Genomic DNA, 545205 nt, shown 5'->3' on the forward strand with positions numbered 1-545205 from the left:
TTCACTTTGATTTTGCAGATTCATTTGCGGAGAAACGATATCTTTCCCTTGTATTGCCTCTTCCAATCCATGAACGTAATTGCTTGCTTCATTCGGTTATTCATATCTATCTTTTAGTAAAGTTTTTATAATTTTCTCCATAAATTCTTGGCATCAGTTTATTGAAATCTTGGGAGGAAGGAGAGACAAATGCTTAAGAAGTTATTAATAAAATGTTTTCGGCTGGGCACGGTGCCTCATGTCTGTAATCCCAGCACTTTGGGAGGCCGAGGCTGGCAGATCACCTGAGGTCAGGAGTTCGAGACCAGCCTGGCCAACTTGGTGAAACCCCGTCCCTACTAAAAAATACAAATATTAGTGGGGCCATGGTGGCAGGCGCCTTAATCCCAGCTACTTGGGAAGCAAAGGCAGGAGAACCATTTGAACCCAGGAAGCAGAGGTTGCAGTGAGCTGAGATCCAGCCATTGCACTTAAGCCTGGGAGACAAGAGTGAGACTGCTCTCAAAAAAAAGTTAAAAAAAAAAGTTTTCATATGCAAATGACATAACTAAATATGCCAATGTACTTAGCTTTGGTAATTTAAAGAAGGGGAGGAGTAACCATGCTGGATTAAGTGGGCATTTATTGAAGGAGAATTCATCTTCAAACTGAAGAGTAAAAATAGTCATCTATACTGTATTACTTAACATCTTCCTAGGAAAAGGATCCTTTTCATTTAAGAGAGAAAACCTTTCCAGTCTAACATTGAAGCCATCCTTAAGTGTATAATACTTGATAATTTCAAACTGAATCTAACAAAATCTCTTATTTGTGTCTTTTTCACAATAAAGCTTTCCCAAAGAGAAGTTTTTTTAAAAAAAGAAAATTTTAAAAAGATTTGTGCACTTTACAAAGTTTATAGTTCAATAGAATAAAGATTTTAAAACAAACTCCGTAATAATCAAAATTTAAAATGCTAAAAGCCATGACATTTATAGTAACATCAAAATATTAAATACTGAAAAAAATTTGACAAAATATATGCAAGATGTGCACTGAAAACTAAAAAATATTGCAGCCAGGCACGGTGGCTCACGTCTATAATCCTCGCACTTTGGGAGGCCGAGGTGGGTGGATCACCTGAGGTCAGGAGTTTGAGACCAGGCTGGCCAACATGGCAAAACCCTATCTCTACTAAAAACACAAAACAAATTACCTGGTTGTGGTGGCGGGTGCTTGAAATTCCACCTACTTGGGAGGCTGAGGCAGAAGAATTGCTTGAACCCAGGAGGCGGAGGTTGCAGTTAGCCAATATCAGGCCATTGCACTTCAGCCTGGGCAATGGAGCAAGACTCTGTCTCAAAAAAAAAGAAAAAGAAAAAGAAAACAACAACATTGCCGAGAGAAATTAAAGAAAACTAACAAATGGAGAGCTCCTCCAAATTCATGAGTCAAGAAGACTCAATACTGTTGAGATCTCAGTTCTTCCAAGATTGACCTATAGACTCAACATGATCCTAATCAAAATCCCTAGTTGGGCATGGTGGCTCACGCCTAATCTCAGCTCTTGTTGGGGCTGAGACAGGAGAATCGCTTGGAGGCAAGGAGTTCAAGACCAGCCTAGACAATAGAGACCCCATCTCTGAAATAAAATACATTTAACAATCCCAAAGCTTTTCCCTTTTAGAAGTTGACAAACTGATTCTAAAATTCAAATGGGGGAAAAAATTCAAATGAAAATGCAAAGGACTTAGAATAGCCAAATCAGCTTTGAAAAATAACAAAGTTGGAGAGATAACATTACTTGATTTCAAGACTTGTCAACCTTGTGGTATTGGCGCAAAGATAGACAGATTAATGCAACAGAGAATCCATAAACAGACCCAAACCATATGTAGACAACTGATTTTTAACACAGGTCCAAAGGTAATTCAGTGGAGAAAAAAAGAGTTGAAAAGGAGAGACTTTACAACAGATTGGATATACATGTGCCAAAAAGTGAGTTTCAATGTATATCTTGCACCATGTACAACAATTCACTCAAAATGGATTATGGGGCTACAACTCCTATAAAACTTCTAGAAGAAGAAAATCTTTGTGATCTTGGGTTAGACAAAGATTTCTTAGCACACCAAAAGCATGATCCATAAAAGAAGAAATTTGTAAATTAGACTTCACCAAAATTTAAGAGATTCTACACTATGGAAATATTTGCAATCACATCTCTGATGAAGAGTCTGCATCCAGAATATATGAAGATCTCTCAAAACTTAGAAACTGTAAGTCAATAGGGAAACAGAAATTAAAACCACAACCATATACCACTACACACCCATTTAAATGGCTAAAATAAGAAAGACTGACCATGTTGGCAAGGATGTAGAGCAACCGGAAGACTCATACACCACTGGTAGGAATGTAAAAAGGCACAACCATAAAATGACTTAGACCACTGCTACACAATTAGCACCCAAGAGATATGAAATAACATGTTCATGCAATGTTTGTACAGGAATGTCTATTTATAGCAGTTTTAGTGGTTAACAGTTGAAAACTGGAAACAACCCAAATGTTTATCAACAGGTGAATGGATAAACAGTAGTACAGCTGGCCGGGCGCAGTGACTCATGCCTGTAATCCCACACTTTGGAAGGCCGAGGCAGGTGGATCACCCGAGATCAGGAGTTCGAGACTAGTCCAGTCAACTCTGTCTTATCTAAAAATACAAAAAAAACTGGCGTGCACCTATAGTCCCAGCTACTCGGGAGGCTGAGGCAGGAGAATCGCTTGAACCCAGGAGGCGGAGGTTGCAGTGAGCCAGGATCATGCCTGAGTGACAGAACGAGACTCTGTCTCAAAACAAACAAACAAACAAAAAACAACAGTAGTATAGCCAGTATAGCCATACAATGGAATACTGCTCAGCAATAAAAGGAATGAAGTATTGCTACACACTACAACATGGATGAATCTCAAAATTATGCTAAGTGAAAGAAACCAGACAAAAATAGTACACTTTGTATGATTCCATGTATATAAAATCCTGAAAAATTTTAAAACTCATCTGTATGACAGACAACAGATCAGTGGTTTACTGAGTGGGGGTGGGGGTTGGAGAGCAGGGTGGAATTTTAAGAATAAAAGGGGGCCGGGCGCGGTGGCTCAAGCCTGTAATCCCAGCACTTTGGGAGGCCGAGACGGGCGGATCACGAGGTCAGGAGATCGAGACCATCCTGGCTAACATGGCGAAACCCCGTCTCTACTAAAAATACAAAAAACTAGCCGGGCGAGGTGGCGGGCGCCTGTAGTCCCAGCTACTTGGGAGGCTGAGGCAGGAGAATGGTGTAAACCCGGGAGGCGGAGCTTGCAGTGAGCCGAGATTGCGCCACTGCACTCCAGTCTGGGCGACAGAGCGAGACTCTGCCTCAAAAAAAAAAGAATAAAAGGGGCATTAGGAAACATATTGGGGTAATAGGTATGTTCACTATCTTGATTATGGTGATGATTTTACGAGTGTATACATATGTAACACTTCAAAATGTACACTTTAAATAATGTGCGTGGTTTGCTTTATGTCAATTATAGCCCTATAAGCTTTTTTTTTTTTTTTTTTGAGACGGAGTCTCACTCTGTCGCCCAGGCTGGAGTGCAGTGGTGAGATCTCAGCTCACCGCAAGCTCCACCTCCCTGGTTCACGCCATTCTCCTGCCTCAGTCTCCCGCGTAGCTGGGACTATAGGCACCCACCACCACGCCCAGCTAATTTTTTGTGTTTTTAATAGAGATGGGGTTTCGCCGTAGCCAGGATGGTCTCAATCTCCTGACCTCGTGATCCATCCACCTCAACCTCCCAAAGTGGTGGGATTACAGGCGTGAGCCACCACGCCTGGCCTAAAGCTATTTTTTAAAACACATTTAGAGCTGTAGATAAGAGTTGATAGTCATAAGCATATGGATGGTGGTAAGCAACATGAGAACACTAGCACAAGGAGGCCAGGCATAGTGGCTCACACCTGTAACCCCATCACTTTGGGAGGCCAAAGCAGGAGCATCCCTTGAGTCCAGGAGTTTGAGACCAGCCTGGGCAATACGGTAAAACACTGTCTCTACAAAATACATTAGCCAGATGTGGTGGTGCATGCCTGTAGTCCCAACTACTCCTGAGGCTGAGGTGGGAGGATTGCTTGAGCCCAGATCGAGGCTGCAGTGAGCTGTTACTATGCCACTGCACTCCAACCTGGGCAACATAGCGAGACCCTGCGTCAAAAAAGAAAAAAAAAAAGGCAAGAAGAAAATTTAGTTTTTTCACTTAATAAATATTGAATCCCTACTATGTATAGATATTATGTGAGGTATTAGGGATACTAAAATGACTGCAATCTTGGTGCTTAATAATCTAGTGTTGGAATCACACATATCAACAGGCAGTTATTGCAGTGTCATATATGTCTAAATGGGAGAGAGTAAAGGGTTCTGTGAGAGAAGTCAGAAGATTCTGAAAGCTCAGAGGAAGAAATGTCTCAGCTGAAGCCTGAAGAACATATAGGAGTTAACCAGCATGAGATAAGCTGCTGAGCAGAGTGAGCTGGAAAGCAGAGCTAGCACAGTGATTTGGGAAATACAGCTTCAGGGATGTTTATTTGCAAAAGCCCCTTCAAACCCTCTATCTAATTTGTTAATATAATTTTGTATGTATTTTTCCTAAATAAATCCCCTCCCCACTCCCACAACCCCACCAAATTGTGTAAATTTTGGCCCCACAAAACCTGGCTTTGTCCTTAAGTAGGTCTTTCTTTTGGGTTATTTAGAATTCAGCTCTTTCTTATGTTTGGGGAATTCCTTGAGTCTTCCCACTGAGCCAGTCTCCCTCTATAAAAGCTGAAAATGCCAAACGACTTAAGTTGAACTTGCACATACTTTAAAATTGGTAGCTAGTTAACAATAATAAATCAAGGAAGGACCTTAGTGTATCCTCTCCAGATGCAGTAGCACATGTGTCAAGATTAAATTCCCAAAGCAGCAGATAGTATTACAAAGCACAGTGTGTCAGTGCTTGGCAACAGCGGCTACAATCTCCTCACCCAACCAGTTATGCAGTATAGTTCCAGGATTTATTCCTAGCCGTGTGGCTGAGACTGATGCTGATTCTCTAGTCCTTTTGGCCATTCTGCGAGCAGCACAATATTCTTCTAATACAATTTATCTTATGCTGAAAACCAGAATCCATCTCTGTTGCTTATGACTAAAAATCCAAAGTGACATACAATTTGGTATTTGGAAGTGGAGTACTACCAAACAGACCTGGAATGGTGTGTAACTGGCCAAGTGGAAAAGGCAGGATGGAGGGCAGAGACACAACTGTTTCGGGCTAGGAAACTAGTGACTCTGAGACAGGACACCAAGGTCACACAATCAAGAAATGTACTCTAAAGCCGAGCAGCCTCAGAGTCTTCTTCCCAGTGCTCATATTAGATGTGGCTGTTGAGGACAGAACACCAGAGAGCCACAGCCACCAGTTGAAAAAGCAGCCTGTGTATTCCACCAGAGATCTTAGACATGAAGCTGGATAGAGTATCTGGATGAGATTCTGGTTGATTCTCTTTGGGAAACAAATACATTTTTCATATGGGCATGAACATTTTTCACTGTATGTACAGGAAGGACAAGTATACCTAACAGTAGGATACTTCACTCCTCCTCCCTTCTTCCTTGCTGTGGAGCCCTAATTTTGTTTCTACAACACATGACTAAGTCATTTGTGGTAATCCCACAACCCACACTGTTGGGATCCCCAACCTCACATTGGCCATTATGGCCAACAATATGGTTTACGAAGGGGTATATAACTAATCTAGCCAATTAGGCCATGCATGAGATGTCTGCTTAGGGATTCTGGGAAAGGTCTCCTTATTGATAAACAGAAACACAGAATAAATTACTGCAGCTACCATTAGCAGTAGCCATCCTGGAAGACCAAACCAATATCCCAAGGAAAGTGAAAGCAGAAGGATGGAGAAACCTGATTCCTCAGTGTTACCACCGAGCTCCTGAGTTAACCAACCCAGAAACCTCCAAACTCCTGACTTTTTGTTTTGTATTATTTAATAATTTTCAGTTAGGTTTTTCTGTTTGCTTCTTGCAATTGAAAGCATTCTTATTCTAATTGCTATTATGTCTGGGAGTGTAGAATTTGATCATAAGGCTGGTGAAATAAAGAAGAGGTGAGACCACATAGGGCCTCAACTCCATCTGAAAAGACTAAAAAAACCACTGAAGGCTTGACATAATTAGACCGACACTCCTGTTGCATTGGGGAGAACAGATTGGAAGCGGACAAGTTGAAAACAGAGAATAAGAACAGTGACCTTTAGACAAAACTTGGGAGAACTCTAATCTTTGAAAAAGTCTCTGGAGCAACACAAAGGGAACATTAGGAAATTATTTTTTACATGGTAAAAGGGGGAAAATATTACAGAAGCAGGAGGATAGGAGAGTTGGGCACTTCAGATTGGGCAAAACTGAAGGCAATAGAGGGTTTAGAAGAAAAGTGAGTTATGAAAAGTTATCAATTCATCAAGAGGTCCAGGAAGAGAAGGAAGGATGGGATTCAGCAATATGGAAATTGGTCACTCTTAGTGACCTTTGCAACAACAACTTCAGGGTAATAAGTCAAATGCAATACTACAGAGGGTTAAAGAATAAATGGAAAGTGAGGAAGGCAGCAAGTTTACAGGTTAAGGACAGTCACAATAGCATCACAGGTCCTTCCTTAATAAACAATCTTGAGTCAATGATTTGGTGTGGAGAAGCCAAGTACTGAGAGCCATGTCCTATTCAGGAGTTGATGACTAGATTATGTTAGGGCTACAGAGAATCAAGACGTAATATAGGGACAGATCATGCTGGTCCTTGTAAACCCTGTTCAGAAGTTTGCATATTCCTGGTAAGAAATGGTAACTTAATTGGCCGGGCGCGGTGGCTCAAGCCTGTAATCCCAGCACTTTGGGAGGCCGAGACGGGCGGATCATGAGGTCAGGAGATCGAGACTATCCTGGCTAATACGGTGAAACCCCGTCTCTACTAAAAAAATACAAAAAACTAGCCGGGCGACGAGGCGGGCGCCTGTAGTCCCAGCTACTCGGGAGGCTGAGGCAGGAGAATGGCGTGAACCCGGGAGGCGGAGCTTGCAGTGAGCTGAGAGCCGGCCACTGCACTCCAGCCTGGGTGGCAGAGCAAGACTCCGTCTCAAAAAAAAAAAAAAAAAAAAATGATTCATTTCAAATTTATTTTTGTGTATAGTGTAAGGGAGGGGTCCGGTTTCTTTATTTCTTTTCTATTTTGCATATGTTTATCCAATTATAAAAGCACCATCCATTGGGAAGACTTTTTCCCCCTTGAACTAATTGCCTTAACACCATTTCACTAATAATAGACTATGTGTATATATGGGCATATATATATATAAAATATATGTATAGTCTGGTCTCTGTTCTGTTGGCTTCTTTTTCAATTATTATGCTAATACCATACCATATGGCTTACTATACCTCTATAGTAAATTTTTTTGAGGGTCTCACTCTGTCACCCAACAAACTTGAGTCTTCCAATCCATAAACATGGCATATTTTTTCATTTATATGCTTTTATGATTTTTTAATAAATAGGTCTATGTATTTGATGTTATTGCAAATGGTATTTTTATTTCATTTCTCAATTGTCTCTTGCTAGTATATAGAAATACAGTTGATATATATACATATATATGGTCATCATTCTGGTTTCTATTCTGTTCTATTGGCCTCTTTGTCTACTATTATGCTAGTATCATACATATAGATTACTATACCTCTATAGTAATATCACTGATCTTTACAGAAAGGCAAATCAAAACCACAATGAGATATCATCTCATGCCAGTCAGAATGGCAATTATTAGAAAGTTCAGAAACAACAGATACTGGCAAGGTTGCAGAGAAAAAGGAACACTTTTACACTGTTGATGGGAATGTAAATTAGTTCAACCATTGTGGAAGACAGTATGGCAATTCCTCAAAGAGCTAGAGGCAGATATACCATTTGACGCAGCAATCCCATTACTGGGTATATACCCAAAGGAATATAAATCATTCTGTTATAAATATACATGTACCTGTATGTTTATTGCAGCATTATTCACAATAACAAACACATGGAATCCACCCAAATGCCTATCAATGATGGACTGGATAAAGACAATGTGGTACATATACACCATGGAATAGTATGCAGCCATAAAAAGGAACGAGATCATGTCCTTTGTAGGGACACAGATGGAGCTGAAAGCTGTTATCTTCAGCAAACTGACACAGGAACAGAAAACAAATCACCGTATTTCTCACGTATACGTGGGTGCTGAATGAGATCACATGGACACATGGCACGGAACAAAACACACTGAGGCCCATTGCGGGGAGGGCCTGGTAGGGGGAGGGAGAGCATCAGGAAGAATAGCCAATGGATGCTGGGCTTAATACCAAGGTGATGGGTTGATCTGTGCAGCAAACCACCATGGCACACATTTACCTATGTAACGAACCTGCACATCCTGCACATGTACCCCGGAACTTAAAAAACAGTTGAAGGATACAAAAACAAAAACAAAAATGAGGCTGGACACAGAGGCTCACGCCTGTAATCCCAGCACTTTGGGAGGCCGAGGCGGACGGTTCACGAGGTCAGGAGTTCAAGACCAGCCTGACCAACATGGTGAAACCCCATCTCTACTAAAAATACAAAAATTAGCCAGGCATGGTGGGGGGCACCTGTAATCCCAGCTACTCAAGAGGCTGAGACAGGAGAATCCCTTGAAATCGGGAGGCGGAGGTTGCAGTGAACCGAGAGCACGCCATTACACTCCAACCTGGGCGACAATGGGAGACTCCATCTCAAAACAAAACAAGACAAAAAACAAAAATAAAAAATCCTCTATAAATATTTGTCAAATTGGTAGGGTTGTTAGCATGATTTTCAAAAATTTTATTCACATTATTCTATAGCATATCTAAATAACATTCGTGTTAACAAATACCAGGTTCTTTGATTTAAAAGTGGTGAAAGACAAGCTAATCATAAGTTTGTTATACACCCATATATTTTCCAATAGCATGACACGGTCCAGATATTTAAAAATAGGCTATTTGGGAAAGAAAGAACTTGCTGAACTCCAGAAAATATAAAGTAGATACAATTCAAGGTTTTTGAACCTTGGAAAGGAAGGGTAATTTTCTTTCTTTCTTTTTTTTTTTCAGACGGAGTCTCACTTTGTCGCCCAGGTTGGGGGTGCAGTGGCACGATCTTGGCTCACTGCAAGCTCCGCCTTCCGGGTTCACACAATTCTCCTGCCTCAGCCTCCTGAGTAGCTGGACCACAGGCGCCCACCAGAACTCCTGGCTAATGTTTTGTATTTTTAGTAGAGACGGGGTTTCACCGTGTTAGCCAGGATAGTCTTGATCTCCTGACCTCGTGATCCGCCTGCCTCGGCCTCCCAAAGTGATAGGATTAAAGGCGTGAGCCACAGGAAGGGTAATTTTCCATAAATAAGTTTTTCACGACTGTGTTTCTCATATTCATACACAAGTATCTTAATTGGTGTATTACCAATTTGTTTCGCTAGATGGAGATATGAGGCACAAGAACTACAAATTCCCTCAAAAAGGGAGTGTAACTCTTGATATTTTGAAAAACATAATTTATTTATAGAAGAGAAACTACAGCTTGTAAGACGTCATCTTAAGGGAGACGATCTTCCATGTAACAAATTGTTGGCCCCAGGGAAAAACGTTTGCTGGGACTGATGGTTAGTTTTTTACTAGTTAATATTTCATCAGTGTTACTGAGGAGACTTCTTAATTTATTCACCCACTTACATGTTTTTGGTTTTGTTTTTGTTTTTGAGACGGAGTCTCGCTCTGTAGCCCAGGCTGGAGTGCAGTGGAGCAATCTCGGCTCACTGCAAGCTCCGCCTCCCGGATTCACGCCATTCTCCTGTCTCAGCCTCCAAGTAGCTGGGACTACAGGCGCCCACCACCACGCCTGGCTGAGGATTTTTATTTTTAGTAGAGATGGGGTTTCACAGTGTTAGCCAAGATGGTCTGGATCTTCTGACCTCGTGATCCGACCGCCTCGGCCTCCCAAAGTGCTGGGATTACAGGTGTGAGCCACTGCACCCAGCCTATATGTTCATTTTTTTATTCATTGACCAAACACTTAATTTGCCCCACACTGTTAGTCATTGGGATACAAAAGTAAGGAGAACACAATCCCCACTCCTCCAGAAGCTCACAGCCTCCAGACGACTAGTGGAGAGAAGGATATAAACAATTAATTAGCATACATTCAGGGCAGAATTATAGCATGGGTTAACCCAAGATTTGCTGGCTGCACCAGGAGAGAAATGGCTGGCTCTTATTGAGTAAGAGAACATGCTTGGGATGAGTTTCAAGGGATGAATAATTCAGAGGCAGTCCCAAATGAGAATAAGACTATAGCAATAGTCCAGACAACACTTGGTGAGGGAGTTCACTTGAAGGAAACAGAAACAAAAATAAGGCTGGACGCTGCGGCTCACACCTGTATTTCCAGCACTTTGGAAGGCCGAGGCAGGAGGTTCACAAGGTCAGAGGTTTGAGACCATCCTGACCAACATGGTGAAACCCTGTCTCTACTAAAAATACAAAAATTAGCTGGGTGTGGTGGCACTCACCTGTAATCCCAGCTACTCAGGAGCCTGAGGCAGAAGAATCTCTTGAACCCGGGAGGCGGACGTTACAGTGAGCCGAGATCAGGTGGGTACCTGTGGGGATAGAAAGGAGGAGATAAGTGCACAAGATGTAGAGCAGGTAGAATACGTTAGACATAAATACTCAATAATTGTTGGGATCAAACGGGAGGAGGACAATTTCTAGATAGTTTGAAACAAGCACTGTGGAGGTCAGGATAAAAATTCAACATGACTAGGAGAAATTGAAAAAAAATTTTTTTTTTTTTTGAGACAGAGCCTCGCTCTGTCGCCCAGGCTGCAGTGCAATGGCGCAATCTCTGCTCACTGCAACCTCGGCCTCCCGGGTTCGAGTAATTCTCCTGCCTCAGCCTCCTGAGTAGCAGGAACTAAAGGCGCGTACCAGCATGCCTGGCTAATTTTTGTATTTTTAGTAAAGATAGCAGTTTCACCATGTTGGCCAGGCTGATCTTGAACTCCTGACCTCGTGATCTGCCCGACTTGCCCTCCCAAAGTGCTGGGACCACAGGCGTGAGCCAATGCACCTGGCCTTCCAATTACTTTTCAACCTGTAAACTGCTCTACCCTACAGAATCCATGTGTGTATTTGGTTCTTTGGAATCTGCCATGCCATTCACCCTACGCATCATACTTTCTATGATTGCGTCACACACTTTACACCTATCTGAGACTCACTGACTCAAGAGTTAACCAAAACTCTCTACCACCAGAGCTGACCAATGCATGACAGCCTTTTGTGGGTGAATTTCTTTTAAATTCAGCTCCACTGTGTAGGCAGTCATCTCTCTAATCCCACCTATGGCCCACTTCCTGGATCTCTCCATCACATCTTTCCTTTCCCCCATCATGCTAGTCTTTCCAGGAATCTAGTCCAAGAGACAGAGGCAAATAGCTGCAGGCCTAAGGAAGAGCAGCATCCAATGAAGTGGCATGCTTGTGTTTGTATTTTAGCACCAACCTCATATGTTGACAGAGCTCAGGAGTGTGAGGGAGAAGTCCATGTTCCATTAGCTCCATTCTTTGCCCAGGGCTTCACTGCTCCTTGTCAGCTGCTATCTCCTCTGTGTTGCAAATAGGATTCTCTCCTCCCTTGTGTCAATCTGGTAGGCTCTCAAACTCAGGAAATCCGAGTCCTTTAAGAAGTTACCTACTAGGAACTAAGGGTGACAAATATACTAACAAGAGCAGCAGCTCTCCTAGGACCGCCTCCTTTTTATACAACTCCATTAGAAAAGGATGCAAGGCTCATGTTGTTGCATGTATTCAAGGTTCTCTTGCTTTGTTGACTAATAGTACCCTGTACTGTATAGCACACTTTGTTTATCCATTCTTCTGCTGCCAGAATTTGGATTGTTTACAACTTGGGGCTATTAGGAATAAAGTCCTATGAATATTTAAGTACAAGTCTTTCTGTGGACATATGCTTTTATTTCTCTTGGGTAAATACCTAACAGTGGAGTTTTTTGTTTGTTTGCTTGTTTGTTTGTTTGTTTGTTTTGAGACAGAGTCTCTCTCTGTCGCCCAGGTTGGAGTGTAGTGGCGCGATCTCGGCTCACTGCAAGCTCCCCCTCCCGGGTTCACACCACTCTCCTGCCTCAACCTCCAGAGTAGCTGGGACTACAGGCACTTGCCACCACACCCAGCTAATTTCTTTTGTATTTTTAGTAGAGACGGGGTTTCACCGTGTTAGCCAGAATGGTCTTGATCTCCTGACATCGTGATCAGCCTGTCTTGGCCTCCCAAAGTGCTGGGATTACAAGCGTGAGCCAACGCCTCCCCACCTGGCCGAAAATAATTTTAATAAGGCATCTCTAGTCATATCTTAAATTGTAAACTGCCTTCTCACTCCCTTTTCTTGAGATCTCAACTCATTCTCTGTTTACTCTGGCATGTAAACGTATTCTTCCTGCCAAATGAGTCAGTCTCAGTCTAGATTTGTACTGACATGTATTAAATTTCCTGTAAAAATAAGAAACTAGTACATTATCTCTCTCTCTTTCCCCCTTTCCTCTATCTCTGTCTTACACACACACCATGCACATACATGCACACACCCCGACAAGTATATAGAAAAAGTATAGTGTCACCTTTATAGAAAATATATGGAATTACTATTCATAAGGCCGAAAAACAATCTTGTGCTCATAACATACCCCAGGAAACCGTGCAGTTGTTACTCTCCAGTGTTCTTAGATTCTGAAATGGAAGATAGGACTTACTGCAGATATTTCATACTCATCTATTTGGAATAGTTTTTCTAGGTTTTGTGTGTGTGTGTGTGAAGTCCTATTATTTATGCAAAGATTGGAAATCTACAGGGTTTTTTTGTTTGTTTCCAGTCTTTCTCTTAATTTCTGTGAATTTAACTCTGTTCTCATCTAACATCCATGTGTTTAATTTTATTCATCCCTAACACAGGGCATATAATAATATACATACAGTGAGTGCGTGAGATTCATCGAGAAGGACGTTTGCCATGACCCCATAAACCAGCCCAGACAGCTGACGGAGGCAACTTGAGGTGGGGAGAGAGAGAAAAGAAAAGTTGAAGTCACAGAGAGCACTTTCTCTACAGGCAGAGTCAAGAAGAACCAGAAAAATTTAAACTTCAAAAATTCTGGACTTGCTTTTAAAGGCTTTCTGTTTTTTATTTGCATAGTGATGAAGAAAAAAGAATTTGGGTGTGTATATTTGAGTTCCAGCTAGGGATTCTCCCAGTCTCCCTTTCCATGTCATCATCTGTATCCACATCACCTCTGTTTACATCCATACCCTTGTCTACACTTTAATCCACTTCCATATCTTCTCATCTTCCTCATGTCTGGATCATCCTGGTGGTACAAATAGGGTGGACAGAGGAGCACTGGAAGTAACATAAATAATGTTTGACGACTAGAACAAACTCAACAAGTATGAACTCCACCTGTCTTTGCAGTATATTTTTGAAAAACTTTGTAAAGGGTTCAAGTCTAAATTGTTTCAAATGTAACGTGAGCCAATGGAAGGAGCACAAGAGGTTTATATCAGAAGGTCTTGGTTCATAGAGTTCCTTGGAAAAGTGCTTGTTTCTAGGACTGGGTTGGGGAAAATCTAATTGAGCATGAAAATCTTGTGATGTCAGAAAATAAGGAAGGACTCAAAACAACAACAGCTCTACCCCCCAATGACAGGATCAAAAGGATATAAGAGCCCACCTAAAGGGTTTCCAATGGCCAAAGTTGGAACAATTTGACCAAGAAAATAATGATAGTATTTGATTCTAAACTAGTGGAATAAAATAAATATCCATCAATCCATACATATCAATATAAATAAATAAGTGAATGAATAAATACATAAATTAATATTTCTGCCTTTCAGGAGAACTGTAATTAATAAATGCAGGAGAAATGAGGAAAATACAAAGTCATTGTTCAGTAGACAACACAATAATACTTGTTGCAGGTAAGATCTACTGGTAGTCCAAAATCACTGGGTGAAAGTTTGAGGTAAAAGAGGATGTTAGCATAGTCTCAGTGTATCTCCTCCAAGGTACCTGTTAATCACAAAGGAAAACATAGTAGGTTTACAGTGGAGAGACCTGACAGATGCCATCTTTTTTTTTTTTGAGACAGTCTCACTCCATCGCCCAGGCTGGCGTGCAGTGGCACCATTTTGCCTCACTAAAATCTCTGCCTCCTGGTTTCAAGCGATTCTTCTGCCTCAGCCTCCTGAGTAGCTGTGATTACAGGCATACACCACCGGGTCCAGCTAATTATTTTGTATTTTTAATAGATTTGGGGTTTCACTATATTGGTCAGGCTGGTCTTGAACTCCTGATATCAGTGATCCACCCACCCCAGCCTCCTAAAGTGCTGACCCTGACTCTTCAAAAGGGTCAAGGTCATGGAAGGCAGAGTGTGAGACAATCTCTCAGATTGGAGAAGACTGACAAGTGGTACCTAAATGCAATATGGGATTCTGAATCAGATCCAACAGAAAAAAAAAAAAAGACACAAGGGAGAAAACTCATAAAATTCAAATTAGGTCTGTAATTTAATAGTATTGTACCAGTGTGAATTAAGTTAATTTTCTGGTTTTGATCATTTAACTATGGCTGCATAATTATTAACATTAGGGAAAGCTGGGTGAAGGTTATACATAAACTCTCTGCACTATTTTTGTAACTTTTCCATAGTCTAACGTTATTTAAAATTTTACGTTTTATTTTTGAAGACCTTGGTTCGAGTCTGAGCTCTAGCACTTATTACCTCTGTAACCTTTCTGAGGCTCAGTTTTCTTCCTAAACAGTGAGTTAGGATGGATGACCCTTCGGCCCCTTCTGGAGAGCTATGGAGAGGTTCTCTTACCCACAATGTTTGCCTTCCTTTACTTCAGCAAGCTACACAGTCACAGATCAGCAGTTGTGGAAACGGAGAATCTTGAAAATAGTCATGAAATTTTATTTGCAGGTATTAATAATTTATCTCTGAAGATCAACTTTCCGCCTAAAGGCAGAGTGATGCAGGACTGGAGAACTATTCCCAGCTTGTTGGGTGTTAGAAGCTGCTTTAACAGATATTATGCCAACAGGAAACTCACCTAAAAGTCTTGTTGAAGAGTATTTAGACTAGAAGAAAACACAAAAATACAATATCATCTACTAAAGAGTAGTGGAATTGTGAGTGGTCATTTTGTTTCAAAGTTTCCTTAATCTTAACCTTGTCTTTTTAGAATTAAAAATATGTTTACCAAAAAAATGCTTGTACTTGGAATAGATAGACGTATTGTTGAAACTTACCAGCTCTCTAATCCTAGCAACCAGGAAGAATATCCCGGGAATGCTTTGGCAGTTAAAAAACAAATCAGCTTGGCAGTGATCACTTCCCTTGATACCCTCCCACACGCCCACATACACATTTCTCTTGACCACTACGGACATTCCAGGCTCTCTCCTTCCAACAGCATCTGCCTCCCTGTGAGAATTCTTCCATGAGGCCTTCATTCCTGCAGAAATACAGCATCTAATTAAAATAGAAATCTGAGTTCAGGGATGCAATACCTCAAACTAGCAGGGTTCTTTTCATTATGCTATCTAATTTCAGCAAGATTTTCTTTAGTCTTTAAAATCAGAAGGTCTCTTCCTCTTGGCCATTCTGCCTTTTTTTCTTATTTGAAAATTCTACTCATCAAGCTTCTTCCTCAGCACAACAAGGTGTCTTTAATACTTTACCTCTCCTTGTACAGTATTTGTTATAGGACATTTAATTAGTTTTTTTTTCTTTCTTTTTCATGTTTACTGGAAAATTTCTATGATCAAATCTTCAGAGAATTGTGCTGAGTGTGGTGGCTTGGGCCTGTAGTCCTAGCTAACTGGGAGGCTGGTACAGGAGGACTGCTTAAACCCAGGAATTCCAGGCTGCAGGGAGCTATGACCTACCACTGCATTTCACCCTGGGTGACAAAGTGAGACCTCCTCTCCTAAAAAAAAAAAAAAAATTGTCCCAGCATGGTGGCTTATTCCTGCAATCCTAGTGCTTTGGGAGGCTGAGGTGGAGGGATCACTTAAGGCCAGGAGTTCAAGACCAGCCTGGTCAACGTAGTGAGACCCTGTCTCTAAAAAAATAAAAAATAAAAACAAAAATAAATATAGAGTAGAAATAATCCAGACTGGGCACGGTGTCTCATGCCTGTAATCCCAGCACTCTGGGAGGCCAAGGCGGGCAGATCACGAGGGCAGGAGATGGAGACCATCCTGACTAACACAGTGAAACCCCGTCTCTACGAAAAATACAAAAGAAATTAGCCGGGAATGGTGGCGGGTGCCTGTAGTACCAGCTACTCAGGAGGCTGAGGCAGGAAAATAGTGTCAACCTGGGAGGTGGACCTTGCAGTGAGCCGAGATCACGCCACTGCACTCCAGCCTGAGCGACAACAGCGAGACTCTGTCTCAAAAAAAAAAAAAGAAAGAAAGAAAAGAAAGAATCCGGAAAACTCTCTGAGAGCCCATTTAGAATGGTTTGCTTTCAGAAGAACTAGCAAGACCTTTTTATGGCCTCACCCTGTGAAGTGCTCATACTCACGTGACTCAAGGAAAGTACATGCTCTCTGAATCATTCAGCATCATTACAGCAATAAGAGAATGACATGTGGGCAGGCATGGTGCTAAGTCATTGCCTGTTGGTTTTGCACGACTCGTTTTGGTTGCCTGAAGCTCCACATAGTTGTTTAATGTCAGTCATTTTCTTGAAGGTTGCTCTTATACCATCAGTTCCAGACTCTACCATGGAGTGGCTTTAATCTTTGCCTGGATTAATCCAGATAGCTGATGTTTCACCCCTTTCAGCACCAAAACAAAAATAATTTCAAAACTGTTCTCTATGGAATTTATCCTGTATTTATCCTTCCTCACATTTAAAATAGAGTATATTACATTTTATTTAACATTTCTGGAGGAATGCTATTATAAAATGTGATGCCCTTTGTCTAGAAAAATGTATAGCCATGTCTGATTCGTGTCTCAATTACTCTAGGCCCACACTCGTTTTTAATTCTTAGGTCATACTTTTAGTGGTTTCATTTTTCATCTTCACTGTCAAGGTATCGCCAATGTGCCACATTGTACTTTTCAGCTACTTCTAATTTGATGTAGGCTTGAAAATGAAATATGTAAGATCATAAAATAACATGTAAAATAAGAGTCCTATAGGGAGGCATGTGTGATAACCTCTCTCATTAATAACATACATGAGCTTTGAGTATGATCCAGGAGAAGTGAAGGAAGCTAGAAAGAAAATAAAATGATTCATTGGACTTGATTCTTGAAACTGTCTTTTTTGAGCAGCCAAGTTACAAAAGCATAAGATCATATTATTCTTTGAGATATATTTCATACACAATAAAAAGCACAGCTCTTCAGTTTACAGTTTAATGAGTTTTGATAAATATATATACCTCTGTAACCCAAAGCAGGATACAGAGCATTTGCATCACCCCTGGAAATTCCTTTGTGCCCTTTGATGCCAATGTCCATGCCCTACACACACACACCCAGAGGCAATAGTTGTTCTGATTTCCATAGCTGTAGATTGGTTTGCTTGCCTTTTAACTGTACATAGATAGAATCATACCATGGCCAGGAGTGGTGGCTCACGCCTGTAATCCCACCACTTTGGGATGCCAAGGCTGGCAGATCACAAGATCGGGAGTTCGAGAGCAGCTGGGCAAACATGGTGAAACCCCATCTCTACTAAAAACACAAAAATCAGCCGGGTGTGGTGGCGGGCACCTGTAATCCCAGCTACTTAGGAGGCTGAGGCAGGAGAATCGTTTGAACCCAGGAGGCGGAAGTTGCAGTGAGCGGAGATCGTGCCATTGCACTCCAACCTGGACCACAGGGAAAGACTCCACCTCAAAAAAAAAAAAAAAAATCATACCATAAGCACTCTTCTATTAATATATTATCTGACTTCTTTTGTTCAATATATTATGTTGGAGGCTCATGTTGTTGCATGTATTCAAGGTTCGCTTGCTTTGCTAACTAATAGTACACTGTACAATATAGCACACTTTGTTTATCCATTTTTCTGCTGACAAAATTTGGGTTGTTTACAACTTGAGGCTATTAGGAATAAAGCCCTATGAATATGTAAGTACAAGTCTTTTTGTGGACATATGCTTTTATTTCTCTTGCGTAAATACCTAAGAGTGGAATTTTTTTTTTTTTTTTTGAAACAGAGTCTCTCTCTGTCGCCCAGGCTGGAGTGCAGTGGCGCGATCTCAGCTCACTGCAAACTTCGCTTCCCGGATTCACGCCATTCTCCTGCCTCAGCCTCCTGACTAGCTGGGACCACAGGGCCCGCCATGACGCCCGGCTAATTTTTTTGTATTTTTAGTAGAGACAGGTTTTCACCATGTTAACCAGGATGGTCTCAATCTCCTGACCTTGTGATCTGCCTGCCTCGGCCTCCGAAAGTGGTGTGATTACAGGCGTGAGCCACTGCTCCAGCAGAGTGGAAGTTTCATTTAATGGGTCCAATCTTACTACTTTCTTTTCTTTTTTTTTTTTTTTTTTGAGACGGAGTCTCACTCTGTCGCCCAGTCTGGAGTGCAGTGGTGCGATCTCGGCTCACTGCAAGAGCCGAGTTCACGACATTTTCCTGCCTCAGCCTCCCGAATAGCTGGGATTACAGGAGCCCACCATCATGCCCAGCTAACTTTTTGTATTTTTAGTAGAGACGGGGTTTCACCGTGTTAGCCAGGATGGACTTGATCTCCTGACCTTGTGATCCACCCGCCTCAGCCTCCCAAAGTGCTGGGATTAGAGGCCTGAGCCACCGCACCTGACCACTACTTGTTTTTATAATGACTCATATGTACAAAATAATTTCTTAAATGCTATTTATTGGCTTTTAACTTTTCTAACCTATAGACAAAACAAGTGAAATGTAACTGTAATTATAGAAGAGACTAAACAGTGGAGAAAAGAGAATGGTAGGTAAGAGGAACAGCTTGTGCAAAGGCCCTGAGAAGGAAAAGCTTTGATGTGTTGATGAACCTGAGACCATGTGACTAGAGTACAGTGTTTGAAAAGAATAGTGGTAGGTGATGAGGATGGCTGGAGTCCAGCTAAGAACAGCCTAGTAAGCCACATTAAGCATGTGCACCTGATGAATAGTTTTAGGAAGTAGAGTCATATGGTTCATTGTTTTCTGTGGAGAGAATGCAAATATAAAGGGGAAAGGGCTGGGCGCGGTAGCTAACGCCTGTAATCCCAGCACTTTGGGAGGCCGAGGTGGGTGAATCACCTGAGGTCAGGAGTTCGAGACCAGCCTGGCCAACCTGGTGAAACCTCGTCTCTACTAAAAATACAAAAATTAGGCCAGGCACAGTGGTGTGCAGTGGACCCCGCCTGTAATCCCAGCACTTTGGGAGGCCAAGGCAGGCGGATCATGAGGTCAGGAGATCAAGACAATCCTGGTCAACATGGTGAAACCCCATCTCTACTAAAAATACAAAAATTAGCTGGGCGTGGTGGTGCGTTCCTGTAATTCCACCTACTCAGGAGACTGAAGCAGGAGAATCACTTGAACCAGGGAGTTGGAGGTTGCAGTGAGCCGAGATCGCGCCACTGCACTCCAAACAGGGGACAGAGTGAGACTCTATCTAAAAACAAAATACAAAAATTAGCTGGGCATCGTGGCGAGTGCCTGTAATCCCAGCTACTCGGGAGGCTGAGGCAGGAGAATCGCTTGAACACAGGAGGTGGAGGTTGCTGTGAGCTGAGATTGCGCCATTGCTTTCCAACCTGGGTGACAGCGTGAGACAGCGTCAAGAAAAGAGAAGGGAAGGCCAGGCGTGGTGGCTCATGCCTGTGGTCCCAGCACTTTGGGAGGCCGAGGTGGGCGGATCACGAGGTCAGGAGATCGAGACCATCCTGGCAAACATGGTGAAACCCCGTCTTTACTAAAAATACAAAAAAATTAGCCGGGCATGGTGGCGGGAGCCTGTAGTCCCAGCTACTCAGGAGGCTGAGGCAGGAGAATGGTGTGAACCCGGGAGGCAGAGCTTGCAGTGAGCGGACATCATGCCACTGCACTCCAGCCTAGGCGACAAAGCAAGACTCTGTCTCAAAAAAAAAGAAAAGAAAAGAAGGGAAGGGAAGGGAAGGGAAGGGAAGGGAAGGGAAGGGAAGGGAAGAAGGGAGGGGGAGGGAGGGAAGGGAAGGGAAGGGAAGGGAAGGGAAGGGAAGGGAAGGGAAGGGAAAAAAGGGGAACAGAAGAAGCTCCTGTAGTAAATCTTCAGAGAGACAGACATGCCATTAGGCTAGAGATGAGAAGACCTGGGCGGATTGAAACATATTTTGGAAGTAGAATTTGAGCTTATGGCATTTACAAAAACAAATGAATTTTCATCTTAAAAAAAAAAAGAACAAAAATTCAAGTTAATTACCAAGTGATAATTCTGAGGTCTTAATTTGTTATTTTTTTGGGGGGATGGGGCTGATGGTTTTCTGTGAGTTATTGAAAGGTCTTTCCAGGACAGCTAAAAGAACTTAGGCTAAGGAGAATTGGTAAATTTAAAAGCAAATAATGAGGTAGAAGAAGAGATTAAATCATTTTATTTTAAGTATTAAAGAGTCAGACCTAAAACAGAGACATGAGATATCAATGAGTGAGGTCTTATTGTAGCCAGTCTTATTAAGCTTTATTAGAAGGATGGGCTCAGAGACCTACTTCTCCAGGCTTCATATCTGCCTCTTTGATGAAATAGAGAAACACTCAAGGCCTTTACTACACAGTGGCGTAGAGATGTTACTTCTCTAAAATATATTGCATAACAAGCTTATACATGTGAAATAACTTTAAAACACATTCATTTCACTGGACTCATCCAGTTTGGGATCTAGTCAGTGGCAATACCAAGTGATAGTTTTGGGAGACGTAAATCATCCCTAAAATCTCCATCAGCCTCTTATCAAAGCTCCCAATTAAATACACAGTCTAAAGAATAAGACATGCTCTGCAAATGTAGCTTTGAGGCTTGTTTGCTAACCCTGTTGTATTAGTTTGCAGGGTTGCCATAACACGAAGTACCACAGACTGGATTGTTTAAAACAACAGAAATTTGTTTCTCTCTCTTTCTCTCTCTCTGTCTCCCATTTTCATAGGACACATTATCTGGTAACTTAACGAGAAACAGAACATAGAAAGTAAAATTGTGAGACCTTTCGTATCTAAAAATGTTGTGATTAATAGTTTAATTGCTATTGAATACTTCATTGGAAAACATTTTCTCCTACATTTTGAAAGAGTTGTTTCGTTGTCTTATTTGACTTCAGAGTTGCAGATAAGAATTCTGATTCTGAATCTAAATCTCCCTGTTTTGAGCCTTTCCTCCTCATCCCGACTCTGTATGATGTTTGCTACCAAATCCTGAACTTTCCCAGTGCTGTCTAGAACAAATTGATTCCCTCTCCTTGGCATCCCTCTCCTCAGGCAGTTAGGTTTAGCTTTCTTAGGTTTAGGTTTCAACTTGCTAAGTCAATTACCATTCCTCTGTTCAGGGGTGACCATGAAAATATTTAATTATAAGGAGGGCAGGAGCACAGAACACACACTGCCTGTAAATAATCCATGGGGTCATGTGAGAGTGGAATAGTGAGTACTAATTGAGTATCTGCTCTGCTTCCAATTCATTCTGCATTCTGCATTCAATTTCTATTCTCTAACACTTTGGTGACATCTCTCTCTTTTTTTTTTTTTCTTTAACTGTTTTCTCCTTTTCCCATTTTACTTGGGCTTGGGCATGCATGCCTTTTTGTATTCCTTTATTGTCATTTTGGCAGGGTTTCAGCAGGAGTAAAATAAATGTGTATGTTTAAAAGCTAAGTTTAGCAAAAAGTCTACAAGATGCAAGATGTTCAATATCTACTATCACATTTAGGTTTTTTTTTTTTTTTTTAAGACAGCATCTCACTCCATCACCCAAGCTGGAGTGCAGTGGTGTGATCTCGGCTCACTGCAACCTCCGCCTCCCAGGTTCATGTGATCCTCCTGTCTCCGGCTCCTGAGTAGCTGGGACTATGGGCACCTGCCACCACACCTGGTTAACTTTTTGTATTTTTAGTAGAGATGGGGTTTCACCATGTTAGCCCAGGTGTCAGAAGTAATATTAGAAAAGAGTCCCAGGTGTTAGAAGTAATATTAGAAAAGAGCATCTCAGATAATTGAGAGACAATATTGAGAACTAAACATGAGTGACTCTTCCCAGTACATAATGTCTAAAAATGGTGGATAAACTTCAAAAAGCACAGTTCTAAAAGCCAGACTGACTGGGATAAAGTAAAGCAAATAATAAGGGAAAACCAGAATACCAATCTAAGGGATTACCAATGTTTGTTCTGATCTCCGCTGGCTGGGACATCTCAGGGATCCAGAAGACAAAGCCAAAAGACTGAGCAGGTGCAAGTCAGACTGGATTTCCATATAGTCAGGCTGAAGAGGACATCTCAGTGGATGAGGCAGGGCACCCACCACATTAATGTTAGTTGGAAATCTGTAAGAAGCCACACACCAGAGAGGAAGCTATAATACTGGGGTTAAGACTGTAGGCTGTGGAGGAAATTGCCTGGGTTACAATTTAACCATTTTTAAACGTGCAATTCAGAGGCATTAAGTACATTCATATTGTCCTGCAACCATCCCCACCATCCATCTGCAAAACGTTTTCATCTTCCTGAATGAAACTCTTTACTCATTAAACATGAACTCCCAATTCTTCCCTTCCCAAACCCCTGACAACCACCTGTCTACTTCCTGTTTCTATAAATTTGGCTTTTCCAGGTACCTCATATGAGTGGAAGCATACAGTATTTGTCCTTTTGTGTCTGGCTTATTTCACTGAGCATATGTTCTTACAGTTGATCCATGTTGTAGCATGTGTCAGAATTTCCTTCCTTTCTAAGGCTTAATAATATTCCATTACATATATATATATCTCATATTTTGTTTGTCCATTCATTTATCAGTAGACATTAAGGTTATTTCCACCTTTAGCCTACAGTGAATAATGCTTCTAAAAACGTCAGTAAACAAATATCTATTTGAGTTCCTGCTTTCAATGCTTTTATATATATACATCCAGAAGTGGATCATATAGTAATTTTATGTTTAGTTTTTTTGAGGGACTGCCATACTGTTTTCCCACATGGCTGCACCATTTTACATTTCCATCAGCAATACACAAGTGTTCCAACTTCTACATATCCTCACCAACACTTGTTGTTTTCTGTTTTTTGATACCAGCCATCCTAATTGGTGTGAAGAGGTGGCTCATTGTAGTTTTGATTTGTATTTCCCTAATGATTAAGGATGTTGAGAACCTTTTCAGGTGTTTTTATTGGCCATTTATCTATCTTCTTTGGAGAAACATATATTCAAGTTTCTTGCCCATTTTTGAATTGGATTGTTTGGCTTTTTGTTGTTGAATTCTCAGACTTCTTTATATATTCTGGATAATAATCCCTTATCAGATGTGTGATCTGCAAATATTTTCTCCCACTTCGTGGGTTGTCTTTTACTCTGCTGATAGTGTCCAGTGATGCACAAAAGTTTTTACTTTAGTCTAGGTTATCATCTTGACTCCACAATTTACTCAATGTGACCTTAGACTAGCGTTTTAACCTCTCTGGGTGTCAGTGTCCTCATCTGACGACATCTATCTCACAAAGTGGATGTAAAGATTAAAAAATTATTGATAAGAGTGCCAAGACCATTCAATGGGGAAAGGACAATATCTTCAACAAGTGGTGTTGGGAAAACTAAATATCCACATGCAAAAGAATGAAGTTGGACCCTTACCTTTTATCATACACAAAAATTAACTGAAAATGAATCACAGACCTAAACATAAGACCTAAACCTATAAAAACGATAAGAAGAAAACAGGGGAAAAGCTGTATGACCCTGGATTTGGCAATGATTTCCTGGATGTGATACCAAAAGTGCAGGCAAGAAAAGTAAAAATGAATAAATCAAACTATGTAAAATGAAAACTACTGTGCATTCAAGGACCTGATTAACAGACTTGTAAGGAGCTTACAGAATGGAAGAAAATATTTGCAAATCATATATTTAATAAAAGGTTATATCCAGAATACATAAAGAATTACAACTCAACAATATAAAACCAGATAATTCAAATTAAAAATGGGCAAAGGGCTTGAATAGACATTTCCCCAAAGAAGATATACATAAATGCACATGAAAAACTCCTCAACATAACTAATCATTAGGGAAATCCAAACCAAAACCACAATGAGATATTACCTCACACCCATTAGGATGGCTACTATGGTAAAATAAAAAATAAATATTTGGTCTTTGCCACTGGTTCCTGGCACAAAGTTCCTAAAACTCTTGGAATTTACTGTCTTGTATGCTAATGAGACGACTCAAAGCAGGGGCCCCTAGATACCTTCAGGTTGGGGGTTAGTCACTAGAAAATCCAACCAGGGGATTACACCATTAAAACTTCAGCCGCTCCCATTACCTCCACTCCTTTTCCCTCCCTAGTCTCTGGAGTAGGGAGAGGGACCTGAGATTAAACTTAATTACCAATGGCCAATGATTTAATCAATCATTCCTACATAATGAAATCAATCAAACCCCTAAAGGATGAGGTTCAGAGAGCTTCTGTTTTTTCTTTATTTTTTTTTTCTTTTTTCTTTTTTCTTTTTTTGAGACGGAGTCTAGCTCTGTCGCCCAGGCTTGAGTGCAGTGGCGCGATCTCGGCTCACTGCAAGCTCCGCTTCCTGGGTTCACGCCATTCTCCTGCCTCAGCCTCCCGAGTAGCTGGGACTACAGGTGCCCGCCACCTCGCCCAGCTAGTTTTTTGTATTTTTTAGTAGAGACGGGGTTTCACTGTGTTAGCCAGGATGGTCTCGATCTCCTAACCTCGTGATCCACCCGTCTCGGCCTCCCAAAGTGCTAGGATTACAGGCTTGAGCCACCGCGCCCGGCCTCAGAGAGCTTCTGGGTTGGTGAACACATCCAGGTGCTGGGAGAGTGGTGTGCCCAGAAGGGACATGGAAGCTCCGTCCTATCATCCCCAACCGCCACCCAGTACCTTGCCTTTTGCATCTCTTCTATTTGGCTGTTCCTGGGTTGTATGAATCCTTTATAAGAAACCGCTAAATGTTTAGTAACATGTTTTCCTAAGTTCTGTGAGCCATTCCAGTGAATTATCAAGCCTGAGGAGTTGTGGAAACTCCAAATTTAGAGCTGGTCAGTCAGAAATATTGGTGACCCCTGGAACTTTCAACCAAAGTGGGGACAGTCTAATAGGAACGAGTCCTTAACCTATGAGGTCTGTGCTAACCTCAGAAGTTCGTATCAGAACTGAACTGAATTGCTGGACACCCAGTTGGTGCCAGAGAATTGGCTGAATTGGTTGTTGGTGTGGAAAAACCTCTGTGTATTTGGAGTCAGGAAAAACCTCTCAGCTACTATTAAGAAATGAAAACAAAAACAGAAAATAAAAAAGTGTTAGCGAGGATGCAGAGAAATCAGAAGGCTTATACATTGCTGGTAGAAATGTACAATGGTGCAGACATTATGGAAAACAGTATAGCAGGTCCTCAAAAAATTAAACATAGAATTACCATGTGATCCAGCAACTCTACTTCTGAGTAGATATTCAAAAGAACTGAAAGCAGGATCTTGAAGAGGGATTTGCACACCCATGTTCATAGCAGCATTATTCACAATAGCCAAGTGGTAAAAGCAACCTATTGTCTATCAATGGATAAACAAAATGGTGCATGCGTGCAGTGTGTGTGTGTGTGTATTCATATATATATATGAAATAGGCCAGTCACAAAAGGACAAATACTGTATGATTCCACTTATGTGAGGTATAATGAGTAGTCAAATGCATAGAGACAGAAAGTAGAATGGTGGTTGCCAGGGGCTAAGAACAGGAATGGAGGAATTAATTGATATGGAGTTTCAGTTTGGAAGGATGAAATATTCTGGCAACTGGCTATACAATGTGACTGTACTTAAGGCCACTGAACTTGTACCCTTAGAAATGGTTAAGATGAGCCGGGTGTGGTGGCTCATGCCTGTAATCCCAGCACCTTGGGAGGCCAAGGCAGGTGGATCACCTGAGGTCAGGAGTTCGAGACCAGCCTGGCCGATATGGTGAAACTCCGTGTCTATCAAAAATACAAAAATTAGCGGGGTGTGGTGGTGGGAGGCTGAGGCAGAATTGCTACTTGGGAGGCTGAGGCAGAATTGCTGGAACCCGGGAGGTAGAGGTTGCAGTGAGTAGAGATCATGTAATTGCTCTCAAGCCCAAGTCAACAACAGAGAGACTCCATCTTAAAACAAACAAACAAAAAGAAATGGTTAAGATGGTAACTTTCATATTATGTATTTTTTACCACAATAAAAAAAGATTAAATTATGAAATTCACGTGAAGTGTCTTCACCAGTGCCTCACACATGGTAATGCCTCAATGCTTGTCAGCTGGCATTGTTTATACCAGTGGCCTAATGTAGATGCCAGGCAGACCAGTGTCTTTGGAGTTAACCTTTCAATGCCCATAGGATAACCATTTATCTTTAATATTTAGAAATAAAAATAGTGGTCCTGAGTTCTTGTACAAACACTGCTTGTACTTGTTTCTTTAACATCCTAGAATACCTTAAATGTAAGTAGTATATGGACTTGCAGCTACTTCTGCATAGATTTGCCATTCTACAGGTTGATTTCAAGGCCCAGCTGATTCCAGCTGGATCTTGTCACCCTTCTTGTCCTCTGTTAGCATGTCCTATCATCAACACACCACCACCAACTGTAGCAAAACCATCTCAGGATGGCTGCTAGCCCATCCAAAATTTACAATCATCCCCTAGCCTTGCCGTTGGTTTTACCAGCCTTGCTTTTTCAATACTGCCAGACATAAGCTTTACCAAGTCTGTATAACTTCGACAAAAAAGAAGCAAACAGCTATTGAGTTTAATAGTCACCATACCCTCTTGAACTCTAGAACATAAACGAATTTTCTATAAGCAAATTGTACTAAAATTTGTTTTTAAATGGGATCAGGGGGATGTCTCCTGCTTCACATGAGTTGTCTTACAAGGTGGGTCCTGAAACTTAAGCTAAGTAATAGAACTTTAGCACTATACATTTGTCCTGCCTTATATCCATTAATTATGCACCAATGTCACAGGGTGGAAAGGAATACCAAAACTAAGAAGGTGTTAGGAATCCGGAGCAACATTTTTCTTTTTCAAAAGTTTCCTTTATTCTTCAATCACATGTTAAATATATGGAGACTAAGTTAAAATTACTCGCTAATGTCTATCCTCTTTTTATTCATATAACTTTCAACAATCATTACTTGTGAATATCACCTTATGAATCCTCATAAACAATTGGTTTTTAAAAAGCTAGATCAAAAAAAAAAAACCCACTCCTGTCGTAATGTTATTTTTAAAACTGTGGGCAGGGAACCCATAGCAATTTCCCGATTCCTATATTATTTTAGAAGGATTTTTTTCTATACTACCTCTGACTTATTTAAATTTAAATTTTCTTCCCTTGAGATACAAAAATCGAAGTTCAATATAACAAATGACGGGTCTGTGTTGCTGATTGAGACCACAGCATGAAAGCAACAGAATTGCCTTGCACTTTTTTCATAATGGATAACTCAAGAAAAGCCAAAGTCCAACCTACATAAAACTTTGCTCTGCTTTGATTTGCTTGAACAAGAAGTTCCAATTGGAAAGCATTTGCTAGAAGGATGAGAACATCTGGATTCTGCGATGGTAGAGTAGAAACAGATGGTGGCTTTGTGGAAGAGGGTCTGTGACTTTTCTGCTGAAAACTGCATAGCCCATGGTTTTTCTCTTGTTTTTCTAATAAACAAAGCCTGTCTCCATCTAACTAGCTTCAAAAAATAATTTACAGTTCCAGAGCTCTCCAAAAGAATTGAACATTCGTATAATGGGATGCTTATGTCAAAAAAATGATGAATGTCAATGAAAATACCAATAAAGATTATATCATTGACTTTTAAGCAGAAATATTTCATTGAATTTTAAATGCAGGATAGAATTTAATTTACTGTCTACAACCTCTCCTCCTCTCCACCCTCCATGAAATAAAAGGCAAATGGCTACAACATAGCTTATGTATATGTAAACTTTGGAGTTGGACTGCCTGGGTTCAAATCTTGGTTCAAACATCCTTAACTTGGGCAAAAAAGCTATTTAACTTCTTTGTACCTCACTTTCTTTATCTGTAAATGAGAATAATACCTTATAGAGTGGATGTGAGAATTAAGTGAGTTAATTTAATACATGTAAGCACTTAAGACAATGTCAGCATATAGTAGGCACTCAATAAATGTCACTTATTTTTATTTTATTATAATCTTGCAGCAGACCTTTTTTAGGCTGCTCAATTAGAAATTATGAACTTGTGGCTGGACGCAGTGGCTCATGCCTGTAATCTCAGCATTTTGGGAGGCCGAGACAAGTAGACCACTTAAGGCCAGGAGTTCAAGACCAGCCTGGCCAACATGGTGAAACCATGTCTCTACTAAAAATACAAAAATTAGCAGGGCCTTGTGGCAGGCGCCTGTAATCCCAGCTACTTGGGAGGCTGAGGCATGATAATTGCTGGAATGCAGGAGGTGGAGGTTACAGTGAGCCAAGATCATGCCACTGCACTCCAGCCTGGGCAACAGAGTGAAACTCTGTCTCAAAAAAAAAAAAGAAGGAAAGAAAAGAAAAGAAATTATGGGCAGGGGGCAGTGGCACAGGCCTGTAATCCCAGCACTCTGGGAGGCCAAGGTGGGCGGATCACGAGGTGAGGAGATCAAGACCATCCTTGCAAGCACGGTGAAACCCCGTCTCTACTAAAAATACAAAAAAAATTAGCGGGGCGTGGTGGTGGGCGCCTGTAGTCCCCGGCTACTAAGGAGGTTGAGGCAGGAGAATGGCATGAAACCGGGCGGCAGAGGTTGCAGTGAGCAGAGATCGTGCCACTGCACTCCAGCCTGGGAGACAGAGCGAGACTCTGTCTCAAAAAAAAAAAGAAAGAAAGAAATTATGAACTTGCTCCCTTCCTCTCCCCTCCTTTCCTTTCACTCTCTCTCTTTTTTTTTTTTTTTTTTTTTTTTTTGAGACAGGGTCTCATTCTGTCACCCAGGCTGGAGATAGTGCAGTTAATCCAGATCACAGCTTACAGCAGCCTCGCCCTCCCGGGCTCAGGCGATCCTCCCACCTCAGCCTCCTGAGTAGCTGGGACTACAGGCACACTCCACCATGCCCAGCTAATTTTTGTGTTTTTTGTAGAAACAAGATCTCACCATTTGCCTAGGCTGGCCTCAAGCCATATGCCTGCCTCTGCCTCCCCATGTGCTAGGATTACAGGCGTACCTTCTTTCAGTGCCCAATACAGTAGAAAATCATGTGTTACCTCGTGGAGCAATGAATAGAACATGGAGCCGAGATCAGGAGATGGATGAGTCCCTGCTCTGCCTCAGTGAATCTTGGGTACCCTCAAGTAAGTTCTTACTCTTTGAGCCTCCCACAGTTGTGCAAATTCTGTGAAATGCCATACATCTACACACTTAGACTGGTACATAGAATGCACAAAATCAACAATTTATTTTTATTTTTATTTTTATTTTTTACTTTTTCAGACGGAGTCTTGCTGTTGTCAGCCTAGGCTAGAGTGCAATGGTGAGCTCTCGGCTCACTGCAACCTCTGCCTCCTGGGTTCCAGCAATTCTCCTGAGTAGCTGAGATTACAGGCGCCCAGCACCATGCCTGGCTAATTTTTTTTTTTTTTTTTTTTTTTTTTTTTTTTTTTGAGGCGGAGTCTCACTCTGTCTCCCAGGCTGGAGTGCAGAGACGCAATCTCAGCTCACTGCAAGCTCTGCCTCCCGGGTTCACGCCAGTCTCCTGCCTCAGCCTCCCGAGTAGCTGGGACTACAGGTGCCCGCCACCACGCCGGGCTAATGTTTTTTGTTTTTTGTTTTTTTTGTATTTTTTAGTACAGATGGGGTTTCACCGTGTTAGCCAGGATGGTCGCCATCTCCTGACCTCGTGCTCCGCCGCCTCAGCCTCCTAAAGTGCTGGGATTACAGGCGTGAGCCGCGTGTAATTACAGGCAGATCACGCCGGGCCAACAATTCTTAATGAAAATACGCCTATCTGTAAGGGGCCCTGGACAATTACTCGTCATGAGCCCTTCTTTTTTAAGTCTTTCACAGATCGTAGTAGCAGTAAACAACTTTTTAAAACAAATTTTAAAGAAACATGCCCATCAACTCTGAAAGCTTCCTTAAACCAATTTTGAAGACTAAATTGTAACTTTAGACCAGTTTGCCATCCAAAGATTTCTCTTTCTAGTTTCAGTTCCCTCTAAGCCAGGAAGAAGTTTCAGGAGATTCACAGGTTATGTAAATGAGTAAAGCAAGATAATAGGGAGTGTTAGAAACTCTGGAAAACTGGATTGTATTGGCCCTGCCAAAAAAGAATTCAAATTAAAATGTTTTGTCCAAAACTCACCTGTGGGCCTGAGTCAGTGCTCAGATAACCAGGCATCAGCCTTTGTTTTTCAAAAAGTCAGTATAGCTAACTGAATGAAGTTTACATTAACTGGTATCCAGAGCTGTTTTATGCAGCTCTTTGCTCAACCTCTCTTACTAAATTCCTAGATGTTTATTCAGAATTGACCTCTCTCCTGCTTCATCATCTCGCAACCATACTAACAGCATACATAGCTGGCTGCTGTCAGCAGAAAGGTACTATTAAGAGATATGGCTAGCTGCTCTTAGGAACTCTTTAAAGCTACAGAGGAACTGCAGTCATGCAACATTCATCCAACAGGTATTTACAGAGCACCAACTCTGAGCATAACAAACATATCACAAAGGCATCTGGGGCAGGTTTTTCCATTTGTCCACCCCTATTTTACCAAAAGGATTTGGACTTAGCAGATCAAGGCATCAGTTTCCTTTCTTAGTCCTTTTTTTCTTGTTATTTATAACTAAAATCACAGCAAATCTGCTTCTCATCTTGTGTTTCTGAAATTGCTATGAAGGTATTCTGAACACTATACAAGTCAGTTCAGCCGATACATATGGAGTGCAGGTACTCTACTCAACCATATGTGGAGAGTCAAACGGCCTTTGGCCCTTACGGAGTTTATGATCTAAAATGACCACTTATGGACGGGCGTGGTGGCTCATGCCTATAACCCCAGAACTTTGGAAGGCTGAGGCAGGAGGATTGCTTGAGCCCAGGAGTTGGTCACCAGCCCAGACAACATAGTGAGATTTCATTGCTACTAAAACTTTATAAATTACCCAGACATGGTGGCACATGCCTGTAGTCAGGGGGCTGAGGCAGGAGGACTGCGTGAGCCCAGTAGTTCAAGGTTGCAGTGAGCTATGGTCAAACCACTACATTCCAGGATGGATGACAGAGTGAGACCCTAAAAAATATAAAAATAAAAATAATAAAATGACTGCCTACAACTCCGGTACACATTAAATGAATATACAAAATTATAATTGCACAAAATACACAGAACTTATTTTAGGATGGTAAAGCTTACAAATTGGTTGCCAAAACAGAGATGACTGATGCTTTAGTTCCACTTTTCTGTTTAATCTCAGAACTCAGGTTATTCCTCTCCTCATTTTAGTTAAGGAAACTGAAGTCTGAAGGATTAAATGCTTCACAAAGTCCATAGAGGCCAAGAGACAATAACTTGGGCTTCTTGGTGAGTGACAAGCCACACTCTGCCACCACACTTAGATGGCATCTCCCTTTCTGCAATGAATAGCAGCCGCCTAATGCTGGACCACCGAAAAAGTATCTTAGGAACATTTTAAATGAGAATTTCATGTTAAATGTGAGGTGATGATGAAGAGTAGTAGTTTTATTGTTCAACTTAATAAACCGGAATAAACATTCTGTGCCAAGAAAAAAGTTCAAAAAGATGGTTAGAATGAAGTTTATTGCCTCCTGGGGCTCACAGATGCTTGAGGAAGATAGATAGGTGAAAAGCAATTCCTGCCAATGCAATCAGCGCTGTAAATGAGGTACTTCTAGGAGAGGACGCAGAGGAATCTTCTGTTTCTGCCTGGGGATATCAGGGAAGACCTGAGTAGGAGCTCACCAGATAGACAAAGCGTGGAAGAGCATCTGTGCATTGGGAACAGTGTGTACAAAGCACACTGGGAACAGCATGTACAAAGGAGATAAGAAGGAGTGTGGCTTCTTTAAAGAATTATAAGTAATCCATACCATATGCAGAATATTTGTGTCAGGGTAGAGGATGTGACAGATCTTGAAGGGCCTTCCATAGTGTACCAAGAAGTTTGGATGATTTCTGCAGACAGCTGAGAATCACAAAAAGGGGGACTCTTCAAGGGGAGAAGCATGAGCAGTTTGGCATTTTTAAATGAATGCTCTGGCTGCCATGTGCGGGATGAATTAGAGGAAGGCAAGACAGAGGCAAGGGAATTTTAGAAAGTGAGTGAAACAGGACAAGCTAGAAATGATAAGGCGGTGCAGTGGGCAGAGAGTGAGCCAGAATAACACGGGCAGCTTGGTGTCCTACTGCTTCAGAGTGCTGGTGAGAGGAAGGAGTTCAAGGTGACTCTTCAGTTTCTGACTTGGGGAATCAGTTGTGTGTTGGTTCTTAACCTAAATACAGAGCAGTTTGGGGAGAAAAAAATGTGTTGGGATTCAAGATGGGAGGGTAATTTCAGTGATGGAAGAAGCACAGTCAAGAGCTGGAAATACATGCTTGAGAGTTTTCACCTTGTGGATGGTATTAGACTCTCCGAGTGTAGAGAAGCTTGTCTGGAAACGCGTAGAATAGGAAGAGAAAGATAACAAGGACAACACCAGAAAGGCCAATATTTAAGAGTAACAAGAAAAGAAGCTGGCAAAGGGAAATAAGAAAGTGGTATGAAAACAGGAGGAAACCCAAGAGAGAGTCTGGTCATGGAAGCACACGGAAGCAAGTGTCAGGTGTCCCTGAGAAGTCAAGGAGGACATGGAAAAGGACACAATGAATGTGGAGATAAGAAAATGCATTTATTTGTTCAAGTCAGTGAATATGCATGAAGCACCCATTAGGTGCATCTCCTATTCAAGGCACTGGGGATAAAGCAGTGAACAAAGTAAGAAATAAAAATTCCAGCTAGGCACGGTGGCTCACGCCTGTAATCCAAATCCCAGCACTTTGGGAGGCCGAGGTGGGCAGATCACGAGTTCAAGAGATGGAGACCACGCTGGCTAACACAGTGAAACCACGTCTTTACTAAAAATACAAAAAATTAGCCGGGCGTGGTGGTGGGCGCCTGTAGTCCCAGCTACTCACGAGGCTGAGGCAGGAGAATGGTGGGAACCCGGGAGGCGGAGCTTGCAGTGAGCCTAGATCATGCCACTGCACTCCAGCCTGGGCGACAGAGCAAGACTCTGTCTCAAAAAAAAAAAAAGAAAAGAAAATCCCTGCCCTCTAGGATTACATTCTAGCAGGGAACACAGACAATAAGCAAATAAATAGGTGAAGATTTAATGTATTGAATAAGTGCTCTGAAGAAAACTAAATCAGGTAAGGAGGATGATATGGAATTGGGGTTGGGAGAGGTATGAATCCAATGTAATAGAGTGATGAAAGGTTTCAGTGAGCAAGTCCAAATTAAACCGATTTTTCTGGAATGTGTTTCAAGCCAGGGAAACCAAAAGCTAGGCTGCAATTAATTGAAGAGTGAATGGAAAAGAGGAAGAAAATTGCTAATAAAAGGGGAGCAATGGAGTAAATAACATCTCCAAGAAGCTTGATGCTAAAGGGAAAGCATGAGTTCCTAAGCACAGGTAGAAGAGGTAAAGAAAAAGTAGTAAAAAACGGCTTAGAAACAGATAGGTGTGTAGGTTGGAGGATAGAAAGCCAGGCTGTCAAGTTGCACAGTCTCTCAGGGAGCATCTTTCACCCTGGTCTGTGAGAATGTTGCTCCCTAGAGTTGTGAAACAGGTGTTACCAACTCACCCCCTACACTAACTCCATCTTTGCTATAAATTGGAAAGAAAGAACATCTATTCTCAATAGAGCAAGTACAGGCATATCATGGTGGTTTTGACTGGTTGGGATACAGACAATAAACAAATATGTATGTAGAATTTATCAAAAGAGCTAATGTCACAACAGAAAGGGAAGTTGAATCTAGGAACAAACAAAATATTGGCCCCATAGCATTGGAAGCTCAGAGGATGGTGGGCCACTCATGGGGCCCTTTACTTACACTGTCTCATTTACTGTTATCAAGAGTCCTGCAAGAGGATATTATTTTTTTGTAAATGAGAAAACTGAAGTCCACAGTGGTGAAGTAACATGCACAGACTCATGCAGCTGGGAAGTGATAGAGCCAAGATTCCAAAGACAATGTACTTTCCCCTGTAGCATGCGGCTTGACATACAAAAAAAGAATAGGATATATGCTCCCTGCTCTCACAGCTCACACACTATTGGGAGAAAAGATATATAAATAACTATAAAACAATGAGATGAATGGGAAACTGGTTTATGAGCCAATATAGGCTTGGGAATATAGGCTTGTAAATCCATTCTCTCAGGCAGCTGTATATTTACCGTAGACAGAGAAGGAGAATAAGAATAACAAAGGTAAGATAGTAATACATTTCCATGATGATACAATGAATATCGTTCATTGCCATCTTATTTTTAAATAGGTATTCATAATTTACCATTTAGAACAAATAATTTCTTAAGTTCATGAGGTTATTATGACCCTTATTTGCAGATTTTTTTAAATAGAGAGTTTAAGATTCATGCACTTAAAGTAAATTGCTTCAAGATTCCAGTATTGTTATATTTCATGTAAGGAATAGGGGGAAATAAGAATATAAATATAAACATATAAATATATAGCTTAATTTTACATAAATATATACTGGAAGGTCAAATAAAAAACCTCTGGGGTAAGAGTTGGGGAATGGGGTAAAAGAGATAGGAATGGAAGCAAGACTTTTCTGAATATATCTATTTATAGAGATTTTCTTTTTAATCTAGGTAACTATTTTACATATTTAAAGAAAAACTAATGCCGGGCACGATGGCTCATGCCTGTAATTCAAGCACTTTGGGAGGCCAACGCAGGTGGATCATGAGGTTAGGAGTTCGAGATCAGCCTGGCCAACATAATGAAACCCCATCTCTACTAAAAATACAAAAAATTAGCCGGGCCTGGTGGCACATGCCTGTAATCCCAGCTACTCGAGAGGCTGAGGCAGGAGAATCCCTTGAACCCGGGAGGCAGAGGTTGAAGTGAGCCGATATCACGCCGTTGCACTCCAGCCCAGGAGACAGTGCGAGACTCCATGTCAAAAAAAAAAAAAAAAAAGAAAGAAAGAAAGAAAAGAAAAAACAAGCAAACACTAAAATTAAAAACAGACTGAAATGAATTACCCAAACTCTGTATTGAATTGGTAATATAGCCACACAGTGACAAGAATTTTGAATGAACACTGTATAAGATATACATCTTACCACTGTATATTCTAAGGACAAAAAGAATTTCAAAGACATATTGAACTTCATACTGTACCTTATTTTTAGTAGTAAATATAGCACTTTGATTTTGTGACATTTTGTGTATTTTTAGGACAAAGCAAATATTTTGATATTATTAGAAACCAAGGTGATCAGTATGAGAAAAAGTGTTCAAATATCAAATTATAGAAGCTAAATATATAATGTTAAAATCTGACTTGATCTGTGCACGAAAAGACACAATCAACAGAGTTAAAAGGCAATGCAGAGAATGAGAAAAAATATTTGTAAATCAAACATCTGACAAGGGGTTAATATACAAACATACAATGAACTCCTACAGCTCAATTAAAAATAACTCAATTTTTTTTAATGAGCAAAAGATCTAAAAAGACATTGCCCCAAAGAAGATATACACATGCCCACAAGCACTTCACTAATGATTAGGGAAATACAAACCAAAAACACAATGAGGCTGGGCGCGGTGGCTCACGCCTATAATCCCAGCATTTTGGGAGGCTGAGGAGGGTGGATCATGACGTCAGAAGATCGAAACCATCCTGGCTAACATGGTGAAACCCCGTCTCTATTAAAAATACAAAAAAGTAGCTGGGCATGGTGGCACATGCCTGTAGTCCCAACTACTCAGGAGGTTGAATCAGGAGAATCTCTTGAACCCAGGAGTTGGAGGTTGCAGTGAGCCAAGATCACGCCACTGCACTCCAGCCTGGGTGACAGAGTACACTGTCTTGTACACTATTGGTGGGAATGTACCATGGTGTCATGCTATGAAAACAGCATGGTGGTGCCTCAAAAAAACTAAGAATAGAAATAACCATATGATCCAGTAATTCTACTTCTGGGCATATAACCAAAAGAATTGAAAGCAGGATCTCAAAGAAATATTTGTACAGCCATGTTCATAGCAGCATTATTCACAATAGCCAAGAGATGGAAGCATTACCAATGTTTAATGATGAATGAATGGATAAGAAAAATGTGGCATATTTGCAACATACAATATGTATGTTGTAAATATACAATGGAATATTATTCATCCTTAGAAAGAAAGGACATTCTGACACATGGTACAACATGAATGAACCTTGAGGACATCATGCTAAGTGAAATAAACTAGTCACAAAAAGACAAATACTGTGTGATTTCTCTCATGTGAGGCTCCCTAAAGTGTTCAAATTCCTAGAAACAGAAAGCCAGAATAGTGGTTGCCAGAAGCTGGAGGGAGAGGGAGATGGGGAGGTGTTGTTTAATGGGTGTAGAGTTTCAGTTTTGCAAGATGAAAACGTTTCGGAGATTGGTTCCACAACAATGTGAATATACTTAACACTACTGAACTCTACAATTAACAATGGTAAATTTTATATGCTCTTTACAACATTTTAAATTACTTTGTTGCAGAGGGAGATGCTGTCTTCACCTTCTAAGGCTGTTTTATCTAAACATCCTTGAAAAGATAGTCCAAAAATAAATAAAGGGCAATCTACATTCTACAGGACAACTGGCCCTATCAACTTAAAAAGTGAATGTCATTTTTAACAAAAGGGTATGTGGGGGATAATGTAGAATAAAAGAAGCCATAATCAAGTACAATGCATGAATCTTGATTGGATTCCGAATCAGAAAAAGAAGGGCTATAAAAGACATTTTGTGGGCACTTGGGGAAATCTGAACATAGACTGTATATTAGATTATTTTAGGGAATTGCTTTCTTAGGTGTAATAATTATATTTTGGGTTTTGTAGAAGCACAAGCTTGTTTTTAGAAGATACACTCTGAAGTGTCATGGGTATCTGAAAGAAATCTTCAAATTGTTCAACAACACATGACAGTAAATTGAACTACATTAAATTGTTTCTATTCAATTTTTATTATAATTTCTTTTTTGTTTGTTTTTGTTTTTGTTTTTGTTTTTAAGACAGAGTCTCGCTCTGTCGCCCAGGCTAAGCGCAGTGGTGCAATCGCAGTTCACTGCAAATTCCGCCTCCCGGGTTCACGCCATTCTCCTGCCTCAGCCTCCTGAGTTGCTGGGACTTCAGGCGCTCACCAGCATGCCTGGCTAATTTTTTGTATTTTTTTAGTAGAGACAGAGTTTCACCGTGTTAGCCAGGATGGTCTCGATCTCCTGACCTCGTTATTCACCCACCTCAGCCTCCCAGAGTGCTGGAATTACAGGCATGAGCCTCTGCACCCGGGGTTTTTATTATCATTTCATATACTTCCACCTGACAAATAAGTATAGCAAATATTAATGGCTGTTTCAGCCTGGGGATAGATATATGAATGTTACTATCCCATTCTTCAAATTTTTTCAATTACTTGGAAATTTTAACGGTTTTGAAAAAACAAAATAAGAAAAAAAGTTTGACATCAAACTCACTGAGGAAGTGAATACTACTTTTACCACTTGGTAGCTATATGATGGCAACAATGCCAAGAGAAGTTTCCGCGGTGGAAGCTGGTGGGGGCACCTGAGACAGCTTTTTTCCATCCACATCGTCCATTAAGAAGGCTTATTGCCACCCACAGTAAGCATAACCCTACCTGAGAACAGTGTGCTTGGCTACTCTGGGCATACTGCCTATGGGGTAGTCCTGCTCTGCAAGGAGCAGTAAAAAAAAAAAAAAAAGAAAAAAAAAAAAAGAAAATAAAAAAACAGTGTTCTTTAGCCCAAGCCTCCTAATCACTACATTTTGTCTCCTAAGGCCCACTAAGTGGATGCTTTGTGACCTGGGCGAGGTGTTTAATTCTCCAAGGACTTAGTATTAAGTAAATCTGAAGAACAAGGAGGAAAGAGTTTAGGATGACTTCCACATTTCTGGCCAGAGTGACACCTCAGGAAGAGAAAGCCTAAGCATCCCTGGGGGCTAGGAGTTATTTCAGGTCAAAGCACTGAAGAAGGAAAGAGAGACCTTCTCTTTAACAGTGGTATATGGGACTCAGAGCTGTGTTCTTTCTTTCTTTCTTTCTTTCTTTCTTTCTTTCTTTCTTTCTTTCTTTCTTTCTTTCTCTCTCTCTCTCTCTCTCTCTCTCTCTCTCTCTCTCTCTCTCTCTCTTTCTTTCTTTTCTTTCTTTCTTTCTTTCTTTCTTTTTACTTTTTGAGACAGAGTCTCATTCGGTCACCCAGGCTGGAGTGCAGTGGCCCGCTCTCGGCTCACTGCAACCTCCGCCTCTTGAGTTCAAGCAGTTCTCCTGCCTCAGGAGAGTCCTCCCAAGTAGCTCAGACTGCAGGTGTGGGCCACTACACCCGGCTAATTTTTTTTTTTTTTTTGAGACAGAGTCTTGCTCTGTTGCTCAGGCTGGAGCACAGTGGTGCAATCTCAGCTCACTGCAAGCTCTGCCTCCCCACATCTGGCTAATTGCTTGTATTTTTAGTAGAGATGGGGTTTCACCATTGGCCATGCTGCCTCGGCCTCCCAAAGTGCTGGAATTACAGGCATGAGCCACCGTGCCCGGCCAGGACTGGGTTATTCTTAAACTTTTCTCCTCCTTTTGTTTGTGGTATACTAGTCTTTCCTCAGTTTCCCCTTCTCTCCCTGCTTCTCAAGCTCCTTCACTAAATACTATTAGTAAGATCAGATCATATAGATGTTCCATATGTTCCCTTGGTACATATTAGCACTCACCATAAATTGAAATAATCCCTGATGAACTAAGCATGCTGCCATTGTAAGCATGACCTCCAACATAGCCATCAGCATAGTAATTAGCACAGTCATTAGCATATTAACTGCAATGAACTGGTTTTTTTTTTTTTTCAGTTAATACATGCAATCAAAAACTTACATAACATACTTAATTTAGAACTTTTTTTTTTTTTTGAGACAGAGTCTTGCTCTGTCGCCTAGGCTGGAGTGCATTGGTGTGATCTCGGCTCAATTCAACCTCTGCCTCCTGGGTTCACGCATTCTCCTGCCTCAGCCTCCCGAGTAGCTGGGACTACAGGCACCTGCCACCACGCCCGGCTAATTTTTTGTATTTTTAGTAGAGATGGGGTTTAACCATGTTAGCCAGGATGGTCTCGATCTCCTGACCTCGTGATCCGCCCACCTTGGCCTCCCAAAGTGCTGGGATTACAGGCGTGGGCCACCAAGCCCAGCCTTAATTTAGAACTTTAGTATGCTCTTTGATTTTTTTTTTTTTTTAAGGTTTAGCCCTTCAACCTAGATCTCTACATCTTAAATTAATTTTGCATACTAAAAGGGTACTAATACTGTTCTGGAAAGCAATCTGGCATCATATATCAGGAGACTTTAAAAGTTCAAACTGTTGACCGGGCACGGTGACTCACACCTGTCATCTCAGCACTTTGGAAGGCCAAGGGGGACGGATCACCTGAGGTCAGGAGGTCAAGTGCAGCCTGCCTAATATGGCAAAACCACATCTCTACTAAAAATACAAAATTAGATGGGCGTGGTAGCCTGTAATCCCAGCTATTCAGGAGGCTGAGGCAGGAGAATTGCTTGAACCCAGGAGGTGGAGGTTGCAGTGAGCCGAGATTGTGCCCCTGAATTCCAGCCTGGACAACAGAGCAAGACTCTTTAAAAAAAAAAAAGAAAGAAAAAGTTCAAACTGTTTGACTCTTGTTAAAATTAATAAAAAGAAAATAACTAGATACATAGGCGATGGTATATAATATGCACTCAAATATTTGTTGACTGTAAAATATACAGTTATAGCAAATAATTGGAAACCATTTTTCTAAAGTTAATTAATGACTACAGTTTAATGAATTTACTATGTGTCATCAACTATGATACTTTATAAATATTATTTTATTCAGTGGTCCCCCCAAAATCTGTATTTTACAAATAAGAGGGTATTTTTTGCCTAAAGTCACATCAACTGGCATAAACTTTATCTGAATCTTAAAATGTTTTTATAACTGGCAACTAATGAATCTCTTATCTCCATCTACTATCCCCAGCAAAGAGAATTCCTGAATGAGCTTTTCTAGCTAACACAACAGATCACAGAATTTAACAGGTGAAAAGTCTAGATATCTAGTCAAACTGCCTCATTTTTAAGGCAGACAATTAAAGCCTAGACAGACAATGCAACTTTCACAGACATTCAGTGACAAATCTAAATATTGAGCCAGATCTCCTAATTAAAAATTCTTTATACTACATAAAGCCACTTTATCTCAGAGGTAGGTCAACAGAAGTATGAGGAAAGAAACAACCTACATATTTTAATAATTAAAAAAGATTAAAAAAACTAATTCAGCAAAGAAACAATAAAACTACAATTCACAATGAAATACCATCTCACACCAGTCAGAATGGCTATCCTTAAAAGGCCAAAAAATAACAGATGCTGGCATGGTTGTGGAGAAAAAGGAATGTGTTTACATTGTGGTGGGAGTGTAAATTAGTTCAACCATTGTGGAAGACAGTGCGGTGATTCCTCAAAGACCTAGAGACAGAAATACTTTCGATCTAGTAATCCCATTACTGGGTATATACCCAAGGGATTATAAATCATTCTACTATAAAGACACATGGATGCATATGTTTATTGCAGCACTGTTCACAATAGCAAAGGCACAGAATCAATCCAGATGCCCATCAATGATAGACTGGATAAAGAAAATGTGGTACACATACACCATGGAATACTATGCAGCCATAAAAAGGAACGACATCATGTCCTTTGCAGGAACATGGATGGAGCTGGAAGCCATTATCCTTAGCAAACTAACACAGGAACAGAAAACTAAATACTGCATGTGGGAGTTAAGTGATTAGAACACATGGACACTTCAAGAACACACACACTGGGGCACATGGGAGGGTGGAGAAGGGAGAGGATCAGGAAAAATAATGGATACCAGGCTTAATGCCTGGGAAAGGAAATAATCTGTAAAACAACCCCCCATGACACACGTTTACCTTTGTAACAAACCTGCACATCCTTCACATGTACTCCTGATCTTAAAATAAAAGTTAAAAAACAACAACAAAAAACTACAGTTCACTTGAACGAAATAAAAGAACTAAAACTTACCTACATTAGCTTTTTCTTGACTCTTCGTTGTTAGAATATCTACAATCGTGTGTCACATCTCTTCAATAGGCTTAATTTTTTTAATGAATAAAGCAGATCCATGTAAGTTTTATTTTCTCTGACATTAACTAGGTATCCAAGCTGTGATTAAAATTTCATATTATATTTTAAAGTAAGGGAGTGGCTCTTAAACCATGCTTCTCAGACCACTTATAATTAAGATTGAAAAACGGCTGTCTTGGCCGGGCACGGCAGCTCACACCTGTAATCCCAGCACTTTTGGAGGCTGAGGCAGGCGGATCTGGAGGTCAAGAGATTGAGACTATCCTGGCTAACACGGTGAAACCGCGTCTCTACTAAAAATACAAAAAAATTAGCCGGGCGTGGTGGCGGGTGCCTGTAGTCCCAGCTACTCAAGTGGCTGAGGCAGGAGAGTGATGGCATGAACCCAGGAGGCAGAGCTTGCAGTGAACTGAGTCATGCCACTGCACTCCAGCCTGGGTGACAGAGCGAGACTCTGTCTCAAAAAAAAAAAAAAAAAAAAAAAAAAAGAAAGAGAAAGAAAAAGAAAAATGGCTGTCTTTTACAATTTATAGACTAAAAATGAAGGATAGAATTTCTTTTTCTTTCTTTTCTTTTTTTTTTTTTTGAGACAGTCTCCCTGTATCACCAGGCTGGAATGCAGTGGTGCAATCTTGGCTCACTTCAACCACTGCCTCCCAGGTTCAAGTGATTCTCCTGCCTCAGCCTCTCGAATAGCTGGAATTATGGGCGCGCACCACCATACCCAGCTAATTTTTTGTATTTTTAGTAGAGACAGGGTTTCACCATGCTGGCCAGGCTGGCCTTGAACTCCTGACCTCATGATTCACCCGCCTCGGCCTCCCAAACCACTGGGATTACAGGTGTGAGCCACCATGCCCAGCGTAGAATTTCACATTTAAAAACTTCCCGCGTGATTTTACTTAAGCCTTGTTCCTTTTCTCTTACATTTAAGTCTATGGTTATATTTTTGTTTCATATGCTATGAACTGTATCTCTGAAGAGCTTAAGGTTGATCATCTCAACATATTCATTCACAAATTTACTAAGTACCCATTATTTACATTTAAGTCTATGGTTATATTTTTGTTACATTTAAGTCTATGGTTATATTTTTGTTTCATATGCTATGAACTGTATCTCTGAAGAGCTTAAGGTTGATCATCTCAACATATTCATTCACAAATTTACTAAGTACCCATTATTTATCAGATATTATAAGCATTTACTATGTTCCATTCAACACAGTGAAGATTAGGGAAGGTGTAATTCACATTCTTAGTTCCAGAACTTAGTCCTGAATTACTCAGCTATCCCGCTTTCAGTTTTCTTGGGTTATTTTTTATTTTTTATTTTTTTGAGACAGGGTGTTGTTCTGTCAACTCAGGATGGCGTGCAGTTGCATAATCATGGCTCACTGGTCTTGAACTCTAGAGCTCAAGCAATTCTCCCACTTCAGCTTCCCGTATAGCTGTGACCACAACTGTCTACCACCAAAAAAACTTAAAATTTTTTTTTGCAGAGATGGGGTCTCACCATCTTGCCCAGGCTGGTCTCGAACTCTTGGACTCAAACGATCCTCCCACCTCAGCCTCCCAATGTGCTGGGATTACAGCTGTGAACCATCATGCTGGTCACTAATTTTAGGAGATGGGATCTATGTTGCCCAGGCTGGACTCAAACTCCTGGGCTTAGGCAATCCTCCCAGCTTGGCCTCCCAAGTAGTTGGGACTATAGGTATCCACTACTGTGCCCAGCCATCTTGGCTAATTTTGATTCTTGTTTTCCAGCAGCTTCTCCTCTGGTGTTATATCTTTCTGTTTACATTATTGCTTTCTATGTGAGCCTTGGCTCCAGCTTTGCATCCTTGCTACAATGTCCTTGGTTGCCTTAAGTAATGTCCCTTCTGATACAATGTAGTGGTGGCCTAACACTCCCTTCCAGGTAGCATCTGTCAAATATAATTACCCTTCCGGAAAGAGTTTTACACATGATAGTCGCTGAGAGACTATCTGCTGAATATCTGATTTTTTTACTTAAGTGAAAAGTCAAATAGCACTTACTGATTTTGTTGAGACAAAGGTGAATAGACCGTTCTTAAAAAAAGGAGTTTAAAAAAATTATCTATGTAAACAATCTCCAAGAATGTGTTTCTGAGAAACCTGGTCAAAAGGAAATATATTTTAAGAACATTTATCCATAAAAATAAAAACAAAAAATCCCAACCAAACAAAAAACTCAAGAAATTATTTATTCTATACCCAAAGCTTTGTGTATTAATAGGCTGGAAGAGATAAGGAGTATCAAGCCACTATAGAGGTAATAATGTTAGAGAAACTGGTTTATTGCCATTTTCTGTATGCAGACAGGACCAATCTATACAGTGTATATATAGGAGTACATTCGGGTTTACTCTTAAATTGAAAGAGTTCTCTCACAAAATCAAGAGAGCTTGATAACATTTAAAAAGCTAATTTCATCCCTTTTGCTTTATATTCAATAAACAAATTTTAATATTACATTCAGTCTCCCAGTAAATTTCCAAACAGGAAATGCATACAATAATATGCTAAGACATTTCATGCAGAAAGTTTCATTAAATATACATTTCAGCTTATACCCACTTTCTAAAGTCTGATTATTCCCCGTACAGGAATAAAAGAAAGGCCAACAAACAGCAATCCTTGTGGCCTTTAAACATTTATTACTACTACATATAGGACCACAGTTTTCTCAAGCTATGTTGTGATGTGTTCCAAATTAATTCCAAATTGTCTACTACACTGTCATCGTAAAGATCAGTAAATGTTTATCTTACCTGAGCCCCTGCCAGAATGGCTTTCTCATAGATTGCAATAATATTTTCAATAGGACTTGTGATTGGTTCAATATGTACAAGACATATCCAATACTTAACAAGCTTTTTGGCATCTGGAATACTTTTAATCAGGTCATTCAGTGTGACCAGTATGTCTTCTTTTGGACATCCCTAAAAGAGCAAGAAATAATGTGTGTAATATTTTTTAGCTTACAAACTATGAACAATAATTGAGCCTACTATAGTCAAGATCAACGATAAAGATAGCCATAAGTATAAAGCAAAAAAATGAAATATTAGGTGAGACATTTATTAGTAAAAAAGGAACACTTATTTGATCTTGATTTTATCCTCATATATATTGTGGGATTCCATTTGTTAATACTTTCTACCAAATGTTTATGAGTCAGAATAGCCTGCAGAGTTTTTCCTCTTAATTGTCTTTGTCAGGTTTTGATATTAAGATTAAAATGAATCTGTAATGGTTTATGTCAGAGTTACATATAGTTAAATAGTAGGGCTGAAAAAATTCATAGTATCAAAAGGAAAAACTTCAACTGAGCAGAAATAAACTCTGATTCTATTCTATTAGAGAATCAGTTTTCCTGATTGTAACTTTTACTGGTGTTCAGAACCACAAGTGTTCAGAACCACAAGAAGTTACAAGACGCTCATGAAGAGTAGAGGAAGGTTTGAACTCATACCTTGAATTCAGTTTTGCTATGGATCTTACACACTAGTGGGTGACCAAAACAAGATTAAAGAGCAGTCAGGAAACAAAGATATTGTCTATTATTAAACAGAATATTGTTCTGGAGCTGATTATTATACTCCATAGGGTTTTGGTCTAAATGGCAAAATTCTGCAAGAAATTCAAAAATATGATGATGATGTTGGCTTAGATGAATGGGATTTTGTTTCTTTTTTTTTTTTTTTTTTTTTTTTTTTTTTTTTTTGAGATGGAGTTTTGCTCTTGTTGCCCAGGCTGGAGTGCAATGGCACGATCTCAGCTCACTGCAACCTCTGCCTCCCAGGTCAGACTGCAGCTCAGACTGCAGGCACGCACCACCACACCCGGCCAATTTTGTTTTGTTTGTTTTTTTTTGAGACAGAGTCTTGCTCTGTCGCCCAGGCTGGAGTGCAGTGGTGCGATCTTGGCTCACTACAAGTTCAGCCTCCCCACACCCGGCTAATTGTACTTTTAGTAGAGACAGGATTTCACCATGTTGGCCATGCTGTTCTTGAACTCCTGACCTCAGGTGATGCACCTGCCTTGGCCTCCCAATGTGCTGGGATTATAGGCATCAACCACTGTGCCCAGCCTATATAGCCATCTAATTTAATATTGACCAAATGAAATTTCCTTTTGTACCCAAAGCTGATGAACAGGAATGGAGCAATTTTGTTTTTCAAATGTTCTATAATGAGCATATATTCATTTATTTTTAAGGAAAAATTATTTTATTTATTTATTTATTTATTTTTGAGACGGAGTCTTGCTCTGTCGCCCAGGCTGGAGTGCAGTGGCTGGATTTCAGCTCACTGCAAGCTCCGCCTCCCAGGTTTACGCCATTCTCCTGCCTCAGCCTCCCCAGTAGCTGGGACTACAGGCGCCCGCCACCTGGCCCGGCTAGTTTTTTGTATTTTTTAGTAGAGACAGGGTTTCACCATATTAGCCAGGATGGTCTCGATCTCCTGACCTCGTGATCCGCCCGTCTCGGCCTCCCAAAGTGCTGGGATTACAGGCTTGAGCCACCGCGCCCGGCCAGGAAAAATTATTTTTAAAGGGGTTCTATGGTATAAAACTCAGAAAAAGCAAAATTTTAATTACAAGTAATTATATAATTATGAGCTAAATAGTAAACTTTTAAGTTCAAACATTTGAACTTTTATCAATCAATTTATAATAATAATAAAAAGACGTGATGTGTTTTGGCAACAGTTGAGGGAGAAACTGGCAACAGCAGTAGCAGCAGGATCGGGGGCACCACACCCATCCACACTGGCAGCAGAGGTGGCATCCTGAGAAGAGGCAGGCAGTGAGAGACTGCTGCAGCTGGAATGACCAGAGAATCATCAGCACAGCAGGACAACTGTGGGCATGAACCATCTAGATCCCCAAGGAAGGGAAACAATGGTGTGGGGGAGGTTGGAGATCCAACAACACTAGGAGTAAATCCTCCCCCAATAGCCACAATGTGACTCACCGAATATATTTCCAGGCATTAAAATAGATGATCTCTGACCCTCACCAGGATTGTTATGTTTGGTTTTTGTTTTGTCAACGTAAAAAAAAAAGAGAGAAAAAAAAGGTTAAGAGTAGAGGAAGCCCTACGACAAAAAGCAATTGTTCCTTGCTTTTTATCTCCACAGCCTCAGTCCCACTTCCAAAGGGCAACCACTTTGACCTTTGTGGTTTTAAATTCTCCTGATGATCTTAAACTGTATGAATAGGATTAAGCTGCTATTTTGTGACATTATTGACTCTTGCAAGGACTGATTAAAAAGTCAGCTTAATTCACCTCCCTAAAACACAAGGTGCATATGATAGTTACATTACAATTTTTAGTCCTATTGTTCACTTTAGTAGCTTCAATATCCTTAAACTTTTGTTTTGAGTTCTGTTAAATACAGGTGGTGCCTCTTGGCTCTCCATTTCATGATAGGAGGAGATGTGAACTCCTATTTCTCTTGAACTCCCCACCTCTGCTTCTACCTCCAAACTTATTTTTCAGAAATGAGGCCTCCCTCTGTTGCCCAGGCTGGGTTACCTCTGGTGCAATCATAGCTCACTGCACCCTTAAACCCCTCTACCTCCAAACTTTTCGAAGCTGTACTCTCCTAGATATCCATGACTGATAACATTTATACTCCCTTCAGTAACTATAATTCGTTTTCTTTTTCTTTCTTTTCTTTTCTTTTTTTTTTTTTTTGAGACAGAGTCTCACTCTTGCCACGCTGGAGTGCAGTGGTATGATCTCAACTCATTGCAACCTCCGCCTCCCGGATTCAAGTGATTCTTCTGCCTCAAGCCTCCCAGGTAGCTGGGTCTACAGGCACGTGCCACCACACCCAGCTAATTTCTGTATTTTTAGTAGAGACAGGGTTTCACCATGTTGGCCAGGATGGTCGCAATCTCTTGACCTTGTGATCCTCCCTCATTGGCCTCCCAATGTGCTGGGATTACAGGCATGAGCCACTGCGCCTGGCCTAAGTCTTCTATAAGTTGGTTCTAATAGACAATAACCAATAAGCAGCATTATGAAAATGTTGGTCCACAGCAGAGCCAAGTAGTATGCTGTGATTGATTTGCCTCTGTGTAATCACAATGTCTCAACCCTGTGCTGCTCAGTTTCTCAAAATCATGGTTACTTTGTTGTTGCTGTTGCTTTGCCTAGTACTTTGTTGTTGTTGAAAGAAATCTGTGCCATCTTACCGATTCTATTTTCTTGGAATATTTTTCTTTTCAAAGCCCATCGATGACTCAGTTAAACTTAATTCATATTTGTATTACGATTTTCTTGTAGAGTCTTTCAGAAAATAAAATTTCTAGGTGCTTTTCTTATTTTCATTTTCTTTGCCCGAAGTATATCTTCAAGTTCTTCCAACTGTATGTTCCATGAAATACCTTTGTTTCCTGGATCCTCCATTCTTGCTCAGATATGAACTGGTGGCTTAGTGACCTGCAAAACTGACATTCTAGGTCACATCTGCTGCTGCCTGAATCCCATGGCTTCCTCGTGGTACTTTGCTGTTTTACTGATGGAGTATACGCTCTAATAACTCCTCAAGAAAAGTTGTCTGGCAGGTAAGCTTTCCGAGTCTTTGCATGTGTAACAATGTCTTTATTTTGCCCTCGCACATAATTTGACTGGGTGGAAGTTTCTCAAGATGAAAATCATTTTCTCCCTCAACTTCCAAGCTATTACTCCACCATTTTTAGTGCAGCTGATGATCAACCTAATGCCAACATGCCTTTTGTTTCTCGTAGAAGTTTGCGTTCCTCTATTTCTGGAAATCTTTTGAATAGCTGGTCACTTATTTAACAAATTTTATTGAGCTCCTACTCTATGGCAGCAACTAGGGACAGGACCTAGGGACACAATATTAAATTATTATTATTATATATATTTTTGAAACAGAGTCTCTGTTGCCCAGGCTGGAATGCAGTGGCACGATCTCGGCTCACTGCAAGTTCTGCCTCCCGGGTTCACGCCATTCTTCTGCCTCAGCCTCCCAAGTAGCTGGGACTACAGGCGCCCGCCACCATGCCCAGCTGATTTTTTGTATTTTTTTAGTAGAGACGGAGTTTCACTGTGTTAGCCAGGATGGTCTTGATCTCCTGACCTCGTGATCTGCCCACCTTGGCCTCCCAAAGTGCCGGTTAAGATTAGATTATTTATAATGAAGTTTCCCACATGTCCACCAAAGACAATGCTTGAGGCATCTTCCTTTTTCTCAGAGGCAGAGATCAAATTAGCTTAACTTTGATATATAAAGATTTTATTCTTAGAGCTCCAGAAAACTGGGCTAGGTAGATAGAGAAAATGTTAGATGCTGGTGTTAGCTCACTGCGGTATTAATTTAGATGTGTGATTATAATGGAGAAGAACATAATTTAACAGAAAAGCTTTCTGTTCATAGTGTTTTCCTTGACTTTCCACCTTTCCCATATGTTATGGTCTGACACTGTAGGGTACATCACTGTGAAATCAAAAACAAGCAAGCATGTACCCTTTGTCCTCAAAGGTTGGCATGCAGGCCTGTGAACTTGGAAAGAAAACAAAACTTTCTAGTATGATAAACAAAGAAAATGAAGATTAAAAAGTCTGGTTTCCTCTTCCTGGCATTAGCAAATACCAGCTGTCAGAGAGTTCTGAGTAATCTACCCCTCCTATTCCTAAAAGGTAATTAATATTAAAACATTGTCAAAAGGAGCTATATTTTTATTTTCAATTAAAACAACACAAATGAAGTGGCAATGCAACAAATATGAGACAAAAATTTTAAATTGCAGTATTTGCATTTGTGATGTTTTTCCCATCTAATTTCACTCTCTCCAATGGTCCCTGAAACATCACTGGCAGGCTGACATCCTGATAAACTCTAAAAGGAAGAAAAAAACTACAAGGCAGGATGGGTGTGGCAGTTAGAGAGGTCACCATGAAAAAGAAGGAAAGTGCAGCTACTCAAGGGATATAGATAAGTCATTAGGGTCAAGAGTTGAAAGGAGTACATGAGATTTCAGACTGCCCATGTGGTAACTAAAACTAGTGACAGACTTCTAATAAAGGAACAAAACCTTCAGATTATTTTGTTAGGCTCTTACTGCCAAACAAAGCAAGTTGCCAGACCAGTCCTAACATTTCATCAAACAGTAGAAAGCTTCTTTCCATTGGGAAAAACTAAGACAGGTGTCTCTTCATACCCTCTTACAAACAAAAAGGGCCAGCTTTCTCCTGATGTTTCTGCTATTAGAGAAGACTTGTAGACTGGGCGTTGTGGCTAATGCCTGTAACCCCAGCACTTTGGGAGGCCAAGGCAGGCAAATCACTTGAGGTTACGAGCTCAAGACCAGCCTGGCCAACATGGCGAAACACTGTCTCTACCAAAAATACAAAAATCAGTCGGATGTGGTGGCAGGTGCCTGTAATTTCAGCTACTCAGGGGGCTGAGGCACGAGAATTGCTTGAACCCAGAAGGCGGAGGTTGCATCGAGCCAAGATTGCGCCACTGTACTCCAGCCTGAGTGACAGAGTGAGACCCTGTCTCAAAAAAACAAACAAACAAACAAAAAACAACAACAAAAAAAACTTGTAAAGTTTGTGGCGGTAGAGTGGAAAGAGCATGATATTTAGAATAATGTATCCATGCATGTCCTAGCCAATCCTGTTATTCTCCCTGAACCTCAAATGTCTTGTCTAAGGCCAGATGCAGTGGTTCATGCTTGTAATCCCAGCACTTTGGGAGGCTGAGGCAGGGGGATCCCGAGGTAAGGAGTTCGAGACCAGCCTGGCCAACACAGTGAAACCCTATCTCTACTAAAAATGCAAAAATTACCTGGGCCTAGTGGCAGGCACATGTAATCCCAGCTACTTGGGAGGCTGAGGCAGGAGAATGAATCACTTGAACCCAGGAAGTGGATGTTGCAGTGAGCTATCATGCCACCGCACTCCAGCCTGGGCAACAAAGCTAGACCATGTCTCAAAAAAAAAAAAAAGTATTGTTTGTAAAGTGTAGAAGATTGAAAACACAAGCAAAAGGGATTCTAAATGTCTAAAAAGGCTTATTACCTTCTTTAACTCATTATTCTAATTTAAAAAGCTTGACTGGGCGTGATGGCTTACACCTGTAATCCCAGCACTTTGGGAGGCCGAGGCGGGCAGATCACGAGGTCTGGAGTTCCAGACCAGCCTGGCCAATATGGTGAAACCCCATATCTACTAAAAATACAAAAATTAGCCAGGCCTGTTGGTACACACCTGTAGTCCCAGCTACTCGGGAGGCTGAGGCAGAAGAATCACTTGAACCCAGGAGGCAGAGGTTGCAGTGGGCTGAGATCGTGCCACTGTATTCCAGCCTGGGCAACACAGCAAGACTCCATCTCAAAAAAAAAAAAAACAACAAACAAAACTTAAACTGTAAAAAATTGTAAACTGTAAAAACTGTAAAAAATTGTACACTGTTCTACCTGCTTTATATATACCTAAAGTTAATTAACACATTTTCTGAACAACATGGTAAAGTTATGTTTAAGAACAACATACATGCACCAGTTCCCCTGCTGAGGTCTCTGCTGCCAGTTTGGTCCAGGAACACGTAATCACCATCCTGTTCCCAGGTAGTGGCATGGTCAGTACCTACTGCCCATTTCCTCAGAAGACAATACTTTCCTTTCCAAAATGTTTACTATTTATTTGCTCAGAACAGATAGGTCTTCATTTGACTCACTACCTGAACCACCAGCTTCTTACGTTATCTCTTTAAAGCAGAATTAATTCATATAATTTTGTGAAGTCACCTGGACTCTAATCTGAGAGTTCTTCTTGAATATCTGTGGTATCACCATTTCTAAGTAGCTCAGCAGTCTAATGGTCATAACTAACTTAATCAGACAAATATGAAACCTGTTTGATGCTACCATTGTAGGAGTCAAATTCTTAATGTATTTATAACTTAATAAATTGCAATTCAGAGTTATGACACCAAGTTAACTTTGCTCCATCCCTTTTTAGCTGAGGTTCCAGATTTCTGCTTCAGGATGGAAACTGCCAATGCAATGTTCAGACCATGTTCTACTCAAAAGTCACATCTTATTTTTCATAGCCACATGACAGACCAAGCCCCCCCAAAATAAAATTGTTTATATTTTATTATGACTATTAGTAATAAATCCATAGAAATTGAATAATAAAGGAAAAAGCTCAAGATAAATAATTTCTTCCTTGTGAATTCAAACACATGCATACACACACATTCTCCTCTGTGTGTGTTATTTCCTCCTCACATTCTGTCCCATGGTACAAATAGTTACACAAAAGTCTACAAAACACGAGTAGCAGACCCCAGCTGTGTAAAGCTCAGGCTGATTCTCAGTCTAGATCACCAGCTTCTCCACGCTAAGTGTACTTGTTGTTTCATCCTCTTCATTTGACCCAAAATATCCTGGGAGGTCCAGCATCCTCTGCTCAGCCTCAGTGAGGCCAAATGATGTATTGTCATAGAAGGCAAACTCAGGGTGAGTGGGGAAGCTTTGACACTTGTCTTTTCTACACTGAGAAGGGCTCAGAGGACTGACCCTCTGGTAGCTATCTTTGGGGGATGTGGGAGAAGACTGCTTCCTTGAGACACTCTTATGACTGGGGGACGGTCCCCTTCGAGCTCTGTGGGGCTCTGTTCTCTCAATTCCTGCCACTAATCCTGCCTGGCGATCCCCAAGGTCTGGTTTCCTCAAGGGCTGCCCCAAAGTGTAGGATTTAGGGAGAGGGTTTAATGGACCACAGGTTCCACTTGCCCCCTGGAAATGCTCCAGTTTTTCAGGAAACAGGTGGGCACCTCGACCCTGAGGCCTAAATCTGTCCTCTGCCTGCTCCCCTGTCCGCGTCCTAGAGCTGTAGGCGGGGGCCTGCCGTGGAGTCAGAGTGGACATGCTCCTCTCTCGGAACGGCCGGGCCTGCCTGGCTTCATGGAAACTCGCTGTCCTCCTGAAATGGGCGTTCCTGGCATGGCTCCTCTCGGATGGGCCCCCTCTGCTGCCCACGTGCCTTGCCTGTGACTTGCGAATCAGAGTCTGGCTGGGGCTTATGGCACAACTGGCCTGAGTCACACTTAAATCCAGTCTGGAGGGAGGCCTTTCCCCGGCGCTGACGGCAGGCTGCTCCGGAAATGGGGATTTGATCCGGAACTTGTTTGCTGAAGCTTCTTCCGGGCTTTCCAAATCTAAGGGAGGGCTGGCAGCCGCATCAATGGCAGTGTCTGTCAGGGGACTCTGAGACACGTGATACACTTTGGTGGTTTCTGTCAGACCTTTCTTTTTCATCTCCTTTAATTGCTGCTGGGCAAGGCGGTAGCTGAACAGAGGTGGGATTATCTTCTGGGCGTTGGACTGGAAGCTCTCGCTGCCAGAGACATCGTCCTCGGGAGGCACTGGCCCGCTCCGTCTGTAGGTCAGAGGGATGCCCATGTCCCCTGGACTCCCCGTGGGCCCGTCTCCCCCATCTGAGAAGCTCCCACGCTGCTCGCTCAGCTCACAGATATTCTCCTCGTCCGAGTTCTTCCGGAAGCCGGGGGAGTGGATGGAGTTGTGTCGAGCAGGGGTGCTGCACTTGGGGGGACGGCCGAACCTCCTCCACAGAGTGATAAGCACGGTGGCAATGATGATGAACAAGCACAAGGATATACCAGTGACAGTCACGATGTTGTTGGACTTCACTGGACCCTGGGGCTGAAGAGAAGATGGGCTGGATGGCTGGAAAGCTGCAAAACAGACAAACAAACAACAACAATAACAACAATAAAAAACACAAAGGAACAGATGTATTTTTACTTTTTCTTTTTCTTTTTTTTTTTTTTTTTGAGACAGAGTCTTGCTCTGTTGCCCAGGCTGGAGTGCAGTGGTGTGATCTCAGCTCATTGCAACCTCCGCTTCCCAGGCTCAAACAATTCTCCTGCCTCAGCCTCCCAAGTAGCTGGGATTACAGGCACATGCCACCAAGCCCGGCTAATTTTTTTGTATTTTTAGTAGAGCTGGGGTTTCACCATATTGGTCAGGCTGGTGTTGAACTCCTGACTTGTGATCCACCTGTCTCAGCCTCCCAAAGTGCTGGGATTACAGGTGTGAGCCACTGCACTCGGCCCAAATACGTATTTTCTAGTATTGTTTGCTCTGCACGGTTTTAAGGTCTCTGAGTCACTCAATCTAATTATCTAGCAGTTAAGGAATGACGGAAAATAAACAAGGACTGGGATTTCTGGTCTTACATATGGATTTCTGCTGGCAGCTGAAGCCAAACAAGATCACCAAAGGGGAAACACTGCAAAAACAGAGAGTGACCGAAGCGAGGTGACCTGGTAAGCTATAATCAAGGTGATTCCCATGCTCACCAGCTCCTGCTGGAATTGGCCTCCAAGTTTCCACACAGAAGTAGCATGTAGAAATTTTCTTTTTTTCTCTTTTTTTTTTTTTTTGTGAGACGGAGTCTCTCTCTGTCGCCCAGGATGGAGCACAGTGGCGTGATCTTGGCTCACTGAAACAACCTCCATCTCTGCGGTTCAAGCCTCCCTCAGCCTGCCTCTCCTGCCTCAAACCTCCCGAGTAGCTGAAACTACAGGTGCATGCCACCACGCCCGGCTCATGTTTTTGTTTTTAGTAGAGACAGGGTTTCACCATGTTGCCCAGGATGGTCTCGAACTCCAGACCTCGTGATCCGCCCACTTTGGCCTCCCAAAGTGCTGGGATTACAGGCGTGAGCCACCACGCCCGACCAGAAATTTTCAAGGTAAAAATCAGTGTTCACTTAGGATAATGTAAATGTGGTACCTATTGTTAAATGTACCTCTGAGAGGCACATCGGAAAATACCAAGTACAAAATGTGAAATGCAAAATGATTTAGGTAGGCCACATTTAGGTACCTACATATGCATATCTTAAGGGAAATTAACTGATGAAAGTAAGACTTGGCAATATATAATACAACTCATTTCCCCCTTCTATTATCCAGAAACTGTCTTTCCTAAGTGTTAAATCCTCTGCATTCTCACTCTTCTATTTTCAACTATCCACTCCCCTTCCTACCTTCCATTGTGAGGGGTACTTTTCTTCTTTTTCTCTGCTCAAACTGGTTTGTCCCACAGTCATCAAAACGTTTAATCAAAATGCAGGCACCACCTGGAGCCTCCACCTGTGCTGCCACTGAAACACCTGGAAACCTGAGACCAGCTAATGCCATCTGACCTCCCCACTCTTTCCCGTTTGGTCACCGGTCCTATGGCCTTTTTCCCATGGTTGTATCACCACCACCAGCTCTGTGCTTCATCTTCTCCACCCGTCCTCCCACTGCCCACTCTTTGTACTGTCCCCTAAGGGACAGCTGATTACAAATTCCTCAACATCCCTAACTGCTCCACAAAACACCGCCTTCATCTCCTTGTCGCAACTGAAACCAGGCTACCCTGCAGGGCATGGTTTCCCCAAACCCTCTCAGTGGAAACTGACACACATACTTTCTTCCTTTTTTTTTTTTCTTTTTTGAGATGGAGTCTCACTCTGCCACCCAGGCTGGAGTGCAGTGGTGCGATCTCGGCTCACTGCAAGCTCCGCCTCCTGGGTTCACGCCATTCTCCTACCTCAGCCTCCCAAGTAGCTGGGAATATAGGCGCCTGCCACCACGGCCGGCTAATTTTTTTGTGTTTTTAGTAGAGATGGGGTTTCACCATGTTAGCCAGGATGGTCTCGATCTCCTGACCTCATGATCCGCCCACCTCAGCCTCCCAAAGTGCTGGGATTACACATACTTTCTTTATAAGTAAACAGGGCCAGAAGCAGAGTGTGCTCCCCAAGCTCATTCCTATTGCTGTTTCCAACCTGCGCTCTTTTACCTCCACAGAAAACTTCCATTCCTTTGATGCCCGTGCCATCCTTGCCAACCACCATTCTACTCCTCTGTCAACACCACCATCTTCCAACCTCCTGCTAGCCATCAGTCACTCTAGCACCTGGGTCCCAGTCTCCCTCACTATGCCAGAGCTAGGACCATCCAGGTGACTTCAGGTCCATCCAACATATAGTAACTTCCCACGGTCGGCTCCTCTTCTAAAATCTTAAACTGCTCAACCCACTCTCTAGCTGTGTTCACTACTCTCACTCACTCACTATTACTACATTAAGACTTCTCATTCTCCAGCCCTCCATTTTCTCCCATCTGCCAGACACTTCCTAACCTCACTTCTCCCCCTAACCAAATTACAACCATGATCTGAAACCATTTTTCTTCCAACAACCTCAACCCTCTTGACCTCTAATACTGAGCTATACCCCTTCCCCTGCTCTGCAGCGGAAGTCTGACCCTAGACATGTGAATCTCAGACACGTGAATTCCTAGCTGCTGCACTGGTGGAGAAAATAACAACCATGTAGGTCAGTGCCCCCACATAGTCACAGCACCCAACCTCAGCTGCCCACAAATCCTTCCATAGGTCCCCTACAACACCTGCTTCCAATGTCACCACTTGCTTAAGCCCCCTATCCAGTCCACTTCCTTAACACTCTTAATAGGTCACACACACACAAAATAGAAGCCATCAGGCAAGTACATGCCCAGCTGCTTCTGTGATCCTCCTCTGCCCCATAAACTTACTAGCAGCCACACTTCTATTTACCTTTTTTCCACATAATCAGTGGGAGAACTGTCCTCCTATAAAAGGTGAGGCCACAAGCAAATGCTCTCTAGGCCTCCTTCATCCAGGGGCATCATCCCTCTGCAGCAATTATCTCCAGCTGCTCTTCTATGTAGCTCCTCTTCCTCAGCACACAAACATACTCAAGCTGTTCGCACTTTAAAAAGACCCTTCTCCAACCTTCTCACACTCTCAGACATATCTTGTTCCTTGTCTTCTCAGCCATGCTTACTGAAAAGAGAGGTCCACGTTTGCTTACTGCTCCTACATCACCTCTGTCTCCTGCAACCTATCCCCAAGATTCCAATTAAACAGCTCCCACCAAGGTTATGAATGACCTTCCGATACTCAAATTCAAAGGAGTTCGTTCTGCAGCATTGGCCACTGTTATAGAGCTCTTGCAGCTCTCTCTCTCTCCCTTTTGGTTTCAATGAGAACATTCACTTATGTAATTTAGAGAGAAGAGCATGAATTTTAGATCCAAGGAGAGCTACAGTCCATTCCTGACTCCACTAGCTCTACTGTCTCCACTGGCTGTCCCACCACCTCCATCTCAAAATGCCCAAGACTCACCATCTTCCCCTACAACTTGTGCTTCCTCTGATATATCTGATCTTAAAGGAATGGAATCACAGTTCACACAGTTACCAGTACTAAAATCCTGGGTTTTATCCTTCATGCTCCCTCTCCATCATTTGCCACATACAGAGTCTGAATTCTCCTCTCCCTCCATCACCATTGCTGGCACTTCATTTTGCAAATAGGTTCCTGAAAAATTTTTCTTAACAGGTCCATCTGCTGCCATGCCTAACCTTCTGATTTATATTCCTTGCTACAGCCAGATAGAGATACCACGAAAACACAGGTCCCAACCTTCAAGGCCCCTCAGGATACGAATCCTGTTTGCTTAGCTGGCCTCATGTCTCCCACCCCTTCCTGGCACACTATCATCCAGCCACACTAAACTACTTTCAGTTTTCCAGGTCTCTTAATGTGCCATCTTCCATGCCTTCATTCATTGCTCCCTTTGCGAAAACTCCCATTTTCACCTCCTTCACCTGGGGGACACCTCAGCTTCCAAACTTCAGCTCAAATATCACCTCCTTGACTGGGTGTGGTGGCTTATGCCTGTAATCCCAGCACTTAGGGAGGCTGAAGTGGCTGGATCACTTGAGGCCAGGAGTTCGAGACCAGCCTGGCCAACATGGTGAAGCCTCGTCTCTACTAAAAATACAAAAAATTAGCCAGGTGTGGTGGTGCGCACCTGTAGTCCCAGCTACTTGGGAGGCAGAGGCAGTAGAATCGCTTGAACCCAGGAGGCGGAGGTTGCAGTGAGTTGAGATCGTGCCACTGCACTCCAGCCTGGGCAACAGAGCAAGACTCTGCTTCAAAAAAAAAAAAAAGGATCACCTCCTCCAAGACTGGAGATGTTTTGGGCTTGGATTATCACTACTGAAAGCTTCTATAGCAAGCTATGGGTACATTTTTCATTGCAGGCCCTTAATATTGCACTGAGTATTAAGCCTGTTTATGTGCGTTTTGAGCTACTATAAGCCCCTTCAAGACAGTCATATCTTATCAATACATTCCCAACGACAGTCACAGTAACTTGCATAGTGCTCAATAAACACTAGTTTAACTGATTGATTCATTCCTTCATTATTAAAAAGGCAATAGTAGTAAAATGATCAGTATTCCACCAGATGGAACATCAGTGCAACAGCAATTTAATTATGCTACTCTCTTGTTGAACAAGATAGACCATATAATGTAGAACTACATTCAGACCTTGGCATAAGAACATTCTTTTAAAGCCAAACCAACTTCTGAACTCCTAAACAAGTGAAAACAGTTGAATGATGAAAGACTTGTTCCCTGATGTATCACTTCCTTCACCTGCAGTGGCTGCTCATGACAGTGGGTAGCAGCATTGCTATTACACACCATGAACCTCTTCACTCGACTCTGTTATCTTTTTACTCTGGCTGGCTTCCTTTAAAATCACAGCTGGAGAAAAGCCCAAAAGCTGCTGGCCTCGCCCATCTCTATCTCTAGTTTTTCCTCTTTCACCTGAAGCAAAGGAGATTTGTTGATGCTATGCAGCCTGCGAATGTATCTTTACATTTCCAAAGATTGAAAATAGGTTCACTAGGACAAAGAGAACACTTGGAAGACATGATCATTTTTATCCACGTAAGCAGTATCTGAGGACCACTTATAGTAGAGGCAGGCAAGTCTGTAGGACTTAGCCTTCTTGCTAACTTATAATGCACAAATTTCCAGTTCCTACTCAGTATTAAAGAATTAAGATGCCCGCTGGGCATATGGCTCATGCCTGTAATCTCAGCACTTTGGGAGGCTGAGGCAGGTAGATCACCTGCGGTCGGGAGTTCGAGACCAGCCTGACCAACATGGAGAAACCCCATCTCTACTGAAAATACAAAAATTAACTGGGCGTGGTGGCACATGCCAGAGGCTGAGGCGGGAGAATCGCTTGAACCCGGGAGGCAGAGGTTGTGGTGAGCCGAGATTGCGCCACTGCACCCCAGCCTGGGCAACAAGAGCGAAACTCCGTGTAAAAAACAACAACAAAAAAGAATTATTAAGATGCCAGAATATGACATAATATCACATCACATTTTGGAAAAATGATTGTTAATTCCAGCTTGTTGATGCTTTTTCTAGAAAGCCAGATTGGCCTGTATATAAAGACAAGGTATTCAAGATAGGTAGCTTAGCAAGGAGTCAAATTCAATGCCCCCACTTTCTAGCTTAATGATCTTGGACAGGCCACCCATCCTCTCTATCCCACATCTGCACTATGAAGATAAGAATATGCCTACTTTATGTGTGCAAGGTCCTTAGAAAAATGCCTGGCAGACAGTAAGCTCTCAAGAGATCTGAGCCCAGCACAATGATACCTACCTTGTGGAATTACTGTGAGCCTTAAGTGAGATAATGTATTTTAAGTGTTGTCACATAATGAATTAATGGTAATAACAATAAATAAATATTGTCACGTATAAAAGAATAGTAGTCACCAGTGGCCACTGAGTTTAAATTCATCTGAGTGTTATGGAACTCAGATATGAAATGTCTGAACACATGACCCCATCCCAGAATTGAGAGGATAAGGTGTATTTGAGGGAAGCTATACACAAGGAAGGTGCTGTGGAAAGTGAAGAAGACTTATAAAGAAAAGAGCAGACAGAGAAGAAAGCCTTAGAAAACAGTATATCACTGAAGAAACAATGGATTCAGGGTAAGGCCCATGAAAGACAGGCAGATGGAGGGCTAGGAGAAGAGGAAGCTACAATAAGAAAAAAAAAAATTAGGAGAAAGAATAATGTCCTAAAAATGCTGGAATGAAGGGAACAAGACCTATGATACTGGCTGGAAAAATGATACAGCAAGAAGGATTTTCTAAGGCCACAGGTGGGTTTGCTGGCTGAGATGTTGCCAGGTGCCTGTGGTTTGGGCTAAAAGGTACTCTGAGATCCAAACACAGAAAAGCACATAACTCCTCCATATCCCAAAGAAACAAGGAACTAAGATGGTCTTTTAACCTGGAATTGGAGAGTACAAGAAGGACAAGATAAAGTCCTTGACACAAGGACTTTATCTAAGAGTCAGGAGCGGAGCAGAGCAGAGGCTGGCCAAGTAAATGTGGATTGTCTGTCAGAGGGCGGGATGGTGTGTGGAAAAAGCAAGGACTATTCAGTATGTAACTCGTGGTAAATGAAAAGGATTTAGCTCCATAAGTTGGGGCAAACCTAAAGCCATATGAGCAACATATCTATAGACTATTTACATCAAACACTCAATGACCAGCTACTAGTATGTACCTTGAAGACACTTAGAAGATGCAGGAAAGGCCAGTCCCCGGATGATAGCAGGAAGAAATGTCCCTCTGGGGCTGGACGCGGTGGCTCACGCCTGTAATCCCAGCCAGCTCTTTGGGAGGCAGAGGTGGGCAGATCATGAGGTCAGGAGACCAAGACCATCCTGGCTAACATGGTGAAACCCCGTCTCTACTAAACATACAAAAAATTAGCCGGGTGTGGTGGCGGGCACCTGTAGTCCCAGCTACTTGGGAAGCTGAGGCAGGAGAATGGCGTGAACCCAGGAGGCAGAGCTTGCAGTGAGCAGAGATCGCACCACTGCACTCCAGCCTGAGTAACAAAGCGAGACTCCGTCTCAAATAAATAAAATAAAATAAAAAAGTCCCTCTGGGTAGGGGCAGTAAGGAATAACTTAGGCCACTCAGGGGATAGGACAGGGAATCTTGCCCCATTTTGACAAATAATGGTCTATGTGGTCCCCTGGCTCTTCTGGGTTGGTAGGGAGAAAAGGAAAACTGTTTTTCCACAGTTTTGGTGGAGAGAAACGGAGAAAAAACCAAAAATCTTATGAAGAAATGATCCCTTCCCCATTTTTTGCATTTTTAGAAATTATTTAATATGTCTGAATACTTAATATTTCCTTATCATTTCCTTATCTTCTACAGTGGTAAATCCCATTATCTCACTGGTAAGCTACTCTCCCAGCTATTCCCAGTCTTAGATACACTAACAAATACAGGGTTAGTACAACCAACAGCAATCACAGAGCATTAATGAGTCTACTCCTGATCTCAGACTAGTAACTCTCAGGCAGGCCTGGATGCAATATTCCTTCTGATGAAGGCTCTGAGGAGAGACTCCCGAAGGAAGCAAGAATACCTACCAGCACACTCCTCCAGGGAACACAGGGAGGTCTCCAAGGACATTCCAGGGCAGCCAGGTCTGGAGGGGAAGGAAGTGAGACACACTCGGCGACGCTCTCTGACACCATCCCCACATGTGGCACTACACTGGCTCCACGGCTGCCACAGTCCCCAAGTTTCTGCAAGGATATAAGTTATGCTTTTAATGCTAGTTCATTTGAGAATCAGTATTTAACTGCACCCAAATGAAACAGCAAAACTCAAATCTCAGGTCTTGAAAAGTCTGTAAGTTGAAGTGTTCCCAGAGATGAAGAAAGCTGAAAAGCGTTGCTCCTAACTTTAAAACAAAGAAAAGCTGTATAATTTATAAAATCTTAACCTTTCCAGAACCCAAAAAAGAGCTGAGGTTGCAGGAAAACTAACTATCCTGCAATATAAGGAAAGATAGGATCCTCCAAGGAAAAATGAGATGCAACTCTTGTTTACCAGGGGCAGACACCAGGCCACATACAAGGTGGTGAGAAGAGTTCACCTAAAAATGTAATGAACTGCCAAACGCCTAGTGGGCTAGCACAGAATATAGAACCCCTATGACTCACATACACAAGCAGAATTTATAGCCACTTGCAGACTCTTCTCCACGGATCTCATCAAATACAGGAAGCACTGGGGCAGGTGCAAGACCAGACAAAGCCTCCCTCATGGTGGAAGCCCAAGGAGGGAAGGGGAAGCACTGTGGAAAAGACACAGAGCCTCACCTGTCCTCTCTCCATTTCCTCTACTGAATAAAAGCTTCAACCACTTGGGGAAAGGCCTCAAACCCGATTATCCTAAGAACACCAGTTGATATCAACTGCTTCTAGAGAATGGAAAAAGAAACTCCTTCACCCTTGGGGAAGAGCCAAAACTATCCTGGACCCACACTATTAGAGATCTTCTACTACTGGGGAGGGGCAGGATCATCAAGAAGGTCCCATTCCTGAAACTTAGGAACACAGCACTTGCTTAAGACTGAGGCTGAACTAGTACAAGGCAATGCCCTCCCTCTACTCCAGGCTAGCATGTGCCGAGTATCAAGTAACAACAGTCTACTTCTGGGGAAGAGGCATAGCAAAAGAAGAAAGCCTCTCTGATGTGCAGGTTCACACCTAAAGCTGAGGGTGGGACAGAAGCATGGAGAAAACCCCTATAGTCATGCAATGCCTTCCCTAAACACAAAATAACACTAGAAGAATTTCAAATGTGGTAAGCACTGAGGGTAGCCATAACAATGGTAAAAACCCATAGTTCAATTCTTTACTCTACTAACCCAATACCAAACTAAAGGCCTAGCAAAAACAGAGGTATGACCATTTCCAGGCATAAATACTTCCATATCTATAGTTTTTCAAACAAGGTGTCCAACTTTCAACTCAAAATTATTAGGCACAAAAAGCAAGGAAAAAAAAACATAAAACTATTAAGAGACAAAGTAATCAAGATAACCAGACTCAGATCTGACCCAGATATTAAAACTCTCAGAGAGAGAAGTTATGATAAATATGCCAAATACTTTAGTGGAAAAGGTGAACAAGATGCATAAACAGATGGAAAATTTCATCAGACTGTTGGAAACTAAAAAGTCAAATGGAAATATTAGAATTTTAAAATATGGTAACACAGATGAAGAAGGCTCATCAATAGACTTGACACACAGCTAAGGAAAGAAACAGTAAATGTGAATACAGGTAAATAGAAATGTCTCAAACTAAAAAACACAAAGAGGAAAAAAAGAGTAAATAAAACAATAGAAGACCTAAGTCCCATACATGTAATTGGAATACCAGCAGGAGAAGACAGAATAGGACACGATAAATACGTCCGAGAACTCTCCAAAGTTAATGAAAGACCCGAAACCACATATCCAAGATGCTCAGAAAACACCAAGCAGGATAAATACAAAAAGCAATACTGTACCCAAACTGCTGAAAACCAAAACCAAATCAAAAAGTTTGAAGGCTGTGGCTGAAGGGTAGGAGAATATACCACCAGAGAAGAATGACAATAAGAATTACAGCTGACTTCTTGACAAAATTATCCAAGCCAGAAGATAATAGAATATCATCTCTAAAGTATTGAAAGAAAAAACTACCACCCCAGTAAAAGAATATATATATATGTATATTATATATATAATATATATTTCAAAAATAAAGGAGAAAGACTTTTCCAGAAAAAAAATGGAGATCATGTATTACCAGCAGTCCTTCAATACAAGAAATGTTCAAAGAAATCCTTTGGGCAGAAAGAAAATATTAACAGACAAAAATCTACATTTATATAAAGAAATGAAGAGTGCTGGTAATGGTATATATAAAGGTAAAAATCATTTTTCTCACTTTTAAATGCTCTAAAATATCACTGATAGCCTAAAACAAAATAGTGGCAATGTATTGTTTGTTTTTTTGTTTTTGTTTTTGAGACAGTTTCACTCTTGTTGCCCAGGCTGAAGTGTAATGGTACGATCTTGGCTCACTGCAACCTCCGCCCCCGGGGTTCAAGCAATTCTCCTACCTCAACCTCCCGAGTAGCTGGAATTACAGGCATACACCACCACTAATTTTTGGTATTTTCAGTAGAAACGGGGTTTCTCCATGTTCGTCAGGCTGGTCTTGAACTCCCAACCTCAGGTGATCTGCCCACCTCGGCCTCCCAAAGTGCTGGGATTACAGGCATGAGCTACTGTGCCTGGCTATATTAAGTGTTTAATAGCATATGTAAAGTAAAATTATGACAATGATCACACAAAGAATGGGAGGAGTGAATTGGGAGTGTATTGTTCAAAAGTCCTTATACTACATGTGAAGCAATATAATACCTAGAGGTAGACTGAGAGTAAAGATATATATTATAAACTCTAGGACAACCACTAAATACAATTTTTTTTTTTTTTTGAGACAGAGTCTTGCTCTGTTGCCCAGGCTGGTGTGCAATGGCATGATCTCAGCCCACTGCAACCTCCATCTCCCAGGTTCAAGCGATTCTCCTGCCTCAGCCTCCCAAGTAGCTGGGATTACAGGTGTGCATCACGATGCCCAGCTAAGTTTTTTGTATTTTTAGTAGAGACAGGGTTTCACCATGTTGGCCAGGCTGGTCTTGAACTCCTGATCTCAAGTGATCTGCCTGCATCAGCCTCCCAAAGTGCTGGGATTACAGGTGTGAACTATGGCGCCCAGCCCACTAAATACATTTTTAAGGTATAAACAATAAACCAATAGTGTAGTTAAACCATTAAAATATTCAATTAACCTAAAGTAAGGCAGAAAAAAAAGAGGAAAAAACAGAATGGATGTAACAAATATAAATCCAGCAAAATAGTAGATCTTAATCCAACCATATAATGATAAAACTAAACACTAAGTTAAAAGACATAGATTGTCAGATTAGATAAAAAAGCATGATCCAACTATGTTTTTTTTAAAGCCCACTTTACATATAAAGACATATATATGTTAAAAGTAAAAAGACGGAAGATATGCCTTATGAACATTAATCAAAAGAAAACTAGAGTAACTACATTAATATCAAACAAAATAGATTGCAGAACCAGGGATATTACCAGGGATAAAGAGCAACATTATATAGTGATAAAAGGGTCAGTTCAGCAAGGAACCTCAATCCCAAATGAGGATGTACCTAACACCGGAGCTTCAAAATACACACAAAACCCTCCCAGCCATTATTGATTGATACATGTGAATTTCTCATCCAAGCAGATATGCAATCACTGCCAGACAGAATAAATGAGTAATTTCCCTATAAATAATTACTCTGGCAGGCATGGTGGCACACTCCTGTAAATCCCAGCACTCTGGGAGGCCAAAGCAGGTGGATCACTTGAGCTCAGGAGTTTGAGACCAGCCTGGGCAACACAGCAAAAACCCATCTCTACAAAAAATGCAAAAATTACCCGGGATAGTGCCATGCACCTGTAGTACCAGCTATTCGGGAGACTGAGGTAGGAGGATCACCTGAGCCAGGGGAAGTCGAGACTTCAGTAAGCCATGATCGCACCACTGCACTCCAGCCTTGGCAGCAGAGTGAGACAGTGTCTCAAAAAAAATAAAATGAAATAAAAAAATAAAGAATTATTCCAAGTCCCCTGTCTATCAGTACCCATCCAACCCCAAGTTCTATCAGATCCTGCCAACACTAGGCACCAAAACACACTCTGCATAAAACACTCTCTTCATCCTTCATGGACAGAAACTTCTAATGCAGTCAAAGGTATACAAAGCACTACAAAACATAAAACGTGTAGGGCAGATGCATTCTCAGGTGAGCCAAGTGGTGCAATCTGGAATGAGTAATGGAATATGAGTTCTTTAGAGCAATTAAAAGGATTTTCACAAGAGTGGGAGGGTTACAAACCAGTATCCTGGACCAACATCAACTGAGGTGTGCTAATTATGTTCCATCTAGAGGTCCAAGTGAACGTAATGTTGGTTCTGTGCCTCCAAGATCACACTGGAGCTCCTCATACAGCATAACAACAAGCTGGCTTTGTCTTCAAAGCTTCAGAGCTGTTCCCATACTAAGCCCCCTTGCTTGAAAAGCTTTGAGAATCTCCTATTAAAGTCTCTCTGAGTTATAGTATTGTGATTTATTTTGGGAAAATCTACTGGAAATCCCACTACTGTAAATTCTAAATTGAAAATTAAATCAATATGTAGTTTATCCGTCTCCATGCTCATATTTAAGACCACAAAAGGTAGAATTACACATGCTAAGAATCTTTTGTTATTCCTTCTGAACTCTTTTACTTTATATAATTTATTTAAGTACATAAAGTCATTTGTCAAACTAAAAATAAAAATTCCACTAGTGAGGATCAGAAAAAAAATCAGTTTTGATTTAAAAAGTGTATTTTTTGATTAAAAAATTATATATATATAATGGAACTCATATTCCATTACTCACTCCAAAGATTGCATCACTTGGCTCACCTGAGAATGCATCTGCCCTACACGTTTTCTTTATGTTTTGTAGTGCTTTGTATACCTTTGGCTGCATTAGAAGTTTTTGTCCATAAAGGATGAAGAGAGTGTTTTATGCAGAGTGTGTTTTGGTGCCCAGTGTTGGCAGGATCTGATAGATCTTGGGGTTTGATGGGAACTTAGAATAATTCTTTTTTTTTTTTTTTTTTTTTTTGAGACACTGTCTCACTGCTGCCAAGGCTGGAGTGCAGTGGTGCGATCATGGTTTACTGAAGTCTCGACTTCCACTGGCTCAGGTGATCCTCCTACCTCAGCCTCCTGAGTAGCTGGTACTACAGGTGCATGGCACTATCCCGGGCTAATTTTTGCATTTTTTGTAGAGATGGGTTTTTGCTGTGTTGCCCAGGCTGGTCTCAAACACCTGAGCTCAAGTGATCCACCTGCCTTGGCCTCCCAGAGTGCTGGGATTTATAGGAGTGCACCACCATACCTGCCACAATTGTGTATTTTTTTTTTTTTTTTTTAGATGACGTCTTGCTCTCTAGCCCAGGCTGGAGTGCAGTGGTGCAATCTTGGCTCACTGCAACCTCTGCTTCCTAGGTTCAAGCAATTCCCTTGCCTCAGGCTCCTGAGTAGCTGAGACTACAGGCATGTGCCACCATGCCTGGCTAATTTTTGTATTTTTGGTAGTGATGAGGTTTCACCATGTTGGCCAGGATGGTCCTCAATCTCCTGACCAAGTGATTCACCCACCTCGGCCTCTCAAAGTTCTGGAATTATAGGCATGAGCCACCACAGCCGGCCAAAAGCAAAAATGTTAATGTCAAAAAAATCTCATTTTAAAATCCTGTGTTCTTTTCCCTTGAAAGTAAAATCATAGCATGTAGGATACCAAACAGTAAAACAAAATGAACATTTAAACTAAGCTTTTATATCTCAATTTCTAAATCAAATTAATCAAACAGTAAACACAGGAAATCACTCAAAACAATGAACAAATTTAAGTAGGCAAATATTTGTAAATATCTTAAGTAACTCCTTCTGATCCCTGAGATCTCTGCTAATAACTTTGAGGAAAATACTTGGCAAAATGGGAACTCATTAGATAACTGTAGTTCATACGTCAGAAATGAAGAGCAAAATGACCAATACTCCAAATAGTCCCACTTCATGAATGAAAGGCTGTTTTGTTTGTCCTGTTTAGATGTCCATACATGTGCTCGCACTACATGACAAACCTGTTTGTCCAGGCTAAATGCCTTTCAGCCTATTATGGAGGGTTTTGAATAAGCAAAATATGTCTTCAATGTGAAAAAGGAGGTTTGTTTCTACCCATAAAACTATCTGAAGGAATACAGCCTTTGAAATATTCACATCTGCAAGGCATTTTGTTCAAGAAACCAAGGTAACTAAACAAATCACGATTATAAGAAAATTCTATAGACATAAGAGAGTAGCTATAAGCAGTAGGAAGAGCAGTAGCAGCTGGGATAAGCAGTTCAGATTTTCTTTGCATAGACAAGGCAAATCATACTTATGCTTGGGCCTGTGGGCTCCCAAGTGGTTATGGGTGTTCCAAGAGATGGGTGGCACAAGATGAAACAGTAAGTTAAGGAGGAAAAAACAGAAACTTTTTTTTCCATCTAAAAGCTTTGTACTGTTTAATACATGGATTGACAGTCAATTGCATAGAAGGCAGTCACAGAATAGTGGTCAAATTAAACTCTCAAGCTATTCTATCTGGATTTGTGTTCTGACCCTTCTATTTAAACACCATTGACCTTGGGCAAATTACTTAACCTCTCTGTGCCTCCATTTCATCACCTATAAAATTGACAATGTAATGAGTTGAACTCCTAAACTTGTTATGAGGACTAAATGGGTTAATATCCATAAAACAGAACAGTGTCTGGTGCGAATCACTATGTAAATATTTATCCCATTAAGTGGAATAAAGACTACAAATAGTCATTTTTGCCAAATCCATTATGTATTTGCTATCAATTGTTATTTACATATTATCCTAAGATCCTCAGACATATTTGGAAGAAGAGACAAACATAAAACACAGAGATCGAGACCATCCTGGCCAATATAGTGAAATCCCGTCTCTACTAAAAATACAAAAATTAGCCGGGCATGGTAGTGCATGCCTGTAGTCCCATCTACTTGGGAGGCTGAGGCAGGAGAATTGCTAGAACCCGGGGGGTGGAGGCTGCAGTGAGCCCAGATCGCGCCACTGTACTACAGCCTGGGCGACAGAGTGAGACTCTGTCTTAAACAAACAAACAAACAAACAAACAAACTGTTATTCTATTTTCAAAAGGAACTAATAAATTCATTGTGAGTCAGTGGCTCACACAAGTCATGGTGAGTCCCTAAGTGGTACCATTCGGCAAAAAAGACACTCTTTACTGGTCAGAGATAGAAAATAAAAGGAGAACTCAGTTCAGTCATAAATTTATATACTAAAAACACAGGAAGTCACTGAGGTTCCTGTCTCAAGCATAAATTTAATTTTTCAGACCAACAGAGTCAGAGCTGATCTGCCACACCAAGAGCCAGGGTCTCTCAGTGTGTTTAGCTCTCCCAATTACTGCCCCAGCCCTGCTGTTCTGATATGTCTCACAGTTGCTGCATGGGGCAGCCCCACAGGTAGCCCCTGACTACCCTCCACCTGGACACACAGAGAACCACTCCCGTTCTGCCCTTTTCCAGCGTCTTCCTGCTGCTGCTGCTGTGGGAAAAACTCCAGCCTTTAGACATGGAATGGAAGCCACCAAGGTGAACCTCCTGCCCCCATGTGACCTTAATTAAATGGCCCCAATTTCTTGATTTCCCTTGATTCATTTCTGCTAAATTCAGTGAGATTTTTTCCCCCACGAATATTTTCTTTTGAAAAGGCAAGAATATTGTGCCAGGCATGGTGGCTTATGCCTGTAATCCCAGAACTTTGGGAGGCCAAGGCAGGTGGATCACCTGAGGACAGCCAACATGGCAAAAACCCATCTCTACTAAAAATACAAAACTTAGCCAGGCGTGGTGGTGCACATCTGTAATCCCAGCTACGCGGGAGACTGTGGCAGGAGAATCACTTGAACTTGGGAGGTGGAGTTTGCAGTGAGCCAAGATTGCGCCACTGCACTCCAGTCTGGGCAACAGAGCAAGACTCTGTCTTGAAATATATATATATATCTTAGATGAGTATTCGTTCAACCTAATTGTTTTTCTCCTAATATCTAGTTGAGACTAGCCAAATCTGAGTTCAATTTTCACTTAATAAACATTGAGCACCTCTGAATGTGCCAGGCATACTAAGTGGGCCAAATAAAGACCATAAAAAGCTTCATAGCAGCGCGAGTCAGGTTTTGCCACCAAATGAGCTTCCCCCATCTGCTGTGCAGAAAGGATTTATAGGGGGAGAAAGACATTAAACAAGCAATGGCAGAAGTGATAAATGCCATCAAAGAAGAACGAAAAGATGCTGCCCAAGCTTACAGCAGAGGAACTGAACCTGAGGTCATGGAAGAGTAACCCGAGTGGAGACTTGGAGGATGGGTTAATGTTAACCAGGGGAAGGAGAGAGGAGGGTGTCCTGGGCCCCAGTGCAGAGATGGTGACTGCGAGGATGTGGGGGCAGCCTGACCATGGAAGGTTTTATGGATTTGCATCCGCATGCCTAGTGAAATAACAGGTTTTAAGAAAGCGAATAGCCTCAGCTGACCTGAATTTTAAACAATCCCTTTGGCTGCAGTGAGAGAAGGAAGTGGACAGATGGAAACCGATTAGGAATCTGTTCTGAGCCTAGGCTAGAGGTAATGGAGATTTAACCCAAGTGGTGTCAGTGGAACTGAAGAGAAGTGGAGAGATTGAGACACTCAGGAGACAAAGCCATAGGACTCAGTAATGTAGCATTTATAGGAGGTAAAGAAGAGGAAGATTCCTGGCTTCTGGTCTGAACAGTAAGATGGTTGGTGAAATCCTACACTGAGAAGCAGGGTTAGGGGGTACAATGATGAGTCTTAGTCCAGAAATGCTGCTTCTGAGGTGCCAGGGAGACATCCGAGGGATGCAGCGCCTGGATGCAGGGAACAAGCAGGGAAAAGACGTCCACCTGGAGCCATCAGCATCAAGGCTAATCACCTGGCAAGTGTGTGGAGAGTAAGTGAAAGACAACCAGCACTTAAGGGAGACAGACAGTGGAACTGGCAGGCCAAGAAGACTGTGAAGAAGCAAGCAGGGAGAGGGGAGGTGAGCAGGGCGAGTATGGTGTCACAGAATCAAGGTCAATGAAGACGCTGGCTGAAGTGTCCCTGGATTTGGAGTCCTGTACCTCATTTGCTGGCTGCTTCAGTGAGAGTATTTCAGGGGAGGACTGGGGCATGGAAGCCAGTTTGCAATAGGTTGAAAAGTGAATGGGAGGCAAAAAAAAAAAAAAAAAAAAAGAACTCTCAAGGATAGGCAAATTTTTCAAGCAGTTTTTGGGCTACAAAAGGAAGAAGAAAGAGGGTGATGTCTGGGGAGAACATGGGGTTGGGATGGTTTGTTTCGGGAGAAGAGAAATAAGTACATTTCAAAACTGATGAGAATGAGTCTGTAAAGGAAGGACAGTTAAGGATGGGAGAGAGAGGGGATAATGACTAACAGAAGGTTCCTGAAATGAGCAGAGGGGCTGAGATCCACAGTGGAGGGAAGGAATAACACTTCTTCCATGGCGGCAGGAAAGCAGGGGAGAGGATGGGGTGGGAGGATGGGTCTGACATCTACAGGTATACAGATCTTTTGGTGGGAGGGTGGAGTTCTCAATGGCTTCCAGCTGCTCTGTATGGTAGTTGGCAAATCAACTCTAAGAGTTAATCAGTGGGCAGGGGTTAAGGTCTGAGGGGAGTGGAGGAGTTCTGAAAGGACTGTTGTGTACAACAGGAGCAAGACCTGGTCTGGGTGACATGCTGAGCAGTACGCAGGCCCTGCCAAGGGTGAAAGCATGATCCACCCATAGTGGCATCAGGCCACCATGATGTAACCTTGTCACTCAGCCTTAGCAACTTGGGTGCAGTGGGTGGCTGGCAGATGGCTGGATACATGCAGAGCTGGGGTGTGTCCTGCTAGGTGGATGGAAAGGAGAGGCTAAGGAGTTTAGGATATTGCCAGGAGGGTAGTTAAAGGGATGAGCCATGGAATCTACGCTGGACAGAAAAGAAGTGCAAGGAGGGAAGTGGCCAGTGGTGGAGGAGAAAGCCAAAGGAAAGGGTCTTAAGGAGAGGAAGTGGGTAAATTTGCAAAAAGGAACACTGGGGGTTACAAAGTCAGGCTCGTGCAGTCAGGGGACACTGGGCTTACCAGGGATAAAGATAAAAAGCGAACGAGACCATTTCTGCCAAATTAAACTACTTGCTAAGACCAGACTTTCCCCCAAGAAAAAGGAAAGAAATGCAAAGAGCAGCACAGGGAATTAATGGAATTGTCATAACCCCATTTCTTCATGATTAGGTAGGGCATTACACAAAGAATACAGAATCCCAATACATTTTTAGAAATCTTGCTTTGATTTCTCACTAAAAAGGCCACATTCCTATAATGAATGACTTAAGAGAGACGAGACATGCTCAGCTAGAGGAAGATAGAAGTTGCTAATTTGGGATTTGGCTTTGAATTCCAATAATCTCTGCCATGAACTTACCATATGATTTAATAATGGGATTTTTTTTTAATGTAATGTAATGTTTATTCAGCACTTCCTAAATGCCAGGCACTATCCTGAGTGTGCATGTTGATTTCGTTCAATCTCCACGACTCTGAAGTATGTACTTGTATTGCCCCTGTTTTACTGATGGGGAAACGAGACGTAAAAGACGTTAAGTAGGTTTACCAGTATTCTTACTTTTTCAGCTGAGGGTGATAATGCCAATTGGTACATTGTAAGGCATGAACCATAAAAATGATGGTACACTTCACCTAAAGTTCACCTAAATTCTAAATAATTTTGATTACATGAAGGATTTGATTTAAAATTGTTAAAAAATCTCAATACAAACCTATATTTCTCTGAATCAGCATGCACTCCTTCTCCTTTGCAGAAAAATGGCTTCTGCTTGAAATGCCAAAGTCAAAGCAGTACTTATTCTTCCCCATGTCAAACAAAGTACAGTTAAAAATTGTCCTCCTCTCTCCCAAGGGCAGGCTGTTTTCAGCCAAGTGAATGATCCTCTTCCCAGGGGATCTGGGTGCCTCCTTGAAGACAGTGACCACTCCTTGGACGAAGGTGCATGGTGGCGGAAGCACCATTACCTCTACCCCGGACTCACATGTGAGTTCTGGCACCATCACCAGTTTGTATCCAAATTTCTGGGCCAGGTCAATGGGTCCTGTGGAGGTAATGACTGAGTCTCGCCCAAGCAGCTTCAGCACCACGGTGACATAGGCTTCTGGCCCCACGGGTGCACAGCCAAATTCAACCCACTGACCTTGAGCAAGTTCTGTCCTTTTGCTGGTTCTTATTTCCAGCGGCTGTCCTGAATTTCTTGTTGCCTCAGGAACACTGTTGGTGAAGATGACATCCACTGCAATGTTGGGCTTGTCCACAGGAAACGGGCACAGTGGTTGACTGGTAAATAGGCCCACTTGGAAGGTGCCTTCTGCTGCCTTGGCACTCCTATTCAAGTCAACGTGGAAGACAGGCCATTCCACCTTCAGAAAGGCACTTTTCTCCCACCAGGGGAATGGAGTGCTGTTGTCTGTTGCTTCTGGAATCACTGTGAACCAGTAGTCACCAGCCTCCTTGAAATAGAAGCACTCAAACTTGAGTGTTCCCTGGGACTGGTTGGTCAGGAGGTACTTAGCAGTTACAGTCTGATTGGTGTTGGCCTCCAACAGCAGGACAGATACATTCCTCAGTGTCCCATTAGCACCATCAAAATACTGGAAATCCACATACACAGTGTCGTTGCTTAGTGCTACATGGCCTGGCTCTCTCAAGAGGAGATATTCAGCTTCTCCAAGAACTGAAATGAAGTGGTCAGAATTGGTTTTTAAAAGGTGCATTTGAGAAAAACTATTGATGACATTGATGAAAACAGAATTAAAAAAAAATTTTTTTTTTTTTGAGACAGGGTCTCATTCTGTCACTGAGGCCAGTATGCAGTGGCACAATCACTGCTTGCTATACTCCTAACCTCTTGGGCTCAAGTGACCTCTCACCTCGCCCTCATGAGTAGCTGGGACTACAGGCACATGCCACCACACCCAGCTAATTTTCTTTTTGTAGAGACTGGTCTCAAACTGCTGGGCTCAAGTAATCCTTCCACCTCAGACTCCCAAACTGCTAGGATTATAGACATGAGCCACTGTACCCAGCAGAAAACAGCATTTTAGACAAGAGAAGTTAGAACTGAGCCAGGGATGATGTAAAATGATACTGAGTACAGATCCCGGAAGCTGGCCATTGTGCTCTTTCCATTCTGAAGTGATTCTGTTCCTTCTTCATCTTTCATAGTTATGTTAAAATAATTAGTGGTAAATACTCTGAATTCACCACATTCAACAATGTGATATACCTGCAATGAAAATCTATACAGCTTGAATAATAATTTTTAGGATTAAAAACCCAGTAGCTTATATTGTTAAACATATTCTGGTGTTGAGATATTTGGGGAAAATGGATATACAGTGAAGAGAAAGATTGATCTAAATGACACAATACAAATTGTTCTGGATTATTTTAAATGTAAAACCCTAAATTTACTTCAAAGTTATTATCTTCTGATATTCAAGACAAGCACTGGGGAATTTTTACCAATAAAGGAATCAGTGTCCTCAGTTGTATGAGGCAGACATATTTAGATGGATAAGAAATGTTGACACTTTATTCTGCATGGATAACCAAAGGGATAGGGTGAACATTTATGAAATAACTAGGCTTGTCCTTGGCAATTTAATGACATTACAGCAACTTGTATTTGCCTAGATAGGACAGATGACTACTACTTCTCAAGTATCATTCTGTTAGGATCAATCATATCTTTTAAAAAGAGACCCAGCAGAGCAGCTTAAGTGAAAAGTGCCAAGAACAGACACACAAGAATCCTTGTTTCTATTTTGAATCCTATCCAAATACATATCAAAGGAGGCAGAATTTGGCAAAGCAACAGTCAGCTGACCCATGGCTAGGGTAAGAAACAGTTCTAGATGTAAGGGACTGAAGTTCCCTTTAGGTTTGAAAAACAACTTGTGTAAATATGAACTTTTTTTCTTATTATATATGCCTCATGAATATATATGTAAAAAGGGGCCCATGCGTTTTTTTGTTTGGGCTGGCAGTCTTTAAAATGCCCTTATATATAAGCAATAATCTAATGATTATTAGAATCAGCACACGAATATCTTGGCACACAGAAGAGTTTTTAATTAGCACAGCATTTCACCTAGTTCTCATTTGAGATGAGATGAAATAAAAGACATGAAACTTGGATGACTTGAATGCTTGATTATCACTTGTTTGAAAACCATAATCAGATAAAGTTCTTTTTTTCTCCAATTAAGCGAAAACAAGTTGTGGGATATTCCCTTTTGTTTAGAGATGACTCAAAGTTGAGGAAGGTGGCTGATTCTGGTGCAGCTTGTATACTGGTTCAGACCCAACCTGGTACCTTTCTTGAACTGCTGGGTAAAGAGACCCCAGCACTTACCACAGCCCAAGGAAGTGCTTAAGACTGAGAACAAAGTCATACTAATTTGGATCTGAAGGGGGCAGGATGGTTCTGTGGTCCATTTAAGAATAAGAGGCATGCATACACCACTTAGTTAACTAATGAAAGTCTATTGCAGGCTGGTCCGATGGTAGCAGGTTATCAGAACTTATTAACAGTAGTGTCACCAAAGTTGGTATATGACCCCCAACTACTAAATTTGACTGGCTTTAAAAAAAAAAAAAAAAAAAAAAAAGCAGTCTATTGTGTATGACAGGGATTGTCAATGAAGCAAATCAGATTCTGATTTGATGGGAGCCAGTCAACGAAAAAGACACACATGCCCCGTTGGAAATGGAGAACCAAGATGCAATTGATGGGTTCCAGCAGCAGCAGATATGAGGTATGTACTAGAGGGAGAATTTGCTACTTTAGAACTCCTGTTAGAAAATTACAATTTGGGCCGGGTGCGGTGGCTCACACCTGTAATCCCAGCACTTTGGGAGGCCGAGACGTGGATCACCTGAGGTCAGGAGTTCAAGACCAGCCTGGCCAACATGGCGAAACCCTGACTCTACTAAAAATACAAAAACTAGCTGGGCATGGTGGTGGGTGCCTGTAATCTCAGCTACTCAGGAGGCTGAGGTAGGAGAATTGCTGGAACCTGGGAAGCAGAGGGTGCAGTAAGCCAAGATTGCGCCACTGCACTCCAACCCGGGCTGACAATAGCGAGACTCCATCTCAAAAAAACAAACAAACAAAAAAACACTACAATTTGGTTCTACCACATCCTGACTACTATAGTATACAGGTAATGGTATATTTTGATCAGTATTAAGTAGAGATAAAGGGGAGTAAAACAGATCTACGACAATACCTACTTTTTTTATTTTATTGGTGGCTTGTGCACTCAACTTCTATGCTCTTTTTTATGCTCATTCAACTTTTATTTTCATATTCCAGTAAGAAATTTTGCTCTTAACAACAAACACCCTTGTATAATTTGTTTAAATGGAGAATTTCAATGCTTTATTTATCATTATGAAACCGAGAACACATACGTTTTTGTAGAAGGCTGTCACATGTAGAGTAATCTGTGTTTTTTTTTGTTTTTGTGTTTTGTGGTTTTTTTTGAGACAGACTTTTGCTCTTGTTGCCCAGGCTGGAGGAGTGCAGTGGCACGATCTCAGCTCACCACAACCTCCACCTCCCAGGTTCAAGCGATTCTCCTGCCTCAGCCTCCCAAGTAGCTGAGATTGTAAGTGCGTGCCACCACGCCCAGCCAATTTTTGTATTTTTAGTAGAAACGGGGTTTCACCATGTTGGCCAGGATGGTCTCAATCTCTTGACCTCGTGATCTGCCCCCCCTCGGCCTCCCAAAGGGCTGGGATTACAGGTGTGAGCCACCGCATCCAGCCAGAGTAATCTGTTTTTAAAGAAGGGATACATTATTTTTCTTTTTTGTTTGATTGTTTTGTTTTTGAGACAGAGTCTCACTCTGTCGCCCAGGCTAGAGAGCAGTGGCTCGATCTTGGCTCACTGCAAGCTCCGCCTCCCCGGTTCATGCCATTCCCTGCCTCAGCCTTCCAGGTAGCTGGGACTACAGGCACCCACCACCATGTCTGGCTAATTTTTTTTGTATTTTTAGTAGAGGCAGGGTTTCACTGTGTTAGCCAGGATGGTCTCGATCTCCTGACGTCGTGATCCACCCACCTCGGCCTCCCAAAGTGTTGGATTACAGGCATGAGCCACTGTGCCTGGCCAAATTACTTTAAAATAAATGAATCCCACATTGGCTTTCCTTAAATCCGGTGTCTTCTTGTATAAATAAACTTCTTAAAAAAGAAAAGACTGAGAAAGGAAGTCTACTGAATGAAATGAACAGCAGTGCTCTGGTCCATTTAACCAACTGTGCCATTCACATTACACAAGTCAGTGTCCTCTATATCTTGGATCAAAATTTCTTCACCAAATTCAAAAACAACTTCCACTCCCATACCATCAACTGCCTAGATGTCTATGAAATATTTGGAAATCATCAAAAGAAAAGTAGTGAAGATTACATCATATTGTTGATTCTATTGGTTCAGTAGTTGTATAAAGCTCTCTGAGAAATGAACTCAATTTTTAGTTGAAACGAATGAAGAGAACAGACTTTAAGTACCTACTATCTGCTCATTCAGGGTGTTTCGCATTCTTGATATTATCATAACAACCCTGTGAAGTCAATATTATTGCTGAGATTGAAAGAGATGAAGAAACTTTTCTAAGAGCACGCAACTTTCAAGGATTGAAATTCAGATTGGTTCCAAATATATGTTAGCACCAAAACTCTGTCAAGTGAAATCTTATGTAGAACCCTAATATATACAACATCATTGATTGTGTGTATGCAGTGATTTATCACACTGAATTACAGGGAAATCAAAGAGAACTCAAGGTAACATGCTTGCCTCCAATTTTTTAAAATTTGAGAGAGTTGGTTTTTTTTTATTATTTTTTTAAAGAGTTAAAAATATAAAGTGAAATATGAATCAATCATGCAGAATCACTGAAGCACGAGAGAACCCAGGGTTGCAAGGGTCACGGTTTAGAAAGCACTGCACTGTAGACCCTACCCTGCCTCCTTCATGAAGAGTCATCAACATCAATGCATTTACAAATGTCATATTTATGTTTTATTCCTACCAACAGCATTAAGTATACTCACAATACTCACCATAGTCACAGAGCACCACCAACAATAGATTTGAAAAGTCTTTCAACATTGGTTTCATTCTGATCGGCAAAATCCCAGGTCTTTAGTCTCCTCATGTCCTTTCTCACGTACAGATTGTGATTTTTTTCCTCAAAAACACCTGAAATTAGAACCTCAAAAAATGATGCCTCCATTCAATGTGATTGATAAAATAGTAATCATGAAATGACAAAACCATTCTAAAACTCAAACTTCCTAAGTGATATTGAAAGGAAACTAGAGAGGACATTAATTTTCCCTGGGGCAATGACTTATAATTATACAAGCGCCTTTCATTCCATTATAACTCACAGGTCAAGAATATGCAGGTATGCCCAATACCCACTAAGATTATCTTTACACAACACCAAAGTCTCTTCTCTTTACAGCACATCCTTAAGTGGAGAGTTTATCGTTATTTGCTTAATTTTATCGAAGTTAATAACCAATTTGGATACATTTTCACATTATTTATCTGCTTGGCATTTTATACTGATAAATTTACTAAATTTCTGCTAAACTTTAATTTAGCATTGTGCTATATATACTCAAATGCTCCCTGCCTGGCGTCCATAAATGGGCTAACACTTCCTTGCACAATTGGTGTGTTACCAGGATTGCTTCATTTATCGATTTCTAGGAGCTACATCCAAGCGATCAAAGCTTTTTTAAAAAAAGATACCCCAGAATACTACAATTAAATGTGAACTTCATGTGGCCCTGACTTCCCTTGTTTAGGGCAGCCTAAGGAGAAAACAGATGAATAACAATCATCTTCATCAGTCCTGAAATACTTGTTGCTGCTGGTATGCATCACGAGATCGGTGGTTCACACAGCAATCTTCCCAGTCTACCTAAGAGGGCAGGGAAGACCTTGCTGGCCTGTGGTTCACAGCTATTTGTTGGAAGAGGCACTTATTTTATTTAATTAATTTATTTATTTAGAGATGGAGTCTCGCTCTGTTGCCCAGGCTGGAGTGCAGTGGCGAGATCTCGGCTCACTGCAAGCTCCACTTCTGGGGTTCATGCCATCCTCCTGCCTCAGCCTCCTGGGCAGCTGGGACTACAGGCGCCCACCACCACGCCCAGCCAATTTTTTGTATTTTCAGTAGAGATGGGGTTTCATCGTGTTAGCCAGGATGGTCTCGATCTCCTGACCTCGTGATCCGCCCGCCTCGGCCTCCCAAAGTGCTGGGATTACAGGCGTGAGCCACCGCGCCTGGCTGGAAAAGGCACTTATTTTTATATAGACTATTCAACTGTAGAATAAGATACTGGGCATTTAAGACAGTTCTTTCATACTAGAGTCTAACAAACTATGTATTAATATTAAATACAACCAAATATATATTTTCTTAATGTTGATGGTCCCCCCATTATTCACAGTTAATCTTTTCTTTCTTTCTTTTTTTTTTTTAGACAGAGTCTTGCTCTGTCACCCAGCCTGGAGTACAGTGGCATGATCTTGGCTCACTGCAACCTCTGCCTCCCAGGTTCAAGTGATTGTCCCACCTCAGCCTCCTGAGAAGCTGGGATTATAGGTGTGCACCACACTTTTGGCTAATTTTTGTATTTTTAGTAGAAACAGGGTTTCACCACGTTGGCCAGGCTGGTCTCAAATGTCTGACCTCATGATCTGCCCACCATGGCCTCCCAAAGTGCTGGGATTACAGGTGTGAGCCACCACACCCAGCCCATAGTTAATCCTTTTAAGAAGCAAGTATATTATATTCCAAATACATGTTACATCTCTTCAGATAAGAGCACAAATTAGTGGAATTAAAAAGACTGATTGAAATAAGCCAAAATTCCATGGAAGGGAAACTTGTGTGTCCTATTAGCTTTCTTTCAGTAACAGCGGGCTGAACAAAGGAAATACTGTACTTCCTGAAAGGGAAGCAGAGATTTGAAGTGTAACTATGCAGATGATTAGGGCTGCCTCCTTTTCCCCGCCACCTCTACCCCCAAAAACAAAAAGAAAAGGAAAGAAGAAGAAAATTGTTTTGGGTGGAATTAGCCACAGATTTGACCCAATTCTTTCCTTGAACATGGACTGGGAAACCTGGCCAAAGTCAGCCAGTAAGATCCTTGCAGAACGCATCATATCACTTGGGCAAGTGTGAGCACTTAAAGACAATTACAATGCTTCTTTTAAGTCACTGAGACCTGGTAACCAAACTAAGGAGAAGCAAGCTCCCAAAAGTTGAACTGGCTTCTCTCAGATTTGTTTGCTTCCACCACAATAACCTTTTTATTTTTGAAGCCCCAAATCATAACTGATTTTGTGATAACACATTTTCTTTCTTATGAAAATGATCCCTAAAACATAGAATGGTGAGATAATCTATATTTAGAGCTGAATGGAAAAAGACTTATAAAACAGACCAGCCTACTTGTCAATCATAATATGGAATATGATCATAACATTAGTCATAATATGTCTCTTTAATTTCTTTCTACCTTGCTTGCTTATTTTCTTTCAACATGTTGTTCCCAATACCCGACTGACTTCTTATAATGTTTGGCTTGAGAATTGTTCTAGGAAATTAAGAACTTAGGTACATTTTATACACATTTGAAAATACTTCTACATAGCATTCTTGTATGTAAACTTCATAGACAAATTCTAAATGTATCAGCTGAGAAGGTGGGGAAAAGTTGTGAATATTCTCAACGGCTAGCAGCATCACCCAACCTCAGACCCCATGTTTTTGCTGAAACCAGCTAGGACAAACGCTTTTAAATCTCCCTTCATAGCTGCAGAAAAAGAAAATGGGCCGGCGCGGTGGCTCAAGCCTGTAATCTCAGCACTTTGGGAGGCCGAGACGGGCGGATCACGAGGTCAGGAGATCGAGACCATCCTGGCTAACACGGTGAAACCTCGTCTCTACTAAAAAAAATACAAAAAATTAGCCGGGCGAGATGGCGGGCGCCTGTAGTCCCAGCTACTCGGGAGGCTGAGGCAGGAGAATGGCGTAAACCCAGGAGGCGGAGCTTGCAGTGAGCTGAGATCCGGCCACTGCACTCCAGCCTGGGCGACAGAGCGAGACTCCGTCTCAAAAAAAAAAGAAAAAAGAAAATGAATCACACTAATGTCCATGGGACCAATGATTCGTGAAAAAATAAAAGGGAAAACGAAGAAAAGTTATTTTGTCCCTTCTGACCAACATGCACATGCTCCTGTGTATATATAGGAATAGTATTTATTGGGAGGAAATCTCTAGTTCCAGAGCAGCTCGTGTAAACAGGCTTCATTTATATGTTCATTTGAGTCTGCTCTGCCCTGGTCCCACGGGTTGGGTGCAGCGTTCCTGGGACGCCGTGGCTCGCCCCATCTATTCAGCTTCCCAAATGCCCGCAAGCTCAGTTCACGCTTGGAAATCTACCCCTCGTGTCGTCAGCTTAAAGCCCTCCTTAATGAGGACCGTCTTTAATTTAATCCTTGTATCTCATACTTTTTGTATCTCAGAAAGGATTTCTTTTTGGAAAGAAACAGTAGCTCAAGACTCGATTTTTCAAGGTTCTGTGGCCAGTCTCAGTCACCCGGCAACATCTGAGCCAGGGCAGAGCCAGGTTCAGTTAAATTCGGGACTCCGAGCTGTGGAGACCAATACCCCTTAAAAGCGTCCCCTGGGGCCGAGGCGGGGGTGTGGAGGGGCCGCCAGCGTCCACCTGCGCCTTCAGGCTGCTGGGAGGTGGCAGGGTCCGGGGGCATTTCCCGACCCCAGCGGAGCCTCCGAGGGTCTCGTGGCACAGGAGCGCCCGCTGCGCGCGGACGCCGGGATGCGGAGGGCGTTTCTTACCTTTCCAGACCGACGGGCAGCGACCCCAGGCCGGCCGGGCGAGTGGCGAGGCGGACAGGAGGCCTCAGGGGCCGCGAGGCAGCGCTCCGAGCATCCCGCGTCCCGGACTGCGCGCCCTGACCCCGCGGCTTTCGGCTCCCACAGCCCCGCCCTGGGCCGCCCCCGACGGCGTGGGAAGGGCGGGCACCGGGAGGGCGGGGGGCACCCGGGACCGGGCGTGGTCGGCTCCCGCCCCTTCTGGGCAGCGCATCCTTTCCTGCCCGCCCCCAGCTCGCCAGCTGCTGGACAGGAAACAGGCAGGAAACGCGCGGCCAGCCAAGGTCCTGCGGCAGGGGGTGCGGCCCCGGCAGACGCAGGTCCCCTCAACGCACACCCGCGTCCACAGCACACAGCTGGATCAGGGGTTTAACTAAGGACGAGCCAGCAATCTCCTGACACTTCACATTCAATCACTTCTACCCTGGTGTCATTTTCTTCAGGGAGACCACAAAAATTAAGTCCTTTAAGTAGCACAGCATGTGGGCTGTAAACTTGCTTTCCCAAATGTCATTGAAGAGTTTCAAAAGAACATAGTTCAGGTAAAGTGCATCTCCATTTTCTTTCCCTGGGGTCAGAATTGGTTATTAAAAATAACTAAACATTTTTAAAACCCTACTCTGCAAGTGTTAAAAGTTCTTTTTATGGGAATGTGAATTAGTTCAGCCACTGTGGAAAGCAGTTTGGAGATTTCTGAATTAAAAACAGAACTATCACTCGACCCAGCAATCCCATTACTGGGTGTATCCCCAAAGGAAAATAAATCATTCTACCAAAAAGACACCTGCACTCCTATGTTTATCACAGTACTATTCACAATAGCAAAGACATGGAATCAATCTAGGTGCCCATCAACAGTGGACTGGGTAAAGAAAATGTGGTACATACACACCACGTAATACTAAGCAGCCATAAAAAAAGAACAAAATCACGTCATTTTTAGCAACATGGATGCAGTTGGAGGACAGTATCCTAAGTGGAACAGAAAGCCAAAAACCGTATGTTCTCACTTATAAGTGGGAGCTTAAACAATGGGTACTCATGGACATAAAGATGGCAACAACAGACACTGGAGACTCCACGTCAAGGGAGGGAGGGAAAGGGGCAAGGGCTGAAAAACATCCTATTGGGTACTACGTTCATTATCTAGGTGACAGGATCAATAGAAGCCCAAACCTCAGCAACATGCAATTACCCTTGTAACAAACCTGCATATGCACCCGCAAATCTAAAACTAAAATTTAATAAAAAGTTTTAAGTTTTTTGAAAAATATGAGAGGATAGATTCCACCTTAACAGCTGTGCTTGTTAAACTGAGTAAATGAGCAGTATGCTTTACGACTTGCTTTTCTTTTATGCAGAATGCAGAATATACCATTTGACAGCAAAACTAATATCCAGTAATGGAAATCAAAGCACAGTGGTGGCCTCTGGAGAGCGGATGACCGGAAGGAGGCACGAGGGAACTTTTAGGGGGCGACAGATATGTTCTATTGTTTGGAGTGTGAGTTACATGGATTTGCTAAGCATTTGTTAAAACTCGTTTGACTGAAGATCTGTGCATTGCAGTTTGTAAACTTTACCTCATTTAAAAAATATTTTAAAATATGTGATTTGCAGATCTTTGACTCTATCACTTCACTTTTTAAAAGGTAGCACAAGTATTTACTTATGTTACCAGAGGTATACAGTTTTCTAAGAACTTGTCTTGTCAGCCAGATGCAGTGGCTCATGCCTGTAATCTCAACAATTTGGGAAGCCAAGACAAGAGGATTGCGTGAGCCCAGTAGTTTTAGACTAGCCTGGGCAAAATAGTGAGGCTCCATCGCCACAATAAATAAGAAATTATTTGGGAGGCCAAGACAGGTGGATTGCTTGAGCTCAAGAGTTCAAGACCAGCCTGGGTATCATGGCAAAACCCTGTCTCTACCAAAAATAGAATATACTAGCTGGCTGTGATGGCACATGCCTGTAGTCCCAGCTACTTGGGAGGCTTAGGCAGGAGGATCACTTGAACCCAGGTGGAGGCTTCAGTGAGCCAAGATGATGCCACTGCACAGGCTGGGTGAGACCCCATCTCAAAAAATAAAATAAAAAATTAGCCAGGTGTGGTGGCATGTACCTGTTGTCCCAGCTACTCTGGAGGCTGAGGTGGGAGAATTACTTGAGCCCAAGGTTGGGGCTACAGAGAACAGCGATCACACCACTTTACTCCAGCCTATGTGACAGAGTGAGACCAACCAATCTTGTCAAATAGTTACTTCTAGCAATACTAATTAAATCCATCCAAAGTTTCAAAGAAGACTTTAAGGTGATCATCCAATTTCACTGCCAGTAGAATTATCTAGTGTAATTTCCATTCACTAATTTACACTAGGATTATTTTTCAAACACATACCACCCAGTCCCTAGCATTTTAGTTTTAAAAGCAAAAGCTCAGTGGAAAGAGCAGGCATTGGAATTATAAAAGTACAAAAATTAGCTGGTGTGGTGGTGTGCACCTGTAGTTCCAACCATCAGGAAGCTGAGGTGAGAGGATTGTTTGAGCCTGGAAGGGGGAGGTTGCAGTGAGCAGAGATTGTGCCACTGTGCTCCAGCCTGGGCAATAGAACCAGACCGTCTCAAAAAAAAAAAAAAAATTATATGGGGGTATAAGGAACTCAGAACAGGATAAAACAATCTTGAAAATGAAGAGCATATTTGGAGGACTCACATTTTCCAATTTTAGAATTTACTGCAGGCTGGCTGTGCTGGTTCATGCCTGTAATCCCAGCACTTCGGGAGGCCAAGGCGGGCGGATCACTTGAGGTCAGGAGTTTGAGACCAGCCTGACCAGCAGCGAAAACCCATCTCTACTAAAAAACAACAACAACAACAACAACAAAAACTAGCTGGGGATGGTGGCACACACCTGTAATCCCAGCTACTCAGGAGGCTGAGGCAGAAGAATTGCTTGAACCCGGGAGGCGGAGGTTGCAGTGAGCCGAGAATGTGCCACTGCACTCCAGCCTGCGTGACAGTGAGAGATGATCTCAAAAAAAAAAAAAAAAAAGAAAAAAAAAAGAACTTACTACAAAGCAGTAGTAATCAAGACAGTGTGATATTAGCAAAAAGATAGATATATAGCTAGAATTGCAGGTTCAGAAACTCATCTATGGTCAATTGAGTTTTTAAAAAAACAAAAAACCCCATACGCAAGCACATGGTCAATTGTTTTTTGACAAGAGTGCCAAGACCATTTAATGGTCAACTAACGGTGCTGGCATAACCAAATAGCCACATGCAAAAGAATGAAGTTGGACCTCCTACTTACACTGTATACAAGTAAAAAGATACACTTTTAGATAAAGCCTAGATTAAATTCCAGCCTTGACACTGCAAACCTGGGTAGATTTCTTAATCGCTCCTTCCCTTCACTGTAGAAGGCATATAATAGTTATTGTGAAATATTATACTGATTAGGTGAAACATATTGGAGGCAACTTCCTCTGCATTAATCTTTCAGGCACATACTTTTCCCCCAAAAACCTACTCTTCAAGGGTGGAAATCCAGGTACAAGTGATATGCTTGGTCATATTTTAAATAACAGCTTTATTGAACTGATTGGTCAATTTTGTCTCCATTAGAATTCTTGCCAAACTGTACTGCTGTCTTTATTGGACAGTTAAGATATAGTTTAACGTTTTCTAAAAGAAGGCAATATAAAAATGAAAGGAAAAAAAGCTTTCAAACGAACAGTGGTAGGGTCAGTATTGAACTATAACTGATCTGGCTCTCAAAATACCTTCAGTTCTCTTTCTGGGTTAGCGACTGATCTAGTAATCTTGTGCAAATTGTATAAAATTTATACACTATCTCAATAACTCCATTTATACAAATGGAGAGAGCTTTTTTTCTCTGGGTAATGCTCTGAGATGAAAGCTCTAACTGACTCATGATTTCGTATCAGGACACAAGGAAGAAGACGAATGGCCCAATTTCCACACTGTAATAACAAGAACTTACATGTGTATATAACAACTACTCTAGAGTGCTTTCCACATCATGGACATGGCCCATGCCATATTTGAGTAAGACAGAGCAGATCTCACTCAGACAGGCTAAGCCTTGACAAGTCTGGTTGAGAAACCTCTCAGGAAGAGGGTAAAAGACAGAGTTGGTTTGCTAGGCAACTCATGCATGACTCAGTACTATAATTCAAAAATCACTCAATTCAGTTAATACTTTACTAGGAATCTACCATGTATAGTTACTGACCTAGGTCAGTGAGAATTCAAAAGAAATGTTACATGACAGTCTTTGAACTTAAACCTAGTTTCTCTATTTTCTTATGGTATCAAGACAACATTTAAGAGAACAAGACAAAATATAGTCAAGCATATGGAAAAGACAATACTCTTACAGAGTTTAGAAATAATAGAGCTGTGTACTGGAAACATTTCTGGAGCACGCAGGATTGAGCAAAGTATAATTTAGATTGGTGGGGATGGGCGTGGGAGAGGGGAGGTGAGTGGGAAGAAGTAAAGAAGGGAGGTTTGGACAGACAAGGGAAATATCCAAGAGCAGGAAGGGGCACACCTCTGCTGTTCCCTTTTCCCAGCACCTTCCACTTACTGACAATCTCTTGGTCTTTGTGAGCCTAGTTTACCAGGTTCTTCCTTTCCCACAAAGTCTTACAAAGCTCTCCACCAGGACTAAGGGCTCCTTCTTCTGTCCTCCCCAGCATGGTACATATGCCCCTTCCATGGTACTTACTTCATTCCATCTTCAGTGAAAGTCACTTACATGTCTGTTTCCCCAACTAGGTCTCCCTTTTCTTAAGGACAGAGCTGTATTTTATTCATCTTTGTATCCTCTCCCACTACCAGTGCCCAACAAAATTTGCTCACAAAAAATTGCTATATGTTCCAAAAAATGTATTTTTCATTGAATTGAATGGGAGCTAAAGTAGGATAAAGTGGAGCCAAATTATAAATAGGAATATAGGTCGGCGTTCATTCATTCAGTAAATATTTATTGAATGCTTATTGTGTCCAGGCGCTGTTCTTGGCTCTTAAGATACATCCATGAGGCCGGGCGCGGTGGCTCAAGCCTGTAATCCCAGCACTTTGGGAGGCCGAGACGGGCGGATCACGAGGTCAGGAGATCGAGACCATCCTGGCTAACACGGTGAAACCCGTCTCTACTAAAAAATACAAAACACTAGCCGGGCGAGGTGGTGGGAGCCTGTAGTCCCAGCTACTTGGGAGGCTGAGGCAGGAGAATGGCGTAAACCCGGGAGGCGGAGCTTGCAGTGAGCTGAGATCCGGCCACTGCACTCTAGCCTGGGCGACAGAGCGAAACTCCCTCTCAAAAAAAAAAAAAAAAAAAGATACATCCATGAACAAACCAGATAAAAACCTCTGCCCTTGTGCAGCTTATACTGTAGACTGTAAGGGATGGGATTAGCAATAAATTTACATAAATTCAACCATACCTACTGGAAAAAGACACATGCATGTAAATTATTAATGCTATAAGAATCTTGATATGCAGTTTGTATTTTTGTACTTAATATAAGCATAATATATTCATACCTGTGTATCACTCCACAGGAATTTAAACTTTAAGACTACAAAGAGAACTTCATTGGTAATTTAGGAGATTTTCAAGGACCATTCTGAGCATGCTCAATTTTGTCCTTAGGCACGGTCTTTAAAACCTAACCACCTTCTAAGTTGTGACTCCACTGTACCAAAATGAAGACTCTGAGACTTTTGGGCAAAAGAACCATTTTAAGTATTTGAGCATGAGAATGATGACAAGATGAATCCACATTCTCTCAGATTAATCTGGTAACAAGGAACAAGAAAGAGTACATTCATCTGAATATACATAGTTAGGCAACAGTGGAATTCACATCAAGAATTTTTTAAAAAACCAAACCAGTTCATGACATGTCCCATTCTTTTAAGACAACGAAAACAGTAACAGCTCAATGTCATAAATATTTATAAGCAACTCTTAATTATAAAATCCAAAGGAAAAATTCTTAACATAACTGGCTTTAGTATGATTAAAGGCTTATCATTTGCATATATTTTTCAGAGTATTTAAAAAGAATGCCAAGAAAAATCATTTTTAAATTTTGTAATAATTTTACTCTATATACATTAATACCAATCATTTAACCCTGAAAACACAATCTTCAAGAACACAATGTAAAAAATTTTTTTGACAGTAAATGACTGGAAATATTGTATTACCATAAAGCTACAAAGAGGTTCATGCTCCTAAGAGCAAAGTTAGGAAAACAAAAAAATAATAATTATGCCAGTGATAAGCACCAAGACAGAACTTTTTTGCACTTAGGGCCTGATTGGTTGTATTTAAACATAACTTCTACATTAGAGGACCAAAATCACACCTTATAATAATGGCCCGAAAAAAAGATAAAAATACACAAATTCATACAAAGGTCTCGAAACAGTGACAAATGCCTACTTTAAAAATAATAAAATCAATCATACTCATTTTTAAATTAATGTGGCATTTGCAAAATATATTTATATGTCACTTTTCTTCCTTCTTAAGTCATTTTATACAATTCGGATTGCTCCATTTCTTGTCATCAGTTGTCACACTAAAGTAAATAAATATGTTAAATTATGTAGGTTTGCAGTAATGAATCCAAACCATTAGCGCTGGATCGAGTAGCTCCAGCAATCCTCCTTGCAACTCACTCCAACTGGTGAAACAGATTATTTATCTTTGTAATTTTAAAAGCCTTACCCGGGTGAGAGAGAGAGAAAGAGTGTGTGTGTTTGTGTGTACAAGTTTGCCAGAGCAGTGTGAGACAGTAAGTACCACCCAGAAAGAAGTGAGACATATAAACAAGCTTACACAATGGTCCAACTAACCCCTAAAAGACTTGGGCAGTCAGACACTGAGTTACCCTCAAAATAAACCTGAGGCTGAACAATGGGGGAACCAGAGGATCCGTCACCACAATGAAGAGTCAGTGACAGATTTGGAAAACAAAAACTAAAGTGGGATGTCTCAGGCACAGCCTTCCTGTGACACTGGAGGACACGAAACAGCACTAGCCACTTTTCAGGCAGGGACAAGGGATTGGGATCCCCTGGATCTGCAGCTGAGGGTCCCTGGCACTTCCCAGAGGGCACTGCAGCAGCCTCTGGCAGTGGCCTTCCACCTTACCCACTGACATTGTCTTAGGGGTTCCAGAGTGTGAACCTGGGTATCCCTCTTCCTGTCCAAGGGTGCTCCCAATACAGTACTTTCCCTCCCGCAGGCTTGGCCAAAACCATCACCACCCTTTTACTTCCAACTCAGTTTCAGAAAGGGCATCTCCTGTCCTGTGGGGTCCCTGAGTTTGAGATAATGCCAACATACTGGAGGCTGTAGAGCAATAACATGTGAAGTCAGGCAGTCACTTTAAAACTTAAGCAATCTACATGCAGTATTAGCCAGTTGTTGTTATCTCAGTAACACTTCTTACCGAAGTAGTTTTTCCTCACAATTTATAGTATAAAGAACAAAGAAAAAATATTGCTGGAATATGATAGACATTTTATAGTTCAGTATTGAAACTCCTTATGGAAAAGAAAAGGAGACATTACTTTTCCACTTTCGATCTCCTGTCTGTGGCTTTGAGGTAGAAGAACACTAAGGTTCCTGTGAAGCCATTTAAAGGCTCCCTCTGCCTTTCCACCAGCACAACAAACCCAAGGAATTCCTGAGCTGTCTACCTCCTAAATTTGTAATCACAACTCTGGGCATGTCTATACAGTTCTCTAGTTCAGTTTCAAAATCCACAGCATTTGGAAACAAAATGACACAGTTGCATTCTTTAAATGCCAGTCATGAAATCATCACTTAAAAAAACAAAGAGAAACTAGATAGAATATATATAAATATATGTGTCAAATAAAATTATTTCATTTTTAAAGGTATTTTATTTGGTACGTTGAAGACATGCCTATGACTGCTTCTAAAAGCCCCTGGGAAGAGCCTCATATAGCAAGCTGCAGTATATTTTGTCCCAACATTGTCAGGTGGAATCAGCGAATTTCAGTCACATCAAAATAATCTAACCTGTCTGAACATGCAACTTCTATTTTTATTCTCTGCAAAACTACATTCCCTTCTTTGTAAAATGATTAGATTTGAGGATCAAGTTAAAATCCACTATATTTCAAGTTAAACTCTGAGGGTTCTGCACAACTACAGCATGATTTTAAATTCATATTGGCATTCACTTTTCTGAATTTTCCTATGCATATCCTAAATAAATTTCCTGGACCATATTTAGTGAGAAATTAAAAGAGATTTACATTGCACTGTGAAGTTCTAATAAATTCTCAGTTGATCGATGTTTATCTCTTAGCTCAATGTCATACAACCTCTACACGACGCAAGCATATGGACAAAAAGGATTTTAAATACAAAACCCTTAGCTCTGTGTCATAAATAAATTTGGGTAAAAACGCAGGCCTTCCACTGAGTCATCACGGCAAAGATGGCCCATCTTCTCTGCAAGCAGCAACCTAAAACAAAAGAAAACAAAAAAACCCACACAATTATCTGTCCATGCAGAAACACAAACATACATGGTAATGAAAGGTAAGAACCTTACTTACCTTTCTTTGGCTAGGAGGACAGACATTCCCACAAGCTTAGCAAACTCTTCCGATGTTAGGGATCCCTTTTCTGAAACCTAATAGAAACGCACAGCAGAAAAAAAATGTAATTAATTTAGGACACTAATTTAAACACACTCTGGGTTCTAATGATAGGCAGAATGTATATGCAAGAAATAATTTACTGAATATCCTACTAAAATTCAAAGAACATTCACACTATAACTAAATCTTAACTAATGCTTAATCCTACAAAAGTTGAAGGACCCAGAAGAGACATACTAGAGGCTCAAATATCAAGATCAAGCTCTCCATAATGTAACAAAGTCACTGTACTAAAGCCTAAAAAGAATTATTTGATACTCTGAAAAATATGTAACAAATTCTGAGTACATATTAATGCTCCAGCGAAGGGACTTTACACATAGATTGAGTTTAAAATATGTGGTAGAAATATCTGTAGTCTTGGGGTTTTCATCTAGTTGAAAATGAGAAGATAATAAATAGAAGTTATTCAAATTATACAGGCTCACCATAGAAGCTATGAAGACAGTACTATTTCAAGTATCCTAATGAGTAATACTGGCAGTTTGGCCAGTAAAATCTATCTAAACTACAGTCGCTTTTTATATTTTTGAAGCAATTATTTTCATAAAACTTGTGGTGTTTTATCAAGCTGCTTATGTAGGTGTTACTGGAAGAAAAAGTTTGTGTTGTAACATCTGATAAAGTTAAAAACCTGTTCTCAACACTGAGTTTTAATAGAAAAGAAAGCACCTCACTAATTCTAATTCTCCTTACATGTAAGATGTTAAAGAGTGTCAAGAAGTTTCAAAAAGCTCTTAACATATGACTTTGGTTAATACTGATTCATTGTTAGTGATAAACCGTTTTTATTTGGGTGTGTGAATGTTACTTTTCGGTAAAGTTAAATTCAAAAGCAAATCCTGTTTTTTGAGTTGCTAAGCCTTCGGGTCTTCGTAGCAAGCTCTAAAGACTGGACAAAATCGGCTTCACATACTGTCTCCAGGGCCGAGGCCACCATTTCCTCTTCCTTGTGAGACTGAAGCTCAATTACCATGACGCCACTGTCAAACACACGGAGCCTGAAAACCACAGGTGCAAGAACAAAGCCAGGAATTATCTAGGATATCCAACCGCTGAAAAGCAGCACATCTTTTATATCTTCTTTTATGCCCAGGTATGAGGGCAGTAATAAACAAAACAACATTTAAAACATACCAAACACAAGGAACAATGGCATACCTAAACAGCTCATGAATACACAGATAATAAAATTATGAACTAGAATCTACATGCTAAATAAAATGCCTAGCTTTTTTTTTAGATGGAGTTTCGCTCTTGTTGTCCAGGCTGGAGTGCAAATGGCATGATCTTGGCTCACCGCAACCTCCACCTCCCGGGTTCAAGCGATTCTCCCGCCTCAGCCTCCCAAGTAGCTGGGATTACAGACATGCGCCACCATGCCCGGCTAATTTTGTATTTTTAGGAGAGACGGGATTTCTCCATGTTGGTCAGGTTGGTCTCGAACTCCTGACCTCAGGTGATCTGCCCGCCTCAGCCTCCCAAAGTGCTGGGATTACAGGTGTGAGCCACCACACCCGGCCACCTGGCTACTTTTTTAAACCTAAGGAAAAGAATATTCACACCTGAACATCTCCAGAGACTAACACAAAATGTCTAAGGGAAGAGGGGCTAGTTATTCTGACCTCATGGGAAGAACCCACATTCTTATCTCATTCCCCCAAATCCAAAAGAGTCTGACTCCTAGCCCTGTTAGGACATGCCCAGCCCTGATAAAGAGGAAATAATATAATTTCAAGAAAGCAACAATCTGGCTTGACACTAGGGATGACAAACTTTGCTGGGCCTTCCCATCTACCCCATGCAGAATCATGGTTGCAGGCGGCAAACTTCCTGCAGAGGTTCCTTTACCTGAGAGGTAATTTCAGTGCTTCCAGCATCTTGCACGCATTCACTAAATCTTCTGGTGAGAGCAACTAATAGGGAAAAAAAATCCAGTAATGCTATACAATGGTAATGATCACTAAAACAGAAGAGTAAATTTTAAAATTACCATTTATCAAAAATTTTAGGTGATTTAATCACTACAAAGCAAAAAAGATTGACAAAGGAACCAAAGACTTCTATTCATTAAACCTGTGCTACCCAATAAAATATGCATGCCACATATGTCATTGTAAATTTCATAGCAGCCACATTAAAAAGGTAAAAAGAGGCCAGGTGCGGTGGCTCACACCTGTAATCCCAGCACTTTGGGAGGCTGAGGCAGGTGGATCACAAGGTCAGGAATTCGAGACCGGCCTGGCCAACATGATGAAACCCTGTCTCTACTAAAAATACAAAAATTAGCCGGGCGCAGTGGCGGGTGCCTGTAATCCCAGCTACTTGAGAGGCTGAGGCAGGTGAATTGCTTGAACCCAGGAGGTGGAGTTTGCAGTGAGCTGAGATTGCACCATGCATTCTAACCTGGGCGACAGAGCGAGACTCCATCTCAAAAAAAAAAAAAAAAAAAAAAAGAGTAAAAAGAAATAGGTGAAATTAATTTTAATGCATATATTTTATTTAGCCAAATAGATTGAACATAGAACCAATTCAACATATAATCAATACAAAAAATTATTAATGAGATATTTAACATTTCCTTATTTTGTACGAAGGCTTCTAAATCTGGTGCATTTTTACACTTGCAGCATATCTTGATTTGGATTAACTACATTTCAGGTCCCCAGTCAGCACATGATGTGGCTATCCTTTTGGACAGTGCAGCCTTAACAAATCAGCATAGTGTGGTGATGATAAGCACAGCTTTCAGTCCCACAGGATGGCCCCAGAACCAGTCCAGCCTAGATCCAAATACCTGTCAAACCACTGTCTCTGACTGTGGCCTTGCTCAAGTTATTTCATCTTTCTAAGTTTCAATTTCCTATTCTCCAAATTATCCCCTACAGTAAAAGTAGCCACGTCACTTGAGTTATTGCGAGGATAAATGAGGTAACATGTGCAGAGCGTCCAGTGGATGGTAAGTACTCACTAATGGTAGCTATGATCAGATAAAAACACAGAGCAGGGGCTTAACTCATGGGACTGGGTGAGCCATTTGCATGGAGGTGACTGTCAGGGCACAAAGAATACCTAGACAGAACCTTGGAGGCCAAGGACAGCTGAAGAATAGTAGCCACTGCTGATACCCAGCCAAAGGGGCAGGGCAGCTTTCCTTCTGCATTATCTACAAGGCAACTTGTTCCAACTGAGTTGATTCAAAAGAGTTAACTATTGCAGAGGAAGGGCTTCCTGAACAACTTTATTTATCACAATACAAACAGAAAATATTAGAGCTGAACAGTTTCATTCAGTCCAAACCCTTATATTAAAGGTAAGAAAACTGGCTCCCTAAATGCTGGCAAGGTTGTGGAGAAAGGGGAACTCTTACACATTGTTGGTAGGAAGGTAAATTAGTACAGCCACTATGAAAAACACTGTGGTGATTTCTCAAAAAACTGGAAATAGAACTATCACATGATCCAGCAATCCCACTGCTGGGTATATATCCAAAAGAAAGGAAAGGAGTATATCAAAGAGAAATCTGTACTCCTATGTTTATCGCAGCACTCTTCACAACAGTCAACATCATTTGCAACAACATGGACGGAACTGAAGACATTGTTTAGTGAAGTAAGCTAGCACAGAAAGACAAATATCACATGTTCTCACTCATATGTGGGAGTTAAAAAAATTGATTTCATGCAGATAGAGAGTAGAAAAATGGCCATTAGAGGGTGGGAAGAGTAGCGGGGAAGGAGGGATAAAGAAGGTTGGTTTAATGGGTGCAAAAATACAATTAGAAGGAATAAGAGGCCAGACGTAGTGGCCCATGCCTATAATCCCAGCACTTTGGGAGGCCAAGGTGGGTGGATCACCTGGGGTCAGGAGTTTGAGACCAGCCTGGCCAACATGGAGAAACCCCGTCTCTACTAAAAATACAAAAATTAACTAGGCGTGGTGGCGGTCGCCTGTAATTCCGAGTTACTTGGGACACTGAGGCCGGAGGATTGCTTGAACCAGGGAGGTGGACGTTGCAGTGAGCTGAGGTTGTGCCACTGCACTCCAGGCTGGGTGACAAGAGTAAGCCTCCGTCTCAAAAAAAAAGGGGGGAATAAGATAATAGCATTCAGTAGTACAATAGGGCAACTATAGTTAACAATAATCTATTGTATTTCTTTTTTTTTTAATTAATTTATTTTTTGAGACGCAGTCTCACTCTGTCACCCAGGCTGGAGTGCAGTGGCGTGATCTTGGCTCACTGCAATCTCCACCTCCCTAGTTTAAGGGAGTCTCCTGCCTCAGCCTCCCAAGTAACTGGGATTACAGGTGCCTACCACCAAGCCCAGTTAATTTTTGTATTTTTAGTACAGACGGGGTCTCGCCATGTTGGCCAGGGTGGTCTTGAACTCCTGACCTCAGGCAATCTGCCTGCCTCAGCCTCCCAAAGTGCTGGGATTACAGGTGTGAGCCACCGCGCCCAGCCCTATTGTATATTTCAAAGTAACTACAAAAGTGGAATTGGAATGTTCCTAACAAAGAAATAATAAATACTGGAGGTGACAGACCCCTAATTTCTCTGATTTGGTCATTACACATATGCTTGTATCAAAATTTCACACGTACCCCATAAATATGTACAACTATTATGTATCCATAAAAAAGAAAAACTAAAAATGTGGGGGCCGGGCATGGCGGCTCATGCCTGTAATCCCAGCACTTTGTTTGGAAGGCCGAGGTGGGTAGATCACCTGAGGTCAGGAGTTCAAGACCAGTTTGGCCAACATGGGGAAACCCTGATTCTACTAAAAGTATGAAAATTCTCCTGATGTGGTTTACATCACACATTACATCCTGATGTGGTTACAGCACACGGCCGTAATCCCAGCAACTTGAGAAGCTGAAGCACAAGAGTTGTTTGAAGCCAGGAGGCAGAGATTTCAGTGAGCCGAGCTTGTGCCACTGCACTCTACGGAGTGATACTCTGTCTCAAAAATACAAAACAAAACAAAAATTTTAGAGGTAAAAAAAAAAAAGTGGTACATACATACAATGAAATACTATTCAGCACAAAACAGAGTAAAATCCTTTCATTTGCAGCAACATGGATCAACCCGGAGGATATTATGTTAAGTGAAATAAGCTAGACATAGCAAGACAACACCACTTGATCTCACTTACATGTAGAATCTTTAAAAAGTTGATCTCATAGAAGCAGAGAGAAGAGTGGCTATCAGAGGCTGGGGAGGGTAGGTGGGAGCGGGGGATGGAGAGAGGTTGGTCAACAGATACAAAGTTACAGTTAGACAGGAAGCATGAGTTCTGCTGCTATATTACACAGAGTGACTAGATAATGACAATGCAGGGTATTCTTTTTTTTTTCTGTTTCTGAGTACTTTTTTTTTTTTTTTTGAGATGGAGTTTTGCTCTGTCCCCCAGGCTAGAGTGCAATGGCACAATCTCGACTCACTGTAACCTCTACCTCCCTGGTTCAAGCAATTCTCCTGCCTCAGCCTCCTGAGTAGCTGGGAGTACAGGCACACGCCACCACACCCATATAATTTTTTTGTATTTTTAGTAGAGATGGGGTTTCACCATGTTGGCCAGACTGGTCTCGAACTCCTGACCTCAGACAATCTGCCAGCCTCATCCTCCCAAAGTGTTGGGATTACAGGTGTGAACTACCATGCCCAACCCGAGTACTTTTTATTGATACATAATATCTTACATATTTATAGTGTACAGGGGCTATTTTTATTAATGCACATGCTTAAAATGTGTAATGATCAAGTCAGGGTATTTGGGGGTACCTATTACCTGAAGTATTTATCATGTCTATGTTTTAGGAACATTTCAAGTCCTCCCTTCTAGCTACTTTGAAATATACAATACATTGTTGCCTCCTTACTCTGCTATTGAACATTAGAATTTATTCCTTCTAACATATGTATGTACCTATTAAACAACCTTTCTTCTTCCCCGCTCCTACCTATACACCTTTCCCAGTCTCTGATATCTATCATCTATTCTCTACTTCAGTGAGATTAGCTTTTTTAGCTCCCACATGAGTGAGAACATGCAATATTTGTCTTTCTGTGTCTGGCTTACTTCACTTAACATAAGGACTTCCAATTTCTCCATGTTGCTGCAAAGGATGTGATTTCATTCCTTTTTTATGACTGAATTGTATTCCATTTGTATGTATCTGACATTTTCTTTATCCGTTCAGCACTGATGGACACTTAGGTTGATTCTATCTCTGTTTTTTGAAAAATGTTTATTTTAGATTAGGGGGTACATGTGAAAGTAAGCTACACAGATAAACTCATGTCACTAGGGTTTGCTATGCAGATTATTTCATTGCCTAGGCATCAATATTAAGCCCAGTACCCAATAGTTATCTGTTTTGCTCCTCTCCCTCCCTCTAGTCTCTACCCTCAAGTACATTCCAGTGTTTATTGTTCCTTCTTTGTGTTCATAAGCTCTCATCATTTAGCTCCTACTTATAAGTGAGAATATGGATATTTGGCTTTCTGTTCCTGCACTAGTTTGCTAAGGATAATAGCCTCCAGCTCCATCCATGTTCCCACAAAAGAATTATCTCACTCTTTTTTATGGCTGCATATGACAGACAAGAGAGGATTTTTAATGTTATTACCAGAAAGAAATGATAAATGTTTAAAGTGATGAATATCTTCATTGCCCTGTGATATGGTTTGGTTCTGTGTCCCCACCCAAATCTCATCTTGTAGCTCCCACAGTTCCCACGTACTGTTTGAGGGACCTGGTGGGAGATGATTAAATTATGGGGATGGGTCCTTCCTGTGCTGTTCTGGTGTTAGTGAATGTGTCTCATGAGATCTGATGGTTTTAAAAATAGGAGTTGCCTGCACAAGCTCTCTTTGCCTGCCACCATCCACATAAGATGTGACTTGCTCCTCCTTGCCTTCCGCCATGATTCTGAGGCCTCCCCAGCCATGTGGAACTGTGAGTCCAATTAAACCTCTTTCTTTTGTCTTTCTTCAAAAATTCTTTAAAAATTGTCCGGTCTCAGGTATGTCTTTATCAACAGCGTGAAAATGGACTAATACACCCTGATTTTATCATTATGCAATGTATAAATGCACTGAAACACCATATAGTACCCCATGAATATGTACAATTATTGCGTCAATTATAAAGAAAAATAGAAAAAGTTTTGAATAGCAAAAAATAAAAATAAAAATAAAAAAGAAGAAGAAGGAAAACTGAGTCTCAGAGATGTTAAGTAAGCTACTGACGGTCACTAAGTCACTAAGCAAATCACTATCAAAACCAAGAAAAGAATCTACCTCCTAGATCCCAGGGCAGTATTCTTTTCACTGTACCACTTCTCAAAATAGCTTTGATATTTACAACACTTCCTCAAATTGTATTGGGAATTTGTATTAAGAAAGTCTATATTTAGTTAAAAGAATATTTAAATTTTCTATTCTTACTTCCATTCCTCGAGCTCGGTTTACTAAGCAGTACACCTCCGTGAGTGACATTATTCCCCCTCGTTCCTGTTAAAATATGAAATTTTTAAAAAAGTATTATGTTACAATTACACCAGTTAGCATTTCTTAATAGAAATCATAATCACAGTGAAATCAGACATCATAAAAATTTTTAAGAAGTTTATAAAAAACTTTATTTATACAAAGGAGAACCTATTCAGATACCACAAGGCAGTTCAGATTCAATTCTTGCATTTTAATTCATTACCACTTTATTTTTTTTTATTTTTTTTTATTTTTTTGAGACGGAGTTTCTCTCTGTCACCCAGGCCAGAATGCAGTGGTGCAGTCTTGGCTCACTGCAACCTCTGCCTCTGGGTTCAAGCAATTCTCCTGCCTCAGCCTCCTGAGTAGCTGGTACTACAGGCACGCACCACCATGACTGGCTAATTTTTTTTGTATTTTTAGTAGGGACAGGGTTTCACCATGTTGGCTGGGCTGGTCTCAAACTTCTGTCCTCAAATGATCTGCTCACCTTAGCCTCCCAAAGTGCTGGGATTACAGGCATGGGCCACTATGCCCGGCCTCATTACAATTTTAACATTTACTTAAATGAAAAAAGGGGCTCTACACCATGTTTCAAAAAATACATTTAAAAGTTTTAACTTACTCCAGCTAATAAATGAAAAAAGTATAGAATTAAATAAGACTATTACCATTTTGCAACCTCCAATGAAATAACAGATCTAGGTAATGACTGTCAATGGCTGTTAACATCACAAAAAATTTTTTTTAAATTAAAAAAAAGACAATCGGACATTATGTATCTCTTGATGGAAGTACACAATAGCCTCTATGAAATAGTCCTGCAATAATAATTTTTAAAAACCCTAACAAACCTTTCTTATAAATACCAGTTTATAGGAAATACATAGGACAGGATAAGCACACTCTATAATCTAAACAACTAATTTCTTCAGGAAACACATTGTGGGGTGGGAGGTAAGAGAGACCAGAGAAAGAACCCATGAAATTAAAAACAAACAAACAAACAAACAAACTTTTGAAACAAATCAACAAACTGCAATGAATCCTGATTGAAACAGACCAACTGTAAGGGAAAATGTGAATACTAGGCGGCTCGGTGGCTCACACCTGTAATCCCAGCACTTTGGGAGGCCAAGGCAGGGGGATCAACTGAGGTCAGGAGTTCGAGACTAGCCTGGCCAACATGGTGAAACTCCATCTCTACTAAAAATATAAAACAATTAGCCGGGCGTGGTGGTGGGCGCCTGTAATCCCAGCCTCTCAGGAGGCTGAGGCAGGAGAATTGCTTGAACCCGGGAGGCAGAGGTTGCAGTGAACTGAGATTGTGCCACTGTGCTCCAGATTGGGCGACAAGAGTGAGACTCTATCTCAAGAAAAAAAAAAGAAAATGTAGCACTTTGGTAGGCTGAGGCGGGCGGATCATGAGGTCAGGAGATCGAGACCATGGTGAAACCCCATCTCTACTAAAAATACAAAAAATTAGCTGGGTACGGTGGTAGAAAAGAAAATGTGAACACTAGATATTAGATAACATTAAGAAATTATTTTAATTTTTTAGATTATGAAATGGGATTATAGTTGTATTTAAAGGAGTCTTTATCATTAGAGTTCCATACTGAAATGTTTATAGATAAAGTGATGTGATGTCTGGGATTTGCTTTCATATAATTTTGAGTGGAGGCTGGTTTACAGAAGAAGCTGGATGATGGCTGAGGATTCATTATATTATTCTATTTGGCAGAGGTTTGAAATCTTTTTTAATATAAGTGCTTTAATAAACTTTTGATTCCCTGAATACTATCAGACTAGAAGATGAATCTGTATTATGGAATGATTAATAGTACTAAATAGTAAAGACTAGATGTATGGAAAATATCTATTCAGAGAAAGATCATATATTTCCTTTTTAAAAATAAGGAAAACTTCATATCAAATAGTTTTAGAAAGTTACAGATGTCAAAAATGAAAATTAAAAACAAATTAGAAAATTACAAAGAATAATAAGCACAGTGAACTTACTTAATACACCTGAAAGAAAAAAAAAAACCCACCTCAGTTGACAATAACTATATCATGAAAGGAGTTACGCTCTTTTTAACACTTCTGATGATATACGGTTAATTTCACATAGTTTAAAAAAAACATGTAGGTTTAATTTTTACCTCTAAAGGCACCTGCAATATTCCAGCCAGCTGTTTGGCCAGTTGCATGTGGTACTGTGTGCCCGAGCCGTAGGTTTCTCTGGTAACTGGGTTAGCTATTCCCATGCTCAGCAAGTAGGATTTAAACCTGATGGTCTATAATAAAAAAGGAGAAAATGCAGAATTGTCTCTCCACCTCAATATTTGAAATTCTTCCATGACAAATTCAATTCCACTCAATAATTTCTACATATCCCCATTCCTTCTACTGTGTTTCTATGCTGTGAACTATGAGAGAGCAGATTTCCAGGAGTTCCCTGCATACATCTAATTATTCTCCTTCCTACTTCTCTGCTGGTCTCTCATACTCTGTTTACTTCACAAGTTTGATGTGAGATTCAGAAAACGCCTCTGCTATATTTAATGCCAACCAAATAGTACAACTGAAAACTTAGGAAAATAGCTGTGATTAGATTGTAGACAAACTGAATGAAACAAACATCAAACTTAGGACAGCCACTCCTTGGACATTTCAGTATTTCTGTTTTCTACACTCTAAAAAAGGCATTGAAATAGCCTTTAATCCTAATAGAACTAATATAATTTTTATGGTTGACTTTTCTTTGGCACTTTCACATATCCTCAAGTCCTAAAAGAAATAAAACAGGCTGGGCGCGGTGGTTCACGCCTGTAATCTCAGCACTCTGAGGGGCCAAGGCAGGCAGATCACGAGGTCAGGAGATCAAGACCATCCTGACTAACACAGTGAAACCCGGTCTCTACTGAAAATACAAAAAATTAGCCGGGCGTGTGGCACACGCTTGTAGTCTCAGCTACTCAGGACGCTGAGGCAGGAGAATCGCTTGAACCCGGGAGGCAGAGGTTGCAGTGAGCCGAGATCACACCACTGCACTCCAGCCTGGGCGACGGAGCGAGACTCCATCTAATAAATAAAACATAAATAATAAATAAAACAGTACATTCAGAAAGACAATGTAAACCACAAAAACCTTACTGTATTATTTGTGTTATCTAGTTTCAAATGCCTTTTTAAAGCAACTTATTTACCTCATCTTCTGTGATGTCACCTTGTTTGTCTTTAATTTTATTAGCAATTGATTTTGATAACTCCACCATTTCTTTAGCCTGTCAAATAAAAAGTAAAGACTGAAAAAGCAATATTGTCCCCAAAATGTCTGCTTACAAAATATATTTCAAAAACTGTATCATAATTGGTATGAATTTAATAAGCATAAATGACATATACCTTGATCATTAGTTTGCTGAGGTCTTCAAAGGCCTGAAATGAGAAATGAATTTTTGTTGAAATCCATCTAAATAATTAAAATGACTTAAAGCAATGAAGCACCCTCTATTTTTTTCCCCATAAAAATTTGAAATTTTCGGCCAGGCGCAGTGGTTCGCACCTGTAATCCCAGCACTCTGGGAGGCCGAGACGGGCAGATCACGAGGTCAGGAGATCAAGACCATCCTGGCAAACATGGTGAAACCCCGTCTCTACTAAATATATAAAAAAAAATCAGCCGGGCGTGGTGGCAGGCGCCTGTAGTCCCAGCTACTCGGGAGGGTGAGGTAGGAGAACAGTGTGAACCCGGGAGGCGGAGCTTGCAGTGAGCTGAGATCACGCCACTGCACTCCAGCCTAGGACAGAGCGAGACTCCGTCTCAAAAAAATAAATAATAAAAATAAATAATAAAAATTTGAAATTTTCTTGCAAATATCAATTTGTTAATAAATATTTATATAAATAATAAATCTACCTTATTCTAAAATTGCATTTTAGCTAAAAAACCATACATTTTCCAAACAAACTGCAAAAGAACTTCACATTTTCAAAGAGAAAATAATTATTATTGATTAAATAAGCAAAAGGTGATATAAACAGTAGTTCAGAAAATATTATTTACTGTTATTTGAGAAAAGTAAGAAATTCTGTCACTGTCACTGGTTTTTTTCTAATCATTTTCTAGTAGGAAGTCAAGAATCAAAAGCACTACAAAGCATTCCTGGTGGAAAAAGGCAGTACACAGCTGCAGGAATAGTTAATCTGGGCACAATAATTTTGGCTCTAACACAGGTGTGACTTAACTGAAACTGTAAGTCTCAGGCTCCGATGAGCAAACCCCTTATGCTTGTAGATATGGTGGATATCACAAAAGAAAAACATTCAAATACCATCTAAATGTATCTACATAGAATCAACTGTTTAATTTGCTACAGCAAAAAACTACTTCGAAGGCCTCTTTGAATTTAAATATATTTATAATAAATTATTTCAAGTCACTGAAAATATACTCCCAGTGCAGAATATCTTATCTAATTGATGCATACAGATGTTATTTTTTAAAACCAGTTAAGCAGCTTGTCATTAACTGAAATATCAGTCCTTATGGTGGTCTGAAACATAATAGTGGCTCTGACCAGCTTATGCCCATCTGCAGGAAAGCCTCCCCCATCTGAAAAAGGATTTTGCTAAAAGAATAGTGTGTTGCGTATTCTTATGGCCAACTCACTAAGGTTAATACTGAAAACAAAGGGGAATGTGCACACACCTAACAGGAATTTCCTTAGATAAACAAAAGGCTTAAACACTGGATTCTTATCAGCTAGAGCCAGCAGATGCAGGAAACCCTTTGTGAGAAACTCTGGGCACCAGCTCTGAAACTAAGTCAATTCTAACATTTAAATAGAGGGCAAATCACATACCAACCTAGTTTTCAAAAATAAAACACACATTTTGCGCACTTAGGTTTTTACTTTTAATATATAAGATATTAATAGATTTTTTTATCTGTGTAAAGAAAACTAGTAAAGATAACACATTTAAATTGTATATGGTAAATCACTGTATTTATTATTATTATGTTGTTGTAGAAAAAATATGCTAAGTTGAGAGTCCACAAAGAATACATAAATAAGCCCTGTAAACTTACACATAGGCAATAAAAAAAAGTAAATATTTTAGTGCCTCAGAAGAAGTGTCTATATATTTTAAGTGATTATAAAACAGAGAAAAGCTTCCTCCCTTGTATTTCTATAATTATTATAAAATTTGGAATTAGTCAACTATCAAAAAATGAGTAACGAAACTACCTACAATAAAAATTAAAGCAAAAGAGATGCACATATCCATTCTATAATTGCGTCTGCCAGTTTATGGAACCTTATATCCCTCTACCACACCTATAGTCAAATTTCCACTCCAAATTTGAGAAAAACAGCACCTGTTTTAAAACCAGGATTACCCCCTTAAGCTGACTTACAACATGATTTCTTACTTACTTTTAGTTATCACTTTGGCTATTAGCGTCAGTAACTCAGTATAGTCTTGATTTTTCATTTCAGTATTCTTGAATGTGCCTTGCAGATTCCATTCCCTTTTCCTGGGTTCTTCTTATCCATGCTGGTCATCTGCTAGAGCCTATTCATCTTTCAGCCTTTGACTTCCATATTCCTGCTGCTAACAAGCCCTCCGTGACCTCAACAGAAGTTAGGGATCATGTTATACGTCCCTGCTGCATCCTATATGTTCTCCTTGCAAGGTGTTTCTCCCACCATGGATAATGCCTCTTTGCCTGCCTGTGTCTGTGCATCACCACAGTATCCCCAGCCTCTGATACAAGGCCTAGCACAAAGTAGGGAGGAATATCTGCTGAATAAATTAATGATCTGCATGGTTAATGATCTGCTGAATAAATTAATGATCTGCATGGTTAATGATCTGCTGAATAAATTAATGATCTGCATGGTTAATGATTTGCTGAATAAATTAATGATCTGTATGGTGGAGCACAATGCTTATGTAGAATCTTTTGAACTATGCGACTCCAAGAAAATTAGACTGAAACAAAATAATTTACTTGATAAATTAAGAAAAACATTATTTTCAACATAACATTGAGTTAGTATGGCAGTATTCAGAAAGAAAAATACAAATAATGCAAAATCAGCCCACTGCTCCATGCCATCTCCAAAAGTGTCAACACAAAGAGGATGACAACAGACACTGCTGTAAGAGGATGGTGACAGCACCTTATAGGTGGCGAAGAGAGTGGTGATGTAGTGCACTGTTGCCACCAGCAAACTGCCTGCAAATCAGAAGACGTGGGTTCTCATCTGCCTCGTTCCAAATCTAGTCACTCACTCTGAGACAATTTCTTTTCTGAATAATAAGAACCCTTCTAATGCTAAAATGTTGAAATTTTATGAATCTTCTCAGAATAGATGATTCTGAAAAGATGGTGGCTATGGCAGCACAGTTTTTGAATCTCTCCAAATCACAACATGAAAACAGGGCAACTAGATTTTAAAACCAAAAACCCCATAGGTAACATATACTACAATACTAAGTGTAAGATACTAGCAAAAACCCCTCAAGATACAAGCGGGTAGGGCAAACCACTAAGAGCCACAAGACCTGCAGGATGCCAGGATCTAGGCAGGAGAAAGAAAAGAAGAGCAGCAATGTAACCCACAGACCTGAGAAAGCAAGAGCCCCAAGAGAGCCAATAGGGATTCACTAGAAAGTAAAGCAGGCCAATTTGAGGACAGTGCCTAAAATGGGGAGGATTGTGCCTACTTCAATTATGGGAGGGTCCACTATTAACCTTTTATATCAAAATAAGCTAAAAGATGTTAAGAAGATGATACAAGCTATGAAGGATCAATATAAATCAGAAATAGGTGACAGGAAAGAATTAAAAATAAAAGGAAAAAAATCATTTCAGAAATAAAGGTTACACTAGACAGACATGAGTGAATAAACAAACGGATAAAACCTTCAAAGAAAGGTGAGAAAGAGGAAAACTTTCTAAATGAAAAAGAAATGAGGAAAGAAATGAAAAGCATTAGAGTCACAAATAGTGAAGACAGGCAGTGAAACTGCAACATACAGCTAGTAGGAGTCCCAGAAGAAAAAAAATCAAAGCAATTATTGAGAATTATAGGCCAGGCATAGTGGCTCATGCCTGTAATCCCAGCACTTTGGGAGTCCCAGACGGGCGGATCACGAGGTCAGGAGATCGAGATCATCCTGGCTAACATGGTGAAACCCCGTCTCTACTAAAAAATACAAAAAAAAAAAAAACTAGCCGGACGAGATGGCGGGCGCCTGTAGTCCCGGCTACTCGGGAGGCTGAGGCAGGAGAATGGCCTAAACCCGGGAGGCGGAGCTTGCAGTGAGCCGAGATCTGGCCACTGCACTCAAGCCTGGGTGACAGAGCAAGACTCCGTCTCAAAAAAAAAAAATACAAAAAATACAAAAAATTAGCTGGGTATGGTGGCACGCGCCTGTAGTCCCAGCTACTTGGGAGGCTGAGGCAGGAGAATTGCTTGAACCCGGGAGGCAGAGGTTGTAGTGAGCCAAGATTGCGCCACTGTACTCCAGCGTGGGCAACACAGTGAGACTCCATCTCAAAAAAAAAACAAAAAAAGAAAGTTATAATACAGAAAAATTTCCCTGAAATTAAAAAATTCCTGAAACTATTTACTGAAAAAGCACAGCATGTAACTAAGAATAACAACTCAGAATGACTAGTAGACACATTCTAGTAAAATTACTGGGCTTTAAAGTAAAATTTAAAAATCCTTTGCCCATCTAGGAAAAATAGCAACTGTCTTTTAAAGGGAAAAAATTAAATTATCATCATTTTTTGATAGCAACACTTCATGCCAGACCAAAAAAAAAAAAAAAGAAGTAATATAATGAAGATACTCAAAGAAAGAAAGTGTGAGCTGAGGATTTTAAATCCAACAAAACTGACCTTCATGTATAAGGAAGACAAACATGGCAGATACAGGGAATATTCTTCCTGTGATCATTTCCTAAAAAATCTATTACAGAATGAGCTTCAGACAACCAAAGCGACCACAGAGAGCTCAGCATTGAGGACTGATGGTACTAAACATGGAGGTACTTTTAATAAAACCAAGAGTCAATGAGAGCTGGAGCTGAGGGGAGAGTATATGCAGTGGCTGCATGCTCAGATGGTGTAAATACAGTCTACCTATTTTTCAAATGTACAAAGAATGGGGAAAACACATATACATTTTTTTTTCAACTGTTTTAGTAATTATCTGGTAGTGTCATCTTAAATTTGAATAGAAGAGATAAGTATGCTCTTGTTAGGCATTTTATATTAACAACAACAAAATTCTAGCTCTGTCCATTGAAAAAGCCTAGAAACTGGCCGGGCGCGGTGGCTCAAGCCTGTAATCCCAGCACTTTGGGAGGCCGAGATGGGCGGATCACGAGGTCAGGAGATCAAGACCATCCTGGCTAACACGGTGAAACCCCGTCTCTACTAAAAAATACAAAAATCTAGCCGGGCGAGGTGACGGGCGCCTGTAGTCCCAGCTACTCGGGAGGCTGAGGCAGGAGAATGGCGTAAACCCGGGAGGCGGAGTTTGCAGTGAGCTGAGATCCGGCCACTGCACTCCAGCCTGGGCGACAGAGCGAGACTCCGTCTCAAAAAAAAAAGGAAAAAAAAAAGGAAAAAGCCTAGAAACAAAGATTAACCCAATAGTGATGAATATTACTTGCAAGCAGATTGTAGTTCTGAAATATCATTTCCCACTAAAAGAAAACAGAGCGGGCTGCGCACGGTGGCTCACGCCTGTAATCCCAGCACTTTGGGGGGGCGAGGCAGGCGGTTCAGGAGGTCAGGAGTTCAAGACCAGCCTGACCAACATGGTGAAACCCCATCTCTACTAAAAATACAAAAATTAGCTGGGCGCAGTGGTGCGCACCTGTAATCCCAGCTACTCGGGAGGCTGAGGCAGGAGAATTGCTTGAACCCAGGAAGCGGAGGTTGCAGTGAGCCAAGATAGTGCCACTGCATTCCAGCCTAAGCGACAGAGTAAGACTCTGTCTCAAAAAAAAAAAAAAAAAAAAAAAGAAAGAAAGAAACCAGAGTTTCTCAGATAAATGGTTGATTCTGGATCTGAGGCAGGAATGTACATACAAGATGGTCCTGGAGCTTTGTCACACCAGATAGTGAAGAAGCTGGCAAAGTTCACCTAGTCACAACAAAAGCACTCAGAGGGCCAACTTGAAGCAGCTCCCACTGGCCAAAGATGGGGCAATTTGAGCTTCAAATAGGATAATAATTATAACTGATTGAAATCCATCAAATATGCTAAACTTCACGAATTCCTAATGACATGTTAAAAAAAAAACCTAATTAGTCAGCTGGGCACAGTGGCTCACGCCTGTAATCCCAGTGTACTCTGGGAGGCCGAGGCAGGCGGATCACGAGGTCAGGAGATCAAGACCATCCTGGCTAACATGGTGAAACCCCGTCTCTACTAAAAATACAAAAAATTAGCCAGGCATGGTGGCAGGCACCTGTAGTCCCAGCTACTCGGGAGGCTGAGGCAGGAAAATGGTGTGAACCCAGGAGGCAGAGCCTGCAGTGAGCTGAGATCGAGCCACTGCACTCCAGCCTGGGCGACACAGCAAGACTCTGTCTCAAAAAAAAAAAAAAAAAAACACCTAATTAGTCATCGTCAAAAGATAATAAGGAAACAATTATTACCCTGATGATAAAGGAAAATGCAATTATCCAGCCTTTCCTATATGAACTGGACAACCAAATAGTAGATAAGGGAAACATTTCTTTAAAAAGTATTCCAACTAATAAATGAAAAATAAAGACAGAATTATCACTATTTACCACAGCCAATGAACTAATAGATCTAGGCACTGAATATTAACAGCTGCTAACATGACAGAGATAAGATGTGCCTCCGACAAAAGAACACAGTATCACCTCTAGTTTTGCCAAAGGGACATGAGTGTGACAGAGATTCTGGATCCAGCTGCCAATCTGGGGAAAATACAGGGTTGAGGAAAATACACAACTTCACCACAGATAAACACACATCCAGAAAAACCTACTATGGGCACTTAACAGGTCAAATGCCCTTGGTTCCCAGTGAGCCCAAAATCAGTATTTAAATAACTATTTGCAGTTTTAGACTTTACTCGATTGACATAAATCCTTGAAATTCTCTGAACAGCAACCATCAATGGAATTTTACTTATGAATTACTATAAAAACCAAAGATTTACTTTAAAGCATCATTTAATAAAAAACCAAGACCATTTTTATATAAACATGGAAAAATCAATGATACGTTTAGCTGTATTAATTAATTACAGAATCTAACGCATAACTGGTCTTTTTAGCTAGAGTTCTTTCCCCTTCTCTTGAATTTCCTCATATATGATGAAGCCTCAAAACATTGGAAAGTACATGCTCAGGGTTGTCTCCTAGTAGAAGTGATGGGCTGCTTGGAGCCATTCTTAGTGATGTCTGGTCTGATCCCTGGGTGGTCATCAACATAAAATGGTGTGGTATCTGGCCACAGACAGTGGCCACAGAATAGCGTTTTTCTCTCAACTAAGTTACTTCAACTTCCAAAATAATTATACAGAGAACCCTGAACTCATTAGGAGTATCCCTCAATCAATTCCATCTAGACTTTAAAATCTACACACAACATTCTATGATATTTTCTAACAGCAAACAAATTTGCACTTCTTTTTTATTCCTTTTAGAAAGAGGTTTTAGTTAGATTTTGCCAGCCCGAGGTAGACCTCTTAAAGAGAATAGGAGACTATGTAGCTTCAGGCAAATGAAATATATTCTAAATTACAGAAGGGAATTAGTCACAGCTGTATCTAAAAGAATAGCCACAAATGGCTGGAATAGATGCAGAGTCAGAATTTAACAGTTACCTCAGAAATGTTTTTGTCAGTTTCTTTTCTTTTTTCTTCCAGTTTCCTTTCAATACCTACAATTCCTACAGCCCTTATTCTTCCTGGCTGAAAAAAAAAGAAGTGGAAAATAAAACATACAAAATAGGAAGCAAACAAAATCTTTTGTAACCAACCACATTGTGTTTTCAATGGCGGGAAAGGACCCACAAAGAACCAAAGAAAAACAGCATACACTGACGTTTAGCTTCCCTTCAAAACATGTGTTTATTTCTTGCTGTACATGATGATCTTAAAATCATTCAAGAAAAACCAAATACACAATAAATGGCATATTTTACTCTGCATTTTAGATACAAGTTAAATTTCCTATCATTTTCCTTCTTTGGCAAGCTATTATGTATCAGATACTTAATAGGGTCTCAAATGTACAAAACAATCAGTTTAAATTTTGGTTCTTTAACACTTACTATCCAAGCTACTTTCATACATTTGAGTACCTGTCTAGTGTTGGTGATTAATTTAGACAGTCCTGGAAAACATCACCCAGCTGTACTGTCTGTTCTCTCAAATGCCACACTGACTATGAAGAACAGAATTCAGTGGGTGAACTCTACCTTCTATCACCCTAAGAATTATGCTGGTAAGCAGTTATTTATGCTTACTAAGTGTCTGCTGTATACACAGCACTAAATTAGGTGCTGTGAAAATAATTTTTTTTTTTTTTTTGAGACAGAGTCTCGCCCCTGTCGCCCAGGCTGGAGAGCAATGGCACAATCTTGGCTCACAGCAACCTCCGCCTCCCACGTTCAAGTGACTCTCCTGCCTCAGCCTTCTGAGCAGCTGGGATTACAGGCGTGCACCACTATGCCTGGCTAATTTTTGTATTTTTAGTAGAGACAGGGTTTCACAGTGTTGGCCAGGTGGATCTCGAACTCCTGACCTCATGATCTGCCCCATTTTGGCCTCCCAAAGTGGTGGGACTACAGGCGTGAGCCACCGTGCCCAGTCGAAAATAAATTCTTTATCAGAATACCATTGCAGTATTTTGTTTTGGGCAAGTTCTACAATCACAGAGTCTTTTTCTTAATGAAGATGTAAGTACAGAGTTGAAAACACTAGATTAGCAAATAGTTTAAAAAATACCTGGGGTCCTCTATTTGTTTGTAACGACTGGGAAACTGGCATATTCTCCCATCTTCTCTGTGTCATTTCCTCTGATAGACGCCTGTAAAACTGTTATGCAAATAAATACACTTTAAATGAGTCAGTCAGATTGTAGCATCCTTGTATAAATCATTACTTAACATTTCCTTCTTTTTTTTTGAGGTGGAGTTTCACTCTTGTTGCCCAGGCTGGAGTGCAATGGCGTGATCCAGGCTCACCACAACTTCCGCCTCCCCAACTCAAGCGATTCTCCTGCCTCAGCCTCCCAAGTAGCTGGGATTACAGGCATGTGCCACCACACCTAGCTAATTTTGTATTTTTAGTAGAGATGGGGTTTCTCCATATTGGTCAGGCTGGTCTTGAACTCTCGACCTCAGGTGATCTGCCTGCCTTGGTCTCCCAAAGTGCTGGGATTATAGGCGTGAGCCAATGCGCCTGGCCACTTAACATTTCTTTAGTATAAAAAGTCTGTTCAGTCATTTGCAGCAAGCCCAGAATTCTCAGAGACATCAAAGAAAATCAAAGGAAGTTCTTTTCTTGGATCAGCTTCAGAAAGCACAAAGGAAAAAAAAGAAGGAACTGACCTTCTATATAAAGTGGGCTATTCTCAACAAAGAGATGAGTGACAATGAAATCAATAGACTTACTTTAAACAATCCTGCGTATGTGGATTGTTTTCAATCTATAATGAAACAAACACAGTGCCAGGAAAAATATACAACCATTCTTCCATGAAGGAAGCAGAGCATAATTTGTCTAGTTAAAATATAAAACCAAAAAGTAGGACCAAAACATACCTATGCTCACAAATAATCAAATATGTTTTTCATATGCTTAGTGATCACTTGTCAGGAGCACTGGGTGAGGTGCTATAGAAAAAATTAATAATAATTTATGATATTGATGGGGAGAATAAATACACACTTCTAATTATCTTAAGAATTCTTGTACAGCAACTTATTTGGAACACATAAACTATTATACTGCAGAATAAGTACTTAAGTGACTAAGATTAACTGGAGTTAATCAAGACAGACAGCCTGATTTAAAGCTGGGGAACCTTCAGATACTGAGATAGTTCAACATATCATTGCATTTATATTCTGTTCATTTAACTAAACTATACCACTGAAAACTCTGCTAGTAGGCAAATGGCATGACTTAGTGTATTTTCCAGCCTCTGTTCCTTCCTTGGGACCACACCCTCTGCTTCCCATTCCCACTGACACCTAAATTTCATATTCTCCACTCACTGCTAAGGCTTAAGATATAATAAAATTTTATTGTAAAAGTATGGTGAAATCTGGTATGTTGTATAATACTACCTTCCATCATATTAACAAGCCACAACACACACACACACACCCCATACATATACACACCTTTCTAGTACAATTTTATTCATGTAGAAACTTACCTCAATCTGGCCATGTTCTTTGAAGGAGAGTTTGATGTAGGAGTTCTTACTACTCTGGAATGGGCCAGGTTCTTTGTTAGGAGGAGCTGGGTGAAGATGAACCACTATTTTGGCACTGAAGAAAGAACAAATGTAATATATTGAATTGCCTTTCAAAAATATGTATATAATTCTACTTTTATAACTTTTTATGTGTCTCAAATCACTTTTAAAATTCATGTAGAAACAAACATCCCAAAAAGCATCCTTTTAAAGTATGTATTAATTCAATATTAATAAAGCTTTCAAAAATCTCTCTACTTAAAACTTATAAGCTATGAACCAAAAAACTTCAAGTTACTAGCTCTGTAGATTAAATTAGAGTATGACTTTAGAAAATACGGTCAAAATAAATTTGCAAAAGTTTGAGTTTATGATTATGGTTTTCCAACTACAAACATCCCCAGAGGTTATAAGGGGGCCTATAATTTCTGCCAAAGCATACACCCTTATTCATTTGAAAACAAAAAGTGAAAACTTATCTGTAAAAATGGCCAGCTGATATTTTATTAAAATTCCATCCAAAACTAACATTCTACAGTGTCATTTGTTGGAAAATGCCACTCAATCAACAGCATGATCTGGAAAGATAGCCAATAACAAAAACAATTCCCAAAATGCTGTGGCTCTAAGAACACAAACTACCATTATCTTTATGACTATCATTATCTTCTGTGCTATTAAAAATACCGCTATATTTGGTCAGCTTAATAAGTCTGTTTTCCTCCTTTTTTTTTGAACCTAGTCAATAAGCAATCCTATAAAGATTTGGGAAACTAAAAAACTCAAAGTATCCCAGGTACCTAGTTTAGTGCTTTTTCTGTGTTGATCATGCTATAGATACACACCTACCACTCAATTTTACTTTTCTTTTTTTTGGAACCATATGGTTACCTAAATATCACTGTAAAATTGAAACACCAGGCATTGGGCCTCCTCAATGTGAATGGGTAGGGCCAGTCTTGTAAGGACTCCTCCTGTTCCCTTGTGATAAACTTCTTTAAGTGAAGTGAGAAAATAAACTATGTGAGCAGAATCATAGAACTGTCTGAAACAAACCATCAAGTAGAGCAACAAAACTATGACAATTATGATAAGACAACTAAGCCAAAGCATTTCACAGTCTCTGATACTAAAAAAACCCTCAGCCCTACTATCAGATTCTGTGAAAGGACACCCATTGAAAAAGTAGAAAGTATAATCAAATAAAGTTTAAGAGCTCCAAAGTAAGCATAAAAAATCTATGCCAAATTTTGTATATATTCTTTTATCAAGTCATCCAATTACTATACTTCATTAAATTTTAAATCTATGAAATAAAAAAAGCATCTTCAGAGATGTTAAAAGGTGAAATGTACACATCTTGAAATCAATGCAAATATAACTGTTTGAGGGGAGGGGCTGGGAACAAAAGAGAATACTTGACAAAAGTTAACTTGACATATTACTGAAGTCCTCCTCACGGGACATGTTCAAAAAATAAGACATTAACGTGAAGGTAAATATTTAAAAATTTTTTTTAGTGTAGATTTCCTTGGAACACAGGAAAGGAAAACTCAAATAACCTGGAACAACCTTAAAGTTCACTTTTTAGAACTTAATACAATGGAGAAAATTGATAAGGGGAAAATATAAATCATAATAACAATCTACCCTAAAAATCTATGGCTTAAAAAAATCTATGGCTTATTAATTTTTTAAAACATTGGTTTCTTTTATGTCAAATAAATAATATTTTACAGTAAATCATAACATTATGATCAAAGCATGCATTGCATGTCCAGTGAAGCTCAACACTGTTTAACTTCTACTGAAGTGCCTAATTATGCTAATCCTAAAGATAAGCCTACATAGGAAAAAAAAATCCCATGCCAATAATATTTTTTCATGTCTCCTCAATTCCATGCACTTAAAATATAAAGCCAAGTTTTCGGTATATTTGAATAAACAGGAACATTTGAACTTACGCCTTTATACCAAGGTGGCCTCATCTCCTGGTTTGCCTGGGATGGTCCCATTGTATCCTTGTTACCCTGGTCTAATTGTTCATTGTACCTCCTATTATTCTGATAAATGTCCTGCTTTGTACAGTAACTATTATTATATGCTGTTTAACTCTGCTATCTGAACAAGTAAAACCTGAGAAACAAACTTAATGATCAGGTTAGAAACAGAAGCAAAGTCAGTTATTTTTCTCAAATAGGTTATTTCCGATTTTAAGTATGAAATGACAGGTACACAGGGATGTGAAAGCAAAGTGTCTATGGAAAGACGATAACTGGGCCACATTTCTTTTTTTATTTTTATTTATTTATTATTATTATTATTGAAACAGGGTCTCGCTCTGTCCCCCAGACTGGAGTGCAGTGGCCCGATCTCGGCTCACTGCAAGCTCCGCCTCCCAGGTTCATGCCATTCTCCTGCCTCAGCCTTCCAAGTAGCTGGGTCCACAGGCACCTGCCACCACACCTGGCTAATTTTTTGTATTTTTAGTAGAGACGGGTTTTAACCATGTTAGCCAGATGGTCTCGATCTCCTGACCTCGTGATCTGCCCGCCTCAGCCTCCCAAAGTGCTGGGATTACAGGCATGAGCCACCGCACCAGGCCCACATTTCTTTATTATGACCCATGTATAATAAATAAGGATATTACAGCAAATTATTCATGCTTAAGAATCAATTCATACATCACTGAGTCTAAGATAGGACCTTCTGACCAATAGCATAATAGGAAATGTTTTCTGTGAATAAAGACTGTACTATATAGACCTTACCTCTTCCCAATTCCAGCTGCCTGTTCTTCAATGAACACAATTTGGGAAAGCAGAACGGCCATGCAACACTCCTAGGAGGAAATCAATAGCTTAAATCAAAGACTCTAAACAACATCCATAACACTTGTCAGAAATCCTTGTTTTATAGCATTACAGTGCCATATACCTTAATAATAAAAACAATGAAAAACAATGATTTTGCTACTTAAATGAACTTAAGGAAAAATTAAATGGAAACAATACTGTGGTGGCATATGGCTGCATGGAAGAACATAAGAAGTTTAAAAGAGGCTGTCACTAGCTTTTGTTTTTACAATGGGTGCATTTTCTTTTTTTTTTTTGAGACGAAGTCTCGCTCTGTTACCCAGGCTGGAGTGTAGTGGTGTGATCTCGGCTCACTGTAACCTCTGCCTCCCAGGTTCATGCCATTCTCCTGCCTCTGCCTCCCAAGTAGCTGGGACTATAGGCGCCCGCCACCACGCCTGGCTAATTTTTTTGTATTTTTAGTAGAGACAGGGTTTCACCATGTTAGCCAGGATGGTCTTGATCTCCTGACCTCGTGATCTGCCTGCCTTGGCCTCCCAAAGTGTGGAGATTACAGGCAGAAGCCACGGGACCCAGCCACAATGGGTGCATTTTCTAAGAGTAATGTTTCTACGAAAACGTTTTACTTGTAATATTTTCTTACACTGAAAGCAAAAAACAAAACAGATATATCAAAACAATTTTAAGGAGGGCATTAATGTAGATGATTTTCCTTTCTTTATAATTTTCCATACTTCACTCATATGCCTACATGCAATTATTAATAGTTTTAAACAAAAAATATTGATGTAGTATCCCTTTATTCATATGTTTAACTTTTTTTTTTTTTTTTTTGAGATGGAGTCTCGCTCTGTCACCCAAGCTAGAGTGCAGTAGTACAATCTTGGCTCACTGCAACCTCTGCCTCCCAGGTTCAAGTGACCCTCCCACCTCAGCTTCCCAAGTAGCTGGGATTATAGGTGTGAGCCACCATGCCTGGCTCATTTTTGTATTTTTAGGAGAGATGGGCTTTCACCATGTTGGACATGCTAGTCTTGAACTCCTGATCTCAAGTGATCCCCCTGCCTCGGCCTCCCAAAGTGCCGGGATTTACAAGCATGAGCCACTGTGTCTAGCCAGTATGTTTAATTTTTTTTTTTTTTTTTTTTTTTTTTTTGAGATGGAGTTTCATTCTTGTTGCCCAGGCTAGAGTGCAATGGCGCAAGCTTGGCTCATCGCAACCTCTGCCTCTCAGGTTCAAGCGATTTTCCTGTCTCAGCCTCCCGAGTAGCTGGGATGACAGACATGTGCTACCACGCCCAGCTAATTTTGTATTTTTTAGTAGAGATGGGGCTTCTCCATGTTGGTCAGGCTGGTCTCGAACTCCCAACATCAGGTGATCCACTGCCTCAGCCTCCCAAAGTGCTGGGATTACAGGCAGGAGCCACCACACCTGGCCTTAGTTTTAACATATATAAACAGTTACGTTTAATTTTTATGTGACTAGCAATGTAGCAAGTCTAAGATTTGTCCAAATGGACCTCTTTATATGATAATCAAAAAATTATACTAAGATTAACTTATCAACATATGGTTTAAGGACATGCATTCTATCCTCCCCAAAAAGATTTATGTCCTGAATATATATTATTTGTAAAACGATTAAACAATATTAACAGTCTAAGTAAGGCAGCAGTCCCCAACCTTTTTTGTATCAGGGACTGGTTTCATGGAAGACAGTATTTCCTGGAGAGCAGGGCATTGTGGTTTCGGGATGAAACTGTTCCACTTCAGATCATCAGGCATTAGACTCTCATAAGGAGTGCACGACCTAGATCCCTTGCATGCACAGCTCACAATACGGTTCGTGCTTCTACGAGAATCTAATGCGTCTGCTGATCTGATGGGAAGTGGAGCACCGGTGGTAATGCTTGCTCACCTGTCACTCACCCCTTGCTATGTGACCCAGTTCCTAAGAGGCCACAGACCAGTACTGGTCCGTGGCCGGGGGAGTTGGGGACTCCCGCTCTAAGGCATGCATTATTAACAGGGCAATGTCAGACCTAGGAGACAAAAATTAGTTTCCAGGGTGCAAAAAAGTCAGCTATTGTAATGGTCAGCAGCCCTTCAAGGGCTACAGTACAGTATATAGTTTATTTGTGGTACTAAAACTTCACGGGGGTTTGGGGGAACAATCAGGAAAATAAAAACACAGATGAGATAGCTATCTTACTGGCAATGCTGAAATTAATATATATACTTTCAGGTTAAAGCTCTAGGAAATAAAGATATATATCAGCTCTATATACATATAACTCTCCGTCTTCCTTAAGAAAAAAAAAAAAAAAAGGTTGGGCAAGGTGGCTTACGACTTGTAATCCCAGAACTTTGGGAGGCCGAGGTGGGCGGATCGCGAGGTCAGGTCAGCCTGAACAATATGGCTAAACCCTGTCTCTATTAAAAAATACAAAAATTAGCCGAGCACAGTGGCGCATGCCTGTAATCCCAGCTACTCGGGAGGCTGAGGCAGGAGAATCGCTTGAACCTGGGAGGCGGAGGTTGCAGTGAGCCGAGATCACACCACTGCACTCCAGCCTGGGTGACAGAGCAAGACTCTGTCTCAAACAAAAAAAAAATGGGGGGTGTGGGGGACTCCTCTTGCTGAGTGACTTAGAGACAGATCTCAATATCTAGATAAAGGCATGCACTTGATGGCAGGCCTAGTCTCCTGATTCTCAACAACAACCTAGAATACAATTTGGTGTTAAGGACATACGAGCTCTTTTTAAAGACTCCCTCACAACTGATGGGGGAATTATTCCCCTGTTATACATGGAACATTTAGATATAGAGTAGAATTTGGTATTTAAAAAACATGATTCTCCATCCAGTAACTACATGGACTTTTCTGGAGCTGAATAAGGGACAACACGCCAACTCCTGTTTCTGCACTCCATTCAGAGAAATTATACGGGACACACTCTTTTGTCATTCAGAAAAGGAAAATTTATTATTGCATTCATTATATAAGTTTTACTAGAAATGAAAAAAGAAGAAAAAGCTTCAGTGATGTAAAACCTATAATGATGGCTCACTCCTGTAGTCCCGGCTACTCGGGAGGTTGAGGCCAGGAGAATCACTTGAGCCCAGAAGTTAGAGATCAGCCTGGGCAATGCAGCAAGACCCTGTCTCTAAAAAATAAATAAACAAAATAAAACCTTCAACAGACGCAAAAAACTGTATCTTACATGATTTTTCTGATCTCTCCAAATCAGTCGGTGTGTACTAAGAAGGAGAGTCCCAGCATCAAATTTTATCTAGAAAGAAACAGCATCACAAAATATTAATAACATACCACTCATTGTGGTTCAGATTTTCTTCTTCATAAATTATACAACACTAAGTTAATCATATAAATAAACATTTTACTTTTAGAATAGGCTTATCACAAAGTAAAGAGAACCAATGCTACATACTTCATAAGCTATTTGTATAGTGTTGACAGAATTAGAAAAAAATGCAGACAACAACCAGGTATGATACACATTCATACTCTGCAATCCATGCAAAGGTTAAAAAGAAATGATGAGGTAGAACTGCATGGATTACCATAGAACTCTAAGACACTGGATGAGTGGGAAAGAAAGTGATTTACAGCAATTTGCAATATTACATATGCTCTATGTGTGTGTGTTTGTAGAAACACAAATAGTGAAAAGGGTCTAAAAGGAACACACAATTATCTGTTAACAATTATTATCGGCCGGGCGCGGTGGCTCAAGCCTGTAATCCCAGCACTTTGGGAGGCCGAGACGGGCGGATCACGAGGTCAGGAGATCGAGACCATCCTGGCGAACATGGTGAAACCCCGTCTCTACTAAAAATACAAAAAAAAACTAGCCGGGCGACGTGGCGGGCGCCTGTAGTCCCAGCTACTCGGGAGGCTGAGGCAGGAGAATGGCGTAAACCCGGGAGGCGGAGCTTGCAGTGAGCTGAGATCCGGCCACTGCACTCCAGCCTGGGCGACAGAGCGAGACTCCGCCTCAAAAAAAAAAAAAAAAAAAAAACAATTATTATCTCAGAAAAAGTGCGAGGAAAGGGGTAGAAGGGAAGTGAAGAGCTCTTTTTTACCTCTACACTTCACTACTGATTGAATTTCTTTGCAACTAAATTCATGTATAACACTCATAACATTTTTTAATAAAAACAAAATCCAGGAATAGATACAAATACATACAAAAATAAATATGGATGGAGATTAAATCAATGGCAGTGGGACAACTGGGTTGCCAGGTAGGAAAAAGAAAAACCCTTATGTCTGGATTTATACCTAATACAATGCACCAAAATGAATTATAGATGGATCAATGGAGTAAAAAATGAAAAAAATTATAAAAGCACTAGAAAAAAATCATGAGATAATTTTTAAACAATCTGAGGGAAGAAGACCTTTCTAAGAAGGCATAAAACCCATTAGCATTAAATGAAAAACCCCAAATTCATATGTTGAAGCCCTAACCCTCAACGCGATGGTATTTGGTGACGGAACCTTTGGGAGGTGATTAGATTTAGAAGGTCGTGAGGTGGGGCCCTCATGATGGGACTAGTATCCTTATGAGAAGAGGAAGAGACAGGAGGGTTTCATCTCCATGAACACGTGCTGAGAAAAGACCACGCAAGTACACAGGGAAATGGTGGCCATCTGCAAGCCAAGAAGAGTGTCCTTACCAAGAACCAAATCTGTCAGTTCTTAGACTTCCCAGTCTCCAGAACTATGAGAAATAAACGCCTGTTGTTTAAGCCACCCAGGCTATGGTATTTTGTTTTAGCAGCCGAGCTGACTAGGACATACTCTTTGGGTATGTATCACCTATTCAAAATATAAATTTTAAAATGTTCTTCAAAACTTCAATACAATCACAAAGAAATGCCAGCTAGGTCTTTAGGACCAAAACTTTAACCCTCACTACTTGTTACTGTGCCCTGAAAGTTATATAAATAAGCAAGTTTTAGAATTGGAACCCAAGAGATTAATGAATTAAACCCCTGTGTTTCTGTTAAAAGCAAGATATATATTGGAAGTTTCTATTTCGAGTTACTAGAAAGTGGAATTTGCCATAAGGTAGGGCTTGCTTGTGTCCTTTCCAGGAATATTCGGTTATTTTAAAAATTATATTTGATGCTAAGTGGAAGCTGAAAAACAAAAAAAAGTTACAAGGATAGTCCCATTTATAAGGCAACCTTACAACATAAACACTAAGGAAAGCATTTCAGCGAGTGTCCAGTTTATTAAAACAAGACTGGAATTGTTTAGAATTTAAAATAATATGTTAAAAATATGGCCGGGCACCATGGCTCACGCCTATAATCTCAGAACTTTGGGAGGCCCAGGCGGGTGGATCACGAGATCAGGAGATCAAGACCATCATGGCTAACACGGTGAAAACCTGTCTCTACTAAAAAAAATACAAAAAAATTAGCCGGGCGTGGTGGCGGGTGCCTGTAGTCCCAGCTACTCGGGAGGCTGAGGCAGGAGAATGGCATGAACCTGGGAGGTGGAGCTTGCAGTGAGCCGAGATCATGCCACTGCACTCCAGCCTGGGCAACAGAACAAGACTCCATCTCCCCCCCAAAAAAAAAAAAAAAAAAAAAAAAATTGATCTGACCTCAGCACTCACTGAAAAGTTATTACCCTGTTTTTTTTATTTACATATTTTCTGTTATAAAAGTAATGCATGTTCAGTGTTGAAAATCTGGAAAATATTTAGAGTCTGAAAAAGAAAATGAAATAATTCATACCAGCCAGAGTGTGTGTGTATATATACACAGATGTTTATGTATACGTATGTATAATCTTTAAATAGAATATGATAGAGTTTTATAACTATTATTAATAGTATAGTTATAAAATATAGTTAGCAGCCTATCATTGGCAATTCCTCATGCTAATTAGGGCATGCCATAAATCTTTTTTTTTTTTTTGAGATGGAGTTTCACTCTTGTTGCCCAGGCTGGAGTGCAACAGCGCAATCTCGGCTCACTGCAACCTCCGCCACCTGGGTTCAAGCCATTCTCCTGCCTCAGCCTCCCGAGTAGCTGGGATTACAGGCCCCGCCACCACACCCAGCTAATTTTTTGTATTTTTAGTAGAGACGGGGTTTCACCATGTTGGCCAGACTGGTCTTGAACTCCTGACCTCAGGTGATCCACCCGCCTCAGCCTCTCAAAGTGCTGGGATTACAGGCATGAGCCACCACACCTGGCCTCATGCCATAATTTAATTAACCAATCCCTATGGTGGACATTCAGATTGCTTCCAATTTTTCCATATATAATAATATTATATGTAATATTATAATAACATCTGAGATGAGCATTCTCCACATGTAATATTTTTATGCATCTGATTCTTTCCCAAGAGTAAATTCCTAAAAGTGAAATAGTTAGCTGAAAAAGAATAAACATTTCTAAATCTTCTGATATATGCTGCCAATTTGCCACTTTACACATTACTAACCTTACATTATTTTTTAAATTAGCTGAGGCTAGAGAAGTGTCTGTGAATTCAAACAAATGACCTGCCTACACTCCTTACGAAAGTAAACACATTATCCAGTCATAATGAGCTCATGAAAACTGTGCCTGTATAAACAAGCAAGTATGCATGTATTATTCATAAGAGGCACTTGGGCGGTGGGAAGAGCAGTCCATTGGATCTGGTTTGCAATTCTATCTCCACCAGTTACTAGTTGTGTGACCTTGGACAGCTCACAGTTTTCTCAACTATCAACTGTGGGTGTCAGTTTCCTCAGATTTGGGAAGATTAGCTGTATTAAACATTACATCAAGGGTGGCACCGGTGGCTGCCATATTATGAAGTCCTTTTTGTTTTTTTCAAGACAGAATCTCGCTCAGTTGCCTAGGCTGGAGTGCAGTAGTAGCATGATCTTGGCTCACTGTAGCTCCATGAACAAAGCACAGGCTTTGAGTGTGATCAACAGAGATTTAAATCTCTCTCTGTGGATCTTAGGCAAGTCACTGTATCTCTTGGTGTTACTTTCTCCTTCAGTAAAATACCTCATATTCCTGTTGAAAGGATTAAATGAGATGACATATACAGCTCTTGGCTCATAGTAGGTACTTTAATTATTCAGGTTTTAAAAAAAATGTGTTTCACACCCACAACCAGCCAGGAGATACAAGGATGAGCAAGGCACACCTTCTGTGCTCCAGGAACAATCAAACTAGTCTAGAAGACAGCCATGTGCACGCTTGCCCAGAGAATGGGTTGGGATGCAAAACTATGAAGACTATGCAATCTGGACTGCAGTCCCTAGGCCAAAAGAGCCAGTGAGGCATCCTAAAAGGGAGACTAACTTCATCAGATTTGGGAGCTAGTGTGTGTAGCCTTACAGAGTCTCTAGCACCACAGGAAGTCTGGAAACCTTCCAACAGGTGAAGGAAGCCAGGATACCGCACTTTCCCCCAGGAGTCAGCCTGTGCCTCATTCAGCCTAGGGACCAAATAGCTGCAAGGCAGCTCAGCAAGTGACTAAGTGCAGCTCTGGGGCACAGTGGTAAGGAGAATCCTCTTACAGCTCCACTCCAATTTCAAGCTTTTAGAAGAGTTAATTCTGGACTAGATCACAGGGTCTCAAGCAATGTTTTCCCCATGATTTGTTTCTTAAACCTCTAACATCTATATACTTGTCTGCTAATACAAGCAGCAAAAAATGTAACGTAAAAATTAAAACTCGCTGGTTCAACAATGTATCTTTCATATAAAACTACTAATGGCTGTTATTTTACACTGTTTTAAATCTATCACAGCTATACCGCCTGCCAGCAAAGGTGTTCCTAGTCTTCAAATTGGAGTTCCATAGAACTGTATCATGCCACGCTCTGCAAAAGCATGACTTCCTAGTGCTCCCTCAGGGAGTGCCACTGGAGGAGTCTCTGAGGACAGATCTACCACTGTCAACATTCAGTTCCTCTCAAAGGGGGGGTAAAATCAAAACGCCGAGGAAGGGGAGGTGGATTAACCTTCCCATTTAAAATAGTTACAAAGATGTAAATTGGTAAGAAAAGGGAAAAAAATAGCTTGTCATTCCAGTCCAGGGATGGAAGACTCAACTTGAGGTCAAGCTAGTTAAAGTGCTAAGGCAGGCTGGGCACAGTGGCTCACGAGCCTGTAATCCCCCCTCTTTGGGAGGCCCAGGCGGGTGGATCATTTGAGGTCAGGAGTTTGAGACCAGCCTGGCCAATATGGTGAAACCCCGTCTCTACTAAATATACAAAAATTAGCTGGGCGTGGTTGCAGGCACCTGTAATCCCAGCTACTCAGGAGGCTGAGGCAGGATAATCGCTTGAATCCGGGAGGCAGAGGTTGCAGTGAGCCGAGATCGCGCCACTGCACTTCAGGCTGGCGACAGAGCAAGACTCCGTCTCAAAATTAATTAATTAATTAAATTAAGAAGTGTTAAGGCAGTAAGTGAAGTTAGGTCCAAGCAAATTATTTAAGGAAAAGACCTTTACTCAATAATACAGGCAACCAGCCCATAGAAAATGCCCTAAGGAAGTCAGAGGACCTGGGTCCAAAGTCACCTGTGCCTCTACATAGCTGTAAGTACTGACCAGGAAAAGCTATGAGTTCAGTAACTTAAAGTACAGCGGAAAGTGTCGTTAATAAAACGGCAAGGGAAGAGAGGCAGCAAATTAAAACTTCTGGAAACCAAAAATGCTTGTGGGTAAGTGAGTTTTAAAATTTTTCTAATTCCAGTTTATACATTTCAATTCAGGACAAGATATTTCATAGTTTCAACAAAGTATCTACAAAATATTTACTTACACTTCCTATTTCTCCTCTCAATTTGAAAACGCACCTTCTAAGATTTATGCTTTCATTACAAGGCACGGTCTACTATTAATATAACACTTTACAAAACATACGCTCAGAAGGCCCTTCTAAAGCAATTAGAAAACAAAACCAAACCCCAAAAGCCTTTGGCAAGGGCATTCCAATAAGGCACTGATACCTCTTTAGGAAATCCTTTCGAAGCAATCCCTCACCCCTCTGCCCAGATATGCTAATCCCTCCGACTGCATAAGGTCCAAGCTTAAGCTTCCGCTGGGGACTGTAGGGCCACCGCGCCCTCCTCACAGAAAGGCGGAACCTGGCTGTCCGGTGCCGACACCGAGGTTGGTGTCGTCAGGAGGTCTGGAACCACGCCAAGGAAGTCGACTGCCGGATCGCCGCCCGGCGCCCACAGACTGCGAGCGCTCCTTCTCCCGGGCGCTGCGGCTGTTGCGCTCCCGGAAGCATTCCGGGCAGAGAGAAGCAGCCGCGATCCGCGCCTGCTGGGAACCGTGCCAAAGTTGGGACCCGAGCGGGGGAGGCGGCCTAGCGCCCCACGCTGCGTGCTACTGACCGGCGGGGAGCGCAAGAGCGCTGCGCCCCACACAGAGGCCGGCCGAGCCGCCAAGGGCCGTGAGCTAGGCCGGGGACCGGGCCACACCGAGCCGGGCCGCGCGCCCACCGGGGACCCCTTCCGCCAGCCCCTTGGGAAGGCTGGCCGACGCCCTACCTTCTCCTCGCCATCGTAGATTCGCACCCCGCGCTGCTGGATCACCAGGGTCTCGTTGATCTCCAGGAGGCCGCTGGTCCAAACGAAGCGGTCCATGGCCGCCGCCACCTAGCCCCGGCGCTCCCGGGCCGCGAGCCGCGCGCCGGGCAGCCTGCGGCGCCCCCTAGCGTCGGACCGGGCGGAGACGGGTCGGGGCTGGTGAGAGAGGGAGGGAGCGGTCTGGTAGCGAGCAGGCGCGGCTGCGAGGTGCCCCCGGGGACGTGGAGACGTGCGTGGAGCGCCCCCTGGCGGTCCATTAGCCGCCGGCCTTTTAGAACCCTTGATCAGCTGGCGGTCCACCCCATTCTAAATTCAGAGCTTACGGGCGCGCGAGGGAGCCCCGACCACAGCTTGGCCTTGCTTATTGTGCATTATGCCAGCATGTTTGGGGCAGTTTTCTTGTCAGTGCCCAGAATGTTGCCATATTCATTAATGATTGTAAATAATCATAACCCCTCTCTTTCAAATGAATATTTATGTCACGCATTGTTTCTATACAGCTGCAGTTAGTACTACCTGTGCTGCTCTTTTTTCCCTTTAAGATTATCTTTATATTGTAACACAAAGCATAAATGCTTGAGGTAACGGATACCTCATTTACCCTGATGTGATTATTACACACTGTATGCCTGCACCAAAATATCCCATGTACCCCAGAAATATATACGCCTATATACCCACACAAATTAATTTTTTTTTTAACTGAGGGAAACACATTTTATCTAACCGGGCTTGGTGGCGCGCGCCTCTATTCCCAGATGCTTCCGAACCTGAGGCGGGAGGATTGCTTGAGCCCAGGAGTTTGACACCAGTGGGCGACGTAGAAAGACCCTCTCGCCCTCCACCCCAACTCCCCCACGCCACTCCATGCCCAACCCCCAGGCTCAGGAAAAAAAGATTATTTTTATTTAGGCATTTCCAATATTAATACAGACCTCATGCGTGAATTTACATTTCAATATGTAGTTCCTCTATAATTTAGCTGTTTTTTGGCAAAGCCATCCATGGCTGCTGCTCTCACTCACCAGGCGACCTCGTGCCTCTAGCCATTTCATTTTTGTATTTTGCTATATAAATGGAACACCTGGCTGGGCGCAGTGGCTCACGCTTGTAAACCTAGTACTTTGGGAGGCGGGATCACGAGGTCAGGGGTTCGAGACAAGCCTGGCCAACATAGCGAAACCCTGTGTCTACTAAAAATACAAAAAATTAGCCAGGCGTGGTGGCGGGTGCCGGTAATCCCAGCTACTCGGGAGGCTAAAGCAGGAGAATCGCTTGAACCCGGGAGGTGGAGGTTGCAGTGAGCCGAGATCAAGCCATTGCACTCCAGCGACAGAACGAGACTCTGCCGCAGAATAAATAAATAATAAATAAATGGAGCACCTTATAGATGTCCTTCTACAACTGATACTTCTTTTTAGGATTATTTTCTTACAGTGTCTTCCTAAAATAGAACGACTGCTTTAAAGGTTGTGAACATATTTTAGAGAGCCTACTACTTATTGGGGTCTTAACTAAGGGTGCCTGCCCACGTGGGCAGAGGGGCAAAGGGGCAGAGGGACAGAGGGCAGGCTTGCTCTCTGCTCCCAGGGCTCCACATTTCCCCCAGTCGTGGAGTCAGTAGTCTGTGGCCAGGCTTTAAAGGAAAGGAAAGGCTCTTTCCAATGAATATAAGCAATCTCTCCCCCGAAATGAATTGCCACTTTTACCATGTTCTAAAATCCTGTGTGTATTTTGGTCTATTTCTAAACAGTGTCTTCTGTATTTCATATTTTTCAGTTTCCATCATGACCATATGCCCAATAACTAAAACTTACTTGAAAACATTTGATTTGCTGTATCATGCTATCAATATATATCACAATTTACCGTCATTGCCTGATTTTTGAGTATTTGATTGTTTACCAACTTTTGAGTCTTTTTTAATTGAAAGTAACATGTGACCTAAGAGTCCTAATCAGATGTGGAACTGTGCAGTTTTGCCTGGGCTTTGCAATGATCAAAATGTTAGGCAGTGAGGACATTTGCAAGGTATGTTTTCTGCCCTTGAGTGATGTACAGTCTGTACTACACAAATAGAAGCCTGGCATATGATAGCTGCTGGGATAGACAACTGTACAGGGGTTTCCTGTATCCAGGCTGGAGCAAGGAGAAATATCATGTGGCTTGTATATGGCAATAAATGAAGAGACAAAAGGCTTTAGTTTTTATGAAGTCCAGTGTAATTTTTTCTTTCATAGTTCATGGAATTTGCCTATTTAAGAAATCTTTTTTCCACAAACTGGTTATGAAATCTTTGCCTAACACAAAGTCACTAAGAATTTCTCCTATAATTTCTTCTAGAAGCTTCATAGTTTTGGTTCTTACATTTAGGTCTATGCCTTTTTTTTTTTTTTTTTTAGACGGAGTCTCACTCTGCCGTCCAGGCTGGAGTACAGTGGCGTGATCTCGGCTCACTGCAGCCACTGCCTCAAGGGTTCAAGCGATTCCTCTGCCTCAGCCTCCTGAGTAGCTGGGATTACAGGCGTCTGCCACCATGCCCGGCTAATTTTTGTATATTTAGTAGAGACGGGGTTTCACCATGTTGGCAAAGCTGGTCTTGAACCCCTGACCTCAGGTGATCCACCCACCTTGGCCTCCCAAAGTGCTGGGATTACAGGCATGAGCCACCACGCCCAGCCATCCCCAGGATGTTTTTGCCAGGACCTCCCACCTTCTGAATCAGATGGTTCCTTTCAGTCCCAATCCTGCTAGACTTCTGTAGTGCCCAACACTGTGGTCCATTACCTCTTTCTTCAGCTTCTCTCTTCCCCAGACTTTGTGACCCCATTGTGTCCCCATTGTCCTCCTTTCAGATTGTCCTTCCCTGTTCTCTCACAGGCACTTTTTCTTCACATGACCACAGGAGGAACAACTAACACTAATTAATCAATACTCCAGGTGCCTGCAGTTTCATGGTCAGCTGTGTTGGCAAAGAACCATTCTGAAAGGAAGTGTTTTTTCTGTTTTGTTTTGTTTGTTTTGCTTTTTTGTTCTTGGGATCTTTTAGAAAAGGGTCTGCTTTCTCTCCAATAATTGTGTGGCAGTAATATTAAAAAGTGTCTCAAAAATAGACCATCATTGGAGTGGATGAGTCTGGAGATTAGAGGAGAATTGCCATGTTGGAAAACCTAGCAGTTTTGCAGGTTTTCCTACTCACCATCTCAGCCTACTGAGATCTCCATGGTATCCTTTGAGTCACTTTCTTTTTTTACCATGCCCACTTATAAAAAATTATTGAGGTTCACATAACATAAAATTAACCATTTTAAAGTGAACAACTCAGTGGCATTAATACATTTACAATGTCGCCCAGCCACTACCTCTAATTCCAAAACATTTCATTTACTTCAAGGTAATGAATCCCTTATCCATTAAGTGGTCTCTCCCAAGTCTGCCCCTACCCTCAGCCTCTGGCAACCACTATTCTGAGTTATTTCACTATGGATTTATCTATTCTAGATCTTTCATATAAATGGAATCATACCATATGTAACCCTTTACTTCTTTTAGCATAATGTTTTGGAGGTTTTTGAGTCACTTATTAACGCTCTATTTTGTTCTCAGTTAATAGAAATCCCTGGTTACCTCCACCTGTCTGATGAAACTAGTAAATAATCAACAATATTGACAGAAGTATTTAAACAGCAGTGATATCTTAAGGATGGTGATGGATACTGTTACACTAAAACTGGGACATTTCATCATGTAAAAAACTACACAAAATCTCAAACCAAATTCCTCATTAGCAAGACGCTACCATAAGATGTCTTAAGAAAAAGCAGGCAGAAGTGGGAAAAACTGACCACAGCCAAGGGCCAGCTGTGGAGGCCCTCAGACCCGGGAAGGGTAAACGGATTGGAAATTGCATCCTCCCGTCTCTGTCCCCGGAGCACCTAAAATCTGGGTGAAAGAGTCCAATCCAGCCTTACTGCAGTGATCAGGCAAGAAATGTAAACCTAGTGCTTGAAACCAGGCAGATGCAGTCCAGACTCGCCCTCACTTCCCCACTGCCACCCTTAAAACCATCTAGCCCTGACTTGTTTTGTTCTGTCACGTGGATTTGGGTATTTGTGTGGGTTTTATGAAGGTGGTATTTTTAGATGGGAAAAACGAAAAGATTATGGCAGCACACTTAACCGCACAAACACAAAACGTCTATAACAAATGCTATTTTATCTTCAAAGGATAATTATATATAACCTTGAGGAGGGGATAAGGTTTATCCTCATTTTTTCCGTTTCTCCTCCTCTCCTCCCTTTTTTGCATTTGATAATTGCTTAGAATAAAGATATGGAAAGCAGATCCCAATTTCAGTTCCCCTTCACACGCTGTGCAAACATGGACAAACAACCTCTGAACCTGTCACCTCTCAGTGGAAAAAGTGGTGATAACGTCCCACCTCAGAGTTATGATGCTCAAAATGAAGCAATATTTGTGAAAGATATACACATGCCCGTGGTACGCCAGATCGGTGTTTACGTCCCCGTCAGTGAACGCGCCTTTGTTTAATAAGAAGGGCAGCCAATCAACACTTTTCTTGTCTTTTTCTCGTCTGCCTTCCTCCAAGGACTGTGAGGGACTCACATGGGACTGTGTCCCATCTCGGTTGTTTGTCAATCTAGTCCTGCTATGTCGTGGGGACTGAGCAGGCCGACTCCTCCCCCATCGCACGTCCAGGATGAAGAGCGCTGTTTAGGTTTGAAACCTGCAGACTCAGTCCCAACCGAACTGGGCAGACACCAGATCAGCCTGGGCAACTGCAGTCCAGGCTCCGCCCCTCTAAGTCCATTGGCTTATTCAATTCACGCAGGAACCAATGGGCGGAGACGGCAGCCGCGCCGTTTGAGGGCTTAGCCGCGGCCGGCGTATGCAGTGTGCGGCGGCCGTGGTCTGAGCAAGTCCTATCCAGGCGCTAAAGCGGAGACGCATCCCCCGACCCGAGGCTACGATGAGCACCCCGGCCCTGCCCCAGGACCTGCAGCTGCCCCCGAGTCAGAGGGCCCAGTCCGCATTCAAAGGTGAAAGCCGCGGTGGCGGGCGCGGGCCCGGCAGTCGGGGTTCGGGGCAGCGCTGGCGCGCTTCACCCCTCCCCGGCTCTGTGAGAGCCCTGAACGCGGCGTCACGTCCCGCCGCATTCTTGGCCTTGTAGAACGGGTCATAAAAACAGGACCCGCTGCGTGGTGTTAGTGTGCGGTCGCTGCTGGCTGGGATGGGCCCTCCTAAGGAGGAATCCGTTAGGCTAGGGGAAACGTGCGGAGGTGCGGCCGGGACCGGTGTCGGAGACCCAGGGTCCGCGGGGGGCGGGGCTGAGCCGGTTCACGGGCCGACTGCGCCTGCGCCGAGTTCTCCGCCTCTCAGGTGCGTAGCGAATTTCTGCAGGGCTGGGAGTCGGAAGATCATGTGTTATTTCCAATTTCACAACTTCTCCTTCAACTTTATGGAAAGCGAGCGTTGATAGGGTCTTCAAAAGTAATATTGTTATTCCCATATTCTACACACTGGAAAGCAGAAGAAAGTAATTCTCACCTAACCCAGTTCTGGTAAATTAGAACTTTGGAGTCTAGCGCCTCACTTCTACCATTTAGCTTCTTAAAACTTGGCTTTCAGGAGCTGTATGTAGAAAATGATGTTCTCCAGATTTTTCACATACAGTAAAGAATGTGATTCTTATGCAGAGGGGTTTTGGGGACCTGTTATGGTAACAGCCTCTTATAAGATGATTTCTCAAAGGCAATACTGAATTGGGGAATTTTCTGTTATATAGATGTGACCCCAAGTCATCTTGAGGAACCAGCTTTGGAAGTAAACTCTTCATTTAGTCAACAAGATTTATTAGCCGTTATTGATGTTTTAACTAATATTGACTTGTAGCTCTTACCTTTTGTTATCTAGAGCAAAGAAGACAAAAACTCAAGGAACATCTGTTGAGAAGAAAAACGCTTTTTGCATACAAGCAGGAAAATGAGATGTTATCCAGGTAAGGTCAAGTTTATTTCTTTTCACTTCTGTAAAATTGTATCAGATCTGTCCAATAAAAATGCAAAGTAAACCATATCAGTAATTTTAAATGTTCTAGTAACCACATTTAGAAAGGGTTTTAAAAAGTGCTTACATATTATTTTACATCTTTTTTTGGTACAACGTCTTTAAAATCTGGTATCTATTTTACACTTACAGGACATTTCAGTTTGGTCTGTCCACATTTCAAGACTCAGTAGCCACATTTGGCTAGTGGTTACTTTATTGGATGGTGTAGCATTAGATCATCGTTTTATTAATTTTTTTTTTTTGAGACAGAGTCTCGCTCTGTTGCCAGACTGGAGTGCAGTGGTGTGATCTTGGCTCACTGCAACCTCCACCTCCCGGGTTCAAGTGAATCTCCTGCCACAGCCTCCCAAGTAGCTGGGACTGAGTACAGGCAAGCGCCGCCATGCCCTGCTAATTTTTGTATTTTTAATAGAGACAGGGTTGCACTATATTGGTGGGGCTGGTCTTGGACTCCTGACTTTGTGATCCACCCGCCTCAGTCTCCCAAAGTGCTGTGATTACAGGAGTGAGCCACCGTGCCTGGCCTAGATTATCGTTTTCTACATAAATTAGTTCACAGTCTAAGAAAAAAAAAATTATGAAACAAAGTATGTGCATAGACTAGATTATCGACTTACTGTTTACACCAAACAAAGGTCCGTATTTCTATTATTTAGCAAAGCTTTTACTCAGTGTGGGGGAGTTCATCAGGGAAGAGTTGGGTGGCCCTCCCAAATGCTTAGAGATTATTAGTTGTAGTCTCAACCCTCCACAGAAATATCTTTATTATTTTGTTAAAATATTTTCATAATACATAGCTGCAGCAAAAACAAAAACCCATGAAAGTAGATGAAGCAGAAAGGCAAAAGGTCCCCTCACTCTCTAGAGATAACCACTAATAACATCCTTACAGGCTTAGGCCGGGCGCAGTGGCTTACGCCTGTAATCCCAGTACTTTGGGAGGCTGAGGTGGGCAGATCACGAGGTCAGGAGATCAAGACCAGCCTGGCTAACACAGTGAAACTCTGTCTTTACTAAAAATACAAAAATTAGCCGGGTGTGGTGGTGGGTGCCTGTAATCCCCAGCTACTCGGGAGGCTGAGGCAGGAGAATCGCTTGACCCTGGGAGGTGGAGGTTGCAGTGAGCTGAGATCGTGCCATTGCACTCCAGGCTGGGTGACAGAGTGAGACTCCGTCTCAAAAAAAAAAAAAGTCTCAGGTAAAAAATTGTATATACCACCCACACACATATTCAGAGAGTGGAAATGTTAACGCAAATGGGATAAAAATTTTAACAATAGGTGGATCCTGGGTAAAGAGTGTATAGATATTCTTTGACCTGTTTTATATTTTTTGCAATTTTCTGTAAGTTTGGCATTCTAAAATTTTAAAAATAATTTCTAACTTTAATAAGTTGCTTTAGTTTGGAATAAACATTTTATCCTTCACAAATGAATCTTTTACTTCTTTGTTTAAGACAAAAAAGTGATCCTATGTTTTTGGTTTGAATAAGTAAATGAATGGTGATAACCAGATACTGAAATAGGAAGACCGAAGGAGGAGCTGGGGAATTAGGAGTTCTGTTTTGACTATGTTTGAGGTGCCAACCAGACATCCAAGCAGATATGCCAAATAGTTATGTGTCTGAAGTTCAGGGGAGGGGTTGGGACTGGAAGCATAAACTCAGGAATTGATCAGTATACAGATGATATTTACTTAAAAACCTTAGGATGGAATGAAATTACTAGGGAATAAGTAGAGATAATATGGATTCAGACAGTGACTCTCAACCGCTTATTTAAATAGGGAATCCAACAGGGTCAGGGGTTTATAATACTCTTAAACATAATAGGAAGAAAAGAAAATTCTAAACCGCTCCTTATGGCTTAAGTACTACATTTATTCCTTTCAGAAAACAGATGTGAGCCGGATGCAGTGGCTCACGCCTGTAATCCCAGCACTTTGGGAGGCCAAGGCGGGTGTATCACTTGAGGTCAGGAGTTCTAGACCAGCCTGGCCCACATGGTGAAACCCCGTCTCTACTAAAAATACAAAAATTAGCCGGGCGTGGTGTCAGGCGCCTGTAATCCTAGGGAGGGCCAAGGCAGCAGAATCGCTTGAACCCCGGAGGCGGAGGTTGCAGTGAGCCAAGATCACGCCATCGCACTCCAGCCGGGGGGACAAGAGTGAGACTTTGTCTCAAAAAAAGAAAAAAATAATAAAAGAAAACAGATGTCGATTTAAGTGTTAATCACTTCAGCAGTGAATTATTAAATAAGACAGCTGACCTGTATTGCAGCTTTTCAGAATTAAACAGTATTTTACAATCTATCTCTAAAGTATAGATATCCTAAGACTCATTTCAGATAACTCTTCTGAGGGCGGTTTTATAATAAGAAGACAGAATAGGATTAAGTCTCCACACTAGACAGGTGAGTAAGATGGGCTTTTCTTGTCATGCTGAGTTTTGTTTTGTTAGCTAGAAGTTAGTTACTAAGATACCCTGTTAAGTGCCACATTTTGATCTTCCTTCACCATTGTTCAAAATGTATAGTACAGGTGATGTCAAAGTTCTGTACATTCTCCAAGCTGACAGAACAAATAGGTATGAAAGCAATGTAAACAAAATTTATTAACTACTAAATTATGTCAAATGTAAAATATGCTTTTTTTTGTTTTTTTTGAGACGGAGCCTCGTTGTGTTGCCTAGGCTATAGTGCGGTGGTGCAATCTCAGCTCACTGCAACCTCTGCCTTCTGGGTTCAAGTGATTCTCCTGCCTCAGCCTCCAGGGTAGCTGGGATTACAAGCATTTGCCACCATGCCTGGCCAATTTTTGTGATTTTGGTAGAGACAATCACCTGCTAAGAGATGCTCACAGTCTGCCTTGGCCAGTTTATAGCTATAAAAATAAGTTAGGTCAGTTTTTTGAGGAGGGATTTTCTTTGCAATACCACCTAGAAACTAAGGTTCTCTTTTTGAGAAATGATCTCACTCTGTCACCCAGCCTTGAGTGCAGGGATGGGATCTTGGCTGACTGCCTCAACTCCCATGCTTAAGCAATCCTCCCTCCCCAGCCTCCCAAGTAGCTGGGACTACAGGCACCCACCACCACACCCAACTAATTTTTTATTTTTTGTAGAGACGGGGTTTCGCCATGTTGCCCAGGCTGCTCTCTCAAACTCCTGAGGTCAAGTAATCCCCCCATCTCAGCCTCCCAACGTGCTGCTATTATAGGCATGAGCCACCACAACCAGCAGTCCATATTCTTAATGTATCCTAATATAAATTAAGCTGTGAATGGCATATGGTAATTTTTGAATCACTTTTGGGAGGGCTCTTTTTTATAACAGTTTTTTCAATGTAGTACATCTGTTACTAAGTACTTAAAACTAACCCAAGGAGGTATTACTAAAGGTTATTTGAAGACTTGTTTGAATGACTTGAGAATGATTTGAAATAAGATTATTAAGTATTTACAAATTCTGTGGACAGAAAGTGTTAGGACTTTTAGAAACTATCTTTAAATTCCTCAGCCATTTGAGACGGAGTCTCACTCTGTCACCCAGGCTGGAGTGCAGTGGTGCAATCTCAGCTTACTGCGAACTCCACCTCTGAGGTTCACGCCATTCTCCTGCCTCAGCCTCCGGAGTAACTGTGACTACGGGCCCCCGCCACCACACCCAGCTAATTTTTTGTATTTTTAGTAGAGACAGGGTTTCACCGTGTTAGCCAGGATGGTCTCAATCTCCTGACCTTGTGATCTGCCCGCCTCGGCCTCCCAAGTGCTGGGATTGCAGGCTTGAGCCACTGTGCCCGGCCTGTTTACACTATTAAAAATAATTAAAAGTTTTGCGTAGGGCGGGGCATGATGGCTCACACTTGTAATCACAGCACTTTGGGAGGCCATGGTAGGCAGATCACCTCAGGTCAGGAGTTCAAGACCAGCCTGGCCAACATGGTGAAATCCTGTATCTATTAAAAATACAAAAATTAGCTGGGTAAGGTGGCATGTGCCTGTAATCCCAGCTACTCAGGAGGCTGAGGCAGGAAACCCGCTTGAAACCCAGGAGGCAGAGAGGTTGCAGTGAGCTGAGATCATGTCACTGCTCTCCAGCCTGGGTAACAGAGCAAGACTCTATCCCAAAAAAAAAAAAAAAAATTTTGCTTAGGACAAATTTCAACTCAGGTCTTTATTAAATTTAAAATTAGTAGGTCAGTTAATTGTTAACATTGCCCTCTTCTTCCTCCTCAACAGGAAGCCTCCTTGGTACAGGATTGATGGATTAATCATTTTGTTTGTTTTTAAGTAGTAGAGATCGGAGAGTTGTGACATCTGAGGACCAAGTTCAAGAAGGGACTAAAGTGCTGAAACTTAAAACAAAAATGGTAAGATGTGGACATAGCACTCCTAAACTGTCCCCTTTTCCGTTTTGCCTTTCCTAAACACTTTTCTTAAATAATTCTTTTAGGCTGATAAAGAAAATATGAAGAGACCTGCAGAGAGCAAAAATAATACAATAATGGAGAAAAACTGCATTCCTTTAAAACCTTCAAATGAACTAACCAATTCAACTGTAGTAATTGACACGCATAAATCTAAGGATAATAATCAGACTCCGCATTTGTTACTAACTGAAGACGATCCCCAAAGTCAACATATGACATTAAGCCAGGCATTTCACCTTAAAAACAATAGTAAAAAGAAACAAATGACTACAGAAAAACCAAAGCAAGATGCTAACGTACCCAAGAAACCTGTGCTTGGATCTTATCGTGGCCAGATTGTTCAGTCTAAAATTAATTCATTTAGAAAACCTTTACAAGTCAAAGATGAGAGTTCGGCAGCAACAAAGAAACTTTCAGCCACTATCCCTAAAGCCACAAAGCCTCAGCCTGTAAACACCAGCAGTGTAACAGTGAAAAGTAATAGATCCTCCAATATGGCTGCCACTACTAAATTTGTGAGCACTACATCTCAGAACACACAACTTGTGCGACCTCCTATTAGAAGTCATCACAGTAATACCCAGGACACTGTGAAACAAGGCATCAGTAGAACCTCTGCCCATGTTACAGTCCGGGAAGGGCCTCGTGAAAAAGAACTATTACAATCAAAAAAAGCTTTATCTAGTGTCAAAACCAGTTCTTCTCAAAATATAATAAGAAATAAGACACTATCAAGATGCATAGCATCTGAAGTTGTAACCAGGCCTGCTTCACTGTCTAATGATAAACTGATGGAAAAGTCAAAGCCTGTTGACCAGCGAAGACATACTACAGGAAAAGCAACTGTTGATAGTAGATCAGCTCAGCCCAAAGAAACCTCAGAAGAGAGAAAGTAAGTAGATATAATTTTCTTTATTACCTTAGTTTTCAATCAAGTACTATTTGTAGATTTGGCTTATAATTTCCTTGACTGCATTAGAATTTTCTTTCATGGTTTCTCTTCTGTCGTATGCAGGCAAATTTATATTGTGGAACAATATGACCTAAAAGTTTTTGTGTTTGAGTATGTTTTCTAAGATTGCTTTTATAAAATCTAAGGTAAATGCATTAATAATAATTGGGAAATACTTTATAATCTCAAATCAAAAAATGCATTCATGGAATCATTGAGCATAATTGACCTTGATATGTTTAATATTTCATCAAACTTGTGAACTATATATATGCCACTAGAGTAAGATTACTTAAAAAAAGTACTTTTTTTTTTTTTTAACTTTTTCTCTATTTGACAGAGTTCTGACAGCGATTTCAAAGTAATGTTTATATCTGCTTCTAACTATAGAGCTCGTCTGAGTGAGTGGAAAGCTGGCAAAGGAAGAGTGCTGAAAAGGCCCCCTAACTCAGTAGTTACTCAGCATGAGCCTGAAGGACAAAATGAAAAACCAGTTAGGTCTTTTTGGACTACCATGGCAGAAGAAGATGAGCAAAGATTATTTACTGAAAAAGTAAACAACACATTTTCTGAATGCCTGAACTTGATTAATGAGGTAGAGTCTATAATTTGCTTAGCATTTTATAGTTTGCAAATTACCTTCATAAACATTGTTTGTTAGATTATATTGTCAGTCTTTTCGACCAGGAGATGTTGGTAATACTATGTTGACTTAACATTAACTCTGAGATTATTTTAACAATTACTTAATTGTGAGATACACTGCTTCATTCATTAATTGTGAGCTTATTATCCTTTAATTGACTACATTTTGCATTGAGTTCATATAAATATACAGGTTGAGTATCCATTATCCAAAATGCTTGGGACTAGAAATAATTGAAGATGTTTTTTGTTGGATTTTGAAATATTTGCATATACGTAATGAGTTATCTTGGGGATGGGATCCACAGAATTCATTTACGTTTGTTTTTGCTTTTGAGACAGAGTCTCACTCTCACCCAAGCTGGAGTGCAGTGGTATGATCTCAGCTCACCTCCCGGTTTGAAGCCATTCTCCTGCCTCAGCCTCTGGAGTAGCTGGGATTACAGGCGTGCACCACATGCCTGGCTAATTTTTTGTATTTTTAGTAGAGACAGGGTTTCACCATGTTGGCCAGGCTGGTCTTAAACTCCTGGCCTCATATGATCCACCCACCTTGGCCTCCCAAAGTGCTGGGATTACAGGTGTGAGCCACCACGCTCGGCCTCATTTATGTTTTATATACAGCTTATACACGTAGCCTAAAGATACAATATTTTTTATAAGTTTGTGCACGAAACAAAGTTTGTGTACATTGAACCATCAGAAAACAAAGGTGTCACTTTGTCAGCCACCCATTGGATAGTCTGGTTGTTTGGCAACACCGTCATTCCTCACTCTGAATTTCTATGCTACCAATAAGCAATTATTCTCTTACACTTATTTACACATAATTACTTAACAGTTTAAAAAAAGACACATTAATACAGTGAAAAATACATTCAGAGTAACTAAGCAGCACAGTAGCATCATCAGAACACCTGTATCAGCTGTTAAGACAATAACAACAACAAACAGCAGCATGTTTTCAATCTCCATCTATGATGTGTTTAATTAAGAGATATTTTACACTGTATTTTATTTTATTTTATTTATTTTATTTTATTTTATTTTATTTTTTATTTTATTTTATTTTATTTTATTTTATTTTTTATTTTTTTGAGACGGAGTCTCGCTCTATTGCCTGGGCTGGAGTGCAGTGGCCGGATCTCAGCTCACTGCAAGCTCCGCCTCCCGGGTTTACGCCATTCTCCTGCCTCAGCCTCCCGAGTAGCTGGGACTACAGGCGCCCACCACCTCGCCCAGCTAGTTTTTTGTATTTTTTAGTAGAGACGGGGTTTCACCGTGTTAGCCAGGATGGTCTCGATCTCCTGACCTCGTGATCCACCCGTCTCGGCCTCCCAAAGTGCTGGGATTACAGGCTTGAGCCACCGCGCCGGCCAAGTATTTTATTTTTTTAGGTGAGAAGAAACATCAGAAGCAGTTGAAGGACCAGGAAGTGGGTCCTCTAGGCATAAGGAGTCATTCTGCTGGATGGCTTTTTAAGATGTTTACTTCAGAGTCACCTGTCTCATTAGCAGTGGTTTTTGTCTTAGAACTTTGTGTTTGATTTTATAAAGGAACATGATAACTTTTTCTGTTCTGAATAAATGCTGCTCTAGTTCTTCAATAAGCCTGTCACATGTTTTCACCTTGTCACCTATAGGTACATCTTCTGCAGTGTTAATGATGGTCATCTTCATTGTGATGTTGATACTCAAAAGTTTTGGATTTCAGATTTTGGATTTTCAGATTAGGGATACTCAACCTGTATCAAAGGGATAATTGGATTTTTTTACTGAATTACAAATATTTGATTCCTCTGAGATAATTAATGTGTAATACCCTGAGGTGATATTACTGCTTCTAATATTTTGTTTCTTACATCTATTCATCATATTTACACATTATTTTTTACGTTCATTACACATTTTACCAAAGACTAGCAACACAAATGTTGTGTAAGTCGTTATTATCACAGATTAACTTACCTAAAAGACTCAAAAAAAATTCCATTCATCTGGCCAGGTGGGGTGGCTCACGCCTGTAATCCCAGCATTGTGGGAGGCCAAGGTGGGCTGATCACCCGAGGTCAGGAGTTTGAGACCAGCCTGGCCAACATGGTGCAACCCTGTCTCTACTAAAAATACAAAAATTAGCTGGGCATGGTGGTGGGCACCTGTAATCTCAGCCACTCGGAAGGCTGAGACAGGAGAATCACTTGAACCTGGGAGGCCAGAGATTCCAGTGAGCCGAGATCGTGCCATTGCACTCCAGCCTGGGCAACAAGAGCAAAACTCTATCTCAAAAAAAGAAAAACAGAAACAAAATCCCATTCATCTAAGCCAACATCATGTTTTTGAATTTATTGCAGAATTTTGCTATTTAGACCAAAATCCTATGGAGTATAATAATCAGCTCCTTGCAGGGCGCGGTGGCTCAAGCCTGTAATCCCAGCACTTTGGGAGGCCGAGACGGGCGGATCACAAGGTCAGGAGATCGAGACCACCCTGGCTAACGTGGTGAAACCCTGTCTCTACTAAAACATACAAAAAACTAGCCCGGCGAGGTGGCGGGCGCCTGTAGTCCCAGCTACTTGGGAGGCTGAGGCAGGAGAATGGCGTGAACCCAGGAGACGGAGCTTGCAGTGAGCCAGGATCCAGCCACTACACTCCAGCCTGGGCGACAGAGCGAGACTCCGTCTCAAAAAAAATAAATAAATAAAAAGAAAAAGAAAAAAGAAAAAATAATCAGCTCCAGAACAATATTCTGTTTAATAATAGACAATATCTTTGTTTCCTGACTGCTCTTTAATCTTGTTTTGGCCACCCACTAGTATGTAAGATCCATAACAAAACTGAATTCAAGGTATGAGTTCAAACCTTACTCTACTCTTCATGAGCATCTTGTAACTTCTTGTGGTTCAGAACACTTGTGGTTCTGAACATCAGTAAAAGTTACAATCAGGAAAACTGATTCTCTAATAGAATAGAATCAGAGTTTATTTCTGCTCAGTTGAAGTTTTTCCTTTTGATACTATGAACTTTTTCTGCGCTACTATTTAACTATATGTAACTCTGACATAAACCATTACAGATTCATTTTAATCTTAATATCAAAACCTGACGAAGACAATTAAGAGGAAAAAAAACTTCTGCAGGCTATTCTGACTCATAAACATTTGGTAGAAGGTATTAACAAAAATGGAATCCTTCAATATATATGAGAATAAAATCAAGACCAAATAAGTGTTCATTAGTCTCAACTAATATTTCATTTTTTTGTTTTATGCTTATGGCTATCTTTATCATTGATCTTGACTATAGTAGGCTCAATTATTCATAGTTTGTAAGCTAAAAAATATTACACACATTATTTCTTGCTCTTTTAGGGATGTCCAAAAGAAGATATACTGGTCACACTGAATGACCTGATAAAAAATATTCCAGATGCCAAAAAGCTTGTTAAGTATTGGATATGTCTTGCACTTATTGAACCAATCACAAGTCCTATTGAAAATATTATTGCAATCTATGAGAAAGCCATTCTGGCAGGGGCTCAGGTAAGATAAGCATTTACCGATCTTTACGATGACAGTGTAGTAGACAATTTGGAATTAATTTGAAACACATCACAACATAGCTTGAGAAAATTGTGGTTGTATATGTAGTAGTAATAAATGTTTGAAGGCCACAAGGATTGCTGTTTGTTGGCCTTCTAAGTCTTTTATTCCTGTACTGGGAATAAACAGACTTTAGAAAGTGGGTATAAGCTGAAATGTATATTTAATGAAACTTTCTGCATGAAATGTCTTAGCATATTATTGTATGCATTTCCTGGTTGGAAATCTGGAAGACTGAACGTAATATTAAAATTTGTTTATTGAATATAAAGCAAAAGGGATGAAATTAGCTTTATAAATGTTATCAAGCTCTCTTGGTTTTGTGAGAGAACTCTTTCACTTTAAGAGTAAACCTGAATGTACTCCTATATATACACTGTATTAAAATTGAAAAATGGCTGTCTTGGCTGGGCGCAGTGGCTCACGTCTGTAATCCCAGCACTTTGGGAGGCTGCAGGTGGATCATGAGGTCGAGAGATTGAGACCATCCTGGCTAACACGGTGAAACCCCGTCTCTACTAAAAGTATAAAAATATAAGCCAGGTGTGGTGGCGGGCACCTGTAGTCCCAGCTACTCGGGAGGCTGAGGCAGGAAAATGGCGTGAACCCGGGAGGCGAATGTGCAGTGAGCCAAGATCGCGCCACTGCACTCCAGCCTGGGCAACAGCAAGACTCCATTTCAAGAAAAAAAAAAAAGAAAAATGGCTGGCTTTTCCAATTTATAGACTAAAAATGAAGGATAGAATTCTTCATTGGTCCTGTCTGCATACACAAAATGGCAATAAACCAGTTTCTCTAACATTATTACCTCTGTAATGGTTTGATACCATACTCCTTACCTCTTCCAGCCTATTGATAACACAAAGCTTTGGGTGTAGAATAAATCATTTCTTGAGTTTGTGTGGTTGGGTTTTCTTTTGTTTGTTTTTATGGATACATGTTCTTAAAATGTTTCCTTTTAATCCAGGTTTCTCAGAAACACATTCTTGGAGATTGTTTACATAGATAATTTTTTAAAACTCCTTTTTTTAAGAAAGATGTATTCACCTTTGTCTCAACAAAATCAACAAATGCTGTTTGACTTTTCACTTAAGTAAAAAATCAGGTATTCAGCAGATAGTCTCTCAGTGGCTATCATGTGTAAAAGTCTTTTCAGAATGGTAATTACATTTGACAGATGCTACCTGGAAAGGAGTGTTAGGCCCCTACTATGTTGTATCAGAAGGGACATTACTTAAGGCAACCAAGGACATTGTAGCAAGGATGCAAAGCTGGAGCCAAGGCTCACATAGAAAGCAATAATGTAAACAGAAAGATATAACACCAGAGGAGAAGCTGCTGGAAAACAAGAATCAAAATTAGCTAAGATGGCTGGGCACAGTAGTGGATACCTATAGTCCCAACTACTTGGGAGGCCAAGCTGGGAGGATTGCCTAAGCCCAGGAGTTTAGGCAACGTAGACCCTATCTCTTAAAATTAGTGACCAGGCATGATGGTTCATGGCTGAAATCCCAGCACGTTGGGAGACCGAGGTGGGAGGATCGTTTGAGTCCAACAGTTCAAGACCAGCCTGGGCAAGATGGTGAGACCCCATCTCTGCAAAAAAAAATTTTAAGTTTTTTTGGTGGTAGACAGTTGTGGTCACAGCTATGCAGGAAGCTGAAGTGGGAGAATTGCTTGAGCTCTAGAGTTCAAGACCAGTGAGCCATGATTATGCAACTGCACTCCATCCTGAGTTGACAGAGCAACACCCCGTCTCAAAAAAAAAAAAATTAGCCGAGAAAACTGAAAGCAGGATAGCTGAGTAATTCAGGACTAAGTTCTGGAACTAAGAATGTGAATTACACCTTTCCTAATCTTCATTGTGTTGGATGGAACATAGTAAAAGCTTATAATATCTGATAATTAATGGACTCTTAGTAAATTCGTGAATGAATATGTTAAGATGATCAACCTTAAGCTCTTCAGAGATACATTTCATGTAACAAAAATATAACCGTAGACTTAAATGTAAGAGAAAAGGAGCAAGGCTTAAGTAAAATTGTGGGGAAAGTTGTTAAATGTGAAATTCTACGCTGGGTGTGGTGGCTCACACCTGTAATCCCAGTGCTTTGGGAGGCTGAGGCAGGCGAATCATGAGGTCAGGAGTTCAAGGCCAGCATGGCCAGCATGGTGAAACCCTGTCTCTACTAAAAATACAAAAAATTAGCTGGGCATGGTGGTATGCGCCTGTAGTCCCAGCTACTGGAGAGGCTGAGGCAGGAGAATCACTTGAACCTGGGAGGTGGAAGTTGCAGTGAGCCGAGATTGTGCCGCTGCATTCCAGCCTGGCGATAGAGGGAGACTGTCTCAAAAAAAAAGAATTCTGTCCTTCATTTTTAGTCTATAAATTGGAAAAGACAGCCATTTTTCTTTTTTTTTCTTTTTTCTTTTTTTTTTTTGAAATGGAGTCTTGCTCTGTTGCCCAGGCTGGAGTGCAGTGGCGCGATCTTGGCTCACTGCACATCCGCCTCCCGGGTTCATGCCATTTTCCTGCCCCAGCCTCCCGAGTAGCTGGGACTACAGGTGCCCGCCACCACACCTGGCTTATATTTTTATATTTTTAGTAGAGACGGAGTTTCACTGTGTTAGCCAGGATGGTCTCGACCTCATGATCCACCTGCAGCCTCCCAAAGTGCTAGGATTACAGACGTGAGCCACTGCGCCCAGCCAAGACAGCCATTTTTCAATCTTAATTATTAAGTGGTCTGAGAAGCATGGTTTAAGAGCCACTCCCTTACTTTAAAATACAGTATGAAGTTTTAATCACAACTTGGATACCTAGTTAATGTCAGAGAAAATAAAACTTACATGGATCTGCTTTATTCATTTAAAAAATTAAGCCTATTGAAGAGATGCGACACACGATTGTAGATATTCTAACAATGAAGAGTAAAGAAAAAGCTAATTTAGGTAAGTTTTAGTTCTTTTATTTCCTTCAAGTGAATTGTTGTTTTTTTGTTGTTGTTGTTTTTTAACTTTTAAGATCAGGAATACATGTGCAGGATGTGCAGGTTTGTTACAAAGGTAAATGTGTGTCATGGGGGGTTGTTTTACAGCTTATTTCCTCACCGAGGTATTAAGCCTAGTATCCATTATTTTTCCTGATCCTCTCCCTTCTCCACCCTCCCATGTGCCCCAGTGTGTGTGTTCTTGAGGTGTCCATGTGTTCTTAACTCCCACATGCAGTATTTAGTTTTCTGTTCCTGTGTTCGTTTGCTAAGGATAATGGCCTCCAGCTCCATCCATGTTCCTGCAAAGCACATGATCTCGTTCCTTTTTATGGCTGCATAGTATTCCATGGTGTATGTGTACCAAATTTTCTTTATCCAATCTATCATTGATGGGCATCTGGATTGATTCTATGTCTTTGCTATTGTGAATAGTGCTGCAGTAACCGTATGCGTGCATGTGTCTTTATAGTAGAATGATTTATAATCCTTTGGGTATATACCTAGTAATGGGATTATTAGATCGAAAGTATTTCTGTCTCTAGGTCTTTGAGGAATTGCCACACGGTCTTCCACAATGGTTGAACTGATTTATACACTCCCACTAACAATGTAAACGCATTCCGTTTTCTCCACAACTGTGCCAGCATCTGTTATTTTTTGTCCTTTTAAGGATAGCCATTCTGACTAGTGTGAGATGGTATTTCATTGTGAATTGTAGTTTTATTGTTTCTTTGCTGAATTAGTTTTTCTTTTATCTTTTTTGATTGTTAAAATATATAGGTTGTTTTCTTTCCTCATACTTCCGTTGACCTACCTCTGAGATAAAGTGGCTTTATGTAGTATTTTTAATTAGGAGATGTGGCTCAATATTTAGATTTGTCACTGAATGTCTATGAAAGTTGCATCGTCTCTCTAGGCTTTAATTGTCTGCCTTAAAAATGAGGCAGTTTGACTAGATATCTAGACTTTTCACCTGTTAAATTCTGAGCTCATTCAGGAATTCTCTTTGCTGGGGATAGTAGATGGAGATAAGAGATTCATTAGTTGCCAGTCATAAAAACATTTTAAGATTCAGATAAAGTTAATGCCAGTTGATATGACTTTAGGCAAAAAATACCCTCTTATCTGTAAAATACAGATTTTTGGGGACCATTGAATAAAATAATATAAAGTTTCATAGTTGATGACACATAGCAAATTCATTAAACTGTTGTCATTACTTAACTTTAGAAAAATGGTTTCCAATTATTTGCTATAACTGTATATTTTACAGTCAACAAATATTTGAGTGCATATTATATACCATCGCCTATTTATCTAGTTGTTTTCTTTTTATTAATTTTAACAAGAGTCGTACAGTTTGAACTTTTTCTTTCTTTTTTTTTTTTGAAAGAGTCTTGCTCTGTTGTCCAGGCTGGAATTCAGGGGCGCAATCTCGGCTCACTGCAACCTCCAACTTCTGGGTTCAAGTGATTCTCCTGCCTTAGCCTCCTGAGTAGCTGGGATTACAGGCATACGCCACCATGCCCGTCTAATTTTGCATTTTTAGTAGAGATGGGGTTTTGCCATGTTAGGCAGACTGGTCTTTACCTCCTGACCTCAGGTGATCCGCCCACCTTGGCCTTCCAAAGTGCTGGGATGACAGGTGTGAGCCATAGTGCCTGGCCAACAGTTTGAACTTTTAAAGTCTCTTGATATATGCTGCCAGATTGCTTTCCAGAACAGTTTTAGTACTCTTTTAGTATGCAAAATTAATTTAAGATGTAGAGATCTAGGTTGAAGGGCTAAACCTTAAAAAAAAAAACGAAGACCATACTAAAGTTCTAAATTAAGGCCAGGCTCGGTGGCTCACACCTGTAATCCCAGCTCTTTGGGAGGCCGAGATGGGCAGATCACCAGGTCAGGATATGGAGACCATCCTGGCTAACACAGTGAAACCCTGTCTCTACTAAAAATACAAAAAATTAGCTGGGCGTGGTGGCGGGCGCCTGTAGTCACAGCTACTTGGGAGGCTGAGGCAGGAGAATGATGTGAACCTGGGAGGCAGAGCTTGCAGTGAGCTGAGATTGCGCCAGTGCACTCCAGCCTGGGAGACAGAGCAAGACTGTGTCTCAAAAAAAAAAGGTCTAAATTAAGTATGTTATGTGAGTTTTTGATTACATGTATTAACTGAAAAAAAAAAAAAATCTGTTCATTGGTGTTAATATGTTAATGGCTGTGCTAATTACTATGCTAATTGCTATGTTGGAGGTCTTGATTCTAATGGCAGCATGCTTAGTTCATCAGGGATTATTTCAATATATGGTGACTGCTAATATGTACCAGGGGAACATACGGAACATCTATATGATCTGATCTTACTAGTAGTAGTTAGTGAAGGAGCTTGAGAAGCAGGGAGAGAAGGGGAAACTGAGGAAAGACTAGTATACCACAAACAAAAGGAGGAGAAAAGTTTAAGAATAACCCAGTCCTGGCCGGGCACGGTGGCTCATGCCTCTGTAGTCCTAGCACTTTGGGAGGCCGAGGCGGGTGGATCACGAGGTCAAGAGATTGAGACCATCCTGGCCAACATGGTGAAACCCCGTCTCCACTAAAACTACAAAAATTAGCTGGGCGTGGTGGCACATGCCTGTAATCCCAGCTACTCGGGGGGCTGAGGCAGGAGAATATCTTGTACCCGGGAAGTGGAGGTTGCAGTCAGCCGAGATCGCACCACTGCACTCCAGCCTGGTGACAGAGTGAGACTCCGTGTCAAAAAGAAAAAAAAAAAGAAAAGAATAACCCCGTCCTGTCTCTTATTCACAAAAGACAGTGAAGTGGAAATTCAAATTTCATAAAAAGGTCTTCTCTTATAATTCTGTCTCCGGAGATATGTGGAAAGATGAAAGCAGTATTCTGATTAAGTTGCTCTTCCTATCTTACAGGATAATACTAGTTGGTGTTTTCTAGCAGGTATAATATTTGATTAGTCTTTAGATAGGGGAAGGAGCTATCCATAAACTCTTGGTTTTCTTAAATGTATAATTGTAAGTTCTGGATATAAAACCAATTTCACAAATCAGTTATTTGTGAACAGCAAAAGACCGTAAGTGGTCGAAGTAGTTCAGAAGAGGGTTAAAAAAAAAAAAAGAAAAGAATAACCCCGTCCTGTCTCTTATTCACAAAAGACAGTGAAGTGGAAATTCAAATTTCATAAAAAGGTCTTCTCTTATAATTCTGTCTCCGGAGATATGTGGAAAGATGAAAGCAGTATTCTGATTAAGTTGCTCTTCCTATCTTACAGGATAATACTAGTTGGTGTTTTCTAGCAGGTATAATATTTGATTAGTCTTTAGATAGGGGAAGGAGCTATCCATAAACTCTTGGTTTTCTTAAATGTATAATTGTAAGTTCTGGATATAAAACCAATTTCACAAATCAGTTATTTGTGAACAGCAAAAGACCGTAAGTGGTCGAAGTAGTTCAGAAGAGGGTTAAAAAAAAAAAAAGGACAAATAATAAGAAACAGGTACCACGTGGGTGTTTCACAACTACCTCAAACACAAATAGCCAAACTTGAACACGTAATTTTCCCCTAAACTTGATTCTTCTTTTAGTTTAGACACCTTTAATGTCTTCTGATTTTGTTCTTAAAATTCAGCCAAAAGCTTAATCTATAAATGTATATTCTATAGGAGAAAATATGGAGAAGGCTTGTGCAACCAAGGAAGAAGTCAAAGAAGTCAGTATTGAAGATACAGGTGTTGATGTAGATCCAGAAAAACTGGAAATGGAGAGTAAACATCATAGAAATTTGCTATTTCAAGATTGTGAGAAAGAGCAAGAGAACAAAACAAAAGATCCAACCCATGATGTTAAAACCCCCAATACAGAAACGAGGACAAGTTGCTTAATTAAATATAATGTGTCTAGTACACCATACTTGCAAAGGTAAACTTTTAAAATGTACTATGATTTGTTTTCATGCTTGGGGATAATAAATATGGCATTTAAAAATCTTTGAGATAGCTTCAGATTACAGCTACCATGTATTAATATAGAAAAGTTTTCAGGCCGGGCATGGTATCTCACGCCTGTAATTTCAGCGCTTTGGGAGGCCGAGGCAGACAGATCACTTGAGCCCAGGAGTTCAAGACTATCCTGGGCAACATGGCAAATCCCCATCTCTACAAAAAAATACAAAAAAATTGGCTGGGCAAGGTGGTGTGTGCCTGTAGGCCCAGCTACCTGGGAGGCTGAGGTGGGAGGATCACTTGATCCCAGGAGGCAGAGGTTGCAGTGAGCCAGGATCATGCCACTGCACTCCAGCCTGGATGACAGAGCAAGAGCCTGTCTCAGAACAAAAAAGAAAACAGAAAAGTTTTTAAACAACTAGAATGTCATGAGAGCATTTCACCTCTTAAATACTGTATTTACTTTCCCTAACTATTGCCATTTTGAAAAAGAAAACTTTTTTAAATTTTACTTGAATCTGTGTGTTATTAATAAGAGTAGGTTTTGGCATTCAGGAATTAGCCAGTTCTACAGATACTCAGGTATCTACTGTGTACAAGTTGTAATGACAAATTGAGAAAAGGGTAAGTTTCTCACTTCAGTGAGCTTATAGTACCTCTCTAAAAGGCAATTACATGCTTTTACATGGTTATAACATACAAGCTATATAGTATGGTACATATCATGAAAGTACAGAGTAAAAATGTTAACATGTTTTTGAACTCTGGGAATATTGTTTTAATTTTCAGTGTGAAAAAGAAGGTGCAGTTTGATGAAACAAATTCCGCATTTAAAGAGCTGAAGTTTTTAACACCAGTGAGACGTTCTCGACGTCTTCAAGAGAAAACTTCTAAATTGCCAGATATGTTAAAAGATCATTATCCTTGTGTGTCTTCATTGGAACAGCTAACGGAGTTGGGAAGAGAAACTGATGCTTTTGTATGCCGCCCTAATGCAGCACTGTGCCGGGTGTACTATGAGGCTGATATACCATAACAGAAATAAAGCTCTGACAGGGAACGGGGTTTTTATTATGTGTGAGGTATTTTGTTTTGAGTAGCTTTATACTGCCCTTAGGTCTGGAGTTGGCCATGTACCTATGTATCCTAAGTATTCACGGCAGTGAACTCCTTTATTAACATTCATGTTATGGCAAGAGTTGTCCTGCTCTGCATTGGAAAGCTAATCCCACCTTGTCAATCTCAACCGACTGTTTTTTTTCTTTAAGATAGGTAAATTTTGTCAGCTAGTTTACTATGTTCCTTGAATATAAACAGGTTATAATACTACCCTGTTAACTTTACTAAATATAAGTACAGTAATGATGCATCATTAGCAAATGAGGTATTCTAGGTTAAATGTGTATGTTTGCCTTGACATATTTTTAAAAGTGATGATGTACCTCTGCCTTTAAACAGAATGCTATTTTTTTTTTTTTTGGCCTTTCTTGGATTAATCAAAAGTTGTATAGAATGACTCACTTGGAGTACTAAGACACAGGAGGTTTAGCTTGCTTTCTTAACCAAATTCATGTTACCCAGACTTGTGTTCTCTTGTGTCCCTTGGACTGCATGTTGATTGATGAAAAGTGTCTGTACTGTCACTTTTTGTCAGTAGTAGTCTGTGGTCTCATAGTCTGTGGTCTCGTGGCCTCTTTAGATTATATTGGGGTCACCAAGAAGGATACTTAATTAAATATCCCATTTCTAAGAGAAGATACTTTGTGTGAGAAAGGAAAGATGCCAGATTTAGTGGTTTAACTTCTGTAACTTCACTTGATAGATTTGAAACAATTAGAATGGAGTTAGGGAAAGAATATATCATACTGAATAAATGTCATTCTGGTTTATACAGCATTTCTAAAATACCTGATACTAATACTTGTTTTGTTCCCTATAACATAAAAACTTCACTGTTAAGTCATGTCCCCTGAAACATGATAGTTACATACACAGTTTTCTCTCCACACATAAATAACACTACTAAAGTTGTTTTGTAGGGTTCCAAACTAATAATTATATGGCACATAGTTGTCAACTCTGCAGTTTCAAATAAGTGACTTTTTAATTGTAAAAGATTAGTTTAAAAACTATGAATGTGGTTGAAGATCACATGCTTAGTCGTTTTTATGTTCATTCCATTTGTATATCTCTTTTTCTATTTATTGACTTCTCATGTTCTAGAGAGTAGGACTTTTATTCTGTGTACCTGATATATATACAATTAAAATATCTGTATAATGATGTTTTAATGAAGTTTATTTCAACAAATATTTTATGAAATGCAGATTAACCACAGTGAATGAATTTTAGCTTTCCTTTTGAAATACATTGTAAGATTCGACTTGAGGTTTTTGACACTGAAGTACATGCTTAATGGTGTATTTTCAAAAATCATCAGTCTACTTAAATAAACTTTACCTAATTTTTTTCAGTTTAACAAAAACGTAACTATACCTTTTTTCATATTTTGACCCAAAATATGCCATTTTGAAATAAAGTTCAAGCTTTGATGCACTCTCAGCTTTTTAATATCCATACCATATAATTCATTTGTCCATATAGCATAGTTTGAAATGCCTTTGTAAAGAGAACTCAAGATAGAACTTTTACCTGAGGGGAAAATCTGTCTCTAAATAGTCCTAGTTCTAACATTCAACCAGAGGTCTTACTCCTTTTCTGATGCTTAAGGACAGCTATGTTATCTCTCCCCTAGGTTTGTTCCAAGCTAAATGATGTGATACCATGCATAAGCATCCAGTAGAGACATAACAGGGACCCCTCTTAAGGGCCTGCTTGGATCTTCCCTTGCATAGTAATAAAGGAAAAATCTTGAGTCGCTTCAAGGGAAATTCCAGGTACCTAGCTAGCCTCAAAACAGTGAATTGAGCAGCCTGGAATAAGGAAAAAATGTTTGGTTCCCTATAGAAATAAAAGATAACATCTTGACATTTGAATGTTTTAGAACAGATCCATACCAGATGCAAATGCCAGCCACTGTCAAGTGGACCTCAGATAAGGGGAAACAGGGCTAACTCTAACCACGATTCTTTGTTCTAAATTTCTTCCTGAGGGGCCTAGAGAGAACCATGCCCACAGGCCAAACCTTAACATTCCTTTCTGCTGACCCCAGGTTTTTAGACAAAGCCCTACTTTATCCATTGCAAAGCTCTGAATCTACCTATGACCTGTAAGCCCCTGCTTCAAGGTAACCACCTTTTTGGGCCAAACCAATTATAACCTCCATGTATTGATTTATGATTTTGTCTGTAACTTCCACTTTCCTGAAAGGTACCCCTGCCATTAAAAACCCTGTCTTCCAGCTGGGCGCAGTGGTTCACGCCTGTAACCCCAACACTTTGGGAGGCCGAGGCGGGTGGGCTGAGGCAGGAGAGCCTCTTGAGTAGCTGAGATTACAGGTGCCCACCACCATGCCCAGCTAATTTTTGTATTTTTAGTAGAGGTGGGGTTTCGCCATGTTGGCCAGGCTGGTCTTGAACTCCTGACCTCAGGTGATCCGCCCACCTTGGCCTCCCAAAGTGCTGGGACTACAGACGTGAGCCATCGCGCCCAGCCTAAAAAAAATTTTTTTTTTGGAGGGGATACCAAATTTCGTTATTTGAAGGAATGGTACAAATCAAAGAACTTAAGTGGACGTTTTGGTACAACTTATAGCAAAGGTAAAGGATATCCGAACATGCATGCACTGCCTTGGTGACCAGGGAAGTCACCCCATGGCTATGGGGAAATTAGCCTGAGGCTTAGCTTTCATTATCACTGTCTCCAGGGGTGTGCTTGTCAAAGAGATACTCTGCCAAGCCAGGTTCCGGTGCTCCTGTCTTGCGCAAGTTGGTCACGTGGTCACCTAATTCTTTGATGGCTTTCACCTGCTCATTCAGGTAATGTGTCTCAATGAAGTCACACAAATGGGGGTCATTTTTATCAGTGGCCAGTTTGTGCAGTTCCAGTAGTGACTGATGCACATTTTTTTCCAAATGTAATGCACACTCCATCGCATTCAGCCTGCTCTCCCACCCCAGTCTTCATAGTCTGGTTTCTTGATATCCTGAAGGAAGATTCGGCCACCTAGTTGTTCTGCAGCTTCATCAGTGTCTCGGCATGTTCCCTCTCCTCATGAGATTGGTGAAGAAAGCATTTGGCAAAGTTCTTCAAGGCCACATCATCACTGTCGAAGTAGCAAGACATGGACAGGTAAATGTTGGAGGTGCAGAGCTCCAGGCTGATCTGGCGGTTGATGGCAGTCTCTGAGCCCTGGTGTTAGTTCCGGCGCACCTGCGAGGTGGACGCGGTCGTCATGGCGGAGGCTAAGGACAGGCGGTGGCGGTGGCGGCGGTGGCTGCACGGCGCAGGGGCGGCGGCGGAGGCCTTGGGGAGGTCCAAGGGCGCGGTGAAGAGGTGATGAAGGCCTGGCTATGGGCGGCCGGCCGGAATGGGGGACAAGGGCTGGGTTCCATCCAAGCATTGTTGAAGCAGGAAACCCCGACGACTCTCGGCGAAGAACGTCTGGCCTAAAACATTTTTAAACAAGCAAGGAAGGATTCAGTTTACCACTCATAAATTTATCTGAAACTAATCCTGAAGGTTTTATGCCAGTGGGGGAAAAAAAATCTAGCCAGGCATGGTGGCACATACCTATAGCTCCAACTACTCAGTAGGGTGAGGCAGGAGAGTCACTTGAGCCCAGGAGTTCAAGGCTAGTGTACACTGTGATCATGCCTGTGAATAGCTCCTATACTCCAGCCTGGCAACATAGCAAGACACTGTCTCTGAAAGAAAAAAAAAGTAAATCTGAGATGTTAAGAAAAGGGTTAGCCATGGGAGGAGGATTTGCTCCTAGTGTTATTGGATCTCCAACCTCCCCCATGCCATTTTTTCCCTTCCTTGGGGATCTAGATGGTTCACGCCCACAGCTGCCCTGCCCTGCTGATGGTTCTCTGGTCATTCCAACTGCGGCAGTCTCTCACTGCCTGCCTCTTCTCAGGATGCCACCTCTGCTGCCAGTGTGGGTGAGTGGACGTGGTGCCCCCCTATCCTGCTGCTACCGCTGCTGCCAGTTTCTCCCTCAACTGCTGCCAAAACACATCATGTGCCTTTTTATTACTATAAATTAACTGATAAAAGTTCAGATGTAAATACATTAAGAATTTGACTCTACAATGGCAGCAACAAACAGGTTTCATATTTGGCTGATTAAGTTAGTTATGACCGTTAGACTGCTGAGCTACTTAGAAATGGTGATACCGCAGATATTCAAGAAGAACTTTCAGATTAGAGTCCAGGTGACTTGACAAAATTATATGAATTAATTCTGCTTTAAAAAGATAATGTAAGAAGCTGGTGGTTCAGGTAGTGAGTCAAATGAAGAGCCATCTGTTCTGAGCAAATAAATAGTAACTGTTTTGGAAAGGACAGTATTGTCTTCTGAGGAAATGGGCAGTAGGTACTAACCATGCCACTACCTGGGACCAGGATGCTGATTACATGTTCCTGGACCAAACTGGCAGCAGAGACCTCAGCGGGGGAACTGGTGCATGGATATTGTTCTTAAACATAACTTTATTATATTGTTCAGAAAGAAAATGCATTAATTAACTTTAGGTATATATAAAGCGGGTAGAACAGTTTACAATTTTACAGTTTAAGCTTTTTTTTTTTTTTTTTTTTTTTTTTTTGATACTGTCTCTGTTGCCAGGCTGGAGTGCAGTGGCACGATTTCAGCTCACTGCAACCTCCACCTTCTGGTTTCAAGCAATTCTTCTTCCTTGGCCTCCCAAGTAACTGGGACTACAGGCGCATGCCACCATGCCCGGCTAATTTTTGTATTTTTAGTAGAGACGAGGTTTCACCATATTGACCAGGATAGTCTCAAGCTCCTAACCTTGTGATCCACCCGCTTCGGCCTCCCAAAGTGTAGTGATTACAGGTGTCAGCTACAGCACCTGGTGAAGCTTTTAAAATTAGAAGTATGAGTTAAAGAAGGAAATAGAGGAAATAAGCCTTTGTGGAAATTTAGAATCCCTTTTGTTTGCATTTTCAGTCTTCTACACTTTACAGACTCCCCTCCGCCCCTGCAACAGAGGCTAGCTCTGTCATCCATGCTGGAGTGCGGTGGCGCGATCTTGGCTCACTGCAACCTCCGCCTCCCAGGTTCAAGTGATTCTCCTGCCTCAGCCTCCCAAGTAGCTGGGATTACATGCGCCCACCATCATGCCCTGCTAATTTTTGTATTTTTAGAAGAGACAGGGTTTCACTGTGTTGGCCAGGCTGGTCTCAAAATCCTGACCTTGTGATCCCCCCACCTTGGCCTCCCAAAATACTGGGATTACAAGCATGCCTCACCATGCCTGGCCACAGACAAGACATTTGACGTTCAGGGAGAGTAACAGGATTGGCTAGGACATGCATGGATAATTATTCTAAATATCATGCTCTTTCTACTGCCATCACAAACTTTACAAGTCTTTTTTTTTTTTTTTTTTTTTGAGACAGGGTTTCACTCTGTCACTCAAGCTGGAGTGCAGTGGCACAATCTTGGCTCACTGCAACCTCTGCCTTCCGGGTTCAAGCAACTCTTGTGCCTCAGCCTCCTGAGTAGCTGGAATTACAGGTGCCCACCACCACGTTCGACTAATTTTTGTATTTTTAGTAGAGATGGAGTTTGGCCATGTTGGCCAGGCTGGTCTTGAACTCCTGACCTCAGTTGATCTGCCTGCCTTGGCCTCCCAAAGTGCTAGGATTACAGGTGTGAGTCACCATGCCTGGCCTACAAATCTTCTGTAATAGCAGAAACATCAGGAGAAAGCTGGCCCATTTTTTTTTGTAATAAGTTATGAAGAGACACCTCTATTAGCTTTTCCCAATGGAAGGAAGCTTCCTTCTGCTTCATGAAATGTTAGGAGTGGTCATGCAACTTGCTTTGTTTGGCAGTAGGGGCTAAATAAAAGAACCTAAAGGTCTTGTTCTTTACTAGAAGTCTGTCATTAGTTATATGGGCAGTCTGCAATCTCATGTACTTCCCTTCAACTCTTGACCCTAATGACTTATCTGTATCCCCTTGATCTTTTTCTTTTTTTTTTTTTTGAGACGGAGTCTCGCTCTGCCGCCCAGGCTGGAGTGCAGTGGCCGGATCTCAGCCTCCCAAGCAGCTGGGACTACAGGCGCCCACCAACTCGCCCGGCTAGTTTTTTGTATTTTTTAGTAGAGACGGGGTTTCACCCTGTTAGCCAGGATGGTCTCGATCTCCTGACCTCGTGATCCGCCCGTCTCGGCCTCCCAAAGTGCTGGGATTACAGGCCTGAGCCACCGCGCCCGGCCCACCTTGATCTTTTTCATGGTGACCCTCTAACTGCCACACCCATCCTGCCTTTCAGATTATGTTTCCTTTCTTCCTTTTAGAGTTTCTCAGGATGTCAGCCTGCTGGTGATGTTTCAGAGACCATTGGAGAGAGTGGAATTAGATGGGGAAAACATCACAAATGCAAATACTACAATTTAAAATTTTTCTCTCATATTTGTTGCATTGCCAGTTCATTTGTGTCATTTTAATTGAAAATCAAAATATAGCTCCTTTTGGCAATGTTTTAATTACCTTTTAGGAATAGGAGGGGTAGATTACTCAGAGCTCTCTGACAGCTGGTATTTGCTGATGCCAGGAAGAGGAAACCAGACTTTTTAATCTTCATTTTCTTTGTTTATTATACCAGAAAGCTTTGTTCTTTTTCTAAGTTCACAGGCCTGCATGCCAAGCTTTGAGGACAAAGGGTACATGCTCGGTTGTTTTGATTTCACAGTGATGTGCCCTACAGTGTCAGACCAAAACAGATGTGAGAAGGGTGGAAAGTAGAGGAAAACACTATGAACAGAAAGATTTTCTGTTAAATTATTTTCTTCTCCATTATCACACATCTAAATTAATATTGCAGCGAGCTAATACCAGCATCTAACATGTTCACTATCTACCTAGCCCACTTTTCTGAAGCTCTAAATAAAATCTCTGGGCTGGGCACGGTGGCTTACGCCTGTAATCCCAGCACTTTGGGAGGCCGAGGCAGGCAGATCACCGGAGGTCAGGAGTTCGAGACCAGCCTGGCCAACATGGTGAAACCCAGCTTCCACTAAACATACAAAAATCAGCCAGGCTTGGTGGCTGTCGCCTGTAATCCCAACTACTTGGGAGGTTGAGGCAGGAGAATTGCTTGAACCTGGGAGGCGGAGGTTGCAGTGAGCCAAGATTGTGCTACTTTACTCCAGTCTGGGTGACAGAGCAAGACTGTCTCAAAAAATAAATAAATAAAATAAGATCTCTGTATTTCAAAGTTAAGTTAATTTGGTCTCTGCCTCTGAGACAAAGGAAGATGCCTCAAGCATTGTCTTTGGTGGATATGTGAGAAACTTGATTAGAAATAATCTAATCTTCACCATTGTATCCCTAGGTCCTAGCCCTTGTGGCTGCTGTTGAGTAGGAGCTCAATCAAATTTGTTCAATGAATGACCAGCTATTCAAAAGCTTTCCAGAAAAAGGGGAACACAAACTTCTACAAGAAACAAGGCATGCTGGCGTTAGATTGATCATCAGCTGCACTAAAAATGGTGGAATAATAGCTTGAAAGTTCAGGGGGAAAATGATTTTCAACTTGTGACACCTCTACCCAGTCAAATTACTTGCAAGGGCAATATAAAGATATTGTTACACATGCAAAGACTCAGAAAGCTTACCTGCCAGGCACCTTTTCATGAGGAGTTATTAGAGCATCAGTTATTTTCCATCAGTAAAACAGCAGAGTATCCTGAGGAAGCCATGGGATTCAGGCAGCTGCAGATGTGACCCAGAATGTCAGTTTTGTGGGTGACTAAGCCACAAGTTCATATTTGAGCAAGAATGGAGGATCCAGGAAACAAAGGTATTTCATGGAACTTACAGTTGGAAGAACCTGAAGATATACTTCAGGCAAAGAAAATGAAAATAAGAAAAGCACCTAGAAATTTTATTTTCTGAAAGACTCTACAAGAAAATCATAATACAAATATGAATTAAACTGAGTCATCAATGGGCTTTCAAAAGAAAAATATTCCAAGAAAATAGAATGGGTAAGATGGCACAGATTTCTTTCAACAACAAAGTACTAGGCAAAGCAACAACAACAAAGTAACCATGATTTTGAGAAACTGAGCAGCACAGGGTTGAGACATTGTGATTACACAGAGGAAAATCAATCACAGCATACTACTTGGCTCTGCTGTGGACCAACATTTTCATAATGTTAATGCTGCTTATTGGTTATTGTCTATTAGAACCAACTTATAGAAGACTTAGGCCAGGTGTGGTGGCTTATGCCTGTAATCCCAGCACTTTGGGAGGCCGAGGCAGGCGGATATCGAGACCATCCTGGTCAACATGGTGAAACCCCATCTCTATTAGAAATACAAAAATTATCTGGGCATGGTGGTGTGCGCCTATAGTCCCAGCTACACAGGAGGCTGAGACGGGAGAATCGCTTGTACCCCAGAGGCAGAGGTTGTAGTGAACTGAGACGGTGCCACTGCACTCCAGCCTGGCAACAGAGCGAGACTCCATCTCAAAAAAAAAAAATGACTTAGTTTCAGACAGGATTATAAATGTTATCAGTCGTGGAAATCTAAGAGTACAGCTTTGAAAAGTTTGGAGGTACAGAGGTTTGAGGTTGCAATGAGCTATGCTTGCACCAGAGGTACTCCAGCCTGGGCAACAGAGGGGAGGCCTCATTTCTAAAGAAATTTGGAGGTAGAAACAGAGGTGGGGAGTTCAAGGGAAGTAGGAGTTTCTCCTATCATGAAATGGAGAACCAAGAGGCGCTGTCTATATTTAATAGAACTAAAAACAAAAGTTTAAGGATATTAAAGTTAACTAAAGTGAACAATAGGACTAAAAATTGTGGTGTTAACTACCATGTGCACCTTAGGGAGGTGAATTAAGCTGACTTTTTATCAGTCCTTGCAGGAGTCAATGTCACAAAATAGCAGCTTAATCCTATTCATACAGTTGAAGATCAGGAGAATTTAAAATCACAAAGGTCAAAGTGGTTGCCCTTTGGAACTGGGACTGAGGCTGGGGAGATAAAAAGCAAGGAACAATTGCTTTTTGTTGTAGGGCTTCCTCTACTCTTTTTTTTTTTTTCCTTTGACAAAACAAAAACCAAACATAACAATCCTGGTGAGGGTCACAGATCATCTATTTTAATGCCTGGAAATATATTCAGTGAGTCATCTTGTAGCTCTTAAACCAAAGTTAAAAAGTATAAGAAAGTCTATAACTGTAGACTACAAAGCAGTTAATACAGAATGAAAACTCCCAGTCATCTCAGGAGAAGTGGTGTTTTATTTCTGGTTGCTGCCAGAAATATTCCTGTATATATCCAGAAGCTCTCCTGGCTAGGTATCCACAGCTTGGCAACAGCTGCATAAAAAGGGGGCCAGGCCTCTCACCATCCCTTCTCCCCTACCCTCACCAGTCTATTCTTACTGAGTTACAGGTTGAATTGCCTCCCCTGCAAAATACATGCTGGAGTCCTAATGTGCAGTACCTCAGAATGTGATCTTATTTGGAAACAGGGTTGTTGCAGATGTAATTAGTTAAGATGAGGCCACGCTGGGTTAGGGTGGTCCCTCAATCTGATATGACTGGTGTCCTTATACAAGGGGAAATTTACATTCAGAGACAGCACATAAAGGAAAGGCAATGTGAGGGAGAAGAAGGCCATCTACAAGTCAAGTATAGAAGCCTGGAACAGATCTTTTCCTTCCAGCCCTCAGAAGAAACAACACTGTCAACACCTTTATTTTGGACCTCTAGCCTCCACAAGTATGAGATAATAAATGTGTTGAAACCATTCATTTAGCCTGTGGGACTCTGTTACAGCAGCCCTGGCAAACTAATACTCTGATGGAACAAGGGAAAGAGTCCCTTTCATGACTGCCAACATTGGGTGGGAAAGAAAAGCATTAGGCACCTTTGTCATCTTCTCACCTGATGCCGTTATAAAATGTAATCTGATAAAAATCTGTGTCTGTTGCTCAGTTCTCAAGAGCAGCATTCAGAGTACAGGTATGGGTATGGGTAGTACTGTCTTTTGTTTGTTTTTTGAGACGGAGTTTCGCTTTGTCGCCCAGGCTGGAGTGCAGTGGCACGATCTCGGTTCACTGCAAGCTCCACCTCCCAGGTTCAAATGATTCTTGTGCCTCCGCCTCCCAAGTAGTTGGGGTTACAGGTGCCAGCCACCACGTCTGGCTAATTTTTGTATTTTTAGTAGAGACAGGGTTTCACCACCTAGGCCATGGCTGGTCACGAACTCCTGACCTCAGGCAATCTGCCTACCTCTGCCTCCCAAAGTGCTGGGATTACAGGCGTGAGCCACCGTGCCTGGCCTTGTTTGTTTTTAATTGAAACTAGTCTTTGTATCGAGTACAAAGAAAGCAGTGCAGATGTTGCAAATGTTGATTTGTAGCATTTCCCTTCTCATCACCACACTACAGAATAGTTGTACATTAACTCTGACATTGTGGAAGGAAGGCAATTGGAGCTGGCCAGAGCAAAGTCATTTTGTTCCTGAATGCCATTTTACAACTGCCAAACTGTAGAATGTACTTGCTGATGTTGCAGACAAAATTGCTGCCACTTTTGAAAAGGACTCTGCTGAGGACAGAACTTTTCTCAAACCCCTTCATCAAGGACTTTTGCCTAGAAACCAATGAACTGTCATGATAATGCTTTATCTTCAAAATAGTGGGTTATGAAAGTTATGGATGAACTAGTGAGAACTGACTTCTTTCTTTAAAAACCCTACCCAAAAATAGCTGGTCAGGACACAATTCAAATGCTTCCGGAATCTGTGTTCCTTGAACTGCAATTCTCAGACTGCCAATAAACTTATTTACTTGGATTTCAGTCTCTGTGACTCTGGTTGACACGTTATAATGAACATGTTCAGCGCTTACAAGTGAAGCGTAACCAGATATTGTTCACAATAATCCTGAGGTAAGTTCTATACTTTTATATAGAGGGATTTAGTCACTCTGCTGTATTAGTTTCCTAAAGCTTCTGTAACAAACTGTGACAAACTAAATGGCTAAAACCACACGAATTTATTACCTTACAGTTCTGGAGGTCAGAAATACAGCTCACTGGGTTAAAATCAAGGCTTCAGCATGCATGGTGGTGCTTCCCTGAGTCCCAGCCACTCAGGAAGCTGAGGTGGATGGATCGCTTGAGCCCAGGAGCTCAAAACCAGTCCTGGCAACATAACAAGACCCTGTTTCAAAAAAAAAAAAAAAAAAAATCAAGATGTCAGCTGGACTGTTACTTCTGGAAGCTCTGGGGAACAATTTTTTTTTTCCTTCTAGCTTTTCCTCCTTTTTTTTTTTTTTGGCAACAGGGTCTCGCTCTGTCACCAAAGCTGGACTGCAGTGATGGGATCATGGGCCCTCTCCAGCTCTAGTGATCCTCCTGCCCCAGTCCCCCGAACAGCTGGGACCACAGCACCCGCCACCATGTCTAGCTAATTTTTCACAGAGACGAGGGAATCACTATGTTACCCAGGCTGATCTCGAACTCCTGGGCTCGAGGGTTCCTCTCCCGCCTCCGCCTCCCAAAGCACTGGGATTGCAAACATGAGACACTGTGCCTGCTCCTTTTCCAGCTTCTTGAGGCCAGCTGCATTCTTTGGCTCTTGCCCCTTCCTCCACCTTCAAATAGCTTTCTGATTCTGACCTTTTCGGGCCCCCTTCCACTTTAGAGAACCCTTGTAATTACACTGGGCCTAACCACATACTCCAAGATCATCTTCTCATTTTAAAGTCAGCTGATTAGCAACCTTAATTCTATCTGCAATCTTAATCCCCTTTGCCAAGCAAGAGAACAAACGCACAGGTTCCAGGGAGTAGGATGTGGGCATCCTGACGCGGGGCATTACCCTGCCTTCCACAATTGCCCAAGGTCACACAGCTAGTAAGTGCTAGCTAGCACTGAGTGCTGTGCCCATGAAATTTATCTACATAGGCTTTCACTTAACCTGCAGACAGAACTCAGTGGGAGATACTTTCCCTCAATATTATTAGCATTGTTCCACTGCAACGTGGAACAACAGCTTTAAAACGTGCTCTTCGTAGGCCCGGCTACTCCAAAAACAGCGCCTCCCGCCAGACTCAGGCGGCTTCCTTCACCCACAACCCGAGAGACGACCCGCAGGGCCCGCCCCGCGGAAGCCGCTGATTGCCAAGCCAAGAGTGGACGAGGGTTGCCGGGGAAGCGGGTGAGTGGTCCCCGCCCTGGAGGGCCGCCTCTGGAGAGGGGAGCGCGGCGCGTGGTGGCGGCGCGGAGCCTAGTGGGAGCGACGGGGAGCGACGGGGAGCGAGGGGGAGACGCACCCCAGGTGCGCGGCGGCGCCCCTCATTTCCGCCTCGCGGTCTGGGTCCCTTGCCGCCTTGGGCTCTGGGCGCGCGGCGCCGTGGGAGCCGGCAGGGCGGAGCGGCTTTTCCAGGAGAAAGGGCCCTTACGGGTGAGCGCGGCCACTGGGCTCCGCAGTGGTGCAATTGCCGCGCGGGCGCCTGTCCCGACCCAACGGGTTCTCGATCGCTGCCCGGAAAGAACCAATGAGAAACGCTGTTGCAGCTAAAAAGAAGTTAATAAGCGCAGGGCTGGTCAAACCAGAACAGGGTCTCAGACCTGTCTCCCAGAGAAATCGGGGGCGAAGATTTTAAATGGTATTTTGGCGGCAGGGGGCTGGGAAACTAAAACAATTGACCGGCTGGGGATGAAATCACAGGAGCGTCTGAAACTCGGAGCGGCTTCGTTGGTTCCCAGGAGGGGGTGGGGTCAGTTTCCCTTGTCTTGAAGTTAACACGAAATCCCTCGTAGTTATCCTAGCCTCTGTGCTAGAATAAGAAAACGACAATACGAAAACCTAGCCCGTGAGGTTAGAAGCAAGATGAGTCAGTCATGTTAGATTTCTCTCATTATTTATACATCTGTAAAGGTGGTTTCAGGCACTTTCTGAATTTAGCCCATGTCTCACCTGTGATGCCTCCTCTGGGTATTTGCAAATCACTTTATTAGATTTTTAAAATTATTGTGGCAGGCATACGAAGGGGCCGATATCCTTTTGCCATGTTCAGAGTGTATTCAGGTCTTGTAATGATCATATGAGTGTAATATTGAGTAAGAGGCAAATGTGGGCAGAAAAGATCAGATGTGGTTTTCAGCTAAGAAGTCTGGTTGCTCTTATTTTTCAGTTACTCTCCATTGCATAGAATAAAGCCCCGAAGAAACGAAGAATAAGAACATGGGAAAACTTGGCTTCCATGTTAAACCGAGTAAATACCAGGTGTTAGAATAGTGGTAAAGGACTTGTTTCTTTCACATCTATGTACTCTCAAAGACCTCATCAGTCTTGGAAAAACATTGTTTCGAAGACAATGTGTATGATTGATTTGGTTATATGAAGACATTATTTCTAGGATTTCCTCGTAATTCTGTGATAAGCAGGAATACAAACTGGAATTTTTACAGGTCACTATGGTAGAGGTTTTAGTTTGATTTTTGCTTTGCCTGTCATGCTCTCTCTTCCTTATAATTCTTGATTTTTGCTTTGCCTGTCATGCTCTCTCTTCCTTATAATTCTTTGTGGTATGATTAAAAAACGAACCCTAGGGCTGGATGCGGTGGCTCACGCCTGTAATCCCAGCACTTGGGAGGCCAAGGTGGGCGGATCACCTGAGGTCGGGAGTTCGAGACCAGCCTGACCAACATGAAGAAACCCCATCTCTACTAAAAATACAAAATTAACCTGGTGTGGTGGCACATGTCTGTAATCCCAGCTACTCGGGAGGCTGAGGCAGGAGAATCGCTTGAACCTGGGAGGTGGAGGTTGCGGTGAGACGAGATCACGTCATTGCACTCCAGCCTGGGCAACAGGAGCGAAACTCCGTCTCAAAATAAAAAACAAAAAACAAACACTATAAGCTTTTTGAAAAATCAAGTAAATTCATTCCATTGTTTTTCCTGCAATGAAAAAGAATGCATCACTTTTCTAAGGTTTTAATAATCATAATAGCTGCCAGTTATTCAGGACCTTCTATGTACCTGGCAAAGTGTTAGGAACATTTGATCCATTTTCTCTTATGTGCTAAGCAGTCCTACTAGCTGCTTCATCCTGGAAATACAGATGGGAGCTTGAAGTCAAGGACTACAACTGTGTGTTTAACATCTCTCTTGACTCCCAGTAACCTCCAGTTCAGCACATCCAAAATGAAACACACGTCTCTTCTGCCAATATGTTTTGCCCCACCCCTGTAACACTCCCACTGCCAGAAAAATCACACAAACAAAAACCTCACACACAACCATTGTGCCTTTCCTCTCTCAGGGGGTGCCAGAAACCATCTGGTTCATGCCAGAAACCTGGGAGTCAACCTTGCCCTGTTCTCTGCTTGCCCTCCCATAAATCTGCCACCACAAATCCTGTCAACTGTTCTTACATCTTTCCTTCCCATTTTTTCTGGCCCCATTGCCTCCACTCTATTCCATTTCATTATTTTCCTGCCTTTTCTGTTGTTGGAGCCTCCTAACTGGCCTGTGTCTCTGAGCTGGCCTTCCTGCCTCTCCTCCACTGGTCCATTTAATCTGCAATCTGAGTGAATGTTTTTTCTAATATGCAAACATGATGATACTGCGTTCTTGGTTAAAATGCTTCAGCAGCCTGTTACATTCTTTCATTTTCTTGAACTGAATGTAATTTCTTTAGCTCTTAAATATGCAATTTCCTCTTCGATGATTACTGTTTTCCTCTTCGATGATTACTGTTTTCCTCCTCTTTGTCTTCAAGTTTCATTCATCCTTCAGGCTTCAGCTTAAATAGCCTACATTTGTTGAGGTTTATGGTTATCTCTGCATGGGATGTCCATGATGGCAGGGACTATGAGACATTTGTTCAGATCATAACATCTGACTCAGTTGGTGCTCAGTGTCTACCTGTTGAATGTAGTATAGGGAAGGAAAAACATTTTTTTCTCTACCTTCTTAGGTTCAGTAGCTGGGCCCTGCAAAATAAACTGATGAAAGATACATTAACAGGAAAAAAGGTTTATGCATAAATGTAAAGTGGTTAGACCAGGGGGCTCACATGCCATTTTAACAAAGAGTGATAAATTGTAGAGAAGTAACTAGACAAAAGTAGGGGAATTCTTCTTGGGTAAATTGTAGGAAGGTAAATATATGGGAGAAGCTAACAGAAGATACGGGTTATTCAGTAAGGTTTGTTATGTGGACTCAAGTTGGCGCCTTCCCCATTGATAAGAGTTGCTCTCTTCCTGGTACTGGAAAGGAAGACACATTTACACAAGGATGTTTATTACCTGTACATAGGAAAATTTATGCCCTGCATTTATACAAAAAAGGGAGGGCAAAGAGCAAATTGGTTTCAGCTCAAAACAATTCTTACATGAAAGTGGCATATTTTGGGGTAGCATACACTGATCCCCTTCAAAAGGAATAAGTTGCTTTTCTCTTATCATGGTTATGAGAGCTACTTTGAATTAACTTCTGCTTTTTGAAAGTAACTTTAATTCTCAAATGTTTCTGCTTTTGAATGCAGTTTGGGAGAGCCCATGGTGACTGCGTGAGTGGAGCCCAGCTGTGTGGTTGCCCCAGCATGGATGACTACATGGTCCTGAGAATGATTGGGGAGGGCTCCTTCGGCAGAGCTCTTTTGGTTCAGCATGAAAGCAGTAATCAGATGTTTGCCATGAAAGAAATAAGGCTTCCCAAGGTCACTACTAAAGAAATTAGCTCACTTTGAAAGTATACATGCAATTTGTATAAAAGAATAAGTTTTTGGCCAGGCATGGTGGCTCACACCTGTAATCCCAGCACTTTGGGAGGCAGAGGCGGGTAGATCACCTGAGGTCAGGAGTTTGAGGCCAGCCTGGCCAACATGGGGAAAACACGTCTCTAGTAAAAATAATTTTAAAAAATTAGCCAGGTGTGGTGGCATGCACCTGTAGTCCCAGCTATTCGGGAGACTGAGGCAGGAGAATCACCCGAACCTGGGAGGCAGAGGTTATAGTAAGCTGAGATCGTGCCACTGCACTCCAACCTTGGTGACAAAATAAGACTCTGTCTCAAAAAGTAAATAAATAAATAATAAGTTTTTTAGTTTTAACATGGAATTTCTCCTTCATGCAAAAGATAGAATTGGTTTATTCGTTAGCTTTACAAGGGCTCAATATATTATATGTGGTTCTTAGGATATTGTAATTAACAATGGGAGAAAAACAGTAAAAGTTTTGGAGGCAATTACTGCTAATTTTATTTCAGCAAATAATTGGTAATAACTTCTACTTTTGTATACCTTATGGTGTAGGAAATCGTTGCCAAAGCAACTCAGGTGCGATATTAATGAAAAAGGATCATAAAAATACAATGAAGAACAAATGCTAACCTTTGGTACCAGTAAACCTACTTTGTGGATCAGTTTATAGGTTTTATTTCCTTGTAGACCATTACTATGTATCATAGTTGTCCTATGAAAGAATTCATTACATGAAGACTATGTCATAATGTTTTGGATCAATTTTTTAAAAAACACATTCTAATAAAGGTCTCAGAGTGCTAGGTATTTTTTTCCCACTGTATTCTTGACTTCATTCAGTGATTTTCAAACTTGAGTGAGCATCATAATCAGCTGGAGGGCTTGTTAAAACATGGATTGCTATTCTTCTCCACCCCCAGGCTTCCGATTGAGTAGGGCCAGGTGGGCATGTGAATTTACATTTTTAATAAGTTCCCAGTTGGTGCTGATGCTGCTGGTCTGAGAACCCTTGTGTTACTACACAATCAATGGCGATTTCTTTTCTTTCTTTTTTTAAATTTATAAATGGAGTTTTGCTCTATTGCCCAGGCTGGAGTGTAGTGGCACGAGCATAGCTCATTGCAGCTCAAACTCCTGGGCTCAAGTGATCTTCCTACCTCAGCCTCCCCAGTGGCTGGGACTATAGGTGTAGTATACACTATAGGTGTAGTATAGTCCCAGCCACTGGGGAGGGTAGCCACCAGACCCAACTAACAATGACAATTTCTTGATTGTAAAATAAACCATTCAGAATTTCATCCTTATAGAGTAAGTTAGGGATAAATGGTTTTGGAAATTTACTTTGCTTGCCATCTCTGTTCATCTTTGATGCAATAATACACCAGCATACTCTTTTTTTATCTGGACCAGTGGACTCCTCTAAGTGATTGCAGACAGTCAAAACATGAAATCCCCCCCACCTTTTTTTTTTTTTTTCATTTAGGATAAAACATTTCTTTTTTTCTATATCACAAGTCATCAAAAAGATACACTATTTTTGATGGTATACTGACTTTCTAAGTCAGGTGATGCTTAGGCTGATATTAAAACTGTTTACATTCTGTATGTGTAAGGAATGAAAAAAGAAAATAAAAGTACAAGGAAGGGGTCAGCTCAAGCATGAAAATGTAGCCAGCGTTGGAAAATCACCATGCATTTTCTCTTGTCATTTGACAAATTTAAGTTGAGCCAAAGTGTAGTGTTATAAAACTGCATCTAGCATTGAAGTATCATGTACACTATATTATTGTAAAGTTATCTATTTTAAATGCAGTATTAAATTTATGCTTATTTAAAATGTTTTTCTAGTCTTTCTCTAATACACAGAATTCTAGAAAGGAGGCTGTTCTTTTAGCCAAAATGAAACACCCCAATATTGTTGCCTTCAAAGAATCATTTGAAGGTAAATATGAATTCCCCCAGATATGTGCTTTTCTGAATTTGATTTATAGCCACTACAGCTTTTCTAAAGAGCTTGTATCTGTTTTAGCTGAAGGACACTTGTATATTGTGATGGAATACTGTGATGGAGGGGATCTAATGCAAAAGATTAAACAGCAAAAAGGAAAGTTATTTCCTGAAGACATGGTAAGAGATTGACTTACATAGTTTCTCTCAAGGTTTAGAAGCCACTTTTCTCATAAACTAGTTAAAACAAAAACATTGATATCTGTAATTACCTGAGAAGGTAAATAGAAATGACTGATTTCTGTATTGGTGTTACCACTCACTGTCCCCAGGATATGCCTGCCTGAAATGGTTTTAGGAAGTAAAATCTATGTAAATTATTAAGAAATAAAACTTTCATGTTTAGAATAATTTCAAGATTGTATCACCAAATTTTGTGCTAGATATTTAAAATCTTGATTTCTTTTTTTTTTTTTTTGAGACAGAGTCTTGCTCTGTTGCCCAGGCTGGAGTGCAGTGGCGCGATCTTGGCTCACTGCAAGCTCCGCCTCCCGGGTTCATGCCATTCTCCTGCCTCAGCCTCCTGAGTGGCTGGGACTACAGGTGCCCAACACCATGCCTGGCTAATTTTTTGTATATTTAGTAGAGACGGGGTTTCACCGTGTCAGCCAGGATGGTCTCGATCTCCTGATCTCGTGAATCCGCCCGCCTCAGCCTCCCAAAATGCAGGGATTATAAGCGGGAGCTACCGCACCCGGCCTAAAATCTTGATTTTTATTGTACTGAAATTTTTAGGAGACAGGTCTATTTTATTTTGTATTACTAAAACATCAGAAGAATGAAGCTTACCATTTCTGTTTCTTGGGAGTACCTATTCTCAATCTTTTTCCTCCTAAAGCTTGAAGTGGTCCCTTCAGTCTAAGACTTGCTGCCTTTTTAGTGGAAAATTGCATAGTAAATATTTTTTAATGAATTGGCTATGGTAAATACTTAAATTGCTCTGTTGAGGCTTAGTTTGATTTAGGTTATAGCATGTTATGAAAGTATGTAAATAAATATTATACATTTAGAAATTGTATTATTAAAAATATGGGTTCTGTAGAAGGAAGTCAACCTTGGCTTCAGCTGGAAGAATCTCCATAGCAAAAGTGAAAACAAAATTAATTTGACATTTAACTGTAGGCCCTCAAGACACCTAGAAATTCTGGGTACTGTTGACCTTGGACTTATAAGCAGGAGCTATTGACCTCAAAGGATTATTTATAATATAATGAAATATTTTAATGTTACCATATAGATATTCTGCAAAAGTAAATGAAAATCCAACATAATGATTACACTAGAAAAGCTGTAGTGTATTTGTTATTGGTGAACTACCTTTATATAAACATTTAAGAATACTTTTATTTGGTTGAATATAAGAAAAATATAAGTGGAAGTTTTACTAAAATAAATTGCTATTTGGATCATGCATAAGATGATGGAATATGGGAGTCACAGCTTTTCTGAATTTCTCCAAGTAACACTGAATCTTAGTTGAACTATGTAATTTACAGGAGTTCTGTACTCACATTATGTAAAATCCTAGTCAACTAAGGCCTAGAGATGATTCTCTGGAATTTTAGGTTAATATGAGCCAGTTACTGCATTCTTGAAGATTTTGCATACCTTTTTCTTACAGATACTTTATTGGTTTACCCAAATGTGCCTTGGAGTAAATCACATTCACAAGAAACGTGTGCTACACAGAGATATCAAGTCCAAGGTGGGTGGAGTACATTTTTGGACTTAAAAAAAAAAACTAAATCAGTAATTTTGCTGTGTTATCCCATACATTTTGGGACTTTTTTGTTTAGGAATATTTGTCAGCCTAATATTTGTTACTTACTTTTCAAATTAAAATATTGCCCACCTTTATTAAAATATAATTGACAGAAATGTGTATTTATGATGTATAACATGATGTTTTATATATATACACACACATTGTAAAATGATTAAATCAAGGTAATTAACATATCTATCACCTCACATACTTATTATTTCTTTGTGGTGAGGACATTTAAGATCACTCTCAGCACTTTTTAAGTATTCTATGCATTATTAAGTATTAAGTATTCTATGCATTATTATTAACCATAGTCATCATGTTGTACAACAGATCACTGGAACTTACTTGTCCTAACTGAAACTTTGTACCCTTTTACTTAATATTTATACTAACCAAATAAGGTAATACCTGAGAAAAAGTCATTGAAATCTCTGTAGTAGTACAGTCATGCATCACTTAGTGATGGGGGACAGGTACTCAGAAATGCTTCGTAAGGTGATTTTGTTGTGTGAGCATCGTAGAGTGTACTTACACAAACCTAGATGGTATAACCTCTTACACACCTAGGCTATATAGTGTAGCCTGTTGCTTCTTGGCTACAAACCTGTACGGCATGTTACTGTACTGAATTTCTTGGGCAATTGTAATACAATGGTAAGTATTTGTGTATTTAAACGTAGAAAAAGTTCAGTAAAAATATGGTATTGTAGTCTTCTGGGACCATTGTCATAAATGCCATCCCTTGTTGACTGAAATACGGTTATGCAGCACGTGACTGTGTATGTTAATGTGTCCTAGCTCTCTTTTAGTGACCACTTACTAAGTCCATGTGTTCTCAGATGGAAAACGGTTGACACCTGGGCCTGCCATGTGGCATCACCCTGACACAGGTTCTCATCGGGTCGATTGAGTCTGCTGGTACAACCTAAAACTTACTTGTTAGATTTTGAAGCACTCATCCTGAGTTTCCATGCAGGGGAATGTCTAGCTGTCAAGAGGGGATCTTGGTGTTTTGTGTTCCACTCTGGGACTCAGCTGTCAGCATTTCTACCCTTGATCTCCGTCATCAGCAGGCTTTGGAAGACAGCTTATCTGCCTCATGTTCGATGATGGAAGACATAATCTGAGTTCTTCTTTTTAAATGCAGAATATCTTCCTCACTCAAAATGGAAAAGTGAAATTGGGAGACTTTGGGTCTGCCCGTCTTCTCTCCAAGTATGTATATCTGTTCTACGGTAGTGACAGTAATCAAAACATCCATTTTCAGGAATGTTCTGTAATCATTCTTTGCCCTTTTTTGGTTTTAGTCAGATGGCATTTGCTTGTACCTATGTGGGAACACCTTATTATGTGCCTCCAGAAATTTGGGAAAACCTGCCTTATAACAATAAAAGGTGAGTGCTGCATATTTGATGTAAGGGTGCCCATTTGGTGACAGGCATTTTAGCCTGCAGACGATACAAGAGTCTGATGTCACTTCAAAATAGATGCATGGATCATACTGGTTTCTAAAAAATATATCTGAAAGCAGTCTGGAATCTATATTTCTAATCTATATTGCTAGGCTGCTAGATAAAAGTAATAGTTTTCCAATTGCTATTAATTATACCTGAGAGGAGCAAATGCTGAAAGAAAGGCCAGTCATTCTAGGGACGGTATGAATTATATCAGTGGTTCCCAAACTTTGCTGCTCCCACTTACAAAAATCCCAAATCCCAGGTTGCATCCACACTAATTAAATCAAAATGGCAAAGGGTGAGAAGCAGGCATCAGTAATTTTTCAAGATCACTGGGTGATTCCAATGTACAGCAACATTTGATAATCAATAGATTGTGTCATTGAGTTGGTATTTACAGGGCTAGATTATAAGTACTTGGTTGATAGGTAAATTGATTGAAGGAGGTTAGTATGAAGATCTTAATGATTTAAAATGCAGTATTTTTTTCTGAATATGAGTTATATGTGCCCATTGTGGGGATGGATGTGCAGGGAAGATTGGAAATAGACCTGTAAGAAAGGACATGGAAATCACACACTTTTCCCAACTGCCATGTTTTTTTCTTCATTCACTTTTCCCCCTAAAGGTGGTTGATATATTTTATATATAATTTGCTTTTGTCATTTTATATTATAGTCATTTCCCCACATACTTAAACTCTTCATAAATTTTCTAATGGCTGCATATATTTTACTATATGGCGCTTCCAAAGTTTACTTAGTAATTCCTCTGTTGTTGGCCTTATATTTCCAGATTTCAGTCTCATAAACAGTGCTGTAATTAACATACCTTTTGTGTATAAATTTGTCCTTGTTTTATATCACATTCTTGGTGTGGATTCCTAGAAGGAGAAACACCAAAAGGCTGTTGTTACTTTATGCTGACTTGCTTTCTGAAAAGGGTATGACAATCTGTACTAAATAGGTTTCTTAAAGAGGAGAATGGACTGAATGGGGGCAAAACAGCTCCACAGGGACTTGTTGGGACAATTGAGGAAATTTGGGTATGCAGTAAATATTAAATAATGTTACTGAATTGAGATTAAATTCCTTGGATGTGATAACAGTATTGTGTTTATGAAGGAAAGTGTACGTTTTTGTTCTTAGGAGATACATGCTGATGTGTGTAGGGATGAAGTGTTTGATATCTGCAACCTTCTTTTTTTTTTTTTTTTTGAGACAGAGTCTCACTCTGTTGCCCAGGCTTGAGTGCAATGGCACAATCTTGGCTCACTGCACTCCGCCTCATGGGTTCAAGCGATTCTCCTGCCTCAGCTTCCTGAGTAGCTGGGACTACAGACGCCTGCCGCTACACCCAGCTAATTTTTATATTTTTTAGTAGAGATGGGGTTTCACCATATTGGCCAGGCTGGTCTTGAACTCCTGACCTTCTGATCTGCCCACCTCGGCCTCCCAAAGTGCTAGGATTACAGGTGTGAACCACCAGGCCCGGCCTGCAACCTTTTTTCTAGAGATTCAGATAGATATAGAGGAGGGAGATTAGCACCCAAACATGGCCAATGAGAATGATTGGGGGACCTAGATAAGGGCATGTGGACATTTGCGACTTTTCTGTAGATTTGAAATAAAAAAAAAACTAAAAGAGGAAATAGTTGGTAAAAATCATTAATTAAAATAGAAAAGAATATCATTTAGAAAAGTCTGGAGGAGCTGGGCCTGGTGGTGTGTGCTTGTAGTCCCAGCTACCTGGGAGGCTGAGGCAGGAGGATTGCTTGAGCCTGGGAGTTCAAGGCAGCAGTACAGTGACATCATGCCTGTGAGTAACCACTGCACTCCAGCCTGGGCAACACAGTGAGACCCCATCCCTTAAAAAAAAGAAAATGGCGCCAGGCGCAGTGGCTCGTGCCTGTAATCCCAGCACTTTGGGAGGCTGAGGCCGGCAGATCACGAGGTCAGGAGCTCGAGACCATCGTGGCTAACACGGTGAAACCCCGTCTCTACTGAAAAGAATACAAAAAAAAATTAGGCAGGTGTGGTGGCGGGTGCCTGTAGTCCCAGCTACTTGGGAGACTGAGGCAGGAGAGTGGCGTGAACCCGGGAGGCGGAACTTGCAGTGAACCGAGATTGCGCCACTGCACTCCAGCCAGGGCAACAGAGCAAGACTCCGTCTCAAAAAAAAAAAAAAAAAGAAAGGAAGAATCCTATCCCTTAGAGCCATCCAGCAGACTGTGTGGAAAGTAGAGAGCTGCCCAGCAGGAGATGTGATCAAAGGCTGGGTGCTGTGTCCAGGGTGGTGGGAATAGAAGCTGCACTGGATGCCTTCCAGAGTCCTTCCAGCTGTGATCATCTGAGTCCGCAAATACTCGCTCTTGCTACTGAATTCCCAAATGCTACTGAAGTGATATTTTAACTGCCTTGATTTGAAGGGGTGGGGATTGAAGAGCAGAGAGTTTTATTGTGAACATTACTCTTAGGAAGTATCTAGGTGTTAGACCAAAATTATATGTTTTAATACCTGGGAATTACTTGTGATATCTATTCTTATTAAAGGTAAGAAATTATTTTTTGTACTAGAAAATACATAACCCACTTGTGATTACATTGCTTCTTTATGCTTTCAGTGACATCTGGTCCTTGGGATGCATTCTGTATGAACTCTGTACCCTTAGGCATCCAGTAAGTATGGGTGCAAAATGGAAAAGGCAGCTTGTCATATCTAGCTGAGTCCTAATAATGTGACAGATTCTAGTTGGTAGTTTGCTTCCCTAGGATGAAGTCATTATAAAAGTTTGTATATGTTTCCAGTGCAGTCATCTGCCCTGAGTTAATTTTGTAGCATATACTAATAGGAAATTTCCATTATTTAGTTTTGCTGTGAAATACATAACCTTTCTCTCTCACTTTTTCTTTCTCTTTTCCTCTTTTCTTTCTTTTTGCTATTCTTAATTTTTTATTTTGATACATACAAAATTTGCCATTGTATCCATTTTTTAAGTATACATTTCATTGTCATTAATTACATTCACAATGTTGTGCAACCATCACTACTATCTCTTTGGGGGTTTTGTTTTGTTTTAGAGACGGAGTCTTGCCCTGTTACCCAGTCTGGAGTGCGGTGGCGTGATCTCAGCTCACTGCAGCCTCCATCTCCTGGGTTCAAGTGATTCTCCTGCCTCAGCCTTCCAAGTAGCTGGGAGTACAGGTGCATACCACCATGCCCAGCTAATTTTGTGTGTGTGTTTTTACTAGAGACATTTTTGTATTTTTTTGTATTTTCCCCATGTTGACCAGGCTGGTCTCAAACTTCTGACCTCAGGTGATCCACTTGCCTCGGCCTCCCAAAGTGCTGGGATTACAGGTGTGAGCCACTATGCCCAGCCACTACTATCTCTTTGTAAAACTTTTGTCATCACCCCAACCAGAAATTCTGTACCCATTAAACAGTTACTCCCCATTTCTTCCCTTTCCCCAGCCCCCCAGTCTAATTTCTGCCTCATGAATTTGGATATTCTAGATATTTCATACAACTGGAATTATACAACATTTGCCTTTTTGTGTCTGGTTTATTTCACTAGCACAGTGTTTTCAAGGTTCACTCATATTATAACATCTATCAGGATTCCACTCCTTTTTATGGCTGAATAGTATTCCATTGAGTGTATAGCCATGTTTATCCATTCATCTGTTGAGGGACACTTGAGTTGTTTCTGTCTTTTGGCTGTTGTAAATAATGCTGTTATGAACAATGGTGTACAAGTATCTGTTAGAGTCCCTGATTCCAAATTTTGAGGTCTATATCTAGCAGCAGAACTGCCGGGTCATATGGGAATTGTATTTAGCTTTTTCAGGAAGCACCAAACTTTGCAAGAGTGGCTGCATCATGTTTTTCCTCACAGCTTTTTGCAGTTAGATTTCACTTATCATATGAGTTTCCTCTCTAACTGAAATATCATGAAAACATAGACTTTGCCCTATTATATGTTTTTTCAAGATATTTTTAAAAATATGAACCAAAAAAAGGTTAAATAACTTGTCCCGCTTGTTCAGCCATAGTTAATTACATAAAACAACAACTGCAGGGCTAATTCCTATTAGTTCTTAGCTTTGCATAGAAATAAATTCTGTTCTTTGGGCACAGATTGAAAGTTGACTTTTTTACAGATGTACTTGAGGGCACATAGAGCTCAGAAGAGGGTGAATGGTTGAGAAACAATCGTCACCACTACCAGATGAAAGTAACTCAAACTGAAGACACCTGGTATTAATGAGAGGTTATCTTTGAATATAAGTGGTTTATAACGATAGCTACAGAGTTAGAACAACTTGCGGAACCTTTAAAATGCTGATGCCTAGGCCCACAGCACAGTGATTGAAATAAAATCTCTGAAAATGTCCTGGGCATTACTGTTTTTAAAACAGGTGATTACAATGTACAGCCCAAGTTGAGAACCACTATAGTCTACAAATAAAATTATTTTTAAAATTCCAACATCTTTTAATTCTTTACTCCCTGATTGTATCTTTTTTCATAACTTACATGTACACATTCTTCTTTTTTCTAGCAAGAATGAGTATTAAGGACTATAGTGCCCAGAATATTTGGCACGAGATCTGTCATCCCTTGTCTGCTCGAAGACAAAAGTTGTTCTCAAACCTTTAGGAAATGCAGATAGTTGGTGTAATGGTTAAAAAGCCGGAGGCAAAGCAGATTCAGTAGTATTTGTCATTATCAGCATTTGTCCTTTGTTACATGTTGATTTTTCTTTTTCATATATTCACTTGCATTTTTTATTCATAGGACAATATACTTTTTTGAAAATAAACTTCTTTTAAATTTTAAAACAGTTTTAGATTTACAGAAAAATTACAAAGATAGTACAAAAAGCTTCCATATACACCAAACTGTAATTAACATCTAACATAGCCTTGAGGTATAGAAACATTTCTTAAGCAAGATTCAACAAGCAGAAATTATTAAGGAATAAATTTGACTATACTAAATTTTAAAGATACCATAAATAAAAACATAATATACAGATCAGCAGAAAACATTTTCAAATGTAACTAGCAACGAATTAATAAAATATCTTTTAAAAAAATTTTTATTTTAAGTTCTGGGGTACGTGTTCAGAGTGTGCAACTTTATTACATAAGTAAACGTGTGCCGTGGTTATTTGCTGCACCTGTCAACCCATCACGTAGGTATTAGGGCAATACACTTCCAAGGTAGAATGCTAACACATTCTTTCATAAGCATTTCCAAGGCTGACATCTAATGTTAGTTCCGATGTATTTATTATACATTGAAAACTTTAAAAAGTTTACTCCAGTCTGTCATTGTATATCCCACGGTGTTACTCGTCAAATTTTAATAGCTGCTTTAATGACAGGAATGGTTAAAAAGGATTTTGCAGTAGAAGTTTAAAATTGGAAAAGTGTGGCCAGGTGCAGTGGCTCATGCATGTAATCTCAGCACTTTGGGAAGCCAAAGTGGGAGGATCGTTTGAGCCCAGGAGTTCAAGACCAGCCTGGGCAATATAGCAAGACCCTGCCTCTAAAAAAAAAAAAAAAAAATTAAAAAATTAGCTGGGCATGGTAGCACATGCCTGTAGTCCCAGCTATTTGGGAGGCTGAGGTGGGAGGAGCGCTTGAGCCTGGGAGGTCAAGGATGCAGTGAGCTGTGATTGCACCATTGCACTCAAGCCAAAAAACCACCTGTAGAAAACTAGAAAAGTCTGAAGTGCATGTTGCTATGGAGCAGGCCTGGCAGTTTCTGGGGAGGGGCAGAGCAAAGGGATATTACACTTATTATAAACCTTTTAGCATCATTTGATGTTTTAAAAGGCCATATGTATATATTACTTTGATTTTCAATATATACTTATAATGTATATCTGCAAAATCATTAGGACTAATAAGGTAGACAAAGCAGGCATTGATGGAAATACTTTTTCTAGATGGCAACGGTTTTTACCATTCATGTTTGACTTTCTCCTAAACCACCTTAAGATTATATAATAGTGTCTTAAGGACACCTCTAGAAAGAAAAATGACCAGATAGCAGATATGTTTATAAAATTAAAATAATTAACATAACTGGTAGTTTCTTACTTCCATTTCTTCCCCTGCATCTGCTTGTAAAGTTCAATTTTTCTTTTCAGTTTCAGGCAAATAGTTGGAAAAATCTTATCCTCAAAGTGTGTCAAGGGTCCATCAGTCCACTGCCGTCTCATTACTCTTACGAACTTCAGTTCCTAGTCAAGCAGATGTTTAAAAGGAATCCCTCACATCGCCCCTCGGCTACAACGCTTCTCTCTCAAGGCATCATAGCTCGGCTTGTCCAGAAGTGCTTACCCCCCGAGGTATGATCTGTGTTGGATTGGCTGTGAACAGCTTTCAAGTGTATGGTAAAATGGTTTGTTATCTTTTAACATTACACATTACATGTGCTCATCAAAATCCAAATGGTACAGAAGTATATTAAAAAACAAAAAATTAAAACCTCCTTTCCTTCCTCTTTTCCCCTCAACAATGCTATTGCCCAAGTATAATCACAGTTTGTATATCCTTCCAGACTTTTCTTTAGACATATATAAATGTCTGCATTTGTCTATCTAAATTATATGTACTTTTTTTTTTGACATGGAGTCTCGCTCTGTCGCCCAGACTGGAGTGCAGTGGCATGATCTTAGCTCACTGCAACCTCCACCACCCTGGTTCAAGCAATTTCCCTGCCTCAGCCTCCCAAGTAGCTGGGATTACAGGCGCACACCACCATGTCCGGCTAATTTTTTTGTATTAGTAGAGACAGGGTTTCACCATGTTAGCCAGACTGGTCTCGAACTCCTGACCTCAAGCAATCTGCCCGCCTCGGCTTCCCAAAGTGCTGGGATTACAGGTGTGAGCCACCATGCCCGGCGTATATGTACTTTTTTAAGTGGCACTTTTGTTTTTCAACTTGAAATATTATTGTGCTGAAAATGCTGCTGATGAAATGACATCACAGCAGTATCTATAGAAAAACATGTTTTCACATCTTTAAATTCTCAACTTTAAATTTCAGATCATCATGGAATATGGTGAGGAGGTATTAGAAGAAATAAAAAATTCGAAGCATAATACACCAAGAAAAAAAAGTAAGAATTTTGGACGGAGTATTTTTTGTTAAGTGCTCTTTTAAAAATATACTATAATAGAAAAGAAATACATAATTTTTAAGTTATTAGAGATGATTATCAGAGATACTCCTCAAATGAACATTTTCTTTTTGTTATTTTAGATGTAATTCTGTAATGAATACTGTCCTTTTTGATCCCTGAAACAATTGGGATTTTAAAAAGCCTAGTTTTGGATATTTTAATGACGGAAAGATGATGCCGTCATTATTAGTACCATATTTTCTCTGGCTTGTTGTGTAGGTCAGGTAGAAGGCTTCTTCTGTGGGCTGACCTGAGAATCTGTCCAGGAAAATATGGCACTAATCTTGTAGGAAAATGTATCCCAAGTTTCTGAAGAACCATCATGTAAACAGACTTTTTGAAAAGAGAAGCTTTTCTTTTATATATATATATTATTATTATTGTTATTATACTTTATGTTCTAGGGTACGTGTGCACAACGTGCAGGTTTGTTACATATGCATACATGTGCCATGTAGGTGTGCTGTACCCATTAACTCATCATTTACATTAGGTATATCTCCTAATGCTATCCCTTACCTCTCCCCCAACCCCGCAACAGGCCCCGGTGTGTGATGTTCCCCTTCCTCTGTGTCCAAGTGATCTCATTGTTCAATTCCCACCTATGAGTGAGAACATGCGGTGTTTGGTTTTCTGTTCTTGGCGATAGTTTGCTGAGAATGATGGTTTCCAGCTGCATCCATGCCCCTACAAAGGACATGAACTCATCCTTTTTTATGGCTGCATAGTATTCCATGGTGTATATGTGCCACATTTTCTTAATCCAGTCTGTCATTGATGGACATTTGGGTTGGTTCCAAGTCTTTGCTATTGTGAATAGCGCTGCAATAAACATACGTGTTCATGTGTCTTTATAGCAGAATGATTTATAATCCTTTGGGTATATACCCAGTGATGGGATGGCTGGGTTAAATGGTATTTCTAGTTATAGATCCTTGAGGAATCGCTACACTGTCTTCCACAATGGTTGAACTAGTTTACAGTCCCACCAGCAGTGTAAAAGTGTTCATATTTCTCCACATCCTCTCCAGCGCCTGTTGTTTCCTGACTTTTTAATGATTGCCATTCTAGCTGGTGTGAGATGGTACCTCATTGTGGTTTTGATTTGCATGTCTCTGATGGCGAGTGATGATGAGCATTTTTTCATGTGTCTGTTGGCTGCATAAATGTCTTCTTTTGAGAAGTGTCTGTTCATATCCTTTGCCCACTTTTTGATGGGGTCGTTTGTTTTTTTCTTGTAAATTTGTTTGAGTTCTTTGTAGGTTCTGGATATTAGCCCTTTATCAGATGAATAGATTGCAAAAATTTTCTCCCATTCTGTAGGTTGCGTATTCACTCTGATGGTAGTTTCTTTTGCTGTGCAAAAGCTCTTTAGTTTAATTAGATCCCATTTGTCAATTTTGGCTTTTGTTGCCATTGCTTTTGGTATTTTAGACATGAAGTCCTTGTCCATGCCTATGTCCTGAATGGTATTGCCTAGATTTTCTTCTAGGGTTTTTATGGTTTTAGGTCTAACATTTAAGTCACTAATCAATCTTGAATTAATTTTTGTATAAGGAGTAAGGAAAGGATCCAGTGTCAGCTTTCTACTTATGGCTAGCCAATTTTCCCAGCACCATTTATTAAATAGGGAATCCTTTCCCCATTTCTTGTTTCAGTCAGATTTGTCAAAGATCGGATGGTTGTAGATGTGTGGTATTATTTCTGAGGGCTCTGTTCTGTTCCATTGGTTTATATCTCTGTTTTGGTACCAGTACCATGCTGTTTTGGTGACTGTAGCCTTGTAGTATAGTTTGAAGTCAGGTAGCATGATGCCTCCAGCTTTGTTCTTTTGATTTAGGATTGTCTTGGCAATGCAGGCTCTTTTTTGGTTCCATATGAACTTTAAAGTAGTTTTTTCCAATTCTGTGAAGAAAGTCATTGGTAGCTTTATGGGGATGGCATTGAATCTGTAAATTACCTTGGGCAATATGGCCATTTTCACGATATTGATTCTTCCTGTCCATGAGCATGGAATGTTCTTCCATTTGTTTGTGTCCTCTTTTATTTCATTGCGTGGTGGTTTGTAGTTCTCCTTGAAGACGTCCTTCACATCCCTTGTAAGTTGGATTCCTAGGTATTTTATTCTCTTTGAAGCAATTGTGAATGGGAGTTCATTCATGATTTGGCTCTCTGTTTGTCTATTAGTGGTGTATAAGAATGCTTGTGATTTCTGCACATTGATTTTGTATCCTGAGACTTTGCTGGAGTTTATCAGCTTAAGGAGATTTTGGGCTGAGACGATGGGGTTTTCTAAATATCCAATCATGTCATCTGCAAACAAAAGGGACAATCTGCCTTCTTCTTTTCCTAATTGAATACCCTGTATTTCTTTCTCTTGCCTGATTGCCCTGGCCAGAACTTCCAACCCTATGTTGAATAGGAGTGGTGAGAGAGGGCATCCCTGTCTTGTGGCAGTTTTTAAGGGGAATGCTTCCAGTTTTGGCCCATTCAGTGTAATATTGGCTGTGGGTCTGTCATAAATAGCTCTTATTATTTTGAGATACGTTCCATCAATACCGAATTTATTGAGAGTTTTTAGCATGAAGGGCTGTTGAATTTTGTCAAAGGCCTTTTCTGCATCTATTGAGATAATCATGTGGTTTTTGTCTTTGGTTCTGTTTATATGCTGGATTATGTTTGTTGATTTGCATATGTTGAACCAGCCTTGCATCCCAGGGATGAAGCCCACTTGATCATGGTGGATAAGCTTTTTGATGTGCTGCTAAATTCGGTTTGCCAGTATTTTACCGAGGATTTTTGCATCGATGTTCATCAGGGATATTGGTCTAAAATTCTCTTTTTTTGTTGTGTCTCTGCCAGGCTTTGGTATCAGGATGATGTTGGCCTCATAAAATGAATTAGGAAGGATTCCCTCTTTTTCTATTGATGGGAATAGTTACAGAAGGAATGGTACCAGCTCCTCCTTGTACCTCTGGTAGAATTCAGCTGTGAATCCATCTGGTCCTGGACTTTTTTTGACTGGTAGGCTACTAATTAGTGCCTCAATTTCAGAGCCTGCTATTGGTATCTTCAGGGATTCAACTTCTTCCTGGTTTAGTCTTGGGAGAGTGTATATGTCCAGGAATTTATCCATTTCTTCTAGGTTAAAAGAGAAGCTTTTCTAATGTAAACTGTGGACTCTGGGTGCTGGGTGGTAGTGATGTGTCAGAGTAGGCTCATTGACTGTAAAGGAGCGGCATGTTGGTATTGGGGAGGTACTGTGTGTGTGGGGACAGGTGGTATATGGGACTGTACTCATAACTCAGTTTTGCGGTGAACCTAAAACTGCTTGGTTTTTTTTGAAATGGAGCTTCACTCTTGTTGCCCAGGCTAGAGTGCAATGGCACAATCTCGGCTCACTGCAACCTCTGCCTCCCAGGTACAAGCAATTCTCTCGCCTCAGCCTCCCAAGTAGCTAGGATTACAGGCATGTGCCACCATGCCTGGCTAATTGTTTGAATTTAGTAGAGATGGGGTTTCACCATATTGGTAAGGCTGGTCTCGAACTCCTGACCTCAGGTGATCCCCCCACCTCGGCCTCCCGAAGTGCTGGGATTACAGGCCTGAGCCACTGTGCCTGGCCTAAAACTGCTCTTAAACAATAAAATATCCTAATTAAAAACAAAAACCAGAGGCTTTTCCAAAGTTGTGAATCATCCACATAATAGCTGCATGAAGTTTTCATACATCTATAGTCTATCCTGAGAAAATGCAAATTTAATTTATTCTCTCTTTAGAAGTTGTTATCTCTGAATTTTTTTCAAAGCTATTTTTATTCCTTTTCCTTTCTCATCAGTGATTTCCTTCTGAAGAAATCCAACAGAGCTAGTAGCTATGAACAGAATACAGGAGAAGAATTAAGAAGTGTGGGAGATCACCCACTGCTGGGACATGTTGCAAAACCTCCATTGCCTGGTGCTCTTTATCATAATGTTATATGCAGATACTACAAAAGAAACATTTTGAGAACTGTATTGTTTTCTTAAACTTAACTTTTAAATGTTGTTTTTGGAAGGATGCAAACCCTTCAGTCTTAAAACTCAACCTTTTCTCCATTAGTTAAGAGATAGCCAGTTACCTTTGTTTTACCAGTTTGCTTTAGCATAGGTGTTATTCTGTGGCTTTTGTTCACATCCCAAGGTAGTGGGAAATTAGTTTTAAAATACTGGGCAAGAAAAAAAGAGACTAAGAAAAATTTCAAAGTAGTTTGGAAAAGTGTAGGTTTTTTAAAATTACCTTTATTTTATTTTTGAGACAGAGTCTCGCTCTGTCTCCCAGGCTGGAGTGCAGTGGTACGATCTTGACTCATTGCAACCCCTGCCTCCCGGGCTCAAGCAATTCTCGTGCCTCAGCCTCCAGAGTGGCTGGGACTACAGGCGTGTGCCACCATACCTAGCTAATTTTTTTTTTTTTTTGGTAGAGACAGGGTTTCACCATGTTGACCAGACTGGTCTCAAACTCCTGACCTCAGGTGATCCACTTGCCTTGGCCTCCCAAAGTGCTGGGATTACAGGGATAAGCCACTGTACCCGGCCAAAAAAGTGTAGTGTTACAGTTTCTAAAGAGGAATAAAGTAGTTAGAGAAATGCCACCAAACTGGGACCATACGTCTGATGGCATCTCCAGTTTAATCTGTAGACAGACCAGAACAATGAAATGGAACAGGGCAGGGATCGCATCCAACTTGCTCACTCTTGTATTCTCAGTGTATCATCATCCATGTTCAATAGCAATTTTTTAAAATGTTGAGTGAATAACGGACATGAACCACAGAGCTCTGCCAGAGACAAATGAGGCATAGCCATTCCTACCAAAGGGATCAATTGCAGGATCTCTCCTGACTCCTCCTGCTGGTCTCTTCTGAGTTAATAAACAGCTCGCTTCTTCTTAGGGATACCTATTCCACCAGCTGTGATAGCTGACAGGAAAAGCACAGACTCCACTAGCTAGCATGCACCAAAGGGGATAATGACCTTAAGTATGCAGAGTATGTTACCTCTTAGTGCTTAAATGGGTTGGCATAAGTGAGTGGAGATGTCTTTTAACTTTTAGATTTTAACTTTAGGAATGAAACAGTGGAAATAACCTCTTTCAACAACTGAGATGTATTATTAGGTGATTAAAGCTTGTTATTCCTATTCAGGATATCAGAGAGCTTTGGTTCTTTGCCTTTAATAACCTCACTCGCTTCTCCAGCTGTATGCAGATCATATTAGGAACTTAATAGGATGATCCTTTATGTGTTTTATCTTTCTACCTTCTCTCTCTCTTTTAAAAGCAAACCCCAGCAGAATCAGGATAACTTTGGGAAATGAAGCAAGCACAGTGGTAAGTGCTTTAAAATTACATTTATGAGGCTGGGCGTGGTGGCTCACGCCTGTAATCCCAGCTCTTTGGGAGGCTAAAGCAGGTGGATCACCTGAGGTCAGGAGTTGGAGACCTGCCTGGCCAACATGGTGAAACCCCGTCTCTACTAAAAATACAAAAATTAGCCAGGCATGTTGGCATGCACCTATAATCCCAGCTACTCGGGAGGTTGAGGCAGGAGAATCAAGTGAACCTGGAAACGGAGGTTGCAGTGAGCTGAGATTGCGCCATTGCACTCCAGCCTGAGCAACAAGAGTGAAACTCCATGTCAAAAAAAAAAATTACATTTATGAAATGTCTACCTCCTGGATACTGGGTACCCTTAAGTGCCGTAAGATATTTGGAAGACTGTGACCTGGTCCCTCCGCTTACGTACTTCTTCCTTCATCTTTTGGTATGTGAAAGAACTAGTAGCTGTTCATCTGCACTGTCAGCTGAGCCACTTTGGGTCACCATTTATTGTTTACTTTTCCATTTGTTATTATTTTTTGAGTCGGAGTCTCGCTCTGTCTCCCAGGCTGGAGTGCAGTGGCACGATCTTGGCTCACTGCAAGCCCCGCCTCCCGGGTTCACACCATTCTCCTGCCTTAGCCTCCTGAGTACCTGCCTCAGCCTCCCAGAGTGCTGGGATTACAGGCGTGAGCCACCACGCCCGGCCTCCATTTTTTATTACTGATGACAGTGGTTTCAATACAGATGTGAAAGAATTTTGTCTTGCTTTCAGTCATGAAAATCTTGTGTTATCCTGGCTTTTTTTTTTTTTTTTTTGTAGGTAGAGTGTCACTTTGGCATCCAAGCTGGAGTGCAGTGGCATGAACATGGTTCACTGCATCTTTGAACTGCTAGGCTCAAGTGATCCTCCCACCTCAGCCTCTCAAAGTGCTGGGATTATAGGTGTGAGCCATTGGGCATGGCTGCTTTTTGGTTTGTTTGTTTGTTTATTTTCAAACAGAATCTCCCTCTGCCACCCAGACTGGAGTGCAGTGGCGTGATCATGGCTCACTGCAACCTCTGCCTCCCGAGTTCAAGCGATTCTCATGCCTCAGCCTCCTGGTTAGCTAGGACCACAGGCACGAGCCACCATGCCCAGCTAAGTTTTTGTCTTTTAGTAGAGGTGGGGTTTTGCTATGTTGGCCAGGCTGGTCTTGAACTGCTGACCTCATGTGATCTGCCTGCCTTGGCCTCCCAAAGTGCTAGGATTACAGGTGTGAGCCACCACGTATGGCCTGCTTTTTGTTTTTTTATGGTGGTACAATATACATAACATAAAATGTGCCATTTTAGCCAATTCTAAGTGTACAATTCAGTGGTGTTAATTACATTTATAGTATTGTGCAACTATCACTACTATCTATTTCCAAAACTTTTTATTATCCCAAACAGAAACTCTGTACCTGTTAAACAATAACTCCCACTTCTACCACTGCAGCCCCTGGCAGCCTCTAATCTCAAATCTGGTAGCCCCTGGTAGCTGCTCAAATCTTTGTGTGAATTTGCCTATTCTAAGTATTTCATACAAGGGGAATCATATAATATTTGTCCTTTTATGTCTGGCTTCTTTCACTTACATAATGTTTTTAAGTTCTTCTGTGTGTCAAAACTTCATTCCTTTTTATTGCTGTGCTGAATAACATTTAGATTACTATTTAGATCTTAACATTTTTCTGTTCAATGCCTTGTAGTGCCTCCTTGTTATCCCAAGAGTCAATTTTCAGGCTGGCATTCGGGGTCCTGTTCATCCTGTCTAGCCCTGGGCAACTGTGACATTCTTTTACACTGAAACTTCTCTAAAGCTGTGGATATTAACAACTGATCCATGTTTCAGTGTTGTCACACCCCCCTTAGCAAATCGTATACTATTGATTTTTTTCTTCAGTATTTCAGTTAACCTTTCTTTTTCTCCTTCTCTCCTTCTCTCTCTCTCTCTGTTGCGTAGGCTGGAGTGCAGTGGCATGAACACCACTCATGGCAAACTCGACCTCCTGGGCTCAAGGGATCCTCCCACCTCAGCCTCTTGAGTAGCTGGAACTACAGGTGCATACCACCATGCCTGGATAATTTTTTAATTTTTTTATAGGAATGAGGTCTCACTATGTTGCCCAGGCTGGTGTTGAACTCTTGGGCTTAAGTGATCCTCTCACCTTGGCCTCCCAAAGTGCTGGAATTTACAGGTGTGAGCCACTTCGCCTGGCCTAACCTTTCAATTCAAAAAGGAAAAGATGTTGTACTGACAACAAATTGCTCTCTTCATGCAATGCACTACTAATTAAACTTGTAAATTTTTTGAATGAACCATAAGTTCTAAATAAATAACAACATCCCATCATTATGTTGCTACAAATGGAATACAGACTTCTATACTTTTTTTTCTTTTCATTGTAATGTCTGTTTTTTTTTTTTCCAACTTTTTGAGATATAATTTACATAACACAAAATTTACCCATTTTTGTGCACAATTTGATAAATTTTGGTGATGGTATTTGAACATCCATATAACCCCTTCCACAGTCATCTTATAGAACTTCCAGGCAGGGCAGAGTGGCTTACGCCTGTAATACCAACACTCTGGGAGGCGGAGGCAGGAGCATTGATTGAGGCCAGGAGTTTGAGTCCAACCTGGGCAACACAGTGAGACCCCATCTCTACAAAAAATTAAAAATTTTAGGTGGGCATGGTGACACATGCCTGTAGTCCCAGCTACTGGGAAGCTGAGGCAAGAGGATTGCCTGAACCTGGGAAGTTGAGGCGCAGTGAGCTATGATCACACTTCTGCACTCCAGCCTGGGCAACTCAGCAAGACTCTGTCTCAAAAAGAAAAGAATTTCCATCCCCTAAAATGTTTCCTTGTGCCCTTTGCAGATGATCTGTGCCCATAAGCTATAGTTTGATACCACCTGTAGTGGACACAGCAATATGTGTTCGCAAAATGAAAAGGGTGCAACACGTGAACAAAATGGAGAAAAGGCCAAAAAGTTGGTCAGGGAATGAGGGACCTGAGGTAGGAAAACTTGTGTGCAGGCCAGCAAAGGACAATGGCAATGAAGGCAGAGTTGAATAGCACCCAGAGGAACGTGGGAGGCCACTCCAGACACAGAAAGTGGTGATCCTCAATGGGAAGGAAAGACTGGAATCCCCTGGGGGGCTTTTCACAGCTGCCCCTCACCACTACTCCTCCGAGATTCTGATGTCGTTCTTGAGTGTAGGAGGCTTTGAAATCGCTGCTATAAGTGAACCACCACTGTTAAGTGACAGATTTTTATGTTCCTTGCATGTGTGGGAAGAGAAGTTTCAGAACCACTGCTTAGAAATAAGAAAACCCACCATGCCACCCAAGCCTACTGTTTGTTTATTCATTCAATAAAGAATTGAGAACTTCTTTGCCTGGGACTGTTTAGGCATTCAATATGTACTCCTTCTCAAAATATATGCAGATTTAGTAAACTAGATAGTGTATTACTGTATTTCGTGAAATAAGTCAAGGACTTAGATAATTTGGAAAGATACTGAATTAAGTGGGAATATTTTGATTCTATATGGCAACTTTATAAAATGTCTCATTTTCATATTACAGTTTGTAAAGCCCAGTACAGCAAACCATATTGAAATTTTTCATTACTCTTTTCCTTAGTAAAGACCTGTCAAATATCTGTCATTTTAACGTATCCTCTTTGTATTTATAATAATTGATATTGATGGCTATTAATGCATACGTCTATTAATATATACATGTATGTAGGTTTATGGTTGTTAATATACATATATGTTAAATACATATAGATATAGATGGCTATTAATATACATGTCTTTGGGGTTCTATGATTATGCATGTTTTTTAATCCATTAATTTTTATTTGAAATTAAAATGGCTGACTTTGCATATTTGTTTACGTTTTTTGTAGCAATTCAAGCATTATTTAATCTGTATTGTTAATCTCTTTTAAAGCAAGAGGAAGAACAAGATAGAAAGGGTAGCCATGCTGATTTGGAAGGCATTGATGAAAATGTAGTTGAAAGTGCATTGAGAAGAGTAAACAGAGAAGAAAAAGGTAAGTTATTCAAATTCTAATCATTTCTTAGATGAGGAGTTGGGAAGTACAGAGGGAATACCAATTTTTATGTTACTAGGTCTCAGGTATCGTAAACAAGAGTACAAGCTGATATTTGTTTGCTTATCTAGTAACTTTTTTAATGTTTTAGAAATATTTTATTTACCTACAACAAAAGAAAGAATAGCATTTATCAGTAAGAGCTATTAGAAACAGTGGTATTTATTGTGCTAGCCACCTTAAAAAGCATAGCATACTGTGTGTATGTAAGTCCTCCCAGGGCTTCATTCTTGCACAATGTGTAACATGTAAGTATATACATATTATTATTTTTTTACTTATTTTAATTTTTTTTGAGATGGAGTCTCACTCTGTTGCCCAGACTGGAGTACAGTGGCCCAATCTCGGCTCTCTGCAAGCTCTGCCTCCTGGGTTCACACCATTCTCCTGCCTCAGCCTCCCAAGTAGCTAATTTTTTTTTTTTTTTTTGTATTTTCAGTAGAGACGGGGTTTCACCGTGTTAGCCAGGATGGTCTCGATCTCCTGACCTTATGATCCGCCTGCCTTGGCCTTCCAGATTGCTGGGATTACCAGCGTGAGCCACCGCACCCGGCCTACATATTGTTTTTTTTTTTTTTTTTTTTTTTTGAGACGGAGTCTCGCACTGCTACCCAGGCTGGAGTGCTGTGGCCGGATCTCAGCTCACTGCAAGCTCCGCCTTCCGGGTTCACGCCATTCTCCTGCTTCAGCCTCCCGAGTAGCTGGGACTACAGGCGACTGCCACCTCGCCCAGCTAATTTTTTTGTACTTTTTTTTTAGTAGAGCCGGGGTTTCACCGTGTTAGCCAGGGTGGTCTCGATCTCCTGACCTCGTGATCTGCCCGTCTCAGCCTCCCAAAGTGCTAGGATTACAGGCTTGAGCCACCGCGCCCTGCCTTGTTTTTTTTTTTTTTAACTCAGTCACTGTAATGATTCATTTTAACTTTTCATTTTGGATTTTTTTTTTAATTTCCTTTGCTACTTAGATTGGAAAGAACATTGATCTTTCAAACATAGATCTGAGTTTGAAAGAGAAAAGAAACACTTCCATATTGTTGTTAGATAGTCTCTGTGTGGACAGAGATGGATACATAAAATAACATGCTTGGCATTCCTTTTTTACATTTTAAAATCAGGTAATGAGTCAGTCCATCTGAGGAAAGCCAGTTCACCAAATCTTCACAGACGACAGTGGGAGAAAAATGTACCCAATACAGCTCTTACAGCTTTGGAAAAGGCATCCATACTTACCTCCAGTTTAACAGCAGAGGATGATAGAGGTTAGTAGTCAGATTGAATACTATTATTTTACTAGAGAACTTTTTCTAATACTTAGTGCACTAGAGGCTTTTAATGTCTGTGAAGGGTATTTGGCGTCACACATCAGAGCATTGCTTATACAGGTGAATGAAGTAGATTTTAGTTAACAGTCAAATATAATTAACTTTGCTTGAAAATATGATCTGGAAAGTACATGCTGAAAAATCTTTTTTTATTCGGCACTAATTTTTGTCTTTTTCCAACTAGGTGGTTCTGTAATAAAATACAGCAAAAATACTACTCGTAAGCAGTGGCTCAGAGAGACCCCTGACACTTTGTTGAACTTCCTTAAGAATGCTGATCTCAGCTTGGCCTTTCAAACATACACAATATATAGACCAGGTAATTCATGTCTGTATGTGACCTTGGAAACCCTTTAACTTTTTGAAAATTGTGGTAAATATATATAACATAAAATTTACATTTGAACCCTTTTAAAGCGTGCAGTTCAGTGGTACTAAGTATGCCACATTGTTGTGCAGCCATCACCAGTATCCATCCACAGAAATGTTCTCATCTTTCAAAACTCAATTCAAAGGGTTTCCCTCCTCCCAGAAACGCTTTGATTTCAAAGTTGTAAAATAATTCATAACATTGTATTTTTAGGTGTTGTTTAATCTTTTCTAGCCAGTCTTAAGCTACAATTAAAATTTTTCATGGAGCTACATGACTTCTGTTTGCTCATTTGTTTGCTTATTTTCATAATCCTGCCACTACTTTCTTTGAAGAGGAGCCCATTTTTATCATGCAAATATGCCATTGCTTTAGCAACAACTCCAAGATTTCTTTTGCTGTATACCTGAACTCTGTTACATTGAATAGAGCTCAAAAAGGATGAACAATTAGGATTTGATTTGTAAATTTTTTTACAAATCAAAGTAGACATCTTTACTAACATTGTGTAAAATAATTTTTTTATAATACTGTCCTTAGGGATCTAGGTCAGTGGTCTGTATTAGATATGTATGTGTGTATGTGTATTATAATTATGATAATTTAATTACTAAGCCACCTTGCTAGGTTAAGATCTAAGATAAATTATACCAAGTAGAGCAGGTAATGGTATGGCAAGTCTGACTATATTTATTGCAACGATTTAGTTGTGTTTGTTTATTTGGTCAGTATTTATTGAATGCCTAACATAGGTTAAGATGAAAAAAAGAATAAAACACGGCCGGGCGCGGTGGCTCAAGCCTGTAATCCCAGCACTTTGGGAGGCCGAGACGGGTGGATCACGAGGTCAGGAGATTGAGACCATCCTGGCTAACACGGTGAAACCCCGTCTCTACTTAAAAAATACAAAAAACTAGCCGGGCGAGGTGGCGGGCGCCTGTAGTCCCAGCTACTCCGGGGGCTGAGGCAGGAGAATGGCGTAAACCCGGGAGGCGGAGCTTGCAGTGAGCTGATATCCGGCCACTGCACTCCAGCCTGGGCGACAGAGCCAGACACCGTCTCAAAAAAAAAAAAAAAAAAAAAAAAGAATAAAACACAATTCTTTCCCTAAGGATGAAGGAGTTCATTACATGGGAGGTCAGCACACTGATAAGGAATTATAGTGCCCTGTGATATATGCATTCAGATAGAACTGTGCACAAAAGGTCATGGAAGCCCTAAGAAGACGCTAATGCATGGGAGGAAAATGTTAAGGAGGGTTAATGGTTATGAATTTCAATTTTGTAATTTTAGGTCCAGGATTTTCTGTCTGGTCCAGTGATAAAGTCTTTGTCATTTTAGGAAAGTCCCTGTTTAAAAACTATATCATAGTTCTATTTTGAAATGCCTTTTAGAAGATTCGGCCCGTGTTTTTCATGCTGTTTGTGAGAAATCTAAAAGTAATTACACCTGGAAAAAATTTTTAAGCATGCTTATGGTCTTCCTTCAGTTTCCTACTTTTCTTCCTCCCCATTGTGAAAAATTGGGAGGAGAAAGTTCAAAGGAAAAAAGAAATTACTGTAACTCAACTTTCAAAGGTAACTTTTAATGCCTTAATATACATTCTTATATTGGGAGGGTTTTATGGTAATTTTCCGAGTTTTTTTTTTTCACTTAAAGAAAATCCTGTTTATAGGCTGGGTGTGGTGGCTCATGCCTGTAACCCCAGCACTCTGGGAGGCTTTAACAGGAGGATTGCTTGAGCTCAGGAGTTCAAGACAAGCCTGGGCAACATAGCGAGACCTTGCCTCTACTAAAAAAATTAGCCAGGCATGGTTCTGGACGCCTCTAGTCCCAGCAACTTGGGAGTCTGAGGTAGGAGGAGCTCTTGAGCCTGGGAGTTCAAGGCTGCACTGAGCCATGATCATGCCACTGCACTGCAGCCTGGGTGACAGAGTGAGACCCTGACTCAAAAAAAAGAATAGCCGGGCGCGGTGGCTCAAGCCTGTAATCCCAGCACTTTGGGAGGCCGAGACGGGCGGATCACGAGGTCAGGAGATCTAGACCATCCTGGCTAACACGGTGAAACCCCGTCTCTACTAAAATACAAAAATCTAGCCGGGCGAGGTGGCAGGCGCCTGTAGTCCCAGCTACTGGGGAGGCTGAGGCAGGAGAATGGTGTAAACCCGGGAGGCGGAGCTTGCAGTGAGCTGAGATCCGGCCACTGCACTCCAGTCCGGGCGACAGAGCGAGACTCCGCCTCAAAAAAAAAAAAAAAAAAAAGAATAAAGAAAGTTCCGTTTATAAATTTAGTCCATGTCCTGGTGCTTCTGCTTCCGCGGCCTGTTTTATGCCCACAATCATGTTGGGGTTGGGTAATATGGGGAGACACTACACAAGAGTAATGGGACATGGCATTGTCCTCAGCCAGCAAGCTTATGGAAGATTTTAGTCAAACTGCATGGAATAAGTAAATACTGTTTAAATTGGCATATTTTCTGTTAATATCTCCTGAAGGTTCAGAAGGGTTCTTGAAAGGCCCCCTGTCTGAAGAAACAGAAGCATCGGACAGTGTCGACGGAGGTCACAATTCTGTCATTTTGGATCCAGAGCGACTTGAGCCTGGGCTAGATGAGGAGGACACGTACGTTGTGATATGTGTAGAAAGCTTTAGCTGGGGGTGGAGTGTATGTGTGTTTGTATGTGTGTGTGTGTGTGTGATTTAAATTAGACCATGATAATTTCAGGTTTGGTAGGGATCTCTTATATTACTTTTCATCATAAATGGAATTTTTTTTATTTTTTTAGACGGAGTCTCTCTCTCTCTGTCTCCCAGGCTGGAGTGCAGTGGCGGGATCTCAGCTCACTGCAAGCTTCGCCTCCTGGGTTCACGCCATTCTCCTGCCTCAACCTCCTGAGTAGCTGGGACTACAGGTGCCTGCCACCACGCCCGGCTGATTTTTTTGTATTTTTAGTAGAGACAGGGTTTCGCCGTGTTAGAGTCTCAATCTCCCAACCTCGTGATCTGCCCACCTTGGCCTCCCAAAGTGCTGGGATTACAGGCGTGAGCCACCATGCCCGGACATCATAAATGGGTATTTATATCCTGATATTTTGTCCGGGATGGGTAATACCTTACAATATGATTATAAAATTCCTGATTGAGCCCTACACCTATAGCCTTTCAGCTTGAACTTGTTATTTTTTAATATATTAGGTTTTACATTTTTAAAAGTGTTAGAAACAGTCAAAGAAGTGATCTTTTGGAAGAACTGACAATTTTTTCCCTTCAATTGCCTTATAGAACTCATTTTTCAAAAGCTTAAGTATTGTTACGGTGGTGTCCTGCTTTGAACTCACCAACAGATACTGTGCCCCTAATGTAGAGGTTTATGGTCCAAATTGTTTTTTCACAGGGACTTTGAGGAGGAAGATGACAACCCCGACTGGGTGTCAGAGCTGAAGAAGCGAGCTGGATGGCAAGGCCTGTGTGACAGATAATGCCTGAGGGAGTGTTCCTGAGTCACACTGAGGAGAGGCTTCACTCAGGAGTTCATGTTGAGATGATCATGAGTTTGTGCGATGTATATTTTCCTTTGGAAACAGAATGAAGCAGAGGAAACTCTTAATACTTAAAATTGTTCTTGATTAGTATCATGAGTTTGAAAAGTCTGGAACTCCTGTAAGTTTTTGAATTTGAGAGAGAAGGTGTAGTGGAATGAGTGTGAGCATTGGACTTTGCAGTCCCATAGAACAGAAATGGGATGCTAGCCTGCCACTACCTACTTGTGTGATTGTGGGAAATTACTTAATCTCTTCGAGCCCCAATTTCCTTAACCATAAAATGAAGATAATAATGCCTACCTCAGAGGGATGCTGACCATAGACCATTACAGCAGCCCGTATGTTATTCACATGATTTGTGTTTATTATTATGTGACTCTTTTTACACTTCCTAAAGGCTTGAGAATTAAATATATTTAATTATGATATAGTAATGTGTGCAGTTTTTCAATATGACCTGATTCTAAGTAGTTTGAAGATCATTCCAATGGTCTTCACCAGCTGTCCTTAAATACAGTCCCTCATAGGATGCACAAAAGAGCCTGGGTTGGAGGGTCAGCCCTGGGAAGCGTGAGGTGGTCTGCAGATCTTGTCAGAAGATAGCAGTCCTGTAGATGAGGAAGGAAGAGGCCAGAGGTGAGGAGCAGAAATGGTAAATATCAGAAACTAGAGAGTGATGTGGAATAAATAGGGGGATGCATGGCACACATGTGCTGGGTCCTGTCGTGTGTGTTAACCTCATCTAATACTGTGCACTTTAGTGAGATGAGAATATTTCACTAAAGAAACAGGCTTCGCTCAACACCTGTCACAGAGACATGAGCCAGACAGATACAGGGAACAGTGCTAAAGTGAAGAGAAGGGGGAAAATACATTTAGGGTCATTAACAAGCACTTGCTGAAATCTGGAAAATATACATCTTTTAAATATTTAACAGTTTTTAAATCTTAATGTATAAAACCCTGTGGTATAGAACCCTACCTCACATATATGCTGTATTTACATTTGGATATCTTTAATCTCCAGTGGTCTCAGGCAGTCTCTAAATCTTTCCTTGTTTTTTGGGACCTTGATGTTTTTGAGTACTTCTCAGGTATTTTGTAGACTGTTGCTCAATTTGGGTTTGTCTCACAATTGAACTAAGCTTATGGATTTTGGGGAAAACCACAAAGGTGAAGTGCCCTTCTCATCACATAATTTCAGGGAGTACACAGCATCAGCATGACTTCTTCCCAGTGTCGTTCACCTTGATCACTTGATGAAGGCAGTGTCTGCCAGGCTCTCCACTATCAACTTTGTAATTTTCCATGTTCATGCTGTGTTCACTGTAAGCAAGTCACACACTCCAGCTTGTAGTCAAATGCAGAGGAATTAATCTCCACCTCTGGGGGTGGGAGTATAATCCAATAATAAGTTGTTTGTTTTCTTGCTTAAATTGTTCTAACTTTTGCTCTTGGGGATTGTTTCAGGTCACCTCCTATGTCCCTTTGATGTGCTCCTATTCTTTTGGAGCACTTCCTTCCTTTGTGGCACTACAAGATCGTCCAGACTCATCTTTACCTTCTCTGCCCCAGCCCCAAAATCATCCATTTCAACAAGGTTCCCACTGGTTTAGAAACCAAGATCTGGTTGCTGGGTGTGCTTGTTGTTCCTGGGGTGTCACTGCTTTTAGGCCCTCTCAGCAGAGCTAGGAAGTATATGTGTATATACTAACCTGTGTATACTGTATAATTGTATAACCATCCACACATCTCTACAGTTATTTCTGTATCTCTCCATCTGTACATACATTAAATTAAGCATGGGTCCATACTGATGCCTCCAACTAACCCAATACTACAAGGTTTATTCTAGCCACCTTCTCATGCTTTTCTATAACTTCTCACCCTGACAATGAGAAAACTGGCTTGCACCATCCACCACCCGCTTAGCTGTTCGATCCTAGTCTATTTGTAAAGCAGTTTCCAAAGCATTAACCCATACGCCTGGGAGATACAAATTTACCAACTAAGGTACAGAGTTTATGTATCTTTCCTATTGTCTCATGGTTTCCAGTCAAATACCATTTCCCAAAGTTATTTAGGTGAGCTCTTTGAAATTAGCTTACCACTCTCTTGAACATTTTTCAAGTTAAAGCAGGCATGGATCATTCTAAGGATATTTCCAGATACTGAGCTTCCATATATACTGTATTCCATACTTCTTAGTCATCTTCAATCTTAGCATTGCCCCAGGGTATAAACATTTCCAAACCATCAAACAAAAAAACTTGAAATTATGTACAGTTACTGAGAGACTGGATAAGTATTGGATAATCCTTAAAATCAGAATGGCTTATGGGGTTTTGCTTTTAATAAAATTTCAGAAGAACAATGGAATTACCAGTTCATGATTATAAACCATTTTTGATGATAGCTTACTATATGATTCTTGAGATACAACTAGACAAAAATTGAGGGACACTTTTAACAAAACTTTTCATTCTTACGTACTTATTTCTCAGCACTTACAGCCTTAAAAAAAAATGGAAGAGACTCAGTGTTAAACTTCATTGTAGCAAGAAGTTAGCATTCATCTATGGATACAGGAACTGATGACGCATGGGGAGCCCATCCAGGTCTTAAAGAGATGAATTTTCAATACAATTTTATTTTGTTATATTTAATATAATTATCAGTATTGTGATATATTTTATTGTGATCAATTGTGTAGTAGTAATTTTAACAATCCAGAAAAAAAATTCTGTGAGCAGGAAATGTAAATTTCCATTTCTATACCTCTTTCAGCAGTATGACAGGATGATCAATAAGACTTTCAAGCATGAAAAAGATAACTGGGATAAAATTCTATGAGGAAAGTAGAATGAAGATATGATTTAATAAAGCATGTCTAAATTCTAGGGAGGAAATGTGGGTGTGGTCACTGACACATGAAATTAAACAAAAACAAGTAGATCATATACTTACTAATATTTTGAGGGAATTTCACTGCCAAAGAAACTAACATTGGCTGTTCCAACTCCTAAACAACTTTTGGACTCCTGTTACGGGCTGCATTCGCCCCTGCCCCAGCCACTCCCAGTTCACATATTGAAATCTAACACCAGTAACTCATAATGAGACTGTATTCGGAGATAGAGACTTTAAAGATGCAATGAGATCAAAATGAGGCCTTTGGTTCAGTCCTTATCCAATTTGACTATAGTGCTTATAAGAAGAGGAAATGTTTTGTGGCAGGGACGGGGAGGGGATGGCGGAGAGATAATTTTAAGAAGGAAAAGTAGTGATGTAAACTTATAATTTTTAAAATAGCTTTTTTTGTGGGATTTTGCATGTGTGTGATGGACGATGGAGGGTACCCATATCACTGTAGTGTTTAGGTTCAATTGGATATATTTTACTTGCGTCACTATTTACAATTGCTGGAAAATACATTTTTTTTCAACTACTTAAACGTTTTAGCTGCTTGATGTGCAAATCCAGAATGGGGCAGGGTGGGGTGGGGAGGGGGTGTGCGTGCAGACGCTTGGGCAGCGCCGGTTGCGTTAGAAAGTTCCTTGGCAGGCCGCCGCTGTGGCCCAAAGAGTAGGAAGCGGTTCCAGTCTCACTTCCACCTCTTGGAGATATTTGAGACCTTGTACAAGAAACACTCTACCTGTCTCAGTTTAGCTCATTTGTAAAACTAGGAGACTACTGCCTTGCGGGGTTGTAAAGAAAAGAGAGAACGTTTGCGAAGCGTCTGGTGCACCGTAAGCAAGAGCGGGGAGCGCTACTGTAGAGTGCAACGCAAAGCAATCCCGACCCAAGGCAACGGAACGGTGTGGGGGTGGCTCTGTCGGGTCTCCAAACTCCCTGGCGCCTGACCCTGCCTCGCGGTGGACTGTGTGGACGGGTCCCCAGGCCATTCCAGCCTCGCGCCCCACCCGCGTTTCCTTGCGCGGCTCCGCCCGGCCGCGGGGAGGCGCAGCGGCCCCGGGAACCCGGATCCTTCTGGGACGCTTCGTTGGCCCCGCGGAGCCGGTGGAGCAGGTATGCTGCAGGGGCCGCCCTTAGTCCTTGCCCGGAGCCGCCGCAGGGCTTCAGGAACCGGGCAGAGTGGGGAAAAGGGACTGAGTCTCTGCCTGGGGCGGCGGGGGCGGCCTAGAAAAGGCCTAGCGTTCCGGGCTGCGTGGGTGTAGCGTCCCGGGCGCATCGGTCTCTATGGCAACGCGCCTCACGCTGAGCTCGGGTCGGGGTAAACGTCTTGCTACCCACCCGCGGCCGCCTCCAGGGGCGGCCCTAGGGGAGAAGGAATTTTCCTAACTTGGGGGCTTCCACCCTCTGGTGCCACTTGGGCGGGAGGGTCGCGGGCCCTCAGTTCCCAGCTGGTCATCCCCGACCCCTAGTCCGTATGCGTTTCTCTCAGAAACCCGTCCTCCGGTGTCTGCAGCCTCTCCTGGCTGCGGAGCTGGTTCCCAGCCCCCTGCAAACTAATTGTACCCACTTCCTACCCTGACATGAAATTATTCGAAAACAACCCCCCGCTCACCCCATTAACAACAGCAGCAACAACAGCAACAAAACTGTATTATGCCCTAACTGTAGCATAAAGAGGAAATAGAGGGAAAGCAATAAGTAAGAAAGTACATATTTCAATCTGAAAATGCTTGACACTACTACCCTTGGCAAAAGTAGAGAAGCAGCCAGTAGCCGCGCCTGGGCAGTCGCCTGAACGTGACGGCAGCAAATGTAGATTGTTAGGTCTCCGGGACCAGGAGCGGCGTGGCCAGTGAAGGGCGTGATTTTCCCAAATGGTGAACAATTCTTGGTAAACGTCCAAACCAAACAAAGTGCAGTCAAGCCTTGATTTACAAGCCTTGATTTACATGTAGTTGCATTCCTCGGGGAAAAAAAAAAAAATCAGTGTTCATTAAAACTGCAAAAATACTTAGCATTTCGATGTAAAATAGAGTTTGGTTCTAGCCACAGATAATTACAAACGGATTTTTCCGTGCATTTGAGTGTATAGGAAGACTCTACAAGATTGTAGGACCTCAGGGTAATCCTTTATTGTGCGGGACTGTCTCTCGAATCGCAGAATCCTAGCATCTCAGGCCCCAACCACCTGTCAATGTCTTGCCTCTGAATCTCGGGGAAACAACTTCCCCATCCCCATATATTTCCAAAACTCCCCCTAGGGGGCAGTACGTTCCCATTAAGAAAGGCTGGACTGTGAAAAGTGCACAAGCCTAAGGACATTCCTGCTTTATAAAGGTGCCAAGCCCCGGGTATATAGTGTCTTTCATTCTCAGAACAAACTTGCAAAACAGATATTGTTATTCCATTTTAGAAATTAGGAAAGGGCGATTTTGCCAGGTTAAGTGACTTACCCAGGAACACAGGGCAAAAGTGTATCAAAGCTGAGCTACGAACCATGTCTGACCAAGAAACTCTGTCTCATTTCAGTTGTCATCTGTGGCCACAAGGAAAGTTATTTGTCTCTGTCTTGGCAAGGCTGGGAGGAAAGTTTTATCAAAGTGAGTTCTTTTACACTTTAGTCATCAATTTTCTGACTTTGTTAGTCTTTATGAGACATGTGTGATAAATTTACATTACTCTAATTCCAGGAACCTCACCCCATTGGAGACCATGGATAAGTACGATGTGATTAAGGCCATCGGGCAAGGTGCCTTCGGGAAAGCATACTTAGCTAAAGGGAAATCAGATAGCAAGCACTGTGTCATAAAAGAGATCAATTTTGAAAAGGTAAAGTTAAGAAATTCAAATATCTGTTAATTTTTGGTGGGATATTCAGCTGGCTTTTAATCCAATATAAAAAGGAAGTTTTTATTTTTTATAATTACAAATTTTAAGCCATAATTAATTTTTGTTAATTCAACCTTCTAAGTCCACTGTCCAAACACAACCAATGATCTTGTTTTTAAAAAGAGGCTGGACACAGTGGCTCACCCCTGTAATCGCAGCACTTTTGACGGCCAAGGTGGAAGGATTGTGTGAAGCCAGGAGTTCGAGATAGCCTGGGCAACATAGCAAGACCCTGTCCCTACAAAAAAAAATTTTTTTTTTAATGAAAATAGAAAAGAAATAAGATCACATCTCTGTGGCTCCTATGGCCCTCCTTAGGGTATCCTGAAAGGCCCTATGAGATGCCAACCTCCTCTGTTGCCCTGACTTTTCTCTGTGGTACACTTCCTCTCTCCTTATTCAGGTCCTCGACAAGGGGTTTTCTGCAAAACCCCTAGCTAGTGTAGCTCCCCAGCCACAATCACATCTTATCACCTTATCACAGCACTCTGGTTTCTGATTTCTTTTCTTTTGTTTTTCTTTTTTTTTTTTTTTAGACGGAGTCTTGCTCTGTCACTTAGGCTAGAGTATAGTGGCATGATCTCGGCTCACTGCAACCTCCACCTCCAGGGTTCAAGCAGTTCTCCCACCTCAGCCTCCCGAGTAGCTGGACTACAGTTGCATGCCACCACACCTGGCTAATTTTTTGTATTTTTAGTAGAGATGGAGTTTCACCATGTTGCCCAGGCTAGTCTTGAACTCCTGAACTCAAGTGATCTGCCTGCCTCAGCCTCCCAAAGTGCTGGGATTACAGGCGTGAGCCACTGCTCCTGGCCTGGCTTATTTTCTTACTAGCATAATGCTCTGTAATTACTTTGCTCTCTTAATTATTCATTTGTTTATTGCTTGTCTTCCTCAGTATGCAGAACAGTTCCTGACACATAATAGACGCTAAACAAATTTATTGAGTGCACTGAATGAATAGAGGAAAACCATGTGTAATTGTTGGTCTAATGATTTTGGAAAATAAATAGTTAATTAAAAATTAATCTTTTTGCTAAATCCACCTTAGTCAGTGTTTATGTCACCCTCTTTAGTGATATGTTCATTTCAAAATATATTGGGACAATAATGTCCATTGTTTGCTAGAGTTAATTTTAAGGCAAGTCTTGTTGGTCAGCTTCTAGAGAATTTATAAATGAGAGTAGCATTAAAAAGTTCCATACAAAGCGTGTGCAAAATGGACTGCCCAAGTTACACCATGTGAATATACTTAATGCCATTGAATTGTACACTTAAAAATTTGGTTAAAATGATATAAATTTTATTTTACCACAAAAAAATTTCAAGAAAACCTACCCAAACTTAAAGCTCAAGAGTAGATAACTGGCTTCCAGGGATAATGATTTATTTTCCAATATAGGTCTCTTTTGTGAATCCATGGCATATTCATAACAATGTCCTCTATTCTAGTCTAGCTTCCTTCCATGACATTATTCTGCTCACTCTCTTTTGTTTATCTGACTGTTCTCCCTCAGGCTTATCTCTCTCTTCACCCTCTATATGTCCTCAACCATGTGTCCTTTTCTGACCTTCTCTTTCTGTCCATTGTCACCTAAACTGCCCCACTTCGGTGTTTACCACTAAGTAGATCACTCTTAAATCTCTGTCTCTACCCCTGACGTCGTTCAGTACCCTAGTTCTGCATTTCTTCTGCCAGCTAGATAACTTCAGGTAATATCTGTGTTATTATTATTATTATTTTTTTTTTTTTTTTTGAGATGGAGTCTCACTGTGTCACCCAGGCTGGAGTGCAGTGGTGCGATCTCGGCTCACTGCAAGCTCCACCTCCTAGGTTCACGCCATTCTCCTGCCTCAGCCTCCCAAGTAGCTGGGACTATAGGTGCTCGCCACCACGCCTGGCTAATTTTTTGTATTTTTAGTAGAGACAGGGTTTCACCATGTTAGCCAGGATGGTCTCCATCTCCTGATCTCATGATCCACCTGTCTCAGCCTCCCAAAGTGCTGGGATTACAGGCGTGAGCCACCGCGCCTGGCCAATATCTGTGTTATTAATCTCTTGCTGTGTAACATATTATCCCAAACTTAGTGGCTTAAAGAATAAACATTTATTATCTTGGAGATCCTGTGCATCAAGAATTTAGGATAATGATCATTGAGACCATCTTGGAGGCTAGGTATCACAATTGTACCCAAAAACAAGTATTAATAGCAATTCTTCCTTGTTGTAAGCAGACCGGCTTCACCTCCTATGTGCTGTGCTGTATTAATGTCATCAATGTCCTTATGGCTGCCAACCTCAAAACCTTGGGATCATTTGTGAGCTTATTCCTTCTCCACATTCAATTATTTGGTGAATACTGTTGACTCTTCCTCTTCCTTGAATTTGCTTCAGTCCTTTTGTCGAGGGCCTGGGTCACTTGGATCCTTCAAGTGGCTCCAGCCCAATTTTGGTAATGCTCCAGCCATGCCCCCAAACCTTCACTGGGACAGAGGCTGTAAAGGAAGAGTTGCCTAGGTTTGACTACATGAAAATAGAAAACGTTTTTATGTCAAAACAAACACTATAAATAAATTCAAAGAAAACTGAAAAGGTGCCAAAAAGATTTGCAAGTATTGACTTAGTGGTGTTAACCTTTTATTAAGTCAATAAAAAGATAAAATCCGTATATGAAGTCATCATACAAAAATTTGAAACTCATTAGAAAACTAAGAAATTAGGAGTTTATTCAAAGAAAAACCCCACAGATAAAGTTAGAAAACAAATGTCCAACAGTAGGTAATTTGTTAAGTAATTTATAAAAAACTAAGTGGCTATTAGAAATCATGTTGTAGGTGAAGCATTGACACGGGGAAAATTTCAATGTTTGCAATGTTTGAGAAAATAGCGTAGAATGATATAATCTTTGTAAAAATATATATATTCTCCATATATATGTATACCTACAAATATGTTCATATATGTACAAAGAAAAAGAGACACAGATTGTTATTATTGAGGTAGAAAGTGGGGTTTGCCTGGTGCATTTTTTGTTTTTCTTTTGAGACGGAGTCTTGCTCTGTCGCCCAGGCTGGAGTGCAGTGGCGCAATCTTGGCTCACTGCAAGATCTGCCTCCCAGGTTCACACCATTCTCCTGCCTCAGCCTCCCGAGTAGCTGGGACTACAAGCACCTTCCATCACGTCTGGCTAATTTTCTGTATTTTTAGTAGAGACAGGGTTTCATTGTGTTAGCCAGGATGGTCTCGATTTCCTGACCTCGTGATCCGCCCATCTCGGCCTCCCAAAGTGCTGGGATTACAGGCATGAGCCACTGCGCTCAGCCTGCCTTGTGCTTGCTTGCTTTCTTTTTCCTTCTTTCTTCCTTCCTTCCTTCCTTCCTTCCTTCCTTCCTTCCTTCCTTTCTCTCTCTCTCTCTCTTTCCTTTTCTTTTCTTTCTTCTTTTTTTGGAGACAGGGCTTCATTCTGTTGCCCAGGCAGGAGTGCAGTGGCATCATCATAGCTCACTGTAACCTCGAACAAGCCATCCTCCTGCCTTAGCTTCCTGAGTAGCTAGGACTGCAAGCATGCACCACCCACCCAGCTAATTTTGAATTTTTTTAGAGACAAGATCTTGTTATGTTGCCCAGGCTGGCCTCAAGTGAACCTCCTGCTTTGGCCTCCCAAAGTGCTGGGATTACAAGTGTGAGCCACTGTGCCTGGTCTGCCTTGTGCTTTTATATTGTTTCACTCTTCAGAGAAGTTTTGAGACCCTCTCTGATTTGCTCCAAAATTACGGCTCCTATCATATACCCTACTTTTTTTTCCCCCCACTCCAGCCTCTGCATTTGCTTACAGGCTTGCCTCTCCCAAGGTCCTTGCCTGCTGATCTCCCAGCATCAGGATCCCACTTGTTCAAGGCTGAGTTCCACCATACCTCCAGAATCCTCCCACTCTAAAGAATTTCTCTTTCTCTGTAAACTTGCATAACTTTTATTGGAACCTCTGTTATAGTACTGACTGCTTTCTTTCTGGACATGCTTTGGCTGTTTATTTTGTGCCTTCTCCTCCTTATTTAGCCATAACATGTTCTGTGAGGACTGAGTCCATGTGCGTTTCGTGCTGATATTCTACACAGCACCTAATAATAATGCTTGGTGCTAGAAGATATTCAATAACTTCTTATTGGATAGATGATTCACTGGACAGATGCTTTCCAGCCCTCTTGCGCTATTGCAAAGCGGGTATATACTCAGGAATTATAAAACCATTTTAATTCTATGTAAGGAGAAAATATTTGAGAGGTGAATCTCTATAAAAATGTACATTACTTCATTTCAGAGCATCTCTCCCATTCTTTAGTATAATCAAAAATTGACTATAGTTTTGTAATAGAGCACCAATTTTTTCATCACTTTACTCATGAACTACCCTTGTCACCATGCCATAAATAAGTAGAATCTTATATTAGACCTCATTATTCTTGTTTTCCCATATCTCTTTATGCTGTCGAATTTACCTGTAACATCTGTGTCACAATATTAACATTTATTACTTCTTTCTTCCTGTCTACTCTCATGTAGTTTTTCATTACTTCTTATCTAAAGAAATTTCTATTTATTCTCTCTAATGCCTCCCTACTCCCTACACTAGACCCCAGAACTAAATTGCTTATTTTCTTACAGGTACCAAAAAGCTAATATTTTCTGTTATCATCCTACCATTATCAAGCATGTTCTTTTCCTTCTGGGCTCAAATAGAAGTGTTTTATCTTTCCTCAATTATGAAAATAAAAATGTTCATTGTAGAAATTTTGAAAGGAACCAAAGGGGAAAATAAGACCATTTAGAGGAAAATAAAAATAGCATATAACCTCTTTCTTAATCACTATGAACATTTTGCTGAATTTTTCTCTAGACTATTTTTAATATATAAATATATAAGTTATTAGAATGATTGGTGTCATGGTGGATATACTCTTTTTTTTTGAGACGGAGTCTTGCTCTGTCGCCCAGACTGGAGTGAGGTGGCGTAGTCTCAGCTCACTGCAGCTTCTGCCTCCCAGGTTCAAACGATTCTCCTGCCTCAGCCTCCTGAGTAGCTGGGACTAGAGGCATATGCCACCGTGTCTAGCTAATTTTTGTATTTTTAATAGAGACAGGATTTCACTATGTTGGCCAGACTGGTCTGGAACTCCTGACCTCGTGATCTGCCCGCCTCGGCCTCCCAAAGTGCTAGGATTACAGGCGTGAGCCACCGCACCCGGCCTGGATATACTCTTTTGTAACAGTTTTTTTATTAGCAATATATTTTGAACATTTCCTCGTCTCATTCAATATTTTTATATAATGTTGTCATATAATGATATTAAATGTTCACACTAATGATAAAGGGACTACCTACAGGGTGTCCATTGTATGTCACACCATCGTGAATGTTTTATTATATATATCAACTCAATTTAATCTTCACAACCACTCTGAAAGGTAGCTCTCATTACTCTCACTGTACAAGTGAAAGAGCTGAGGCTAAAGAGGTTAAGCAGTTAGCTTCAGGATGCACAGTACTCAGCAGATCCATCAAAGTCTTTCTCTGCTCTTTCCATGATAATACATTGCCTCCCTTTATTTTCTTTCTGTTTTTTTTTTTTTGAGACGGAGTCTTGCTCTGCCGCCCGGGCTGGAGTGCAGTGGCCGGATCTCAGCTCACTGCAAGCTCCGCCTTCCGGGTTCACGCCATTCTCCTGTCTCAGCCTCCCGAGTAGCTGGGACTACAGGCGCCCGCCTCGTCGCCCGGCTAGTTTTTTGTAATGACTGCATAGCATTAAAGTGGTAGCATGTTAAAAATAACAGTTTAGCTGGGCATGGTGCCTGTAGTCCCAACTATTCTGGAGAATGAGTTGGGAGGATCCCTTGACCCCAGGAGTTAAAATCCAGCTTAGACAACATAGCAGAACTCTGTCTTAAAAAAAAAAAAAAAGAAAGAAAAACCTAGCAAAACAGCCCCTGTAATTTATTTAACTCTTTTTCTATTTTCAGATAATTAAATTGTTTGGTTGTTTTTTTGGCTACGATTCCATAATATTTAATATGTAAAGTATAATTCATTTTTATTAAACAAAACTATGTATATATGCTTACCTATATGTGCATGAATTAAAAAGCTCTATTAACAACAGTTATCCCTAGGGAACATAGTATTAGGTTGGCACAAAAGTAATTGCGTTTTTGCCATTAAGAGTAAGGTTACCACCTGTGGGTTTTCATCTGTGGGCTAGATGAGAAAGAAAGAGGGAAGTTTCACTTTTACCTTATTCACTTCTATTTGACTTAAAACAAGCATGTGTTATTAGAGTAACTTAAAAACTAGCAATAAAACACTGTAAGAAAGTCTTTTGTATGAGAACTCTTCTGTACACTTTTATTATCTTCTTTGGATAAATTTCTAGAAGAATTAGTAAGTCAAAAATAGGAACATTTCCCTCATGCCTGTAATCCCAGCACTTTGGGAGGCTGAGGCAGCTGGATCACTTGAGGACAGGAGTTCGAGACCAGCCTGGGTAACATGGTGAGACCCTATCTCTACTAAAAATACAAAAAATTAGCCGGGCATGGTGGTGCTTGCCTGTGGTCCCAGCTACTCAGGAGGCTGAGGTGGAAGGATCACTTGGGCTCAGTGGGCAGAGGCTGCAGTGAGCCAAGATCATGCCCCTGCACTCCAGCTTGGGTGATAGAGCAATACTTTGTCTTAAAAAAATTACAAAAAAAAGGAACATTTCTTCATCAGGATACAGACCCCCCCCAAAAAATGAACATTTTAAAGATTCATATTATATTGTAAAACTGCCTTCCCAGAAGGATTTTAGGAATTTGTGTTCTTTTACCAGAAATAAATGAGTGTCCATTTTGCTGCTTTCTGGTCAATAGTGGTTATTGACATTCTTTTCATCTTTGCCAATTTCATACATGAAATACTATATTACATTTTAGTTTTTATTCCTTTTTTTTTTTTTTTTTTTTTTTGAAGATGGAGTCTTACCTGTCACCCAGGCTGGAGTGCAGTGGCATGATTTTGGCTTACTGCAGCCTCCACCTCCCAGGTTCAAGACATTCTCCTGCCTCAGCCTCCCAAGTAACTGGGACCACAGGTGTGTGCCACCACGCCTGACTACTTTTTTGTATTTTTAGTAGAGACAGGGTTTTGCCGTGTTGGCCAGGCTGGTCTTGAACTCCTGGCCTCAAATGATCTGCCTGCCTTGGCTTCCCAAAGTGCTGGGATTACAGGCGTGAGCTACCACACACCCAGCCAAATTTTGCTTTAGTTTTTATTCCTTTGATTACTGCATGAGATCGAATATTTTTTCTATCAGCCATTTTTATTTCTCTTGTTTTTTTTGAGTTGACTATTCATGTACTTTGCTATTTTTCTGTTGGGGTGTTTGCCTTTTTAAAAATTATTTGCCATCAATTTTTATATTATTATAAATATATTTGTCATATATGGTACAAATATTGTAACCTAACCTTTTGTTTGCCTTTTAATTTTGTTTATAATATTCTTTTGAATAAATAGTAGTTAGGACTTTTTTTAAGTTGCTAAATCTATCCAGCTGATAGGAGTAATTCAGCTGTTTTTGTTTTGAAACGCCTATGTACTGACTATACAATTTAAATTGGGACAGGAAACACTGAAGCTTAGAAGGATCCTTACTGAAGGATCGTTCAGCTGAGATGTAGGGAAGCTAGAATTGAGAATATTAATTTTTAAAAAATTCTTACGTCTTAAATGAGAATGAGAAATTTGGCCAATGTTGAAGACCTCTAATGGGTGGAGGCCCCATGGACATCAGAAAGGCGGGGCAGTCAGGGGCTGGAAGTCAGGGTAAAAATGACAAGTCAGCAAAGTATCAAGAGTGAGGAAGAGAAGTAGAAACGAGGTGTGGCCACTGATACTGGCACCAAACCCCTTGGAAAGTATTATCTGTAGATGATAAGTAGAACAAGAAGTACATCCAAATACTTCTAAAATGAAGTCATGCAAGACAATTTTTATTTGAAAATGAAAAATGTAGTCATCTTAATACAAAATTTTACTGGCCTGATTTCTGTGGGATATGACACGTTTTCTTTTTTTAGATTGCATTTGTTTTTTCTCAGCAGTGATTGCTCCTGGAATGTTGCATTTTTATGAAGAATTCCTTTGCTACTGAAAGATAGATATTAAAATATGGCTCCATATGGCTAGATAATGAACACAGTACCACCAGTCCAACTTTTAATACAGCAAAACTTCACCAGAAATATTTATTTTCTTGATGATGATTGTCGACAAACCATTGATGTGATGTAGGGTACTCTGCTAATTCTAGAAATGTTTCCTGCCATTGAAAGATCGTTTTCAATGCCCTTTACATAGTAAACTTAATGACATTAAAAGCCAGTGAAATCCTAGAGAATTTTAGATGGAAATGAGCAGAAAGCATGTTCTTGAAACCAAGTTACCTTTATAGACTACTCTGTCTCTTAATGAAATTTAGATGCCCATACAAGAAAAAGAAGCTTCAAAGAAAGAAGTCATTCTTCTGGCAAAGATGAAACATCCCAACATTGTAGCCTTCTTCAATTCATTTCAAGGTTTGATTTTCTAATATTCTTTAACTATTTTTATAAAGTATAGGCATGTTGACATATGTAAAAAGATTTGTTCCTAAGGACTGTGTATAAATTAATTTTTGTAAATGGGTCATTTCCCCATTTACTTAAATTGCAGCTTGAGACCTCCTTGTTATTTCCTCTCTAGTAAGTTTTTGTAGACAGCTTTCTTATGTTTTCTTGTTTTTCTGCCTCTCCTTAATTCTCACTCTCCCAACAAATTAATGACTGGCTTATTAGCTTCTTTGCTCTAGTAACAACCCCCAAATTTAAGTGACTACAATAATACACATCTATTTCTCACTTACATTACATGCTAGCTGTGGTAGGCTGGGGTCTTAAGTCTGGGTCCCAGGCTGAAGGAGCAGCTCAGATAAGGAGCCAGCTGTTCTCATAAGCAAAACAAGAGAGGAAAACACAGAGCCCACCACACTATCGCTCTCAAAGTCCTGCTGGGATGTGTGTGTTTGTGTGTGTGTGTTGGGGGAGTACTCTGCTTACATGAGATCCCGCATATCCTTAGGCAACAGATGGGGCTTGTGTAATCCTCTTACAGAGAGCCAGCAAACAACCACACACCATAGCCTAGCACGCTGCCATGTAGAGGGGAAGAACTTTAGGGAAGGAATTCCCTTCCTCTGTACACCTGAATACAATTCTGCCTCCACCCGTCACTGTAGTCCAAAGGTAAAAAATAAATAGTAAATGAAGGGGCATCCGTCAGACAGCATTCATTCACTGAACTGATACTTACTGAGTGCTTACTCTATGCCAGGCATTGTTCTAGGTGTCAGGAACATAAGAGTGAACAAAGCAGATGAAAATCCCAGTTTTCATGAAATTTATATTCTAGTGGGAAGAGACAGACAATAAACAAATCTACAGTATGTCAGGTGTGTCTTAAGTTGTGACAGGGCTGTATGTGCTGACAGTTTTATGACGGGTCATTCCCCAGCCCAGCGCCCAGCACTGGGCTGTTTTAAGACTGATAAGTAGGCCGGGCGCGGTGGCTCAAGCCTGTAATCCCAGCACTTTGGGAGGCCGAGACGGGCGGATCACGAGGTCAGGAGATCGAGACCATCCTGGCTAGCATGGTGAAACCCCGTCTCTACTAAAAATACAAAAACTAGCCGGGCGAGGTGGCGGGCGCCTGTAGTCCCAGCTACTTGGGAGGCTGAGGCAGGAGAATGGCGTAAACCCGGGAGGTGGAGCTTGCAGTGAGCTGAGATCCGGCCACTGCACTCCAGTCCGGGCGACAAAGCGAGACTCCGCCTCAAAAAAAAAAAAAAAAAAAAAAAAAAGACTGATAAGTAGTTCATGGAGCAGACGTGTTAACCTCAGTATCTTCAAGCATCATCAGTTGGGTTAAAGTCAGTCAATAAATAAATACAGCCACTGTGTCTCAAGCATGTGCACTGTGCAGGGCACTGTGTTCCTTCCTGATTAAAACCACTACATTCAAAGTACTTCTGTGTGTATGGCCCTTCTTTGGCTTCTGGGTATTTAAAAGAGCTCTTGGGACTCTTCTGAGGTCTTCCTGGGAGCAGAACAGTACACATGGTCTGGAATTGGGTTGCATGGAATAACTTTCAAGGAGAGCCACTGAATAAAGTGCCCTGCATTCCTGTCCATTGGCTACTGGTAATGCTATAAGATGATCTTTCTCTTCTTTATTTTGTTAGAGGTTATTACTGTGACTCTCTGGCTAACTCCTGCTCATCCTCAGGCCTTTTCTGAACTCGCAATTCAAATTACAGCTCCCTTTGGTTCTCTTCCACAGCAGTTGTACTTGCATATGTCTATTTATATGATTATGAATTTGTTTCGTATTTGTTGCCCTTTACATAGTAAACTTAATGAATTTTGGGGCTCCATCTGTTTTGCTCACCACTTGATCCTTGGCATCTAGCACACACTGGCTGCTCAATACCTATTTACTGAATGAGCGAATGAACTGGACCACTTTTAGAGACTGAAGTATTTCCTTATACCATGTGAGAGTGATTTTTGAGGACAGTTTACCACTGGAAGCTTTTGCAAAACTAGGGTCATTTTTACAGTATAAATAACCTCTGCTGTGTTTGTTGATACTGTAAGTTTACATTTTCTTACGACTCTTTTAAGTAGAGCACCCCTGTGTTTAGGAAAGCTACAGCTATTGTGATGCCTTTGAGTTTTCTTGGCAGATTGCTGGGACTTGAACTACTGAGCTTATCTAAAAGCCTCAGAGGGCCTTGTAGCCTCTGTCTTTTAGAGAGTGTAGGTAAAGGCTTGCTTTCCTTCAAATGGCTTATCTCTTATCATAAGAACCATGGCTCTAGTGTTTGTCTATAGAAAATAGGATGTTTTCGGCCGGGCGCGGTTGCTCATGCCTGTAAACCCAGCACCCTGGGAGGCCGAGGCAGGCAGATCACCTGAGGTCAGGAGTTCAAGACCAGCCTGGCCATGGTGAAACCCCGTCTCTACTGAAAATACAAAAAAAATTAGCTAGGTGTGCTGGTGAGCACCTGTCATCCCAGCTACTTAGGAGGCTGAGGTAGGAGCATCGTTTGAACCTGGGAGGCGAAGGTTGCAGTGAGCTGAGATTGCGCCACTGCGCTCCAGCCTGGGCCACAAGAACGAAACTCTGTCTCAAAAAAAAAAGAAAATATGATGTTTTTATTGGTTTGAAGCAACATAAGAAAAATAGTGAGAATGTAGTGATATTTTCCTAAGACTAAATTAATTCCATGTGAATTCCATCAATAAACATTCATTAAGTGTCTGTTATATGCCAGGCATGTTCTAAGTCTTGGAGATATATCAGCAAACAAAACAGGCAAAAATTCCCATGCTGTTGTATTTGTTTTCTATTACTGCATAGCAAATGAACACAAATTTAGTGGCTTAACAACAACACATATTTATTATCTCTTGATTTCTGTAGGTTAGAAGTCTGAGGTTGGCTTAGCTGGATTCTCTGCCCACAGTCTCAGCTAGTTGAAATCAAGGTATCAGTTGGAACCGTTATCTGTGGCTCATGGTCTTCTTCTAAGCTTATTTAGGTTGTTACAGATTTCATTTACTTGCAATTGGGGTAATTGGATCATGGCTCACTGCAGCCTTGAACTCCTGGCCTCAAGTGATCCTTCTGCCATGGCCTCCAAAAGTGCTGTGAGCACTGTGCATGGCCAGAAAGAGATCTTTTACATTTATTTAAACACAGAGTTTTATTTTATATTACTCTTATGCACACATAAAAAAGAAAATATGAGCAAACAAAATTGGTTAAGGTATTCTAAAAATTATTTAGGCAGTGAAAACATTAAGCCTGCCAGGTCTACAGCAAGTGATTGGAAGATGCCAAGGTCTGTAAGAAACAGTCTTGATTTTTTTTTTTTTTTTGAGACAGAGTCTCATTCTGTTGCCCAGGCTGGAGTGCAGTGGTACCATTACAGCTCACTGCAGCCTTGACTTTCTGGGCTTAAGTGGCCCTCCCACCTCAGTCTCCTGCATACTGGGATTACAGGCATGCACCCCCACACCTGGCTAATTTTTGTATTTTTTTTCTTTCTAGAGCCAGGGTTTCGCCATGTTGCCCAGGCTGGTCTCAAACACCTGAGTTCAAGCAATCCAGCTGCATTAGCCTTGGCCTCCCAAAGTGCTGGAATTACAGGCGAGAGCCACTGTGCCAAGCCCTTGATTTTTTAAAAGTGCATTTTAGAGTGAATTAGAATAATTGTTTAATAAATGTTGGAACTTGACAAATAAAAAGGTTATTTAGTGCCCCCCAACTGTTTCGAAGCATCAGTGATCCATGAGCTTTGCAGCAGATGGAAAATTTGAGAGCATAAATGATTTTTCCAGACACTTCCAATAAATATATAATTAATAGTGGCTAATGGGGAAAATCCTTATTTTACAGTCAGATAATGCTAATTGACATTAAGTAGTTTCTTTTTTTTTTTGAGACAGAGTCTCACTCTGTCACCCAGGCTGGAGTGCAATGGCGCAGTCTTGGCTCACTGCACTTCCACCTCCTGGGTTCAAGCAATTCTCCTGCCTCAGTCTCCTGAGTAGCTGGGATTACAGGTGCCCGCCACCACACCTGGCTAATTTTTGTATTTTTAGTAAAGATGGGGTTTCACTATGTTGGCCAGGCTGGTCTCAAATTCCTGACCTCAGGTGATCCACCCACCTCGGCCTCCCAAATTGCTGGGATTACAGGCATGAGCCACTGCACTTGGCCAGTAGTTTCTTTAAGATACCTCTGTCATGATGAATTTTGAGTCAGTCAGTTTCTTTCACCAAAAGCCAGTGAAAGGTTGAGTGAGTTGGAGGTTGGTGAAAAGGAAGTGAGATGAAATCCTTTCTCCTCTGTTTCATTATTCTGATTCTTCCATGGTTTTGAAATCACCATCCCTTCATTGCTGTGGCAGACCTTTTAATGACTGAGCTTCAATGATAAGAAACATCAATTCTCCTAAAAGTAACACATTCCTGAAAATATCCAATCTCTAGATATTAGGGCATATCAGGAAGCATCTTCTCAGAATTCTTCCTGGATCTCCAGTTTGACTTGCAGGCACTTTCTCCTCACCCTTCAGCCTACAGTCTTCTTCACAGCACTTCTCACCCAATGCTGAGGGACTCCCCAATTAGACTTTGCCTCCTTAACAGTAGAATGGATAGCTTATTTGTTTTTTATTCCTACACAGCATTCCTTGCTTTTGCATGTCCTCAATAGAAGTTTGTTAATAAATGAATGGATCTGTCTCTTAAAGAAGAGAGGTGGAAAAATTGAAATATGTGAAAGAAGATGCATGGTTTGTGAATTAGAAGCAACCAAGGGTAGACACTGCCAGGTTGCTGATATCCACAGTAAAGTTGGTTAGGGTACTTTAAAGAGTAGAAGAGCAAAAGATTTGGCGAGAGAGTTTGGCATTTAGTAGGGACTACAGGGGGAAATGTTATTAACAATTGCTTATAAGCCTGATTTTGGCATGTATGTTTTCGTATGTTTTGTGTTCTTTCAGGGATTTTTTTGTTTGTTTGGTTTTTGTTGTTGTTGTTGTTTGTTTGTTTGTTTGTTTTTAATGAATCCACTCAACAAACATTTAAGCCCCTTTGATGTGCTAACTACTGTTTTAGATACAAAAGAATGAAGTGTAGACAAACAAGTGAATAGAAATCCTTCTTTTCTAACAAGATCCCAGCTGGTAGTTGGTTGGCTAATTAAGAAAGCTGGTTAAAGCGGAAAATCATCTGTTTTAGTCTATTCTAGCAGCTATAAGTCTATTCCAGCAGCTATAACAAAATACCATCACTAGGTGGCTTATAAACAGCAGAAATTTATTTCTCACAGTTCTGGAGGCTGCGAAGTGCAAGATCAAGGTGCAGGCAGATTCACTGTCTGCTGAGGGTTCACTTTCTGGTTCATAGATGGTTTGCCTCATTGTGACTTCACATGGTGGAAGCGGAGAGGGTTCTCTCTTGGCCAGCAGTCCATTCATGTGGGCTTCACCCTCATGACCTAGTCACCTTCCAAAAGCCCTATACCTCCTACTACCATCACCGTGGGGGCTAGAATTTCAACATATACATTTAGGGAAGACAAAGATATTTAGATCCTAGCAGTTATGCAAACATATTTTAACATAAGACATAATCATCCTTTGAGTGGAAATGGCCAGAAAAAAGAAAAGAAAAAAATTTTAAGGAAATTACAAGCATTTGTCAAAGGATAGCTTCTTTTCTTTAATATGGAGCCAGTGTTTGTGGATAATCTGTCCACAATCCTTTTAGAAATTTTCTAGTTGTATTTCATTCATTTCATTCAACGTTTAGGTCAATAGTTATTCATTCATTTATTTATTTATTAAACTCACTTTTACTGAGTCCTCCAAAATATTCAGGATAGCTTTTGGAGAAATAATCACATCATCTTTCATTTTCTATTCATATTTCATCAGTTTATGTAATAAAGACAAGAATAACTCACTACAGTTCAAGAAAATTCAGAACTATAGTTGGTAGATTATGAGTCCACTGACTATCGTTCTGAATTTTCTTTCTTACATAAGCTATGCTTCTTATTTAGAACTTTTAGTTTCTTTTCTTTAATGTGGAGCAAGAATTTGTGGATAGTCTGTACACAATCCTTTTAGAAGTTTTCCAGTTATATTTCATTCATCCCATCAACATTTAGGTCAACAGCTATTTTTTTAAAAACTGCTCATTTTTACTGAGTCCCCCAAAATATTCAGCATAGCTTTTAGAAAATAATCACATCTTTCATTTTCTATTCGTATTTCATCAGTGTCTGTTATAAAGACAAGAGTAAATGGAATAAACATATTTGGGAAGAAACACAATGATCTTGGTAAGATTCAGTTCAATTGGTGGGAGCAGAGGTACTTCCACATACTAGAGAGCCTAGTAGTAATTAGTGGTGACCTTGATGGGACAATAGCAACGGAGAGTGTCCTGTAATCTAGTGAGTGGTTTAGGCAGAGGTCAGTTATAAGAATTTCTATTGTATTCAACAACGTAGATGAATAAGTGCCGTATAAATATGGCTTTATGCCCAAATTCAAGAAGGGGCCATTAATTCTTCCTGGGGTGTTAGGAAAGAGTCACAGCTGCTTTTTTTTTTTTTTTTTTTTTTTTTTTTTTTTTTTGAGACGGAGTCTCCCTCTGTCGCCCAGGCTGGAGTGCAGTGGCCGGATCTCAGCTCACTGCAAGCTCCGCCTCCCGGGTTTACACCATTCTCCCGCCTCAGCCTCCCGAGTAGCTGGGACTACAGGTGCCCGCCACCTCGCCCGACTAGTTTTTTTGTATTTTTTAGTAGAGACGGGGTTTCACCGTGTTCGCCAGGATGGTCTCGATCCCCTGACCTCGTGATCCGCCCGTCTTGGCCTCCCAAAGTGCTGGGATTACAGGCTTGAGCCACCGCGCCCGGCACAGCTGCTATTTTTATAGCAGATTTCTAATCTCTCAAAGGAATGTATTAATAAAAATAGCCAACATTTCTTAAACTCTTATTATCTACAGGCATTATTCTAAGCATCTGACATGGATTAACTCTTTTAATCTTTCCAACAATCTGAAGAACACATTTCTTTCTTTTTTTTTTTTTTTTTTGAGACAGAGTCTCGCTCTGTGGCCCGGGCTGGAGTGCAGTGGCCGGATCTCAGCTCACTGTAAGTTCCGCCTCCCAGGTTTAAGCCATTCTCCTGCCTCAGCCTCCGGAGTAGCTGGGACTACAGGCGCCCACCACCTCGCCCGGCTAGATTTTTGTATTTTTTTAGTAGAGACGGGGTTTCACCGTGTTAGCCAGGATGGTCTCGATCTCCTGACCTCGTGATCCGCCCGTCTCGGCCTCCCAAAGTGCTGGGATTACAGGCTTGAGCCACCACGCCCGGCCTGAAGAACACATTTCTATAATATTATTTCCATTTTACAGATGAGGTAATGAGGCACAGAGAAGTTAAAGTGACTTGCCCAGAGTCACAGAGCTAAGAAGTATAAATGGTATAGTGGAATTAGAACCCAGTCCATTTTGATTCCACAGCTAGAACATGACTGATAAATATCTGAAATCCTTCCAGCACTCAATGATTCCTTTTCTTACAGAGAATGGCAGGCTGTTTATTGTAATGGAATATTGTGATGGAGGGGATCTCATGAAAAGGATCAATAGACAACGGGGTGTGTTATTTAGTGAAGATCAGGTAAAAACTTCTAATTTGCTTTTTAATTTTATGTATGTGTGGTGGGGAGAGAATTAAATTTATAGTGTCATAAGTAGGAGACTACGTTGATATAAAGCATGTGTTTTGGTAGAGAAATTCAAACCATAAAATAGTGGATCAATATTCTTGGTAGATTCAGCCCAGAACAAGCTTGCAATTGAACTTAAACCGAATTGTTTTTTAGGGTGAGATTTTCTTGAGAAAAGATAGTCTGTTTGGACAATCTCATGTAGGATGCCTCTGAGATAAATCTTCATGGTTAAAAAGAAAATCTGAATGTGAGTGTTCCTTAGCCATTTAACATGTGACATGTTTATAGCTTCACTGTTTTCTCTTTTACCATTTGGTGCTCTGTTTTAAAGTAGATATCCCACTTTGCTAGGGAGGATAGAAGCTTCTCTTTGGCAATGCCTATTTAGTTTCATTAGTTATTAAGAGGGGGAGATAAAAGATGAAGAATAATGGCCTCTCCCACTTTCTCTTTGCACAAATGTATTTCTCTTCTATACTCCAAGCCTCCTTGGAACCCTCTTGGGAGTGGTACTCATGAAAGAGACAGGTTTGTGTGTGTGGAGAGGAATCTGAATTAGCGCCTATATGATTGATGGTAAGGCCATTGCCTCAGGAAGCACACAGGAAAGGCCCACCATTTTTCCTTTGACCATTTGTTTCTTTTTTCTATTTTAGCATTTAAGAGCCTCATGCCCATATAATTTCCTCCTAAAGTTTAATATTTTGAATATATGAAGGATTAAAGAATCAGTATCTCTAACTTCTGTAAGATTAATCAAGCATTCTTTGTATGCTCATTTATATTATACATTAAATTCCATATTCATAGAAACTCTTTTTTCTTATCTAGGTATTATTTTGCCACATTTTATGAAAATGCTTCTCTTGACAAAATTTTGAGTTACATTTCTTTTTGTTGGGAATGAACTAAAATTACAACTGAATATTAATGTCTGGAATATGGCTTTATTCCTATTATTTTCTTCTTTCTGTATAATTTGGCAGACAAAGAACCAGTGAAATTTTAGAATAGTTTAAATAAATCTCTGTAGGCATAGAACACATTTTCAGAAAGAGGCTCATGGTCAACAAAGATAAAATAAAATCATGACTTAGAAATAAAATTAAACTTTAAAAGTAAAGTACTTGTTGGTTTTATATTAGATATATTGATATTTTATTACAATTCCTAACAACCTCACAGATCCCCCATTTCTTCCTCTTTCTCTGCCCAGCCTTGGCACCCTCCTTCCACCATAAAGGAAGAACCAATGGCTCCCAGGTTATCAGGAAACAGGGCTACTTGTGTACTATTTGCGATGCAGTTAGCACCCCAGGGTTAAGTAAGAAAAAAAGAAAATCATGAACGGCATGTGTCTTTCCCTTGCCCCTACTTATCTTTTTCTGCATGTGGAATTTCCCTTGATACCAGTGATATTTGGATTACTTTTCTATGCCTCCATCGTTTTAGTTGTAAAATGAAAATAATAATATGATAAAGTATGCGTATTAACTTCGTTCCTATAAATACACATACACTGTGTGTGTGTGTGTGTGTGTGTGTGTGTATATAATTTCTTTCTTTCTTTTTGCATGTTACCATGAAGACATTTCAGTGACTAACAGGCTATTCAGTGGCTTTGTTTTGTGTTCTCTCTATAGATCCTCGGATGGTTTGTACAGATTTCTCTAGGACTAAAACATATTCATGACAGGAAGATATTACACAGGGACATAAAAGCTCAGGTAACAGCTCAGAGAGAAGACTAAGACAGAATTGATCTTTTCTTGAAGTACCTCAAACAACATGACATTTTTTCCATTTATAGAACATTTTTCTTAGCAAGAATGGAATGGTTGCAAAGCTTGGGGACTTTGGTATAGCAAGAGTCCTGAATAAGTAAGTACTTTGAAAATAATTTTTCTTTCTATTCAAAATAGCCCAAATATGTATTTTTAGGTATCATGGATTAAGAAGATATTAAAATCTTGGTTGTCTAAATAATTTTAGGTAGCTTTATGTAAATGTATTAAATCAGATGGTACTTTGAGATTAAAATTCTCAAGATAAATTGTGGTGTAATAGAATGATGTTGCTAATGTTCTGTAGTGTAATTCCAGTTTATCAAATATGGATGTAACTGTAATACGCATAAAGCTAGAGAGAATTTAGTGAAATAGGCAGGTTTACACTTCTTAATGAAAAAAGTCAAACTCTGTAAAATATTTGAAGAGATTTATTCTGAGCCAAATACGAGTGACCAAAGGCCTATGCCTGTGACATAGCCCTCAGGAGATTCTAAGAACATGTACCCAAAGTGGCTGGTCTACAGCTTGGTTTTGCACATTTTAGGGAGACACAAGACACCAATAGGATGTACATGGGTTTGGTCCAGAAAAGCAGGACAACTCAAAGCTGGGAGGCATGGGAGGGAGCTTCCAGGTCATAGGTGGATTAAAAACTTTTCTGATTGGCAGTTGGTTGAAAGAGTCTATCTAAAGACCTGGAATTAATGGAAGGGAGTGTCTGGGTTAAGGTAAGGGGTTGTGGAAATGAAGGTTTTTATTATGCAGATGAAATCTCCAAGTAGCAGGCCTCGGAGAGAATAGATTGTAAATGTTTCTTATCAGATTTAAAAACGTGCCAGCCTCTTAGTTATTTTTTTCCTGGATCAGGAAAAAGACTTGGAAAAAGAAGGGAATTTTCTTCAGAATGTAGAGTTTCCCCACAAGAGATACCTTTGCAGGACTATTTCAATGTATGGACAAAGAAACATGATGTGGGGTAAAATATTTTGATTTCTTTCAGGCCTGCTATCTGTCATGTGATGTTATACTAGAGTCAGGCTGGACTTTGGTATCTTATTGCTACAAGGAGTCTGCTTTGTCAGTCTTAAGGTCTGTTTTAGTGTTAATGCTGGTCAGCTGTGCCTGAATTCCAAAGGGGAGGAGGAAATAATGAGGCATGTCCAACCCTGCTCCCCATCATGGCCTGAACTGGTTTTTCAGGTTAACTTTGGAATGTCCTTGGCCAAAAGGAAGGTTTATGAGTTGGTTGGGGGGCTCAGAATTTTATTTTTGGTTTACACACTTTCTAGCAGAATAAATTGGTGCACCTGTTTGGAAGACAATTTGGTGGCAATATATATCAAGAGATTTTTAAATATTTTATTTCTGAGAATTTGTTCCAAGGGAATAATTTGAAATTTGGAATAATGTAAATGCCTAAATAATTGGGAAATGGTTAAATTTAATAAAGCTTGGCATGACCATGTACCTGAATATATCATAAACATTTATGGTTTTGAAGACTTCTTGATAACTTTGTTATACTACGTAAAGAAAATGAAATTCTGAATTTTAAATACATTGTGATCACAGTTACATGAAAAATATGTGTGGAAAAAAGACAGGAAGGAAATATATCAGAATTTTAACAATAGTTGTTTTAGGTGCTAAGATTCTGGGTAACTTTTTTCTCCCTTATTCATTTTTGTATTTTCCAAGTTTTAAATCATGAAGTTGCAATTTGATAATCTCTACATCTGAGAGATTTTTATAACATGACAATTCCATCTCTTTGTGGAGTCTTTAAGCCATAAAAAATATATTTTAATGTGTAAATTTTTGGGAGGTGAATTGTAAGTTTAAAAATCAGCTGATTTAGTTACTCTATCAACATACAGTGTTTTGCTTTCTTCTAACACATGTATGCATCAAATCTTGTGTTATCCATTTTCACATTTTTTCTTGCATGACCATGTCTTAAGACTTTTCTTACTCCAATAAAAATTCATGCTGGTTTATTATTTAATATAATTTACTAGTTCCATGGAACTTGCTCGAACTTGTATTGGAACACCTTACTACCTGTCCCCAGAGATCTGTCAGAATAAACCCTACAACAATAAAACGTAAGTTGCTGACTCTTAGTTTGAAAGTGTCAGTAAAATCCGATAGATGACACTGAATGAAGATTCCAGAAACTAAAATTCAAATCTCTTCTCTCTTTCTCATGATACTTCTGTAATTTCTTCTTCATGTGTGAAATTGTTCCCGGACCAAACAGGGTTGGGCTGCTGTTTCTTATGGTCCAATAACAAGATGCAGATGAACTGGAGAGGAAGAGAGTTTTTATTTCTGTAACTGGTACAGGGAGAAGGCCTGGGAATTATCGCCAGACCAACTCAAAATTACAAAGTTTTTCAGAGCTTATACACCTTCTAAGCTATATGTCTATGTGTAAGTGTGCATTCATTTAAAGACATAGTGATTAACTCCTTTTAATCTGTAACTAAGGACTGAGTCCTGAAGACTTTCTTCTAGATCCTCAGTAAGCTTACTTAATCTAAATGGATCTAGGTGCTGGGGTGATTACCCTTATTTTGTCTCCTGCTAAATCGTGGAGGTTTAGACAGTTCTTTCAGACCTCCAATAAACTTGTTTGTGGAGGCCTGGGGAGTTTCTTCAGACCCCCAATAAAACTTGTTTAATCTTAAATGGCTCCTGTTAAGAATTCCTTTGTTATTTTGTCATGCTTTAAGGCCCAGGAAAGGCCTAGGCAAAACTCTTGATGGGCTTTTTTACATTACAGCCTTTGTATAAGGGCACTGGCTTTTTTTTTTTTTTTTGGAGACAGTCTTGCTCTTGTCACCCAGGCTAGAGTGCAATGGCATGATCTCGGCTCACTACAACCTCCACCTCCCAGGTTCAAGCAATTCTCCTGCCTCAGCCTCCTGAGTATCTGGGGTTACAGGCGCCTGCCACCATGCCTGGCTAAAGTTTTGTATTTTTAGTAGAGACGGGATTTCACCATATTGTCCAGGCTGGTCTCAAACTCCTGACCTCGTGATCTGCCTGCCTCAGCCTCCCAAAGTGTTGAGATTACAGGTGTGAGCCACTGTGCCTGGCCGGGCACTGGCTTTTTTAGCTTTTAATATTTAACTTTACCACTCAGTCAGTATAGAAACAGTTATGATGGAGGCCTGCATTAGTAAGACCTGGCCTGCCACACAGTGGGGATCCCAGTGACTATCTCTGAGCAGTGTTACCTGAAGGTTTCGAACTTGTTTAGAAGAAAGCCATTTCTCTTCATTTAAAGATAAAAGTGGTATAAAAAATAACATTGCGCCGGGCGCGGTGGCTCAAGCCTGTAATCCCAGCACTTTGGGAGGCCGAGGCGGGTGGATCACGAAGTCAGGAGATCAAGACCATCCTGGCTAACATGGTGAAACCCCGTCTCTACTAAAAATACAAAAAACTAGCCAGGCGAGGTGGTGGGAGCCTGTAGTCCCAGCTACTCGGAGGCTGAGGCGGGAGAATGGCGTGAACCCGGGAGGCGGAGCTTGCAGTGAGCCGAGATTGCGCCACTGCACTCCAGCCTGGGTGACAGAGCGAGACGCCGTCTCAAAAAATAAAAATAAAAAATAACATTGCAAATTGCAGTCACTGTGATGTCCATTTTTGTATTATATGTTCATACCTTTGAAGCACTGTTTAGTCTATTGCAAGAAAAGATTGAAGAGGATGAAGTAGAAGACGGTGTGGTCTGGTGACCGCTCACTGGATTAGGAGCTAGGAATCCTAGTCTTGGCTAACTTGACCAAGTCAGTTGACCTCTGTGGGCCTCAGGTTCCTAACTCATAACAATGAAAATATTGACTAGGTAATCTTCAAGGTGTCTTCCAGCTTTAAAACCCAGTTAGTTTTTATGTATATGATATCAGAGTCTGACTCTCAGCAGTAATTTTTTTTTCTTTTTTTTGAGATGGAGTCTGGCTCTGTCACCCAGGCTGGGGTGCAGTGGCGTGATCTCAGCTGACTGCAACCTCTGCCTCCCAGGTTCAAGCAATTCTCTTGCCTCAGCCTCCCAAGTACCTGGAACTGCAGGCACACACCACCATGCCCCGCTAATATTTTGTATTTTTAGTAGAAACGGGGTTTCACCATATTGGCCAGGCTGGTCTTGAATTCCTGACCTCAGGTGATCTGCCTGCCTCGGCCTCTCAAAGTGCTGGGATTACAGGTTGTGAGCCACTGCACCTGGTGCTCAGCAGTAATGTTAATGTATACCACAAGAAAAGGTGAAGAGGAGCTTTTGCTTCCTATAAGGAGAAGGAAAAAACTTTCATTTTTCAAAGCTGGCTGCCATTGAACAAGTTGGCGATAAAGAAGACTGAGTTTCCTTTGGAAGTTACTTGTCCTTTTGTGTAGGAAAAAATGCCCGAGAGATACTTGGCTATTGGACTTTGAAGGAGATAAATGGAAGGCAAAGTTCAGATGGTAGAGATTCATAAAAAGAATAGTAAGAATTTCTCTGCCTAATAAAATAACAGGGATTTTTTTTTTTCTTTTTTTGAGACATCCCCTGGCACCAAGGAGTTTGACCTCAAGTTAATTGTGCAGGAATGCAGGTAGGGTGTGTTGCACAGAAAGTAGGCTGTTCAGAGCAGGGCATGCCACAGACAGCCTTGGGTCAGCTGTGTTGTTTTGTTTCCTTGTACTGCTTTTCAAGAATTTGAATCAACAATTAAATACTGCTGGATGTGGTGGCTCATGCCTATAATCCCAGCACTTTGGGAGGCTGAGGGTGATGATCACTTGAGTCCAGGGGTTCAAGACCAATCTGGACAACATTTTGGGACCCTGTCACTACATAAAAAAAAAATTAAATATTGAAAGACTTTAAAATATGCATAGTTGGTGCCTCTGAAAATTGGAAGATATTAGCAATAATCAGGTGGGTAGCCGCTGGCTCCATTAGAGGACTGGTTCACCACAGTCCTCACTATGCAGAGTGGTCTCAGGCCTGCAACTAGCCCCACCTGACCCCCAGGTGGCTGCAGTACTGGCCTGAGCCCTGGGGGCATATGAATTCTCTACCCTGACTACAGAGGGTGCTCTGGGAACAGAAGAGAAGTTTGGGTCTGTGGAAGCCCTAGTCAAGACAAAAGTCTGTGCGATGTGAAATGGTCAGTGAATTTCTAGAAGGTCTAGAAAGTTCATGTTTGTTTCTTGGGTCAGGTGCAGGTAGCCCACACCTGTAATCCCAGCACTTTGGGAGGCCAAGGAGGGAGTATTGCTTGAGCTCAAGAGTTTGAGACCAGCCTGAGCAACATGGCGAAACCTTGTTTCTGAAAAAAAAAAAAAAAAAAACATTAAAAAACCCCACAAATTTGTTTCCCACCAATCTTACCGTTTGTTGTACTTCCCATCTTTTGTACTCAAACCCTTAGTATAAGTCTATCTTTCTCTCCTTCTGTGTGAAACACGCACACACACATATACACACTCACGCACACACAAAGTGTTGCTGCTAGAGGAGCCCATTGACCTCACTCCTCACTTTAATGATTCCTTCTTGCTTTGACTCCTTGACTTCTTATTATACATTTTTTGATCTTTTAGATTTAATTGTGCTTTTTGTTCTATAAAATAACTCCTCAATTAAACCAATCACATATAAATATTTATGAAGTACTAAATTTGTAAAGAGCAAAGCTCATGATATATATTTTAAATATATTTTTAAATGTTTATTGAGAATCAGATACTATGTTTATCACATAATATAACTTTGATTCTGTCAAAAGCTTTGAGTAGGATATATCTTTCAAAATCAACCAAATATTACCTTTTGAGTCAAAACAAATCCATGTTTGAGTTCTGCCTGCCTCCTCCAAATTGCTCAACATTTCATCATACATACACTGTTTTTGAGCAGGAAGCTGAACTAAATATTAAACCACCAGCTTGTAGCAAAGTTTGTATGCCTTTCTTCGACTAGAAATCTGACAAACTACAAATGATTTTCATTTTACCTCTTATCTTCTAATAAGAATTGATGATATATCTGAAAGCATTTGTAAAAAGCTGATCAACTTATATAGAATTGTAAAGTGACACAAATTTAAGGCACTGTAAGGATAAAAGCTTTTATTAAGAATTATGGATATTTTCTTGGCATATAAACTCTTATCTTCTTTAGGGATATTTGGTCTCTTGGCTGTGTCTTATATGAGCTCTGCACACTCAAACATCCTGTAAGTATGCTCGTTGTCAGACTAATCTTGAATTACTGGAATTATAGAAAAGAAGTTAACTTATAGGAGAAAAAGGTTAATGCTTGGTTTTATTAGATTGTTAAAAATTATATGGATGAGTTACTTAAAATAATGATAGATGACATGGAAAGATGTCCAAACAATATTATAAAGTAAAAAGTCCAAGTTGGAGACTAGTATGTGTAGCATATTTCCATTAAAAATAAATTGTGTGGGCTTGGCATGGTGGCTCATGCCTGTAATCCCAGCACTTTGGGAATCTGAGGCGGGTAGATCACTTGAGGTCAGGAGTTGGAGACCAGCCTGGCCAACATGATGGTAACACCCTGTCTCTACTAAAAATACAAAAATTAGCCTGGCATGGTGGCATGTGCCTATAGCCCCAGCTAGTGGGGAGGCTGAGGCACGAGAATTGCTTGAACCCCGGAGGTGGAGGCTGCAATCAGCTGAGATGGCGCCACTGCACTCCAGCCTGGGTGACAGCGAGACTCCATCTCAAAAAAATAAAAAATAAATAAATAGTGCCAGGCGCAGTGGCTCACACCTGTAATCCCAGCACTTTGGGAGGCCAAGGCAGGTGGATCCCAAGGTCAGGAGATCGAGACTATCCTGGCTAACACAGTGAAACCCCATCTCTACTAAAAATATAAAAAAAAAAGTTGGGTGTGGTGGCGGGCACCTGTAGTCCCAGCTACTCTGGAGGCTGAGGCAGGAAAATGGTGTGAACCCAGGATGTGGAGCTTGCAGTGAGCTGAGATCGCGCCACTGCACTCCAGCCTGGGTGACAGAGCGAGACTCCGTCTAAAAAAAAATAAAAAATAAAAATAAATAAATAAATAAATAGTGTGTGAATAGATATGTTCAGCAAAAGAAAAATGTACATGGGCAAAGTTCATAGGAAACCAGGCACAAGTGTTTAAGAGTCTTTTCCCAGAGGTCACATGGGATGTGCCAAATCCTCCAGCATTGTTACCCACGTCACCTGTGAAATGCAATCTATAAGAAAGCTCATTGGATATACCCAGTGCCCAGGATTTTTACTGGGAACTGGTCACATAGGTACCCTCTACCTGGCATATGCCAAACTTCCAGACTCCTGGAAAGAAAGCAGGTGTTCAGCATAAACATATTGTTCCCATAAATAGCTGAGGCAAAGAGAGCCACTCTTAACATTCAGGGAATGGTGGGAATTCTTCTGAGATCTTAGTTCCTAGACACCAGCCACAGGTCAACATTGTAAGCAGGCCTTTCTGAGGATAACCTGCTACATCAACTCTTCTCCACAGCTGTCATTATTGTTATTATTAATTATTGTCAAGGATTGCACAGCCAATTTCTGACCAAAATGTGTACTTCTTTTTTTTTTTTTTTTTTTTTTTTTTTTGAGATGGAGTCCCACTCTGTCGCCCAGACTGGAGTGCAGTGGCATGATCTCAGCTCACTGCAACCTCTGACTCCTGGGTTCAAGCAATTCTCTTGCCTCAGCCTCCCGAGGAGCTGGGATTACAGGTGCCCAGCACCATGCCTGGCTAATTTTTTTGTATTTTTAGTAGAGTCAGGGTTTCACCATGTTGGCCAGGTTGGTCTTGAACTCCTGACCTTGGGTGATCTCCCCATCTCGGCCCCTCAGAGTGCTGAGATTACAGGTGTGAGCCACTATGCCCGGCCAATGTGTACCTTTATTGCTACACCATGGTGTTGAATATTATTATGTATAAATAACTATTGGTTTCATACAATAGAAGATTTTCTGGTCTGTGAAGCATTTTAGAGGAAATTAAACAATGTTTATGTGAATTTTAAAAAGCAAGAGATAAAATTTCATATCAATATGACCTCAACTTTGTAAAATAAACATCATTTTAAAAAAAGATCAGAAGGAGCTATACACTCTGAGTGGGGTAAAATTATACGTATTTTCCCCTGTCTTTAAAACTTCCTATACCTTCCAGTTTTTTATTATGAGTAAACATTATTTTGATAATAAGACAAAATTAAAACAAAAAAACTTGTTTTAAATAACATGGCATCTCGTTGAGTAACTGCAGTATCTGCTCATGAAAGATTAGTTGTTGAAAACAATTTAGGGTGGACCATAGTGCTTCTTTTTTATTTTTTGATTGAGTCCGGGTCTCACTCTGTCACCCAGGCTGGAGTGCAGTGACGTGATCACGGCTCACTGCAGCTTTGACCTCCTGGGCTTAGACAATCCTCTTGCCTCAGCCTCCCAAGTAGCTGGGACCACAGGCTTATGCCACCAAGCCCAGCAAATTTTTAAAAACCATGATTTGGAGAGATGAGGTCTAATACTATGTTTCCCAGGCTGGTCTTGAACTCCTGGGCTCAAGTGATCCTCCTGCCTTGGCCTCCCAAATTGCTGGGATTACAGGTGACCCTACTGTTTCTAACTACAATTTAAAAACATTGTTTTGCTTCTTGGTATGTTTGTTACTTTAACACTTTTATTATTTGTTACTTTAGTAACTTTTCTCTGATTTAGTATGATTGCTCCTTGTCCTTTCAGTTTGAGGGTAACAACTTACAGCAGCTGGTTCTGAAGATTTGTCAAGCACATTTTGCCCCAATATCTCCAAGGTTTTCGTGTGAGCTACATTCCTTGGTGTCTCAGCTCTTTCAAGTATCTCCTCGAGACCGACCATCCATAAATTCCATTTTGAAAAGGCCCTTTTTAGAGAATCTTATTCCCAAATATTTGACTCCTGAGGTGAGTTTTGAGGTGACTGTTTGGATTTTGACAGAGATTTTGGTTTGTAGGTCCTTGACACGTGTGTTCGGTTTTAGGTCATTCAGGAAGAATTTAATCACATGCTTATATGCAGAGCAGGAGCGCCAGCTTCTCGACAGGCTGGGAAGGTGGTCCAGAGTAAGTGTGACTTTGCCATGCAATCAAAAGCATTTATTACACATGTCTCACACAGAGAGTAATGCAAGGAAATTTCACCAAACATTTTGAAAGTGGACATTTAAGAAACACAAGCAGTATAAGCAGGAGAACAATCATCTTGTCAAATGGCAACTAGTGAGTATGCCTGAAAGTTGTATATTTAGCTCTTGCATGACCTACAGGGTTTCTTCTCATTAGTCAGGAAACCTTCATGAAGCAGAGGACATGCTAATAGAGATGCTTGAAGAGGTTGAGCCCAAACTTAACTTTTGTGTAGTAAAAGGATAGAGTGGGAGAAGGTTGCAGATAGACATGGATGATGAGATGAAACTTATTTTTCTGAAATAGGATAGACTGGCAGTTAAGAATTCTGTTGCAAAGGACCATTGGAGCTGAAGTTAGGATCTTGGGGCCTAACTGGTAACAGTGAGAACTGTTACTTTGTGGTTCCCAAAGAAGGCAGGAGATACTTTATGGTAGTAATAATCGGAGAAAACTATTTTAGTCCTGGTGTCGGGAATCAGCTAAGCTGTGTGTTAGCGGGAGGGGTGCATTAAGAAAGAGAAAATTACTAATTCATTTGGTGCTGTGAAAGTCAAAGCCCCAGGATTTAGCCATAACTGAATGCCTGGACTTACAATATTAGGAGAAGCAGAAAACCTCTCAAAGAAATTCATGATAGGGAAATGTTATCCATTGAGAGAGAGATTTTAAAATCGAGGAAAGTTAAGGAGAAAATGAATGAACCTCTTTGCCATTTAATTTGACTGACGTTGTATATCAGTCTAGACTGAGAATGTTTAGAAAATAGACAAGTACAAAGTATGGGACAGTGTATTGTCCATATTTCTAATATAGGTAAGACAAGAGAACAAGAACAATTTTTTTTATTGAGATGGGGTCTCATGGTGTTGCCCAGGCTGGTCTCAAACTCCTGAGCTCAAACAATCCTCCCAGCTTGGCCTCCCAAATTGCTGGGATTACAGGTGTGAGCCACCTTACCCAGCCCAAGAACAAATTTTGATGGAGATAAAGGCAAGCATTAGAAGATCTACTCATACCTCAATCTCAGCACTTTGGGAGGCCAAGGTGGGCAGATCACTGGAGGCCAGGAGTTTGATGCCAGTCTGGCCAACGTGGCCAAACCACATCTCTATTAGAAATACAAAAATTAGCTGGACCTAGTGGCCCATGCCTGTAATCCCAGCTACTTGGGTGGCTGAGGCACGAGAATTGCATGAACTCGGGAGGTGAAGGTTGCAGTGAGCTGAGACCCTGCCACTGTAATGTAGCCTGGGTGACAAAGCGAGACTGTCCCAACAAAAAAAAAAAAAAAAAAGAGAGAGAGAGAAGATCTACTCATAAATTCCAAACAATGTGGCATGAATGGAATGGCCCGATAACCCAAGCTTTAATGACCAAATTTAATAACTTTTATTATTACCCCATACATATTGTTTCTGTAAAGGTTAATATTAATTTCTATTTTTCTGAAAAAAAGTGATGTTATATATACTAGAAATATGCAAAGGGACTCTGAAAAAAGGTTTTTTTCATTTAAAGAAAATGCATATTAATTTTTGATCAGTACTTCTCTCACTGTGTGTAACATATCTCTGGCTAGAAAGAAACTTACTGTGTTATGAAATGTAGCTTATGTTTATACTCTTACAAGTATCAGTATTAAAGATGTACAATTTTTCAAAAATTGAAGCTGTTTTATTTTGGTTAATTAAGAGTATAAAATACAAAAAGTGAAATTCCAGGGAAAGTGCCCACCAAGATCAAGGATATCTGTGCCAATTAAAAGGAATGCTATATTGCATAGAAATGAATGGAGACCATCAGCTGGAGCCCAGAAGGCCAGATCCGTAAGTCATTCTAAACCCTCCTTTGTGTTTTTTTAACTATGGTGTATTCTTTTCTTTCTTTTTTTTTTTTTTTGAGATGAAGTCTCGCTCTGTCACCAGGCTGGAGTGCAGTGGCGCTATCTCAACTCACTGCAAACTCCGCCTCCCGGGTTCAAGTGATTCTTCTGCCCCAGCCTCCTGAGTAGCTAGGACTACAGACGTGTGCCACCATGTCCAGCTAATGTTTGTGTTTTAGTAGAGATGGGGTTTCACCATTTTGGCCAGGATGGTCTCGATCTCTTGACCTTGTGATCTGCCTGCCTGGGCCTCCCAAAGTGCTGGGATTACAGGTGTGAGCCACCGCACCCGGCCCCAGCTAATTTTTGTACTTTTAGTAGAGACAGGGTTTCACCATGTTGGTCAGACTGGTTTCGAACTCCTGACCTTGTGATCCACCTGCCTCAGCCTCCCAAAGTGCTGGTATTACAGGCATAAGCCACTGCAACCGGCTGTTATATTCTTTTTCTTTAATTTTTTAATTAAAAAAAATTTTTGTGAGTACATTTTAAGTGTATATATTTATGGGGTACATGAAATGTTTTGATACAGGCATGCAATGTGAAATAAGCACATCATGGAGAATGGGGTGTCTGTCCCCTCAAGTATTTATCCTTTGAGTTACACACAACCCAGTTATACTCTTTAAGTTATTTAAAAATATACAATTAAGTTACTATCGACTATAGGCAGTCTATTGTGCTATCAAATAGTAGGTCTTATTCATTCTATTTTTTTTAACCCATTAAGCTATGGTATTTCTGACAGACCTATCTGCACGTGTTCATGAGGTACAAGCTCATTGTTTGGAGTCCACATATTTTATACTTACAATAAGGTATTCTGTACTGAGCATTATAATGGTATTTTGTTGGACAACTTCTAGTTTTTATATTTTATAAAATGATGCTGTATGCCCTTACAAGTATACTTTAGGTTTAATTTTCTTTTTATAACTGAAATTATTCTTATTTCTAATAAGTAAGATTTTTCTGTATAGGAAAAGTGAGTAACATAGCAACAGAAAACAGTCTGCATTTAATATTCTTAATTCTAACATGTAGGATTGAGAAGTTTGTATGATATAATAATTGATATTTCCCTAGCGATTCTTTGTGTTTAGTTATTTGAATTCACTTCAGCACAGTGTTGAATCTTTTAGGTCATACTAGTGAAATGCTTCTGGTATGTAAATGATAAAATGGCTATTGTCTTTTAATTAAAGAATTGTATTTTTAAAGAAGGCTCATGGTAAAATTAGAGAACCATTTGGAAGTATATTTACTAAGTGTTTACTTGATATATAGACATTTTAGAAAATGTATTGGTATGTAAACATTTTTTTAAAAACCAATTGTTTAAGTTATTGCCCTTCATTTGATAAAGGGCTTAACTTATTTATCTATCTATTTATTTATTTATTTATTTGAAAGAGGGTCCTGCTCTGTCACCCAGGCTAGAGTGCAGTGGCATGTCTCAGCTCACTGCAACCTTGATGTATTAGTCTGTTTTCATATTGCTATAAATAACTACTTGAGACTGGGTAGTTTATAAAGAAAAGAAGTTTAATTGGCTTACAGTTCTGCAGGCTGTACAGGACGCATTGCTGAGGAGGCCTCAGGAAACTTATAATCATGGCAGAAGAGGAAGCAGGCTTATCTTAAATGGCCAGAGCAGGAGGAAGAGAGCGAACGGGGAGGTGCTACACACTTGTAAACAATCAGATCTCATGAGAACATACTCACTATCACAAGAACAGTAAGAGGGAAATCTGCCCGCATGATCTAATCACCTTCCACCAGACCCCTCCTCCAACATCAGGGATTACAATTCAACATGAAATTTGGGCAGGGACACAAATCCAAACCATGTCATTCCACCTCTGGCCCATCTCAATTCCCATGTCCTCACATTGCAAAATACAATTTTCCCTTCTCAACAGTCCCCCAAGGCTTAACTCATTTCAGCATTTAACTCAAAAGTCCACAGTTCAAAGTCTCATCTGAGACAAGTCAAGTCCTTTCTACCTGTGAGTCTGTAAAATAAAAAACGAGTTAGTTACTTCCAAAATACAATGAGGGTACAGGCATTGGTAAATACACCCATTTCAAAAGGGAGAAATCAGCCAAAACAAAGGGTTTATAGACCCCATGCAAATTGAAAACCTAGCAGGGTCGTCATTAAATCTTAAAGCTCCAAATTCCTTTGACCCCATATCTCACATCCAGGGCATACTGGTGCAAGGAGTGGGCTCCCAAGGCCTTGGGCAGCTCTGCTCCGGAGGCTTTGCAGGCTACAGCCCCTGCGACTGCTCTCACAGGCTGCTGTTTAGTGCCTGCGGCTTTTCCAGGTGCGTGGCGCAAGCTGTCATTCAGTCTACCGTTTTGGAGTCAGGAGAATGGTGGTCCACTTCTCACAGCTCTACTAGGCAGTGCCCAGTGGGGACTCTGCGTGGAGGCTCCAATGCCACATTTCCCCTCTGCACTGCCCTAGTGGAGGGTCTCCCTGAAACAGGCTTCTGCCTGGACATCTAGGCTTTTCCGTATGTCTTCTGAGATCTTGGTGGAGGCTCCCACGCCTCAACTCTTGCACTCTGTGCACCTGCAGACTTAACACCACGTGGAAGCCACCAAGACTTATGGCTTGCACCCTCTGAAGCAATGGCCTGAGCTGTACCTTAGGCCCTTTTAACCATGGCTGGAGCTGGAGCAGCCACAATGCAAGACACCATGTCCTGAGGCTGCACAGAGCAGTGGGGCCCTGGGCTTGGTCCTCAAAGCCGTTCTTCCCTCCTAGGCCTCTGGGCCTGTGATGAGAGGCGCTGCCTCAAAGGTCTCTGAAATGCCTTCAAGGCATTTCCCCCATTATCTTGGCTAACAACATTTGACTTCTCTTTATTTTTGAAAATTTCTGTAGCTGGTTTGAACTGCTCCCCAGAAAATGGGTTTTTCTTTCCAGGCCGCAAACTTTCCTAACTTTTATACTCTGCTTCTCTTTTAAGTATAAGCTCCAGTTTTACATCATTTATTTGCTCACAAATATGACCATAGGGTGCTAGAGAAGCCAGGCCACATCTTGAATACTTTGCTGCTTAGAAATTTCTTCTGCCAGATGCCCTAAATCATCATTCTCAAGTTCAAAGTTCCACAGATCGCTAGGGTAGTGGCACAATGCATCCAACCTCTTTGCTAATGCATAACAAAAGTGAGCTTTGCTCCGTTTCCCAATAAGTTCCTCATCTCCATCTGAGACCTCCTTAGCCTGGACTTCATTGACCATATCACTATCAGAATTTGGTCACTATGATTTTAACAAGTCTCTAGGACATTCCAAACTTTCCATCATCTTCCTGTCTTCTTCTGAGCCCTCCACACTCTTCCAACCTCTGCCCATTACCCAGTTCCAAAGTCACTTCCACATTTTCAGGTATCTTTATATAATTCCCCATTCCTGGTACCAATGTATTGTGTCACTCCGTTCTCATACTGCTATAAAGAACACCTGAGACTGGGTAATTTATAAAGAAAAGATGTTTGATTGGCTCACAGTTCTGCAGCCTGTACAGGAAGCATGGCTGGGAGGCCTCAGGAAATTTATAATCATGGCAGAAGGGGAAGCAGGCTCATCTTAGCAGGAGGGAGTGAAGGGGTAGCTGCTACAAACTTTTGAACAACCAGATCTCGTGAAAACTCACTCACTATCACAAAAACAGCAAGGGGGAAATCTGCCCCCATGATCCATTTACCAGGGTTCCTCTCCCAACATTGGGGATTACAATTCAACATGAGATTGGGCAGAGACACAAATCCAAACCACATCACTCGACCTCCCAGGCTGAAGTGATCCTCCCACCTCAGCCTCCTGAATAGCTAGTACTACCGATATGCACCATGATGCCCAGCTAGTGTTTATTTTTTGTAGAGTCAGGGTCTCACTGTGTTGCCCAGACTGTTCTTGAACTCCTGGGCTCAAGTGATGTACCAGCCTCAGCCTCCCAAAGTGCTGGAATTATAGGTGTGAGCCACTGTGCCCAGCCTAAGGGCTTAATTTTATTAAAGAAATAAGAAAAGTATGTTGTGATTCAGAGGACTCTTTATCAGACCTGTAGAAGAGAAAACACATCTAAAAGATTTGAGGATGAATTAAATTATGAGAACTGTTGAACACGTTGACATTTTTTTCAGTTCCTTGAAAAGGTAAAATTGATTTCCACAGGAACTACCTCTGATATTCCTATTACTGTTGGGATATTAGAAAAAGAATTTTTTTTTTCTTTTTTTTTGAGATGGAGTCTTGCTCTGTCCCCCAGGCTGGAGTGCAGTGGCGCGATCTCGGCTCACTGCAAGCTCCGCCTCCTGGGTTCGCGCCATTCTCCTGCCTCAGCCTCCCGACTACAGGCGCCCTCCACCACTCCTGGCTAATTTTTTGTATTTTCGGTAGAGATGGGGTTTCACCATGTTAGCTAGGATGGTCTCGATCTCCTGATCTCGTGATCTACCCGCCTTGTCCTCCCAAAGTGCTGGGATTACAGGTGTGAGCCACTGCACCTGGCCGAAAAAATTTTAAAGAAACTGTTTATTGCCTTTCAATACTTTTCTCTTTCTAACCACTTTTCAACAAGTAATTAGTAGTAGTTTTTTCTAGGTTGTATACAGGTGAAATTGTAAAGCAAAGAAAACTACTTCTTACTTTAAAAGATTTTTAAAATAGGCTGGTGCAGTGGCTCATGACTGTATTCTAACATTTTGGTAGGCTGAGGCAGGAGGATCGTTTCAGCCCAGGAGTTTGAGACCAGCCTGGTCCACACATTGAGACCCCACCTCTACAAAAAGTAAAATTTAAAAAAATTAGCTGGACATGGTGGCATGTGCCCGTAGTCCCAGTTACTTGGGAGGATGAGGCAGGGGATCCCTGGAGCCCAGGAGTTTGAAGCTGCAATGAGCTATGATCACACCACAACCCTCCAGGCTGGGTGACAGAGTGAGATCCTGTCTCAGAATTTATAAAGAAAAGAAAATATTTAAAAAATTAACATATAGTTTGTATTTAGATTAATAAACTAAATTTTATACATTTACTTAAATATTTAAATAGAACTATATGAAAGTGCCATTTTTCTAGATTAATGATGGTCAATTCTGTGCAATTTTTTTTTTTTTTTTTTTTTTTTTGAGATGGAGTCTCACTCTGTCCCTCAGGCTGGAGTGCAGTGGTGCTATCTCTTCTCACTGCAAGCTCCGTCTCCCAGGTTCACGTCATTCTCCTGCCTCAGCCTCCCAAACAGCTGGGACTCCAGGCGCCCTCCATCACGCTCCGGCTAATTTTGTTTTTGTATTTTTAGTAGAGACGGGGTTTCACCATGTTGGCCAGGATGGTCTCAATCTCCTGACCTCGCGATTCGCCCGCCTCAGCCTCCCAAAGTTCTGGGATTACAGGCGTGAGCCACCGTGCCTGGCCAATTATATGTAATTTCATATGGTCCAATCTAACATATATATATGAACCATATAGCAGTAAAAAGAACAAAGGATATAACATATTACCTCTTTACATGAGGACATTTTGGTTTTAATTGTTTTCGTTATTCATATTCCCAACTATTAGTTCCTAGGTCTTTGCAGTAGTTTCATCTGTTTTTCTCTTTTTATTATTAACTGTAAACTGTCAACTAGACAGAGTTGCCACACTTCAGGTTAAATTGACTCCACTTTGCTCTTTAGCAAGAAGGTCTTGACTGGCTTTTATATCTTAATTTGATCCATTTCTCATCTTCTAGCTCAGTGGCTTCTACTCAGTTCTAAGATAAACTGTCATTTCTGGTTCTCCTGTTCTCATTCTGTTCTGGTTGGGTGGTGAGGGCTGGGATGCTAATATGTCCATCACAGCTGATATATGACCTTTTTAAATATTTTCTCTGGAAGAATGACTCTGATTCAGCATCTTATTTTCTTTAAGTCATGATGCCATTTTGCGTTTAGTCAATTTATCAGAAACTAAAAATGTTGCAAATCCCTGTATGTGTGAGTTTCATGATACTTTTTATTTTCCTGTAAAGTATGGTAAGGTATAAACGAGTTTAAGAAAAATAGAAAACAATAATTCTGAGTTTAGTTTTGGATCTTGGATTGGCTGGGCATACTCACTAGCTAAGTACGTTTTACATACTAGCCATGAAGTATGCATGATTCATATCTATACCTTAGCAAAATTGTAAACCACTATACTATATAGTACTTAGGTCTTTTTGTACTCTAGGATTTGAGGACTCTAAGATTATTTTATTCTGAAAAACAAGTGTAGTAGAAAAACAGCAAAAATACACCTTCAGTGCCTTGTCTTAGCTATGGTCACTGTCATATTGTCAAGTATTATAAATTTGTATTATGTTTTTTTTTTTTTTGAGAGGGAGTCTCACTCACGTTGCGCAGGCTGGAGTGCATTGGCACGATCTCAGCTCGCTGCAAACTCCACCTCCTGGATTCAAGCGATTCTCCTTCCTCAGCCTCCCGGGTAGCTGGGATTACAGGTTGCGCCACCACACCTAGTTAATTTTTGTATTTTTAGTAGAGATGAGGTTTTGCCATGTTGGCCAGGCTGGTCTTGAACTCCTGACCTCAGGTGATCCACCTACCTTGGCCTCCCAAAGTGCTAGGGTTACAAATGTGAGCCACTGCACCCGGCCTGTATTATGGTTTTTAAAAAATCCCCTCTTCTTTTCGTCAGATAAAAATGATAGAAAGGCCCAAACTTGCTGCTGTGCGTGGACATTATGATTATTATTATGCTCAACTTGATATGCTGAGGAGAAGAGCCCAGGAACCAAGTTATCACCCTATTCCTCAAGAAAATACTGGAGTTGAGGATTACAGTCAGGAAGAGAGGCATGGTCCATCCCCAAGTCAATGGTAATATTGTGGTCTAGCTTAAGCTTTGATTAATCTGAAAATATCTTTATATATTAACATTAATTATTCTGAAATCCAAATTCTCCTAACACAAATAATGCAAGAAAAACTTTCCAAATCTTCATTTTAAACACATAGTTCCCTTGACCTTTTTCTTTTGTTTGCTTTTGTAGACAGAGTCTCGCTCTGTTGCCTAGGCTGGAGTGCAGTGGCACTATCTCAGCTCACCGCAACCTCCGCCTTCCGAGTTCAAGCGATTCTCGTGCCTCAGCATCCCCAGTAGCTGGGACTACAAGTGTGCACCACCATGCCTGGCTAATTTTTGTATTTTTAGTAGAAACAGGGTTTCACCGTGTTGGTCAACCTGATCTCGAACTCCTGACCTCAGGTGATCTGCCCACCTTGGCCTCTCAAAGTGCTGGGATTACAGGCATGAGCCACCATGCCTGGCTATGTTAGTCTCTCTTTCTGTGTCAGCCCTACACCTGCTCATTAGTTGGTTCTTCAGATTCTCAGGTACCCTCTCACCAGGCAGCCACTGAGCTCATGTGACCCACCTGCCTTGGCCTCCTAAAGTGCTGGGACTACAGGCGTGAGCCACTATGCCCAGCCTTTTTTTTTGTTTTGTTTTTTTGTTAGAAAGATTTTGTTTTTATTTCCATCAGAACGTCATATATATTACACAAATCAAATCTGTTGACATCTCAAGCATGTAACAATTACATGTTCTTATAAATTACGTGGGAATTACACACACTGTGAGAAGTGTTGTAATTATTGTGTAATGTGTATTATAATTTAGCCTATCAAAGTAACAAACTCTTGTAATTAAATAAAGCAATAAATGTGTTGATAGATTATCACAATTGATAAGTAATTGATAAATTATCTTCTTTTCCCCTTAACCCTTTTTCATCTCAAGTCTGATCTAGCTTATATTCTTACTCATAGAACTGCTTAACTGTAGGCACAGACCCCTACCCCTGCCCTTTTAATATTCTTTCTTCCTCCTGCTAAATTCCACTATATGGCAAGTGAAAAAATAGTTGTGTATATTTCATTTCTCAAAGAGGTTACTATTATGAATCAATAATTGAATCATTAAAATCAAATGATCATTTGAGACATTTTGAGAAATAAGATACATTTCATTCAGCATTTATGTTCTAGGGATCTTCAAAATATGGACATATTAGAAAGAAAATAGTATTCTTAAATTGGTCTTATGGTAGATTTTCAAAAATTTTACTCCATAATAGATTTCTGCAGATCTACAATATTTTCAAAATTTTTTCACACTGATGTCGATATTCCTGTGTCCAGAATAATTGACGCCTAACACAGGCCTGAAGACTTAAGTCTAAGAGTTCTTTTTAAAAAGTGTTTGTCATCAAATTTTTTTGTTCAGGGTTAGGAATTTGTTACTTTGGCAACTGTGGTTATTTATTGTTGAAATTTTGGATGAATTATGAAAAATACAAGAGACTATGTGATGGTAATCTCATTAATAGTGAAAATGAGATAAGCAAGAATGATAAGAAAATAATTTCTTCAGAAACATATAATGGGAAAAGCAGATGTTTTATCTTTAAAGATATTGGGCACTGTTGTGGTTTTTATCTATCTTCATAACACATTTTTAATTATCTCCACAATTATCAAAAGTTGCATCTTCCGTTCATTCAAATTGTAATACCCATATTGGACTCAATTAGTGAGGGATGTAGATTTTACAGATGAACTGGGAGCAGCCACAAAACTCCCTTTCCCTTTTCTCAACCACTGGGAAAATATATCTTCTACTCTTTGTCTAGATTTGAGAGCTGTCAAGCTATCAATTATTTTGACCATGTGTGATTTTATCTCCCAAACTCTCACATGAAACAATAGGAAGGGTCCTTCTCTTTCCTGGATGCCCCTTTGATGCCTGGTAACCCCTCCTTTTTGTATACTCCCCCATCCCCAACTTTCTGTCTGCTGGAGGTCTAATTACAGGCCCTGGGATGGAGGAAGAGGATTTTTTTTTGTTGTTTATTTGAGACAGTCTCACTCTGTCACCCAGGCTGGAGTGTGGTGGCCCCATCTTGGCTCACTGCAAGCTCTGCCTCCCGGATTCATGCCATTCTCCTGCCTCAGCCTCCCGAGTAGCTGGGACTACAGGCGCCCACCACCATGCCTGGCTAATTTTTTGTATTTTTAGTAGAGATGGGGTTTCACCTTGTTAGCCAGGATGGTCTCGATCTCCTGACCTTGTGATCTGCCCATCTCAGCCTCCCAAAGTGCTGAGATTACAGGAGTGAGCCACTGTGCCCAGCTGAGGAAGAGGAATTTGTATAGAATTTTGGGGGTGGAAAGGGAGTAGGTAGACAGAGAGATAGAGAATGTCTTTTGGACGGCCCCTGGGTGTCAGAATCATTTTTCTCATGAAGATATTGATATATGTGCCAGTCAGGCTTTTGAGACAGATGAGTGCTTACAATTTACCCTCATTTGATTCAGGAACTATCTGTGTGTCAGGCACTTCACAGCCCTAATCTCTTCTAATCCTTGTATCAATTCCTGTGAAATGGCACCGTGCCCACTTTACAGCTGAGGAACTAAGACTCAAAGACTTTAGCTTGTCATTTCATCCTGTTTCTAAACCCCTGATTATTAACTTGCCTCTTTGTAAGTTGGGGATGCTTATCATGATGTTCCTTCCTAAAGGAGTTGTTTCTGAAATGACAGTTCTGTCTTTGGAGCCCTAGAAGTTACTCATATTCCAAAAAACTTATGATCTGAAATGCGGTTTTTTTTTTTTTTTTTTTTTTTGAGGCGGAGTCTCGCTCTGTCGCCCGGACTGGAGTGCAGTGGCCGGATCTCAGCTCACTGCAAGCTCCGCCTCCCGAGTTCCCGCCATTCTCCTGCCTCAGCCTCCCGAGTAGCTGGGACCACAGGCGCCCGCCACTTCGCCCGGCTAGTTTTTGTATTTTTAGTAGAGATGGGGTTTCACCGTGTTAGCCAGGATGGTCTCGATCTCCTGACCTCATGATCCGCCCGTCTCGGCCTCCCAAAGTGCTGGGATTACAGGCTTGAGCCACTGCGCCCGGCCAAGAAATGCGGTTTTTATTAACAACCAGTAGTTACAGAAATGTTTTACAGGAAATTCTACCAAAAAAAAAAAAAAAATACATAAAATGTGAGTATAAACTTGAAAATTGTTTGACTGGAATTGATTAAAATTGTGCTGGAAAAATACCTTAAACATTTGGAGAGACAGCTAACCCGTGATTTCTTTTCTCATTAAGCATTTATGTGTGGAGATAAAGGGCTGGATGGAGGGACACATTCTGCTCTCAGGGAGCTCAGTATGTGGTGCAGGAAACAGATATGCAGCCATTCTTTTTTTTCCGAGACGGAGTCTCGCTCTGTCACTCAGGCTGGAGTGCAGTGACGCGATCTCGGCTCACTGCTACCTCTGCCTCCCGGGTTCAAGCGATTCTCCTGCCTCAGCCTCCCCAGTAGCTGGGATTACAGGCACCTGCCACCATGCCCAGCTAATATTTTTTTAGCAGAGATGGGGTTTCACCATGTTGGTCAGGCTGGTCTCGAACTCCTGACCTCAGGCAATCCACCCACCTTGGCCTCCCAAAGTGCTGGGATTACAGGCGTGAGACACCACATCCGGCCGCCATTGTTAAATCAGGAGAAACAACCTGTACATTAGACACCTACACAAAGCATGAGAATTTCTGGGTCTGGGTCTGTTTTCCTCCCCACAACATATTACAGAGAATGGAAGGACTGAATCTTGCCCTGAAGAAAAATTACTGGATGAGAATATTTTTCTGTTTAATCCTCTCCTGTATCCTCACTTGTTACTCTTTATCCTTTTTTCCTCTTGATTCCAAAATTTTATTTTCCAATGTAAAGATTCTGTAACTGTGAACTACTTCTTGAACTTGCAACTTCAAGCCACCAGTGAATTGTGAATCTCATTACTAAACTGAAAATCTACTTGTCAAATTGGTGCGTAAGATTTGTTAAAGTTTTTACTTAAGCCGAACATTCTTATTTTCTAAGGCCTGCTGAGTACCTTCAGAGAAAATTTGAAGCTCAACAATATAAGCTGAAAGTAGAGAAGCAATTGGTAAGTAAAATACCAAATATGGGAAGCAATTAGGAATTTCCTGATAGTTTTTCTGTTCACAGATTTTCAAGTCCAAGTTCATTCCATCAGAAGGTCAAGACTACTCTCTACTAGTCCCCAGTTTTTTTTTGTTTTTTTGTTTTTTTCTGAGACGGAGTCTCTGTCATGAGGTTGGAGTGCAGTGGCATGATCTTGGCTCACTGCAACCTCCGCCTCCCAGGTTCAAGCCGTTCTCCTTCCCCAGCCTCCCGAGTAGCTGGGATTACAGGCTCCCACCACCACGCCCAGCTAACTTTTGTATTTTTAGTAGAGACCGGGTTTCACCATGTTGTCCAGGCTGGTCTCGAACTCCTGACCTCAGGTGATCTGCCCACCTAGGCCTCCCAAAGTGCTGGGATTACAAGTGTGAGCCACCGCACCTGGCCCGAGTCCTCAGTTTTTAATAGCTAAAGAAAATAATGGGAAAGGGTTGAATCAGAGTCTTAGCAGTCTGGCTTGTTCCTTGGCTTTATCTCTTCTGTGGGACCTTGGACAGTTCATTCAACCTATCTGAGCCTTAGTTTCCTTTTCTATAAATGACAATTTTCAGAGTAGGTGAGCTTCAAATTTCCTTGCACTGCTATAGTGCTTTGGTTCTATTTTGTTAAAGATTCTTCTGCACATTAAAAAAAAGTGACAAGGGGCCGGGTGCGGTGGCTCACGCCTGTAATCCAGCACTTTGGGAGGCCAAGGCAGGCAGATCATGAGGTCAGGAGTTCGAGACCAGCCTGACCAACATGGTGAAAGCCTATCTCTATTAAAAATACAAAAATTAGCTGGGTGTGGTGGTGCATGCCTGTAATCCCAGCTACTCAGGAGGCTGAGACAGGAGAATTACTTGAATCTAGGAGGAGGAGGTTGCAGTGAGCCGAGATCATGCTACTGCACTCCAGCCTGGGTGACAGAGCAAGACTCTGTCTCAAAAAAACAAAAAAAAACAAACAACAACAACAACAACAACAAAGTGATTAGGCCAGATACGATGACTCATGCCTGTAATCCCAGCACTTTGGGAGGCCAAGGTGGGCAGATCACTTCAGCCCAGGAGTTCGAGACTAGCCTGGGCAACATAGTGAGATCTTTTCTCTACAAAAAAAAAAAAAAAAAATTACCCGGGTGTTGTGGCATGTGCCTGTTGTCCCAGGTACTCAGGGGGCTGAGGCAGGAGGATTGCTTAAGCTCGGGAGGCAAAGGTTACAGTGAGCTAAGATTGCGCCACTGTATTCCAGCCTGGGTGACAGAGTGAGACTCTGTCTTAAAAAAAAAAAAGACTCGGCTTGGTGGCTCACGCCTGTAATCCCAGCACTTTGGGAGGCAGGGGTGGGCGGATCACGAGGTCAGGAGATTGAGACCATCCTGGCTAACACAGTGAAACCCCATCTCTACTGAAAATACAAAAAATTAGCCGGGCGTGGTGGCAGGTTCCTGTAGTCCCAGCTACTTGGGAGGCTTGAGGCAGGAGAATGGCGTGAACCCAGGGGTGGAGCTTGCAGTGAGCCGAGATCGGGCCACTGCACTCCAGCCTGGGTGACAGAGTGAGACTCCATCTCAAAAAAAAAAAAAAAAAGCGACTGTTGTACTTTATTTGAAATGAAAGTTAACCTTTACCCTTAAATACCGTCAGAATTCTGGCACCGAGAGAGGCGGGATTTGCACCCTGTTTATATCACTCTTGTTTGTTTTGAACCATTGAAAACCTATAGTTCTATTCCCCTACGTAATGCATGCTCTGGGGTTGCTAACCCTTTACAAACCTTTGATATCACAGTTACGTTACCAATTCCAAAAATAAATCTACATATCTCAAATGGTAGCATAACATATGGATCACTTAGAATAAATTATATAAATGGTGGGATTAATTTTTTAAAATTGTTTACTATGTGCGTGGCACCTGTAATCCAATTACTTTGGAAGGCTGAGGCAGGAGGATCACTTGAGCTCAGGAATTCAAGACCAGCCTGGCAGCATAGTGAGACTTTATCTCTACAAAAAATTTTAAAATTAGCCAGACGTGGCAGCATGTGCTTGTTGTGCCAGCTACTCAGGCTGAGGCAGGACAATTGCATGAGCCCAGGAGTTGGAGGCTGCAGTGAGCCAAGATCATGCCCCTGTACTCCAGCCTGGGTGACAGAGTGAGACTCTCTCAAACAAAAAAATACATATATATATTTTAATGTTTTATACTTAAGAAAATTCTACTACTTACTACAAAAAAACTCCCAAATACTGAGTTTGCTTAGTGATATAATTCTTATTTATAGGAAAAAGTTAAGGTCAAATCAGAAGATGTTTCCGAAATCAAAGTATGCTTTATAAATTATTTCATTCAATAAATAGGGTCTTCGTCCATCTTCTGCCGAGCCAAATTACGTCCAGAGACAAGAGCTAAGAAGTAATGGAGAAGAGCCTAGATTCCAGGAGTGGCCATTTAGGAAAAACGAGATGAAGGAACAGGTTAAAAACTTTAATTCCAGGGCTACCCTTGTATTTCTTTGTATTACTGTCTTTTGTACTGTAATAGGAAGTTACTTCTGTTTCCTACAGTGCCCCGAATGTGTCAACACCATGCTGAGTGTTACAGGGGATACAGAGTTAGGTATTTCACTTTTTCAGATAATGCAATATGGCTAAGTTCATACAGCTTTTTACCTTGAGATTCATAGAGTAACTGTCCCTCATTAACAGATTTGGGATTTGTATTAGTTTCCTGGGCTGCCGTAACAGAGTTCAACAAACTAGATGGCTTATCACAATAGAAATGTAGTGTCTCACAATTCTAGGAGAGTGGAAATCCAAAATCAGGGTGTCAGCAGGACCAAGTGCCCTCTGAAACCTGTAGGGGAATCCTTCCTTGCCTCTTCCCAGCTTCTGGTGTGTCGCTGGCAGTCTTTGGCATTCCTTTACTTGCAGTCACATCACTCCATTCTCTGCCTGCATCACATGCTGTTCTTCCTGTGTGCCCGTCTTCACATAGCCATCTTCTTGCAAGGACACTAGTCATATTGAACTAAGGGCCCACCAGTATGATCTCATCTTAACTAGTCTCATCTGCAGTGACCCTGTTTTCAGATGGGATCACATTCTTAGGCACTGGTGGTTAGGACTTCAACATATCTTTTTTTGGGGAGGGACAAAGTTCAGTGCATAAGAGGGTTATATATAAAAGTGGGATTTATAAAGTCAGTGTATGTCATGAACACATTTGGGTTGTATATAAAATTGAGCTCTGTAGCTGAAGCCACTGTCTCACAGGGTGTGAAGTACCAGAGCCGAAACATAAGACAGATTATCATCTTTAGGAGCAACATATTTTTCTAACCTTATTTTATATTACACACTTTTGAAATTGTAGGCTGCATAAATATTATTTTGGTTATGGTGTTCATAAACATTTAAAGTTTCTGGATTGGGTTTGCTTTCCAGGAATATTGGAAGCAGTTAGAGGAAATACGCCAACAGTACCACAATGACATGAAAGAAATTAGAAAGAAGATGGGGAGAGAACCAGAGGTAAATTCATTCTTCTAGGGGAAACATTGTTCTATCGATTTAGAGCTAACTAAATTGAGCTGGTATTAAAAGTAATGATTTCCTCATAGAAAAGATAAAGTTTTATCATAGAGATAATCATGCAGACTTCTTTTTTTTTTTTTTTTTGAGACGGAGTCTAGCTCTCTTGCCTGGGCTGGAGTGCAGTGGCCGGATCTCAGCTCACTGCAAGCTCCGCCTCCCGGGTTCACGCCACTCTCCTGCCTCAGCCTCCCGAGTAGCTGGGACTACAGGCGCCCGCCACCTCGCCCGGCTAGTTTTTTGTATTTTTTAGTAGAGACGGGGTTTCACCGTGTTAGCCAGGATGGTCTCCATCTCCTGACCTCGTGATCCGCCCATCTCGGCCTCCCAAAGTGCTGGGATTACAGGCTTGTGCCACCGCGCCCGGCCTCAGACTTCTTTTTTAATAGGAAAGCTGTCAGACCTCATTGGAACTTCAGTTTATTATGGTTTACGAGAGACTACACAAGATAATAAGGATATCTGAGATTCTCAGGAATGGCTATTATTAAAAGTACTTATTGATTTGTTTTTCTCATGAATCACTCAATATGTATTTACTGAGCAGCAACTTTAGACCAGAACTGGATTAGATGCAGAAAGTCCAAAATAAGCGTAAGTTCATGCCCAGAAGGAGAAAAACAACAACAACAACAACAGCACACTAGCATTTTTTTCATCTCTCTGCAGAGTAAGGTTCTAAAGGCTATTTAAGGCAAAATCTGAGTGCAGTTGAACTGATTCTTAAAAATCTCTTAAAGGCGCTACATTGGAAATTCATCCTTCCATCTCCCAAGAAGGTCTCTAGAGTTGGCACAGATCACTGCTTCTTCAGAAGAACTTCAGATGAAATAGCCAGCCTGTGTCTGGAAACCATGTTGTAAGAAAGACACATGGCTATTGAAACACTAGGAACACACTCAGTGCCCTGGAATGCTCTCTTAGGAGAAGCTTGCAGGCACTGAGATGGCTGTCTCCCATCCCACATGGACTTGGCCACACACTCATTGAATAGAGCCACCATGCTCCTGAAATTGATCGCTCTTTCTTTCTCTTCCACTGCAGTGCATACAGATAAATTCATATAAGTCAAATGAATGTATGATGCAATTCAGTTGTTTTTGCCAGGCTGTGAACCAGAGCTTTCACATACTGTATTAGTCTGTTCTCATACTGCTAATAAAGACACACCTGAGACTGGGTAATTTATAAAGAAAAAGAGGTTTAATGGACTCACAGTTTCACATGGCTGGGGAGGCCTCACAATCATGGCAGAAGGCAAAGGTGGAGCAAAGTCATGCCTTACATGAAGGCAGGCAAGAGAGCTTGTGTAGGGGAACTCTCATTTACAAAACCATCAGATCTTGTGAGTCTCACTACCATGAAAACAGTATGGGGGAAACCACCCCCATGATTCAGTTATCTCCACCTGGCCCCACCCTTGACACATGGGGATTATTACAGTTCAAGGTGAGATTTGGGTGGGGACACAGCCAAACCATATCACATACATACTTTCTTTTATTTATCCCTATACAGAGAAGTTAAGTAGCTCATCCAAAGTCACGTACCTATTACAAGGCAGACTAAATATTTCAATATCTGACTCTAGGCTGGGCATAGTAGCTCATGCCTGTAATCCCAGCAGTTTGAAAGGCTGAGGTGGGAGGATCGCTTGAGCCTAGGAATTTGAGACCAGCCTGAGTGACATAGGAAAACCCTAGCTCTAAACATATATATGTGTGTATATATATGTGTATGTACACAGATATATACAAAAAAATTTTAAATTAGCTGGGCATGGTGGTTTGCACCTATAGTCCTAGCTACTTGGGAGGCTAAAGCAGGAGGATTGCTTGAGCTGGGAGCTAAAGGCTGCAGTGAGCCATGATTGTGCCACTGTGCCCCAGCCTAGGATACAGAGCAAGATTCTGTCTCAAAAAAATAAAATAAAGTAAAATAAAACAAAAATCTGACTCTAAAACCCCTACTCACGTTCATGCCTGTAATCCTAGCACTTTGGGAGGCCAAGGCAGAAGGATTGCCTGAGCCCAGGAGTTTGAGACCAGCCTGGGCAACATAATGAGACTCCATCTGTACGAAAAATTTTAAAAAGTAGTGGGGCATGGTGGTAAACGCTTCTAGTCCCAGCTACTCAGGAGGCTGAGGTGGGAGGCTGAGGTTGTTCCACTGCACTCCAGTCTGGGAAACAGAGGGAGGCCCTCTCTCAAAAAATTAAAAAATACAATTATAACCACTATTCTTTCTGGCATATGCAATTCTACTTGTAAATGGTTGGAATGGTGAGACACATATGTAAAACAATCATAGAGTAAGCCCTGTAGGTGCACAGGAGCCAAGATGAGCAGAATGAGCAGGAAGCGGGTGTTTATGGAAGAAGTGGGTGGGGCCTAAACTGTGTCTGAGAAGAAGAGTGGAATATGGAGAGGCAGAGTTAAGGGAGGAGGGTGGGCATTCTGAAAGAGCCATGCAAAGGTTGGGATAGAGGACTGCATGTGCTCGGGGGGGCAGACTGGAGGTTGTTCTCTCCAGAGCAGAGGCCTGGCTCATGGTGGGCAGCCCAGAGCCATCATCAGCCTTTTGTCTAAGGCTGATCTGGGATGGGCAGCCTGAGCCCTGCAAAAATGGATAGCAGACATTGGCCTGGCACGGTGGCTCACACCTGTAATCCCAGCACTTTGGGAGGCCGAAGCGGGCGGATCACGACGTCAGGAGATCAAGACCATCCTGGCTAACACGATGAAGCCCCGTCTCTAATAAAAAAAAAAAAAAAAAAGCCGGGTGAGGTGGCAGGCGCCTGTAGTCCCAGCTACTTGGGAGGCTGAGGCAGGAGAATGGCATGAACTCGGGAGGCGGAGCTTGCAGTGAGCCAAGATGGCGCCACTGCACTCCAGCCTGGGCGACAGAGCGAGACTCCGTCTTAAAAAAAAAAGGGTAGCAGACATTTCTAAAGAGATTATGGAAGAAGGATTTGGGAAATACTGAGGCTGCGGGGGGGAAAAGGAGCCATAAAAAGGGTTCTGTCCAGCCATTCCATCATTGATCATGCATCAGCCAAGTAGCCTTCAGAGCTCACTCAGAACCAATCTTGTTGACTGTGTATAATTGTGTTAAAGGAGAACTCAAAAATAAGTCATAAAACCTATTTGGTGAAGAAGAGTAACCTGCCTGTCCATCAAGATGCATCTGAGGGAGAAGCACCTGTGCAGGTAATGATGGCTATGATTAGACATGTGTGTGCTTGCAGTGTGTGTGCTCTACCCAAGTGGCTCTTACCCTTCTCTGTGCAGCAGAACCATGTAGGGAAAATTTTTTTCTTTTTTTTTGGAGACAGAGTCTCACTCTGTTGCCAGGCTGGAGTGCAGTGGCATGATCTTGGCTCACTGCAACCTCTGCCTCCTGGGTTCAAGTGATTTCCTGTCTCAGGCTCCCGAGTAGCTGGGACTACAGGCATGTGCCACCATGCCCAGCTAACTTTTGTGTTTTTAGTAGACAGGGTTTCACCATGTTGGCCAGGATGGTCTTGATCTCTTGACCTCATGATCCACCAGCCTCAGCCTCCTAAGGTGCTGGGATTACAGGCATGAGTCACCACCTTTTTATCAGAACTTTTTAAAAACTCAGATGCCTCTCTGCCCCAGATGGTCTGGGATGGGGCCCAGGCATTCTGTCTGCAGAAGCTTGCTGGATGATTTAGCATGCAGCCAAATTTGAGAACTGCTGCTATTTAGCATAAGAACTTTCCACTCTCTGGAGGGTCTAAATCAGTGTCTCAGACACATTGGTCAGAAAATCTGACAGTCAACTTCCCTTCCATTTCAACCTTATGTTTTTGGTGGAGGTAAGAGGCTGGGCAGAGTTGAAATAACAAATAAACCTTGAGAGTTTTTTTCCCTTCTAAGAAAAGATTATACAATTATAATGCAAGATGAATCTGTTGATTTCAACCAGTTCTGAGAATTATTCAACCTGTGAAATGACCTGATAAACAGTACTTTTACAATGACATAAAATCATTACATAAATCATAAAATGTTTTACTTTTCAAGGAGTTATATTGATTTTGTGAATAAGAAGCCCAAACGTGCTTTTATTTTTGCTTAGTAAGAAGATTCTCAATGATTTGGCCCATACTGAGAATTATTATTTTTCTTTTCTTCTTTTTTTTTTTAGACGGAGTTTTGCTCTTGTTGCCCAGGCTGGAGTGCAATGGCACGATCTCGGCTCACCGCAACCTCTGCCTCCCGGGTTCAAGCGATTCTCCTGCCTCAGCCTCCCAAGTAGCTGGGATTACAGGCTCCTGCCATCACACCCAGCTACTTTTTGTATTTTAGTAGAGACAGGGTCTTGCCATGTTGGCCAGGCTGGTCTTGAACTCTTGACCTCGGGTGATCCACCCTCCTCGGCCTCCCAAAGTGCTGGGATTACAGGTGTGAGCCACCTCGCCCAGCCTAATTTTTATTATCTTTATAATTAGAGTAATTCTTTGTGTTTTAAATTATATTTATTGTTGGAGTTTGGTCCAGAGTCAACTAGAAATGGAAAATCCTCAAGGTATTATAAACTTGTCATTCAAAGGTGCCAGTAGAGTCACAGTCAAATTCCATGAAAACACGGCTCAGATGTTACAGACATGTTTTTCTCTCACATGTTTTTAACCTGGTTAGAGTAAATCCAGTGCCTTAAAGTTTTTTAAAGTCAGGTAATTAAAAATAAACCACTGGAAGAACACAAATAAATGATGGTACCTTCCCTCAAAAAGTTTATATCAGGAATTGGGTGAATAAAATTTTGTATATTTTATGCAAGAGGAATAACTTTGAAAGAAAACACACCAAAATGCCAATGGTGATAATTGATGGTATATGGATTGGTGTGAGTAGGGGTGATTATTGTCTCTCTACTTTTTAGATTTTTTTTTATAAGAAGGTTACAGAACTTTTACTACAAATATGTATAATAAAGTGTCCATTCCTTAGTTCTGTCAGCATTCTAATCAATATCTTCAAACAAAAAAGCCATCTGAAAGACAGGAGTGGTGGCACGAGACTGTAGTTCCAGCTATTTGGGAGGCTGAGGAGTTTGAGACCAGCCTGGGTAATATAGCGAGACTCCATCTCTAAAACAAACAAAAAAAAGGCATCTGATATTTCCTGAAGGCTGTCCTCCAGAGCAATCCAGCAGCAGATCCCTTTGCAAACTTTTGTAAAGGAAATAATCATCACTTTTGTCTAATTTTTGAATTTAGGTTTTAATTATCTTTCTTGAAGGAAATATGCAGCTATATAATAAGACACTTTAAAAAAGTCTCTACTTGTAGAGTTATCTTTCCAAAATACTGATTTGAACACATTATTTCTCTACACGACAATCAATGGCGACTGCCATTTTCCTTAGCATGGCATGCTAGACCTTTGTGAATTGTTCCTAACAGAATGTTCCAGCATCATCACTCACACTTCCCCCAAACATACCCAAAGCTCTAAACTTTTCAAATTGCTTTTTAAAGCCCTACTTATTTAAAAAGACATCTTCCTTTTAACCTCCAGGCCTTTGTAAAATGCTCATTCCTCTACAAAATTTCCTTTCCCTCTCTTCTTTTCTTGCAGAACACATCGTATCAGACCTCCTGGTGAAGTTTCTAGCACAGGTTTTTTCTCTTTCTCCCTTAGAATTAATAACTGCCTCGTCTCTATGTCCACAGCATTTCCAAATACCTCATATACCAGCCTGTGTCAGTTTGAAGCATTATTAGCTATTTGCCCTGCAACCTTGGGAAGGGTGTTTTTCTGCCTTGCAATAGTATGAAGTCTGAAATCAGGACTCTGACTTATGTATCTTACTTATACTTGTGAAGTTGGTTGTCTGATATGCTTGGATAGTCTGGTTGTCTCAATTGTATAAGTGCCCCATTACTTTACTTTCCTTAAAATACAATGACCTTAGATTCCAACCCCAGTCTACACCAGTGGGTGGGACATTCAATCTTAGTCTGCTGTCAAGCCCTCCAGGGTAATGTCATCTGAAAGGCCCTCTTGGCCCTGTGAAGACTGATAACTGTGCAGCCATGGGGTCTGGGATCTTGAGGCAGGAACTCCAGGCTGGTGTGCAGTCTCTTGGTCACTACTCCAATGTACTGCCACAGATTAGGACTTGAGTCCCCCGTCTCTTTTAAAAAAAACAGTTTTATTGCGATATAATTGATCATAATAAATCACACATATTTAATGTATATGCTTTATATGATTGACATACACACCCATTAAACCATCACCACAATCAATATAGTTAGCGTAGCCATCACCTGCAAAAGTTTGTTGCGCCCTTTTGTAAACTCCTCTCTCTTATTCTCCCTGCCTCTCCTCCCATCTCTCATCCCCATGCAACCACAGATCTGCTTTCTGTCGCTGTCGGTTGGTTTGCATTTTCTAGATTTGTTTGGATTACATAAATGGAGTCGTGCTGTATGTACTCTTTTTTCTGGCTACTTTTATTCACATAATAATGTTGAGATTTATCCATGTTGCACATATTAATAGTTCATTATTCTTTATTGCTAAGTATATTCTATTGTATGAATATATCAAAATGTATTGATCCATTCACTTTAGATGGATATTTGGATTGTCTCCAGCTTTTGGCTGTTATAAATAAAGCTGCTAGGAACATTCATATACAAATCTTTTTTTTTTTTTGAGACAAGCTTTGCCCTTGTTGCCCAGGCTAGAGTACAATGGTGCTATCTCAGTTCACTGCAACCTCCGCCTCCTGGGTTCAAGTGATTCTTCTGACTCAACCTCCCAAGTAGCTGAGACTACAGGCATGCGCCACCACGTCCGGCTAATTTTGTATTTTTAGTAGAGACGGGGTTTCACCATGTTGGTCAGGCTGGTCTCGAACTCCCAACCTGAGGTGATCCACCCACCTGAGCCTCCCAAAGTGCTGGGATTACAGGCGTGAGCCACCGTGCCTGGCTATCATGTACAAATCTTTATGTGGTCATATGCTTCTTTTCTTTCTTTTGGGTAAATACATTGAACTGGGATGGATGGATCATATAGTAGGTGTATATTTAACTTTCAAAGAACTACCAAATGGTGTGCCAGAATGGTCGCACTGTGTTATACTCTCCTTAACATTATATGAGTATTTCAGTTCTCTTTATGCAGCTCTCTCCTCTTTGGGTCTTTGCCTTTCAGACTGTAGCACCTTAATACCCCCAAGCCTTGTCTTATCAACTCAGGGAGTTGGCCACACTCATCTTTAGTTCCCCATCCCTGCACCTCTTCAGTTCCCTATCCCCGCACCATGGCCTGCAAACACTCTCAAGACAGGAGGCTGAGGCAGTTGCAGGGCTTGTCTCATTGGTTTTCTGTTTCTCAGGGATTACTGTCTTTCATTGCTGGATGTCTAATGTATTAAAAACCATTTACCAAGTATATATTTGATCTGGCTCTTTGGTTGTTTCAGGTGAGGAATTAAATCCGGTTTCTGATACTCTGTCTTGGCTGAAAGCATACGATTTCAGTGCCCTCTGCTGGGGAGGGGTGGAGGGCACTCAAGTTCCATTTGGACATTGAGTTAGAGAGGTTGTGAGAGTTTACATACCTGCTCTGGAGCCTTTACCCCACTGTTCCCTCTGCATGGAAAATGCTCTCCCTAGACCAGCATATGCCCAGGTCCAATATCATTCCAGGGCTTAAATCAATTGTCAGATAAGCTTTGCCTGTGTTACTCTCACTCCCTACTCATTTTCCATCCTGTTATCCTATTTTGTTCCCTTAATAGCACTTAACACTTTTTGATATTATGTCGTTTATTAATTCATTTATTACCTATCCTACTGCAGTAAAATGTAAGCTCCATGTCAGCAGGGACCTTTCTGGTCATGTCCACTGTGCTAACCCATTTTGAGGGTGTCTGGCCCCTAGGGAGTGCTCAGTGTGAATTTGTGAAGTGAATATTAAGATGAAGATGATGCTAAGTAGGTAGTTGGATATGTGAGTCTGGAGCTCAGAGGAGAGGAAAAGTGAAGCCTGAAGATACCCATTTAAGAGTCACTGCTGGCCGGGCGCGGTGGCTCAAGCCTGTAATCCCAGCACTTTGGGAGGCCGAGACGGGCGGATCACGAGGTCAGGAGATTGAGACCATCCTGGCTAACACAGTGAAACCCCGTCTCTACTAAAAATGCAAAAAACTAGCCGGGCGAGGTGGCGGGCGCCTGTAGTCCCAGCTACTCAGGAGGCTGAGGCAGGAGAATGGCGTAAACCCGGGAGGCGGAGCTTGCAGTGAGCTGAGATCCGGCCACTGCACTCCAGTCCGGGCGACAGAGCGAGACTCCGCCTCAAAAAAAAAAAAAAAAAAGAGTCACTGCTTAACGGTGGCGTTTGTTTAAATCCATAGGAATGAGTGAAACCCCTTGTGTTAGGGAAGAGAAGAGCAGATGGCCCAAGATAGGACGCTAAGAAACCTCCAAATACGGAGTTCACATCTCAATTGTGCCTTTGAAATTCTTGTTATCCACTTTTAGTTTTCTTCTCTTCCTCCTTGAAATTGCCTGCCAACTTTCAGAGCCCTCTCCTTCCTTTCTACCATCATGAGTTGCGCACTTTGCTTATTTTCCGGATTAAGATCATAAGCCTCTTAAAGGAAAGATCCTGTAGTCAAAATTACATTCTTGAATTGAATTGGGTTGGACTGGAGTGGACTGGAGTGATAAGTATTGTCACATTATAGAATTTCACCCACTGAAGTGCCAGTGTTAAATGTAGAATGGATACTGTGCCCAAGTTTTTAGTGAATTATTATTGACTTTCCATTATAAAAGCTTGTTTTTGTTCTTAAATCAATAATCACATTTAACCCGGAAATCAACTCATGTAAACATACAGTGATAAAATTCTATTTTTCTCTAAATTTTCAGGACATTGAAAAAGACTTGAAACAAATGAGGCTTCAGAACACAAAAGAAAGTAAAAATCCAGAACAGAAATATAAAGCTAAGGTAAGAAATACTTTTGTCTTTGGGTTCCATATTAAATAGCTGGCTGGGGAACCACCTTGTGATCTGGGTTGCCTACATGATTTTCCCCCAACTATTTTATAGAACTGCTCTATTTTGTGATGTGACTCTAATGGTTTTAAGAATCTATAATGTCAAACAAAATTGACCTAGGGAGTTGTAATTTTAAGGCTTTTATTGAATTGCTAAACTGATTTTTTTTTTTGCTTTCTCCTAGAAGGGGGTAAAGTTTGAAATTAATTTAGACAAATGTATTTCTGATGAAAACATCCTCTTGGCATTAAGTCTAAATTTCCATTAGTAGGGATGAGAAAATGCATATATCTTACTTAATAGCATGTTTCATGAAATTATTTCACAGGCTGTAGGGATAATTTTTTTCAACTTTTATCTTAGATTCAGGTGGTACATGTGCAGATTTGTTACCTGGATATATTGTGTGATGTTGAGGTTTGGGATATGAATGATCCCGTTACCCAGGTACTGAGCATAATACCCAGTAGTTAGTTTTTCAAGCCTTGCTTCCCTCCTTTCTTACCCCCACTGTCGTAGCCCCCAGTGTCTGTTGTTGCCATCTTTATGTCCATGAGTACCCAATGTTTAGCTCCCACTTATAAGTGAGAACATGCAGAATTTGGTTTTCTATCCCTGTGTAATTTGCTTAGGATAGTGGCCTCTAGCTGCTTCCATGTTGCTGCAAAGGGCATGATTTCATTCTTTTTTATGGCTGCATAGTATAGTATTCCATGGTGTATATGTACCACATTTTCTTTATCCCGACCACCACTGATGGGCACGTAGGTTTATTCCATGACTTTGTTATTGTGAATAGTGCTGGGATGAACATGTGAGTATATGTGTCTTTTTGGTAGAATGATTTGTTTTCTTTTGGATATATACCCAGTAATGGGATTGCTGGGTTGAACAGTTCTGTTTTAAGTTCTTTGAGAAATATCCAAACTGCTTCCTACAGTGGTTGAATTAATTTGCATTACATTTCCACCAACACTACATAAACATTCCCTTTTCTCTGCAGCCTCGCCAATATTTGTTTTTTGACTTTTTAGTAATAGCCATTCTGACTCATGTGAGATGGTATTTCATTGTGGTTTGGATTTGTATTTCTCTGATAATTAGGGATGATGAGTATTCTTTTTACATAGTTGTTGGCTGCTTGTATGTCTTCTTTTGAGAAGTGTCTGTTTCTGTGTTTTGTCTACTTTAAAATTTGGGTTGTTTTTTCTTGTTCAGTTAAGTTTCTTATAAAGTCTGGATATTAGACCTTTGTTGGATGCATAATTTGCAAATATTTTCTCCCATTCTGTAGGTTGCCTGTTCACTCTGATGATAGTTTCTTTTGCTGTGCAGAAGCTCTTTAGTTTAATTAGGTCTCACTTGTCAATTTAATTAGGTCCCACTTGTCAAGTTTATTTTTCCATTTTACCTTTTCTGAATTCACCTTTTAAGTCAATATAAGTATGAATAATTATACCTAATGCTCAATCTATTTAATGTTTTTTATTAGCTTAAACATTTTCATGTTAGCATTTCTTATTTTTATGAGCATTTACTACACAAAGACTTCATCAGAGTGGTGATAGTTAGCATTCACCTCTGTTCAACCATAAGTTCCTAAATGCCTCAGAGCTGTGACATCAGAGTGGAGCAGATCTGGGGACCTGCTTCTGGGTGGGAACTTGAGAAGTGGTACTCTCACAGAGCTTCTGTGAAGTGAGGTGCTGACGTTGCCCTGCTGAAATGAAAGAATGGAGTCCAAAAAGTTTTAACTGCTACTCTTTCTTATTCTTTGCTGTGATCTGCTTGAAACTGAAGTGGTCATTTTGGTATTGACTACAAAATACTAGGAGCAGATTTAGGGAGCTGGTTTAAGAATGTTGTACACTTAAAACAGGGCATGAATGACAAAAGCTTGAGAGCACTGTAGAATGGAACTGAAGTGGAATAATATTGAAGTCAGAAAGTCTAGATAAAATTAAGTTGCCTTCTGACCAGTGCTTGACACTGTTAACATGGAGACGAAATGAAAACATTTCTGTTTTTATCTTATTCTAACATAGCTCTAGTTTTAAAACTCTATGGATTTATTTGTTTAGTAAACATATGTTGAATATTTACCATATACCTTGCTAATTTTTACTAGGAACACAAAAATATGGTTTTTCTTTCTTTCAAAATATGGCTAATTTATCATGAAACACTGTGGAATTGATTTAGGCAGTGGATATACTAAATGAAACTTTGACCTTTGAGGATGGCCTGAAGTTTAAGGAATATAAATGTGTAAAGGAGCATGGAGATTATACAGACAAAGCATTTGAGAAACTTCACTGCCCAGAAGCAGGTACGTGTCTCTTGAAAGCTGTAAGTGAGAAGGAACTGTTTTATTAGCAACCCATCTTGAACTCTGTCCCCATGCATCTGCCTCGGCTCCACTGTTACTTGACCCCTGTCTGCTCTAAGCAAGGCAGAAACACACTTCCTATTCTCCTGCCACCCATGCAGTGACCACACTCCCTGAGATCCAGCCCTCCTCTCCTGCTCCACACCCACTCCCTCCTGCAGCTTCAGCTTCTCCTGGGAGCTCCAGACTTACCAGTCTTTCTCATTATCTTCTGGGAACCTCCATGGACAAGTGTTGTCAGTATCTGAAACTCAGCTGTGTAAAGTCAAGCTCTTCTGTGCTCTTCCTTTCCAGTGACCCTTTATTTTGGTCAGTGTCACAGCTGCAACTGGCTGGGGCCAAGTTGCAGTAAAAGAATTTATGAACACAATTGTAGGTAAAGAAAGGCAGATTTATTAAGGTACAAAGATACGTTGTAAGAGTGCAGTGGGCAGCACAGCAGAGAAGGGGCTGTCTGCCAAGAGGCAGGGGCTAGAGGGAAGTTTTATAGGGTCCTATTGGAGGAGCTACATGCTAGTAAGGTGTGCAGGTAAGGTTTTGCTGCTGGGGCTACATGTGGAAGGAATGAGGTATTTGGGAACAGGATGTGCCAGCAGCTTATCTGTGATTAGTCATCTCTCAGAACAGTTGTTCCCCCACCCCAACCCCCACCTGGGACCCCTCCCTTGTTGTTGTTTACTTATCTTATGAGAACTTCACAGTCAGTGCTGTCACCAGGGTGCACCCTCAGCATAGTGTCTACTCTGAGACGTCTCTGGAGTCTTCCTCTTCCTTCCTTCCCTCTGTTACTAGTTTAGAGCTCTGTCATCTCTCAGTAGTGTAGTGTAGGCTTCAGAGACAGAGGGGAGTTTGAATCTCAGCTGTTGCTGCCACTTTCTGGTTATGTGACCTTTCTTTCACAAGTTATTCCAACACTCTGAATCTCAGTTTCATCTTAGAAACAGGGGGTAATAGTAGTAGGAATAACCACACAGGGTTATTGTGAGGACCAAAGTGAGTTTTGATGTATAAACGACCTGGCACATACTAGGTGCCTAATATAAGTGCTGTCTTTTCATTTTCCCTTTGCCTTCCCCTCACTGTGTTGCCTTATTCGCTTATGTGACGTCCTTTTCTCTAGTATTTCCCCTTCATTCTCTAAATGGTTACTGTATTAGTCCATTTTCATGCTGCTAATAAAGACATACCTGAGACTGAGCAATTTACAAAAGAAAGAGGTTTAATTGGACTTACAGTTCTGCACGGATGGGGAAGCCTCACAATCATGGTGGAAGGCAAGGAAAAGCAAGTTACATCTTACATGGATGGCAGCAGGCAAAGAGAAATAACTTGTGTAGAGGAACTCCTCTTTTTAAAACTATCTTATCTCATGAGATTCATTCACCATCACAAGAACAGCATGGGAAAGACCCGCCCCCAAGATTCAACCACCTCCCACTGGGCCCCACCCACCCCGACAACACACAGGAATTCAAGATGAGATTTGGGTGGGGACACAGCCAAACCATATCAGCTGCTAAAGTTATCTTGGCATATTATTACTCTGCTCAGATTTTTTCTGGATAATACCTGTAGAATAAGGTCCATTTCACATATTATCACATTTTACACTACATGGACTAATTCTGTTGTGACCCACTTTTCTCATCCCAGCACTGCCTCATTCCTTCCATGGAAAATGGGATCCATACAGCCTGCTGGAATGCCCATTTTCTACTAGAGCTGAAATGCCCATTTTCTCCTATAGCATTTACAGACCTGACTTGGCTGTTTCCTCTTCCTGGAATACTCTCTGCCTTATTTCCTTCTGGAAAAATCTCCATTCAGCAGGCATCTCCCTTGTGCCAAAGACTGCTTGGTGGTAGGGAGCTCAAAGATGAATGAAATCTGGACCCTGTTCTCAATATCACAGAAGTGTTATGAGCAAAAGAGGCACAGAACATGTATTCTGAGCCTGAAATGTTAATCACTGTTGAAATGCGAGCTGGGTAGAGAGTCAGGGAGGTCTGCACTCCTCCAGGGCTTGGCATGCCATCATATTTGTGATTGAGAAGGATCATGCTGGCTGCAGAGCAAAGGATGGCATGGAGGGCAAGAATGAGGGCAGGAGAAGAGTCCAAGTGCATGAGCCAGAGTGGTGCAGGAAGAATAGATACTGAGTGTGGGACCTGAGGAAGAGAAGGGGCTCAAGGGTATTCCCAGTTTGCTAATTCAAATGCATGAAGCTTTCATCAACCAAAAATATATCACATGGAGGGTAATGGGGTCGAGAGAGAAAAGGTAGTGATCTAAATTTGGAACATGTTGATATTTAGATCTATATAGCATCAACTGCAGATGCTATATAAGACTGAAGGCCTGGGGCATATCAGGGATAAAGATATAGCTTGGTGGCCCTTAGCATATCTGTGGTTTTTAACCTTTGTGATGGTCAGAATACCTATGCAGAAGGACTGGAGTGAGAGGGAAATGGGACTTAGGACATATCCCTACCACTATATAGACAAACTTTGGAGAATCAGGAGAGAGTAAAGCCAAAGGAGGAGAGACAGGTCATGGAGGAGGCACAGGAATTGGCAGCATCAACTGGAGGAGAAAGGCCAGATGAGGTGAGTAGGATTTGGCCCTTCAGGAGCCGTTAATGGCCTCAGGGAAAGCAGTCAACTGTGTGAGGGGTAAATTCAACTGTTATCTTTGCATCAGTTTGCTGGGAAAAGCAGAGGAGGTTGGCTGTTTTTTAGATGAAAGGAAAAAAAGTCCTTCATTATTAGTATACTGAAAATTGTCTCTCATTTTAATCTATATTCCTGTAATAATTATTCAGGCTGAATAATTTTTCCATACGTTTGTTGACCATTCATATTTCTTTTCTTTTTTTTTTTGAGATGGCGTCTCCCTCTGTCACCCAGGCTATAGTGCAGTGGCACAATCGTGGCTCACTGCAACCTCCGCCTCCTGGGTTCAAGCAATTCTCCTGCCTCAGCCTCCCTAGCTAGGTGCACGCCACCACACCTAGCTAATTTTTAAATATTTTTAGTAGAGACGAAGTTTCACCATGTTGGCCAGGCTGGTATTCGAACTCTTGATCTCAGGTGATCCACCCACCTCTGCCTCCCAAAGTGCTGGGATTACAGGCATGATCCACCACGCCCGGCCAACTCTTCATATTTCTCTTATGAATTATGTATGAATTATGTACTCATGCCCTTCATTCTTTTTTCTACTGAAAATGACATATTTGTTTTTTTCTTTATAAGACTGATTTAAATCAAACCTTTGCCTGTAATACGTATTGCAAATGTTTTCCTCAGTTGGTTGTCAGATCTCATTTATAGTAGTAACAGCAAATATATATGAGTGTGTATGTGTATTCATTCACTTAGGAATAAACTTTATGAGAATTGTGTGGCATATAGAAAGAAAACTGTAAAACTTTGCTGAGGTATTTACAGACCACTTGAATAAATGGAGAGAAATAGCAGTGCTATATATTGGAAATATTTTTTCCAAATAAATATTGCAGTATCATTGTCTGAGGTATTACCCAGAACTCTTTGTCTCATGACCAGAAGAATAAGGAGCGTGGACACCAAGGGTGAGTTTGGACCAAAAGTTTAATAAACGAAAGAGGAAAGCTCTTCACTGTGGAGAGGGGACCCAAGAGAGTTGCCATTTCACAGCTGAGTACAAAGGCTTTTATGAGGAACCTGATAGGGCTGGGTGTTTCACTTGCATAAGGTGTGAGTTCCTGGCAGCTCCACCCCGTTCTCCTAGTATGCTGACTGGCTGGGGGTTGTTTTTGGAAAAGGCACCACTCAGAAAATGACATGATGGTTGACCAGGCATGGTAGCTCATGCCTGTAATCCCAGTACTTTGGGAGGCCAAGGTGGGCAGATCTCTCAAGGCCAGGAATTCAAGACTAGCCTGGCCAATATGGCAAAAGCCTATCTCTACTAAAAATACAGAAATTAGCCAGGTGTGGTGGTGCACACCTGTGATCTCAGCTACTTGGGAAGCTGCAGCACAAGAATCACTTGGACCTGGGAGGTGAAGGTTGCAGTGAGCCAAGATTGTGCAACCATACTCCAGTCACTCCAGCCAGGCGACAGAACAAGCAAGACTCCATCTCAAAAAAAAAAAAAAAAAAAAATTGACATAGTGTAAAGACCAATTGGAGCCTTGGCCCACAACCAGCTGAGTATCAGAGTGATGGTTCACACAGGCTTGGCTCACAGTCCAAAGTATGCCCCAAAAAGGAAAGGAATGTGCTCATTGGAGGCCACCATGTACATGGCCACAAAAGGAGAAGGAACTGTTTGCTGGAGGCCCACTGATTGCACAAAGGACAAAGGCATTTCTGTGTTGGGCTTGCTCCCTTATCTGTGCAGCTGTGGGCATGTTTTAGGCAAGCTTCCTGTGCTAGTTCCGTTATATGTGTCTGCAGCTTGATTTTTCAGACTGTTCTTTTGTTTGAAAGAATTCTGAGGACCTGCCCTAATTGCCTGCCTAACTGGTTCTTTCTTTCTCCTCCCTCAATATGTGGATTTATGGCTATTTCAGTCAAAACCACAGTAGGATTTTTTTTTTTTTTTTTTTTTAATGGTATAGGGAGATCTCAGCAGGTTGGAGAATCCTGCAGCTTCTTAAGTAGCCAAAAATTTTGAAAAAGAAGAACAGTGAAGTGGTACTTACCTTTCCAAATGTCAAAATATATTACAGAAATTATGGTCATTCAAACAATATGATAGTAGCACCCAAACAGTTAAAACAGCGAGAAGAGAAAGCTAGAAACAAATCCTAGTATGTATCATAATTCAGCACAAATGAAAAGTAACATCACAAGTCAGTGTGAAAAGAAAGAATTATTCAAACAAATGCTGCTGGGCCAATTGGTTAACAGTTTGGGGAAGATTGTAAAATCAGACCCTATATAATATGATACAACAAAATAAATTTAAAAAATCAAAGAGTTTATATGTAAAAAAGTTACACATTCAAAAATGAAATAAAGGAATATAGGTAATTTTTTTTAACAAGGAAGAGCTAACTTCAAAATACATAGAAAAAAATCACAGAATTAGTAATAATTCAACTTGAACAACAAAAAGCTATGTAGTAAAGCAAATAATATCTAATCCCTAGAATTGTCATTTTCAATAATGTATCTATTGAATTATACATTATGATTAAATAATCATAAATGTCCACAAAAATTTAGTTACAAATGAGGTCATTATATGATGGTATTATTTTTAATAGTGAAAAATCACTAGTAACCTAAAAATCTGGCAGGAAATGATTAGTTATATTACATTCATAAAGCAGAATATTATGTTTGCTTTAAAATAGCTGTATAGAAGAATATTTAATAACCTGGATATGATCTGTAGGTGATTGAAAAAAGCAAGCTCTGAGAGGACATCTAGTATGTGGTCCAATTTTTTGTTTCAAAACAAAGCAAAAACCATATGCAGAAGAGAAAAATTGAAATTGTTATAGTCTCTGGACAGTGAGATTATGGGTGATTTTTTTTTTTCTTCTACTTACCTGATTTTCAGATTTTCTTTCTTTTTTTTTTTTAATTATATATTTTTTTGAGACGGAGTCTCACTCTGTCGCCCAGGCTGGAGTGCAGTGGCGTGATCTTGGCTCACTGCAAGCTCTGCCTCCAGGGTTCATGCCATTCTCCTACTTTAGCCTCCTGACTAGCTGGGACTACAGGCGCCTGCCACCATGCCCAGCTAATTTTTTGTATTTTTAGCAGAGATGGGGTTTCACCATGTTAGCCAGGATGGTCTTGATCTCCTGACCTGGTGATCTGCCTGCCTCGGCCTCCCAAAGTGCTGGGATTGGAGGCATGAGCCACCGTGCCCAGCTATTTTCAGATTTTCTATAGTGAAAACAGTAATAAGGAAAAAGACAGAACAAATTATTTTTTAAATTAAGAAAATGGAGCCAGGCACGGTGGCTCAAGCCTATAATCTCAGCACTTTGGGAGGCCGAGACGGGCGGATCACGAGGTCAGGAGATCGAGACCATCCTGGCTAACACAGTGAAACCCCCTCTCTACTAAAAAAATACAAAAAATTAGCCGGGCGCAGTGGTGGGTGCCTGTAGTCCCAGCTACTCAGGAGGCTGAGGCAGGAGAATGGCGTAAACTCGGGAGGCGGAGCTTGCAGTGAGCTGAGATCCGGCCATTGCACTCCAGCCTGGGCAACAGAGCGAGACTCTGTCTCAAAAAAAAAAAAAAAAAGAAAGAAAATGGAACAGATTGTGTTTCTGTGGAAAAAGACTAGAGTGAAAGTTCTCATAGATGCCTCAAGGAATTTGTCCATTTGTGTCACTGATACTTCCTTAGCATTTAGCAATATTGGCTAGTCAATCAAACACTAAGAGTAAAACAGTATTGACACCTTTTTGTCATTTCAGTCTTATTTCTGTTAGAACAAGGGTGGTCATTTTTCTGGTTTTGAACGTACCTGCTGATAAACTACCTCTGAGTTCCTAAGAACTGTTTGGGGTAATTAGTCACACTTTGACTGCTTTTGAATTAACGAGTTGTTTTCTTACACCCAGGGTTTTCCATGCAGACTGTAGCTGCTGTGGGAAACAGGAGGCAGTGGGATGGAGGAGCGCCTCAGGCTCTGCTGCAGATGATGGCAGTGGCCGACATCACCTCCACCTGCCCCACGGGGCCTGAGGGTGAGTCTGTGCTTAGTGTCAGTCGTCAGGAAGGGAAGACCAAGGACCCGTACAGCCCGGTGCTCATCCTGATGTGATAGTCTACTTCTCAGTACAACCCTATAGATCTTGTATCAGACACTTTCAAATATGTTGTTTTGATATCTCCCTACTCCTAAAGAGACTTGCCTGCTAATTATCCTGGACAGACGACCACTCTAGACATGCACATATAAAGGAGGAAAAATCCAGGATGCCACCTTCCTCGGAGTGAGGGAAAATGCATGAGGAAGGGCAGCTGACTTGATTTACCTTCCAAGGCCAGCTCAACAACTTTTTTTGTGATTTCATAGGGTCATTTTTTTTCTACCAGTAAAATTAGAATGAAAAGAGTAGCTATCTCTACAAGATTTAGAGAGTTAATAGTTCAAAGACACATATAAATTGCTTTGAAGCCAATGTGCTATTTAAATGTTAGAAGTGTTTAGGATATGATGATGTTTTCTACCTAAATTCCTTCATTTACATTTGAACCTCTCACATAGCCTTTCCTTAGAAGAGGATCATAGCAGGCTGGGCGTGGTGGCTCACGCCTGCAATCCCAGCACTTTGGGAGGCTGAGGTGGGCAGATCATGAGGTCAGGAGTTCAAGATCAGCCTAGCCAACATGGTGAAACCCCATCTCTACTAAAAATAGAAAAATTAGCCGGGTGTGATGGCACACACCTGTAATCCCAGCTACTCGGGAGGCTGAGGCAGGAGAATTGCTTGAACCTGGGAGGCGGAGGTTGCTGTGAGCCAAGATCGTGCTACTGTACTCCAGCACTCCAGCCTGGCTGACAGAGTGAGACTCTGTCTCCAAAGAAAAAAAAAAAGGGGGCCATAACAGCCTCCAACCTCTGGATGCTATCTTCACAGGTGGTAAAGCTTTTTATTGGCCGGGCGCGGTGGCTCAAGCCTGTAATCCCAGCACTTTGGGAGGCTGAGACGGGTGGATCACGAGGTCAAGAGATCGAGACCATCCTGGCTAATACGGTGAAACCCCGTCTCTATTAAAAAATACAAAAAACTAGCCGGGCGAGGTGGCGGGCGCCTGTAGTCCCAGCTACTCGGGAGGCTGAGGCAGGAGAATGGCGTAAACCCGGGAGGCGGAGCTTGCAGTGAGCTGAGATCTGGCCACTGCACTCCAGCCTGGGTGACAGAGCGAGACTCCTCCTCAAAAAAAAAAAAAAAAAAAAGATTTTTATTACTTGTTTCCTATGTTCTTGATAACATGGGCTGAAAGGGAGCTAAAATTTGTACATGTGCTGTAAGTTGAAATATGTAAGTATATCACTGAAATGAGCAATTATGTGTATAAATTGAGTTTTCCCTCAATTGTCTTACTAAGTTATAAATCAATTTAAAATAGGCAAATAGAATAAAAATTTTATCACACCGAAAAAGCCAGTTTACAAAGCAATGACTCTTCCCCCCATCAGCTATGTGACAAGAAGTCACTAAACTTTTCTATATCTCGGCTTCTTTATTAGTAAAATGAGAGGTGGGATTAGGTTACCTCCAAGGTTTTAACATTCTGTGATCTTATACAAATGCAAGTGAAGAAGCATTTTTATTTTTAATAACACTTTCCTCTTCAGATGGCCAAGTTACTGTGATTGAAGGCATTCCAGAAAACAGGAAACAGTGGCGGCATGAAGCTCCAGGAACTTTAATGAGTGTTTTGGCAGCAGCACATCTAATGAGTAGCTCATTTTCTGCCGATGAAGGAGAATTTGGTATGTAGTTTATTTTTAACAACATAACCAGTCCCCAGAGGAATTTTGTCAAGATTTGCAAATGCCGAAAGGGGATAAAAATACCTTCAGCTGGGAGAGAGAATTGGGAGGGTGTCTAGCCTTTTCAGAAGCTGATTTGCTTTGTCCAATCCTATTCCAAATGCTACTAACAAAAGACATGAGCTTTCTAGGAGAGTGGTGTAATTTTCTTTAATACAATCAGCTGACAACTGGTGAAAAGTTTTTTTTTTTTTTAAAATAATTATACTATATTATTTGTATTTATTTATTTATTTATTTTTTTATTATACTTTAAGTTCTAGGGTACATGTGCATGACGTTTATATCATGTATAACTCCCCATTGCAATCCCTCCCTCCTCCCCCCTCCCCATGATAGGCCCCAGTGTGTGATGTTCCCCTTCCCGAGTCCAAGTGATCTCATTGTTCAGTTCCCACCTATGAGTGAGAACATGCGGTGTTTGGTTTTCTCTTCTTGTGATAGTTTGCTAAGAATGATGGATTCCAGCTGCATCCATGTCCCTACAAAGGACGCAAACTCATCCTTTTTGATGGCTGCATAGTATTCCATGGTGTATATGTGCCACATTTTCTTAATCCAGTCTGTCACAGATGGACATTTGGGTTGATTCCAAGTCTTTGCTATTGTGAATAGTGCCGCAATAAACATACGTGTGCATGTGTCTTTGTAGTAGAGTAATTTATAATCCTTTGGGTATATACCCAGTAGTGGGATGGCTGGGTCATATGGTACATCTAGTTCTAGATCCTTGAGGAATCGCCATACTGTTTTCCATAATGGTTGAACTGGTTTACAATCCCACCAACAGTGTAAAAGTGTTCCTATTTCTCCACATCCTCTCCAACACCTGTTGTTTCCTGACTTCTTAATGATTGCCATTCTAACTGGTGTGAGATGGTATCTCATTGTGGTTTAAATAGGGCTAGTGGCTTTGGAGCTGATGATCTAGTATTGTTTTGCTCTACCTGAGTCAGTTTATTTCTGACAGCTATTCAGTGGACTATCCCATGGACAATAAAAATACACCATAATATAATTTGTTTTTTCCTCCAATTTTTAGCAAGATTCTGCTTTTGTTTACTTTAAGGCAGGAGTCCCCAACCCTCAGGCCGCAGACCAGTGCCAGTCTGTGGCCTGTTAGGAACCAGGCCACACAGCAGGAAGTGAGTGGCGGGCAGGTGAACATTACTGCCTGAGCTCTGCCTCCTGTCAGATCAGCAGCTGCATTCAGTTCTTATAGGTGCTTGAACTCTATTGTGAACTGTGCATGTGAGAGATCTATGCTGTGTGCTCCTTATGAGAATCTAATGCCTGATGATCTAAGGTATCCGAAACCACCCCCTTCCCTGCCCCCATCAAAAAATTGTCTTCCATGAAACTGGTCCCTGGTGCCAAAAAGGCTGGGAACTGCTGCTTTAAGGGAAGCCAACCATCATTTTCTAAAATTTGAGGGGCCTGGATGTAATGGCTCACACCTATAATTCCAGGACTTTGGGAGGCTGAGGCAGGAGGATCTCTTGAGGCTAGGAGTTGGAGGATGCTGTGAACTATGATCACTGCTCTTCAGCCTGGCTGACAGAGCAAGAACTTGTCTCTAAAAATAAAGTTTGAGGGAAATCACATCATAATGAGGGTTTGGTCTTATATTAGGTATTCAAGTGTGAAGTGCTACAAGAAAAGCTACTGCAGGCAAGCAGGGATCCCAGGAGCATCTCCATGAGTGTGAGGTCTGGGATCTGGTATTGTGGTGAAGTGGGGTTGAGCAACAAGTAGAAAAACTAAGGTACTAGATACTCTTGGAGGCTGATAAATGTTTACAGAGTTAGGCGAGGCATGGTGGCTCACGCCTATAATTCCAGCACTTTGGGAGGCCGAGGCGGGCAGATCACCTGAGGTCAGGAGTTCAAGACCAGCCTGGCCAACGTGGTGAAACCCCGTCTCTACTAAAAATACAAAAATTAGCTGGGCATGGTGGCAGGTGCCTGTAATCCCAGCTACTTGGGAGGTTGAGGCAGGAGAAATGCTTGAACCTGGGAGGCAGAAGTTGCAGTGAGCCGAGATCGGCCATTGCACTTCAGCCTGGGGGACAAGAGTGAGATTTCGTCTCAAAAAAAAAAAAGTTTACAAAGCTAATTACCACTACAAAAACAAAGTAATTTTTAACTGTCAGTTGAGTCCCAACAATTAATGAATACACACTTTATAATAGTTTGAAATAGGCTTTCTAATGGAATTTTTTTATGTGGAACAGGACATTTTACTAACACATCTAAATATCTTTGTTTCTCTGAAGTACGAAGCCAACAGTTTAAGATTATAAACTCATAATTAGTCATTAATGTCTCAGCATTATATGTTATTTGGAGATGATCTAGATAGTTAATGAATACCTATGATTTAACTTAGCTTAGCAAAACTCGAGGAGAAAAAGTTACCAAAAGGATTTGAAAAACCTTTTTTAAGTAAACACATTATAAAATCTAATTATTATTAAAACTTCTACTTGTCCAGGCTCATGCCTGTAATCCCAGCCCTTTGGGAAGCTGAGGCAGGAGGATCACTTGAGCCCAGGAGTTCGAGGCTGCCGTGAGCCATGATCATGCCACTGCACTCCAGTTAGTGTGACAGAGTGAGACTCCAACTCTAAACAAACAAACAAAAACCTCTTATTTCGTTACATTTATTTATTCCTTCTTAACAACTATGTTTGGAAATTTTCAGAAAACATTGGACAAATCTAGCCATCATCTTATTTCTTTATTAATCATTTCTACGGTTTGTGAATGTTAGGCAGTCACCACCAAAGCAAAAGCCCTAAGGTTAATACATGGATGTTTTGCTGATCAAATTACACTGCTGCTTTCATTAAACCAATAAAGTAGTCTTATTTACCAAAAATTTACCCAATTTATAATAATTAAAAGGCATTTGAGTTCATTTCTACTTTTCTGATAAAATATTTCATTTAAGCACCTACTTTTTCTTTAAGCCAATTAACTATAGCTCTTTCATATATTTTGGTAGTGAAATATCAACCAAACACAGGTTCAGCTGCCCTCCGCTTGCAAAATTGAATAACAAGGACAAGGTGCAGTAGAAGGAAAGTGCCTTTATTTTTCAGTGCTAGCAGTGGGGAGATGGTTCAGGCTCCTGCCTTAATAAAACCACTTCAGAATTCTCAGGCGAAATGCTAGGGCTTAAGAAGGGGAAGTTTGGTATGGAGGGCATGTGGGGCGAGATGGTGCAAGTCTACGAGACTTGTTCCAATGACTCAAGTTATTGCCCCATCTGGTGAATGGGCTGGTACCATCTCAGGCTTGTCTGGGCTGTAAATTAGCTGCGGCCTTGTAATCTCCTGGTGGGGTAGAATTTCATAGGCATCTGGATTGTCTCAAGATTCAGTCTCTGGAACTTCTAAGCAAACATAATTAGATAAGCCAGCAATGCAAGGGAGTGCTTGGTGGAAAGAAAGTCAAGATTATTATTTCATTACTAAAAAGTTAATACAGAGGGCTGCAGGAGGAAAAAAATTAAAAATAGGGCACACAGTTACAAAATCACATACACATGATACATATAAACATACACGCGGAAGCAGATTTTATAGCTTCATAAGGCTTTCATTTGCCAGTTTTCAAATAATTTTTCCTCCAACTTTATTTTTTATTTTATTTTTTTTGAGACAGAGTCTCACTTTGTCATCCAGATTGGAGTTTTGGCTCACTGCACCCTCTACCTGCCAGGTTCAAGCGATTTTCCTGCCTCAGCCTCTGGAGCAGCTGGGATTATAGTCGTGTGCCACTACACCCAGCTAATTTTTGTATTTTTAGTACACACTTTCACCATGTTGGCCAGGCTGGTTTCGAACTCCTGACCTCAAGTGATCCACCTGCCTCAGCCTCCCAAAGTGCTGGGATTACAGGCATGAGCCACCGCACCCGGCCTTAGCCACCACGTCCTTTGGACTATCAGTCTCTTGATTACCTGTTCCATTGCCCTAAACAATTGTTAGCAAGCCAACCCTCAATTTGTACTTCTGAAAGGACGACTTTTAAGGGCACAGAACTTAAATCTAAACACTATTATTTGCTGACAAAAAAAGGGCACAGTCAAGGTTTAGTCAAGATAAGATTGCCAAGAAAGGTGTCTGGAACAAAGGTAAGGTTTGTTATGTGAACTTTAAACCAATGCCTTTTCCATCTTAAAAATTTCTGGTGGCTTGGGGTAGGGGGAGGCCTTACAAATGAAGATTTCCTTTATAGATATACTTTTTTTTTTTTACAAAGAGTTTTAAAACAGGGCCTAATATTTAATAAGTGAAAAGCAGGCAAAACTGGAAGGCAGTGCACCTAAATCTTTCAAAATCAAGGATCTCACTTCTATATTGAATCCTGGGTCCCCCACAAAGAGGGAAACACCAGGAGACTGTGCTTCTTCCTGCAAATACATTCCCCTGAGGCTGGTGGGTAACCTAATGCCAGTCAAGCTACTCTGTGAACAGCCCGTCCCCAACAGGAGTCTTATACTTTGGTGGTGAGTGTTCCCATAACCTCCAGGTGTTCAAACCTGTCTTTTAATCTAAATGCACACAGAAGTAAGTAGCCCCATCCAGTAATAACCATTCACTGTGTGTACCCAGAATATCTGAGATAGGTCTCAATCAATTTAGAAAGTTTATTTTGCCAAAGTTACAGATGCATCCATGACACAGCCTCAGGAGGTCCTGATGACATGTATCCAGGGTGGTCAGGGTACAGTTTGCTTTTATACATTTTAGCGAGACATGAGACATCAATTACTACGTGTAAATTGTACATTGGTTTGGTCCAGAAAAGAGGGGCAATTGAAGCAAGGTGGGGGCGGGGTGGGGGGAGGGCTTCCAGGTCATAGGTAGATAAGAGACAAAAGTTTGCATTCTTTTGAGTCCTTGATCAGCCTGTCACTGAATACACAATTTAGTCTGGCTCAGTGAATCTGCATTTTTACATAAACAATAGGGCAGAAGCAATCAGATATGCATTTGTCTCAGGTGAGCAGAGGGATGACTTTCTGTCCTGCACCTGTGGGAATCAGCTATCAGTTTACATTGCCAGGGTGAAATTCAACAGAACAGTTTTAGGGTAAAGATCCTGAGGCCTACAAGGAACTTCCTTGTGGGCAAATTGTGAGGGAGGTATGTAGCTTTATCATGATTGTAGCTATCTTAATTAGGAATAAGATCAGAGGCAAGTTTGCCTGACGTAGTCTTTAACTTTTCTCTTGCCTTAGTGATAAATCGGTCCCGAGATTTATTTTCCTTTCACAACTGCAGCCGCTCTCAGCCACTTCCAAAAACGACAGCTTTTATCAGTGACTTGTCAGCCATTGCACACACAAAAATCAGTTCTCTCTCATAGTACAATGTAATCTCTGGTACCCCAAAGTCAGATTGATCAAGTAACTTACTGCAAAAGACAGTAGAGCTTTAGATCTGAGAGGAACCTGCCCGTGACTCTTTGTACTCCACTAGGAAAACAGACCAACCTAAGGAGGGATGAGTGGCACCTTTTCTGCATTCCTTGGGGGATCTTAGAGTCATTAGACGTCTCCTGCAGATTCCTCCACGTGTTATTGGAAATGGCAAAAGGAAGGAGGAGCCAGAAGTGGAAGGAAATAGTAGAACAAGTTGTACAGGAGTCAATTTGGGGAGGTTTTTAAGGTACCTAAAAGGCCAATGAGAAGTTGTACATTTTTCTCAGTAGAAGTCATGCCAAAAAGATAGGAAGCAACTGAAAAAGAAATTTCTGGAAACAGCATCCAAAAGAAGAAAAAGCAGAAAAGGCCTTTAAAAAATGTTTATAGCCTAAATATTAAACTTTTAATTAACCCGCCTTCTGACCACAGAGTTCAAAAAAAAAAAAAAAAAGCCTCTGTCTTATAATTCTTTGTGATATGATTAAAAAACGAACACTAGGGCCAGGCACGGTGACACACCTCTGTAATCCCAGCACTTTGGGAGGCCGAGGCGGGCGGATCAGGAGGTCAGGAGTTCGAGACCAGCCTGACCAACATGGTAAAACTCCATCTCTACTAAAAATATAAAAATTAGCCGGGCGTAGTGGCACATGCTTGTAATCCCAGCTACTCAGGAGGCTGAGGCAGGAGAATCGCTTGAACCTGGGAGACAGAGGTTGCAGTGAGCCGAGATAGTGCCACTGCACTCCAGTCTGGGTGACAGAGCGAGACTCCATCTCAAAAAAAAAAAAAAAAAGCAACCCAACCAACCAAACAAATAAAAACAAAACTTTCCAAATCTCTTACTGGATTTCAACCAGGACAAAAATAAAATAGGTGTCCCATTCAGTTTGTCTAGTTCTGAAACTAGCTCTTTTTTTTCCCCCGATTGTGCACACAGAATGAATTAATTTAGACATTTGAAAGGATCTCATTTTGGCTACTGCTGCTTTTGACCATCCTGGGTGAGGTGAGTTCTGTTTCCTAGATATTTACAAGAGGACACCCCATAAATGTTATACATAAGTCCAGCTGGTGTTTTACTAACTGGAATTGGTCACAAATGAAAAACCAACCCACAATCTCAAACAATAGAAAACAGCTGCAATCTTAAAAGCACGCTATGTAAAAAGAGACCACTGGTGCCACACTGCCAATCCTTTGATTCAAACTTTCTCTCTTGAGGCAGAGATGAAAAACCTTGACCCCAACCTTCTGCTGTGAAATAGAGGAAGAAAAAAGGCAATTTTCTGCAGAGCTCTTTATCCGAATTTCCTGCCCAAAGACGAGACCAAAGCCCTCACTAAGAGAGAATTTGAAAAGTATCCAAAATAAAGTTTAGGCTTTCAACCAGAGTAGGAGGGCTGAATTCAGGAGAACTCACCTGAAGCACCTGATAGAACTTTTTATTTTTTAAAAAATTTTGTGGGTACATAGTAGGTGTATATATTTATGGGGTACATGGGACATTTTATACAGGCATGCAATATGAAATAAGCACATCATGAAGAATGAGGAATCTATCCCTCAAGAATTTATCCATTGAGTTGCAGACAATCCAGTTGTACTCTTTAAGTTACTTTAAAATATACAGTTAAGTTTTAATTGACTATAGTCACCCTTTTGTGATAGCAAATAGTAGGTCTAATTTATTCTATTTTGTACCCATTAACCATCCTTACCTCTCCCCTATTCCCCCACTACTCTTTCCAGCCTCTGGTAACTATTCTACTCTCTATGTCATGAGGTCAATTGTTTTGATTTTTAGGTGCCACAAATAAGTGGGAACATGTGATGTATGTCTTTCTGTGCCTGGCTTATTTCACTTAATACAGTGATCTCCAGTTCCATCCATGTTGTTGCAAATGACTGGATCTCATTCTTTTTTATGGCCGAATAGAACTCCACTGTGTATATGCACCACATTTTCTTTATCCATTCATCTGTTGATGGACACTTAGGTTGCTTTAAAATCTTAGCTATTATAAACAGTGCTGCAACAAACATAGGAGTGCAGCTACCTCTTTGATATACTGCTTTCCTTTCTTTTGAGTATATAGCCATCAGTGGCTCTGCTGAATCATATGGTAGCTCTATTTTTAGTTTGTTTGGGAACCTCCAAACTGTTCTCCATAGCAGTTATACTAATTTACATTCCTATGCATAGTGTATAAGGGTTTTGATATGGTTTGGATCTGTGTCCCCATCCAAATTTCATGTTGAAATGTAATCTCCAATGCTGGAGGTGGGATCTGGTGGGAGGTGATTGGATCATGGGGGTGGTTTCTCATGGTTTAGCACCATCTCCCTAGTGCTGTTCTCATGATAAAGTTCTCATGAGATCTGGTTGTTTAAAAGTATGTGGCATCCCCCACCCCCTTCCTTTTGTTCTGGTCATGTAAGACATGCCTGTTTCCCCTTTTCCTTCTGCCATGATTGTAAGTTTCTGGAGGCCTCCCCAGAAGCTGAGCAGATGGCCAGCATCATGCTTTCTGTACAGCCTGTGGAACTGAGAGTCAATGAAACCTATTTTCTCTTTAAAATACCCAGCTTTAGCAGTTTGAAATTGGACTAATACAGAAAATTGGTACTGAGAATGGGGCATTGCTATAAAGATACCTGGAAATAAGGGAGGAGACCACCCCTCATATTGTCTTATGCCCAATTTCTGCCTCCAAAGAAAGAAGACGTAAAAACTAAAAGGCAGAAATGAAATCCACAGGCAGACAGCCTGGCACCGCACCCTGGGCCTGGTAGTTAGAGATCGACCCCTGACCTAATTGGTTCTGTTATCTATAGATTACAGACATTGTATAGAAATGCACTGTGAAAATCCCTATCTTGTTTTGTTCTGATCTAATTACTGGTGTATGCAGCCCCCAGTCACGTACCCCCTGCTTGCTCAATCAATCGTGACCCTCTCACATGCACCCCCTTAGAGTTGTGAGCCCTTAAAAGGGACAGCAATTGCTCACTCGTGGAGCTCAGCTCTTGAGACAGAAGTCTTGCCGATGCCCCTGGCCGAATAAACCCCTTCCTTCTTTAACTGGGTGTCTGAGGAGTTTTGTCTGCCACTCGTCCTGATACAGAAATGTGGAACCAGCTTTGGAACTGGGTAACAGGTGGAGGTTGGAACAGTTTGGAGGGCTCAGAAGAACAGAGGAAGATGAGGGAAAGTTTGGAACTTCCTAGAGACTTGTTAAATGGTGACCAAAACACTGATGGGGTTATGGACAATGAAGTCCAGGTTTAGGAGGTCTCAGATGGAAATAAGGAACTTACTGGGAACTGGAGTAAAGATCACTTTTGTTATACTTTAGCAAAGAGGTTGGACAGTGCCCTTTCCCTAGGGATTTGTGGAACTGTTAAATTGAGAGAGATGATTTAGGGTATCTGGTGGAAGAAATTTCTAAGCAGCAAAGTGTTCAAGATGTGACCTAGCTGCTTCTAACAGCCTATGCTCATATGTGTAAGCAAAGAAGTGATCTGAAACTGGAATTTATATTTAAAAGGGAAGCAGAGGCTGGGCGTGGTGGCTTATGCCTGTAATCCCAGCACTTTGGGACGCCAGGGCAGTCCGATCACCAGGAGTTCGAGACCAGCCTGGCCAACATGGCGAAACCCTGTCTCTAATAAAAGACAAAAATTACCTGGGCATGGTGGTGTGCACCTGTACTTTCAGCTACTTGGGAGGCTGAGGTGGGAGGATCGCTTGAACCTGAGAGGTAGAGGTTGCAGTGAGCCAAGATTGCGCCACTGTACTTCAGCCTGGGCAATGGAGTGAGACTCCGTTTCAAAAAAAAAAAATGTAGAGGGTAAATTTGTGTTATCTGTTTTTTATCATGTGATGAATACATATTTGGTCTCTGTTTCTTTTTCCTAGGATACAGCTCCTAAAGCCCTTAGAATCCTTGAAGTAGTAAGAGTGTCTTTTGCAGGCCAATGGGATGACTGGTGGTTGGGGGCCCCTTGACAGTTTCAGGATGGGGGCTGTTTATCAGAAAGACCAAGGCAGGATTAAGATTGGAACTTTCAGCCTCCTTCCCCCTATCTCCAGGGGGACAGAGGGGCTGGAGACTGAGTTCAATCACCAATGGCCAATGATTTGACCAATCACTCCCAGGTAATGAAACTTCTATGAAAACCCCTATATGGCAAAGTTTGGAGAGCTTCTGGGTTGGTGTGCACATCATGTGGTGGGAAGGTGGTGTACCACAAACTCCACAGGGACAGAAGCCCCTGTGCTTTGGACCCTTTGCCCAATGTACTTTTCCATCTGGCTTTTCATTTGTATTTTAATAATAAACCAGTGATAGTATTTTCCAGGGTTCTGTAAACCATCCTAGTAGACTGTTAACCTGAGGAGGAGTTGTGGAAATCCCCGACCATGTAGCCAATGAAGACAGAAGTGTGGGTAACTTCGAGACTTGCTACTTGAGACTGGCCTCTGAAGTGAGAGCAGTCTTCTGAGACTGATCCCTTCTTTAACCTTTAACCCTTGGAGTTCTGGGTAGTTAGTGCTGGAATTGAATTGAATTGTAGGACACCCAGTTGGTGTCAGAGAATTGGTTGATGTGGGTGAAGCAGCACTGTTGTCTAGGGTAAATACCCGAGATTCATTGTCTCACGGCCATGGAAAACTAGGACATGGACAGACCCCACAGTGAGGTTAAAAGCAGAAGTTTACTAGGTGAAAGTGTGGCAGGATGAGCCACAGACAAAACCCCTCAGACACCGAGATAGTGAAGGGAGTGGCTTTAATCAGCTGGGAGCATCAGCAGGCTAGCGTCTTAATATCTGAGCTCTTCAGGTGCTCAACTTCTGTCCCTTTTAAGGGCTCACAACTCTAAGGGGGTCCACGTGAGAGGGTCGTGATCGATTGAGCAAGCCAGGGGGTACATGACAGGGGCTGCAAGCACCGGTGGTCAGAGTGAAACAGAACAGAACGGGAGGTTTCACAATGTCTTTCCATACAATGTCTGGAATCTATAGATAACATCAGTTGCTAGGTCAGGGGTTGAATTTTAACTACCAGGCTTAGGTTAGGCAGGCCCAGGCCTGGTTTCAGGTCTGGTTCCTAGGCGTTGGGCTAGGAACCCAAACTACCCAAGCTACCTGCCTTTAGTTTTGCTTCTCTTTCCTTTTCTGAGTATAAAATAATATAAAACAATATGAGAGAGTCTCTCTCTTCCCTCAAACGAAAGAGAAAAGCTCTCTGCTACAGAGAGGGGTCCTGGAGAACATGGCTTGCTGCTTCCACAGCGAAATGTATTTTTATAGATGAGCGTCAGGGGGCGGCGTCTGATTTACGTAGGGCATGAAAGATTAGTTGAACCAGGTGTGCCATTTGCATAGCACTTGAAGAAGCTGGCCACCCCACCCTAATCTTTTATTATGCAGATGGATTCTCTACCTGGTTGGTACCATGTTGCCTGGTTTTTCACTGTACATGTGGTGACAAAGAAAAGGGATGATGGAGCCTCCATGTTGAACATATCTGGCTTTAAGGTAGCCCTTTTCCATTGGCACAACTGCCAGCATTCACCTGTGCAAACTTCCAGCTGGCTTATCCATGTCTGCAGCTCAGTTTTTCAGGCTGCTCTTTGTTAGAGAAGAAATGATTTGGGGGCTGCTATTTGTTAAAAGAGACATTCCGCTGAGGACTCTGTTGCCCTTACTATGAGTCTAAATAATTTCTTTTTATCTCTTGTATCATGGTGAAAAAAAATGTGTACATATTTAGTGTCAGAAGTGTTGTGAGTGAAAACAGTTCAGATACAGAAAAAATAAAATTTAAATTTAAAATGGATCACGAGGTCAGGAGATCGAGACCATCCTGGCTAACATGGTGAAACCCTGTCTCTACTAAAAAATACAAAAAACTAGCCAGGTGAGGTGGTGGGCGCCTGTAGTCCCAGCTACTCCGGAGGCTGAGGCAGGAGAATGGCGTAAACCCGGGAGGCGGAGCTTGCAGTGAGCTGAGATCCGGCCACTGCACTCCAGCCTAGACGATAGAGCGAGACTCCGTCTCAAAAAAAAATAAAAATAAAAAATAAAAAAATAATAAAATGGACATCAGGGACTCAAAAAGTAATTCAGGAGTCCCTGATTGTCTCATGAATTGTTTCATTGTCATGCACGTCCATGTGAAGAGATCACCAAACAGGCTTTGTGTGAGCAACATGGCTGTTTATTTCATCTTGGTGCAGGCGGGCTGAGTCCGAAAAGAGAGTCAGCAACAGGAGATAAAGGTGGGGCCGTTTTATAGGATTTGGGTAGGTAAAGGAAAATTACAGTTAAAGGGGGGTTGTTCTCTGGCGGGCAGGAGTGGGGGTCACAAGGTGCTCAGTAGGGGCGCTTTTTGAGCCAGGATGAGCCAGGAAAAGGAATTTCACAAGATAATGTTATCACTTAAGGCAAGGACCGGCCATTTTCACTTCTTTTGTGGTGGAATGTCATCAGTTAAGGCGGGGCAGGGCATTCGCACGTCTTTTGTGATTCTTCAGTTACTTCAGGCCATCTGGGCCTATACGTGCAAGTCACAGGGGATGCGATGGCTTGGCTTGGGCTCAGAGGCCTGACATTCATTATGGTGTTTTTGTTGGAATCAGGATCCAAAAAAGTTTGATATGTCCAAAAAAAGTAATTCATAGGAGGAGTTAGACTGGATTGAAGAATTTTTGTTATATTGTATCCAGTTTATTTCACTTACATTTTTCTTATAAATGTGCAAGAGTGATATAGGATTAAGAATGTATACTGAGAAGAATCTAAAAGCATTATACTAATTTATATTCATAAAATATAAATCAATGATTTATATTTAGGGAATATAAATTCTAAAGGCTAAGAAAACATGTTATTTCATTGGGAACATTTTATTTGTGATTGACATATGAAATAAAAGCACATCTTACAATCGTAGAATCTTAGAGTAGTTGAGGGGGTGCTGCATTGCTATAAAGAAATTTTTTTTTTTTTTTTTTTGAGACGGAGTCTCGCTCTGTCGCCCAGGCTGGAGTGCAGTGGCCGGATCTCAGCTCACTGTAAGCTCTGCCTCCCGGGTTTATGCCATTCTCCTGCCTCAGCCTCCCGAGTAGCTGGGACTGCAGGCATCCGCCACCTTGCCCGGCTAGTTTTTTGTATTTTTTAGTAGAGACAGGGTTTCACCAGGTTAGCCAGGATGGTCTCGATCTCCTGACCTCGTGATCCGCCCGTCTCGGCCTCCCAAAGTGCTGGGATTACAGGCTTGAGCCACCACGCCCGGCCTATAAAGAAATATTAATCAGCCTCACCAACATGGTGAAACCCCATCTCTACTAAAAATACCAAAATTAGCTGGGCGTGGTGGCATGTGCCTGTAATCCCAGCTACTCAGGAGGCTTAGGCAGGAGAATGGCTTGAACCAGGGAGGCGGAGGTTGCAGTGAGCCGATCACACCACTGCACTCCAGCCTGGGTGACAGAGTGAGACTCTGTCTCAAAAAAAAAAAAGAAATGAAATATTGTACTATCTTCAGTCTAGTCCTTTTCCCAAGAGAGAAAGAAAAGCACATTTTAAGTAAAAAAAAGAAACAACAAAAAAAAACCCTGCAATACAAAACAAAACGAAACAAAAAGATGAAGGTGTGTGTGTGCTTTGGGTTTTCCCTACAGGCATTCACGATGAAGCCTAACCATGGTGGGATACTCAGATTATAGAAACAGTGGATAATAAGAGTGGTTTAACTGCGGTAAATCTTTTTTTAACACAAAGATTTTTAAAATTTTTCTAATACAGTGAAATTATCTACCCCAAAAGTGGACGTGTTTTATCTCTTCCTATCTGACCCTTATTCCTGTCACTTTTTCTTATCTGCTTGTGTTATCATCCCTTTCTTATTCTCTGTTTTGATGGCAATGGCTAAAAAGTTTACCATTATATTGATGTTCACTATCAGGTTTTTGGTATATGCCCCTCATTGGGTATATAGGCTGGGATGTTTTCATATCTTTCTCTGTCATTTCTTTAGCAATGGGAACATTAAAACAATGTCTACCCAAAGAAGAAGATGAAGGGAAGGTAGAAATGGTCTCTGGCATTGAAGTAGATGCAGAACAACTAAAACCAAGATCTGATGATGATGATACGTAAGTAGATCATTTACCCATACCTAAGTCAAGCACTGGAACAAAGTGAAAATGCTGCTGCTGAGACATTCAAAATAGCCAACTGTGACCTAGCTACAAAGATCAAGTTTTACAATGCACGGGTTTGGTTCTGGGCTCCCCATTCTTCTCCAACAGCATCATTTTCTACATTGGCACTGGTGATATTCTGTCTTAACTTCCGTGGCTTCCATCGTACCTCCTGATACCTGGTGGGGCTAGTCCTCACACCTTGTGCTAGTCTTCACAGCTTTTTCTTCAAAATTATCTTAACTATTGTTGCCCGTTCCTCATCATACACTGTATATCAAGGTTGTCCAAGCCACAGCCCAGGACAGCTTTGAATGTGGCCCAAGACAAGTTTGTAAACTTTCTTAAAACGTTATGAGATTTTTTTGCAATTTTTTCTTTTTAGCTCATCAGCTATCATTAGTGTTAGTGTATTTTATGTGTGGCCCAAGACAGTTCTTCCAATGTGCCAGGGAAGCCAAAAGATTGGACACCCCGGTGTACATCTTTGCATTCTCTTACAAAGTGTGAGAAACTTTGTTGGGATTTTGGTGGGAATGACATTTTATTTATTGATTAAATTATGGGAATTGGCATATTTGGGATTATGAATCTTTTAAAATTATTGTTATTATTATTTGAGACAGAGTCTCACTCTGTTGCCCAGGCTGGAGTGTGGTGGCACAATCACAGCTCACTGCAGCCTCGAACTCCTGGGCTCAAAGGAATCCTCCCACCTCAGCTTCCTAAGTAGCTGGGACCACAGGCACATGCCACCATGCCCAGCTAATGTTTTTTATTTTTTGTAGAGATGAGGTCTTGTTATGTTGTGCAGGCTGGTCTTGAACTCCAGCTTCAAGTTGTCCTCGCACCTTGGCCACCAAAAGTGCTGGGATTACAGGTGTGAGCCACTGCACTTGGCCTAAAAATTATTTTTAATTGGCAAATAAAAATTGTATTAATATATACTTATGGTATACAACATGATGTTTTGAAATATGTACACATTGTGGAATAAAAATAGCTAAATCAAGCTAATAAATATATGCATTACCTCACATGCTTATTGTTTATTTGTGGTGAGAGCACTTAAAATCTACTCTCAGCAATTTTCAAGTATACAATAAATTGTTATTAACTATAGTCACCATGCTGTACCATAGATCTTCTGAAATTATTCCACCTAAGTGAAGTTCTGTACTCTTTGACCAACATCTCCTGGCTTTCCCTTCCACCTTCTCCCTAGAAACCACCATTCTACTCTCTGCTTCTATGAGTTTAATTGTTTTCGATTCCACATGTTAGTGAGCTCATATGGTGTTTGTCTTTCTGGTCTGACTTATTTCACTTGGCAGAATGCCCTCCAGGTTCATCCATGTTGTCACAAATGCCAGAATTTCCTTCTTTTTAAAGGCTGAATAGTATTCCATCCTGTATACATACCATATTTTCTTTATCCATTCATGCACTGATGTGATTATGAATCTTAACATCCATAAATATAGTATAGCTCTCGATTTATGTCTCTCTTTTCTTTGTATTTTTAAATATTTTTATAATTTTCTTTATGGCATAGGAACCACTTAATTTTGTTGTTGTTGGTATTTTAAATGGGATTTTTTTGTATTTTAATTTTATTAATTTTTTGTAGAGATGGAGTCTCACAGTGTTGCCCAGGCTGATCTCGAACTCCTGGGCTCCAGTGATCCTCCCATCTCAGCCTCCAGAATGCTAGGATTATAGGCATGAGCCACTGTGCCTGCCTAATTTTTTTTAATTGAAAAATGATGATTTTACATATTCATAGGGTACACAGTGATGTTTCAATACATATGAAGTATAGCAGTCAGTTCAGGGTAATTAGCATATCCATCATCTCAAACATTTATTGTTTCTTTGTGTTGGGAGCATTTAATATCCTCCTTCTAGTGATTAAAAACTATATACCATATTACTATTAACTGTAGTCATCCTACAGTGGTGTAGAACACTAGAATTTATTCCTCTTATCTAGCTGTAATTTTCTGTCCTTTAAAAAATCTCTCCCTTTTTCCCTCTTGTGTTTTCAAATTTGCTACTGCTAACGTATAGAACACTACTGATGTATCCTGTAACTTCACTAAACTCTCTTATTAGTTATAAATTTTGGAGTCCTTTGAATTTTTAAAATTTTATTATAATTTACTTAACATTTGTTTTGAGACAGGGTCTTTCTCTGTTGCCCAGGCTGGAGTGTGGCAGCATGATCATATTCACTGCAGCCTTGAACTCCTGGGCTCAGGTGATCCTCTTGCCTCAGCCTCCAGAATAGCTGAGACTACAGGTGTAGCATGCCACCATGGCCAGCTAATTTTTTTGTTTTTTGTAGAGATGGGGTCTTGCTATGTTGCCCAGGCTTATCTTGAACTCCTGGCCTCAAGTGATCCTCCCACTTGGGCCTCCCATGAAGTAAACTGTGAGCCAAATGCTGGGATTACATCATGAGCCACTGTACATGGCCCATAATTTACTTTTAAAATGCATATCGGGGGCGGAGCAAGATGGCCGAATAGGAACAGCTCCAGTCTCCAACTCCCAGTGCGAGCGACACAGAAGACCAGTGATTTCTGCGTTTTCAACTGAGGTACTGGGGTCATCTCACTGGGGAGTGCTGGACAATCGGTGCTGGTCAGCTGCTGCAGCCGGACCAGCGAGAGCTGAAGCAGGGCGAGGCATCGCCTCACCTGGAAGCGCAAGGGGGAAGGGAATCCGTTTCCCTAGCCAGGGGAACTGAGACACACAACACCTGGAAAATCGGGTAACTCCCACCCCAATACTGCGCTTTAAGCAAACAGGCACACCAGGAGAATATATCCCACACCTGGCTGGGAGGGTCCCACGCCCGCGGAGCCTCCCTCACTGCTAACACAGCAGTCTGCGGCGATCTATCCGCAAGGCAGCAGCCAGGCTGGGGGAGGGGCGCCCGTCATTGCTGAGGCTTAAGTAGGTAAACAAAGCCGCTGGGAAGCTCGAACTGGGTGGAGCTCACAGCAGCTCAAGGAAGCCTGCCTGTCTCGGTAGACTCCACCTCTGGGGACAGCGCACAGCTGAAGACCAATAGGGGAAGCAGCGGGGGCCGGTGCAGACGCAAACAACTCTGTCTGACAGCTTTGGGGAGAGCCGTGGATCTCCCAACGCGGAGGTTGAGATCTGAGAACGGACAGACTGCCTGCTCAGGTGGGTCCCTGACCCCTGAGTAGCCTAGCTGGGAGACATCCCCCACTAGGGGCAGTCTGACACCCCACACCTCACAGGGTGGAGTACACCCCTGAGAGGAAGCTTCCAAAGGAAGAATCAGACAGGTACACTCGCTGTTCAGCAATATTCTATCGTCGGCAACCTCTGCTGCTGATACCCAGGCAAACAGGGTCTGGAGTGGACCTCAAGCAATCTCCAACAGACCAACAGACAGTCCTTCTGACTGTCAGAAGGAAAACTATCAAACAGGAAGGACACCTATACCAAAACCCCATCAGTACGTCACCATCATCAAAGACCAGAGACAGATAAAACCACAAAGATGGGGAAGAAGCAGGGTAGAAAAGCTGGAAATTCAAAAAATAAGAGCGCATCTCCCCCTGCAAAGGAGCGCAGCCCATCGCCAGCAACGGATCAAAGCTGGTCAGAGAATGACTTTGACGAGATGAGAGAAGAAGGCTTCAGTCCATCAAACTTCTCAGAGCTAAAGGAGGAATTACGTACTCAGCGCAAAGAAACTAAAAATCTTGAAAGAAGAGTGGAAGAATTGACAGCTAGACTAATTAATGCAGAGAAGGTCATAAACGAAATGACAGAGATGAAAAACATGACATGAGAATATGTGACAAATGCACAAGCTTCAGTAACCGACTCGATCAACTGGAAGAAAGAGTATCAGCGATTGAGGATCAAATGAATGAAATGAAGCGAGAAGAGAAACCAAAAGAAAAAAGAAGAAAAAGAAATGAACAAAGCCTGCAAGAAGTATGGGATTATGTAAAAAGACCAAATCTACGTCTGATTGGGGTGCCTGAAAGTGAGGGGGAAAATGGAACCAAGTTGGAAAACACTCTTCAGGATATCATCCAGGAGAACTTCCCCAACCTAGTAGGGCAGGCCAACATTCAAATTCAGGAAATACAGAGAACGCCACAAAGATACTCCTCGAGAAGAGTGACTCCAAGACACATAATTGCCAGATTCACCAAAGTTGAAATGAAGGAAAAAATCTTAAGGGCAGCCAGAGAGAAAGGTCGGGTTACCCACAAAGGGAAGCCCATCAGACTAACAGCAGATCTCTCAGCAGAAACTCTACAAGCCAGAAGAGAGTGGGGGCCAATATTCAACGTTCTTAAAGAAAAGAATTTTAAACCCAGAATTTCATATCCAGCCAAACTAAGTTTCATCAGTGAAGGAGAAATAAAATCCTTTACAGATAAGCAAATGCTTAGAGATTTTGTCACCACCAGGCCTGCCTTACAAGAGACTCTGAAGGAAGCCCTAAACATGGAAAGGAACAACTGGTACCAGCCATTGCAAAAACACGCCAAAATGTAAAGACCATCGAGGCTAGGAAGAAACTGCATCAACTAACGAGCAAAATAACCAGTTAATATCATAATGGCAGGATCAAGTTCACACATAACAATATTAACCTTAAATGTTAATGGACTAAATGCTCCAATTAAAAGACACAGACTGGCAAACTGGATAAAGAGTCAAGACCCATCAGTCTGCTATATTCAGGAGACCCATCTCACATGCAGAGACATACATAGGCTCAAAATAAAGGGATGGAGGAAGATCTACCAAGCAAATGGAGAACAAAAAAAAAGCAGGAGTTGCAATCCTAGTCTCTGATAAAACAGACTTTAAACCATCAAAGATCAAAAGAGACAAAGAAGGCCATTACATAATGGTAAAGGGATCAATTCAACAGGAAGAGCTAACTATCCTAAATATATATGCACCCATACAGGAGCACCCAGATTCATAAAGCAAGTCCTTAGAGACTTACAAAGAGACTTAGACTCCCATACAATAATAATGGGAGACTTCAACACTCCACTGTCAACATTAGACAGATCAACGAGACAGAAAGTTAACAAGGATATCCAGGAATTGAACTCATCTCTGCACCAAGCGGACCTAATAGACATCTATAGAACTCTCCACCCCAAATCAACAGAATATACATTCTTCTGAGCACCACATCGCACTTATTCCAAAATTGACCACATAATTGGAAGTAAAGCACTCCTCAGCAAATGTAAAAGAACAGAAATTATAACAAACTGTCTCTCAGACCACAGTGCAATCAAACTAGAACTCAGGACTAAGAAACTCAATCAAAACCTCTCAACTACATGGAAACTGAACAACCTGCTCCTGAATGACTACTGGGTACATAACGAAATGAAAGCAGAAATAAAGATGTTCTTTGAAACCAATGAGAACAAAGATACAACATACCAGAATCTCTGGGACACATTTAAAGCAGTGTGTAGAGGGAAATTTATAGCACTAAATGCCCACAAGAGAAAGCAGGAAAGATCTAAAATTGACACTCTAACATCACAATTAAAAGAACTAGAGAGGCAAGAGCAAACACATTCAAAAGCTAGCAGAAGGCAAGAAATAACTAAGATCAGAGCAGAACTGAAGGAGATAGAGACACAAAAAACCCTCCAAAAAATCAATGAATCCAGGAGTTGGTTTTTTGAAAAGATCAACAAAATTGACAGACCGCTAGCTAGACTAATAAAGAAGAAAAGAGAGAGGAATCAAATAGACGCAATAAAAATGATAAAGGGGATATCACCACCGACCCCACAGAAATACAAACTACCATCAGAGAATACTATAAACACCTCTACGCAAATCAACTAGAAAATCTAGAAGAAATGGATAATTTCCTGGACACTTACACTCTCCCAAGACTAAACCAGGAAGAAGTTGAATTCCTGAATAGACCAATAGCAGGCTCCGAAATTGAGGCAACAATCAATAGCCTACCCACCAAAAAAAGTCCAGGACCAGATGGATTCACAGGTGAATTCTACCAGAGGTACAAGGAGGAGCTGGTACCATTCCTTCTGAAACTATTCCAATCAATAGAAAAAGAGGGAATCCTCCCTAACTCATTTTATGAGGCCAACATCATCCTGATACCAAAGCCTGGCAGAGACACAACAAAAAAAGAGAATTTTAGACCAATATCCCTGATGAACATCGATGCAAAAATCCTCAATAAAATACTGGCAAACCGGATTCAGCAGCACATCAAAAAGCTTATCCACCATGATCAAGTGGGCTTCATCCCTGGGATGCAAGGCTGGTTCACATTCGCAAATCAATAAACGTAATCCAGCATATAAACAGAACCAAAGACAAGAACCACATGATTATCTCAATAGATGCAGAAAAGGCTTTTGACAAAATTCAACAGCCCTTCATGCTAAAAACTCTCAATAAATTCGGTATTGATGGAACGTACCTCAAAATAATAAGAGCTATTTATGACAAATCCACAGCCAATATCATACTGAATGGGCAAAAACTGGAAAAATTCCCTTTGAAAACTGGCACAAGACAGGGATGCCCTCTCTCACCACTCCTATTCAACATAGTGTTGGAAGTTCTGGCTAGGGCAATCAGGCAAGAGAAAGAAATAAAGGGTATCCAGTTAGGAAAAGAAGAAGTCAAATTGTCCCTGTTTGCAGATGACATGATTGTATATTTAGAAAACTCCATTGTCTCAGCCCAAAATCTCCTTAAGCTGATAAGCAACTTCAGCAAAATCTCAGGATACAAAATCAATGTGCAAAAATCACAAGCATTCTTATACACCAGTAACAGACAAACAGAGAGCCAAATCATGAATGAACTTCCATTCACAATTGCTTCAAAGAGAATAAAATACCTAGGAATCCAACTTACAAGGGATGTAAAGGACCTCTTCAAGGAGAACTACAAACCACTGCTCAGTGAAATAAAAGAGAACACAAACAAATGGAAGAACATACCACACTCATGGATAGGAAGAATCAATATCGTGAAAATGGCCATACTGCCCAAGGTTATTTATAGATTCAATGCCATCCCCATCAAGCTACCAATGACTTTCTTCACAGACTTGGAAAAAACGGCTTTAAAGTTCATATGGAACCAAAAAAGAGCCCACATTGCCAAGACAATCCTAAGTCAAAAGGACAAAGCTGGAGGCGTCACGCTACCTGACTTCAAAGTATACTACAAGGCTACAGTAACCAAAACAGCATGGTACTGGTACCAAAACAGAGATATAGACCAATGGAACAGAACAGAGTCCTCAAAAATAATACCACACATCTACAGCCATCTGATCTTTGACAACCCTGAGATAAACAAGAAATGGGGAAAGGATTCCCTATTTAATAAATGGTGCTGGGAAAATTGGCTAGCCATAAGTAAAAAGCTGAAACTGGATCCTTTCCTTACTCCTTATATGAAGATTAATTCAAGATGGATTAGAGACTTAAATGTTAGACCTAATACCATAAAAACCCTAATAGAAAATCTAGGTAGTACCATTCAGGACATAGGCATGGGCAAGGACTTCATGTCTAAAACACCAAAAGCAACAGCAGCAAAAGCCAAAATTGACAAATGGGATCTAATTAAACTAAAGAGCTTCTGCACAGCGAAAGAAACTACCATCAGAGTGAACAGGCAACCTACAGAATGGGAGAAAATTTTTGCAATCTACTCATCTGACAAAGGGCTAATATCCAGAATCTACAAAGAACTCAAACAAATATACAAGAAAAAAACAAACAACTCCATCAAAAAGTGGGCAAAGGATATGAACAGACATTTCTCAAAAGAAGACATTCATACAGCCAACAGACACATGAAAAAATGCTCATCATTACTCACCATCAGAGAAATGCAACTCAAAACCACAATGAGATACCATCTCACACCAGTTAGAACAGCAATCAGTAAAAAATCAGGAAACAACAGGTGTTGGAGAGGATGTGGAGAAATAGGAACACTTTTACACTGTTGGTGGGATTGTAAACTAGTTCAACCATTATGGAAAACAGTATGGCAATTCCTCAAGGATCTAGAACTAGATGTACCATATGACCCAGCCATCCCACTACTGGGTATATACCCAAAGGATTATAAATTACTCTACTACAAAGACACATGCACACATATGTTTATTGCGGCACTATTCACAATAGCAAAGACTTGGAATCAACCCAAATGTCCATCTGTGACAGACTGGATTAAGAAAATGTGGCACATATACACCATGGAATACTATGCAGCCATAAAAAAGGATGAGTTTGCATCCTTTGTAGGGACATGGATGCAGCTGGAAACCATCATTCTTAGCAAACTATCACAAGAAGAGAAAACCAAACACCGCATGTTCTCACTCATAGGTGGGAACTGAACAATGAGATCACTTGGACTCAGGAAGGGGAACATCACACACTGGGGCCTATTATGGGGGGGGAGGGGGGAGGGATTGCATTGGGGAGTTATACATGATATAAATGATGAATTGATGGGTGCTGACGAGTTGATGGGTGCAGCACACCAACATGGCACAAGTATACATATGTAACAAACCTGCATGTTATGCACATGTACCCTAGAACTTGAAGTATAATAAAAATAAACAAACAAAAAAAATACATATCACATTTTTTAAGTAGACCCTTTTCAGTCTTCCTACTACCTACCTCTTTATATCAGCTACACAGTCCTCCTCCCTACAGTCAACCAATCTAATCTGCTTCTTGTGTATACTTCTCCAGAGGAATTCCATACAAATATAAGCAAAAATATATTTCTTGTGTAAATGTATCTTTTTATATAAATGGTTCCATAGTGCACTGTCCTATAATTTGCCTTTTTTTCGTTTAACAGTATTATGTTTAATACATATTATTGTTTCAAAAACTAGTATAGTTTAAATTTCCAGAACAAAAAGTATTGGGTCATAGAGCATGTACATTTGTAAACTGGGTATCATAAAATTGTCGTTCACAGAGTTTACACCTATTAACATCAGTGTATAGAAGTGTCTATTTCCCCATTCTCTTGCTCAGTGTGTTGTTAGATTTTTGGATTATTGGATAATTGATAGGTTAAAAAAAGTCAGTTCATGATAGTTTTAATTAGCATTTCTTTTATGAGTGAGGTTATCTTTCCATATGCTAAAGAGCCATCTTTATTTCTTCTTTCAGGAAAATTCGTTCATGGGCCATTTAAAAAATTTAGATATTAACACTGTATTGATTTGGGAACTTTCTGCACTTCAGGGAAATTAGTCTTTTATCTGTACCATGATTCAAAAATATTTTGCTTAGTTTTTGCCTTTTATTTTGTTTATGGTGACTTGTGCCATGTTATTTTATTTAGTTAGATTTATCAATTATTTTATAAAACAAAGAGTCTAGGATTTTTTTTTTTTTTTTTTTTTTTTGAGACAGGGTGTCCCTCTATTACCCAGGTTGGAGTGCAGTGGCGTGATCGCACCTCACTGCAGCCTCGACTCCCTGGGCTCAAACTAACTTCCCACTTCAGCCTGCTGAATAGCTGGGACTACAGGCATGTTTCACTATGGCTGGCTAATTATTTTATTTTTTATTTTTTGTAGAGATGAGGTTTCACCATATTGCCCAGACTGGTCTTGAACTCTTTATTTTTCTCTCTCTACTCTTCTCTTCTCTTTTCTTCTCTTCCCTTTTCTTTTCTTTTCTTTTCTTTCTTCTTTTTAACATACAGGATCTTACTTTGTTCCCCAGGCTGGAATGCAGTGACCCGATCATGGCTCACTGTAACCTTGAATTCCTGGGCTCAAGTGATCCTCCTACCTCAGCCTCCTGAGTATCTGGGACTATAGGCATGCACCACCATGCACAGCTAATTTTTTTGTTTTTTGGTAGAGACAGGGTCTTGCTGTGTTGCCCAGGCTGGTCTGAACTCCTAGACTCAAGTGATTTTCATACCTTGGCCCCGCCAAGGGGTTGGGATTACAGGCATGAGCCACTGTGCCTTGTCAATCCCAGGATTTTAAAAGTATATTTATTATTTACTTTTCTCGATAGTAAAATATTTTATTCCTCTTTAACTTTATTCATGTTACACTACAAAGTATGGATCCAATTTTTTTTTTTTTTTTGAGATGGAGTCTCGCTCTGCTGCCCAGAGTGGAGCGCAGTGGCACAATATTGACTCACTGCAACCTTTGCCTCCTGGGTTCAAGCAATTCTCCTGTCTCAGCCTCCTGAGTAGCTGGGATTATAGGTGCATGCCACCATGGCTGGCTAATTTTTGTATTTTTAGTAGAGACGGAGTAGCACCATGTTGGTCAGGCTGGTCTCGAACCCCTGACCTTGTGATCCACCCGCCTTAGCCTCCCAAAGTGCTGGGATTACAGGCTTGAGCCACCGTGCAGGCCCCCAATTTTTTTTTTTTTTGAGACCGAGTCTTGCTCTGTTGCCCAGGCTGGAGTGCAGTGGCACAATCTCGGCTCACTGCAAGCTCTGCCTCCCGGGTTCACGCCACTCTCCTGCCTAAGCCTCACGAGTAGCTGGGACTATAGGCGCCCCACCACCACGCCCGGAAATACAAAAAATATTTTTTTGTATTTTTAGTAGAGCGGGGTTTCACCATGTTAGCCAGGATAGTCTTGATCTCCTGACCTCATGATCCACCCGCCTCAGCCTCCCAAAGTGCTGGGATTATAGGCGTGAGCCACCACGCCCAGCCCCCAACTTTTTTTTCCCCCAAATAACTCCTCACTCCAGCACCATTTACTTAAAAAGGTTTTTGATTCTGGCTGGGCGCGGTGGGTCACGCCTGTAATCCCAGCACTTTGGGAAGCCAAGGAGGGTGGATCACAAGGTCAGGAGATCAAGACCATCCTGGCTAACACGGTGAAACCCCATCTCTACTAAAAATACAAAAACATTAGCCGGGTGTGGTGGCAGGCGCCTGTAGTTCCAGCTACTCGGGAGGCTGAGGCAGGAGAATGACCTGAACCCGGGAGGCGGAGCTTGCAGTGAGCCAAGATCGCACCGCTGCACTTAGCCTAGGGGACAGAGAGACTCCATCTCAAAAAAAAAAAAAAAAAAAAAAAGATTTTTGATTCTAATTTGAAATGCTGCTGTTATGGTATATTTTTATATGTATTTGCATTCAATTCCTATTCTTTCTAGTCTAATTATTGATTTATAAACACATTGTTTATAATATAGCTTATTTTGGGGGGCTATGTCCCCTAAATACTCTTTTTCAGAATTTTCAGACTTGTTTTGCTTATTTTTCCATATGAACATTAGAATCACCTGGTCTAGCAAAGAAAGTAGGAAAAGAAGGATTTTTTCTTAGCCTCCTTGCTAGCAGAATTTTGGAACCCAAAGGCCTCTTTTCATTTCATACTGTGTGTGTCCCTTTCTGTCCAACTGGTTATGCTTCTATATATATATTTCTTTCAGAAATCTTAAAGGTCTCTGCAACTCTTTTTTTTTCTTTTCTTTTTTTTGAGACAGAGTCTCGCTCTGTTGCCCAGGCTGGAGTGCAATGGCCGGATCTCAGCTCACTGCAAGCTCCGCCTCCTGGGCTTACGCCATTCTCCTGCCTCAGCCTCCCGAGTAGCTGGGGCTACAGGTGCCAGCCACCTCACCCAGCTAGTTTTTTGTATTTTTGAGTAGAGACGGGGTTTCACCATGTTAGCCAGGATGGTCTCGATCTCCTGACCTCGTGATCCGCCCGTCTCGGCCTCCCAAAGTGCTGGGATTACAGGCTTGAGCCACCGCACCCGGCTAGGTCTCTGCAACTCTTATTGGGAGTCACTTCGTTAGATAAAAGCCAGACCCTTTGATATAGGCCCTTCTCTCTTTTGGGCTTTGGCTTAGACTACTGAGAAACAATACCCTTAAATTGCCTAGAAATTCTACTGTTTGAGAATAATTTTGAGACTCATTCATATTGTTGTATATATTGATAGTTCGTTTCCTTTTTATTGCTAAGTAGTATCCCATTGTGTGGATATACCACAATTTGTTTGTAGATTCACCTGTTGGTGGACATTTATGTTGTTTCCAGATTTTGGCTATGAATATTTGTGTATATGTCTTTATGTGAACATAAATTTTCATTTCTTGTGGGCAAATACCTAGGAGTGGAATGGCGGAGTTGTATGGTTGGTGTATTAGGGTTCTCTAGAGGGACAGAAGTAATGCAATATACTTCTCTAGAGGGACAGAATTAATGTAATATTAAGGGGAGTTTATTAAGTATAACTCACACAGTCACAGGGTCCCACAATAGGCTGTCTGCAGGCTGAGGAGAAAGGAGAGCCAGTCCGAGTTCAAAACCAAAGAACTTGGAGTCCGATGTTCCAGGGCAGGAAGCATCCAGCATGGGATGCTAGGCCAGTGTCTCTTTTCACATCTTTCTGCCTGCTTATATTCTAGCCGTGCTGGCAGCTAAATAGATTGTGCCCACACAGATTAAGAGTGGGTCTGCCTTTCCCAGCCCACTGACTCAAATGTGAATCTCCTTTGGCACCACCCTCACAGACACACCCAGGATCAACACTTTGAATCCTTCAATCCAATCAAGTTGACAGTATTAACCATCACAGTTGGTAAATGTTTAACTTTTTAAGAAATTACCGCCGGGCGCGGTGGCTCAAGCCTGTAATCCCAGCACTTTGGGAGGCCGAGACGGGCGGATCACAAGGTCAGGAGATCGAGACCATCCTGGCTAATACGGTGAAACCCTGTCTCTACTTAAAAATACAAAAAACTAGCCGGGCGACGAGGCGGGCGCCTGTAGTCCAGCTACTCGGGAGCTGAGGCAGGAGAATGGCGTAAACCCGGGAGGCGGAGCTTGCAGTGAGCTGAGATCAGGCCACTGCACTCCAGCCTGGGTGGCAGAGCAAGACTCCGTCTCAAAAAAAAAAAAAAAAAAAAAAAGAAATTACCAAACTGTTTTCCAAAGTGGTTATTCTATTTCACATTCCTGCGAACAGTGTGTAAGAGTTCCAGTTGTTCAACATCCTTACCAACACTTGGTGTGGTCAGTTTTAACATTTTTAACCCATCTAGTAGGTGTGAAGTGGTGGGTGTCTTTATAATTTTAAAATTGTTTATATATCTTTGCTACTAGTTCTTGTGTCAGATATCTGCTTTGCTAACATTTTCTCACCGTCGGGGTATTTGTGTTCATTTTCTTAATGGTATGATTCAAGTTTGAAATTTCTGACTATATGTATTTTTTAAATCACTTTTTTTTCTTTTTTTTTTGAGATGGAGTCTTGCTCTGTTACCCAGGCTGGAGTGCAGCTCACTGCTACCTCTGCCTCTGGGGTTCAAGCCAATTCTCTGCCTCAGCCTCCCAAGTAGCTAGGATTACAGGCACCTGCCACCATGCCGTACTACTTTTTGTATTTTTAGTAGAGATAGGATTTCACTATCTTGGCCAGGTTGGGCTTGAACTCCTGACCTTGTGATTCACCCACCTCAGCCTCCCAAAGGGCTGGGATTATAGGCATGAGCCAGTACACCCGGCCTTAATCACTTTTTTAAAAAAATTTGGATTTCTAATTTATTTGTACTTGGGACAGGGACTATCATCTGAATTTTAGTGATTTTAAAGGTTTATTGTACTTCTTTTACTATTGAGCACAGGGTCAATTTTATGCCTGTTACAAATGCATATTCTTACTATTTGGGGAGTATATATGTTATATGTAATTATTATATCAAGCTTAAACATTTTTTGTTAACATGTTCTGTAGCCTTTTTTAAAACAAAACATCACTTCCTAATAGATACATTGAAATCTTCAACTGTGTTTGTGGTTTTGGTGATTTCTCATAATTTGCTCTCCTTTTCATCATACTTTAAATATGTAGAAGCTGTGTTCTAATTTATGATTGTTATATCAATTTGTAAAGTGTCCCTTTTCTACATTTTCACTTTTTGTTCCTATTAATGCTGTTTGCATTAAATTCTGTTTGGTCTGATACAGATATTATTATTCCAACTTCCTTATTTTTTTAAGTACTTTTATACTATGTATTTTACTATTCTTTTATTTTCATCATTTCTTTGTGGATTTTGTTATGCTGTATTTCTTATAAAATGTATGTAGTTGGTTTATGGGTTCCTTGTCATGTGAAAATGTCTTTTAATGTTAATTTAGTAAAATTTATTATAATTGTTGACAAATTTGGATTTCACTCTACCATACCATTTTGGTTTTCTATTTTTTATCTTTTCTCATTTCTTTTTTACCCTTCTTTCCTAGCCTTTTGTTGGTTGACAAACTTTTCTATATTACGTTTTCCCCTCTATAATAATTTTGAAGATACAGATTATAATTCTAATCTTTTAATGGTTAGCTTTTATACACTACCTACAAATTGATCTAACAAATTCAAAAGTTGCTCAGTATTCCTTCCTTCCTCCCAAATATGAAAAGCACAATTTAAATAACCACAAAACCCTGTTATTCTGATATTTTTATATAGAATTATAATTTTACTTAAAAAGCTTGTTTTATTATTAAAAATTTCAAACATTTATAGTCCAAGTAGAGAACAGCATAATGAACCCTCATGTATCCATCATCTAGCTTCAACAAATGTCAACATTCTTTTCTGTCTTTATGTCCCCCCCCCCACTTTTTTTTGTAAGTGTGGAATACTTTAAGTCTCAGACATCAAATCATTTCATCCAATTTTACCTTTTTTCAAACAAAAATATTATATGTATTAATATATACATGTTCTCAAATGTAACTCACTTTGCCAATTTAGTTTATCATTTTTCTGAACTTGCCATTTTTTTCTATCCCATGCTTTCCCTCTGATTTCAGTTTTTTTCTTGTTGATGTATATTCTTTAGTAATTATTTGTGTCAGTGAGTAGTAAACTTTCTTATTATTTTCATATCAAAGATTGTTTTTGTTTTGCCTTCAGTCTTTAGTAGTAATTTTGCTGGGCATATAATTTTAGGTTGACAACTGTTTTTTCTCCTGGCTTCTATTATTGTTGATGACAAATCAATTATCATCTCATTGTTTTTCCTTTATAGGGATACTAACTTTCTCCCTGATACCTTTATAATTTTTAAAAATTCCTTACATTCTTATGTTTCACTATGGTGTGTCTAGGTCTAAAAATGTCTTTTATCCTGCTTGCTTCACTTTCTTTTAAGAACACATGACTTTCTTTAGTCCTGGAAAATTTTAATATTTGCTTTTCTTATTGCCTCCATTTTGATCCTCCAATTAGATATTAGATGTATTTTTTTATCTTCTCAATTATCTCCAATAGTACCTAATTGTATTTTCATATTTTTTATTCTCTTCTTTGTTCCTTTCCAGGTGAATTTTTTTTTTTTTTTTTTTTTCTTTTTGAGACAGTTTCACTCTTGTCACCCAGGCTGGAGTGCAGTGGTGTGATCTTGGCTCACTGCAACCTCCATCTCTCGGGTTCAAATGATTCTCCTGCCTCAGCCTCCCGAGTAACTGGGATTACAGGCATGTGCCACCACACCCAGCTAATTTTTGTATTTTTAGCAGAGACGGGGTTTCACCATGTTGGCCAGGCTGGTCTCAAACTCCTGACCTCAGGCGATCCACCTGCCTCAGCCTCCCAAAGTACTGGGATTACAGGCGTGGATGAATCCTTGAATACTGTTTTCTAAGCCTATCTGGGTACCATCTATTGAGTTTTTAATTTAAATGATTATACCTTTCATGCCCAAGATAATTATTTTTTCTTATATTTATATAGTCTTGTTTCACTAATGCATAATGATTTCTCATACTTAAAAAATTTAAATAAATGCTTTGCTTTAGTTTATCTTTTTGGGCATACTTACTTTAGGAGACTTATCAAAATCCTCTATAAAAAATAATTTCCTCTGGAGTTAGTTCATGGTTCAATTTTTTTCTTCTATTAATTTTATGCCATCTGTGTTACCATTAGATTTATTCAGGTGTTAGAATTTTAGTTTGTGGGCTCCTTTCATTTTGGAGGGTTGAAAATTGCTTTTTCTTCATTTCCTTCCTCTTCCTGTGTACCTCCTAAGTATCTAACAGGGTCTTCTTCCTTGGGTCCCCTCCATTCTTGCTAGCTGGGACCCTCGAAGAGCAAGCGTGGTCTCGAAAAAAAATACCAGTAATGTGGCTGGTCTGTTTTAGCCCAATCTCTGGAAGAAAACCCCCCCTAAGACATTTATAACCATAGATTTGGCTTCACTTGTGTTTGGAGCTTGAATTACAATACTGGTATGCGCTGGAAACATCCGTGTTGAGAAATTAACACTAAAATGAACATTAAGGGGTGGTAATACTCCTGGGATTTTTAGAAGTAAATATAAGACACTCTGGAGGGATAAATGTTGGATTTTTTCACTAAAGCATTGGTGAAGATGAACTTACAATTGAATAGTTAAAAACAGACTCCACTATGAGAGACTGCAAATAGAACAAATGCTGATTAGACCATAAAGAATTTCAGATAATATAATTATCTTAGGAAGACTATATTATTGTATATTTAAAATTATTTAGTTTAATTAAATTGAAGAATCCAAACATAAGAAAAATATAGTCCCTCAGTAAAGAGCAGGAAGATTCTCTTAGCCTGTTTGGGCTACTCTAACACAGTACCTTAGACGAGTTAACAAAAATGTCAGAAATACACTCCTAGTTCTAGAGGCTAGGAAGTCCAAGATCAAGGTGCCAGTAGAGGCTGGGCGCAGTGGCTCACGCCTGTAATCCCAGCACTTTGGGAGGCCGAGGCGGGCGGATCACCTGAGGTCAGGAGTTTGAGACCAGCCTGGCCAACACAGTGAAACCCCGTCTCTACTAAAAAATACAAAAATTAGCTGGGCATGGTGGCAGGTGCCTTAATCCCAGCTACTTGGGAGGCAGAGGCAGGAGAATCGTTTGAAACTGGCAGGCGGAGGTTGCAGTGAGTCGAGATCCAGCCATTGCACTCAAGCCTGGGGGACAAAAGCGAGACTTCTCTCGAAAAAAAAGTGCCCAGTAGATTTGGTGTCTGGTAAGGGCTAGCTTTCAGCTCCATACACAGCACCTGCTAGCTGTGTCCTCACTTGTTGGAAGGAGCGAACAAGCTTCCTTGGGGCCTCTTTTATAAGGGCACTAATCTCATTCATGAGGGCTGGGCTCTCATGACCTAATCACCTAAAGGCTCCACCCCTTAATACTATCACTTTGAGGATTAGGTTTCAACACCTGAATTGGGAACAGGGGCACAAACATTCAGACCATAGCAAAAATTTTTTATTTTTATTTTTATTTTATTTTTTATTTTTTTTGAGACGGAGTCTCGCTCTGCCGCCCCGGCTGGAGTGCAGTGGCCAGATCTCAGCTCACTGCAAGCTCCGCCTCCTGGGTTTAGGCCATTCTCCTGCCTCAGCCTCCCGAGTAGCTGGGCCTACAGGCAGCCGCCACGTCGCCCGGCTAGTTTTTTTGTATTTTTTTTTAGTAGAGACGGGGTTTCGCCGTGTTAGCCAGGATGGTCTCGATCTCCTGACCTCGTGATCCGCCCGTCTCGGCCTCCCAAAGTGCTGGGATTACAGGCTTGAGCCACCGCGCCCGGCCAAAAATTTTTATAATTAACTAGAACTTCTGGAAGTTGAAAAAAAATCTGTGAATATAAATTAAAATTCAACTGATGGTTTAAAAAACAGAATAGATACAGGTAATGAAGGAGTTAGTAACTGGAAGATAGGTCTAAGGAAAAACATGATGGAAAATGTGACAGAGAAGTTAAGAGGCATGAAGTCAAATGTATATGAAAAGGAGTTCCAGAAGAAAAGAATATGAGAAAACAATATGCAAATCAATTCCAGCTGTGAACTTTCTATAATTATTCAAAGCCAGGAATCATCATATCTGGGAAATAAGACAATTATCAAGCAGCAACAATGAAAATAAATTTATACCTAGACACAGCATAGTTTAGTAGAGGAACAAAGACAAAGGAAAGTGTGTAAAGCACATGTCTCAGGAATGGTAACAGTAAGTGCGAGCTGCACTTACTGGTCCACCCAAATTTATGGTCTCCAGTTTTAGTGGGGTCCTCCGTGATGACTGGCAATCCGAAGCCTGGTCCACTTCCTTCCCAGTGTATCAGTGTCTTGCTCTGATGCCCAGGCTGGAGTGCAGTGGCATGATCATAGCTCATTACAACCGTATACTCCTGGGCTCAAGCAATCCTCCTGCATCAGCCTCCTAAGTAGCTCTCCCAGCACTTTGAGAGGCTGAGGAGGGAAGATTGTTTGGACACAGGAGTTTATGACCAGCTTGGGCAACACAGTGAGACCTCCTAACTGCTAAAAATCAAAAACCTGGGCATGGTGGTGCTCGCCTGTAGTCCCCACCTGTCACCACTTTGTTAACCTCCATTGCTTTCTTGACCCACTGTACATTGGCTCCTGCTGTGTGGCACTCCTCTGAAATATTCTTTCAACAGTCATCTATTCCTTTGAAATTGACAAGTCAAATAATCATTTCTCAGTCCTCATCTATTTGGCTACTCCCTTGGCTTCCAAGATACACATCTTCTTGGCTCTTACCAGCTCTTTCTCAATCGCCTCCACTTGCCACTTTTTTTGTTTTGTTGTTTTGAGATGGAATCTCGCTCTGTCTCCCAGGCTGGAGTGCAATGGTGCGATTTCGGTTCACTGCAACTTCCGCCTCCTGTGTTCAAGTGATTCTCCTGCCTCAGCCTCCCGAGTAGCTGGAACTACAAGTGTGCACCGCCATGCCTAAATTTTTGTATTTTTAGTAGAGAGGGGGTTTTGCCATGTTGGCCAGGCTGGTCTCAAACTCCTGACCTCACACTTGCTACTTAAATATTAGGTTGGTGCAGTTACTTTTAGGTTTAATTTAGGTTGGTGCAGATTCTTATTGATCTATTCCCTTTCCTTTCTAAAAATATCAATGTTGCGGTCTTAGACACAGTTTTAATTCCTGGTTCTATGAATCAGTAGTGGTGAGACCTTCAACCCATTTTTTTAACCTCTCTGAGCCTCAGCTTCTTATGATTTGGTGATAATGTCTACCTCAAAATGTTGTTAGTATTAAGTGAAATATGGTATAAGTGCCCTAGGATAGTGATGGGCATATAGTAAGGGCCCGATGTATGGCAATTTTTTTTTTTTCTCTCTTCCTCTCCTTGTAAACATTAGATGATGGAAGTTAAAAAATATAATAAAGGGTGTTTAACACAATGTACAACTCAACAGAAGATGGATTCTCCCAACATTAGTTGTTTATCATGCTTAGAAAAACCTGGGTGAAAATGCAACTTTTATATTGCTCAACTGGGAATGGAGAAAAGGGAAATGAGTTTTTACATGTATTCTTCAGTGCTTTCATATCATAACGCTGATTTTTAGTGCTTATTATTTCAGAAATTTTGAAGAATCTGAAGATGAGTTGAGAGATGAAGTAGTAGAATCCTTAAAAAAACTTGCTACTTTCAAAGAGGAAGAAAAAACAGGAGAGGCCTCCAGTGCCTCTAAGGACTCTGGAAAGTCAAGTGAAAGACAGGGGATAAGTATGCAGACATCTGAAGAATTAAGTGAAGGCTTGGAGAATATTTCTACTACATCTAATGACCACATTTGTATTACAGATGAAGACCAAGGAACATCAACAACTAGTCAAAATATACAAGTGTGATTATTGTACTTTTTCTTAAGTAATAAGTTAGTGTCTAGTGTCTATTACCTATAGTATTTATTTGGGTACAAGTCATAAATGCTCATTTACTGTAAGGGTTTTCTAGCAATCTCAAGGATTTATTTTTCTTTCAATTTAGGAAGTAGAACTAACTTTTGAATATAGACATTAATATTTTTACTTTAAAGTTTCTATTAAGAAATCTTAGGCTGGGCAATCCCATCACTTTGGGAGGGCAAGGCGGGCAGATCATGAGGTCAGGAGTTTGAGACCAGCCCAACTAACATGGTGAAACTCTGTCTCTACTAAAAATACAAAATTAGCCGGGCGTGGTGGCATGTGCCTGTAATCCCAGTTACTTGGGAGGCTGAGGCAAGAGAATCACTTGAACCCAGGAGATGGAAGTTGCAAGTGAGCCGAGATTGCGCCATTGCACTCCAGCCTGGGCAACAAGAGCAAAACTCTGTCTCAAAAAAAAAATAAATAAATAAAAAAAATAAAAAAATAAATAAATATATATATATATATTTCAGCTAATGTATGTGGTAGGCAGAGTAATGTGGCTCAACACTTCCTCTAAAACATGTCCCGTCCTAATCCCCAGTTTGTGAATACGGCAAAGGAGAATTAAGGTTGCAAGTGAAATTGTTTGCTCATCAGCTGACCTTAAAATAGGGAGGTTATCTTGGTTTATCCACGTGGGTGCAGTGTAATCAGAAGGGTCCTTACAAGTGGAAGAGGAAGGCAAAAGAGAAAACCAGAGATATGGCAGCATGAAAAGGACTCAGCCTGATGTTGCTGGCTTTGCAGATGGAGGACAAGGCTACAAACTAAGAATTCAGACAGCCGCTGGAATCTGGAAAAGGCGAAGAAATGGATCTTTCCTAGAGCCTCTAGAAGGGATACAGCCCTGCGAACATGTTAATTTTAGCCTAGTGAGATCAGTTTCACACTTCTGACCTGCAGAACTGTTAAGGTAATAAATTTGTGTTAACTAAGTTTGTGATAATTTGTTAGGACAGCAATAGAAAACAAATACAATATACAGGTTCATTCATTTAACATAATCTGCTATTTTATAAAACTGTGATTTTGAAATTTCTTGTATTGAATACACTTTTTTGAAGCTGATGTTGACACAGGAATAAGGCAATTGAGCAAGAAGAATAAGGCATGGTGTGTTAATTATGCACTAAATGACCATGACCATTTTGTCTTACTGGATTGGTTTCTAATAGTTTCAAGTGTATAGGTTAAGGGCAGGGACTATATCTGGTCTTTATATCTTACAATGATCTTTTCATATACAGTTATGAGCACAGTGCCAGAAATCTTTCTTGAATTAATAAATGCTAAAACATTTCCTCATTAGGACTGTAAGCTGTTTGGTGCAGGAAAACTAACTTTTTTTTAATTGATCATAACAATTCCAACGTTGAACATGGCCTGGAGCTTAACAGATGTTTATTTAAATATTAAGGAGTATGTCTGGGCTTAGGAAGGAGAGGGTGGTTATATTTCAGGGTGGTAGAATTCTGCCTGAAATATGTGCTCTACAATAAAAGTAAAATGTCTCACTGATACACTGTTAAACTGAGAAAACAAGAATGAGGTAAGGTTTGTCAGATGATTTCTAAGGTCTGTTTACTATTTACATTTCATATAATTTTCATTAAATGTGGAGAATGCACGTCGTAGGAGTCACCTGAGCTATGTTCAGTTTTTTGTGACTATTTCCTGATGTCTGACTGACTGTTCTTTCAACTTGATGTAGAGTTACAGTCTACTCTTTTAGGGAGAATGCTGTTTGTTCACATCATGAGGCTGTATTTAAAATGTTCTCACTATTGTGTTAGTTTCCAACTGACACATGGCCTGAGAGATTGCAGTATCATTAATTCTCCAACTGTTTTGGTGCTCAGGGTGTGCATATGTTTATTTACTGTCAGGACTAGTTCAGACATAGTAAAACTGCTAGTGACTTCATGTAATCCTTTTTCTGAACAGTATTTGAAAGCAAGGGAAATGAAACACGATCCCTAAAAACCTCAAACATCCAAACAAGTCAATTAAGTGCAAAAAAAAAAAAAAAAAGTTTAAGGTTGGTAAATAAACAGGCCAGGTGTGGTGGCTCACGCCTGTAATCTCAACACTTTGAGAGGCTGAGGCAGGAGGATCGCTTGAGCCCAGGAGTTCAAGACCAGCCTGGGCAAGATAGGGAAACACCCATCTTCAACTGCCCCTCACCAAAAGAAAAAAGAAAAAAAAAAGCTGGTGTGTTGGTGTCCACCTCTGGTCCCAGCTATTCAGGAGGCTGAGGTGGGAGAATCACTTTAGCTTCACCCTGGGAGGTTGAGGCTAGTGAGCCATAATCCGTGATCGCATCACTGCACTCCACCTTGAGTGACAGAGTAAGACCCTGACTCAAAAAAAAAAAAAAAAATGGTTAAGCATGTCAGGTTACTGGGTTTGCTCCCATGACAAGATGCTTGGCTAAAGTCTATTTTAGGTAATAGTCACCAAGCTTTACTCAGCAATTTTGAATTCTTTGCTGTAAATTGGAAGTATTCACTGTGATAAGTATACATATCTGCAACATTTTCAACTGGTTTTAGTCCCCAATTCTAGACCTTACCCATTTCACACACACAATTAGCTAAATCATGTTCCTGAGGCATGGCTCTGATTACTTTGCTCTGGCTTTAGCCTTGGCCTCATCTGTTAAACTGAAACTGTTTATCAGACCTGTATGCATTAAAAAATTTTTTTTCTTAGAAAAATCAGCCTCTTGCTAGCCATGTATGATAGCTATCAAATTGATCATTCTGTAAATAGTAGCAATAAGTGTATCAACACTTTGACCTCCTGCGTGTCTAGTAACATTTGCATATAGTCCAAGTGAGCACACAGCACCAGAATATTGGAACAGATGCATCTCCAAAGCCAAGGGTTGCCTTACATTTAGAGTGGGAAAAGAGGAAAATGAGTTAGCAGAGGAGCAGCCGGGGAGGGGAGGTAAATTACAGGACATAATTTGCTTCTAAAAATTTGTGTAACATGTTGTAGTTATATAATTAACTTTTCTATTGTACTGATAGATTTGGCACAGACATACTCTCATTGTGAATATATATGAATATATCAGTTCTAGAGTCTGGGGTTTATTTACATAAACACAAATATTCTTTATTGATAATCACACTGGTCTCTATCTCATAATTTTGCCTATAAGATGACCTTATAAAATCCCTCAAGAATTATTTAAATCAAGTGTACGAAGCTCTGCAGTTTGTTATGCCCAAAATATTCATTAAAAAGTTTATTAAACCTGACAGCCTCTTCTTAATGTTTCACAGGCAAGACAAACTTTTATTTTTCTTTCTTCTTTAATTGGCATATGGAACTTGGGAATATTAGTAGAACAAGGAGACTATGTGAGGCATATAAAAGGAAAGAATCCAAGAGAATGAAAAATCACTTCTTTAAATAATATTTAGACACAGACTTTGTATCTATTAGATCTAAATCATGTCTAAATACAAATTAAATCATATTTACAAATAATAATTACACAAAACCTATGTAACATATACTTTATAGTACACAACTGTAAATAAGAATACAAATCTCCACTGCTGTGGGTTCAAAACATAGCAGGCTTGGACCACTCAAAAATGATGTCTGAGAGGAACAGTCATCCTGAAAGTTCTGCAGACAGACGCTAGCGGACAAGCCACTTTGACACTTTTCATGCTATCATTCAGAAAAAAATAGAAGACATATACCACATTACGAACACTGATAATCAACATATATGCAAATTATATCTTCGAATGACATATCTGTGATGTATGAAAATAATTTTAAAGAAATAAGCTTATAGTTTATGGAATCCCAGAAAACTTTTTCTTCCTTCACTACCTCCTCAGGAATAAGGCAATTGAGTGGATAACAGTTTGAATCTTACTTCAAAGTGTAGCTACAAAGTAAGAAAAAGCACTGGGCCAGGAGTCAGAATATCCAGGTTATAATCTTGATTCTTTCATGGAACAGCTTTGTGACACTGAAGGAGTCTACTAAATTCTTTAAATTGTTCTGGTCTGTAAAGCTGAAAATAAGAGCGAACTGGGCTGATCTGTAGTGTTCCTTTCACTCCAATTTCTACCCGTCTTTTTCTAAATGGAATCATCTCTAACACAAAGTTACAATGGTGTGTCAGAACATCCTGTGACTGGTCTTCTGTTTGCTTTTTGATCTGATGACAGATGGCCTGGAGACGTATGAATAACATAACTGGGAGTAGATAAGCTGGCCACATTGATGAATGACTGAGAGAAGAGTGTAAAGGAATAATGTACCCTTTCATTTGCCCCTTAACACAAAGATGAATTAGGCTATGGATGGGGTCAGTTCACTGAACTAGAAAGGATTATATATGCAGAAAATGCAAAAGCTATAGGTTTTTACAGCCGTATCTGCTCACACATATATTCAATTTTCCATGCTAGTTATTCAGGATAGAAGGTGCATTAAATTTATACCAATTCCTAGCTACTGGACTAGTAACTAAGAATCCACATAGAGTTGTAATGCATTAATAAAGATAGGATTATAGAAGACATTTAGTATGTAATGCTCCCTTTAAATAACTGTCATAATTTTTTTTTTTTTTTTTTTGAGACAGAGTTTTGCTTATTGCCCAGGCTAGAGTGCACTGGCACAATCTTGGCTTACTGCAACCTCCGCCTTCCGGTTTCAAGTGATTCTCCTGCCTCAGCCTCTCAAGTAGCTGGGATTACAGGCACCCGCCACCAGACCCAGCTATCTTTTTTGTATTTTTAGTATAGACAGGGTTTCACCATGTTGTTCAGGCTGGTCTCTAACTGCTGACCTCATGATCCACCTGCCTTGGCCTCCCAAGGTGTTGGGATTACAGGCATGAGCCACTGTGCCCGGCCCTTAACTGTCATAATTTTCAAAGTACTTTCATCCACTTTCCATCTCATTATTCCAACTCCAAAAGGTAGTAAGGACTGGAATTAACAACTCCAGATTACAGATGAAGAATCTGAGACTCAAAAAGATAAAGGAGCAGTTTTAGTGTCAAAAGGTCAGAAGTTTGTAAATAATGAAGCTGAAGGTAGGCCCAGATATGCTAACTGCTTGCCCAGTGCTCTTTTCAAAATGCCACCTTGCCATCTTACAATGCGTTATGCTGGTAATAGATACCCTGTGGATGTATCTGTATATCACATCATCACTGTCAGAAAAACAACTTGAGGTTCTCTTGAATGACTTAAACCTGACTTCCCGGCTGAGATGCGGTACTGTCAAGGGATAACGAGACCCACACAAATGTGCTGACAGCACTAAACAAAAACAATTTTCACCAGTACCTAGTATGGAAAGGACTGCTGGCAGCACCTTGGCCTCTACTGCCCTACACACACCTATAAAGCATCAGTCAGTCCCACTTCTTGACTGTATGCTTTGAGAACATGATTACACAAGTGTGTTTACAATTTTTTTAAGGAAATCATTAGGTATATTCAAAAGGGTCATCCACTGTATTGTTTAGAATGTAAATGTACCAGAATTTTTCTGTGTTCTAATGTCTGATCAATTCTAAAATGCTAGTCAATTAATGGTCATCCATTTTCTTTTTTTAAAAATGTGGCTCAACTACATGCAATATGCTGAGCCAGTTTTGGAATCCACCCTGTAGCAGAGTAAAACTGGACCAAAGGAAGTAGAATCAGGACTCCTGGCTGTTACTTTTCCAGCTACTCAACCTACAGAGTTTTTCTTCAGCTCTTTATTGTGACGTGTGGTGATTCGTTTTGGATTCCACTGTATGACAGACAGGTCTGACCTTGAGGAAGACTGGTAGCCCACATCCTCTGCTTTTATGGGCTTAATGATATGACCTGGCTTGGTGATGACCTTGGGAGTAGTCAGCTTTTGGAAAGCCCTCTGGGTGTTCCATGTGGATCCTACAGGGGTCTGGATGGTCCTTTCAAATTGCCGATGGTGGGTAAATGGATACGGAAGCACTTGTACCTGATGAGCTGCTGCGTGGATGTTGCGCTTCTCACTGATAATCACATTTGGCAAATTCTTATCTTTTCTTGGAGGACCCTCAGGGGCTTTGAGAAACTGGCGTCTTTTCTTGGTACTAGGCTTTAGGCCCACACCACCCCACTCGCCCCAGCCAGGTAGTGTCAGGTCCACGTCCTTTGGCTTACTCGCCTCCACAGCTTCTCTCTTCTCTTTCAAGAAATTTCTGATGACATCATCCCCAGCAAAAGCTTCCTTTATCATCTGCCTTTGGTCTCTCTCCTCTTCATCTTCCAGCTCCTCTATTGTTGTGGGAACTGCCAAAGACCTCACAGAAGGAGACTGCGTGGTTAGGAGGTTCTGTAGGTCAATCAGTTGCTCCTTCTCTTTCTTCTCCTTAGGGGCATCAGGCGGATTATTTGGGGTCCTCTCTGACTGCTGCCCTTCTAACACAGGTCTGGGAAGCTCCTTATTTTGAAAACAATCTTCTTTTCCCAGCTCTTCTAGCTCTTCCAGAGTTTGTACTCTCTCTGGCCTCTGTAGCAACAGAGGTGCCTCTTCTTCTGGGGCAGGTTTCTCTCTCTGGACCTGGGGAACAGTCCCTTCTGAACTTGCTTTTTGCTTCCTGGACTGATGGTTTTCCTTCAATTTCTGAGATAGTGCCCTCAATTCAGACAGCACCTCCTGGCTGCTAGAATCTTTTCTTTCTTGAATGCCTGCTGGCTCAGCATCCTGGTTGAGCTCTGATCTTTTTCTAAGGGATTGCCTCTCTTCAAAGTCTCTCAACAAAATTTCTTCCTCTGCCACTGGTCTTTCTTCTCCCTCACTTTCAGAAACCTCATGAGTCGCAGGCTCTGGCAGTTGCTCAGGGTCCTCCTGTGTTGCAGCCTCTCTGGTGTCACTGGTGCAGTTTCTGAGCATCCAGGGATTTGGTCCGTCCACATTCATCTGCACTTCATTCACTACATGGGGGACAAGGAGTTCTTCCACTTCTTCTGTGCATCCCTTCTCTTCCTCAATCTCAGAGGCTACCTGGAGTTTCTGTGTCAGTTCTTTGTTCTTGGCCAACTGTTCCTGCATAGCTTGGCGAGCCTCCAGGTCATATTTTGCCATAATTGCCTTTGACTTGGCCCATTTCCCACTGTTTTGGTGCTTAAGGCTCATTCTTTCCATCATTCTGGCATTTTCAAATTTTTCCACTTCTTCCAATGCCACAGTTGGATTAACCTTCTGCAGCTGCTCCAACTCTTTTGAGGCTTTCCTGGCTTTACCTTTCTTCACGGCTTTGTGATACTTTTTACTTTTGATTTTCTTCTCTCTTCGAGCCTTGGCCTCATAGTAGGACTGCAGGGCCCGAGCCCGCTGAAGCTCTGCTCGGTGCATCTTTGCCTCTTCCAGGTTCATGGCTCGGAGAGAGGCCTTTTCCATGGGAGTCAGTAAAGGGTCTGTTACTGGCCGCTTGTTCTTATGGAGGAGGTTAAAAATTTCCTGCTCCAGGGGAGTTCTTGCCTTCCAGCCACTGAGCGCATGTTCAATGGGAGCAATGGCTGGCTGCTCCTTCCCCAGGGGAAAAGCCAGCTGCTCTACCTGCTGGTTCTTCAGGACGATAGGGTCCCATTTAGAGAGGACTCGTGAGGTTTTACCGAATGCTACTTCTCTGTGGATCTGTTCAATCTTTTCTTTGTTAAGAGGTAACTCCAGCACCTTCTTTGATTTGACTCTATTCAGTTGCTTTTTCACAGTGGCCAAAGACGAAGAAGTTTTAACAGGCTCAAGCAGATCTGCAAGGACCAGCTTTTCTCCTGATCCTTCAGAACTGACATTGAACTCTGACACTTTCAGACTAGCCTCAGACCTCTCAGCCAATTTCCACCTATTCTTTCCATCAAGGAAACTGATTGCTTCCAGAAGTTTTTGATGCTTTCTCTCTCCATCACTGTCCCCCTCATCTTCATTCTCACTCAAGGGGCAGTTTTTTGACAAATCCACTAATTCTTCCTGTTGGCTCAAAGCCAGAAGGCTCTCCACAACCCGGTTCACATTCATCTCAGCAGCCAGCTTCTCTCATGTGTACCAAGAATGGAAGCTGAAGGCTAGTCATCCATTTTCTTTTCAACACTTCCTTTTATTCTAAAAGGAAATTTTCTTGTCTGTTTTCTAAAGTAAAATGATTTGACAAATGAGATTGAATTTAGAAAAATATTTACATATGAAGGTGTTTAACCAGTTTATATAAAATATCTTTAATTTTCCAGATATGGCATTACTTAAATAACTTTTCCACAGATGATAGGAATGTCACTTCAAATTCCTGATCAGAGAATCTGCTTACAGATGCACGAGCACTTTTTCTGATTTGGAGTCTCTTTTCTGCAGACATGGAAAGAATGTGAGCAATAGTTTCAGCATAGTCTTCTTCACTCTCAGCCAGAAAGCCAGTTATATCTCCTTCATGAGGAACGACAATGTCAAGCTTTGGGCCCCCTGAATTGTGTGCAAGGATAATTGTGCCAGCTGCCATACACTCCACAACTCCTGAGAAAAAAACAAAAATCATGTAGTATTTTAAGTTTTTGAGTGTATTCACAAGAATGAGGATGAACAGAAATCTTCAAAAATTTTAAGGGACTTATGAGAAAATTAAATGTCTATATGTCTAGACATTTGCTTATTTAACTTCTATAGTACAAAATAAAATAATTTTAAGTTTTTTAGTTTTCAAAGCTTCATAATAATACTTTTCTTTTTTTTTTTTTTTGGAGAGATAGGGTCTCACTGTGCTGCCCAGGCTGGCCTCTAACTCCTAGCCTCCTCCCATCTTGGCCTCCCAAAGTGCTGGGATTTACCAGCGTTAGCTACCACACCCAGCCTGCTGCTTTATTCTTAGTTAAAATAGACAAGTAGATGGAAGACTAGCCTATTAAAAAAGATATATTGCAGATAATTAAAAAAGACTAGAGAATGTTAGCAAGATGGTAGAATATCAACAGGTATTAGAAAAACAAAAGGAGTAAAAAGATATCAAAAACAATTTTAATAGTTCAAATTACATTAGCAGAAAAAATAAAAAATGTGAATCACCTAAGTGAAGCATACTATTGCCGTGCTTATGTTACTGACTGGATTTCTGGCATATTTGAGACTACTGTGTGCCCAACAACAGTGCTGAACTAAATGAAAGTTGTGGTTAGTTTCTGCCAAATGATACACATGAAATATAAATTAATCTAGCCAGCCTTTCTTAGCTGTATTCCTAGGAGAATTAAGCCCTTCAGAGAATGATTTAAGTGACTGCTTTCCCAATTATCTGAAGGATGGTACAGAGCTGATATCATCCTGGATGTATAGGAGAGAAATTAAATAATTCCAAATGTTTCTACAACAGTGGTGAAATCCCTGCAGAATAGAATTCAGTAGCTCATATCGTATTCTGCTTGAGGCTGGAGAGCATCCTGTACTTTCTCAGAGACCTTCATCTAATCAATTTTACCCTTTCCCTCTCTACTGGCTCCTTCCTATCAGCATTGAAGCTAGGGCGCCACATGCCTCTCCTCAGGTCCTGCAACACCCACCCCTAGTCATTGTCTCTTCTCCCCGCTCCGTACTTCACAAACTTACTGAAAGTGTGGTTTGCACTTACCAACTCTACTTGTTCACTTCTGAGTGCTCAACTTTGGATTTTTGCTCATAGTTTGACTTTGCTTCTACTTCTCCCTTAAGACTGCTCTTGCCCAGGTCACCAGTGACTGCCTTACCTTCCCCAGCATCTGGGCAGCATCGGAATCTGTGCCCTCTTCATTCTTCTCCAAACACTCTCTTCCTTGGTTTCTAAGACACTGCACTTGGCTGGCTCTCCCCCTTCTCCATTTCTTCTCCCCATTTCTCAGCTGTTTCTGTTCTCTGTATTTTGTACTGAGAGCCTCTTCTCACTCTGTACATATTCCCCAGGCGATCTTATCCACATCCATGGGAGCTTTGATAACTACCTGCACAAGGACAATCTGCATTTTGTATTTCCAGACCAGATTCCTCTCCTCAACTTCAGACTCCTATTTACAAAACCACCTCCTGGACGCATGCCCTCACATGTCCCACAGATGAACTCAGACTCTGCAGGTTCAAAACTTGGCTCATCAATGGTATCTGCTCTTGGATTTCCCCTCTGGGAGAAAGCCAACACCATTCTCAGAGCTGCCCAGCTCCCAAAACCCTAGGTGGTCTTCTCTTCCTCCCTCATTTAACACATCCAGTTAATCACCAAGTCCTGGTCAATACACTGCAGAATGTCTCTCAAGCATGTTCACCTACCAAGTTCAGCTCACTAGTACCTCCACCTGGGCTGCTACAGTAGGCCGGCTCGCATCTTACTGCCTTTCCAATCTTGCTCTCCCAGCTCTTCACTGATCCACTCCCCATGTGGCCAGAATGGACTGCAGAAATCAGAAAGCTTTTGCATACAATACTTAAAATCCTGCCGTTCTTTTCCACTGGCTTAACCTGGCCCATATCACCTCTCTGTTGTCTTCCTGCTTAATGTTCCTATTGATGCATCTGTTGTCACTCCTGTCATAGTGCTGTTCCCTCTGCTGGAGACTCTCCCCTCTCTCCTGGCTAGCCTCTAATTATTGTTCGGGTCCTACTCAAGTGGTCACATCACTTCCTTGGGCACCTGTTCTCTGCCCGCACAAGTCTGTGTTAGGTTTCTCTTTGGCACTTTCACATCACCCTGCACTTCCTTAGCATAGCACCTGGCACACAGCACTTGCCTGTGTAGCCTGTTGGTTCCACCAGAGGGCAGGAAGCCTCTGACAGGCCAAGCAGCTCCCGTCTCCACCACATCCCTAGCATCCACCCAAGTGCTCAGCAGACTGAATGTTTAGTAAGTTTCTATGCAAGGAAGCACAGCAGGTCAGATCCCAGGCAAAAGGTTGGGTCAACAAGTTCTTCCTGAATGTCTGGTCCTAGTACTATACTACTAACTAGGAGTGAAAAAAGTATAAGAGAAATTGTAGTCTTAGTTTAGGAAGTGTCACTTTTATGCTATCCTCATTTCCTCTAACAACTAACAGTGTGAGGCACAAAGCGCTTGAGAAATACACATGGACCCAAATTAAACACAAAGCAGTACTTGGTTTTACAGCAAAATGTGTGCTTAACAGGTCAGAATAGAGATAGTAGTTTGTGCCAGAATAAACGAGAGGCTAAAAGGCAAGGAGAGTTAAGTTGAAGACTTATGATGTGATCTGGCACAAAGAGGAGGGCCATTCCATGGTGAGGGTAGAATCAATAAAAGACTAAACGAGTTACTATGAGAAGTCCCTATGCAAACAGCGGTTCTCAACTTTTGATGCATAACAGAATCACTTAAGCAGCATTATCAAAATACATCTACCTGGGCTTTGTCCAGAGATTCTCATTTGGCCATTCCCTAGGATGTGGGTAGGCCCAGGAATCTATACCAGTAAGTATGTAGCGGGGTTAGATGGGGAGAGAAAATGTTGCTGTTAAGAGCAGGGGCTATCTGGGTTAGAATCCAGGCTCTACCATTTACTTACTGTGTAACTGAATTTGAGCAATTTCTAAACCTTCCTGTGCCTGAGTTTCCTTATTTATAAAATAGGAATAACAATAACACCTATCAAACAGGGGCTTAGAGGGGCTTAAATTAGATAATATACGTAAAAAAAGGAATTGGTCAATAAATACTAGCTGCTATTGTTAACTACTTAGTCTCAAATGAGGAAAGTGTATTTGGTGGACGAGGGGAAGAGAATTAGGGCAAGATGCAGACTTCCAGAGTTTCATCATTTTATCAAAAGAATCTAAAATGTGTATCTCATGGCACCAAACAAGTTGTTTAAAGGCCAAACTCACCAATCCCAAAATGCTCGTTCCACATGGTATGCAGACCAATTGTTGCTTCAGACAAATAATTCTTTAATTCATCAAATGGAATGTTTATTTTAAATTCCACATATTCTTGAACTCCTAAATCCTCAGAGAGCCTTCTCAGTTGGTTTACCCTAAGTTCATCATCTTTGTTACGACAACCTCCAATGAGGACAAGTTTAAGAGGAGATGACTCAACCATCTTCTTATTCAGCAATTTAGCAAAGGCTCTGATCTGCAATGGATGATTCTTTTCCGGCCTAAACTGGCCAACAGAAACCAGCAAATGTCCTGGAGTCACCTTTTTCTCATGTAAGGGAATATCCAGAAATGTCTGCACATCACAAGGTGGATAAACAATGTTAGTGCAATTCCCAACTTTCCATAGTGACAGAATATGGTTTAGTGTCCAAGAAGAATTGACCATGACTACATCACTGCAAGAACCAACAAGTCCATAAATAAAAGCAAATAAATAGTAGTAGATGAGCTTTACTTTGCTGAGAAAAGGATTCCTGGTAATGAAGGCTGCATTATTAAATCCAATATTTTGATTCTTCACTACAGAGAGCATGTCGGTGCTGATAGTGGGATAATGAACATAGCTTCCAACTTGGCAACCCCCTATATACTTAAACAGAGGAAGTGTAAAAGCGTATCCCATTGAATCGACGTAAACATCAGGAACACACTGCATTAGAGCTTCCCAGCCAAGAAAAATGGATCCTAGACTTTGGCCCAGCAGTGTGAAGTGAGGATACAGTGAATCTTCCACAAGATAGCGTTTCCTTAAAAAAACAAACTGCACTGGGTGGATTAATCTGATGTTAAATCTTCTGAAAGCACCTTCTAGTATCTGTTGACCGCTGACATTAACATCGCCGGTATAAACAACATAAACTGCTTCAGGATACCTAAAATAGAATGTAATGGTTAAGAGTGTATTAAGTTACAAAAATTAGCCAGACATGGGGGCACATGCCTGTAATCCCAGCTACTCAGGAGGCTAAGGCAGGAGAATTGCTTGAACCCAGGAGGTGGAGGTTGCAGTGAGCCAAGACTGTGCCACTGAACTCCATCCTGGGCGACAGAGTGAGACTCCATCTTAAAAAAAAACCCCCAGAGACTGAGAGCGAAGATCACGCCACTGCACTCCTGCCTGGGCAACAAGAGCAAAATTCCGTCTCAAAAAAATAAATAAATAAATAAGAAAGAATATATTAGGTTAAAATCAAGCAAAAAGTTGTAGATAACTATTTTTTTACAGTCATAAAGAAGATTTGATTTTTTTTTTTTTTTGAGACAGAGTTTCACTCTTGTTGTCCAGGCTGGAGTGTAATGGCGTGATCTTGGCTCACAACCTCTGCCTCCCGGGTTCAAGTGCTTCTCCTGCCTTAGCCTCCCGAGTAGCTGGACTTACAGACATGCACCACCGCGCCTGGCTAATTTTGTATTTTTAGTAGAGACAGGGTTTCTTCATGTTGGTCATATTAAAAATGATGTTTTCTACATTTTTTATTGAATTAGAAGTATAGTCCTTCAAATGAGACTGTGACATCTAGTTTGCCATTTCCTCCACTGAGGGTTTCACACAGAATAGGCATCAACAATAAGTGTTGATTTATGAATGAGATGTTCTAAAGAAATACTAAAAAATTTTGACAGTATTCTTAGTAAAAAATGCCATAAACAAGCATTAAGATTCAACAAACCTGTCTTCAGAGAGGATCACAGTACTAAAGCAATACACAGGGTTTTTATCTGAAAAATGCAAAAAGGCTTTAAGCTAGATCTTGTGCCTATATCACAATTAGATATAATTAGTATGAAAATATCTAAAAGTATATTCTTATGACTTGTAATGCTTTGGTCTCTCTCTGTTTATAATTATTCTTTGAGTCATAAAACATTTATTGGCGGGGTGCAATGGCTCACGCCTGTAATCCCAGCACTTTGGGAGGCCAAGGTGGGTGGATCGCCTGAGGTCGGGAGTTCAAGACCAGCCTGACCAACATGGAGAAACTCTGTCTCTACTAAAAATGCAAAATTAGCCGGGCGTGGTGGCACATGCCTGTAATCCCAGCTACGTGGGGGGCCGAGGCAGGAGAATCCCTTGAACCCAGTAGGCAGAGGTTGTGGTGAGCCAAGATCATGCCATTGCACTCTAGCCTGGGCAACAAGAGTGAAACTCCATCTCAAAAAAAAAAAAAAAGAAAAAGAAAAAGAAAACAAAAAACCCATTTATTAGGCATCTAGTATGAGATGCCAGGTTTTGGGGGTATGGAGATGAGAGAGAATCTTTATCTTCAGAAGCTCAGTCCAGTGGAGAAAACAGACATGCAAAACAAATAACTGCAAAACTGTGTGCTATGCATTGATAAAGACACCCACAGGATGCTGTGGAAGCCTAAAGGATGACAATCTAACTGCTCCTCTCTGGCCCCTTCCCAGTCACTCTTTACCCAGCAGCAAGAATGAGCCTTTTAAAATGTAAAAAAAGATTGTGATCTCCAGTAGCCTAAAAATGCCCACAAATTCCATTTGCTTTTTTCCTTCTTTTTTTTTAAGACAGGGTCTTGCTCTGTCTGTTGCCCAGGTGGGAGTACAGTGGCATGATCTTGGCATATCGTAGCCTCTACCTCTCAGGTTCAAGTGATTTTCATGCCTCAGCCTCCTGAGTAGCTGGGATTACAGGTGTGTGCCACCATGCCCAGCTAATTTTTGAATTTTTTCAGTAGAAATGGGGTTTTGCCATGTTAACCAGGCCGGTCTCAAACTCCTGGCCTCAAGTGATCTGCCAGACTTGGCCTCCGAAGATGTTGGAATTACAGGTGTGAGCCACTGTGCCCCGCCAGGCCACAAATTCTTTGATACTTCTCCCATTGAGAGGTGACATCTAAGTCCCCTCCCCTGGAATAACACTGGGCTCTGTGACTATTTTGACCAACAGAATATGGCAAAAGTGACATTGTACCAGTTTCCCAACATAGACTCTAAGGGACTGGCAGCTCCTACTTCCTGTCTCTTGGAATGCTCATGCTAGGAGAAGACAGCTGTCATGTACGGAGTCCAACCAGCCCGAGACTGCTATGTTGTATGCAAGCCCAACTAAGTCACATGAAGGAGCTCCTCAGTGAGAGAGATGCCCGACAGCCCCCAGCAGTTCCAGTTATCCCAGCCCAAGAACCAGAATGTGAGTGAAAAAGGCTTTAGATGGCTCCAGCCCCAGCTGCCATCTAATTGCAACAGTATGATGGAGACCAAACACAGCAGCCCCTAAACTACATCACAGAACAGTAACCCCAAAACTGGTTTACTATAGCCCTTAGAATAACATCTAAACTACTTTCCCTGATCACTCAAGTCCTGTGTGATCTGGAACCTGCTTCCGTCACCTCCCTCCCATGCTCTCCTTTGCCCTCCAGGGTGCAGCCAAACTGGCATTCTTTTCTTTGAATATGCCAAGCTCCAATAAGCCTTAGGGGACTTGCAGTGGTTGTTCTCCCTACTCTGAATTCTCTTTTCTCATTTTCAGTCTTTTCATAAGGCAGGCAGTTTAGCATATGGTTCAGAACATAGGCTCTAGTGCCCCAGTTTTCTTCTCTGTCAAATGAGGATAATGGTAACAACCACATAAGGTTGTTCTGAGGATCAAGTGAGCTAACACATGTAAAGCACTTCAAACAATACCTGACATACAATCATCACGCCATGAATGCAGCTGTTTTTGTCATTCAGATTTTGGTTAAGTGTTATCAGAGATTTCCCTGATCACTCGATCTAAAGTATCAAGACACTCCTATATTACCCTATTTTAACTTTTTATATAGCACTTCTCACTATTTGATATTTTTCTTCTTTGTTTATTATCTTGTCTCTTTCAACTAAAATCAAACATCCAGGACAGAAGGAGTTGATCGATCTTGTTCCCTTAATCTCAACCCCTAGAACAGTGCCTGACACGTAGCCAGGTCCCCAGTAAATACTGCTAGGTCGAATGAAAAGTGCACTGTAGCCGGGCGTGGTGGCTCATGCCTGTGATTCCAGCATTTTGGGAGGCCGAGGAGGGAGGATCACGAGGTCAGGAGATCAAGACCATGCTGGCTAACACGGTGAAACCCCGTCTCTACTAAAAATACAAAAAAAAAAAAAAAAATTAGCCGGGCATGGTGGTGCGCGCCTGTAGTCCCAGCTACTTGGAGGCTGAGGCAGGAGAATGGCATGAACCTGGGAGGCGGAGCTTGCAGTGAGCCGAGATCGCGCCACTGCACTCCAGCCTGGGCGACAGAGTGAGACTCCGTCTCAAAAAAAAAAAAGTGCAGTGTACTATGTGTTGAGTTAGGAAAGACTTGTAGAAATTAACTGGAGAGAAAAATATTATTTCAGAAGAAAAAAACACTATACAGAAAGGGAATGACTCTATAGAGAGAGCATGATGTGTTTGGGAAGCTGCTCCTTGTTCTGCATGCTGGAGATGCTCCTTGTTCTGCATGTGTGTGAAGGAATGGGGAGGGATGAGAAACACGATGTGGCCAGAGCAAGAGAAAAAGTATCTTCCAAGTCATATTAATGATTTGGTTTTTTTATCCTTGTAGATGGGTTAGGAGTAATACAGGCTGCTGGGGACTATGTGTACAGATATCATGAAACTTTACTGTTGCCCTCAAGAGGTAATCTGGTTAGAGAAGAAAAAAGTAGTATCAATGAGAGTAGGAAAAGCGTCATGGAGTTGGGAATTAAGATAATTCTTTGTATTTAGGCAGTTACAGAAGATGGCAGAGCAAATACAGGGGTAGGGGCTGGAAGCTAGGATGCGCCAAGATTACAGAAAAGTATAGCTGAGCGAATTCTGTGTGAAGGCCTTGGCACTGAATGAAGGGTGCGTACCAGGGAGTAGGGTAACCATGAAGAATAAGAGTTTTCCTCGTATGATAAAATAATGGAACCTACTATGCTTTTTCCTTTCTAAAAGGGAATCATAAATATTTTTGGGGCATGGAGGTTGGAGATGAGGAAGCCTCAAATATTAAAAAATGTATAACACCATATTCCTTCTAATATGGTAACTTGAGACTATCCAGCTGGTAACGATATAAAAATTTGAGTCAAATAGATACTTTCATAAAGATTACTCCTGTGTGCCACAACTGCCTGAAAGTATTCAGACTTAAAGTGCTCTGAGGTACTTGGTATATTTCTGTTTATTACGTATTAAGTCTTCTGTATACACTCCCAAGAAAACTGGTTATTCCCATTAAATTATGCCATAAAGGGGCAGATGTTTTCCCCATCCACTGTCCATTTCTTTCTTTCTTTTTTTTTTTTTCCTTGAGATGGGTTCTCACTCTGTCACCCAGGCTGGAGTGCAGTGAGTGCACAATCACGGCTCACTGTAGCTTTGACCTTCCAGGCTCAGTCAGTCTTTCCACCTCAGCCTCTGGAGGAGCTGGTGCGCATCACCATGCCCAGATAATTTTTTGTAGAGACAGGGTTTCACCATGGTGCCCAGGCTGGTCTCAAACTCTTGGGCTCAAGTAATTCACCTGCCATGGCTTCACAAAGTACTGGGATTACAGGTGTGAGCCACCATGCCCAGATTTGTCTATTTCTTTATCATAGTAACTAAAATCAAATAAGATAAGGCATGCAAGCACATGAAATAAATATTTTCTTATTGAGGAACAGTTTAAAAAGGAATTCATTTTTTACTTTAGGTACTTTAGAAAGATGAGGCCGAGCACAGTGGCTCACGCCTGTAATCCCAGCACTTTGGGAGGCCAAGGCAGGCGGATCACAAGGTCAGGAGATCAAGACCATCCTGGCTAACATGGTGAAACCCTGTCTCTACTAAAAATACAAAAAATTAGCCGGGCATGGTGGTGGGTGCCTGTAGTCCCAGCTACTTGGGAGGCTGAGGCAGGAGAATGGCATGAACCTGGGAGACGGAGCTTGCAGTGAGCCGAGATCGTGCCACTGCACTCCAGCCTGGGTGACAGAGTAAGACTCTGTTTCAAAAAAAAAAAAAAAAAAGAAAGATGAATTTCTGGGTAATAATTTTTAAGAATTGGAACAATATAGCAAATTAGCTAAGAAAGATGGATACCTACTTTTTCTGCAGGGCTCTTAAAGCACACCATAAAACTCTTTCTCCTCCTCCACCAGCATTGCAGTATGGATGAAAAAATGCAATCACCATTTGATTTTTCCCATTTTTGCTAGTTGACACTAATTTTTTCTTTCTCTGTAGCAGCAGTCTGATTCCCCAAAGGACAATGAACAAACACACACATAAAGTTCCACATACAATTAGCCCAGGGAAGAATAATGAATAAAAAAACCTGAAATAAGAGGACAAAGTTGAGAATCAATGTGATATATACATTTAAAAAATTACAAATTGAAGTCTGCTTTTACATATCTACTTTATATATTAGTAATAAAGAGAGAATTGTCTTTAACAAGTCTGCTAACAAAATACTCAAGTGTGAAAATTTTAATTCTAATCCAATACTGAAAGGATAAGTCCCCTTTAATTCCAATTCCTGTAGCATATTACCAAATGAACATACTTTAATCAGCAGTAAAAATCAACACTGAATCCCCTTTCTCCTAACTTAGTATATATGTTATGGGATGAAAACAAATTTAACTATTAATCTAAACCAGACATGATTAAGAATGTGTTATATACTGTCATTTTGAGGGTCAGATGCCAAAAAAAATATGTCTTTTGAATGATCAATATTCCATTAAAGTCTGGTAAGACAGTAAATCTTTTTCATTCTGTCACTTCACCTCAGGAAGAACAATTTTTGGGATAAAGGAATGGAACTTAGATTTCTTCACTTCCATTTCGAGTTCTGTATTTGCTCTATTTACATGACCTAATACTACTACCTTCCCTTATGTGCCTCTGAATGAGCTGCCAAAAACCCACTAATGTTCTACTTAACACTCATTAGTAAACTCATTCACAAAGTGACTGTTAAAAGGTTCTCTATTACTGTCAGGTTGATTGAAGCTCTACAAAAGCAAGGGCCCAAGCTTGCTTGTACCATATCCCCAATGCCAAGTATAATGCCCGGCACAGAGAAGGCATCCAATGTAACAGATGCAAAAGTTTATTATCTCTTCAGATATTGCTTAAAATATGTTAAAATAAAATGTCAAGGTGCTTTTCTTTTAGGATTGCCAATACAGTTGGAACCTAACTTAATATTTTTCATACTCTGCCTATCCTTTATAAAGGATTTGAGGAGGGTTTATAAGATTTAAAAACAATAAAATGCCAAAAGTTAAATAATAAAAAGTCAGGACCAGGGAAAATAGAATAAAGATGGTGTGTATGTCGGGATGGTGGCTGATGATGGATACAGGTATGCAGGCTATATTTACATACACAGTAGTGAACACCAGATTGGGCTCTGGGCTGCTTAGTAGCCTAGGCAAATAGGGAGATGTTTTGTGTAGTTATATAGTTTATTACTTCGTTTTCACACTGCTGATAAAGACATACCCAAAATGGGGAACAAAAAGAGATTTACTTGGACTTACAGTTCCACATAACTAGGGAGACATCAGAATCATGGCAGGAGGTGTAAGGCACTTCTTACATGGCAGTGGGCAAGAGAAAAATGAGGAAGAAGCAAAAGCGGAAACCCCTAATAAACCCATCAGATCTCACGAGACTTATTCATTATCATGAGAATAGCATGGGAAAGACTGGCCCCCATGATTCAATTACCTTCCCCTGGGTCCCTTCCACAACACATGGGAATTCTGGGAGACACATTCAAACTGAGATTTGCGGGGGACATGGCCATATCATTCTGCCCTGGCCCCTCCAAATCTCACGTCCTCACATTTCAAAACCAATTATGCCTTCCCAACAGTCCCCCAAACTGATTTCAGCATTAACCCAAAAGTTCACAGTTCAAAGTCTCATCTGAGACAAGGCAAGTCCCTTCCGCCTACGAGCCTGTAAAATCAAAAGTAAGCTAGTTACTTCCCAGATACAATGGGGGTACAGATATTAGGTAAGTACAGCTGTTACAAATGGGAGAAATTGGCCAAAACAAAGGGGTTACAGGGCCCATGCAAATCCAAAATCCAGCAGGGCAGTCAAATTTTTAAAGCTCCAAAATGATCTCCTTTGACTCCAGGTCTCACATCCAGGTCACGCTGAAGAAAGAGGTGGGTTCCCATGGTCTTGAGCAGTTCTGCCCCTGTGGATTTGCAGGATACAGCCTCCCTCCTGGCTGCTTTCATGGGCTGGTGTTGAGTGTCTGAGGCTTTTCCAGGCACATGGTGCAAACTGTTGGTGGATCTAACACTCTGGGGTCTAGAGGACAGTGGCCCTCTTCTTATAGCTCCACTAGGCAGTGCCCCAGTAGGGACTCTGCGTGGGGGCTCCAACCCCACATTTCCCTTCTGTACTGCCCTGGCAGAGGTTCTCCATGAGGGCCCCGGCCCAGTGGCAAGCTTTTGCAACGTCAATTCTTGACTTCTGTGCACTTGCAGGCTCAACACCATGTGAAGCTACCAAGGCTTGGGGCTTTCACCCTCTGAAGCCACAGCACTAGCTCTACGTTGGCCCCTTTCAGCCACACTGGAGCAGCTGAGACACAGGGCACCAAGTCCTTACGCTGCACACAGCATAGAGACCCTGGGCCCGGCCCACAAAACCACTTTTCCCTCCAGGGCCTCCAGGCCTGCGATGGAAGAGGCTGCCGTGAAGGTCTCTGACATAGCCTGGAGACATTTTTCCCCCATGGTCTTGGGGAATAACATTAGGTGCCTTGCTACATAAGCAAATTTCTGCAGCCAACTTGAATTTCTCCTCAAAAAATGGGTCTTTCTTTTCTACTGCATTGTCAGGCTGCAAATTTTCTGAACTTTTATGCTCTGTTCCCCTTTTAAAATGGAATGCTTTTTAACAGCACCCAAGTCACTTCTTGAATGCTTTGCTGCTTAGAAATTTCTTACACTAGATACCCTAAATTATCTCTTTCAAGTTCAAAGTTCCACAAATCTCTAGGGCGGGGGCAAATGCCTCCAGTTCCTTTGCTAAAACATAAGAAGAGTCACCTTTCTCCAGTTCCCAACAAGTTCTTCATCTCCATCTGAGACCACCTCAGCCTGGATTTCACTGTTCATATCACTATCCGCATTTTGTTCAAAGCCATTCAACAAGTCTCTAGGAAGTTCCAAACTTTCCCACATTTTCCTGTCTTCTTCTGAGCCCTCCAAACGGTTCCAGCCTCTGCCTGTTGCCCAGTTCCAAAGTCGCTTCCGCATTTTTGGGTATCTCTTCAGCAGCAGCCCACTCTACTGGTACCAATTTACTATACTAGTTCATTTTCATACTGCTGATAAAGACATACTCGAAACTGGGAATAAAAATAGGTTTAATTGGACTTACAGTTTCACGTGGCTGTGAGGCCTCAGAATCATAGCGCGAGGTGTAAGGCACTTCTTACATGGTGGCAGCAAGAGAAAAATGAGAAAGAAGCAAAAGCAGAAACCCCTGATAAACCCCATCAGATCTCGTGAGACTTATTCATTATCACGAGAATAGCACAAGAATGATTGGCCCCCATGATTCAATTACCTCCTCCTGGGTCCCTCCCACAACACATGGGAATTCTGGGAGATAAAATTCAACCTGAGGTTTGGGTGCGGTCATGGCCAGACCATATCACATAGTTTTCACTGCCCACATGAAAACATACAAATTCATCAGAAAAGTAAATTTTGCTTTTTTTAGATACAGGGTCTCACTCTGTCACCCAGGCTGGAGTGCAGTGGCGCAATCATAGCAATCACTGCAGCCCCAAACTCCTTGGCTCAAGCGATCTCCTGCCTCAGGCTCCTGAGAAGCTGGGACTACAGGTGCGTGCTACCACACCCAGCTAATTAAAAAAATTTTTTTGTAGAAATGGGGTTTTTCTATGTTGCCCAGGCTGGTCTCAAACTCTTGGCCTCAAGTAATCCTCCTGCCTTGGCCTTTCAAAGCACTGAGATTACAGGCATGAGCTGCTGCACCTGGCTGGAAGTAAATATTTTATTGATATTTAGTTTTGAAATGAAGTTCTCATGTGGAATTTCCTATTGTGAACAAATCCTCATTTGTTCCTATTGTGAACAAATCTCATGTGGGATTTCCTATTGTGTACTTGAAGAGGTATCTGACTCTATTTGAAATCCCACATGAGCACTTTATTTCAAAGCTAAAATAATTGGTCTAAAATAATTTGGTCTTTATATTCTTTATACACCTTTATACCCTTAAAAATTTTACTGAAGATCCAATCTTTTGTTTACATCAGAGTTTCTCATCCTTGACACTACTGACATTTTGGACTAAATAATTCTTTGTTGGGGAGGTTGTACTATGTATTATATTTAGTAGCATCTTTGGTCTTGACCCACTAGATGCCAGTAGCACCCTCCCAATCAAAATTATCAGCTGGGCATGGTGGCTCATGCCTGTAATCCCAACACTCTGAGAGAATGAGGTGGGAGGACTGCTTGAGCCCAAGAGTTCCAGGCTGTAGTAAGCTATGATCGTGCCACTGCACTCCAGCCTGGGCAACAGAGCAAGACTCTATCTCTAAAACAATATAATTAAAAAAAAAAAAAAAAAACCCAGATATTGCCAAATGCCATATGCCTTGTGAAGGGCAAAAATCACCCCGGTTGAGAACCAGTGGTTTACACTGCTTATATCTACCAATATTTAGCATATAAGAAATGAAAACTAAAGAACTTTAAAATTTTTATGAATTCATTTGAAAATAAAAATTCTTTCATAACACATTAAGTGAATGTTTTTATTAAAAAACTATATTTTCCAACCCAAAAAAGAAATTTAACAAGAAGGGTGCTAAATTTACATTTTTTATTTACATTTTTTGCAAATCTTTTTAATGTCTGGCTTGATGTGAAACCAGACAGTGGCTCCTCTTTTCTGTTCCTGCATTCAATCTGTAGTGGTAAGTTGTTTTTGTTGAAGTATATGAAGAAAATTCAGGCTAACAGATATGTAGTAGGAAAAGGGAGTATATTTTAATACATATTGAGCTTACATTTAAAATATATTTAATTTTTCACCTAGTTACAGATATTTTTCTTTGATGCTAGACCACATGTGGCAAGGTACGCAATTTCTTAACGTCAGTTGCAATGCAGACTCTGAAACCCTATTAATGACCTTTTCACACTATTAATTAAAATCCACTATCACTTAGTTTTATCTGCTATCACTTTTGCACTTCTCAACATAGTAAAATAGGCAAATATTACCTTAATGTTATTATAAAAACAGATTTGTTGAGGACCCATTGAAGGGCCTTGGGACCTGCATGGTTCATGGAGAACAATTTGAGAACCACTGCCTTAAAGGACGAACACAGTCTGACAAAAGTGGTAAGATTCATCACTTATTTAACATTTGGAATATATGAATTCATAAAAGCAATACTACAGAGGACAGTTTGTTTTCTCAGGACAAGCTTTCAAAAGCTTATTTAAAATGCAGCTAACCCATATAATGAAAAGACGTTTCTGGCAATTCCTTCAAATAATTTAGGTGGGAAAATTAATGTGATAGGCTTTTCAAACTGAACTATTAAACATTTAACTTAAAAGCTGAATAACGACTAAAGTTAAACCTGTCCTTTAAGTCTGGTTAGTGAGTTTATTTAGCCATTATAATGTAAAGCACTGAGGAATATTCCGTATGGCAGGGAAGAACCAAAAGCCTCTGATAATAGACTTTCTCATTCAAAAGGTTTAAAGTAATGATTACAGAACTTGAAGTAGAGGGGACAAAAATGAAGAAGTGCCTGAACTTTTGAGAGAATTAGGTATATACTGCTATTTAGAAAGCTATGTGTTAATTATAAATTTTTAGCCTGAACAAAAATATATAGGTGGTAAAAAAAAAATAGGCAGGTAGAATATACTAGGCCTTCTGTTTTATTAGTGGAGGGCAAGGCATTTAAAATTCAGTAGTACTACAACAACAAAGGTGGAAAAAAGTCTGGGAGTTTTTTCACCAAAATGTTAACAGTGGCTGTCTCCGGATGGTAGGATTCCGGGGGGTTTTTCCTTTTACTCATCTATTTTCTAGATTCTTTTTCTAGAAGAAACAGCGTATACACGTAATTCAAATAAAATAATATTTTATGCAACTTCTTACATCAGTCATAAAAATTAAAATAACAGATTATCAAAAAGCAGATTCAACATACGTTTTATATTTAAGTGACGTGTTAACAATGGCAGTTTTGGTGAGTTTAAGAGGAGAAACTAAGAGATGAGAAGGAAGATCCGGTTTCTTTACTGAAGAGAGACATGATAGATTGGAAAATGTCTCGTAGCTCAATCGTAAAGAAAAATGAGGAATGAATATGAATAATTTATGACAGACTAACTGGAGTGTGAAAGAGAAAGAAAAAGCTGAAGCAGGAAAGGTAACTCGACCCCTCAGCCAACAGTGAAGCAGAAGAAAACCCGGTAAATTGAGTTTTTAAGACCTAGTCTATTCCAGTCTATATAGAATACCCCCAAGAAAAAGGAAGACTGCTCATTGGCCTGAGAAATTACCTTAGATTCATGACAAGGAAGGCCATTTACTCGCAAAACTGAGCTGCACTGGACAGGCAAGTACCACCACAGAAAAGAAAACGTCTGTGAGCCCCACGACCGGCTCCTCACCTCAATAACTTGCACAGGTACCAGCTCTCTTCGCCGTCCGCCATCTTCCGCCGACCCCCGAACTCAGGAAACGCTTCACTTTCCTTTTCCCTATTGGCTCCTGAGAAAGCGAGCCGTGCTCGCTCCGCCCTCACGGGCCAATTGCGCGTTACAATTGGTTGCTGGTAGCCGCTTCCCACGGCCTTCCAGCCAATAGAATATGCCGAGACGTAGACTAGTGTTCGGCCTGGCGCACACGGCACCCGCCCCCTTGGGCGGGACAGCAGCGGGGGTTGGGCTGAGAAGGGCGTGGCTTGTGATTGACAGCCGTCGCTCCTTCCCTTGCCCCTCTACCCCACTGGAAGCCTCCGCCTGGGCGCCTGCGCCCCCGTCCGCGGCCCAAAGTCCGTCGCCCGTTGGAGGCCATTGGCTGGCCTTTGCGCACCGCGGATCGATTTTCCAGGTGCAGAGTTCACTGTCGCCGCGGTTGCTTCCTTTGGGACCCCCGGCGCCTGGCAGCCAGGCGCAGAGTCGGAGGAGGGGGCAGCGCAGAGCTGACCCGACGTGTCGCCACCCGGCACCTTCCCCGCAGACGGTGGGTGAGCCCTGGGAGCTGTGTCTGAGGCCCGACTCTGCGCCGCTCACCTGCCCTCACGCTCCCGCATACGCTTGAGATCCCAGTACAGTGTCGGAGCGCACCAGGGCGAGGTGACTGAGACCGCAGAGGAGGACGGGCCTCCGCCCTGCGGCGCCGGCACGTTAGAGGACACTTAGGCACCGGCGGGGCCGGCAGTTCCAGGGCGGGCACTCCCAGCCCCCTGGGGAGTGGGCGAGGGTCCGAGGCCCACTCTCCCCTCTCGCTCTCATCCGCACGCCCCCATGTCGGGAGGACGGCGGCGCGCAACTTTGAATCATCCGTGTGGCAAGGGCTGCAGCTTCCCCGATCCCAAATTAAGGGGCGGTTCCCGGACCCCTCTTGGCATTAGAGCCGAGCCGCGCCGATGCCCTCACGCTCCGCCCCTCACCTCCCCGGATTTTAACACCACACTCTCCTCTGCCGACCAGGTAACCTTTGGCTCTGAGCCAGATCAGAGAAGAATTCGGTGTCCGCGCGGGACGATGCCTGAGCAGGAGAGACAGATCACTGCCAGAGAAGGGGCCAGTCGGAAAGTGAGTTTTGTTCCCCCGCTCCCGTGCAGCGAGCTCACTCCCACCAGGAGGACTTCCCTCCCCATGTCCTACGCTTACTCTACCCCAGGGGGTGCGCAGGCAAGGCCGAGCCAGACCCCCAGCTCCAGGGGCGTCGTGGCGTAGGAGAAAAGGACGCTTTAGAAAAAGCGTGCGGTCAACTGGCGTTTGGGAACGATGGAAAACCCCGCACCTCAAAATGCACCTTTATGCTTTTAGGGGGTCTGATGCTGGAGAGGTAAAGTGAGCGTCGAGTTGCTGTGCTAGGGCCCTAATGGCTCAAAATGATGAAGTTAGTTACCTGGAGAAGTTACTCAGAGCCTGGTGCTTGGACCAGATATGGTATATCGAGGCCCAGGAACTTTTATAACTGTTTTAAATTCATTTTAATTGTACAAGTAATACATTAAAACAATCTTTTAAAAATGCGAACAGCACAGAAATATTTTGCACGAAAAGCAGATCTATTTTTCAGTATTTTTCTATTCATGTACATATGTCTTCATTTGGCAGATATTTATTGAGAACTTACTATGTTTCAGGCACAGTGTTGAAGAGCTGATACATGTATCTATATGTAATACGCACACACTCAAGAGAAATCTTTAGGTTTCGTTTGTGTGAGGTGTTAAAATTTTTGTTTTACCTAAATGAGATCACCGTATGTGTATTCTTTTTTTTCAGTTTAACAATATATCTTAGAGATTGTTTCACTAACTGTCTAATTCAGTGCAACCTCTGCACAGTTTGAACGCATCATAGTTTATTCATGGTTTCCTAGTGGTGGACATTGTTTGCTACTTTTTTCCCCCTCTCTCTCTTAGAAGTGAACGTCTTTGTACATGATTTTTAATGCTGACACTGTTTCTTCAGGATAGATACTTAGGCCTGGATTGCTGGACAGAACAGTAGGCTGTTTCTTTTCCACAGATTTCTGAAACTAATTCAGCAACATTGCTGGGTGCCGTTTAGTAGTGAATTCATCTAGGCTCCGGTGATACAGAAATGAAAACTAATGGATTAGTGGATGGACAGAGAGAGGCTGGTTGGTAGGTGGTTTGTATGGTATGATGACTATGCATTTGATAGGGATATGAAGAAATATTGGGAGCGGTGGCTTGTGCAGCGGAGATTTCAACTTCCTACAATGTCCCCACCTAGAGAAAAAAATCCTAATCCTTCCAAATCAAGCTCAAGACCTGCCACCTCCTTGAAACGTTCTGTAACTGCTCCTGCCCGTGTTAACCTGTCTTCTGGAATCCTCTGATAATAGCGTTGACCAACGTTATTGAGCTTACTGTGTGCTGGGCATTGCGTTAGGCACTCATATCCCTCTATGTGCACTCTTGTGTTTAATCCTCACAAAAACTCTTTGATGTAGATATTATATCTTGTTATCAACATTTATTCAACAAATATTTTTTTGAGTGCTATGTGCCAGGCATTTTAGACACTGGGGATTTAGGCGGCACCAAGACCTTGCCCTCATGAATGTACATCCTAGTCGGAGATAGGAAAAAAAAGGGGGTAAACAAATATATAGCGTAGGAGTTAAGGGAAAACTTCTTCTGTGTCCCATGAAGCATCACTGAAAAATCAACTGACAGATGGCAGATTAATAGGAGAGAAGGCATACACATTTACTAACGTGCCGTGAGAGTCTTACAAAATACGATCTCAAAGGAAGGCAAGATGGTTGCCACTTTTATACTATCTTGAGGTTACAGAAAGAGTGGGGGCTCTAAGCTTGGCCAAAAACAGGTTATGTTTGTAAATTAGGTTATAGGAAGGAGAGAAGAGGAGACCTGGCTAGCAAAGGTGGTCTTATGTAGATGAAACCTCACAGGTAGCAGCCCTCAGGGAGAAGAAATGTTTTAGACCTTGAAGGTGCCAAACTCAGCTGATCTCACCCAGATCCAGACAAGGAAGGGCCCTCTGAGAAAAACTGGCTGCATCAATGGAGATTCTCTACAGACGCTCATCTCCCTCACAGTAGGCCCTCTGAACGGCCATCTCAAAATATTTCAGATAAGTCTATTTTGAGGTGAAATGTTTTGGTTTCCTTCAGTAGCTTTATTTCAGGTACTAGTTAGTACTGTGAAGAAAATAAAGCAGTTTGGGTCCAGGAGTTCAAGACCAACCTGGGCAGCATATCAAGACATCGTTTCTACCAAAAAAAAAAAAAAAAAAAGGTGGGCATAGTGATGTGTGCCTGTTGAACCGCCTACTCTGAAGGCTGAGGCAGGAGGATGGCTTGAGCCTAGGAGTTTGAGGCTGCAGTGAACTGTGATCCTACCACTGCACTTCAGCCTGAGTGACAAAGCAAGATCCTGTCTCCAAAAAAAAAAAGAAAAGAAAAAAGAAAACGCAGAGTAACGGAATGACTTGGGTGGAGAGGAAGATGCGGTTTTAAGTAGGTGGTCAGGGAATGATTTCTCTGGGAAGGTAGGATTTGAGTAGAGACCTGAATGATTCAGATTTTGGAGAAGTATCCTAGGTTCAGAAACCATATAGGGTGAGAGTCCTAAGGCAGTCGTGTGATAAGAAGAAATATGTACTTGGTCTTGTCGCACGTTCCTGACGTAGAGCTTCTCAAACCATTGTAATTTCCTGAAGGAAGGTGATAAGAGCATCTTTTGTTGTTCATAACAAATCTCTTTCACCCCTACCTGAGTTTCTGTTAATGAGAGGGCTCTTGATAGGCCCCTAGATAGCTTCAGGATGAAGGCTGATTGCCAGAAGAACCAACCATGTGATTAGCGGAATGTTCAGCCCGGTACTCCAGCCTCTGGAGATTGTGCCAGTAACCAGTGGACAATGATCTCATCAGTCATGCCTGCAGAATAGAGCTTTCTTTAAATTTTTATTTATTTTTATTTATTTATTTATTTTTAGATGTAGTTTCTGTCACCAGGCTGGAGTGCAGTGGCAGGATCTCAGCTCACTGCAACCTATGCCTCCTGGGCTCAAGCGATTCTCCTGCCTCAGCCTCCTGAGTAGCGGGGATTACAGGCGCCCACCACCACACCCAGCTAATTTTTGTATTTTTAGTAGAGACGGGGTTTCACCATGTTGGCCAGGATGGTCTCTATCTCTTGACCTCGTGATCTGCCCACCCAAAGTGTTGCAATTACAGGCGTGAGCCACTGCGCTTGGCATTTTTTTTTTAACCAGCGCAGTGGATCACAAATAGAGCTTTCTTAAAAATCCTAAATGATGGGTTTTGGAGAGCTTCCTGTTGGTGAACACATCAAGGTGTTGGGAAGGTGGTGCCTGGAAAGGACATGGAAGCTCCTGGAAACCTCCATTCCCATATTTTGCCCTATCGTTTCCATGTGGTGGTTTCTTAGCTGTATTTTTTATAATAAACTGGTGATAGTAAATAAAGTGCTTTCCTAAGTTCTGCGAGCTGCTCTAGCAAATTACCCAACCTGAGGAGGCAGTTGTAGGAAACTCCTGACTTCACAGTTGGTCAGGAGTCCAGATGGTCCAGACCCGGCGACTGGCATGTGAAGTGTGGGCACTCTTGCGGGCCTGAGCCCTTACCTGTGGGGTCTGTGCTAACTCCAGATGGTGGGTGTTGGAATTGAATTGAATCGGAGGGCCCCCAGTTAGTGTCTGGAGAGTGAGCATTGGTTGGTGTGGGAAAAAACCCCACACATTTGGTGTCAGAAGTGTCATGAGTGGAAACAGTACAGAAGACATGATGTTAGAGTTTGGGGAACAATAAGAAAGCCAGATTGGCTGGGGCAGACCTAGGATTGAGTCCTAGCCAGGCCTGCCTGACTTTCTCAGTTATTTTTTATTGTCAAAACTTACTTGACACTTGGTCATACCACCTGGTATGGTTATTTAATGAATATAGCTTTTATTTGCAACTCTGTGCTTCTTGAAATGGGAACCGGGTTTGTACCCTTTAAAAAACTATTTCCCACAGCACATATAGGTGCACTACAGTTGTTCTTGAATGAGTGAATTCTCAACATGATTTCTCCACATTGTTTTATCTTCAGAGGCCTCTCTGTGAGGCAACAGTGACCTGGTCATTCAGCCTTCAGTCCACAAACATTGTGGAGCACTTTCTGTTTACCTGGTACTGGACCAAGCAGGGGGAGGCAAAGATGAAGAGAGGTCAGCCCCTGTGCTAGATGCGTGCTGGGACAGAGCTGTCTACACGGTACAACACCCACAGAAGGGGCACAAAAATTCCTTCAGTGGGAGGTGGTGCTCAAGTGGATCTTTCAGGAAGAGCAGGCGTTGACACACAGGAACACGGAGAGAAGGGCATTGATTAGGCACATGGGAGCACGGAGAGAAGGGCGTTGGAGGCAGAGACCAGCATGTGTAAAGGTCCAGAGGACTGGAAATGGAAAGAGGCAGTTAGGGGACTGTGAGGGGTGTGGCAAGGCTGGAAGAGTGGAAGGCTGGAAGGTCCGTGGAAGACCCTGTTTATCAGGCTAGGAGTTTGGACTTTACCCTACAGGATAACAGCCTAAGTCACTCCTGCAAGGCAGAGGGTGAACTGGGCAGGAAACTATGGGAGACCAGCTAGAGACTATTGGAAATGATCGTCCCCATCCAGACCAAAGGTGGCTGAAAAGCCTGAAAAAGAACTGTAAGTTAGGTCTTCTACCCTTACTCTCTATGGAATTGTCTTCTTGGTAGAGAAACTAGGCTGTCTAAACTCAACTGTCCTGAATATTAGAGGCCAGTGGTCGTTTTAGCAGCAACAGAGTGCAGTTGGTAACTACAGAGCAGGGTAAAATAAACTAAGCAAGTGACAGAGATGAATTTTAAGTGCTTCTTTACCTGACATACATTTTCCTCTCAATGGGTGGGATGGAGATGGCCCAGTAACATGGACACTGCTCACTGATGCCATAGCATAGGTATCAAGGAAGTATCCATGTTTGGGTGACTTTAGTATCATTTTTATCTATAGGAGAAAATTGGAATCATTGCATAGTGATGAGTGATGTTCTGAAATGTCCATAGCTTTTTTCTTCTTGTATAGATTTTTCTTTTTTCTTTTTAGCTAAATTAAAGGAGAAAATCTGAGCAGATCAAAGGTCAGTGAGATAGGGGGCAAAGCAGAGAATGACTTTTTTATTGCGATGTAACTAACATAGTAAATACAACTTTTTTGATTTTGTTTTTGTTTTGTTTGTGTATTTTTTTTTTTTTTTTAGACAGAGTCTCGCTATGTCGCCTGCTTGGAGTGCAATGGCTTGATCTTGGCTCACTGCAACCTCTGCCTCCTGGGTTGAAGCAATTCTCCTGCTTCAGCCTCCCGAGTAGCTGGGATTACAGGCATCCACCCCCAAGCCTGGCTAATTTTTGTATTTTAAATAGAGACTGGGTGTCACCATGTTGGCCAGGCTGGTCTCGAACTCCTTACCTCAGGTGATCCACCCTCCTTGGCCTACCAAAGTGCTGAGATTACAGACATGAGCCACCATGCCTGGCCACAAATACAACTTTTAAAACACTAGGAATTGTGAAATCTTTCATTTCTGAACATAGCAGCTTTGTTGGAGCCAGAAATTCAGGCAACCACATGGATGGTGCTGCTAGCAGTTTCTTGTTTCTAATCGCAGTTGTGCCTTCCGATGCCTTTTACTTGTCCTTATCAACTTTGTGTGATTCTTGGCAAGCCTTTGCCATTTGGAGTGAGCCCTCTGCACAATTTCTGCTGTCCCTTGTTTTCAACAGGTAACTCTACTTCTTACTCAAGGAAATTGACATCATTGAGTATGTTTTTCTTCAACTTTCTGCCTAGCTCTACCCACCTTCTCCCTCAATTTTTCTTTTCCTTTCCAACTCTTCTTTTTGTTTCAAGAGGTAGATTTGTTACATGGGTAAATTGTGTGTTGTGGGGGTAGGTGTACAGATACCCCATAGGTAGTTTTTTAATCCTCACCCTCCTCCCACCCTCCACCCCCAAGTAGGCCCCAGTGTCTGTTGTTCTTTCTTAGTGTCCATGTGTACTCAGTGGTTAGCTCCCACTTATAAGTGACAACATGCAGTATTTGGTTTTTGGTTCTGGCGTTAATTTGCTTAGGATAATGACCTCCAGCTCTATCCATGTTGCTGCAAAGGACATGATCTCATTCTTTTTTTATGGTTATGTAGTATTCCATGGTGCATATGTATCACATTTTCTTTATCTGCTCTGCCTTTGATGCTCATCCAGGTTGATTCTGTTTTTGCTATGTTGTGAACCGTGTTGAAATGAGCATATGCATGCATTTGTCTTTATGGTAGAAAGATTTATATTCCCTTGGGTATACACTCAATAATGGGATTGTGGGGTCAAATGGTACTACTTTTTGTTTTTTGACAAGGTCTCACTCTGTCCACTAGGCTCTGGAGTGCAGTGGCATGATGACGGCTCACTGCAGCCTCAACCTCCTTGGGGTCAAGTGATCCTCCCATCTCAGCCTCCCAAGTAGCTGCAACTACAGTCACATGTCATCACGTCCAGCTAATTTTTTTTTTTTTTTTTTCCTCTAAGGGACAGGTTTTGCCACGTTGCCCGATTGGGCTGGTCTGAAACTCCCAGGCTCAAGCCATCTTCCCTCCTTGGCCTCCTAAAGTGCTGGGATTACAGGCAAGAGCCACTGTGCCTAGCCAAATGATAGTTCTATTTTTAAATTCTTTGAGAAATCTCCAGGTTGCTTTCCACAATAGCTGAACTAATTTACATTCCCAGCAGTTGTGTGTATGCATTTTCTTTTCTCCGCCACCTTGCCAGCATCTGCTATTTTTGACTTTTTAGCAGTAGTCATACTGACTGGTGTGAGATGGTATCTCACTGTGGTTTTGATTTGCATTTCCCTGGTGATTTGTAATGTTGAGCATTTTTTCATATGCTTGTTGGCCACGTGTATCATGTATGTCTTTCTTTGAGAAGTGTCTATTTATGTCCTTTGCCCATTTTTCAATGGGTTCTTTTTTGCTTGTTGATTTGTTTAAGTTTCTTATAGATTCAGGATTTTAGACCTTTGTCTGATGCATATTTTGTAAATATTTTTTCCCCTTCTGTAGGTTGTCTGTTTATTCTATTCCAAATTTTGTTTAGACCTACAACCTATGTTTGTCTCCTTATCTCTAGAATCGGAGGACAGGCCTGTCTTCTTTTAAGGTCATCCCCTCTACCAGTGTCCTTGACGCCTTCCTCTCTGCTTGTTCTGGAGCCTACTGGTTATTGACCATGTCTTCTCTCCACTTTCCCCTTTTCTGCTGATTTCTCTCTTTCTGCCTGTGACACTGTGCAATTTGCTTTTATTCTAAAATCTCTCCCATTACTTTGTTTCTGTCACTAGCTGTTACACTATTTCTCTTCTCCCTTTTTCCCTCAGTTTCCTAGAAAGAATAGTCTGTACTTGCTTGTTTACAGAAAGTGCCTAGGAACCCCACCTGACTCACGAACAAGAGCGTGATCACCACCATGGCACCCTCCCAGCTGCTCCTTCCTTATCTTTTCGCATCACCCATAGGAGTGCCCACCACAGAGGTGACCACCATGCTCGATATTGTGTTCATTGTAACCCAGCTTTCTATTTTCTATTAAGCTTTGTTACATATATATGAATGCTTGAATAATATATTAGTTTTCCTCCTTTCTGAGCTTCATAAATATGGTATTATAGTACGTTTAGTCTTAAAGGACCAGCTTTTCTAACTAGACATTGCATTTCTAAGATTCATGGCTGTGTTAAATGCCATTGGGAGGTATACAGCACAGTTTATCTAGTTTCCTTGAAGAGTGCTTGGAGGTCTGTGGGTTTTTGCACTTTGTGAGCAACTCTGTTGTGAACATTTTTGTTTGTGTCTCCTGATACACAAAGGCAGTCTGTCCACTGCTTTTCCCATTGCCCTCTGGCTTTTCCTTCACTGCTGTCCTGAATCTTCTCTTGTTTAGGTTTCCATGAATACCAAAGGCAGGTCCTCCCCAGTTCTTATTTGAATGGCCTCTGCTATGGTTTGAGTGTTGTCATCCCATATTTCATGTTGAATGTTAATCCCCAGTGTAACAGTATTAAAAAGTGAATCCTATAGGAGGTGATTGAAGCCCTCATGAGTGGGACTAGGTCCCCTTATGAAAAGTCTGGATGGAGGGAGTTTGCCGCTTTTCACCTCTTCAGCCACATGAGGGAGGACACAATGTTTCTGTCCTCTGGAGGACACAAAAACATGGCTCCATTTTAAAACAGGGCAGCCCCCACCAGACACTGACTAACTTGCCAGAGCCTTAATCTTGGACTGTCCAGCCTCCAGAACTATGAGAAATAGAGTTGTATTGTTTATAACTACCTAGTCTGTGGTAGTTTGTTATAGAGGCATGCCGAGGCCAGCTCAGTTGGGAGACCCTAACCCAGTGGCATTAGAGGAATTAAAGACACACAGAAATATAGAGATGTAAAGTGGGAAATCAGGGGTCTCACAGCCTTCAGAGCTGAGAGTCCCGAATAGAGATTTACCCACAAATTTATTAACAGCAAGCCAGTCATTAGCATTGTTTCTATAGATATTCGATTAACTAAAAGTAAGGGATGGGCCGAAATAGGGGGATGGTTCTGGCTAGTCATCTGCAGCAGGAACATGCCCTTTAGGCACAGGTCGCTCATGGTGTTGTTTGTGGTTTAAGAACATCTTTAAGCGATTTTCTGCCCTGGGCAGGCCAGGTATTCCTTGCCCTCATTCCAGTAAACCCACAACCTTCCAACGTGGGTGTTATGGCCGTCATGAACATGTCACGGTGCTGCAGAGATTTTGTTTATGGCCAGTTTTGGGGGGCCTGTTCCCAACAGAGGCACAAAGGGACTAAGATAGAAATTGGTACCAAGAAGTGGAGTATTGCTATGACAGATCCCTGAAAACGGAGAGTTGGCTTTGGAACTGGGTAAAGGGGAGGGGGCTGGAAGAGTTTGGAGGTATATGCTGGAAAAAGCCTAGATAGTATGAACTAAGCATTAAGGATTATTTTAGTGAGGGCCCAGAAGAACAGAGCTGTAGACAGAACCCGAATCTTCTTAGAGGTTACTTAAGAGGTCATGATCAGAATGTTGGTGGAAATATGGACAGCAAAGGTCATTTTGATGAGGTCTTGATAGAAATGAGGAATATTTTATTGGGAACTAGAGAAAAGCCCATTCTGTTTTTATTTATAAAATGGCAGAGAACGTGGGTCAGTTGTGTCTGTGCCCTAATGCTTTGTGGAGGATAGATGATGAACTAGATGAAGAGTGATGAACTAGGATATTTGGTGGAAGAAATCTCTAAGCGGAGAGTGCAGGGTGCTGCATGGCTTCTCTTAATTGCTTGTAAGAAAATGCAAGAAGAAAACAAATTAAAGACAGAAATTATAATCAAAAGGGAAGCAGAACTTACAAAGATTTGGAAAATGTTCAGTCTGGCTAGATCATAAAGAATAAAAAGGCTGCTGGGAAGAATGACCTTAAAGGGATTTGGAAGGTCTTTGGGACTACTACTTCTGTCATAGGCCCTGAGTGCCTGGACCATGAGGGCAGGAGGGAGAGGACCATGCCCCGCCAGTGGAGCCATGGGTCTAGTTGCCCAGGGCTACCTCGAATCTCTGCTTCCTGCATTCTGCAGTGCTCCTTGGCCACCCCAGCTGTGGCTCAGGTGTGGCTTGGGCTGCTGCTCTGGAAGGTGCAGGCTGTAAACCTTGGTGTCAATGTGGTGCTGACTGCAGCTGAGCAGAGTTCAAGAGCTGTGGAGTGTGGCTACTTTCATCTAGATTTCAGAGGATATCTTGGAGAACCCGGGCCCAGGCAGAAAACGTCTATGGGGAAGAGCTGTCACAGAGCACCCCCACTAGGGCAATACCATCAGAGTCATGAATTGGCCAGTGCCAGACTACACAGTTCAGGGCTCCATCTAGAGGGAATGAGGGAAAGACTATAAAGTGTTCAGGGAAGCAAAACGAAGAGAATAATTAATTGGTTAAAGTAGAAAGGCCTAGTTATAAGCTGTCATGAGATTGGAGAAAAAATTAAAAATAAGGAATAAAAAAGACCCTAGTTAGAGTTTAGTTGGCGGTTCCTGATTGATGAAGTCTCTAGTTAGAGGTAGTTGATGGATTCTGATTGGTTACGCTTAAGCTTTGTTTTACTGTTTATACTGACTTGGGTTTGGTTTGCTTACATAGGAACCTGAAGTGCTGGAGTCTTCTCAGTCTAATTGCTTCCTGATTAATGATTTTTTTAACACAAGTTAGGATGCAACTCCATCTTCCTGATACCTCATGGCCTAAGACAGCTGTTGGGGCTGCAGCTGTGTATTTCAAGTTTGCACACCGCTGAAATAAGGGAAAGGCAAGGATAATCCTGCTCTCTCTTTTTTTTTTTTTTTTTTGAGACAGAGTCTTGCTCTGTCAGCCAGGCTGGAGTGCAGTGGCACGATCTCGGCTCACTGCAACCTCCCTCTCCGGGGCTCAAGCAGTTCTCCTGCCTCAGCCTCCCGAGTAGCTGGGTTTACAGGCATGTGCCACCACACCTGGCTAATTTTTATATATTTTTTTAGTAGAGACGGGGTTTCACCATGTTGGCCAGGCTGGTCTTGAACTCCTGACCTCAGGTAATCTGCCTGCCTCGGCCTCCCAAAGTGCTGGGATTATAGGCATGAGCCACCACGCCCAGCCAGTCCCACTCTTTTTTAAGGAGCCTGCTTAGGAGCCCTGACAAACAACTTTGCCTTATATTCCATTGGCTAGAACTGTGGCCAGTTTTCAACATCTTAAAATGGGACGATTTTACTGTATAAAACTCCAGCTATCCACCTTCTCTTAGAAGCTCTAGTGACACCAGGCCTTTTGACAACAGTTGGCTGGAGCTGAGGAACAGCTGCCTCTTCAGGTGGGACATGAGCTCCTCCTGTGGCCGCAAGCCCCACACGGCCTGTTCTGCTCATTTAAGTCACTGCCTACTTGTGACAGTACAGGCACACCTTTGCTTTATTGCCCTTTTGCAGATGCTGTATTTTTTTTTTTTTTTTAACCAGTTGAAGGTTTCTGGCAACCCTGCACTGAGCAAGTCTACTGATGCCATTTGTGTAACAGCATATACTCACTTCACGCCACATTTTGGTAATTCTCACAGTATTTCAGATTTTTCATTATTATTATATCTGTTATGGTGATCTGTGATCAGTGCTCTTTGATGCTACCATTATAACCATCTTGGGGCCCGTATAAGATGGCAAAGTTAATCTATAAATGTGTGCATTCTGACTGCTGCACTGACTCCAGCAGTTCTTGTCTCTGTCTCTCCCTCCCTCTCAGGTCTCCCTATTTCCTAAGACACAATGGTATTAAAATTAGGCCAATTAATAACCCTACAATGGATTCTAAGTGTTCAAGTGAAAGAGTCCACTCCCTTTAAAAGCTAGAAATGATTAAGCTTAGTGAGGAAGTCTTGTCAAAAGCTGAGATAGGCTGAAACCTAGGACTCCAGTGCCAAACAGTTAGCAAAGTTGTGAATGCAAAGGTAAAGTCCTTGTAGGAAAGTAAGTACTACTCCAGTGAACACATGAATGATAAGAAAGCAAAACAGCCTTACTGCTGATATGGAGAAAGTTTTAGTGATTTGGACATAAGATCAAACCAGACACAACATTCTCTTAAGCCAAAGCCTCATCCAGAGCACGGTCCTCAACATTGAAGCAAGGCCTTCTACTAGCAGAAAGACCATGACTTACTGACAGCTCAGATGATTGTTAGCATTTTTTTGCCATAACATATTTTAAATTAAGGTGTATGTATTTTTTTAGACATAATGCTATTGCACACTTAATAGACTATAGTGTAAACATAACGTTTATAGGCACAAGGAAACCAAAACCTTTGTATCACTCACATTATTAGGATATTTGCTTTATTGTGGTGATCTAGAACCAAACCCATGATATCTCTGAGAGATCCCTGTGTTTGAACTTAGATCCCTGGCTTGAAGGGATAAAGGAATGAGTAAGTGAGGGAGGAGGGAGTCAGCTTTTGCATGAGGCTCTCTAGCTCCCTCCCTCCCTCCCTTTCTTCCTTCCCTCCCTCCCCTCCCTCCCCCTCCCCTCCCATCTTCTCCCTTCCCCTTCCCTCCCTCCCCTCTTCTTTAACAGGTTCTTTGTTGCCCAGGCTGGAATGCAGTGGCAGGCTCACTGCAGCCTGGTTCTCCTTGGGCTCAGGTGATCCTACCACCTCGGCTTCTTGAGTAGTAGGGACTGCAGGCATATGCCCCCATGCCCAGCTAATTAAAAAAAAATTTTTTTTTGTAGAGACAGCGTTTCGCCATTTTGCCCAGGCTGGTTTTAAACTCCTGGGCTCAAGTGATCCTCCCATTTCAGCCTCTCAAAGTGCTAGGATTACAGGCATGAGCCCCCACACCTGGCCCTGAATGTTGAGTATTGTCTGAAAGTTTAGCAGTCTTTTTACAGCACGCACATTTGTAAGTTGTTTTTGCTTGGCATTCTTTGTCATTCATTCAACAAATATTTATTGAGAAAATCTTTAAGTGTCAAGCAGTGTTTTAGACCTTGGAATGCAGCAGTGACTGAACAAAATAGATGTGAAGAGGCTGTGTGTGGTGGTTCAGACCTGTAATCCCAGCACTTTGGGAGGCCAAAGTAGGCGGATTGCTTGAGCTCAGGAGTTCGAGGCCAGCCTGGATAACGTAGTGAAACCCTTGTCTCTACTAAACAATCAATCAATCAATCAATAAACAAGCAAGCAAGCTGGGCATGGTGGCACTCACCTGTAGCCCCAGGTACTTGGGAGGCTGAGATGGGAGGATCACTTGAGCCAGGGAGGCAGAGGCTGCAGTGAGCCAAGATCACACCAGTGCACTCCAGCTTGGGTGACAGAGTGAGACCCTGTCCTTTAAAAAAAAAAAAAAAGTGAAGAATTCCTGCACTTGTGAAACTTAGATCCTAACTGGGGGGATGGTTGTTAAAAAAGAGTAAGTAGGCCGGGCACGGTGGCTCAAGCCTGTAATCCCAGCACTTTGGGAGGCCGAGACGGGCGGATCACGAGGTCAGGAGATCGAGACCATCCTGGCTAACACAGTGAAACCCCGTCTCTACTAAAAATACCAAAAAAAAAAAAAAAAACTAGCCGGGCGAGGTGGCAGTCACCTGTAGTCCCAGCTATTCCGGAGGCTGAGGCAGGAGAATGGCGTAAACCTGGGAGGCGGAGCTTGCAGTGAGCTGAGATCCGGCCACTGCACTCCAGCCCGGGCGACTAGAGCAAGACTCCGTCTCAAAAAAAAAAAAAAAAAAAAGTAAGTAAAAGATATATTATTGCATTTGGTGGTGATTGAGAATTCTCGAGAAAAATAAGACAGGGAAGGATGATAGGGAATTGGGAGTGCATGAAATTTAGATAGGGTCATTTGGGGGAAATCACTGAGAAGCTGACATTTGAGCAAAAATCTCATGGAGGTGAGGAGGTGAGCCCTCTGGATATGGGAGGTTGGAGGGAAGTATTTCTAAGCTAGTAGAAAGTTCCGGAGGCAGGTTTACACCTTGCTTACCTAAGGAACAGCAATATTAGAATGATTGTTTCAGAGTGAGTAAGGGGCCAGGAGTGTGAGGATAAGTTGGAAGGTAATGGGACGGCTGCAACTGTATAGTCTTACAGATCGTACTTGTAAGGATTTTAGGTTTTATCAAGCACATGGGAACCCCCTGGAGGCATTTTCAGGGAATGACATCTTGTGACTTCCTCTTAAAGGCATTCATCTGACTTCTGTGTTGAGAATAGACTTTAGGGGCTAAGAGCAGAAGCCAGGAGGTCAGTGAGGAGATTCTAAGCAATAGTGCAGGTGAGATGAGCTGGTGGCTTGTACCAGGGTTCTTGTGGATGTGTTGAAGTCATTGGATGCAGGATGCATTTTGATGGTGGAACTAACAGAATTTGCTAAACCTTTAAATGTGGGTTTGAAAGAAGGAGATGATTCTTTTTTACTTTTTAATTTTAAATTAATTTTAATTATTATTTTTGAGATAGAATCTCACACTGTCATCCAGGCTAGAGTGCAGTGGTCCAATCACAGATCACTGCAACCTCCATCCACCTCCTAGGCTTAAGTGATCCTCCCACCTCGGCCTTCTGAGTACCTGGGACTACAAGTGTGCACCACCATGCCCAGCTAGTTTTTTATTTTTTGAAGAGATGGTGTCTCACTGTGTTGCCCAAGCTGGTCTGAAACTTCTGGGCTCAAGCGGTCCTCCTGCCTTGGCCTTCCAAAGTGCTGGGATTGCAGGCATGAGCTACTGTGCCTGGATGAAATGATTCTTATCAAAGAGGAATCCAGATTTTTTTCCTGGGCAAGTGGAAGGAAAGAGTTGTATTCACTAAGGTGGGGAAGACTGTGGGAGCAGCAGGGGAAGGGCAGAATATTGGGAGTTCTGTTGTAGACAAGTTAAGTTTGAGATATGTAAGAAACACCGAGGAGATGGTGATGAGGTGTTTGGGTCTGTAAGTGTAGCGTTTGGGAATTGTAGGCTGTAGGTGGTGATATAGTCTGAATGTTAATATCCCTGCCAAATTCATATGTTGGAATGTAACCCTGAAGGTGATGGTATTAGGAGGTGAGGACTTTAGGAGGTGATTTGGCCATGAGGGCTCTGCCTTCTCGAATGAGGTTAGTGCCTTCATAAAAGAGGCTTGAGGGAGCCACTTTGCTCTTCTGCCATTTGAGGATGCAGCAGCAAGGCACCATCTATGAAGCAGAACGGCCTTCAGCAGACACTGAATCTGCTGGCTCCAGGACTTCCCAGGCTCCTGAACTGTGAGCAATAAATTTTTGTTGTTCATAAATTATCCAGTCTGCGGTATTTTGTGATAGCAGCCTGAGTGAGCTAAGAAAGGTATACTTCTCCTGGTCTGGATGAGTGCACAAGGAATGAACAGAGATGGAAAAGAGGTCCAAGGGCCGAGCTGGGGGCCACTGCAGCACTTGAAGTTTTCGGGGCTTGGAGGCTCTGGTGAAAGACTCTGAGTAGGAGCTGTTGGTGGGAAGTACAGGAGGAAAATCAGGCGGGTGGGGCAACTTGGAGGCTGAGCTTGGAGACAAGGACTGGTCACCTTGGGCAGTGCGAGTGTCACTGACTGAGAGTAAGGATGGGGGTGGGCAGTGGGGACCTGAGGAGCCGGAGAGGGGATAGGACCACTGTCTCGGAGAGCGAAGGGTGAGAGGACTAGGGGGTAGTTGGACTGCCAGGTGGCAGCACAGGTCCTCCCGCAGTTAGTGGTGCTGAATCAGAGTGCGGCCAGCCAGCCTGGATGTGCGTTCTGTTTCACTCTTGTTGAGCTGCTAGAGGACAGGCGTGAAGCCAAGTGGAACTGAGAGTAAAGCAGTGTTGGAGTTTTGCAGGTAGGTGCCAGATGATGAGGGCAGCAAGTGAAGTGGACGGTACATGGAATGAACTGTGAAATGGAAACACTGGCTTTTACTTTTCGATAATCCCATTGTTTCTCTTTTTGGCTTCCCGTCTCTTCATAATTCAGAACTATCGTAATCATTTTTCACTCAAGACTGTTCAGCCAAGTGCAGTTTATTTAAGAGCACTCCTCCAGTGAGCTTACTTAGGTATGTGTTTATTTGTGCCTGTCTCCTGTTAGTAAGCTGGTATGAAAGTCCTGCTGAACTAGTTGTTTCAGTCTTGGAGATCAGCAGCAGTATGGGGAGAAGCCAAGCTGATGTTAAAGCCCACCATCCTTCCCTCCCCCGCTCCCAGCACCTAGTGGTTGAGGAATTCAGAATTGAATACTGCCCTTTGCTACTGTTCTTCTCTCCTAACTTGCCAGTAAACTTCCAAGAGCAGTATGTGTCTTGTGCTCCTCTTCTGGTCTTCTGTTGTGCATACACTTAAATACATGGCTCTCAGACTATAAATAATCTGCATCGGTTAACACTCCCCTCTGTTCTGAAGGCTGGGCTGCTGGAGCCCTGACTGTTGGTGGCTGTGCTGTTTGTAGTGCTCACGTTCTCTGCTTGGGAACCGAGCATGCAGCTTTAATGTCAGGCTCTGCCCTCCTGTCCCGTCATAGGATCCGGGACTCCTCTCCCCATCTTGGGAGGGCTGGCCTGGGGATTTCATCTGGGAAGCCCTGCCCAATGTTAGCCTCTAGCTGGACTGAGCAGGTAATGTTTGTGAGTGCTGAAATATTTTAACCAGATGTCCCTCCTCCAAAGAGCCCTTTGTCCTGGAGGTTCATGGAAACATGAGCTGCCCATCTGCCTTTGGGCCCAGGCTTCTCAGGTTGCAACAAGATTGTTTAGGACACCAAAGAGATATTTATTTTTATACAGGAAAGATCCACAGACTGTGAAGGTGAGTAGGACGTAAAGAAGATGAATTTTCTTCTGGAAAATGGCTCGTGAAATTTGTACATATGGAAGACAGAATGATCTAGTGCAAGGAAACCCTTGAAGACCTGTTCTAGAAGGAATACATGAGGGACTGATAGAGTTTGCTCTTGCGTTGTGGTAAGGGGGGCAAAAAGTACCATGAAATTCTAGGTAGAAAGCACATTCTGAGCAGTATATAATTCAACTCATTTTAAAAATATGGTTAAATATACTTATTAAAATGTAAGTATGTAAATATTTAACTGCTTAAATATACTTATTTAATGTCTGATACTGTTCATCACCATGTTAGGTGTGTGGGCAGCTAAGATATGAGATCCTCGTAGAATCTGACCATATTTCCCAAAGTGAGCACATGCCCATAGGCATCAGTAACAAGTGTGGACTGAGCTGACTGCAGCCTCAGTGGACAGAGAAGACTTGTCCTCCAGCATTGTTACAGGCTGACCCCCTGCTGGCACCCTGATGTTGACATTAGTGATGCTGGAATTCAGATAAGGGAGAGAGCCGCTGGCTGGATTCCACAGAGAGGCAGGACTTGAAGGATAAGAAGGATTAGATGGTGCCTTGAAGGGGAGGAGCAGGGAAGCCAGGGTCAGGTGTGAGGAAAGGGGAAGGTGCTAGAAAGAGGAGTTTGTACTTAATGCTGTAGCCTGGGAAGGTGGCCCATGCCTTGGCTGTTCCACAGGTCCCTTAGATTCTATGGGAGCAAAGGAGAAGCCACTGTGTTTACCCCAGACTTGCCTTCTTCCTACCCTCCCCGCTCATCTTGGTGTACTCATCACCATGTGCCCAATCTGCGAAACTAGAAATGGCATTGTCATCCTCAGGCCCCCACTTTTTGTCACCTACTGTGATCCAGCAGTCACTGAGTTGGGAGGCCTCCTTGTTTGTTTAATCGTATTCTACTATTAAATTTCCTGCCCCTTGTAATCCCCCCTCTCCTGAGTCTTCATTCTTGTTTCTGCCCAAACTGTTTCCAGATCACAAATACGATTCTGTGAGTTCTGTGCTCAGAAACTCCTGGTGATTCTACACCACCCACAGGACAAAGTCTAGACTCTGCTCTTTCTAACCTGGCCCCAGCCCCTTTTTCTGGCTGTCTTCTGGATCTGAGCCACCATCTAGAAGTGGTTTGAATGGTGAAGTATTTCAATTTCATGGAGCTAACAGGATAGACTATTTAAAAGCATGTGGCACATATGATCCCTATATATTTTCCTTATTAGCTATTCATAGGCACAGCACAGAAGAAGCATTTATATTTATAATCTCATATCACCAAGAAAAAGTTAAAATATGTTCAATAACTCGCTTTAAAAGGCAGCAGAAAAATAGATGTTACCTTTAGGGAAGATTTTCACCTGGAATGACTAATTTTTTAAAAATCTAATGCTTAAAGAGATAAGCCTCAGTTACCTGGAAAACCTACTTCTGATGCCCCATAAATGAAATGTCAGGTGGTCAGCAGAGCATGTGGAGCTCCTGATAGATCCTATCAGGAAGGGAGAGACGTAGATAAGCAAGACCTGAACAATCACTAGAAAGCAATCGCAGATGCACCTGACGTGTTTACATAGGCTCCCATAGAGGCAGCTGCACAGCCCTGCGGTGCTAGTCTCTGTCTGGCAGGGAGGCTAGGGTTGGGGCCCAAGGCCTTTAACATCAAATATACCTTTCCTTTGATGAAAATGGGTTTGAATGATATTTCTTGGAAATTGAGGTAGGTTCTTTGTTTTTTGGCTCAGCACTTAGAAGATAAGAAACAAACCCAGGCACATTTTGGAGAAGTTGGTTGCTCATCATGTGCTTTAGAAGTGATAGCAACCCCCATGGAGTGCAGTAAGAAGCAGCAGGATAAAGCAGGCACGAAGGGGCTTCGGTGCGTGGACCAGCCTTGGGGCTGCCTTTCCTCAAAGAGAACAGATCTCTCAGTTGAGAGTTCTTGGGGCAGGGATGACAGTGTTAATGGGGGAGGAAGCGTCATTGTGGGCAACCTATGAAGAGGCAGCCTTCAGTGACCTGGGGTGTGTGTTCTGAGTGCCCTCACTGGGTGCACACCTTAGTGAGCCCCTGCTGGTACATTCTGCTGTGAAGAATAACACGGAGAGACAGAGTGACCGTTTTACCCTGATCTCAATTCCACACACACTTGGTGGCAGGAGGTATGGCTGGGATTAGGGGCTGTGGTGGACCTGTTCCTGCCATGGGGGATGAGGTCCCTCCTTCTGATCTTCGAGTGGTGGGGTAGGGTGGAGTGGGGTAGAGTCGGGTGGAGGGTGGGACTGGAGGCAATGCTGCCCGACAGAGGAGGCTGCTGCTGGAATTACGACAGTGTCGTGTGTCTCCTCCTATTAATCCCCATGTGGAACAGCAGGTAGCTTGAGAAGCCTGAATTGTGCCTTAGTTCCTGGCTGTGGTGCTGCTTAAACAGACGAGCCTTGTTAGCCAGTGAGTTTGTGCAGTCAGTTCTTACTGAAGTCAATCCTTTGGTCCAAGGGAAAACAAAGCTACAGGAAACATGGAACTTTCTTACACCTTCTTGAAAATGCAAGTCATGTTGCCAAGGAAATACTTCTCTCACCAAGTATTCTGCACCCTGCCAACGTTGGAACTGTGGAAGAGGCAGCTGAAGCTATTCCAAGAAAGTGCTAGCAGTTTGGTAATAAAAGAAAGTGTCATATCTCTCCTGCCTCTAGACTGGGTTTCTAGAAGTGCACATGGACAAAAGGAAACTGTGCTGCACTCTGGCAGGTGATTACATGCTGTCCTCATGGACACCTTGGCCAGGTGTCCAGTCTGCACTGGGTGAGGGTGTGCACATGCCATGTGCAAAGATCTACAGTGCTGCACACAGTGTGTTGAGCGAGAGGGTGCCAAGTGCTGGGATGGGTGTAGATAAACAAAAGCAAATAGGTGCAGTACTGTGCAGCCTGCCCAAGTTCTCAAAGCTTGCTGCCAGACTGAAGACTGCCGGCAGCCTCTCCTGGGCTGGGTCAGGAGTGGAAGGGTGTCTTCCCCTTGCTAATTAGGAGGGCACTTCTAAAGCATTTCTCTCTAACACAACCAAATGGTCTGCTGAAGGTGAACTGCTTTAGTGAGGAGGGAAGGCGTGACCATGGACTCAGCAATGGAGAAAGCCAGGGGTGATGTGCCCCAGAGCCCCGACCAGTCCTTCCTGGCAACTCTGAGTGACCCACATGTGACCCTGCTGTCTGTCCACAAGCAGTGGTCCTTTAGGAAGAGCCCTGGGGTTAGGCACTCAGCCAGGCCAGTGTCTACCGTGGAGGAAGGCACTCCACTGTCAGAGGAAGGAGAATTTCCACAGAGAGTTTTGAATGGAACCTGGGAAATGAGTTCCAATCAGGTCAGTGCAATTGCAGATGGGCTAAAAAGCCTGGAAGGGCTTGGACCCAGTTTAAAGATGAAGGGTTCTCTCCATATCTCTTGTGTGGGGTATTGGGGGAGGTCTGGGGAGTGGAATGAGAGTGTGAATGTAGCACCTGGCTTGGAAGTTTGGATTTTGTTGCTATTTGTTTTCAGAATATTTTGTAAGCCTCTATGAAGCAAAAGTTTTCCACAATGCAAGTCGAACAAAAATGAATCCTTCCTTCTTTTTACTAATGTGTTTTATACTGTATACTTTATTTTGTTAATCTGTACATTTTAATTAAACATTTTGAAAATGTTGCAAAATGAAGTTCCTTTTCTTAAGCAAATTAAAGTTTTGTTACTCCAAAGGCTAGGTCATGTCCAAAAGTAAGGCACTATAACATTTTGTAAAAATGTGCCTTTTAGTAGCATTTCTGAGCAACTGGTGGTGTGTATGGGGTCTTTTTCATTGACCTAGTTAGATGAAAATAAAAAATGACTTTCGAAGGCATTTACTAGTTAGATACAAAGGAAGGTTTCATAAGTACTTGCTTCCTCTAAGACTTATTTTTATGTTGTTCATTGGTTAAAGTCCCAAAGACTAAAGGACATTTTGTGAAAATAACTTTTGAATGTACTGTGCAAGAGATTTACATACATTGAAATCACAGGGTACTTGGATATTGAAGACAGACACTCCTTTTGAGTATTTAAGATTCTGCATTTTGCTATCAGGTTTTTAACCAAGGATGTAACTATGCTCAGATGTATTTATTTTAAAATTTAAAAGTGGTTTTTGGTGTTCTGAATTTGTGCAGATTTCCAAGAGACTCTTTCAAAGTTTCTTTCCAGGCAAATTCAAAAATAGGAAATGTAGAATTGTTCAGTGGCTGCCAGTTTGGGTAGCTTCTCCACAGAGGTTCGAGTGGTTTTCGGGGAGGGAAGTGAGGTAATAGATACAATTTTAGTTACTTTGTTTTCTAAAGTAGTTTTATAATTTTCATTTCATTATCTCTTTAAACTGTATTAAACCAGTAGCTAAACTAATGTGTTAACATCACTTAGAATTTTAAAGAGTGACAGAGCATTTAATCTTTTAATCAGGCTTTTCATATGTTGCCAGGTTATACAATATACGGTGAACATTTATACTTTTACCCGTGTTGTTGAAAATAATGAAATATTAAATATTTTGGGGTGCAAATGCTTGAGGCATTTTTAAAAAATGTCCAAACTGTTACTTTATCATTTCCAGCCTATATCTGAAGTTTTGAGATATGACATATGCTAGTGATTTTTAAGGTCAGCACCAATCTGTGATGAGTGGGGCAACCTGAAGCTGAGTAGCGGAGCCTCTTCAGAAAGGAGAGCTGGGGAAGAGGCCTTGGTGGAGGGGATCTGAGTGCAGACCCATTACAGGTTGTGGGACCTGGGCAGGTGAGTCTTGGACACTCTTCTTTAGATTCTTCATTGCAAAGCGGATGATAAATCCTGCCTCATACGATTGTGAAAGCACTTTGTAGATTATCATACAAATGCAAAATAGTGTTACTTCTGCCAAAATTACGCTTTTTCAGAAGAATTTCCAACTCTGAGATATGTTTGATGTGTTGTTTGAATGTCAGGATAGGACTGTGATAACCCAGTAATCTATCTGATCACAGTTGCAACTCTGTTTTTCCTTTGTTTGTTTGTTTTTTTCTAAATTTTTTATTTTGGGACATGGTCTCTTGCTGATGCTGAGGCTGGAGTGCAGTGGCGTGATCATGGCTCATAGCACCCTTGACCTCCTGGGTTCAAGTGATCTTCCTGCCTTAGCCCCTTGAATAGCTGCCACCACAGGCACAAGCCACCATGTCCAATTTCTCTTTTTATTTGTAAAGATGTGGTCTCCCTATGTTGCCCAGGCTGGTCTCAAACTCCTGGGCTCAAATGATCCTCCTGCCTGCCCCTCCCAAAGTACTGGGATTATAGATGTGAGCCACCGGGCCTGGCGGCTCTATTTTTTTTAAAGCTCTGATTATAAAAGTAACATATACTCATATACAAATTTATGATGGAATGAGGAGAATACAAAAAAACTAGCCGGGCGAGGTGGCGGGCGCCTGTAGTCCCAGCTACTCGGGAGGCTGAGGCAGGAGAATGGCGTAAACCCGGGAGGCGGAGCTTGCAGTGAGCTGAGATCTGGCCACTGCACTCCAGCCTGGGCGACAGAGCCAGACTCCGTCTCAAAAAAAAAAAAAAAAAAAAAGAAGAAAACCAAAGCAATCATTCTCCCAACAAATATGAATGTGTATATGTATATGTGAGTATGTTTATGTGTACATAATTATGTTTTTAAAATAAATATGGGATCAAATTTTACATACTATCTTATACTTTGCATTTCTTACTGAATATTTTGTGAACATTTCTATATGTCAATGTATATGTACATCTGTATTATTATTATTATTGTTATTTTGAGACAGAGTCTTGCTCTGTCACCCAGGCTATAGAATGCAGTGGCATAATCTTGGCTCACTGCAACCTCCACCCCCTGGGTTCAAGTGATTCTCCTGCCTAAGCCTCCAGAGTAGCTGGGACTACAGGCACCTGCCACCATACCTAGCTAATTTTTCTATTTTTAGTAGAGATGAGGTTTCACCATGTTGCCCAGGCTGGTCTCAAACTCCTGACCTCAAGTGATCCACTCACCGTGGCCTCCCAAAGTGCTGGGATTACTTGCGTGAACCACACTGCTTGGCCTATATTATTTTTTATTGCAGTTCCACTTTTAAATTTAGGATTAATTTTTAGGAAGAATTTAATTATCCTTAAATAGAAGAAATTTGCAGTAGCTGGTTTATGATTATAAAAACCAACCCAAAAGTTAATTTCAGTTGTGACTCAAAGTCTGTTATAAATCAACTTTGGCACCTTGAGAACTAACATTTAGCACTTGGTATATGGTAGAAACCTTGCTCGTGTCACTTAATCATTTTAACAACTTTAGTAGGCATCATCAGTCCACCTTTAACAGATGAGAAAGTTGACTGAGAGCTTAGGTTTCCTGAAAGATTTAATCCCAGGTCTGTCTGATGACAAGTCCTTGCTTTTCCATTGGAACACTGAAGTATTATTTAATACACTGGGCGAAATAGAGTTTTGAAAGTATTGGAAAACTGCTAATTCATAGTGAATGGAAAGTTAGCTTTTAGGTGGCACATTGTTCAGAAAGGACACAGGCAGCTGCTATGAATAAAACATTTAAAAATTGCTGTTTATGTCCAGCGGATTTGTTTGCTTGTATTTTACATTTCTTATACAATGCAGAGTACATTCTGTACAATGTAGAATGAAATCATGACTTTGGGAAACTTGTTTCTTGGATTCTTCTATGTTTCAGACAGGAGGAGAGGGGAAAAAGATCTTTTTAAAAGGCATAACTGGCAAAAACTCAAAGTCTGGAGGGCGCATTTCCCCCAACTCCCCTCCCACATTAGAAAGTTTCCATTTGCTGATGTGAACAGGGCTAAGCCTGGTGAGGTTCCTAGGAATTAATTATGAAAAGGGGGAAATAGGGAGGAGGGCCTTCCCCACAAATCCCCTCCAGGAGAGCACGCTAACCAGAGTAGAAGGCAGGGGCTCAGTGCTTTGGCCCAGGTGTTCCTATCAGAGGTTCCACAGACAACCTTTCAGGCCTAGGATGGTGAGCTGGAGGGGAGTGGGTGCCTGCCTCTGAGGCTCTCCCTTCCCTAGCCCCTCCTTACCTCTCTCCTCTACCTGTCTTGGCAGGTGGGAAATGGTTGGAGGTTACTAGAAACTTGTTCCAGCTGTATACAGAATTCCCCTTTGTTTCCAAAAATAACTGCTTATGCCTCCTTACTCATGACTCTGTTGACTTCTTTGGCCAAGCTTGGCTGCTGTTTTTTTTTTTTTTTCTGACAGAGTCTTATTGTGTCACCCAGGTTGGAGTGCAGTTGCTGCAGATCTTTGCTTTGCTGCACTGCGACCTCCACCTCCTGAGTTCAAGGGATCCTCCCATCAGTGATCCTCCCACCCTAGCCTCCTGAGTAGCTGGGACTGCAGGTGCACATTGGCTGCTGTTTTAATTTGTCATCGAATCTTGTATCTGACAGTTCAGTCCATGGTATCAAGCTATTGACTGAGTGAACAAATGAATGAACTAGAAGTAGATTTGTACTGCAGCAGGGGGGACTGATGTTAGACACGTTGAACTAATGGTGACTATAAGGTTGTTAGATAGTGGACTTAGCATTTTTAGAGACCAGAATACGGATTTTGTTCTTAGGTAAGTGGTAGTTAGGTTATTTTTTTTTTCTTTAAATATGAGACAAGTCTTGCTCTGTCGCCAGGCTAGAGTGCAGTGGTGCGATCTTGGCTCACTGCAAGCTCTGCCTCCTGTGCTCAACTCAATCGATTCTTCTGCCTCAGGCTCCCGAGTAGCTGGGACTACAGGTGCATGTCACCATGCCCAACTAATATTTGTATTTTTAGTAAAGATGAGGTTTCACCATGTTGTCCAGGACGGCCTCAATCTTTTGACCTCGTGATCCGCCTGCCTCGGCCTCCCAAAGTGCTGGGATTGCAGGTGTGAGCCATGGTGCCTGGCCGGGTTCGGTTTTATTTTTGCCTAGTTGAAATCAGGATGACCTGGCTGGCACAGATATATCCTTTCTAAAATAAAGGAAAAACAATAAATGAAGTGATGTGATCTAGTCATTTAAAGAAGTTACCTGTCATTATGGAATGCTCAGCATCACTATTATTTTATTTGCTTTTGTAGAGAACATTTCAAGTGGATTCTTGAATTTAGTTATTCCTAAAAGTAGTATCTGCTGGATACAAACATTAGTAGCAAGGTATAGAAGTGTAGTTCTTTTCCTCTCTTAGATAAAGAGGACCGTCTTAATATAGTTCTGCAACTTTTTTTTCTTTTTAACATCATGGAAGTCTTTCCACGTCAATACATGTAAATTCATTATGTATACATAAAATATACATGGACTATATTTTATGTAGCCAGTTCTCTATAGAAGAATATTGAGTTGGTTTCCAGGTTTTCACTATTTGAATGTAGCAGCGAACATTAATATGTAATTGTATATCTATATGGTAAAATTCCCAGAAGTGGAATTTCTAGGATAAAAGCAGTAATACTTTTTGAAGAGCAGTTTGGCAAAATTTACCTTTCTACAAACAGTGGTTAAAAACTGTTTTTCCTTATACTCTTGTTTACTATATCATCAGACTTTTTAAATTAATAAAATAACATTTATTTTATAAAAAAGATTTATTAGATACTTAATATTTCTTTTTCTAAGGATTATTTGAAGTAGCATTACCCATCATAGAGTAGTGCTAATTTATAAACATTAGGCTTGTATATGTCTTAAAGGAATACATTTGTTTTATGTGTCATACCTATAATTCTAGGCAGAAACCAATACTCCTTGGAGTACAGAGTAAAAAAAATAATAATAAAACCTCTTTGTTGGGAGAGGCTTGAAATACGGAATGTTATTAGAGAAGATTCTGAAGCAGGAAAGTGCTGTTAATTGATAAAAGTTAGATGGAATAATTGTTACAATAGACATAATTTGAAAGCAGCACATTCTCTGAAATGGTTGATTATAAACCTGTGTAGCACGAGATTGTGAATGGGTTTTCTGAGATAATATGGTGAAGTGCTTCTTGGAGAGGTTACCCTGTCTTATAGTTTGTGAATTTCTAAATTTCATTTTGTTGTATATTGAAAATAACATATTTATATGTACATATGTAGTGAGGTTTGTTAATTTTGTTTTTAATTTTACTCACTTTTTTTTTAGGCAAGTGTCAGATATGCTACATTTTGTTTCTCAGTAAGGGTTAATATTTTCCCTTGCTGTGCTTGAGAGAAGCAGATAGGCAATGAATAGTCATTTGCACAGAATTACCCAGAAAATTTACAGTCTGTCCTCAGAAGGGCAGAGATGGGGCTAATGCACACACAGCCCTGGCACATAGTAGGCCCTCCGATGTGTTTGAATGAATGCCTTCATTTTTAAAGTAGATACAGTTTAAATAATTGACAGTGGAAAGTCTTTCTGGACCATTGTGAAACAAGGTTCAAGGACAGAGTGAAGGGCTTGGGGGAATATGCACACCACTAGTTTTAATGATTAGTTTGCCTTATCAGTAGAGAAAACTATGTAAAGTACTAGAACCTTCCTGGGTCGTGTTTGAAGATCAAATGAGGTGATGTCTGTCCTTATAGTCATTCGTTTTGAAACATGTATGATATTAATCTTTTTTTTTTTTTTTTAATTATACTTTAAGTTCTGGGGTACATGTGCAGAATGTGCAGGTTTGTTACATAGCTATACACGTGTCATGGTGGTTTGCTGCACCCATCAAACCGTCATCTACATTAGGTGTTTCTTCTAGTGGTATCCCTCCCCAGCACCCTACTCCCGACAGGCCCCAGTGTGTGATGTTCCTCTCCCTGTGTCCATGTGTTCTCATTGTTTAGCTCCCACTTACGAGTGAGAACATGCAGTGTTTGGTTTTCCGTTCTTGTGTTAGTTTGCTGAGAATGATGGTTTCCACCTTCATCCATGTGCCTGCAAAGGATGTGAACTCATCCTTTTTTATGGCTGCATAGTATTCCATGGTGTATATGTGCCACATTTTCTTTATCCAGTCTGTCATTAATGGGCATTTGAGTTGGTTCCAAGTCTTTGCTATTGTGAATAGTGCCACAGTAAACATACGTGTGCATGTGTCTTTATCATAGAATGATTTATAATCCTCTGGGTATATACACAGTAATGGGATTGTTGGGTCAAATGGTATTTCTGGTTCTAGATCCTTGAGGAATTGCCACAGTGTCTTCCACAATGGTTGAACTAATTTACACTCCCACCAACAGTGTAAAAGCATTTCTGTTCTCCACATCCTCTTCAGCGTCTGTTGTTTCCTGACTTTTTAATGATTGCCATCCTAACTGTCATGAGATGGTATCTCATTGTGGTTTTGATTTGCATGTCTGTAATAACCAGTGACGATGAGTTTTTTTCATGTTTGTTGGCTGCATAAATGTCTTCTTTTGAGAAGTGTCTGTTCATAATCTTCGCCCACTTTTTGGTGGGGTTGTTTGTTTTTTTTTTTGTACATTTGTTTAAGTTCTTTGTAGATTCTGGATATTAGCCCTTTGTCAGATGGATAGATTGCAGAAATTTTCTTGCATTCTGTCAGTTGCCTGCTCACTCGGATGATAGTTTCTTTTGCTCTGCAGAAGCTCTTTAGTTTAATTAGATCCCATTTGTCAATTTTGGCTTTTGTTGCCTTTGTTTTTGGTGTTTTAGTCATGAAGTCATTGCCCATGTCTATGTCCTGAATGGTACTTATGGTTTTAGGTCTTACGTTTAAGTTTTAATCCATCTTGAGTTAATTTTTGTGTAAGGTGTAAGGAAAGGGTCTAGTTTCAGTTTTCTGCATATGGCTAGCCAGTTTTCCCAAGACCATTTATTAAATAGGGAATCCTTTCCCCATTGCTTGTTTTTGTCAGGTTTGTCAAAGTTCAGACAGTTGTAGTTGTGTGGTGTTATTTCTGAGGCCTCTGTTCTGTTCCATTGGTCTATATGTCTGTTTTGGTACCAGTACCATGCTGTTTTGGTTACTGTAGCCATGTAGTATAGTTTGAAGTTAGGTAGTGTGATACCTCCAGCTTTGTTCTTTTTGCTTAGGATTATCTTGGCTATGCGGGCTCTTTTTTGGTTCCATATGAAATTTAAAGTAGTTTTTTCTAATTCTGTGAAGAAAGTCAGTGGTAGTTTGATGGAGATGGCATTGAATCTGTAAATTACTTTGGGCAGTATGGCCATTTTCACGATATTGATTCTTCCTATCCATGAGCATGGAATGTTTTTCCATTTGTTTGTGTCCTCTCTTATTTCCTTGAGCAGTGGTTTGTAGTTCTCCTTGAAGAGGTCCTTCACATCCTTTGTAAGTTGTATTCCTGAGTATTTTACTCTCTTTGTAGCGATTGTGAATGGGAGTTCACTCATGATTTGGCTCTCTGTCTATTATTGGTATATAGGAATGCTTGTGAGTTTTGCACATTGATTTTGTATCCTGAGACTTTGCTGAAGTTGCTTATCAGCTTAAGGAGATTTCGGGCTGAGATAATGGGGTTTTCTAAATATACAATCATGTCATATGCAAACAGAGACAATTTGGCTTCCTCTCTTCCTATTTGAATATCCTTTATTTATTTATTTCTCTTGCCTGATTGCTCTGGCCAGAACTCCCAATACTATGTTGAATAGGAGTGGTGAGAGAGGGCATCCTTGTCTTGTGCCAGTTTTCAAAGGGAATGCTTCCAGTTTTTGCCCATTCACTGTGATATTGGCTCTGGGTTTGTCATAAATAGCTGTTACTATTTTGAGATACATTCCATCAGTATCTAGTTTATTGAGAGTTTTTATCGTGAAGGGGTGTTGAATTTTGGCGAAGGCCTTCTCTGCATCTATTGAGATAATCATGTGGTTTTTGTCATTGGTTCCGTTTATGTGATGGATTACGTTTATTGACTTGTGTATGTTGAATCAGCCTTGCATGCCAGGGATGAAGCCGACTTGATCATGGTGGATAAGCTTTTTGATGTGCTGCTGGATTCAGTTTGCCAGTATTTTATTGAGGTTTTTTGCATCAATGTTCCATCAGGGATATTGGCCTGAAATTTTCTTTTTTTGTTCTGTCTCTGCCAGGTTTTGGTGTCAGGATGAGGCTGACATCATAAAATGAGTTAGGGAAGAGTCCTTCTTCTTCTATTGTTTGGAGTAGTTTTAGAAGGAATGGTATCAGCTCCTCTTTGTACCTCTGGTAGAATTCGGCTGTGTATCCACCTGATCGTGGACTTTTTTTGGTTGGTAGGCTATTAAGTACTCCCTCAATTTCAGAACTTGTTATTTGTCTCCCACTATTATTGTGTGGGAGTCTAAGTCTTTTTGTAAGTCTCTAAGAACTTGCTTTATGAATCTGGGTGCTCCTGTATTGGGTGCATATATATTCAGGGATTTGACTTCTTCCTAGTTTAGACTTGGAGGGTGTATGTGTCCAGGAATTTATCAATTTCTTTTAGATTTTCTAGTTCATTTGCATAGAGGTGTTTATAGTATTCTCTGATGGTAGTTTGTATTTCTGTGGGATCGGTGGTGATATCTCCTTTATCATTTTTTATTGCATCTATTTGATTCTTCTCTCTTTTTTCTTTATTAGTCTGGCTAGCAGTCTATCTATTTTGTTGATCTTTTCAAAAAACCAGCTCCTGGATTTATTGATTTTTTTTGAAGGGTTTTTCGTGTGTCTATCTCCTTCAGTTCTATTCTGATCTTAGTTCTTTCTTGCCTTCTGCTAGCCTTTGAATTTGTTTGCTCTTGCTTCTTTAGTTCTTTTAATTGTGATGTTAGGGTGTTGATTTTAGAGCTTTCCTGCTTTCTTTTGTGGGCATTTAGTCCTAGAAATTTCCCTTTAAACACTGCTTTAGCTGTGTCCCAGAGGTTCTGGCATGCTGTGTCTTTGTTCTCATTGGCTTCAAAGAACTTATTTATTTCTGCCTTAATTTCGTTATTTACCCAGTAGTCATTCAGGAGCAGGTTGTTCAGTTTCCATGTAGTTTTGCAGTTTTGAGTGAGTTTCTTAATCCTGAGTTCTAATTTGATTGTGCTGTGGTCTGAGAGACTCTTTGTTATGATTTCTGTTCTTTTGCATTTGCTGAGGAGTGTTTCACTTCCAGTTATGTGGTCAATTTTAGAATAAGTGCGATGTGGTGCTGAGAAGAAAAAATATTCTGTTGATTTGGGGTGGAGAGTTCTGTAGATGTCTATTAAGTCTGTTTGGTCCAGAGCTGAGTTCAAGCCCTGAATATCCTTGTTAATTTTCTGCCTCATTGATCTGTATAATATTGACAGTGGGGTGTTAAAGTCTTCCACTATTATTGTGTGGGAGTCTAAGTCTTTTTGTAAGTCTCTAAGAACTTGCTTTATGAATCTGGGTGCTCCTGTATTGGGTGCATGTATATTTAGGATAGTTAGCTCTTGTTGTTGTGTTGATCCCTTTACCATTGTGTAATGTCCTTCTTTGTCTCTTTTGATCTTTTTGATCTCTTTTATCTGAGACTAGGATTGCCACCCCTGCTTTTTTTTGCTTTCTATTTGCTTGGTAAATCTTTGTCCATCCCCTCATTTTGAGCCTATGTGTGTGTTTGCACATTAGATGGGTCTCCTGAATACGGCACATCGATGAGTCTTTACTCTTTATCCAATTCGCCAGTCTGTGTCTTTTAATTGGGGCATTTAGCCTGTTTACGTTGAAGGTTAATATTGTTATGTGTGAATTTGAGCCTGTCATTAATGATGCTAGCTGGTTATTTTGCCCGTTAGTTGATGCAGTTTCTTCATAGTGTCTATGGACTTTACAATTCGGTATGTTTTGCAGTGGCTGGTACCAGTTGTTCCTTTCCATGTTTAGTGCTTCCTTCAGGAACTCTTGTAAGGCAGGCCTGGTGGTGACAAAATCTCTTAGCATTTGCTTCTCTGTAAATGATTTTATTTCTCCTTCGCTTATGTAGCTTAGTTTGGCTGGATATGATATTCTGCGTTGAAAATTATTTTCTTTAAGAATGTTGAATATTGGCCCCTATTCTCTTCTGGTTTGTAGGGTTTCTGCAGAGAGATCTGCTGTTAAGTCTGATGAGCTTCTCTTTGTGGGTAACCCAACCTTTGTCTCTGGCTGCCCTTAACATTTTTCCTTCATTTCAACCTTGGTGAGTCTAACAACTATGTGTTTTGGGGTTGCTCTTCTTGAGGAGTATCTTTGTGGCGTTCTCTGTATTTCCTGAATTTGAACATTGGCCTGCCTTGCTAGGTTGAGGAAGTTCTCCTGGATAATATCTTGAAGAGTGTTTTCCAGCTTGGTTCCATTATCCCTGTCACTTTTGGGTACACCAGTCAAATGTAGGTTTGGTCTTTTCACATAGTCCCATATTTCTTGGAGGCTTTGTTTGTTCCTTTTCATTCTTTTTTCTCTAATCTTGTCTTCATGCTTTATTTCATTAAGTTGATCTTCAGTCTCTGATATTCTTTCTTCCGCTTGATCAGTTCAGCTGTTGATACTTGGGTATGCTTCACGAAGTTCTTGTGCTGTGTTTTTCAGCTCCGTGAGGTCATTTATGTTCTTCTCTAAACTGATTCTCGTTAGCAATTCCTCTAACCTTTTTTTTGTTTGTTTGTTTGTTTTTTTGTTTTTTTGAGACGGAGTCTCGCTCGGTCACCCAGGCTGGAGTGCAGTGGCCGGATCTCAGCTCACTGCAAGCTCCGCCTCCCGGGTTCACGCCATTCTCCTGCCTCAGCCTCCCGAGTAGTTGGGACTACAGGCGCCGCCACCTCACCTGGCTAGTTTTTTTGTATTTTTGGTAGAGACGGGGTTTCACCGTGTTAGCCAGGATGGTCTCGATCTCCTGACCTCGTGATCCGCCCGTCTCGGCCTCCCAAAGTGCTGGGATTACAGGCTTGAGCCACCGCGCCCGGCTCCTCTAACCTTTTTTCAGGGTTCTTAGCTTCCTTGCATTGGGTTAGAACATGCTACTTTAGCTTGGCAGAATTTTTTATTACCCACCTTCTGAAGCCTACTTCTGTCAATTTGTCAAACTCATTCTCTGTCCAGTTTTGTTCCCTTACTGGCGAGGAAGTTGTGATCCTTTGGAGGAGAAGAGGCATTCTGGTTTTTGGAATTTTCAGGCTTTTTGCGCTGGTTTCTCCCCATCTTCGTGGATTTATCTACCTTCGCTTTTTGATGTTGGTGACCTTTGGATGAGGTTTCTGAGTGGACATCCTTTTTGTTGATATCGATACTATTCCTTTCTGTTTGTTAGTTTTCCTTCTAACAGGCACCTCTGCTGCAGGTCTGCTAGAGTTTGCTGGAGGTCCACTCCAGACCCTGTTTGCCTGAGTATCACCAGCAGAGGCTGCAGAACAGCAAAGATTGCTGCCTGTTCCTTCCTGGAAGCATCGTCCCAGAGGGGCACCCGCCAGATGCCAGCCAGAGCTCTCTTGTATGAGGTATCTTTTGACACCTGGTCAGGGACCCACTTGAGAAGGCACCCTTAGCAGAGCTCGAGCACTGTGCTGGGAGATCCACTACTCTCTTCAAAACTGGCATGCGGGGACCTTTAAGACTGCTGAAGCTGCACCCACAGCTGCCCTTTCCCTCGGGTGCTCTGTCCCAGGGAGAGGGTGGTTTTATCTATAAGCCCCTGACTGGGGGCTGCTGCCTTTTTTTCAGGGATGCCTGAAAAATCACATTTATTTTCTGCTTATGAAAGTAATACTTTTTTTAAAATTTAAGTTTGAAAAATTGGGAAATATGTACAGATATTTTTAAAAATCAGTATTTCATAACTCACCCAAAGGTAACCTGAATTTTCTCTGCTGATATTTAAGTATATCCCCTGTATACTTATGTTCATAGAGGTTAATATGGGACATTGATTCTTCCTCAGTGGGGGTTTTAGAGACCAACCCCCACTGGCCTGGATGCCTGGGGTGGTTTGGGTGAGATCCTTTCTTGAGTCAGGCATTATTTTTGACCTGTGCCCTCCCCTTTGAATTTGTGGCATCCAGAGAATTCTTAGATAAGGCCGAGCAAGGCAGTACTCGTTCCAGATATTCAGGATGTACGTGGTCCAGAGCTGTTGTCTCCTCTAACTTGTGTCCAGCCTTCTCCTGTAAGTGTGATTGCCTTATTAGGGATGTCGAGGAAAGTGGAGCAAGTGTGGATATTCTGCTGTAGTTTTTCTGAGGTGACAGATACTAGTGGGTGAAGCCAGGGCTCAGGCAGCTCAGCTCTCTTGCGTGTTAGTCTGGCTTGCTGCTTGCAGGTATGGCTGTTTATTTTAATTTCGCTTTTTTGCATTGTAGTCTGTTCCTATAATTAACATGGCTAAAAAGAAAAGGTTACTCTAAAAGTTGTTTTTAAAAAATATAGAGCGTCCCGGATTTCTGAGCAGCATTTGAATCCCAGGTGTTACTTATGTTGATTTGTGCTCTTGGATAAGCTTCTGAGTCAGTTTCAACAGTGAAATGGTGATAATACCTCCTTCTAGAATTGTCCTAAGCATGAGGGATATAAAATGCCATCCTCATAAAATAACACTCAGAATCATTAATTATCTGTTAGTATTGGATCTGTGTGCATATGAAAGAATCTGGACTTTTTTGTATTTTGAATCCCATGAAAGTTCAGATGTATTAAGTTGTATGGGGGGAGGTGATGTATTTGAAAAGTTGCATGCACGTATAACATGTTTGCCTCATAAGTTGTTATGGGTGTTACACATCCTTCAAAGTGAAACTCTTGCGGATAGGCAGCAGGGGATTGAGTGGTATCCTATTTAAGGTTGATGGGAATCCAGCAGTGATCAAGAGACCTCCGAAGTGGCTAGTGGTCCTTCACTTGTGCATGGGTTAGTATTTTTTGATTTGTGATCACAGCCACTTTCTAACAAGGCATGTTGTTTCTGCTTTTTCACTATCAGATTGGCTTTGAAACCCTTCATCAAAACATGTCACCCAGTTTCTGAGTTCTTCATATCAGAATGGCTTCTCCAGAGATTTTGTTTTCCTTTCTGGCTTTGTCTTGGTGAATCAGTAGTTTTTTTTTTTAACCTATATTTTATTTTAAAAGCCCTGGCACTCTCAGCAAATTCCATGTGACTTGGGTGCCTAGAGAGAGAATTGAAATTCACTTTTTGACTCCCTTCTGTGGCCTCCTGTGCTTCCAGTCCTTTCTCATCCTGATGTCTACCATCGTTTATCAAAAATTCAAAAGCTAGAAAAAGTCATTCCAAAGCCAGGTGTTGGGTCTGCAGAAAATGTCCCGAATGTCTGCAAGAAGTGCAGAATCTAGTGGGAATTAGATAAACCAGGCTTTCACAAGGCTTTCTGGGATACCCATGTAGAACCCTGGCCTGTTGTCCGTTTCTATGACTCTTTGATGAACCCTTAAATCTAAACCTTTGTTTGTTTTTTAAAACTCATCAGGAGAGTTTTTTTCCCCCAAAGATCATCTTAATTGAAGAACTGAATTAAAAGCATACATATGCCCTGTGTCTACACTTAAAACTATCCAAACACTATCAGTTGTTTAATGAGGTTGTTCCTAGACCAACAGATACTCTAGTGTTTTGTAGAGATATGTTGTTTGCACTCTAGTGTTTTGTAGAGATATGTTGTTTGCAAGGCTTTGTCTTCTGTAACTGCTTGGCCTTAAAAACCTGCCTGTCTAGAAAGGGGGGCCTCTGAGTAGTGTTTGATAATAAGAAATTGCTTTCAATACTTCTCCAAACCATTTTGGCAGAAACGTAGAATCAACAGTCTAGAAATTAAGAGCCACTGTTGTGGTTTGGGGTTTGTTAAGTTGTAGTTGGAACAAGGACCAAAAAATGTAAATTGGGTAGTATATCATGAGGGATTTGTTTTTCCAACAAACTAGGTGGTTGAGGGTTATGTCTTATTATGAGGAAGAGGTTTTGCTTAATAAGGTAGTATATGAAAATGAATGTTTTTGAATATCTTCTTAGTTTTTCTTTTATCCTTGGTTCCTTTTTAATTGAACAAGTATTTAATTAACACCAACTACAATCAAGTCACTGTTCTGAGTCTTCTTTGTGCTCATGTTATTTTAATTTTAAATTAATTTTTAGGTTTTGGTAATGTGTGTATTGTACAGTAAGATATACAGTGAAAGTAATTCTTCTCTGTATCCCAGCCACCTGGTCCCCTTCGGCTGCCTAATCTTCCTCAAATTCTCTACTAGCTTTTGCATTGTCCCAGAGATAATCCATGCCTATACAAGCATCCATTTGTATGATATTCTCTTGTTTCACACAGATAGTGCTAGCACCGTGATAGAATTGTAGTGAACTACACGCCCTTGTATTCAAGCTCAGTGTAATTCCTGCCCATATTGACTGTGCTTGGCTGTGTGACTGGTTTTGGCCAATGGGAGTTAAAACGTGTTATGCAAGCAGAGACTTGATAAGAGCTAGCACTTTGAAATGTGTTCTAGAGGAGTGCTTGCTATTGTGACACCCCCTGTCAGTACCCAGAAGCCCCCAGCTGTGAGGTCCCCACCTAGTCATAAAGAGAAGCCACATGGAAGAGAACTGGGTCCCTGCCAACAACCTCAGCTGAGCCCCTAGACAGCAGCAAGCATCCACTTGGCAGCCATGTCATGAATGAACCGTCTTCTTGGAAGTGGAACTGCCAACCCCATTCAGGCCACCCCCAGTGGTGCTACGTGGAGAAGAGACAAGCTTTCCCTGCCGAGCCCTGTACGAATTGAAAAATTGTGAGCTGTTGCTAGTAAGCTACTAAATTTGGTTTGTCATGTAGCAACAGATAACAAACACATACTATATATATGGTATTTTCTGTGCCTTGCTTTTGTTGTTGAGCAGTATATTAGATATCAGCTTATTTCAGTACATACAGAGCCACATCATTCATTTTAAGAGCTGAATAATATTCCATTTATGGCTGAACAATAATTAGCCTCTTATTGATGGACGTTGATGTTTCTAATCTTTCGCAGCATTTAATATCTCCATGGCATGCTTCCTTTTGCCCATGAATAAATATATTTATTGGGTAAATTCTTAGAAGTAGAGTTGCTGAGTAAAAGAGTACGTAAATTTGTAATTTTAATAGGTATTGCAAATTGCCCTCCAGAGAGGTTACACTCCCACTAGCAATGTAGGAGGACTGTGCACTGCAGCAAATGGTGAGCCCTGTGCCACAGTGTGGTTGGAATGCTACATTTCTCTTTAATATTTTCTCATATATTTTAAAAACCACATGCATTTCCTTTTTGATGAACTGTCTTCTTTTTTGTTTGGATTGTTGGCCCTTTGCTTTTTTGGAGGAATTCTCTGTATATTAAAGAAATTAGCTCTTAATGTATACTATGTGAAGCAAATCTTTTGTCCCCCAGTTATTTATCTTTTGACTTCATTTGAGTAATTTTTTGTCCTTATTGTATTTAGTTATGTCACATTTTTTATAGCTTTTGGATTTTCTTGGTTTTATTCTGGTTTGTTTGTCATATTTAGGCTTTTCTCAATTTGAGACTGTTGTAGATATTCTCCTATGTTTTCTTCTAGTATTTTTGTTGTTTCTTTTTTACATCTTAATCTTTGATCTGCCTGAAATGTCTTTTGACATATAGGTTTCCAGATAGGTGTCTAGTCAATTGTCTGTTAATATTGTTACACCATGTCATCCTTATACAGTCATGTGCCTCATAATGATGTTTTAGTCAATGATGGACTGCACATATGACACTGGTCCCATGATATTACAATGAAACTGAAAAATTCCTATTGCCTAGTGATCTCACAGCTGTTATAATGTCATAGTAATGCATTACTCATGTATTTTTGGTGAGCTAGTGTAAACCAACCTACTGTACTGCCAGTCATATAAAAATAGAGCACGTACAATTCTGTACAGTATATAATACTTGATAATGATAATAAATATGTTACTGGTTTATGTATTTAGTATACTCTTCATTGTTATTTTAGAGTGTACTCCTTCTACTTATAAAAAGAAAAAGTTAACTGTAAAATAGCCTTAGGCAGGTCCTAGGAGGTATCCAGAAGAAGGCATTGTTATTTTAGGAGATGACAGCCCCATGCCTGTTATCGCCCCTGAAGACCTTCCAGTGGGAGAAGATGTAGAGATGGAAGACAGTTATATTGATGATCCTAACCATGTGTAGGCCGAGGCTAATGTATGTGTTTGTGTCTTAGTTTTTAACAAAAAGTCTTAGTTTAAAAATAAAACATTTAAAAACTTATAGGATAAGTATATAAAGAAAGAAAATTTTATACAGCTGTCCAGTGTGTTTTTGCTTTAAGCTAAGTGTTTTTACAAAAGAGTCGAAAGTAAAAAAAAAAAAAAAAAAAAAATTAAACGTTTATGAAGTAAAGTTACAGCAAGCCGAGGTTAATTAATAAATTATTATTATTTTTTCAGAGACAGGGTCTTGTTTTGTCTCCCAGGCTGGAGTATAGTGGTGCAATCATAGCTTGCTGTAACCTTGAACTCCTGGGCCCAAGCAGTCCTCCTGCCTCGGCCTCCCAAAGCATTGAGATTACGATGAGCCACTGTGTCTGGCTATGTTAATTTATTGCTGAAGAAAGGAAAATATTTTTTATAAATTTAGTGAGCCTAAGTATACAGTGTTTATAAAATCGATAGTAGTGCAGTGTCCTACATCTTCACATCTACTCACCACTCATTCACTGACTCACCCAGAGCAACTTCCAGTCCTGCAAGCTCCATTCATGGTAAGTGCCCCATACAGGTGCACCATTTTTAAAATCTTTTATATTGTGTTTTTACTGTACCTTTTCTACGTTCAGCTATGTTTAGATACATAAGTACTTACCATTGTGTTACAATTGCATACAGTATTCAGTACAGTAACATGCTGTATAGTTGTGTGGCCTAGGAGCAACAGGCTATCCCATACAGCTCAGGTGTGTGTAGCAGGCTACATCATCTAGGTGTGTGTAAGTGACTCCACGATGGTCACACAATGATGAAGTCACAAGGATGACTCATTTCTCAGAATGTATCACCATCCTTAAACAACATTGTTAAACGTTCACGTATTTACTGAATTCAGCAATATCTTTTAAACTGCTGTCCCCCAAATTACTTAATTATTCCTTTTTTCTCTTAGGAAATGCTACAGTGAATATTTACATTCCATGTAATTATTAATCCCAAACCTTTGTGGATATAGAAATCAACATTTATATAGTCTGCATTTTAGAAGTTATTTGAACATTTGTGGTGTTAGGTTGCTCAAAAGCCAGTTGGCAAGGTCTGCATTTTATGCACAGGAAAAAGGAGAAGATCATTCCATGTAAAGGAGATTCACCTGAAGACAAGCAGGATTGTGTACAAATAGGGAGAAATGTGCTTTTTTGTGATGTGTCATATATAAAGGTCTGTTTCCAAATTTCTGAAGCACATAGAAATTCTGGTGTAAAAAGTACATCTAGTTAAGACAGCTGTAGGCTGGGAGCCTGTGAAAGGAAGATTTTGCTTGTTAATAGAATGACTGAGACTACATCATCCCATGTAGAAACCAGGAAATAACACTTGTACTGTGTTGTGTTAAGAAAACAGGTTCTTTAATTAAGTGATGCACCTGAAATTTCAGGTAATGGCTACAGCTCTCCTGAACACCCAGGAGGACGGTGACACCGAGTCACAGGCAGAACTATGAAGTTCCTCGTGAAACTCAACTTCCTGTTCTTCCAGCCTTTCCCCTCCTGCCCCTTGGCTCAGCCACAGGTGCTAGTTAAACCTCGCCCAGGGAGCATACCTCCGAACCTTTTTCACAGGCTTGTGGCCCACCTTTGGATTCCAACCGTGTGGGCCCGGGAAGTCTGCATTTGGAGCGTGTACCTGTAGGGTGTTAAGTACATTTAACCTCTGCTAAGATAATCAGATAGACACCCCTAGAAAGAGATATAGAAGTAAGGTGTTGCCTCTTCTGGGGTTTGTATTTCCTCAGGACCCCCAAAGTTTGAGCTGAAGGGACTAAGTTCTGTGGGGAGGTATCAGCCAGAGGTGGGAACCTTTTTGGGGATACCTGTGCCTTCCCACTGTGAACCACTGTGCCCTCTGCCTCTGCTGCAGGCCGACCGTGTTGCGTTCCATGTGTAAAACTGTGTCGTGCTTTCCTTCTTTCCCTCAGAATCCTCCACGTCTGTTGTGTGAGAATGACATTTCACTAAGGAGGACAGACAGTTAGCTTCTGTCAGAGAAGAATGTCAGAGCTCTTCATTTTATAGATGATGCCTTTAGCTTGCTTTCTGTGTATTTTATGTTCTTCTACCCTTGGGATGTTTTGACACCAGTGGCATTGTTTTCCATTTTCTCAGTGCCAGAGAAGCTGGGATGTTGTAGAAAATATTTAAAGGATAAAAAATGTTATTTCTTTTCATTTTAGATCTTATCTAAGCTTTCTTTGCCTACCCGTGCCTGGGAACCAGCAATGAAGAAGAGTTTTGCTTTTGACAATGTTGGCTACGAAGGTGGTCTGGATGGCCTGGGCCCTTCTTCTCAGGTGGACACCAGCACAATCAGGATCTTGGGCATGACTTGCCAGTCATGTGTGAAGTCCATTGAGGATAGAATTTCCAGTTTGAAAGGCATCGTGAGCATGAAGGTTTCCCTGGAACAAGGCAGTGCCACTGTGAAATATGTGCCATCAGTTGTGAGCCTGCAACAGGTTTGCCATCAAATTGGGGACATGGGCTTTGAGGCCAGCATTGCAGAAGGAAAGGCAGCCTCCTGGCCCTCAAGGTCCTTGCCTGCCCAGGAGGCTGTGGTCAAGCTCCGGGTGGAGGGCATGACCTGCCAGTCCTGTGTCGGCTCCATTGAAGGCAAGGTCCGGAAACTGCAAGGAGTAGTGAGAGTCAAAGTCTCACTCAGCAACCAAGAGGCTGTCATCACTTATCAGCCTTATCTCATTCAGCCTGAAGACCTCAGGGACCATGTAAATGACATGGGATTTGAAGCTGCCATCAAGAACAAAGTGGCTCCCTTAAGCCTGGGACCAATTGATATTGAGCGGTTACAAAGCACTAACCCAAAGAGACCTTTATCTTCTGCTAACGAGAATTTTAATAATTCTGAGACCTTGGGACACCAAGGAAGGAATGTGGTCACCCTCCAACTGAGAATAGATGGAATGCACTGTAAGTCTTGCGTCTTGAATATTGAAGAAAATATTGGCCAACTCCTAGGGGTTCAAAGTATTCAAGTGTCCTTGGAGAACAAAACTGCCCAAGTACAGTATGACTCTTCTTGTACCAGCCCAGTGGCTCTGCAGACGGCTATCGAGGCACTTCCACCTGGGAACTTTAAAGTTTCTCTTCCTGATGCAGCCGAAGGGAGTGGGACAGATCACAGGTCTTCCAGTTCTCATTCCCTTGGCTCCTCCCCAAGAAACCAGGTGCAGAGCACATGCAGTACCACTCTGATTGCCATTGCTGGTATGACCTGTGCATCCTGTGTCCATACCATTGAAGGCATGATCTCCCAACTGGAAGGGGTGCAGCAAATATCGGTGTCTTTGGCCGAAGGGACTGGAACAGTTCTTTATAATCCCTCTGTAATTAGCCCAGAAGAACTCAGAGCTGCTATAGAAGACATGGGATTTGAGGCTTCAGTCGTTTCTGGTACGTAGTTGATGTGTGTTTGAGGTATGTCCTGAACTTGTCTCCTTTTCTCTTTGTGTCTAATAGCTCCTGGATGGTGGCGTAGGTGAGCCCTGCTCCCTGCCTCCCATGTCAGCAGTTGAACAAAATCCTGCAAACTTTCCTTGCGTGTTAAATTTGTTAAGATAGAGGAAATACAATCTCCAAGCGTCTAGATTTTGCTTTTCATATAGTTGGGATTTTGTATTAGTCTGTTTTGTGTTGCTTATAGCAGAATGGCTGAATTTGGGTAATTTATAAAAATACTGAATTTATTTCTTATAGTTACTGAGAAGTCTAAGGTTGAGGGCCACATCTAGCGAGAGCCTGCTGCCAGTGCGGACTCTGGTGTCACAGGGTATCACATGGCAGGGCTGCTGAGCATGCTCACATGGTTGCTCAGGTGGCTCTTCTTTTTAGAAAGCCTCGATGCCACTCCTCTGATAACCCATTAATCCATGAGTGGATTAGTCCATTCATGAAGGTAGAACCCTCATGATCCGGTCACCTCTTAAAGCCCTTTTAACACTGCCACGTTGAGGATTATGTTTCCAATATATGAAATTTGGGGGACACATTCAAACCATGGCTGACTGGAATGCTAAACTCCTTGGATTTGGGCTTCTTTTCTGGAGAGAATTCTGATTCTGTATCCTGAAATAGAACACTGTGGGACCATCCAGGCCCTTTTCTTACCAAGAGAACTATTATCACCTTCTCAAAATATTTTATTGCTAGACAACAGAAGCTTAGTATCATAACCTAGAGGCCATGTTGGTAAAAATGAGAGTTAAGGAAAGGATTTATCAATGATTTTTCTCTCCCCATTTGATGAATATAAGAGAAGAAGTAAAGGTGAGGGAGCCACCAGGCTTTTGTATTTTTTAATTAAAAATTTAAAAAACCTTTTTTAGAGATACGGTCTTGCCCTTTGTCCAGGATGGAGGATAGTGACATGATCATAGGTCACCGCAGCCTTGAACCGCTGGGCTCAGGCGATCCTTGCACCTCAGCCTCCTGAGTAGCTGGGACTACAGGTGTGCACCACCACACCTGGTTCATTTTTTTATTTTTATGTTTTTGTAGAGACGGGGTGTTGCTATGTTCCCCAGGCTGGTCTTGAACTCCTGGCCTCTAGCAGTCCTCCTGCCTCAGCCTCCCAAAGTGCTGGGATTCCAGGCATGAGCTACTATGCTCAGCCACCATCATGGGTTTTAATCAGAGGAAGCACGAAGTCAGATTATATATTAGAAGACCAGTGTGGTGTCACGGTACAGTGTCCATTGAGGCAGTGAGACCACATAGGAGGACAGGTGAGAAAGAGGTGGGTTTGAAAGACATTCAGGAGGGCAGCTCCACCAAGCTTGGGGTTACCAAGAGGGATATGTGATGGGTAGGGCCATGGGTAACTGGGATGAGCCCCTAGCTGAGATGCTGGAGGACGGTGGAATAGAAGGGCCTTGAATTTTGAGGGAGCGTGTGGGGCCGGAAATGCAGAATTGAGTGTGGGAAGATGACAGAGACCTAGGAAGAGTGACTGTGGGATGGGAAAGAAGCAGAGGGAGGGGGAGGGGTCTCCTAGTCACCCTGGACATAATGCAAGCTGCAGAGGCCAAGGTCTGAGTCGTATCTTCCTGGGTTAACTAGGGGAGGCCGTTGGAATTGCTTCAGGACCCTGGGAAGGTGGGAGCCCAGCCTGGCTGGTGGTAAGGGTGGAGACCACTAGTAGCTTAAATTAGGGATAAAGAGGGTGATAGGTGAGTGGAGATGGTTGAGAGAAATGCTGAAGGTAAGGAGGGAAGGGGCACATGTTGTGAGGGGCAGCTTGTGGGTGGTGTGTTGTAACCGATTAGGCCCCAGACATGGGCCCTGCACGTGCGTGTCTTGTGGACTGGACCAGGACATGGCTGGCTTCCTCGGCCTTTTGGCTGGAGCTCGGTACTGTAGGGAGCAGCGGGCCCAGCACTAGAAAGAGCTGCCTTCGGTGGCACAGGCAAGCCCACCAGCAGCTCAGTGCTCAGGGATGGCTGGACTTTGGTTTCCCACATTGTTTCTTGTGGTCACTGAGATAAAGTTTGTTCCTTGAAAAGTTCACTCAGCTGTAAGTCTTTCCTGCCTCCCCTCTGTGCCCACAGCACACACCCACTGCTGAAGGGAGTGGGCATTCATGTGAAGTGGCCTGGCCCTGTGTTGTGCTTTGTCTTTTGTACCAAGTTTCAGGAAGGAGTTTCTTTAAAACAAAAATCAAGAAGGAAAACACAGTAGAACAGTAAATCCTGTACACAAAAGGTAAGAAATATAGTATAAGGTAAACATCTGCCTGTTTTTGTGTGATGTTTAGAGTCTTTCAACCGTGCAATCAGGTAAAAAGAAGTTAGCATTAAATGGTAAAAAGAAATTAGCGTTAAGCTACATATTACAGAATAACTGGATTTGATTAAATAAACCTAGAAAGAAAAGAATAGTGTTTTTTTTTATTTGATTGGGCAGGATTATGAGAATTATGTTTAGCCCAAGCGGTATTTAGGGTATCAGACTTAGCAAATAAAAATATAGGACATCTACTTAAATTTTAATTTTTCATAAACAATGAATGATGTTTTAGTATAAACATGTCCCACTCAATATTCATGACATATGTATAGTAAAAATTATTTGTTGTTTGTCTGAAAATCAAATTTAACTGGATGTCTTGTATTTTACCTGGCAACTTTAATTTAGAATAAACCATTAGTGTACCAGTTTGTATTTGAAGAGCCGTTCTCGATTGATTAGGAGCTCCTTGAGGACACCCTTGCAGTCAGCGTGATTTGTTTCTCCTTGGACTCAATAGCACCCCGCATGCAGTAGGTATTCCTGAAGGAAATGAAAGTTAAGGTGAAGTTACAGGGTAGCTCAGTGGAGGGATTTAATACAGAGAACTATTTACAAAGATGTTAGAAAGCTGGAAATCCAAATACGCAATGGGAAGAACCCCACAGATTAACAATAGCAGGAAGCCCCCTCCTCCATGGTGGCTGAGGGACAAGGTAGTTACTGGAGCCCAGGGGCTGAGGCTGCTTGGTGGGAGCTGGGACCATGAACCCTCACCAAGAGCCCTGAAACCTCTTGTTCTGAAAAACATATTATTTGTTCTTCTGATTTGAATATTTTCTGACATTTTATCCTAGAAAACTGTTCTACTAACCCTCTTGGAAACCACAGTACTGGGAATTCCATGGTGCAAACTACAGGTGGTACACCTACATCTGTGCAGGAGGTGGCTCCCCACCCTGGGAGGCTCCCTACAAACCATGTCCCAGACATCTGGGCAAAGTCCCCACAATCAACCAGAGCAGTGGCACCGCAGAAGTGCTTCTTACAGATCAAAGGCATGACCTGTGCGTCCTGTGTGTCCAACATAGAAAGGAATCTGCAGAAGGAAGCTGGTAAGAGATTAATGCCCATCTTGAACTTAGGAATGCTGCATATAGACCTCATATTCTCCCTTCAGAATATCCAGTAACTGTGTTTATCAGTAGCCCTGATAACCAGGTAGCGAGTTTATTATATAGCATAGATGTTTGTCTAATGTCCTTGTATAACTGGCAATCTGTTCTTTAAGAACTATTTAGTTTGAGATAAAATATATCTCTGAGTAAGTTAGCCATTGAAAATCCAGTTTGAAGGTCATGGTACCTTCTATGAATAGACTTCTCAATTAGATTGTGCTAGTATTATTCCATATTTTGTTCCCTCCCATCCCATCAACCCCTTACTATAAAGTGAATAAATAATCTGCATTTTGTATAGAAGTTCCAATTTCAAATATTCTTTCTTGTTGTTCCTGTAAACCAGAGAGTGTTTGCAGAAACAACAGGACAGAAATGTGTGGAAATGTCAAAGTTTTGTCCTCCAGAGTGCATTTCCAATACTTTTAAACTTGAAAGTACAACAAAATTCTATCCCATTTGTTTGGAAGATTTCTTAACCATGACTCTACCTTGCCACCAGAATCACTTTCTCTTTTCTTACCCCAGTGATGTGTCTTTTTACTTGAACTCCCTGGCCCTTAGAATCAACCCTGAATTCAGATGACATGTTTTTCCAGCCTCTTGTTCACTATGCATTATAGCTTCCTGCAGCTCTAGAGTGACTGTTAGCAGATAGAGGTGTTAATAGGAGATCATTTGTTATCCATGGTCTGACTGCTCATAAAATTAGCCTATAATCTCCTGTAGCCTATGTTTCTGTTCCTGACTTGAATCCTTGTTTTTATCCCATGTGGCATCCTTTCTGAAGCACTTCATTCCTTTCATTTATTTGAATAAGGCTTTTTTTCCCATGTTAAACTAACACAATAGTGTTAGCAACATTGTGGGATTTCTTTTTCATACCTGAAAGTCATTAGAAACTATAAAATAGTAAGGAAAACCACTTTTGAAAATTCTTTATTTTTTCCTTGTATGAAAGTGTCTGGAGGGAAAAAAAAAAAGAGATATCCTTTCTGTAACAGCAGTCAGTAACTGCAGACCACACTACTTACTCCATTGGTGTCTTCTAAAGCCTGAGTGAGAATGTGTCCATATGCTGGCAGCATGAGCATCACCTGGGGGCTGGATGGACCTGCAGACCTCAAACCTCCTCCTAGACCGACTAGTCAGAAGCTCTTTTTTAACAGGGTCCTTGGGTGATTCATATGTCCATTAAAGTTTGAGAAGCATTGCTCTTCTAGAATAGTGGCTGTCAAACTTCCCTGTACATTAGGATCACCTGGAGAACTTTTCTTAAAAAAATGATGCCTTGGGAAGCCGAGGTGGGCAGATCACGAGGTCAGGAGTTCAAGACCAGCCTGACCAACATGGTGAAACCCCATCTCTACTAAAAATACAAAAATTAGCCAGGCATGGTGGCACGTGCCTGTAATCCCAACTACTCAAAAGGCTGAGGCAGGAGAATCGCTTGAACCCTGGAGGTAGAGGTTGCAGTGAGCTGAGATTATGCCACTGCACTCTAGCCTGGGCAACAGAGTGAGACTCCATCTCAAAAAAAAAAAAAAAAGAAAAGAAAGAAATAAAGATGCCTGCCACCTACCCTGAGAGACTCTGATTAGGTTGGTCTGGGTTGGAGACCAGACATCGTGATTGTTAAAGGCTCTCCAAGCAATCCTCATGTGCAGCCGTGTTTGAAAACTGCTGCTCTAGAGGATTCTGGGAAGATATGTTTCTTTGTTCGGTTATGTTGACCGTGTCACCCTGGAGGTCCTGCCTACCCAGAGTGTTACAGCCATGACCTGATGGTTCCAGGTGTTCTCTCCGTGTTGGTTGCCTTGATGGCGGGAAAGGCAGAGGTCAAATATGACCCGGAGGTCATTCAGCCGCTCGAGATAGCTCAGTTGATCCAGGACCTGGGCTTTGAGGCAGCAGTCATGGAGGACTCCGCAGGCTCCGATGGCAACATTGAGCTGACAGTAAGTACAGTGGGTGCTTTTCGGGGTTACAGGCCTCTTCTGACAATTTGCATTTTGGACAGCATCCGTCTTTGTGATTAGTAAATTTCCCCATCTTGGACATGTCTGGTTTGTTGTTGTTGGGTATTTTGTTTGTTTCACCTTCCTTTGAAGCTGACAACAATGACTTGTTCATTTTGAGAAAGGTCAGTTACGTTAAACAGTCATGGGGAGGATCCCACTGAGAGTATTCGGGGTGTTAGGAGGAAGAGATGATGAGCTGCAGGAGTATAGAAGAAAGATGAATTAAAGACTGTGGACTGCCGTGAGCTGGGTGGTTAGGGGGAGTTGAACATGAACACAGTCCTTCAAGCCTAAAAAGAAGCTAGCATGCCTGCAACTATCTCAAGGCAGAAGAGGGAAGTCCATGTGGTAGCAAGTGCTGTTCTAAGAGAAAAGGACTTGTGATAGGTGCATGGGTGTCTAGAGGGCCAAAGTGCTCCACAACACTCAGTCTGAGGGGAATGTTCCAGGTGGTGGTTGTTGCCAGTGTTTTGGGTGGGGAGGTATTGTTTCCCATCTGTCTACATGCCAACACATCATTGAAAACAGTGGGTGTATCTGATGCGTAGAGCATGCTATGTTTGAAAGCACTTCTGTACTTTTTGTACAGCTCTTTTTGTGTAAGCAGAGGGAGACTTAGAATAACTCACAGAGAATTGAACGATGCTGCTTTACCCGGGTCATCAGAGGGTTTCTACTTCCTTTGTGTGTTTTGTCAGTCATTAGTGGTAACTGGATGTTTGAGGGGAAAGCATTGAGGACACAGAGGCTGGTGAGCTCCTGAGCAGCCGTGTTCGTTGTGGAGCAAAGCCTTCACTCTGGTAGGGCCTCTCTGTGTCTGGAGGACATAGCTAATACTTGCTGCGTCACAGCTTCGGTCAGCCCCACAAGAGGTGCCCAACAAGAGGGGCAGGGTCTCTGCTGCAAACGTCGGGATCTGCATGGGGACATCTCTGCCTGCTCAGACTTCTATGTGGAAAATCTAAAGCAAGAGGATTATTGGAAAAGGTGTACATTTCTTTTAAACAATTTTTTTTTATTGTAGTGTTCTTTTTTAAAACAAACCATGCTGTATTAACAGTTACATTGTCATCACATATTCAGATTTTATGTGAACTTCTGTATTGAACTAGTCTTCTAGGAAATGCTGACCACTGATCCTCAGAAGAGTGAATTATCTATTTGCTTCATATTTGCCTAATATATATCCCAGGAATAGCACGTCACACTTAAGACTTCCCTTTCCCATGTCAGGACACACAGCATGGTATGGCACAAGCAGTGTAGGCTTTAAAAACTGGATTTGAGTTTTGGCCCTGTTGCTGCAGGGATACTTCCGAACCTGGTCTGAGAAGACTTGCCTCATGCTGCAGATGGCAGTGGCTCGGAGCAGATTCTGGAGCCAGCCCATCTGGGGACGTGCTTCAGCTCTACCCGTCACTGGTTGTGCGACTTTGGACAAGTTCCTAAACCTCTCAGTACTGCGGTTTTGAGACCTACCTCTTAGGTTTGGTGTGAGCAGCACAAGGCCTAGGACAGCACCAGTCACGTTGCAAGTGCACAATAAATGCTACTTATTATTACTGTTGTTATAAAAACAAGTGGAGAGCAGAGAAGTACCATAGAAATATTTGGAGACTTTATTTTTAAAATTCTGTTGGCAGTCACCCGCCAACAGGTAAGCTCCTAAGTTTGCCTGGTGATCCTTGCATTCCCATTTTTACCTTGGGTCTTAGGCCAAGTTGAATGCATTCTGATTACAGATGAGCTCCCCTCTTCCTCCTCCCTAATTCCAGATGGGACCCTTGGCTCTTTGGGTGTTTATTCTGGGATCACTGATGTGAATTTCAGCATGCAGCTCCAATCACGTCATTCCAGTGCTCATTACCCCTCAGCGACTTCACATCAGGTGCTAGCTTAGCAACACTTCAGCTGGCTGCTCAAAAGCCTTCAGGCTGTGGACCCAGCCAGCCCTGCAGCCTTCCCTCCTCTCCCTTGGGCATCCTGTGCCCAGATAAGCCTGGCTTTTGATGTTTGCCTGAACACCTCATGCTATCCTGCCTTTTGTCTTTTTCGAGCTTCTCCTTCTGGTAGCATCCTTCCCTTCACCTGTCAACACCCTGTTTGTACCTTGGGACCACCTTTGATTACATCTCCTGCATCAGCCTCTTTTCTCCTATTAATAAGAGGTATTAACATCATCACCCTTGGAGCCAGCAGAGCTCTCAAATAGGGAGGATGCTAGCAGCAGCTGCAGACCGCATGCCAGCAAGACTTGGGATTACCGAGAGTATTTCAGGAGTGCACGAGTTTCCCAGAAGTGCACATCCCCATACAGACGTTAGTATCCCGGCTTTGCAGTGAGGTAACAGACAGTGGAGAGGGGCTTATAAAAACCCATCCATATCAGAGCCAGAAGTCAAGCCTTGGTCTGTTACCATCTGCTTCGTGATTGGCTGTCTTCTGTACCTGTTTTGGGGAAGAGCCACTGTTTAGTCCCTGAAGCCGCTGGAGGAACGTTGAGAATCTCACACACGGAGTTTGGAGGTGTAGTCCAGGGTCTCGAGAGCAGTGCTGAGGAGGGAAAGGCTCATGACTGCCTGTTACCCAGACTCCCCAGACTGTCTTTCACAGGCTGCCTTGATCCTGGGTCTGAGGGATTCTTGCCATCCTTTGTTGCAGATCACAGGGATGACCTGCGCGTCCTGTGTCCACAACATAGAGTCCAAACTCACGAGGACAAATGGAATCACGTATGCCTCCGTTGCCCTTGCCACCAGCAAAGCCCTTGTTAAGTTTGACCCGGAAATTATTGGTCCACGGGATATTATCAAAATTATTGAGGTAAGTCATTCATTAAAAAATTGTACTCACCTTTTTAAAAACAGTAATATATAATCAGTGAAGAAAAATGAGAAAATATAGCTGAGAAAAAATGAAAATAACCTAAAATTATTCGACTTTTCCCATGGAAATAAGCTCAGTCATTTTAAAATAAACTGAAGGTGAGTAAGTAGTAAATAATCTGAGAGAGGATATCAGTGAATGGGTAAGAGAAAGATGAGGAAAAGACATTATTATTATTGTTTTAATTTTAGATATTGCCTAAGAAACATCAGTATTGTCAAGATACTCTGTACATAGGGTTAAAGTGCCTAATTGTAATTTTTAAATGTGATCTATGCCCAAACCAAGTATCTGTAGAGCAAAGGAATGTTGGCCTTGGGAAAAATGATACCACATTTTGCCACTATGCCAGGCCAGTCGGCCAGTCTTGTCGTGGAGAGCTTGGCCACTTCTGCTTTGGAAAATCAGTGAGAATTTTCATGCATGCCCTGCCTCTTACTCCTTTCTCAGTTTGTCCATAGACATGCCATTTCCTTTTTATAGTTTATACAATACTAGACTATAGGAGAATGAGCATCAGTGGTGATCTGAATGGGTTAAGGCCATCAAAACTGAACAAGACTAACTTGTAACAGCTAGTAAGGATAAATTAAGTTTAGTGGGAACTACATGTTATAAAGTTGCCTATGAAATGAAACCTATTATAGCAGGATTAATGTAGTATCCTGAATTTTCTCTTCTGTGTGTGTGTGTGTGTGTGTGTGTGTGTGTGTGTGTGTGTTTACAGAGAGATGCTGTCTGTTATATGGCCTGGGAGAGGTTTTTTTTTTTTGAGGCAGTCTCCCTCTGTTGTCCAGGCTGGAGTGCAGTAGCATGATTTCGGCTCACTGCAGCCTCTGCCTCCCAGGTTCAAGCAATTCTCCTACCTCAGCCTCCCAAGTAGCTGGGACTACAGGCATGTGCCGTCATGCCTGGCTAATTTTTGTATTTTTACTAGAGATGGGGTTTCACCATGTTGGCCAGGCTGGTCTCAAAACTCCTGACCTCAGGTGATCTGCCTGCCTCAGTCTCCCAAAGTTCTGGGATTACAGGCGTGAGCCACTGCGCCCGGCCTGGGAGAGTTTTTGTTTTGGTTTGGGTTTTTTTTTTTTTTTTTTTTGAGACAAAGTCTTGCTCTTGCCCTGCAGGCTGGAGTGCGATGGCGCTATCTCAGCTCACTGCAACCTTTGCCTCCCGGGTTCAAGTGATTCTCCTGCCTCGGTCCCCCAAGTAGCTGGGATTACAGGTGCCTGCCACCATGCCTGGCTAATTTTTGTATTTTTAGTAGAGACGGGGTTTCACCATGTTTTCCAGGCTGGTCTAGAACTCCTGACGTCAGGTGATTAACCAGCCTTGGCCTCCCAAAGTGGTGGGATTACAGGCGTGAGCCACTGTGCCCAGCCCCGGGAGAGCTTTTTGATGTGGAAATGATCCTGCTGCTGATGGTCCAGGGCCCCACCCTTGAAGGCAGACAACACAGCTTTTTTGTCAGCTGAGGAAAGATGCTCAGAGAGGTTAAGTAACTTTACTCACAGTTTCCAGCTCACGGACAGCAGAACTGGTGCTCAAACCCAGGTCTTGTGCTTTCGAGCTCAGTGGCCTTTGTGAGTCTAGTACACCACAAATCTTAAAGAACAGTAGTGATACGGCATTGATGAGGCTCGAACATCAGACTGATGCAGTCAACAGCAAGGAGAGTCGCACGTGGTGCCTTTGAACACGGCTTTGTCACCATTTCTGATTTTTTTCTTTTCTTTTCTTTTCTTTTTTTTTTTTTTGAGATAGAGTTTTGCTCTTGTTGCTTGCTCAGGCTGGAGTGCAGTGGCACGGTCTCAGCTCACTGCAAGCTCTGCCTCCCGGGTTCAAGTGATTCTCCTGCCTCAGCCTCCCGAGTAGCTGGGATTACAGGTATGCACCACCACGCCCAGCTAATTTTTGGATTTTCAGTAGAGACGGGGTTTCGCCATGTTTGTCAGGCTGGTCTCAAACTCCTGACCTCAGGTGATCCACCTGCTTTGGCCTCCCAAAATGCTGGTATTACAGGTATGAGCCACCGTGCCTGGCCAACCCTTTCTGATTTCTGATATCTTGCTTGCTTCTACCCTACCCAACCTGCTAAGTGTAGTGCGGCATCCATGCTGACCTTATTTGGGGAATATTGCTAATGTCTTATAAGAATGTTCTTATAAGAATATAAGAATAAGAATGTTCTCCATTCTTGCATTTCTGGGCCATTTTTTCCTAATATAATTAGGCTGATATTAGTTGTAAAAGGATTTGTTTTTAGACAGTCTCAGCTGCTCTTCCTCCCACCCCAACTTTTAATTTTTGTGTAAAAGTCGCAGCACCAGAGTTCTGGGGCCCTTCTCTTAATTGTGCTACCAGACAAGAGCATTCCTGGCAGTTTTTCCTGTGTATTGTTCATAAAGAGTATCAGAGATATAGTGGTCAGATGAACGTGGTAACAAAGCGCTCGAGTTAAACTGTGAGCAAAGCACAAGACTACAGTGTAGACTCTGTTGGGGCACAGCGGAAGCTGTGCTTCCAGTTGCTCGAGGAGCCGAGTTCTGCCACAGTGGCAAGAAGCCTGGGCTGGAAGCTGGAGGCTGGAGCTCTGGGTCCAGCTCTTCTGAGAAGGCTGGGGTTTTGGGCAAGGTATTTATCCTCTCCAACCTTCTGTTTCCTCCTACATGGAATGAAGGTTTCTGGCCATTAGATATTTAGGATTCCTTCACTCAAAAATGCTGAGTATAAATTGTAAGTCAGCACTGCTCAGCTTTGGGGTCTGGGGAAGCTGTCTTCCCAGAAGTGCTAAACTTCTGCACAGGGTTTGTAGGGTTATTGGGTAAAGAAGTTGTGAGCAGAAAGCCCACAAAGTCTTCTGAGGCACTTTTAGATTCACTTTCTAATTTCCAAAGCTGAAAAGTGCTTTCTACCAATGCATGTTTTAACCAAGTACCTTCCTCCTTTTCCCCCACCCCTCTCTTTTTAATGACAAGGAAATTGGCTTTCATGCTTCCCTGGCCCAGAGAAACCCCAACGCTCATCACTTGGACCACAAGATGGAAATAAAGCAGTAGGTAGAACACAAAATATAAACTCTAGCTCTCATCTAAGTGCCTTCTTCTACCTCGGCCCAACTCTGCCCGTTGGTCCTGTCTTCCCATGGTGCCTTCCTCCTGGATTAGCTGCCTTTACCCTTGTAATATGAACCCTCTAAAACAGTGCTGTCCGAAAGAAGTTCTGGAATGATGGCTGTGTTCTATGTCTGCACTGCCCAGTGTAATAGCCGCTAGTCACATGTAGCTGGTGAGCACTTCAAATGCAGCTAGTGTGACTGTGGAAATTAATTTCTAATTTTTAAGGAATTTAAATTTAGCTACCTTTGGCTAACAGATTGGACAGCACTTAAGTTGGGAGGGAGGGAGAGAGTATAGATTTTTTTCCTTTGTTATTGTTTTCAGACTTTATTTGCATGGGTTCTAGAACTAGAATTTGAGGACAGGCATAATGGCTGAGTAGAAAGAAAATGGCCCAGGAGCGGGAGACCTGAGATCATTCATTGTTTCAGATGGCCACTTACTCATTCAGCACCATAAAGGCTGCTGTTGTGTTCAGGGCAATGTGCTATGTGGGGATAAATATCTTCCCTGTCTTGGAGGGGCCCATAGTCTGGCTGAGTAAGAGTGAGTGAGCAATGAAATCCATGGCTCTGGCAGATTCTGGAAGGTCTAGGAAAACTCCAAGCAGGGGACATAAGATCTGAGTCTCAAAGAATGAGTGGAAGTTTGCTTGACTGAAGGAATTGGTCGGGGGTACCCTTGGGTACAGCTGTGGCTTGGTTCAGTAGGCATGCCCGGGGCACAGGAGGAACTGACAGGAGAGGCATCTAGACAGCCAGTTGGTGGTCTGGTTCTTGAGTAGCAGTCCAACAGCCTAAGACTTCAGCCTCACAGGCTGGTGGTTTTCATGTCAGGTTTTAGGTGCATTTGAGGTTCCACAACCACTCAGTTGGAATTTCATGGATGCTGCAGCTAACATGAGACCATAGCTGTTGGCCATGACCGCCGATTCCAAACTATGGTGTTCATTGAGACAGCCAGTGGTCACTGTTCTCATGGACTCTATTTTAAATAATTGTTTAAAAATTGAATGTATAAGTTTATATTAATAAAATACTGCTTTTATCTGGTTTTTCTTTGGGGGGCTGTATAAGATTGCATTTTGAAAAGAGAGCCAAGGCAACCATAGGCCGAGGATGGTAGTCCTCTTTGGGGCTAGATTCTCAGCTTTGGGGCCTCAGTTGCCTCACCCGTAAATTGAAGGTAACCACAGTATGTGAGGGCAGGGGCTGGGCCTCAACATCTCTGGAACCTCCTTGTAGTGATGTTTAGACCTCTAGATGCTCCCTCAGATGGCCAGTGTCAGAAAGAGAGGGTCTTACTTTCATTTTAACCCTTGGTCTGTTCCAGACATGTGACAAAGGCAGGTCTTAAACTGAGTCCTCAGGAGGGGAGTGGCTTGTAACCGAGGTGGCAAGCAGTGTCTGATATATCTATGTTGCTGCATTTGCTTTCCAGGTGGAAGAAGTCTTTCCTGTGCAGCCTGGTGTTTGGCATCCCTGTCATGGCCTTAATGATCTATATGCTGATACCCAGCAACGAGCCCCACCAGTCTATGGTCCTGGACCACAACATCATTCCAGGACTGTCCATTCTAAATCTCATCTTCTTTATCTTGTGTACCTTTGTCCAGGTATGTATTAGAAAGGTGGGCAGACCTCTCCCCTCCATGCTGTGTGTGGCCCTCAGATGTTCTGCCCGCTAAGCGTAAACATAGCCCTTTAACTTGGTTTAAATGGCACTTTATTGCAGCTTTCCTGCCCCACCCAGGCAGTTGCTGCTTTTTTTCTCTCTTATGACTAGTAGGTGGGGCTTGGGGACCCTCCAATGTGGGGGACTACTAAGGGCCTGGTTTCTCTGTCAGTTTCAGTTGATTTCAAGTGATCAGAACTGTCCCTGGAATAGCAACCTCCTTGCTGCAAGGTGTGGTGAACTCTGTCTCCAATTTGCATATTGTTTAGGTTAATTTACATTCGTTGTTGGAAGCAACAACTGGATCACTCTTGAGCCCATGCTGCTCTTGAGTGTTCTATCTTAAAAGGTGGAGATATGGTCCTTAGTCTTTGAGGAAATTATAATTTAAGAGAAAGACATGAAACGTCTGCTTTGGTGGTGATATTAAGGAACTAGCTGTGCGTCTCGTGGGAAGTGTGCCTCTATGCATATATTTTGGAATACAAAACTAAATCCTGTCCTAATATTGGAATGTTCAGGGGCTATTTGGGGGCAAGCATTGGTAGGCTGGATTTTTTTTTTTTTTCCGGACAGGATCTCACCCTGTCACCCAGGCAGGAGTTCAGTGGTATGATCATTGCTCACTGTAGTCTTGAACTTCTGGGCTCAAGTGATCCTCCCACCTCAGCCTCCTGAGTAGCTAGGACCGCAGGCACCTGCCACCATGCCTGGCTAGACAGGATCTTGCTATGTGCCCAGGTTGGTCTCAAACTGCTGGCCTCCAGCAGTCCTCCAACCTCAGTCTCCCAAAGCACTGAGATGACGGGTGTGAGCCACTGCCCCCCACCTGAATTTGTGGTTTTCTATATTTTGTTTGATTATAAGTGTAATGTACACTATTATTAACAATTCAAACCATACTGAAGTATAAGAAGAAAAGGGGAAGACGCCCTTTCGCTAATCACATTCTGCCTCCCGCCCAATCTCATTCCCCAGTGTTGCTATGGTAATATTAATAGTTGGGCCTTTGGGCATGAATCTCTCCAAATCTTTATATTGAGAAAATGCACACTTGTGTGTATGTGTATGTTCATGTAATACAGATACAGACTTTTTTAACTGAAATGGGATCATATGAGATAGACTGATGTGCAACTGGCTTTTTCACTTAACCATGTATTAGACATCTTTTATGCCAGTGGCTTATAGATAGAGCCCATTCTCTTTAGGGAATGGAATGCCTTGTACTGTCTACAGTATAAATGAGTCATGATTTTTGCCCCCCAATGTTTCACCATTCTCTTATTAGCAGGCATTTGTGTTGTATGCGCTGGGCTTTCAGGGTCTCACATGCTCTTGGTCATCCATTCCTGTGGACAGTAGTCCTCTGAATGGGAAAGTATATTTCATAAACGCGCATCATAGAGGAAGAAGTAATGTCAAGACTGTGCACAAAGCTAGAGGCTTTGCCATCCCAAGGGCCCTCGGCCCTGTGTCACTTCTTGAACTCTCCTCCCTATGTGCTGGCAGCCTTCACTGTCCTTGTCTTTCAGGTCCTCGGCGGGTGGTACTTCTATGTTCAGGCCTACAAATCTCTGAGACACAGGTCAGCCAACATGGACGTGCTCATCGTCCTGGCCACGAGCATTGCTTACGTCTATTCTCTGGTCATCCTGGTGGTTGCTGTGGCCGAGAAGGCGGAGAGGAGCCCTGTGACATTCTTCGACACGCCCCCGATGCTCTTCGTGTTCATTGCCCTGGGGCGGTGGCTGGAACACTTGGCAAAGGTAACAGCAGCTTCAGGTTCAGAAAAGAGCTGCCCCTTCAGTAAACAAATCTCACTTCCTCTGAACACCGTGTTTAGAATTACTAATTATACACAGCATAGAGACATACTTTAAAGAAATAAGAAACCTCCATATAATTAAGGTGCTCTAGTCACTAATCTCCAAATTGGTCACTATTCTGAAATCCCAGCTAATCTGGTTAATTATTAAAACCATCGTTCAGGTGTGTTGTGTAAACTAAAGAACCCTGACCTTCAGGTCAGAGCCTACATTGTCTCTTAGTGCAAAGCTGAGTATATAGTTGGTCTGGAAATCCCTACATCCTCCTCAAGGTCATGCCATTTTTAACACCCTCCATTGTCCCCAACACTGAAATGTATCTTATAAGAGAATGGAACTCAGGCCCTAAAAGGAATTAGATTGAACCGCAAAAAAAATGGTCAGTGGGAAGACTGTTTGTTTCCAGGCTGAAATGTAATTCCCAGACCTTGGTGGCACAGGCACTGCGCATCAGTGTGAAAGTGACACACGTGGCCATGTGTGATGGATAGCAAGTAATGCCCACCTGCAGAACCTTCTATCATGCCGTGCGACTGTTTCTCTCACACCAGCTGTCTCTAACACCACGCTTGTGACTCTCAGGCTGGGTTTGGACAGGTCTGCTTTCAATAGCTCTCATTTCACATTCTGGTTATTTCCTAGAGCAAAACCTCAGAAGCCCTGGCTAAACTCATGTCTCTCCAAGCCACAGAAGCCACCGTTGTGACCCTTGGTGAGGACAATTTAATCATCAGGTGAGTTATGGTTATTAAACGTCTTTGGGGTTGGTATCTATCAACCTGTGTGAGCTGCATCAGATGCCCATGTTGTATTGACATCGCAGTAGACCTTGTCAGTGTGGGCAGAGACACAGTAAGATCCCCCCTCTCAATCCAGTTACAAAAGCAAGGCATTGAACTATAAAGCAAGATTTGTAGGTGGTGTGTGTGTGTCAAATGGCACATGGGAGGTGTAGATGATTAGTATTCCAGGAATTAAGAAGAGGAAGGCTAGTGGTGGTCCAGGGAAACTTCACAGAGAACATAGAATGTGAACTAGGCCTTCCTAGTAAGATACAGATTCAGACAGGCAGAGAGATAAGGACTTCAACTTGCTAAAGAATAAAATTGAAGGAGAAGTTTATCTTCCTCATAAGGTTGCCTGATACTAACAATAATAATAATAATTATTATTCCTGGAAACTCTTGTTGCATTTATTGTTTGCTAGACACTATTCTAATCGCTTTGTATTTAATCTAACCAAAGATGGAAACTTTCTGAGGAAGGTACTATTAATACTCTTAATTTACAGATGAAGAAACTGAGGTTCAGAGAGGGTAAGCAACTGGCCCAAGGTCGCACAGGTATTCATTAATGGAATTGAGATGTAACCCAGGCTGGTGGATCCAGAGTCCATTTTCTTAACCTTTATACACACTAACTCTTAATGCATATTTAATAATATGGAAATTTTTGCTAATTAAGGTTTCTTGGGGTTAGCTTCTTTTTTATATTCTAGGCAATGATTATTTCAGCCCTCCTTCATATTCCTAAAATCTCTCCCTGGTCCCACCACATTTTCTATTAGCCTGTGGTCTCACTTTGGACTGCTGGAAGGAGAAGCGTTCAGATGGAAACCCTCCAGTTCCCTGTCCCTCAGCCTACACAGCTAGCCTCCTCCGTGGCACCTCCCACTCCTGCCCGGTTGGTGGGAGAGGTGTCTCCTCCTATGCCTCTACCAGGGAATCTTTCTCTGTTGGTTTTCTCAGTGGTTTTTGGTGTCTCTGATTCTTATCCTTCAATGTCATGCAGACTCTAACCACTCCTCTTGTCAGAGGCATTGTGCCTTGCCCCTCCCCTGCATGCCCTTGTCCATGTATCACACTGTTGCTGGAGCCCGTCTGCCCTAGCTGTGTCCTGGAGCCCTGGGCGTGAAGGCTGAGACAGACCCCTTGCTTCCCCGTGGGGTCTACAGGGCTGTTGGAGCTGGCCCTGGGCGCCCCCTAGGTGAGTAGAGGAACTGACTGGGGCCACACGGATGCAAGAGTGTTCATGAGGCACAGGCTGGCTGCTGCGTGGTAGCACTGGTTTTGTTCTGGATGCTGGCTTTTAAATGATCATCGCAGTTGTAGGAATGGCAACTGAAATTTGAGTCCTTCTGGTGTTCCAGGCTCACTCCCCAGCACTTGCCACAGACCGTCTAGTTCCACTCTATAGCTGTTCCATGAGGCAGCACTGTCATCATCGCGGCTTTCCTCAGGAAGAGCCAAGTGCAGTGAGGTGGAGTAATATCCCCAGAGTCCGTGGCAGGCAGGCAACAGAGCTGGGATTGGACCCCTGGAGGCACCGAGCCCTCCTCAGCCACTGTGCTGTGCTGCCCCCAGACAGGACCCTGTGTGACAGCACCTGGCATGCTGGGCTCTGTTGTGCCATGGGTCTGCAGCAGTCACATGCCTGGGCTTCTTTTTTTTCTCTTATAAATTAATTGCATGGAAGTTTCTGAGAAGTGAAAACGTTTAGACGGGGAGCCAGGCCGTTGGCAGCTGTGTTGGTTTTGACTCACGTTTCCTCCGACTCGCCTTGCTAGGGTCTTCGGTACAGTTTGAGGTGCCTCTGATGGCACTGACTGCAGTTGGTTGGAACTATTCCAGGGATCTGAACAGGAGGAGAAGGCATCTGTCGGCCGAAGTGCCCACGGAGTGCGTGCAGCACCTGTCATAACTCAGTTCTTTTCCAAGAATGCCGATTCATGTTTTTGGCTGGGGACACACGGCCTGACTACTACCACGCAACATGATAGGACATTATTAAGCTGGGGCCAGAAGACCAGAGTTCGTTCTGCCTTTGGCTCACAGTTTGGGTGTGATCATTCCTACATGCCTCCTGACAGCACACCCCGGGCCCACCCCTCTGTCCCAGGCCAAGGCTGCACCCACTGCTGCCTGGATTGCCACAATCTAGGCCTTTCCTGAGTTCAACCATTCTGTGCTTTGAGGTGCACTGGGCACTGGTCTCCCAGTGACTCTGCCTCCCACAGGGCCCTCCCGCATCTGGGCCTCTGCCTGTGCCTTTGGTACCTGGCACCATCTGAAGGCCCCCAGAGTTTCTCGCATAAGTCCTTCTTTCATTGAGGCTTGGGCCTCTTCCTCTGACTATCCCTTTGCTGGGGACACTTGTGCTTTCTCTTTACTCCAAGTCTTGGGTGCTGGCAGCGTTTCCAGGTGCTATCCGTCTGGCACACTGTAGTTTCTTCCCTTGCTGCTGCTGCTGCTGCTGCTTAGTCTCCATGGGCTTTCTTCTCTCTTTATCCCTTGTGAATGGTCCTTGGGGTTCTGGTGGTGCTGGCTCTGTCTTTGTGTGTTACACACCGTCACTGGGACGTCTGACTCTCCCGTGTCTTTGGTTAACAGCTGTGGAAAGCTCATTCTTAAACCTACATCTAGATCCCAGAGACTACCTGCCAGTGGGAATGTTTTTCTTGGGTGGCTGGTAAAGGCTTAGACTCGGCCTGTCTGTATTCTTCTTCACCTTCTCCCACTTTTTCCCCCAAAATATTCCCCTTCCTTGGTACCTGTCTGTCTCAGGGAAAGGCACCCTCATGCCAGCTCCCAGTGTGTCCTCTGCAATGCCTCCCTGCCCTCATTCATACATCTGCACTCCATCCTCATGGTTCTAGCACCTCCGTCTCTAGGGGCATCATCCACTGGCATCATGCTGGTCCAGGCCACCGTGGCCTTGCCCCTAAAGCACCACAGCTGTCTCCTTATACTGCTTGCGGTCAGGTATCTATCCAGTATTTTTCCACATTCAAACCAGTGATCTTTCTGAAAGCACAAATTGATCATATGACTCTGTATTGGAAAATCCTTCAATAGCTGCCTGCTGTCCTTAGGATCAACACTACCTTCCTAACATGGCAGTGAGGCCCAGCGTCTGCCTGCATGCCTGTTGAGCCAAGCCTGTCTTGCCATCCCCTGCGTTGTGCTCCAGCTGCCCTGCACCACTGGCAGGTCCCAGGAAGGGGCTGCTTCTCTCTGCAGACCTCTGCACACATCCTTCCTTCCCCCTGAACTCCCTTCTTCCTCATCCTTTGCCTGGCTCCTTGCCTTCAGGGCTCAGCATGGAAATTGTGTCCTCCAGAAGCCTTTGCTGATTCCCCAGGCCTGACTCAGCGGTGGCTCCTCAGTGCTCTCAGAGCACTCTGTGCCTCAGCCGCCCTGGGATGTAAACATGGCAGGCGCTGAGATACTCGCTAGTGGAATGTAACTGCTGTCAGATGTTAAAGAAACATATTGCACACATGGGTGTGCTTGATATTAAAAGGCTTGCACATCCCCATCCCCAATCTCCCACGTTGAAATTTTGTTTTTTGTTTTTTGTTTTTAATAATTGATGGGGAAACAAATTACATATCATATGTAAACCAGTGACCATAATGCTGTAAGGTTTTTCTTTGTTTTCTTAACTTGTGTTTAATGAGGAAGGGGAGTAGAAGAGAGGAGACAAGTGAAGTAAACAGATTGCTGTCAGAAACTCAAAGATAAAGCAGTGCTGTGAAACAAACCACTGTCTTAATTAAGAGGGCTCCTATCACTCAGCACTTGGAGAGGAATAGTAGATTCTGAAGAATAAATGCTATTGAGATTCACCAGTAGGAGCCACATTAACTCCCATAAAGGACTATTCCTCTTAAGCTGCTTAAGTTAGAAAGATATGGTTAATTTAGATCAAAGGAGAAATTCAAAGTTAGATTTAACAGAGATTAGCATTACTAAAGATTTCTTAGAAAGACACCCAATTGTACATTCGTGCCAATTTAAGTCTCCTTACAGAAGTGGACATTTTAAAACTTAGTGATTAGGTTCTGCTGGAGGAGGGTCTGACCTTTAGTTCTTAGGGTCTTTCATTTCTAAATTGAATGCAGGGAGCTCCTCCTCCTGACTTGGGCTTCTCAGGCCATGTGGAGACCTCTGTGGGATGATAAATCCTCCAGTTTGTACAGAGGAGGCCTCAAGGGCATTGTTGAGCCTGGACTTCTCCATCGCTGGAGGACTTTAAAAATAAGCATAGAATATTCTTGGATTGTCGAGATCCCTCCCTTCTCCTGGCTCACTCAGCCACCAAACAGATTAACACAGGTATACTCCCAGCACTAAAGACTTCAGTCTTTGAAAGTCTCCTTTTCAGTGCTCCATTTATTTTGATTGCCATGATTGAACTTACTGTGTGTGTCTTAATTGTCCATCTGTGTGTCTGCTTTTAGTTATGAGGCTATAAACCTCCTGAGAGGAAGGCGCTACTGTGTCCTGTTTGTAACCTCAGGCTACCCTGGTGCCTGGTACACAAGAGGCCAATCAATATGAAAATGTCAATTAAGGCCGGGCGCGGTGGCTCAAGCCTGTAATCCCAGCACTTTGGGAGGCCGAGACGGGCGGATCACAAGGTCAGGAGATCGAGACCATCCTGGCTAACACGGTGAAACCCCGTCTCTACTAAAAAGTACAAAAAAAAAAACTAGCCGGGCGAGGTGGCGGGCGCCTGTAGTCCCATCTACTCAGGAGGCTGAGGCAGGAGAATGGCGTGAACCCGGGAGGCGGAGATTGCAGTGAGCTGAGATCCGGCCACTGCACTCCAGCTTGGGCGACAGAGCGAGACTCCGTCTCAAAAAAAAAAAAAAAAAAGAAAATGTCAATTAAGAGATAATAAAAATCACCAGCATTCACTGGGCACTTACTGTGTACAGGTGCCATACTAAACATACTTCCTGGGAAGTAGCCAGACAAGCCTTGAATCCTCATAGCACAGAGACTGTTCCTGAACAGTTTTTACAAAGGAAAATATTGATGCAAATATTTAACATACCTACCTGCATATGGTAGTTACTAAGTTTTATATATTTGCACATAGCAACATTTTAATAAGTGGGCATGTATGTTCAATTTTGTGCCTTTCTAAGACATCTTCAAGTTTTGCTCAAATGGGGATAATAAGACTCACCTTGTATCTTTCTGGGAAGATTCAGTGAGATAAAACATGTAAAAATCTAACACAGTTCCTAGCACTCAGTAAATGTCTATTTCTCCTTCTCAAATAAATGAGGTAGCTTTTGTCCCTGTGGTAGTTTAAATGTAGTCTTCATAGAATGAAAAGAAAGTGTAAAATAACCCCAGGGCCCTGCTTGCTTTCCATGTACGCTCTTCTGGCTTGTTCACCATTTGCTCATGAGCCAGTGTTACCTCTACAATTAATTCTGTTGGGCCCATGCCATGCTTTTAGTGAGCTGCTGCTGAAGCTGGCCCTGGATCATGGGTGCCCTCCCTCTGGCTTTGTCTCTGTTCCTGCCATCTTCTCCTCTCTCGCCCACAGAATCTCTGTCTCTGCAGGACGTGTCCCACCAGCGCACAGTGTGTATAAGACACAATCCCCACTTTAATCCACCCTCCCTTCTAGTGCTCTATTTTTCTGTTCCTTCACAACAAGCCTTCTTTAAAAATGGGACTTTTGCTGTTGTCTTTGCCTTCTCACCCCATGCTCTCTCAGTCCATTCTAGTTGAGCCTCTGCCTTTACCAGTTTCTGAACTTGGTTTGGCCACAGCCGTCAAATAATTTCTGTATACTCTAATCCAGCATTGCTTGTGTTTAGTCCTCATTTCAGTCTCTCACAAGTATTTTCCCCTTGTCTGTTTGATTTTTTTTCTTTTTTCAATGTGTAACTCACATTCACTGCAGCACACAAACCCCATGTGTAGAGTGTGATGAATTTTATGTATATTTGCCCCTGTAGAACTACTTGTGCAGCATTTGGTGTGGTTGGATGGGTGCTCCCTCCTCCTCCTCCTCCTCCTCATTCCCACTCTCATTTTCCTCCTGTGTCACTGACTGGTCGTTCAGCTTCTGCTCAGCCTTCGGATGGTGGAGTGTCTCAGGGATGAATTCTAGGACCCCTTCTCTGTTTCTCTGTTCACTGCTAGGGACTCTCATGTGATTTCATGGCTCTAAATGCCATCTACATGTGACAGCTCTCAGGTTCGTTCTCTACCTCTGACCTCTTCTTTCCACCTTCCCAGAGAAGGCCTTCCAGTCTCCTCCTCCCTCTGCCACTCTAAGAAGCCCTCCAGTCACATTATCCTGGTTTATTTTCATCACAGCACTTATTAATATTTAATACCTGATTCTATCTTGCTTGTTGTCCATTTCCACCACAGAACTTGTCTTCATGAGATAGTAGGGCCTTTGCTGTGCCATTCACAGCTGTATCACCAGTGCCTAGAACAATGCCTGGCATTCAGCAGCTGCACGATAAATATCTGTAAATGAACAGATCAAATGAATACTCTTGCTCAGTATAAGCAAGCATAGTGTAACCAGTGACAGCTGGCCTAGAACCTGACCCGGTGACCGAATGAGTGGCCATGTGAGTGATGAGTGGTGTCTGTTGCAGGGAGGAGCAAGTCCCCATGGAGCTGGTGCAGCGGGGCGATATCGTCAAGGTGGTCCCTGGGGGAAAGTTCCCAGTGGACGGGAAAGTCCTGGAAGGCAATACCATGGCTGATGAGTCCCTCATCACAGGTGAGGTGTCTTGTTTCACGTTCCCTCAGGCAGATATCATAGCAGCTGTCAGGTCACATGAGTGCTGGATGGGGCTGAGCAAATGATGGTTGTCTCTTTCCTACTTCTAGGAGAAGCCATGCCAGTCACTAAGAAACCTGGAAGCACTGTAATTGCGGGGTCTATAAATGCACATGGCTCTGTGCTCATTAAAGCCACCCACGTGGGCAATGACACCACTTTGGCTCAGATTGTGAGACTGGTGGAAGAGGCTCAGATGTCAAAGGTAATGAAGACATTTTTAAAACTAACTTCATCTTTCTCGTTTTAGAAATTATGTCAAGAGTTCTGGGAAATCAGACAGTTTTATTGAGTAGAGATTGATTAGTAAATGTGGTTAAATGAGGGAGATTATCCCAGTCCTTATCAATGCTTGTGGTCTTTTATTTCTTCATAGATTGTAATTTCCCATGGTCTTGGTGTTTTCTTTTCATAGGCCCCCATTCAGCAACTGGCTGACCGGTTTAGTGGATATTTTGTCCCGCTTATCATCATCATGTCAACTTTGACATTGGTGGTATGGATTGTAATCGGTTTTATCGATTTTGGTGTTGTTCAGAAGTACTTTCCTGTAAGTTGAATGCCTTGGGCTGTATGGTGGTTGTGTTTTAAATAATCTACTGACACTGATCCTGTTCTTTCATCTCTTAGATTCACTGGGCTTTAATTGTTCATTGCATTTTATTTGCTTGCTTCTCTTGTTGACAGCAAAATCTAAGCCAGAGCAGGATAAACAGTCACTCTCCTTCTGCAGGTTTCTATTAAAGTTCTCCTTTGCATTCTACTTAGATAATTTTCACAGACACCAATTGGTGCTCAGTTGTAATGCTTGAAGCATTTATAATATGTATTATTGGTCCCTTTTGAGTTTATGAGGCATACGTCATAGAAAATAGCTCACTTTAAATGTCAATGGCATGATAATATTATTTAACACATTTTAAGAAAAATATGTTTTGTTGTATATATTTACCAGTACCATCTTTGACCTCCCAGCTTCCCAAGTAATGTGAATAGCTTTTTATGTTTTCTTATTTATTTATTTATTCATTTGAGATGGAGTCTCCCTCTGTTGCCCAGGCTGGAGTGCAGTGGCTTGATCTCGGCTCACTGCAACCTCTGCCTCCCAGGTTCAAGCAATTCTCTTGTCTCAGCCTCCCGAGTAGCTGGGACTGCAGGTGCATGCCACCACGCCCAGCTAATTTTTGTATTTTTAGTAGAGATGGGGTTTCACCATGTTAGTCAGGCTGGTCTCGAACTTCTGACCTTAGGTGATCCGCCTGTCTCGGCCTCCTAAAGTGCTGGGATTTCAGGCATGAGCCACTGCACCCAGACGTGAATAGCCTTTTATAGTAAATATTTTCTAAACATTGTATGTGAGGCAATGGCATATACATTTTTTAGTTTAAAAAAGTGATTGAAGAACACTATCTTAGGAAATATGGTTTTATTAAACCCTGGAAAAAGAAAAGAAAATACAGGCCACCCCTCAAAAAACGTATTTTCTTGAGGAATAAAATCTATATTACATCTGTGATTCTCAGTTGGGAGCTATGACATTTTTGGTTTTTGTGACTGGGGGGATGCTGCTAAACATCCTTCAAGGCACATCACAGGCCCCTACGACAAAGAATTATCTGGCCCCAAATGTCAGTAGCACTGAGGCTGAAACCTTGATAATGTACTTAAAAAGCTAATGGCACACTTAGAACAGTATTTGGTACTGTTAACGGCACAATGAGCAGAACAGTGAGCGGTAATGTCACCGTGAGCGGAACAATGTTTTTACCTTATCTTATTCCTAGCCCAGTCTAATGCTTGTTATACCGTAGAGCCATAGAATAAGAAACCAAACTGAGTGTGGCGAAGCACCTGTAGACTCAGCTACTCGGGAGGCTAAGGCAAAGGATCGTTTGAGTCCAGGAGTTTGAGGCTGTAGTATGCTGTGATGGTGCCTGTGAATAGCCACTGCACTCCAGCCTGGGTAACACAGCAAAAAGTACAAATATGGAATGGATAATTTTTTTCTTTTAAAAACAATTCTGCACATAATTAAAAGTATATCAAATATTCTCAGGGCACATGTCATTTACTAGGATGTCATTTTCTCCCTCAAATTTGCCATCTTAAATTGAAAAATGTTCAAGTTAAACACTTTCTGACATCTAAGGAAATTCAGTGCTCTTAAAAGTAACTTACAGATATATTGGTAGAATGTGCCAGTGGCTATCCGTGGCACCTGACCGCCTACAATTTTGGCTTTTTCGGGAGAGCAGTGCGTTGGCATGTGGCCATGGGAAGACTCAGTCCTAAACAAGTTGGAATCTGTGGCTTTCTGCTGTTCCATGCCTTTCCATCTTACTTTGGCTTCTTTTGTTTTTATCTGCAATATCAGGGAGGATGCTGGCAAACGAGGTACTGCATGTTCCTTTAAGATATTATCATCTCTCTGCTGTACGAAAGTCATTGTAGAGAAGGGCTCATGGTAACTTCCAGAAGTCCACCCAGTCCTGTCAGAATGCCAGGTGTGATTTTGACAAGAATTAGTGTGTTTTTAAAAAAGATTACATAATCTTTATCTCTAAAAATCTTAAACAATATATCCCTCTACCTAAATATAACTGTTTCTATGAAAATTAAAAGACCCCTTTAGTAATATATCTTATTTTAGAATCCTGCCTTTCAGAGTGAAATAATAAAATGTAGATGGAAGCTAAGGAGGTTGTGGTCCATAGCCTTACCCTAGACAACTGTGCTTTTTACAGTAAGTAAGTGAACATAGTATCTCTTGATTATACTCCATAGCCACCAGCCATTTTTAAAAATAAACTGAGATAATTCAAGCTCTCAGAATACAAATAATACCAAGTGTCTGGAAAGTAGACTCATATTTTGTTTGTTTTGGGTTACAAAGAAAAAATAGTGAAAAATGCAGAGAAGAAAATAAAGATACCTCCAAATCATATCTCTAGAAGTAATTTTTTTGCACATTAGTGGATACCTTTCCAGTATTGTTGTAATGCTATATTCAGATATAGGCAGATATTTTTGCATGAATAAATCCAGCACATGCCATTTTGTACTTGCTTTTTAATTTTGCAATGCTGCTGGTACCTTTCCATATCAGTAAATGTAGGTATACATCATCATTGCAACAGTTGCCTCGTATCCTATTATATACACCACACCTACAATTTAATTAACCAATCTCCTATTGTTTCCATTTTTTGTCATTACAAAAGCAAAACACTGTGGTAAATATTCTTGCATTTTTTCTCATTTATATGATTATCACCTTAGAATAGCATTTTTTAAGCTTTCCTAATGATGAAAAAAATAACGATAATAGTTACTGTTTCTTAGATGCTGCTCCTATGCCCGGTGTTATGTACTGTGTGTATGTATATGTTTACATGTATATTGCCTCATTCAATCCTTACCACAATTTATGAGCTATGCATTATCCATCTCCATTTTGTGTATGAGGAAACCAGGATCTGGATCTGTGTGGTCCATCTCCAGAGTCTGCTTTCCCCTGTCAAGGGCTTTTTTATATGACTCTGTTCCTGTAATGCCTCTTTGAGGGAAACTTGTAGGGTGAAATTGGATAGCTGGGATGTGGAGAGCAGTAATGTGTTCTCTATGATGGCAGAGCAGTGCAGAATATCATCTGTTTCCTAAACCCAAGTTTGTCACGCTGTGCCCAGTGCCCCCGAAATGCCCTTATGTGATTAGAGTTCCGGGAGCTTCCTTATTGAACTCTCAACCTGCCTCTGACTCTGTCCTGTTTTCAGAACCCCAACAAGCACATCTCCCAGACAGAGGTGATCATCCGGTTTGCATTCCAGACGTCCATCACGGTGCTGTGCATTGCCTGCCCCTGCTCCCTGGGGCTGGCCACGCCCACGGCCGTCATGGTGGGCACTGGGGTGGCCGCGCAGAATGGCATCCTCATCAAGGGAGGCAAGCCCCTGGAGATGGCGCACAAGGTCAGCCTGTACCACAGCTTTCCCCGTCCTGAGTGATGAAAGTAGTATCTGTTTACTATTTCACATTGAGAGAAAAGCCTAAGAGCCACTCAAGACAGCAGTGTTAATTACGTAGAATAGTAAGTCAAGTCTAACTAGGAATAACGACAGTAGCAACAGAGTAGCCACCAGTCATATAATGAAACACTATCAACATTACTTGATTTAATTGCATTAACAACTCTGTGTGGTAGGTGCTTATCATTCCCATTTTACAGATGAGGAAACTGCAGCAGGAGGAGATTAGGTTACTCGCCCAAAGGCCTGCAGCTAACCAGAGGCAGAGCTGGGATTCACACCCAGGTAGCCAGGCTCCAGGACAAAAGCCCCACTGTGACATCTGTGGGATTAGCGGTGGGTCCTGTGACCCCGGGGAGTGAAGAGTGAGTGACGGTGTTTGTGAAGTGTCTTCCTTTTGCCTAACTTACCTCTGGCCTTTCACACTTGCACCTATTTAATCAGCATTTGCTGGGCACTCACTGCATGTGGGCCCCACACTGGGTTCTGGCGATGGTCATGGTTTCCAGCTGCCAAGGAGCCCACCAGGTTAGGGGGAAAGACAGACAGTGAAAAAGTAAATAGCAAAGCCGAGTGAGTATTACGAGATACTGAGTATTGACCAGTGGTGCTTGATGCCCTGGGGACACTTGAACAGGGGCCAATCCTAGACTTGGGGTGCTGGACTCAGGGACGAGGGTGCTGCACTCAGGGACGAGGGTGCTGCAGGTGGTCAGGGAAGTGAATGTGAATGTTCATCTGAGACCTTACTGTTGAGTGAGAGCTGGACAACGGAGCTGGGGAAGAGTGTTCCAACATGGGGACAGCAGGTGGACAGGACCTGTGGAGGTGGAACTTCCCCTCCCCGCGGTATCCCCAGCATCTGGCCTGAGACATCGAGTGCATTCAGAAGTTATCTGTTGAATGAGCAAATGAGGAACTGGAAGAAAATCATTGGGAGAGAGGAACTAGAGATGAGACTGTTGAGGGAGGGGCCAGAATCCAAAGGCTGAAGATTTAGTAAAGGGTTCTGAACGTTACCCTAGAAGCCACGTGGGGATGGCATACCCACGTGATGTGACCAGATCGTGTGTTGGGAAGATCATTCTGGCTGCATAGTGAAGGATGCACTGAAAGCTGGCAAGAATCTCTGGAGGAAGATAAGATAAGTGTGTTGAAGGAAGGCCACCACTCAGCATCAGAAACAAAAAGCTGAATTATTGTTTGCACAATTGTAAGGGAGAACCCTGCATAGAACCCTGCTGTGGGACATAGTCTCAGAAGAACAACCTGCTGGCCTTAAATGGGTTCGAATTATACACTTCAGGGATTACTGGACTTTCAGAAGCAGGGCTCAGGGCTCGACTGGCCCTGGTCATGGAAGTGCAGGTACCTGAATATAGCCGCTGCCCATATCTGAGCCCAGAGGTGTGGGGACTCTGCAGACTGCCGTTGACCAAGTGTGACCAACTTAAAACTGGCTCCGGGGGTTTGCTTGTCATTATGACCATAGAATAGTCCTTTCCTTTCTTGAACTCAGAGTGCGAGGACTCTATTCCCAGTAGCTTTTGCACTTAGGCACGCAAGAGGAAGCTGTGGTTGGGCTCGGTGGATGGCAGTGGACAGGGAGGCAGGTGTCCCTCAGGGTCCTGACTCCTGACCTGACGTGAGGAACTCTGTGGATGATGTCACTGTTGGGGGGACAGTGCTGTGCCATCTCCTGTACAGCCAAGGTTTCTGGCTTTGCCTGGTCAAGGTCAAGCCTCAGTGTGGCTGGTTTGACTGGACACGTAGGGAAACAGTTTCTTTGCAGTGGGAGTTGTTGAACCCTGAGATCGAACAACAGAGGATGACGTTAGGAATCTGTGCAGGTGTCTTGTTTTCTGTCTGAGGCAGGTTGGGTGAGGTTCTGCATCAGCGCTGTGACTATGGAAGCCCCTCCATCTGTATTGTGGTCACTGAGTTGTGGTTGTTTTTGGCAGATAAAGACTGTGATGTTTGACAAGACTGGCACCATTACCCATGGGGTCCCCAGGGTCATGCGAGTGCTCCTACTGGGGGATGTAGCCACCCTGCCCCTCAGGAAGGTTCTGGCTGTGGTGGGGACTGCGGAGGCCAGCAGCGAACACCCCTTGGGCGTGGCAGTCACCAAATACTGTAAAGAGGTACGTGGACCTGGGCATGGCCCTGCCCTCCCCACCAATGCTCCTTTACTCCTCACCATGTCCTTGTCTCCTAGCTGCCCTTGAGCAGGCCTTCTCTGTGTGGTCTGGAAAAGTACGTAGAAGGCCCCTCTGCAGCAGGCGGGGATAGGGCTCATAGTCAGCCCTTGCCACAGTTCCAGGTTATCACAAAGGGAGTTCAGTGTCACAGGCATTTGCTGAACATCACCAGGCACCAGGCTCAGGAGAACAACAGGAGTGGGATGTGAAGTCTACCCTTTGGAAGCTCACAGCCTTGGGGAGTACGGGCAGTCTGGAAACTCAGTGCTTTGACAGTGCTTAGTGCAAGGGGACACAAACATGAAATGGGAGTATTGGGGTGGGAGGGAGAAATCTACTCCACTGGGAGCACCTGGGACAGAGAGGAACCAGCTGAGGTGAGCCAGAGCGACCAGCAGGTTCTTGGCACTTCGTGGAGAAGCATTGCCCTCTTTTGGTCTCTCCACATGAAATGTTCTGTTTTGTTTTCTCTTAATTTCAGTCTGAATATAGGGGCAGCAGAACATGTCACACAGAATATTGCCCTGACAATTTTTAAACAGCCTGAGCAATACTGTTAGCAGTAAATGTAGAAAGGTGATATCGTTGCCTTGAAAAACAATTGACAACTCTTCCTGGTCAGAGGCTCTTCCAGAAACCTCATTTCTAGTTTTGTCCTTCATGTAGGGTCAGACAGCCCACTGTTTCACACCTCTACCTTCTGACATTTCAGGGAGAATCTTGCTCACCCTCAGTCATCCTTCATTTGTTGTATGGTCTGGAAAACCGCTTAGAAGGCTCCTCTGCAGCAAGTGGAGATAAGGGACTCACAGTCAGCCCTTGCCACAGTTCTAGGTTATCATAAAGGGAGGTCGGTGTCACAGGCATTTGCTGAACATCACCAGGCACCAGACTCAGGAGAACAACAGGAGTGGAATGTGAACTCTACCCTTCAGGAGCTCACAGCCTGGGGGAGGACAGGCAGTCTAGAAACCCGAGCCATTCCTTTCCCCTGCCACCTTGTCCCCTCCTCCTCCAGGGTCTGATATACAGGCAATTATCTCTTGATAGCCTCAAAGAGCTTTGTTAACACTACTTATTCCATTGTTTTTATGAAATTATTTGCAACATAAAATTCACTTCTTCCTCTCTTTGGCACCTGCACTCCTCTTTAATTTGAGGTGTTTGATATGAATTGCCTTTTTCCTTTCCATTCAGTAACCTGTTCACTGTCATGAGGCACCCACCCAGGGAAACATTTTAGGCTGTTTAGTCTCATTCAACTTTACAGCTATAGTATCTTTACCAAAGGAGGGAGAAATAGTTACTAGTCATTATCTTAACCTTTCCCATCCATTCCACCTCCCTCTCCTCCTTTCTTTCAGTTCCCGCTTTCCACTGTTCTCTTGCCACCTTCACCCTGTGTCCCTGTCCTGCCTACCCCTCCCTCTCACTTCACCCCTCTTGGCTTACAGGTTCCTTTCCCTCTCTTTCCACCTTCCCAGGAACTTGGAACAGAGACCTTGGGATACTGCACGGACTTCCAGGCGGTGCCAGGCTGTGGAATTGGGTGCAAAGTCAGCAACGTGGAAGGCATCCTGGCCCACAGTGAGCGCCCTTTGAGTGCACCTGCCAGTCACCTGAATGAGGCTGGCAACCTTTCCGCAGAAAAAGGTATTGCTGGCCTCTGTCTCTGCAGCTGGTTCAAAGTAGAGGTAGGCCAAACCACAGAGAGCACCACGTCCAACAGTGATGGCCTCTGCTGTGCAGCGGACGGTTCATGGCTAAGGCACCCAAGCCTGCCTCCCCACCCTCAGGAAAGTTTCTCTCATGTTCTTGGGTGCATGTAAATTTTGTTGCTTATGGCTGCCTTAAATTCGTAGAGCATTGTTTAGCTGACCCATGATTTTGATTCGTCTCTTTCTTATCCCAAATCGGTCTTGCTTCTCATAAGCCACAGAGTTGGCAGATGGAAATTCCACTTTTGTTCTTCTGTTTCCATCCTGTGTGGTAGAACTCTGGTATTTACCGAGCAGGCAGAAAAAGTCAGGGAAAGCAGAGGGAAATGTCTGCCCAAGCCAGGAAGGGACACTGCTTGGAGGGACAGCTGCTTTTGAAGAATGGCCTTTCTTATTCTCAAGGTAGCTTGCCAGCCACCAGAAAAAAGGGTGGAAAACACTCAAAACCCGTGACTAGTGTTTTTCCTAAGTGTTGGTAGTGAAATTGTGACTTAGATTGTGTGGTGAGAAGCCACGTACCACCTTCCAGCCTTTAAAACCCCAGATGGCCTTTCCATGAGAGCTTCCAGAGCCTGGCCGCGCAGTGACACCTCAGTTAGCAGCACACGCGGTTTGAAAGTGACAGGTGAGAGGTGCATTAGCCTCAGGAGTTACAGTTTTAAACATTTCATGTAGACTTGCCTGATTATTCGTTGATTCACCTAGGGTCGTTGATACCAATCAGTAATGAATATAATCAACACTTGCTTTGTGTGCTGGGCAAATACCTAAGTGCTTCTAATCCCTGCAGAAAAAGAATCAGTGGATGCTTCTAAGACAGAGACGGACGTTGCCTTATGTTTAATGCGTTTATACCATTTCCACCCATATAGCATGTACTATTAACGCCTCATCTTAATTCATACCCACATGTCCTACACATTAATTTTACTTTTTTTTTTCTTGTCCTAAAGGATGCTGTCACAAGAGGAAGGTTACAGTTTTTCAGATTGGTTAAAAGGATATTTTGCTGTTAAAAGGATTGCATGGTTTTAGTTAACAGCGAAATTGGACCATTTAGAAATAACCACAGCCTCTTTTGAATAGATGCAGCCCCCCAGACCTTCTCTGTGCTGATTGGAAACCGTGAATGGCTGAGGCGCAACGGCTTAACCATTTCCAGTGACGTCAGTGATGCTATGACAGACCACGAGATGAAAGGACAGACAGCCATCCTGGTGGCTATTGACGGTATCTTCTGCTTCTGGCTTCCTTCTGCTCTCTCAGAAATGCAGTTTTCTGCAGATATCAGGCAAAAGAGTCCTCCTTTAAAAAAGAAAAGAAAACAAATGAAAACCTTCCTCTTAATTTCAGGCCTGTTTCCCAAAAGATTGCCTTTTTGTCTTTTCTCTTCATTCTTTCCCACTGTCTCCATCTTGGCCCCATAGCCAGCTCTGGTCTGGCCTCAGTCTTCTTGACCTTGGAATTCTAAACTGCCTTTGTCATCATCGTTGCTCTTGTCCGGCTGGGCAGTTCAGAGTCATCCTTCTCATTCATCCCTGCAGACAAAGCAGGAATTCACTTCCCAACAGGTTTAACTACAGGATGCATTTAAACAATGAGATCCATGCCACTCTTCTCTGTCTGCTTTATTTATTTATTATTACTTTTGTTTTTTTTTTTTAGACTGAGTTTCCCTCTTGTCACCCAGGCTGTAGTGCAGTGGTGCGATCTTGTCTCACTGCAACCTCTGCCTTCAGGTTCAAGCAATTCTCCTGCCTCAGACTCCTGAGTAGCTGGGATTACAGGCCCCCACCACCACGCCCAGCTAACTTTTGTATTTTTAGTAGAGATGGGGTTTCACCAGGCTGGTCTCGAACTCCTGACCTCAGGTGATCCCCCTGCCTTGGCCTCCCAAAGTGCTGGGATTACAGGCGTGAGCCACCGCACCTGCCCTTCTATCTGCTTTATACAGACTGGTGTTGCACAGAGTACAGGTCTCAAGACTGTGTGTGTTGGCTGGGTGTGGTGGCTCACATCTGTAATCCCAGGCTGAGGTGGTTGGATCACCTGAGGTTGGGAGTTCGAGACCAGCCTGACCAACATGGTGAAACCCCATCTCTGCTAAAAAAAAATTAGCCGGGTGTGGTGGCAGGCGCCTGTAATCCCAGCTACTGGGGAGGCTGAGGCAGGAGAATCGCTTGAACCTGGGAGGTGGAGGTTGTGGTGAGCCGAGATCACGCCATTGCACTCCAGCCTGGGCAACGAGAGTGAAACTCCATCTCAAATAAAAAAAAAAAACTGCGTGTGTTTTAGTGCTCAGATTCTATCCTGGGCTTTACATGCCAGAGAGCTTAGAGTCTTTACTTTGTTAATGTTAGTTTTTGCTAATAGAAGTAACAGTATATGCAAGCAAGAAATCAAATTTATGATACCTTTTGAATGCTCCAGCCAAATATGTCTTCCTCTCACATTCTCCCTTTTTTTTCCCTTTTTGTAAGTCTTTGTAAATCCACCCTCCCCTCAGCTATCAAACCAGAATTGGCACAAGTAAAGGAGTCATGCCATCTCGTATGTCATCCCTCACTGTGTTCTCATTCACACCTCAGCCCTAAAAACCCTCCTGCTTCTATAGCTAAAGATTCACTCAAAGAGAAATTCTGCCAAAATGTTTTCTGTAGGAAAAGACAAAGAAGGATTGATTTTCTAGTTTGGACATTTATCACTTTAAGTGATATCTGTTATATTTCTTGAATTTTAGTAGCTAACGTGTATTGAATTCTTATTACAAGCCAGGCACTTTGCAAAGTGTCATACATGCTCCTTGCAGAAAGTTTGGAAAATTCAGCTATAAAGGAGAAAATGAAATCACTATAATCCTATTCCTCGGGGAGCCACTGTGAAGATTTTAATTATATTGCTTCCAGACTTTTCTGTATGTCTGTAAATGCATGTACTTTTTAAAAAGCAAAAAAAACCCCATTGTGTTACATAATTTGGCATTTTGTTTTTTGCACGTAACATTATATGATGAGAACATTACAAGTGTGGTGTCTTGGTGCGGGGTGCCCATCCTGTGTAGCTGCTGATGCCGGCTGGTTCACTCCAGGTGTGCTCTGTGGGATGATTGCTATCGCAGACGCTGTCAAGCAGGAGGCCGCACTGGCTGTGCACACGCTGCAAAGCATGGGTGTGGACGTGGTTCTGATCACTGGGGACAACCGGAAGACAGCCAGAGCCATTGCCACCCAGGTACAGCCCTTTAATATTGCAAACTGCGTAAAGCTCATAAAAGCAGTTAGAGACAAAAGTAAGCACCAGTTGGCCCAGCACTGAACTGTACTCCTGCTCTTTCTCCCTCTCTGGATGCTTTTCTCTCCACGTGCTTCATTCTGTGGCCACGTAGTGTCACACATGAGCACTGTGGTGCCGTGCGAAGATCTCTTCCTGGGGTTTGGGTGCATGCATCCTCGAAAAAGGAGTTCCATTGTTCTCTAACCTTTTCCCAGTCTTTGCAATGGAAAAAAAGTATGTGGCTTAAGGGCTAAGATAGACATTTTCTAACCTTTACGTTAAAGGAAGATTTTGCCAGCTCAGCTCTTCTCACTCGGATACTCAGATAAGTGACTCAGTCCTGGGCAGTTCTCCAGCAGCCCCTGAGGCTGAGTTTGGCCTGTGAGGACAGTACCACTGGATGGCTGCCTGACTCCTCACACAGCAGTGGCTCCAGTTTGGATTCCTAGAAATTATGCACCTCCAAATGTGTGCAGAGCTCTAGGCTTCTGAAAGTTTAATTGTGTTCCTTGAGGGAAGCAGCAGTACCCCTGTTTTCCATGGTCCTCCTTGCTAATGATGGACCTGTTTAGTGTCCTTCCCCCCTTTTCTGGCTGACACTTGTTCATCATTCAGCAGGCACTTACGAAGCACCACGAATGTGACAGGCAGGTGCGGGGCCAGGCTCTGTGAGGAATGAAGGGGGCTCAGCTCACAGTCTTGCAAGAAGGTGGACCAGTGACAATGTATATCTGAGAAGCAGGAGAGGGGCTAGGAAAGGGAAACTGCACCTTCCCAGGACAGAGCAGGCAGCAGGAGCATTTCCCAGGGGCACAGAATAGCACGGCGATTTGGAGACACCGCGGGGAGCTGAATGGTGTGGTCAAGTGTGGCACCAGCTGCCAGACCCTGAGACTCTGGGGACCTCAGAAGCAGACCTGAGAGTTGAGCTGCCCTCCTCTGGGAGGTGCATGGGGTCTGCTGGAGGACATGAGACAGGAGAGTAGGGACATGGCCGTACAGATGCTTTGGAAAGACCATGGGGGCAGCACATGGAGAAGAAAGTTGGGGTACTGAGCTATGGACAGGGAGACCAGCAAGGGGGTTGTTTGCACATCCAGAAAAGGACAGGGCCTAAACCGGTACAGGGTGTTGGGGCGGGAGCCAGGAATGAACTGGCCCTGTGACAGCAAACCTGCAGGGTGTGTCTGACCAACATCACTGACTGAGGGCAGAGGGGACAAGGGTAATTTGAGGCTTCTGCTGCTATCTGATACCTTTTGCCAACACCAGGCGTTGCCTTTCTTTTGTCTTAGGTTGGCATCAACAAAGTCTTTGCAGAGGTGCTGCCTTCGCACAAGGTGGCCAAGGTCCAGGAGCTCCAGAATGAAGGGAAGAGAGTCGCCATGGTGGGGGATGGGATCAATGACTCCCCAGCCTTGGCTCAGGCAGACATGGGTGTCGCCATTGGCACCGGCACGGATGTGGCCATCGAGGCAGCCGACGTCGTCCTCATCAGAGTGAGCGCGGCTGCAGCCAGGGTGTGGGTGCTGGGAGGGTGGTGGGCAGACACCTTCCTCACTGTGTGCTCCCCTCCATCAGAATGATTTGCTGGATGTGGTGGCTAGCATTCACCTTTCCAAGAGGATTGTCCGGAGGATACGCATCAACCTGGTCTTGGCACTGATTTATAACCTGGTTGGGATACCCATCGCGGCAGGTAGGCAGCTTTTACCCACTGTGCTCCAGCTGCACCCAGAAAGGCTTCTGTCTCCCAGGTTTCTGCTGAAGTTAGTGAGTGGCTCACTGGCTGGCTAGAGATGTTTTAGAAAGGCTGTTTTTTTTTTTATGTCCCCTGCTTTATGTGTCTTTAAAGGTAAATGAGAAACTGTGAAGAGGACCTGAAAACTTCATTCACTCTGTTCCTTTCTCAAAAGCTAGTAGAGATGCTTGGCTATATTTTCTGAGCCCTATTTTACTGTGGCCTTATTTTCAGAGCCATTTGTTAGGACATATAGTCTGAGAAATAATCATTAGTAAGAATTATGGGGCATCTGCTACATGTTAGGCACAATTATTGGTGTTTCAGAACCTTATCCTGAACTTTAGTCCTGCCCAAGTTTTACTCTGAGTTACACAAATGATCATGGAAAGAAATGGCTTTTTGGCCAGGCGTGGTAGCTCATGCCTGTAATCCCAACACTTTGGGAGGCTGAGGCAGGAGGGTCATTTGAGCTCAGGGGTTCAAGACTCACCTGGGCAACATAGTGAGACTTCATCTCTACAAAAATTTTAAAATTAGCTGGGCATGGTAGCATACACCTTAGTCCCATCTGGGAGTACAGAGGCTGGGGCAGGAGGATTTATTGAGCCCAGGAGTTGGAGGTGGCAGTGACCCGTGATTGTACCACTATACTCTAGCCTGGGCAAGAGTAAAACCCTGTCTCAGAAAAAAGAAAAAGAAAAGAAATAGATTTTTCTGCTTTGTAATTCCCCCTCATTCCCCCTCCCCAAGAAACGCCTCTCCCCTGCCCCCTGCTCCCTGCCCCTGGGAACATGGCAGTGAAAAGTTCCAGACCCTTCTGCAAGGCAGTGCTCCTCCATGGGCTGAGGAGAGATCAAGTTTGTAATCACAGCGTTCCTGCCTCAGTCTCCCTTGTGTCTCAGTGGTTAGTGGTGACTTGTGTAACAAGGCATTGGCCTCCTGAGCCCAGTGAGTTAGGCAGATTTACTTCCTGTCCCCAGAGCCGGCTCAGGAGCTTAATTCCCCCAGTGTGTGTGCCTCTGCCACACAAGGTAGACCATACCTGTCTCCTGACCCTGTCTTGGGACCAGGCTCTCAGTCCTCTTTTAAAGATGACGTGAAGCCCTGGAGGTGAGATCATCTGCTAGACAAGGGCTGTGGCCATCAGCCATGTTTGTCTTCTGTGGTACTGTGGCTGCAGGATGGGCAGCTGGCTCCCTCACCTCCTACCACTTTTCTCCTCCCACTCCTCCCACTCCCTGTGGTTCGTCGCTGCCCTGGAGCTCCCCCTGAAATGGGATGATGCCACCTGTGGGTGGTTCTGGGAATGTCAGGGCAAGTGGAAGAGAGCCAGGCTCACTCGACAGCATCCCACACCCAGCTTTCTAGGAAGCCTCACTTTGGGGGGCCTGTGAACAAGATCCATTGGCAGGGGCTTCCGAGCACGTCAGGTGGAGACCTCACCGGGGCCACTGAGGGTGGGGCCAGCCCGGTGCCTGAGGCCCTCTCCTGGCTCCTCTCCCCAGGCCCAGGTGTGAGTGCGAGTTCTTTCTTCCCCAGGTGTCTTCATGCCCATCGGCATTGTGCTGCAGCCCTGGATGGGCTCAGCGGCCATGGCCGCCTCCTCTGTGTCTGTGGTGCTGTCATCCCTACAGCTCAAGTGGTGAGTCCCCTCAGGCGGAGCATCTGTTGGAGGCTCCCAGGAGGCCCTGTCATTCTGCATGCTCAGGGAACAGTGGAACTTGCCTCTCATTCCCCAGTCATTCACCTGGGACAAACGCTACAGTGGCAGCCCACGTAGAGCCTGGTGTGCATGCGTGTAACTTATCAGCACTGTGAGCAGGCAATTCACTGCTGCCCATCCACATGCTGGGCTGCCCTTACTCTGCTGCTCAAGGGCTGTTAATGTGAACATCAAGCAGACATGGGTCCCTGTGTATTATCTATCATTTTTTTTCTTTAAAAAAGATGTTCACTTATTTATGAGTGCATTCATTTAACAAAAGTTAGTGGCAGCCTACAATGTGCAAGGCATTTGCTTAGGAAGTTTCTAAATCAGGTGAGCTTTCCTGGAACCATAGGGAGTTTAATATCCTTTTCCTTGGGACCTCTTGAGGTTTTGATACTAAATGTTATTAAAAGATGGATGAGAGGCCTTCACCAGGCTGAGAAAAAAAAGAGCTTTGTTTCTAGAATGGCTCAGATGCTGTTGCATTCCTGCTTTCCAGCTATAAGAAGCCTGACCTGGAGAGGTATGAGGCACAGGCGCATGGCCACATGAAGCCCCTGACAGCATCCCAGGTCAGTGTGCACATTGGCATGGATGACAGGCGGCGGGACTCCCCCAGGGCCACACCATGGGACCAGGTCAGCTATGTCAGCCAGGTGTCGCTGTCCTCCCTGACATCCGACAAGCCATCTCGGCACAGCACTGCAGCGGACGATGGTGGGGACAAGTGGTCTCTGCTCCTGAATGACAGGGATGAGGAGCAGTACATCTGATGGCACCAGGCAGGCGGGCCAGGGCAGGGACTTGCCTCCACTCGCCACAAGCTGAGCAGGACAGCCAACAGCAGGATGAGCTGAGCTAGCCTCCAGCTTTGGGGACTTCCACTCCCTGGATATATCCAGTCATCCTGCCCTGCAGCACATGGCCTTGTCTGAGTGCAACTGGCCTTGCCCTAGAGAGGACGGCCTGGCCTGCCTCTTGGCCTCACTGAATCGTCAGCATGGGCTTTGTCTTGGACTCTAGTCCTTGGCTGTACTGTAGAAGGTGAGAGACGAGTCACCCTCCTCACAAACCTCTGCTTGGAGTATTTAGGATGACTGCTATGAAATGGAGAACAGTTTCATCAGGACCAAAAAACCTCACTGGGCCTTTCCAGAGAACTGCAGACCTCACTATCAGGCTCTTTCTGATGACGCCTGTCTGTGTGCATCGTGTTTCTGAGACCACAGTTTACCTCAGGTGTGCCTGTTGCTTTCTTCCTGCACAGTCTGTTCCTTTTCTCTCCTGTGTGCTTGTCCGTGGGGACCCCTTGGAACCCTGCCCTTCACCTAGGAGGGCGAGACCAATGTCCTTGTGGTCCTTGCTGCTGCTCTCAGGCGCTTCTCCAGTGCTCTGGAGTGTGCATTTCAGCTTGAACCTGCTTCCTGGCTCCCACATCCCCAGCCAGGGAGCTTGCCACACCATTCTTCAGGCCAAGGAGAGTTATTTTTTTGTTTAAAGTCCCCTTCTCCATGGAGTGGTGGCTTCTCAGTAGAGTGTTGTTGCTGACCAGCTGGAGTGAGGGTCTCCGAGCCTGACCTGAGAGTCCAGACTTGGCTTCCTGTGGGGTCTAGGTTCTCACAATTCAGGACGTCCTTCCATATCCCTGCCCAGCCTGTGGTGCTCAAAACGTTTGTCCCATGGGAGACGTGTGTGTGCAGGAGCCTCCCTGCATGGCCCCAGGAGCTTCGTTTTCAGTCTTCTGTGTGACTGTCACCTCGTGGGGTTCAATAGAGAATTCGTGTCACTAGCACCTGGCCTTGTGTGGCTTGGAGAGTAGGTACTGCCCAAATAGGAGGAAAGCACAGCCTCCTTGAGCCTGCCTTCTGCATGCACCCAGGGGCTTCTGGAAAGGAGTGACCACAGCATCCCGAAGGGAGCATCTGTTTACCTGGCAGTGGCTCTCAGAGCAGCAGAAGGGGTCCAGTTTTAGACTCTGAAGTTGGTTGTGATTGATAGAACCCCTTGGGAGCAAACTAGTAGAGTTGGATTAAATTGTGGGTGAAACCCTTTGCTTCCACACAAAATAGTTTTAGTGACTTTTTTCAGTGTCTATTACTTGCCAGGGGCAGTTTTAGCAGCACTTTCGATAGATTACCTCTAATCTTCCCAACCAACCAACAAGGTAGCTATTACTGTCCGCATTTTACAGGCAAGGAAACAGGCTCCAAGAGGCTGAGGGCTTTGCCCAGGATGACATAGCCAGTGGACAAGCCGTGTCTGTCAGCTGTGAAGGCTTCACTCTCATTGTCCTTCTACCTTGAACAGAAGTTTTCCTGATAAGAATAAACAAGGAAAAGGTCCTTGCCTCCTGGAAGAACAAATCTACCAGGTGATCTATTCATTGTTTCAACTCAGAATGCAATTCATTCGGGAGGTCATCTGACCTTCACCTTGAGTGGTTAGTTTCACTTTTTACATATAGTTTTGCAGGGTTTTATTTTATAAAATCCAAGCGCCCTGGTGATTGTGTTTTCATTGTTTCCAGTCCCCCAACTCCAGCCCGCAGCACATTTCCGCTATCCGTCAGTAACTGTGTCCTCTCTTTATGCTTGCTTGGGGAATGTTGTTTTCTGACTAGGCTGATCATTATCTAAAGAATCTAATTCTGTTCATTTTTAAAACTTTTAGGACCATAAACATTGTGTTCCTATATGGACATGGAAATATTTATATAATTTTATAGAAAATAACCTTTTAGATGGTCAAAGTGTAAGGAATTTTTTTGTCAGATAACCATTCTACTTCAAAAACATTTCATGCATTATTAGAATAAAGTTCTTGTCATTCCTCTCAAAATCTGCCTGTGAGTGAGATGCGTGGTCAGAGGCCAGTGCTGTCCTGTCTTCACGAGGGCTTCTGTGAGGCACTGACTTGGCTTGATGTCTTTTTAGGGGGCAGAGGAGGATGGGATTTTAACAGCAGGGGACATGAGGGTGGGCAGAGTCCCCTTGATCTGCCATCCCCAGCACTGGTGTAAGTCCCTTTCTCTAATGCAGGCCTGCCTCAGTGGCGTGTGGGGAGAACGCTGAAAGGCAGCTCCTGTCAAAGTCCCTGCCCTCCTGGGTTGGATACAGGCTTAAATTACCGCATTGTTTGCACCCCTCTATTCTAGGGTGAGTGTCTGCAAAAGGCTGTTCTCAGGCACATCTTAATCAGGAGGGATATATTTGGGGTTCCTTGGCCTTGAGGGAGTGGGTCAGGAGGAGGAGCAGAAAACCCTTGACTAGTGGGCTGTGCTGGGAAACCTCTGTGGGCATCTTGGGGTGGCCGGGAGGTGTAAGTGAGCCACACCTGAAGGGAGTTGACAGTGTAATCTTCACCCACACCAGGACACTTTGAAGAGTGGAAGGAGACACTGTGAATAGTTATGCCAGGACAATTGGCCTAAACCGGGACTATCTAGGCAAACTGGGATATGGCGGCGCTCACCTTCCTTCAAAGGGAAATAGACATTGTGAAGTCTCCATTGACACAGACTGTCTACTTTAGAACCTTGCCCGATCATAGGTTCCAGAGACATGCTGGTGGCATAGTCCTTTATCACATTTCAAGGTTCCCTCCCATATCCACATCTTGGTACCTACACTTCTCTGTCAAATCATTGAGGTGATTATCTCGTGGCTCAATGTGACTGCGTAGCTACATGGCCAGCCCTGCCCTCTAGCACACCCTGAAGGACTTCATGCCAAGCCTGCTTGACTGTTTTTCTGGATGCCTGGGTACAGAAATTTCATGTTGTGTGCATGTCCCATTGTGAAAAGTGAGGGTGATACCACCTTAGGAAGGGATCCCCTTTCTTTAGAAGATAGATACTTTCTTTCTTTTTTTTCTTTTTTTTTTTTTTTTGTTGTTATACTTTACGTTCTAGGTACATGTGCAGAGTGTGCAGGTTTGTTGCATAGGTATACATGTGCCGTGGTGGTTTGCTGCACCCAACAACCTATCATCTACATTAGGTATTTCTCCTAATGCTATCCCTCCCCTAATCCTGCACCCCTCAACAGGCCCCAGTGTGTGATGTTCCCCTCCCTGTGTCCATGTGTTCTCATTGTTCAGCTCCCACTTATGAGTGAGAATATGCGGTGTGTCTGTTCTTGTGTTAGTTTGCTGAGAATGATGGTTTCCAGCTTCATACATGTTCCCTCCCTGCAAAGGACATGAACTCATCCTTTTTTGTGGCTGCATAGTATTCCATGGTGTACATGTGCCACATTTTCTTTATCCAGTCTATCATTGATGGGCATTTGGGTTGGTTCCAAGCCTTTGCTATTGTGAACAGTGCTGCAATAAGCATAGTGTGCATGTGTCTTTATAGTAGAATCATTTATAATCCTTTGGATACTTTCTAAAACTTGATCACATTTTCCTGATATATTCCTCAGGCAGAATAAATCACAGCATTCCAAATAACTTTTAGTCTTTAAGACCTTAGTGAAGAATTGTGATGGGATTACCTTTTTAATAAACAAATGCAGTAATTCTCTTTTTTTTTTTTTCCAAAAATGACATCTGGAAATTGACATGTTAGAAAATAGATTCTCAAATTATTCTGCTAGATTACCAAGCAATCAAGATTAATAAAGGTAACTTTTATTTTTTATAAATCCAGCATAGACCAAAATCAGCCAATCAAATAGTTTAATTAGAAAGAGATTATTGAATTGCAGGATTTTTTTTTTTTTGCTCTTAAAAATTATGATAGTGTTTTAGTAGGTAAATTTCCTAATGTGTATACAATTGAGTTAGACAATTTTTATTTGCATACATTTTTCTTAATTGCATCTTTGTTTTAAAAACAACAAGGAATGTATGTGCAAAGAAATGCCTTAAGCAGCCACTTATGCTGACTGTCAGTTTCCCTTTGCAGATTACCTTGATGTGTGAGGAAGCTGATTTGGTATTGGAAAGTACTATGGAGCTAGGAGGAATCAAACTGCTATATTTTCTTTATTTTCAAACTCACCTTGGGCAGGCACGTAAACACTATTGTCCAGGCTTTCATTCCGGAGGGAGATGTCTACTTTGCTGTTTTTCTTTGTGTGAAGACAATGACAGGGGTTGAAATTACAGGATAGAATATGAGAATGCTAAATAGTGCTGTGAAATTCCAGGATATCCTTTATTCAGGAAGATGAATAAAGGGAGATTTAAAACCATCCAAGGGCTAAAATGAAAAGAATTAATGGAAATTTAACATTTTTGCCCTTTGAAATGGAGATGGCTGTTAACTCTTCTCAATCGAAACATAGTAACTTCTTATAGCAAAAAATTAAGCATATAGAAATATAGGAAGTTGGGGGGGAAGGCAAATACTCCCTTCCCAGCCCCAAAAGGAAAGCCCATGAACATGACTTCATGGAGGGATGTCGTTTGTGGATGGACCACATCGGGACATGGAGGGAGCAAAGCCTTCCTGCTCCTTGTTGACCAGCACCTGACCAAGTGGCAGCCATCTGAGACAGAGGTGCTGCAGTGGCCTCAGAGAGGCCTGTTGAGAGCAGATCCAGGTTCCGGTCAGGTCGGGACAGACAATGCTCAAATACCTCCAGGCTGCTGAGTGCTGGGTGCCTGGGCAGATTCTGTCACTCATCTTGCCTGTCTGGCCCTCCTCACAGTGGCACTAAGAGCTATTTGCATAACTGTCCCATTTCCACAGACAGGGAACCAAGCCTCAGGTTGTACAGCTGACTGTCCAGGACACAGAAGGGGTGTTCAAATCCATTTGGCACTGGCACTAAAGCCTGTAATCTGTTATGCTCCCTCTGGAAAGCTCCCTCTTCCTCCCAAAGGTGAATGCTGGTGCTTTCCTTAGGAGGAGAATCTGCTTCCTCAGCGTCCCTTGGTCCCCTTACGTGGACAAGAAAGATATCCTTTGGCAGGACAGTGTGGCTTATCTCAAGAGCCACCTGGTATCTGTCTGACCAAAACAACCTCCTAGTCTGCAGCTGGAGCCTAATTAATCATTTTTTATGCATCTAGCAATGCAAGTATCAGAAGGAAAACATGGGAGAAGGGGAAGAGTGAGAGGCTGGAGGTTAGCCTGTCACTGGATACCTCCATGCTACAATATATGCCACACCTGTACTTGCAGCCCAGGGTTTTAGCGCCTCAGACATACATTTAGTGCAGAGTACATGTTGGGATGACTCGATAGTCACCGTATTTCTTTTTATCATCATGTGCATCTGAGCTTCATGTTAAATATTCTTGCAAGTTTATATAATTTTTTTTTTTTTTTAGATGGAGTCTCACTCCGTCCCCAGGCAGGAGTACAGTGGCATGATCTCAGCTCACTGCAACCTCCGCCTCCTGGGTTCAAGCGATTCTCCTGCCTCAGCCTCCTGAGTAGCTGGGGCTACAGGTGCCTGCCACCATACCCAGCTATTTTTTGTATTTTTAGTAGAAACAGAGTTTAACCATGTTAGTCAGGATGGTCTCGATCTTCTGACCTCGTGATCTGCTCATCTTGGCCTCCCAAAGTGCTGGGATTACAGGCATGAGCCACCACACCCGGCCTGGATAAGTTTTTTTAAGGCTTGAACCTTTTTTTTAAAAGAAAAGGTTTTTAAAGGGCTCACAGTACTTTTGATGGCTCCAAAGCTGCCTGTTCTACCTCCTGTGTTTGGGTCTACAGGACTCCACCTCAAACCCCTGTACAGAAATCTGTCTTCAGCAGTTGATTACAAAGCTGGTAGCCTGGTAGCTTAGAAAACAGATCCTCACCAAAGCCCCTGGTGGCCACTTTACCTGCTCCAGACCTCTATTTTCTCATCTGTTTGATAAGAACTGCCCTCGTTACTGCCCTGAGCTAGGAGAATGGAAGGGGCAGTCTACAGGAAACCTGCACACAAGTGCAAGGTACGCAGTGGTCACACATGATCTCAACAGGTAGTGAATGTGTCGTGCAGTCTCCCTGAGATCATCCTACCTCTTCGCAATTAAGTGCAGTCGGGGCCTCAGCCTTCTCATCTACACGAATGGAGATAATAATAGTTCCTGTCTACAGCACTGCTGTGAGGGTATGCTAAGGTCGTCTGAGTAAAGCACTTAGAATAGTGCCTGGCACATCCGGAGTGCTCAAAAAATGCTAGCAGCTGTGGTCATCGTTGCTGTTAAGGGTGATGATGTCTGTATTATAGAAAACAAACAAATTAAAAAAAAAAAAACAAAAAACCCCACCTCAGCCTTTGTTCCCAGAGCAGGTAAAAGCCATCTTTCTATGTTGGGGCAGAAGAAGTTCCTATTTTAGGTTCTGCTGCTGAGACTTAGTGGACGGATAACAAAAGTTTGCCTTTAAAAAGAGCTGCATTTGTCCAGTTACTGGACACCAGGCCAGATCCCCAGTTCTCTTGTTTCTTGGTGGTCTTTGCATGTGTACTCCACCTCAGTGTGCCCTGAGTCCAATGGAAGACCACAGAATGTAGGGGAGGTTAACACACTGGCCTTGGAGTTGGGCAGACCTGAGTTCAAAACCCGACTGTACCCCTTAAGAAAGTCATTCACCATTCTGAGCTTCTGAATCGGTATAAAATGAGTTCACTGCTGCCTCAGTGGCTTGTGAAGGTTAAGTGGAATTATGTATATAAAATGCCTAGCACAGTGCGTGGCACACAGCGGACACTCATAAAAGGCAGTTATCGTTAGAATGGCACTGATGTGGCATCCCCAAGGAGGGACCGGAGAAGTAAAAGCTCTCAGGGAGTATCTGGGATGGCCCTAGAATGGGATGCAGCCTCCTGGAAAATATTTATTGACTGCCTGAGTGATGCTGGTACACAGTGGGGATTGAGGACGTGAGTGTAAAGGGTGCTAGTGAACAAGAGTGTGGAGATGAGGAAAGTGATGAGTTTTAATGTGGCATTTCAGTTTGGGTTTAGAAGACAGGACCTTGTCTCATTCAGCCCACTTGCCTTATATTCAGTAATTCGATCATTTTCAGCAACCTTTTAAAATATCTTTCTGTTTTCTCCAGGACAGAATTACATCACCTTTAGATATGAATTCCTAAATAATGTACTAATTTTTTATTAAAATAGAACAATCTTGCTCTGCTGTTTCCGATGACCCAGCTTTGGGGGCTAAATATAAACCCAGCACAGTGGTATGGTACTTCCATCACAGCAATGAGTGGGCCGTGGCATCGTGTGAATTTAATCACAGAATAACCTGCTATTAATAGTTCCCGGGGTGGGGTGGGAAGCAGTAAGGGGATCGTCTATTTATTTATTTATTTTGGAGGAATATGGGTGTTTTATAAACTTCCATTTTCTCCTTCCTATTTAATGTTCGGAATTAATGCCAAAATCTACATAAATTTAGATCCAGCTAAAAATGTTAACACTTGTTACTTCTGGGACCTCAAAGAAGCTGATATTGCCCATTTGTGAGTAGGGTACACTTATTTGGGTTTATTGGGGTTTCCTATAAAGTATGAAGCACTAGTCGCTTCAGGCTGGGGGCTTTGTTTTCCCCTTAAAGCTCCACCCATTTCTAGTTAATCTTTGTTTTTCTGAATAACAGTGTTTTATATATGTTTGCTTTATTATTTTATTTTTTAAATTGATAGATAAAATTGTATATATCTATGATGTGCAACATGATGCTTAGAAGTATAAATGCATCATAGAATGATCTAGTAATGTTTTAATGTTACTTGTGCTCTCACTGTCAATTATCCTTGCTTCCTGTCCCACCTTAGAGCATTCAGAGGATAGTCCCGTCCCTTCTGCTCCCAGCACGCCCCTGTCCCCACCCACCGCACGCGCGCGCGCGCGCGCACACACACACACACACACACACACACGCCCCAACCATGAAGGGGCCTTAACCTTTTTGCCTCTCACGGGCTCTTCCCTTCTAAGCCTAAACATTCAGCCTGCTGTAATTCTCCAGGGTTTTCCCCTGTGTCATCCATGGCTTTGCTCCAACTACGCCCTCACCTCAGCAGTGGGGAGGACTAGTGAGTTGTGTCCACTGCCTATGAAACGGAGCTCCTGGAGGGACCCAGGTTAGCTTGGCCTCTCCCGTGACTGGGAAGTCACCAGAGCAGGAGTGTGGAGCTGGAGGTGGCTTCATCCACTGTGAGTGAGGAAGAGAAAAGCCACAGCAAGGAGGTCACTGCAGGAGAGGCTCCCATCTCCAGGTCCCCAGGGGAGTCGTGTGCCCACACTGAGCCTGGGAAGATTCAGGGAAGGCACAGAGCCTGCCTCAAGCAACCAGTGCAGGGAAGACAAGACACATACATGTACACCACCCACACCACATCCTACACACGCATAGACACAACACACGCCACACACACCACATACCACACATGCATAGACACACCACACACACGCCACATATACCACATACCACACACGCATAGACACAACACACACGCCACATATACCACATACCACACACGCATAGACACAACACACACACGCCACACCACATACCACACACGCATAGACACATACACCACACACACCTCACACACAGCACATACCACAAAGTCATAGACACACGCCACACGTGTCACTACACACACCACGTACCACACACACAGCAGTCACATACACACCACACACACCTCACATACACATATGCCACGCATACCATATACACATAGACACACATGCACCGCAAACATACCCCACACACATTTACATACACATATGCACCACACCATACACCACTGCACACATAAACAGACTGCTACACACAGCTAATGACAGAAGGAACTCCTGTGTCTTAGGAGAGGGATTTGGTGAGGAGAAAAAATCATGTCTGGTCTCAGCTTTGGGGAGGAAGGGTGGCATCTGGGCTGGCACTGAAGTGTGATTTCGTGGAAGAATATGAAAGTGGAGGCCTGGGTGGGAAAGGGGTGTTTCGGGGAAAGCCACGTGGTCAGGGCAGAACGGGCAGAGCATCTCTCCTTGGCAAGTTGTGGGAGGAAGTGTGGAAGGGGCATGAGTTACCAAGGAAGGCTCTGGTACACATCTCTATGCATGTCTGTAACTACTGGAACTGAGGGGCTGTCTGGGATAGCTCTGTGTGGCTATATTTGTGTGTTATGTGTAGGGGTGTGTGTGTATGTGCATGTGTGATGTGTAGGGGTGTGTGTATTGCTGTTGATAAACCATCTAGATCAGTACAAGGAAAGAAAAAGTTAATTCCACCTTTGGTAGCGTCTGTTTTAAGAATCACTTCCTCGTTTATTTCAGTTTCTATGGAAAGTGTTCACAGGCAGTACTTTTGCTGATGATGTAAGAGGACAATTAAGTGGAGAAATTACCAGAAAGCTGACCCTATTTTCTACTAGTTTAAATCAGTTTTAAAAGTCAGTCGATGAATGTGATGTTCCTGCCAGGTGCTTAGCCTGGTATGAAACACGACCCCTGTCCTCAAGCTGCCTTGCTAGCGGGGGCCTAGACAAAGGCAGTGGAGTTTTGGGAAAACAAGTGAGCGACTAAGAAAGAGCTAAACAGTGGTGCACTCCTTCTAAGTGCAAGAGAAATTTAGAAAGGAGTAATCTCTAGTAATGTCAGGAAGGCTTCCCAGAGGAAGAGGTGTCAAGGGCCTGAGGTCCTTACGTGTACTGGCTCGCCCCCTGCCGGCAGATGTTGTTCTATCAAAGTTCTGAGAAGTCCTGCAGCATAGAATCCACATTTCCCAAACATACTGGAGGGGCCACAGAATCTCTCTTCCTGCAAGACAGTTTATATCAGATACAGAGAAGAGATCTTCTGGGAATGCTGCTCAGAGAGGGTGAGAACTGACTAAGGTCAAGCACAGGAGGGATTTGCTCAGGAGGGGAGGAGAGGGCTTATGATCCAGGTGGTGTGTGATCGTTGTATGCAGTGGGGGGTGCAGTCTGGCTGCTGGGGAGAGCAGGAAAGGGAATGAGGAGGCTAAGTGGGGCCACACTGTCTGGGAACAGGCAGAATTCAGGCAGGAGGGAAGGAAGCAGGCACAGCCAGGCAGTGCTTTCTTCTTTCTCTTCCCCCAACTCAGGAGACACCACCATCCCCTCCCTGCCCTCTTCTCTGAACTACAGCCCCAAAAATGCAGAAGTGGGGGTCCCAGGAAGAATAACAGGGCAGATGGGGGCCCTATCCCTGGACTCAAACCCACTGGCATTATTGTGAAGACCCTCAACAGACCCAGCACCCCCTCTCCTGGGACTGAGGGAAAGAGGAAAAGAGGTTTTTGTTTGTTTTTGTTTTTGTTTTAGAGAAGGGGTCTGGCCATGTTGCCCAGGCTTGTCTGGAACCCATGGGCTCAGGTGATCCTCCCGCCTTGGCCTCGCAGAGAGTTGGGATTACAGGTGTGAGCCACTTATGTCCGGCCTGAGGGGGTGTTTTTTTGGTTGTTTTGTTTTAAACAGTGGGGGAGGAGAGTCCAAACGACATCTGAGTATGGCGCCAACCTCCAGAAGGCCACCAGGTGGCCAGTCCCAGACAGGAGTGACTAAAGGGTGGGGCACCGGGGAGAAGCAGCTGCAAAGCGGGAGGGTAGCTGAAAGGTTGAAGAAGGGGTGATTTTCAAAACTGATCAGGAGTAGGTCGTTCCTTCTCTCCTTTACCCAGCCCCAAGCCCTGAGGGTGCCTGATGCTTATTGTTAACTCGAGATAATTCATAGAGCCCCCAAAGGGGCTTCATTTGAGGGGTGCCAAAAGGTAGGTACCCACCTGGGGAAAATAGGACTAAACTGCTGCCAGTGGGTGAGATTTTCTCTTGATGTTCACCTGCTATGAAACCAGAGCGCCTCCTAGCTTTGGAGGACAGCTGCTCATCTCTGCAGGGGTGGCTGAGGGCTAATTGGGCTTGGGGGATTGTCCCCCTGTCCTCCCCTCCCCTTCCCTTCTGTCCCCTCCTCTCCTCTTTCTTCTTCCACCCCCTTCTCTCCTTCCATCTTCCTTTCTTCCTTCCCTTCCTTCTCTCCTCCCTTCTTTATCTCTCTTCTTCTTCTTTGAACAGGCAGCTTTGGAGCTGTTTGTCTTACCAGTGGCTCTCAAGTCCCCAGCCCCAGCCCCAAAGCATCTGAGTGGTGGCTGCCGGCACTTTCCACTGTGAGATGTGCTGCCTGAGAGTCTGGTGCTTGGCTGTGGGCTGGCACCCAACCTCAGTGTGGGTGTGGCACAACTGACACTGTTGTTTTTCCTGGCCTTAACGAGCCACTCATTCCATCGCCCTAGGTGGCTGTGGTGGTGGCAGTGAAGCCTGTCAGCTCACAGAGCAGCTCCTTACCAGCCCATTTGCATTCTGTCTCTGGAGAGGTCCCATCACAGGCGATGGGGCAGGGAGGACTGAGTTACAGCCTAGATCTCAGTGTCTAGGACTGGACTTGGTTTGTCAAAAAGTGTAGTCTCCCATCCCTGCTGGCATTGGCAGGCTGCAGTGCAGTGTGCCTGGGGCTCATCGGGATTTGCTAACAGAGGCTTGTCCAAGAATCATCCAGCCAGCTCCACGTGAGGTTACATTGCTATCACCTGACTCTGATGGAGGATTCAGACAGCCCACTCCATGCCTCCAGCACCACACCCTGCAGCAGGCAGAACAGAGACCCCCAAGACATCCTCATCTGAATCCTCAGAGCCTGTGAAAGGCAGAAGGAGCCCTGCACATGTGATTAAGGGTCTTGACATGGCAAGAGGATCCTGGACCATGTGGGTGGCCCCAGATAATCACAAGAGTGTTTCTAAGAGGGAGGTAGGATCAGAGAGGAGAGGCAATGATAGAGGCAGAGGTTGGAGGGATGTTAATTGGAGATGGAGGCAGGGCCACAAGCCAAGGACTGTGGTGGCCTCAGAAGCTGGAAGAGGCGAGGAATAGATCCTCCCCTAGAGCCTCCAGAAGGACCCAGCCTTGCCCACATCTTGATTTTAGCACATAAGACCCATTTCAAACTTCCAACCTCTGGGACGGTAAGAGGACAAATTTGCATTGTTTTAAGCCATGAAGTTTGCAGTAGTTTGTTACAGCTGCAACAGGAAGTGAATCCACCCACCTAAGCTCTTCTGCAGGTGTGATCCCTGTCCCACAGGAGTCACTGTTGTCGCCTAGGAGGTTTAGGCTGCAGTGAGTTGTGATCACACCACTGTGCTCAAGCCAGGGTGACAGGATGAGACCCTGTCCCCAAAACTAAATAAATAAAAATAATTTTAAAAATTGTGAAAAATGTTAACTGCTTTGTATATAGAAATACAGCAGTCCTGGGAACAGGAGCCTAAGCCTGGGCCGCACCCACCCAAGACTTCTCTAAAGAAGCCTCTGAAGCTGAGCGCATTTGGGAATCACTAGTGTATAAACAAGGCTCGTTCCTGGAGGTGACCCTTATGTGTTTATCTGCCCCGTGAGTCATTAAGAAAAGGGCATGTGCCCAGCATTTCCCAAGGATCTGTGAAACCTTTTTTCAAGTGATAACTCCTGCGGTTGGGTGGTCTGTAAAGGATGAACTGATATGCCGTCTCCACCCTGTGACACTCCCTAGTCAGAGGCCAGGGCTGCCTGCAGAGAGGTGTGAGGGAGGAACAAGAAAACAAAGACATTAAGCCTTGATGGTTATGTTTCAAAAAGCACAACCCACATGTATAAAGAAAGAGCGGAGAGAATGCATGATCAGGCTGAACCATCACATATCCCCAACACACACGCACACACACGCGCGCGCACAGTGGGTGGGGAGGAACACTGATGAAAAAAATGTGAGAAAGATTACATCAACTTGAGTTTCTGAGAAAATGCTTTGGACCTCCGCTCCCCAGCTGAGTGGAAGAGTGGGGAGAGCAGCAGGCACATGTCTGTGAGAGAAAGATGCCTGAGCCCCTTAAGTTCTGATGGCTTGAAGGTAGAGCAGACCATGATCCCCTTGTGCTGCAGTAATGTCCTGCAAGAGGAGTTGCCCAGAGCTTACCCTGTGGTCTGGGTGAGCAGAGGACAGGTGCTGCCTGGATGTGTGCTCAGGTGGGCTTCTGACAGCAAGAGCTCTGAGGCAGAGGCTACCTGGTGTGCCTTAGAGAGGCACAGCCCCCAGGTAGATTCCCTTGCCTGGAAGTAGACTCGCAGGAACTGCTCTGAGCTTAGACACTGAAGACTAGGAGCACATCTGCTGCTGGGCTGGAATGAGCAGCCTTCTTTCCTGCCCTTGGATCATTTTAAGTCTCCTGGATTCCTGTGAGACTTTGGGAGCCTCCTGGAGTCCAGTGACAACCAACCTGTAATTTCCAGCCAAGTGGAATTAGAAGCTGGAATAGCAATTCACTAGAGACCCAGGTTTATGGATTGAGAGGCAAACCTGCTAGATATCTGAACGCCTGCTCTGCACCAGGTCTTGAGGGAAAACCCAGGCTTGCCCCATCTCTTGCCACACACCTTACTGCTCATGGTCACTGCAGGTACTTGACAGCCTGAGAGATGTGCAGCCGCTTCTCAGTTCTTGGATCAGTGTCTGCGTATTGAACAGGGTCAGCACTCAGTGGGTGCCTCCTGATCCAGCGAGCTCTCTCCCTAGTTCCTCTCCCACCAGACGTCACAGAACTGTGAATTGCAGTTATCAGAAACAAAATGAAATGAGTTTGAGTCAAAGGGGAATCCATAATTGGGGTACAGCAGTGTTTTAGGTTCACAGCTGGGCCTCAGGCACCATGGAGCAGAGAATCTGAAGGCCACCAGTAGTCCACTTGCAACAAATACTCATTAGGTGACTGTCGCAATTGTAGGTGACGGAGCTACAGCCAAGAAACCATTTTGACAAGGCTCCTGCCCTTCGTGAGTTTACATTCTAGTGGAACAAAGAGACAGCAATACTAGGCAAATCCTGTCATTTCTGTCAGTGGAAAGTGCCATGAAGACCCTGTAGCAGGACAGCAGGGTAGAGGAGGCAGTGATGAGAGGTAGGGAGGAGGATTGCCGTGGGAAGATGCTGCCATGTGAGTGTGAAAGCCCTGAGGGGACCCGACTGGGAGGGTCAGCACTGGTGCATATGGGTAGGATGGAGGGAGGCAGGAAGGACAGGCCCATATCTCAAGGAGACCAGCAGAGCAAGAAGTTGACACTTCATTGCAATGCTGCTGGAAGACATTGGAGGGTTTGAAGGAGGGGCGTGACATGATTTGCTTCATGTGGTGAGTGGATTGTAAGGGAGTAAGAAGCCATGCCCTACCCAGACCCTCCTTAGGGCTCCACTGGGCTGCCTGGCACAGAGCAGGAGTGGAAATAGACGTTGGCTGAATTACTGTCAGTCTTATCTTTTCTCTGTTGAGTCTTAGCTGGCTTGAGACCATGTAGTTCCCTTCATCTGGAAAATGATACCAAATAGTCTATAACTGGCTTTTATCAGATGCCTGTTTCAGGAGCCGTGCAAAATACAGACAGCAGCTCCCATTTTTCTGCTGAGAGGTAAAACGCTTGCTGAGAGTATGTTCTTTGGTTGCAGGCATATACATTGCTATTAAAATGTCTCTTGGATTCCTCACTACCATGTCATACCTGGACTTCCACAAAATAATTCCATTTACTGCCTAGTCCTTAACTCCTCAGCCTGGTGATAGAAAGTCCCCCTCCCTCCTTTCCTTCTTTCCTTCTTTTTCTCCTTCGTATTGATCCACTATGAGCTAGGCATGATGCGCTAACAGCATAGAGATGCAATGAATGCCTTCTCTGCTTGCATTTGAGCGGGGGAGTCAGAAAAGCAAACGAGCACAAGGAAGTGTTATGGGGACGCTGGCAGGTGAGGAGAGCAACATGCTCAAGCAGGTGCACAGCAGGAGACCCACAAAGGCAGGTCACCTTGGCACCATTTGCTCGGGACACAACCGAGAGGTCTGCTCAGGGAAGTGGACAGACAACTTGCGATGTGTGTCGCAAGAGAAAGTACTTACTCTGCAGCATTCAGAATGAACCAACGGAATCTTTGTGTATCAATATGGGGAAAACACAGTGTTGAGTGAAAAAAATTTCAGACATACCTAAAGAGTCATGAAGATTTAAAAAAATCGCTTTATGTATTGTTCTAGACACCAGCCTCTGTGGTCAAAGTACAAACATGGTCTGGGGCTATACACCAAGTTTAGATTGGTGGTTTCCTATGGGGAGCAAGGGAGGAGAATGGGGTCTGGGAGAGGTGTGTCAGGGCCTTCGCTATATTTGTAACTTGTTATTTCTAAAACTGTGAAGCAAATATACCAAAATGTCAGCTCTAGTTAAATCTGAGTAGTGGGTCAGGGATTTTGTCTTATTCTCTGTATTTATATACATACTTAAAATATGTGTAAATTTTAAAAAATACGTGTGGGTCTGGAGTTTGTCGAGAGGGCAGGACTAAAGCTATCACATTGGCTCACCTTCACAGCAGGCTCAGGTGAAGCAGTGGACTGGGAGTTTCACTCGGGCCTCTGCACTGGCCACCGGCACCTCACACAGAGGCGAGCAAGGGCCTTGGGAAGCACTTATTTTTCACAAAGCAGGTAGAGAAAGAGAAGAAACAGATGGGAATAGGAGGAGGTTTCAGAAAGGAGCAGAGCCAGGAGGGATGTGTGATAAGGAGGTCCAGGAAAGAAAAATAATTTTTAATTATGGGCCAGGCATGGTGGCTCATGCCTGTAATCCTGGTACCTTGGGAGGCCAAGGTGAGTGGATCGCTTGAGCTCAAGAGTTCGAGACCAGCCTGGGCAACATGGCAAAACTCTGTCTCTACAAAAAAAAATTTTTTTTAAATTTCAAAAATTAGCCAGGCATGGTGATGTGTCCCTGTGGTCCCAGTTACTCGGGAGGCTGAGGTGGGAGGATCGCTTGAGCTGGGGAGGTTCAGGCTTCACTGAGCTGTGATTGCACCACTGTGCTCCAGTCTGGATGACAGAGCAAGACCTTGTTCCAAAAACTAACTAACTAAATAAAAATAGTTTTAAAAATTACGTGGAAAATGTCAACTGCTTTGTATGTAGAAATACAGAGGCTAAGAGTGAATCCCCATATGCCCACCCTGAATATCTTGAATTAAATAATTGTCAAGATTTTGCCATATCATTTTTGCTTCTTCTATTCCTCCTTTTCTTTTTCTCTTTTTTATTTGCTGAAGTAATTTAAAGTAAATCCCAGATGCCATGTCTTTCCACCCCTTCATACTGTAGTGTACAATTCCAAAATATTCAGACACTGAGAAAGATTTTTAAAGAGGGAAGTGTCAGTCGCATTAAGTGTTACAGATGACTTGAGATGAGGACCAAGGGGCTGTCTCCAGGATGGAGAACAGCTGAAGGTGCAGAGGTGGCAGGCGGACGTGCTGACCCTGAGGCGTAGCTGGAATTGGCACCAGGAGTTCACAGAGGGCCTTTGAGAGAAACATTCAAGAAATGCCAATCGTTATTTTGAGAAGTGTGATGGTAAAGAGGAGAAGGAAGATCACATTCGAGCATGCAGGGATGAGGCACAGAAGTATTTTTAGGATGGAGAGAGATCAATATTTGGAAGCTCAGGTGACAAGTATGAAAAAGGCAGCAAAATTGATGGAAGAAATTCCCAGAGGGACAGAAGGGAATGAGAGGACACTGGGGTGAAATCTCTCATTAAACAGGAAAGAAGTTATTGAAACATCTAGAGGTGGGAGGAGAGGGGCGATGTTCTCGGAGGACACTGAGTTTGCAGTTTGGGATATAAGAATTCGGAACTCCCTGGGGGCAGAGACCGGGGTCAACCCAGGATTGTGATGATATTAGGATTTATTGGGTGGCTGCTGCAGGCACTTTTGTCATCTTGTTTAAGCCCCATCAGCGCGTTTTACAGCTCAGGAACGTGAACTCAGAGATGTTAAGTAACTTGCCCAGCACATACTTAGTAAATAGCAGAATTGCTTTTAGCGCAGAGCCCTTCTGCACAGCCCTGAGGAACACTGTCCTTAAACCACAGGACTCACTGGTTCCACCAGTCCTCAGCAGCGTGTGCGTTTCCCTAGCATCTCCCAGAAAACAGCTCACTGGATTGGCTCGGGTGTATAAGGGTACCTGGATATGTGAGCCAGGGCAGGGGTGGCAGAACATGGAGGATTCAGGGACCTAGGGGTACCTGTCCATCTTTGTTCTTGAATTACGTTATTTCCTCTGGAATTCCTGCTTCTACTCTCTCCCTCTTTCCTTCCCTGTGCACCCTCTCTGGGGCAAACTCCTCTTTGTCCCCAGCTGCCCCCAGTCTTTTACCCAGGCTTAATAAAACTTGTCCTTCACCTGGCAGCATCACATCTCCACCAACCTGCTGCCATTTGTTGAGAAAGAGAGACCTGGGATGTTGCTGGTCCACTGGCAAGTCACTTAGATGAGGAAGGAACAGTTACCCTGCGGAGCTCCATGGTGATGTTCGCAGGTGCAGTGTGGGACTAGGAGGTAGGTGGGCTGGCACCCGTAAGTCATATTCATGCTCTTTAGTGAATATCCGCCTGGTCAGCAGGCGGGGAACTAGGGCCTAAGCCCACAGGTTAGCGTTAACAGGGTGTTACTTGTCCTCCTCTGCATAAGGGAATGGAGAAAACACTGGTGAGGGAAACAGACCTGAGTTTGGATCACCTGAGGTGCTCACGCAGCTTCCCAGAGCCTGAGGATGCAGTGAGAATAATGCCGGAGAATGATGCACAGGAATGCTCAGGAGGTGGAGGAAGGGTTGAAGGGGTAGAAGGGTACTGAATTCTTGCTGGTTTAATTGAAGGGGGAAAGAGTGTGTTTAGGATTCTCAGAAGAGAAATCACTGAGGTAAAATAAATTTTAGGTGGATGATTTAAAAGATGAAACTTAAGGATTTCTTGGGTAACTAACCTGAGGTGACCCTGAGGGACTCTGGGCCAGTGGCGCCCCAGGGACCCAGGCCCTGCCTGGGATGCAAACCTAGGAAGGAGGCTGGGCTCGTCCATGCTTGGATGGCTGGAAGGGCCAAACCCAAGCCAGCACCTGGCTCCATGTGACTCTTTTCTCTAAACTAAAATGCAGACTAAAATAAGATGTTTTCAACAAGGAAAGAATGCGTTGATGATAGCTACCACTTCCTGAACCTTAAATATATGCCAGGCACCATGAGAAGTACATAGAAACCCTTTACATATCTATTCTCCCCGGCTCTCACACAGCCTGTATGTAAAATACTATCGTTCCCGCTATTTCGTGGAGAAAGTTCTGAGACCAGAGGACAGAGGCCGTTCACTGGGCCATTCACTGGGCCGTTCACTGAAGCTTCTCCCTCAAGACTTCTGTAGCGCACAGGCCCCTGTCAGGCTCTGGCAGGGCCCAGCCATTCGTTTGCTTGGTAATGTGTTTTGCAAGTTTTGCAAGGTTAGTTATTAATATTTCACCTGTAATTGGTGAAGATAGGTTTCTTCCTGCCGATGTCCCCTCCAGCACATACACGTTCCCTGTGTCAAGTGTCGGTGATTTTTTGTCTTCTTTTTGAGGGGAGGTCTCGCTCTGTCACCCAGGTTGGATTGCAGTGGTGTGATCTCGGCTCACTGCAACCTCCACGGGTTCAAGCGATTCTCCTGCCTCAGCCTCCCAAGTAGCTGGGACTACACGTGCACACCACCACGCCCAGCTAATTTTTGTATTTTTGGTAGAGACAGGGTTTCACCATGTTGGCCAGGATGGTCTCCATCTCTTGACCTCATGACCCGCCTGCCTCAGCCCCCCAAAGTGTTGGGATTACAGGCGTGAGCCACCGCACCCAGCCAGTTGTCAGTGATTTTAAGGGGAAAAGGTCATTGAGTTGGGGATACGATTAGTTTGAATGAGTGAGATCTATTCAGATGATTTGCTACCACTTCTGTGTATCAGGTGTTCCCTGTATAGGAATGACTTCCAGGACCCAGGACTACTCCCACTGTCCACTTCCTGACTCACCCAGGGGCATGGTGACAGGGGTGTGTCTTTGCGTATATGTAGAGGAACATGAACAGTAGAGGAACCCTAGATCTGTAGCATGTGGAGTTCAAAGCTTCTGGAGAATTCTCCCAATTGTCTGACATGTAAAATTGTTAGCAGAGTCGATTCTCATCAGCAAACGTCTCTCTTGTCAGGAGCATGCTTAATGTGGCCTATATACTTTTAAGCACATCATGCATTGTTTTCTTTTTCAATGGCAATTCCAAAAAATACAATTCACTGTAGCTGTTGTATCTTTAGGGCAGAAATCAGTAGTAGTGCTGTATCTAATGAGTATGTCTATGCGTGAAGTGGCATATTCTACACATTCCAAATATCAATAATGAAACATTTCTATCAACCTTGCTAGGGGAAAGGCTGAATTATCTTTTATAAAATCGTAGCCAGATGAAGAGTCAATCAGAGCCCCAAAGTACAGGATAAAAGTATTGTAGAAGTATATTGGTTGATAAAAACATGAAATGATTTTTCTGTATTGTTTACTGTTTTTGCGGTACTTTCCAGCTCTTCAATATTTGTAATTTGCCGTGAAGTCTTTACGTTCTAAACATCAGTTTTATACCTAATTTCATATTTGTAATTGTATATCCTTCTTTTCTTAAGGAAAATACTCCAGATTGTATAAGATTTAGGCCCACAAAACCTGAATCGATTCTTGACAGAGTAATTAAGTAACAGCTGAAATCACAGCCACTAAATGGCCAAGCCGGGATTTGAAGCCGGAATTCAAACGTGGGCTTCAAAAGGGCATCTTGGACTCTAATATGTGCCCCGGAGTCAGGATCTTGTTAAAGTTCAGATTCTGACTCAGTAGATGTGGGCTGGTGCTCAGGTGCTGTGAGGCTGCCGCTCTGTGGGCCACACTCCGAGGAGCCAGGGTCTCTCAGCTAATGCACTCTGTGGCCAGTTCTCAGACAGTGCAAGTAACCATTGCCATTCAGGGAGGTTGTGGGACTTGCCCAGAGTAGCAGAGTCAGAGACTCACAGCTCCATCGCCCACCTTACATGGTGGCAGGTGGGCTAAGTGGGGAAATCCCAGGAGTCAGCTCTGGGTCCCCAAGAGGAATGTCCCTTCCAGCCCCCTACACCTCAGGTGGGAGCTGCCTGTCCCCTGTTCCCTGGGATTGGCCTGAGATGCTGCAATCAGTCTCCAGACCTGCAAGGTGAGCAGGAGAGCACTGGCATTTCCAGTGCGACAGATGTACCTGGCTGACTTCTACTTCTCTGGCTTTTGTCCACCTTGGTGACAGTGCTGCTCAGCCCTGCTAAGTGTCAGTTTCCCAGTGCATTAAATGAGCTTAATATGACCCACCTCATCGAGTTATTCATGGATTAAATGAGGCATTATATGACAAGTTACACGATCTGACTCTGCATGCGTTGGCCCACAGCACCCATGGAACTGGTGATTATTGTTCCTGGGCTAAACTGACCTTGGGAATCAAGTGACAACTTCTTGCAGCATGTACTCTCAGCTTCCTTTTTTCTCAATGTGTGTGAAGAAGAGACTGTGGTAGAGTAGAAGGACATTGGCAAACATCTCACACCCTGCAGAGGGCTGAACAGAGGCTAAGGGCTTGATGGCAGCTAATTGTTCCCTGACAGATGTCAGCTTTGCCTGTCTGTCTCTCTTAACGTGTTTGCAGCTGTGCAGCAGGCTGACAGCCTCTGGCATTCTCTTTCTGCCTGGGTCCTCCCAAATGCACCCAAAATCCCAGCCATGCTGCTTGATCACCACAGGCCTGCCTGATGACAATAGGCTGTGGTGATTTTATTTGTCATCTTTAGAGCATGTGTAGCAGTATTTCTTTCCCAGAGGCATCAGATGTTTGTCCTGCAGACATGTTTTCCAGGAGAAAAGGCTAATAGATGAGGACAGGCTGTATTTCCTGGCTGTCCCAGTCCTCTGGAGACTTCCTGGTCATTAGCATCCCTCAGAAGGACATGCACCATAGTGGCTGCAGACTCTAGGTGGTGCTGCCCCAAGCTCTGTAACCTAGAGCGTCCGACATCAGTTGCAGCCTGGCCTGGGTTTGGGTTATTTTAAGCTGCCCCTGCAATGCAGCTGCAAATCCAGAAAAAGAGGACTGAGGGGCCTGCTCATCAGGGAAGAGCTCGGTAAGCACACGTTGTCACTGGCTTAGAGAGCAGGGAGACAGTGTAATTACAGTTATTCCAAGAGGTTCATTCTGCTGCATTGCCTGTTTCAGGAGCACCCCTCCCATTCCTTTGGTGCCAATACTATTTTTTAAAAACCTTCCTGGTAAATTTCAAAATGCCACTGGTAAAAACAAACTGCCTCATTTAGCTCCTTGGTTATTTGTTTAAAATTCAGTGTATCTCAGTAGAATTTTTTTATGGAAGGGATTGAAGCCCCTGACCCTGCCCTTTGGGGGAAGGGGATGTCCAAGAGTAGGGGGAGGAGCTTTCACCTTCAACCCAAGGACCTTACCTGCATTCCACACGAAGCATTAGCTTTAGGACAGCGGGAGCACAGACCAAACCCTGAGAATGCAGTTTGCCCACTCATCTATTTATTAATTTGGTGTGTGAATTAACAGGCTTTGTCCAGAAAGAGGAAGTGGTGAAGCTGTGAAATTGCTTTCCTTGGAAAGCTTTGTTTAGTGGACCTCTGTTAGTCCTGAATGGTAGGCAGAATCCTGGGTTCACAAGTGTTAATTTTCTAACTCTGAAGCTCCTTCTATTGCCATTTCCATCTGTCTAACTTTTCAGATTCCTAAGTATTTTTCTGCTTCATTCATGTATGTATTCATTCATCCATTCAGTGAGCTTTTATTAAATGTGAACTATGTGCCAGGACTGCACTGGACATGGGGGCCACTGTCCCTGCCCTTGAGCTTCCAAGGCCGTGATGGGCGGATGAGCAGGGATCAGTGGGCAGACACCAAGGTCAGTGCCGCTGGTAGCCCACGTGTCTGGGGCATGTGGAGCTGTGGAACATCACCTACTGGGTCTAGGGGCTGGCGAGGCTTTTTGGAGTGGTCCTAGAGAAGCAAGTTGGCAATGATTAGGGAGGAAGTTTAGTGAAAGAAAGAGAAAGACATTTCGAGAGAAATTGGGGAAGTGTGGCCAAAGGGTGTACATGTCCAGTCCAGTCTCTCCAGTCCGCCACAGCTTTTAGTAAGAGATCAGTTTCCCGAGAATGTACTGTGGGCTGGGAGCTCTGTGGAGGATATGCCAGGCATGGCTCGGGTGCTCCTGAGGCTGCTGCCCCGCGTGGCACGGAGAAGGCTGTTTACAGAACAGCCACAGGTAGCAGCACAAAGAACACGCGTGAATGGGAAACGGGTCCCAGGAGCTCTGCCTCCCTCTCATGTGTCCATTCGCTTCTCAATAGTTACCGAATACCTGCTGCACGCACCATCCTGGGGACTGGGAAAACAGGGAAAACCACTGCATCTTGGCCCTTTTGGACCTTTACATAATTAATGATCAGCAAATAGATGAATCTGTGGTATGTCAGACCATGATGGAGGAAGACAGCTGTGGAGAAAGACAAAGGAAGGAAATAAGATAGAGCCTGCAAGGCTAAGGTGAGGGTGGGAGGTGCCACGCTGACAGGTGACATTCAAACAGATCCTTGAGGGAGTGGCCATGTGGGTACCTGAAGTAAGGATGGTCCAGGCAGAGGAAACATAAGCGGGAAAGCCCTGAGGCAGCAGTGGGCTTGTTGTGTTCAGGGAAAGGCAAGGAAGGGAAGGCAGAAGCAGAGTAGTGGGAGGGAGCGGGTCAGAGAGGAGGAGAGGGAGCTGGGGCCAGTGCATGGAGGGCTGGGAGGCTCTATCTCAGGTAAGTTTAGAAGCTAGTGGAGGCTGTGGGCTGGGGAGTGGCAGATGTGACCCCTGTTTCAATGTGAACACCCACTATCAGGTCAGCGTGGGCCCAGGCTTAGAGCAGCCAACTGGTGCCTAACAAAAACAAACAAAAAACAAAAAAACAGTCTCCAGAAACCAATTAAGCAAAAATATTTATAGAACATCCAGTACATGAAGGACATTTTGCTGGGTAGTTGGTTCCTCTCCTGAAGGAGCGAGCTTTCCAGATGAGTTGAAAATATGTGCATGCGCGGGAGGTGATGGCTCATTGCAGGGCAGGGCGTCATCTGTGTTGAAGGAGTGCCAGTGTTTCAGAAATGGACACAGAGCAGGTCCATTTGATGGACGGGTAAGCGGAGCACTCTCTATGTGCCAGCACTGTTTTAAGTGCCCAGGGTCTTCTGGGGATGAGATTTGTGTTTTTCACTCATGCGTGGGACAGTTGAGGATCATGCTAGGCAGAGGTGAGCCCTTTCCTGGAAGGAGTTAATCTAAAAAGCATAATGTGCCTCGTTTGGTAGGAGCTTAATAAATATCTCTTCAAATGAAGCAGTGGTCAATCAGAAAATTTATATTTTAGCTATAAAATTACCTATCACAATTTACCACAGGGCATAATCTTAGTCAAGCACCCAAATTAATGATTTCAGACCACAGATAACTGAAAACACCAAAGTGAGAAGGTGGCAGGTATTTCAGTTAGCTACTGCTGCATAACGAATGACCCCAAAGCTTAGCGACTTAAAACAATGATTTGTTATTCCTTATTCTGTCAGCTGGGAGTTTCTTCTGCTGTCCTCACCTGGGCTCATGCACAAGGCTACATTTAGCTAGGGTGTCAGCTTGGGGATGGGCGTAGCTGGGATGCTGGGTCACCTGAGTCTTTCTCTGCATGTGGTATTGTTTTAAAATACAGGCTTTAGTGCTGCCTCAGGATGTAGAGCGTAACAAGGGGACTGGGGTGGGCCGCATGGACCTGTGAGGCCTGTGGGTGCCTGCATCCTCCAGATCCCCCCCGCAGCCGACTCCGCAGTGGTCCGCTCCGGTTGCCTGGTGCAGATTTGCGTTCCAAACGGAAGGCTGAGGATTCTCTGCCCGTTATTGTGGCCCCGACAGGCCGTGGTTGCTTTGGCCACCGCCAGAGCAGCCTTGGCGCTATGAAGGAGCCCGGGGCTACCCCTCAGCCTTACTGGGGGCTGCTCCTGGAGGAGCCGCGCAGGGTTGTGGCAGCACTGCCTGAAGGCAGGGGACCAGATTCGACTCCTTATGGTTTTCCATGGGAATTGGTGATATGTGCAGCTGTCGTTGGATTTTTTGCTGTTCCCTTTTTCTTGTGGAGAAGTTTTAGATCAGTTAGGAGTCAGCTTTATGCGGGAAGAGAGAAAAAGCTTGCTGAAGTGCTTTCTGGACTAATTGAAGAAAAATGTAGATTACTTGAAAAGTTTAGCCTTGTTCAAAAAGAGTATGAAGCCTATGAAGTAGAGCCATCTTTAGAGGATGACAGCTCTGAGAAGGAGGCAACAGAAACACAAAGTTTGGAGGCAACCTGTGAAAAGCTGAACAGGTCCAATTCTGAACTTGAGCATGAAATACTCTGTCTAGAAAAAGAGTTAAAAGAAGAGAAATCTAAACATTCTGAACAAGATGAATTGATGGCGGATATTTCCAAAAGGATACAGTCTCTAGAAGATGAGTCAAAATCCCTCAAATCCAAAGTAGCTGAAGCCAAAATGACCTTGAAGAGATTTCAAATGAATGAAGAACGACTGAAGATAGCAGTACAAGAGGCTTTGAATGAAAATTCTCAACGTCAGGAAAGCCAGAAACAGCTTTTGCAAGAAGCTGAAGTATGGAAAGAACAAGTGAGCAAACTTAATAAACAGAAAATAACATGTGAAGACTCCAAAGTACATGCAGAACAAGTTCTAAATGATAAAGAAAATCACATCGAGACTCTGACTGAATGCTTGCTACAGATCAAAGATTGGGCTGCTGTGCTGGAAGAAGACATAACAGATGATGGTAACTTGGAATTAGAAATGAACAGTGAATCAGAAGGTGGTGCTTACTTACATAATCCTCCGAAAAGAGCTTTGGAGACATTGATTCATGCAGCTAAGTTAAATACTTCGTTAACAACCTTAGAAAGAGAAAGAAACCGAATTTATATTCAGTTATCTGAAGTTGATGAAACCAAGAAGGAGCTCAGAGAGCATATTAAAAATCTTCAGGGGCGGAGCAAGATGGCCGAATAGGAACAGCTCCAGTCTTCAACTCCCAGCGCGAGCGACACAGAAGACCGGTGATTTCTGCATTTTCAACTGAGGTACTGGGGTCATCTCTCTAGGGAGTGCCGGACAATCGGTGCTGGTCAGCTGCTGCAGCCTGACCAGCGTGAGCTGAAGCAGGGCGAGGCATCGCCTCACCTGGAAGCGCAAGGGGGAAGGAAATCCCTTTTCCTAGCGAGGGGAACTGAGACACACAACACCTGGAAAATCGGGTAACTCCCACCCCAATACTGCGCTTTAAGGAAACAGGCACACCAGGAGAATATATCCCATACCTGGCGGGGAGGGTCCCACGCCCACGGAGCCTCCCTCACTGCTAACACAGCCGTCTGGGGCGATCTATCCGCAAGGCAGCAGCGAGGCTGGGGGAGGGGCGCCCGCCATTGCTGAGGCTTAAGTAGGTAAACAAAGACGCTGGGAAGCTCGAACTGGGTGGAGCTCACAGCAGCTCAAGGAAGCCTGCCTGTTCTGTAGACTCTACCTCTGCGGACAGCGCACAGCTGCAGTCCATTAGGGGAAAGAGCGGGGCCGTGGCAGACGCGAACGACTCTGTCTGACAGCTTGGGGGAGCCGTGGATCTCCTAACGCGGAGGTTGAGATCTGAGAACGGACAGACTGCCTGCTCAGGTGGGTCCCTGACCCCTGAGTAGCCTAGCTGGGAGACATCCCCCACTAGGGGCAGTCTGACACCCCACACCTCACAGGGTGGAGTCACCCCTGAGAGGAAACTTCCAAAGAAAGAATCAGACAGGTACACTCGCTGTTCAGCAATATTCTATCTTCGGCAACCTCTGCTGCTGACACCCAGGCAAACAGGGTCTGGAGTGGACCTCAAGCAATCTCCAACAGACCAACAGACAGTCCTTCTGACTGTCAGAAGGAAAACTATCAAACAGGAAGGACACCTATACCAAAACCCCATCAGTACGTCACCATCATCAAAGACCAGAGACATAAAACCACAAAGATGGGGAAGAAGCAGGGCAGAAAAGCTGGAAATTCAAAAAATAAGAGCGCATCTCCCCCTGCAAAGGAGCGCAGCCCATCGCCAGCAACGGATCAAAGCTGGTCAGAGAATGACTTTGACGAGATGAGAGAGAAGGCTTCAGTCCATCAAACTTCTCAGAGCTAAAGGAGGAATTACGTACCCAGCGCAAAGAAACTAAAAATCTTGAAAAAAAGTGGAAGAATTGACAGCTAGACTAATTAATGCAGAGAAGATCATAAACGAAATGACAGAGATGAAAACCATGACACGAGAAATACGTGACAAATGCACAAGCTTCAGTAACCGACTCGATCAACTGGAAGAAAGAGTATCAGCGATTGAGGATCAAATGAATGAAATGAAGCGAGAAGAGAAACCAAAAGAAAAAAGAAGAAAAAGAAAGAACAAAGCCTGCAAGAAGTATGGGATTATGTAAAAAGACCAAATCTACGTCTGATTGGGGTGCCTGAAAATGAGGGGGAAAATGGAACCAAGTTGGAAAACACTCTTCAGGATATCATCCAGGAGAACTTCCCCAACCTAGTAGGGCAGGCCAACATTCAAATTCAGGAAATACAGAGAACGCCACAAAGATACTCCTCCAGAAGAGCAACTCCAAGACACATAATTGCCAGATTCACCAAAGTTGAAATGAAGGAAAAAATCTTAAGGGCAGCCAGAGAGAAAGGTCGGGTTACCCACAAGGGAAGCCCATCAGAATAACAGCAGACCTCTCGGCAGAAACTCTACAAGCCAGAAGAGAGTGGGGGCCAATATTCAACGTTCTTAAAGAAAAGAATTTTCAACCCAGAATTTCATATCCAGCCAAACTAAGCTTCATCAGTGAAGGAGAAATAAAATCCTTTACAGATAAGCAAATGCTTAGAGATTTTGTCACCACCAGGCCTGCCTTACAAGAGACCCTGAAGGAAGCCCTAAACATGGAAAGGAACAACCGGTACCAGCCATTGCAAAAACATGCCAAAATGTAAAGAACATCGAGGCTAGGAAGAACTGCATCAACTAACGAGCAAAATAACCAGTTAATATCATAATGACAGGATCAAGTTCACACATAACAATATTAACCTTAAATGTCAATGGACTAAATGCTCCAATTAAAAGACACAGACTGGCAAACTGGATAAAGAGTCAAGACCCATCAGTCTGCTGTATTCAGGAGACCCATCTCACATGCAGAGACATACATAGGCTCAAAATAAAGGGATGGAGGAAGATCTACCAAGCAAATGGAGAACAAAAAAAAGCAGGGGTTGCAATCCTAGTCTCTGATAAAACAGACTTTAAACCATCAAAGATCAAAAGAGACAAAGAAGGCCATTACATAATGGTAAAGGGATCAATTCAACAGGAAGAGCTAACTCTCCTAAATATCTATGCACCCAATACAGGAGCACCCAGATTCATAAAGCAAGTCCTTAGAGACCTACAAAGAGACTTAGACTCCCATACAATAATAATGGGAGACTTCAACACTCCACTGTCAATATTAGGCAGATCAACGAGACAGAAAGTTAACAAGGATATCCAGGAATTGAACTCATCTCTGCACCAAGCGGACCTAATAGACATCTATAGAACTCTCCACCCCAAATCAACAGAATATACATTCTTCTCAGCACCACATCGCACTTATTCCAAAATTGACCACATAATGGAAGTAAAGCACTCCTCAGCAAATGTACAAGAACAGAAATTATAACAAACTGTCTCTCAGACCACAGTGCAATCAAACTAGAACTCAGGACTAAGAAACTCAATCAAAACCGCTCAACTACATGGAAACTGAACAACCTGCTCCTGAATGACTACTGGGTACATAACGAAATGAAAGCAGAAATAAAGATGTTCTTCGAAACCAATGAGAACAAAGATACAACATACCAGAATCTCTGGGACACATTTAAAGCAGTGTGTAGAGGGAAATTTATAGCACTAAATGCCCACAAGAGAAAGCAGGAGAGATCTAAAATGGACACTCTAACATCACAATTAAAAGAACTAGAGAGGCAAGAGCAAACACATTCAAAAGCTAGCAGAAGGCAAGAAATAACTAAGATCAGAGCAGAACTGAAGGAGATAGAGACACAAAAAACCTCCAAAAAATCAATGAATCCAGGAGTTGGTTTTTTGAAAAGATCAACAAAATTGACAGACCGCTAGCAAGACTAATAAAGAAGAAAAGAGAGAGGAATCAAATAGACGCAATAAAAAATGATAAGGGGATATCACCACCAACCCCACAGAAATACAAACAACCATCAGAGAATACTATAAATGCCTCTACGCAAATCAACTAGAAAATCTAGAAGAAATGGATAATTTCCTGGACACTTACACTCTCCCAAGACTAAACCAGGAAGAAGTTGAATCCCTGAATAGACCAATAGCAGGCTCTGAAATTGAGGCAACAATTAATAGCCTACCCACCAAAAAAAGTCCAGGACCAGATGGATTCACAGCTGAATTCTACCAGAGGTACAAGGAGGAGCTGGTACCATTCCTTCTGAAACTATTTCAATCAATAGAAAAAGAGGGAATCCTCCCCAACTCTTTTTATGAGGCCAACATCATCCTGATACCAAAGCCTGGCAGAGACACACAAAAAAAAGAGAATTTTAGACCAATATCCCTGATGAACATCGATGCAAAAATTCTCAATAAAATACTGGCAAACCGGATTCAGCAGCACATCAAAAAGCTTATCCACCATGATCAAGTGGGCTTCATCCCTGGGATGCAAGGCTGGTTCAACATTCGCAAATCAATAAACGTAATCCAGCATATAAACAGAACCAAAGACAAGAACCACATGATTATCTCAATAGATGCAGAAAAGGCTTTTGACAAAATTCAACAGCCCTTTATGCTAAAAACGCTCAATAAATTCGGTATTGATGGAACGTACCTCAAAATAATAAGAGCTATTTATGACAAACCCACAGCTAATATCATACTGAATGGGCAAAAACTGGAAAAATTCCCTTTGAAAACTGGCACAAGACAGGGATGCCCTCTCTCACCACTCCTATTCAACATCGTGTTGGAAGTTCTGGCTAGGGCAATCAGGCAAGAGAAAGAAATCAAGGGTATCCAGTTAGGAAAAGAAGAAGTCAAATTGTCCCTGTTTGCAGATGACATGATTGTATATTTAGAAAACCCCATTATCTCAGCCCAAAATCTCCTTAAGCTGATAAGCAACTTCAGCAAAGTCTCAGGATACAAAATTAATGTGCAAAAATCACAAGCATTCTTATACACCAGTAACAGACAAGCAGAGAGCCAAATCAGGAATGAACTTCCATTCACAATTGCTTCAAAGAGAATCAAATACCTAGGAATCCAGCTTACAAGGGATGTAAAGGACCTCTTCAAGGAGAACTACAAACCACTGCTCAGTGAAATCAAAGAGGACACAAACAAATGGAAGAACATACCATGCTCATGGATAGGAAGAATCAATCGTGTGAAAATGGCCATACTGCCCAAGGTTATTTATAGATTCAATGCCATCCCCATCAAGCTACCAATGAGTTTCTTCACAGAATTGGAAAAAACGCTTTAAAGTTCATATGGAACCAAAAAAGAGCCCGCATTGCCAAGACAATCCTAAGTCAAAAGACAAAGCTGGAGGCGTCACGCTACCTGACTTCAAACTATACTACAAGGCTACAGTAACCAAAACAGCATGGTACTGGTACCACAACAGAGATATAGACCAATGGAACAGAACAGAGTCCTCAGAATAATACCACACATCTACAGCCATCTGATCTTTGACAAACCTGACAAAAACAAGAAATGGGGAAAGGATTCCCTATTTAATAAATGGTGCTGGGAAAATTGGCTAGCCATAAGTAGAAAGCTGAAACTGGATCCTTTCCTTACCCCTTATACGAAAATTAATTCAAGATGGATCAGAGACTTAAATGTTAGACCTAATACCATAAAAACCCTAGAAGAAAATCTAGGTAGTACCATTCAGGACATAGGCATGGGCAAGGACTTCATGTCTAAAACACCAAAAGCAACGGCAGCAAAAGCAAAAATTGACACATGGGATCTAATTAAACTAAAGAGCTTTTGCACAGCAAAAGAAACTACCATCAGAGTGAACAGGCAACCTACAGAATGGGAGAAAATTTTTGCAACCTACTCATCTGACAAAGGGCTAATATCCAGAATCTACAAAGAACTCAAACAAATATACAAGAAAAAAACAAACAACCCCATCAAAAAGTGGGCAAAGGATATGAACAGACATTTCTCAAAAGAAGACATCCATACAGCCAACAGACACATGAAAAAATGCTCATCATCACTCGCCATCAGAGAAATGCAAATCAAAACCACAATGAGATACCATCTCACACCAGTTAGAATGGCAATCATTAAGAAGTCAGGAAACAACAGGTGTTGGAGAGGATGTGGAGAAATAGGAACACTTTTACACTGTTGGTGGGATTGTAAACTAGTTCAACCATTATGGAAAACAGTATGGCGATTCCTCAAGGATCTAGAACTAGATGTACCATATGACCCAGCCATCCCACTACTGGGTATATACCCAAAGGATTATAAATTACTCTACTACAAAGACACATGCACACGTATGTTTATTGCGGCACTATTCACAATAGCAAAGACTTGGAATCAACCCAAATGTCCATCTGTGACAGACTGGATTAAGAAAATGTGGCACATATACACCATGGAATACTATGCAGCCATCAAAAAGGATGAGTTTGCGTCCTTTGTAGGGACATGGATGCAGCTGGAATCCATCATTCTTAGCAAACTATCACAAGAAGAGAAAACCAAACACCGCATGTTCTCACTCATAGGTGGGAACTGAACAATGAGATCACTTGGACTCGGGAAGGGGAACATCACACACTGGGGCCTATCATGGGGAGGGGAGGAGGGAGGGATTGCATTGGGGAGTTATACATGATATAAACGTCATGCACATGTACCTAGAACTTAAAGTATAATAAAAAAATTAAAATAAAAATAAAAAAATAAAAATAAAAAAATAAAAAAATAAAAAAATAAATATAAAATAAAAATAAAAAAATAAAAAAATAAAAATCTTCAGACGGAACAAGCATCTTTGCAGTCGGAAAACACACACTTTGAAAGTGAGAATCAGAAACTTCAACAGAAAGTTAATGACTGAATTATATCAAGAAAATACAATGAAACTCTACAGGAAGTTAATAGTAGAGGAAAATAACTGGTTAGAAAATGAGAAACTTTCTAAAGTAGATGAAATGATCAGCCATGGCACTGAAGAGCTGGAGACCTGCAGAAAGCGAGCCAAAGATCTTGAAGAAGAATTTGAGAGAACTATGCGTTTTTATCAAGGGAAGATTATTTCCCATGAGAAAAAAGTACATGATAATTGTTTGGCAGCATGCACTGCTGAAAGAAACCTCACTGATTTAAGGAAAGAAAATGCTCACAACAGACAAAAATTAGCTGAAACAGAGTTTAAAATGAAACTTTTAGGAAAAGATCCTTATGCACTTGATGTTCCAAATACAGCATTTGGCAGAGAGCATTCCTCATATGGTCCCTCTCCACTGGGTCGGCCTTCATCTGAAACGAGAGCTTTTCTCTATCCTCCAACTTTGTCGGAGGGTCTACTGAGACTCTCACCTTTGCTTCCAGGGGGAGGAGGAAGAGGCCGAAGAGGCCCAGGGAATCCTCTGGACCATCAGATTACCAATGAAAGAGGAGAATCAAGCTGTGAGAGGTTAACCAGTCCTCACAGGGCTCCTTCTGACACTGGGCGCCTGTTGCCTCCATGGGAACAGGACCGTAGGATGATGTTTCCTCCACCAGGACAATCATATCCTGATTCAGCTCTTCCTCCACAAAGGCAAGACACATTTTATTCTAATTCTGCTAGACGCTCTGGACCAGCAGAACTCAGAAGTTTTAATATGCCTTCTTCAGATAAAATGGATGGGCCAATGCCTTCAGAAACGGAATCCGGTAGAAATGATACCAAAGACAATCTTGGTAATTTAAATGTGCCTGATTCATCTCTCCCTGCTGAAAATGAAGCAACTGGCCCCGGCTTTGTTCCTCCAGCTCTCGCTCCAATCAGAGGTCCATTGTTGCCAGTGGATGTGAGGGGGCCGTTCATGAGAAGAGGACCTCCTGTCCCTCCACCTCCTCCAGGAACCATGTTTGGAGCTTCTCCATATTATTTTCCACCAAGGGGTGTCCCAGGTCCACCACGTGCTCCATTTGCAATGAGAAATGTCTATCCACCGAGGGATTTTCCTCCTTACCTTCCCCCAAGACCTGGATTTTTCCCCCACCCACACATTCTGAAGGTAGAGCGAGTTCCCTTCAGGGTTGAGTCTGCCTTCAAATGAGCCTGCTACTGAAGATCCTGAACCACGGCAAGAAAACTGACAATATTTTTGCTCTCTTCAAAAGTCATTTTGACTGTTCTCATTTTCAGTTGAAGTAACTGCTGTTACTTCAGTGATTACACTTTGCTCAAATTGAAACTTAATGGAATTATAATTCTCAGGATAGTATATTGTAAATAAGGATGATTTAAATATGAATCTTATGAGTAAATTATTTCCATTTTATTTTATTCTAGATAGTAAAACTATTTTAATTTGATTAATCTACTATTATCTAAACAATAGTGGGAGTTTTATATATGTAATCTTGCAGGTGGGGAGGTTTTAAATTCTAAAGGCCTTGTCCTTATTCCAAGAACTGTATTTACTGTAGTTGTAGACAAATGTGAAATAACTTTATGCTTAATTAAATACATTTTAGTTGACTTAAAAATATATATAGGTTGCATTATTCTTCAGGTATGGAGAGACCGACAGATCAAGAGTCGATTGCCACTGAAAAGATTGTTTGTTACTCACAGATCCCAAGAGAAGGGAAAGTGCTGTGCCATGCAGCACCATATAGGGAGGCACTATGGTCAGTGAGAAGGCGGGAGTGATGGAAAAACATGGGCAAGAGCCTTTATGGTGGTTTCCACGGGAAGAAGTGAGTGAGGCAAGGTGAGCAGGGTTAAGGTTAGCTATTATAGTTTGAGTAATTTCAGCGGGCTCTGGGTATAGGGGCTGTCCCTAGTTGTCTGGTACTTGGCCCCTGGGGTGCTTGGGGCAGAGGAATAGTGGCCTAGAGTGTGTGAGTCCTGTGGAAGGCTGATGGAGTAGGTAGCTGGGGGCATGAGCTCTGGACTGGTTAGTTTGTGTTTGAAAAGCACGCTCATGGGCAAGTTTACTGTCTGTAGGAATTGGCTAACCCTGAGAGGGACAGACCTGCCAAGGTCACCAAGGCCCTAGATGTCGAAGCATCATAATACATAAAAAGACATGGTTAATATGGTATCAGAGCCTCTGTCTTCACGTGGCCTCTCATGAAGGGCTCTAGAGTAAGCTCCCTTAAGGGATGTCAAAGGCCGTTCAAGACAGCAGAAGCCACAAGGCCACGTAAAGCCTCAGGTTGGAAGTTATGCAACATCACTTCTGCTGCATTCCTTGGGTCAAAGCAAGTCACAGATGCACCCCAGATCCCTGCTCACGTCGAGAGGAGAGAGGAACATTAACCATGTGGGAGGGGAGGGTCATTACAGTTGTTTTGGCAAACAACCTGCTACAGAAAGTGTGATTTCAGAGCACTGCAAAGGCCTTTCTGAACAGACCAGATCCAATAGGAAGAGCAGAAAGAAGCTGGGTTCCAGCTGGTTTGTCTTTGCTAGTGTGGAGTCAGGGTATAGCTTCCCTTTCACTGTTGGTCCCCAGCATCAAGGGTCAGTTGGGTGTTTGCCCGGGAGCCTGCAGGGACTGTTTGTACTTTTAGAGGAGGGTTGGCATGGCTTTGGGTTGCTGTCTCTGAAACTGCCCCAGGGCCTGGGATCCCAGGGAGTGCCTGCCTGGGCTGGCAGGGAGCCCAGGCCTGTTTGCAAACTGTTTGAATGCCTCAGGGTCAGGGTCTCTCATGGGCATATTATTTTCTTATCAGGAGTTAAAATAACTCTAGAACTTCTCCCATAGAAATGCAGATGCTTTATTATAATGAAAGTACCATTTGTAAAGCATATGGAATTAGGCCAGTAACAACCAACATTTACTCCACTTCTAGGGCCCATGAAGCACTTTCTCATATGTTCTTCCTTGTTCTCACAGTCACCTGTGGTTAGGCCTCATTGTCCTAGTTTTTCATATGAGAACACTAAAGCTCTAGCAGGGCTCAAAATTGGCTTGGGGCCTTAGGAGTTGCCCTGGGCCCAAGGGTGGAGCTATGGGAGCCCTACAAAGCCTGCCCTGTTTCATACCATCGCTTCAGTGAATCCCTTCTCTCCCCTATACCTGCTCATTCTGTGTGGCTGCACTCATTAGATTATTTCACCCTTTGAATTAGATGCCTCAGGGAGTCCCCTTAGCGGGCTAAGTTAACCTTTGCAGGGGGTACTGACACCCCCAGGTACAGCCCAGCCCTGCATGCCGCTTTTTGCTCCAGGGACCCCAGCCTGGTCCACTATTTGCTGGGAGAAGATTTCAGTCCCTCCAGAACACACAGCCTTTGAGGAGCCACAGCTCCCAGAGCCCGAGCCCCAAGTCACCACTGGGTGCAGTGCACGCTCCTCTGCTGTGCAGTGGTGGAGCTTCATCCTGGTGAGTCATTAGTTCTGCGTCTACAGGTGTCTCAGCGAGACGCCTACCTGTCTGCTTCACAGCCCCAGGTGAAGCCATCATTCTCAAGCCGACTGGGGAAGAGAAGGCAGCATCACAGCTGAGTTCCTCTCCGACATAGTACCACGGGGCATTGTCCTCAGACACACGCTGACATGAACCCAGGCTAATGAGGCAGAACCTCTCAAAATAGCATTCTGTTTCTTTGGAAACCGAGATGTAGTTTTTTAAATGCCACGTGGCCCTCAATCACATTTTGCATTTCCTAGCACTTATTCTGCCATTTTTACAGGGACCTGTGGCAGGCAGAGGGGCTCGGGGCAGCTTCCCTGCAGGATTCCACTTCCTGCTTGGGTCGACCCCACTGCTGCGAGGGAGGGCTTGCCCCTCGCCTCCCTGCTCTCTGGGTGTTTCCTTTGTGAAAGGAGGGACCTAGCCTGCTAGAAAACATCTCAAAGCCCTGTCAAGGAGGAACTCCAGCTTCCCTTAGGATGCTCTGAAGAAGGTGCTTTCCCAAGGAGAGGGCCTCAGGAGGGCAGTGGCACCTCCCTGACTGGGTGAGTCAGGTGCGGCTCTAGCCAAGGTGAGTGGGGCCTGCTGTGTCTGAGGTGGTGACAGCAGGCACTGAGACTGCTCCAGAATCATGGCTGTCTGAGGTTGTTGCTCTGAAGTCCTGCCTCTGGGCCATCGTCCAGTGTCGTGACAGCTCTTTTCTCTGGAAGAGGACAGTCTCTCTCCCTGCACGAACTACTTTCAGCCTGACATTTCTTCTCCTGCTTAGGGCCGTTCTCTGTGGACTGCTTCGTGGTGTCTGCTGTTTTTCTTAGCTCAGTGCTTCTCAATGAGGGTGCTTTTGACCTCCCATGGGGGCATTTGGTAATGTCCAGAGATATTTTACACAGTAACTACTGGAGGTGTGCTACTGGTGTTGAGTGGAGGCCAGGGATGCTGCTAAACACCCCACAGCACGCAGGACAGATCCCCACATACCCCCCACAGCAATTCTCTCTTCCAAAATGTAGTACTAATTAGGTTAAGAAACCCTGCTAATGATGATGTTCCCCTACCTGGTAAATAAAATTCAAGGTTCTCAGCCTCCAGATCAGTACAAAATGGATGTTTCTTGGCTGAAATGCTTGGATCCAGAAGTGTTTTAAATTTAGGATTTCGGAAAATTTGCATTATATTTACTGGTTGAGCATTTCCAACCTGAAAATCTGAAATCGAAAATGCTCCAATGAGCATTTCCTTTGAGCATGACCTTTCAGCATCATGTTGATACTCAAAACGTTGCAGAATTTGGAGTATTTCAGATTTTTGGATTGTTCAACCTGTACTTTTCACAGTATCTTGAAAACGGACCATGCTTATCTTTTCTCTTTTGATCTAGAGCCTCCTTCTTTTCCACGTCCATACCGTGAATTCCTATTCAAGCCCAGAGAAAAGTATTCATTACTACTATGCATTAGCTGCTGAGGGCCAGGTGATGTTTTCCCAGATCTAACTCATCATGATCATGATCATCATCATTATCGTCATCATCATCATCAATTACCTTAGGGTCATCATAAGAATTGCATATAAGCTAGTCATCAAGCAGTCGTCAGTCATTTGCCTTTAGTCCAGTGCTACCTGAATTCAGTTTCTGTCATCATGTATTTCTTAATTTCAAAATAGGCAGCAGCACTAAATATGGTCCATGGGCTCGTTAACATCGTCATCATCATCATCACCACCACCACCAACACCATCATTGTCATCATCATTGCAAACCAGGCAACAAGCAGTCATTAAGCTCATGCTGATTCTGATGCTGATGGTGAATGAGAAGCAGCGCTGCAGAAAACCACCTCATTCCTAGCATCCCAGGGCCACAGGTGCTCTGTGTTAGGTTGAGTGTTCACTTGTCCAGTGTGACAAGTGTTCACTTGTCCATGTATTTTTGTTAAGAGTTATTGGCATCTGAGTTTCTGGTGACCAGGTGCTTCTTTCTAAACACAACCACACACACACACACACGTGGAAGACTGTTGGAGAAACCCAAATGGTGTCATAGGAGGCAGGTGGGAGAAGATGCTTTGGTTGCTCAACCAGGTATGATTCTGCCAGACAAAAGACCCTAGATGGTTCTCTTTTCTGCCCCACCACTGCCTCATTATGGCTATGATAGGTTTATTGAAGCTAAAGCTTGGGCATTCTGGGGCAGCCTTTGCCCCACACCCACACGAGTCTTTTTCCTTTTTCAATTGCCATTGAAGTCTGGAAATAACACTCTGCCTTTTCCTCTGGCCCCATGGAAACTGGGACTTCTGGGTGTTTAACTTAGCATCTGACTCCATTAGGTGCTCAGGGCTTCCTGCACTTACACCTAGGGATTGGGAAAAGGAGTGTTCTGGGGAAAGCAGGGGGGAGCAGTTTGCTGTCTATTTGGTGGCTTTCCCTGTACAGTGGAGAGAGCAGCCAGAACCTGAAGTGACAACTGAGACATTGTCATCTGATGTAGAGTCTCTCTTCCCTCCCTGACCTCGTTCCTGTGCCGCCTCTCCCTCCCACCCACTTCCAACAGCGCACTTAGGAATGAGTTATGAAGTGTCTTATTGGAAAGCAAGACTTGAATAGCAATGAAGGGCAGACATTATAGTTAGTTATTATTGATCATCTCTACCTGCACTTTCTATATTTGCAAGCACTTTTCGGGACTTAGTGAGTAATAAATAAAGTGTCTCTAGATCACCTTGCTGCTTCCCACTGCTGCTGCCTCGTGTATGCAGTTCTAGTTGTGTACCCGCTGGATACACACACTAAGAAGGTGAGACCTTCGAAAGAAATGCAAAATATTTCCACAGTAGTGTTGGTGTACAAACTGACCTGTCAAAACCAAAACTAAATTTAGGTAGATTATAATCAACACCCCCAGTGGATGTTATTGGTGCCTTGTCCAGGGCCTCTTTACCAGGCGGATGCACTCATCTCCCAACTTTGAGTATGGCTCACAGCAGCTGCCTGCTTCCTGAAGAACTGCCCTTGGCAGAGCAGAAGCCACCATGCTAGGAAGTTATCCACTCCCTCGGCATCCCATAGCCAATAACTGATTGCCATCAGGGCTTTGTTAGTTATCTGTTTCTCAAAATAAATTACTCCAAAACTTAGTGCCTTAAACGGACAATGAATATTTGTTATTTCACAATCCTTGTGGGTCAGGGATTTGGGAGCAGCTTAGCAGAGTGGTTCCAGTTTGGGTTTCTCAGGAGGTTGCCCACAGACTGTCCATCAGGGCTGCAAGTGACCTGCAGGCTTGACTGGGGCAGGTGGCCCTGCTTCTAGGGTGGCTCACTGGCCTGGCTGGCACGGTGGAGCCGGTTGTTGGCAGAATGCTCAGTCCCTCTAACCATGAGACTCTCCCAAGTTCAACTTCTAGAGTAGCTATGATAACATACTTTCTATAAAACCTATATTCTAAAAGATACTTAATAAAATAACCTTCCCCTAATTTTGAAATCTGCAACATTTCAGCAATTCATTTTAGACGTTCAGAGGCTGAACATTTTTTTTTGATTCTGGTTCTGAAGGCATGTGGGTGCCCTCAGCGTCAATAGCAGCAGCTAATATTTCCCAAAGCTTTTCCATGCACCAGGCCACGAGAAGGGCAAAAAGTGTTGTGATTCTGTTGAAGCAATGCCCACCACCCCTTCAGTCCCACCTTGAAAATATAACAAGGCAACTGGGAAACTGTCTTCAACAACAGTGCTTTTTTCATTTTGCTTTTCTTAATTTTTACATCTTATAAAACTGATACTCCACCTATATTCTTTCATCCAATGCACATTGGCTTCTGACCTTACCCCTGAAATGACTTCTCCAGAGGTCTGCAGTAACCTCCTGAGACCATATCCCAAGTGATTCTTTTCAGTTTTTTTATTACATGACCTTTCCATGGAGCTTGACCCCAGTGAATAACTTCCCAATCTCCTCCTTCTTGAAACTCTCCTCTCTTGGATTTCTAACTTGGATGACAGAGTGAGAAAGGCCTGGCATGTTTGCTCTGGACTGGGTAACCCAATGGAGCTATGTGGATTTTCTGCACAAATTTGGGATGTAAACACACCCAATGGGGCTTCTGCCCAGAGGATTGTAGCTAGGCTGTGCTGCAGGTAGGGAAAGCAGGGAGGAGGCTACGTGTTGGTGGGAGGAGGCTGCTAGAGCCTGAACCAGGGGAGGCAGTGAGCCTCAGGAGAGAGCAGGTAGATTCTAGATATTTAGAAGAGCCACTGTCACAGAGCTTTGTAAAGGGACTTTGGATGGAGTGGGCACTGGGGGAGGGCAGAAAGGAAAATAGAGGCACTGAAGATGTGTCCAGGCTTCTCCGGGGGTACTTAGTAATGCCGTTGACCCAAGTCAACTGATGTATTTCTATGTTTTTGCTGAGGTCTTCTTCATTTTTGACTTTTCTTGGGTACATGAATTTCCAGAAGTACCTGTTCCAGGGGCAACTGACAACTGAGAGGGGTGTGAGGCATAGGAGGGTGGGTGGGGCACAGGCTGCTCCACTGGGCGCCACCCCTTCAGCAGGAGTGGTTTCTTTATATGTACCAGGGATATTTCTGCACTGAACTCTAGACCATGTGGAACTTGGCTTTTTAGCAGGTCAAATGCCAGGCACAATTTTCTAGATGGGCCAGATGCAACCACACTCAGGAACCATGCTTCATTAAAGTGTGTGTGGACCCAGGTTCTCTTCCTTCACAATTTTGAGTACAAATGAGGTTGGACATTAACATCACATATCTGAGAAGGCTGGGTCTCACTTAAAAAAAAAAAAAAAACAGTTTTATTGAGATATAATTCACATCATAGATTTCACCCTTCTAAAGTTTATGGTTCAGTGGTTTTTGATATATTCATAGAATTGTGCAACCATCACCACTTTAAAATTTTAGAACATTTTCACCACCCTTCTCTCCCTTCTCTCCCACAAAACTCTGTACTCATTAGAAGTCATGCCTTACTCTTTCCTGGCAACCTTGTATCTACTTTTTGTCTCTGCAGAATTGTCTATTCTGAGCATTTGCTATAAATGGAACCATAAAGCGTGTGGCTTTTTGTGTCTGGCTTCTTATACTTAGCATAATGATTTGAAAGTTCACCCGTGTTGTAGCATGTATCAGCAATACATCATTCATTATGATTGCTGAATAATAATCCATTTTATGGATATATCACTGTTCGTTTGTCCACTCATTCATTGACGGATACTTGGGTTGTTTCCATTTTTTTGACTGTCATGAATAATGCTGGCATGAACATTTGCATACAAGTCTTTGTGTGGACATATATTTCATTTCTCTTGGAGAGACACCTGGGACTGGAATTGCTAGGCTATTATGGTAACTGTATCTTTACATTAACCAATATTGAGGAACTGACACGTGGGCTGCATCTTTTTTCTGATCCCATCAATGATGCATGAGAGTTCCAATTTCTCCACATCCTCACCAACACTGTTATTGTCTGTCTTTTTTATTTCAGTGCATATGAAGTGGTATGTCATTGTGGTTTCGGTTTGTATTTCCTTAATGATTAATGGTGTTGAGCATCTTTCCATGTGTGTATCGGTCATTTGTGTATCCTCTTTGGAGAAATGTCTATTTAAATCATTTGCTTATTTTTAAATTGGGTTGTCCTTTTATTGTTGACTTGTAAGAGTTATTTATTCTGGACTCCAGTCCCTTATCAGATCTATGACTTGCAAATATCTTCTCCCATTTTGTGGCTGTCTTTTCACTTTCTTGATTGTGTGCTTTAAAGCATAAAAGATTTTTATTTTGAAGATGTCCAATTTACATTTTTTTCTTTTATTGCCTATGATTTCAGTATTTATCTAAGAAACCGTTGCCTAATTCAAGGTATAAAGATTTATTCCCAGGTTTTCTCCTAAGAGTTCCATAGTTTTAACTCTTGCATGTAAGACTATGACCCATATTGAGTTAATTTTTGTATGTGGTTTGAAATAGGAGTCCAACTTCATTCTTTTGCAGGTAAATATCCAGTTGTCCCAGCACCACTTATTGAAAAGACTATTCATCTCCCATATGATTGTCTAGGTTTGTCTAAATCAATTGGCCATAAAAGTAAGGATTTCTGTTCATAATTTAATAAAAATTTATTTCTGTTCCATTAAACTATGTGTCTAGCCTTTTCTAGTGCCAAGCGGTCTTAATTACTATAGCTTTGCATTAAGTTCTGAAATTGGGAAACTTGAGTCCTCCTATTTTGTTGTAAGATTGTTTCGGCTATTCTGGATCCCTTGCATTTTTATATGAATTGTAGGGTCAGTTTGTCAATTTCTACATAGAAACCAGATGACATTTTTGAGAGGATAGTGTTGAATCTGTGCATCAATTTGGAAATGTTGCCATCTTAATACTTAAGTCTTCTGATTCATGAAGATGGCATGTCTTTCCACTTATTTAGGCCTTCTTTAATTTCTTTCATGATATCTTACAATTTTTAGTGTGTAAGACTTGCGTTTTCTTTGCAAGTGCCAAATGCTACTGATTAGAAGTACACTGGAAAAATCTTTCAGTTGCTATACCCTTTTCTGGCTTTTATTACTGTTTTTAATTGACACATAATAACTGTGTATATTTATGGGATACAGTGTGATTATGAAGCCTTGCACCTATGTTGTTTATCTCAAGTATTTTTTCTTCTATATGCTATTGTAAATTGTTTCCTTGATTTCATCTTCAGATTATTCATTGCTAGTATATAGAAAAACAATTGATTTTTTGTATATTGACCTTGTATCCTGAGACTTTACTGTACTTGTTTATGGGTTCTGAAAGCTTTTTTTGTGGATTTTCCAGATAAGAGATCATACCGTCTGGCTGGGCGCGGTGGCTCAAGCCTGTAATCCCAGCACTTTGGGAGGCTGAGACGGGCGGATCATGAGGTCAGGAGATCGAGACCATTCTAGCTAACACGGTGAAACCCTGTCTCTACTAAAAAATACAAAAAACTAGCCGGGTAAGGTGGCGGGCACCTGTAGTCCCAGCTACTCGGGAGGCTGAGGCAGGAGAAGGGCGTAAACCCGGGAGGCGGAGCTTGCAGTGAACTGAGATCCGGCCACTGGACTCCAGCCCAGGCGACAGAGCGAGACTCCGTCTCAAAAAAAAAAAGAAAGAGATCATACCATCTGTGAATAGAGATCGTTTCATTTACTAACCATTATTCTTGCTAAATGAATCAATAAGTAAGAGCTGTGGGAGTAAGACATGCAGTCTAGACAGTCTCTAGAAGGTGGCCTTGAGAAGGCCAGTAGTGATCAGCAGTGGATGAGAACAAGTTTAGGACTGTGAGACTGGAGTGGGGTTGAGGCAGGGAAAGTGAGGAGGAATGATAGGCAGGTACAAGGTAGAATCGAGCGAGTGGTAGATCAGGAAATCCTAGACAACAGGTGCTGTTGGCTCAGTCATTTGTATTACCCTTTTAGCATGCTGGGAGCCTCTCCTGGAACACATTTAAAGGCTCCAAAGGACTCCTTCCAGCAGTGCCATCGTAGCAGGAAAAAGACGTAAGTCTAAGCCATTCTTGTTGGCTTTATACAGCCAGAATAGGCTGTGAAGTAGGCAAAGGGCAGAAGAGGAGAGAGAACTAACATTTATCATCTACTATGTGCCAACATTTTGCATATATTGTTTAGTTTAACCCTTACAGTACTCCTACTTTTGCAAATGTGAATCTGGTGTTTGTTTTGTATAATATTCAGAAAATGCATGATATTTATGTAGTGGTAGCTGCCATCACACCGTAAGTCAGTTGCCCATTTCTCCATCCATGAGGCAGCCATCCTCTCTATTATAAGGAGCTCATTTCTCAATTAGTTCTTTGAAAACTGAAAAGCATGTAGATCTAGAACAATATCCTGCATTAGTGATTCTTAACCAGGAGTGTGTTAGGAGAAAACTCCGCAGTAGTTTCTTGTATTTCTGCATATATGAGCAGGGCCACTGCACTTTTGTTCTAGTTATCTTTTTATTTATTTTATTTTATTTGTTTATTTTTTGAGACGGAGTCTCACTCTGTCACCAGGCTGCAGTGTAGTGGCACAGTCTCTGCTCACTGCAACCTCTGCCTGCCAGATTCAAGCGATTCTCCTGCCTCAGCCTTCCCAGTAACTGGGACTACAGGTGCACGCCACCATGCCCAGCTAATTTTTGTGTTTTTAGTAGAGACGAGGTTTCACCATGTTGGCCAGGATGGTTTCAATCTCTTGATCTCGTGATCCACCCACCTCAGCCTCCCAAAGTGCTGGAATTACAGGCTTGAGCCGCCACTCCCAGCACCCCGCCCCCTTTTTTTTAAGATGGAGTCTCACCCTGTCACCCACGCTGGAGTGCAATGGTGCGATCTCGGCTCACTGCAACCTCTGCCTCCTGGGTTCAAGCGATTTTCTTGCCTTGGCCTCCTGAGTAACTGGGATTACAGGCGTGCACCACCATGCCCAGCTAATTTTTGTGTTTTTAGTAGAGACAAGGTTTTACCATGTTGGGTTTACCTGGTTTTACCAGGCTGGTCTCCAACTCCTGACCTCAGGTGATATACCCACCTCAGCCTCCCAAAGTACTGGGATTACAGACGTGAACCACTGCGCCCAGACTAGTTCTAGTTATCTTTTCAACTATTTTTTCAAGAAGATTATAAAGGAAATCATCTTGGCAGACAAAAATAAGAGTCCTCCTCCAGGGAAGAGAGATTTGCTTACTATGAATGGTAATAAAGATAATGTTGGCCAGGCACAGTGGCTCATGCCTGTAATCCCAGCACTTTGGAAGTATGAGGCAGGCAGGTCACTTGAGCCCAGGAGTTCAAGATCAGCCTGGACAACATAATGAGACTTCATCTCTACAAGAATAAAAAGTTAGCTGGGCATGGTGGCATGCGTGTGTGGTCCCAGCTACTTTGGAGGCTGAGGCAGGATGGTTGTTTGAGCCTAGGTCAGGGCTACAGTGAGTCATGATGGTGCCACTGCACTCCAGCCTGGGCGACAGAGCAAGACCGTCTCCAAAAAAAAAAAAAAAAAAAAGACAAGGTCTTACTATGGTGTAAAAGTTGGGCAGGTTTACCTGCAGTCCTTTCAGCCTTTCAGAAGATTTGGGTTTCTGAAACTTCGGGTTCCTCTGCTGTGATGAACCCAACATGTGCTCTGTATTCACCTGGGCCACTCTGCATCACCCTCTGGTGCCAGAGAACAAAGGGAACCAACCTGAACATGAAGTTTATGCTGTTTGCTGTGCTTTGTTGCTGACTCAGGAGTTTTGTGTCTTCTGCCAGCATACATGGAACTGTGGCAGACTAACTCCTGCCAAGGTGCTCATCTAAATCACCTGTGGGGTTTCAAAAATCCATACCTGCCTGGGCCCTACCCCAGTGATTCAGATTCAGTATGTCTGGAGTGGAGTCCAGGTACCTGGGTTTCTCTAAGTTCTCTGAATTGTCCTGAGCACATGACCATTGGAGACCACTGTTCTCACAACGATCAGGCCCCCATGCCGACCAAACTGGCCAAGCTTCTGGCAGGGATCAGTGCACAGTTGGAAGTACTCAGCGAGGTTCTGGAGACACTGTAAGAAGGCAGCTGCAGGGGTGCCTCATGGGAAGAGATGGGCCTCCTCTGTTGGTTGCAACAGGCTTTGTCTCATAACCACAGCATCCCCCTCTCAGGGCATCCGGCTGGGTGTGTAGGGCATGTGCACCCACAACTTCTTAGAGAACAACGTTCCGCAGAGGACAGTGACTGCAGAACCAGGACCTGCCCTGAGCATTTTAGCCAGGCTGTGAGAGGGTGCCCTCTCCTGGACATGCTGCTGCTGCTCACATAGTTCCTTCGCTTCAAACAGAGTCTCTGAAATGATAAGAACACTTCAATAATTATTCGAAAAACATACATTTGTGTTACACACAACGGTTTCTCTGTCTCATACACACACACACCCCTCTAGAGCTATACGGCTTGTTAACAGGCTTTGAAAATCTTTTATATTCACCAAGCTGTCCCCGATGGCACAGCTAGAAGGAGCTGGAGAAAAAGACAAGTCAGTCTGAAGCTTTCTTGTAGGCTGAGAGTTAAATTTCCCATAGATGGGCCCCTCCAGGGAAGGGGATGCGGAGTGTTGGACTTTCCTGTGCCAAAGTTGAGACTGGGGCCCTGGGGTTTGCTGAACGCTAATAGAATTTAGCAGACTCTTGTTCTCCCTGAAGAAAAGAGCCTTTGAAAGCAGGCATTGTCCACAGAAAAGAGATGAAGTGTTTGCGCTAAGAGGAGGAGGGTCAGGCAGCCATTAAGAGAGGCTTGTGGTTATGTTGGTGTTATGTGGGAATTTTTTTTTTTTGAGACGGAGTCTTGCTCTGTCGCCCAGGCTGGAGTGCAGTGGCCGGATCTCAGCTCACTGCAAGCTCTGCCTCCCGGGTTCACGCCATTCTCCTGCCTCAGCCTCCTGAGTAGCTGGGACTACAGGCGCCTGCCACCACGCCCGGCTAGTTTGTTTGTTTGTTTGTTTGTTTTTGTATTTTTTAGTAGAGACGGGGTTTCACCGTGTTAGCCAGGATGGTCTCGATCTCCTGACCTCATGATTCGCCCGTCTCGGCCTCCCAAAGTGCTGGGATTACAGGCTTGAGCCACCGCGCCCGGCCTTTTTTTTAAATCTTAAAAGCGAAAAAAAGACCATGGCAAGAGCATCCTGAGTCTCAGGGGTTGTGTATTGGAATCTGAAAAGTGGAGAGGATATTTACCATCACAGGGGCTGTCAGATCATGGATGTTAAGCATTTGGTGCACTGGGAACACTCCCTATTGGTAGCTGTAAATACCATCATTAGCTGCATGCTCAGCTGTTTTATTTTCACCCCTATCCCAGGGCAGAAGGTGGGGGGATGTGGGCAGTGGTGTCAGGATCTAGCTGGGAGGGGTGAGGGGAGAGGAGGTTGAAGACGATTAAATGCCTGGTCTGCTGTCTTGGTAGCCCGAGCTTCAGGCCCTGTCCCACAGGTAGATGTATAAATGTCCCAGGTGGAGCCCATAGCAAACACTCCTCTGCACCTTCCCACCAGAGTTCTTTCAGGGCTGTCCAAGAGACAGCCAGAATCCATTCCCTGCCTAAAGCACAGAGAATCTGACTTGACAATTTCCCTGCAGTTTCTACAGAGTGCGAGCCCCATCTGTAAGGAATATTTAGAAAACCACCTCCAGAGGCAGTCTCCCCTGACAATGGCAGCTGAAGAGGGCAATGCTATCAGAGCCTATGCTGGTTATGGATTCTCTGCAGCTCCCCACAAACCAGCCCAATACCACATGCATCTCAGCCAGGGCAATCCAGGTTTCTTTTTCCTTTAAGTCAGGGGTCCCCAGCCCCTGGGCCATGGACCAGTACCGGTCTGTGGCCTGTTAGGAACTGGGCCACACAGCAGGAGGTGAGTGGCAGGTGAGCAAGCGAAGCTTTCTTTGTATATACAGCTGCTCCTCATCACTCGAATTACCATCTGAGCTCTACCTCCTGTCAGATCAGCAGTGGCATTAGATTCTCATAGGAGCATGAACCCTGTTGTGAACTGTGCGTGCCAGTGATCTAGGTTCCCCACTCCTTATGAGAATCTAACGCCTGATGATCTGTCACTGTCTCCCATGACCCCCAGATGGGACCATCTAGTTGCAGGAAAACAAGCTCAGGGCTCCCACTGATTCTACATTATGGTGAGTTGTAGCATTATTTCATTATGTATTACAATATAATAATAATAGAAATAAAGTGCACACTAAATGTAAAGCACTTGAATCATCCCAAAACCATCCCCCGACCTGGTCCATGGAAAAATTGTCTTCCGCAAAACTGGTCCCTGGTGCCGAAAACGTTGGGGACCACTACTTTAAGTGACTGCAGGCTCCATTGGCACATTTGGGTTTGTCCTTTTGCAAACTTCTCAGTCCTTTCACGCCTTTTCTTTGAACATCCACTGGGCATCTTCTTCTCACCCTGCAACTGTAATGTTCAGATTTAGGGAACTCAGCTCCCTAGCAAAACCCCAGCCAACCACCATCGCCTCATCCCCCGCTGCAGTGATTGGCTCCAAGGGCGAATACGTCACTCAAACCCAAGCAATCAGAGTCCTTCCACATGTAGGGCTCTTCTGTCTTGGATTTTTATTACCTGGGAGGGCACAAAGCTGAACTTCCACATGTAGGGCTCTTCTATCTTGGATTTTTATTACCTGGGAGGGCACAAAGCTGGTGTTTCCTGTGCTGATGTCCCAGTCCCCTGACTCGCAAAGAAAAAGTGTCTGTAGAGGGAGAGAACAAGCCCAACACATGAGGTGTGGAGAGCTGGAGAGCACTCATGCCTTTGCTTTAGTTCCTGAATCCAGTTGTGCCTGCAGCCACTTCTGCCCTGTCCTTTCACAGTTATCTGTCCCAATACAACACACTCCCTGCTTGATGATTTGAATTGTTGCTGACACTTTTTAACCTCTAAAGTTGTGATGGCTACAAACTTGTTCCCCAAGCAGTTCTTCAATGCAGGGGATGGTGTGTCTGTATCCGTTTAATTTCTATTTGAAGATTAGAAACTGTTGCTGGCCTGTCTCGGGCCCTCCAGGCTCTGTCCTGTGAGGTGACTCTTTCCTTCTTTGCTCTGCATACAGCACTACTGTCTTTGTCATTTATTACTATTGTTATCTTAGTTATTATTTAAATCATATAAAGTTCTGCATTGAGGATTTCATGTATTAGATTTGTTTTCTCCACAACAAGATGACAAGCTTTTGGAATTATTTTTACATCTTAAAAAACAGTCTTTTCAGGACTGACCTTAATTCTGGGCACCTATCCAATAAATAATAACATTAATTAAATAAAAAACATTTTCCCAAAACACAGAACCAACTGTGTGGCCTCCTCTGAGCACGATCACACTTCCTGGTGATTGAGCCTTCAGCTGATGCTGATCATTTGAATGTTCACGTTGTCAATATGAAAAGGCCAAGCAGAAGCACATATGGTGTGAGCCAGGGGAAGAGATTTTTGTACAACTCCTCTAAAGTAAACATTGTTTTGGGGAGAATCCCAGAAAAACACACATTCGTCGTTGTTGCTGTTTTTTCCTGATTAGTCGCAGGACCACAGTGATTCTGAAGCAGCAGGTCCTGGTCAACCTAAAGGAAGAGGGGGATCTGGGATTAGGGTGCAGGTGAGGAGGGACAACACTTCAGCACGGAAAGAAGGCCTAGACTTTCTAATTTGGGATGCTTTTCGCATGTGCTTCTTTACTGAAGGAGACAGAGCTTTTGATGCATTTAATACTGGCAAATTACTTTAAAATGGCTAAAACACAGATATAGTTTAAGCTCTCTTCTAATCCCCTAAACAAATACTTGAGAACTGCAAAGAAAGTAAACTAAGCTAATCCCCATCTGAGAAGGTCTCCTTAGTTTGACTTCTGTTCCTGTGAACCCTTGGAGAGAAGACCCTGATTCAAAGTTCTTGCCAGGGAGCTCATCGCTACTGCCAAGGACAGGTGGGTGTTTAAGGAGTATGTGCAGACAACTCAAGGAGCACAAAGGATGGATGTACGATGTTTGTCAGAAAATGGGAAGTGCTGAACAAATTAGCCAAGAACTTTTAGTAGTTTCATTAATCTTTGTGTTGTAGTCAGGGTGCAGTCAAGAAAGGCAGGGAGTTTCGTGGAAGGAGTTTAATATAGCAGTCTAGTTAGAAGGGTGTTATAAAACCAGGGGAGGAGGGTGAGGCAACCCAGAGATTAGCAACTGCAGGAATCCATTACCACTGCTAGGACGGAGAAACAAAGGGAGGGGACTGAGCCACCAGACCCAGGAACTGTGAGCTGGAACTCTGGATGAGGGGCTGCATGAGATGCCACCTGAGGACCCTGTGACTGAAACCATGGGGGAAAGGCCATCATGGGGAATGGGAAATGGAAGCCAAGAAGAGGTTATGTGATGGAGCTGGGTCCAAGGAGGAAATGTGGTCACCTACAGAGAGAGATGTAGTCACTGCCCAAGAAAAGGCTGGAAAGGGAGGCGGAGCTGGTGTATTACCAAGTTTCCCCCTTCTTCCATCCATGCCTCCATTGGCTCAATCTAACAGGAAGCAAGTGGGCACAGAAGCCATCCCCCAGCAGTACCAAGCAGAGTAGGGGAAGGTGGGTAATGGGTCTGAAATCAAACAGATAACTTGCCCACCTATGCCAGCTGTTTTTCTGCCACACAAGTCTGCGTGCTTTGGGGCATAGCACATGTTCCAGGCTGAGATGAGATGACAATGATGATGAAAAGCTGTACAGGGGAGTAGATGTTCCCACTTCCAGGCTTCAATAAACATAAACCAGTATATCTATTGATGGTTGACAGGAAAAGATTCCCAATCTTCCAAGAGTCTCAGATCCCATCACCCCTGAGGGGCAGGGAGTAGTCCTGCTCTTTCTCAGTTTCCCCAGTCAGCAGGTGCTGTAGGAGACTCAGACAAGGCAGGGAAAGGAGAGCCTTTCAGCTCTTCTCCCTGAGCCCCATTTCCCCACCTCTTCCACATCTGGGTGTGAAAACGGACCATAGTGCCACTGGGAGAAAGCAAAATCCCTAAACGTGAGCTTGCATAGCATTACTAATACACCTGATCTTCAGAGTTTTGGTTAACACAAGTTTACACATATTTTCAAAAAATAATTGACCTAACAAAGCTTTTATTTGACTTTCAATTCCATTCTATTGACTGCCCCTGCCCCCCTCCAACTCCTGCCACCCACTGGGCAAACCACCCACCGGGCAAACAATCCTGATCAAGTTCACCCTTCCCTCCTCCAATTACTCTTTCCAAATACTCGGGACTAGAAGCTAGGAGTTCAAATCAAAAATGAATAAGACACAGTCCTGCCTCTTTTTCCTTCCATTCCCCTAGAACAGTAGTTGTCCCTCTCCCCTAACCCACCCCTGCAGAATCCTTCCTGCAGATGTCGTCTCACTGAGGAAAATAATACACAAAGCAGGGAAAGTGAAGGTGCTGTGCTTCAGCTGGGCACAGGAGCCCCAATCCCCTCCTTACCACCTCCCCGAGCCTGGGCTCATTCTGGCAATCCCTGGACCTTTTCAAAGCAGAGTTTGCAAATTTCTGCTTCAGGGCAATTCAGTAAATGCACATAAACTCCTTAGCAAATCTGTTGGGAGATAGAACCTAAATTAGGCTTGTCATAAAAATTGCTAAACTTTACTGTTTGTGTGCCTGTTGGCTAATAGGAATCTGTCAGGTAATGGCAAATAATCTCTGTTCATGGGATAAGGCTTTATAGAAAAAAGGCAAATGAAATAATTTGAAATTGATTTATAAACTATAAGCTCTTAAAAAAAGTCAAGGTTTTTCTTTTGGTAATTTTTCTTCCTAGGCAGAAATTTCTAAGAAGATTGAAGAGAAAGGGAATGAAGGAACCTCATAATGATGGCTTTTCCTTGATTCCAGCTGGCTGAATGATCACTGGGCTATGGCTGCCAGCACATTCCATGTGGGCCCCAAACACAAGCCCATTTCTTATGTTTGTGTCTGGTACATAATCTGGTCGCATCTCCTGTCACAGCCCTCCTAAAAAAGATATTACCACAGTAGCACCTTCCCTGGGCCCTCATGTTCACCCAGACAGACTTGTGTACAACATTCATGACAACAGTGGTAAACAAAAGTTCAACATATTGAGTTTAAAGATCTAATTGGCTTTTATTGGGCATTCATGCATTGAACGGTAACCTATCCAAAGATTTAAAAAAGATGAGCTGAGCAGAGGACTTTGGTTTTATAGACAGAAAGGGGCTAAAGAAGCAGAAAGAAGGAACAAGAAGCACATTAGTAAGCTCAGAGTTCCTCATGCACCTAGCACAAGTGACTCCATTCTGGTTTGGTCTGGTCTGTTGTGTCCTAGTGCAGGAGCTCAGTCCAAAATGCAAGCCCCCCATACATTTCATTTAACGTAAGTTTGTGTGCACTTGATTTTGCGGGGTGTCTTAGTCTTTTTGTGTTGCTATAAAGGAATACCTGAGGCTGAGTAGTTTATAAAGAAAAGAGGTTTATTTGGCTCATGGTTCTGCAGGCTGTACAAGAAGCATGATGCCGACATTTGCTTCTGGTGAGGGTCCTGGGCTGCTTCCACTCATGGCAGAAGGTGAAGGGGAGCCAGCACGTGCAGAGATCACATGGCAAGAGAGCAAGCAAGAGAGGGAGAAAGGGGAGGCAGATGAGGGCTCTTTTTAACAATTAGCTCTTGTGGAAACTAACAGAATGAGAACTCACTCACCCCCAGCCAGGGAGGGAACTAATCTATTCTTGAGGGATCCACCCCTCATGATGCAAACTTCTCCTGTTAGACCCCACCTCCAATATTGGAGATCGAATTTCAACATGAGGTTTTCAGGGATAAACCTCCAAACTATAGCAGGGGGTGTATAGACCTTGTTTGCATTGACCAACTGTAGCTTCCACCGTATTTAGAGTGCTCAAAGATGAGGAATGCATCCTTGTATTTCTAGCTCACTCTGAGCTGAGGTCCCTCACAGCCACCACCAGTGTTGCTCAGCACTCCCAGGTACTTGGACTGCACCCCATGGAGGACTGTGGAAGGCCCCTCCATGCACTCCCTGTTCATTGTTCCTATCCTCTTGCTCTGCTACAAGAAAATGCCACAGATTGGCTGGGCATGGTGGCTCATACCTGTAATCCTAGCACTTTGGGAGGCCAAGGCAGTGGATCACCTGAGGTCAGAAGTTCAAGACCAGCCCAACCAACATGGGGAAACCTTGTCTGTACTAAAAATACAAAATTAGTTGGACATGGTGGCGCATGCCTGTAATCTCAGCTACTCGGGAGGCTGAGGCAGGAGAATCGCTTGATTCTCCAGGAGGTGGAGGTTGCAGTGAGCCGAGATCGTACCATTGCACTTCAGCCTGGGCAACAAGAACAAAACTCCCATCTCAAAACACACACACACACACACACACACACACAAAACAAATCACAGATTGGGTAGTTCAAACAACAGGAAGTTATTTTCTCACAGTTCTAGAAGCTGGAAGTCCAAGATCAAGGTGCTGGTAGGGCTCGTTTCTCCTGAGGCCTCTCTCCTTGGCTTGCAGATGGCCACTTTCTCATCATGTCCTCACAGTGCCTTTTTCTCTGTGCATGCATTCCTGGTGTCTCCTCCTCTTCTTGTAAGGCCACAGTCCTATTGGTTTAGGGTCTCACCCTTATGACCTCATTTACCCTTAATTATCTCTTTAAAGGCCCCAATCTCCAAATATAGTCACTTTAGAGATTAGGGCTTCAACATATGAATTTTGGAAAAACACAATTCATTCCATAACAAAAGAGACATGGGGAAAAGTGTGAATACTACAGCCTTTTAGAAAAGCAATTTGGCAATATCTATTAAAATTGTTAAAATAAAAAAGATGCTCTTCTACCCAGGAATTTATTGCTAAGAAATTATCTCACAGCTAGAAAACCACCAGTAATAATGAAAATGTGTTCAAGGGTGTTTATTAGAGCATTGTCATTGTGGCAAACAGTTACACCTGGACAGAATGTATATGGCCGTCAGTGGGAAAGTGGTTAAAAAAATCATGGTGAAATACACATCACCAGAGAGACTCTGTGGCCATTAAAAAGAATTAATTAGAACTGGCTGGGCATGGTGGCTCACGCCTGTAATCCCAGCACTTTGGGAAGCTGAGGTGGGTGGATCACGAGGTCAGGCGTTTGAGACCAGCCTGGCCAACATGGTGAAACACCATCTCTACTAAAAATACAAAAATTAGCCAGGTGTGGTGACAGGCGCCTGTAATCTCAGCTACTTGGGAGGCTGAGGCAGGAGAATCACTTGAACCCAGGAGGCGGAGGTTACCGTGAGCCGAGATTGTGCTAGATGTTAATGCAATGAAATAAACTCATGTCTGTCCCAAAAAACTAGAGATGACTGGGCATTGGGAGGTAGGAGGCATAAGGCAGGGCAGGAGGCAGATGAACTAGAAATGGCCCAACTTGCCTTTCCTCTCAGCAGCCCCTTGTTCCCCAGTGGGCCTGGAATCTTCCAGAATGGGAGGAGAAGGAAGTGAAGAATTGAGAAGAGTTGGCAGAGTCTTCAAGGATTTACTGTGCCAGAAGGCTCACAATTTTCCTCATGCTGCGGTCTGTTCATGGAAACACATACCTCTAATTCCCTTTAAGTAGGCCAGAAAATGAGCCACGTAAGGATATGCATTACTGGATTAGTGTGGAGGAACAAGCTCAAAGCCAAGGACTTTCACAGCAGAAACATTCATTGTTTGGGCATGTCCTGTCTGTCCTGGGCAGTCTGTCAGTGAATAAAGCAGGTGTATAGAAAGATGGTCTTCATTTTTGAAATGAAACATTTTGTAGTATCTCCTTCTATTTTTAAAAAATCCTAAAAGAAACAAAATAGAGATAGCTTGAATCACTGTTTCCCTTGGTTCTCCTTTGCCATCTTGGGGCCCCATTCTTCAGAATCCTGCAGCTGAAGGATGTCTAAGAATGGAAGCAGTGCTCAGGTACTTGCTAAATAGTTGTCCAGGCTAGTCAGTTAATGATGTTTATAGAGTTACTCTGAGAAGTATGGGTGGCTAACTACTAGTTGGTGAAGGCATTCAAATGACAACTATCAACTCCTCCAGAAGACCACCAGGCAAACCTCTACACCAAGCAAAGCCAAGTTTATGAGACTTACTGCAGTGGAGAGCACACTGCCTTTCAGGGACTTAGTAGTGGCTCAAAAGAGGAAAATAAGGAGAAGATCTTTATAGAGTTTTAGGTCCTAGGCTGGGTAATTTTAAGGTGGGTCTTGCAAGCGGAGAACTGATTGGGACTGGGTAGAATTTCTGATACAACAGTTATGGACTGGTGAGCATGTAAGGTAAAGATCTTCAAGTTAGTTTTGAGGAGTCAGCTAAGTCTTCAGAAGTTAACTATTTTAGTTGGTTTGCAGTCTTATCATTCAGAAACAAGTGCTTTCTGGAGCAAGTAACTAAGTTATTTTACTTGGTCTCAGCATTGTTTAGCAGAGGGACCAAACTATATTTGGTTTTAGTTCTCACTACTTAATTATTTACCAGCCAGAAATTTCTAGTAATTGGGAACTTACTAAGATGGAATCATGACAGTCAGCTCCAAGATACTGCCCCAAATCTTTGCTTGTAATGGATTATGTTGTAGTAAGTATAACTTGAAGTAAGAATGATGTAAAAAATTCAGAAAATGTTTTATCTATAGGACAAGATAATAATCTTTATTTATTTAAGACTCCAACAGTGGAGAGGTTAAGAGCATTGGTTCTGGAGATAGACTGCCTAGTTTCAAATCCTAATGCTGCCCTTTACTAGCTTTGTGACTTTGAGTAAGTCTCTTGACAGCTCTGTGTCTTATTTTTCTCCTCTTTAAAATGGGAATAATATAAGTTCATTCCTCATGGGGTATTTTGAAGATTAAGTGAGTTACTGTATGTGTGGCATTTAGAAGATTGCCTGGCAGGTACTAACTGTTCGAGAAATGTGAATATTATTGTTTAATAACTTGACAGCTATTTAAAACTAAAACCAAAGTCTTCCACCTGCTGGCTTTTTAATCCCAACTTCGCCATCAGCACCTCTGTTTTTTCCAGAGTCTGCAGTCATTTGGATGCTTGTCATCTACATTAATCTTAGTCTCTTCTCTCTCGAGATCTCTACATCACCTTCCCAAACCAGTACCTTGAGGGTAAAATTCGTACACAAATAAAGAATGATGGGTGTGATGGAAGGTCTAGGTACCAGTTGGGGAAGCTGAACATTACAAGCCTTCTGAGGATTAGAAGCTTCTTCCTTTATGGAGTTTTGAGTGATCCAAGAAACTTCATGGCCCCCAAGTTTTTGTTTGGAGCATAAAGCTGGCAAGCTTTGTATATGGCCCTCGCCATATTTTTAGAAATAATCTGCTCTCATTGGACATTTATTTGTTTGGTTTGATTTCAGATGGGACAGAGACTGAAATCTGGGATCTTGTGGTTTGGGTAATGTGGTCGTATGTCTAAGACATTCAATTCCACAAGACCAGAGTCTGACTGTCTATATACAAAGGGAAGTGCCTAGAGGGGAAACTTGCTTCTGTACAAAGACTAAAGCCAGCCCAGAGCCTGGCTTCTTTGCAAGTCTTTTTGTTCTACAGAGATTTTATTCTACTGTAATGTATTGGCAACTGCAAATTTTATACATGCCCATTTATTTGCTGCTATGCTGTGATATGGTTTGGTTGTGTCTCCACCCAAATTTTATCTTGAATTATAATCCTCATAATCCTCACATGTGGGAGGGATCCGGTGGGAGGTAATTGAATCATGGGGGCAGTTTACCCCATGCTGTTCTTGTGACAGTGAGTTCTCACAAGATCTGATGGTTTGTAAGTGTCTGGCATTTCCCCTGCTGGCACTCATTCTCTCCTACTGTCCTGTGAAGAGATGCCTTCCACCATGATTGTTAATTTCCTGAGGCCTCCCCAGCCATGCAGAACTGTGAGTCAATTAAACCTCTTTTATTTGTAAATTGCCCAGTCTCAGGTATTCCTTCATAGCATTGTGAGAACGGATTAATACATGCTGTATATGAGAATTGAGCGAGAAGGGATAAGTGTCACATCCAGACACAAATCAGAGAGTCTTTTCTTGTTGGTCTCTTTCAAGAGAGACAAAAGTGTTCATGGATACCCCTAGCAGACTGAACTTCACATCTTATTGGACAGAAATGGGTCAAGTGTTTAATTCTAAACTTAGTGGCCAGAGGATAGAATTACCATGACTGACTTTGACTGGCATACGAATCATGGCACCAACCACTTGGACCCCGAAAGCATCTTTTGTGCCTGAGACAATTGTGTAGGTGGTAAAACACTGTTTCATTTAATCCTACACCAGTCCTATGGACTAGCTATTACTTCCTCATTTTACAAACAAGGAGACAGAGACTTGGAGAGTTTAATCATCATCATAACCAAACATTTACTGTGTTCCAGGTGATATCCTAAGTGCTTTACATCTGTCAGCTCAGCTAATCCTCATCAAAGCCTTTTGGAGTAGGCGCCATTGTAAGTTCCTTGTTATAGATGATGAAATTGAGGGATGCAGAGAAAAATTGCAAACTCTCACAGCTAGCAAGGGGAAGAGTCGGGGTTCAAACTTGGGAAGTCTGACTCTAATGTCAGAGGACCTCACCATACACTACTGAGGTCATGTACCAATGTCAGCATACATGACCAAGACAGGTGGAGGGGTCAGGAGTCAAACACAAGTTGATCTGCTTCCAGTCTCCAAAATCTTAATTGTCAGGCTATACCATAGTCCACACCATACATTAGTACACTGCTTTAGGGCTATCAACGATTCATTTCACATATTTGTTCATGTCATTATCAAACTAACCCTATGAAGTATAATATTATTTGCAAAGGAGAGAGCAAAGCCTGGGACATGTAAATAAAGTCACAGTGAATAGGAGACAGAAACAATCTCAAACCCAGGTCAACATTGCCACAACCAATTTTCGCTTTCTAGGCTCCCCATCTGTGGAAAATGTAAGATCAACCCTGAATCTTGCATATTGTCAAAGACAAGTTATGGATCATTTCCTTATTTACTGTGGAAATTGTAGGGATGTGAGAGAATAGGCCTTTCTAGAAGCAAACCTTAACTATTGTAGAATTCTGGCCTGAGGGTGCATCATTCTCTACCTCTTTATTGATGCTGCATGAACACTGGTCAATAAATGATAGTGATTAAGTACTTGGTATCACTAATTGATCATAATTAAAAACCTAGTCCCTCCACATTGCCAATATTTCCCTCACTCTTCCAACCTAAAAGGGCAACACAGACTTTTACTTTGACATCATTTTAAAGTAATTTTAGTTACAAAGGGAAAGAGCAGAATGGATGAAAGCTGGAGTATAAAACGACAAAGGAGTGGATGTATCAAGGGAAGCAGAGCTTTACATGGATGGAAGAGAACTCACAGGTGCACTTGGCAAACACAAGCCAGGTGTAGACACAATTCAAGTGTTGTCATTAATTGTGTTTTCAACCAATAACAACAGGATTCCTAGGCAGACAGGGATGAGTCCCTGGTGAAACCTGAACTTCAAACCAAAGACAATTTAAAGCCTGAAAACTGAGCTGCCGGGCCCAGATAGAGTCCACAACTGGAGTCCCTGTCTTACCCTCTCTCTCTCTATTGATTGTTTCTGGATGATGCCTTTTAACCAATTGAATGGTGCTTTTTCCAAAGCCCACCCATGGACCAGTCAGCATGTACTCCCCCTTCTAAGCCCATAAAAACCCCGGACTCAGCCTCACAGACGGCCATCTCACCATTGAGGGCTACCCACTTCAGATCCCTTCTCGGGTCAAGAGCTTTTCTATTGCCCAAGAAAATTCTTCTCTGCCTTGCTCACTCTTCAGTGCTTGCATACCTCATTCCTTTTGGTCACGGGACAAGAACCTGAAATCTGCTGAATGGTGAGTGGGAAAAATGCTGTAACATAACCCTGTTCACTGAGCTGGGGACAGTTGGGAACAAGAGAGCTGTAACATGCCCCCTTTTGCTGACCTACAGGTGCAAAGAAGAGAATCCACTGGGCACCGTTCCCTCCTGGCTGGCTTGCTGAACCACAAAATCTACGACATTTCTTGGGAGCTTAGACCTCAGGATTCCCTGGGCAAGAGCTGTAATGCCCCTTGGAGCTCCACAGTTGCTGGCATCTCCAAGTTTTCAGGTGCTATTGTGTTTGTCTAGACGCTGGCACCCAACATGGAAGCCACTCGTGGTACATCCAGTCTAGCAACAGGCTGAGCCCGGAAGCATGGTGGGCACAGGAACTGGGCACCAGCTGAGTGTAGCCTGCTGGGTGGAGTGGGTGGAGCAAGCCTGGCAGGCCTGAGCAAGGCCCTGGGCAGAGATCATGGCGGCCACAGACATTTCTGGCTGGCAAAGCAGCACCGAAGGAATCCTGTAACACAACTGTTTTTATTTTTTTAGTTTTATTTTATTTATTTTATATTTTATTTATTTTTTATTAATTATTTTTATTATATTTATTTTTTATTTTTTAATGAACAATTTGTAATATTTACACTTTTACAGAGTAAATAGAACCATCACTTAGGTTTCACCATTTCTGAAGCCACTTTAATATATTCTTGGCAGGTTTTTCATGGTTCTGATGGCAATTGTGCCCACCCCCCATGCCACACTTGTGTCCCTTCAACACCTTTATAACTGTTGGTTCATTCAAATATGTAACTAGATCATGAGATATTGTGACTATGCTTTGGTATTTCTACCTGTCTGATTTTTAATTCTTGGTAAGCTAATTTACAAAACCAGGGTTAGATGCTAGTTAAGGAAAATTATTTGGGATACTACTGCCTCAATATTCAATTTAAGATCAGACAGTAGACAAGCTTACACCTTTGGATAACATTTACAACTTTTCTTTCAATAGGAAGTAGGAGTCTCAGCAATATAAAGACCCAACAGTCCAATTCCAAAATGTCATTAAGCACAGTTAACAATGTTATATATTAATTATTGAAAACAGCTAGGGTAACTAAATGACATCATAGAATCTCAGGTACTATGCTTGGCACATATTAGACATTGAATGAGGTTTTGATGAGTAAATGAGTGGCTAATTTATGTAATCCCAACAAGATCGTAGACTTATGTGGTTCAGTCCTAAAACAGTGTCACATTCAAAGAAACACAATTTCACAAATGAAATTGTTTTAAATAAATTTTTCTTTGTCATTGTCTTTAAATTCTTTAGTCCCACACCATAGAAAATAGATTAAATGCTAATTCACTCTTACACCACACAACCCTTACCAACACCTCATGTCCTCTTGCTCTCTTGCACCCCTACTGTTTTAGTTCTTTTGGGATGCTATAATGGAATACCATAACCTCAGCAGCTTATAAGTAACAGAAATTTATTTCTTACAGTTCTGGAGCCTGGGAAATCCAAGTTCAAAGCATTGGTAGATTTGGTGTCTATTGAGAGCTTGTTTCCTGGTTCATAGATGGTGTCTTCTTGCTGCTCCCTTACATGGCAGGAGAGCAGCTCTGGAGCCTCTTTAATAAGGGCACTAATTCCATTCATGAGGGCTCCACCCTCATGACCCAGTCACCTCCCAAAGACCCCACCTCCTGCTAAGATTACCTTGGGAATTAAGATTTCAATGTATGAGTTTTGTGAGTTCACAGCTGCTGTTTTTTGGAGCTTTGTGTTCACTAACACCCCTCCTCACTTCTGTCCAGCCCTTGAAGCTTTTACTCCTCCTACTTCCTCTTTCTCTCTATTTTCCATCAGATAGGTTGATTTCAAATTCTTCCATTCCTCCTGCCGCCTTTCTAGTCCTTCCTTAATTTCTCATTCTCTGATTTTTTAAAAAAGAGTTATTATTGGGGAAAACAGTAATAAACTTTCAAGGCACACCATTCATATCGTCTACCCTTTCAGGCTGTTGATATTAGAACTATCCCTGGTGAATGGCAATTTACCCTGTTCCTGCAGCCCCAGGGAAGAGATTTTACGTCTTCTCCAGAATAGAACAACCATTATAGTAAGAGCCTCAGCGTGTGTGACCTAAATCCATGCTTACTGCTGCCTGTATACCTTTCCTTCAGTGTTATTCAGTTGTTCAGCCACACCCAGAATACTTGGTGATTGTTTCTAGCTCATCCTTCAGCCTCCTTTTCCTCTGGCTGTGCAATGGCAGTTCACCTAACTTTTCAGTGTAGGCCATAATCACTTTAGTCACTTCTTCCCAACATTCTCCAGGACCTTGGATGGAATTTATTTATTAAATTTTTTATTTCCATAGGTTTTTGGGAGAACAGATGATATTTGGTTACATGAGGCAGTTCTTTAGTGGTGATTTGTGAGAATTTGGTGCACCCATCACCCGAGCAGTATACACTGAACCCAATTTGTAGTCTTTTATCCTTCACCCCCATCCATGGCTGGAATTTAGATGCTGCTGACCAAGATCTGTGGTTTTCTCATGGCATCCATAGGCCTATGGGGCCTGCTGCCTGCATTCAAAAATGTGGCCCCAATGGAAAAAAAAGTAGTCTTGAAGAATTTCCACTCCTAGATTTTTCCTTTTAGTCATTAGCATTTGTTTATTTTGTCATTTTTTTAAAATTTTATTTTACCTGAGTGGGATTTCTATGGGTGGGAAGGTAGTGTGGGGACGGACTGACTTTTTCCTTTGTATTGTTCTGTGTCATTTAACTTTGCACAACAAACAGTGTGACTTTAAAAAAAAAACATTCCCTGTATGTTTCATCATCTACTTACTTTCTTCGTTGTCCCAATCAGGTTTTTAAAGACAACTGATTCTAATTTCCAAATACTTTAAACTACAGGCCTATGCCTCAGGGTGGAGAATAATAATTATACAGGTTCTCTTCAAGTATTTCAATAGATTCTCAGTCTTTGTTCACAGCTTAGCTTAGAGTTCTTACTTTTTTTTGGTGAAAGGAATTGAATTTGAAAGTCAACAATCTAGAAGCTTCAAAATTGCTGCAGCCACCTACTACTTTCCAAAAATAAGCACCCATCAAAACTACAGACTCTATCATTTATTACCCATGCATGTTCTATTACTAATGTTCTCAAATCAAATTTAAGCTTAAAAACAGAAAATCTACAGTTTCGTTGATCACCCCTCCCACCCCCAACTATTCCACGCTTCAGCCCCATGGTGTGTTAAAGGGAAGAGCAATGAATTCTGGTTGTTACAAGAGAATATTTGGAGCATCTGGCTCTTTTTGCTGTCAACTTGAGGCATCCATAATGACTCGACTCCCTGTTTGATTCCTTCTCTCCTTTTATTCTCTAGAAAGCCCTTCCTGGACCCTCTTGTTGGACTAAATGACCTTTCTCCACATTCCTAACCACTCTCTGCGAAACTCTCTTTGAGCACCTGCCGCCTTCTGTTGAAATTAAGTCTTGCCCTCCCACAGTATTTCAAAGTCTTTGAGGACAATACCCATTTACAAGTCACCATTGTATGCTTAGTGCCTGGCACAAAGCAGATGATCTGAAATTTCTGGTAGAAGTGGAAGGGTCATGTGTATGTTGGGTGGGTGTGTGTGAGAAGGTGAAGGACACATTTTTCATTTGCCTTTATGTAGCGACCACTCATCTTAACTTCAACCCCTCTTCCAAATCTTCCTCTGAATTGTACAACTTTTTAATTGTTACATTCTCTGTAGATGGGTTTGGATAACACAAGAAACCCCTTAAAGTCATCAGCAATGTTCTCAGCCCTGAGTTTGATGGATTACTTCTGTGAGTGATGGTGAGCCATGGCGGTAGACAGCTCATCCAATCCCTTGTAGTTATTGTTACTTAAGACTTTTTCGCTTTCAAGAAAAAGGAACATGAGCTAAGGTAAGAAAATGCGAAAGTCTCATATGGGTACTGGATTATCTCATAGAACAACCTGGGCTTAGGAAATCAGGGACCAGAAACCGGCATGCTGTAAGGGGCACAGGAAGTCCCTGTGCTGGACTCTCACCTCGCTATCTCTGCAAGTGTGTTTTGTTCTTTTTTTCCTCCTGCAGACTGGTTTTCTCTGTTTCTCAGCCCAGAGGAAAAGGAGACATCCATTGCCAAGAGGCCCTGTTCTGCTCACATTCCCATTGACCAAAGTGGTTATAAAGCTCAAAAATCTTTGTTTATTTGTGATCTGTGGAGCCCAGGGCTGTGGCTTTTCTTGTCCAGAGTATCTCCTAAGGGAGGCTCTGCTGGGCCTTAAGTTCCCAGAATCTCTGTGTAAATACAAATGAACCTGTCATGAGAACCGAGAGCAAAACCATGAAGCCCAGTGTTACCAGCTTTTTATTATGTCCTTTTGGAAATTCTAGCCAGTGCAACAAAACATTAAATAGAAACAAGAAATACAAATATATTACATATACATTTAATATATAACAAAAGAGCCTTCATATAGTGAAGGGAAGAGTTATTTAATACGTTGTAAGGAAATTCCTAATTAGCAATGCAGAAAAATCTCTCTGGCCCTTACCTTTCTCCATATACCAAATACCAATTTAATTCCATATACATTTGAGAGTTACATACTTAAAAAATAAGCTATTGAAGGGGTGATATGGTCTGGCTCTGTGTTCCCATCCAAACCTCATCTTGAATTGTAATCCGAATTGTAATCCCCGTGTGCTGGGGGAGGGACCTCATGGGAGGTAATTAGATCATGAGGGTGTTCCCCCCATGCTGTTCTTATGATAGTGAGTTCTCATGACATCTGATGGTTTTTTTGTTTTGTTTTGTTTTTGTTTTTGTTTTTGACAGAGTCTCGCTCTGTCACCCAGGCTGGAGCACAGTGGCGTGATCTTGGCTCACTGCAACCTCCGTCTCTCGGGTTCAAGCAATTCTCCTGTCTCAGCCTCCCAAGTAGCTGGGACTACAGGTGCCCGCCACGACACCTGGCTAAGTTTTTGTATTTTTAGTAGAGACGGGGTTTTACCATGTTAGCCAGGGTGGACTCGATCTCCTTACCTCATGATCTTCCCACCTCAGCCTCCCAAAGTGCTGGGATTACAGGCATGAGCCACCATGCCCGGCTGAGATCTGATGGTTTTATAAGGGGCATTTCCCCCACTTTGCTTGGCACTTCTCCCTGCCACCATGTGAAGGACATGTTTGCTCCCTCGTCTGCCATGATGTAAGTTTCCTGAGGCCTTCTCAGCCCTGTGGAACTCTTCAGCCCTGCAAAACTGCAATTTATAAATTATCCAGTCTCAGGTATTTCTTCATAGCAGCATGAAAGCAAACTAATACAAGGGGGGAACAGCAAAAGAAAATAGCGATGACTATTTATCACACCTATATGTGGGAGAGGCCTAAGTATAAATTTTCCAGAAAAAAATTACAATTTTAAGTTTCTTAAAATTTAAAAGTGACCACAGTGTAACTGAAATAAAATCATGCATCAGTACTTGAGTAGTACAACAAGTACAACAAGAGTGGGAAGAGAATTTGCAGCAAATAAGACAGGAGTTAATATCTTCATTATCTAAATACTTCATACAAATTGGTAAGAAAAATGCTAAAAGCTCTGGTAGAATTGTCAATTTAGACACATCAGAAAATAATTTGGAGAAATTTACCTCTTGGTTTACTGTTTCTACTTTCTTGAGCCTAAACTAAAGAAACAATCCAAAATTGGGACAAATATATTCATTGTAGTGGTATTTATAATGAAGCAAATTTTAAAACAAGCACGATGTTCAATTATTAATACATAACTTAGTAGAATGACTTAGTAAATTATGGTCCATTCTCTCAAGCACACAAACATTCATTGAGCACCTACATAAGCCAGGCTCTGTGCAAGGAGCTGAAGGTACAGAGATGGACAGGGCAAAACCTCTGCCCTGCCTTCTAGTGTAATGCAGCATATGACATGGGGAGAAAAGGCAGGAAGTAGACATTTATTGAGGGACTCTGTGTGCTTGGCATTTTACCTAATCTTCTGAAGTGTTTAGTTACACAGCATTTAAATGGTAAGTTGGGATGGGAAGAGGCCTTCAGAGGGGGTCACATTGTGCAGATTGGACAGAGCTGTGTGCATCTTGCCAAGTTACTTGTTTTCTATCTCTGGTCCTCAATCCTTGCCTCTCACGTCACTTCTAGGAGCACTGGTGAGTGTCAAGTTTTTCCTGGAAGAAGGGGCATTAGCTTTGGGTCTCCCTTCTAACCAAATCTTCCATTTCCTGCAGTGTAGAAATTCTGGAATTATTGCCGGCTGGATGTCCCAGATTTTTCCTACTGGTTTCCAGATTTCCAGAGAAATCCCCCTCTCCCCATCCTGCTCTCCAGATTGCATCTCAAACCCAACAAAGTATTCTTCAAACAGAGGATTGTCTGTTTAATGGAATCTCACCTCCTATAAGAGAGTTGGGGTTATAAACAGCCAAATACGTGTTCACATGCAAAAACAAGTGAGCAAAGACCTTTAATGGTTTCCCAATACCTAATAACAAATTTACACACCAAAAATTGGTTTTCCAGACCCTCTAGTACCTGCATTCTCACCACCCATTGCTCCCCAAAACATCACCTGCCTTCAATGATTCCATTTTAGAATCATGAGGATATAAGACCACACAATAATAAAATCAGAGTGTACAAATTTAACAAAAGTAAATAATACCCTAAATGCAAATGATGTGAACCTGACAGGATTTCTGTACCCACAGTTAAGCTTCCTTTCAAACTGGTGAAATACGTGCTAATGAAATGATTTCATGACACCCTGAGTTACCTGCCTGAAGATCTCTTAATAGACAGACCACTAGGGGCCACATAGTGGTCTGCTGACCACCCTTCAAAGGAAAATCCAACAGGAACTATTAAAAGAGAACATAATTTGGAAAGATGTCATGGTGGAGTCCAGGGAGTTTGTGGAACATGTTCCAGAAGCCAAGAGACCAAGGCACCAACAAATGGTTCCTGGTCACCCTCCAGTGATGTTTGTTCCTTTTTTTTCTGGGAACACCCCCAGGAGAACTGCAAAGAACAAACTGGAGGTAGGGCACAGGGCTGAGGATGAAAAGGAGCCAGTCAGTGAAGCCACAACCTAGAAAAAGAGATCCGCTCTAGGAAACCTAGCAGACCAGAGGCAGAGAGGGAAAAGTAGCTAGGAGAGAATTGCCTTGGGTGAAGACCCAGGAGGGAGGAAGAACAGGGGAGAAGTAAAGGGCTTTGGTTTTGGAGTTGGAGTTTACACTGATCTTTATGGCTAAGGAGGAAAAGACAGCTTCTCCCACAGGTCTCATACTTGGAGGCCTTCAGTAAGATATGTCTGGGTGGTTTTGTACAGGCAAGTGGGAGCTGAGCCTGACCAGGAGGCTATATATGGGCTTGTGCTCATGCCCTGATCAGCATCTCCTGCAAGGAGGTTCTTTTCTTTCCAGTTCTGTGCTCGTTGCACAGCCGCAACCTCTCATCACCCCAAGCCAGGTCAAGAAATGACCCCTGGGCCAAGTCAGAGTCTGATTGACACTCCAGTGGGTTTGGAGAGAGGCAGGTAGGTAGGGTTCCAAGGGAACTGTCATCAGAATATCTTCTTGGTCATGTGTCATGTGTGATAAAGGCCTTGGCATCAAAACCAGGTCATCCGTGGATGCAAGCATTTGCGGTGTAAGTAGTGCGTTAAACTCCACTTTGCACGCTGGCAAAGAAGCAGGTCTGTCCATTGGTGAGCTTCCTGCTTTAGCTGCTTTAAGGGAAAGGCATTTGAAAGTGGCTGTTGGAGTATTTTAACTTGGTTGAAAAAAAAATGGGTTCTGGAGCCAAACAGCCTAGGTCCAAATCCCCATTCCACCTTTTACTGGTTGTGTGACCTTGGGCTCCCTGTGCCTCAGGTTTCTCATTTGTAACCAGAGCTAGTATTAGCACCACTTCACTGGTTTGTTGTGAGGATTGAGATATAATGTAGTGCACAGCATTAGAACAGTGCTTAAAGCAGAGTAAGCTCTCAACCAACATGAGCAACTGTTTTCTCTTTTCAAGGCTTTGCTGGGGTCTTCGCTCTGCAGCAAAGGGTTAAAGCCGCATTGGTTAGGGGAATGTGGGTCTAGAACTAGTTAAGCCGGCATCTCATTTTGTTGCTAAGCAACCAGCTGTGAGTTCTGCAAATGTGCAGCTGTGTGTGCAGTGACCGCCCTAGCAATCCAGCCCCAGTCAGGCTGTCACGAAGCATTGTTTTATATTACTTAAGAGCTCATTTCAAATTGTGGAGGAGGAGGGAGGCAGGCACAGACAGTACAGCCATAAAACACGAGCAAAACCAGTGCTTCTGGCTGGAGGAGCTCACGGTGGGCATAAAAATAGGAAATCAAGTGGTGAAGTGTGCTGCTACCCACCTGCAGCTGTGAGAGGCGGAATTCACCCGTATGACTCACCCGACCCTGGGGTTAAAGAGGTGATCGTGATCTTCAGAACGGGATCCTCCATGGGTCAAGGGGGCATCTTTCCTTTGCCTGCATTTGGGTGTGGGGTTATAAGGCCTGGATACAAACCTAGATGTGTGGTTCCTCACTGGGAAGGGGCAGGATGAGAAGCGCCTACTGTGGCCTCACATTCCTTCTCTCAGGGAAGTCAGAGGTCATCAAATATTCCTTCCTTCATGCATCTATATCATTAAACACATATTGAGTATCTATTGCATGCCCAAGTTTGCTAGGCACTGAGGATAAAACTCAAAACAAGACAGTTAATCTCTATCTTGGCCTGGTTCCTACTTAAAAAAAGAGAAAGAAACCCACTCTTGATAGCTTATTAGAGATGGCATTTATCGAAGGACATTAAGTAGCTCAGGAAATTTCCCCCACAGCCAGAGAGTGAGGGTAGGTGACTTCAAAGCCAGGAACATTATGCAGAAAACAGTTCTGGATTGCTCCAAAAGAACCCTTATTGCCCCTGCAGCAAAGTGTGGGCTCTGGCTCACACTACTGTCCCAGGCAGGGACCCCTCTGACAGGGCCTCTGTCCCTGCTGCTTCTAAAAGCTTGAGTTCCTGCCCTCACACAATGACTTTCATGTGGCATCATTTTCTTCACTGAGGTCTGGCATGGATGCCTGTGATTGGTGGAGCCTGGGTCACATGTCTGAGTTCTGGCTGTAGGGGAGGCTGGGAAATAAATTTCTGACTTTCACAGATGAGATGGGAAATTCCCCAAACACAAGAAGGGTGTTCCAAAGGTGCTGGGCAGCCATAAAGCCTTTGAGCATTCCCTGCATAGTCTCTGCCCTCCTCACCTTACAGTCTGCTAGAAGATTCAGGCAGGGTGACCAATGCTGCGCCAGGGGAAGTACAGGTAGAAGAGGGACCCCAGAAGGATCACGAGGTCAGGGAAGGCTCTTCACAGTCAGCCATATCTAGGCTGATACTTGAAGGATGAATATGAGCTCATCCTGGTGAAGGCTGAGGGAAGAACATCCCAGTTGCTGGCATGACACATGCAAAGGTCCAACATCACAAGGGAGTTAGACACTGCAGGGAAGTGAGAGATGCTCTGTGTGGCTGGAGCAGAAGAACGGGGCAGAACAACTGGTGATTTAACAAGCCCTCTGGTTGATCCCGATGTATGATGAAATTCAAGAAACATTGCTTTAAGTAATATGCTTATCTTACTACTTTTAAAATTTTTAGTGCTAGGCATTACATACTGACTTCCCATAATTAAAAAATGAGCAGATTTCCCATCCTGTGTCTCATTCCAATATTGTGTATTGTAACTTGGATGGATCACTATTCAGTGGTATTTATATTTTACATAACTACATAAATGCCATTCGCAGCTGGATATGTAGTAGACCATACTATTCTTCCTTTCCTGCACAACTCTGTGTTTGACATTAATATGTAACTGTTGTTTTTCTCTCAGTTGCTGAGTTTTCTCCATACTTACTACTAATTTGCTCTCAAACTGTCCTGCAGCAATGTTCATCTCCTTTTAACACTTTCAATTACTTTAGGAGTTCCATTAATTTCGTCTCATCTTTTTTAATGACTTCCAACTGCTCCAGTCTGGACTGGGGTTCTCTCTGGGCCTGGGCCACAGCTGTCCCCTGGGATCTCCCCTCCCCTAACCACTGTATTGGATCTCCTGCTTCCTGATGCCACCTCTACCCCCGTCTTGCTGAACCCCCACATTTTGGTGGGGCTTCCCAGAAAAGTGTGCATTCGTGTAAATTGAGATCTCATATGCCTGAAAAATGCCTTTATTCTACCCTCATTCTTGATAATTCGTCTAAGAATAAAACTTACAGTTGAGAATCGTTTTCTCTCAGAATCTTGACATCAGTGTTTCCTTGTCCTCCATTGCTCTAGCACCCTCCAGTGGTGCCACTGAGAAATCTGAAGCTGTTTTTATTGCTTGTCTTATTTTATGTAACTTTATTTTAATTTTTGTTACTTGCTCTTGTTCTGTCTCAGTTCCTCTTTTTCTCTGTAGGAGATTTTAGGCCTTCTCTTTGCTCCCACTATTCTGAAATCCCATAGTGATGTGTCCTGGTTGGATCTGTTTTCATCCACTCTTCTGGGCACTCCTGAGCCCTTTCAATCTGCAAACTTGTGTTCTGGGACATAGTCTTGAATGACTTTTTTGAGCATGTCTTCCCCTATGTTCTTTTCCTTTTCTTTCTTTTTTGATCTCAGTATGTGAAGGATGGAACTCCTGGTCTAAGCCTCTCTCTCTCTCCTTAAACTTCTCCTATCTATGTTTGTCTTTTTGCTCATCTTTCTCAGAGAGTTCTTCAACGTTATCTTCCAACTCACTTATTGAAGTTTTCATTCCTGCTGCCATGTTGTCCAATAACTCTTTTTTTTAGTTTTCTGAATATTCCTAGCATTTTTTTCTTGTTTCAGTGATGCAATATCTTTCTTATCTCGCTATGGATATTAATAATAATTTATAATCTTTTAGAAGCTTCTTTCTCCCTGTATATTCTCTACTTCCTCCAAGCTAGTTATCTGTTATTTTAGGCTATGTCATATTAGAGGCTTTCCAAAAGTGCCTAGTGATCCTTGGACATCTGCTCACATTTAACAGAGGAGCAATAAAACAGTTATTAGAACCCCTGTGTGCATAGGCGAGTCCCTGGAGTTAGCACTTCCAGGCCTATTCTCCTGAGCTGGTCAAATTCCCTGAGTAAGATGCTTCCATTCTTCTGCTAGAAGGGACAAGTTTGGCTGCCAGCATTCTGGGAGCTGAGTGAGGAAGGAAGGCTGGAAAGCCTGTGGGCATCTCTCTCTCTCTCTCTCCTCTCTCTCTCTCTCTCTCTCTCTGTGTGTGTGTGTGTGTGTGTGTGTAGGGGGAGATTACTATCTATTTTTGCATAACAAATTACCCTAAAACGTAGTGGCTTAAAACATAAACATTTATTATTTTACAATTTCCACGGGTTGGGAATCTAAGAACAGCTTAGCTGGGTAGGTCTAGCTGAGGTTACAGTGAGGTGTGGAACAGCTGCAACCATCTGGCTCAGTCTGGAGGTTCTGCTTCCAAAGTGGCTCACTTATATTCCTGGCAAGTGGCAAGGGATGCTAGTTATTGGCAGGAGTCTTCATTTCCTCCCCATGTGTCCTCATGACATGGCAGCTGCCTTCCTCCAGAGCAAGTGATTCAAGAGAGACCAAGGCAGAAGCCACAGTGTCTTTTATGATCTAGCCTTAGAAGTCATACTCTGTCATCCTGGCTAACACGGTGAAACCCCATCTCTACTAAAAAACACAAAAAATTAGCTGGACGTGGTGGCAGGCACCTGTAGTCCCAGCTACTTGGGAGGCTGAGGCAGGAGAATGGTGTGAACCTGGGAAGCAGAGCTTGCAGTGAGCCGAGATCGCACCACTGCACTCTAGCCTGGGCGACAGAGTGATACTCCATCTCAAAAAAAAAAAGAAAGAAAAAGGAAAAAGAAGTCATACTCTGTCATTTTTCTTATTATTCCGTTGGTCACACAGATCAGCTCTACTCAGTGTGGGTTGGGGTAGTCCAAAGGTATGCATACCAGAGGGGCAGAATTACTAGGAGTCATCTGGGAGGTCGGCTCCTATGGTGGGGAGGGGACTGGGCGGGAGATGGGGAGGAGGAAGGTCTCAACACGTAATGTACAATTTTACTTTTTAGCCAATTTTTTTGTGAGGTATCACCATCTTCTGCAATATCTGATATCTGCAGTTTAAGGACCCTGAGTTTTGTCCTCCCCAAAGAATAAACCTCCTATCTTCTACCAAATGGAGGAACAGTTTGTAGGGGAGAGAATCTAAGAGTTTGCTTCTTGAAAATGTAATCTTCCTGTCCTTGGCTCCATCTCTCCCCGTGCTTCAGGAAGCACCTGGCCTGCTAATTTTCCAGCCTTGGTGAGAGGAAGGTGGCTCTGCAGTATAAGTTGAGTTGGTTCTTGGCTTTCCCCACTGCCAGTTTAGGATTCAGCTTATTATTTTTGCTAAGTCCATTACAACTCATTCCTCAGATTTTCTGCTTTCAAAATTGCATTGCTATTGGTTTCTTTCTGATTCTTTTTGTTCTTGTGGATTTATTTCTGATTTTTAAAAACAACCCCTTTTCTGTGTTTTATTGGGACTTAGGGAGGAAGTAGAAGCCAGTGGATGCATATGCTTTGTATCATTAACTGGACATCCCCTCCTCTTCTCTTTCATTCTCATTTCTTCTGGGCTTTGCCCTTTAATTTGAAAATTATTCTCTTTTTTTCCCTTTTTTCCTCCTCTCATAATGCTTCTGAAATGGGCCAAGAACCTATTTTAAAAGCCAAGAACTGAATAAAGACCCTTTCTATGTGTATTTTTAATTTGTCCTAAAATGGATGGCTCTGGTTAAATATAGTCACACGCACAAAACAAATAACTTTTATATATTTCAAAGTATTATCCAACCAGAACAACACTATCATCCTCAGTGAGAAAGGGCATCAGGTAAGGGAAGGTGTAACTGAAGCAACAAAACTCATGCTGCTGACCAACAGTAGTAGGATGGGTGTTCTTGCACTGAGTCAGCCACACTTCACCAAACCTCGCTGCTTTAGTTCCTATGTGAAGGACAGGGCATACCCCTATGCAAAGAAGTAATTTGTACTGATGGACAATGAGAGCTCATCCTCTTATGTAATTTAAAGATCACTGGTTCTCAAATGGGACAGAAGTGTCTCCCTTGGGATGCCTGGAAATGGGTGGGGGTCATTTTTAGTTGTCACCAAAGACTGGCCAGCATTGCAGACATGTGGGGCCAGGGATGCTAAATGTCCTGCAATGCTGAGAAAATACTGTACAGTAAAGAATCACCTTATCCCAAATGCCAAAGTCACCTTCGTGGGGAAACCAAGCCTGGGATGGTAACTTCAATGGAGTTGAAATTACCAATATAGAAACTAATCCATAAAGTACTAGAGCTTGGTTAAATACATGCAGATCTAACAAAACATTAGAAGGAAATTTTAGCTGAAGAATTGAGAGGTGCCAAACCATATGCAGAATTTACCAAACAACTTTCCAAAAATCATTTACATAACTCTTAGACTCTCACCCACACTGAAGATACTAAAGGGTCAAGGGTAGGAAATTTCTGGAGAATTTTGGAAGTTATATTTATAGAGGGCCTATATTGTGAATCCTTCTACTCCCATCAAGGGGAAAGACTTGGGAAGGGGCTACATTCTATCCCAAGTCAAGAGGAAGGACTTTAGTATCACATATACAACTTAAAACATGGTACCTACAGTTTGGGTAACTGGTGTTTTGGTGACTAAGTCATGCCTGCGAAATCCAAAGGGTGAGAAGCTGACTAAAGCAGCTGTCGGTATCAGAGTAGAGAGTTACGGTTTGAAGGGTAATTGCATTCCAGAGTTTGTTGAAGCCAAAATGAATGAATGATCACCATGGAGAAGACATAGGCTTTGCAAAAAAAAGAGAACCAGTGTCTTAGATCCTATGCGAGAGGATCTTCTGGGGAGGTTGGGAGTACCATGACTGTGTAAGGCCGTGATAAGTGTAGTAAGCAACCAGCTGAATAGTTACATCTGATGCTCATGGATGGGATGGCAGATAAGAGTGTCGTTCCTCGTGTGTGTGTGTGTGTGTGTGTGTGTGTGTGTGTGTGTGTGTTGGGGGCATCAACCTATTTTATTGACAGGACAGAGAGGCTCTGACAAAAAAGAGTTTATTTGATAGTGACAGGGGATTGCCATCCAGTATATGCAAGCCATGATGATCTTGGTATATCCGGATAAATTAATATAAAGGGAAACTTTTAAAAGACAAAGAAGAGGTTCACATAGGCTATTCTGAAACAAAAATCATTGGTCACAGGGGCTTGTGGCAGGAGCTGGTGCTCACTTATTGGTGGAGACAGCCATTGCTAGGCAAGTCTTATAAGAGCAGCTTATCTGGAATGCCACAATCTTGCAGAATTTCTTGTGGTAGCCCTGCTACAGACTTGTGTTGAACAGCAGGATGTGCGGGACATGCAGGATGTTCAGGGATTTGTGGGTTTTTAGAAGGTCCTTGTGTTCTTATCTCGGAAATATGTGTGTGAGATCCCCTCCTTCATGACCTACCTGGCTCCACTTTGCTTGGGCCTGATGTAAGTGACTTCACCTTGGCATCAACGACTTTCACCAGGGAAGGGGTAACCAAGGAACCACAAAAGCCACCATAAAGAGTAAGAAGCAGCAGCTTTAAACAGCTGTCAAATCCAGAGAAGGTCAAAGCTCTAGAATAGGATCAGTCATGAAAGAACTTTCCTGCTTCTCCATCCCCTCTACCTTGGAAGGATCCAAACCTACATAAGCATGACCAGGGCCGGGCGCGGTGGCTCAAGCCTGTAATCCCAGCACTTTGGGAGGCCGAGACGGGCGGATCACGAGGTCAGGAGATCGAGACCATCCTGGCTAACACGGTGAAACCCCGTCTCTACTAAAAAACACAAAAAAAATTAGCCGGGCGAGGTGGCGGGCGCCTGTAGTCCTAGCTACTCGGGAGGCTGAGGCAGGAGAATGGCGTGAACCCGGGAGGCGGAGCTTGCAGTGAGCTGAGATCTGGCCACTGCACTCCAGCCTGGGCGGCAGAGCGAGACTCCGTCTCAAAAAAAAAAAAAAAGCATGACCAGGAGAGAAAAAGAAGTATCCGGCCGTTTCATCTCCTCTTCAACGGCGGGATTTCTCATTCCTGCGAGCCCACTAAGGGTCCAGAGCTTTATTACATGAGAGTGGAACATCTCCATTACTGAATTGAGGCCAGGCGCTGTGGTTCACACCTGTAATCCCAGCACTTTGGGAGGCTGAGGTGGGCTGATCACGAGGTCAGGAGTTCGAAACCAGCCTGGACAACATGGTGAAACCCCGTCTCTACTAAAAATACAAAAATTAGCCAGGCATGGTGGCCGGTGCCTGTAATCCCAGCTACTCAGGAGACTGAGGCAGGAGAATTGCTTGAACCCGGGAGGCGGAGGTTGAAGTGAGCCGAGATTGTGCCACTACACTCCAGCCTGGGAGACAGTGCGAGACTCCATCTCAAAAAAAAAAAAAAAAAAAAAAAAAAAAATTACTGAATGGGGACTGTGTTTTTTAACTTAAAATGACTGGAAGAATCCATGGTGTCTACTTGAGTTTTAATTTAGGGACAAGGGTGGAGCTAGCCCCATTGATACATTTAAAGGGACAAGAGAATTCTTGACAGCACGACGTCTAATCCTGGCACATAAGACCTTAGGAAATCGTCCATCCTCCTCGGTGCAGTGAGGAATAGCTTTGTTGAGGTTAATAAAGTGAGGATGGAGAAAGCAATAGATGAACAAGAGTCAGACTTTGGTCATGACACAGCTCCACTCCTTACCACAGCCAAAGTCTCTTCAGTGAGCATTGTTCCTTCATCTACAAAATGAGGGAGTTCAACTAGACAGCCAGTGGGATGCCTTCTCTATCTAAACTCTCTCATGAGTCTAGGGATGGCAAGGTGGAGAGGGGTTGGGTGAGTAGCCCCTTTCCTGGAGATTATTTAAACCACAGATGGTTTAAACCAGAGAAGACACTGGAGAACCCACTGCATTTCAAAAATATATCCTTGACCTCCTGGCAGCTTTGGGTAATTTGGGTAAGCGCTTCTGGCTGGAGGCACAGCTCAGGCTTTGCGGGGAAGATGAATTTAATGGTGAAACAACAGTTGTGGCAATAGATGCTGTTTCTGGCGCCTCTGAATCTTCCAGTATCTGCATTATGATTTTGGAATAAAAGATGATTCATTTCGAATCTGGAACTCAGCTAAATGAGCAGGACTCTGAAACAGCATAAATGACATTTCTTCCTGCCAGGAGCTCAAAGCAGGGAGGCTGAGCTTCTCCATAGATATTTGCCTGTGCTTCATCTTACGAAAGACGCAGGAACTCTCTCAGGAGTTCAGCCTTGCAGTCACAGGTGCTGGCTAAGGGAAGCCAGCTTTGGCTGCTGCTGAGGTTGTGGAGAAATCTATCTGCATTTGTGCTAACAGTATTAATAAAAGCCCAGAGGTTAGGAGATGTTTCTGTGAATGTTATCTGCACTCTATCTGTGAACCAGTGGCGAAGGGCAAGTGATTCCCAGACATTAGTTGTACACAGCTTACTTATCCTTAGGTTTCCTTTTGGCTAAAACTCAGTTTCATTCATCTCTATGCATCTTTGCGTAGTGTTTAAAGCACGCTTGAGTGACATGCACTGCTGTAGTGCTCTCTCAGAGAGGCAGCCCCATGGGCCTCTTCCCTCCTAGCATTTGCCAACTTTTCCAAACAATGACATTGTGATTGTGTGGTTATCTGTCTCCCCAACTAGACGGGAAGCTTCCTGTAGGCAAGAATTAGCTCATTCCCAAACATAGCATAGTGTTGGAAGGCACAGTGGTGGTGAATAAATACATAAGTGGATGATGAATTAACTGATTTATGTAGCAAAGGGATGCTGGCTGCACACCTTCTTGTTGGATGGCAGGGAACAAGAAGAAAGGTTGAGTTCACCCAAGTGCTGACCAAGCTTTGAGAACTTCCTTTCCATAGAAAATAAAAGGAGTCTGCAATCGTGGAGGTCTAGAGTACACTTTTCATCTCCCTTCACCCTGAGTTTTGTCTTTGGGAGAATCCCTGGGGATTTTTGAATCTGCAGCTTTTCTCTGCACTGGGGTTCCTGCAGTGTGAACACCATGCAGTGGCCCACACCATCCAGGTCTTGAGTGTGGGCCCCTGGCAGCCCTCTTGAAATTGAATTCTCTCCACCCTGCATCCTGTTCCCCATGGCTTGCTGAAGTCCTTGCCCTGGGACCCATGGAGAGCTGAGGATGGGTGTGTGTGTGCGTGACCAAGGAGAAAGCTGCTCCCTGCTTTCTCTGAGAATCAGAGAACTCTGATTGCTCTCCCTGCTTGCTCTGACCCTGCTTTCTCTGAGAATCAGAGGACTTGCAGGGAACCCAGACTTTCCCAAGTTTTCCGTTGGCCATGCAGTAACCCAGGCTTTCCCACAATCATATGGAGCCTCAGAGGCCTGACTGCTCCTGGGAGTCAGCCCACTCTCCTGGCACCAAGGGTGTTTGTTCACCCTTGACTTTGTAAAGATCCCTGTCCTCTCCTCTCCCTATCTCTCCACCCCCAAGCCACTGTGAAATCCTAGTGTACTTTAAGGCTCTCCCAGTACTGACACCACTATCAGCCAAGTCACTTTCCATGATCCAGGGCTGTATTAGGAAAGGGCCACAATACCAAGAGACAGACACTGTGGGTTCTTGTCCTGGCCCTCCCATTTGCTACTTGCCCGACCACATGCACTCACATTGCTTCTTTAGGTCTCTGTTTCCTCATCTGTACAATGGGTTTATGCACCTTCCTGCCAACCCACAGAGCTGTGTGGTGAAGGTCACATGAGGAGGTGCATGAGAAAGTGCTTGTCTAGTAGTAGGGGACCCACCATGGTGAGGTAAGTTGATGTGTTAATATAACAATGAAGGCCAGGCCTAAGGAAAGGGGAAGCAAGACACATTTGTCGTGGCGTTTCTTACTCCCTTACACTTTTGGTCATTTGTGTAGCATTCCCCATAAAGGCCATCTAATCTCCCCACCCCCAGAAGAAAAGTTGGGCACATAAGTTGCTTGACCACATTCATGCACATTCATTCAATGTACTACTTCCTAGGGTATTTTAATTTTAAAATAGATGAAAGCAGGAAGCCCCCCAAAAAGAATGTATAATACAGAAAAACAGGGACCATGAGACTTCTGTGAGTGGGAATATGTGAGGGCAGGGGCAGGGAGCATGCCCGTGCATTGCCCAGGCCACTCCATGGGTCAGCTTGACTCCCTCGTCAGGGGCGTCAGTGCTCTTGGGGGCCGAACTCTTGAGTCTCAGCCTCCACGCCAAGGCCCTATTTTCATGCTGCCTGAGTAGGGCCGCTGAGACGTTTGGTGGAACTCGGAACTACCAGTGAGTGGGTCGTGCAGGGATTCTGCCTGTGTCCTCCACATGCCCTACCAGGGGAGGAAGAGGCACAAACAGAGTTAACAGCACGGAGGCCTTTACTGGAATGCTGTCAGCCCTCTCCAGGCCTCCAAGACTGCCCCAAGTGAAGAAGTGACCTCCCTGCAGTGTGGCAGAGACAGTGGTGTCTCAGCCCCTCTCCATCCCTGTGTGTTCCTAGCTGGCACGGCCCAAGCCTTTCCTCCCCATTTTGACTCTTTTAAAGAGAGCCAAAGCATCTCTACTTCCAAACACCCGCACAGGCCGGAGTCACTGGGAGCTGCCTGGGACCGAGCTCTGTGGCCCAGAGATGGGAATATGATCTTGGAGCATCACAAAACCTGGAAAAAATGCAGCCAGTCTTCCTCAAAGAAGTTGGATTTCCAAACCTTGCCTCAGGACTTTATTGGATCTTTCAAAACAAGGAGACCAATGAGTGTGTTTTTTCTCCAGCACATGAGTTCACCCTGGACTTGAATCCCAACCCAGGGGAGTCTGGACCACAGGGCCCTGCACCTGCATGCTGGTTACGCCCTGCCTCGGGAGAAGGCCAGCGAGCGCTGCCCTCTGTTGGCGTTGTGGAGCCCATCTTCGAGCATCTGCTCCCTGGCAATGTGGCCATTGCTGTCCACCCAGAAGGCCCTCTCCTCCTCCCAGAGGGCATTCTCTTCCTCCCAGAGGGACGTTTTATCCTCCCACAGGGCTTTCTCCTCCTCAAGGAGGGCTCTTTCCTCTACCCACAGGGCCTTTTCTTCCTCCCACAGGGCCTTGTCCTCCTGAAGAAGGTTCCGGTCTTTTTCCCATAAGGCATTGTCCTCTTTCCAGAAGGCCTTATCGTCCTTCCAGAAAATGCGGTACTTTTTCCAAAAAGTTTTCTCTTCCTCCCTGAAAGACTTTTCCATTTCCCAGAAGGATTTTTCCTCTTTCCAGAAGCTTTTCTCCTCTTCCCAGAAAGGTCTCTCCTCTTCCCAAAAACCCAGGATCTGGCCCCGGAAAGCACGGATTTTGCCTCGGAAAGTCCACATTTCTTCCCTGAAGTCCTCTATTTTCTCACGAAAAATTTTCATCTCTTCGCGAAAAGCCTTTTCCTCCTGCAGCTTGTGCATTAGTTTCTTCTGGCGAATACTGGGAGAGGATGTCACCAGGGACCGGAAGCAGGCAAGCCCCATCCATCTACTCACCTTGAAGGAAAACATCTTCCTTAACAGTCGGAATGGTGGGGTGGCCATGAGGGATGACAGGACCCTTGGCCAGGTCCAGGTCAGCTGGTCAGACCCTGTGGGGGCAGCAGAGAAGAGAGATCTGTGAGTATCACATGCCAAGGGACGGCCCTTGGTTCTGTAGTACTGGATTTGAGAAAATGTAATCACTGTTCTTTGTCCCCATGGTGGTGTTTGTGAGGGACAATCTTTGGTCGAGAAACGTGGGGTGGTCATGGCTGTGAGCTGGAGAGGCAGTCAGTACATTCAAGCTCAAGGCTGCTAAAAACATAGACACTCAGCCAAGAAGGACAGTGGCTCTCAACTAGGGTATCAGAACACACAGGTGTGATATGACGAGGCCAAGAAGAATTTACGTTTGTTCAGTCAACCCGAATGAATTTAGGTTTTGGTGTACTCACTTGGGAATTGTTCCTGTCTGCCTATGGTCATGCTCACATGTGAATGTCTTCTATTACGAGCCTGGGACACAGAAGATAGGCCCACTGACCTCAGAGGGGAGGAGGACAGTGTATATTAGGAGAGGAGTTTATTTTGGGAAAAGTGGTTTAAAACAAAAAGGTGACAGACAATGGTGAATGTTGCCAGGGTCATGGAACAAGAAGACCCTCATGCAATATTGAGTAATATGGAACAGTAAGAAAGATACCAGATGACCCAGCAACTCCGGTCCCAGATGTAAACCCTGACGAAACTTGGGAACTGTGACTAGGATACATGTACAAGTGCGTTAGAGGAGCTTTGCTCATAAGAGCTCAACTCTGGAAACAATCCAGTGACCATCCCAATAGAGTGGAATAAAAAATGGCGGTATATCCACGTGGCAGACAGCATGGCTGCCGTCAACAGTATGGGTGAATCTTATAAACGCTCTGCTGAAAGAGAGAAGCAGGATCAGGGAATTTCAAAGAATGAAGTTCCAAACAAGCAGGACTAAATGCCATGGTCTAGGGGAACATACTTCAGTGTTAACACAGAAAGAAAAGCAAGGAAGTGAGTCCCAAAGTCAGAGTAATAGTTGCTGGTGTGGGAGGATTTGGGGTGTGGGATGAAGAGGTGAGACTAAGGATTGTGATTGAGTACTTGAGAGGGGCTTCTGCAGTGCTAGCAGCATTCTGTTTCTTTGCTTGGTGGCGGTTTCATGTGTGTTGTTATAAAAACATGTTAAGCGGTACATGGATATTTTATGTACCCCAGTCAATACAGTATATTTCACAATAAAACAAAAGCTGGGGAGAAGAAAGAAGGAAAAGAAAAAAAGAAAAGAAAAAGACAGAGAGGGAGAGAGGGAAGGAGAAAGATCTTCAAACATTGCCATATATCTGAGGAATCAGATAGCAGAACTATCTGTAACAATCCCTGTAACTACAAACATGAATCAAGGGATGAAAAAAAGTACTGGACATAGGAAGGTGGTTAGGGGGCAGTAAAGAGCTGTGTTGTCAGATAAGTGGTGCATGCACATGCTGAGAGCGTTGTTTTCCATTTTGTGCTTTCTCGAGGAAGTTGCCAGGGTCTGGCCCTCACTCAGTGGACCTCACTGATCCATCATCCATGAGACCTTTTGGGGAAATTTTCAGGGCTTTCTCTGTGTTTTTCCATTTCTGGTTTAGGAACAGGGAGTGGAGGAGGAGAAAAGACACAACTGGGTGTGTGTGTGTGTGTGTGTGCGCGCACCCATATGAAGAGACAGTGGCTAGGCTGTGGACAGCTGGTGGCATCACCATCCATCAAGTCACACAAACCAGAACCAGGGGCACATCCTTGACCTTTCCCTCTCCCTCACCATACTTCTCTCCTCAACCATCAAGCCCGCCTAGCTGAGATCCTTAACATTTCTTGAAACCGTGCCCCTGTTCCATCTCCCCAACCACAGCCAGGTCAGGCCAGGATGCCTGAAACAGCCTCGCTGCTCTCCTTATTGATCTTACCCTCTTATCTGCTCCTGCAGTGTAGCCCTACAGGTGTTTTCTAAAACACTTTCTCGTCCTATCACATCAGTTCACACACCTTCAAAGACCCTGTAGCCCAAAGATCAAAGCTGAATGCCCTAGGAAGGCCCTGTGCAGCCCAACTCCAGCTTGCTTCTCCCTGTCCTTCCTACCCAGCCTGCACCCAACTCCAAATCTAAGGCCCAGTATGAATGAGCTCTATTCAGCTCTTGGCACCCTGCCTGCAGTTTCCTGCCTGGATGCTGAAGCACATGCCGCATCCTCTACTGAGAGCCCCTTTTCCTCCTATGGTGGGCTTGAATTCCTGTTCATCCCTTCCCCTCTGAAAGCCACTCGGACCCTCCAGACATAGTTCCTCGCCACCTCCGCAATGCTATCTGTCTGTTACTCCACTGTTACTTGTCAGACTTGATTGAAATTAGGTGTAGACATGTCTTCCTGACATCTCTGTAACCCAGGAGCTATTATAATATAAAGCCGTCTATATAGGAGGGAATTGGTGAAAATGTTGGTTGAATTGAACTGAATTTAACTGCATTTTGGAAATTTGATTTTCTATGTTGTATGACTCTTTGCCTGGAATCCGTCTAATATGCGAGGTCCTCCCTCACTTCCATGTCATGCTGGCCCCCTCTCCCTGGATAGCCTTGTCCAAGCTCACTTCAGTTCACCTAGCGAATCCTTCAGCACTCAGATACCTCCTCCAGGCAGTCTCTCCTAAGCTCAGACTGAGCATGTGCACTTCCTGTCCCACTAGAAACACCTCATATTCCATCTCTATGTCTGGCATCCAGCGAAACGTCCTGCCACAGGATAGGTGTTCAGAAAATAGCAGCTGGATGAATGGGCGTCTACTGGGTTAGGATGTTGGAAAAAATTCACATATTCTCAAGTGAACACTAAACTTTCTTTAAGAAAGAAAGAAAATAAGAACCATATCAAATATGTAGATGTGTATTAAGATATAAAGTACAATATAAAACTGTAGATGTGTATCTGTATAGCTATAAAAACATGCATTAAAGAAACATGCCTAGTTTTCAGTTATACTGTAAGACTAGGAACTTCTTTTTAAGGAAAATATATATTACCTTATGCTTAGAACAAATACTATGCAGTCTAAAGCCAACAGTTACTTACTGCTTAGCTGCTTCCCAACGGGGTAAGTCCTGTAGCCCTCAGAGGGTGCAGGCGGCCATCGTCATGTCAGATCCCCAATGATGCTGCTTGCAGGCCTGCCCCAACAATGCTGGCTGTGACCTATCTGTGCCCTTTCAGACCTGACTCACAGGATGGAGACTCCAAGAAGTCCCCTATAAAAGACTTTAAGGAAAGGAGGGGGCACTTGAAAGGTCTGAAAGAGTTCCTTTTCCGTCTTTGACTTCCCTGATGGGGCAGTGCTGTTGATGACTCATGAGTGATTGTTACCTCAGATTCTGTCGGCATTGGTTCCAGGCGCATGGTTCTAGGAAGTCATGGTCTGGTGAGGGCTGTGTGTGGGATGAATCACTTCTCTTGCTGCTTTCCAGATTCTTTGTCTTTGGCTTTTGATAGTTTGACTAGGATGTGTCTTGGTCTTGAGGTTTATTCTACTTGGAGATTGTTGAGCTTCTTGGATATGCAGATTTGATACAGTTTTTCATCAAATTTCAGAAGTTTTTGGCCATTACTTCTTCAGATATTCTTTCTTCCACTTTCTCTGTCTCCTCTCCTTCTAGGGCTCATATTATGTGATTACTAGTAGCGTGAGGGTGTCCCCCAGGTCTCTAAAGTTATATTCATTTTTCTTCATTCTTTTTTCTTTCTGTTGCTTAGATTAGATAATCTCAATTAACCGGTTTACAAGCTCGTGGATTTTTTTCTTCTGTCAGTTCAAATATGCTGTTGAACTCCTCTTTAATATTTCATTTTCAACTCCAGAATTTTTGTCACATAGTAAAATTTTTAAATAGTCAAATAAATTAACATATACATCATCTCATATAGTTATCCTTTTTTGTGCACTGTAGCAAGAGCACCCAAAGTCTACTCTCTCAGCAAAAATCCTGAATACAATGTTATTAACTATAGTCCTCATGTTGTACCTTAGATCTCTAAATTATTTATCCTATATATCTGCAACTTTGTACCCTTTGATCTCCTTCTTCCTGTCTCCTCCCCACACCGAGCAACCACCATTTTATTCTTTGTCTATGTATTTGACTTTTTTCTTTCTTTTTCTTCTTCTTCTTCTTTTTTTTTTTGAGGCAGAGTCTCACTCTGTCGCCCTGGCTGGAGTGCAGTGGCGTGATCTCGGCTCACTGCAAGCTCCGCCTCCTGGGTTCATGCCATTCTCCTGCCTCAGCCTCCCGAGTAGCTGGGACTACAGGCGCCTGCCACCAAGCCCGGCTTTTTTTTGTATTTTTAGTAGAGACGGGGTTTCACCATGTTAGCCAGGATGGTCTCGATCTCCTGACCTCGTGATCCGCCCGCCTCGGCCTCCCAAAGTGCTGAGATTACAGGCGTGATAACATTCTACATATAAGTGAAATTGTGCAGCATTTTTCTTTCTATGTCTGGCTTATTTCACTTAGCATACTGTTCTCCAGGTTCATCTATCTTGTGACAAATGGCAGGATTCTTTTTTTATGACTGAATAATATTCTACTTTATATACATGCTACAATTTCTTCATCCATTCATCCATCAGTGGACCGCTAGTCCATCCAGAATTTCTCCAGAAATTTTCACTGTGTCTCCAGAATTTCTGTTTGGTTATATAAAGAAAAGTATATATGTACTTTTATATACACACACACACTCTTTTTTATAATATATACTTTTCTATATATCTATATAAAAGTATATGTATATAAAGTGTGTGTATATATACACACACAACACACAGACACACACACACTTTTCTGTCTCTTTTTGGTAAGGCATAGTTTTAAATCTTTCCTTTAATGCTTTTTTTTTTTTTTTTTTTGAGACATCGTCTCTGTCAGGCTGGAGTGCAATGGCATGATCTTGACTAACTGCAGCCTCAACCTCCTGGACTCAAGAGGTCTTCCCACTTCAGCCTCTCAAGTAGCTGGGACTACAGGCGTGTGTCACCAGACCTAGCTAATTTTTTGTATTTTCTGTAGAGATGGAGTGTCTCCATGTTGCCCAGGCTCGTCTCAAACTTCTGGGCTCAAGTGACCTACCCACTTTGGCCTCCCGAAGTGCTGGAATTGTAGGTGTGAGCCACCACACCTGGCCTTGTTTTTCTTTAATTCTTTAGGAATGGTTTCTTTTAGTTTTTTAACTACATTTGTAATAGCTGACTAAAAATCTGGTGGTCTAATCACCCAATGTCTGCAATTCCTTAGAGACAGTTTATAACCAAAAAGACAATTACTCAGAGAATAACAGTTTCAGGCCAGGCATGGTGGCACATGCTTGTAATCCTAGCACTTTGGGAGGCCGAGGAGGGAGGATGGCTTGAGCATAGGAGTTTGAGACCAGCCTGACAACATAACAAGACCCTGTCTCTACAAAACCAAAATAAATTAGTCAGTTGTGGTGGTGCATGCCTGTAGTCCCTGCTACTTGGAAGGCTGAGGAAGGAAGGATCATTTGAGTGCAGGAGGCTGAGGCTGAGTGAGCTTTGATTGTGCCACTATACTCCAACCTGGGCAACAGAGTGAGACTCTGTCTCAAAAAAAAAATACATAAATAAAATAGAATAACAGTTTCTATTGGCTGCTTTTCCCCCCTTTATATATAACTCTGTTTGCAATAAAGGGTTTCCTGTTTCTTTGTATGCCTCAAACATTTTTGTTGAAGTTGGACACTTAATATAATATAGTAACTAAAAATGAGACTCCCACTCCCAAGTTGTGTTGTTGACATTTATTGTTGTTGCTGTTGCTATTTGTTCATTTAGCGAACAAATTTAGCGAAAAGTAATTTGTTCGTTTCTTGGACAAATTCTATTAAGTCTATATTTTTTGTCGTGTGTGGGCACTAAAGTCTGCTTATTAACGATCAGCTAAGACTGGACAGAGATCTTCATGAACTGATGTCTCCTTTCCTTTGCTGAGGGGGTGTGTGTGTGCGTGCGTGTGTGTGTGCGTGTGTATGGTGGGGGTGGGGGGAGTGCAGGTTGGGCATACCTTTACTGATCATGCAGGCAGTTTACGATTCTGTTTAGCCTTCACTTCCTTCTTGTGAGAGCCTCAAAGTCAGCCTGAGGTGAGAGATTATGGCCAACTCAGGTCTTTCTCAGCCATGTGCACAGTCACATGCATGTGACCCAAATTCTCAGGAATATATCAAAACTTTTCAAAGTCTCCATCTTATTCTTCAGTTTTTCTTTTTCAGTTATTGGTCAAGCCTCTGATTAACCCCAACTAGTAATGCCAAATCAGGCAGCTATGATATTAAATAATTACCACTTTTTTTTTTTTTTTTTACAAATGCCCTGAGGATAGGGTTATTTGCACAGAGTAAGCTCTGAGTCAAGTCAAATAAAGACAAGTTCTGTGAAGGAAGCTTTTCAGTGAACTGCCAAACCGGTCAAATAGTAACAATTCTTTGAGGATGGAGAGAATCCATCCTAACCCTTATTCAGTCATTCTGGAAGTCTCAATCATTGGTTTTTAACCTTTCTTCTTTTCTAATATGTGTGCTGAAGACTATCAGTTTCCAAAACAGCCAAGTAAAAAGGGCTCCTGGGAGAACCTCCGACCTGCCACTGGTTGGGTGGAACGGGACCTCGGGAAGTACGCACTGTTTGCAGGGGGAAGGAGCTTGCCCTCTCATGTTTCTGGGTGGCAACCTAGGATTCAATCTGTGAGATGGGGGCCTGTTAACAGGAACCCATTTCGCTTTGCTAAGTTTTTTTCCCTTTACACCCAATAAATTTCATTTTTCTTACCCTTCTATGTGTCCACAAGCCTAATCTTTTCCTGGTTATGTGACAAGAACCCGAAGAACCTGATTTTTTAGCTGAACTGAGGAGAAAGTCCTACAACGTTTTCATTTAAGTACACTTACCTGCATCTCACATATTTTGATATGTCACCTTTTAATTACCATTCAGTTAAAATATTTTCTGATATCCATTGGAATTGCTTCTTTGATCTATTGGCTATTTACAAGTACATTGCTTAATTTCCAAATATATGGGGATTTTCCAATTACCTTTTTGTTACTGACTTCCAGCTCCATTTCACTATGGTTTGCACAGAGTATATGGTTTGTATACTCTGATTTCAATCATTTCAATTTGCTAAGACTTGCTTTATGGCCCTGCATACATTCAATTGTGGTAAATGTTCCATGTCCACTTGAAAATAATTGGTATTCTTCAGTTGCTTGAGGCAGTGTTCTCTCTCTAGATGTGTCTGAATTAGGTTGAACCTTTACCTATGTTGTTCAAATCTTCTATATCCTTATAGAGTTTTCTGGCTGCTTGTTCTATCAGTTACTGAGAGAGATGTACTTACAGATCTATTTCTTCCAGTTAGGTCAGTTTTTGTTTCATATACTTTGAGGCTATATTATTAGATACATGCATATTTACAATTGTTATATTTTATTGGCATAATGATACTTTGATTTGTATAAAATGCCACCTTTTTATCTTTAGTAATACTTCTTTCCTTAAGTTCTACTTTGATATTAGTATAGGCACATCAGCTTTTATTAGTGTTTGTATGGTGTATCTTTTCCATCCTTTTATTTCAACCTTTCTGTGCCCTTATATTTAAAGTGTATTTCCTGTGATTAACATATAGTTGAGTTTTGCTTTTTCTGTCTGATACAATTTGTCATTTATTTGGTTTTTTAAAATATTTAAACTTTATATAATTACTGATTTATATTAGATTTGAATCTATTTTCTTATCATTTTTTTCTAGCCCTACCTGTTGAATGTTATTTTTCCTTTTTTCTTTTTGATTAATTAAATAATTTTATTATTCCATTTTCCTCTATTATGTCATTAGTTATATATTCTTTTAGCAATTATCCTAGAGATTACAATAGACATCCTTGAGTTGTTAAAGTCTAATGGATTTTTATCTTTATCACTTCTCTGATAATGCTAGAATCTTAGATGATTTTATTTATATTCTATTATATTCTTTTATTCTATATTCTATTTATACGCCTTTTACCTTTCTTATTTTGTTGTCATAAATTTTAATTCTGCGTATATTCAAGACTCCACAAGATTTTGCTGGTCAATATACATTTGTAATTACACATGTTTTTGCCTTTTTTCATACTCTTCATTTCTTCCTGCGTCTCTGTGCTTCTGTTTGGGATAATTTTCCAGGTACTCAAAAAATCATGTTCTTTAGTATGGGTCTTGTGATGGAATCTCTCAGTGTTTGTTTATTTGTTGAAAATACTTTTGCCCTTTTTTTTTATGCCGGTTAACAGGTGTTATTGGTAGAATGGTTTGCTTAGTGTGTTTCCACTGCCGTGTAAACAAATGCCACTGTCATTTTCCTGTTCTTTACATTATAGAGAATTTCATAGTAATATGATTTCAAAACATAGATGAGAAATGAATTTTAATCTCTAAACAATTGTTAGCAAAATCAACAATTGTCTCTGATGAATTTGTATTATCATAATATTGGCTCTAAGTTTTTAATAGAAAGGAATAAAACATAATTAGGTTCTACACAACATGAAATCCAAACAGAAGTGCCTTTGTTTTCTTATTCAGACATATGATCCTTTATAATCCCATTTGCCTTCATTTTTGAAGCATATTTCTACTGGTTAGAGAATTATAGTTTAGTTGTTATTGTCTTTCAGTTAGTCTGGTTTCTATTGTTTCTGTTGAGAAGTCAGCATCAATCTAATTGTTGCTTTTTGAAGGAAGAATGCTTTTTAAAATTCCAACTGATGTTAAGACTTTGCCTTTGGTCTTCGGCAGCTAGATGTGCTTTCCTTTGTATTTTCATGCTTGGGATTTGAAGTATTTCTTGTATGATTGAAACCACTTTGCAAAATTATGACAGTAAGAGAAATCTGACATAGTTGACTCCATCTTGCTTCTGACCTCCAAGATGTTATTGGTCATTCCTGGGTGTAAACCCAGATAACTTTGGGAGAAATTTATACTTTAACTTTGAAGCAAGGATGATAATAATTCCTCCCTAAGACAAATGCCCTCCCTGTTGGGGAACTGAAACTACCTTTTGTAAGACTAATGAAAGGCCACAAGATTAGGATTATGGGAGGGGCCTGAGTTCTGATAAAATGTAGGTATGGTTTCTATAATCCCTTACTGCTCAGGAGTCATGTGGCCTGAGGCCACAGGATTTATGACTTCCCAATTGCTCCTGTAGATAACATCACTACTGTAGAACCTAGATTGGTTTTTTGAGAATTTTTTTCAGACTTTCTGGCAATCAGCTGATTCTGCCTGAATCCCTGATTTATGACTCAGCCAGTCCTGTGGCCCCACCCAAAGGCAGACTCAGTGCATGTGAATCGTTTTCAACACCCCTATGATTTCATCTCTAAGGAAACAGAAGGACTCATTTCTTAGTCCCCTGCCCACCAAGTCATCTGTAAAAACTCTAACCTCTGAGCCTCAAGAAGAGTGATTTGAGTAATAACTCCATCTCACATATAGCTGGCCTCTTGTCAGTTAAAGTATTTATTTACTGCAATGCTGTGGTCTCAGTGAACTGATTTTTCTGTGCAGGGGCAGGAAGAACCCATCAGGTGATTACATCTCTGTATCTTATTAACCTTCACTTTTAGGACATTCTTGGACATATTTCTTTAAATATGTCATCTCATCTTCTTCTCTTTTTCACTTAACAGAATTCCAATAACATATATGTTAAAACATTTTCACTGGATTCCTTATATTAACATTTTTATGCTCTTTTCTAATTCTCCATTCTTTTGTCTCTCTGCTTTAGTCTGCATATTTTCTACTGTCCTATAGTCCATTTCACTATTCTTTCTTCAGTGGTATCTAATCTACTGTTTTGATTCAGTCTTTAATTTTATTTATTAAATTTTATTCCAATCTAGGGTATTCATTTGTTTCTCAATTTTTCTGGTACCAAATTTATCCATCTTGATTTTTAATTCCATGTATTAATTGTAGTTATTTTAAAGTCTATGTCTTATTATTATTCAAGATCTAGATCTTCTGTGGATATGTTTCTCTTGTCTTTTATTCCCTCTTGGTTTTCTGTCAAAACTTATTTTCTTATTGGCTTGTTATTTTGATAGAGTGCCAATATTCTGAGGCTCTTCAGCATGCTATCCTCTTCCAGAGGTATTTATTTTTGCTTCAGGTAGGCACAGAGGCTAGAAATCCATTCCTTTAATCCAGTCAGGAATTGAGATAATTCTAAACTGGGCTTCACTTCTTGTGAGGATATGCTTCTTTAGTTGACGCTTTCTTCAAACAAAAGCTTGTGATGTTTTTCAGAACCTCTCCTCCCTGATAGATCCTTATGTGCAGTTTTATCCCTTAGACTCCTTTACATTGCTGAAATCTCTGTTCAAATGTCTCAGCCTTTCATACGCTGCTTTCAATTTGAAATCAACAAATGATTTGAGGGAAATGAATCTTTACCTCCACTGTCTTTATTGCTTGTTCAGGTCTTGGTCTCAAAATTTTTCTCCCTGCCTAGGTATCTCTGAGATGTCCAGTTCCTCAGGTTGTTCCAAATGCAACATTTTGCCCAAAACAACCTAATCAGCCTTTACCTAGTGCAACACTTGCATGGGGGTTATAACCAAAAGAGTGACATAATAGAACTTTAGAATGTTGACCTGATCAAAGGCCTAAAGTAGCGGTAAATAAATGAATAATAATAATGAAAATAACTAGCATTTGTTGATCATTTCCTTTGCACTCAGTCACTGTCCTAAGTACTTTTGCATATATAGCCCATTTGATCTTAAGAATAAGTTAATAAATTAGGTATTAATACCATTTCCATTTTACATATGAAGAAGGAAGTGCATAGAGAATTTCAGAAACTTGTCTAAAGCTACACAGAAGTAGAGCCTAGATTTGAACCAAGGCAGTTTTGCTCAGAGATCATACCTCTCTAAAGTAGTAGGTTACTATAATAACGTAGGCATCGAATAGCCTGAGTCACAATGAGCATTATAGCTGGGGAGTCAGAGAAGAACAGATTGCTACAATAAATATTTTGAAGAAAGATGCAAAAGGTGATCAAAAGGTTGCATGGCATGAAGATGAAGGAAGTGAAGGAAAGGTTTCAAGTACCCAGCCTCAGTACCTGGAAAGTGATCATGCACTGATAGAAATGTGAAATTGAGCTGGAGTTGATTTAGATGGGTTGGGGAAGTATTCTTACATGAAACTTTGGGATCCTCAGTGATTCACAATTCATAAACTGTTTGCTATTTCAGTTAAGCCTTATAGCCTCTGGAGGAAATAGCAATAAGATTATTATTGCTGAGCATGAATGGAGTACAGAAAATAAATCCATTAACATCAGCGAGCTCACGGTATTGAAAAGGATATACTTTCTCCCTCTGCCACACACTTTGTACCAAATCAGTATTTTCTGTTCACTCAAGATAGACAGTTTAACTTAAATATTTTAATATCAGTCCTCGTGAGTGACACAAATTTAACTTAATTTTTTTCAATGCTATTATTTTAAAAAATAGTTTACCATTCTTGCCAATTTTCAAGGTAATGCATGTTCATTGTAAAAAAAATAGAAAATAGAGCAAAGATGAAGAAGAAAATGAAAATCAACCATATCCCAATACTCAGAGGTAACCAGTATGAACATTTTGGGGTATATTCTTCTAATATATTTCCTATGCTTATGACTACATATATTCTATGCAATTGGTTTTATTCTGTGTATGCTGTTTTGTGGCTTGCTTTTTCATATATCATTCACGCTTTCCAATTTCTTTAAACATTTTTGAGAACACAATTTTTAATTACTGCCAGAGTGTACATTCCCCTATGTTGGAAAATTAATTTATTCCATTAGGGATATATTATGGTTGGCCCTTGAACAACACAAGTGTGAACAGTGAGGGTCCACTTATACATGAATTTTCTTTCGCCTCTGTCACCCCTGAGACAAGAAGACCAACACCTCCTCTTCCTTTTCCTTTTCAACCTGCTCAATGTGAAGACGATGAGGATGAAGACCTTTATGATGATCCATTTACACTTAATGAATAGTGAATATATTTTCTTTCTTCCCTTCCTTCTTTCTTTCTTTCTTTCTTTCTTTCTTTCTTTCTTTCTTTCTTTTCTTTCTTTCTTTCTTTTCTTTCTTTCTTTCTTTCTTTCTTTTTTCTTTCTTCTTTCTTCTTTCTTCTTTCTTCTTTTTCTTTCTTTCTTTCTTTCTTTCTTTCTTTCTTTCTTTCTTCTTTCTTTCTTTCTTTCTCTCCTTCCTTCCTTCTTCTTTCTTCTTTCTTTCTTTTTTTTTTTTTGATGGAGTCTCACTCTGTTGCCCAGGCTGGAGCGCAGTGGCACAATCTTGGCTCACTGCAACCTCTGCCTCCCAGGTTCAAGCGATTCTCCTGCCTCAACTTCCCAAGTAGCTGGGACTACAGGCATGCGCCACCAAGCCCAGCTAACATTTGTATTTTTTAGTAGAGATGGAGTTTCACTATATGTTGGCCAGGCTGGTCTCAAATTCCTGACCTCAGGTGATCTGCCTGCCTCAGTCTCCCAAAGTGCTGGGATTACAGGTGTGAGCCACCGTACCTGGCCTGGGATTTTCTTAACATTTTCTTTTCTCCAGCTTACTTTATTGTAAGAACACAGTATATAATACATATAACATACAAAACATATGCTAATTGACTATGCTATTGTTTCTGATCAACATTAGGTTATTAGTAGCTAAGTTTTGGGGGAGTTAAAAGTTACACATGGATTTCTGACTATGCAGAGGTTTAGTGCTCCTAAGCACTCATTGTTCAAGGGTCAACTGTATTTTCCTGGAAAAGTAGATCAAACTGGAAAATTGCTCAAAGATGAAGACAATGACAACATAATAATCACTGCTTGTGGCCTCAGTCTCTGTATTGAAAGAAGAAAACTGTTTCTAGCCACACCAGCCATAAAGGAATCATGCACTGAAAGCAGACTTCGTGAAAGAAGAGAATTTGTCTTGTTCATTGCTATATCCACAGTGCCCATTTTATAAAGAGCTTCTGAAATTGAGCAGAAAACGACCACCAACACAACAGATAAATGGCCAAAGGATGCGAATAAATTGGTTGTAGACAAATGCAAATGGCTCTTAAATGTATGAAAAAAAATTTCAACCATACTTATAATTAGAGAAATGCACTTGATTAAGAAAACCATTGCATTTCTCATCTGTCAAACTGGCAAAAATCCAAAAGTTTGACAATACACTCTCTTAGCAGAGTTGGAAGGAAATAGGCCCTGCTATACAGTGCTGCTAGGAATACAAACTGTTACAACCCCCATGTGTGGGGATTTGTCAGAAACTAAGAAAATTACACATGAATTTGCCTTTTCACCCAGCAATTCCATTTCTAGAAATTTATCCAGCAGGTACATCTACACAATTACAGAAAGATACTTGTATAGATTATTCATCGGAGTATTGTTTGTAATTCCAAAAGATTGGAAGTAACTCAATTTTGTAGTAATAGGGAACCACTTACGTAAACTGTGGCACATCCACAGAGCAGAGTACTATGCAGCTGTGAAAAAAAAAAGTATAGCAGGCCGAGTGCAGTGGCTCACGCCTGTAATCCCAGTGCTTTGGGAGGCCGAGGCGGGTGGATCATGAGGTCGGGAGTTTGAGACCAGCCTGGCCAACAAACATAGTGAAACCCCATCTCTACTAAAAATACAAATATTAGTTGGGCATGGTGGTGTGCGCCTGTAGTCCCAGTTACTCAGGAGGCTGAGGCAGGAGAATTGCTTGAACCCAGGAGGTGGAGGCTGTGGTGAGCCGAGGTCATGCCACTGCACTGCAGCCTGGGTGACAGAACAAGACTCTGTCTCAAAAAAAAAAAAAAAAGTATAACAAAGGTCTTTTCGTGCTGATTTGGAGAGATTCCCAGGATACATTATTAAGTGAAAAAAATAAATGACTACAAATGTAGTTCTTCTTATTATTATTATTCCTTTTCTTCCTCTTCTTCCTCTTCTTTTTTTTTTTTTTTGGTTGCGGGGGAGTCAAGATGTCGCTCTGTAGCTCAGGTTGGAGTGCAGTGGCATGATCATGGCTCACTGACTCTCCACATCTCAGGCTCAAGTGATCCTCCCACCTCAGTCCCCCGCGTAGCTGGAACTACGAGTGCATGCCACCACACCCAGCTAATCTTTGTACTTTTTGTAGAGACAGGGTCTTGCTATGTTGCCCAGCCAGTCTCAAACTCCTGGGCCCAAGTGATCGGCCTGCCTCGGGCTCCCAAAGTGCTGTAGTACCTCTTCTTTTAAACAAATCTTAAAATTGGAAACGAACACATGAACATAGCCGTACATCAAATATATACCATACCCCTACAAAGGAAGGATTATTGCACAAGATTCTAGGGCACACTTCTTTGACTCACACTCCTTAGTGGGATATATTCTAAAGAGGAAAAGAACTTCAAATATATTTGAAACTTCAACTCAGTCATTTTATTTTTGTAGAAGTGCTGTACTGTTAATTTGAAACATTTCTTTTTATTGTATGACAAAGCATATAAATAATTATGTTAATAATGTTAGGAATCAAGATTTTCAGTATAAAAGAGAAACAATGATAAAAATCAAATAAATTACACAAAAGAGTATAGTATTGGATTTAAATTTTAAATATCAAAAAGTACTCATGATTTTAAAAATAGATATGGTATAGCTTTGTTTATTGAAATGGACCGGTAGCAACAGTATCACAGAAGCAATGCATACCCCTATCCACAGATCTTAGTTTCTAATACTATTCCCCACTAAGAGGAGCCAGGACTCCACCGATAAGTGACTGTTTTCTAGGCACAGGGGTTGGAAAGTATAAAGTGAACTTGTGATATATTTTTTTAGAAGGCAAGGAAACTTTTATGTCACATCAAAAGGACACAGGGGGCCGGGCATGGTGGCTCATGCCTGCAATCTCAGAACTTTGGGAGGCCAAGGCAGGTGGATCACTTGAGGCAAAGAATTCCAGACCAGCCTAGCCAACGTAGCAAAACCTGTTTCTACAAAAATATAAAACTTAGTGTGTGTAGTCCCAGCTCCTTGGGAGACTGAGGCATAAGAATCACTTGAATCTGGGAGGCAGAGGTTGCAGTGAGCCGAGATCATGCCACTGCACTGTATGACAGAGAAAGACTCTGTCTAAAAAAAAAAAAAAGTAAAAGAATAATGTTTATAATTGCTTGAAATCCATGGAATCTCTAACAATTCATGATACTAAAAAATGATAAAGAAAAAACTCATTTGTCACCATTTAAGGTGACAATTAAGGCTATTAAGTCAATTTCTTTGAAAATTAAACGAAACAGAATGAATAATATATCCTGCCTTTTCTTTAGAAACTGTACACCATGACGCCAAAGCCCCAGTTGGTGTGGGAAAGCTTTGGAGAAGAAGGCTGATGGATCTCTGTAGAAGGAGTGATAGAATCAGAAAGAAACTGCCATTTCACATTCCTACTTCAGTGATTAGTTTGGCAAGTTGGTTCATTGGTTTTGAAAGCACTAGAAAAATGGTTGATGGGAAACCAAACATAGTGTCTGAAAATAACACCACATAGATTATGCTCTGTCTCTAAGTGGAATATATCATTGTATGATAGAGGGATCGGGCTATTATCTGTATAATGGTTAATTTAACACCAGGAAGTATGGGTCAGCCAGATATCAGTGCCTCTTGGTGTAACGCAATGTGACTGTTTTTACAAGTCTCTTGAAGCAGCGCCTGTGATCTACTGGGGGATGAGGAAGGCTCTCTGGAGCAGGGGAGTGAAGGAAGCAGGAGAGGGCAGGGGAAAAGCTATGTGAGGCTGGGTCCCAGCTGCAGAAGAGCAACGCCCCAATCCCATGGATAGCTCAGGAGCATGACCTGCTCCACAGAGTCTGCCCGCCTTGAGGAGCATGCTACTGCCTGCAGGCTTCCCTCTGGGTGCGCCATTCCCCCGATTTCCCTTCTGCTTCAGCCACGTGATGTTGGTAGAAGGGCATCCTGTGAGGTGCTGGAATATAACCTCCGTGGAGGCAGGTGACGGGGGCTGAGTTGTGGCCCCAAAAATTCATATGCTGAAGCCCTAACCCCCAGTCCCTCAGAATGTACTAACTATATTTGGAGATAGAGCCTTTAAGAGGTAATGAAGTTGCTATTATTTTCCAAGACAGAGTCTCACTTTGTTGCCCAGGCTGGAGTGCAATGGCATGATCTTGGCTCACTGCAAAGGAGGTAATGAAGTTAAAATGAGGTCATTAAAGTGAGCCTTAATCCAGTCTGAGTGGTGTCTTTACAAGAAGAGGAAATTAGGATATGGAAACACACAGGGTGAAGATACGGGGAAGGCAGCCAGTTGCAAGCCTGGAGAGAGGCCTCATAGGAAACCAATCCCACTGACACCTTAATCTTAGACTTCCAGCCTCCAGAACCATGAGAAAATTAATTGCTGTTATTTGAGCCACCTTGTCTTTGTTACTTTGTTAGGGGAGCCAATGAGTGCAGCAAATGAATGTAGCAGAGATTTTTATTTTGTCTACTGTTCCCAGAACTTAGAACAGTGTCTGGCACATAATACACATAGTTAATGAATGAATGAATGAATGTTCTATTTCTAGAGTTTCAAGTAAAAAGCAGGGGGAAAGACCTCTACTTTCAGATTTTCTCTGTATATACCTGGTTTCTATTCTTTTGCCTCTCCCCATCACACTTTTTATCCCAGCAGAGGTTTCATCCTTGCCTGCTCCTCCCATTTTCTTCTTCCAGTGAAGGAAGAATTTTTCCTCACCTTGCCAATTTCAGGGGACTTTCTCTACATTCCATTTTCTTCTGTGCATTTCTTCGGATCTTTGTTCTTGGTGATTGTGGCAGATTGGATTTTCCAATGCTGGCTTTAACATCTCCCATCCATATGCTCTTCTTACACTGTGACCTGTCCAACCCACCATCAAGAGGCAGAGTCATCCCCTCCACTTGAACCCAGGTGAGCCTTCTGTTGCTTCAACCCACAGAGTGCAGGGAAATTGATGTTGTGTAACTGCCGAGGGCAGACAGGTGCTGGAGCCCTTTCTACCAGCTAATCAGAGAATGCTAATCTTCTCGCAGCTCTATGCTCACAGCCTGAAAACAACCGAAGAGAGATTATCTATATCGTGGGGTCCAGCAAATCTGTCTGTCTCTCTCTCTCTCTCTCTCACACACACACACCACACACACACACACACACCTCTAGTTGATAAATACAAGCGCACCACTGTTTCTGAAGCTAGATCATAAAAGGTGAATGGTTTCCTCTGGATCTCTCTTAGTACACTAGCTCTTAAATCCCAGCCCCTGTGCTGGGAAGAAGCCCAGGGTACATGAAGAGGTTACATGTAGTGTTCTGGCCCACAGCCTCAGCTGAGGTTCTAGCCATAGCCAGCATCAGCTGCCACTATGCACGTGAGTGAGGATGCCTTCAGATGACTGCAACCCCAGCCATTGTCTATCTGCATTCGTATGAGAGACCCAAGTGAAAACCTCCCAGTGGAGCCCTGCCAACCCCTGGAACTGAGAGACAGTATAATAATTAATGGTCATAATTTTTCATACTCCTTTGTTTGGCGCAGTTATGCCCCAATAGATCATCGGAAGAGTGATATTTGCTCTTTTCTTTACCATAGCATCAAAAGTTAAGGCAAATGAAAATGCAACCATTTAACATTTTAAAAAATATCAGTTTTACATGATAAATCTTTGTGCTAAGAGTGACAGTCATTTACTTTTTCATTCATTAATTTATTCACTCAACAAATATTGGTCAAGTGCTAATTAAGCATCAAACTTTGTGCTCAGTGTTAAGAAGTGCTCACAGTCCACAAATGCAGAAGAAATGGAAACAAATGCAAATATAGTGTAAAAAACACCATACTAGAAGTGTGTCCAGGATACACTGAGGGTGTGCAAAGGAGAAAGGGACCAACTCTTTCTTGATTGGAGTTCAACTGATTGCACAGAAAGCAGGAGATAGCCAAAGAAGACTTCAGAGAAGCTATGGACTAGGCCACGTCCTGAAAATTGGGGGCTTTTCCAAGTTATTAGTGGGAAGGGTTTCTCAGACAGAGAACAGCCCACGAGAAGGGCATGGGAGTTGCGGGGATCAGATCTGGAAACGCTTGTTTCACATAACTGGGCATTTTAAATGCTGGACAGTGGCTGAAGGACTTAGTGGGGGCTAGGTGCCTGCTGAGCCATGTTGAGAAATACCAGACTGGAAAGATAGGTCCAAACCAAGTTATAAAGACCTTTGACTCTATCCTGAGAATAATTATTGGTAAAATAAGAATTAAAATAGTATTTTAAATTTATTACAAATCAGCAAACATTATGCTTGATGACAAAAGACTTAGGGCTTACTGTGTGCCCATAATTGCACGTTGATGTAAGTGCACCAGCTGACTAGTGCCTCCATTCTGACTGGACAGGGCCCTTGTCTCGTTTTTACATTCTTTAAAAATATCCCAGAAGACATTATTAAAATAAAGAACAAGACAAAGTGGATAGCACTCACCGTTTTGTAAATAATAGCCAATTTATCAGGCAAAGAAATAAGACAAGTATAAATATTAGAAGGGAATCATCATTACTTATAGGTGATTTGGCTGAATAATAAAGAGGGGGAGAGAGAAACAACTTAAAATTGTAGTTGATAATAGTAGAATGCCAGTTCTCCCCAAATTTATTTATAAACTTAATGCAGTCTCAAACAAAATTACAGAAGGGTTTTTCTTTCTCCAGGGGAACATTTCAAGTAGCTGGGACTACAGGCACACACCCCCATGCCCAGTTAATTTTTTATTTTGTTCTTTAGTTTCAATACGTTGCTTGAGCTGGTCTCAAACTCCTGGGCTCAAGCGCTCCTCCTGCCTCGGCCTTCCAAAGTGCTCAGACACAGGTGTGAGCCACCGAGTCCATCCTGTTTCTGAAAGAGACGGCCCAGGTCCCGCTGAGAGGCCACAGACAGAAGGAGGCGGCAGGGAAGGAGGGCAAAGAGGCGCCAGTAGGTGGCGCTGTGAATTTTTCCCAACCCTGATACTCGCCCCTGGGAACTTAGACCCTCGGGCTTGGAGCTCAGGTTAGGGACACGAAGACCGGAGTTATTCCTTTCCTCATGCCTACTCCAAGGCGCCACTTTAGACCTGAGTGAAAGAGTTGAGGCGGGAAACCTCACAGTGGCGTGTCCGCGCATCCTCCCACAGTGCCTCTGCGACCGTTGAAATTGGGGCTGAAGAGACCCCGGGATTTTCCGGAGCACCTTGGACAACTACCCGGTTCCACAGCGCTCCCCCAGCCTCTCAGATCCAGGAGTTTGTTTGCTTATTAAATTGTGCTAAAATACACATAACGTAAAACTCAACATCTTAACCACTGAAAAATGTACAGTTCAGTAGTGTTAAGAATATCCATATTGTTATGCAACCAATCTCTTTTTCTTCTTGCAAAACTGAAATGCCACACCCCTTAAACAGCAGCTCTTCCTGCTCCCCTTCCTGCAGCCCCTGGTGACCACCAGTCTACTTCCATTTCTATGAGAGTAGACTATTCTATGTGCTTCATGTGAGTGGAGTCATACAGCATTCGCCTTTCTGTGGCTGGCTTATTTCTTAGCATAATGGCCTCAAGGTTGCAGCATGGGTCAGAGGTTGCCTGTCGTTTAATTGTTCTTCTTCTTCTGAACTGTGAACTACTTTTGGGACCACACATTCTGTTTCTCTTTTTCTTAAATTGTCCTCAGGAAAATTAAAATGCTGGGAAAAGTCAAAAAGAAAATGAAAACTTCTATTGAAATGCTTTTTGACTCAGGTAGAAGTCAAAGTGAGGGACCCTGAAGGTTTTCTCCCAAATTAGGAAGCCGTCAGGATGAATAGATGGTAAATATAGAAAAGGTGACTCAAATAGAAGAGTGACATCAGAATGGAAAACTTCCAAAGAAAGCATGAAAAGAATTAGGGTGTTTACACAGAATTAATTTGTTGGGGAATAACACACAAGCAAAAATGAAGACAAAGACAACCTTTTGTGCAGTCTTGGGAAAAAGTGAGAGTGGGGCCGGGCGTGGTGGCTCAAGCCTGTAATCCCAGCACTTTGGGAAGCCGAGACGGGCGGATCACGAGGTCAGGAGATCGAGACCATCCTGGCTAACACGGGGAAACCCCGTCTCTACTAAAAAATACAAAAAACTAGCCGGGCGAGGTGGCGGGCGCCTGTAATCCGAGCTACTCGGGAGGCTGAGGCAGGAGAATGGCATAAACCCGGGAGGCGGAGCTTGCAGTGAGCTGAGATCCGGCCACTGCACTCCAGCCTGGGCGACAGAGCGAGACTCCGTCTCAAAAAAAAAAAAAAAAAAAAGTGAGAGTGAACACTCATCAGTATCCCTCGGCTTTCTGATTGCTCCTTATGGGGTGCACAACCTGGTCTTTGGGCAACTTTAGTATCTCCCTTCATTTCTACAGCTTCCATCAAGAAGTCAGGCCTACCTTCATTAATTCACAGTTGCCTTTGTAATTAAACTCAGGCATATGCTCATTCACTCACTACTCTTTTGCATCAAAATTCCTTATGGGATACATTGAATTTTATTAAGTAATCTTTTTACTCGCCATATCTGGCTTGGAGTCAACAGTATTCATTCAATGAATGAATGAACTCACTTTTACCAGGATAACCACCTCAACTAAAAACAAGCATTTAAAAATTTATACTCTGGGCCGGGCGCGGTGGCTCACCCCTGTAATCCCAGCACTTTGGGAGGCCGAGACAGACGGATCACGAGGTCAGGAGATAGAGACCATCCTGGCTAACATGGTGAAACCCCGTCTCTACTAAAAAATACAAAAAATGAGCCAGGCGTGGTGGCGGGCACCTGTAGTCCCAGCTACTCGGGAGACTGAGGCAGGAGAATGATGTGAACCCGAGGGCCAGAGCTTGCAGTGAGCTGAGATCGTGCCACTGCACTCCAGCCTGGGCGACAAAGCCAGACTCCGTCTCAAAAAAAAAAAAATTTATACTCTGAATTCAGCTTTCACTCAATTCTAGTGTCATCTCCCCCCATGTGCCCTTTATTCATCTGGCAGTAGTGTAGTGGTGCCATATGTGGACTCTATCACATGGTCTGAGTTTAAGTTCATTACACACTTAGTAGTCATGTGCCTTTAATCTCTCTGTACCTCATGCTTCTCATCTGTGAAGTGGGGGTATTAATCGCACCTACTTTGCTTTGGGCAGCATTTCCAGTGGTGGTCTTCCACTCACATCTCTAGGGTTAGCAACTGCTTCCACTCTCAGTTGCTAATCTCTGGGTTACTCCACCATAACATTGTGCGTGATTTTTCAGCTCTTCTGTGGCTGTTGTTTTCCTAACTGATACAGCTATTATTATTACTATCATTTATCATTAGCTTTGGAGTCTCATAATCACTTTCCAAAGACTCCTCCTACTTTCTCTCCGACAATAATCTCCTATTTCTATACTCACAAATACAGTTGTCTGGTTTGGCGGAAAAATATTCTTTGATGTTTTGCTGCATCTTCAGGGACATGTGGGAAAGCTCCCGAGTGACCTGCCGTTATTTTCTCCCTTCCTGAACTCCCAGGAAGACTGCCTCATCACCTGAAATGTTGTTTGTTTTGATGTCTGGACTAAAATGTGCTCAAAAAGGACTACTGTCCCTTTGGCCACGTCCACGCCAGGCTCATGGTCACTGTGTGCTCCCAGACCCCCACCATTGTAGCAGGGAAGCCTTAAGGTTCTGACCTCACTGCTCACAGTCACTCTGCTTCCACTCGCTCAATGTGAGATAAGAGAAGATTCAAGTACCGTCATGCATCGCTGAACAATGGGGATATGTTCTGAGAAATGTGACATTAGGCAATTTTGCCATTGTGTGAACGTCATAGAATGTACTCACACAAACTCACATAGTATAGCCTACTACACACCCAGTGGTTCCCAGTCTTTTTGGCACCAGAGACCGGTTTCATGAGGGTGGGATGGGGAAGGTTTTGGCATGAAACCATTCAACCTCAGATCATCAGGCATTAGATTCTCATAAGGAGTGTGCAACCTAGATTTCTGGCATGCACAGTTCACAATAGGATTTGTGGCCCTGTGAGAATCAAATGCCACTGCTGATCTGATAGGAAGTGGAGCTCAGGTGATAATGATCGCTCACCTGCCACTCATCTCCTGCTGTGGGGCCCAGTTCCTAAAAGGCTAGGGACTAGTACTGTTCCTAAAAGGCCAGAGACCATGGCATGTTATTGTATTGAATAATGTAGGCAGTTGTAACACTACAGTATTTGTGTATCTAAACATAGAAAATACTACACATAGTATTTGTGTATCTAAACATTGTGTACAGTAAAAATATGATATGAAGGATTAAAAAATGGTGCACCTGTATAGGGCATTTACCATGAATGGAGCTTGCAGGACTGGAAGTTGCTCTGGGTGCAGTGAGTGAGTGATTAGTGAATGTGAAAGCCTAAGACATTACTACACACTACTATAGACTTCATAAACACTGTACACTTAGGCTACACTACATTTATTAAAAATATATTTCTTTAATCATAAAGTAACCTTAGCTTACTGTACCTTTTTTACTTTATAATTTTTTTAAAAAGTTTTGACTCATACATTAGCCCATACATTATACATACATTACATTAACCTAGGCCTACACAGGGTCAGGACCAACAGTATCGCTATCTTCCATCTCCACATCTTGTCCCACTGGAAGGTCTTCAGGGGCAATAATAGGTAGGAGCTGTCATTTCCTCTGATAACAATGCCTTCTTCTGGATACCTCCTGAAAGACCTGCCTGAGGTGTTTTTACAGTGAACCTTTTTTTTTTTTTTTTAGTACGTAGAAGGAGTACACTCTAAAATAATGATAAAAAGTATAGTGTAGTCAATACATAAAGCAGTGACTTGGTGGTTTTTTATTACTGTAAAGTATCATGTGCTGTCCATAATTGTGTGTGTTATACTTTTATGTGACTAGCAGTGCAGTAGGTTTGTTTACACCAACATCACCACAAACACATGAGTAATGTGTTGCAATACAACATTAAGACTGCTACGACATCACTAGGTGATAGGAATTTTTTAGTTCCATTATAATCTTAAGGAACCACCATCTGTGTGGTCCATCACTGACTGAAACGCTGTTATGTGGCTGGTGACTGTGACTGTGTGTGCTTTCCTCCAGCAGGTCTCTTCCCCTTGCTCCTCTGCCCCACCCTGTCCTGTGGTGTGAAGTGGTCAGCTTGAATTCAGGACTGGGAGAGTGGCAGGGTCAGCCCTAGAGTGAGCCCAGAGAGGTGCCCTCCCAGGGGCGTGCAATGGGTAGCTTCAGAGGGAGCAGCTCCTTACATTTTGCATAATAGGCTCTTCTCTTGCCTCACCCCAGTCCCTCCCCAGTAGACTGGCAAAATGACAACAAAAAACCTGGAATGTCAGGGTTGGAGAATGCCTTTAATGTCATGTGACGCCAGTTTCTCAAAGTGTGGTCCATGGAGCACCTACAGGAAACAGCAGAGTCTAAACTGCAGATTCCTGGGCCCAGGCCCAGATCTACAGATTCAGAATCTTTGGGAGGTGGTACAGGAATCTGTATTTCACTAAAGAATCTCTGGCACTTCTTACACATGAGCAGTTGAGAACTTCTGCTAGGTGCTTGCTTACAACACCAACACACAACAGCCTCACAAAGCAGCCTGCTTCAGGTCTAAGAAGGCCACTGTTAAAAAGTGTATGACATGGGGCACAATTCGGCCTCCCTGTAACTTCATTCAGCCTCAGATCTGTCGCCGGCAATGACTAGGAATCAATTTAATCCCTTTTCTAGGTGGCAGTCCTCGAGTCCATACGGCACCTCTCACATCCTCAGTCCACTTTGAGTACCTTCACCCTATTTCCTAAGCAGCCGCTGTTTGGTCCTCTCGTCCTTGTGTGCCACCAACATGCAGGAAGAACAAGGGGTGAGAAGGGGCTCGCACCAGAACTAAGTCCCTAGGTTTAGTGCCTAAGGGACTGAAATGAAATGTTTCCCGTGGGAATTCCTAACTCCAAGAGGTCGGCCATCTTTCCACAGCTCCTGGGGTGGCTCTGCTGCCCCCCTGCGGGCCTAGGGAACACTGCAGGGGTATGAGCCGGCGGTGGGGCTTCTCTCCCCACACGTGGGAGTGGGAAATGGAGAGAACCCGCCCCTTAGAGGAAAAGCCACGAGCTGCTGTTGTGCTGCGGGAGAGAAAGGGAGAAAGAAAGCATGCAACAGGGAGTGGGAGCCCCAAGTGAAGAGGAACCCCACAGAGTCAGGCCTGGACACCCGGACCACAGAGGTGCTGAGTGCTGCCCGATTCTGGATCCCACTCTGCTCAGCTCAGGTGAGTCCGGCAGCCCTGGACAGCCTGTGAAATTGGAGAGACAGTCCTAGCAGAGGGTTTCTTAAAATCATTATCAGGAAGATGCCAATGTGCTGATTTATGCTTCCTGGAAAGAAAATGACTGTATTGTGGAAGTGCTTTTCTTAATTGTGTGGCGGGAAAGAAAACAATCTTCACTGAGTCTAAGGCAAGTGGGTTTTCTGGAGAAGAGAACAATTGTAAAGGAATAATGACTGCAGGGCGAAGGCACGTTGTGTGGGACTCTTAGAAACAACCTGCCGGCTGCAGGACAGCGAGTGGGGACCACAGACGTCACCTCCGTGTCTTACGTGTTGGGGCTTTGAGCAAGTGGCTTTGACTTGGTCATTTTAAAGGGGTGGTGGAGCTCAAAGGAAGTGCATTTTTCATTTCCTAGGAGCCAAACAATGAAGGCATCCTAGGGAGGTTGTGGAATGACTCTGAGACACAGTAGGTATGCAATAACCTCCACTGAATTCATGCATTCGGGCATAGTTAGGAGAGAAAACAGCACAGGTTACATAGAGAGCTACAGATAAGAAAGGACTGTGTCCTGAGCACCCAAAATGTTTGTTGGAAATATTCAACAATACTAGTTAACATCTGCTTTGAAGGAACAGGTATGGGGATGGTTAATGTCTAATATTCAATGTTATTCAAAACCAAAAGGGAGTCGGTCCTCACAGTTGATTTAGGAATAAATAGTTTAATTTACCAAGTCAATCATTAAAAACACAATCTCATATATATATATATATATATATTTATGTGTGTGTATACACGTACACACACACACACACATATATATATATATATGTTTACTGTTGGTTCATGACACAACTCAGAGGTTAAAAAAAGGTAGAATTTTACAAATTTGAACTTTAAAACTGAGAACATTAGACAGACATAGAAAGTTTCTCAGATCTAGTCCTATTGGCATTTTGGAGCAGATAGCTCTGTTGTTGGGGACTGCCCTGCTCCTTGCAGGATGTTTTTCAGCATCTCTGGTCTCTTTATCGACAGCCCTGCCCCAGCTATGACTATTAAAAATGTCTCCACATATTGCCAAATGTGCCTTGGGGGTCAGATCACCTCTGGTTGAGAACCACTGAGATACATCAATTGGATTGAAAATTGAAAATGCATTGAGCATGTCATTTGGCAAATATTATTGATTAGTTCCCATCGTGCCCTTTATTATCACTCAGCTGCTAGGATAGGAAGCAGCAGGAGCTATTATCACTGCCCTTCTAGGTGCAGAGGCAGGTGTGAGACACACAGTTCTATCACAGCATGCACAAGGATGGACTTGTAAGTCACTGCTTGTTCACACTGGAGAGAAGGTACTGCCCAGCCTGTTACCCCAATCTCTTCCTGTTTCGGATTTCTAACAAATAAGAAAACTTTCTATCAAATAAGAAAAAAATGTACATTTTCTTAGTAGAAGGTATAGAAATGGACTAAAATCTGTGTCGTTACAGATTTTAGTCAATCATTAAATGGATTGCATTGACATGAATCCATCATTAGTACGTATTTGCTCTATTGGGCATCTCCTGCTGTGGAGGGACCCTCTCCTGGAAGAGCTGCCACTTCAAAGGGCTCCAAGGAATGTGCAATTTTTTGTGAGTTGTTCAAGTCCCCACCATAATAGTGAATAGGTCTTTTGTAGCATATTTGAATCTGCAAATTCACACAGTGAATTCTGTGAATCAAAAAGTAGATTCACTGCTATTTTCTCAAATTGCAGCTTTCTTTGTGGGCTTCCTCTGAATTGAAATAAATCCGTATCATGGGTCATAAAAACCAAATCACAAAGGGGAACATACAACTGGGAAATGAGTCTAGAAAGAATTGGCAATATCACTGGCAATCAAATATGTAAATTAAAATAATTAATTTCCACTTTTGCCTATGAGAGTAATAAAAATGCATTAGTCTTTCAGCCACCCAGTGCTGGTTAGGTGTGGTGAAACTGCCACTCTCATATTGCTGGTGGCACTGGAAATGGATACAACTCATTTAGAAGTCAATTTTACCTCAAAGCCAAAAAGTTGCTTATTCTTTTTAATTAAATAACTATTCCAAGAGATCTATATGTGCATAAAACAAAGCACTTTTCATGGAGAGACATGTGTCTTAGAATTAGTTATGAGTGGAAAGTAAATATCTAACAAGATATAGAGAAATATAGTTTGATATAACCTACTCTGTGGATTATAATTCAGCTGCAAAAATGAGAGTTCTGAAGACCAAATGGTGACAGAAAGAATGCTTATGTCAAAATGTGATGTGTTCACTTAATGTGCCTGATTATTGCAACCATGTAAAATTTGTGTACATGCACATATGCATATGTATATATGCATATACTTAAAAGAAAAGCTCCAAAATACTAGCAGTTGTTGGGCTAGAAGTTCTGCCATTGTTTATAATGACACTAATGATTTTCTTTTCTCCATGATCTAATTTTTCTGAATTCGCTTTTGTAATTTTTAAAGAAAATATTCCAAAAGAGAAAAATATTGCCTACCACCATCACATCATCTCTCTCTTTTTTGTTTTTGCTCCCTGGTGGACTTACTCCTTCCTGCTCATCTATCCCCTACATGCTACTTTTTAAAAACCTCTGGACTTTTGGAGAGCAAACTACTTTTCATTTCAAATAATACTTCTTGAATTTTAAGAGGGTTTAAAAAGAAGTCTAAAATTATAATGGTAAAACCTGCTAATGGGGGAAAAGGCAAGGCAATATTTGGGTATAAAGTGGAAATGAAAATACTTCCCGCCGGGCGCGGTGGCTCACGCCTGTAATCCCAGCACTTTGGGAGGCCGAGACGGGCGGATCACAAGGTCAGGAGATCGAGACCATGGTGAAACCCCGTCTCTACTAAAAATACAAAAAATTAGCCGGGCGCGGTGGCGGGAGCCTGTAGTCCCAGCTACTCAGGAGGCTGAGGCAGGAGAATGGCGTGAACCCGGGAGGCGGAGCTTGCAGTGAGCTGAGATCGCACCACTGCCCTCCAGCCTGGGCGACAGAGCGAGACTCCGTCTCAAAAAAAAAAAAAAAGAAAATACTTCCCACGCCTGCCTGCGACACATTCCTACCTACCCCTACCCCGGCCCCAGTGGCCCCATATCCCTGTACCTGCCTTCATAGGGAACAGTTATTCACAGTGGTTTACTGTTTATGCTTCTGATCTTTTTCCATGTGTTTACATAGATCTGCAGACATTATTACATGCATGAGGTCATATGATTGTGTGTGTGTGTGTGTGTGTGTGTGTTTAACATTGTATTCCTTGTAAGGGAAGTTGAACATAATATGCAAAGTTTGTCGGCCAACATTTGGGACTGTACCTGGGAATTCTGTCTTCCCTTTCTGGCTGGTTGCCAAAGCTGAGTTCTACTGCCACTGCTACCTGTCTCTTAGGGAACATTCTTTGAGGTGTGACAGAATTAACAGCACATCGTTCTTTTTTTAGTTCTCATCCATCTTGCCAGTTTATGAAAATAACAAGCTTGAAGGAGTAAGAGTCTCCTCATTTATAAAATGGATCTAATACCTGCACCTTGTGTTGGTGTGTTCTATTGGCTCCCACCTCATGTGGTCTGATATTATTATCAATGAAGATATCACTGTTTTTCAGATTGATGTTTCTATATTATTCACAGTTAGTGGCTAAAGGGATCAGCCAATTTAGGATATTTGAATTAAAAAAAAATGTATATGCAGCTCTATATTACTTTTTGTGGTGAAACATTGTTCTTCAGGATTCACAGGAGGCTAAAGTGTGTGCCTCTTACCCCAGGGAATGGCCCAAGATAGAAATGTGTTGTTATAATGTGACACAGACAAATCTCGTTAGCTTCTGCAAAGCTGCTGTGGATTTGAAGACTGGAATGTCTTGGTTTGTAGGCACTGATAGAAACTGTTCAACACATTTCAAAGGAATTTTCTAAATCAGTGGAAACTCTACCATGCAAGTATAAAGAAATGGCTCTTATGTCTCCTCTCTCTGTTTTATCCCTTTGGTGATCCAGGAGAAAAATGCTGCGGTTCGTGAAGTACACACTGTCCCTGTTATGTGAAGTGTACTCTCTGTGTTCCATAAGAAGGGTGAGGAAAGGAGCCGACCTTCCAGGCCTTTAGGAGCCATGATGGGCCACGGCCCCTTTAGATAACTGGGCTTATCATTGGGTCCAGGAGGACCCACTGTTCTTCCAGGCAGGGTTTTAAGTGGCTTAGCTTCTGTGACACCCCTGTGGCAATCAACCTGATGAAGTGTGGACATCAGCAATAAATCTGTAATTCATACAGTAGCTATTTGTCCATGGCTTGGGGCCTACTTGCTGTGTAACAAAAGGATGTGCACCTGGCAAACCCCATTAGGCCAGAGAGCTGGTCTCATTTTACCTTGATCGGTAGAATGTCAGAGTCAAAGGATGCGGAAGGAGGCTGTGGTTTACTCAGGGCTGCGGTGTTCCTGGATTTTCTGTGTGTAAGGACACCACAGCCACAGTTTTTGCAAGGACATTGTGGGGGAAAATGGAGCCTTGTGAAGAGACATTTGAATAGTAGTTAATGGAATTATTCATTAAACATACTGAAGACCTACTGAAGACCTACTGCATGCCAGGGAGACAAGGACTCATGTGCATTCTCCACAGTTGCTTCCAGGAGAAGAGTGGGCGGGGGAGCCTGCGTCAGGAGGCAGAAACAGCAGAGGGACCGCTTGAATCCCAAGTGCTGCATTTGGGATTCCCAGGGTTTGGGGGGTCAGAAAACCTTGGGTGCTCAGCCCTGGCACTCTGTGTCCCATCATCTCACTGCAGTCAAAACTGTCAAAGTCCATTCTGGTTAACAGAGAGTAGGCACCTTAAGTTTGGCTGATCTCAAAACACCTGGATTCCAGTCTGGCTGTGTGATCTTGGGCAAGCCCTTCACTTTTCTGACCCTCCGTTTCTTCATCTGTAAAATGGGGATAAGAATCTTTGCCTGGTTAAATAGGATCAAGCATGACAGGACTGACCAGGAAGCCACCGTGATCTCCTTGCTTAGTCCCTGACTCACTTTGGGAAGCCCTCCTTTCCAGGTTTCTTCCCCTTTATATTCTTGCTCTGGGTGAAGTGGAGAGATTCCGGGCTTTGAAGGCACAAAGTCCAGGTTTCAGATAGAGTCTCTGAGGCCTCATTTCAAACCCCAGTTCTACCACTTACTAGCTGGGTGACTTTGAGCAAACAAATTGATCTGAATCTTGGTTTTCTCTGTAAAATGGGGCATACCTGCCTCTGGAAGAACTAGGGAGACTAAATGAGGTAACGTGGAAGACCTTGGCAGGGCGCTGGTGATGCGCCTTTGGTTGGGGACTGACTGTCTCTGGTCACACTGCCTCCTGCTATAAAGGTCCTGCTGACACAAAGCCAGGTTTTGAGCATGACATGTCCTAGAAGGACAGTGATGGGCAATAAGAACCCCGAATCTTAGCCAAACTACCCTGCCTGTGCGCTAGCAGTGGATCAGCTACAGAGAGAAGCTGCGGGCTGCACGGCTCCTGCCTGCAGGCCCATGCTGACACTGGCGGTGGAATGACTCGCCTGCTATGAGCCACAATTCTGGTCAAGGCAAGCTCTCCTTCTGTCATCATGACCACCTCTGCCCTCAGACTACAAATCTTCCTCATCACAGCCTGTTCCCCCTGCCCTAAGCTCTAGTTCACCCAGGAGGGCCTGCAGGTAGTGCTACTAAAATGCTGTGGTCCCCTGGTTTGCAAACCCCTGCAATATGAGAAAAAAGGACCCTATTAAATTGTGCTTTTTTTTTGAGACGGAGTCTTGCTCTGTCTCCCGGGCTGGAGTGCAGTGGCCGGATCTCAGCTCACTGCAAGCTCCGCCTCCTGCGTTTTTTACGCCATTCTCCTGCCTCAGCCTCCCGAGTAGCTGGGACTACAGGCGCCCGCCACCTCGCCCGGCTAGAATTTTTGTATTTTTTTAGTAGAGACGGGGTTTCACCATGTTAGCCAGGATGGTCTTGATCTCCTGACCTCGTGATCCGCCCGTCTCGGCCTCCCAAAGTGCTGGGATTACAGGCTTGAGCCACCGCGCCCGGCCTAAATTGTGCTTTTAAATGGAGCCACAGCTACTCTGGACAGGTTCCTGGGGAGACTTTGTGAGTGAAGTAAGGATGTCTGCCCCAGATCCTGCCTGGATCAGCCAGCCACCATGGAGGTCCTACTCCCAAGCACTGAAATGGTGGGAAGTGGTAGAACCACGAATACCCAGCCTCAGGGACAAAGTGACTCCCTTCCTCTCCTAATATCTTTACAGGGCTACTTCATTTTACCAGACAGGAAACTTTGCTGTCTTGAGGAGCTGGAGTTTTTCTGTGGATTTAAAATGTGTATGACTATTTCTTCCAAGGAAGGAAAGCCCTTTCTCTCCATGTCAACCAATTTGCCCAGACCACAGCAGGTCCACAGGGGAGCCGGGGTGGCGCTCCAGGCCGCTGGGGTCTCAACCCAGGCTGCTCTGGTCAAGGCCATGGTTCCCCTTCGGCTTGGACCCTGGGAGAGTGCAGCAGCTGCATCAGGAAGTGAGGGGCCCCTTGCTCTGTACCTGGATCCATACCTGGATCAAGTGTGGGCTCTGCCAGTTGCCAGCTCTGGTCTTAGGGTGAATCTTAAGCTCTCAGGGTCTCTAAGGTACCATCTGTAAAACACAGTCAATAACACTTCCCAGATAGGATTGTTGTGGGATTCAATATGAGATGGCCTATTTAAAGAGTTAACACAACACCTGGTGCAGCCATTGCTCAGCAAGTGAGAGCTCTTACCATCTCCCCCTCCAGACCTGTCTCCAGCCAGTCTTCCTGGCTGGTATCACTGGTCAAGCTTCTTAACCTCCCTGAGCTTGGTTCCCTCGTCTGTGGAATAGGGGGTCTTTTTCTCAGCCCCGCTAACCACTAACAAGGCCACACCTAACACTGGCACCCAGGCCCCCCTGGCTGACTGAGACCACCCTGCAGGCCACCACTGACATGCACAGAGGGGGTTGGTTGTTGGTGCTGAGTAAATCCTTCCACCATCTTTCCTAATGAATTATTTTTGATCCTCAGAACTTTGTCAGCGAGCAAGAACAATGCCAGGAGGTCTGGAGAAAACGTGTCATCAGTGCATTTCTAAAATCGCCAGCAATGGTGAGTCACAGCTCTGAGAAATGCCCTGGTTTCGTAGGATTGGGAGCTCTGGGATCACCCGGTGAGCTAAAGCTGGAGTGGATCATATGGGTGGGCTGCGCTTGGTTTGGGGTGGCCCCAGGGTGGTAGAACTGGGAAAGACAGTGTCCGGCCCTTTGTTGGCTGCCTTCTCCTTGCACTCCTTACCTATTCACCTCTAGCTTTCCATAGTTCACTGTATGTGTTTTCCATGTAATATGTGTTTGAAAAATATGTATGTGAATGGAGTCACTGCTACAACCAATGTATGATGGCAGCCGTGCTGGGCAACATGGCGGGCAGTGTGACACTTTGGACCTGGGTAGCTTTCCCTTACTCCTGCCTCAACCTGTCTCCTTACTAAATTGGACGTTTCCCCACTATCACCTGCTGGGGCCTTTGTGTCCAGAGGGACTGGACCATATTTCAGAAGGCCTAGTCTCTCTTGTGTTTGGAATATCCCAAAAGCGATCCCAAAATCAGATCCCAGGCCTTGGGGGTCCCTGGGATGAAAGCTTTCACATCGTGGTGAGATGTATGGTCTTTTACAGATGAAATGTGAATAAAGGGAACATTGTGGGAAGCCTTAAGCAACTCATCTCCAAGCACTAATGTCCGGAAGCAGCAGTCAGTGGGTAGTGGTGGACTAAGGTGGAGGGTCAGCAGAACAAGGGGCTGACACCTTTCCTTACCTGTACTTACCATGTCCTAGCACACACTGTCCACCTCCCACCTCTCCTCCCGTGACGTTTCCCGCACTGCTGCATGCCAGCACCTCCAGCAGTGCCTGACACACAGAAGGAACTCAATAAATAGGCACTGACTAACTAAGCAGGTAAATGAGTGAAGCGCCGGCTCCCAGATACAACTGGCCTTCTCCATTCGCCGATGGGCCTGGTGCCCACCTCATTCTCCTAAGGCACAGCCCTGACATTTTACTCCCAGGGACAGCTCTAAGGGCCACCCCCCTTTCAGCCCTGGAGCACACCTACTGCTGTGGGGGCCAAAGTGGGACAGTGGTGCTGGAGCCTCTGCCCAGGGCCTCTGCTGCTCTGGCAGGATGAAAACTCATAGGTTTACTGCTGGCAGGGAAAGGAGACACCATCAGCTATATTGTTGCTCTATATCTTCGGGAAATTAACCACCACCACCTCCCCCAACACACATCCTACCTGTTTATGCAACAGAAGTGCTGATGGCAACAGCAGGTTGGCAAGAGAAGAAGTATTATGCTCAGGGTTTCCCAGAAAAAGGGATGTTTCCTGACTGCACTGTAAATCTGCAGGTCAAGGTCTAGGCCAGCCTTGGCCTAATGATGGCCTCCTTGATTGCTGAGATTTCTGCCCTCGTTGTATGAATAACTCCATCTTCAGCGAGCACAATGGCAAGGCCTCCTAACTGCTCTTGCTGCCTCTTGCCCCTCCCCTCAGCACCTCCTCTCGGAGGTCCTTCACTGCACAGTGACTCCCCGTTCCTGCAGAATGAAACAGAAGCTTCTGCTCTCTTGCAAAACCCTTTGTGATTGGGTCCCTGTTTACCTCTTGAATCACTCCTTCCCTTCTCACTCTGGAAAATCCAGCCAGACAAAAACATTGTAGGTTTCCTAAAAACACCAGCTTCTGTTTTCCCCGTGGGCCTTCCATCATGTGGGTGAGGGAAAAAGAGCTGAACTCCCCCTTTTATAATGAAGCCACTCCAATGATGACGTGAACCCACTTACTCTGCTCCTAGGGCCTGATCACTTCTCATTTAGGCTCCACTTCCCAACACTTTTGCATTGAGGATTGAGTTTCCAACACATGAACTTTAGGGGACACTTTCAAACCATAGCACACAAAGGAGATATGACAACAAAATGCAATACTTCACCCTAGATTGAAGCCAAGGGCTTTATTAGGTATCAACATTGGAATATGGATGGCAGAGTAAACATTGTATCAATGTAAATTTAAGAAGCTGAGACTGTACTAAGGTACTATATTAATAAGAGAATATCCCTATCCCCAGGAAATGCAAACTGGGATTATTTCCAACTAAAAAATTTAAAAACTTAAAAAGCATGCAGATGGAAACCTGAGTGGCAAGTATCTGAATGTTTGCTCTATTACTCTCTGTATTTGTATGAATGTTTAAGAATTTTCATAATTAATATGTCTTTTAGAATTTAGGGTGGGAAAAATTGGCCTCCTTGGCCTGATCCCAGACCTGATAAAATAGTACATAGATGCAAATGCATGTACCGTAGTGTTTTCCTTTCAAGTGACTTCTAATTTTTCTTCTGTCTTATTTTCTACATTTTCCACATTTCCTATAAAGCTACATACTTATGTAATTAGAAAATAAAAGTTTTGGCTGGGTGCAGTGGCTCACGCCTGTAATCCCAACACTTTGGGAGACCAAGGTGGGCAGATCACGATGTCAAGAGATCGAGACCATCCTGCAACATGATGAAACCCCGTCTGTAGTAAAAATACAAAAAAAATTAGCTGGGTGTGTTGGCGTGCGCCTGTAGTCCCAGCTATTCGGACAGGAGAATCGCTTGAACCCGGGAGGTGGAGGTTGCAGTGATCTGAGATCGTGCCACTGCACACTCCAGCCTGATGACAGAGTGAGACTCCGTCCCCAAAAAAGAAAATTAAGGTTTTATTTTTACTTTATCTTATGCTTTAAGAACAATCTCCAGATATCCCCGTTAGATTGGTTGGTGCTGTCCCTATCCACATGTGGAGTTTGCTAAGTGGTGGCAGCCTCAAAGGAATGGCTTGTTTATCTGGTCGTTCATCCAGGGAGCAGGGTGGTCTCTGTGCTCTCAGACCCCAGCAAGCCACCTGCGGGAGCTTTCTGGAGCTCTCTTGGGCCACTGTGCAGCCTTGGCTCTCAGCCTCCCCATCTGGCACTCTCTCTGTCAAGCTCTCTGCTGCGGCACATTTGCTTCCCTGCGGCCTGCTGCCACCCTGGAGGGTCACTTCCATCCCCGGGCAGCAGTGAAATCTTGATGAATACGTGTGCAGCGTGTGCAGCGGACTCCAGCCCTCACAGGATAACTCAATTAAACGGACAAGTGCAGTGAATCCAGGTCATTGCACCTGTCAGCGGGTCCTGGGAAGTCCCCTTCAACTCCACTTGGAGACAACAGCAGAGAAGGGCCCAGCAAAGTCCATGTTCAAGGGGGACACCAGGAGAAAGACCTTCTGCTCAGGCCTGGATGAAGGAACCGTGACTCTAGGTGGTGTTTGCAGGCCCCCAGCTGTGAGAGAAATTTACGCAACTCAACATACTAAACAGACAGTGGCAGATTTTATTCTACAACACTGGCCAGGAGAAATAGCACATTAATTTATTGTTCATGAACTTTTAAAACTTTAAAACTTCTTCCTCTCTAAATAAAATTCATTTGACTCTGAACTCCTACTTGCCAGAGTACCAGGAAAATCAGTCCTGGGCTTGTGGGTCACACAAGAATTCAAGTGTGGGAGTTGCAGAGAAGGAATCACGTTTTCCTCTTTTGGGGGTCTGGGGCAGGGTGTGCTCCTGCTCTGTGGAAAGCCGTTATTTCCTCTACAGGCCCTTTGTGCAGTGTTCAAAAGGTGGCCTCCAGCAGGGATAGCTTCCAGGACACAGTTTAGGAGTAGATCGTGCTTTTGTTGGAAGAAAAGTGCACCCCTCTTCCAAGCGAGAGGATTTCCAACCTTCACTCAGCCCCAGAGCCTCACACAGGCCCTCTCTTCTCTGCACAAACCACACAGCAGCACGCTCTGTCCTTGCTATCAGGCCAGCACCGGTATCAAGCTTGAGATGTCAGGGTTTTTACGAGCCTGGGGACCTGGTGCCGCCTCCCTAGGTGCTTCTAGTAGCAATTCCTTTTGAATATTGCAAGGAAGGGGCCACCAACCCCAGGTTCCACCCTCAGCAGCCCCCTCTTCATTGCTCCTCCTCTTTGGGGACTTCCCTGCATCCCTTTTTATTGGGACAATCCCATAGAATTACTCTTCGTGGGCTTCAAGAAACACAAGGTTGCCCTCTCTTTTCAGGGATTAGAGAAAGAGATGGCAGCATCAGTATTGCGGAAGGGTCCAATATTTCTTACTAATTCGTCCTGTTATGTGAACAGCTGAAAATCTCAAAAGCAGGCAGTGGAGGTGGTTTTAGAAACCCATAATCCAGTTCATTCTCCTGGCACATTAAATGCAGTGAGTTCTGAACCAAATACATCCTTTCCCTAAAGCCCCTCCTCTTTGTGTCCCTCACATTTCTCTCAGTGCCCCCACCATGCTTGTCACCCAAGCACAGCACTTCAGTCATTCTTTTCTCCTTTCTTCCCTTCATTCCCACACCTAGTGGGTGCTCAGGGGCCTGCCAGAGCCTCACAATTGCTCTCCAGGCTTAGTTATGCAACAGCCACTTCACTGGTCTCTTCACCCCCAGGGCCACCCCCTTTAGTCCCCATTTTCTCCAAAGGTTCAGCTTTGATTATGCCGCTTTCCAATTCCAAACCCTACAACTGTCTTTATCTTCCTAATGAAATCCAAATAACCATATGCAAAACAGAAATGCCCTCTCTTCTCAATATCTAGTTTCCATCTGATCTCTCTCTGTTTTGATGGATGATGGACGCTCAGTTCCATTTCATGATTTGCCACTCCCCCAAACCACTCTGAGTGTCTCTGTCTCCCAAATCTTTTGTTTCCTCTGGGTTTTTTTCCTTTGACTGAAAAGCCATCTTCCCACAATTCAGTCCATCAAAAATCCTACCCATCCATCAACACCCAGTACCAATATCACCTCCTCCTTGAGGCCTTCCTTGATTTCCTGGGGACTCTTTCCTCCTCCAGGCTTCCTTACTGCTTCATGCGCTGCCCCTGCTGGTCCATTGCACACACTGATTTGTACTGTCCCTTGGGTGCACATCTCATCTCCCTTAAGAGCTCGTGAAGTCCTCATTGCCGAGGCTTCTCATGCTCACTTTGCATCTACCCAAACCTTGGTCGAATGCAAGAATGAATAGCTGAATATCTATAAAGAAGTTCATCTCTGTTCCAAGTAGATGAAGTGCTAATAAAAATACCCCCTCATGTAAATTGCTATTAGCTGTGACCTCTGGGGACTAGTGGGTGGCTGTGGCAATGCAGGGTGCTGGTGCAGGGCTGGAGAAGAGGAGTGGGTGGAAACATGAGGCAGAGACAGAATGACTGAACATACCAGGAGAGGGCAGAAGTGGTCTGGGTGACTGGGGTTTGGACACCATTACAGATACAGGGAGGTGGAGAGGGCAGTTTGGAAAGAGGAGTTTAGTTGGAGTTTCTCTTCCTGCACTCTTTGCCAGTTGCCTTCTAGGTATTTGATAGCTCAGTGGAACCCCGAAGTGTGGTGTTGCAGAGAAAAACTGCTGGGTCCTGGTCTCAGTTTCTGCACTAAACTGTCTAAGCAAAAGATCTGGGGATACGTTAATACTTGCTATTCATAGGAATCAGACTCTGGAGATCCTTGAGAACAGACCAAAAGCTACCCACTTTTCCTACCAAGATTACCCATTTAAAAATGCATTGAATTCTCCCAGCTACCTATTTTGACTGATAACTGGATGGCAGCGTATCTTTAACACCTGCTACCATGCCGCTCCCTCCAACAGTCATGGGCAGCAGCAATCAACAGCCGTGAGAGCAGCCCACCCTGAAATGCACTGCAAGAGGGGAGTGAGGATCTGGAGCCAGCAACCCAAAAGCCACCCTGAGGAGGGCACCCTTCCCAATGTTCTGTCTTTTCCCAGCCTTCAGTAAATCAGGAATCAGCTTATCTGTGTTCTTGGCATAAATAATGACTTGACTCCAGCGTTTTGATTCTAATATCCTCCCACTATTGCTCTAATTTTGAATTATTTTCTCCTTTGGGACCCTCAAGTTGAGTTTTTTTTTTCACTCAGCTCTTTCAAACTGACTTTCTAGATGGAGACTCTCATGGTATCAGAAGCCAGAATGTCGCACTCTGAGTTGCATTGGAATTGGTGCTCAGTAGACCAGAGGCAGTACAGTATTAACTAGTGGTGGTCACTGCTGTCAAGCCGCTGCCATCGCAACAGCGGCATCACCAGAAGGCTCAGCCTCTGTTCCAGAGAGCTCCAAAGACTGAGGATGGGTAACCAGATGCCCCAGGAGGCAGGGAGATCAGGCGAGAGTGGGGCTCCCCGATTCCTGACGGTGGTTTGGGTGTCCTTATTAGGAGCAAGGGGTAAAGAAGGCCTCATGCCAGTAACTACTGATGACTTCCATCCCAGTGGATCCTACAACCTAGCCCAACCCCAGCACCTCACACCACGTTGAGCAGACGACTCTAGGAAGCTCCTGAAGATTCTCTAGCCAGCTTACAGAAACAGGCTACTTCACGATCACCTGGGAGTTGCTTTTATTTTATTTTATTTAGATGGGGTCTTGCATTGTTGCCCAGGCTGGAGTGCAGAGACAGGATCATGGTTCACTACAGACTTAAACTCCTGAGTTCAGGCGATCCTTCCATCTCAGGCAGCCTCCCCAGTAGCTGGGACCACAGGCGCACCACCACACCTGGCTAATTTTTGTATTTTTTGTAGAGACGGGGTTTTGCCATGCTGCCCAGGTGGATTTCAAACGTCTGGTCTCAAGAGATCCACCTGCCTCAGCCTTCGAAAATGCCAGACAGGTGTGAGCAACCATGCCAGGGTGGGAATTGCTTTTAAATGCAGATTCCCAGGTGCCATTTGTCTGATCCTGGTTTGTGAGATCTAGAGTGGCCATAGACCCTGAGAGTCATGGCTCTGAGGTGCAGCCAGCAAAAGTGAGCCTCATTAGACTTTGAGCAAGAGCGAGCCTCTTTAGCCCTAGATCGAGCAAGAGTGAGTCTCATTAGACCTTGAGCAAGAGTGAGCCTCATTAGACCTTGAGCAAGAGTGAGCCTCATTAGACCTTGAGCAAGAGTGAGCCTCATTAGACCTTGAGCAAGAGTGAGCCTCATTAGACCTTGAGCAAGAGTGAGCCTCATTAGACCTTGAACAAGAGTGAGCCTCTTTAGACCTAGACCTCGAGCAAGAGTGAGCCTCTTTAGACCTAGACCTTGGGCAAGAGTGAGCCTCTTTAGACCTAGACCTCAAGCGAGAGTGAGCCTCATTAGACCTCGAGCAAGAGGGAGCCTCATTAGACTTTGAGCAAGAGGGAGCCTCATTAGACTTTGAGCAAGAGTGAGCCTCATTAGACCTTGAGCAAGAGTGAGCCTCTTTAGACCTCAAGCAAGAGTGAACCTCTTTAGACCTAGACCTCGAGCAAGAGTGAGCTTCATTAGACTTCGAGCAAGAGTGAGCCTCATTAGGCTTTGAGCAAGAGTGAGCCTCATTAGACCTCCAGTAAGAGTGAGCCTCATTAGACCTCGAGCAAGAGTGAGCCTCATTAGACCTCGAGCAAGAGTGAGCCTCCTTAGACCTCGAGCAAGAGTGAGCCTCATTAGACCTCCAGTAAGAGTGAGCCTCATTAGACCTCGAGCAAGAGTGAGCCTCATTAGACCTCGAGCAAGAGTGAGCCTCATTAGACCTCGAGCAAGAGGGAGCCTCATTAGACTTTGAGCAAGAGGGAGCCTCATTAGACCTTGAGCAAGAGTGAGCCTCTTTAGACCTCAAGCAAGAGTGAACCTCTTTAGACCTAGACCTCGAGCAAGAGTGAGCTTCATTAGACTTCGATCAAGAGTGAGCCTCATTAGGCTTCGAGCAAGAGTGAGCCTCATTAGACTTTGAGCAAGAGTGAGCCTCATTAGACCTTGAGTAAGAGTGAGCCTCATTAGACCTCGAGCAAGAGTGAACCTCTTTAGACCTAGACCTCGAGCAAGAGTGTGCTTCATTAGACTTCGAGCAAGAGTGAGCCTCATTAGGCTTCGAGCAAGAGTGAGCTCATTAGACCTTGAGTAAGAGTGAGCCTCATTAGACCTCGAGCAAGAGTGAGCCTCTTTAGACCTAGACCTCGAGCAAGAGTGAGCCTCTTTAGACCTTGAGCAAGAGTGAGCCTCTTTAGACCTCAAGCAAGAGTGAACCTCTTTAGACCTAGACGTCGAGCAAGAGTGAGCTTCATTAGACTTCGAGCAAGAGTGAACCTCATTAGGCTTTGAGCAAGAGTGAGCCTCATTAGACCTCCAGTAAGAGTGAGCCTCATTAGACCTCGAGCAAGAGTGAGCCTCATTAGACCTCGAGCAAGAGTGAGGCTCATTAGACCTCCAGTAAGAGTGAGCCTCATTAGACCTCGAGCAAGAGTGAGCCTCATTAGACCTCGAGCAAGAGTGAGCCTCATTAGACTTCAAGCAAGAGCGAGCCTCATTAGACCTCAAGCAAGAGTGAGCCTCATTGACCTTGAGTAAGAGTGAGCCTCATTAGACCTTGAGCAAGAGTGAGCCTCATTAGACCTTGAGCAAGAGTGAGCCTCATTGGACCTCGAGCAAGAGTGAGCCTCTTTAGACCTAGACCTCGAGCAAGAGTGAGCCTCATTAGACCTAGACCTCGGGCAAGAGTGAGCCTCTTTAGACCTAGACCTCGGGCAAGAGTGAGCCTCTTTAGACCTAGACCTCAAGCGAGAGTGAGCCTCATTAGACCTCGAGCAAGAGGGAGCCTCATTAGACTTTGAGCAAGAGGGAGCCTCATTAGACTTTGAGCAAGAGTGAGCCTCATTAGACCTTGAGCAAGAGTGAGCCTCTTTAGACCTCAAGCAAGAGTGAACCTCTTTGGACCTAGACCTCGAGCAAGAGTGAGCTTCATTAGACTTCGAGCAAGAGTGAGCCTCATTAGGCTTCGAGCAAGAGTGAGCCTCATTAGACTTTGAGCAAGAGTGAGCCTCATTAGACCTTGAGTAAGAGTGAGCCTCATTAGACCTCGAGCAAGAGTGAGCCTCTTTAGACCTAGACCTCGAGCAAGAGTGAGCCTCTTTAGACCTTGAGCAAGAGTGAGCCTCTTTAGACCTCAAGCAAGAGTGAACCTCTTTAGACCTAGACCTCGAGCAAGAGTGAGCTTCATTAGACTTCGAGCAAGAGTGAACCTCATTAGGCTTTGAGCAAGAGTGAGCCTCATTAGACCTCGAGCAAGAGTGAGCCTCCTTAGACCTTGAGCAAGAGTGAGCCTCATTAGACCTCCAGTAAGAGTGAGCCTCATTAGACCTCGAGCAAGAGTGAGCCTCATTAGACCTCAAGCAAGAGTGAGCCTCATTAGACTTCAAGCAAGAGTGAGCCTCATTAGACCTCAAGCAAGAGTGAGCCTCATTGACCTTGAGTAAGAGTGAGCCTCATTAGACCTTAAGCAAGAGTGAGCCTCTTTAGACCTTGAGCAAGAGTGAACCTCTTTAGATCTTGAGCAAGAGTGAGCCTCTTTAGACCTAGACCTCGAGCAAGAGTGAGCCTCTTTAGACCTCGAGCAGGAGTGAGCCTCTTTAGACCTAGAGTGGTGATCTAGAGAAGTGAACTCACTGGATGAAGCCAGGGTGCAGCCTGAGAACAGGACCAGGGAGTAAGGCTGCATCCACATGGGAGTTAAGGTGTAGAACAGTCTGATCTCTGTTCAGAGACCATGAGAACCACAGTGTATACCTCACCTGTTGTTTTCTCGATTCTTCATTTGATTCCAAAGTAGGGGCTGAAATAAAGGGGAAGCCTGGGTCTCCTTCCCTCAGGAATGGAAAATAATAATAGTAATGATAATGGCCAGGATTTATCCGTGTTTATTATGTGGCAGACCCTGCGTTTAGTGCCCTACACAGATTATGCGGATTATGACATTTGATGATTTTGGTAAGTCTGTTAGGAAAGTCTTGTAATCGTGCCCATGTTTGCAATGAGGACATTGAAACCTCAGAGGTTAAGAGTCCTGCAGTCCATGCTGCAGGTGGTGAGGAGCGGAGTGGGCTGTGTCTCAGGTGGGCTGTGTCTCAGGTGGCCTGGCTGCAGGTGGTGAGTCTTTACAGCCTCCTCCAGGTGGTCATTAAGAATGTTCTGGCCCTGGCCATCTCTCTCAGCCCTGCTGGGAGGTAGTGAAGGGGAGGTAACGTTTTGCTTCTCCACTCTTAGGGCTTTTCAGCTGGGCCTGAGAATTAAACTCACATAAGACAGATTAACAGGAGAAAAGCACACTAATTTAGTGCAAGTTTTACGTGACACAAGAGCCTTTATAAGAAGTGGAAACCCAAAGAAATAGCAAAACCCAAATGCTTTTATACTTGGCTGAACAAAGAGAGGTAATTGCAGGAAAGGAACCAAACTATGTGGGGAGGCTAAGGGAAAATAAGAATGATTTTGACAAGATCTGTTTGTACAGAATTCTCGTGGTCTCAATGTCCCATCCTTGATGATAAGAATGGTGCTTTCCTCTGGTATAGGGAAGACATCCTCTATGCGGGGCTTTTATTTCCCACTTTTAAGAAGGAAAAGGGGAGGGTCAGGGCACCTTTCTTCCATCTGCTATTTTTTAAGTGCCTTTAGCTCCAAATAGCCTTTATGCCACAGCTGCATAGTTTGGGGTGGCATATTCTGCCACGCTTCAGTAGGGAGCTTGGGTGACAGGTGCCTCGTTGGGGACTGCTCCATTTCTTTGTGTCACTCACTGCCTGGATTATATATGTGGCCAGGTGGCACCATCTGCCTTAAGCTTGCAGCACAGGGAAGGATTTTCTGGAATCCTGATCACTTTTTATCATCCTTATAACAAGCTCCAAGGTCAGAAATACAGAATGGGATTCAGCAACCTCTTGACTTTCTGTCCTTTGTCAGCAAGAAATTTCTTCCTTGACCCCCACTCTAAGTTGAAAATTAAAACAGATGTGGCTAGACTAGATTAGCTGAAATTCTCTCTAATTCACCACACCTGCCAGCAGCACTGTGTCACCCGTGACCAGCAGGGCCCCGGAGTAAAACAAAAATACAAAGTACCTTGTTCAAAAAGCAGGAAAGAAGCACTGTTCAAAGGACTAAAATATAAAAAGCTTTTTCCTTTCTTTTGCAGTCTCTCTTTTGGCCTTTTTATTTGCTATTTAATGTCATTTTTAAGTAGGGGGAAATCAAAATGTGTAATTATTAGTATATATTTTACCATTCATCTTAATTTTGTATAATGCCAGTTTTAAATGCAACTGTAAGAGCATTTAACTCATATGTTGAGTCACTGAAGTGACACAACTTGTGTTTCATCGCTCTTACACGTATTTTGTTTTTACTGGAACATTGGAAACATTGTACAAAACTAACAAGTCTTCATTTTGCTTCTTGATATGGGCGCATTCTGCTCCCATTCTCCACCTTCTGCTCACAGATGGGTGAGGAAGGTCTGAGAGGAAAAAATAGACTAATTTAGGGGTCAGAAAGGGGTTGTTGGGGTTCCTTGGTTGTTCCTGTTTCTTAGAACATCATTGCCTTCTGTCTGCATCTGAAGCAAGCTCTGGTTCAAATGAAAGTATATCTTCTCAGGACTGTCAGCCCCCTGCTTACTTGGTTGAAGACAACACACTTTCCTCGTATTGGCTCTGAGTCTTGCGGAGTAAATGTGAATATTGGTGGTGAAGAGCAGCAGACGCGAGCATTTCACAGGCTCCCTCTGCTCACACGTATGCCTCACTGTCCTGTTCAACTTCACTTACAATACACGATTTCGAGAGAAATTTATTTAGAATTTCAAGATGGCAACAGAAGAGCGTCAAACCAGATGCTGGGTCCTCCCAAGCATGGGGCCGTTAAGTTGCATGCCTGTGAAGCTGGCTCTGGTGATAGCATTGTATCCAACTCAGGGATGTTTGGAGGGGAGGAGTGAAATTGGGGCAAATCACTCTGTTTGCCTGCCCCCATCAACATTTCCTGGAGGTGAAGGTCAAGATGGGCATGGAGGGCAACTTCTGAGGTCTCTTTGAGAGAGGGGCAGACCCTGCGCTGTGCACCCTGCCCGCTGTGGGTAGCAAGATCAGAGCTGGCATTTGGTGGTGTGTACATGAGGCTCCCAGCTGGAGGCACTTGCAGCCTTAGATCTTTTCTCTAGAGAAGACAGATTCCCAGATAAATCCTAGATCTTTGACAATTCAAAACTGCAAAGGGCCTTGCAGATGAAGCCAGGTACAGTGGGCGCTATATAGTATAGAAAACCCAACTCAAGCTGGCTAAAGTAATAAAGGGGATTTATTGGCTCCTATACATGGCAAGTCCAGAAGTAGTTTAGCATCAAGGGTGGTATGATTCCATGGGTGACGAATGTCACTGAGAACCCAGTTTCTTTTCACCTCTCCTCTTGCCTCTCAGCATTGGTCTCATTTGCAGGCCGGCTTCCCCTCATGGTGGCAAGAAGGCTGCCAGCCACCCCCGGAGTGATTCAATTCCTCACCAGTGGCCAGGAAGGGAGAAACCTTGTTTCCGGAAGTTTTGTCAGCAGAGTGAGAAAGCTTTTTCCTGACTCTCAGTAAATTTCCTAATATAAGTCATGAGCCCACCTACTAATAACATATCTGGTAAGTGGGGCTCTTCTGGTTAATTGAGGGTGAAACTTCATGCCCTTTTCCATGGCCAGGGTGGGGTCAGCTTCTGCTAGAGCACATAAACGGCACAGGAGAATGGGGAGGTAGGGAGGTGCTGGTACCCGAAAATAATTGAGGTGATGACCTAGAGAGGAAGGAGCAGATGCTGCAGAAGCTACCATGACATTCACTCAGAGATCCTCTGTCAGCTCTCAGCATGACAACAGGACTCAGCAGAAAACACAGATGTGTGATGCTGTCAAGACTCTGACAGTGGGAACTGGGGGGCAGGCCTACCCAAGAAGCATTCAAATTCACACTTTCAAAAAAAATTACTGGCCAAGCAAAACCTGTATCTGCAGTCCATTGAACAGATGAGGAAACCAAGAAGCAAAGTGGGGAAGTAATTGCCTAATCATAAAAGTTGCCCCATACTCTGAGGTCCTCATGCATACATCTGTCACCACCTTTTACAGAAGAGGAAAATGGCTTCAGGATGTCAACGAATTTACCCAAAGCCACATGGCCAGTGAGTGACAGGGCCAGGATTTGGACCCAAGCCTGTGTAGCCCCCATTCCTTTATTCTTTCCCCATGTCTAAAAGTTGAATTGGTGGCATTAACAGAAAGAAAAACCCAAAGCCAGTTCAAAGCTCTATTGTACTGTGTGTCAGCAAGAAGTTTTAGGAGCCCACCTAATGTCATGGGCTATGGAGTATATAACCAAATGAATGGAAAGGGAAAAAGATTTTGTGAAGCAAATACTTTAAGTGATAAAGTGAGTTGTCAGTGAATTTTATCCAGGGAAGAGAAGAACCATCTGCCCTGGGTACAGGAGCCCAGGAAGCACAGGGTGAATCCTGCCTGGCTCAGTGGATGCCGGCAGCTTCTGGTGTCCTGGCACAGGCACAGTGGCAGTTTATAAACTCCTTTTCTATAAGCTGTCAGACTTGGAGAGGTCCTGCAGGAAATCTGGGCCTTGGCATCGGCAGAGTGATCACAAGAGATGTTCAGCTCTCTGAGAAATGCAAGTCTTGGCTTGCATCCACTGTGTGGGAGCCCCAGGCGAGCTGCGACCTTCTCCTCCTGTCTGCTGACTTGCCTCTGGAGAGAAAGTCAGGTTTCACAGGATGCTTAAGAAACTGCAGTGAAGAGGAAATGCAAGGGTCTGTGTGTTTCTAACCCAGTGCCTGCCCCTTCTTCTCCTTGCAGCCTGCTTCGTTTTTGTGCTCTGCGCTTTCCTGGCTCTACCGCTGTCCATGGCCTTCATAGGTAAGCTGCCTGCCGAGCTGCTGGACGCCACAGGTCAGCCAGGTTGGGGCATGGACCCAAGGCGTGTAATCTTTAAACATTAAATATGTGTTTAAGAAGAACTGGCCAGCCCGATGATTCCCAGACACCTATGTACCATCTCAGAATGACTTGGTGAAGATTTAAAAAACACACATTCCTGGGCCCCACCCTGGGAGATGTCAATGCAGTATATCTGGGTGGGAACAGACACCCTCTTTTAGAAATCTGTCCCCCAGATGATTCTGATCCCTCTAGCCCAAGTTTGGGAGTGACTGGGCTAGAGGTTTCCCAAAGTCCTTTCCCAGTTCCTATGTTCCCTTGTGGAAGCAGGATGCGAGCAATACAAAAAATGCACCTGGAGCTAGGTGACGTATGGGCACTCTATACATTTTTTTGCTGAATGAATGAATAAATATTTCCATAAATCATGTATATTAAACAACCTCATAATCCGGAAGTGTGCCGTCTAGCAGAGGTCAGGGGAGGGGCAGAATGGGGGAAGCTCCTTGATTAGCTAAGAATTGTTATCACATGTCAGTGAAATTAATCTCATGCTCCTGAACACTGCTAATGGGAGCCCCTGAGGCCTGCGTACAGGACCTAGCTACCCCTATTTACCTAGAATCCCAGCATGGCCGGGCACAGTGGCTCATGCCTATAATCCCAGCACTTAGTGGGGCTGACGCGGGCTGAATGCTTGAGCCCAGGCGTTTGAGACTAGCCTGGGCAACATAGTGAGACCTTGTTTCTACCAAAAAATTCAAGTCTTGACTTAAGATTATCTGGCTGTGGTGGCGTGCGCCTGTAGCCCCAGCTACTCGGGAGATTGAGGTGGAATGATCGTGCCACTGTACCTCCAGCCAACTCCAACAAGAGTGAGACCCTGTCTCCAAAAAAAACAAAAAACAAAAAACAAAACAGAAAAGAAGCTCAGCAGGCTCAGTGTTCTAGGTCCAAGCTCACAGCATATTGGAGCAGTTGTTGCAAAACAACAACGAAACACCCAGTACCCTAATTGCTTAATGGGTAGGAGCCTTCCTTCTGAGGTGATGAAAATGTTTTTGAACTAGATGGAGGTGGTAGTTGCACAACATTGTGAATCCACTAAATGCCACTGAATTATTCACTTTAAAAGGGTTTATTTTGTTATGTAAGTTTCACCGTGCCACTCCTGCTGAAGCCACAATACTAAAAATGGAAACAAAAACAGTATCCTTAGATCTGTAAGACATGAAAGCTAACAGCCTGACAGGAAATAAAAAAGAAGATAAGATTTTAAGGTTTGCAGAGAACTAAAACAGCCAAGTAGTCTGGGGCCATTTAGTGTACGAGTGAACAATTCAGTCACTTCAGTAGGCCCTGGTGCTGTGATTATTACAGTGGAATTCAAAAATTAACATTTATCATATGACTCTGTTCTTCCAAGAATAGTTCACAAGATGTTAGGCATACTCTGCTTAGGAAGTCAGGAATACTCTCCAGAGGGCATTCTATGCAAAATCTGTAAGGTAAGAGAACCCTAGCCTTTGGACCTTCGGGTTAATTATCTTTCTTTTTCTTTTCTTTTGAGACAGGGTCTCACTCTGTCACCCACGCTGGCGTGCAGTAGAACAATCTCGGCTCACTGCAACCTCCGCCTACCCGGCTCAAGCGATTCTTGTGCCTCAGTCTCCCAAGTAGCTGGGATTGCAGGCGCCCACCACCACGCCTGGCTAATTTATATATTTTTAGTAGAGATAGGGTTTCACCACGTTGGCCAGGGTGGTCTTGAACTCCTGATCTCAAGTGATCTGCCCACCTCGGCCTTCCAAAGCACTGGGATTACAGGCATGAGCCACCGCGCCCAGCCAGTTATCTTTCAAATGAATGTAACTGCAACAATTCATCCACCAACAAGGCTGCATAGAAGAGAAAAGACCCCACAAGCCAATTCCCAAGGATATTATATTAAAATCACCACATCCACTGCAGAAAGAGGGTTTTGGAGGTCTTATTGCTTCCAGAGCAATATTGGTTATAGAGTTTGTGTCTGGGGTGATGAAAACATTTTGGAAATAGATAGTGGGGATAGTTGCACAAGATGATGCATGTAATTATGCCGATGAATTGTACACCTAAAAATTGTTAAAACGGCAATTTTTGTTGAGATATTTTATCACAATAACAAATATTTTAAAAATCACTACATCTGGTAGTTGTTATCAACTGAACTAGGGAGAGATCTAAAGCCAAAAAGAATAATCGCGATACTGCAGATCAGACAAGAAAGAAAATCTAGAGTTTAGGTAGGTCCTAAGCAGTACGTGAGAACCAAGGAGGAAAGGTGGCTTTTATTAAATTTATTAGGATCGTTTTAAGCCATCTGTGCACTGATTGACTCTCCTGTGAACAGCAGCTGTTTTTATTCACTGGAAATGAGCAGATATCTAAGCCATTACTCAGTGTTCATTTCACAGCTGGCTTTTGAATTGAAAGGCGGTCCATGTCCAACAAATTTGGCACCAAGTACTTAAAGGTCTTTGTGTGAAAAGGCCATGTTGAGACTTGGAAAGTATTTCAATTTAATAACAAATTCGGCTACACATCAGAGATAACTAAAAGACAAGCCTCCATAGGTTGATGATTGGATCAATGTGTGTATTTGACTAAATTCTGTTTGGACTCTGAATTTATAGCTCTCTGTATACCTAGAGAATTTTGTTCATTTCAATGGAATATGGTGTAGTCATAGAAAAACAGTTTACTCCCTCTGCTTAAGTATCAGGCATTTATAGGGAATAAAATGTCAAATCAAAGCTAAAAGTCTAAATGTCATTTAAACAGGAGGCTTTGGTTCTACAGTAAGAATTCCCTTTCTTGGAATCTGTTGACAAATGTATTAGCCAGGGTAACTTAACTGTGCTGCAGTCACAAATTAACCCTGGAATCCCAGTAGTTTAACACTATAAGGGTTTATTTCTTGCTTATGCAAATTCCATCATGGGTCAGGGGGCATGGGGACTTCCCAGGCAATGTGATGACATAATATTCCAAGCTGCTTCAATCTTGAGAACAATCCATCTCCACCCATGGCTTCCAGGTGGTCAAAGCAGAGGAAGCAAACAACGAATCATGTATCAGTTTTTAAATGCTTTGGCCTGGGCTGGGCACAATGGCTCATGCCTGTAATCCCACACTTTGGGAGGCCCAAGCAGGAGGATCACTTGAGCCCAGGAGTTTGAGAACAACCTGGGCAACATAGTGAGCCCCCTTCTCTACAAGGAAAAAAGAATTAACTGCATAGTGGCACATCCCTGTGATCCTAGATACTCAGAGGCTGAGGTGGGAGAATTGCTTGAGCCTGGGAGGTTGAGGCTGCAGTGAGTTGCAACTGAATCATGCTACTGCACTCCAGCCTGGGCAACAGAGCAAGACTCTGTCTCAAAAAAAATAAATACATGCTTTGGCCCCAAAATGTCCCACAGCCCACTGGTCAGAACTGATCACACTGCCTTGCTACTCAACAAGGGAGGTGGGCAATGTGGGGGGGCACATGCTGGGCAGTCAGTGTCTCCCATAGCAAAGGTGTCTATTAGAATTCATCTGGAGCTTGGTCGTTTGAGCCAGACTGGTCCCTGAGGGAAATGGATATTTCTTCTTTATATTTTAAATAGACACATTATATCATTGGTTAATAATAGGTCTAGAGAACAAAGACCTGAGAAAAGTAGACAGTGCATTGCTTTGGGGAGAAAAACTACCATTAAGAAAGGGTAGGCATCTGGGCAGGCTGGCTTGGTAGTAATCTGTATCTGGTAGCTAAGGATATGTGAGCACACGCGTGTTTCCCAGCGTGGGGTCTAGTAAGTGACATGGTCAATGGTGATCATATGGTGACTGTGACTAACACAGCAGAGGGCTCGCTACACAAGGAGGAAGAGCGGCTCCTCCCTGCCACCTGGTCCCTGGAAGCAAAGTAGATGAGAACCTCATTCACAGAGTCACATTTTGGAAATGTGACTCATGAATTGAATCTTATTTTAAGCATATCAAGAAAACTGTATATTTAAAGGGATCCTTCGAATTCTGAATCCTTGAAAACTTGAGTTCTCATACACTGGCTATTCAGAAAAGAAGAGTGCAACCCATAGCCAGTTAATACCCAGAAAAAAGGTGCACTGACACCTGGTCCCTGCCCTGTCCGCGGGAGTATTTATCGCCACTCCGCTGTGAGAGTGAGTTCTGCAGTGTCAATCCACTGAGCATCCTGGGGATCAGGTGATTGGTGAGGCTGAGCAGATCTCACAAGCATATGGTTTGCATGTTTAACATTTTGGCTTTTGAAGGTGTTCCACTCATTTTCAGAACCAGGCTTTGTGCTCTTGAATGTATTTCTCTCAATCATCTTCTGTTTGCCCTATGTAGGAATGAAATTTTTGGAGGACTGCCCTATACAGCCCCTCATACCTTTATATTTGCTAGTGGGTGGCATCGTCGGCACCTTAAAGGTAAAGTATCTTTATCTGTTGTTTGTAGTCCTTGTAGAAATTTAACTCACAGCCATTCTGGAATGCACCTGTTATTTGCCTGCTATTCACAGGGGAGCCAAAACAACTTCCCCCTAAGCGTGGTTGCTGAAGTGATGGGGCTGGCTCCAGAGACACAGATTTTTCCAGATGCAGGGCATTTACCCAGGGCTGCGCTTCTTTGCAAGAGCTTCTTTCCTGCTGTCGAGTTCAGTGTGCTAAGCTGTGGCTTTGGTCTGACAAGAATTGATGCAGAGGAGTCCCTGACTGCCAGTTATACCATTGAATTCAGCCAGTGAAATCATGGTCTTTCTCTGCGCTGCTGCTGCTATTTTTTTTTTTTTTGGAAAAAAAAAGGTTCCTATTGAAGGCAGGGTTTGCATTTGGTTAAAATATGTTTGATTTAGCAGTTCCTATTTCTGCTTTTAACTATACCTCCTAGTTCTCAATTGACTAACATAGGATTAATTGGCTGCAGTTATCAATCAACTATTAAAGTATTCTTATGCCTGGGGTAGGAGTGCTTCTCTATGACTCTCAAGGTTATGTAGTTAATCTGCTCCTGGGCTGTATTGACATTTGTTTAAACAGAAAAAGCAACTGAAGAAGAAATATCAGGGGCGTGCACAGCGTGCAGTTGTTTTCAAGATCCCTGGCCCACAGCAATGTTACACCTACCAAGAGAAGTTTCGGTCAGCCTCCATCTATCAACAACTCTTCCCAGCCTTCCAGGCCCACCTCACCACTTTCTATATGAAAGCCAGAAAACACAAGCATCCATTTTCCCAAGATGGTTTCATAAAAACAAAGCCGTAACACAAGAGAAAACTGAGTTAAGAGTGCCAAGTATGAACTTTTATTCGGAGCCACTGTTGGGTTTCTTTTTTTTTTTTTTTGAGGCGGAGTCTCGCTCTGTCGCCCGGACTGGAGTGCAGTGGCCAGATCTCAGCTCACTGCAAGCTCCGCCTCCCGGGTTTACGCCATTCTCCTGCCTCAGCCTCCCCGAGTAGCTGGGACTACAGGCGCCCGCCACCTCGCCCGGCTAGTTTTTGTATTTTTAGTAGAGACGAGGTTTCCCCGTGTTAGCCAGGATGGTCTCGATCTCCTGACCTCGTGATCCGCCCGTCTCGGCCTCCCAAAGTGCTGGGATTACAGGCTTGAGCCACCGCGCCCAGCGACTGTTGGGTTTCTTTGCCAGCTGCTTTCTGGTGCGGGGATCCTTGGAGAGATCCTGGCTAGTGGAGGTGGTCATGCTGTTGATCTAAGACATCAAAGGAATGTCTTGAAAATTGTTCTTATATGCAACTGGTAGCCACAAGCTCCACTCTGTCGTGGGAGACGTCTGATTTGGGGCAAACCTTTGGAGGCTTTTGTGTCTGAGGTAACCTCCCTGTTAAATGCCCCCATCTCCTAACAGCGGTCTGGTGGGCAGTGTCCTAAAATGTACAAATATACACGGTGGTCCCCATCACAGTATCCCCATGGGATCTACCTGGGACTCTGTTCAGCTCCAAGAAAACCCAAAGGCTCTTGGCTTAGCGGAGCCACATTTTCCCCATAGCCCCCACAGTGTTAAGGGAAGGCTCTGACGGTTTGAGTGCCACAGAGATGCTTAAAACAAGGGCAGCGTTTTTAGCAGTAATTACCTCTGCCTCTCCTGTTCTCACTCGACTACCTCATCGTGAAGCTGCCCAGTGGAGCTTTCCTTTAGAGATGCTGCTGTCCGTGGGGTCTGTTCCTCTTAATAACAGCAAACTTTTCCTTTCTGAAAGCCAACCCAGGACCCAAAGGTAATTTATTTTAATGAACAAACTAAGGCCCTAATAAGCAGCATTGATTTTTTTGCCCTGGCAATCTAAAACCGTTTGAGGCCAAATTAAATTTTTGTGCTCATGATGGCAAGGTAATATACAGTGAGTCCATAACCATTAGAGCAGCGGCAAACAGGATTAGAGTCCCCAGAGGCAGAAGTTTACCTGTAATAATGATGGTTTGTATTCAACCTCAGAACCTGCCGAGGGGGTCCCAACATCCTTCCTGAAATGCATCAGATAGCTTCACAGTATTGCACTCTATGGAGAGAAACTTGAAGAGATGTGACCTGACATTTCATGGAGCTACCAAAAAGAACTGAGGGTTATGAAGATCAGGAAATGAATTAAGTAGGCTGTGACCTGCTTTTTAAAAAATAAAATAGAAAATTAGAGTGCCTAGTAAGTTAAGTATTGTGTGATACTTACATATGGACATGTGTGTTTGGGTGAGTTGATTTATCATCCTAACTGGGACACTTTTGAGAGTACAAAGCGGCCCTAATAATCATCCTGCCAGAACAACAGCATAAACCAGGACTTCTCTAAGCCAACAAGGACATGCAGTTACCCCGTGCCTAGGACTTGGCATAAAATGTATTTGTTACTGAGGGTCGTGTTAAAAGACAGTTTCCAAAACATGGATTCAGTGACCATCACCTACCCTGCACTCCCCTCATCTTCCCACATCATCCTTCCTAGTGGCGATTGCTACCCTGGTGAGCATGTGCTTTTTGCTGATGCCATGCTGATGACTCTGCCCTCATTTGGAGCTCATTCAGTCCTCGCCATGCCCCTTTGAGGCAGGTACTTGCTTCAGGAAGGATTCTTTGACTACTAGGAACAAAAAATCAGCTCTGGCTAACTTAAAAGGTCATTGATTGGAAGAGCTCACAACCTCAGAGGTTAGTGGGAGAGAAGGGGGCCAGGTGGCTCCAGAAAGTCTGGCAGTGGGACCCACTTGCCACGGCTCTCTCCTGGGGCTGGTTCCTTTCTCCTGGCATCATTGTACCCGAGAACCAGTCCTGGGAGGGCAGCCAGATCTATGGACATGTGGTGGGTGGGGGAATTCCTCTAAGGAATGGGGCCCTGCAAGGAAGGGAAATGCATCTGAATGATGGAGACTTGAGCTGGATTCTTAGCTCCAGCTTACAGTGAGGCAACAGCAGAGCTGGTGTTCAACCTAGGCTTTCCCAACCACACAGCCACGGTCAGCCAACCTACTACCGTCAATTGGTTTTTCTCCTACCCTAAACCCACCACCCTTCACCTTTGCCACACCACTCCCCCTCAGAGAAGGACCCTCGCACCTCTCCTTGTGCATAGGGTTCCCAAGTATGCCCCTTCTTCCAAGCAGCCCTCCTTGGATGAGTCAGCTCTACTGTGGGTGGCTCTGTGAACTCCCCTAAGGTCTCACTTTCCTTTTCTTACGGAGATGTTCTGCCTCCCAGCCAGGCTGCAAGTCTTAGGAGTGAACCATCCAATTTAATTTCCTCCGATTTAATCATCAGTGTACTGTGGTGTAGACAGTGGTCAAAGAGGTGTGGATCACTGCCTTTCTCGTTCTCTTACTCGCTGTGGATCTCAGTGAAGCGACTTAACTTCTCTGAGCCTTAGTTTCCTCATTTGGGCAACAGGGATAATATGCAGCCCCAGGTGAGGATGGACATTAAAGATCACACATACCAAGCATTGAACTAACCACCCTCCTTAGGTTTTGTAGCTTTACATAAGTAATAACTCTCCATTGTGGAAAATCAGAGAATGCAGATAAGCACAAAGAAAAAAATCAAAATCATCTGTAAATTTCACCACCCAGAGAAAATCGCTATTGACATTTGGCCCAATGGCTCCAGTTTTGGTCCTGCGCCCATGTTTATTTAGTACCTCTTGCCTCAGGCTGGGAGAATTCATTGAGATAATGTATGTCAAGCACTTTGCTCAGCACTGGGGTCTATTTTTGTACAACACCCATTCCCAGAGTCACTATCACTTCCTCTCGGGTAGCTCCCAGATCTCCGCCAGGAGTCCTCACCTCTCTCTGTTCACTTCCAGGCTCTGACTCCGCCCCCTGTGGGCCACTAGCCCCTGCATTTCCATCCAGAATTTTAAATGGAACAAGTCCAAACCTGGAGTCATCACCCACCCAAAGGCATGGCTTGGGGTTCGCTGTTCCCATCTCTCTGTCTCTTTATTTTATCCTTGCTTCTCTTTACAGTTTGGAGCCCAGTTAGCTGCATCTCTTGGCTCCTGCTTGCCCTTCCATTTCACTCAAGCTCAGAATCTCTCCCCGCCTCTGCCAGTCAGCTACATCCTTCGTCATCCAAGGATTCTTTCTAATGCCCTGCTCTCCAGGGTTAGGGGTGCCATGAGCATGGCCTCGGGAGAGGTAGGCAGCCTAGGAAGCCGGAGAGAGCAGATACACAGGCCAGGCTTTCAAAAACATCACAGATCAAGTTGCTAGGCAGAGAAGATGGGGAGCTGCTAAGGGATTCCTTAGCAAAGACCACCTGTGTCCTTCCACCGCTGTATTTCCAGGGGAAGCGTGCTCCCCTGTGACAAAGGCATCTGTGGCCAGTTAGAGTTGGGTGGGTTGTGGTGCTTTGTGTAACCAAGAGTGGGAGCAGAATTTCAAAGGCGTGTCAGGCTGGAGTCAGGGATCATCTGCCAGGGGCCCAGATGGTCTTTGTGCCCCAAGAGTATCACTCCAAGGACAAGGGTCTGTGCTCTTAACTTGAAAGGTGTACGAGGACAAGAGAGACAACACTCTCAGTCCACAGCCCCACTTGGGAATTCCAGATGCCTGAGATGGGGAGTGGTGCAAACTTCCAAGAAGAGAGAAAGCAGGCTGGGCGGGGCTGGGGTGGGGCTCACAGTACCTGGATTTGGCCAAGCCTGTTACATGGCCTGGAAGTACCAGGGAAAAGTCTGCTGGGGGTTCCTCCCAAGAGAGAGGGATCTATTTCAAGGCCTCTAGCATGCGGACCAGGTGTCATTTTTACGTTATGTGTTGGTGCAAATGTGCTAGCACAATACAGGGGAGAGTCAGTCTGAACCTTGATGTGGAGACGAGTCACCCCAGCTAACCCCTTGTCCAAACCAACTCACACATCTAAAAGGAAGACGCCACTGAGGATGCTGGTGATGAATTTATGCCTTCATTCTTGCCAGTTTTGATTCTCATTCTTCAAATTAAATTTTGCTGCTTGGTGGCATTTCTAACTCAGTGTGTGCACTTTTCATGACACCTTCCTCTCTCTCCTCTTTCTCTCTCCCCAACACCCCCGCCACCGCTACCTTCTATCCCCTCTCTTCCCCTCTACTTTGCTGCTCTGCCCTGCCACCCGGCTCCCCACCACGCCCCAGGTGTCTCTCCTGTTGTACGACTCCACCAGGATGAGGCGGCTGCTGTCCAAGGCCGTGGTGATCGATGATGATGACGATGACGAATACCCCTGGAGGCAGAATGCGCACAGATACTACATCCACCTCCTGCTGAGCCTCTTCCTCTTCCTCTGGTTCATCCTGGGAAACTACTGGGTCTTTTCTGTGTACCTGCCTGATTTTCTTCCCCCTTTCCAGCAGCCTCAGGACTACTGTGATAAAACCCTGTACCTCTTTGCAGTTGGAGTCCTGGCACTCAGTCACACTGTGCTGGGCTTGCTCCTGCTGTGCAGCGGCTGTGTCTACCTGTGCTCCAGGTGGAGACTTCCTGCCGATGAAGACTAATAGCTGACTTGTCCAGCATACTATGTATGCATGTGCGCGCGCGCGCGCGCGCACACACACACACACACACACACACACACACACACAGGTTCAGGAGAAGGGCATAAAGGTAATAAAATCTTCCCTGAAGGCATTTAAAAAGCCACCCAAACGCACTGAATATGATAGTGGACTAAAGAAACTCTTGCCTTCCTAGACATGGGGAAATCACTTCTGCTCTTTTCAGAGTAGGAATTTTGTTCTCACAAGAGTTTTCAAATGATCATTGTTTTTGAGGGGATGAAGTGTGAGAGGCAAAGAATGGGAGACCTTTTCAAATCATAGTGCAATTTCAATGACTGGTACAAGAACAAGGTTGGTTGTTGCTACTGCTGCTGTCATTCAGTCATGGTCACCTTGAAGTTACAGAAAATGCACAGACTTTCAAACAAGATATATCTTAACTTCACTCACTATGATGACTTTTGTTATTAAAAGGAAAAAGAAATTCTTTTAGTGACTCTAGCTGCCTTTCAGGAAAGTGAAGTTGCAGTCTCTTCCAGCCATATATCAGATGGGTTTGATGTGATGGGTGGAACATCCCAAGGTCAGCTATAAAATCTGCCAAGGTCAAAGCAGTCGCTTCCACCTAGAGGGCAGGCTGGCCTGCTAGCCAGGCATTGCGGAGTGCAGCGCCGTGTGCACCGTGTGCCGCTGCTGCAGGTTCTTTGCTTGACCTTGAGTCTGTCTCTGCCCCTGGCTATTCGTGTACCTCTCTATGATCTGCGGCTGGCTGGGTGGCATAAACCAGTTTTGTATGTTTCTGGACAGGTTGCATGAGTTGGGTTGCCATCAGTGTAGCTGTTTTTGGTTTCTAAGTTTAACTATCAAATAATAGCTCCTCAACCTGATGACCAGTTAGGCTTTGGAAGCCTTTTGTAAATTGAGATGTCTGGAAGTCCAGGATGACACCAAACAGTGACCACTAACCTTCCCTCTGGCTGCCGCTGTCAAGAGATGAAGTCCAGGTCTATTGTCAGTGCTTGCTAGGGAGACTCTTTATGAGCAAAGTCTCACGCTTTAGAATTTTGTATGAAGATGCTGTCATGAGTGTTTCTAGGGCAATGCCCAGGGGTGCGTGGCACCTGCTTAACTGTGCTTCTTTCAGCCACATGCATAGCCTTTCTGTATATTTACACACTGCTGAACTGCGTTTATTTTTTAATTTTTTTATTTTTTTGTGCTTTCTCATCAAACCAATCCCTGAGTGGCCATAAATGGAGGCACCTCCCTTCATCAGAAGTGTCAGCTCAAACCAAGAGGCTCATTCTTCTCCGTGGCTTTAAGAGAAAGGCCCTGTGAGTCCCATGGGGTCTTCCCATTTCAGTTTAGAAGCTCTCCCCGGGCAGTCACCATTGGTCCCCCTGTCCTCCCAGGTGAGAAGAAAGTGCTTGGTGTGCCATCTGCTGGACAAAGGAGGAACAGCCCTTTTTTTGCCCCTGTCTCTAAGGGCAGTTTCTGCTTTCATTTTCACTCCAGCCATGACAGAAGACCAGCGGGTGTGCAGTTTGCAGATCCTACCTCACCTGTGATGCCCGATTCTATCCTCACTGTGTCCCATGTTGCCCTCTCCGTGTCTGGGGAGAGTCTGTGGGCTACGATCCTGGGGTGGCCAGGGGTTCCATGGGCTCCCCTCCCACCCTCCTTTCCACGAGTCCATGACTCGTCAGCCACTCCCAGTCACTTAGCCAATGCTTGGACATCTGTGAGCAGCAAAGATCTGGGCCCAGGGACGCCTGCACGACTCCCACATGAAAGCCTCTGAGGCTTCTGTTTCGAGGGCCTTGGCAAAGGCAGGAAGTGCTGTGGACAACCATGGGCATGAGGATTTCTGTTAGCAGATGGCAGGTACTGGTTAGTGCTTTGGATACATCATTAGTTAGGTCTCAAAAGTTGGACATTCCCAGTTTCTGGTAGGCATGAGTATCACCAGAGTGTTGCAGAAATCCTTCCCAGAGGGAGTGGTGGATGGAGTGTGCTCATTCTCATATGCACCCCCCCAGTCCACCCCCAGTTGCAATGGAGAATATTGGTCATAGGTCCTAAATAATTGCTAAAATCTGGACTATATTTTTGGCTTTCAGTTTTCTTGTCACCAAAGCAGTAAGGAAGAGGTGATGATCTCTTCCTATAAGTCACACATCTTCCCTGGTTTGAGGTTACAGTGAGCTATGATTGCGCCATTGCACTCTATTCTGGGTGACAAAATGAGACCTTATCTCTAAAAAACAAAATTACCCCCTTCTGGAGAAACAGGTTAGATCTGAAAGAAAATGTTCATGTGCATTCATTCATAGAGGGGACACTGAGTGGTTCAGTGGGTGACATCTTCAGCGCAGCAGGCTTTGAATGAGAACTGACTAAGGCCTCCCTCAGGAGATGGTGAGATGGTTATGATAAGGCACATTTCAAGAAAGAGGCTCTGGGGCTAAGGCAAATGGTCTATAACCATGGTTCTTTGAAGTCTGGCTTAATCCAGGGATGACATCCAGACTGTCTAGGAAGGGCTGAGCTGCGTGCCCTTTAAGTGGTCACCTGTTAGTATAATTTCACTCAGCTGGAGGTGAGTGTAAGACGTTCCTGGTTATAGAAGACGTTCTAATCCTTGGCATGGCCTGAAGTAGGCATTCCACACTGATGTGAAATGTGCTGTGTATACCTGCAGAATGAAAATGCCCGTCTAAGACTGGCCCAAGACCTGGGCAGCCTTCCTCCATGGGAACCTGGCAAGGCAATGGGAAGTGGACATGGGAGCACCTGAACCTTCCGGATGCTATGAAACCTCAAGGGAACAAATTATGTGGCAGAGAGGGATGATCAGTTCTTCCCATCTGAGAAAAGACTGCAGCAAAGATGAACTATATATTGAAGGTCATTTTATTTGCTACATCGGGTATCATGCTAAAAACCATTCTTTGCCTGAATCTGTATAAATGACAGTTGAAAGCAGTAAACATGAGACCGCTTCACAGGAGTCAGCCACACCAGTGGTTCTCAAACCTTGGTGAACTCTCAGAGCTACCCAAGGACTTGTTTGCAATGCAGAATCACAGCCCCCAGAGACTCTGACTCGTGGGGCCTGGCTGGTTCTGATTCAGTGACCGGAGAACCATCTGTGTGCACTTGGGCCACACATACAGCCTGGACTGGCTTATGTCAGGCCCATCTTGGTTGTCACCATGAGGACAATATCATGTTGTTTCCAGTACTTCGTATTATTTCCTTCTCTTTTAGTATGAGAAGTGGCCGAGTGGTCAATAGCTTTCATTTTTGTGTAACTGAATCTTGTGCTTCGTTTCCTTCTGGGCATTTTTCATTGTTGATGAAATAAACTTTGTTCAATTTGTTCCCTGGTGTCTTCCTTGAATACCCCAGGGGAAGAGAATCCTCCAGTCCTTGGGACGCTTCATTTGTTCTTTCTTCCAGTGGGATTCCCGAGGGTAGACTGTGTCCACAGAAGCTGACAACCTGTTCTAGGCAAATTTTGCTCCATAAACTCAAAACCCTCAGGTGAGCAGATGAGTCTCTAGTGGAGATTTGAGAAAAACGATCTAACACAAAATTCTTCTTAGTAATCCTAGTGATAATTTATCTTTTATAAGTATAGAACTAGTAAGACAACTAATCTGTCTTTTGTAGAGACAGAATTTCAGTAGTTCACTTTCAGGTTAGCCTAGCATCACAGCAGCTAAGTTATCTTGGATATCCCAGGAGACAGCATTTTGCCATTGCAAGCAGAAGAGAAATAAGAGAGGAGTGTTTCCAAATACATCTGTTGTTTTATCTCTCTCTCTCAATCAATCTCTCTCTTTTTTTTTTTTTTTTTTTAAGAGATGGGGTCTTGCTCTGTCACTCAGGCTGGAGTACAGTGGCACAATCAAAGCCCACTGCAGCCTTGACCTCCTGGACTGGGGTCATTTTCTCACCTCAGCCTCTTGAGTAACTGGGTCTATAGGCATGCCACCATGCCCAGTCAGGTTTTTGGTTTGTTTTTTTGGTTTTTGTGGGGTTTTTTTTTTTTTTCTTTTTTAGAGATGGGGTCTCACTGTGTTGCCCAGGCTGGTCTCAAACTGAGCCTCAAGTAATCCTCCTGCCTCAGCCTCCCGAAGTGCTCAGATTACAGGCATTAGCCTCCTCACCCAGCCCTGTTGTTTCCTCTAAGACACTTCCTTCCTTTGTTATACCGGTCAGCTTTTAAAACTCACTGCATTGTTAAGAGAAGTAAGCTCTGCTTCACAGGCAAAGGAAAAGCAACTGGGGCTTGCTGCTGGCATTAAGAGTTTGCACATACAGCATGTTCCCAAAAAGCCTTGTGACTCAAAACGTCCCTCTGTTCTGATCACTTCCTACTTACCCTATTGGTGGGGGAGGGGTCTCTGTCCTAAATAGTGGGAGAAGCCCAGATGCACCCCATCCCCCACTGGACAGATGAGATGGATAGCAGCTTATTAGTCACTAGACTCACTGCCTGGGCGAGGAGGACACAGCATGTTATGTAGGGCCACATGGGGCTTGCACTTGGGAACACAGTGGACCTGCAGGGGCCATGAGGGTCATGCCTTGTAGTAACAGGAGGACCAGGTAACCCTGTGTTCCCATGGGAGGAGTTTCCTGTCTTGCTTGAGTAATTTCACAGATGGGCAGTGAGGTGAAACTCATTCGGCTGGTGCCTGGGTGAGGGGCGGTGACTGACAGGGGACTGGTCAGGTGGGAGAGCTTGCCTGCTGGGTAAGGGGCATGCCTGGTGAGGGCAGGGGAACTCACAGTTAAGCCCTTGGGCCTCTGTGAGGCTCAAAGATGTCAAGGCCGCCCATAGAATTGTAGGCCTTAGAATACAGCCTCCTAGAGCCACCCCTGCCTTTCTTGTGCCTTATTCCCTGGGTTATCTAGTCCTGGGTTCAAATCTCTTTGAATTTTCTCAAATTCTCAATGCAGGAAGGGAGATGTAATCAGTGGTGAGATATACATTGTCCATGAAGTAAAAAAATAAAAAAGTCTTCTTGACCACCATCAGGAGCAGATCAGAAGCCTCGCCGCCTGCTTACCAAGAGCAGGCTGGTACATCCTCTTCTCCAGCCTTCCAGGGATTTTTCCCACCATTGCAAAACTCTTGCCGTCTGATTGGACTCATGCAAACTGATGTTTTTCACTCTTTTTATCTTTTTTTGAGTATTTCAGCTGCTATTTAATACAATGTCCTATAGCCTGTACCTTTCCATGGCCATCAAAAAGAAAACAGAAGAAAACATTTCCTACATCAATTTACAGCTTATACATTTGTTTATAAGGAAGCCAGTTTGGGTTCGATTCCCAAGTCACTGGGGAAAGGGGTTGAAACCCAGATTCCCTTGGAATCCCTTCTGTCAGCCCAGCATCCCTTCCCACCCCCAGCAGCAGGTGCTGGTGCTAATGGTGCACACCTGCACCCTTTTGTGGGGGCCGCCTTGGTTGACTGGAGCCAGCTGCTGAGAGTTCCTCCGCCCCCTCGCAGTTCACCCCACTGACAACCATCGCTAAGGGCTGAGTTGGGGAAGAGGCAGGAAAAGCCCAGCTTGTTTCAGGGCAGGTCAAACTTGAGACGTTTATGCTCCAGAGCTGCCCGTGAGATCAAGTGAAAGCAGGGCTTCATGGAAAGCCACATCCTTTCCCAGCGCTTCCCTTTTCCCAGTGCTTCCTCCCTCACCCTAGTTCATTTCTCCCGAGACCACACCCTCGACACATCCCTTATTCCAGAGCTTCATCTCTTCTGCTTCCAGGGAAGCTGGCCTAAGTCAGGGTTATTTCTCCACAGCTGGAGGCGTGACATAAATTACTAGTATGTCCCCTTTTACAACCCTTTTTATTTTCCTAAAATGACGATTTTAAAGCTTTATTTTTATTATAAAAGTGATACATGCTATGGCTGGAGATTCAAATCATGTCAAAGGGTATGAAGTAAAAAGTAAAAGATTTGAAGCCCCCACACCCAACTCCTGGTCCCCAAAAAGGTACCCAGTGTTAATTCTGTAGTATCCTTATGGAATGTCTATGTATCGTTAAGCATAAATATATGTACTTTTTACATAAATTATGTCAGACTAGGCTGGGCATGGTGGCTCACCCCTGTAACCCCAGCATTTAGGGAGGCCAAGGCGGGCAGGTCACAAGGTCAAGAGATGGAGACCATCCTGGCCAACATGGTGAAACCCTGTGTCTACTAAAAATACAAAAAATTAGCCGGACGTGGTGGTGGGCGTCTGTAGTCCCAGCTACTCGGGAGGCTGAGGCAGGAGAATGGCGTGAAGCTGGAAGGCGGAGCTTGCAGTGAACCCAGATCGTACCACTGCACTCCAGCCTGTGCGACAGAGCGAGACTCTGTCTCAAAAAAAAAAAATCAAAGCCACCTACTTAAGGACCAAATTATCCTTCCAATATCATGTGATTGTGTGAATACCTACAGCTGAGATATATTCAGCAATAGATACAAGACGGAAGCAACACCTGAATAGTGCAGAAATTATAAAATGTATTTTAAGTTACATAACAAAAATTAATAATGTACCACAATGAGGTACCATATCATATCCATCAGGATGGATGCCATTAAATAAAAAAAGGAACGAACTCTGAAGATAACAAGTTAGTGAGAATGTGGCGAGACGGAGCCTTTGTGCAATACTGGAGGGAACATAACATGAAACAGCAGCTAATGGAAAACAGTATGACAGGTCCCCCTAGAATTAAAAATAGAATTGCCATATAACTCAGCAATTGCACTTCTGGGTATACACACAAAAGAACTGAAATCAGAGTTTTAAAGAGGTATTTGCACACTGATGTTCATAGTAATTACAATAGCTAAGAAATTGAAGCAATCCAAGTGTCCATCTGTGGATGAATGGATAAACAAAATGTGGTGTATACACGCAATGGAACACTATGCAGCCCTGAAAAAGAAGGAAATTCTGGGCCGGGCGCGGTGGCTCAAGCCTGTAATCCCAGCACTTTGGGAGGCTGAGACAGGCGGATCACAAGGTCAGGAGATCGAGACCATCCTGGCTAACACGGTGAAACCCCGTCTCTACTAAAAAATACAAAAAACAAGCCGGGTGCAGTGACGGGCGCCTGTAGTCCCAGCAACTCGGGAGGCTGAGGCAGGAGAATGGCTTAAACCCAGGAGGCGGAGCTCGCAGTGAGCTGAGATCCGGCCACAGCACTCCAGCCTGGGCGGCAGAGCGAGACTCCGTCTCAAAAAAAAAAAAAAAGAAGGAAATTCTGAAACTTGCTACAACTTGGATGAACCTGGAGGACATGATGCTAACTGAAATGAGCCAGCCACAAAAAGGCAAAGTGTGATTCTACTTAGATAAAGTCCCTAGAGTAGTGAAATTCATAGGGACAGAAAGTAGAATGGTGGTTACCAGGGGCTGGGGAAGGGGTCAATGAGGAGTTCTTGTTTAATGGGTACAGAGTTTCAGTTTGGTAAGATGAAAAAGTTCTGAAGATGGATTGTTGTGTGGCAATGTAAATGTACTTAATATTGAACTATACACTTAAAAATGGTTAAAATGGTAATTTTATGTTGTGTGTATTTTAGCATAGTCAAAAATAAAAATAAGTATTCCTCAGTCCTCCCAAGCCTCCACAGTCGCTCTATATTAAATAGCTGGCCAGTGTGGGGTCATTTGGTCATTCTGTGCATACGCAGGGCCATGCTGCAAACCCAGTCTCACTCTTAGTGACTGCAGTGCTCAGCACCCAGCTCTGAGTGCCACAGGCTTAGGAGTTTGGGAGTGGGAGCAATGCTGGTAGAAAAACTGTGGGAATTATAAACTACCCCATCACACCCAAGAACAAATCAACCAACCAAAAAAGGGGAGGGGACAGTAGTGGAAATTTCTAGTCCCACAAAAGTTATTAAAAGAAGAAACGAGGAAAGGCCACCATGGGACACATCCCTCATCCTTCCAGAGAAGGGGTTAAGCGTGTGGCGTCTGGACCCAGACTGTCAGGCTGGGATCCTGGCTGTGCCCCTTTCCAGATGCATGTGATCTTGGATGTGCCACTGAAACTCTCTGTGCCTCATTTTCATTTGTAAGGAGATTAAAACAATGCTTGGCACATAGTAGGTGGAGCATAAGTATTTGTTAAAAGAAAATATTCTTTATTTCACCCTCATTACAATGCTATGAGGACTGTATAGTTATGCTCCTCTGTAGAGGGGAAACTGAGGCTCACGGAGGTAAAGTGTCTTTTCTGAAGATGCCTCAGAGCTGAACGTGGGCCTTCTGACACTCTATCCCAGTTCTCACCTTCTGTCTGCATCCCTCTCCCGCCTGTGTAGGTGGCCCTTCTCCTGAGGCCAGCGGTGGGTGTGAGGTAGTACAGAGAGCGTGGGTAAGGCGAGCTACAACCACCTCACCAAGCAGCCTGCATGCTCTTGCGCTACTCTTGCCCCAGGCACCACTAGAGAAAGCCCACAGCTTTTGCACTCAAAACAGAACTTGCTTGTCGTAAAACGGAAGCCCTGGAATCAGGCTGCATGAGAGTTTAAGACGAACATGAGTCCCGTTTGTGGAAAATCACTTTCTCCATTAACTTGGCTATATGAAGGCTAACCACCCTGGCTTCACTACTGCCCCACTTTGGACCCATCTCACTGCCAATGTCTGCAGTCCTTGGAGGGTGCACAGGGCTGGGGAAAAAAGGGTCTTCTCTGCGTGTTTTAAATCTAAGTAAGTGATTTATGCACATGGTACAAAATTCAATGGCACAGAAGGTATTCAATGTAAGCTGAGTCTGTCTCCTGCCTCGGCTCCCCACTGCCAGAGTTCTGGCCAGAGGCCCACACTGTGATTATTTTCTTGTGAAAGGAAGGAAACCCCTAAATCAAGTTGATTTGTTCGGTAGGAAGTTGGTTCAGATGGGCAACAGACAGCCCTGGGGCGAGCCAGTCTGTAAAGGATGATGGGCACCAAGGGACACGGGGAGGCAGCCGGAAGGACCTTTCTACACGGTGACTGTGTCAGCTGTGGAGTGGGGAGGAGGGCGGGCTGGTGTCTACCACGTACTTCTTCCCTGGGCTGCTGCTCTCCTCTGCTAGAAGTGAATGCCAGAAAGCAGTCGCCTTCGGTTTCTGATAAGGCTTTTGTGATAGAGGCTGGGATCCCCCCACTTCTTGTCATTAGGAAGAGCTCAGTTCCTTAATCTATGTACAGGCAGGGTCAGCACCCGTGCATGGTCCACACTGAAAAATAAGGATCAGCATCAGAGACCTTCTTTCCCACTCTCTGCCTCATCCTCTCTCCCTTTTTGTTCCTTTCCCTTTGCTGTCATTTCCATTCCCCACCCCCAATTGCCCACTAAACATGTATATGAATGGTGCCTGGCTTCCTATGAGTTTACAATTTATAGTTATTCATCTTATTAACTAAGTGGCTTTGCCAGGTAAAATATTAAGGTACCATTGCCATTACGACCTTGTCTTCCATGATCTCATTGGCAGCTGGTGTTGCCATGACAACTTGGCTAGAGGAACTGGTGTGAGCTTCAGTGGAAGGCGATATGAACACTGGTGTGTGTGTGTGTGTGTGTGTGTGTAAGAGGATACAGACTTCTCATCATGTGTATCCATTGTGCAGAAAGCCATGGATTTCCACACCTTCTGCTTCTCCTTCCAATTTGGTCAAAATTAGCCTCAGGGATCTAAATCAATTGGAAGGGAACTCTGGAGGATGATTTCTTTGTTTGGCTTTTTGAGTGGCAAATTGGAACCAGGAATACAGAAGAAATATTTTAGTGGCTTTCCACCTATGGGAAATGAAGCGACCCTACCCACTTTGACGTTTCTCTTAAAAGCACCCTGGGCCTAACTTACTTAACATCCGTAATTTTCTCATTAGATGTATAGAAAGTTGGAGCTAAAAGGCGCCCTGGATGTCACCTAGTCTGGCCCTTTTTTTGTTCAGATGAGAGAAAGTGAGGCCCAGCAGCTGACTTGCCCCCATTTAGTATGGTGCAGCAGGGAAGGTGTGGACTCTGGAATCGTACTACCTGGCCTCAAAGCCTGGCTCCACTGTGTATTTACTGTAACCTGAGTCAAGTCATTTAACCTCTCTCCGTTTGTTCATCTATAAAATGGGGATAATAGCAAGAGTAACCATATGGATCAGTGTGAGAATTAAGTGCTATAATCCACAATGCTTGGTACACTTTAAGCCTTCTATACATTTTATCACACAGGTCACACAGGGAATAACTGGCAGAAATTGGATTAGAATCCAGCTCAGCTGACTCCAGTTAAACCGGAAGATTCCTCTATGAACTCCATACTGCCCTTTGTTTCTTTGTGTGTGTTACCTGGCATCCAAGTGAGAGCGGAAGCTCATTTTGAGACTGGGGTTGGCTTTTCCTAAGACCTCCTCTTTAAATGTATATAATGTATACACGAACTACCTCATGGATGCTTGATTGGAGGCTAACACTGGACACCTCATGCCCTCATGGAACCTTTCTTGAATGTACACTGCGTGGCTGTAAGCGTAGGGGAGAAAGGAATGAGAAGAAAACTTGAGGGAAATGAACACTTCTGATCACTTCGTATGAAACTAAGCTCTTTATAATGAATGCCTTTAATGATCACAACCACCCCATGAGGTGCGCATGTTCATTCCCATTTTACACATGAAAAAACCAAGACTGAGGGCGTATGCAGCATGCTCAGGTTCACCTGGCTAATGCAGAGAGCTGGGTTTCCAGCCACACTTTTACTTCAAGGGGCCGCTGACACCCTCCAAGAGACTTGGTGGTTCAAAACTATTTCCCATCCCTGCTCTGTGAGCCAAAAGCCTATTTCCTGAGGTGGTCAGAGAGATGCAGAGCAGATTGACACCTTTTCCATCACTGACACAAAGAGGAGTGTAGTAAAAACAGCATGTAGCCCTGGAGATCTAAAATTTGGCTTTTCCGAGCCACATCGGACAGGCATTGAAAGTCACACGAGGCTGGGTGGTTTTACAAAACGCCACTTGTTTAAATGTCATCGCTCTGTCAGGAATAACAGCAACGTAATGGAGCCTCAGAGTCCTGTCCAGAGGGGCGAGCTGTTCTGGGGAAATTTATTTCAAAAGTTATTCTGAAGTAAAAACTTGCCCACTGCGGGGTGAGGTTGGACAGTGATCCTATATCCTAGGTAATGAGGCTATTAAAGCAGCTGGTCTCTGTTCAGCTTATGTAAGTGGGACCCAGTCTCTGGGCGACTTGGGTAAACCGGTATAGAATTTAACAGGGTGACTAGCAGTGACAGCAGCAGTAACACCCCCATTTCTAATGTGGCGTTAGGGCTGGAGATTAGATGTGGACAGGGGTGTCTGAGTCCTACATAGCGGGGCTGGAATGGGGCTGGATTACTAGTCTGAGATCTGGGTTCACGCAGCAACCACACTCTTTTACTCACACTGTTCATTTGGGCTTGGGTGGAACGAGGCTGATGAGGATTTGGGGGAAATCAAGGGGCTCTCCCTGGCACTGCATGAAGTCGCAGAACCAGTGGCAAAAGTCCAGACTTTGGAGACAACTACTTCTCGGGTGGGAGCCCCAGCCCTGCCTCTTGCCTGCGATGTCGCCAATCTGACTGCGCTTGCTGGAGACGGGAAATGTGGCAGGGCACTGCATCCCCCAACACATGTAGGAACTTAGAGAATGCCAGTTATTACAATAACCCTTAAGATAACACCAATTCGATGCAGAAGTCTTTTAAATATCATAAGCCTCGTCGTTTTATTCCACATGGTTTTCTAGGTAACCAAATTCTGGGAGGTGCGTTGCAGGGCCATCTTCGCATCCCGGCCATGCCCAGCAGGACGGTGTTCTCTAAACGGCACTGATGCCCGATTTCAACCCCGAGGAGACTGCGGACCTCGACTGTGGCCCCCACCAGGGCCGGTCCGCCCTCACTCCACCCTCTGAGGCCGGGGCGGAGTCGACCAGCCGGCCCCGAGACTCCTCGCCTTCCTCGTGGAGCAAGGCCCCGGAAGCCGCGGCTCTTACATAACCGGGATGATGTAAGGGCGGGCGACTCCCGCGGGGCGGGACCGGGGCAGAGGCCGCGCCGGGACTCGGTGTGCGGCGCGCCCGCCGTGTCCCTGTACCGCAGCGTCGTGTGGTTCACCAAGGGGCTGCGCGAGGACACCAAGTAAGGCGGCGCGGCGGGGCGCGGGCCCCGGGCTGTCACGTGGCCTGCCTCGGCGCGGGCTAGCGGGGTTGGCGGGGACGCGCCCGCAGCTCCTTCGCCCTCTCGCTGGGCCGACTAAGCGAGTCCAGAACGACTGGGGCGCCTGCCGTCTACTGGTCCGCGGCTGGGCGTGGGGCGGTAGCCAGACTCCAGCCCCTCAACGCCCGCGACCCAGACTGGCGCCCGAGGGGCGGGACTGTGGCGCGCCCAGGCCCAGGGCCGTCCCACTGACGTCAGGCGGCCCCGGAGCCAACGAGCCTCCTGGGCGTCCTGGGTGTGCTCCTGGAAACGTCTTCGTGGTGCTGCTGGCGGCGTCAGATAGGGCTGGATCTAAATCGCTAGCCCAGGCTCTGTCCTCGTACCTTTGGGTGTGTTTCCTTTAAGAAGATGCGGCACCTGGACTGCGACCTTTGGCTCCAGCTGGAACTTTCCAGCCTGGGTCTCCAGCCAGTGTGGCCGTGCACCCAGTGTGTGCTTCTGGGGAACAGTGTGTGGTGGTTTTGTCGCCCAGTGATCACGCTCAGTGTGCCCTAGTTGGCTCTCCACCTCATTGTTTCAAGAGGTGACAGGTTCCTGTGACGGAGGACAGATGGAGGTTTTCTCTTGGACTTGATTAGGCTCACCGCTGGTTCTCAACCCTGTCTGCACATCAGAATCACTGGGCGAGAATTAAAAGTACCCAGTGTTCAGGCCCCGTCCCTACAGATTCTGATTCAGTGGGTCTGCACAGGGGCCTGGACTGGCGTTTCATCCAAATCCCGCAGGTGATTCTCACCTCTGAGAGGCTTCTCCCTTCAATGGGGCGTTATCAGTTCCCACGGCAACCTGGCCAGCATTCCTAGGGGAGGTAGGAGTTGCAACTCCCTTCTCTTCACCCCACATCGTTTTGGGGAAAGTTCAACTCTGCCTCAGGACCCCCTGCTGCAGAGAATGGTGGGGAGTGTAGCCGTGCGCCCTGTCCCACTGTTTTTAGGGGAGTACAGTGGCAGCCTCTTTCTTTCAAAGAGGTGTCCTCTGGTAATGACCATTAATTGCTGGATCTTTCCACATTACACAGCATGAAAGCTTGAGTCAGTTTCCAAGCCGGGGTGGGCCCCAAGGAAAGCAGGCTGTAAAAATCTCTCTGAGGACTCTTTCTCTCTGTTTCCTCACCTTGAGGGAAGGTAGAAGTGAGGCCAAGGGGCCCAATTCACCACACATTGGTGGGGGAAGGGAGGGGAGGGGAAGGCGGCTGGCAAAGTTAGATGGGTTTTCCTGCTCTTGTGGATTTAGTGAATGGGACAGAGAAACAACAACCTTATTTTGACTTCAGTGTGAGAGCGCGGAGTTAGAGTTTACAGCGTTTCTCTTGGCACAAGGATTTTTATAAAGCCTCCCTTTATTGGGTTCCTAGGCAGAAGGATCTAATCACTGTTTCCTCAACTTTGCTGAACCTAATAATTCCCTGGGGCAGTTTTAAACAGACTCCTAAACCCTGGGCAAGTGTAGATGGGTCCTAAGCAAATTCATATTTGGGTAAATTGAGGGTGTGGGGAGACACAGATACCTGCCAGGTTCCCCCTCCCCATCCCTGTCACCTCAGGTTCAGGAAACAGTAAGTACAAATGCCCTCTCAGCTTGAATCAAAATCACGGGCAAGGCACATGAAACCACAGGTTGCCAAGCAAGCACTTCTGAGTCAGTAGGCAGGGCATTTCCGACAGGTTTCCAGGTGATGCTGGTGCAGCTTGTCTGCGGACTGCCCTTTGGCACCGAGGCTGGGTGTTGAAGAATGGAACACCCAGCCTTTGGCTTGATCACCTACCTTCTGGTGACTGTGGGAAAGTCACGTATGTGTGTGTTTGAAAAATAGAGACTGATATCTAGTTTGTGAAAACAAACTGCTTCCCCAATAAGGTGCTGAGTACATAAAAGACAAGTCTTTTTAACAACAGATCGAACCAGGATGGAATTCTTGTATTAAGGCAAGATCCAAGGCAGAGGACAGAGGGTGGGGACATGTCCTGCAGGCCAGGCTGATACTGCCCGCCTGGCAGCACTCCCAGCATGGAGTTTGAGGAAGAGGTTTAACCCAGAGGAGCCACACTCAGGAAACATTCGGATCAACGGGGAGCCAGAGACTAATGTCCCCTCTGGCTGGGTATCACAGAGAAAAGCCCATCAGCTTCCTGCCCCTGGAGAAGGGCTCTTCAGGCCTGTTCCCTGTGGACTGCTTTTTTTCTGGCTCTATTGTATTTGGGAAGTTCTCACTCATTCCCCACAATGCCTCCTCCTAGCTAAGCCCCTATTCAATGACTCAGGCCCTTGCCTCTACCGGAAAAGTCTTTCATAGAGATTCCAGGGCTCACGTCTGTGTATGGGGGGAAAAATCTTCCAGTTTCCTCTTTGTAGTTTAAAATGCTCTCAAAGTCCCTACTGATTTGAAGACTTGGGGGCCAAATGAGCTCAAGTTTG

At 42.7% G+C, this 545205-nt stretch overlaps 11 protein-coding genes and 1 pseudogene across 29 annotated transcripts; 6 read left to right on the top strand and 6 right to left on the bottom strand.

Annotated features, from left to right (window-relative positions):
- Nucleotides 1-52096: 52096 nt before the first annotated feature.
- On the bottom strand, nucleotides 52097-82238 carry THSD1 (thrombospondin type 1 domain containing 1). Of its 3 annotated transcripts, none has more exons than XM_033177616.1 (5): nucleotides 81539-82237; nucleotides 77718-77869; nucleotides 72350-73315; nucleotides 61359-61517; nucleotides 52097-53713 (listed from the first exon to the last, which is right to left on the bottom strand). In XM_033177616.1, exons 2-5 carry the CDS (start codon nucleotides 77773-77775, stop codon nucleotides 52335-52337), a joined length of 2562 nt encoding a protein of 853 aa, XP_033033507.1. In that variant the 5' UTR covers nucleotides 77776-77869; nucleotides 81539-82237; the 3' UTR covers nucleotides 52097-52334. The 3 variants fall into 3 exon arrangements, with proteins under 3 accessions (XP_033033507.1, XP_033033506.1, XP_033033508.1); XM_033177615.1 differs by having other exon boundaries at nucleotides 77718-77856; nucleotides 81539-82236; XM_033177617.1 differs by lacking the exon at nucleotides 61359-61517 and having other exon boundaries at nucleotides 77718-77856; nucleotides 81539-82238.
- Nucleotides 82239-87329: 5091 nt separating this feature from the next.
- On the bottom strand, nucleotides 87330-128385 carry VPS36 (vacuolar protein sorting 36 homolog). Of its 4 annotated transcripts, XM_033177626.1 has the most exons (15): nucleotides 128258-128385; nucleotides 128190-128222; nucleotides 117375-117443; nucleotides 114103-114173; nucleotides 111290-111404; nucleotides 109852-109941; nucleotides 108727-108813; nucleotides 101233-101265; nucleotides 101034-101111; nucleotides 99987-100121; nucleotides 97777-97842; nucleotides 92171-92235; nucleotides 91236-91320; nucleotides 90215-90291; nucleotides 87330-90121 (listed from the first exon to the last, which is right to left on the bottom strand). In XM_033177626.1, exons 4-15 carry the CDS (start codon nucleotides 114162-114164, stop codon nucleotides 90028-90030), a joined length of 987 nt encoding a protein of 328 aa, XP_033033517.1. In that variant the 5' UTR covers nucleotides 114165-114173; nucleotides 117375-117443; nucleotides 128190-128222; nucleotides 128258-128385; the 3' UTR covers nucleotides 87330-90027. The 4 variants fall into 4 exon arrangements, with proteins under 4 accessions (XP_033033517.1, XP_033033514.1, XP_033033516.1 ...); XM_033177623.1 differs by lacking the exons at nucleotides 128190-128222; nucleotides 128258-128385 and adding an exon at nucleotides 123710-123921; XM_033177625.1 differs by lacking the exons at nucleotides 128190-128222; nucleotides 128258-128385 and adding an exon at nucleotides 123161-123542.
- Nucleotides 128386-128451: 66 nt separating this feature from the next.
- Nucleotides 128452-148960, top strand: CKAP2 (cytoskeleton associated protein 2). Of its 5 annotated transcripts, none has more exons than XM_033177619.1 (9): nucleotides 128452-128808; nucleotides 129683-129767; nucleotides 134130-134205; nucleotides 134289-135157; nucleotides 135608-135812; nucleotides 139230-139400; nucleotides 142343-142412; nucleotides 146128-146383; nucleotides 147196-147470. In XM_033177619.1, exons 1-9 carry the CDS (start codon nucleotides 128739-128741, stop codon nucleotides 147440-147442), a joined length of 2049 nt encoding a protein of 682 aa, XP_033033510.1. In that variant the 5' UTR covers nucleotides 128452-128738; the 3' UTR covers nucleotides 147443-147470. The 5 variants fall into 5 exon arrangements, with proteins under 5 accessions (XP_033033510.1, XP_033033513.1, XP_033033509.1 ...); XM_033177618.1 differs by having other exon boundaries at nucleotides 128538-128808; nucleotides 134127-134205; nucleotides 147196-148960; XM_033177621.1 differs by lacking the exon at nucleotides 128452-128808 and adding an exon at nucleotides 129119-129330 and having other exon boundaries at nucleotides 147196-148958.
- A 1124-nt stretch (nucleotides 148961-150084) lies between these two features.
- LOC117063365 lies at nucleotides 150085-153798 on the bottom strand (annotated as a pseudogene).
- A 5819-nt stretch (nucleotides 153799-159617) lies between these two features.
- NEK3 (NIMA related kinase 3) lies at nucleotides 159618-190916 on the top strand. Of its 6 annotated transcripts, XM_033177627.1 has the most exons (17): nucleotides 159697-159749; nucleotides 160729-160809; nucleotides 163089-163262; nucleotides 165153-165246; nucleotides 165334-165431; nucleotides 166933-167016; nucleotides 168230-168297; nucleotides 168390-168476; nucleotides 171163-171217; nucleotides 174703-174903; nucleotides 175605-175677; nucleotides 181061-181110; nucleotides 185093-185195; nucleotides 186370-186513; nucleotides 186761-186895; nucleotides 189443-189569; nucleotides 190342-190916. In XM_033177627.1, exons 2-17 carry the CDS (start codon nucleotides 160798-160800, stop codon nucleotides 190424-190426), a joined length of 1590 nt encoding a protein of 529 aa, XP_033033518.1. In that variant the 5' UTR covers nucleotides 159697-159749; nucleotides 160729-160797; the 3' UTR covers nucleotides 190427-190916. The 6 variants fall into 6 exon arrangements, with proteins under 6 accessions (XP_033033521.1, XP_033033518.1, XP_033033520.1 ...); XM_033177630.1 differs by lacking the exon at nucleotides 160729-160809 and having other exon boundaries at nucleotides 159618-159749; XM_033177629.1 differs by lacking the exons at nucleotides 159697-159749; nucleotides 160729-160809 and adding an exon at nucleotides 159756-160200.
- Nucleotides 190917-195937: 5021 nt separating this feature from the next.
- NEK5 (NIMA related kinase 5) lies at nucleotides 195938-293542 on the top strand. The gene is made up of 23 exons (XM_033177640.1): nucleotides 195938-196005; nucleotides 196096-196234; nucleotides 204809-204905; nucleotides 212538-212635; nucleotides 214331-214414; nucleotides 214498-214568; nucleotides 216496-216582; nucleotides 220656-220710; nucleotides 223256-223456; nucleotides 223534-223615; nucleotides 225374-225507; nucleotides 232267-232448; nucleotides 236511-236577; nucleotides 238957-239073; nucleotides 240043-240129; nucleotides 243306-243398; nucleotides 249113-249193; nucleotides 249429-249495; nucleotides 251451-251573; nucleotides 258211-258336; nucleotides 259956-260093; nucleotides 273640-273757; nucleotides 293272-293542. Exons 2-23 carry the CDS (start codon nucleotides 196118-196120, stop codon nucleotides 293540-293542), a joined length of 2496 nt encoding a protein of 831 aa, XP_033033531.1. The 5' UTR covers nucleotides 195938-196005; nucleotides 196096-196117.
- Nucleotides 293543-296884: 3342 nt separating this feature from the next.
- On the bottom strand, nucleotides 296885-318292 carry UTP14C (UTP14C small subunit processome component). Of its 3 annotated transcripts, none has more exons than XM_033177637.1 (2): nucleotides 318209-318292; nucleotides 296885-302134 (listed from the first exon to the last, which is right to left on the bottom strand). In XM_033177637.1, exon 2 carries the CDS (start codon nucleotides 301643-301645, stop codon nucleotides 299330-299332), a length of 2316 nt encoding a protein of 771 aa, XP_033033528.1. In that variant the 5' UTR covers nucleotides 301646-302134; nucleotides 318209-318292; the 3' UTR covers nucleotides 296885-299329. The 3 variants fall into 3 exon arrangements, with proteins under 3 accessions (XP_033033528.1, XP_033033527.1, XP_033033529.1); XM_033177636.1 differs by lacking the exon at nucleotides 318209-318292 and adding an exon at nucleotides 305474-305717; XM_033177638.1 differs by lacking the exon at nucleotides 318209-318292 and having other exon boundaries at nucleotides 299210-301407; nucleotides 301473-301548.
- Nucleotides 297000-318313, bottom strand: ALG11 (ALG11 alpha-1,2-mannosyltransferase). Its single transcript, XM_033177639.1, has 4 exons — nucleotides 318209-318313; nucleotides 311596-311826; nucleotides 305474-306402; nucleotides 297000-302134 (listed from the first exon to the last, which is right to left on the bottom strand). The coding sequence occupies exons 1-4, from the start codon at nucleotides 318250-318252 to the stop codon at nucleotides 301863-301865; spliced, it is 1476 nt and encodes a 491-aa protein (XP_033033530.1). The 5' UTR covers nucleotides 318253-318313; the 3' UTR covers nucleotides 297000-301862.
- Nucleotides 318314-318652: 339 nt separating this feature from the next.
- ATP7B (ATPase copper transporting beta) lies at nucleotides 318653-399599 on the top strand. 3 transcript variants are annotated; one of them, XR_004429051.1, is made up of 23 exons: nucleotides 318653-318782; nucleotides 319253-319357; nucleotides 358213-359446; nucleotides 362635-362892; nucleotides 364750-364913; nucleotides 367638-367799; nucleotides 370841-370917; nucleotides 372422-372596; nucleotides 374191-374424; nucleotides 375127-375218; nucleotides 381905-382032; nucleotides 382143-382297; nucleotides 382508-382642; nucleotides 385866-386060; nucleotides 388079-388261; nucleotides 389803-389971; nucleotides 391123-391266; nucleotides 393125-393267; nucleotides 394605-394808; nucleotides 394891-395008; nucleotides 396593-396695; nucleotides 397261-398000; nucleotides 398953-399599. XR_004429051.1 is itself a non-coding variant. In XM_033177633.1 (22 exons), the coding sequence occupies exons 2-22, from the start codon at nucleotides 319307-319309 to the stop codon at nucleotides 397532-397534; spliced, it is 4398 nt and encodes a 1465-aa protein (XP_033033524.1). In that variant the 5' UTR covers nucleotides 318653-318782; nucleotides 319253-319306; the 3' UTR covers nucleotides 397535-399594. The 3 variants fall into 3 exon arrangements, 2 of the variants coding, with proteins under 2 accessions (XP_033033524.1, XP_033033526.1); XM_033177633.1 differs by having other exon boundaries at nucleotides 397261-399594; XM_033177635.1 differs by lacking the exons at nucleotides 318653-318782; nucleotides 398953-399599 and having other exon boundaries at nucleotides 319055-319357; nucleotides 397261-397989.
- A 22017-nt stretch (nucleotides 399600-421616) lies between these two features.
- LOC117063745 (cTAGE family member 2-like) lies at nucleotides 421617-430597 on the top strand. The gene is given in 5 exon segments (XM_033177641.1): nucleotides 421617-422755; nucleotides 428920-428997; nucleotides 428999-430152; nucleotides 430155-430184; nucleotides 430187-430597. Coding segments are annotated over 5 exon segments (2400 nt in total). The 5' UTR covers nucleotides 421617-421694; the 3' UTR covers nucleotides 430264-430597.
- Nucleotides 430598-474054: 43457 nt separating this feature from the next.
- CCDC70 (coiled-coil domain containing 70) lies at nucleotides 474055-478276 on the bottom strand. The gene is made up of 2 exons (XM_033177642.1): nucleotides 477995-478276; nucleotides 474055-474958 (listed from the first exon to the last, which is right to left on the bottom strand). Exon 2 carries the CDS (start codon nucleotides 474909-474911, stop codon nucleotides 474210-474212), a length of 702 nt encoding a protein of 233 aa, XP_033033533.1. The 5' UTR covers nucleotides 474912-474958; nucleotides 477995-478276; the 3' UTR covers nucleotides 474055-474209.
- A 20970-nt stretch (nucleotides 478277-499246) lies between these two features.
- TMEM272 (transmembrane protein 272) lies at nucleotides 499247-533887 on the top strand. Its single transcript, XM_033177643.1, has 7 exons — nucleotides 499247-499451; nucleotides 506584-506664; nucleotides 520376-520435; nucleotides 524861-524943; nucleotides 530139-531916; nucleotides 532020-532388; nucleotides 533206-533887. Exons 1-5 carry the CDS (start codon nucleotides 499334-499336, stop codon nucleotides 530499-530501), a joined length of 705 nt encoding a protein of 234 aa, XP_033033534.1. The 5' UTR covers nucleotides 499247-499333; the 3' UTR covers nucleotides 530502-531916; nucleotides 532020-532388; nucleotides 533206-533887.
- The last annotated feature ends 11318 nt before the right edge of the window (nucleotides 533888-545205 follow it).

This window comes from Trachypithecus francoisi, unplaced genomic scaffold (genome assembly GCF_009764315.1).
Source record: "Trachypithecus francoisi isolate TF-2019V2 unplaced genomic scaffold, Tfra_2.0 Lachesis_group18, whole genome shotgun sequence".
NCBI classification, from domain to species: domain Eukaryota; kingdom Metazoa; phylum Chordata; class Mammalia; order Primates; family Cercopithecidae; genus Trachypithecus; species Trachypithecus francoisi.

What these genes read in the sequence shown, in the direction of transcription:
- CKAP2 (XM_033177618.1), top strand. Translation starts at nt 128,739, where the DNA reads ATGAGCACCCCGGCCCTGCCCCAGGACCTGCAGCTGCCCCCGAGTCAG. An exon ending in GGCCCAGTCCGCATTCAAAG is followed by an intron (nt 128,809 to 129,682) that starts GTGAAAGCCGCG and finishes TTTGTTATCTAG; the next exon opens with AGCAAAGAAGACAAAAACTC. An exon ending in GAAAATGAGATGTTATCCAG is followed by an intron (nt 129,768 to 134,126) that starts GTAAGGTCAAGT and finishes TTTGTTTTTAAG; the next exon opens with TAGTAGAGATCGGAGAGTTG.
- THSD1 (XM_033177616.1), bottom strand. Translation starts at nt 77,775, where the DNA reads ATGAAACCAATGTTGAAAGACTTTTCAAATCTATTGTTGGTGGTGCTC. An exon ending in GGTGGTGCTCTGTGACTATG is followed by an intron (nt 73,316 to 77,717) that starts GTGAGTATTGTG and finishes ACTTCATTTCAG; the next exon opens with TTCTTGGAGAAGCTGAATAT. An exon ending in TTCCCTGGAGGAGTGTGCTG is followed by an intron (nt 53,714 to 61,358) that starts GTAGGTATTCTT and finishes TCTGTTTTGCAG; the next exon opens with CTTTCCAGCCATCCAGCCCA.
- NEK3 (XM_033177627.1), top strand. An exon ending in AAGAAATAAGGCTTCCCAAG is followed by an intron (nt 163,263 to 165,152) that starts GTCACTACTAAA and finishes ATGTTTTTCTAG; the next exon opens with TCTTTCTCTAATACACAGAA. An exon ending in AACAGCAGAGGATGATAGAG is followed by an intron (nt 186,514 to 186,760) that starts GTTAGTAGTCAG and finishes TTTTCCAACTAG; the next exon opens with GTGGTTCTGTAATAAAATAC.
- ATP7B (XM_033177635.1), top strand. Translation starts at nt 319,067, where the DNA reads ATGTCGGGAGGACGGCGGCGCGCAACTTTGAATCATCCGTGTGGCAAG. An exon ending in ATATTATCAAAATTATTGAG is followed by an intron (nt 367,800 to 370,840) that starts GTAAGTCATTCA and finishes TTTAATGACAAG; the next exon opens with GAAATTGGCTTTCATGCTTC. An exon ending in CCCTGGAGATGGCGCACAAG is followed by an intron (nt 386,061 to 388,078) that starts GTCAGCCTGTAC and finishes TGTTTTTGGCAG; the next exon opens with ATAAAGACTGTGATGTTTGA.
- CCDC70 (XM_033177642.1), bottom strand. Translation starts at nt 474,911, where the DNA reads ATGGCCACCCCACCATTCCGACTGTTAAGGAAGATGTTTTCCTTCAAG.
- ALG11 (XM_033177639.1), bottom strand. Translation starts at nt 318,252, where the DNA reads ATGGCGGACGGCGAAGAGAGCTGGTACCTGTGCAAGTTATTGAG. An exon ending in TACCTGTGCAAGTTATTGAG is followed by an intron (nt 311,827 to 318,208) that starts GTGAGGAGCCGG and finishes CTCTTATTTCAG; the next exon opens with GTTTTTTTATTCATTATTCT. An exon ending in GAACGAGCATTTTGGGATTG is followed by an intron (nt 302,135 to 305,473) that starts GTGAGTTTGGCC and finishes TTTTTTTCTCAG; the next exon opens with GAGTTGTGGAGTGTATGGCA.
- UTP14C (XM_033177637.1), bottom strand. Translation starts at nt 301,645, where the DNA reads ATGAATGTGAACCGGGTTGTGGAGAGCCTTCTGGCTTTGAGCCAACAG.
- VPS36 (XM_033177623.1), bottom strand. Translation starts at nt 123,805, where the DNA reads ATGGACCGCTTCGTTTGGACCAGCGGCCTCCTGGAGATCAACGAGACC. An exon ending in GTGACATCACAGAAGATGAG is followed by an intron (nt 100,122 to 101,033) that starts GTAAATAAGTTG and finishes TTTTTATTATAG; the next exon opens with ACCATCAGGTTTAAATCCTA. An exon ending in GCACTGAAATTACCTCTCAG is followed by an intron (nt 91,321 to 92,170) that starts GTAAAGGAACCT and finishes TGTGGTTTTCAG; the next exon opens with GCTCCGTGTGTTTGACAGTG.
- NEK5 (XM_033177640.1), top strand. Translation starts at nt 196,118, where the DNA reads ATGGATAAGTACGATGTGATTAAGGCCATCGGGCAAGGTGCCTTCGGG. An exon ending in ATAGCAAGAGTCCTGAATAA is followed by an intron (nt 214,569 to 216,495) that starts GTAAGTACTTTG and finishes ATAATTTACTAG; the next exon opens with TTCCATGGAACTTGCTCGAA. An exon ending in AGATGGGGAGAGAACCAGAG is followed by an intron (nt 240,130 to 243,305) that starts GTAAATTCATTC and finishes ATTGTGTTAAAG; the next exon opens with GAGAACTCAAAAATAAGTCA.
- TMEM272 (XM_033177643.1), top strand. Translation starts at nt 499,334, where the DNA reads ATGCAACAGGGAGTGGGAGCCCCAAGTGAAGAGGAACCCCACAGAGTC. An exon ending in TCCCACTCTGCTCAGCTCAG is followed by an intron (nt 499,452 to 506,583) that starts GTGAGTCCGGCA and finishes TTTGATCCTCAG; the next exon opens with AACTTTGTCAGCGAGCAAGA. An exon ending in GCTGTCCATGGCCTTCATAG is followed by an intron (nt 520,436 to 524,860) that starts GTAAGCTGCCTG and finishes TGCCCTATGTAG; the next exon opens with GAATGAAATTTTTGGAGGAC.